General features: G+C 42.4%; 1 protein-coding gene and 1 pseudogene across 5 annotated transcripts; one reads left to right on the plus strand and one right to left on the minus strand.

Annotated features, from left to right (window-relative positions):
* Window positions 1-28,124: 28,124 nt before the first annotated feature.
* LOC130274068 (general transcription factor IIF subunit 1-like) lies at window positions 28,125-38,696 on the minus strand (annotated as a pseudogene).
* Window positions 38,697-42,020: 3,324 nt separating this feature from the next.
* ARHGEF28 (Rho guanine nucleotide exchange factor 28) lies at window positions 42,021-312,544 on the plus strand. 5 transcript variants are annotated; one of them, XM_056539915.1, is made up of 34 exons: window positions 42,021-42,041; window positions 109,472-109,512; window positions 115,900-116,047; window positions 118,306-118,599; window positions 147,816-147,999; window positions 150,636-150,816; window positions 154,198-154,267; window positions 217,244-217,374; window positions 217,802-218,058; window positions 224,003-224,195; window positions 224,318-224,429; window positions 229,562-229,601; window positions 240,025-240,148; window positions 246,320-246,446; window positions 249,223-249,278; window positions 252,183-252,234; window positions 255,562-255,688; window positions 256,892-257,013; window positions 270,466-270,606; window positions 275,428-275,675; window positions 277,497-277,619; window positions 283,992-284,109; window positions 284,928-285,182; window positions 288,692-288,768; window positions 291,049-291,227; window positions 291,342-291,433; window positions 293,170-293,352; window positions 293,480-293,617; window positions 295,612-295,709; window positions 300,278-300,316; window positions 301,252-301,299; window positions 301,861-302,334; window positions 303,491-303,749; window positions 310,783-312,544. In XM_056539915.1, exons 2-34 carry the CDS (start codon window positions 109,480-109,482, stop codon window positions 310,956-310,958), a joined length of 4,899 nt encoding a protein of 1,632 aa, XP_056395890.1. In that variant the 5' UTR covers window positions 42,021-42,041; window positions 109,472-109,479; the 3' UTR covers window positions 310,959-312,544. The 5 variants fall into 5 exon arrangements, with proteins under 5 accessions (XP_056395890.1, XP_056395877.1, XP_056395899.1 ...); XM_056539902.1 differs by lacking the exon at window positions 42,021-42,041 and adding an exon at window positions 75,075-75,302; XM_056539924.1 differs by lacking the exon at window positions 42,021-42,041 and adding an exon at window positions 90,366-90,373.
* The last annotated feature ends 264,172 nt before the right edge of the window (window positions 312,545-576,716 follow it).

Genomic DNA, 576,716 nt, shown 5'->3' on the forward strand with positions numbered 1-576,716 from the left:
CACAATGCCAAGCACTGGACAGAGTGGTATAAAGTGCTGCCACTGGGGTCTGGAGCAGAGGGAATGTGTTCTGTGGAGTGAAGAATCATGCTTCTCTATCTGACAGTCAAATGGACCAGTCTGGGTTTGGTCACTGACAGAAGAACATTACCTGCCTGACTGCGTTTTATCAGCTTTAAAGTTTGGTGGAAGAGGGATAATTCTATGGGGTTGTTCTTCAAGAGTTAAGCCAAGCCTCTTAGTTCTAACAAGGGGAAATCTTATTATTTCAGTATAAAAAGACATTTTGGACAATTAAATAATTCAAACTTTAAGGAAACATTTTGGCGCAGATTTATCAAAGTTTGTAGAGCTTATTTTCCTGTATATTTGGAGCAATTTTGGCGCAACTCCGCTTATTTTCTCTTATTAACTACATCTTGCTCACATAGATGTTTTTTCTCTTTTCACTTTCAAGTGCACCCTGATTTATTAACTGCGACTGTTGCAGATCTAGCCGCATCTGATTAAAAAGCTTCAGGAATCTACACCAGCTTGAACCTTGCTTATGTTTCTGCTTTTCTGACTCCCTGATCACGGATCACACTGATTTACATCTCCACCTTGTCTCCCACCCGCCCGCACCGCACATCTCCCATCTGTCTGCTACCTGTTGCAAGACTACAACTCCCAGCATGCCCTTACAGTGAGGGCAAGCTGGGAGTTGTATTCTTGTAGCAGGTAGCAGGTGGGAGATGTGCAGACCGGGCGGGCGGGAGACAAACAAAAAAACGAGTTAGTACATTTAAGGGGAAAAAATGGGTAAAAAAAAATAATGCAATAAACACACACACACATATATATATATATATATATATATATATATATATATACAGTACAGACCAAAAGTTTGGAAACACCTTCTCCTTCGCAGAGTTTTCTTTATTTTCTTGACTATGAAAATTGTAGATTCACACTGAAGGCATCAAAACTATGAATTAACACATGTGGAATTATAGACATAACTAAAAAGTGTAAAACAACTGAAAATATGTCATATTCTAGGTTCTTCAAAGTAGCCGCCTTTTGCTTTGATTACTGCTTTGCACACTCTTGGGATTCTCTTGATGAGCTTCAAGAGGTAGTCACCTGAAATGGTCTTCCAACTGTCTTGAAGGAGTTCCCAGAGATGCTTAGCACTTGTTGGCACTTTTTGCCTTCACTGGGTTCAGGTCTGGTGACTGTGGAGGCCAGGTCATCTGGTGCAGCACCCCACCACTCTCCTTGGTCAAATAGCCCTTACACAGCCTGGAGGTGTGTTTGGGGTCATTGTCCTGTTGAAAAATAAATGATGGTCCAACTAAACGCAAACCGGATGGAATAGCATGCCGCTGCAAGATGCTGTGGTAGCCATGCTGGTTCAGTATGCCTTAAATTTTTAATAAATCCCCAGCAGTGTCACCAGCAAAGCACCCCCACACCATCACACCTCCTCCTCCATGCTTCACGGTGGGAACCAGGCATGTAGAGTCCATCCATTCACCTTTTCTGAGTTGCACAAAGACACGGTGGTTGGAACCAAAGATCTCAAATTTGGACTCATCAGACCAAAGTACAGATTTCCACTGGTCTAATGTCCATTCCTTGTGTTCTTTAGCCCAAACAAGTCTCTTCTGCTTGCTGCCTGTCCTTAGCAGTGGTTTCCTAGTAGATATTCTACCATGAAGGCCTGATTCACACAGTCTCCTCTTAACAGTTGTTCTAGAGATGTGTCTGCTGCTAGAACTCTGTGCAGCATTGACCTGGTCTCTAATCTGAGCTGCTGTTAACCTGCGATTTCTGAGGCTGGTGAGTCAGATGAACTTATCCTCCGCAGCAGAGGTGACTCTTGGTCTTCCTTTCCAGCGGCGGTCCGCATGTGAGCCAGTTTCTTTGTAGCTCGTGATGGTTTTTGTGACTGCACTTGGGGACACTTTCTACCTAGAATATGACATATTTTCAGTTGTTTCACACTTTTTTGTTATGTCTATAATTCCACATGTGTTAATTCATAGTTTTGATGCCTTCGGTGTGAATCTACAATTTTCATAGTCATGAAAATAAAGAAAACTCTTTGAATGAGAAGGTGTGTCCAAACTTTTGATCTGTACTGTATGTATATATATATATATATATATATATATAAATATGCAATCTCCACCACAGCACAAATAATCAGAGGTCCAGGATCAAGTAGAAAGGCTTCCAAGTTTATTCACACCATAAATGTGATAGCGGTGCAACGTTTCGGCAAACTGCCTTTATCAATCAATGCTTGATAAAGGCAGTTTGCCGAAACGTTGCACCGCTATCACATTTATGGTGTGAATAAACTTGGAAGCCTTTCTACTTGATCCTGGACCTCTGATTATTTGTGCTGTGGTGGAGATTGCATATTTATGGACTGCTGACTTGCCAGTTGGCTGACCACGTGCACTTACAGAGGGGGTCTTTGCTGGCTCTTTTCGTTTGGAGTGATTATATATATATATATATATATATATATATATATATATATACACATATACATATATATAACACATTTTTTTCAAAGCTGCAAATTGGTGCTCTGAAGTAATTTATTGGTTTTTGCTTATGTGTGCTAACAAAAATGGTATTCAAAAGTGATTTATTGGTTTTTGCTTTGCATTTATGATAAATGTGCCATACATAAGCAAAACTAAAGCAAAAAAATAAAATGCCTACAGAATTTGCTTACCAAAGCAATGATGATAAATGTCCCCCTTTGTGTTTGGCCCTTTTTTTGTTCCAGCATGACTGTGCACAAAGAAGGTCCATAAAGGAGGGGTAGGGCTGTGTGTGGAAGAACCTGACTGGCCTCACAGAGCCCTGACCTTAACCCCATTCAACACTTTTGGGATTAACTAGAATGAAGATAATGAGCCAGGCCATCTCATCAAACATCAGTGTCTGACCTCACAAATGCTCTTCTGAATGATGCAACATCAAGTTATGTGACATAAAATTTTGTGCATTTTTTTTTTTTTTTTGCCCTAGACAGTTAAAGTTTAGGTATTTCGGCCACCCATTGTCTGTAAATTACTTCTGACTGGCTGGCCGCAGGTCTACGGTATGTCTGCCAAATGTCTGATCTGTTGCAATCGACTTTTTTGGAAGAACCAGTGTGCGAGCTCATTGTTGGGAAAAAAAAAAACAACAACAGTCATCTGTCTGTTTAGTCTTTGATGTATCAGGTGTCCAATCACTCTGGGGGAATTTACTGAGACCAGCATTTCTCACACAGGTCTTCAGTAAAGTCCAGCTGCCATTGGATTCGGTAGATTCATTCATTCACACGTCTCTTACTAAATCTACCATTTCAGCATCTGCCCATGCTATACAAGTAGGAATTTTGCTAGCTACCAACTTGAATTTTTTTTCCACAATAATTTTCTCAACGTTTCAGTGTAAACTACAGTACATCTTCTGCGCATAAGGACCTTGTCCCCTTTTATGTGAGGCCCATCTGCTTCTTTATATTGTCAAGGGTGGTGTAAACCAGTCACAAAGTCTTAATTTTTTGTGCAAATGACTTTGCATAAAAAATTGACCACAGTGCTCTCTGCTGACACCTCTGTCCATGACAGGAACTGTCCAGAGCAGGAGAAAATCCCCATGGCAATCATTTCCTGCTCTGGACAGTTCCTGACATGGACAGAGGTGTCAGCAGAGAGCACTGTGGTCAGATTGGAAAAAACTACACAACTTTCTCTGTAGTATACAACAGCTGATAAGTACTGGAAGGATTAGGATTTCTAAATAAAAGTAATTTAAAAATCTGTTTAACTTTCTAGTACCAGATGATTTAAAAACATTTTTTTTCCACTGGAGTACCCCTTTAAGTGTTCTGCAACACTGAATCAGTACTGCAGGTCCTTCATTCTCAGGATTGAATGGATATTTAGCAATATACCTTCACTTTATGACATGGGAGCATTTGTTTACTGCTTCACAATGTACAGCTCCACATATGAGGAAAAGTTCTTGCACTACAAAGTATGTATCTACAGGACTTTGTGAAAGTTGTAGGCAGGTATTAAAAAGATGCTCAAAGTAAGAAAGCTTTAAAAAATATAAAGGTTAATAGTTTAGTTTTTAACAATTAACAAAATGCAAAGTGAATAAACAAAAGAAAAATCTAAATTTAAGCAATGTTTGGTGTGGCCGCCTTCGCCTTCAGAACAGCATTAATTCTTCAAGGTACATGTCAGAGATTTTGTAGGATTATAGTCAGGTATATGATTAACCAAATTATATCAAACAGTTGATCATGATTATTTTCATATGTACGGTAGGTTTAAACACAGTAGATAACTGAAACAGAAACAGCTATGTAGGATACTTAAAACTGGGTAAGGAACAGCCAAACTCTGCCTCAAAGGCGAGGTTGTGGAAGACCATGTTATGTTACAAGTCATATACCTGTAACACCAGCAAAACTGAGCATAGCAACAAGACACAAGATAGTTGCATGAGCAAGGTCTCTCCCAGGCATGTCAAAAATTACTAGGGATGTCCAAGTTCTTTTAAGGAAGCATAAAGAAATAAGCAACATTGTGGACATAGTTGCTGTGGTTGACCAAGGAAATTTAGTACAGCAGATCAATGCTTACTTCCCTTCAGAATTGGAAGAAGTCCAGCAGTGGCATCAGCTCTAAAGTGGCAGAAACGAGTGGGACCCAGGTACACCCATCTACTGTTTGGAGAAGTCTGGCCAAAAGTGGTCTTCTTTGAAGATTTTGGGTCAAAAATCAATACCTTCATATCTGCAGTCAACAGTGAAGCATGGTGGAGATTTCACGCAAGTTTGGGGATAGATTTCAGCAAATGAAGTTGGGTATTTAGCCAGAATTAATGATTTCCTCCCTACCGAGTTCCTTCAAAAACTGCATCAGAATTGATGCGGTTTTGAATGCCAAGGATGGTTACACCAATTGATTTTACTTAGATTTGTCTTCTTCATATTAAAGGAAATATGTCACCAGTGTCACCTGCACTAACCTGTCGTTACTGATGACACTGATGACAACGGTACTCACCTTCTCCCGTTCCGTGGCAGGGATCTTTGATAATCTCCTACGTTAGCTCCGCTCCGGGCACCCGACTTGGGGCATGGGCGGAGTTTACTGACATCACCACTGCTGTTCTCTCACAGCGAAACCCAGCAGGGAGCAGCAGCGGTGACGTCACTAAGCTCCGACCATGCCCCAAACCGCTGCTGCTCTTTGCTGAGTCTCGCTGTGAGAGAACAGCAGCGGTGACGTCAGTAAGTCGGGTGCCCGGAATGGAGCTAACGGAGGAGATTACCAAAGATCCCCGTCACAGAACAGGACAAGGTAAGTACCATTATCATCAGTGTCACCTGCATCTATCGGTACCAACAGGTTAGTGTAGGTGACACTGGAGACAGATTTCCTTTAACTTTCCATTTCGTTAATTGATAAAAGTTAACTATTTACACAACGGTTTATGTATACAGTGACTGTACATTATAAAACTGTAAAGAACTATATTTGTTTCTATATCCATAGACCGACATTGAGAAACCGTACCAAAAAAGCGAATTCAGTTTTGTATGGTTATGATTCAGTAGTTTTTTTGTTGAACAAAAATGGTCTCCTACCTGGATTGTAAATTGAAAATCATACCCAGTTTTCGGAAAATTTGATGAAGATGCTAAACAAGGTAGCAACAACTGGAAAATTAAAGGAAAAACATTATTAAACTAAAGTAAAATGAATGTCCCCATCATTTTTTCACCTAAATTTACATGGAACTCCAATAGTACGCAAGGCCCAATGTGTGTATTTCCCCTCATACTTTCCTTTTGTTGTGTATTATTCATGAGCAATTATATTTTACACCTTTAGATATTCTGCCAGATGGGACTGGAAAACTTGTGAAATTAAATTACCTAATATAAAAGAGCCATTGTCTCTGGGAACAATTTAAGATGCCACTATTTAAATTTAAAACAAAAGAAATATTTTTACAATGTTGACAAGTCCACCTATTGACCGGGTGCGTCCCTTTTGTTACTAGTGGGTTAAACTGTATTTAGTATTTCAGTGCTTATTGTGAGGCTTATAGTTTATTCACCCAGATGGCACTTTACCGTGTGTCTGTACTAACTTGTTTTCTTTTCAAAGAACAATTGTTGTTCTGTGATATTTTGAAACCATGGAAGGATATAACCAAAGGAAATCTCATCCTGCCATTGTATTTGGAGCACAGTTCTTCACCCCCTCATATGTCACACAACAGGGCTGGCACCAATTTCTATAGGACTTTCTGTAAATCAATGTAGTCAATAAAAGGTAGACATGAATGTGCAGTAGAAAAAAAAAAGTTTCTTTTCCACAAAAGATATTTCAGGTGTAGCAGATCGATACACCCTAAATATCTGGTTGGTGGGAATTCATCTGCTCAGAGTGACATGTGGATACGCCCTTGCATCCTGGTACTTAAGGACGCAGAGCATACCTGTATGACCTGGTCCTGTTACCGGTGTTTAACCCGTTCAAGACCCATGATGTAACGGTACGTCCCGACACCCTGGGTCTTAAGTACCCATGACGTACAGTTACGTCATGGGCAGTTCCGGTCCCTGCCGGGCGGAGATCGGAGCGGGATGCCTGCTGAAATCATTCAGCAGGCATCCCGTGCAAATGCCCAGGGGGTCATTAGACCCCCCCCCCGATGTCGGCGATCGCGGCAAATCGCAAGTGAATTCACACTTGCGATTTGCGCGATTCCGGGTCATTACGGGTCTATAGTGACCCGGTGACCCGGAATGTAAGGGGGATCGCGGTTGTCTAAGACACCCAGGATCCCCCTGAAGGCATAGGAGTGAGGTGGCACGGGTGCCACCCCTCCTATGCCTGCTATTGGTGGTCTAGACGTGACCACCAATAGCAGATCGGGGCGGGGGGGTTTACTTTCGTTTTCCCTGTCCTGCCCACCCACAATAGGCGGGGCAGGATGGGGAAACGACGGTGACCGGCGCATGAGATCCACTTACCGATCCGGGCGGGCGTCGGAGGCTGCGGGCGACGGAGATCGGCAGGCGGCGATGACGTGCGGCTGGATCCGACGGAAGCCGGTGAGTTGCCTAGCAACATCTGGAGGGTACAGTTTGAGACCATTATACAGTGGTCTCTAACTGTAGCCCTCCAGATGTTGCAAAACTACAACTCCCAGCATGCCCAGACAGCTGTTTGGGCATGCTGGAATATGTAGTTTTGCAACAGCTGGAGGGCTACAGTTTGAGACCACTATATAGTGATCTCTAAACTGTATTCCTCCAGATCTTGCAAAACTACAACTCGCATTCCCAAACAACTGTTTGCTGTCAGGGCATGCTGGGAATTGTAGTTTTGCAACAGCTGGAGGACCACAGTTTGGAGATCACTTTGCAGTGGTCTCTAAAACTGTAGCCCTCCAGATGTTGCAAAACTGCAAATCCCGGCATGTCCAAACAGCAATCAGCTGTCTCGGCATGCTGGGAGTTGTAGTTGCGTACCTCCAGCTATTGCATAACTACTTCTCCCAGCATGCCCGTCGGCGATCAGTACATGCTGGGAGTTGTAGTTTTGCAACAGCTGGAGGCACACTGGTTAGAAAATGCTGAGTTAGGTAACAGAACCTAACTGAAGGTTTTCCAACAGTGTGCCTCCAGCTGTTGCAAAAGTACAACTCCCAGCATGCACGGTCTGTCAGTACATCCTGGGAGTTGTAGTTTTGAAACAGCTGGAGGTTTGCCCCCCCCCCCCCCATGTGAATGTACAGGGTACATTCACATGGGCAGGCTTACAGTAAGTTTCCTGCTTCAAGTTTGGGCTGCGGCAAATTTTTCGCCGCAGATCAAACTCCTAGCGGGAAACTCACCGTAACACGCCAGTGTGAATGTACCTTAAAAACACTACACTACACTACCACATAATAAAGAGTAAAACACTACATATACACCCCCTTACACTGTCCCCCCAATAAAAATGAAAACCGTATTGTATGGCAGTGTTTCTAAAACGGAGCCTCCAGCTGTTGCAAAACAACAACTCCCAGCATTTCCGGACAGCCACTGACTGTCCAGGCATGCTGGGAATTTAGCAACAGCTGGAGGCCTCCTGTTTGGGAATCACTGGCGTAGAATACCCCTATGTCCACCCCTATGCGATCCCTAATTTAGTCCTCAAATGCGCATGGCGCTCTCTCACTTCAGAGCCCTGTCATATTTCAAGGAAACAGTTTAGGGTCACATATGGGGTATCTCCGTACTCGGGAGAAATTGCACTACAAATATTGGGGGTTTTTATCTCCTTTTACCCCTCATGAAAAGGAAAAGTTGGGGTCTACACCAGCTTGTTAGTGTAAAAAAAATAAAATACATTTACACTAACATGCTGGTGTTGCCCTTTACTTTTTATTTTCACAAGCGTTAAAAGGAAAAAAAGACCCCCAAAATTTGTAACGCAATTTCTCCTGAGTACAGAAATACCCCATATGTGGGCGTAAAATGTTCTGCGGGTGCACAACAAGGCTCAGGAGTGAGAGCGCACTATGTACATTTGAGACCTAAATTGGTGATTTGCACGGGGTGGATGATTTTACAGCGGTTCTGACATAAACGCAAAAATATAAATACCCACATGTGACCCCATTTTGGAAACTACACCCCTCATGTAATGTAATAAGGGGTACAGTGAGCATTTACGCCCCACAGGTGTCTGACAGATTTTTGGAACAGTGGTCCGTGAAAATGAAAAATTTAATTTTTCATTTGCACAGCCCCTGTTCCAAAGATCTGTCAAATGCCAGTGGGGTGTAAATACTCACTGCACTCCTTTTTAAATTCTGTGATGGGTGTAGTTTCCAAAATAGGGTCCCATGTGGGGGGGTCCACTGTTCTGGCACTACGGACGGGGGGCTTTGTATACGCACATGGCCCCTGACTTCCATTGCAAACAATTTTTTTCCCAAAAGCTCAATGGCGCTCCTTCTCTTCTGAGCATTGTAGTGCGCCAGCAGAGCACTTGACGTCCACACATGGGGTATTTCCATACTCAGAAGAGATGGGGTTACAAATTTTGGGGGGTCTTTTCTGCTATTAATCCTTGCAAAAATGTGAAATTTGGGGGGAAGCGCACATTTTAGTGAAAATTATTATTATTTTTTTACATATGCAAAAGTCGTGAAACCCCTGTGGGGTATTAAGGCTCACTTTATTCCTTGTTACATTCCTCAAGGGGTCTAGTTTCCAAAATGGTATGCCATGTGTTTTTTTTTTTGCTGTTCTGGCACCATAGGGGCTTCCTAAATACGACATGCCCCCCGAGCAAAATTTGCTCTCAAAAAGCCAAATATGACTCCTTCTCTTCTGAGCATTGTAGTTCACCTGTAGTGCACTTCAGGTCAACTTATGGGGTACCTCCATACTCAGAAGAGATGGGGTTACAAATTTTGGGAGGTCTTTTCTGCTATTAACCCTTGCAAAAAAGTGAAATTTGGGGGAAAACACAAATTTTAGTGAAAAAAAAATTTTTTTTTTTACATATGCAAAAGTTGTGAAACACCTGTGGGGTATTAAGGCTCACTTTATTCCTTGTTACGTTCCTCAAGGGGTCTAGTTTCCAAAATGGTATGGCATGTGTTTTTTTGCTGTTCTGGCACCATAGGGGCTTCCTAAAGGCAACATGCCCCCCAAAAACCATTTCAGAAAAACGTACTCTCCAAAATCCCCTTGTCGCTCCTTCGCTTCAGAGCCCTCTACTGCGCCCGCCGAACAATTTACATGGACATATGAGGTATGTGCTTACTCGAGAGAAATTGGGCTACAAAAATCAGTATAAATTTGCTCCTTTTACCCCTTGTAAAAATTCAAAAATTGGGTCTACAAGAACATGCGAGTGTAAAACATGAAGATTGTGAATTTTCTCCTTCACTTTGCTGCTATTCCTGTGAAACACCTAAAGGGTTAATACATTTACTGAATGTCATTTTGAATACTTTGGGGGTGCAGTTTTTATAATGGGGTCATTTGTGGGGTATTTCTAATATGAAGACCCTTCAAATCCCCTTCAAACCTGAACTGGTCCCTGAAAAATTGTGAGTTTGAAAATGTTGTGAAAAATTGGAAAATTGCTGCTGAACTTTGAAGCCCTCTGGTGTCTTCCAAAAGTAAAAACTTGTCAATTTTATGATGCAAACCTAAAGTAGACATATTGTATATGTGAATCAATTTTTTTTTATTTGGAATATCCATTTTCCTTACAAGCAGAGAGCTTCAAAGTTAGAAAAATGCAAAATTTTCAAATTTTTCATCAAATTTGGGGATTTTTCACCAAGAAATGATGCAAGTTACCACAAAATGTTACCACTATGTTAACGTAGAATATGTCACAAAAAAACAATCTCGGAATCAGAATGATAACTAAAAGCATTCCAGAGTTATTAATGTTTAAAGTGACAGTGGTCAGATGTTCAAAAAATGGTCGGATCCTACAGTGAAAATTGGCTGGGTCCTTAAAGGGTTAAAGTGTGCTCACAAGCTCAGCACGCTTCATATCCGGTGGGTCCTGACTGCTATCAGCATCCAGGACCCAGGGTTAATGCCAAGTATCGCCAATCGGGCTAGGACCCAGCATTAAAGGGGTACTCCGGTAGAAAACATTTTTATTTTTTAAAATCAACTGGTGCCAGATTTGTAAATGACCCCTATTTAAAAATCTTAATCCTTCCAGTACTTATCAGCTGCTTTATACTACAGAGGAAGTTCTTTTCTTTTTCAATTTCTTTCCAGTCTGACCACAGTGCTCTCTGCTGACACCTCTGTCCGTATCAGGAACTGTCCAGAGCAGGAGATGTTTTCCATGGGGATTTGCTCCTACTCTAGATAGTTCCTGACATGGACAGAGGTGTCAGCAGAGAGCACTGTGGTCAGACTAAAAGAAAATTCAAAAAGAAAATAACTTTCTCTGGAAACTTTCTTTGGAGTATACAGAAGCTGATAAGTACTGGAAGGATTAAGATTTTTAAATAGAAGTAATTTACAAATATGTTTAACTTTCTGGCAACAGTTGATTTGAAAAAAAAAATGGTTTTCCACCGGAGTACCCCTTTAACCCTTTAGACGCTGCAATCAAAGTTGAAAGATTATCAGATCATTAATAGATCATCTTTAATAATAATAATAATAATAATAGTAGTAATAATCATTGTCTTTATATAGATTCAAAATATTCTGCAATAGAAAATCAGACCTTACAGAAAAAAACTTATGATCAATTTATTATTATCTGTTTTTTTTTTCCCTGTTCATAACAGCTTACTATTTAGAAAGAAATGGAGGACACAAGGTAAAAAGTACTTGTTCTGTACAATGGTCCAGCCATATTTTATAAATAATGCAGTATAATAAAGTAGCATGAGCTTTAGGTGTTCATCTTGGCGTATTATAAATACTGGAGGGGGCTGTTAGTAGAACAAACTAAGCTTAAATGGGCACTGCCAGATACAAAAACTTTTTATATGTTTTACATCTTGCCAAAACATTAAAGGGGTACTCTGCCCCTAGACATCCCCTATCCAAAGGATAGGGAATAAGAGGTCTGATCGTGGGAGTCCCCCCCCCCCCCTGCGATCTTGGCTGCAGAACCCCAGACATCTGGTGCATGAAGCAAACTGATGTCACGGCCACGCCCTGCTTGTGACGTCACTGCAATGCCCCCTCAATGCAAAACCTATGGTAGGAGCATGATGGCCATCACGCCCCCTCCCGTAGACTTGCATTGAGGGGGCATGGTCGTAACATCACGAGCTTCCACTGCTGCACCCGACGCTCTAAACCAATGCCAGGTGCAGCGGGCAGATTGTGGGGATCCCCTTTGTATAGGGGATAAGATATCTAATGGCGGAGTACCCCTTTAACCTTACTAATATACTTCATAAGAAGATTTTTTTTTAAATAGAAATCATGACTTATAAAATCATTGGCTTGCCCAAGCTGAAGCACAGGCATGGACAAAGTCCAGTAAGTGAGGGTGGGCTAGCACCCCTCTGATAGAACAGGAGAGAGCACAAAGGAGTCCTATAAGACAGGAGAGAGCCAAGAGGAGTCCTATCAGACAAGAGAGAGCACAGGGGAGTCCTATCAGACAGGAGAGAGCCCAGAGGAGTCCTATCAGACAGGAGAGAGCACAGGGGAGTTCTATCAGACAGGAGAGAGCACAGAGGAGTGCTATCACACAGGAGAGAGCACAGAGGAGTCCTATCAGACAGGAGAGAGCACAGAGGAGTTCTATCAGGCAGGAGAGAGCACAGAGGAGTACTATCAGACAGAAGAGAGCACAGAGGAGTACTATCAGGCAGGATAGAGCACAGATGGGTACTATCTGACAGGAGAGAGCACAGGGGAGTTCTATCAGACAGGAGTGAGCACAGAGGAGTGCTATTACACAGGAGAGAGCACAGAGGAGTCCTATCAGACAGGAGAGAGCACAGAGGGGTACTATCTGACAGGAGAAAGCACAAAGGAGTACTATCAGACAGGAGAGAGAACACAGAGGAGTACTATCAGACAAGAGAGAGTGCAGAGCAGTACTGTGGGACAGGAGGGAGCACAGAGGAGTGCTATCAGACAGAAGAGAGCACAGATGAGTACTATCAGACAGGGGAGAGCACAGAGGAGTACTATCAGACAGGAGAGAGCACAGAGGAGTCTTATAAGACTGGAGAGGGCACAAAGGAGTACTATCAGACAGGAGAGAGCACAGAAGAGTCCTATCAGACAGGAGAGAGAACAGAGGAGTGCTATTAGACAGGAGAGTGAGCACAGAGGAGTACTATGGTACAGGAGAGAGCACAGAGGAGTACTCTCAGACAGGAGAAAACACAGAAGAGTATGATCAGACAGGATAAAGCACACTAGGTGTGCTATCAGACAGGAGAGAGCACAGAGGACTGCTATCAAACAGGAGAGAGCACAAAGGAGTACTATCAGTCAGGAGAGAACACAAAGAAGTTGTAACGATGCCGGCTGGCAGGTAGTGGATCCTCTGTGCCAGAGAGGGATTGGCGTGGACCGTGCTAGTGGACCGGTTCTAAGTCACTACTGGTTTTCACCAGAGCCCGCCGCAAAGCGGGATGGTCTTGCTGCGGCGGTAGTGACAGGTCGTATCCACTAGCAACGGCTCAACCTCTCTGACTGCTGAAGATAGGCGCGGTACAAGGGAGTAGACAGAAGCAAGGTCGGACGTAGCAGAAGGTCGGGGGCAGGCGGCAAGGTTCGTAGTCAGGGTGGATAGCAGAAGTACTGGTACACAGGCTTTAGACACACAAAACGCTTTCACTAGGCACAAGGGCAACAAGATCCGGCAAGGGAGTGCAAGGGAGGAGACCAGATATAGCCAAGGAGCAGGTGGAAGCCAATTAAGCTAATTGGGCCAGGCACCAATCATTGGTGCACTGGCCCTTTAAGTCTCAGGGAGCTGGCGCGCGCGCGCCCTAGAGAGCGGAGCCGCGCGCGCCAGCACATGACAGCAGGGGACGGGAACGGGTAAGTGACCTGGGATGCGATTCGCGAGCGGGCGCGTCCCGCTGTGCGAATCGCATCCCCGACGGCCAAGACAGTGCAGCGCTCCCGGTCAGCGGGACCGACCGGGGCGCTGCGGAGAGAGAGACGCCGTACGCGCTCCGGGGAGGAGCGGGGACCCGGAGCGCTAGGCGTAACAGTACCCCCCCCCTTAGGTCTCCCCTTCTCTTTGTCCGGTAACTGCCTCCCCTGGGATGAGGACACCGGGAAAGGATGGAGGGATTCCTCAACGGCAGGCAGAACAGCAGGAGTGGGAATGGGGAGGGAGGGCAGAGGGCGAGGCCTGGCACGGGGCAGTGTGACACCAGGACGAGGGCCATGAGGAGGCACCGAGGCTTGCCTGACTGGACTGGGAGGGGGGGAGAGGCACTTCTTAAGGCAGGCAGAGTCCATAACGACCTTAGGGAGACCGGATACAGGAGGAACCACAGGGTCACGGCAGGGAGTACTGGAAACCGGTTGAAGGCAGTCCTTGGAACAAGAGGGACCCCAACTCTTGATCTCCCCAGTGGACCAATCCAGGGTTGGGGAATGGTGTTGAAGCCAGGGTAGTCCAAGGAGAATTTCGGAAGTGCAATTGGGGAGGACCAAAAATTCAATTTTCTCGTGATGAGGTCCGATGCACATTGGGAGGGGCTCCGTGCGGTAACGCACGGTGCAATCCAACCTGGCTCCGTTGACCGCGGAAATGTGGAGTGGCTTGAACAGACGGGTCACCGGAATGCGGAATTTATTCACCAAGGACTCCCGAATAAAATTCCCAGAGGCACCAGAGTCCAGGCAGGCCACGGCTGAGAGGGAAGAGCTGGCTGAAGTAGAAATCCGTACAGGCACCGTGAGACGTGGAGAAGCCGACTTAGCATCAAGAGATGCCACACCCACGAGAGCTGGGTGCGAGCGTGCGTTTCCCAGACGTGGAGGACGGACAGGGCAATCCACCAAAAAATGTTCGGTACTGGCACAGTACAGACAAAGATTCTCTTCCTTACGGCGATTCCTCTCTTCCAGGGTCAGGCGAGACCGATCCACTTGCATGGCCTCCTCGGCGGGAGGCCTAGGCGCAGATTGCAATGGAGACTGTGGGAGAGGTGTCCAGAGATCTAAGTCTTTTTCCTGGCGGAGCTCTTGATGCCTCTCAGAAAAACGCATGTCAATGCGAGTGGCTAGATGAATGAGTTCATGCAGGTTAGCAGGAGTCTCTCGTGCGGCCAGAACATCTTTAATGTTGCTGGATAGGCCTTTTTTAAAGGTCGCGCAGAGAGCCTCATTATTCCAGGAAAGTTCAGAAGCAAGAGTACGGAATTGTATGGCGTACTCGCCAACGGAGGAATTACCCTGGACCAGGTTCAGCAGGGCAGTCTCAGCAGAAGAGGCTCGGGCAGGTTCCTCAAAGACACCTCGAATTTCCGAGAAGAAGGAGTGTACAGAGGCAGTGACGGGGTCATTGCGGTCCCAGAGCGGTGTGGCCCATGACAGGGCTTTTCCAGACAGAAGGCTGACTACGAAAGCCACCTTAGACCTTTCAGTAGGAAACTGGTCCGACATCATCTCCAAGTGCAGGGAACATTGCGAAAGAAAGCCACGGCAAAACTTAGAGTCCCCATTAAATTTGTCCGGCAAGGACAGGCGGAGGCTAGGAGTGGCCACTCGCTGCGGAAGGGGTGCAGGAGCTGGCGGAGGAGATGGTTGTTGCTGCTGTAGCTGTGACTGAACTTGCTGTAGCTGTGACTGTTGCTGCTGTAGCTGCGACTGGAGTTGCTGTGTCATGGTGGTCAAGTACGACAGCTGGTGATCTTGTTGGGCGATCTGTCGGGCTTGCTGGGCGACCAGCGTAGGGAGGTCAGAGACAACTGGCAGGGGAACCTCAGCGGGATCCATGGCCGGATCTACTGTAACGATGCCGGCTGGCAGGTAGTGGATCCTCTGTGCCAGAGAGGGATTGGCGTGGACCGTGCTAGTGGACCGGTTCTAAGTCACTACTGGTTTTCACCAGAGCCCGCCGCAAAGCGGGATGGTCTTGCTGCGGCGGTAGTGACCAGGTCGTATCCACTAGCAACGGCTCAACCTCTCTGACTGCTGAAGATAGGCGCGGTACAAGGGAGTAGACAGAAGCAAGGTCGGACGTAGCAGAAGGTCGGGGGCAGGCGGCAAGGTTCGTAGTCAGGGTGGATAGCAGAAGTACTGGTACACAGGCTTTAGACACACAAAACGCTTTCACTAGGCACAAGGGCAACAAGATCCGGCAAGGGAGTGCAAGGGAGGAGACCAGATATAGCCAGGGAGCAGGTGGAAGCCAATTAAGCTAATTGGGCCAGGCACCAATCATTGGTGCACTGGCCCTTTAAGTCTCAGGGAGCTGGCGCGCGCGCGCCCTAGAGAGCGGAGCCGCGCGCGCCAGCACATGACAGCAGGGGACGGGAACGGGTAAGTGACCTGGGATGCGATTCGCGAGCGGGCGCGTCCCGCTGTGCGAATCGCATCCCCGACGGCCAAGACAGTGCAGCGCTCCCGGTCAGCGGGACCGACCGGGGCGCTGCGGAGAGAGAGACGCCGTACGCGCTCCGGGGAGGAGCGGGGACCCGGAGCGCTAGGCGTAACAGAAGTCCTATCAGTCAGAGGAGTACTATCAGTCAGGAGACAGAACAGAGGAGTCCTATCAGAAAGGAGAGAGCACAGAGGAGTCCTATCAGACAGGAGAGAGCAAAGATGAGTCCTATCATACAGGAGAGATTACAGAGGAGTCCTCTCAGACAGGAGAGAGCACAGAGGAGTACTATCAGACAGGAGAGAGCATAAAGGACTACTATCAGACAGGAGAGAGCACAGAGGAGTACTAGCAGACAGGAGAAAGCACAAAGGAGTACTATCAGACAGGAGAGAGCACAGAGGAGTTCTATCAGACAGGAGTGGGCACAGAGGAGTACTATCAGACAGGAGAAAGCACAGAGGAGTCCTATCAGACAGGAGAGAACACAGAGGAGTGCTATCAGATAGGAGAGAGCACAGAGGAGTCCTATCAGACAGGAGAGAGCACAGAGGAGTACTATCAGACAGGAGTGAGCACAGAGGAGTTCTATCAGACAGGAGTGAGCACAGAGGAGTACTATCAGACAGGAGAGAGCACAGAGGAGTCCTATCAGTCAGGAGAGAGCACAGAGGAGTCCTATCAGACAGGAGAGAGCACAGAGGAGTGCTATCAGACAGAAGAGAGCACAGAGGAGTGCTCTCAGACAGAAGAGAGAACAGAGGAGTGCTATCAGACAGAAGAGATCACAGAGGATTGCTATCAGACAGAAGAAAGCACAGAGAAGTGCTATCAGACAGGAGAGAGCACAGCAGAGTACTATGAGACAGGAGAGAGCACAGAGGAGTACTATGAGACAGGAGAAAGCACAGAGGAGTGCTATCAGACAGTAGAGAGCACAAAGGAGAACTATCAGACGGGGAGAGCACAGAGGAGTACTATCAGACAGGGGGAGAGCACAGAGGATTACTATGAGACAGGAGAGAGCACAGAGGAGTACTATCAGACAGGAGAAAGCACAGAGGAGTACTATCAGACAGGAGAAAGCACAGAGGAATCCTATCAGACAGGAGAGAGCACAAAGGAGTGCTATCAGACAGGAGAGAGCACAGAGGAGTCCTATCAGACAGGAGAAAGCACAGAGGAGTACTATCAGACAGGGGAGAGCACAGAGGAGTGCAGTCAGACAGAAGAGATCACAGAGGATTGCTATCAGACAGGAGAGAGCACAGAGGAGTCCTATCAGACAGGAGAGAGCACAGGGAGTACTATCAGACATAGTAATGAAGTTATGAAGCATATTGGAAAGGTTAATGTTTTGCAAGATATACAGTGGAGCAATAAAGGATTTAGTCAGCCACCAATTGTGCAAGTTCTCCCACTTAAAAATATGAGAGAGGCCTGTAATTTCCATCATAGGTATACCTCAACTATGAGAGACATAATGAGAAAATAAATCCATAAAATCACATTGTCTGATTTTTAAAGAATTTATTTACAAATGATGGTGGAAAATAAGTGTTTGGTCAATAACAAAAGTTCAATTCTATACTTTGTTATATTCCCTTTGTTGGCAATGACAGAGGTCAAACGTTTTCTGTAAGTCTTCACTTGCCCGGGCAGTGTTTTTGGGATCATTGTCATGCTGAAAGACCAAGCCATGTTTCATCTTCAGTGCTCTTTCTGATGGAAGGAGGTTTTCACTAAAAATATACATGGCCCCATTCATTTTTTCCTTTACACGGATCACGTCCTGGTCCCTTAGCAGAAAAACAGCCCCAAAGCATGATGTTTCCACCCCCATGCTTCACAGTAGGTATGGTGTTCTTTGGATGTAACTCAGCATTCTTTCTCCTTCAAACACAAAGAGTTGAGTTTTTACTTTTTCTTCTTCTTTGGTTTCATCTGACCATATGACATCCTCCCAATCCTCTTCGGGGTCATCCAAATCCTCTCTAGCAAACTTCAGATGGGCCTGGACATGTACTGGCTTAAGCAGGGGGACATGTCTGGCACTGCATGATTTGAGTCCCTGGCGGTGTAGTGTGTTACTGATGGTAGCCTTTGTTACTTTGGTCCCCACTTTCTGCAGGTCATTCCCCCCCGTGGTGTTTCTGGGATTTTTGCTCACAGTTCTTGTGATCATTTTGACACCACAGGATGAGATCTTGCGTGGGAGATTATCAGTGGTCTTGTATGTCTTCCATTTTCTAATAATTGCTTCCATAGTTGATTTCTTCACACTAAGCGGCTTGCCTATTGCAGATTAATTTTTGCCAGCCTGGTGCAGGTCTACAATATTGTTTCTGGTGTCCTTCGACAGCTCTTTGGTCCTGGCCATAGTGGAGTTTGGAGTGTGACTGAGGTTGTGGACAGGTGTCTTTTATACTGATAAGTTCAAACAGGTGTCATTAATACAGGAAACTAGTGGAGGACAGAGGAAACTCTAATGTAAGAAGTTACAGGTCTGTGAGAGACAGAAATCTTGTTTTTTAGTAGGTGACCAAATACTTATTTTCCACCATAATTTGCAAATAAATTCTTTAAAAATCAGACAATGAGATTTTACGGATTTTATTTCCTCATTCTGTCTCTCATGGTTGAGGTATACCTATGATGAAAATTACAGGCCTCTCTCATCTTTTTAAAGGGGTTGTGCGCTGCCCAGACTTGCGGAGCTCCGCTCACAGCACCCGGAAGTTCATTACTCCGAACGCTGTGTGCGGGCTTCCGTGTTCGTGACGTCACGCCCGGCCCCTCGTGACGTCTTGTCCGCCCCCTCAATGAAAGTCTATGGGAAGGGGGCGCGACCGTTGTCACGCCCCCTTCCCATAGACTTTGGTAGAGGGGGCGGGCGTGACGTCACGAGGGGGCGTCACGAGTAATGAACTTCCGGACGCTGTGAGCGGAGCTCCGAAAGTCAGGGCAGCGCACAACCCCTTTAAGTGGGAGAACTTGCACAATTGGTGGCTGACTAAATACTTTTTTGCCCCCCTGTATGTACAACATATGAAAACTTTTTGAATCTGACAGTGTCGATTTAAGCATGTATATGAACTATCCATGCAAAAGTCCTTAACCAACATAAAATATATGAAAATATTTGAGAAGCAATAAAACGCATGTTTGCTGTAGCAGTGTAACCATTGAGCACACAACTCATAAACACATTCCTGTAATGAATGCTTTGATTCTAACAACATGTTGCACACTAAGATTCTTTATGAGTAATTTATGAGGATAACTAATTTGCTGTTTGGAATGGGTGTTTATATGGGTGCAAACACTGCCTGAATATACAGAATCAGTTACTCACCTCTCCCTGCAGTGCTGCAGCTCCTGCCGATGACCATGTCCACCTACTGAACAACTAGATGCTTCCTCTGCTTCTCTTTCAGCTCCAATTTGACCTTGTGATAAACCCAATAGATCACTATAATTCCATATTGGAGTTCACTGCCTAACCTTATGAGAAGAAAATGAATAACCCTTTTGTCTGATAATGTATTGTCCTTGGTAAGCCAATGATTTTCAAACCTCTGGTCTAGAGGGTATTGTTTAAGGGGCTCAATATTAAAGGATAACTCCAACGGGAGTTTTTTTTTCCTAACTTTGGCCATTGTGAGGGATAAAAAAAAAAAACCTCTACTTTCTTACCACTGTCACGATGCCGGCTGGCAGGTAGTGGACCCTCTGTGCCAGAGAGGGATTGGCGTGGACCGTGCTAGTGGACCGGTTCTAAGCCACTACTGGTTTTCACCAGAGCCCGCCGCAAAGCGGGATGGTCTTGCTGCGGCGGTAGTGACCAGGTCGTATCCACTAGCAACGGCTCACCTCTCTGGCTGCTGAAGATAGGCGCGGTACAAGGGAGTAGGCAGTAGCAAGGTCGGACGTAGCAGAAGGTCGGGGCAGGCAGCAAGGATCGTAGTCAGGGGCAACGGCAGAAGGTCTGGAAACACTGGCAAGGGACACACAAGGAACGCTTTCACTGGCACTAAGGCAACAAGATCCGGCAAGGGAGTGCAAGGGAAGTGAGGTAATATAGGGAGTGCACAGGTGATAACTCTAATTGGAACCACTGCGCCAATCAGCGGCGCAGTGGCCCTTTAAATCGCAGAGACCCGGCGCGCGCGCGCCCTAGGGAGCGGGGCCGCGCGCGCCGGGACAGAACAGACGGGGAGCGAGTCAGGTAGGAGAGCCGGGGTGCGCATCGCGAGCGGGCGCTACCCGCATCGCGAATCGCATCCCGGCTAGCAGCAGGATCGCAGCGCCCCGGGTCAGAGGACGTGACCGGGGCGCTGCAGCGGAGGAGGTGAAGCGAGCGCTCCGGGGAGGAGCGGGAACCCGGAGCGCTCGGCGTAACAGTACCCCCCCCCTTGGGTCTCCCCCTCTTCTTGGAGCCTGAGAACCTGAGGAGCAGACTTTTGTCAAGGATGTTGTCCTCAGGTTCCCAGGATCTCTCTTCAGGACCACAACCCTCCCAGTCTACTAAAAAAAAATTTTTTCCTCTGACCTTTTTGGCAGCCAAAATCTCCTTGACCGAGAAGACGTCCGAGGAGCCGGAAACAGGAGTGGGAGGAACAGATTTGGGAGAAAAACGGTTGAGGATGAGTGGTTTGAGAAGAGAGACGTGAAAGGCATTAGGGATACGAAGAGAAGGAGGAAGAAGAAGTTTATAAGAGACAGGATTAATTTGACACAGAATTTTGAAAGGACCAAGATAGCGTGGTCCCAACTTGTAGCTAGGGACACGGAAGCGGACATATTTAGCGGAGAGCCATACCTTGTCTCCAGGGGAAAAAACGGGGGGAGCTCTTCTTTTCTTATCCGCGAACCTCTTCATGCGTGAAGAAGCCTGTAAGAGAGAATTTTGGGTCTCTCTCCATATAATGGAAAGGTCACGAGAAATTTCATCCACAGCGGGCAGACCAGAGGGCAAGGGGGTAGGGAGGGGGGGAAGAGGGTGACGGCCGTACACCACGAAAAATGGGGATTTGGAGGAAGATTCAGAGACCCTGAAGTTATACGAGAATTCGGCCCATGGAAGGAGATCTGCCCAGTCATCCTGGCGAGAGGAAACAAAATGTCGCAAATAATCACCCAGGATCTGGTTAATTCTTTCTACTTGTCCATTGGACTGGGGATGATATGCAGAGGAAAAATTTAATTTAATCTTGAGTTGTTTACAGAGAGCTCTCCAGAATTTAGACACGAATTGGACCCCTCTATCCGAGACAATCTGCGTAGGCAACCCGTGAAGACGAAAAATGTGTACAAAAAATTGTTTAGCCAACTGAGGCGCAGAAGGAAGACCAGGAAGAGGAATGAAATGTGCCATTTTGGAGAATCGATCAACGACCACCCAAATAACGGTGTTGCCACGGGAAGGGGGTAAATCAGTAATAAAATCCATACCAATCAGAGACCAAGGCTGTTCGGGGACAGGCAGAGGATGAAGAAAACCAGCGGGCTTCTGGCGAGGAGTCTTATCCCGGGCACAGATAGTGCAGGCTCGCACAAAGTCCCCAACATCCGTCTCCAGAGTTGGCCACCAATAGAAGCGGGAGATGAGTTGCACAGATTTCTTGATGCCCGCATGACCTGCGAGATGGGAGGAGTGACCCCATTTGAGGATTCCGAGGCGTTGGCGTGGAGAAACAAAGGTCTTTCCTGGAGGAGTCTGTCTGATGGAGGCAGGAGAAGTGGAGATCAGGCAGTCAGGTGGAATGATGTGTTGCGGAGGGAGATCAACTTCTGAGGCATCCGAGGAACGAGAGAGAGCATCGGCTCTAATGTTCTTATCGGCAGGACGAAAGTGGATCTCAAAATTAAATCGGGCAAAGAACAGAGACCACCGGGCCTGGCGAGGATTCAGCCGTTGGGCCGACTGGAGGTAGGAGAGGTTCTTGTGGTCGGTGTAGATAATAACAGGAAATCTTGATCCCTCCAGCAGATGCCTCCATTCCTCAAGTGCTAATTTAATGGCTAGAAGTTCTCGATCCCCGATGGAGTAGTTCCTCTCCGCTGGAGAGAAGGTCCTAGAGAAAAAACCACAAGTGACAGCATGCCCGGAAGGATTTTTTTGTAGAAGAACAGCTCCAGCTCCTACTGAGGAGGCATCAACCTCCAATAGGAAGGGTTTGGAAGGGTCAGGTCTGGAGAGCACGGGAGCCGAAGAAAAGGCAGACTTGAGTTGTTTAAAGGAGTCTTCTGCTTGAGGAGGCCAGGACTTGGGATCAGCATTTTTCTTGGTTAAAGCCACGATAGGAGCCACAATGGTAGAAAAATGTGGAATAAATTGCCTGTAATAATTGGCGAACCCCAAAAAGCGTTGGATAGCACGGAGTCCGGAGGGGCGTGGCCAATTTAAGACGGCAGAGAGTTTGTCAGGATCCATCTGTAGTCCCTGGCCAGAGACCAAATATCCTAGAAAAGGAAGAGATTGGCATTCAAACAGACATTTCTCAATTTTGGCATAGAGTTGGTTGTCACGAAGTCTCTGAAGAACCATACGGACATGCCGGCGGTGTTCCTCTAGATTGGCAGAAAAAATTAGGATATCGTCCAGATATACCACAACACAGGAGTATAATAGATCACGAAAAATTTCATTGACAAAGTCTTGGAAGACGGCAGGGGCATTGCACAGTCCAAAGGGCATGACCAGATACTCAAAGTGTCCATCTCTGGTGTTAAATGCCGTTTTCCACTCGTCCCCCTCTCTGATGCGGATGAGGTTATAGGCGCCTCTTAAGTCCAATTTAGTGAAGATGTGGGCACCTTGGAGGCGATCAAAGAGTTCAGAGATGAGGGGTAAGGGGTAGCGGTTCTTAACCGTGATTTTATTAAGACCGCGGTAGTCAATGCAAGGACGTAGGGAGCCATCTTTTTTGGAGACAAAGAAAAATCCGGCTCCGGCAGGAGAGGAGGATTTACGGATAAAGCCCCTTTTTAGATTCTCCTGGACGTATTCGGACATGGCAAGAGTCTCTGGGGCAGAGAGAGGATAAATTCTGCCCCGGGGTGGAGTAGTACCCGGGAGGAGGTCGATAGGGCAATCATAAGGCCTGTGAGGAGGTAGAGTCTCAGCTTGTTTTTTGCAGAAAACATCCGCGAAGTCCATATAGGCCTTGGGGAGACCGGTTACTGGGGGAACCACAGAGTTACGGCAAGGGTTACTGGGAACCGGTTTTAGACAGTTCTTGGAACAAGAGGACCCCCAACTCTTGATCTCCCCAGTGGACCAATCCAGGGTTGGGGAATGAAGTTGAAGCCAGGGAAGTCCAAGGAGAATCTCCGAGGTGCAATTGGGGAGGACCAAAAGTTCAATCCTCTCATGATGAGATCCGATGCTCATAAGAAGGGGCTCCGTGCGGAAACGTATGGTACAGTCCAATCTTTCATTATTTACACAATTGATGTAGAGGGGTCTGGCGAGACTGGTCACTGGGATGTTGAACCTGTTGACGAGAGAGGCCAAAATAAAATTTCCTGCAGAACCAGAGTCCAAGAAGGCCACTGTAGAGAAGGAGAAGGCAGAAGCAGACATCCGCACAGGCACAGTAAGACGTGGAGAAGCCGAGTAGACATCAAGGACTGTCTCACCTTTGTGCGGAGTCAGCGTACGTCTTTCCAGGCGGGGAGGACGGATAGGACAATCCCTCAGGAAGTGTTCGGTACTAGCACAGTACAGGCAGAGGTTCTCCATACGGCGTCGTGTCCTCTCTTGAGGTGTCAGGCGAGACCGGTCGACCTGCATAGCCTCCACGGCGGGAGGCACAGGAACAGATTGCAGGGGACCAGAGGAGAGAGGAGCCGAGGAGACGAAACGCCTCGTGCGAACAGAGTCCATATCTTGGCGGAGTTCCTGACGCCTTTCAGAAAAACGCATGTCAATGCGAGTGGCTAGGTGAATAAGTTCATGTAGATTAGCAGGAATTTCTCGTGCGGCCAGAACATCTTTAATGTTGCTGGATAGGCCTTTTTTGAAGGTCGCGCAGAGGGCCTCATTATTCCAGGACAATTCTGAAGCAAGTGTACGGAATTGTACGGCATACTCGCCAACGGAAGAATTACCCTGGACCAGGTTCAACAGGGCAGTCTCAGCAGAAGAGGCTCGGGCAGGTTCCTCAAAGACACTTCGGATTTCCGAGAAGAAGGAGTGTACTGAGGCAGTGACGGGGTCATTGCGGTCCCAGAGCGGTGTGGCCCATGACAGGGCTTTTCCGGACAGAAGACTGACTACGAACGCCACCTTAGACCTTTCAGTGGGAAACAGGTCCGACATCATCTCCAGATGCAGGGAACATTGGGAAAGGAAGCCACGGCAAAACTTAGAGTCCCCATCAAACTTATCCGGCAAGGATAAGCGTATCCCAGGAGCGGCCACTCGCTGCGGAGGAGGTGCAGGAGCTGGCGGAGGAGATGACTGCTGAAGCTGTGGTAGCAACTGTTGTAGCATAACGGTCAGTTGAGACAGCTGTTGGCCTTGTTGCGCAATCTGTTGTGACTGCTGGGCGACCACCGTGGTGAGGTCAGCGACAACTGGCAGAGGAACTTCAGCGGGATCCATGGCCGGATCTACTGTCACGATGCCGGCTGGCAGGTAGTGGACCCTCTGTGCCAGAGAGGGATTGGCGTGGACCGTGCTAGTGGACCGGTTCTAAGCCACTACTGGTTTTCACCAGAGCCCGCCGCAAAGCGGGATGGTCTTGCTGCGGCGGTAGTGACCAGGTCGTATCCACTAGCAACGGCTCACCTCTCTGGCTGCTGAAGATAGGCGCGGTACAAGGGAGTAGGCAGTAGCAAGGTCGGACGTAGCAGAAGGTCGGGGCAGGCAGCAAGGATCGTAGTCAGGGGCAACGGCAGAAGGTCTGGAAACACTGGCAAGGGACACACAAGGAACGCTTTCACTGGCACTAAGGCAACAAGATCCGGCAAGGGAGTGCAAGGGAAGTGAGGTAATATAGGGAGTGCACAGGTGATAACTCTAATTGGAACCACTGCGCCAATCAGCGGCGCAGTGGCCCTTTAAATCGCAGAGACCCGGCGCGCGCGCGCCCTAGGGAGCGGGGCCGCGCGCGCCGGGACAGAACAGACGGGGAGCGAGTCAGGTAGGAGAGCCGGGGTGCGCATCGCGAGCGGGCGCTACCCGCATCGCGAATCGCATCCCGGCTAGCAGCAGGATCGCAGCGCCCCGGGTCAGAGGACGTGACCGGGGCGCTGCAGCGGAGGAGGTGAAGCGAGCGCTCCGGGGAGGAGCGGGAACCCGGAGCGCTCGGCGTAACAACCACCTTTGGGCCCAGGTGCTTCTGTAGACAACAGTCATGGTGCAAAGAAGACAATCAGATTGAGGGACTGGAGCAGGACACCAAAGGCACGGTGGGAGCGCTGGGGGTGCTTAGAGATTTATTTTTTTTATAGCCCACAAATAAATATATATATATATATATATATATATATATATATATACAGATAGATAGATAGATAGATAGATATGTTTACACACTCTTGACAGAGTTCTTCTTTAAGGCTTTTGTCAATGCTCACAGTTAAAGGGGAAACATTTTTTCTTAAATCAACTGTTGCCAGACAGTTAAACAAATTTTAAATGACTTCTATTAAAAAAAATCTTTACCCTTCCAGTACTTATTAGCAGCTGTATGCTACAGGAAATTCTCTTCTTTTTGAATTTCTTTTTTGTCTTGTCCCAAGTGCTCTCTGCTGACACCTGATGCCCGTATCAGGAACTGTCCAGAGAAGGAGAAAATCCCCAAAGCAAACCTATGCTGCTCTGGACAGTTCCTGACACGGAGAGGGGTGTCAGCAAACAGCACTGTGGACTAGACAAAAAAAGAAATTAAAAAAGAAGAAAATTTCCTCTGTAGCATACAGCTGCTAAAAAGTACTGGAAGGGTAAAGATTTTTTTAATAGAAGTCATTTACAAATCTGTTTAACTTTCTGGCACCAGTTGATTAAAAAAAAAACATATATATGTTTTTCACCAGAGTACCCCTTTAACTGATCAAGTCCTATCCAATGAAACACCACATCAAATGTCTGTTCTCTATGTGGGTATGGGCATAACTGTCCGGGATCTATCCCAAGGAAACCTGATACCTGATCATGTAATGGGAATAAGAGGCTGAAAACAACAATATAGAACATTTCATATCTATTCTGGTGTACAAATTAGTTATGATCCATGTGAGCAGTCTGTTCCAGAGGAAGAAGAATGATGTCCACCTCTCGGATAACCCTTAGCTTCTTCTTAGTGGACTGATGATCCAGTCCAGAGATTGTTGTATGACAATAGGTTACAGGAGTATCTATTGTGTGAAGCTCTAAGCAAGTAGAATGCTCAGATGTATTACCTCAATGAAGTGTTATGGGTGACAGAACACTTCCCACCATGTTGTCTTCTCCTAATGTTTTATATTTAGTCAGTGATGGCATTTTTTCCCCTTGTGTTGAGTAATCAATCCGATTTTTTTAGGGGCAACACTTGCACTTTTTCTGGTATTGTATATATGCCCCTCACAATGGATACATAAGGCTGATTTACTATTGCAGGTGAACTAAGCACACTGGTGTACCTGCCTTGCATCAGATTTGTTAGGTCAAATATTTTTTGTGTAAACTGCACCAGATTTGTTGAAAAAGTAGTGCAGCACACATTTTTTTTAAAGAAGTTTGCCTTGTTTGCACCATGTGCACCATATTTTTATTTTTTTTTAAAGCGTGTAACCTCATAAAAAGGGCCAGGCAAGGGGACAGGGCTTAAATTGTGCCACATTTTCACAAAACCCTATCCTTAACTATTCTACCTCAAACATGGTGTAGGCTAAGCTCGATTGACAAGGGGGCTTAGCTCATTTTAGGCATGGCACAAGAAAGTCTAAAGATGGTCCAGATTTCTCAAACAGCCTGTGCCACTGTGACAAATTTGGCGCATGGATAAACTGTGTATTCTAAGTTTTCACCAAGTATTAAACAGAATTAGAAGGCCTGACACTGATATTTTTAATAGTAAATTGACACAGAAATTATAGAAAAAGTACAACAGAATATGCTATGCTCACACAGTGTATTTTGAGTGAACTTTGAGGCTCAGTAACTCAATTACACTGATTTTTGCAAGCAAATGATCCTCGGATTTCCAAGTGTTGCTTTATATGTTGCTTGTTGGAGAATGTGTATGCATGTTTTTGTTTTACAGAGAATTTTGTTTTAGCCTTTTTGGCCATTTTATGGACATTTTATGCAAATTCGTTAATTTGCTTGCTATTTTTTTTTTTGTGTGTTTTGAAGCTTTAACACACAAGACATCTGTTTTTTAAAAATTAAAAGGGCCAAAACAAGTACATTTTTATTGCTGGTAAAATGATTGCCATAAAATTTAACTACATGCGAAATGTCATGTATTTCCCATTGAATTCAATGCAATTCAATGGGAAAATAGTATGAAAAAACAGATGTTTTAAGCCTAAAAATACACTGCAGTAGAGCTTTAGAGGTCACACTGCTTGGATCTCCCCCTTTGAGACATTGATGACATACAGTATCCTTCCATATGACATCAGTGTCTTAAGTAAGTTAAATCCTTTATGTCAGTATTACATTTACTGCTTATTCACATCATAGTCACTACAAATAGTCTGTAGGAAAAGACAGTATTATTCTACACATGGATATAAGCCATAAACAGTAACCTAATGTACAGTATATGACAATGTCCAGCCATTGATGAATCCATTATTTTATTCTTTTTCCCTAATTTTAATACTTGTTCCTCAAAGTAATAAAAAACAATAAAATTTAGTTAACAAATCACACGGGAAATTTGCAAACACTTTAAAGCCACTTGCATGTCCTGTACACCAAGCTCATGCTGCCAGGTTCATTGATACAGATGGAGCCCATTGTGTACCAGTCCTGTTGTATGTGCACATGTAAAGCTGGTCCAAAACGCATCATTCCTTCAGGTAGAAATATATTTTATCATGAATTTTCTTGCGGTCAGGGTTAAGTCTTTTAAGAATCTGGGCAAGCACATTCACTATCTGCTTGCTGCTAAGGCCTGTCTTTTTGGTGTGGAACAGTTAGTCTTTGGTTGACATGGGTTTCGACATTGTATCGTCAGATATTGTCTAACCACCTATTTATTTAACTGAATGTCCCCACTGCTGGGTGTGGACTTTCCAGACAGGGGCTGTGGGGTTGGGTTTCCCCATTGTGAGGTCCAGAATCCATTTTTAAATGTTCTGCAGCTGGAAGCACCACATTTTCCTTGCTCTAGTTTATTGGTTGTGACCCTGAGAATGTTAGCATGGGAGCTGTTATTGGAGATGCCTTTTTTTTAACCCTTCTTTGACGGAGTCTTCTTTTTCTGCAAAAAAAAAAAAAGATCAGAAGAAGCCTCTCCATCTATATTATTGTGCTCATATGTCTCAGACTTATAACTGCCGTCTCTCTTCTTCTTCCATTCCTGTGGTGTAGGTGCTTTCTTCTCCTCTTCCTCTACATCCTCCTCTTCACTCTCCTCACTGCTCTCACTTTCTTCATCAACCAATGCCTTTTGGATGCTCTTCTTCCTTCACAAGGTTTAGGTTTCCCAGGAAGTTCTTTATATGAGCTGTTCTGGTCATATATAAAATCCACCTCCTGCTTACCCCTCAAAGTCTCTATCGTTGCTGTCCTCTAAAGCTTCATCATTAGACTTTCTCTTTCTTTTTCTTCTTCTGAGCAGTTTCCTTTTGTGTCTTTCTCTTGCTATCCTCCACCCTCCTTTTCCTCGTCACCTAGCCCTTAGTCTTCTATTCAAAGCTGCTGCATGATGCTGAAATGGTTGAAGATTTTGTTTTGTCTGTCCCATTCCTGCTTGGCTTCATCTAGGGTCAGGGTGCGGTATTTAGCTAACAGAGTGAAGTTTTATCAATTGGATACTGTAAAAGCTTCAAAAGCTCCATCTGGATAAAGTAAGAATTGTTCTCCTTCACTCCACCTTTCTTTACACCTTTAAACTTATGTCCTTTAAACTTAAGGCACAATGCCATACTTTCTCCTCCTGGACTGCTCTTTCTTCTTGCGATTATATTCAATCCCAGCCCCAGAGTCTGGCGTTTCCTTATCTTGAAACATCTTCTTGGAGCTCAGATCACGCGCCATACGTGCCTAGTTCCATGTAGACAAGTAAACTATATCGGCCACATTGAATGCCATAAGATTATAACTATAGTGGGATTCCTATACTTACGACATATTCAGTGAAAGAGTGCCCGCTGGCTGCCTGACTGCTGCCCAAGGCCCATGCTCATGGCCTGAGTGGGGACCATCAATACCAACAATACCATCAGACACCAGCTTACTGGTAATCCTTGGCTTCCAGTCCACGGACGTCTACTTTCAGGTTATCTCATTATAAAACCTGCCGATTGATCCATCATTTAAAAAATCTTTCCATTCAGATGCATATTTTTCTTGGTTAGGTCCAGGTTTTCTTGTATTATGAATAATAAATATGAAATTAAAATGTGTCATCGTCTTTTCTATCTGTATGTGCAAAGTAGAAAAATAAAAGCAGCCATGTGGCTGAGGAGTCTGAGGAGGAGTAGATCATTCTCTGCACTGAATGCAAGATGCTTAACATGAAAAGAAGTCTTAAACTACAAAGTGCTACAGGAAACATCCAAGCTGTGTAAACAACAGGCTACAGAATCCAAGTAAATGCATTGTCTTCTGTTTTTATATTTAGTGGCACAAAAAGCCCATCCATCACCGCAGCATTATACTATGATCATTACACATGCTTTGGCTGATTGCACGGTAAAAGCTTGTCTGGCTTTACTGCCCAAACACCGCTCCTACTGAGAAGGGGCCGCTTATGAGTGTAATTGCTATTATATATACATCTACAAGACAATTTTCTTTTGTTACACAACTATTGAATTGAATATTGCAATTTATGCTGATTGACTATATTTATATAACTTGTTTGTTATGGACCGATATCAAAAAGGGGTTTGCTCAGTCGAATAGGATGTTTTTTTTCTGCCAGAAACAGAACCACTTTAGTTCATGAATTTTATTTAGTTATGCAGCTAACATGCATGTACTGTAAACCAATAAAGAAAGAATGGGATCCGGCACTACAATGTTATCCGACGGGTCACTATCCAGTCAATCCCGTTTTAATGGTGTTGTTACGCCGAACGCTCCGGGTCCCCGCTCCTCCCCGGAGAGCTCGCAGCGTTCACCTTGTCGCAGCGCCCCGGTCAGACCCGCTGACCGGGAGCGCTGCATTATTGTCACTGGCGGGGATGTGACCCGCGAAGCGGGACGCGCCCGCTCGCGGTTCGCATCCCAGTCTTCTTACCCGACCTGTCCTCCGTCAGTCCTGGCGCACGCGGCCCCGCTCCCTAGGGCGCGCGCACGCCGGCTCTCTGCGATTTAAAGGGCCAGTGCGCCTCTGATTGGCGCCTGGCCCAATTAGGGCATACACCTGTGTCCTAGCCTATATTACCTCACTTCCCCTTCCCAGCATCGCCTGATCTTGTTGCCCTTGTGGCAGTGAAAGCGTTCCTTGTATGTCCCAAGCCAGTGTTCCAGACCCTCTGCCGTTGCCCCTGACTACGATCCTTGCGGCCTGCCCTGACCTTCTGCTAAGTCCGACCTTGCTCTTGCATAATCCCTTGTACCGCGCCTATCTCAGCCGTCAGTTGGGGTTAAGTCGCTATCGGGTGGAACGACCTGGGGGTTACCTGCCGCAGCAAGTCCATCCGGCTTTGCGGCAGGCTCTGGTGAAGACCAGTAACCCGTTAGACTCCGTTCCCCTGGTACGGCCCACGTCATCACCCCACTGAGACAGAGGATCCACCACCAGTATCCTCACAGTACCCGGATCCTGACAGTAGATCCAGCCATGGATCCCGCTGAGGTCCCGCTGCCAGTTGTCGCTGACCTTACCACGGTGGTCGCCCAGCAATCTCAACAGATAGCGCAACAAGGACATCAGCTGTCCCAACTGACAGTCATGCTGCAAAAACTTTTGCCACAACTTCAGCAACCATCTCCTCCGCCAGCTCCTGCACCTCCTCCGCAGCGAATGGCCGCTTCCAGCCTCTGCTTGTCCCTGCCGGACAAATTTGATAGGGACTCTAAACAATGCCGTGGTTTCCTGTCGCAATGTTCCCTACACTTGGAGATGATGTCGGACCAATTTCCCACTGAACGGTCAAAGGTGGCTTTCGTGGTTAGTCTCCTGTCTGGGAAGGCCTTGCCATGGGCCACACCGCTCTGGGACCGCAATGATCCTGTCACTGCCACTGTCCAGTCCTTCTTCGCTGAGGTTTGTAGTGTTTTCGAGGAACCAGCCCGAGCCTCTTCTGCCGAGACTGCTTTGTTAAACCTTGTCCAAGGAAATTCTTCTGTGGGCAAATACGCCATCCAATTTCGTACCCTCGCCTCTGAATTATCTTGGAACAATGAGGCCCTCTGCGCGACCTTCAAGAAAGGCCTATCCAGCAACATCAAGGATGTGCTGGCCGCACAAAAAATTCCTGCCAACCTGCATTAACTTATCCATTTGGCCACCCGCATTGACATGCGTTTTTCCGAAAGACGTCAGGAGCTCCGTCAGGATATGGACTTTGTTCGCACCAGGCGATTTCTCTCCCCGGCTCCTCTCTTCTCAAGTCCACTGCAATCTGTTCCTGTGCCTTCTGCCGTGGAGGCTATGCAAGTAGACCGGTCCCGCCTGACCCTACAAGAGAGGACTTTTCTGCAATGAGAATCTATGCCTGTACTGTGCTAGTACTGAACACTTCCTGAAGGATTGTCCTATCCGCCCTCCGCGTCAGGAAAGACGTACTCCGATTCCGCACAAAGGTGAGACAGCTCTAGGTGTGAACTCTGCTTCTCCTCGTCTTACTGTGCCTGTGCGGATTTCTTCTTCTGCTAACTCCTCCTTCTCAGCTGTGGCCTTCTTGGATTCCTGTTCTGCAGGAAATTTTATTTTGGCCTCTTTCGTTAATAGGTTCAACATTCCAGTGACCAGTCTCGTCAGACCACTCTACATCTCTTCAGTTAATGGAGAAAAATTGGACTGCACTGTGCGTTACCGCACAAAACCCCTCTTAATGTGCATTGGACTTCATCACGAAAAAATTGAATTTCTGGTCCCACCCAACTGCACTTCTGAAATTCTCCTCGGCTTGCCTTGGCTCCAACGTCATTCTCCTACCCTTGACTGGACCACCGGGGAGATCAAGAGCTGGGGTTCTTCTTGCCTGAAAAAATGCCTCACGTCTGCCCCCAGCTCCGTCAGTCAAACTCCTGTGGCTACTCCTATACCAGGTCTTCCCAAGGCCTACCAGGACTATGCCGATGTTTTTTGTAAAAAGCAAGCAGAGACTTTGCCACCTCATAGGCCTTATGACTGCCCTATTGACATCCTTCCTAGTACTACTCCACCCCGGGGCAGGATCTATCCTCTGTCCGCTCCTGAGACTCAAGCCATGTCGGACTACATCCAGGAAAATTTAAAGAGGGGATTCATTCGCAAGTCCTCATCCCCTGCCGGAGCGGGGTTCTTCTTTGTTTCAAAAAAAGACGGTACCTTACGGCCGTGTATTGACTACAGCGGTTTAAATAAAATCGCTATCAAAAAACCGCTATCCCCTGCCTCTTATCTCGGAACTCTTTGACCGCCTTCGTGGCGCTAACATCTTCACTAAATTGGACTTAAGAGGCGCATATAATCTCATTTGCATCAGAAGGGGATGAGTGGAAAGCCGCATTTAATACCAGAGACGGACATTTTGAATATCTTGTTATGCCCTTTGGGCTCTGCAACGCCCATGCTGTCTTCCAGGACTTCATTAATGAAATATTTGGGGATTTGTTATATACCTGTGTTGTGGTTTACCTGGACGACATCTTGATTTTTTCCTCTAGTCTTGAGGACCACCGGCGCCATGTCCGCCTAGTGCTCCAGAGACTCCGTGAAAATCAACTATATGCCAAGATGGAGAAATGTCTCTGTGAATGCCAATCTCTTCCCTTCCTAGGCTACCTAGTCTCTGGCCAGGGACTTCAAATGGACCCAGACAAGCTGTCAGCTGTTTTAGATTGGCCACGCCCTTCTGGACTCCGGGCTATCCAACGCTTCTTAGGATTTGCCAATTACTACCGACAGTTTATTCCTCATTTTTCCACCATTGTGGCTCCAATTGTGGCCCTAACCAGGAAGAATGCCAACCCTAAGTACTGGCCTCCCCAAGCGGATGAGGCCTTTAACCGCCTCAAAACTGCCTTCGCTTCTGCTCCAGTACTCTCCAGACCTGATCCATCAAAACCCTTCTTGCTGGAAGTGGACGCCTCCTCGGTCGGAGCCGGAGCTGTAGTCCTCCAAAAAAACTCTACTGGACATAATATTACTTGTGGTTTCTTTTCTAAAACCTTCTCTCCGGCTGAGAAAAATTACTCCATTGGTGATCGTGAACTTCTGGCCATTAAACTAGCTCTCGAAGAATGGAGGCATCTACTGGAAGGTTCCAAACATCCCATTGTCATCTAAACGGATCACAAGAATCTATCGTATCTCCAGTCTGCCCAACGTCTGAACCCACGCCAGGCTAGGTGGGCGTTGTTTTTTGCCTGCTTTAACTTTGAGATTCATTTTCGTCCTGCTGACAAAAATGTCAGGGCTGACACCCTTTCACGTTCCTCTGATGCTACCGAATCTGAAGCCCCTCTGCAACACATTGTACCTCCTGGGTGCCTGATCTCCTCTGCTCCAGCTTCTATCAGACAAACTCCTCCTGGAAAGACCTTCGTCCCTCCACGCCAGCGCCTCAAGATCCTCAAGTGGGGACACACCTCGCACCTCGCTGGCCATGCTGGCGTCAAGAAGTCCATCCAACTAATTTCTCGTTTATATTGGTGGCCTACCCTGGAGGCTGATGTCGCTGAATTCATTCAGGCCTGTACAGTTTTTGCCCAAGACAAGACTCCTCGCCAGAAGCCTGCTGGACTCCTTCATCCTTTACCTGTTCCTGAGCTACCATGGTCTCAAATTGCCATGGATTTTATTACGGATTTGCCTTTATCACATGGCAACACAGTCATCTGGGTGGTCGTTGATCGTTTCTCCAAGATGGCACATTTTATTCAGCTCCCAGGTCTTCCTTCAGCGCCACAGTTGGCGAAGCAATTTTTTGTGCACATTTTTCGCCTTCACGGGCTTCCCACGCATATCGTCTCGGATAGAGGCGTCCAATTTGTATCGAAATTTTGGAGAGCTCTCTGTAATCAATTAAAAATCAAATAAAATTTCTCGTCCTCCTATCATCCCCAATCCAATGGGCAAGTAGAGAGAGTTAACCAGATCCTTGGTGACTATTTGCGACATTTTGTTTCCTCCCGCCAAGACGATTGGGTCGATCTTCTACCCTGGGCTGAATTCTCGTACAATTTCAAAAACTCTGAATCCTCTGCCAAATCCCCGTTCTTTGTGGTGTACTGCCGTCACCCTCTGCCCCCCCTCCCCATTCCCACTTCTTCTGGATTGCCTGCTGTTGATGAAGTTACGCGGGACTTCTCCATCATCTGGAAGGAAACCCAAAAGTCCCTCCTACTGGCCTCATCCCGTATGAAGAAGCATGCCGACAAAAAGAGAAGAACTCCTCCTGTCTTCGCTCCTGGGGACAAAATGTGGCTCTCTGCCAAGTATATCCGCTTCCGTGTCCCCAGCTATAAGCTGGGACCACGTTATCTTGGAACCTTTAAATCAAGAGTCAAATCAATCCTGTCTCCTACAAACTTTTTCTTCCCCCTTCTCTCCGTATTCCTAACGCCTTTCATGTTTCCCTTCTCAAACCGCTTGTCCTTAACCGCTTCTCTCCCAAGGTTGTCGCTCCAGCTCCTGTCTCTGGCTCCTCCGATGTCTTCGCTGTTAAAGAGATTCTCGCATCCAAGACAGGTAAAAAAAAAATTCTCGTAGATTGGGAGAATTGTGGACCTGAAGAGAGGTCTTGGGAACCCGAGGATAACATCCTCAACAAGGAGCTCATTCACAAGTTTTCGGGTTCCAAAAAGAGGGGGAGACCCAAGGGGGGGGGGGTACTGTTACGCCGGAGCGCTCGCAGCGTTCACCTTGTCGCAGCGCCCCGGTCAGACCCGTTCGCGGTTCACATCCCAGTCTTCTTACCTGACCTGTCCTCCATCAGTACAGTCCCGGCGTTCGCGGCCCCGCTCCCTAGGGTGCGCGCGCGCCGACTCTCTGCGATTTAAAGGGCCAGTGCACCTATGATTGGCGCCTGGCCCAATTAGTGCATACACCTGTGTCCTAGCCTATATTACCCCACTTCCCCTTCCCAGCATCGCCGGATCTTGTTGCCCTTGTGCCAGTGAAAGCGTTCCTTGTATGTCCCAAGCCAGTGTTCCAGACCCTCTGCCGTTGCCCCTGACTACGATCCTTGCTGCCTGCCCTGATCTTCTGCCACGTCCGACCTTGCTCTTGCCTAATCCCTTGTACCGCGCCTATCTCAGCCGTCAGTTGGGGTTGAGTCGCTATCAGGTGGAACGACCTGGGGGTTACCTGCCGCAGCAAGTCCATCCCGCTTTGCGGCGGGCTCTGGTGAAGACCAGTAACCCCTTAGACTCCGTTCCCCTGGTACGGCCCACGTCATTACCCCACTGACACAGAGGATCCACCACCGGTATCCTCACAGTGGATAAACTTTTGTATTCAGCCATAGATGCTAGACGACACATGAAAAGGGTAGAGATGCAGACAGCAGGGGCGCCCCTGCTGTCTGCCTCTCTTCCCTCTACATGTGTCGTCTAGCATCTACGACTGAATAAAAAAGTTTCTCTGTTACTAATGAGTGCCGTGTTTCTCTACCTAAAATTATCCATGTACTGTAAGGCTATGGACAAGACTGGTGCAGTCTTTCTGATGACTTTTCAGATTAAGTTGTTCTATGTGTATGTGAGAAATAGCAGCATTTCTCATATGACTTATCTCCTTTATGTATTATTCCTGTATTTTCTTCTGCAGGCTCCAAATCTACTTTTCAGTCTTCCATAGTGGGTGCAGACTAACTGCTATGATATCCCCCATCCTCAGTAGAAGCAAAGCAGCAGCATGGAGGACATCATAGAGCAGTATTTTTTTAGTGCAGCAACAATCGGGGCAGGGGTGGGGTCTCGCAAAAATATTTACCGATTATTTGCTTTCTGCCCTTTTATAAACACTCTTCTTTGTGTGTATTTGTTCTTCTGGCTCCCTCCAGCAGCTATCCCATCCTATTCTTCCCCCTCTCCTCTCCATTCTATGGGCAGTAGCTGTAATCTGATCCCTCAGTTAACTGACAATCTGTCTAAACTCTGCCTCTATGCAAACAACATTTTACTACTGAACCAATATAGCGTGGTTAGTGCAGGAGAAGAGGAGTGTTATACAGTATATCATACTGATGAGCCGGTCTGCCTTTGTATTCCCCAAACAGAGTGTAAAATTAAAGCCTAACTCTGATGTTGGTCCTGTGGCAGGATACCTGTTTAAACTTTCTAAATACCTCATAGCCCAGGACTTGCCTGCTGCTAAACCGTTCAGGATGCAGATTTTCTAGAGTTCTATTCAGGTCTACGGGACTTCCTGCAAATCCCTATCCTAATCACTATAGTCTCGGGCAAGACTTGGGCTATGAAGTTTCCAGGAAATTTAAAAAGGTATCCTGCTTCTGAATTCAACATTAGAGTTATGCTTTAAATGTGAACATACCACTTTATCCACATGCTAGCATCCTGACATGTCAAAAAAGTGCAACCTCTTCATTGGATGCCTTATATTGGACCATATCTCCTTCTTGAAGATCTGTTTCACAGCTAGTCTACTGGTGAAACAATATTGAATAGCACAGACCTCAATACAGGTCTGTGTTCCATCCCATACTGCTTTGCATTGGTATAAAGTGAAGATTCAACCTTCCTTAGCTCATAATAAAGTTAGAAAATTGAACGCTTTAGACTCTCATAAACAGATGCTGATTTGATATTTGCATGAACTAGACCTATTACGTTAAAGAAAAAAAAATTGAATGGAAAAAAATAAAAAGAAACAGAGTGCTTGCAGACGTCTTAACAACAGGGCTCTGTCCTAGCACTGGCTAGCTGCTCATATTTATCATACATACTGGGGAGAACTGTGCTTCTATGTTAGGCCAGTAGTGTGTACATAGGCTCATCTTTAGGGGGCATTGACATCAGTGAAAGCTCTCATTTTTGTTTTCCCTATTGCAGTGATGCTCCCAAAGATAAAACTTGCCAAACCAGTCTTCCAAATCACTGAACATTAGTCAGAATGGCGTCCTAAGGATTGTGTGTCCAAACTTGATTGCCTGGAAACATCTCAGCTGTAACTCAATGATCATGTTTTCCACACTGGCCATGACGCTATGTAATCCTGTTACCTGGAACAGAATTATGAATTGTACAGATGAATGATTTGTACAATTCCTGAGAAAGATTTCATATACAATGCAATAAAAGCAATACACAATATACAGTGGGACAAAAAATATTTAGTCAGCCACCAATTGTGCAAGTTCTCGCACTTAAAAAGATGAGAGAGGCCTGTAATTTTCATCATAGGTAAACCTCAACTATGAGAGACATAATAAATCCATAAAATCACATTGTCTGATTTTTTAAGAATTTATTTGCAAATTATGGTGCAAAATAAGTGTTTGGTCAATAACAAAAGTTCATCTCAATACTTTGTTATATACCCAATGACAGAGGTCAAACGTTTTCTGTAAGTCTTCACAAGGTTATTACACACTGTTGCTGGTATATTGGCCCATTTCTCCATGCAGATCTCCTCTAGAGCAGTGATGTTTTGGGTCTGTCGTTGGGCAACACAGACTTTTAACTCCCTCCAAAGGTTTTCTATGGGATTGAGATCTGGAGACTGGTTAGGCCACTCCAGGACCTTGAAATGCTTCTTATGAAGCCACTCTTTCATTGCCCGGGCAGTGTGTTTGGATCATTGTCATGCTGAAAGATCCAGCCACATTTCATCTTCAATGCCCTTGCTGATATGAAATTTCATGATACATGGCCCCATTTATTCTTTCCTTTACACGGATCATTCGTCCTGGTCTCTTAGCAGAAAAATAGCCCCAAAGAATTATGTTTCCACCCACATGCTTCATAGGAGGTATGGTGTTCTTTGGAAGCAATTCAACATTCTGTCTCCTCCAAACACGAAGAGTTGAGTTTTTACCAAAAAGTTCTACTTTGGTTTCATCTGACCATATGACATCCTGCCAATACTCTTCTGGATCATCCAAATTATCTTTAGCAAACTTAAGACAAGCCCGGACATGTACTGGCTTAAGCAGGGGGACACATCTGGCACTGCATGATTTGAGTGTGTTACTGATGGTAGCCTTTGTTACTTTGGTCCCAGCTCTCTGCAGGTCATTCACTAGGTGCCCCCGTGAGGTTCTGGGAGTTTTGCTCACCATTCTTGTGATCATTTCGACACCACAGGGTGAGACATTGCGTGGAGCCCCAGATCGAGGGAGATTATCACTGGTCTTGTATGTCTTCCATTTTCTAATAATTGCTCCCACAGTTGATTTCTTCACACCAAGCTGCTTGCCTATTGCAGATTCAGTCTTCCCAGCTTGGTGCAGGTCTACAATTTTGTTTCTGTTGTCCTTCAACAGCTCTTTGGTCTGGGCCATAGTGGAATTTGGAGTGTGACTGTTTGAGGTTGTGGACAGGTGTCTTTTATACTGATAACAAGTTCAAACAGGTGCCATTAATACAGGTAATGAGTGGAGGACAGAGGAGACTCTTAAAGAAGAAGTTACAGGTCTGTGAGAGCCAGAAATCTTGCTTTTTTGTAGGTGACCAAATACTTATTTTCCACCATAATTTACAAATCAGCCAACAATTGTGCAAGTTCTCCAACTATGAGAGACATTATGAGAAAAAAAATCCATAAAATCACATTGTCTGATTTTTAAAGAATTTATTTGCAAAAAATTATAGTGGAAAAAAAGCAAGATTTCTGGCTCTCACAGACCTATAACTTCTTCTTTAAGAGTCTCCTCTGTCTTCCACTCGTTACCTGCACTAATGGCACTTGTTTGAACTTGTTATCAGTATAAAAGACACCTGTCCACAACCTCAAACAGTCACACGCCAAACTCCACTATGACCAAGACCAAAGAGCTGTCGAAGGACACCAGAAACAAAATTGTAGACCTGCACAAGGCTGGGAAGACTGAATCTGCAATAGGCAAGCAGCTTGGTGTGAAGAAATCAACTTTTGGAGCAATTATTAGAAAATGGAAGTCATACAAGACCATTGGGAGAATGTCATATGGTCAGATGAAACCAAAGTAGAACTTTTTGGTAAAAACTTAACTCGACGTGTTTGTAGGAGAAAGAATGCTGAGTTGCATCCAAAGAACACCATACCTACTGTGAAACACCATACCTTCTGCTAAGGCACCAGGACGACTGATCTGTGTAAAGGGAGGAATGAATGGGGCCATGTATTGTGAGATTTTGAGTGAAAAATTCCTTCTATCAGCAAGGGCATTGAAGATGAAACGTGGCTGGGTCTTTCAGCATGACAATGATCCCAAATCCACCGCCTGGGCAACGAAGTGGGTTCGTAAGAAGCATTTCAAGGTCCTGGAGTGGCCTAGCCAGTGTCTAGATCTCACCCCATAGAAAACCTTTGGATGGGTGTTGAAAGTCCATGTTGCCCAGCGACAGCCCCAAAACATCACTGCTCTAGAGGAGATCGGCATGGAGGAATGGGCCAAAATACCAGAAACAGTGTGAAAACCTTGTGAAGACTTACAGAAAATGTTTGACCTCTGTCATTGCCAACAAAGGGTATATAGTATTGAGATGAACGTTTATTATTGACTAAATACTTATTTTCCACCATAATTTGCAAAAATATTCTTTAAAAATCAGACAATGTGGTTTAATGGATTTTTTTTCTCATTATGTCTCTCATATTTGAGGTATACCTATGATGAAAATTACAGGCCTCTCTCATCTTTTTAAATGGGAGAAGTTGCACAACCTCTTGGCTGACTAAATGCGGTACGGTTTTCCCCATTGTAAGTTGGATAAGTCACTCAAAAGTGACAGTAATGCTTTAGTAATAGAATATGTACTTAAAAAAAACATTTAAAAAAATGCAACACTGCAAAAGCTTTGCAAAAGCAGCCACCATCACCCCCTTCCCCTCCTTGGTGTTTTCCTTTTTGGTTACATTACAACCAGGAGCTAAAACGGGTGCAGCACTGGGGGTCCTGGGGTTAAATTTTCTCTAAGGGCGTCATCTGCAAGAAGTCTCTATGTTTTCCCCATATTTGTGTGGATTTTATCCCAAACTCACTCCATAAGCATGCTTATAGGGTAATTTAGAATTTAAATTGTTATCTCCATTGGGAACAGGAACCAATATAAGAGATGACAATCTCTGTTGTGATTAATAACATAATTTGTTGGTCATTTGTAGCATTTTATTCATAGAACATGCTGACTATTTTAAAGGTACAAAATAGTTTTCTTTGTGACACAAACAAAAACCAAGACAGAAAGCATAGAACTTTACATACACCATGGGGTGTGTGGGGGGGCTCGGGCATTATTATTTTTATGCTTTAGTTTTGCTTATGCGCTACACATTTATCATACTATCACAGGGGGTTGATAAATTTGGAGCACATAAGCAAAACAAAAAATGTCGCAGCTGGGAATTTTGGGAGACTTTTTTTGCGACTTTTTTTTTACATTTACTCATGATATGGGGTTGTCTGTATTAGCTTAGCATCCAGCCACTGGGATTTTTGCCCATTCTCCTAGACAAAGTGCTCTAGATCCTTCAATTAGATGGTATTCGCTGGTGTACTGCAGTCTAAGTCATGTCACAGATTTTAGGCTTTGACTGGGTATTCCGAGACATTTCAATGTCTCGCCACTTTGTCAGTATGCTATTTGGGTCAATCATTGGTCTTTATATTGCTTGCTTAGTGGTGGGGCAGATCTAGAGTCTTCGCAGAACTGGTGAATTTATACTGACATCATGTCACAGTCACCTCATTTTGTGACATCTTCAGTGAATTGGTTGGCCCCCAACTTAAAAGTTGGTGAATAAATATGGGAAGATGAATTCATACAGGAGGTGAATATATAGATATATATATATATATATATATATATATATATATATATATATGCCCTCATAACATTGACATTTTTATTTATTCTTATACAAAGTTTACGGTATTTTATATTTTATTTTACTTATCAATGTATGCCCTATTGTCAGGTCCATTGAATAAAATCAAAATTAAGATCCATTTTAATTCCAGACTGTAATACAGCAAAACAGGAAAAACACCAATGGGGGTAAATGCTTTAATAAAGGTACGGTATTAGGAGATAAAATGTACTTGTAATGTCCCAGTACAGGATATAGTCCCGTACAGTACTTAGGCCCTGTCAGGTTGAGTCCCTCTGTGTCCTAGGGGCTCTCCTGCAGTGTCTCCCCCATTGTAATATATGTTGTGTATAGTGTTATGTGTGTTATGTATAAAGGACCTTTAAGGACCTTTGAGTTAGTCACATGATAATTTGTCCACATGATGTGTTGGTTACCCAGAGAGCACCAGGTGACCTGCAGCTTGACTATGGGCTTCTGGCTCAGCCCCCTTTTATAAGAGGGGCAGCCATTACAATCTCTCTCTTCTACCACACTTCTCACTGAGGCACAGTAAAGACCAGACGTCTCAGAGCCAGTGTCCAGTACATCTGGAGGCCCCAAGCCTACCTACAGCCACAAGTCAGTAAGTCAAGTCATCTATGTCTGCTATCACTATCTACATTCAAGTCAAGTCTATAGTCAAGTCTATTATAATCAATGTGGCTGTTTTAAAGTCTGTCAAAGTCACTACAAGTCCCAGCAAGCTGCTAGGTCCTTCTGTGTTACTGGCCACCTCTCTGGGATCCTGGCCTAACTGTAAAGACTATTTCCATCTGTGAACCTCAGTAAAGCTACCGTGAACCCTAACCTTGTCTTGGACTATTATTGCCCTGCCTAACCTTGGGATAGCAGAGCTACCTTCGGGTGGTTATTTAGGAAAACCACGCCATGGTGTCACAAACATTTAGGGGTTAATAACATCTGCCCCTGGGCTATAACATCTGCCCCATGCACTTCACCTTCACACCCCGTGGCTCACAACATACTCTAAAACTTAGTCAATGGATAATTGTATAAGATGGTGTATATTCTTAAACCAAATTCACATAGGAAGTTCCTTACCTAAAGCTAATGGGAAAAGAGTATAAAGAAAATACATATTTTATTTCTTTACTTTGGACTTGCTGCTGGCTTTGGCTAATAAAAAAAACACACAAAGAAAAAAAGAAAGCACTGAAAACTGCACCAAAACTGCCCGTGTAAATCCAGCAACCACCTCTCTCTTCAGTTTTTGTAAGTAACCATATGCTGTAGATCCCAATAGATAATCATTACCCCGGTTCCTAAATATAAATATACATAGTAAATATAAAAATACAAGTATACAAAACTATATGAAAATTTGGATTAGTAAGAAACAAGCTCCAGGACCAACAATAGGTGCCAAATATGAATCAGATTCACCAGGAAAATACCCGGCAATAATCAGCCAAAGTGCCAACCTCTAATACTGTCTACAGTGTTACTGACATCTGTGCTGAGCCCTACAGAGCGATCATCCTCAGCCTCAGCTGCTCCTAGACATAATATATGAAAACAGGTCAGCTTCTTACTACCATCCAGGCAATCCTGCAGCCACTTGTCACACCGGGTTAGAACCATACAGTGAGTACTATTTTTACTTTAACAGTCTGCCCACTCTTTCTAGTACACAAAAGTTTCAAATATGTTGAATTCCAACATGTCCCATAACTTCTTTCCCATGCCAGGAAATAATTTGGAGACCCAAATACACATAAATTAGGTCACGTAACCCTGCAGGTTTGGCTGACATTTATCTACTGTGTATGGCCAATGTAAGAAATGAAATATTGCAAGTAGAACAAATCCGAGACTTTCTGTTGCCTAAGGAGGTTTGTGAAATGTCCCCTCCTCAAGCTGAAAATGGGCAAAAGGGATAGGTACATGCGGTTTGCTTAGTTAAATGGTAGCATGGAGACATGTCAGAAGTTTTGAGCAGTTGGGGCCCGGGTGATGGGACCCATATCAATCACTAAAATGAATGGGCAGCAGCTAAGCACTGCGCCTGTTTGTCTCTACTGGCACAAGGTGGCTGTGATCTTTCAGAGAAAGTCAATAGAATTGTGCTGTTCACCTACAGTCAGGAAATACTTACACCAGAAGACAAGTCTGTATTGTTGCACACTTCTCCAGGCTTGTTCTCCTGCTTGGTAGTGGTGTTGGCCCTGACCGATCAAAAGTTTTGACATGTCCCACTTAAAATCAAGTGGTGGCATATCTAACACACAGTGCCCCTATAAATATAGCAATCTAGTGTCCCATGTGCCTATTGAAATAACCTAATCCAAAATTAAGATAATGTACTTGTAGGTGTTACATAAAATCAAGAAAACAAATACAGTAATGAAACAGCGTGTATGTATAGTATGTGTTTGTGTATGTGATACTAAGAGGTGTAAAAAGCATCCAGAACTCCTGCTTTAATATACAGTGATGAAGCAGTTCTGGGGTAGTATTCAGATCCTTTATGTGGCATTTGTCTGGTGTAGTTTTTGTACATATAAATAATGTACCATTCATATGTTACTTGTAAAGTAATGGGGAACTTTCAGTTGTGTATTGGTAGCAAAAAGATGGTGTAGATTCCAGCTCCCAAAAATAATCGACAAAAGTCCAAAATTTATTTCACATAATTAAAATTGGTGAATAAAATAAATACCAAAAAGGTGGTTTTAAAAGCATAGCAGAAACACTGACGTGTTTTGAACCATCATGGTTCTTAGTCATGGCACAGCACTGTTTGCCACATGCATCCTTATATACTCTAGGTAAAGCAAGAAATGAACACACAAGCCTAGATGTGGGAACACCTCTCATTGACGAAAGTCACGGAGGTGGAATCAGGACGTAAATTGCCAGGTGAGTATTGTTTTCATACATGCTGGATAAAGCTTTCGTTTGGTATATTTCAAAATTCATAATTCAAAATAACTTCAACGTTCGTCCATCTTCGGATGCATATTCTGTACATATTTTGTGTGTATTTGTCATGCCGAGCGCTCCGGGTCCCTGCTCCTCCCCGGAGCATTCGCGGCGTTCCCCTCTCTGCAGCGCCCCGGTCAGACCCGCTGACCGGGAGCGCTGCACTGACACTGCCGACGGGGATGCGATTCGCATAGCGGGACGCGCCCGCTTGCGGATCGCATCCCAATCCACTTACTTGTCCCGGTCCCCGGCTGTCACGTCCTGGCGCGCGCGGCTCCGCTCCCTAGGGCGCTCGTGCCAGCTCTCTAAGATTTAAAGGGCCAGTGCACCAATGATTGGTACCTGGCCCAATCAGTGTATTAGCTCCCACCTGCTCCACGCCTATTTTACCTCACTTCCCCTTCCCTGCATTGCCGGATCTTGTTGCCCTTGTGCCTAGAGAAAGCGTTTCCTGTGATTGCCATACCAGTGTTTCCAGACCTTCTGCCGTTACCATTGACTACGAACCTTGCCCCCTGCCCTGACCTTCTGCTACGTCTGACCTCGCCTCTGTCTTGTCCTTCTGTCCCACGTCTTCTCAGCAGTCAGCGAGGTTGAGCCGTTACCGGTGGATACGACCTGGTTGCTACCGCCGCAGCAAGACCATCCCGCTGCCATCCCATTGCGGCGGGCTCTGGTGAATACCTGTAGCAGCTTAGACCCGGTCCACCGGTACGGTCCACGCCAATCCCTCGCTGACACAGAGGATCCACATCCAGCCTGCCGAATCCTAACAGTAGATCCGGCCATGGATCCCGCTGAGGTGCCGCTGCCAAGTCACGCTGACCTATCCACGGTGGTTGCCCAGCAATCCCAACAGATTGCCCAACAAGGACAGCAGCTGTCGCAGTTGACCGCCATGCTACAGCAACTTCTGCCACAGCTACAGCAGCAACCATCTCCTCCGCCAGCTCCTGCACCTCCTCCGCAGCGAGTGGCCGCTCCTAACCTCCGCTTGTCCCTGCCGGACAAATATGATGGGGACTCTTAACTCTGACGTGGTTTCCTGTCTCAATGTTCCCTACATTTGGAGATGGTGTCGGACCAATTTCCCACAGAACGGTCAAAGGTGGCTTTTGTGGTTAGTCTTCTGTCTGGGAAGGCCTTGTCATGGGCCACACCGCTCTGGGACGGCAACGATCCTGTCACTGCCACTGTTCAGTCCTTCTTCACTGAGGTTCGTAGTGTCTTCGAGGAACCAGCCCGAGCCTCTTCTGCCGAAACTGCCTTGTTGAACCTTGTCCAAGGAGATTCTTCTGTGGGCGAATATGCCACCCAATTTCGTACCCACGCCTCCGAATTATCTTGGAACAATGAGGCCCTCTGCGCGACCTTCAAAAAAGGCTTATCCAGTAACATCAAGGATGTGCTGGCCGCACGAGAAATTCCTGCCAACCTGCATGAACTTATCCATTTGGCCACCCGCATTGACATGCGTTTTTCTGAAAGACACCAGGAGCTCCGCCAGGAAAAGGACCTTGATCTCTGGGCACCTCTCTTCCAGTATCCTTTGCAATCTACCCCTGTGCCTGCCGCCGAGGAGCCTATGCAAGTGGATCGGTCTCGCCTGACCCATGAAGAGAGGACTCGCCGCAGAGATAAAAATTTATGTCTGTACTGCACTAGTACCGAACATTTCCTGCGCTAGTACCGAACATTTCCTCCGTGACTGGGAAACGCACTCACCCAGCTCATGTGGGAGTGGCGTCTCTTGGTGTGAAGTCTGCTTCTCCACGTCTCACTGTGCCTGTGCGGATTTCTCCTTCTGCCAACTCCTCCTTCTCAGCTGTGGCCTTCTTGGGCTCTGGTTCTGCGGGAAATTTTATTTTGGCCTCTTTTGTTAATAGGTTCAGCATCCCAGTGACCCGTCTCATCAAGCTGCTCTACATTTCTTCTGTCAACGGAGTAAAATTGGACTGCACTGTGCGTTACCGCACAGAACCCCTGCTTATGAGCATTGGACTGCATCACGAAAAAATAGAATTTTTGTTCTGCCCAACTGCACCTCTGAAGTCCTCCTCGGTCTGCCATGGCTCCAACGTCATTCTCCTACCCTTGACTGGACTACCAGGGAGATCAAGAATTGGGGTCCTTCTTGTCACAAACGATGCCTCACATCTGCTCCCACTTGTCTAACTCCTGAGGTTTCACCCATACCGGCTCCTCCCAAGGCTTACCAGCATATTTTCGGCAAAAAGCAAGTTGGGATTTTGCCTCCTCATAGCCCCCTTCCTGGTAACACTCTGCCATGTGGCAAGCTTCACCCTCTGCCCCCCCTCCCCATTCCCACTTCTTCTGAATTGCCTGTCATTGATGAAGTTACCCAGGACTTCTCTGTCATCCGGAAGAAAACTCAAGAATCGCTCCCAATGGCCTCGTCTCATGTGAAGGGACAAGCAGACAAAAAGAGGGGGAGACCTAGGGGGGGGGGGGGGGGGGTACTGTTACGCCGAGCGCTCCGGGTCCCTGCTCCTCCCCAGAGCGCTCGCGGCGTTCCCCTCTCTGCAGCGCCCCGGTCAGACCCGCTAACCGGGAGCGCTGCACTGACACTGCCGACGGGGATGCGATTCGCATAGCGGGACGCGCCCGTTCGCGGATCGCATCCCAATCCACTTACTTGTCCCGGTCCCCGGCTGTCACGTCCTGGCGCCAGCGGCTCCGCTCCCTAGGGCGCGCGCGCGCCAGCTCTCTAAGATTTAAAGGGCCAGTGCACCAATGATTGCTGCCTGGCCCAATCAGTGTATTAGCTCCCACCTGCTCCACGCCTATTTTACCTCACTTCCCCTTCCCTGCATTGCCAGATCTTGTTGCCCTTGTGCCTAGAGAAAGTGTTTCCAGACTTTCTGCCATTACCATTGACTACGAACCTTACCGCCTGCCCTGACCTTCTGCTACGTCTGACCTCGCCTCTGTCTAGTCCTTCTGTCCCAAGTCTTCTCAGCAGTCAGCGCGGTTGAGCCGTTACCAGTGGATATGACCTGGTTGCTACCGCTGCAGCAAGACCATCCCGCTTTGTGGCGGGCTCTGGTGAATACCAGTAGCAGCTTAGACCCCGTCCACCGGTACGATCCACGCCAATCCCTCGCTGACACAGAGGATCCACATCCAGCCTGCCGAATCCTAACAGTAATTACTGTACTATGTTTTTTATCCATATCTAGCACACTCCAGAACTTGCTCAGTGTTAACACATCCCCACATTCGGGAAGATGTCCAACAATATTTACTCTAGTCACCAGCAGTTACTTATTGTATTCATCATATGTTTTAAAAAAGCATCAATACTGGTATTCTAGTCACCTTATGCATCTATCATATAGGAAATACCTGTCAGGTCTGAACAAAGACCTAGTCGTCTCATTATGGAATCTGACAAAATAATCTTTTTTTTTTTATTAGGTCGCAACACAAAGCACAATCATATGTTACTGATAAATAATTGTGAAACTGTACATATCACTTTTAGAAAGACGGGTACAATTGACATCTATAGTTTGTCATAATATAGTGAAAATATTATTATACATGTATGGTTGTTCACTCATTCGATAAATATCTCTTTAGAAAATATTATATGTAACAGGATATCTACAGTTCATTCACTCATTCAATTATATAATATTCAACAATAACACAGAATGTGAATTAAGTCATGAGTACATTTGATATTGAGTATCTATTTATTCTATCACATATAAGAGCTTGCCATACATAAAGTATATGTTGTGCAATTTTCGTGCATTTGATAAAATTATATTAGATAAAATATCAGTGATCCATGGGCCTATAGGAAATGAAGAATGTCCATATACAAAAAGTAATATAAATTATCAGTTACATGCACATTTGTTTTTTGTGTATGCATATACATTTACAATCTAATGAAAATACCGTAATGTATGAACAATGGTTGTGTATGAACAATGATTCTCTTTCCTCCCTTTTCGTGCATATAATGACTATATTTGATGGCACATATATTTATGTGACGGTGAGAATACCGCAATGTAAGAACAATGGTTGAATCCTTTTTTAAAACATATGATGAATACAATAAGTAACTGCTGGTTACTAGAATAAATATTGTTGGACATCTTCACAAATGTGGGGATGTGTTAACATTGAGCAAGTTGGATAAAAAAAACATAGTACAGTAAATACACACAAAATATGTATAGAATATACATTCCAACATGGACAAACATTGAAGTTATTTCGAATGATTTGAATATACAAAACGAAAGCTTTATCCAGCATGTATGAAAACAATACTCAACTGGCAATTTACGTCATGATTCCACCTCCGGAATTTTCGTCAATGAGAGGCGTTCCCACATCTAGGCTTGTGTGTTCATTTCTTGCTTTACCTAGAGTATATAAGGATGCATGTGGCAAACAGTGCTGTGCCATGACTAAGAACCATGATGGTTCAAAATGCGTCAGGGTTTCTGCTATGCTTTTAAAACCATCTTTTTAGTTTTCATTTTTCACCAATTTTAATTATGTGAAATAAAGTTTGGATTATTTTTGATTACACCATTTTTTTGCTACCTGTTCATACCAAGTATGCGGCTTGGCTTTTGGTCCCGTGCTTCCTAGAAATTACCGAAGTTCCTTCAATTCAAAGATACTACAGGTCGGTGAGCTGGTCTTTATTTCTATATATGCATATATCAGTTGTGTATTACTGCTAAAGATAAATAATAGTTGGGGGCCCTGTAATGTTGGTGTTCTCTGAGCTTCCATTATTGTCGCTAGAAATTATGATTTTCCTTTTTATACCTTTTGTTATTCCACAGTTTGAGCTCTTGTTATGTTATTTTTTAGTGGCATCATGCCTTATTTCTGGCTATATTCTATATCTAAATGTAATGCAAAAGAAAAATTTAACACATCATACCCTTCATATCATGCAATAGTGAAAAGTGCTACACCATAATTAGGCATAAATCTATGTACAGTTCTACTAAAATAAACCCAGCTTACCTATATGTTATATGAGGCATTGCATATTTATGTATTGTTGGCAGAGGAATGGGTACAAGTCTGGCTGATGCATACCCCAAATGTAGGACACCTAACACTTTGAATACACATATGCTCCTTTACTACAGTTTGCCAGGAGCAGATGGCACTCTTCTCCCGTCTTGTACAGCTTTACTAAAGAGCAGTTTTGTAACAGCGAAAAGCAAACACTGAAAATATTTCAAACCCTTATTTCCTGCGACATCTTCTTACATTGGATTGTTGAATTGTTATCTGGGCCCTGAGGTCTATGGCTAGAGAAGAAATGAAGAAGTTTATAAGAGTTTTGAAAGGCTGATATAATTGATATCTATGCTGTGCCAGGACAGGAAAACTGAGCATGCTCCAATGAAAAAATGACGCAGGTAGCACATTCCTTAGAGAGAAAAATGTATCTTCGGTTTCTTGTTAATTTTTTTTAGCATTCAGATTTGAGTCCCTTATAATCCAAGTATTTGTGCAATGACGGATGTGTCAGTTCTGTTTTTATTACTACTCAAAATCATACAAGCAATGCTCCATCTTACAGGCCGAATGTTAACATTTTGTACTTTCGCTTCTATTCTACATTCCTTTCAGTTGAATGGAGGCAGAGCTGCAGTACCAAAGACATCCCACGTACAAGAGTAGCACTGTTTTGAGATGAAAAGAAGCCCATGAAAACTTTGCAAAGATAATATGCTGACCTATTTAAGGGCAGCATATTAAAAGTAAATTTCTGCTGTACTAACATAATGACAGATTGATTCGGAGAAATATAACATCATATATACAGTTTTATTTTTAAGGTAATGTAGCAGGCTATGCTATTTGACATTTTACAGAGACATGTAAAAATTTTGGAACAGAGTCTGGTTGTTTAAACCCACACTGATCATTAGGACAAATGGAGAGAAGCGCTCAGCTGTACGCTTCACTCCACAGTTCACAGCAATCTTCATCAAGTTGCGGGAGATGAGCTGGAGCTCAACCTGTACAACTGGACAGAGAATGCACCAATCCCGAGAGGGAAGCACACAGCCAAGTGCTTCTCTCTGCTCTTTCTAATGATTAGTTGGGTCTGAACACCCAGGCTTTTCTCGTCCCACTGGGTTAAATTGACAGGTCTACATTTGCACTCAGAACGACTCATCCCCATTTGCACTCATATATCTTTGTTTGGACCATAGAGTTAGATAGAGTGACACTGCACATGACTGTACATCAGATGTGTTTGTCATTACAGTGGTTTGATGGCTTATGTGTATGAGCAATGGTGGATATAATGATTTTTATTGAACCTGTCAGAGGTTGTCTAAGTTATTTGAAAAACAAACAACAAAACAAAAACTACAACTGTCATATAACAATACAGTGGTCCCTCAAGTTACAATATTAATTGGTTCTGGGACTACCATTGTATGTTGAAACCATTGTATGTTGAGACCAGAACTCTATGGAAACCTGGTAATTGGTTCTGAAGCCCCCAAAATGTCATCCAAAAATAGGAAAAAGTGAGGATTAAAGAAAAATAAGTAGATAACTAATATAGATAAAGCAAATCCTTACATATAAAAGTAAGAAAGATCTGCTGGGAGCTGTAAATCCCTGTCTATGTCAGTGTTTCCCAAGCAGGGAGCCTCCAGCTGTTGCAAAACTACAACTCCCAGCATGCCCGGACAGCCAAAGGCTGTCCGGACATGCTGGGAGTTGTAGTTTTGCAACAGCTGGGGCCACCCTGCTTGGGAAACACTGATCTATGTAGAGGACAGGAGCTTCTTCGGGGTCCTGTACAGAACACAGTGTCCCAAAAAAGTAATGGAGTCACCCTCATCTGGTGTCCAAAGGAGCAGCTAACCCTGGTACAGGTAAAGTGTACAGAACATGTAATACCAGACACCAGTCAGTGCATACGCTTCAGTAATACAGGGGTTTTACCAGTGAATGCCCATTTTGATTGGTCGGTTTTTCCAGCCATTGACACGTTTCGCAGATCTGGACTGTAGGTAGCATTGTATGTTGAGTCTGGTTTCAACTTACGATGGCCCAGAAAAGACAATTGTATGTTGAAACTATTGTATGTTGAGGCCATTGTAAGTTGAGGGATCACTGTATATACTATAGTCCCCTGCATCCAGCAATGCCACTCCACTTCATAGCATATTCTTCCATGCAGTGCCCGAACACACTGCAGCCAATCATTCATCTTTTGGTAACTATCTCTTAGGTAAGGGGTTGGCTGTAAGGTGCCCTGGGCATAACATCAAGGTATTAGGGTGCCCATACACCTTAGATTAAAGTTGATGAAAGTGGACAATTTCCTCTAAAAGGATTGCTCATGAGGTGAAATTTAACAGAGAATGATAGTTTATAGCTGATCAATGACAGACAGTTGCCGTGTAGAAAATTGCTAGAAAAAAGAATGTTCTTCACGAAGATCATACATGAAAGAATATTCTCAAAACATTCTTAAATATTCCCAGAAAGATTGCTTGTCCTTTGTCCGATGTCATTGATCACACATGGACAGTTTGAACAATTTTTGCGACCAAATGTGTATGGCTGCATGTGCAAAATGATCACTCATTAGACGATCATTTGTTCAACCATGAACCTACTATTACATAATGTCTATGGGCTCCTTTAAAGGGGTACTCCACTGCCCAAGTGTTCGGAACATTTTGTGCTGAACTCTGGATGCAGGCTGCGGGGTTGTGCGCAATGCAATGCAAGTCTATGGGGGGGGGGGGGGCGTGACGGCTGCGTAATCCTTCAACATAATCCTTCATTCCACAGAACTGTCACGATGCCGGCTGGCAGGTAGTGGACCCTCTGTGCCAGAGAGGGATTGGCGTGGACCGTGCTAGTGGACCGGTTCTAAGCCACTACTGGTTTTCACCAGAGCCCGCCGCAAAGCGGGATGGTCTTGCTGCGGCGGTAGTGACCAGGTCGTATCCACTAGCAACGGCTCACCTCTCTGGCTGCTGAAGATAGGCGCGGTACAAGGGAGTAGGCAGAAGCAAGGTCGGACGTAGCAGAAGGTCGGGGCAGGCAGCAAGGATCGTAGTCAGGGGCAACGGCAGAAGGTCTGGAAACACTGGCAAGGGACACACAAGGAACGCTTTCACTGGCACTAAGGCAACAAGATCCGGCAAGGGAGTGCAAGGGAAGTGAGGTAATATAGGGAGTGCACAGGTGATAACTCTAATTGGAACCACTGCGCCAATCAGCGGCGCAGTGGCCCTTTAAATCGCAGAGACCCGGCGCGCGCGCGCCCTAGGGAGCGGGGCCGCGCGCGCCGGGACAGAACAGACGGGGAGCGAGTCAGGTAGGAGAGCCGGGGTGCGCATCGCGAGCGGGCGCTACCCGCATCGCGAATCGCATCCCGGCTAGCAGCAGGATCGCAGCGCCCCGGGTCAGAGGACGTGACCGGGGCGCTGCAGCGGAGGAGGTGAAGCGAGCGCTCCGGGGAGGAGCGGGAACCCGGAGCGCTCGGCGTAACAGTACCCCCCCCCTTGGGTCTCCCCCTCTTCTTGGAGCCTGAGAACCTGAGGAGCAGACTTTTGTCAAGGATGTTGTCCTCAGGTTCCCAGGATCTCTCTTCAGGACCACAACCCTCCCAGTCTACTAAAAAAAAATTTTTTCCTCTGACCTTTTTGGCAGCCAAAATCTCCTTGACCGAGAAGACGTCCGAGGAGCCGGAAACAGGAGTGGGAGGAACAGATTTGGGAGAAAAACGGTTGAGGATGAGTGGTTTGAGAAGAGAGACGTGAAAGGCATTAGGGATACGAAGAGAAGGAGGAAGAAGAAGTTTATAAGAGACAGGATTAATTTGACACAGAATTTTGAAAGGACCAAGATAGCGTGGTCCCAACTTGTAGCTAGGGACACGGAAGCGGACATATTTAGCGGAGAGCCATACCTTGTCTCCAGGGGAAAAAACGGGGGGAGCTCTTCTTTTCTTATCCGCGAACCTCTTCATGCGTGAAGAAGCCTGTAAGAGAGAATTTTGGGTCTCTCTCCATATAATGGAAAGGTCACGAGAAATTTCATCCACAGCGGGCAGACCAGAGGGCAAGGGGGTAGGGAGGGGGGGAAGAGGGTGACGGCCGTACACCACGAAAAATGGGGATTTGGAGGAAGATTCAGAGACCCTGAAGTTATACGAGAATTCGGCCCATGGAAGGAGATCTGCCCAGTCATCCTGGCGGGAGGAAACAAAATGTCGCAAATAATCACCCAGGATCTGGTTAATTCTTTCTACTTGTCCATTGGACTGGGGATGATATGCAGAGGAAAAATTTAATTTAATCTTGAGTTGTTTACAGAGAGCTCTCCAGAATTTAGACACGAATTGGACCCCTCTATCCGAGACAATCTGCGTAGGCAACCCGTGAAGACGAAAAATGTGTACAAAAAATTGTTTAGCCAACTGAGGCGCAGAAGGAAGACCAGGAAGAGGAATGAAATGTGCCATTTTGGAGAATCGATCAACGACCACCCAAATAACGGTGTTGCCACGGGAAGGGGGTAAATCAGTAATAAAATCCATACCAATCAGAGACCAAGGCTGTTCGGGGACAGGCAGAGGATGAAGAAAACCAGCGGGCTTCTGGCGAGGAGTCTTATCCCGGGCACAGATAGTGCAGGCTCGCACAAAGTCCCCAACATCCGTCTCCAGAGTTGGCCACCAATAGAAGCGGGAGATGAGTTGCACAGATTTCTTGATGCCCGCATGACCTGCGAGATGGGAGGAGTGACCCCATTTGAGGATTCCGAGGCGTTGGCGTGGAGTAACAAAGGTCTTTCCTGGAGGAGTCTGTCTGATGGAGGCAGGAGAAGTGGAGATCAGGCAGTCAGGTGGAATGATGTGTTGTGGAGGGAGATCAACTTCTGAGGCATCCGAGGAACGAGAGAGAGCATCGGCTCTAATGTTCTTATCGGCAGGACGAAAGTGGATCTCAAAATTAAATCGGGCAAAGAACAGAGACCACCGGGCCTGGCGAGGATTCAGCCGTTGGGCCGACTGGAGGTAGGAGAGGTTCTTGTGGTCGGTGTAGATAATAACAGGAAATCTTGATCCCTCCAGCAGATGCCTCCATTCCTCAAGTGCTAATTTAATGGCTAGAAGTTCTCGATCCCCGATGGAGTAGTTCCTCTCCGCTGGAGAGAAGGTCCTAGAGAAAAAACCACAAGTGACAGCATGCCCGGAAGGATTTTTTTGTAGAAGAACAGCTCCAGCTCCTACTGAGGAGGCATCAACCTCCAATAGGAAGGGTTTGGAAGGGTCAGGTCTGGAGAGCACGGGAGCCGAAGAAAAGGCAGACTTGAGTTGTTTAAAGGAGTCTTCTGCTTGAGGAGGCCAGGACTTGGGATCAGCATTTTTCTTGGTTAAAGCCACGATAGGAGCCACAATGGTAGAAAAATGTGGAATAAATTGCCTGTAATAATTGGCGAACCCCAAAAAGCGTTGGATAGCACGGAGTCCGGAGGGGCGTGGCCAATTTAAGACGGCAGAGAGTTTGTCTGGATCCATCTGTAGTCCCTGGCCAGAGACCAAATATCCTAAAAAAGGAAGAGATTGGCATTCAAACAGACATTTCTCAATTTTGGCATAGAGTTGGTTGTCACGAAGTCTCTGAAGAACCATACGGACATGCCGGCGGTGTTCCTCTAGATTGGCAGAAAAAATTAGGATATCGTCCAGATATACCACAACACAGGAGTATAATAGATCACGAAAAATTTCATTGACAAAGTCTTGGAAGACGGCAGGGGCATTGCACAGTCCAAAGGGCATGACCAGATACTCAAAGTGTCCATCTCTGGTGTTAAATGCCGTTTTCCACTCGTCCCCCTCTCTGATGCGGATGAGGTTATAGGCGCCTCTTAAGTCCAATTTAGTGAAGATGTGGGCACCTTGGAGGCGATCAAAGAGTTCAGAGATGAGGGGTAAGGGGTAGCGGTTCTTAACCGTGATTTTATTAAGACCGCGGTAGTCAATGCAAGGACGTAGGGAGCCATCTTTTTTGGAGACAAAGAAAAATCCGGCTCCGGCAGGAGAGGAGGATTTACGGATAAAGCCCCTTTTTAGATTCTCCTGGACGTATTCGGACATGGCAAGAGTCTCTGGGGCAGAGAGAGGATAAATTCTGCCCCGGGGTGGAGTAGTACCCGGGAGGAGGTCGATAGGGCAATCATAAGGCCTGTGAGGAGGTAGAGTCTCAGCTTGTTTTTTGCAGAAAACATCCGCGAAGTCCATATAGGCCTTGGGGAGACCGGTTACTGGAGGAACCACAGAGTTACGGCAAGGGTTACTGGGAACCGGTTTTAGACAGTTCTTGGAACAAGAGGACCCCCAACTCTTGATCTCCCCAGTGGACCAATCCAGGGTTGGGGAATGAAGTTGAAGCCAGGGAAGTCCAAGGAGAATCTCCGAGGTGCAATTGGGGAGGACCAAAAGTTCAATCCTCTCATGATGAGATCCGATGCTCATAAGAAGGGGCTCCGTGCGGAAACGTATGGTACAGTCCAATCTTTCATTATTTACACAATTGATGTAGAGGGGTCTGGCGAGACTGGTCACTGGGATGTTGAACCTGTTGACGAGAGAGGCCAAAATAAAATTTCCTGCAGAACCAGAGTCCAAGAAGGCCACTGTAGAGAAGGAGAAGGCAGAAGCAGACATCCGCACAGGCACAGTAAGACGTGGAGAAGCAGAGTAGACATCAAGGACTGTCTCAGCTTTGTGCGGAGTCAGCGTACGTCTTTCCAGGCGGGGAGGACGGATAGGACAATCCCTCAGGAAGTGTTCGGTACTAGCACAGTACAGGCAGAGGTTCTCCATACGGCGTCGTGTCCTCTCTTGAGGTGTCAGGCGAGACCGGTCGACCTGCATAGCCTCCACGGCGGGAGGCACAGGAACAGATTGCAGGGGACCAGAGGAGAGAGGAGCCGAGGAGACGAAACGCCTCGTGCGAACAGAGTCCATATCTTGGCGGAGTTCCTGACGCCTTTCAGAAAAACGCATGTCAATGCGAGTGGCTAGGTGAATAAGTTCATGTAGATTAGCAGGAATTTCTCGTGCGGCCAGAACATCTTTAATGTTGCTGGATAGGCCTTTTTTGAAGGTCGCGCAGAGGGCCTCATTATTCCAGGACAATTCTGAAGCAAGTGTACGGAATTGTACGGCATACTCGCCAACGGAAGAATTACCCTGGACCAGGTTCAACAGGGCAGTCTCAGCAGAAGAGGCTCGGGCAGGTTCCTCAAAGACACTTCGGATTTCCGAGAAGAAGGAGTGTACTGAGGCAGTGACGGGGTCATTGCGGTCCCAGAGCGGTGTGGCCCATGACAGGGCTTTTCCGGACAGAAGACTGACTACGAACGCCACCTTAGACCTTTCAGTGGGAAACAGGTCCGACATCATCTCCAGATGCAGGGAACATTGGGAAAGGAAGCCACGGCAAAACTTAGAGTCCCCATCAAACTTATCCGGCAAGGATAAGCGTATCCCAGGAGCGGCCACTCGCTGCGGAGGAGGTGCAGGAGCTGGCGGAGGAGATGACTGCTGAAGCTGTGGTAGCAACTGTTGTAGCATAACGGTCAGTTGAGACAGCTGTTGGCCTTGTTGCGCAATCTGTTGTGACTGCTGGGCGACCACCGTGGTGAGGTCAGCGACAACTGGCAGAGGAACTTCAGCGGGATCCATGGCCGGATCTACTGTCACGATGCCGGCTGGCAGGTAGTGGACCCTCTGTGCCAGAGAGGGATTGGCGTGGACCGTGCTAGTGGACCGGTTCTAAGCCACTACTGGTTTTCACCAGAGCCCGCCGCAAAGCGGGATGGTCTTGCTGCGGCGGTAGTGACCAGGTCGTATCCACTAGCAACGGCTCACCTCTCTGGCTGCTGAAGATAGGCGCGGTACAAGGGAGTAGGCAGAAGCAAGGTCGGACGTAGCAGAAGGTCGGGGCAGGCAGCAAGGATCGTAGTCAGGGGCAACGGCAGAAGGTCTGGAAACACTGGCAAGGGACACACAAGGAACGCTTTCACTGGCACTAAGGCAACAAGATCCGGCAAGGGAGTGCAAGGGAAGTGAGGTAATATAGGGAGTGCACAGGTGATAACTCTAATTGGAACCACTGCGCCAATCAGCGGCGCAGTGGCCCTTTAAATCGCAGAGACCCGGCGCGCGCGCGCCCTAGGGAGCGGGGCCGCGCGCGCCGGGACAGAACAGACGGGGAGCGAGTCAGGTAGGAGAGCCGGGGTGCGCATCGCGAGCGGGCGCTACCCGCATCGCGAATCGCATCCCGGCTAGCAGCAGGATCGCAGCGCCCCGGGTCAGAGGACGTGACCGGGGCGCTGCAGCGGAGGAGGTGAAGCGAGCGCTCCGGGGAGGAGCGGGAACCCGGAGCGCTCGGCGTAACAAGAACACATTTCCTCTGTGCTTTACACCACTTCATCAGGCATTTGCCACTGTGTTTGGTTATGTCCTTGTCATTGTTTTTGTGACTTAAATGCCAGATTAGGTTTGGTCTCCACATTGATTGCGTTAGAGGGTTGGTAACTTGCATATGCGCCTCAGGACTTGGTGACCCCTGCTCTGTAACTTTATGTGATCTTCACTTTGTAGCTCATTTACTGTGGTTTCTAAATGCTTCAACTTCTCAATATTATCACTCATAGCTGATGGAAAAGGATCTAGGAGGGAAGAAATTCCTGACTCTGACTTGTTGTAGCAGTGGCTCCTTTTACAGTACCATGCTCAGGAGTGGGGTTCAGCTAGTGCTCCCCGGTTCAGCAAACCAGGGAGGAGCAGGATCTCCATCCAGTTTCCTTGCTGTATTCAATTGTAAGTGCATCCCTAGGACATGATTACTATCTAATGTCTCTGAGCACCCCTTGGAGGATGTAGGTATTGTAATTACGTAATAGAAACATAGAACGTGTCGGCAGATAAGAACCATTTGGCCCATCTAGTCTGCCCAATAATCTGAATTCTATCAATAGTCCCTGTCCCTATCTTATATGAAGGATAGCCTTATGCTTATCCCATGCATGCTTAAACTCCTTCACTGTATTTGCAGCGACCACTTCTGCAGGAAGGTTATTCCATCCATCCACTACTCTGTCAGTAAAGTAATACTCTTTGATATTACAGCATAAACCTTTGCCCCTATAATTTAAAAATGTCCTTTCAAAACTGATGTCCATTCAAGAAGCACAATATTGGGGGAGATTTATCAAAACCTGTCCAGATGAAAAGTTGCCCAGTTGCCCATAGCAGCCAATCAGATTGCTTCTTTCATTTTCAACAAGGACTCTGCAAAATGAAATAAGCGACATGATTGGTTGCTATGGGCAACTTTTCCTCTGGACAGGTTTTGATAAATCTCCCCCAATGTGTTTTGAATTTCAGTAGTAGTATGGTGTACATTGTAAAGAATTTCTGAGGTGGTACGGTTCCAGGGGCTACAGTATGTTGCAGTATTGTATTCAAAAGGCACAGTGTATGGCAGTAGTACACTGCTCAAAAAAATTAAGGGAACACTTAAACAACACAATGTAACTCCAAGTCAATCACACTTCTGTGAAATCTACACTGTCCACTCAGGAAGCAACGCTGACTGACAATCAATTTCACATGCTGTTGTGCAAATGGAACAGACAACAGGTAGAAATGATAGGCAATTAGCAAGACACCCCCAATAAAGGAGTGGTTCTGCAGGTGGTGACCACAGACCACTTCTCGGTTCCTATGCTTCCTGGCGGATGTTTTGGTCACTTTTGAATGCTGGCAGTGCTTTCACTCAAGTGGTAGCATGAGATGGAGTCCACAACCCACACAAGTGGCTCAGGTAGTGCAGCTCATCCAGGATGGCACATCAATGCGAGCTGTGGTAAGAAGGTTTGCTGTGTCTGTCAGAGTAGTGTCCAGAGCATGGAGGCGCTACCAGGAGACAGGCCAGTACATCAGGAGACGTGGAGGAGGGCAACAACCAAGCAGCAGGACCGTAGGAGGAGCACTGCCAGAGCCCTGCAAAATGACCTCCAGCAGGCCACAAAACGGTCAGAAACAGACTCCATGAGGGTGGTATGAGGGTCCGACATCCACAGGTGGGGGTTTTGCTTACAGCCCAACACCGTGCAGGATGTTTGGCATTTGCCAGAGAACACCACGATTGGCAAATTTATCACCGACATCAGTGTCTGGAGACTCCGTGGAGAACGTACTGCTGCCTGCAACATCCTCCAGCATGACCAATTTGGCGCTGGGTCAGTAATGGTGTGGGGTGGCATTTCTTTGGGGGGCCGCACAGCCCTCCATGTGCTTGCCAGAGGTAGAATGACTGCCATGAGATCCTCAGACCCCTTGTGAGACCATATGCTGGTGTGGTTGGCCCTGGGTTCTTCCTAATGCAAGACATGTTAAACCTCATGTGACTGAAGTGTGTCAGCAGTTCCTGCAAGAGGAAGGCATTGATGCTATAGATTGGCCCGCCCATTCCCCAGACCTTAATCTGATTGAGGACATCATGTCTCGCTCCATCCACCAACGCCACGTTGCACCACAGACTGTCCAGGAGTTCGTGGATGCTTTAGTCCAGGTGTGGGAGGACATCCCTAAGGAGACCATCCGCCACCTTATCAGGAGCATGCCCAGGCGTTGTAGGGAGGTCATAAGGGCACGTGGAGGCCACACACACTACTGAGCCTCATTTTGACTTGTTTTAAGGACATTACATCAAAGTTGGAACAGCCTGTAGTGTGGTTTTCCACTTTGATTTTGAGTGTGACTCCATATCCAGACCTCCATGGGTTTTGATTTTCATTGATAATTTTTGTGTGATTTTGTTGTCAGCACACTCAACTATGTAAAGATGAAAGTATTTCATACAATTGGTTCATTCATTCAGATCTAGGATGTGTTATCTTAGTGTTCCCTTTATTTTTTTGAGTTGAGCAGTTTATATTCAGGGTGCACACTGTGTAGAGCTGTTGCTTCTAGAAGGAGCAGTGTAGAGTAGGGTTATATAGAGAGGGTACCATATGAGATAAGGTTATATTTAGGGAGTACAGTGTATGGCATTGTTATATTCAGAGGGTACAGTCGGTGGCAGGATTTTATTTAGGAAGCACATTTAACCCCTTAAGGACCCTGGGTTTTTCTGTTTTTGCATTTTTGTTTTTTCCTCCTTACCTTTAAAAAATCATAACTCTTTCAATTTTGTACCTAAAATCCATATGATGGCTTATTTTTTGCACCATCAATTCTACTTTGTAATGACATCAGTCATTTTACCCAAAAATCTACAGTGAAACGGAAAAAAAATAATTGTGAGACAAATTTGAAAAAAATAAACGCCATTTTGTAACTTTTGGGGGCTTCCGTTTCTACATAGTAAATTTTTCGGTAAAAATGACACCTCCTGTTTATTCTGTAGGTCAAGGGCGTACCTAGAGCATTTGGCACCCCGGGCGGACCCTTTGTTTGGCACCCCCCACACACACGCACCCCCCCCCTTAATTACACCCCCTCCCCCCAGGGGTGGACTGACAACACTCGGGGCCCCCGGTCCAAAAAAAAGGCAATGGCCCCTGCTGGGCTCTGCAGCTTGTCAATCTTCTGCTATGCTCCTATTCCACCCAAATCCCACACACAATAAATTTAAATTTATATACCGTATTTATCGGCGTATAACATGCACTGGCGTATAACACGCACCCCCATTTTAATAGGGAAATTTAAGTAAAAAAAATAAAATGTTAAATAAATGACATGGACTAAATGCCACATCCTCCCCCCAACTTCGTTTTCTTCTGCACCTGTTTGGTCCTGTCCCCTCCAGTGCCACATCATTCCTTCCCTTTTATCAGTCCCTGTGCCACATTTAACCCCTCTCATCACCACCCCCGATGTCTCATCATCCCCCCATGTCTCATCATTTCCCCATGTCTCATCATTTCCCCCCTTCATAGACCACCACTAGCCATACAGACATTAAGCATTTAGTGCCTCCCCCACCATCATTTCCCCCTGTCTCATCATGTCCCCCATCATTCTCCCCTCATCATCCCCCCACCCTGTCTCATCATCCCCCACCCTGTCTCATCATGTCCCCCATCATTTGCCCCTCATCATCCCCCCACCGTCTCATCATTCCCCACCCTGTCTCATCATGTCTCCCATCATTTCCCCCTCATCATCCCTCCCACCCTGTCTCATCATGTCCCTCATCATTCCCCCTCATCATCCCCCCACCCTGTCTCATCATGTCCCTCATCATTCCCCCCTCATCATCCCCCCACCCTGTCTCATCATGTCCCCCATCATTCCCCCTCATCATCCCCCCACCCTGTCTCATCATCCCCCCACCCTGTCTCATCATGTCCCCACCCTGTCTCATCATGTCCCTCATCATTCCCTGCTCATCATCCCCCCACCCTGCTTCATCATCCCCCCCTCCTCATTTCCCCCTGTCTCATCACCCCCATCATTCCCCCCCTCATCATTTCCCCGTCTCATCATCCCCCCATCATTCCCCCCCCTCATCATTTCCCCGTCTCATCATCCCCCCATCATGTTTCTCCTATGGCATCCAGTTGTCTTCAACCTGCGGACCTCCAGATTGCAAAACTACAACTCCCAGCATGCCCGGACAGCCAACTGCTGTCTGGGCATGCTGGGAGTTGTAGTTTTGCTACATCTGGAGGTCCGCAGGTTGAAGACGACTATTCCCTTTTCCTTACTTGTCTGCGCTTCGGCTGACTTGCGGGGTCAGTGAAGCAGATGAGTTATGTCCTCTCCCGGCTTCTCTGAGCGGCATCAGGGATGTCATTTTTCGGCGGTGGCTACAGGAAATGAAAAGTGACGTCAGTGATGCCGCACAGAGAAGCCGGCAGAGGACGTAACTCATCTGCTTCACTGACCCCGCAAGACCCTCCGCCTGACTTGACCTGCCGAAGCGCAGCCAGGTAAGGAAAATAAACAAAACTATAAAAAGCAGGAAAAGGGGGAATGATGAGGGAGGGGGAGGTTCTCCAGCACTATACACAGGTACTGGTGGATAGTGCGAGAAACGCTGATTAAAAGGTAGCGCAGATCCGGGCAAGGTAGGGCTCATTTTAATCAGCGTCTCCCGCACTATCCACAACACCAGTACCTGTGGATAGTGCGGGAGAAAACAAGTCACAGTGCGGGGAGGAGACGCCGCTGGTCACTGATTTAAAGTGGCCGCGGCCGTGCTGTTATTACTTAACAAGCAGACGCTGCTGCGGCTGCGCTGTTAATACTTAACAAGCAGACGCTGCTGCGGCCGCTTTAAATCAGTGACCAGAAGACTTATCGGCGTATAACACGCAGGCAGACTTTTTGCCTTAAATTTAAGTTTTAAAAGTGCGTGTTATATGCCGATAAATACGGTGTATAAGAAACACTTTAAAGTAGGTAAATTTCAATGACCAATAATACTGGTATACAAGGAGTAAATATATACCACCACACAATAACTGAATAATACCGCCATACTGTACTGAATAAAACCACTATACACAGACCAGTATACTATAAAGAAGCTGTATACAATATAAGTGATTATATACAGGACCATATGGCGGTAGATATCAGCTGTACACAGGATGTGTACACCATATAAGTGATTACAGTTACATTTTGGGACTCACAATTACGTATTTTCTGATCAGCGGCGTCCTCTTTCCCTTTCTTCTCCGTCCAGATAAGACCGCCATGTGGATCTCTTAACATCTGCAGGAAAAACATGTCAGACTCTGCATATATTCAGTGCCCTCCTCTACACAATCTTTCCATCTATAGGCCCACAAACTGTAATAATGCCCTCCTTGGTGTCCTGCACAGTAAAAGGGCAGGTAGGTAGGTAGCCAGGTAACCACCTCTTTCTCATAGGTATATGCAGAGTTACACCCCCCCTCTTTCCCACAGGTATATGCAGAGTTACACCTTCCTCTCTTTCCCATAGGTATATGCAGAGCTACGCTACACCCCCCTCTTTCCCATAAGTATATGCAGAGTTACAGCCCCCTCTTTCCCATAGGTATATTCAGAGCTACACCCCCCTTCTTCCCCATAGGTATATGCAGAGCTACACCCCCCCTTCCCCATAGGTATATGCAGAGCTACACCCCCCCTCTTCCCCACAGGTATATGCAGAGCTACACCCCCCTCTCCCTCCCTTTCCCATAGGTATATGCAGAGCACCCCCCTCTCCCTCCCTTTCCCATAGGTATATACAGAGCACCCCCTCTCTCTCCCTTTCCCATAGGTATAAACAGAGCACCCCCCTCTCCCTCCCTTTCCCATAGGTATATACAGAGCACCCCCCTCTCTCCCTCCCTTTCCCATAGGTATATACAGAGCACCCCCCTCTCCCTCCCTTTCCCATAGGTATATGCAGAGCACCCCCCTCTCCCTTCCTTTCCCATAGGTATATACAGAGCACCCCCCTCTCCATCCCTTTCCCATAGGTATATACAGAGCACCCCCCCTCTCCCTCCCTTTCCCATAGGTATATACAGAGCACCCCCCTCTCCCTCCCTTTCCCATAGGTATATACAGAGCACCCCCACTCTCCCATAGGTATATACAGAGCACCCCCCTCTCCCATAGGTATATACAGAGCACCCCCCCTCTCCCTCCCTTTCCCATAGGTATATACAGAGCACCCCCCCACTCCCTCCCTTTCCCATAGGTATATACAGAGCACCCCCCCTCTCCTTCTTTTTCCCATAGGTATATACAGAGCACCCCCCTCTCCTTCCCTTTCCCATAGGTATATACAGAGCACCCCCCTCTCCCATTGGTATATACAGAGCACCCCCCACTCCCTCCCTTTCCTATAGGTATATACAGAGCAACCCCCCTCTCCCTCCCTTTCCCATAGGTATATACAGAGCACCCCCCCACTCCCTCCCTTCCCCATAGGTATATACAGAGCACCCCCCCTTCCCCATAGGTATAGGCAGGGTTAATAAAATTAAAAAAAGGATGCTCACCTGACATCCCACGCAGCGATCTCCTCAGCTGCAGGGCCCGCGTCTTCTCCTCTCCACAATACCAGCGCCGGATGAGTGACGTCACCGGTGCCTGTACTGCGTGCTGCGTGGGGGCGGAGGTCACGTCTCCTCTGTGTGAGCTTCAGATGTGGCTCACACAGAGGGGACGCCTTCTCCTGTATGTGCGTGTATCGCGCATACAGGAGAATGTAGCGCTGTCTGCTGGGGATCTGGGACGAGTGTCCCAGATCCTCAGTAGTTGCGGTGGCGGGTCAGTCCGCCCCTGGCACCCCCCTTGAGAGTGGCACCCGGGGAGGGGCCACCCCCCCCCCCCTTGGTACGCCACTGCTGTAGGTCCATACGATTAAAATGATACACTATTTATATTGGTTTGATTTCCCTTTCCCTTATCCCCTTACACCCTTCACTTCAATTCCCTGGTTGGACTTGATGGACGTATGTCTTTTTTCAACCATACTAACTATGTAACTATGATTTTGTCGTACTTATGGAAAAAATCATAACTACATGCAGGAAAATTTATATGTTTAAAATTGTCATCTTCTGACCCCTATAACTATTTTATTTTTCCGCATATGTGGCAGTATGAGAGCTCATTTTTTGCGCCGTGATCTGAAGTTTTTAGCGGTACCATTTATGCATTGATAGGACTTATTGACTGCCATTGACCGTGCGGTTTAATTAACTATATATTTTTTATAATTCGGACATTTCCACACGCGGCGATACCACATATGTTTATTTTTATTTACACAGTTTTTTTTTAAATGGGAAAAGGAGGGTGATTCTAACTTTTTTTCCCTGCAATGTTATAGCTCCCATAGGGGGCTATAACACTGCACACACTGATCTTTTACATTGATCAGTGGTTTCTCTTGGAAACCACAGATCGATGATTCTGCCGCTTGACTGCTCATGCCTGGAACTGAGCAGTCATTCGGCGATCGGACACCAGGAGGCAAGGTAGGAGACCCTCCTCGTGTCTTAAAGCTGTTCGTGATGCCACCACGGCGATTCCGAACAGCTCCCTGAGCTAACCGGCATTGTTTTACTTTCACTTTAGGTGCGGCATTCAACTTTGAACCCCGCGTCTAAAGGGTTAATAGCGCGCGGCACCGCGATCAGTGCTGCACGCTATTAGCCACGGGTCCACGCGTTATAGATCGGGAGCAGACTCATGATGTACCGGTACGTCATGGGTCCTTAAGGGGTTAAGGACCAGGCCAATTTTCACTGTAGGACCAGAGCGTTTTTTGCACATCTGACCACTTTCACTTTAAGCATTAATAACTCTGGGATAATTTTACCTTTCATTCTGATTCCTAGATTGTTTTTTCGTGACATATTCTAGTTTATGTTGGTGGTAAATTTTTGTTGATACTTGCATCATTTCTTGGTGAAAAATTCCAAAATTTTATGAAAAAACTGAAAATTTAGCATTTTTCTAACTTTGAAGCTCTTTGCTTGTAAGGAAAATAGACATTCCAAATAAATTATATTTTGATTCACAAATACAATATGTCTACTTTGAGTGTGCATCATAAAGTTGACATGTTTTTACTTTTGGAAGACATCAGAGGGCTTCAAAGTATTGGAGCAATTTTCCAATTTTTCAACAAATTTTCAAAAGCGGAATTTTTCAGGGACCAGTTCAGTTTTGAAGTGGATTTGAAGGGCCTTCATATTAGAAAAACTCCACAAATTACCCCAATATAAAAACTGCATCCCAAAGTATTAAAAATGACATTCAGTAAGTGTTTTAACCCTTTAGGTGTTTCACAGGAATAGCAGCAAAGTGAAGGAGAAAATTCAAAATCTTCATTTTTTACACTTGCATGTTCTTGTAGACCCAGTTTTTGAATTTTTACAAGGGGTAAAAGGAGAGAAATCTGTGCATCTTAACACCCCACAGGTGTTTGATAAATGTTCATGAAGTGGGATGTGAAAATGAAAAATTTGATTTTTACACTAAAATGCTGGGGTTACCCCAAATTTTTCATTTTCACAAGTGGTAAAAGGAGAAAATGTCATTGTAAATTTGTAAATACATTTCTTTGGAGTAAGGACATACCTCATATCTGGGTGTAAACAGCTTGCACACTGGTCTGAGAGGAGCCGGAGATCAGTCAGGGTCCTTGAGCTTCTGCATTGCTGCCTATGGAGCCAGAACAGTGGGACCCCCCCTCAAAGGGCATTACATGGGGTAAATAACTGGGGCACACTAAATAACTAAAATGGGGTAAAGTGGGACATAAAATTATAAAACAGGTTGTGTTCCCAGAATGATGACCCAGAGCATAGCCAAAACTAAAAAAATATGTCCACCCCAAACCATATGCTCTGAATCATCATTCTGGGAATGTGATGTGTGTGGCTGTCCCTAACCTGTTGCCTCAAATGCGCACCCCGCTCAGGTGGAGAGAGAGCGCTGCGCATTTGAGGCAACAAAAGAAGTCCCCGATGATAGTGACTCAGTGACCCAGAGAAAAAAATACCCCCAGAGGTCTTATCAGTTTTTTTTTAGATGAGTTTTTTGGGCAATTTAGTGGTTTTATTGTGTTAAAATTTGGAATTTACTCTGAATTTGGTACATTGGGGTCAAATTATAGAAAATTAAAATGAAAAGGGAAAATTTAGTACTGCATGGAAGTGTGATACTCCCTGAAGCAGTTTTTAATGCAGAGGCCTGGATGATCGGGGCAAGTGTCACATTGAGTGGTGCTGTCCTTCCGTATCCCACTCCTGTTACACACTCTGCATTTTTTCTGGGCTCGTTCCTTTTTTCCAGTGTGGGGGACCTCACCTGGAAAGTGCTGGCCTGGGACGATCCTTGTATCTATAACTTCAGTTCCTTGGGAAATCCAGCATGCTCTTTCCCGGACGCTAAAGATCAGGACCTTTAGGACTTCTTCTTGGTACTGTAGGAATGTCCCTGTGTTGCCAGCATACTCGGACAGTAAGAAAGAGTTGTACATGGCAACCTGTAACATGTAGACCGCAACTTCTTTGTACGATACCCGTGTTTTCCACATGGCCATGTATTTCTTGAGGACTTGATCAGAAAGATCAACTCCCCCCATATACCGATTGTAGTTCAGAATACAATCGGGCTTGAGGACTGTTGTGGTACATTGCACAGGGACAGGTGAGCTGCCGTTACCATGAATTGTGGTCAGTATAAGGACATCCCTATTATCCTTATACCTGACCAGCAACAGGTTTTCATGGGTAAGGGCACGGGACTCACCCTTGGGCATAGGTGTCTGGATCAAATTTAGAGGGAGGCCTCTCTGATTCTTCCGCACGGTCCCACAAGCGGACGTGGATCTGGCGGCAAGGGATGTGAACAGAGGGATGCTGGTATAAAAGTTTTCCACGTACATGTGGTAACCCTTATCCAGCAATGGGTGCACAAGGTCCCAAACGATTTTCCCGCTAACACCCAGAGTGGGGGAACAATCTGGGGGTTCAATATGGGAATCTCGTCCCTCATATACTCTAGGTTGGTGGGGATGTGTGTGTTTGGGGGGGGGTGAGTATGTAGTGTGTGTGCTTGGTGTAACTGTAACTGTATGGGGGAAAATAAAAGCGCTGCGGACAAAAACAAAATGGGGGCCAAATGCAGCGCCCTGAACCCCTAAAAGGCCCGGGTCATGCTAAAAAAAAATTGCGGCGGACCCTTTAGGTCCTATTAGGGGGTCGGGGGGGGGGGGGGGATTTTTTAACTTTTTATTTTTATTTTATTTTTTACTTTTAACCCTACCTGTCCCTTGCTTTATTCTGTCCCTGCTCTAACAAGGGGTTTTCATCTGTGAGGGGCTCCAATCTTCACGGAGGGGGGTTCCCTGGCTCCTTAACGCAGCTCTGTCCACTGAATGAACTCAGTGGGCTAGCAGAGCCACGAGATGGGGCTGTTATCCCCTCCCCTGCCAGCTGCTATTGGTATTGGTCCGGCCAATAGCAGCAAACCTGGGCGGGTGAGGAAATCGCCACCTCCCCATAGATACAGGAGGTGATTGGGGGTGTATCCTACACCCCCAATCACCATGTATCTATGGGTCAGCGGGTCACACGTGACCCGCATCACCGGAATCGCTGCATATCGCAAGTGTGAATTCACTTGCGATTTTCGGCGATCGGCAACATGGGGGGGTCTGATGACCCCCCTGGGCATTTGCGCGGGATGCCTGCTGATTGATAGCAGCAGTCACCCTGGTCTGGTCCCCACCCGCAGCGCGGCTGGGACCGAAATTCCCACGGGCGTACAGGTGTGCCCTTGGTCCTTAAGTACCAGGGAGCAAAGGCGTACCTGTACGCCCTTGGTCCTTAAGTGGTTAAGTGGTACAGTGTGCAGCAGGGTTACATTTAGATTATATTAGCTTTATTATATTTATCTTAGCATTATTATATTAAATGGGCAAAGTGTGTGAGTTAAATTCAGGGGGTACAATGTCTGGCAGTGTTATATTTATTATTATCTTAATATAAAGGATCAGCACCTGCTGGCAAAGGGACGAACCAATGATATCCAGGTGTCAGACTCTACAGGTGAGATATAGCTGAAAGAATTTGTGGCGGTCTAGACAACAGAGAAGACGTCATCTGTGAATCACTGATATCATTGTGTATTTTGATTATGTTCCATCAGTCACTTGTAGGTTCAGTAGTGATGATGGGTGAAAGAACACCAGGATACCCTTACCACTGCTTAGATCATGGGTAGACAATCTTTTAGTAGAACTGTGCCAAAGTTGCTTTGTGTGCTGGCAATAATTTCCCAGACCACTAAACCTCCAACCTTTTTATTTTATTTTTTTTAATTTACAGGAATCACAGTCAATGAGATCCTTGCCCTTAGTTCCTCTGTGTCAGGAACTTACTGTGTAACTTTTGGTTTCACACAGACTTCTGAATGAGCAGTTGTGAGACAGCTTTGATGTCACATCTGAGTCTACTGTCTGGTAATATGCAGAAGATAGAAAAAATGGAACAAAAAATGGTGCTAAGTGCCGTTACTGTGGTCTGCCAGAGGAGGGGGGGAGGGGGGGTGTGTGGATGGGAAAAATTGGGGTGAGAGTGGCACGCTCACCTTTGTGTGTTGTGCTGCAGGTACAACACTGATTATCGCATTTAAGTGTGTAATACACTGGCAGGTATCCCCTGGCAGCCTTGCATCGGTCCCGATCGTCTCTGGCGTCGGTCTAGTCAAAGTGGCTGGTGCTGGTTCTGGACATCGCTGTCTCAGGTCCAGCGTGGAAAACGTGGATGCAGCTGTGGCGCCTTGGGATAGTTCTCCCGTGTCCCAAAGGACACTAAGCTGTAAGGAGACCTGTAGTATTTTGGATATTCTTTTCTTTATTAGGCATAAAAGACTACGCGTTTCGCGTACAGTTCCATTATATTTATACATGTAAAAAAAAATAAAAAATGCAGGAAAGGGGGGGGGGGGGGGGGGGGTTGTCATAGTGACGTAACCTTGGGGCTGGAAGTGGTATGCCGACATCGATGAAAAAAGATGCATTTGTGCAGTAAAAGTAGTTGATAAAAAACTGAAAAATACATTAAAATAAAGATTGAGATGCTTGTGTGGAGTGTTTTTCTCTGTTAGTGTGAGGTGTTTCTGTTACACACATTTCGTGCTAGTGTGCGCTGTTTGGTGGAGCGCTCCCCTGTTTTTCTTTTTTATAATTTAGATATAGAAAGACCAGCGGGTGTTTGGTGTGTTGGTCTGGTAGGAAAATGAAGGGGGTTCACATTTGCGGGTTCGTACGCCGATAAACCTTCATCCTGACGTACAGACTATACGACGTAGTGACTGCCACAAAAGAACCAATCACAGTTCAGCCCTGCGCCCAGCTTAAACAAACGCCAACCAATCCGCGACCTTCTGCCACATGAATGAAGACTTACTACTCCCTCCAACCATCTAGTGTAAATATACGGGACAACCAATCAGCGCCCACCCCATGGACCAATCATCGTCCCCTTATGTACCAGACACAAAAAAACAGGATTAACTTGTGGTCCCCGCCTTACGAACCAACAAATATGAACCCCCCCCTTGATTTTCCTACCAGACCAACACAACAAACACTCGCTGGTCTTTCCATATTTAAATTATTTAAAAAAAACATGGGAGCCAAAGCCAGAAAGAAGAAGGAGAAGTATAAGTCCTACCTTTATACACTGCACAGAAAAATAAAGGGAACACTAAGATAACACATCCTAGATCTGAATGAATGAACTAATGGTATGAAATACTTTCATCTTTACATAGTTGAATGTGCTGACAACAAAATCACACAAAAATTATCAATGGAAATCAAATTTATCAATTCATGCAGGTCTGGATATGGAGTCACACTCAAAATCAAAGTGGAAAATCACACTACAGGCTGATCCAACTTTGATGTAATGTCCTTAAAACAAGTCAAGATGAGGCTCAGTAGTGTGTGTGGCCTCCACGTGCCCGTATGACCTCCCTACAACGCCTGGGCATGCTCCTGATGAGGTGGCAGATGGTCTCCTGAGGGATGTCCTCCCAGACCTGGACTAAAGCATCCGCCAACTCCTGGACAGTCTGTGGTGCAACGTGGCGTTGGTGGATGGTGCGAGACATGATGTCCCAGATGTCCTCAATCGGATTCAGGTCTGGGGAACGGGCGGGCCAGTCCATAGCATCAATGCCTTCCTCTTGCAGGAACTGCTGACACACTCCAGCCACATGAGGTCTAGCATTGTCTTGCATTAGGAGGAACCCAGGGCCAACTGCATCGGCATATGGTCTCAAAAGGGGGTCTGAGAATCTCATCTCGGTACCTAATGGCAGTCAGGCTACCTCTGGCAAGCACATGGAGGGCTGTGCAGTCCCCCTAAGAAATGCCACCCCACACATTATTGACCCACCGCCAAACCGGTCATGCTGGAGGATGTTGCAGGCAACAGAAAGTTCTTCACGGCATCTCCAGACTCTGTCACATGTGCTCAGTGTGAACCTGCTTTCATCTGTGAAGAGAACAGGGAGCCAGTGGGAAATTTTACAATCTTGGTGTTCTCTGGCAAATGCCAAATGCCCACATGTGGACGTCGGGTCATACCACCCTCATGGAGTCTGTTTCTGACCGTTTGAGTGGACACATGCACATTTGTGGCCTGCTGGAGGTCCTTTTGCAGGGCTCTGGCAGTGCACTTCCTGCTCCTACTTGCACAAAAGCGAGGGTAGCAGTTGCCCTCCTACGGCTTCCTCCACATCTCCTGATGTACTGGCCTGTCTCCTGGTAGTACCTCCATGCTCTGGACACTACGCTGACAGACACCGCAAACGTTCTTGCCACAGCTCGCATTGGTGTGCCATCCTGGATGAGCTGCACTGCCTGAGCCACTTGTGTGGGTTGTAGACTCCGTCTCATTCTACCACTAGAGTGAATGCATCGCCAGCATTCAAAAGCGACCAAAACATCAGCCAGGAAGCATAGGAACTGAGAAGTGGTCTTTGGTCACCACCTGCAGAACCACTCCTTTACTGGGGGTGCATTGCTAATTGCCTATAATTTCCACCTGTTGTCTGTTCCATTTGCACAACAGCATGTGAAATTGATTGTCAATCAGTGTTGCTTCCTGAGTGGACAGTGTGATTTCACAGAAGTGTGATTGACCTGGAGTTACATTGTGTTGTTGTGTTCCCTTTATTTTTTTTGAGCAGTGTATTTCTCATTCCTTTTCAATACACTTCTGGCTTATGCTCAAAAACTGCAGTGACACTTTTTCCAAGAGACGGCAGAAAAAACACCTGTGTGGAGACCTAGCCTAAATGGTGCAGCATAAAAAACAATGGGACTCTGCTGTAGGCTGAATTATGGCGGAAATTCAGTAGTGCGGATGGGTCCTTAGAATGCCCCATTATTGGTAGGGAATGGATTTTATACACCTGAGGCAATGGGACTAAATGACATACCTGACTTCACTCATTCAATGTATGTTTATGGTTTGCTGTGTATATATTGTGTATGTTATAGTATATGAGCTGTACCTTTGTCTGAGCAGTGGTCAGTATTTTTGTACCCTCTGTGGTAGTGCCCTGTATGAGTAGCTCCTGTAACCCCAGCGGTGCCTTTTATGAGGAGCTTCTGTACATCCAACAGTAGTGGCTTGTATGAGGAGCTCCTGTACCCCTGAAATAGTGCCCTGTATGAGAAGCTCCTGTATACCCCAGCGGTAGTGCTCTGTATGAAGGGCTCCTGTACCCCTGATGGTAGTGCCCTGTATGAGGAGCTCCTGTACCCCCTGCAGTAGTGCCCTGTATGAGGAGCTCCTGTACCCTCGTCGGTAGTGCCCTGTATGAGGAACTCCTGTTCCCCCTATGGTAGTGCCCTGTATGAGGAGCTCCTGTATCCTGAGCAGTAGTGCCCTGTATGAGGAACTCCTGTTCCCCCTATGGTAGTGCCCTGTATGAGGAGCTCCTGTTCCCCCTATGGTAGTGCCCTGTATGAGGAGCTCCTGTACCCTGGGTGGTAGTGCCCTGTATGAGGATAACTCCTGTACCCCCTATGGTAGTGACCTGTATGAGAAGCTCCTGTATACCCCAGCGGTAGTGCTCTGTATGAAGGGCTCCTGTACCCCTGATGGTAGTGCCCTGTATGAGGAGCTCCTGTACCCCCTGCAGTAGTACCCTGTATGAGAAGCTCCTGTACCCTCGTCGGTAGTGCCCTGTATGAGGAACTCCTGTACCCCCTGTGGTAGTGCCCTGTATGAGGAGCTCCTGTATACCCCAGCGGTAGTGCTCTGTATGAAGGGCTCCTGTACCCCTGATGGTAGTGCCCTGTATGAGAAGCTCCTGTACCCCCTGAAGTAGTGCCCTGTATGAGGAGCTCCTGTACCCCCTGTGGTAGTGCCCTGTATGAGGAGCTCCTGTACCCTCGTCGGTAGTGCCCTGTATGAGGAGCTCCTGTACCCCCTGCAGTAGTGCCCTGTATGAGGAGCTCCTGTACCCTCGTCGGTAGTGCCCTGTATGAGGAGCTCCTGTACCCCCTGCAGTAGTGCCCTGTATGAGGAGCTCCTGTACCCCCTGCAGTAGTGCTCTATATGAGGAGCTCCTGTACCCTGGGCGGTAGTGCCCTGTATGAGGAACTCCTGTACCCCCTATGGTAGTGCCCTGTATGAGGAGCTCCTGTACCCTGGGCGGTAGTGCCCTGTATGAGGAGCTCATGTACCCCCTGTGGTAGTGCCCTGTATCAGGAGCTCCTGTACCCCCTATGGTAGTGCCCTGTATTAGGAGCTCCTGTACCCTGGGCGGTAGTGCCCTGTATGAGGAGCTCATGTACCCCCTGTGGTAGTGCCCTGTATGAGGAGCTCCTGTACCCTGGGCGTTAGTGCCCTGTATGAGGAGCTCCTGTACCCTCGGCGGTAGTGCCCTTGTATGAGGAGCTCCTGCAACCCTGACAGTAGTGCCCTAAATGAGAACCTTCTGTATACCCCGGCGGTAGTGCCCTGTATGAGGAGCTCATGTACCCCCTGTGGTAGTGCCCTGTATGAGGAGCTCCTGTACCCTGGGCGTTAGTGCCCTGTATGAGGAGCTCCTGTACCCTCAGCGGTAGTGCCCTTGTATGAGGAGCTCCTGCAACCCTGACAGTAGTGCCCTAAATGAGAAACTTCTGTATACCCCGGCGGTAGTGCCCTGTATGAGGAGCTCCTGTACCAGTAGCTCCTGGAACAGTACTGCACCTAATGTGGGGGAAATGTACTGCACCTAATGTGGGGGAACTATGCTGCACCTAATGTGGGGGAACTGTACTGCACCTAATGTGGGGAAACTGTACTGCACCTAATGTGGGGGAACTGTACTGCACCTAATGTGGGGGAACTATACTGCACCTAATGTGGGGGAACTATTATGTACCTAATGTGGGGGAACTATACTGCACCTAATGTGGGGGAACTGTACTGCACCTAATGTGGGGAAACTGTACTGCACCTAATGTGGGGGAACTGTACTGCACCTAATTTGGGGGAACTATACTGCACCTAATGTGGGGGAACTATTATGTACCTAATGTGGGGGAACTCTACTGCCTACCTAATATTGGGGAACTGTACTGTACCTAATGTGGGGGAACTATACTGCACCTAATGTGGGGGAACTATACTGCACCTAATGTGGGGGAACTATACTGCACCTAATGTGGGGGAACTATACTGCACCTAATGTGGGGGAACTATACTGCACCTAATGTGGGGGAACTATACTGCACCTAATGTGGGGGAAATCTACTGCCAACCTAATGTGGGGGAACTCTACTGCCAACCTAATGTGGGGGAACTACAACCTAATTCGGGGGAACTATACTGCTAGCCTAATGTGGGGGAACTCTACTGCACCTAATCATAATGAAGTGCTCCGTCTTCCAGGCAGCCGTAATCTGGCCCAGCCTGTATGAGGAGCTCCTGTACCCCGGCTGTGTGGCTTTCTCTGGGTACACTTCTAGCGGCTCCCCGCGTCCTCCGCCGCCCCATCCCTGCCCTCTAGGTGGGGCACTGCGAGGCCAGACAGCCAGGGAGGGACAAGCGGTCAGACGGGGAGGGGACGGGATACGGAGCGGCGGACTCTCCTCCCCCGGATCCCTCAGTCACAGTAGGAGCCGGGCTGGGAGCTGCGCTCGGACCGTACGGAGGGGACTGGACGGGCGGACTGAGGGGTGACGGGGTGTCCCGGGGATGAGGACGGGAGGACGGCGCCTGTTACTGGACTGAGCCCTGCGGGAGGACTACTACGAGGAGCTGCCTGCCCCCTGCTGACTGCACTGCCCAGGTAGGCGCCCGCTGCGGGGTACACTGCCCAGTATGTGCCCTCTCAGTAGGCCATGAAGGGCAACTTTATAACTTTATCTCCAGTGCCATGTGATCAAGGGCAGGGCTGTATGCAGAGCACCCCATGTTTTCCCCCCATGTCTGTAATCACTTCATGCCTGTGCCCCCCATGTCTAATCCCATATGTCCCCCATGTCTGTAATCCCCTATGCCCCCCCATGTCTGTAATCCCCTATGTCCCCCATGTCTAATCCCATATGTCCCCCATGTCTGTAATCCCCTGTGCCCCCCATGTCTGTAATCCCCTGTGCCCCCCATGTCTGTAATCCCCTGTGCCCCCCATGTCTGTAATCACTTCATGCCTGTGCCCCCCATGTCTGTAATCCCCTGTGCCCCCCATGTCTGTAATCCCCGATGTCCCCCATGTCTGTAATCCCCTATGCCCCCCCATGTCTGTAATCCCCTATGCCCCCCCATGTCTGTAATCCCCTATGCCCCCCATGTCTGTAATCCCCTGTGCCCCCCATGTCTGTAATCCCCTGTGCCCCCCATGTCTGTAATCCCTCCCCATGCCTGTAATCCCCCCCATGCCTATACACCTATCATATCATCCTGTGTCTATGCCTCTTATGTCTGTATGCAGTACACTCCATATTTATATGCAATACTGTGCACCCAAATTTTTATGCACTGCACCCCCATATCTGTATACACTGCACCCCCCTATCTGTATACACTGCACCCCCTGTCTGTATACACTGCACCCCCTGTCTGTATACACTGCACCCCCTGTCTGTATACACTGCACCCCCTGTCTGTATACACTGCACCCCCTGTCTGTATACCCTGCACCCCCTGTCTGTATACACTGCACCCCCTGTCTGTATACACTGCACCCCCTGTCTGTATACCCTGCACCCCCTGTCTGTATACCCTGCACCCCCTGTCTGTATACGTTGCACCCCCTGTCTGTATACACTGCACCCCCTGTCTGTATACCCTGTACCCCGTCTGTATACTCTGCACCCCCTGTCTGTATACACTGCACCCCCTGTCTGTATACACTGTACCCCCTCTCTGTATACACTGTACCCCCTCTCTGTATACTCTGCACCTCCTCTCTGTATACTCTGCACCTCCTCTCTGTATACACTGTACCCCCTCTCTGTATACACTGTACCCCCTCTCTGTATACCCTGCACCCCCTGTCTGTATACACTGCACCCCCTGTCTGTATACCCTGTACCCCGTCTGTATACTCTGCACCCCCTGTCTGTATACACTGTACCCCCTCTCTGTATACACTGCACCCGTCTGTATACACTGTACCCCCTCTCTGTATACACTGCACCCCCTGTCTGTATACTCTGCACCCCATCTGTATACTCTGCACCCCATACCTGTATGTATACTAAAGTAATATGGGGCTGTTTGTTTATTTATCAAAGTTCATAAAGTTGCGTTTAAACTGATTTCCAACCTGTGTCTGGTCAGGCCATGCTGGGAGTTGTAGTTTTGGTAGGTTGGTCTAAAACCTGAAAACATCTGTAGAGGGCAGCAATGGAATAAATGTACGTCCAGAATCTCTATGGCATCAGGCTATGGCAGCGTTCACATTTAGCCAGTGTACCAGGCTCAGTTTTTTCCCCAAACATTAAATGCATCAGTTGTCATCAAGCATTTTCTCAGTTTTTACAATGAAATCTTCAGAAACATAGTCCAGAGTCAGTCTATCTGGTGTGTGGAGCCGGCTGGCATTACAACTGGCACAATGCATGCCAGGAATGATCCTATTGACAAACATGAGATTGGTTTAGGCATTGGTTTCCCTTGGGTGTCTTTCTACCCCACTGGAGGGCAACTTTGTTGGATTGCAGAATATGGGAACAGGAATTTAGAGTGGTGTTTTCCAAACAGTGTGCCTCCAGCTGTTGCAAAACTACAACTCTCAGCATGCCCGGACAGCCTTTGGCTGTCTGGGCATGCTGGGAGTTGTAGTTTTGCAACAGCTGGAGGAACACTGTTTGGAAAACACTGCCTGATTACAATGAGGATGTATGGTAGATAATGACAGGTCATGGCCTTCTACTGATCTCACTGCTGGTGGGGGACTTGACGGATGGCAGGGCATGATGAGAGTTGTAGTTTCATAAAAGCAGCAGAGCCCATCTTAAAATACCACTGGAATTAATGGGCCGAGTCCAAACCAGTCCTCCACCATGGTGCCCTCTCCGGGCCTTCACCAATCCCACATCCATCTGTCAGATAGGGATGTGCCATTTATTGCTACGTACCACAGACTCCATTGGCGGCCTGCTTTACACAGCACCAGCCGACACCTGGCACTGTGCACCATAATCTCAGGCTTGCTGCTAGAACAGTGTTTTTCAAACAACGAGCCCCCAGCTGTTACCGAACTACAACTCCCAGCATCCCCAAACAGCCAATGGGGGAATTTCATCAGAATTCTGTGTTCTCTAAACACAGTGGGAAATTGTATCAAACCCAGTGTAGAGGAAGAGTGGTGCAGTTGCCCGTAGCACCCAATCAGATTGCTTCTTTCATTTTTAACCTCTTCATGACCGGGGTTTTTTCCGTTTTTGCACTTTCGTTTTTTTTTTCCTCCTTACTTTTAAAAATCATTACTCTTTCAATTTTGCACCTAAAAATCCATATGATGGCTTATTTTTTGCACCACCAATTCTACTTTGTAATGACGTCAGTCATTTTACCCAAAAATCTACAGCGAAACGGAAAAAAAAATCATTATGTGACAAAATTGAAGAAAAAATGCAATTTTGTAACTTTTGGGGGCTTCCGTTTCTACGCAGTACATTTTTCGGTAAAAATGACACCTTATCATTATTCTGTAGGTCCATACGGTTAAAATGATACCCTACTTATATAGGTTTGATTTTGTCGTACTTCTGGAAAAAATCATAACTACATGCAGGAAAATGTATACGTTTAAAAATGTCATCTTCTGACCCCTATAACTTTTTTATTTTTCCGCGTATGGGGCGGTATGATGGCTCATTTTTTGTGCCGTGATCTGACGTTTTTAGCGGTACCATTTTTGTAATGATCGGACTTTTTGATCACTTTTTATTCATTCCGGCTGCTGATGCCAAGTGTCTGTTTACACGGCTAAACAAGGGTAAGATTTTACTGCAACAGTTGGATCCATGGAGTCAATAAACTGAAGAGTGTGACTGAGCTTTGCTGGGATTTGTAGTTCTACAGGACATGGAGAGATGTGTTGGAAACCTTACTGATGTTATCCTCTAGGATGATATAAAAAAAATGTCCTAGGAAATGTTCACACTGCGGAATTCCGCGCAGTGAACATAACCATCAATGTGAATAGGTCTTGCGTGAGACCCGTTCACACTGAGAAATTTCAGCGGCGGATGATTCCGCCACGGAAATTATTCCGCACGGGGAATGAATATGTTAATTCTTAGTGCGGAATTCTGCAAGCAATGCATAGCCGTCAATGGTGATGGGGCAGTGCCGCGCGGTCCTACTGCCGAAGCATTTTTGGCAGCGGCCGCCAGACGGAATCTCCGCTCATGGAATTCTGGGAGTGAAGATTCCGCAGTGTGAACCTACACCTATTGTGCTATCGGGCAGGATAGTTTTGTGTCAAAAATGTGAAACATTATATAAGGTACAGAGTGACAAGTGTTTGTCGTTGCGTTACGTTGATGTGTTATCATGTTATGAGGCTGAAATACTTCTCTTACTTGACCTCTTTATCTTTGCTTGTTCGCATTTTGATGCCAGGGACGCGGTCTGTGCCCACTATGCCAGATTCTTCCTGTTAGTATCTAGAGGACCTTTGATTTCCCGACAAGGTCAAGCACCTATTTGGCTGGGGTCATGTGACGTCAATGTGCTGTTATCTTCCTCTCTATGTATATTGTTATAGTGAGCTTACATGCTGGGCTGGCTTTACAGTAGTAATGAGCCTGTACACTTACTATAGTTACATTTCACTGAACTATGTTATATTAATGGGCATAAAAAAATATTGTTAAATAAGTCTCTAATAATATGTAGTTAAAAATAAACAAAACTTTATTGAACACAGGTCGCAAAATACTAACACCTATCCCTGTAGCCACATATGAATTTGTACAATAAAGTGAATATAAGGTTTATTGTGAGTGGTGTAAAGAATTAAAATTGGATATACAGTAGTCCCTCAAGTTACAATATTAATTGGTTCCAGGACAACCATTGTATGTTGAAACCATTGTATGTTGAGACCATAACTCTTTGGAAACCTGGTAATTGGTTCTGAAGGCACCAGAAATAGGAAAAAGTGAGGATTAAGGAAAAATAAGTAGATAACTACCGTATTTATCGGGGTATACCACGCACCGGCCTATAACACGCACCTTCATTTTACCAAGGATATTTGGGTAAAAAAAGTTTTTTACCCAAATATCCTTGGTAAAATGAGGGTGCGTGTGTGTGCATGCTTATACCCTGATACACCCCCAGGAAAGGCAGAGGGAGAGAGGCCGTCGCTGCCGGTTTCTCTCCCCCTGCCTTTCCTGAGGTTTAGAGCCCTGCTGCCGGCCCTTCTCTCCCGCTGACTATCGGCGCCGCTGCCCGTTCTCTCCCCCTGGTTATCGGTGCTGCTGCCCCATTGGCGGCGCCAATAGCCAGGGGGAGAAAAGCGGCGCCGGCAATGGGGCAGCGGCGCCGACAGACAGGGGGAGAGAAGGGGCAGCGGCACCCATTGCCGGCGCTGCTGCCCCGTTGCCTCCCCCATCCCCGGTTGTATAATTACCTGTTGCCGGGGTCGGGTCCGCGCTACTTCAGGCCTCCGGTGTGTGTCCCCTGCGTCATTGCTATGCACTGCACGGCGCAACGCAATGACGAGTGAACGATGCAGGGGATGCACACCAGAGGCCTGAAGTAGCGCGGACCTGACCCCGGCAACAGGTAATTATACAACCGGGGATGGGGGAGGCTACGGGGCAGCGGCGCCGGCAATGGGTGCCGCTGCCTGTGCTCTCCCCCTGTCTGTCGGCGCCGCTGCCCCATTGCTGGCGCCCATTCTCTCCCCCCTGGCTATCGGCGCCGGCAATGGGGCAGCAGCACCGATAACCAGGGGGAGAGAACGGGCAGCGGCACCGATAGCCAGGGGGAGAGAACGGGCAGCGGCACCGATAGCCATGGGGAGAGAAGGGCTGGCAGCAGGGCTCTAGACCCCAGGACAGGCAGGGGCAGAGAAGCCGGCAGCGGTGGCGGTCTTAGGACCTGCAAAAGCCGCTGCAGTTCATTGATTTAAAGTGCCCGCTTTAAATCATTGAACTGCAGCGGCTTATCGGCGTATAACACGCAGAAAGACTTTAGGCTAAAAAATTTTGCCTAAAAAGTGCGTGTTATACGCCGATAAATACGGTAATATAGATAAAGCAAATCCTTACACATAAGAAAGATCTACTGGGAGCTGTAAATCACTGTCTATTTCAGTGTTTCTCAACCAGGGTGCCTCCAGCTGTTGAAAAACTACAACTCCCAGCATGCCCGGACAGCCAAAGGCTGGGAGTTGTAGTTTTGCATCAGCTGGAGGCACCCTGGTTGGGAAACACTGGTCTATGTAGAGGACAGAAGCTTCTTCAGGGTCCTGTACAGAACACGTAATGTCCTAAAAAAAGGAAAATGGAGCCGCCCTCACCTGATGTACAAAGGAGCAGCTAACAATGGTACAGGTAAAGAGTATAGAACATGTAATACCTCCCTGTACTGTAGGGGGCGCTACCAGACACCAGTCAGTGCATGCATACAGGGGTTTTACCAGTGAAATAGCCCTTCTGATTGGTCGGTTCTTCCAGTCATTGACACGTTTCGCAGATTCCATAGCATTGTATGTTGAGTCTGGTTTCAAGTTACAATGGTCCAGAAAAGACCATTGTATGTTGAAACGATTTGGGGCTTAGGCTGCATTCACACCACGATCTGACCTTCCGTTGCACAGATACGATTTCGGAAGCTCAAATCGCCTGAAATTTTATCGGACCATTAACTATTATGGCGCTGCGGACCCGATCGTAGTCTGCTAGTGACTACGATCTGGTCATTTTTTCAGGGGATCCAATTTTTGACTCGGACTGAAAATCGTAGCGTGGATGCATTGGGAGTATGTTGGCCATTGTATGAGGTGGCTTATTGTATAGGGAATTACTCTGCTGATTCACACTTTTGGGGTCATTCAGGTGAAAGGGACCCTGTGGCTGTCCTTGGGGTATGCTTTTCACAGTATGGATGTCAAACGGCAAAGATGTGGACATAGCATAATATACAACTTAGGCACGAAGAAGTGATATTGAATTGGACATTCACATCTCATACAGTGATGGCATATCACAATGATATGGCAGCACATTATTACTGGTGGAGGACTGACCTTGGGACCCCTACCGATCGTGGAAATAATTGTGTTGCTGCCCCTTCACTGTTAAAGGGGTACTCCAAAGGATAGGGAATAAGATGTCTGACTGCGGGGGTCCCGCCGCTGGGGACCCCCGCAATGTTGCATGCGGCACCCACCTGTTTCCTGTCCGGAAGTGCTGGAGGGTCTCGGTCGCGAGAATGGAAGTCCGTGACGTCAGGACTCCGCCCCCATGTGATGTCACACCCCGTCCCCTCAATGCAAGTCTATGGGAGGGGGCGTGACGGCTATCCACCTATAGGGGAAAAACTATATTTAAAGGGGTACTCCGTTGAAAACCTTTTTTCTTTTAAATCAACCGGCGTGTTCACCATACACGCACCAGCTCCGGACACCGCTCCGGCACTCGCTGCCATTGCAGCGTTTCATGCGTGCATCTCGATCAACAAACTCACCCGGTGGTCTCTCAAACTAGCTCAGTATCCACACTTAATCGTTGCACCCAGGACCCTGAGGGGAATGAATGGTGGATTACTGATCGCTTTAAGCTACTAGAGAGACACGGGCAGTGATAGACCATTTTTCTGTATACCATTTGGAGTACAATGTATCTGGTCTCCATTCTATTACTTGGATACATATAATACAATAAGTTGATTTCTAGTCCCCTGATGAAGTGGTGGGAACAAATCTACTTATCAGTTCCACCCATGGAAACGTGTTGGGACAAGGGACTCTAAAACAGTTTTTCTAAAATACAATTATTCTGTTCTTTCAGTATTAGTTTTGATATGGTGACATGTTGACAAGTACTAATTAGCATGTTGACAAGTATTAATCAGCCCTTATCGTGACACGAGGCTGATATATGAGCGCCATACGCTAGCCAACTAGCTCTCTAGCGTTGATTCGCTTTTTTCTTATATTATTTTTTTTTTGGTTGCACCATTAGAGCACTATTATTTGGTTAAGATTTTTAAGCGTATAACTATTAAAAGTTACATTTTAATAAGGCACCTCAATCCTTCACAGGGACCACTTTTTTCTACACATATGATTAGTTGCCTGATGTGGGGGACAGAGCGGTGCGGCTGATAATTCATACATCCAAGAAGGGGCCCAGCCGGTATTGTGGTATGGGAAAAATTCATATCGTACAGGAAGAAAATTTTGGTATTCGGTATGAACCGGTATACCATCCAGCACTACCGCACGGCATAAAAAGTTGCACAAAGTTGCAGAGGGTTACCATACAAAGTGGAGTACTGAAGTAAGAAATGTGATCAGCACCAGATTTACCACATGCCCTGTACCATGTAATACATTTGGTGCAGGTACACAGTTTCCACTACATGAATTAAAGGGGTAAAAAGACATTCACCTACCCCACTTATGATTAATATCCTCCACAAACACTTGGATTAATCAAACGTGTTCTCAATAGGAAGAGGGGAGGTAAGGACCCTATTAGGTTAAGACTACACTGCAACTTTTTGTAGCGCTATAGGGGTATTCTGGCCAAATACATCTTATTCTCTATCCAAAGGATAGGGGATAAGATGTCTGATCTCAGGGGGCCCGCTTGTGGGACATGAATGGAGGGGGCGTGATGCCACAAGGGGGTGTATCGTGACGCCATGTCTCCAGTCCTGGAAACAAGGAGGTTTCTGAGACTGGAGACGTAGCCCTGCTTAGAATGCGGATGCTGCACGGAGATCGTTGGGGGTCCCAGCAGTGGGCCCCCCCCACGATCAGACATCTTCGGATAGGGGATAAGATGTATTTGGCTGGAATACCCCTTTAACTATTGAGCTGCAGACACAATCAGACAGATTGATAAATCTCCGGTTTCCCAACATTGTCATCGTGTGACACAAAGTCATCTACAAACTACAAGATTGATGGAGAAGCCAACGATACAGCAGGAGTTTGTGGTGGTTGTGGCTTTTCTCTGTATTATTTTTGGGTCATGTTGCTATGGTTTGGGGAATATCTGCTGTTCTGTAAAGGTCACATTTCTGGGAGATCATATGCTTGGACTGCACTGATCTGTCAGATGTTGGAGATGACAAGGCACCGTAAGTATATTGAACTCCGGACATCCCGGCCTCCATTATAATAGATAAGATCATTACACGCTGGATTGAACTGTCTTATTGTCAGATGAGATCATACGTCTCTATGTGTAGCCCTGGTGATCGTCTCTCACGGAGGCTCCTGGAAATGTGCAGCGCTGCAGCTGAGGTTTCTGGAACTTATGTCATTTCTCTACTTCACGGGTCATCTGTGGGAAAAGCCTTTCTGCTTTGTACTTTTAGTTCCTGAAACCAAACCAATTCTTGTCCTATTTATGTTGTAGGAAGCTGAAGACAATATATGTTTTCCATTTATTGTGCGTATTTGTGGTGCATGTTCTGTTCGGAGTCTTCATGGCGTGCCCGATCTGCATATTATAGACACATTCTTTCTTGTCAGATCCTTCCAAAAGCTAAAAAGATACAACGGGGTCTTTACGGTACAGTGTGTTCTGGAAATAAAAGACATACTTTTGTGGCAGAAAAATATTGTCGTTGTGTTGTCATGTCTAGCCATGCTTCCTTTTTTATTTCTTTTTTAAATAAACAAACAAACAATAAAAAAATTAATAATATTGGTGCAATTCATGCCCAGCACTGACACATCACCCATGGCTAGAAAACAGCATGTACAGAAGCCTAGATTGCTTAGGCCTCGTTCACATTGCCCTCAGACTCCGCTATTTGGAGGTCCGTCGGCAATCCAGCCAGAAGGACGGGAGTTTAGCAAGCTATAATGCAAGCTCTATTTTTAATTAATTTTTTCACAAAAATCCTGTAAAATTACCGGGTCACCTACAGACCCCATGCAAGTGAATGGGGGCTGTTGGCCGTTTGCATCCGACCTGTTTCAGAGTCCGATTGGCTCAAAAAAAAAAGCTGATCGGACCCTTAACGGGTCAGATGCATATGGCCGTGTGAACCTATTCTTATTCAGCACAGCAGAATAGCGAGTATAGCTTTGGAGTATAAAATAAGCTGTTTTTCAGAATAATTTTGTTGAACCACAGTTCACAAGCAATGGCTTATATTGATTGTATAATTTTCAGTTAAAGGAGAACTCCTGAATATAAAAATTGTCCCCCATACTGCCGGCAGTAAAAAAAAAAAATAGAGGTACATACCTTCCTTTGCTCCCTCGGTGCCTCAGGTAACCGGCTCCGGTCTCCGCCACGATCCTCTTCCTGGTTGCCGGTGGTCGGCGAGTCATACTGCGCTCAGCCAATCACCAGCCGCAGTGAAGTCCCGACTCGGCCGGCGATAGGCTGAGCGGCAGTGTGAGAACGCTTCAAGACACAAAATTCTTCACTACACCAGCACATGCTGTCGGGGAATAAAACATCACCCTGCCGCTCAGCCTATCGCCGGCCGAGTCGGGACTTCACTGCGGCTGGTGATTGGCTGAGCGCAGTATGACTCGCCAACCACCCGCAACCAGGAAGAGGATCATGGTGGAGACCGGAGCCGGTTACCGGAGGCCCCAGGGGAGTGAAGGAAGGCATGTACATCTTTATTTTTTTACTGCCGGCAGTATGGGGGACAATTTTTATATTCTGGAGTTCTCCTTTAAGTTTTATTCAGTATTACTTTTGGCAATTTTAAGTTATTTGAGGGTGCATTGTGGGTTTTTCTGTCTTCAATAACAGTGTACCGACAATTGAGTCCACATCTGTAATATAATGTATGTAAATAGTGAATGTAGCTCTGGAGTATAGTTCAGTTCATAACTCAGGATCAGTACAGGACAAGGCTAGACTTGGAGGCTTTGTTTGGGGCGTCAATTGCAGAATATGTTGAAATAACAGATAAAAATATGTAGTTAACTCTGTTTTCAAAATTCTGTGAAATGACGGACACCAGCCGGAAATCTGATGGGCCCCATTAAAGTCAGGGTGTTCCACAGCAGATTTTTTACAGCAGAAAAGCAGCAGCAGATTACATTAACCATAATGGGGTCTGCTGTGGACTAAAATAAAAATTTTAAAAATCACAAAACACATTTGAAATGACCACGTACGGAAATGTCTGTACTATTAAAACATCATTTTTATGATCCCTCCCGGTGACTGACATAAACGTAAATAAAAACGTCACCAAATGCCAGATTTGCTGATTTTTGGTCCATTTATATGTCAGAAACAAAATCATAAAAAGCATCAAAGTTCAACCAAAACAAAAATGGTACTGCTAAAAACTACACATCAGAGCGCCAAAAATGAGCCCTCTATATGGGAAAAAATATATTATAGGGGTCAGAATAAGACCGTTTTTAACATACTTATTTTGTAAAAAAAAAGTTTGACTGTTTTTAAAATCAGCACAATAACAGGCTTGAATCTGCTTCACGTTACTGTGTGCATAGTAGAGCAAAATTCAGGAAGAAATTCTGCTATGTGAATGGGTCATAATGGTTCATTCACACTATGGAATCTGTTCTATGGAAAGTGTTTTGGTTTTAATCGCGTCAATTATCCTACAACATCATATCTTTCTATAAATACAGTGGATTCCAGCTACTCTGGTGGAAGAGCCTGTTGGCCCCACCAATAGAGGGTGGCAACAGCCCTTTGGGCACCACTCATCTATATCTAACAGGAGGGTGGAGGAGCCAGCAGACCCCACAAGTATAGATGATATTAGGTGGAAGAGCCTGTAGGCCCCACCAATAGAAGATTATATCAGTCTGAAGACATTATTCATTCTTACATATATATATATATATATATATATATATATATATATATATACTGTATGTGGAAGAGCCTGTAGGCCCCACCGATAGGAAATAATATCAGTCTGAAGACATTATTCATGCTTACATACATATATATATATATATATATATATATATATATATATATATAATGTATGTGGAAGAGCCTGTAGGCCCCACCAATAGGAAATAATATCAGTCTGAAGACATTATTCATTCTTACATATATATATATATACTGTATGTGGAAGAGCCTGTAGGCCCCACCAATAGGAAATAATATCAGTCTGAAGACATTATTCATTCTTACATACATATATATATATATATATATATATATATATATATATATATATATATACTGTATGTGGAAGAGCCTGTAGGCCCCACCGATAGGAAATATCAGTCTGAAGACATTATTCATGCTTACATATATATATATATATATATATATATATATATATATATATATATATAATGTATGTGGAAGAGCCTGTAGGCCCCACCAATAGGAAATAATATCAGTCTGAAGACATTATTCATTCTTACATATATATATATATACTGTATGTGGAAGAGCCTGTAGGCCCCACCAATAGGAAATAATATCAGTCTGAAGACATTATTCATTCTTACATATATATATATACTGTATGTGGAAGAGCCTGTAGGCCCCACCAATAGGAAATAATATCAGTCTGAAGACATTATTCATGCTTACATATATATATACTGTATGTGGAAGAGCCTGTAGGCCCCACCAATAGGAAATAATATCAGTCTGAAGACATTATTCATGCTTACATATATATGTGGAAGAGCCTGTAGGCCCCACCAAACAACAGGACTAAAACAGCAACTTTTCAGAGAGTTGCAACCCACTGGTTATAATAATAAATCTACCGTATATACTCGAGTATAAGCCGACCCGAATATAAGCCGAGGCCCCTAATTTCACCCCAAAAACCCAGGAAAAGTTATTGACTCAACTAAAAGCCTAGGGTGGGAAATGCATCATCCCCCCCCCCCCCATGTCATCATCCAGACCCCCGTCATCATCCACCCCCCTTCATCATCACCGCCTGTCAATCCCTTAATCTTGTTCTTCAACCTGCGGACCTTCAGATGTTGCAAAACTACAACTCCCAGCATGCCCGGACAGCCGATGGCTGTCCGGGCATGCTGGGAGTTGTAGTTTTGAAACCTCTGGTGGTCCGCAGGTTGAAGACCACTGCGGCCTTCGTCATCATCCAGACCCCCCTTTTGTTTTGTACTCTCCTCCTCTCGGCGGGAAGTTAGGGTGAGCTGGTCCGGGCCATCTATGCTGCAGGGACCGTCCGGTGGGCAGGGTTAGTCGTTGCGGGCTGTCCATTTTCACCGGGGGGCCCTCTTCTCCGCGCTTCGGGCCTGCCCCGGACTAGTGACGTTGACTTGACGAAGACGCACAGGGACGTTGGGCATGAATGTCCCTGTGCATCGTCGTCAAGGCAACGTCACTAGTTGTAGTTTTGCAACATCTGGAGGTCCGCAGGTTGAAGACCACTGAGAAGGGATTGACAAGGCGGAGAGTTCACTCGAGGATAAGCCTAGGGGGGCGTTTTCAGCATGAAAAATCGTGCTGAAAAACTCTGCTTATACTCGAGTATATGCTCGAGTATATGACGTAATTTTAACAGTTTCTCATTCACCAGGTTTTAGTTACGTTTACTCATTAAGGTAGTTAGTCTCTTAATGGGACCTTAGTGCCCTGGACCTAGCGTATCGGGGTTTTTGTGAATACATTAATTTAAAAAAAAAACTTATTTGCAAGCACGCCAAGATTCTTTGTGTGCAGTGGATTATTAAGGTGTCCCTGATATTTCCACCATCTAATTACAGAGGGGGATCCTACTTCAATCTACTTTTTTCTCATTTGTTTCTAGTTGCTGACTTCATGTTTTATTAAATTTTATTTTTTTGTATATTTAACATTAGCAGCTATATTGCCTAAATGTTCTGTACAGCATTTAGGCTATATTCTCACTAATAAATTTTGGGCTGTTTTATTATTGGACCCTATAATGGCTCTTTAATGGCTTAAAAACACCATCACAGATTGCAGTTTTTCTCATTATATTCAGTAGAATGGTTCTTTAGTCACACACCTATTAAAGTTGAATATAAAATATAAATAGATAAAAAAGAGCTAATATCGCTCAAAAACAGCACCACACCTTTCCTCAGGTTGTGTGTGGTATAACAACTTGACTCTATTCACTTCAATGGAATTGAGCTGCAATACCACACAAATCCTGAGGACAGGTGCTAGTGCTGTTTTTGGAGGTAATCTGCTCTGTTTTTCTCTTCCTGGATAGTCCCTTTAAAGGGGTAGTCTTTTTTTTTTATTTTTTTTATTTTTTTTAATCCTCTGGTGCCAGAAAGATTTGTAAATTCTTTCTATTGAAAAATCTTTATCCTTCCAGTACTTATTAGCTGCAATATCCTACAGAGAAAGTATTTTTTTTTTTTTTTTGGGGGGGGGGGGGGGGGGATTTTTTTTTTTTTTTTTTCTGTCTACATTTCTCTCTGCTGACACCTCTGTCTGTACCAGAAACTGTCCAGAACAGGAGCAAATCCCCATAGCAAACCTATACTGCTCCGGACAGTTCCTGATACAGACAGAGGTGTCAGCAGAGAGCACTGTGGACAGGAAAAAAAAAAAGAAATTCAAAAAACAAAAGAAATTTCTCTGTAATATACAGCCGCTAATAAGTACTGGAAGGGTAAAGATTTTTTTTTTTTAATAGAAGTAATTTACAAATCTGTTTAACTTTCTGGCACCAGTTGAGTAAAAAAAAAAAAAAAAAGGTTTTCTAGTACCCCTTTAACTTTGTCTGCAGTTGCTAAGGCCATACAATGAAGTGTTCAGGTCCTTTTCTGTAATTTATGTACCAAAATATCCCTGTTTTGTTTTTGCTGAAGCCCAGAAAAGTCTCCTAAACAATATAAAAAAATCTAAACTAACAAAAACACAAAATGCTCTTTCATACAGCGCCAAACATTCGGCCATTTCTGATCTATCATGCAATGCATAGTTACGGATATACTGTAGAGCTGTATGTGTTGTTGATACTTGTGGACCCCAAATCTGAGCACTTGTATTTCAAGTTGTTGGCTATAGACTGCTTGGTATATGTACATCCTGATCACATAGAGCAGTATGTACCGTATATACTCGAGCATAAGCCGATTTTTTTGTGCTGAAAACACCCCCCTCGGCTTATACTCGAGTGAACTCTCCACCTGTCAATCCCTTTCAGTAGTCTTCAACCTGCAGACCTCCAGATGTTGCAAAACTACAACTCCCAGCATGCCCGGACAGCCATCAGCTGTCCGGGCATGCTGGGAGTTGTAGTTTTGAAACATCTGGAGGTCCGCAGGTTGAAGACCACTGCGGCCTTCGTCATCATCCAGACCCCCCTTTAGTTTTCTACTCACCTCCCCTCGGTGGGAAGGAAGGGTGAGCTGGTCCGGGCCATCTATGCTGCAGGGACCGTCCGGTGGGGAGGGTTAGTCGTTCTGGGCTGTCCATTTTCACCGGGAGGCCCTCTTCTCCGCTCCGGCCCGGCCCCGGACTAGTGACGTTGCCTTGACGACGACGCACAGGGAAGTCCCTGCGCATGAACGTCCCTGTGAGTCGTCGTCAAGGCTGTGTTAGTAGTCAGGGGCTGGCGCGGAGCGGAGAAGAGGGCCTCCCGATGAAAATGGACAGCCCAGAATGACTAACCCTCCCCACCGGACGGTCCCTGGAGAGTTCACTCGAGTATAAGCCGAGGGGTGTGTTTTTAGCATGAAAAATCGTGCTGAAAAACTCTGCTTATACTCGAGTACATACGGTATGGACATCCTGATCACATCTAGCAGTATGTACATCACTGTGGCCTTCAGTGACTGAAGCTCTTCCCCGTCCTGCTTTATGTACAGTCTAGTTTTTTGTCTGGCCCTGAGCTGTTGCTATTAGCAGACTGACACCAGGGTGTGGAAGGGAGGGGCGGCTTTCCTGGCTTCAGCGCTTGTCTATAGTGTTTGTTGCCTGTCCTTTATGTAGTCGTACAGAGAGAAGTGCATCAGCCAGGACGGACAACCTCCTACTGCACCTCATTCTGTTCAGATGTGTTATAACTGCTAATAAAAAGTGTCCCAAAAAATGCCTTTGCCATTGCTCAGTGGCTTAACAGGTTTACTATAACAATCAGAGGTTTACACCCAGTTCACTCGAGGCAGTGGCAATGCATAAAATTATTGAATTAAATCATGGCCGGCTATTTTTAACACTTATAACATTTTGGGGCCAAAATTATATTGCAGCACATTTCAGATGACTGTGATTTTTGTGGAAATTATGTAGAAAACAATGGCGTTAATGGAAATATGACCTGCTATAATGTGTCTGCAGAGCGAGAGCAAAGCACCATTCACATTTGCTATTTGCTTGGGTTTTTCAGCTGCTTACGATTTTACAGATTTTTAAAATGTTATTGTACCTTTGAAAAGTGCATATTTATAAGGCTCGACACATACATGATGATTCCGTATAAGTAGCATGCTGCATAGATATTATTGTCAATGGCACCCAGGATTCCCAGCCAGACTCCCATGCCGGTACTTGCCGGGCCCTAAACTGGGTAGCAGTCTGCGATCTGACGAGAGCAGGCGCGTTCAGCTTAGGATGGCCATTGACTGTCAACGGCCATCCTAAGCTGAGAGCAGGCGCGTTCAGCTTAGGATGGCCGTTGACAGTCAATGGCCATCCTAAGCTGAACGCGCCTGCTCTCGTCAGATCGCAGACTGCTACCCAGCTTAGGGCCCGGCAAGTACCGGCATGGGAGACTGGCTCGGAATCCTGGGTGCCATAGATATTATTGTGTCTGCTCCCAGCTGAATTTATCTGTAAGCTATGTGTGGAAAATGAATTCGGAACTAAATGTGAATTGACCACCACATGCCATCTTTTTGTATTGCACAAATTTAGTGGGAAGAAGCCCTCTGCTATGTGCTACTCTCCCTATCTGAGATGCTGTAGCATGTCTATGGAACACGTTTTCTGCAGTGAAGAGAGAGCTGAGGAGAGAACATTTTAGCCGAGTGCTTCTCCCCGCTCATTCAAGGGATAGGTGAGGGTCTCCGCAACCAGGCTATGACAGATCAATACTTTTCACATGCCTCTAGGATATGTCAGATTTTTTTCTTTAAAGAGTACCTGTCACCAAACTAAATTTTAATATATTGTTCCTTAAGTAATTCTAAGACACTTTGCTATTTACTTGCTGTTAAAATTCTCAACCTTTATATGTTTTTAATGTGATTGAAAAAATGGCCACTAGGTGGCTCTTTTCTGCTTCCTGCACAAGTCAAACAGTTAGTTTGGTCTCCTCCCAGCCCGGCCTGAGACCAAACTCAGGAAGTGTGTGCGGGGCATGGCAAGGCACAGCTCTCTCAGGCTTCAGTGACGTCTTGCCTGCTGGGGAACGCTCACTTTCTCCTGCCGGGAGCTCACACAATGTGACCAAGGGGAAAGGTATAATACACAGCTTTATAAAGCTGGGAAATAAATTCTGGTGTTAGGACAGTGTTTCCCAGGCGCGGTCCTCAAGTCCCCCCGACAGGTCATGTTTTCAGGATTTCCTTAGTCTTTCACAGGTGATATGACTGTGGTGATGCCGGATTCACTGACCGTAATTTTAGCACCTGTGAAAGACTAAGGAAATCCTGAAAACATGACCTGTCGGGGGGACTTGAGGACTGTGCTTGAGAAACACTGTGTTAAGATTAGATAAACCCGGAGGTTTCCGAAACTGGAGAAGTAGCCCTGCATAGAATGCAGGTGCTGCAGTGAGATCGCGATCAGACATCTTATCATTTGGATAGGGGATAAGATGTTTTTGCCCGGAATACCCGATTAATATATTGCACGCTATGAGCATTCATCCGATATTAAACATCCGTTTTCTGTGTAAAAACGTATGTATAATAATGGATGAAATAACTGGTGCTAACGGCTGTATAAATATTCATCCGTTAAGACCCGTTATAGCAGTCCTCATGTATGGTCGTTTTAACACCTCTGCCTACAGATTCCCACAGCTGGGACTACTACTACTCCCATCATGGAACAGACTTGTTTTCATGATGGGAGCAGTAATTCCCTGGCTGCGGGTGGCTGGGGAGGCCACGTAGTGTTTGTACTACTACCTCCATCATGGAACAGACTCTGTTCCATGATGGGGGTTGTAGTACAGGGGCTGAGGGATTGATCGCACCGGGTCTCACTTCTGAGACACAATGCGATTAGAAGTTATTAAACAGGGGAGCGGGCGGCATGCTGCGCTCCCCTGCGATGTATGATGTATTTACTTTCATTTTTAAATTCCCCACCGGGAGCCCTGAATGGCCAGTACTGAGGAACCATTCAGGGCTCCCGGCGGGGTTTTCAAATAGAAGCACTGCGGTGGGGAAAGATATATAGAATGGGTGGGGGAGGGGGGTTATATATCGGTATATATATCTTGCCCCCCGCAGCGCTTTTATATATGTTCCCCCCCGCAGCGCATATATATGTTCCCCCCTGCACCGCTATCATAAGCCCTTGGCAGCGCTATTAATGAAAAGTATTCTACACCAGCGCATCTGGCCGGCGCAATGTGCTCCTAAAAGAATACTTGTCATTCATAGCGCTGCAGCGACATCTCTATATAGATGCGCTGCAGGGGTCAGACATATATCCATTGCGCCGGCCAGATGCGCTGCTGTAGAATACTTTTCATAGCTCTGCCAGGGGCTTAAGATAGTGCTGCGGGGGGAACATATATAAATGCGCTTCGGGGGGATAGATATATAGAAGCGCTGTGGGGGACAGATAAATGCCCCTTGCGATTCTATTTATCTTTCCTCAATATGTATTAGCAAATGGAATGGAGATTGCATTTTTTTGCACTGCCAGAGGAGAATTTGGTGCTGGGCTTTAATGAAGGCCCTGTAGTCCTATATTATCACGTGAGGATTTTTTTATTTTGTACTGCTTTTTCCACACTAGTTTATGTTCCGTGGGTGGACATATTGTACATTTGTCATTGCAGTCAACCCCCAGTCTCCAGCTCCTTAGCCCAGAGCAGCGCTGCACCTTCTCATTGTAATGTTTTCATGTTCCTTCATGTATATATTCCCAACAGGCTGCAATCTGGAATGTGACTCTATATACAAAAGTAGCATAGAAGACTTAATGTAAATGGAGCTGCTAAGTGTGGGCTCATACCTGTCAGAAAGAAATACAAAAATCTTAGTGTAATGGTATTTTCAGAGTTTAAAAAAGGTAATATTTTAGATGGTTTTGGCAAGCAAATCCGCATCTGAATTTCACATTTAGACTTGAAGATTTTAGACATGGATTTTTAACCCTTTAATTACTAAGCAATTTTGTTTATTTCTGTTCAAACTTTATAATTTTGGCAACATAACCATTTGACTATTTTCTATAGTTTATGTATTCAAAAAATATTTTAAACTCCTCTGCAACCATGCAAAACCGTGTATACCATGCAATCTTTTGATTGCATATACAGTACTGTTCAGTGCTATCAGTGTTATCAGTGCTCTGCTGATCCAGCCTGCAGAGCCTAGCTGGAGCATCAGAGGACCGATCGGACAGCGAGGAGGCAGGTAAGAGCCCTCCCGCCATCCTCTTAGCTGATAGGAACATATTGATTTCACTGCAGTGGTCCCAATCAGCTCTGTTGAGCTGCCGGGATCATTTTACTTTAGTTTTAGACACCATGATCAACCGTGATAGCGGCGTCTAAAGGGTCAATGGAAAGCATTGGCTCGATCAGCAGTGCCCGGCATTAACCCTGGGTCCTGGCTGCTAACAGTTGAGACCCACCATGTTTGAAGCGTGTTAAGCTTGTGAGCACTCTTCAAACCTTGGTAACTGGACCAGGGCATACAGGTAGTCCCTGCGTCCTTATGTATGGTTAAATTCATTTATTTTATTTATTTATTTTTATCCGTTTTTTTTTTTTTTTTGCCACAGCAAATGCTGCTATGCAGTATGCAAATTGGCCGGAAGAAGTCTGACAGGTCATGCAGATGCTTTACATGTATTTTTATATGTCTAGTTTTTGTATTTGGCTCACAAATCCCTCTGTTTTGCTTCTTACTCATTCTGACATTCACTGCTCAGGAAGGGGGCGTGTCTGAAACAAGCACTGAGTCCGACATTACTCACCATGCATTCACTTCCTCCCTGAGTCTGCTGTGCCAAATCTCCTCATCCAATCACTTCAGGCTGCTCTGTAACTCCCTCCTCTGTGTTTTCATCCTGGAATCTAATAGGACAGGAGTGAGCACAGAGTGGGACTAGTCCCTCCCTCACTTCCTGGACTTTGTCCCAGCCTGTGCTTCAGCTTGGACAAAGATCCTGCCGGACAGGATTATCTTCTGAAAGGTATGGGAACCTTTAGTGGTCTTTTTTGTAAGCCAAGATTTATGAAAAAAGGAGATATAAACTTTTTTTTGTGAAGTATATTAGAAAGGTTAATGTTTCACCAAGATGTACAATAAATAAAAAGCTTTTGATTCTGACAGTGCCCATTAAGCTGGAAAATGTATGCAATTCAAGCATAGAAAAGGACTTTTTGTCTCATTGCCAAAAACGTGCCAAAGTACTGAGTGTGCACATACTTCCATAATGTAAAATGATGATGTAAGCAGATTCACACTTTTTAGAATTTGCCTTCTAGGCAAGTGCAGTTTGCTGTCGTCCGCACTCACCTGAGTACCTGGGCGGCTGTGGAGGCATTAGCACTGTAGTCAGTGGTGGTGACAATGAAGTTGGGGCTGGCATTATGACAAAGGGCTGTTAGTTTGCTTAACAAATCTCAATGACCTTTTTAAATGTACTTTAACTGATAGCATCAAAAGGAACTCGGGAACAATGCATGTATTCTTGTTGAGTCTAGAGGCCACATATATTTGCCTGAATTATCAGTATATACCAGCTGTTTAGTGACTGAGCGGATAAACCTCCATGGATCCTAATAAGTGACTGAATAGATATAATAAAGGCCCAGGAGATTGTCAATCTAGTATGCAAAAGCTGACCACCAGCCGCTTCCACCAATAAACATGAGTGCTCACATTTATCCTTACACCACTTTCCCATGGCATTATATTGGTAAGTATTCACATGCATAGAAGGCACACCAGGCACAGCGTGTGGACTATCGGATGGCTTGATTTATTGCACTTTGGAAAAGCTAGATCTATATGGATGCCGCTCTGCTGTTATGGTCTGTGGTGCTCTACGTCCCTTTTAAGCAAAGACAAGTGTGCATAACAGTTCAAGTAGGAGTGAAAGGATGGATCACTCACCAGATTTTTCATGTCAAGAACTTATTTACTCCATATGTAGCACAATGATACAGGTAAGCAGGTAGGTGGGGGGATACAGATAAGATGCAGGGTCCACGAGGAGACGTCCGTTTCTTTCCGGTATGGAACTTCTTCCGGTCTCCGATAGGGGGCCGAAAGAAGTCCCATACCGGAAAGAAATGGTGATTGATCTGGTTCAGGTATTTACTCCTCTTCCATGTTTTGACTTCACTTCTAGTTTTGGCTTACAGGTCTAATGTCCTGAACTTAAAAGCATCGTTGAGGTCTGTGATGCCTTCATTTCAGGTCATATGACATGGGACCGAGCCAAGACAAGTGTGTATAACAGTTCAAATAGGAGTGAAAGGACGGATCACTCACCAGAATTTCCGTATCAAGAACTTCTTTACTCCATATGCATCACAATGATACAGGTAAGCAGGTAGGTGGGGGATACAGATGAGGGGCAACGACCGTTTTTTTGCGGTATGGAACTTCTTCCAATTGGAGGCCGGAAGAAGTTCCATACCGGAATGAAACGGTGAGTGATTTGGTGAGTGATCCGTCCTTTCACTCCTACTTGAACTGTTATATTGGTAAGTATGTTGTGTCAGTACTTGTAAGCTATATGCTGGGATGGAACCTACACAGATTAAAAATAGGTTCAGGTATTTGCTCCTCTTCCATGTTTTAGCTTCACTCCTAGTTTTGGTTTACACATACTGGTGCAAAATACTGACTGCAGTACTGCCGTGTGAGTATGGCCGAGTTTACAAGTACAGTAATTGTTACCAGGATGCAGTTTAGGCCAATTTCTGACAAGTGTAATATGGCTGAAATTTTGTGTCTTCATTTGAGGTCGTATGACTTGGGACCGAATTGCACTCATTTGAAACTATCCTTAAAGTATTACTGTTATGAAAAAAAACATTTGACATGTCATGCCTAGTTTTGATTGGTCATGGTCTCCGTGCTAAGACCCCCACCACTCACTAGATATAACCAAATAAAGCACTACGCAGCATGCTTCCCTCTTTTCCCGGAACTCTATGCAGGAGACTCTATGCCTCAAATACAGACTGTGAAGCCAGGCTATATCTATCAATTGTTGGGGGTCTCAGCACTGGGATCCCGATCAAAAAAAACCCTTTTTTTTCATGACAGTAACACTTTAAAATGCAAGTTGGTAGCTAATAACATAGATAAGTTGTTCTTTGTCATAACCAGTGACAGGTAGCTGCTGCCAAAGCGGAAAACAATGTAGATTGCATCAAGACGGGCATAGATGCCCTGAAGATACCTAATCTGGGCACAAAGGAATGTGGTCTCTAGAGCTCAACAATACCATACAGTATAGAATCTTATGTGAATTGCATGTTTTTTTTTAAACTACTGTGGTGTCATCTGTTTTTATGTCAGGAGAACCTGCGTCTAGGACGTCCCTTTTCTATGCAGTGGCTGTGAAGGTAGATCATTGTTGGTAGGGTTCTCCCATAGGTATCACATAGATTAAAATGCAGTTTAATTCTGTTCTGCAGCAGTAAAGGAGTTTAGTCGTCACGTACTAATGTTCTCCTGGGTTTTATCATAATCCTTATCTACCAGAGTCTTTACTGACCTCGATAATAAATAGGAAGTTTGTGTAACTGAGAAAAAAGCCAGCCACATAGATTGGAAAATAGAGGCGTATAAATATAGGCTTAGTGTTATGCAAGCAGATTATTATTTAACTTCCCATTCAAAACCCTCTGAGCTAGACTGAGGAGGCACAGCCATAGCCTTCAGGTCTGTGTAGTTTATAATGTAAAGGTCTCTTCAATTGGACCCTTATATATCAACCTAGCCTTATTAGCTATCTAGAATTACAGCCACCTCCTCCTCCTCCCTGCACAATGACCTCTGCACAGGTCACAGAGCATGCCTAGAAAAAAAAATCCCATAGAAGTCAGACTTTCCTTTATTCTATTGAAACACATGGTCCATGTGGCTGTTGTAAAGCATCACTCTAAATGCTGTTATCAGAGCAGATTCTTGGCATGATGCCCTCTCCCATAAAAAAGAACGAGAGAAAAAAAAAGGTTTTAGTATCTGGCTTTAATGATTATTAATTATTATTATCATCTAAACATAAGATGAGGCTTCCTGTTCTGTCTGTGATAAAGAGGAGGTTGCAGGAAAGTGATCAGTGAAAAATCACATCAATGTATACAGAATAGATGAAGCTCACAGTTCAGCCCTCCCTGTGAAATGACCTCTGCAATGGTCATAAGGGCATGCCTAGAAACCCTTCCCATTCAAATCAACGGGAAAGCTAAGGTTGTTTTTCTCTATGTCCATGTAGCCTACTGTAAAGTATGCCTCTTAATGCTGTTAAAAGCAGATCAGGCAAGATGGCTGTACAAAAAAAATGCACAAAAAATGAAATAAAAAAATACAATTGAAAATAGAAACTGATTAGAAAAAATAACATATTTCTGTATATCGCTCTAATCAGTAAAAAATATATAGTTGACCATGAAAGGTTTTTTTAAAGCGCCCATTGATTACTCTTATGCTTTTATTTTTCTCTCTAAAAAAATACATCAAATAATGTTTTCATATATATATATCTATAAAATATATATAGCATGTACTAGATATGGCTTTTTTTTTTTTTTTTACATTTTCCCACAAAATAATGGGAATTCATGATACTTAACAAACATTGAAAATCTGTGTTGAGGCCTTAAAGGGGTACTCCGGTGAAAACCTTTTTTCTTTTAAATCAACTGGTGGCAGAAAGTTAAACATATTTGTAAATTACTTCTATTAAAATCTTAATCCTTCCAGTACTTATTAGCTGCTGAATGCTACAGAGGAAATTCCTTTCTTTTTGGAACACACTGACATCACGAGCACAGTGCTCTCTGCTGACATCTCTGTCCATTTTAGCAACCGTGCATAGCAGATGTATGCTAAGGGCAGCATGGTGGCTCAGTGGTTAGCACTGCTGCCTTGCAGTGCTGGGGACTTGGGTTCAAATCCCACTAAGGACAACAATAAATAAAGCATTATTATTATTATTATTATTATTATAACGTCAGCAGAGAGAACTGTGCTCGTGATGTCATCAGAGAGCATTCCAAAAAGAAAAGAATTTCCTCTGTAGTATTCAGCAGCTAATAAGTACAGGAAGGATTACGATTTTTTAATAGAAGTAATTTACAAATATGTTTAACTTTCTGCCACCAGTTGATTTAAAAGAAAAGGGTTTTCACCGGAGTACCCCTTTAAGAGCAGATCCGTGTGGAATTTGTTTGTTTTGGAGTACAGTGTGCTCCCTCTCTTTACACTCCAGTCTGCCATTCCAGAGGGCCACAATAAAAAAAAGTTTGGCGGCCACTTGCCAGCTTTACTCCGGGAGAACAATTTAGTTTTTCTAAAAACCAGAACCCAAATGTTTATGCTTCTTTCAAGGGTGTGGAAATTTAATAAAAAACTACTTGTCCACGGGACTAAAACGGAGCAAAATCTACCGTCCCTCATGACGATCCCCTTGTCTGGACCAATTTTCGCTTTTTATAATCTAATTTTTTCCTCCTCGCCCTATAATAGCCATAACTACCTACTATAATGACACCTTTTAATTTTTCAATAACCTATTCTCCGAACCCCAAATAAATAAATATATAATCGGTGAAGTGAAATTGAAATAGTAAAAGATAATTTAGCAAATTCGATAGTTTTCTTTTCTACGCCATTTATCTTGTGGTTGAGCTAACATGTTATTTTGATACTTTAGGCCGGCCTGATTACAGCAATTCCAGATTTGTATAGTTTCCGTCATTTTTTTTTAATTAAAAAAACATTTCCGGAACTTTTTCAATTTTTTTTAATTGCCATTTTTTTGACCCCTGTAGATTTTTTTCCTCGCATACCAGGCTGTATGAGGGCTGATTTTTGTATCGGTACCATTTTGGTATTGACCTGACTTTTTAATCGCTTTTTCTGGGATATTATAAAAATTGCAATTCCGTGATTTGGTATTTTTTTTACAGTTAGGTCATTTACTGTATGGGATACATAATGTTATATTTTAATAGTTCGTGCAATTACGCACACAGCGATACTAAATATGTAAATTTTTATTATGTTTACATGTTTTTATATAGGAAAAGGGGGTGATTTGAGCTTTTAACATGGAAGGGGGTTAATGTTTTTTTTTTTTTTAACACTTTATTAGACTTTTAGGAGGAATCATTAGATTCCTCATACAGATCAATAGAGTTCTATTGAACACCATTGATCTGTATGCTCTGCGATCCATTGATAGAGCCTAGTCCAGTCAGGCTCTATCAATGACAGAGCCACAGACACCAGGGAACAGAGGTAAGCCCTCCAGCTACCTGTATAGTGGATCTTCCCCTGCACAGTACTGAGCGGGCTGCACAGTACTGAGCGGGCTGGAGTCGTCGTGTTTGTCAGGTCCGGCTCTGCTTGCCCAAAGCAGGACTAAGGGCCGGAAAAATTCACATGCCCGGCGCCCGGAACTGCATGTCCCGGGCGTCGAGTGATGGGAATTCCACATCCCTGTTCTTTTTGTATTCTTAAAAGTTTACAGCTGTGGACATCCAGCTGTTGCAAAACTACAACTCCCAGCATGCCCGGACTGCCAATGGCTGTCTAAGCATGCTGGGAGTTGTAGTTTTGCAGCAGCTAGAGTTCCACAGTTTAGAGACAAGTGACCTAAGGTAATATGCCCTTGACAATCTGTCGCTGCCGCTCAGGATTAACCTCAGGCTTCTGCATTACCTTAGTCTGCTCCATTCGCGGTGATCTGTACGTCATGGCCGTCTGTCTTCAGGGCACTCCTGGCTTTTACACGTTGTACTAGAATTCTCTTGAAACTCCCATAAAGTCTAACATACGGTAACAAGTAATCCATGTTAATGTGAGGATTTCTCTCTAATGGTAGACTCCAGGGCCCCATGCTGTATGCAGGGGGTTGTCTGATATTCTTTATTACAATAGCAGAAATCCCTAGTTAATATTTACTATCTCTCATTGTGTAGAACAGCATGGGTCCGAGCGAAAATGAACACCCACTAAAAATGTACAGGCTGGGGAATATATATATATATATATCAGTGTGTGAATTATAAAAACTGGACTAAGGACCCTATTCACACTTCAGTATTTCTGCTCAGTATTTGTAGGTCAAAACACAGCAAAGACAATTCGCATATCTTCTGTGTTGTGGTTTACAAATACTGAAACAAAATACCAACCCGAAAGCGGCCCGTTGGCCATTGCACGTGGGCATACTTTCATATACATGCAGCAGCTACAAAGTTAAAACTTATCCTCATAATCTGGGACATAGGGGGAGATTTATCAAAACATGTACAAAGGAAAAGTTGCCCAGTTGCCCATAGCAACCAATCAGATCGCTTCTTTCGTTTTCAACAAGGCCTCTGCAAAATGAAAGAAGCGATCTGATTGGTTGTTATGGGCAACTGGGCAACTTTTCCTTTGCACAGGTTTTGATAAATCTCCCTGAATATCTTTATATTATGATATAAAATAAAATCTAGTTTAGTTTTTTTTTTTTCCTTTAAAGGGGTACTCCGCCCCTAGACATCTTATCCCCTATCCAAAGGATAGGGGATAAGATGTTAGTTCGCCGTGGTCCCGCTGCTGGGGACCCCGGGGATCGCCGCTGCAGCACCCCGCTATCATTACTGCACAGAGCGAGATCGCTCTGCACGTAATGACGGGCAATGCAGGGGCCGGAGCAGCGTGACGTCACGGCTCCGCCCCTTGTGACGTCACGGCCCGCCCGTCAATACAAGTCTATGGGAGGGGGCGTGGCAGTCGTCACGCCCCCTGCCATAGACTTGCATTAAGGGGACGGGCCGTGATGTCATGAGGGGCGGAGCCATGACGTCACGCTGCTCCGGCCCCTGTAACGCCCGTCATTACGCACAGAGCAAACTCGCTCTGTGCAGTAATGATGGCGGGGTGCCGCAGCGGCGATCCCCGGGGTCCCCAGCAGCGGGACCGGGCCGATCTAACATCTTATCCCCAATCCTTTGGATAGGGGACAAGATGCCAGGGGCGGAGTACCCCTTTAAATGGGTACTGTCAGATTTCAAAACTTGTCGTACATCTTGGCAAAACATTAACCTTTCTAATATACTTTTTGTGGCTTATAAAAAGAAAAAATGCCACTAGGGGTCCCCATACCATTCAGAACATAATCCTGTCCAGCTGCAGCATCATATTTGTCCCAGCTGAATCAGAGGGTGGGACAAAGCCCAGGAAGTGAGGGTGCGACTAGCACTTCTCTGTGCTCACTCCTGTCTATCAGAGCAGCCTCCAGTGATTGGAAGAGACCCAGCACAGCAGAATCAGGGAGGAAGTGAGGCTGGGCTCAGTATTTGCCTCAGACACCCCCCTTTCTGAGCAGTGTATGTCAGAATGAGCGAGCAGCAGAACAGAGGGATTTGTGAGGCAAATACAGAAGCTAGACACATAAAAAAGGACATGTAAAGAATCTGCATGACCTAATGAGCAACATGTAGAAGCATTATATTTTTTAACTTGATATCAACTGGTGCCAGAAAGTTAAACAGATTTGTAAATTACTTCTATTAAAAAATCTTAATCCTTCCTGTACTTATTAGCTGCTGAATACTACAGCGGAAATTCTTTTCTTTTTGAAACACAGAACTGTCTGCTGACATCATGAGCACAGTGCTCTCTGCTGACACCTCTGTCCATTTTAGGAACTGTCCAGAACAGCATATGTTTGCTATGGGGTTTTCCTTTTTCTCTGAACACTTCCTAAAATAGACAGAGATGTCAGCAGAGAGCACTGTGCTCGTGATGTCAGCAGACATTTCTGTGTTTCAAACGGAAAAGAATTTCCACTGTAGTATTCAGCAGCTAATAAGTACAGGAAGGATTAAGATTTTTTAATAGAAGTCATTTACAAATCTGTTTAACTTTCTGGCACCAGTTGATTTAAAAAAAAAAAAAAAAAAAAAAAGGTTTTTCACCGGAGTACCCCTTTAAGGCCAAGTTCACACCTACATCGGAGCTCAGTTCCGGGTCTCCATTGCATTTTGGTCCATTGCTTCACAGGAGTTGAACTGAGAAAAGATTAGCACATGCAGGATTTTTTTTTTTCCACTCAACACCCGTAATTTGAACAGACTTGGCTAGTGGAGCTTTTCGGAACGGAGCTCAACGCTAATGTAAACCCGGCCCTACAAGGAGGAAAATCTGTACTCCAGTGGGTCCCAACCAGGGTGCCTCCAGCTGTTGCAAAACTACATCTTCCAGCATGCCCGGACAGCCAAAGGCTGTCCGGGCATGCTGGAAGATGTAGTTTTGCAACAGCTGGAGGCACCTTGGTTGGGAAACACTGCGGTACTTTTTTTTTTTTTTCCTTTCATTCCAATGGAATTTGGATTTGGGGTAAAAACTTTAGGAAAGCTGCGACATATCCCAGAAATGTGTGGTTTTCAATGCTGAATGAGATCTTCAAAAATCCTGTTCAAATCTGGATATTGCGTATTATTCTGCCGCCAAATGCTGGGACTGCTCTGGCTTCTTGGGAACTTGGCCTTTTGAATATTTTCCTGTAACATTATGGTTATGGCAGGAGCGAATAACATTATACAGTAGTTTACATGGGGCAATGCTGAAATGTAATCCCATAATAACTTGTACTGGAGAAATGTAATACAGTCATAGCCAACAACTTGTATCCGTCTCTCCAGTCGCTTGTAGCTGAAATGACACATGTAATGGTTCTGTTGGGTAAATAAAGGCGCTCGAGTGGAATCGACTACAATAAAAGCCTAGATTCCTAATCGCATGTAATGAATGATGTTGTGTGTGATGTGAAGCCAAGTCATTTGGAGCTCCATTGACTCTATTTTTGCAGGTCGCTGGCAGCGGGAGCTTTATGTACTTTATATGGGGGTCACTGCAGTTCTTCCATATAGTGTACTGCCCCATCATGTTGCAGCTACTATATGAGGGGGAAACTACAGTGAAATACAATGGATAAAAGCTGCAGGATTTTGCAGCCCACCCTGTCTCTCTCTCCCCCCCCATCTTAAAGGGGTGCTCCCCTGGAAAACATTTTTTTTTTTTATTTATTTTTAATAAACTGGTGTCAGAAAGTTAAGCAGATTTGTCAATTACTTCTATTAAAAAATCTTAATCCTTCCTGTACTTATCAGCTGTTGTATGCTCCACAGGAAGTTCTTTTCTTGTTGAATTTCCTTTACAGTCTGACCACAGTGCTCTCTGCTGACACCTCTGTCCATTTTAGGAACTGTCCGGAGCAGGATAGGTTTGCTATGGGGCTTTGCTACTACTCTGGACAGTTCCTAAAATAGACAGAGGTGTCAGCAGAGAGCACTGTGGTCAGACAGAAAGGAAATTCAAAAAGAAAAGAACTTCCTGTGGAGCATACAACAGCTGATAAGTACAGGAAGGATTAAGATTTTTTAATAGAAGTATTTAACAAATCTGTTGAACATTCTGGCACCAGTTGATGTGAAAAAAAAAAAAATGTTTTGCAGGGGAGCACCCCTTTTAAAAATGACACCCATAGACAACAGCAAGGAGAAAATATGATTACTATTATTTTTTTTTTCAACCTTTCAGAAAGTTTCCATTTTTTCCGCTTCAAAAATTTCCCAAAAATGTACATCTCTACAGCCGGGTACACCCTACTTAGAGGAATGTGAACCTGATCCCCTCCCCTAAGGCTACAGTCTGTCATCATGCTTAGGGTGCATCACGCTGACATGTGACCTTTTATTGCTCATTTTGCTACATAAATCAATATTCAACAATTAAATGAAAAAGTAATAATCAATAGGTTGTAAGTGAAATAAAATATATCCTGTCCCTGGACAAAAAATGTAGCTCACTTTGTAAATAGTGCTACAATTTACTGCCCAATTCATGTGAGGTATCTTATTGATAGCCTGTGCCATTACTTTGATTGATCAGGGGTCTGACCTCCGGGACCACCACTGATCATCACAAAGAAGGGGATGCTGTACTGGTATAGTGCTGCACCTCCTTCTTTTTCTTCTCCGTACTGCACCCTCGCCTGCTGCTGTGCAGGAAAAACATTAAAGGGGTACTCCCATGGAAAACTTTTTTTTTTTTTTTAAATCAACTGGTGCCAGAAAGTGAAACAGATTTGTACATTACTTCTATTAAAAAAATCTTAATCCTTCCAATGTATTTTATGGGTTGTATACTACAGAGGAAATGCTTTTCTTTTTGGATTTCTCTGATGTCACGACCACAGTGCTCTTTGCTGCCCTCTGCTGTCCATTTTAGGAACTGTCCAGAGCAGCATATGGGGATTTTCTCCTGCTCTGGACAGTTCCAAAAATGGACAGCAGAGGTCAGCAGAGAGCACTGCGGTCGTGACATCAGAGAAATCCAAAAAGAAAAGAATTTCTTCTGTAGTATATAGCCCCTAATAAGTACTGGAAGGATTAAGATTTTTTTTTAATAGAAGTAATTTACAAATCTGTTTAACTTTCTGGCACCGGTAGATTAAAAAAAAAAAAAAAAAAAAAAAAAAAGTTTTTCCCACGGGAGTACCCTTTTAAGGGAGATGAGATGTTAGACCAGCTATAGGTTATATCAGTGTTTCCCAACCAGGGTGCCTCCAGCTGTTGCAAAACTACAACTTCCAGCATGCCCGGACAGCCGTCTGTCCGGGCATGTCTTGCAACAGCTGGAGGCACCCTGATTGGGAAACAGTGCGTTTTATATTATGTACCCTGTTTGTTTTCTCTTTACTATAGTCCGACACTTCTGTTTCCTTGAGATTAGAGATGAGTGAACTTACAGTAAATTCGATTCGTCACGAACTTCTCGGCTCGGCAGTTGATGTCTTTTCCTGCATGAATTAGTTCAGCTTTCCGGTGCTCCGGTGGGCTGGAAAAGGTGGATACAGTCCTAGGAGACTCTTTCCAAGGACTGTATCCACCTTTTCCAGCCCACCGGAGCACCTGAATGCTGAACTAATTTACGCAGATAAAGTCATCAACTGCCGAGCCGAGAAGTTCGTGACAAATCGAATTTACTGTAAGTTCGCTCATCTCTACTTGAGATCTGTCTATTGGTGTATTTACTCTGCGTGTTCTACCAGCTCCTGTGTAAGCAGTAAAATAAGACCTCATCTTTGCTGTTATTACTCCTATTAAGTAATCTGTTCTAAGCTTAGCAGGTTTGTAAGCTGACAACAAGGGGATCACATTGGCGCACTGTGTGTTCCGGGAAGCATTATCGTGACTTGGCTCCTTTCAAACTGTTTTGTTTATGGAAAAATAGAAGTGAATGCAAAAACCTCCCCATCGGCTCTTCTACTCGCCGGGCATACCCACAAGGTCATACACTGCAATGTTGAAGAATGTGTCTGTCTATCCTTTATAAACTGCCACAAAGCAGGCATATTTAAAGGGATAAAGGTGATGACCTTAAGATAAGCCGTCAGTATTAGATCGGTGGGGGTCTGACTCTCGGCACTGCCTTGTCACCTCTTTTAAAGGTCTCCTGTGCTCTGACAAGAGCTGCATCTGTCCATATTTACCAAGCTCATCTTCATACATTTAGTTGTGTCGGTGCCTGCTATTACAATTCCATTCAGTGAAACAGGATTACAGTGTTTCCCAACCAGGGGGCCTCCAGCTGTTGCAAAACTACAACTCCCAGCATGCCCAGACAGCCTTCGGCTGTCTGGGCATGCTGGGAGTTGTAATATGCAACAGCTGGAGGCACCCTGGTTGGGAAACACTGCTTTAGGCAGGGGCGTAACTTTAAAGGGTACCTCTCATCAAAAAAACTTTTGATATATTATAGATTAATGTATGCAGAATAACTTCACAATTGCATGTTATTAAAAAATATGCTTCTTTCTATTTAATTTTCCACTTTGAAGAAATGACCACTAGGGGTCTCCCTACCAGTCCTGGCAGCAAGCATTTCAGACTCATGCTGGAGTCCTAAACACTACGAGCTTCCAGTCTGCTTTGTTCACAAAGGAGAACACTCAGAGCTGCCAGCCTGCTTTGTTCACAGCCTGTTTGGCTGTGAACAAAGCAGGCTGGCAGCTCTGAGTGTTTAGGACTCCAGCATGAGTCAGAAATGCTTGCTGACAGGACTGATCGGGAAAAATACAATAGAAAGAAGCATATTTTTCATTAACATGCTATTGGAAAGTTATTCAACATTCATTAATCTAAAATATATCAAAAGTTTATTTGATGAGAGGTACCCTTTAAGATGCTGGGCCCCAATGCAAAAACCTTTTGAGGACCCCCAGCTACAATGAATGCCTTTTAAGTTGATTCCTATAGCTGTATAGGAAATGTTTTGTAAAGCCAATCTCAAGGACGTAGTTCACGTTAGAGTCTTATTTCCCATTGGTTAGATTGGATTTTCTCCTTACAAGGAAAAAGGTCAAGAAATTCAGATCTGTTCTGCTAAGTGTTCTAATAGATTCCTATGACCTACATCCTATTTACATAGGAAAATCATAGCGCACACTGATAGGTACCAGATATAAAATAATATATTGGTTATTTTTTCATATATTTTGCATTATACCATCATATACAAGCAGCATGCCATGCTTTCTGCTTAACCCAAGGTTTCACTTTAAAGGGGTACTCCGCCCCTAGACATCTTATCCCCTATCCAAAGGATAGGGGATAAGATGTCTGATCGCCGGGGCCCCACCGCTAGGACCCCCGTGATCTCTGTGCAGCACCCGATGTTCATTTAGAACGCTGGGAGCAAGCGGCGGGGGTTCGTGATGTCATGGCCACGCCCATCGTGACGTCACACCACACCCCCTCAATGCAAGTCTATGGGAGACTTGCATTGAGGGGTCGTGGCGTGACGGCATGAGGGGTGATCCACTTCTCTTTGAAACAGCTGATCAGGGGGAATGACGAGAGTTGGACCCCCCAACTGATCTAAAATTAATGGCCTATCCTAAGAAATGACCATTATTATAAAATCCCGGGTAAGGCTGCATTCACATCTCGTTTTTCTAATACCGTTCCCGTATCCGCTTTCAGTGTAAAACCGTATGTATAGACATGTCATTGATAACCATGTGCCAAATGTAGCATCCGCTTGTTTACACTTTGCATCACTTACGGTTTTATCCGTTTTTTTTCCCGTACTCAAAACCGTAGTCTACTACGGTTTTATGTCCGCGTGAAAAACTGGATACAACTCGTGTACGTGTTTTTTTAAAATGGTGGTCAATGGGAACCGTACAGAACCGTATGTGCGTATGGTTCCATCCGATTTGCACAATACGGTTTTTCAGTTTGCACATGCGCAGTGCACACCGAAGGTTCTTCCCACAAATAGAAGAACTTTATTTAATTAAGGACAAACATAAAACCGTATCCGTTTATTTTCGTCAAAAAACGTATTAAACTGTTTGCAACCGGACATCCGTTTTCAAATCGTATACGATTTAAAACTGTACAGAGGGATATACGGTTGTACACGGTTGTATACGGTTCAGTCCGGTTTTGAGACATACCTTTTTTTTAACAAAAAATCTGATACGTTAACCCTATTGCAAAAACGAGATGTGAATGCAGCCTAACCTGGATAACATTTTTACATTGTAAAAGTTGATTCCTATAGCTGTATAGGCTGAAAGGCATGTGTCTTAATCAAAAGAGAGTTAAAGGGGTTATCCAGGAAAAACATTTTTTTTTTATATCAACTGGCTCCAGAAAGTTAAACAGATTTGTAAATTACTTCTATTAAAAAGTCTTAATCCTTTCAGTACTTATGAGCTTCTTTCTGAAATTGAGTTGTTCTTTTCTGTCTAAGTGCTCTCTGATGACACCTGTCTCAGGAACCGCCCAGTTTAGAAGCAAATCCCCATAGCAAACCTCTTCTACTCTGTGCAGTTCCTGAGACGAGCAGAGATGTCAGGAGAGAGCACTGTTGCCAGACAGGAAACAACAACTCAACTTCAGCAGCTGATAATTATTGGAAGGATTAAGATTTTTTAATAAAAGTAATATACAAAATTGTTTAACTTTCTGGAGGCAGTTGATATAAAAAAAAAAAAGGTTTTTCCTGGAATACCCCTTTAAATCGAAAAAATATTTTCATCCTAAAATGAACTGTCCCTTTAAGAGGATGAGTATAATGATATACGTTATGCAGAACATAAATGCACATTCTTCATTTTCATTTTGTAAGCAGAAGGTTGGAGCCTTGGTATACAGTTACCTAGTTCTGCTGAGTTGTGTGCCCGCTGGCGTGTATCTATGTAGCAGCCACATGCGTGACACAGAGCAGCAGAGGAGATTAGCGGTGGCCTGGAGAGATACACGCCTTACTATTGAATAAGCTTGTTTGGGTGCAGTGTTTGAGGAAGAAGAAAAATGTAACAGATCTGCCTGGCCTATTGTTGTCATACGGCACATTTATTTGAACATGTCATTTTTTTCTGAAGGTAAGATAATAGTTTTATGACTCTTCCCATTTTCTTATCTTTACAGTTGCAGAGATGGAGCTGAGCCAAACAGAAGTTCCTCTCTATGTAAGTATAGCCAAGTATTAAGTTTTCGTGAAAACTAAGGGTGCATTCACATCACGATTTTACCATCCTACTTCTTCTCACGATTTTTAAAGGGGTACTCCGCCCCTAGACATCTTATCCCCTATCCAAATGATAGGGGATAAGATGTCAGATCGCCAGGGTCCCGCTGCTGGGCACCCCCGGGATCTACTATGCAGCACCCACCTTAAGCGGCTTCCGGATCGGCTGGAGGTCCTCAGGCTGAGTCCATCTCGACCACGGGGACGGAGCATAGTGACGTGATGGCTCCGTCCCCGTGTGATGTCACGCTCCGCCCACTCAATGCAAGTCTATTGGAGGGGCGAGACAGCGAACACGCTCTGGGGATTGATTCTAACGGGGTGCGGAGTGGAAGATCATGGGGTCCCCAGTGGCGTGACCCCCGCAATCAGGCATCTTATCCCCTAAACGCCAGATGTCTAAACGCCAGAGTACCCCTTTAAAGGGGCACTCCAAAGGATAGGGGATAAGATGTCTTAGCGCCGGAGTACCCCTTTAACTTTGAAATCGTACAAATCTGCATGCCAAGTCGTATCCATTGACTTCCATTCATTAATGATAGACAACAAATGCATCAGTTTTGATCCGCATTCGATTTTGCATGATTTAAAATCGGAGGTAAAATCGTGGCTGACCACTATTTTTCGTCCAGATTCTGAAATCTGATCGAAATTGTGTCCGATTTTATTATTATTTATGTAAATCGCATAGAATCGTGTGACTGTGCGATTCTGTCAGATTAATCGCGCACAATTTTTTTGTACGCATGCGCAGTAGACTTCAAAACACATACACTTTAACTTTATTGCCATTGGCATACATATTAATTTTAAAAACAGGATCAGATTTTTATTAAAAATCAGATGGAATTTTCATCTGTACGATTTTTGAATACGATTTTAAAATCAAATAGCAAAGAAATTTTTACATGTGATTGTTTACGATTTTTTGCAATCTGATTTCACGGGCTGATAATCGGATGGTTAAATCGTGATGTGAACCTAGCGTTATCTGTAAGATATCAGGATCCCTTATTATTTATGGGACTTTAATACATTTCTGGACTATCAGTTGCCGGATTATCGAAAGTGACACCAATTTTATTTTTCTATTAATGCTAAATATCGGTGTTTGTTCTTATTGTAATTGTATGTTTAAACAAGTATATCTCTTTTCCTCGGCACAAGGGCCCTGTGCCATGAGGTCAAGTTGCAACAATTGATATTTTATACATTTTAATTAAATTGTATCCTATATTTGAAGCACGATCCAGCCATTTACTATTATTATTTTTCATCTATGTATCAGGCAACTGATACTAGTCTTGAGGGGTTGGTTAATGTTTGAAAATATTGTTTTAGATTTGTAAATTAGTTCTATTTAAAAATCTTAAGCCTTCCAGTACTTATCAGCTGCTGTATGGTCCACAGGAAGTTAAGTTGTTCTTGTTTGCCTGACCACAGTGCTCTCTGCTGACACCTCTGTTCATGTCAGAAACTGTCCAGAGCAGGATCAGATCCCCATACCAAACCTATCCTACTCTAGAGAGTTCCTGACATGGACAGAGGTGTCAGTAGAGAGCACTGTGGTCAGACAGTAAAGTACTATACAACTTTCTATACAGTATACAGAAACTTATAAGTACTGAAAGGATTAAGATTTTTAAATAGAAGTAATTTACAAATCTGTTTAACTTTCTGGCACCAGTTGATTTGAAAACCTTTTTTTCCCCCCACCAGAGTGCCCCTTTAAGCTTAACTAGTGGGTGCAGTAATACCTAACAAAACCCATCCCCGCCACCTAAAAATACTCACTTTGGGGAATAAACAGAAACAAACACCGTAACCTGGTGAATCCTTTAGGCTGATTGTCCAAAGGTATCACCTGTCATGGAACTCTCACAGTCCTATATAAAAATCCTTAATGACATCTGCTACACTGGGAAAACAGCATAGCTTTAAAAAGAAGGAAGAATATCAAAAAGGTTCTAAAGAAACTTGAGAGGACATGAAATAATTCAGCGTTGCCAGGATAGCTTGTTGCTGTATTTTAAGCCTTTTTCAAACATCCTTCTAACATTTCATATAATTGGTTGAAAAAATGATCACAGCGATGGCTCGCTAAATGGCTTTTCATGAAATACAAATTGCATAGAAAGAACTTTGAAGTATTCAGAGTTGTATGGGATTCAGATGAGCTCTTTTGGTGAGAAAACCCCCACTCCATTCTGTTGTTTAATTGCAACCAATGTACACCAGCTTAAAGGCCTACCACATTCATTGTCATATACGTGGCTGTTTAGATGGCATTGTCTGCTATTGTTAAAGGGGTACTTCGCCCCTAGACATCTTATCCCCTTTCCAAAGGATAGGGGATAAGATGTCTGATCATGGGGGTCCTGCTGCTGAGGCCCCCCCGCGATCTCACCTGCAACACCCCAGTTCACCAACTGCATGGAGCAAAGAACGCTCTGTGGCTGCTGACGGGCGATACAGGTGGTGGAGTATCGTGATGTCACGGTCCCGCCCCTTTATAGCGTCACGCTCAGCCCCCTCAATGCAAGCCTATGGGAGGGGGTGTGGAGGCCCCACCCCTTAGGCTTACATTGAGGGGAGATTGTGGGATCTCCAGCAGCAGGATCCCTGCGATCAGACATCTTGTGCCCTATCCTTTAGATAGGGGATAAGATGTCTAGGGGCGGAGTACCCCTTTAAAGAAGCATTCTGCCATTTTATAGTGTATACTTCTGCAGCCTTTGCTCTGCTATTGAATCCTCGCTAAGTGTAGCAAGTGATCAGTGATATAGAAATGTTGTCCCCTGACTCACACTATAAAGTCTTAGGGGGAGATTTATCAAAACCTGTGTAGAGGAAGAGTGGTGCAGTTGCCTATGGCAACCAGTCAGGTTACTTCTTTCATTTTTCACGGGTTTCTTTAAAAATGAAAAAAGCAATCTGATTGGTTGCCATGGGCAACTGCATCACTCTTCCTCCACACAGGTTTTGATAAATCTCCTCCTTAGTTTATTTCTTTTCGATTCAGCTTCAGCCGGTCTGACCGTTGTCAGCTCTTAAAAGCAGGAGAAAGCATTGCCAAGTCGCATCCCATAGGCTACACCAAAGAATCTGCACACAGCAAATAGGCAGTCAGGAGAGTTGTATAACTGCAACTACTCATTTTATGGGCTCACTTACTATATCACCTTAGTACTGCTCCCTTAGTGCAGAAATTATATCTCCAGCTGCATGAAGGTTCATACAGAGGAACAAGGAAGGCACACCTTGTTGGTGATGGGTCTGAGGGATCGGATAGGTGATAATATAATCCTGTAGTACACAGGAGAGACAGATCTCCTGTTTACACAATTTTTTTTAAATTAAACTGATGGTTTTAGGGAGGATTACCTAGCTGCAATATTGAAAGGTTTAATATGTATAATAAAAAATATGCTGGGATGAAGCAATTTACCCTGCAAAAATATTGGCAGTGAGCTAGCATTATATAGCAGAGTGAGCAGGCGGGCAGATCAGTGCAGCTCGGGGGTAAAGTAACTCCCTGAGTGCACCGAACCTTGTTAATATGCATATTGATTAAAATGAATTTTGCTGACAAACTGCATAATAAAGGTACATTACACAAAGATATTTTCAGCAGGTAAAATTCCTCTGACCTGCCAACAGGGAGAACCACTGAATTTTACATTGAAATTTTGACATGAAATTCACATTAAAATACTCAGTGGGAGTAAGACCTTAACTTGCATAACTTTCTCGCGTCTATGTTCAAGCCTCCAACTTCTCAGAATAATCTGTAATATAATAATATATGCCAGAATTCTACCATTTAAATCTGCCTATATTGTTGTGTCTTCCATTAAGTTTAGCTAGAACGCATTGCCAGGCCATTGTATGCCAAACCCAATAACCCCATTGACCTTAAAAAAAGGTGCTTTGTGATGATTGTCATACTGCGCCATGTTTACCATGAAATATGATGGAACTGAAGGCAGTTGGAACAGAAATAAGTTGTGAAATTAAGATAGCTTATGTGGGATCTTATTAATATAAGGGAAATCTTTTGTTTCTTAAAATAAAGAATTCTGTAGAAATCAACAATACTGTAAAAAACATATTCTTACCTACCTCACTCTCTTGGGGATCCCCCTGTGAAGTCTTCCCTTTCCCTGCGGCCTTGTTTTGGCAGTCACTACCTGTTCAGCCAATCACCAGATGTCCAGCTTCAGCCAGGGATTGACTCAGCAAGTCCGTCACTGCCAACACCAGTCTGTCCCAGAAATGGCAGCCAGAGCATTCAGCATGGGATTGGAAGACTTCACAGGGGGATCTGCAAAGGAATGAGGTAGGTAAGTATGCGTTCTGCAGCTGGCTTACAGACACAGAACAGTACAGAGTGGGAGAAGGGGCATGACTAATCTCTAATGATGCATAAAGATAGCATTTTTCAGTCTAACATTTAATGGGAGACAAAAATAGGATCCAATAGCTGGGATATTTGTTTCTATTTTCTATGTTTAGTTTTTCCTTTAAATCAGCTGATCAGTTTGATGCTTACCCTGCCGGGATCCGCCGCGCCGTTCTTCGGTAATCTTCGATTTTCGGTATATGCTAATGAGGTGCTAAGTGGCACTCTGACATCAGCGCCGCTGGCCGCAGCGCCGCCCAGCTCATCAATATTCCTCCCCTCCCTCTGCCTCTCCCTCTTTTCCCTGCTCTGTAATGAAGAGAGAGGGGAGGCATATTGATGAGCTGGGCGGCGCTGCGGCCAGCGGCGCTGATGTCAGAGTGCCAGTTAGCCTCGCCGGTGCCAGTTAGCACCTCATTAGCATATACCGTTAGCACCTCATCAGCATATACCAATCAGATTGCTTCTTTCATTTTTCAGAGGCCTTTTCAAAACTGAAAGAAGTGATCTGATTGGTTGCTATGGGCAATTTGTCAACTTTTCTTCTGCACAAGCTTTTATGAATCTCCCTAGTCACTACATATGGGATGCTTAAACTATGAGGGCACAATAGCACAGCAAGAAGTGGCGTGAAAGTAGTCACTGTATACACCCACATCCCTTTCTTGGCAGGATTCTGATGGATAGCGGTGATTCGCTGCATAAATGTGTAAACTCCCTTTCCCTCCCCCCTTATTAAAGACGTAAAATATAGATCAGCTTGCATGGACCAGTTGAGAATCAATCCGGTTAAAGGGGTTATCCTAGGATTGAAAGTTACTCTTTCTCCACAGGATTAGTGATGGCTAGCTAATTGATCTAGATCAGTGGGGGTCTGAATGCTGGGACCCTTACCATTGATACGAATGGAAGTCTTCTAGGTAAATGTACTGGCAGTGCACGTGCTTGGCCATTGCTTAATTCATTCTCTATGGGGCTCCTGAACAATGCTGAATGCTTTACTTGCTGCATACATGCTCCATAGACCTCCATTCTCATAATTGGTGGGGGTCTCAGCGTTCGTTTCCCAGCTGATGAGCTAGTTATATCCTATCCCGTGGATAGAAGGATAACAATAAATCTTGGAATAACCATTTTAACTCAGCAGTGGATTTACAGGCTGTAAAAGGGAAAACTGCAGGAAGTGCATAAAACACAGAGCACAGAGCTTCAGTGCATAAACCCAGGACCCCCGAATGGCAGGATATTAAAGGGGTACTCCGGTGAAAACCTTTTTTCTTTTAAATCAACTGGTGGCAGAAAGTTAAACATATTTGTAAATTACTTCTATTAAAAAATCTTAATCCTTCCAGTACTTATTAGCTGCTGAATGCTACAGAGGAAATTCCTTTCTTTTTGGAAGACTGATGACATCACGAGCACAGTGCTCTCTGCTGACATCTCTGTCCATTTTAGCAACCATGCATAGCAGATGTATGCTAAGGGCAGCATGGTGGCTTAGTGGTTAGCACTGCTGCCTTGCAGTGCTGGGGACTTGGGTCAAATCCCACTAAGGACAACAATAAATAAAGCATTATTATTATAATAACATCAGCAGAGAGAACTGTGCTCGTGATGTCATCAGAGAGCATTCCAAAAGGAAAAGAATTTCCTTTGTAGTATTCAGCAGCTAATAAGTACAGGAAGGATTAAGATTTTTTAATAGAAGTAATTTACAAATATGTTTAACTTTCTGCCACCAGTTGATTTAAAAGAAAAAAGGTTTTCACCGGAGTACCCCTTTAAAGTGTACGTGGTGCGAGTATAGCAATGATATATACAAATCTGTATGCCCCCCACTCTCACACATACATGTTTTTATTTAACTAGCAGAAAATCTGGGGTTGTCTGTTTTGTTTGGATATTTACCGTCTGCTTCTTTTCCAGGGTCAGATGACTGTATTGGCACAGTTTGGTGAAGATTTCCATCTCCCAGAAGATGCAGAGTTTTACTTTGTTTACAATGGGTCCAGTCACAGACATGTATCGTTTGCAGAACGCCTCTCTGCTAATTCTCTACAATCCATTTTCCCAGGTCAGAAGATATTTTCATTAAAGAAATATGAGCAGACTATATACTTCAACTGTGCCCCCTAAAATAAGCTGCTCAGAATGTCCTAGAGGTGCCCCCTAAATGATCAGCTTAATGGAAATGTGTCTCCTAGATCTTCTTCTTTTTTTCTTTTTTTTCTGATTAGGGAGTTTTGATTTTCTCATTGTAATTTCTTTTGGTAAAATGTTGGTACATTATTATGGGGGCTGCCTTCTCCCAAGAACTATTTTTAACAGTTTTTAAAGATATGCTTTACTGCAAGTCCCATAGACATAGGCAACAATAGACAGGAGCTGTCTCAATTACATGAATGGGATAGATTTCTGGGTATGCTCTGTGACCTTTTGAAGACATCATTGCACAGGGAGGGGGAGGCTGAGCTGTGAGTTTCACATATTGTCTTCTCTGTATACTGGTGTCAACTTTTCACTGTAACGCAACACACCGCTTTCCAGCAGCCACCTACTTATCACAGATAAAAAAAGAAGTTTCAGCTTAAAGCGTTAGTGTAAAAACATTTTACATGTCGTCCAAAGATGTCAAAAGAAAAGATTGCGGCGGTTCTCATGATCGAGGACTTCCGGATTATTATTAGATAGTTAAATGGAAAATTATAGAAAAAAATCACCAAAAATTCTTAATAAACATAATTAAAACAAAAACTTGATTTAAAGGGGTATTCCAGATTTTTTTTTTTATATCAACTGGCTCCAGAAAGTTAAAAAGATTTGTAAATTACTTCTATTAAAAAATCTTAATCCATCCCGTAGTTATCAGCTGCTGAAGTTGCGTTGTTCTTTTCTGTCTGACAACAGTGCTCTCTGCTGATACCTCTGCTTGTCTCAGGAACTGTCCATAGTGGGAGCAAATCCCCATAGCAAACCTCTAATGCTTCGGACAGTTCCTGAGACAAGCAGAGGTGTCAACAGAGAGCAGCTGATAACTACTGGAAGGATTAAGATTTTTTAATAGAGGTAATTTACAAATCTGTTTTAACTTTCTGAAGCCAATTGATATATAAAAAAAAAAGTTTTTTCCTGGAATACCCCTTTAAACAAAAGGTCATTTTCTGATGAGGCATTAGGTCCCATTCTTTGTAATACACACAATGCGTTACTCCTGTGTCTTAAATGAAAAAGCAAATCCTATATCTAGGAACTTTACTTTGTTCCGTAAGCAGCAGTCTTAGAAAACACCAAATAATAAAAATTATTTTAAAAGAAAACCTGCTTCTCAGGCAGGTTTTTTGGAAAAGGAATGTAATCCCAATAAGAAACATTTATCTTCAGATATAAAACATGTAGATAGTAGCAGATACGGCAAGTCTTTGCACATATCAGACACACACCATCATGTATGTGACAGCATTTTTTCTTCTCATGCGTTACATCCCATTCACATAAAGTCAAAGTTGATGAAGATGGTTTCAAACAAAATGGTGATTATTCAGGTAAAATTTATAGGAACTATTTCCTAGGTCCAAAGGTAAGACATCTAAAGGGTTACTCCACCCCTAGACATCTTATCCCCTATCCAAAGAATAGGGGATAAGATGTCTGATCGCTGGGGTCCCGCAGCTGGGACCTCCGCGATCTCTGTGCAGCACCCAGCGTTCATTTAGAATACTGGGTGCGGGCGGCGGGGTTCGTGATGTCACGGCCACGCCCCCTGAATGCAAGTCTAGGGGGCGTGTCGGTCACCACGCCTCCTCTGATAGATTTCCATTGAGGGGGGGCGTGGTATGACATCACGACCCCCGCCGCCCGCTCAAAGTGTTCGGAGCAAAATGTTTCGAACACTGAGGCACTGGAGTACCCCTTTAAGGAGCAAAGAGGGACATAGGTATACATAGTCGCTTGAGAGGTATGCATGGTCCTGTTGAGTCACTCATTATGACTCTCTGCTTTGACTCGCAAAAGAGAGTCCCAAACACGTGACACCTCTACCTCTCTGCTGTTCATATGCATGGAAAGAGATTGTCCTGATAGGGTGACCTTTTTATTTTCAATATCCTCTAGTTTTATTGGTTTTATTTGTTCTGCAAGGAGTACTGGAAAACCTAGTGTAAGTGTAGTTTGTAATAACTTTTAAATTTAGAAACACTTGACCTTATAATTCCCCAAAAGTGTGGAAACTTTTTTTTCTATACAAACGGTAGTACCTAAAATAAGAATCATTTTCTTATATAGGCTACAAGATGTGCCTCAGCTGCTCCACTAAATGTTCTTTATCTTTTCCAGGTCACAATTGCCCAGAGTCAGTAAGTGTGACGGTGTGTATGCACACTCACGGCTATTCTCCAGTCATCGTGTCTTGCGCATCTATCTCTTATGTCAGGGATAAAGTTTGCAGCATATCGCACTCTCTCAAGAGTCATTGTGACCGTCTTACTTCTTCCAGCCATGAGACCATACTTGAACAGTTTGATGTGGCTCCCCAGGACCTACAATTGCTAGACCGGAATATGATGCTGTGTTTAGCGCATGAGGACTTGACTTCTTCTTGGAATGTTTTAGGATCATATTCTCAGTCTGGTAAGGTTGCCTCATAGATAATTGTGTGTGTTTACCTGTATCCTATAATTATAAAAAGCTAAAGTTTTTTTAAAGCATTCATCTGTTTTGCCTGATCAATACCCCAGAGTGCATTTATGGCTTCATACTGTAAATATCCAGGTGTAAATATGGCTTTATAGACAGTTTTGGCTTTGGGATCAATTAAGTGAAGGCTCACTCTCCATTTGTATGGAACATGTGCATGACCGCTTTTTTTTTCTCATAAAAATGTTTTTATTTTCAAAATAACTGGGTACAGGAAAGGAAAATATAAGAAGGGAAATATGGGGAAAAATCATCAAACAAATAAAACAAACCAAGCAGGAGTAGTGACTTAGTACTATAAGAAGAATCCAATAGTAGCACCATAAGAATTGTAACATATGTCATATACATATATAATTAGAGTAAATACATTAACCTTACCAGTCGCGTCATTTACAAAAAATTAGAATGCCGTGAAAAAGTACAAGTACAATTTCCAGGGCTCAGGGCATACATTGCATGGTAATTAAATAATATGGTGAAAGAAGAGAAAAATAGACTACCCCTTAAGAATAGAAGAAAAAATTTACCTGCATCTAGCCATAAAGGGGATAAGTCAAAATATGCAAATAATCCACCATAAAAAAAAAAAGATAAAATAGACTTTGACAATCAGTCTAATTCAAGACTGGAGACCCCCCACCATCGAATTCCTAGTGTCAGAAGAGAGGTAGATAGTAGTATATTGTGAAGAATGAGTAAATTCCACCCATGGTTGCCAGAGTTTCAAATGAGCATCAGATCTAGAGGTATCATTAGCTAGCAATTGCTCCATTCTATGTAATATGTTGATTTCCATGAACCATTCAGTGATTGTGGGAGGCCGTGAAGTCTTCCACCAGCGCAGAATAACACAATATAAGAAATCGAAAAAGTGACTTTGAAGAACGGCAGCACTTCCAGAAAACATAGAAAGTAATAGAGGGGCAGGATCATTCTCTATAAGAACCCTAGAAACTTTATGTGTAGTTTCCAATACCTTGACCCAAACTGGTTTCAACAAGAGACATGACCACCATATGTGGCCCATAGTGCCAATACTCTGGTTGCATCGCCAGCACATAGAGGAAGTTTGAGGGTATATTTTTTGTAACAGGTATGTAACCCTGTACCACCTGGATAATCTTTTAAAATTAGTTTCCTGTATACTTCCCGATCGGGTCATCTTGTGACACAAAACGAACGATTTGTTTCAATCATCCTCAGAAAACTTTTTTCCAAAGTTCTTTTTCTCAACCCTCAATATATGTGGGTCGGTGTTCATTAGTTAAGTCAAGGAGTAGATTGTAAATTAAGGATATCGCTCTGTCTCGCTAATCAGATGCCACACAATTTTCCAAAGGAAGACAAATTCCTAGTAAGGGATAGAGCCTTCCCCTGAGAGGCTATAAAATGATGTAATTGGGCGTATTCTAGAAGCATCTTTCTCATGGGATTTACACCGAACGCCAATTCATGAAGGGGTTTAATATTAAGACCGTACATCAGAGAATAGACTGATAATGGCGAGTTACTAGAAATGGATAACAACTTAGAAAACCCAATCCGGGTATAAATTGTGGATTGCCATAAAAGGGGGCGAGGGGGCCATTTGTAGAGAAAATTTGGGTTTTGGGTAAGTAAGTCTTACAAAGTGACCTAAGTGACAGGGCTATGGGAGATGGCACAGTAGGAACATTTGGTAGAACAGATAGAGGCAACCAAGGAAATGATGTAAAAGAATACCGCAAGATAGTAGATTCGAAGATCACCCAAGGTTTAATATTATAAGCATGAAGACCATCTAAGATTCTTACCAGTGCTGACGCCATAAAATCATCCAAGGAAGATGGGACCCTAATGCCTAAATACTTGATAGAATGAGAAGCTAAAATTAGAACGGATCCTGTCCAGTTCAGATGATGATAAACCAACATTAAGGGCCACACTCTTACAAACATTCAACTTATAATTACTATAACATGAGAACTCTTTTATAGTAGAGAACAAAGCAGGTAAGAAAGTATGGGGAGAGGAAAGGTATACTAATAAGTCATTGGCAAAAGCTGAGCACTTATAAACCACATTAGGTAGAGTGAGGCCCATAATGTCAGGATTATTTCGAATGACGTTCATCAGGTGTTCCATACATAAGATATATAACGTAGGATAAGAGACAACCTTGACGCGTGCCGTTCTGAATAATCACTCGGGACAAGGATCTGTTTATTCGTATTTGAGCCCAAGGACATACCTATAATGCAATATCCTGTCTCGCATCACTTAACTTAATCCAATTTGTTCCAGCGTTGCATCTAGGAATCCTCAATCCACCCAATCAAAGGCCTTTTCTATGTCTAATGAAAGAAGCATCAAGGCCTGGTGCGAGTGTCGAGCAAAAGCACGGTGTGATCTCTTGCTTCTCTGTGAGGGACAAAGCCTACTTGGTCTGGGTGGATTAGGGATTCCAGATAACATGATAGACGGTTGGCAATAAGCTTTGCATACAGTTTAGCATCAGAGTTTATTAGCGAAATAGGGTATTAACTTGCACAAAGTTGGGGATCTTTGCCTTCCTTAGGTATCACTACTATATGTGCCCCTAAAAAGGATTGTGGGAAAGGAGAGGAGGAAGATATATTATTAAAAGCAGAAAGTAGAGGCAGAGAAAGATCAGAGATCAATTCCTTATAAAACCTAGCTGAATATCCATCGGGTCCAGGGCTTTTGCCTGAAGGTAAAAGGGAGATACCTACTTACAATTCCTCCTCTGTAAAGGGTTCTTCCAGTGTTGTAACCACCTCAGGAGGGAGTGTCGGAAGAGCAGTAGTCTTCACATATTTAGAAAGAGAAGGGTAAGCAGAAGAGTTATGAGTAGGTGAGGAAGAGGAAGGAAGTTGATATATAGAGGAATAATATGCATGAAAAGCAGCGGATATATCCTTTGTATAGTGGGACACCAAACCTGAAGTCATTTTGATGGAGGAAATATAGGAAGCGGCCCTCTTATCTCTAAGGGCTCTCGCTAGAAACTTGTCAAGTTGGTTGCCCCACTCATAAAAAGTCTTACCACATAATTGGCGATATCTCTTCCACTTTAAGTCAATTAGTTGTTTGATCTCGGATCTGACTCGTTGTAATTCCCTAAAAGTATTTTCTTGAAGTGTAGATTTATGGTTAGTCTCAAGAGTGTGCAAAGTAGATAATAAAGAGGACAGCTTCGCAGCAGCTTCCCTCTTCAGTCTGGAACTGTGTTGTATAAGTATCCCTCTTAGCACACTCTTTAACGCTTCCCATTTCATCTGAGGAGATTTACTGTTAGCGGCATGGTCTGTTTAAAAATGTTGGATTGTGGAGCGAAGATCGGAAAGGCAAAGTGAGTCAGATAGCAAGGTCTCATTTAACTTCCATGTGTAAGAGGATTTTTGTAAGGAGGGGAGAGTGAAACTGAGAGAGACAGGAGCATGATCAGAGTATAGGATAGAGCCTATGGAAACGCTAGAGATATTAGGGAGAAAAGCATGAGAGCAAAATATATAGTCCAGACGACTATAAGAATTCTGAGATCAAGAATAATATGTATAGTCCTTAGATGTGGGATTAGATACTTAATACGTATCACACAATTGCATAGAGTGTAGTTTATGTGAAATGAGCGTAAGTTGGCTAGAAATCGAAAAGGTGCCCGATGAATTATCCACCTCAGGGTGTAGGGGAACATTGAAGTCTCCACAAAATAGGATAGTACCGTTTACAAATGAGGTAAGAGCATCAACAGTAGAAAGAAAAAAGAAGTTTGGTCCTGGTTAGGAGCATAAATTGAAGCAATAGTGAACAAATGGCCTGCCAGTTCGCAATTTTAAAAATAAAAATCTAGCTTCCGTATCTACCAAGGTAGAGAGGACCTTGATAGGCACAGATTTCTGAAATCCTACGGACACTCCCCTAGTACGAGACTCAGAATTAGTAGCATGATACCAAACAGGATAGTAACGATTGCTTAGAGTGGGGGTATTGAAGTGGGTTTCCTGAATTCATAAAATATGAGTTTTCAGCTTATGGAAAGCATAAAGAATTTTTGCCCTCTTCTCTGGGACATTAAACCCTTGAACATTAAGGGTAGAAACTGTAGGATAAGCCATTGTCCCATAAAAAGGAATGAAAGCAAAAACATGTCACAGAGAAGAGAGCGAAAAGCAAGGTTAAGAGATGCCCGTGCCCATCTGAAAAAAATCATAGTCCATGAAGTGCCTGGAATAAAAACAGTAAAAAAAAAAACACAAAAATAACAAAAAAAAGCAATCCTGCCTATATCAGTTGCACGATACCTAAACTCACCTAAAACATAGCATAGCCTAACTAGACTAATCCTAACTGGGGGATAGTGGAAGGCGGCACAAGTCACATATAGAAACAATGAGAGAAGAACAATAGCATCCATATAGAAATAAAATGGGGGGAAAAGGACAGAACCTGAGCGGCTATGTACAATATTTAGCTACGAGAGGGGAAATTCTACATTAATATTAGGGGGACCCTCTCTAAGGGAGTATTGTAGCTAAGACAGGCAAGGGGAGGAGATAAACATAAATGATATCTTTAAGTCTCAAGTAGTAAACATATCAAATAAAAAAAAAAAAAAAAAAAAACTGCATAAAGTTATATGTATCAGACGTATGTTCCGGAACCAGAAGACATCACACGGGAGCCAGTAGAAGCAGGATCAGCGACGTCTAGATGACTTCTGAGGTTGGCGCTGTGAGAGAGGCGGTGCCCCATCCACAGAGGGCGAATAGTGTTGAGCTGAAGATTGAGAGGAAGGCGACTTGAAGAGCAAGTCTCAGTTTAAGTCCTTATAAAATGCTCCCATTTTGGAAGAGGTATAGGAGACATGTTCAGAGTTTGAAAGAAAGGTGATAAATCCGCTGGAGACTATAGTGTAGAGATGACATCTCCTTGATGTACAATTAAAGAAAAAGGGAAACCCCATTTGTAGGGAATTTGTTTAGCTTGCAAAACAGAAAGTAGAGGCTTCAAGGTAGACCTTTGTCGCAGAGTCCTCAGAGAGAGATCTGGAAAGAGTTGTAATTTAACGTCCAGATAGGTGATCTCTGTAAGCATATGTGTCTTTCTTTTTGGACATAATAGTGTAGCTTACAAATAACATCCTTAGGATGACTGGGATCAGAACTTTTTGCACGTAGTGCATGGTGTGCCCTGTCCATAGCAATCATGTTAGTGGGGGGATTGCCCAAGATATTATTAAATATAGCTGGAAGTACTTGCATAAGATCCTGGAGAGGTATTGACTCCAGGAGACCCCACACTCGTATATTAATCTTGCAATTCCAATTTTCAAGGTCGTCGAGGTTAGTAGTCAAGGAACGCAGAGTTTGTGTATGAGACTGTACCGTAGCTTGTAGATCAGTGACAGCACTGAGGATCTAAGGGAGGCTGTGAACATAACTCTGCCAGAGGAGAGGACACCTGAAGAGGAGTTTCCCCTGTCTGTGGGAGTGTTGGCCCCAGTAGAACCGCTGCAGAGGTACACTTGGAGCTCTGTGCTGTGAAGCAGGACGAGCTGCCTGCGACATCTCCACACACTGCGCAGGCTGTATGAGAGTCCCGGAAAGAGCAGGCCCTTGACTCACTTACCGAAGTTGACTGCGGGAGATTGCTGGGGTGAAAAAAGGAGGTAATCGCTGGAGTGCTTGTCTGAGGCTTTGGAGATCCTTTAAAATGCTTTCAGCAGCGGGATTTCCCCATTACAGGTGTTAATCCTCCATAGATCGCTGCTCAGGACGGAGCTCTGCCTAGAAGCGTCCGACCGCCAGCGCACTATGACTGCTTTTTTTTATTTGCATCATAAAATTAATTGTATGCACAGGACAACAATAATTGGATAGGCCAAATAGGGAATTTGGGAATCAACCTATAAGAAAAAGATCTTGGTGGTAAGAGATTGGCTCCAGTATTGGTGCGAAGTGGCTTTCTCTTGTGCTGAACCTTGAAGGCCCATCCTTGTGTCAGAGTGTGATCCCACCAGGGCATCCTCGTGTACTAGGAGGACCAGCCAGACCTTTTTTATAGGTCATTATAAAGAAATAGTAATAAGTGTGTCGCATTCTTTTCTGGTTTGGTTTTCTGCATCTTGTTGGTGTAGAAAAGCTGTTATCTACTTTTCGGTGATAAGAATCGATGTTACAAAAGTTGCTTAATTGGTTTTTTGAGCATTTGAATGGCTGCACAAACTTGTCCATCACTTACGGTTGTTCATGTGGCTGTTTATTTCTATCATTTGAATGTTTCCTTGTTCGCTGCCTGATCTTTGGACCTTTTACACAGGGCAGTGATTTCAAATGGACATTGTTACAAACATTCACTTCGCTCATAATTGCTTTATGTCAGAGCCCTTTAATATTTCTGTCAGGTACATTCTTTTTGCTGCTATTGCTGGAAAAAGGAAAGCAAAGCGAGCATGAAACAGCCTGTAAAAGTGTGCTCTCAGATCTCTTAGAAGCAGCTGGGCAGCCTATCATTTATGGGGGTCTTATAGACTTTACAACCACAATATTATAGAAAATATTTAATGAAGACTACTAAATTACTACTACTAATTACTAGTTAATTTTTCATTTAGGAAGCAATAAAAGAAAAATGGAAGTGTGTTCATAGCCTTTAAACTGGTATTATTTAAAAACAAAAGGGGAGATTTATAAACACCTGTGTAGAGGAATTGCCCAGTTGCCCATAACAACCAATCAGATTGCTCCTTTCATTTTGCAGAGGCCTTGTTTAAAATGAAAGAAGTAATCTGATTCCTCTGCTCAGGTCTTAATAACTCTCCCCCAAAAACTTTTTGATTTGGTTTTGAGAATTGTTTTGTCCACAGTCAGTATAAAAGGAAAACCAAAAATACTTTTTCTGATTGGTCTAGACTCTAGGAGTTCAGTCTTCCACCGATTGCTAGAACCAGTGGGAAGAACAGCTCACTAAGCCTGTTGTTTACCCACTTTTTCTCCCCCAGACCAGACAGATTTCTCCAGTAGTCTGTGGGACTGTCTCCTGCAGTGAGAGAAGCACTCAGCCGGGGGCTTCTGCCCCCTGGTTCTAGTGATCGATGGTGGCCTGAACACCCGTACTCCCATTAATCAAAAACGTTGGCATGTCTTCAGAACATGTATTTTTCAGACAGGTACACTTAATCTGTGAAAGACTGGTGTGTGGTGTGAATTTCACTAGAGGGGGGAATTGTTCTTTAACCTTGTGTTTTATCACTTTTCAAATTGCTGTGATCAGTAGGTTGTTATCCAGACTTCTAGACTACACTATAGTCAATGAATAATAGGTTCACGCTACAACCGCTACTTGATGCAGATATAGGCTGACATTTATCATTGTCTTTAGACAGTTTTTTGTGCCTACAAAAAGGTGCAAAACAGGCGCAAGCTCTGTTAACTTGCGCCTTTTTTGCACCTTTTGGTTTACACATTTTTGCTGATTTTGAGTTGCAATCCACTCATTTTGGCAATACACATGATATGGAAGGGTTTTATGAGCTGCGCCTTTTTGTGAAAAGGCGCAAAAAAGGAGCAAAGCCACTAAAGAGTCTCTAAAACTACACCAGCCCAGACTTAGCTTAGCTTTTTGGTGTATGTGAAGTGAGAAATTTCAGAAAATGTGACCTGCACAACATGTATCAAATGCTCTGCAACCTTTTCTATAAATCTGGTGCTCCTACACATTTCCAGCACACAAAAAAAAAAATTGTAGAAAAATGCTTCACTTACACCTACAATGATAAATGCCGGCCATAGTGCTGACAGATAAAATTTTATGGACATTTATAACCTTTTGATACGGAAATATAAATGTTTGTTGTTTGGTTGAATAGTATTTAGCATATGCAGTTGTTGGAGTTTTCTTTATTAACCATTTGAATTAGATTTTTACCTAATGCATCCTTTATTTTTACCTAATGCAAAGTCTAGGGCGTATGTTTCACGCTAGTAGGTCATACCTCTGTCTGTTACAAGTATTGTTGGAAAATGATTATTCAATCTCATGCAAGGATAAGAAAACAATTGCACCATTTTTTCTTTAGTTTTCATCCAATCTGCTATTACTAGCTCATCTGCATGTCTTAAAATATGCTAATAGCAGTCGGCCATCTTTTTTATTTTTTGGTTGAACGCTCCATTAATGAATCAGCGGTGCTTGTCGTCCTACTACATGAAAGCACAAGTGACCATCGGTGACCCTCCACCTTCTGCTTTCCTGTCCCCGCAAGCTTCCTGCTTCACTAATGTTGCCCATTGTTCCATGTGTTGTCATGCTTCCTTGGCAGCCGGTGGCGACATAATATTGTACACAGTCTGCTTCAAACCTTTAGTGGTCAATCACAAACATATGATACACCACAGATCATTGGCTACTGAGGCGCTGTACTATAAATTACGCCTATTGGGGAAATAATTGTTACTTCATTTGTTCATTTCTCAGACTTATATACCCAATGCAAGTCATTTTATTTGTGTTTCACAAAATGTATGGGGTTTAAAGGGGTACTCCACCCCTACCTAAACATCTCATCCCCTATCCAAAGGATAGGGGGTAAGAAGTCTGATCGCGGGGGTCTGCTGGGTGCAGGCAGCAAGGGGTAGTGAAGTCACGACCACGCCCCCTTGTGACGTCACGCCACGTCCCCTCAATGCAAGTCTATGGAGGCAGCCGCCACGCCCCCTCCCATAGACTTGCATTGAGGGGGCGAGGCGTGACATCACGAGGGGTGTTTCCGTGACATCATGACCCCCGCCGCCTGCTCCAAGCATTCGGAACCAAATGCTCTGAATGCTGGGGCAGCAGCTTACCCCTTTAACAATTCCCTGAAGAGAGGTCCAGGTGGTTTTTTCAGTAAATATGGAAAACGTGAAATATTGACTCTGGTGGCCATTGCCTGTTATGTTCTCCCTGGGAAGAACTACGGTGCTTTTACATATTCTGCTATACAGATGCGGCTAGGGTGGGTGATAGGAAGTCTAATGGAGAATCTGGAGGCCCAGGATATCTTTAAAAACTGCAGTTTTTATTCCACCATAAAGTGCAATATTTTTTAACTGTGGCAAAGGAAACGCTGACTGTAGTAGACTTGACTTGACTGTAGGTAGTGACAGCAGACATAGAGGACTTGACTTACTGACATGTGGCTACTGGTTAGGCTTGAGGCCTCCAGATGTGCTGGACACTGGCTCTGAGACATCTTGTCTTTACTGTGCCTCAGGATCTAAGAGAGAGATTGTAATGGCTGCCCATCTTTTAAAGGGGGGATGAGCCAGAAGCCCATAGGTCAAGCTGCAGGTCACCTAGTTAGCTGGTGCTCTCTGGGTAACAAACATATCATGTGGACACATTATCATGTGACTTACTCAAAGGTCCTTAATACATAACACACATAACACTATACATAAGATATATCACTATGGGCAGACACTGCAGGAGGGCCCCTAGACACTAGTACTGTACGGTACTATATCCCATACTAGGACATCATAATATATATATATATATATATATATATATATATATATATCAGCTGTGCTCTGCTGTCATAAAAATGCACTAAGCAATAACGTATATTTATAGGCTATACTTTATTGTCATGTTAAAACAGAGTGCATCATAAAGGAGCAGATAATACATAAAGCAGTACTGTATATTTATAGCTGTCATGATGTCATAATTGATGTCATCATAAATACCTTGAAAAAATTCATTATTATCCTTGTACACACAAAATTATCCTTGTATACACATTTATTTAAATGTTGTTTTTTTGTAGTTTTTTTAATTAGAAAAATTTTAAAGCCTATAGAGTTATTGGTCAACGTATGCATACAGTTGCCTATGCTTAAGCTATATGTTCAGGAAAACATGTAAGCATAGAGCAAGGTGTGAACAGAACCCACTATTACATTCCAATTTATACACCAGAGCTCTCAGCTGATCATTGTTTACATCAGACATGTTTTTTGCACATTAAGTTTGAATAAATTGAGCACATTTTTCACGTTATTAGTGCTGCATTGAACAGTTTTTTTGGATTCTGTGAGACACTTATGGGACCTTGCCTTCAACCTTTGCCTGCGCCCGCACTTAGAATTGCATAATTTGGATGCTTTTGCTTGAGATGGGGCCAGTCAACCATGGGATCAGTCCGTTAAATTCCATTCCCTGACATCATGAGAGAGTCAGGAGGCCACCATATACATAAGATCAGTGTTTCCCAACCAGTGTGCCTCCAACATGCTAGGAGTTGTAGTTTTGCTACAGCTGGAGGCACACATGTTAGGAAACACTGCATTAGATGGTCAGACAACTCCACAGAGATTGGCAGGTTTGACAGACTTTATTCTAGTGTGTATGACCAGCTTTAAAGGGGTTATCCACCATAAGGTGATTTTAGTATGTACCTCCCAGACAGTAATGGGCATGCTTAGGAAGGCTTGTCATGGGGCTAAATGGCTGTGTTGTAAGATTACCCTAAAGCTGTGGCTATCTTTTTGTGAACTGGGTACTTTCTGTTGGAGTTTGTTCTCTCAAACTACAAATCCCATAGTTCTTAGTAAGTGTGAGTTCACTTTCATCCCTCCCACACCGCAGCTGCATTCCATTCAAAAGACCATTGAAGCAGGACAGGCTCTCTTTGCACACCTGACTAGTGATATCATGTCTCGATGCACTTCAACATGGGAAAACCCGTAGCCTGAGAAATTTAGTATGCTGTTATAAATAAATATTGGGGCAAAGGATTGTGAGACCACCATCACACACTGGTACAGACAATATATTATGAACTACACTAACTTTACTGCTTAGTATTACTTGTCACGTGTCTGTACTTTACATCCCAGAGACTTTTATCCATTCCCATGGTCATGATGGCCATTTCCAAATGCATTTATCTTCTGTCATGAACTAGAAGTAAAATAATTCTTAGCACTGGTCAGTTGTTCACATGCCTTTCATGTATCTTTATATAGTTATTTCCTCCACTTCTGTAGTTTTTGCTTTGTGGTGGTGCTGACCTATGACCTTTGCACAGTTGGATGTGTATACGGCCTGTTGTGTGGGAGTCTGCTCCATATAGGCTCCACTTCATGAGTTTTCCTGGTCAGAGTTTGTCTCCAAGTTATACAGCTGTATTACTGCAGGGTATGAGCAGACAGGAAAGGTGGGCTGCAGAAAAGGCCATGGGAAGGGTGAATTGTATTATTGTCCCAGTGCTTTTCATATTGTAGTTTGCTTTTTTTCTACATGTGGCTGATAAATCCATTAGTAGTTCACATTCATTGAAACCCACAAGACAAATCTTTAAAGGGGTACTCCTTTGCTATCCTGCTTTTTAGCTTACCTTACTACTGTGGCTGTGTTCTGTTCTATCCTCTTTGCCCATTCTTATTGCTGGCTTTGTTTTTTTGTTGCGCCCCCCCCCCCCCCCCCGTTGGTTTTGGGTTACTGTTGCTCCTTGACTTCATGTGTTTAGCGGGGTTAGGACTACAGTTCCCAGGCAAACCTGTGCCTGCCTGGCCGGTAATTTGTCCGGGCCTGTTGTAATAATATCACGCCAACCTGGGCTTCTCTCATGCCCTTCCTAATGAATTATTCATAGAATGTTGCCCTTATTATCATAGTTATTGCCGCCCATGATACGCCCTGGGTTTGCATTTCAGGGCGTGGTTTTCATTTCATGCCGCCCTGGTCATTCTACCTTGTTAGCGCAAGTCTGCGCGGCTGTGGCCAATCACTTTGCTGTGCTGCTGTGCTGCTGCGTTGCCATCTCATCCTGATTGGAAAAGAAACAGCAAATCAACACATTTAGGGGAAAGGCCCTGAAACCGGGAAAGGAGGAGCCCCCACAAGCAGTATGAATATTCAACAGGGTGGTGGGGGGGGGGGGGTGAGAGGCATAGCGCAAAGCACAGTAATACCCATTCTGTACACGTCACGAATCAAACATGGCCGCGGAATATAACAAATATTTGGTCGCCATCAAACGGATACAACAGAAACTACTGATCTTCCGACATAAACATAAGGTAGGATTGAAAGGAAACTATTCACGCTAGTGTACTATAACTCCGGAACAAATAAAATATCAGGTCGGTGACTAAAGTTAAGTAAGCAGTGCACAACCAATGGAGTACCCCTTTAAATGCTCACAGTTGTTTTAACAATTTTTATTTTTATCTTTATTGCACAGTACATATAAGAAAAAACTTTGTAAATTATCTTAGCAGAGAAAAATTCCCCTTTCTCTGCTTAGCAGGCTCCTTTCCTACAGCCCTCCTAAACTCCTCTTACTGTATGAAAAACTGCTCAATTCTGTCCTCAGAGGTTAGAGGATTAAAGGAATGCGGTTACTTGCTGACTATACAAGTCTGTGGAGAGGAAAAGAGGGAGATGGTAAAAGGAGTAGCTTGAGACAGACAGAAACAAACAAACAGACTGCATTGAAATTACAGGAGTTAATAGTAACATATAGTATTAGATCTCACCCTAGTGCTTCATTCACAGCTTAGACTGTTCACCACTGCTCTATAATGTCCTCCATGCTGTTGCTGCTTTTAAAGGTGTGTATGAGAGAGCAGGATTCCCTATCTGTGTGTGTACAGTGTATGAATCCTATACATTACTCTCCACCCACTGGGACACTTGAAAATTACAGATGAAGCCTGCTGAAGGAAAATCTGATGAATATACAAGTTATATAATTGCCTGAAATAGTGAAAGACAGCTTATACAGAAATATATCTTGAGTATCTCGGTTTTTACTTTAGCAAGTCAAAAACCCAGATACTCTGGCATTCCAGCAATGATGTGCAACAGTCAGACACATGTAGTAATGACATGTCATTACTGGAGGCTGGGTGTACTTCTTCCAACTTGCAAAATGTGCTACAGCTTCTTCTCCACAACCCTGTGCCATGTGGGGCTCAATGTGTCAGCATGTTATTGCATTTTTCTCCCCTAAAAACAGAAATTCTAGGGGAAAATCTCTCTGTAATAGGCATCTTATAGAACATGCCACATTAATTAATTCAACAGAATGTTTCTACCTGTTTTACCGTTAGTGGGGAAGGTGCATGCCCACATGGTCATAGTAATAATCTGTGCCAGGGCAGCTGCTGCAGATGGAATCTCTGTCCAGAATTTCCCTGAGTGGAAATTCTGTAGTGTGAAGAATATGATTCGGTAAATTTACATATTAACCATTAAATCCTTAAAGAGATACTCCGATAGAAAACATATTATCCCCTATCCATGTCTAATCAGGGGGGTCCCCCACGATCTCCGCTGCAGCACTTCAATAATCCGGTGCACGGAGAAAACTCTGCTCCATGTCTGATGACTGGTGACTTCAGCCACCATGCCCCCTCCATTCATGTCTCTAGGAGGAGGCATAATGGCTACGTACTAGCCGTCACGCCTCCTCCCAAAGACATGAATAGAGGGGGCTCCAAGCTTCGTGATTAGACGTCTTATCCCCTATCCTTTGGATAGGGGATAAAATGTTTTCCGGCGAAGTACCCCTCTTAGTAAGTCCTGGTGCTCTGGTACTTAATGCACCAGGACGTCCGTTTACTTCTTGTACATGAAGCAACCACAGGAGCTGCTATTGCGTTATGCATGGAGGGTCCTGGCTGCCGGTAATGGAGGGTGTCAGCGATCATTCTGATGTCTGCCATTAACCCTTCAGATGGTGTAAGAAATACTGATCACGGCATCTGAAGCATAACGGGGGCTTAATAAGGCTCATCTGACCACCTGCGACACGACCACATGGGGCCTGATGAGCCAAGATGGTGGCTGGAAGTCCCCTTACCTGCCTCCTGCTGTGATCTTCTCTGGTCTGCCTTATGGAAACCAGAGCAGTTGATTACAGATTATACTGGTCAGTGCCCTGCTTATGCATAGCACTAAACAGTATTAGCAATCTAAAGATTGCTATAAATGAGCCCTCATACAGCCTGAAAAGTGAAAAAGTTATAGAGGTCAGAATAGGGCAATTTTAAACATACTTATTTTGTTAGAAATCAGAGTTCTTTTAAAAGCTGTACAATAATAAAGCATGTAACTATGGGCATCATTTTAATCGTATTGACTTACAGAATAAAGAAAGCATGTCAGTTTTACCATGAAGTGTACAGCGTGAAACTTAAACCCTCCAAAATTTGCCAAATTGTGGCTTTCTTCTAAATTTCCCAGCACAAATAATAATTTTTTAGTTTCGCCGTACATTTTCTGGTAAAATGAACGGTGTAATTACAAAGTACAATTGGATGGGCATATCGATCTGTGGATGAAAAAATTATAAAATAGTTTTGGCTCTTAGAAGGCAAGGAGGAAAAGATGAAAATGAAATTGTTTTAAATGCTAACAATGGTCTGTGTCCTTAAAGGGATAGTCCAGCGAAAAACAACTTATGCCCTATCCAGAGGATAGGGGATAAATGTTTGATTGCGTGGGTTCAAACACTTATGAGGACCCCTGCATTCTTCTGCCGGGCACCCCGTTGTGTGGTGCAGAGCTGCGTCCTATGCAGTTCTGTGTTTGCCCCTCCTCTCAGCTGTCTGGAGATTTCCGAAGATATAGCTCTGCACCTCCCTCAGCCCTGTACATTATTCCCTCCTCGCACCTCTCTCAGGAGGAGAGGAGGGATGTAGATTTTCACAGCCCTTTTCCTGTCAGCAGGAGGGAAGTACATTTTCTCAGCCCCGCTCAGGGACATAGATTTTTACAGCCCTTAGGGCCTGAGGTGACAGGAGGCTGTGAAAATTGACATCCCTCCTCACCTCCTGAGGGAGGTTCAGAGTTGTGTCCTGCCCAGTGCTGCCTTCCCCTGCCCTCACTGTATGTTCGGAAATCTCCCGACAGCTGAGGGGAGGACGCAGTTCTGCACCTCACACCGGCTTTATGAGAGACTGCACGCACTCCATTCATTCTCTATGGGAATGCCAAGAGACCAGAATGCTGTACTTGGGCATCTCCGGTGTTCCAATAGATATAAATGGAGCATGTTCCGTCTTGCGGATAGGGGATAAGTTGTTTTTTGCAGCACTACCCCTCTAAGGGGTTTAAATTGGAATGCAACCTGTAAAAATCACACAACCAAAAAAACACTTAGACAAACCATTGCAAAGGACACAAATAGTAGTAGTAGTAGTTATAGTAGTAGCAGTAGCATTAGCAGCAGCAGCATTCTGTCTCATGCACATGGCTCAGCTCTGTGCATGAGGCCCAAATCATACGACTCTGTGAACCACCTCTTGGCATGAAATGTTAACTCTGCGTGTAAACCATTGTCATGTACCTGCTTACAACTGTTTGTCATATATTGTTCCTGTAACAGGTGCAAAATGTAATACTGGGTGTGTGGTTGTTACTGCGTGGGAACTTGTAGTCATAGAAATGCAGATGAGGATGACGTGGCTCACCTGGTGTGTGTTGTTCTGCTACTGAAATAGCAACTTCAGCAGTTTTCACTATCTTGCTTAAAACTGCACTTAAAGGGGTACTCCAGTGGAAAACTTTTTTTTATTTTATTTTTTTTTAAATCAACTTGTGCCAGAAAGTATAACATATTTGTAAATTACTTCCATTAAAAAATCTTTACCCTTCCAGTGCTTTTTAGCAGCTATATGCTACAGAGGGAATTCTTTTTTGTTTTAGAATTTCTTTTTTGTCTTGTCCACAGTGTTCTCTGCTGACACCTGATGCCCGTATCAGGAACTGTCCAGAGCAGGAGAAAATCCCCATAGCAAACCTATGCTGCTCTGGACAGTTCCTGACACGGACAGAGGTGTCAGAAGAGAGCACTGTGAACAAGACAAAAAAGAAATTCAAAAAGAAAAGAATTTCCTCTGTAGTATACAGCTGCAAATAAGTACTGGAAGGGTAAAGATTTTTTTTAATAGAAGTCATTTACAAATCTGTTTTAACTTTCTGGCACCAGTTCATTTAAAAAATGAGTACCCCTTTTAAGCTGCAACAAGAAAGCCCCCAAAACATATATAATATGTATGCTTTTGTTGTGGTTTTTAGCTTTAACAACTTATTTCATGCTGTAGAGCAGTGTTTCCCAACATGGGTGCCTCCAGCTGTTGCAAAACTACAACTCCCAGCATGCCCGGACAGCCAACGGCTGTCTGGGCATGCTGGGAGTTGTAGTTTTGCAACAGCTGGAGTTACACTGGTTGGTAAACACTGCTCTAAAGCCTGGGTCTCCAAACTGTGAACCTCCCGCTGTTGCAAAACTACAGCTCCCAGCTTGCCCAGACAGCGTGGTTGTCCAGGCATGCTGGGATTTGTAGTTTTGCAACTGCTGGAGGCCCACAGTTTGACGACCACTGCTCCAGAGTGCTACAAATCTCCTTCAGGGTAGGGTGATGAATGCCGTATTTTGCTGCATATTTTCCTACCTAATGAAATCAACGGGTAGGAAAAAACGCAGCAGCAAAATACGTCATGTGTGACCCTACCCTAAGCGTGTATATATACTTTGAAACCTTTTAAGAACCACACATTCTTCATATATAGCTAAATAGCATTGATCTGCACAAAGTTTCCGGGCTGGATTGATATTGCGCATAAATTAGCAATAATTTTAAATAGTTTTACTTGATACATCAGCTACTCCTGCCAAAGCACATTTCATTTCATCCTAAGGAGTTTTACTAAAATAACTTTGTTAGAAAGTTGCAATGTTTTGGGGCAAATTTTTTTTTCACGACAAACTTACACCGAAAAGCTGTGTAAATATGACAGATTCCCCTCGCCCCTAATCCCCGCTTGTCGTTCTCTTAAAATCCCAACCTTAACTAACGTGAAAAACACATTTGTCTGTGTATGGAGTATATGTTGTAATAGATATAGTTTGCCAACAGGGGGAGCTCTGTTTACTACAAGTGGATTGGTCTGCAGAATGTTACACATTGGAAGGGACAGATTAATGAGCGCAATGTTTACTGTGGAATAAACAGCACTTGACGTTGTATGCACATAATATATAATACTCTCTGCCCGGACTACATTATCACATTGTTTTATGGACATTGGGGGAGATTTATCAATATGTTTCTGTGTGCAGCCACTTCACAGCCTTTTTTATTGTTGTGTTTTTGGCTTTTGGGCGCCAAATTTATCAAAACGGTGCAAGACTTTGACAAATTTTGCACAAATGAAAAATCACCTCAGAACTTGCTGTAGGATGTCATTTTTCTAAGGCAAGGCAGAGGTAGTATACATATATACATATATATTTGAGCATTTTTTTTGAACGTTTGCGCAAAATTTTTACGCCTTTAAAAAAAACAAAAACACAGTTAATAAATCTTGTCCACTGCATAGTCAAGGATGAAGCACTGCATCTCAGTCATTTTTGCCAAAGTTGTCTATTTTGAAGTTGCGCAACATTTTTGTGCCAAATTTCAGCCAATAAAATGTCAGGAAGGCAATGATAAATCTCCCCCATTAAAAGGAGAGCGATGTCACAGCACAGGCAGCCCCGGGACAACAAAGGATTCTCTTTTTTTCCTTTTATTTATTTATTATGTATGTGAATGTATTCTGACCAGCCATAACATTAATATCCATCAGGTGAAGTGAATAATATTGATCACCTTAAAGGGTTACTCCGCTGATCAGCGTTTGGAACAAACTGTTCCGAACGCTGGAGCCGGCGCTGGGAGCTCGTGATGTCCTAGCCCCACTCCCTCATGACGTCACACCCCGCCCCCTCAATGCAAGTCTATGGGAGGGGGCATGACGGCTGTCTCGCCACCTCCCATAGACTTGCATTGAGGGGGAGGGGCTATGACATCACGATCTCCCGGGCTCCAGCGTTCGGAACAGTTTGTTCCAAACGCTGAGCAGCGGAGTACCCCTTTAAGGCAATGTCTCCTATCTAGGTTTGGGATATATTAGGCAGCAGGTGATCAGTCCGTTCTTGAAGTTGAGGTGTTGAAAAGTTGGCAAGTGTAGGGGGCTATAGTGCAAGGCGTCTTACACATTACAGTTCCTGTCTCTAAGGCACAGTTCTGTCAGCTCGGATCATCACATGCCACTAGTGACTACAATCGGGTCATTTTCAGAGCACTGGGAAGTGTGGTTTGCTGCTCTTTCAGTCTGCGCCAAAACTTGGGTACTGTTGGAAAATGATCCAAATGTAGTCAATTGCTATCGAACTGAGAAGGGCCCGTGCCGATCTAAGCACAGATATTTTGGTAGCAGATTTTGAGATTTTACAGATATATCCATACCTCCAAGGCATAAATACGAATTTAAACCTAACCTAAATGACCAGGTGATATAGCAGTTACAAAACGGCTGGTCTTGACTGTGGTTCCTGGGATAAAGTGTGTGGGAAGTGTGAGCTGAATATATATACAATGATTCCTCAATTTACAATATAAATAGACCATAACTCATTACAGAAAAAACAGGTAGTGCAGGTGGCACTGATGACAACAATACTTACCTGCTCCCATTTCATTTTCCCATTCTTCCACTAGACTAGAGCATGGGCTCTGCCAGGATTGTGCAGGTGACAATGATGACAAATTTCCGTTAACCCCTTAACGACGAGTGCCGTAAATGGACAACACTGCTAAGTGTCACTTCGGGCACGGCGCCTTACATTTATGGCGCTGCGTTCCTTAATCACTGCGTCTCCGGACGCGGTGATCGGAACAGGATGACTGCTGATATCTATCAGCAGCCATCCCGGCATATCGCCCTGGGGGGTCCTGAGACCCCACCTTGTCGGTGAACGCTGTGATTTCGCTGGTCAATTCAGACCAGTGAATCACGGCTTTCTGGGCTGATCGGGTCTTTGGTGACCCGATAGCCCGGAAAATAGGGATGATCGAAGCTGTCAGAGACAGCTACGATCATCCTAAAGGTCAAGAGCGAGGTGGCAGGGGTGCCACCTCCTCCTATCCCCGGTGATTGGCTGAGCAGGACTGAGCGGCGAATGGCATGGGGGGGGGGGATGGGTGTCAAAGTTGAGATGCTCCATCTGGAAGTCCGGGCAGAGCAGGGCAAAGATGGCGGCGGCGGTTACCGGCAGCATACAGCAGCAGTCAGCGAGGGACCAGCGGCAGGGAGGACTGGCGGTAGCAGAATGCAGCGTTGAAAATCTGGTAAGTGATCTTCACTTCTGCATTGTAGTTTCACAACGACAACTCCCAGCATGCCCAGATAGCCAAAGGCTATCTGGGTATGCTGGCAGTTGTAGTTTTGCAACATCTGGAGGGCTACAGTTTGGAGACCACTGTATAGTGGTCTCCAAACTGTGCACTTCCAGATGTTGCAAAACTACAACTCCCAGCATGCCAAGATTGTCCAGGCATGCTGAGCGTTGTAGTCCGGCAACATCTGAAGGGCCAGATGTTGCAAAACTACAACTCCCAGCATGCCCTTCGGCTCTCCGGGCATGCTGGGAGTTGTAGTTTTGCAACAACTGGAGGCTCACTAGTTGGGAAACACTTTCTGTTTCTTACTCAGTGTTTCCCAACCTGTGTGCCTCCAGCTGTTGCAAAGCTACTACTCCCAGCATGCATTAACAGACCATGCATGCTGGAAGTTGTAGTTTTGCAACAGCTGGGAGTACACTGGTGCGGCAACACTGCGGTAGTCTGTTACCTATCTTAGTGTTTCAAAACCAGTGCTCCTCCAGCTGTTGCATAACTACAACTCCCAGCAAGCACTGACAGAGTTGTAGTTTTGCAACAGTTGAAGGTTAGCCCCCCCATGTGAATGTACAGGGTACATTCACACGGGCGGGGGTTTACAGCGAATTACCCGCTTTAAGTTTGAGCTGCAGCAAATTTTCCGCCACAGCTCAAACTCTAGATATACACCCCCCTACGCTGCCCCCCCCCCCATAAAAATTAAAAACGTCTCATACGGTCGTGTTTCCAAAACAGAGCCTCCAGCTGTTGTAAAATAACTCCCAGTATTGCCGGACAGCCATTGACTGTTCAGGCATGCTGGGAGTTTTGCAACAGCTGGAGGGACCCTGTTTGGGGAACACTGCCTTGTCTGTCCCTATGCAAATCCCTAATTTAGGCCTTAAATGCGCATGGCGCTCTCTATCACTTAGGAGCCCTGTCATATTTCAAAGCAACAGTTTAGGGCCACATATGGGGTATTTCCGTAACAATTGCCTAACAAATTTTGGTGGGCTTTTTCTCCTTTTTACCCCGTATGAAAAGGTAAAGTTGTGGTCTACACCAGCATGTTAGTGTAAAAAATAAACATTTTTACACTAACATGCTGGTGCTGCCCCATACTTTTCATTTTTACAAGAGGTAAAAGGAAAAAAAGACCCTCAAAATTTGTAACGTAATTTCTCCTGAGTACAGAAATACCCCATATGTGGGTGTAAAGTGCTCTGTGGGTGCACAACTGGGCTCAGAAGTGAGAGCGCACTATGTACATTTGAGGTCTAAATTGGTGATTTGCACAGTGGTGGCTGATAGTTATAGCGGTTCTGACATAAACGCAAAAAAAAAAAATCACCCACATGTGACCACATTTTGGAAACTTCACCCCTCACGGAACGTAACAAGGGATATAGTGAGCCTTAACACCCCACAGGTGTTTTGACAAATTATCGTTAAAGTTGGACGTGAAAATGTTTTCACTAAAATGCTGGTGTTACCCCAAAGTTATTTTCACAAGGGGTAATATGAGAAAAAGCCCCCCAAAATTTGTAAGACCATTTTTTGAGTATGGAAATACCCCATATGTGGATGTAAAGTGCTCTGCGGGCGCACTACAGGGCTCAGAAGAGAAGGAGCGCCATTGTCTTTTGGAGAGAGAATTTGGCTGGAATACAAAGCCCCCATGGTACCAGAACAGTGGAACCTCCCCACATGCGACCCCATTTTGAAAAAACTTCACCCCTCACGGAATGTAATAAGAGGTACAGTGTGCATTTACACCCCACAGGTGTCTGACAGATTTTTGGTACAGTGGTGCGTGAAAATGAAAAATTTCATTTTTCATTTGCACAGCCCAGTGTTCAAAAAATCTATCAAACGCCAGGGGGGTGTAAATGCTAACTGTCCCCTTATTAAATTCTGTAAGGGGTGTAGTTTCCAAAATGGGGTCACATGTGGGGGTGGTCCACAGTTCTAGCAATATGGGGGCTTTGTAAACGCATAAGGCCCTCGACTTTTATTCCAACCAAATTTTGTTTCCAAAAGTCCAATGGCGCTCCTTCTCTTCTGAGAATTGTAGTGCGCCCGTAGAGCCTTTTACATCCACATATGGGGTATTTCCATGCTCAGAAGAAATTGTGTTACAAATTTTGGGGGGCTTTTTCTCCTATTACCCCTTGTAAAAATAACACCAGCATTTTAGTGAAAAAAATAAAAATTTTCATTTTAACGTCCAATTTTAGCTAAAATTCATCAGTCACCTGTGTATACCCTTTGTTACGTTCCTTGAGGGGTGTCGTTTCCAAAATAGTGTGCCATGTGTTTTTTTTTTTTTTTTGCTGTTATGTGCCATGCCCATGGGGGCTTCCTAAATGAGACATGCCCCCCAACAACCATTTCAGCAAAATTCTCTCTCCAAAATCCCAATGTCACTCCTACCCTTCTGAGCCCTCTATTGCACCCACAGAGCACTTTACATCCACATATGAGGTATTTCCTTACTCGAGAGAAATGGGGTTACTAATTTTGGCAGACATTTTTTACTAGGGATCGACCGATATAGATTTTTTAGGGCCGAAACCGATAATCTGTTAACTTTCAGGCCGATAACTTATACTGGAATATCGGTATAAGTTATCGGCTATTTCACCCCTAGGGCCCCCCCCCCCCGGCCCCGCAGAAGCTGCTGCAGATCAATGATTTAAAGCGGGTGCTTTAAATTAGTGAACTGCTGCGGCTTTTGCGGGGCCAGAGACCGGCGCCACCACCCGCTTCTCTCCCCCTGCCTGTCCTGGGGTCCTCCTGAGTCCAACAATCACCGCCGCTGCCAGCCCCCCCCCCCCCCCCCCGCCTATCCTCTGGCCAGAGACTGCTGCCGCCTGCTTCTCTCCCCCTGCCAGTACTGCGTCCAACCATCGCCGCAGCCCCATTGCCTCCCCCATCCCCGGTTTTATAATTACCTGTTCCTGGGGTCCGCGCTACTTCTGGCTCCGGTGGCGTCCTGAGCTGTCACTGTGCGCACTAACGGTGACGTCACATTGAGGACGTCACTCGTCTTTGCGCAGCGCACAGCAATAGCGCAGGACGCCACAGGAGCCAGAAGTAGCGTGGAACTCGGGAACAGATAATTATAAAACTGGGGATGGGGGAGGCAATGGGGCAGCGGTGGCGGTCTCTGGGCGGGGCCGGGGACGTGGCATTATCGGTAAGGTAATTGCCTATACCGATAACGTCCAAAATCGTGAATATCAGCCGATAATATCGGCCAAACTGATCGGTCGATCCCTAATTGTTACCTATTACCCCTTGTGAAAATGAAAAATTTGGGGTTGCACCAGTATTTTAGTGAAAAAAATTTAATTTTTCATTTTCACGTCCAACTATAGTGAAAATTCATCAAACCCCTGTGGGGTGTTACGGCTCACTGTATCCCTTGTTACGTTTCTTGAGGGGTGTAGTCTTCCAAATAGTGTGCCATGTGTTTTTTTTTTTTTTGCTGTTCTGGCACCATGGGAGCTTCCTAAATGAGATATGCACCCCAAAACCATTTCAGCAAAAGTCGCTCTCCAAGATCCCATTGTCGCTCCTTCCCTTCTGAGCCCGCCGAACACTTTACATCCACATATGAGGTATTTCCTTACTCGAGAGGAATAGGGTTACAAATTTTGGGGGACATTTTTACCTATTACCCCTTGTAAAATGAAAAAAAAAAAAATAGGTTTACAAGAACATGTCAGTGTAAAAAATAAAGATTTTGATTTTTCTCCCCTACTTTGCTGCTATTCCTGTGAAACCCCTAAAGGGTTAACAAACTTTCTGAATATCATTTTGAATACTTTAAGGGGTGCAGTTTTCATAATGGGGTCCATTATAGGGTATTTCTAATATAAAGACCCTCAAATTCACTTCGAAACTTAACTGGTCCCTGAAAAATTCAGATTTTGAAATTTTCATGAAAAATTGGAAAATTGCTGCTAAACTAAAAAGCCCTTTAATGTCTTCAAAAAGTAAAAACATGTCAACTATATGATGCAAACACAAACTAGACATATTGTATATTTATTTAGAATGTCCACTCTCCTTACAAGAGCTCAAAAAGTTCTGAAAATGCTAAATTTTCCAATTTTTCATGAAATTTTGGATCTTTTCACCAAGAAATGATGCAAGTATCGACAAAAATGTACCACTAACATAAAGTAGAATATGTCACAAAAAAACAATCTCAAAATCAAATCCATAAGTTAACGCATCCTAGAGTAATTAATGCTTAAATTGACAGTGGTCAGATTTGCAAAAAACAGCTGCGTCCTTAAGGGGTTAAAGTGTACCTGTCGCTAGCAAAAACTTTTTATATAATGTAGATAATACCATTATATGTATATTTGTAATATACATTGATTAAAAAATTTGTATATTTTTGGGTGAAAAAATGCTGTCCCTGCAGGAGGAGTCCAAATACAGGAAGTGAGGGTGGGACAAGCAGGGCTCTGTGTTGGCTCCTGGCTTGTCAATCATCCTGTTATGTGAGACAGGGGCATGTCACATAGCCTCAGTGCACAGAGCCCTGCTTGTCCTCAGTACACAGAGCCCTGCTTGTCCTCAATGTACAGAGCCCTGGTTGTCCTCGGTGTACAGTGCCCTGCTTGTCCACCCACACTTCCTGTATTTGGACTCCTTATAGAGACACACAAATAATAGCTGTAGGGACAAAAATATACAAATTTTTTAACCAATGCATATTACAAATATACATACAGTGGGGATCAAAAGTTTGGGCACCCCAGGTAAAAATTTGTATTAATGTGCATAAAGAAGCCAAGGAAAGATGGAAAAATCTCCAAAAGGCATCAAATTACAGATTAGACATTCTTATAATATGTCAACAAAAGTTAGATTTTATTTCCATCATTTACACTTTCAAAATAACAGAAAACAAAGAAATGGTGTATGCAAAAGTTTGGGCACCCTGCAGAATTTATAGCATGCACTGCCCCCTTTGCAAAGCTGAGACCTGCCAGTGTCATGGATTTTTCTCAATCATCATCTGGGAAGACCAGGTGATGTCAATCTCAAAGGTTTTAAATGCCCAGACTCATCTGACCTTGCCCCAACAATCAGCACCATGGGTTCTTCTAAGCAGTTGTTTATAAATCTGAAACTGAAAATAGTTGACACTCACAAAGCTGGAGAAGGCTATAAGAAGATAGCAAAACATTTTCAGATGTTAATATCCTCTGTTCGGAATGTAATTAAGAAATGGCAGTCATCAGGAATAGTGGAAGTTAAAGCAAGATCTGGAAGACCAAGAAAATATCAGACAGAACAGCTCGCAGGATTGTGAGAAAAACAATTCAAAACCCACGTTTGACTGCACAATCCCTCCAGAAATATCTGGCAGACACTGGAGTTGTGGTACACTATTCCACTATAAAGAGATACTTGTACAAATATGGTCTTCATGGAAGAGTCATCAGAAGAAAACCTCTTCTACGTCCTCACCACAAAAATCAGCTTTTGAACTTTGCAAATGAACATATAGACAAGCCTGATGCGTTTTGGAAACAAGTTCTGTGGACCGATGAGGTTAAAATTTAACTTTTTGGCCGGAATGAGCAAAGATACGTTTGGAGAAGGGGAACAGAATTTCATGAAAAGAACCTCTGTCCAACTGTTAAGCATGGGGGTGGATCAATCATGCTTGGGGGTTGTATTGCAGCTAGTGGCACAGGGAACATCTCACGAGTAGAAGGAAAAATTGATTCAATAACGTTTCAGCAAATTTTGGATGCGAACTTGATGCCATCTGTGAAAAAGCTGAAGTTAAAGAGAGGAGGGCTTCTACAAATGGAAATTGATCCTAAACACACTTCGAAATCCACAGGGGAATTACATCAAGAGGCGTAAACTGACGGTTTTGCCATGGCCTTCACAATCTCCTGACCTCAACATAATTGAAAATCTATGGATAGACCTTAAAAGAGCAGTGCGTGACAGACAGCCCAGAAATCTCAAAGAACTGGAAGACTTTTGTAAGGAAGAATGGAAGGAAGAATGGGCAATGATACCTCAAACAAGAATTGAAAGACTCTTGGCTGGCTACAAAAAGTGTTTACAGGCTGTGATACTTGCCAAAGGGGGCAGTACAAGATATTAACTCTGCAGGGTGCTCAAAACGTTTGCAGACGCCATTTTTTGTTTTCTGTTATTTTGAAAGTGTAAATGATGGAAATAAAATCTAACTTTTGTTGACATATTATAAGAATGTCTAATCTGTAATTTGATGCCTTGTGGAGATTTTTCCATCTTTCCTTGGCTTCTTTATGCACATTAATACACATTTTTACCTGGGGTGCCCAAACTTTTGATCCCCACTGTATAATGGTAGTATCTGGTTCTGGAGCCCCAAAATGTCATCCACAAATAGGAAAAAGTGAGGAGTAGAGAAAAATATATAGATAACTAATACAAATAAAGCCAATTTTCTTTTTTGTATTTTCGTGTTTTCCTTCACACATTTTAAGTGGCATAACTTATTTTTTTCATCCACAGACCCATTTGAGGGGTTGTATTTTGCATGACCAATTGTACTTTGTAATGAGACATTTGATTTTGCCATTAAATGCACGGCAAAACAAAAATAAAATATTATTAGTTGCAGGAAATTGAAAATAATTTCAATTGTATGCAAATTTTAAAGGGGTTTTGTTTTTACCCAGTGCACTCTATGGTAAAACTGACATATAATCTTTATTCTGTGGGTCAATACAATTATAGCGATACCCATGTTTACACACTTTTCTGTTATTGTACTGCTTGAAAAAATAAAAATCTAATTTTTTAAACAAATAAGTCTGTTTAAAATGTCCCTATCCTGACCCCTAATACTTTTCTCATTTTTCTGTATACGGGTCTGTATGAGGGCTCTTTTTGTACATTTTTTTTTATTTTATTGGAATTCTGTCATCAGTGTCACCTGCACAAACCTGTCAGTACAGGCAGGTAATGCAGTGACACTGATGACAACAATACTTACCTGGTCCCATTCCATGCTGTTGTTCTCAGTCTATCCTTTTCAGTTTCTTCCGCTCCAGGTCCGACTTGAAGAATTGGTGGAACTTAGTGACGTCGCTGCTGCTGTTCTCTGCCAGGTCCTGATGCTAGCAAACAGCAGTAGTGACGTCACTAAACTCCGCCCATGCGCCAAGTTGGGCCCGGAACTGAAGATACCAAAGAGGATTTCCAGAGAATGACACCACGGAACGGGACCAGGTAAGTATCGTTGTCATCGGTGTCCCCTGCACTACTTGCCTGTACCGACAGGTTAGTGCAGGGGACACTAATAACAGATTTCCTTTTAAGTTATAATATGAATTGGTTCCATGACAACCATTGTATGTTCAAACCATTGTATATTGAGACCATAACTATGGAAACCTGGTAATAGTTAGTAGATAACTAATACAAATAAAGCACGTCCTTACATATTAAAGTAAGAAAAGTGTCCCAAAAAAGTAAAATAGTTCCGCCCTCACCTAGTGTCCAAAGGAACAGCTAATCCTGGTACAGGTAAAGAATAGTACAGAACATGTAGTACCACCCTGTACTGTAGGGAGGCGCTACAAGACAGCCAGTCAGCGCATGCACTTTAGTAATACAGGTGTTTTACTGTGAAATGTCCTTTCTGATTGGTAATTTTTTCCAGCCATTGACACGTTTCATGGTTTCAAGGGACAATGGTCCAGAAAAGACCATAGTATGGTGAAACTATTGTATGTTGAGGCCATTGTAAGGTGAGGAACCACTGTATTTGTACATTGGATCAGATCACCCCCTGCTTTCTACATTCCACCCATTGCATTCTTTAAAGAATGTCCTGCTGATAGTTTTCTAGTTATTCTTCATGTTTTACTATGATCAAGGAAATACAGAATTTTCCACGACAATTATTCATCATATGCAATGATGTAAATCAGGGATCTCATTCAGATAGGGCGAACAAAAGGTTAGTCTCCATCACCCTGCTGGCCAGAAGCTGTTCTCAAGGAACCATTCCCGAAATACATTAAGCCAGCTGCGTTTTGCTCCCTGCACATTCCTCCAGGGATTGAGGATGAGCCCTGAAACAATTCTCAGATTCTCCATAAACATCCTTGCGGGTTTGTTTGTTTTGTTCCGAGGGGTAAACAGTAGTTCAACTAAGAGGAATTATTCATTGTTTCCTTATGGGTTCTATAAAAAGGTTAAGAGGGATGGGAACATTGTACACAAGTGGATCATTAATCCATAGTTATATCTTATCAGGATCGAGCTGGATCAATTGTTTTAGGTTCAATATGTTTTGACTAATAATATCTGTTTGCCGATAATACATCAGCATGAACCACTGTCAGAGTGGCGTCCTATCTATAGAGCAGTGTGCCTCCAGCTGTTGCTAAACTACAACTCCCGGCATGCCCGTACACCCTTTAAGTAATTTACCCCTCATCGGTTTTAGTGTGGGTGAACAGGATGACCATTTTCCTTTAATTCTGGCCACTAGACCTGATATAAAGCTGAGACTTCCTGGTCTTTACAGATTAATTTTTACCTGTGTCCTCCTTATTATAGACAGTCTACAGTGAAAGGTGACACCACCATATAGATAACAGAGCGTCTTAACAATTGATGATGTTCACAGCTCAGCCTTTCCCTACCTGTGTAATGTCCACTGTACAGGTCACAAAGAATGGCCAGAAAAGGTTCCCATTTTAGTGAATAGGGTCTGAGCCTTGCTACAAAGCATATCTGAGGCTTGCTGCAAAGAATATCTTTAAATGACTGTATGTTAAAAACAATTCAGTCAATATGGCTTCCCCCATAATAATGTGCTAAAAATAAATTACAACTAGAAAATAGAAACAAATGTAAAATAAAAAGTATCAGTATCTAGATCTAATCAAGAAAAAAATCTACTCGATGCATTCCATTTAAGAAGCTTCCTGTGTGAACAGGTGTAAAGCAGGAGTATCTATTAATAAAATACATTGGTACATTATCTGTCTACTTCTTTGTCTCATTCCCTCACAGAGCCATACATGCATGTTAGTAAATTTATATTATGTTTTTTTTTGTTATGACTACAGAGGCTATAATTTCGTTTTTTTTTTGTTCAATCTCTCTGTATAAAGAGCCCTGTTGGCATGGGTACAAAATCTGTGCCCATGGCATCAGACACAGGAATTGGCTGTAACTAAGAGCCAACATTCAGCAATAATGGCTTGGTTCTGATTGTTAAAAGTGTATGTGTAAAGTTATTGAAAAGGACTATTGCAGCATTCTATTAAATTACTTTTATTTTGAATTCAGCACTTAGATGCCTTAAAGGGGTATTCCAGGCAAAAACATTTTATCCCCTATCCAAAGGATAGGGGATAAGATGTCTGATCGCGGGGGGCCCGCTGCTGAGACCCCCCGCGATCTCTCTGCAGCACGTGGATTCTATGCGGGTGCTGAATCTCCAGTTTCGGAAACCTCCATTTTTCTGGGGACGTGACGTCATGCCACGCCCCCTCCATTCATGTCTATGGGAGGGGGCGTGACTGCCGTCACGCCCCCTCCCATAGACATGAATGGAGGGGGCGTGGCGTGACGTCACGTCCCCAGTCCAGGAAACACGGAGGTTTCCGAAACTGGAGATTCAGCACCCGCATAGAATGCGGTTGCTGCAAAGAGATAGCGGGGGGTCTCAGCAGCGGGCCCCCCGCGATCAGACATCTTATCCCCTATCCTTTGGATAGGGGATAAAATGTTTTTTGCCTGGAATACCCCTTTAATAGAGGCGCCGTTGTCCCCCCTTCCCACACTCATAACTGTGCATTAGGAGACGGAGTGTCTGAGAGCTTTATACTACAGTGTTTCTTATGCTGCACACTATAAAACGATATAATAATCCATGTACTTGTTTTGCAGACAACCTTTGCCATGAAACCCTGCTGCACCTGACTATGAGATGGGGATTAATAGAACTGTCACATTACCTCATATGTCTTCCTGGTGGACCGTCCGCTTTAAGTAGAGTGAACAAAGAAGGAGAGACCCCTGTGGAGGTTGCTATACGACACGGTCACTGGAAATTGGTCCAACATTTAAAGAAGTGAGTAGATCTGCCTTTTGGCCATCTGTTCAATCTCGACAATGTGTTGTAGCACGCCATGAGATTTAAACATTAAAGTAGTGATACACATCTTAGATACACCACAATTTTACTTACCCAATTACTTACACAATTACCATGGGGCCCCAGCATAATGTTGCTTCGTCCGCATTGTGTGTAGGATGTAGTTGTGCATGCTTTCATTTGGTCTTCACGTCCGGTAAAATTCCGCTAGATACAATTATGTGATTTGTCTCCATTTACTGCAGATGACATCATGTCTCCTGTATGGTGGTAAGATTGTATTATAGGGAATGGCTCTGTACTTTATTTATTAACTCAGGAACATGGAGACGTGCTCATTGACTTGGTTTATGTTGGTATTTATGGTATTTTTATTTTTCTGTATAGACTCCTATGCAGAGAAATGTACGGATCTCTCGGCCAGCCGGGAATCGACAACTTTTGACATGTCTGATCGACAAGTCAAAAGGTGTTTTTAAAGGGGGTTATTCAGGAAAAAACTTTTTTTTTATATATATCAACTGGCTGCAGAAAATTAAACGGATTTGTAAATTACTTCTATTAAAAAAATCTTAATCCTTTCATGATTATGAGCTTCTAAAGTTGAGTTGTTCTTTTCTGTCTAAGTGCTCTCTGATGACACGTGTTTCAGGAACCGCCCAGTTTAGAAGCAAATCCCCATAGCAAACCTCTTCTACTCTGTGCAGTTCCCGAGACAAGCAGAGATGTCAGCAGAGAGCACTGTTGCCAGACAGAAAACAACAACTCAACTTCAGCAGCTGATAATTATTGAAAGGATTAAGATTTTTTAATAGAAGTAATTTACAAATCTGTTTAACTTTCTGGAGCCAGTTGATATAAGAAAAAAAAACGTTTTTTTCTCCTGGAATACCCCTTTAATGACAGTCACCCTTCAAAATCTGGTTCTTTGATAGCTGTATGACAACTAACATAGTTGTCAATACAGCTTCCATTGGTGTTATCACCAAGTTCTTCCATATACCTGACCTGTAAAAAAGAAAATGATATTATAGCTGAAGATCTGCAATTGGGAATCCTTGACAACTCCCTTGGGAGATGTAATAGTTGACATGTTGGTTGACATGACTCTCCCCTTCTATAGCTGTTAAAGAGTACCCCTTATGATGTTCTTAAATTTTATAATCCTTCCAGTTCACTGCCCCCATCATGATAAACCGCCCCCTGCCTTTATTTTTATTATTTTTTAGTTTTCTACCTTGATATTGCTCTGAATTTTCTGCTCAGTCTCAGTCAGATTCACAGACTGGGAAGGGGCGTTCCCCAAAAGGTGTGACAACATCTGAAGCCATACAGGGGAGAACTTCCCCCTCACTCTGCTACACAAAACCCAAAGCAGTTCAGTGTGTGAGATTAGCTATGATTGACTAAGGCTGCACCCCCCCCCTCAGCTTTCCAGACTGCATTTTCTGATTTTGGACTTCTGCCAGGCCAACAAGAGTCCAAAGTCTGTGCAAGAGATGGGGGGAAAATGTGTTCTGGACAAATAGGGGAGACACCTAGTGGCAGCTTTTTTGCACACAAATAAATCATTGAAAACGTCTTTTTTTTATTTTTTTTAAACAAAGTACATTTGAATGATTTTTTATTTACCATAATGAGTGCAATAGCAAACATTTTTTAGCGAGTGCCCATTTAACCAACAGTTATTTGTCCTACCCCCCATACACATGAATGCTCATTTCAACAGAGTGTGCATGTAATCTCAATGTAGATCAGCACTTCCCAATCAGGGTGCCTTCAGCTGTTGCAAAACTACAACTCACAGCATGCCCGGACAGCCAACGGCTGTCCGGGCATGCTGGGAGTTGTAGTTTTGAAACAGCTGGAGGCACCCAGGTTGGGAAACACTGGTGTGGAGAGCTATACAAGCAGTTGCTTCAGCCTATCTCCCTTGAGAGCTAAAGGATTCGGCATTGAAATTGTCACTCCCCGTACACATCAGATAGTTGGCCATACACCTTCACTCGTGATCGCTGGTTTATGCAACCGCCACGTTTTTGTTTAGAAATGTTTTTCACCCAAACACGTCTTTATTTTTTTTTTTTATGTATTTGTAGTCTGCGGTCTGTAGTCTGCAGAACTATTTCTTTTTTTCAGCCAGGCCAGAAAGTCTCTAGTTTAGTGAAATTCCTATGGGCAGAGCCTATGTCATTTCTGTCGGGGATGTGCCTGCTGCCATTTGCATGACACGAGGCGTCCGTGAATACGGGTACATTTTGTTATGAAAGCCGGGTTTGTTTATAACTACTTAAACAATGCAGAGCTCCCTGGAGGCACTGTCTGTTTTCACCAGTCCCAGTCCTACAGATCTGCTCCCTTCTAGCAGGCTGGTCAGTAGGAGTGCCTCTATGCACTGCAAGCCATGGAGGTAGAGCCGCATAATCCCAATTGCATTACATGAGGATAATGAGCAGAGTTTATCTTATTATACAAGATCAGAGGACGTTCACCGCAGCGGGCACACAGCATCCATTCCCTCGTGGAGCCGCTAGTGAGCACATTGGATACCGTCTAGATCACTGACTTGTGATTGCTGTATATGTTTATTAATGCCATTCCGTCACCTCCAGCTTTCAGGACCTTCCTCCACTTGACTTCTGCACCGCAACAATCAATCCGGACTCTTTCCTACGGTTCTGCTGGTCCTCCGGGGTGCTGACATTAACCCGGCGTCAGACTTCTGGCCACTCACTGGAGTCGGACATTGACCTCTTTCGAAAATGTTTATGTGATACCATCTTTTTTGACAAGGTAAGATTTGATGTGGCGTATCTTACATGTAATTCATGGTTCACTTTTATTGATGCATTTTCTTTGGCTAGCTGTTTTTCATGTAAGTTATTTGATAATTTTTTTTTCTTTTTGCTATTTTTTGACTCCTTTATAAAAATGATTGACTGTAATTCTATTGATACATTGTCTAGATCAGTGTTTCCCAACCAGGGTGCCTCCAGCTGTTGCAAAACTACAACTCCCAGTATGCACGGACAGCAAAAGGCCTAGATACTGGCATTGATGGCTGGGAAATATAGTTCAGCAGGTGCTCATTGCCTGCATCTGGAAATTATCTTCTTACACAGTATATTCCTATGAGTAGAAGTACTTACCTGTAGACATTTTGGACAGGGCTTTAGTTTTGTCAAGCAATAGTTATATATATATTTTCATGGATTTTCATATTTCTCTAAATTGCATTATTAAATTCATTGTCATAATGCCCTAGTATGGCTGGTATGACATACTTTTTTTTTTTTTTCTTTGAACTAGCTGAGTACCCGGCACTGCCCAGTTTTTCCTACCTTATCCTTGTGGGCGAGGAAAAGCAGCAAAGGAGGAAGCTTTTGTCCTCATATCCTGTCCCTAAATCCTGACCCCATATCCCCTCCTCATATCCCGACCCCAAATCCCCTCCTCATATTCCGACCCCAAATCCCCTCCTCATATCCCGACCCCAAATCCCCTCCTCATATTCCGACCCCAAATCCCCTCCTCATATCCCGACCCCAAATCCCCTCCTCATATCCCGACCCCAAATCCCCTCCTCATATGCGGTAACACATATTTCCCATAGACTTGTATTGGACTTTAACTAAAAACCCTGACTCTCGCAAATGGGGGTGGGTAAGGGTTAAATTCCCTATCCTATGTTTGTTGTTGACATATAATTAAAGTGTACCAAGTTTCATGTTAATATATATTTAGCGGTTTGGAAGTGATGCTGGAATATACATACACACACACACACACACACACATTGAAGGAGATTTATCAAAACCTGTGCACAGGAAAAGTTGCCCAGTTGCCCATAGCAACCAATCAGATTGCTTCTTTCATTTTACACAGGCCTCTTTAAAAAATGAAAGCAGCAATCTGATTGGTTGCTATGGGCAACTGAGCAACTTTTCCTCTGGACAGGTTTTGATAAATTTCCCTCATTGAGTTTTATATATATATATATATATATATATATATATATATATTTTTTTTTTTTTACTGTATTAAAAAGCATAGTTTACTAAGATCCCCAAAAAACATATACCACTTGTTATGTTTTTATTGTGAGTCAATAGATCATGTATGCAACTGCATGGAATTTATGGGCTGCATACCCCATGTATAATGCAGGAGATTTTCATATCTTTACAAAACCAGAGCAAAAATATGTATTGTAAGGACAAGTTTTGTATTGTAGCTGCCAGAACTTATTCAGAGTAAGGCTGGTTCACATCCCGTTTTCTCCCATACGGGAGCACATACGGCAGGGGGGAGCTAAAACCTTGCACTCCCGTATGCCTTCGTATGTGCTCCCATATATAATTCATTTCAATGAGCCAACCGCAGTGAAACATTCGGTCAGGTCGGCTCATTTTGCGCTGTATGCGATTTCCCCCCGGACCTAAAACTGTGGTCAACCACGGTTTTAGGTCCGGTTGTAAAAGGGCATACGGTTCAAAAATGAGCCGACCGGACCGAACATTTCACTCCGGCCGGCTCATTGAAATGAATTACATATGGGAGCGCATACGGGAGCGCGAGGTTTTAGCTCCCCCCTGCCGTATGCGTGATGTGAACCCAGTGATGTGAACCCAGCCTAAGTTCAACCCACAGCTCCTGTTGCTCTTCCTGAGGTGTGACTGAAGTTTGGGTTGTTCTTCTCTGATCTTGCTATCTATAAGGTCGATACCTTCACCAAACAAGTTTTTTTTAATGGGCTATAAGTCTGTTTTTGCACCAGGGGTTGTAATAGTGGCACCATTTCTTGTTCATGACATCGTATACTCCAGCACCAGAGCAGGCCCATTACATTACTTCTTTAGTATGTGACAGAATACATCAAATCCTTCTTTAGCAACCTTTATATGCCTCATACCTATAGCCATATGAAAAAACGGTACCAGTTTAAAATGTACATATGTTTTATATGGCAAGCGTATTTTATGAGGCTACCATATGCGTCCATGTAGTTGTCTAAGGGAAATAAAAAGTGCAAAGTTTTCACATGGATCCATATACATCCAGATTCAGTTCCATTGACGTCTATAGGGGGAAATTGGCACCAATACAGCATCTGATTCTCATTAGTTACTTCAGAACCCATTAACCCATTGACTGCAATCAAAAAATTCAGAAAATGTTCCTATGATATCCGGCCTGGCATCATGCACACCCTACTTACTCCCCAATTCTTTCATGTTATAAATAGTTTTCCAACATAAATAGAGTTCCTTCCTGAAGGAATGTCCTCCTCCAGCTATTTCTTCATTAATAATAACAATCATTTATTGACTTTATTTTTTCTCATCTAGAGGAGGCATCTGATATTCATTTATACATCATTATGAATCACTGTCTATATAAGGGCTTGCAATCGAAGTTTCCTACCATCAAGTGCACAAAAATACACGTGGCTTGTGAATTCTTTATCTTACCGTCATTGAGAATGGTTGTTTTCCACTATTTCTTTACACCAGTGTTTTCCAACCGGAGTGCCTCCAGCTGTTGCAAAACTGCAACTCCCAGCATGCCCGGACAGCCTTTGGCTGTCCGGGCATGCTGGCAGTTGTAGTTTTGCAACAGCTGGAGACACTCTGGTTGGAAAACACTGCTTTACACCATTGGTTGCTGATACATACAGAAACTCTTAGTGGCTTTGGGTCAATCACTAGATAAGTGCAGATTCAGTTTGACCAAGGACATATGTACTACAGAGGCAGTCTATTTGGCTGCTGTGGAGCCCATGAAGAAACGGGGCACAGTGTTGGCAAGCAGCACCTTAAAGACTAGCACTGAGGCCCCTTCATTCTTAGGATTGGTAGTTGGATCCCCTTTGATCATCAAGCAATGGCTCATTCTATCAAAATGCCATTACGGACTGTGATGAAGAATCCCCCATGACCAAAACCTGTCTGTAATTGTTTTTTGTATTGTATTTTGCATGTTTATTGCCTCCATAGTAAGAAATGTTCCTGAAAACATAATACTGCATTAAAGGTTTTGGGTAAAATACTGAATAAGGGAGGACAATGAGCCCCTAGCTAAGCAATGACTCCTAATAGTATTGAGAACAGAATGGTGTGGTTTTGCTTGAGGTGATGCTTAACCATTATTTATTCCTTTTTCTTGTTTCTTTAGATCGTAAGCCCCATGCACCCTTGGAATTACAAAAAACAGAGGTCTCTTGATGGATCTGCTGCAGGAGGAGGTACAGAGTAACATTAGTGTACAGCATTTCCCTGCTTATTTCTGTGTTTTTCTTTTTACATCAGTATCAATGCCTACATTTTTCCTGCTAAAAATGGGTTATTATTTAAAAGGGTACTCCGGTGAAAAACTTTTTCTTTAACCTAATCCTTCCAGTACTTATTAGCTGCTGAATACTACAGAGGGAAATTCTTTTGGATTTCTTTTCTGTTTGTCTACAGTGCTCTCTGCTGACACCTCTGTCCATTTTAGGAACTGCTCAGAGCATAAGAGGTTTGCTATGGGGATTTTCTCCTGCTCTGGACAGTTCCTGACATGGACAGAGGTGTCAGCAGAGAGCACTGTGGTCAGACAGAAAATAAATCCAAAAAGAAACGAATTTCCTCTGTAGTATACAGTTGCTAATAAGTACTGGAAGGATTAAGATTTTTAAATAGAAGTAATTTACAAATCTGTTTAACTTTCTGGCACCAGTTAATAAAAAAAAAAAAGTTTTCCACCGGAGTACCCCTTTAACATAGCATGTAGAAAAAAAGGGACAGCTGTGTCCTTTGAATCCATCAAAGACAGTGACCTGTTTCATGCACTCCTAGGAAACAAAGTATTGTACATGTTGTTAGGCTGGGTCATATACTGTATGTTCAGAAATCTGACATAATCGCCATCTGGCGTTCAGGTGCTGGATCAAAAAACATGCAGAGTTATGTATTTATTCATTTTATTTTGAAATAACAAATGCCGGCTATGTTGGATGGTCTATAGGTGTAGCCTAGAACTGGATGGGAGAGCAAATGCACATACTCCAGCTTGTTGCTTCTGGTGTTCCCATCTGGGACAGGTCCAGATTACCAGACATAGATGTGCACGCCTTATACTAACAGGACAGATTTTTGTATCTCCCCAAAATAAACTCTCCCCATGAATTTTAAATTATTGATCAGTTATTCATCCAGTGTCTTTAGAGTGGGGACAAATAGAGGTTGCTGAAATGTGTAACAAAATGAAATAATGACTTTGTATGCTCTATGGTAGTGGTCTACAACCTGCGGACCTCCAGATGTTGCAAAACTACAACTCCCAGCATGCCTGGACAGCCAACGGCTGTCCGGGCATTCTGGGAGTTGTAGTTTTGCAACATCTGGAGGTCTGCAGGTTGGAGACCACTGCTCTATGGCCTTCATTTATCATTGTCTTTAGACTGTTTTTTGTGTCTACAAAAGGCGCAAAAAAGGCACAAACAGGGTTTATTTGCACCTTTTGGTTTACACACTCCTGCTGATTTTGAGTTGCAATCCACTGATTTTGGCAATACACATGATATGGAAGGGTTTTATGAACTGCCCCTTTTTGTGAAAAGGCACAAAAAAGGCGCAAAGCCACTGAAAAGTCTCTAAAACTACAGCAGCCCAGACTTAGCTTAGCTTTTTGGTGTATGTGAAGAGTGAAATTTAAAAAAATGTGACCTGCCCAAAATTTATCAAATGCTCTGTCACCATTTAATACATTTGTTGCTCCTACACATTACCAGCACACACAAAAAAGGTGTAGAAAAATGCTTCACTTACACCTACAATGATAAATGCTTCACTTACACCTACAATGATAAATGCCCCCGATGTGTCAGGCTTTTGTGCACTTTATGTAGTTGGAGGTGTCTCTTTTTCCCCTTGTTTTATAGAAAAATATTATGAACGCAAAAATTTCTTGTAAGAGTAGGGTCTGAGTAGCGTACATGTATTTTCGCAAAATACGCTGCACAGCAGGAAATGCGCTTCATATTTTCCTATGAGCTTACACACAGGACTACCCACGGCAGTAAGGTTTGCAGGCGGGCTTGCGCGTCACAGTCAAACCTCACTGCACACACGGCCGCAGCGGGGAAGCCCTCTGTGTCTGCTCACAGGAGAATATGCAGTGTATTTCCCACTGTGCATCGGATTTTGCGCAGTGTGAAATACGCTACGTGGGACCCTACCCTAAGGGTGTATTCACATGTACAGTATCCTTTTGTGCATATTTGATGCGCAGGATTTGAAGCTGAAGATTTGAAACTGTCATTTAGTTTACATTGAAATCTGCTGCTTCAAATCCTGCGCATGAAATATGTGCAGGATACTGTATGTGAGATTCAAAGGAAAGGTCAAATAACACCGGCACTGCTACTCCATGGTATTTTGTTATATTGAAGGCAATATCAACATGTGCATTCTGTCCCAATAGGCCGATAAGGGTGGTGCTCTACAGATAATGCAAAGGAAAAGAAAAACAAAGGGATGTGCTCCGTAGTGTAAGATCTTATGGTCAGCAGTGTGAAGTGCGCTTACCAAATAAGGTTGCACTCCTTTCCAAGTACAAACATAGATCTAAGCGTGTAGATAAAATGGAGGAGGTCTCTGCAGCTGCTCCGCACCAAAAAAATAAACAGTAAAACCAGAAGTCCTCCAAAAACCAGCAGAGTAATGGAAGCGCTGAGACCAGGATAAAAGTATGGAATCTTTATTCCCACAATGCAATGCGTTTCGCAGAAGTTCCGCTTCATCAGGCACATCAGATCGGCTTCATCAGGAACATCAGATGCCTGATGAAGCGGAACTTCCACGAAACGCGTTGCATTGTGGGAATAAAGATTCCATACTTTTATCCTGGTCTCAGCGCTTCCATTACTCTGCTGTTTTTTTGAGGACTTCTGGTTTTATTGTTTACATATAATGCATCCAGGTATTGCAAACAATATAATTGAGAGCAAAAAATAGTAATGGAGCACTCACCAAAAAATCCTTCTGGTTACTTTATTCCGATATGCTGTAACACACATAGTAAAAACAAGACAGGTGCAGGGGAGCGGATCACAAACACGAGGCATTGGAGAATACAGACGGAGGGCGACAATTGTTTCACGCTACATCAGAGCTTCATCCGGCCCAGACTCTGTCTGGGCCGGATGAAGCCCTGATGTAGCGTGAAACAATTGTCGCCCTCCGTCTGTATCTTTACTGTACGTGTGAATTCACCCTTTAATGATTCATGAGTATTTCTTACAGTGTATACTGTACATTTATCCCACACAGAGTAGGCAGCCATAGCCCTAAGCTCACTAGTAATTGGTGGACTTATTATGGGAATATTTCAGATGCTCATTGTGAAGGACTATTGTATGTTGCTGCCTAATTTGTCTCCCTGTTACAATGAGCATCTTATCTTCTCTCTCTGTGTTGCTCTTTTAATGCAATATCTTGTATAATCTGGAGGCCTAATTAAATTATGTTGTGGTTGTCAAGTAGCCTTGGGTTAAGCCACAGAAAAAGAGTTTATTATTCGGCTATAATGTTAAGTTGCATTGAAAACCATGAATGTTGTAAATGTCTTAGAAGAGGGTGTAATTCCACTGTGGGAAGTGTAACTAATAGTGGTTAATAGACGCTTCACGTAGGAGAGCTCATGTTAATGTATTACCCAGCAGTGGGAGGAATGAAGGAACCTAAATAGGACTCTCAATTGGCTGCAATTTGGCATCGTAAACTTTAGGCACTCGCTCCAATGGGCAGAGCTATAACCTCAATTGGTCCCTGTTGTTTGACAGCTGTCTATAGGCGTAAATGTTTTAAAAATCACTAAAGCCGTTAGACATTTAGAGAGAGGAAGTTTTTTCCATTAACATAGAAGAGGATTCCTTACTGTAAGAGCAGTGAGACTGTATAACTATGGAAGGTGTCATGGTAAAAGACTTCAAATACATTTCTGGAGTGTAATGATATTACAGGTTAGATTTTGGAGAAGATTCATTATCTAGGGATTTGTTCTGGGTGACAGATTTGGATTCTGGTTTTTACCTCATTTTGTTTTTGTTTAGTTTTTTTGCCTTTTTTTTGGATTGACGCTGAAGTATAATGGGAGTTGGAGGAACTTATGTCTTTTTTCTGCCCTACATGTATACAGTGTATAATGTAGTCATCAGCTAGGTTACTGTTTTCTAACCGGGATGCCTCCAGCTGTTGCAAAACTACAACTCCCAGCGTGCCCGGACAGCCATAGGATTATGCTTGTGACTGCAGGTTCTGTGCACAGATCTACCAGTTTATCAGCACTATATATGTGCACACAAAGGAATCAGCGCAGAATGATAAAGTAGTGTACAATGTGTGCGCTCTGTCCAGTACAGGCTTAGACATCTCCATAACCAAACAAGTGCATTAAATAAGGCGGTTCCCGGTGGCTTCTTTCTGCCCTGCTGGCCTTCATTGATGGATTTTTTTCTAAACCCAAATAGGGAGGAATCTATCAATGAAGGCTGGTGGGGCAGGGAGAAGGCCTTGGAGATCATCCCGATGAATTGACATTCAGGCAGCATAAATGTTGATGACAGGTTCCCTTTAAATTGTTCTACTGGCCCATGTGATGTGAGGGACATAACTTGTTTTTATAAGGTGATTGGTTATCTGATCCTATATATGCTGGACATAGGCCGAGTGTAAGCCATTAACCCTGATGAAGCTTTATGAGAGTGAAACATACGTTGTGGTATGTGTGTACTAGGTAAGGGTAAGGTACATGGCATGTACGAGTGGTGTTTTACATGGTATTACTTTAATCTTTCATACCAGTGTTGTGCTTATCTACCTTGCTACATTTGCACTTTATTTGCATGTACTATTTCCTGTTGTATTTTATACTTTATTGACATAGTTCATGATGATACATACTTGGACGAGACATTGTTGCACTGATGCCATGGTGAATTTATCCCCCTATACATTCATCCATGTGTATGTTTTTCTGCCATTATATATGTTATTAACTTTAAACATTATGCATTAATAAAGTACATTTTTGTTTTTCGTTTTTCAATATAAGTAGCTAAAATTTGTCATGAGTAGCTAAAATTGTCATTGTAGCTATTGTCATTGTCTGGAGGTCCCTACATTAACATTACAAACAAGTGATAGGAAATGGCGTCTAAATTATATTTACATCCAACATTGGATCATTTCTGAATGTTTCCTCAAGGATGACAGTATGCATATGTGGTGACCCAGTACAGGAGATGTTGCCCCGTACCTTTGCTGTCCTGTCAGGCAGCCTCCTTCAGTGTCCCCAGGGCCCCTTGCACCTGTTTCCCCCCTGTACATATGTTCTGCAGTGTATTGTATTATAAAATGTGTTGTATCTTTAAGAGTTATGTCATGTGATTGTTACCCAAGAGGAACCAGTGACCAGGTGATCCCAAGAGTGACCTATCGGCTCCCTGCTAGTCTCCCCCATATAAGCCCTGGGTGGAGCTTCTCTCTCTTAGCTCTTGCTTCCTGCTGAGGTCCAGTGCAGTTTTGCCTAATGTGTGTCCAGAGTGTTGGAGGCCTCAAAGTCAAGTCCTGCAGCCACCATCAAGTTAAAGGACAACTGTAGTGGTACACTTTTCTATATGCCCGTGCCCGGGCCTCAAAAATGAACAAAATTAACTCATACATACCTTCATACGATCCCCCGTTGGTCCGGCAGTGCTGACCTCATTCCACTTCCTGGGGAAGCCTGTGATAGGCTGAGCCCACTGTCATGTAAGAAGCCGGCCAGAGCTCCTTACATGACAGCGGCGTCCCCGTCCCCAGGAAGTGGAATGACGTCAGCACTGCCGGGCCGTGAGGCCTGTTCCGGACCAACGGGGGCTAGTAGGAAGGTATGTATGAGTTTATTTTGTTTATTTTTGAGGCCCTTAAGGTCTCTGCGTGACTGGTCACCTCCTTGGGCCCTGGGTGAACTGTATAGAATTTACCAACTGTCTACCCTCAGTAAAGCTACCGTTGTCCGTAACTTGGTGTCGGAGTCCGTACCTAGCCCAGGATCCAGCGGTATACCTTCGGGTGGTTTTAGGCTAAACCACACCCTGGCGTCACGAATACAAGAGGTTAATGCCATCTGCCCCTAAGGTAACCACATCTGCCCTCATGACACCCCGCTACCACACATAGTATCCCTTTTCTGTATTCCAGTGTTTCCCAACCAGGGTGCCTCCAGCTGTTGCAAAACTACAACTCCCAGCATGCCCAGACAGGCAACGGCTGTCCGGGCTTGTTGGGAGTTGTAGTTTTGCAACAGCTGGAGGCACCCAGGTTGGGAAACACTGGAATAGAGCTTGCTCTTTGGTTCACCTGTAGCATCCCTTCAAGTCAATGTCCGGCTCCTCTAAGGGCCTTGAAATGTGACTGGGATATATTAGGCAAGCCAGACTCTCCTCCAGAATGAAGTGTTACCCATCTGTAGACAGCTGTTATGGGGTTCTTGCCCCTGTTCAGTATAGGAGCAGGGTGATAGTCTTGAAGGGTACAGTTTCTCCTTGAAGGGAGTGCCAAACTGAGTCTTTTAGGCAAATGGAGGGAGATTTATCAAAACCTGTCTGGAGGAAAAGTTACTGAGTTGCCCATAACAACCAATCAGATTACTTCTTTCATTTCTGAAAAGGCCTCTGAAAAATGAAAGAAGCGATCGGATTGGTTGTTATGGGCAACTCAGCAACTTTTCCTTTAGTCAAGTTTTGATAAATCTCCCCTATAGAGTCTTTTTAGGCCATGTTTTGCTCCATTGGGAACAATAATAAGAAGTCCTTCTCCACAAGAGCTTGCTCATGTTTATATAAAAAGTTTTCTGTTGTTTGACTATGGGGAAAGGTACCTATTCAGAAAAGGAAAGAAGAAACACAGGGAGGACAGTGCCTCGTGTATTACCCAGGATACAGGGGTGCCCACAGAGGACAGGACAAGGTGGGCTCTATAAAATGGCCGCTCACCTTTTCAAGGAGAAAATGCGCATATCACCCCAAACGGGTATAAGGTAGTCTTCTGGGTATGATCTGCTGAGCCCAAGGCATGGATGGGATAGAAGAGGACTTCTCCCATGAAAGACAAGCAAACTTGTAGAAAAATTCAGACCTAATCAGCGGGCGCTGCTCAATATTCCAGAAGCATAAAAGATGGAAGCCAGGATAGGGTTAAAGTGCTGGGAAGCACTATGTCTATTGAAATACCAAGAGACACGTTTCGGAGGATTAAAACCTCCTTCCTCAGACTGGCATCTGCCAGTCTGAGGAAGGAGGTTTTAATCCTCCGAAACGCGTCTCTTGGTATTTCAAGTTTGTATGGGGAAAGGTCTCTTGGTATAGAGGATGGTATTAACAGCTCTGTTTCTATCTTTGCAGATGACACCAAGCTTTGTAGCACGGTACAGTCTATAGAGGATGTGCATAAGTTACAGGATGACTTGGATAGACTAAGTGTCTGGGCATCCACTTGGCAAATGAGATTCAATGTGGATAAATGTAAAGTTATGCATCTGGGTACAAATAACCTGCATGCATCGTATGTCTTAGGGGGGATTAAACTGGCAGAGTCACTGGTAGAGAAGGATCTGGGTGTACTTGTAGATCACAGACTACAGAATAGCATGCAATGTCAGGCTGCTGCTTCCAAAGCCGGCAGGATATTGTCATGTATAAAAAGAGGCATGGACTCGAGGGGCAGGGACATAATACTCCCCCTTTATAAAGCATTGGTACGGCCTCACCTGGAATATGCTGTTCAGTTTTGGGCACCTGTCCATAAAAGGGACACTGTGGAGCTGGAAAGGGTGCAGAGACGCGCGACTAAACTAATATGGGGCATGGATCATCTTAGCTATGAGGAGCGATTAAAGGAGTTACAATTGTTTAGTCTTGAGAAGAGACGTTTAAGGGGGGATATGATAAACGTATATAAGTATATTAATGGCCCATACAAAAAATATGGAGAAAAACTGTTCCAGGTTAAACCCCCCCCCAAAGGACGAGGGGGCACTCCCTCCGTCTGGAGAAGAAAAAGTTTAGTCTCAAGGGGCGACACGCCTTCTTTACCGTGAGGACTGTGATTTTATGGAACGGTCTACCTCAGGAACTGGTCACAGCAGGAACAATTAACAGCTTTAAAACAGGATTAGATACATTCCTGGAACAAAATAACATTAATGCTTATGAAGAAATATAAAATCTCATCCCTTCCCCAATATCGCGCCACACCCCTACCCCTTAATTCCCTGGTTGAACTTGATGGACATATGTCTTTTTTCGACCTTACTAACTATGTAACTATGTAACTATTTATTTCAAGTTTGTATGGGAAAAGGTCTCTTGGTATTTCAAGTTTGTATGGGGAAAGGTGGCTGTGTGTAAGACCCTGTTCACATCTTCATTGCGGTTTTGTACTCCTGAATGCTCCTTTGAGTTTTTCGCCATGAGGGCCAGACCAGAGCTGAGCGTTACACTATTTTTTACTGAAAAGTGACAGGACTGCCGACGGCGGGTATGATCAGATCCCCAAATAGCAATGTGAACGCAGCCTAATTCTTATAAAATATACAATGGAGCGAGGACAAACTGTTCTAGAAGCATTTCCTCATTAGCCTTGACTAAGCTGGTAGATTGAACTATTTCAATGTCATTGTGACCTCTGTCAAATAAATTCAGGGAAATGTTTTAACTTTGCAAGGAAGCTAAAGTTCCACTGTGAGAAAGAAAGCTAAACACTTTCTAAGTCTCAGGATTTACAAAGGCAGTCTGCTAAACTATCATTATTGATATCTGCAAGTTCAGACTTTCTCAGGGAAAATGACAGGATACCCATAATATTGTGTGAGACCAGACTAGAACTGGAGAACACAAAGGGGAAGAACAGAATTTTGCTTGCGTCTTCAAAAAACCAAATTTCCTCTAGTGAGATTTTGTAAAGACAAAATGTGGAAGTAGAATTTTCGGACACTTGATATTCTTTTTGTTTCTGTGGCAACACATGTAACGTAGCATGCCGGGTCTCTCCTCCATTGCTCAAAGCTGGCTATAAGCAATGGAGGCTAATATAACAGGTATCTCTGGAACTGGACCATGGATCCATGTAAGGGATACCCTCATCGCAATCCGGTTCACCTGCAATATAACCCTGTGCATTGAATTTAGTGCAGGTGAACCGGCTGTCAGTTTCACTTTAAGGGCACGTTCCCACTTGGCGTATACACAGCGTATTTCACGCTGCGCAAAATCTACAGCAGCAGTGGGAAATACGCTGCGTATCCCTCGCTCACCATACACACCATACGGCGCAGCCCTATGTGTGCAGTGAGTTTTGGAGGTGGGGCCGTGTGCCGGCGTGACTGTGAGCCATGGCTCCTCCTCCAAAACTCACTGCACACATAGGGCTGCTGGCGGGAAGCCTTGTGTGTATGGTGAGCGAGGGATACGCAGCGTATTTCCCGCTGCTGCAGATTTTGCGCTGGGTGAAATATGCTGCATATACACCAAGTAAGAAGGTGCCCTAAAGGAGAAATTCAGAAAAATAAAGTTATCCCCTATCCACAGGATAGGGGATAAGTAGCTGATCGCGGGGGTTCCAAGCACAGTAATAGAACCCGACCCTCAGTAAGAAGCGTGTGCTGCTCCATTAATTTTTATAGGAGCGCCAAAAAGACCCAAGTACCTCATTCGGGCACCATTGGCGCTCTCATAGAAATGAATGGAGGGCGTGCCGTCTACCAGTAGACGACATGCGCTGTTCACTAAAAGAGCCGTGGTCCAGTCCCTGAGATCGCGGGGGGGGGGGGGGGGGGTCCCACCGGTCGCTACAATCAGCTACTTATCCCCTATTCTTTGGATGGGGGATAAGTTTACTAACAACGGAGTTGTTCTTTAAATGTAAAGGCTATAAGACCATCTTCAAGCAGCTTGATGTTCCAGTGACTACAGCTACACATATTATTCAGAAGTTTAAGGTCCACAGAACTGTAGCCAACCTCCCTAAACGTGGCCCCAAGAGAAAAATTTATGACAAATCGGACAGATGTATAATACGAATGGGAACCAAAGAGCCCAGAACAACTTTCAAAACATCAGATCGCACCATCACTTCGTACCATCTGTTGTTGTTTGAGCCAAAGTGGACTTAGTGGAAGTTGACCAAGGAGGACATTACAGTTGAAAGCAAATCGTAAATAAAAGCGAGCCTGGTGACACAAGAAGCGTTGGAAATGAAAAAGTGTATGTAGAACGAACAACACTCTCAAAAGTCAATGAAATGCTAGTTTATTGGAATGTCCCGAATAACAACCCCCTATTAAGAATGACCCAAATAAAAGTGCCTCAGTGTGGTACCTATTAGAGAGGAGCGAACTTACAGTAAATTCGATTCGTCACAAACTTCTCGGCTCGGCAGTTGATGACTTTTCCTGCATAAATTAGTTCAGCTTTCAGGTGTTCCGATGGGCTGGAAAAGGTGGATACAGTCCTAGGAGACTCTTTCCTAGGAATGTATCCACCTTTTCCAGCCCACCGGAGCACCTGAAGGCTGAACTAATTTACGCAGGATAAGTCATCAACTGCCGAGCCGAGAAGTTCGTGACGAATCGAATTTACTGTAAGTTCGCTCATCTCTAGTACCTATACCATCAGTATAGTGTATAACTACATTCCTCCAACATGTACAGGATTTCCCACCCTGAATGTGAATCCTTTAAAAAAAAAAAAATTTTTCTAAAAACTATTGTCTTTAACATCTTTGGAGATCCAGTACAACAAGGAAGCCTATCGGTTTATACAATCCCTTTTAACTTCCTGTTATTCTTCATTTAAAGCAGCATAGTTAGTAACTAAGTTTTCTTCACATGGTTTATATAGCATTTGATTCATTGTCTATTATTATTATGTTAAAATTTCCTTCCATTCTCATCCTTTTTTACCAAATATTTTAATTAAACATTTTTTTATTTGTAAAACTGGAAAAGGGAGTGATTTTATTTTTTAATGGGGGAGAGGCTTATTCATGTTTATAAAAACTTTAAAGGGGTTATCCAGGAAAATATTTTTATATATCTCAACTGGCTCCAGAAAGTTAAACAGATTTGTAAATTACTTCTATTAAAAAATCCTAATCCTTTCAGTACTTAGGAGCTGCTGAAGTTGAGTTGTTCTTTTCTGTCTAAGTGATGACACATGTCTCGGGAACTGTCCAGAGTAGAAGCAAATCCCCATAGCAAACCTCTTCTACTCTGTGCAGTTCCCGAGACAAGCAGAGATGTCAGCAGAGAGCACTGTTGCCAGACAGAAAAGAACAACTCAACTTAAGCAGCTGATAATTGTTGGAAGAATTAATATTTGTTTAAAGTAATTTACAAATCTGTTTAACTTTCTACTGCCAGTTGATCTAAAAAAAATTTTTTTTCTTGGAATACCCCTTTAATACTTTTTATTGCCATCTTGACTTCTTATACCAGTGTTTCTCAACCAGGGTGCCTCCAGGTGGTGCAAAACTACAACTCACAGCATGCCCGGACAGCCGAAGGCTGTCTGGTCATGCTGGGAGTTGTAGTTTTGCACCACCTGGAGGCACCCTGGTTGGGAAACAATGCCTTAGAGCAATGCGATCGTGCTGCTGGTGGCCCGATGAGTCTCAAAACAATCCCCCCACCCCCGAATGGAACAACTCAAATTCAGCAGCTGATAATTATTGGAAGGATTAAGATTTTTTAATAGAAGTAATTTACAAATCTGTTTAACTTTCTTGAGTCAGTTGAGATATATATATATATATATATATATAAACATTTTTTTTCCTGGAATACCCCTTTAAAATCACAGGATAAGGCCATACTTGCCACTACAAATTCAAACACTAGTTCTATCAGAATGCAAACAAGACGCTTTGCTATATGGTGGAGTCGGCACAGGTGCAAAATACAGACAAACATCCACTCTTACACCTAGTATTGAGTGACGGCTGCCATTATGCCCACAGATAGGACTTTCATTTGCTAGTCACACGGTTATGTGTAGTGCACCATGCTGGATTACAGCCCACTGGTCACACCCATGCAAATATGTTAAGTTTCTCTCCTCCAGAAGGAAGAGCGCTTGCTCACCGGTTCCCCCTATTGGAGGTAGCATTGCTGCAAGGCAATGCTCAGCCTCTTTTAGAGACTTTTTTTTTTTTTTTAAATCATCTGGTGCCAGAAAGTTACCGTAAACAGATTTGTAAATGACTTCTATTTAAAAATCTTAATCCTTCCAGTACTTATCAGCTGCTGTTTGCTCCACAGGAAGTTCTTTTCGAATTTCTTTTCTGTCTGACCACAGTGCTTTCTGCTGACACCTCTGTCCATGTCAGGAATTGTCCAGAGCAGGAGAGGTTTACTATGGGGATTTCCTCCTATTTTGGACAGTTCCTGACATGAACAGAGGTGTCAGCAGAGAGCACTGTGGGCAGAGAGAATAGAAATTCAAAAAGAAAAGAACTTCCTCTGTAGTATACAGCAGCTGATAAGTACTGGAAGGATTAAGATTTTTAAATAGAACTAATTTACATATCTCTTTAACTTTCTGGCACCAGTTGATTTAAAAAATGTTTTCCACTGGAGTACCCCTTTAAAACATAACAGGGCATTATTAGCCAAGCCAGACTATCCTTAAAAAGAAATAATTAATTCAGTAGGTGGAGCCATATTGCAGGCACTCTTCCCTCTGGGGGGAGCTACGTTGCATATTTTTTTTTCCTAGCGGAGCATTGCATGGCCTATAAGACTCCAGACGCCTTTTCTTTCTCCCCACAAGGAGAAAGTGTTCTTCACTCTCCCAGATGGGCAGATCTAGCTGCTTTACCTTACTATTCTCTCTTATTTCCAGTTTATGTAGTGTAGACCGATGAATGTTCATGAGGCCAGTCCAGTAATATTCACTCGTCCTAATACATCACGGGCAGGACACATTTTTTTTTCTCATTCTTTCAAGCACAGGATGTCTGCTGAGTGTGTCTCCTTCCTATCTTGAATTTTGTGCCATTATTGATAGGAATTAATAGAAGAGATGAATACTGGAAGGTTAAGCTTTTCTCTTAAAGGGGAACTCTGCTGGAAACAAGTAGAAAACAAATGTTTTAAAAAAACTGGTGCCAGAAAGTTAAACAGATTTGTGAATTACTTCTATTAAAAAAAATCTTAATCCTTCCAGTACTTATTAGCTGCTCAATAAAACAGAGACATTTGTGAATTTCTTTTCTGTCTGACAACAGTGCTCGCTGCTGACACCTCTGTCCGTGTCAGGAACTGTCCAGATTAAAAGCATATACCTATAGAAAACCTCTCCTGCTCTGGACAGTTTCTGACACGGACAGATGTGTCAGCAGAGAGCACTGTTGTTAAAGGGGTTTTTTATTTTTTATTAATCAACTGGTGCCAGAAAGTTAAACAGATTTGTAAATTACTTCTATTAAAAAAAATCGTAATCCTTCCAGTATATATTAGCTGCTGAATACTACAGAGGAAATTATTTTCCTTTTGGAACACAGAGCTCTCTGCTGACATCACGAGCACAGTGCTCTCTGCTGACACCTCTGTCAATTTTAAGAACTGTCCAGAGTAGGAGAAAATCCCCATAGCAAACATATGCTGCTCTGGACAGTTCCTAAAATGGAAAGAGATGTCAGCAGAGAGCACTGTGGTCATGATGTCAGCAGAGAGCTCTGTGTTCCAAAAAGAAAATAATTTCCTCTGTAGTATTCAGCAGCTAATAAGTGCTAAAAGGATTAAGATTTTTTAATAGAAGTCATTTACAAATCTGTTTAACTTTCTGGCATCAGTTGATTTAAAAAAAAATAAAATAACATTTTCCACCAAAGTACCCCTTTGAGCTTGAAAGAACTTCACAAATTTCTCTGTAGTATATCTGTAGTATACAGCAGCTGATAAGTACTAGAAGGGTTAAGATTTTTAAATAGAAGTGATTTACAAATCTGTTTAACTTTCTTGCAACAGTTGATTTAAAAAAAAAAAAAATGTTTCCCACCGAAGTCACCCTTTAAGCAGTGTTTTCCAAACAGTGTGCCTCCAGCTGTTGCAAAACTACAACTCCCAGCATGCCTAGACAGCCTTTGACTGTCTGGGCATGCTGGGAGTTGTAGTTTTGAAACAGCTGGAGGCTCACTGTTTGGGAAACACTGCTCTTGCTACCATTCTTTCGACTGTGAAACTACATGCAGGGTAAATCTTAGACTAGGAAGATAGTGTACAAACCTTTTTGGTGCAGTAGTAGTATACTGCTGCTATAGTGACTGTGTAAGTCAGCAAATATCTAAATTCTCCTGAACAGAATGTAGCTTGTTCCTATTTGTTCCTGTACCGGGAGAAAGATTATTGATTAATCTGGAGTTATAGATTTACCTGTTGTAGCGTAGGGGGGTAGACATTCCTCCACGACATTACTCTAGCATTTTTTCCAACTGTAGTTAATCTGGTAGAATTGCTGAGGTCATTCCTAAAGAATTTGGAAGAATGTAAAAAAAAAAAAAAAAGTCTATTGCTGATTATCGAAAGTCTGATGTAATGTAGAAAAAAGGCTTTTTTGTCACTTTTATGGAAAACAGACAGGAATAGAGACCAGTTTGGACTTCCAATGCTGGGCTAACACCATGCTTGGGCAAGATCCATAGGAACCCAAAACTTGTGTTATTGGTAATTCACATGGCTACTTTCTATACTTAAAGCGTACCTGTCATATAACAAAGAAAAACTAATGCTTATACAGTCATGGCCGTAAATGTTGCCCCCCCCCTGAAATTTTTCTAGAAAATGAAGTATTTCTCACAGAAAAGGATTGCAGTAACACGTGTTTTGCTATACACATGTTTATTACCTTTGTGTGTATTGGAACTAAACCAAAAAAGGTAGGAAAAGTAGCAAATTGGACATACAGTGATCCCCCGACCTACGATGGCCCCATCGCATAAACGGCTATTCAGCAGTGTAGACTGCTTCAGCCGCCACCGGATAGCCGTTTAATATGCCCCGTGTGCTCCGGTGAGTGTCATTCACCTGTCTCCGCCGCTCCGGACCGTCCTTTTCATGCTCCGCTGCATAGCCGTCGCTCTCCTTCGTCGTCATCACGTCGCTGCGTACACCGTTCCGGCATCCAATAGGTGTGGCGTGCATAGCGACGTGATGACTGAGATGGAAAGCAACGATCCAGGGCAGCGGTGACGGTCCGGAGTGGCGGGGACACCACGGGGATGTGATGACGGCGATGGAGAGTGACGATCCAGGGCAGCGGGGATGGTCCGGAGCAGTGGGGACACGTGAGTATAACTTTGTATATTATTATTGCACTGATTCCTCAACATACAATAAATTCAAGTAACAATGGTTCATTTGGAACGAATTACCAACCCCAAAGATAGGCTGGACAAAATTATTGGCACCCTTTCAAAGTTGTGGAAAAATAAGATTGTTTCAAGCATGTTATGCTCCTTTAAACTCACTTGGGGCAAGTAACAGGTGTGGGCAATATATATAAAAATCACACCTTAAAGCAGATAAAAAGGAGAGAAGTTCACTTATTCTTTGCATTGTGTGTCTGTGTGTGCCACACTAAGCATGGACAACAGAAAGAGGAGAAGAGAACTGTCTGAGGACTTGAGAACCAAAATTGTGGAAAAATATCAACAATCTCAGGGTTACAAGTCCATTTCCAGATATCTAGATTTGCCTTTGTCCACAGTGCGCAGTCCACAGAAGTTTTCAACCTATGGCACTGTTGCTAATCTCCCTGGGTGTGGGCGGAAGAGAAAAAAATTTATGAAAGGTGTCAATGCAGGATAGTCCGGATGGTGGATAAGCAGCCCCAAACAAGTTCCAAAGATATTTAAGCTGTCCTGCAGGCTCAGGGAGCATCAGTGTCAGCGCAAACTATCCGTCGAGATTTGAATGAAATGAATCCCTATGGCAGGAGACTCAGGAGGACCCCACTGCTGACACAGAGACTTAAAAAAGCAAGACTACATTTTGCCAAAATGAACTCGAGTAAGCCAAACTCCTTTGGGGGAAACGTCTTGTGTAACATACATAGTAACATAGTTCATAAGGTTGAAAAAGACCGGAGTCCATCAAGTTCAACCTATACCCCTAATAAGTCCCTACTGAGTTGAGTTGATCCAGAGGAAGGCAAAAAACCCTCATACTAGAGGTAAAAATTCCTTCCCGACTCCAAATATGGCATCAGAATAAATCCCTGGATCAACGTTCTGTCCCTATAAATCTAGTATACATAACCAGCATTGTTATTATTCTCCAAAAATGCATCCAGACCCCTTTTTGAACTCTTTTACAGAGTTCACCATGACCACCTCCTCTGGCAGAGAGTTTCATAGTCCCACTGCTCTAACAGTAAAGAACCCCCATCTGTGCTGGTGTAGAAACCTTCTTTCCTCAAGACGCAGAGGAAGCCCCCTTATTATAGATACAGTCCTGGGTATAAATAGTTCATGGAAGAGATCTCTGTACTGTCCCCTGATATATTTGTACATAGTTATTAGGTCTCCCCTAAGCCTTCTTTTTTCTAAACTACATAACCCTAATTCTGATAATCTTTCTGGGTACTGTAGTCCTCCCATTCCCCGTATTACCCTGGTTGCCCGTCTTTGAACCCTCTCCAGCTCCACTATATCTTTCTTGTACACTGGTGCCCAGTATTGTACAGAGTATTCTATGTGTGGTCTGACTAGTGATTTGTACAACGGTAGAATTATTTCCTTGTCGTGGACATCTATGCCCCTATTGATGCACCCCGTGATTTTATTTGCCTTGGACAGATGACACCAAGATAAAGCTTTTTGGTAAAGCATATCATTCTACTGTTTACCAAAAACGGATAAGGCCTACAAAGAAAAGAACACAGTACCTACAGTGAAATATGGTGGACGTTCAATTATGTTTTGGGGTTGTTATGCCGCCTCTGGTACTGGGTGCCTTGAATGTGTGCAAGGCATCATGAAATCTGAGGATTACCAACGGATTGGGTCGCACTGTACAGCCCAGTGTCAGAAATCTGGGCTTGCGTCCGAGATCTTGGGTCTTCCAGCAGGACCACAACCCCAAACATAAGTCAAAAGCCCCCAGAAAGGGATGACAACAAAGCGCTGGAGAGTTCTGACGTGGCCAGCAATGAGTCCAGATCTAAATCCCATTGAACACCTGAGGAGATATCTTAAAATTGCTGTTGGGAAAAGGCGCCCTTCCAATAAGAGAGACCTGGAGCAGTTTGCAAAGGAAGAGTGGTCCAACATTCCGGCTGAGAGGTGTAAGAAGCTTATTGATAGTTATAGGAAGTGACTGATTTCAGTTATTTTTTCCAAAGGGTGTGCAACCAAATATTAAGTTAAGGGTGCCAATAATATTGTCCAGCCCATTTTTGGAGTTTGGTGTGACATTATGTCCAATTGGCTTTTTTTCTCCCTTTTTTTGGTTTAGTTCCAATACACACAAAGGGAATAAACATGTGCATAAAAAAACATGTGTTACTGCAATCCTTTTCTGTGAGAAATACTTCATCTTCTTGAAAAATATCAGGGGTGCCAACATTTACGGCCATGACTGTATATGTTACTCCCGAGGTCATGTCGATGCTTTGCATGTCTTTATTTGTCTAGCTTCTGTATTTTGCTCACAAATCCTTCTGTTCTGCTGTTCACTCTGACATCCACTGCTCAGGAAGGGGGCGTGTCTGAGACAAGCACTGAGCCCGTCCTCACTCAACATGCATTCACTTACCTCCCTGAGTCTACTGTGCTGTGCTGAGTCTCTTCATCCAATCACTTCAGGCTGCTCTGTCACCCCCTCCTCTTTGTTTTTAGACAGGAGTCTGATAAGAAAGGAGTGAGCACAGAGGAGTGCTCACTCACTTACCGGACTTTGTCCCAGCTTGTACTTAAGCTGGGACAAAGATGATGCTGCAGCCAGAGAGGATTATGTTCTGGGTGGTATGGGGACCCCTAGTGGTCTTTTTTTTCTTTTCTTTTAACTATAAGCCAGGATTTTTGTAAAAAGGAGAGAAGTTTTTTCTATAAAGTATATTAGAAAGGTTAATATTTTTCCAAGATGTACAACATACAAACGGTTATTGAATCTTACATTGCCCATTTAACAAGAGGCCTAAATGTGATTGGATGTTGTATTACTGTATATATTTCCTGCTTCTGAATTATTTAGCATTTTTTTAAAAACAAATTATTTAATAAAAAAAAAAAAAAAAAGTACAAAATGTTCTAAGCTTGGGAAACATACCAAACTTCACTAGTAGACTGTGTTCAGTCCATAGGTCTTCCGCAAGTACACACCATTCTACATGAGAATACCTTTTGCCAGTATGCCTACATGTACCTCCAATTTTCCAAATGTACTGTGAACCCATCCTAATGGCTCTATAACATGTGGCTATTATTGCCTATAGGACTAAATTCACAGTAAAAATGTTTTAAGTGATTTGCACAATTGTGGTAAAATATCTGTTTTTGCCACGATGTTGGCAAAATCATGGCAAAAACTGAAATAAAACTCAGAAAATGCAATGTTTAAACATAGCCTCAGGGAAGGTATATAACTACTCCTATATAGCTTGATCCCATCGGAATAGCAGCAGGATACAGATCTGGGAGGGAAGGGGTCTGTAAGCTAGCAGAAGAGGATCTGGTAGGTGATATAATTCTGTAGTCTACAGGAAGTCAGCTGACCCAGGACCGACATTGTAACTTTGTGCGAGTCAGATTGGTGATCACACAACCAAGTTATCGTAATAAAACACATAAATGCTGGAATAAAACAAATCGCAATGTATGACTAAGGATGCTGAGTGTGCATCATATGGGGGGGGGGGACAATTCTTCTTTAAGATGGTAATAGAAAATTAGAATATATAAGCCTTCTTATGGAAACGGGGCCATTCTTGACTTTTGGCATTGCTTTTCAGTCCCATTAATGTAAATAGGGCTGAGATGCAATACCAGACACAACCTATGCATAAGAGTGGTGCTATTTCTAGAGGAGAGCAGCCATACTGATCTAATCCTATACAACCCTTTTAAATGTTTTGTGGTTGTTTTACATATTTCAGTTCATACTATGTGACCTTTGTCTTGAGATTTCTGCACAATAAATAAAGATGTAATTATTGTAAGTTGCAAACTCGTGTACATTCTTGCCTAAGGGCTGGCTAGCTACCAGGACTGGAAGATTTGTGGAATATTTTCGGTTCTTTATGTCTAGTTCAGAAAGCCTCTGCGCAGAAGCTGAAGCACTCCGGCAGAGGAGAGAATGAGCTTCTGGGTGAGGACAGAAGTGCTACTGTAGACCTCACTTAGGGTAATAATTGAAGTGAAGGCAGGAATGTTAACCGGCTCAAATATCATAGTCTTTCAGATTTGACATTTACATTGATCCATGAGCCGACCTCTTCTCTGCAGATACAGTTGTTAGATAGAAGAAGTCTATTAAGGCTCGGCTAAGTCCCATCCCGGATTATAATTCATTATCCTGTGCGGCTCCTAGACCTCTTGAGGAGATGTGAGACTTGTCTGCTGTGAATCAGCTGGTGGTGCAGGGCAAGGGCCTTGCCGGACACTTGTGTGCACAGAGTTGTTCTGGGATACAGTGTAAGAATGGTGCGCTTGTTGTAAATCACTCACTGGTTCCTTTATACAAGAGTGCGTCGCTGCTTTTAAAGGTGCCAGACTTGTTAAATCTCTGACAGTCCCCATCTAAAACCAGGACAATGGCTGGAAATATGCAGAACATACCAATCGTAAGCTTTTCCTCAGATTATGGATCTCAAGAACTTTTAGCCACTTTAAAAAAAGGAACATTGTAAAAATGTATCTATTGTCCGCTATAGGGATATGTTTTAGTCGTTTAGCCTTTTTTTCTTGATAAAAAACAGAAATTGCCTTTTCTCAACCATGCATGTACTGTGTTAAAGCCATGAATGCAGGGTTCCTAAAATTGCAGGTGCAGCCGGCCCCCCTTTATATCGTATTTTGATGCTCCATCAATGTATATGTTAAGATACCGTTAAAATATATTTTGATGTGTACTGTGTCACTAGTGACTACATTAGGTCTGTATTACGAATGTCTACGTTTTGTTTGCAGTACACATAAGCATATTTATGAAACAGGCTAAACATGGTCATTAATGGACTTTAAGAGACCAAACCTAGTCTACCAGTGACTCTTTTTGGTCTGTTTTTTCGATGTTTGCTTTTGTATCCCAGAAACAAAATATATACTATTGTCAAACAGTCCTAATGTAGTCCCTGGTAGACAGTGTTATGTCTAGTAAAGTGTATGGGATACATCTGAATACCTTTTGAAAATATCCCATCCTATACTGGTGATTAAGCCCCCAAACATGAATGGAGTCTTAAAGGGGTACTCCACCCCTAGACATCTTATCTCCTATCCAATAGATAGGGGATAAGATGTCTAGGGGCGGAGTACCCCTTAAGGGTATGTTCACAAATGCGGATTTACAGCGTATTTTACACTGCATATTCGCTGGTGAAGGCCCCCTCTATGCTGTCTTTACATGTGCCTGCTCGTAGTGGGAATACGCCGCTACCAGCAGACACCCTGCGATGTGCGAGTCGCAGTATACTCACACATCGCGGGAACTCTCTGCCTAGCTCAGAGCAGGGAGAGCGGCCACGATGTGTGAGTAAGCCGCGCACATCGCAGGGTGTCTGCTGGTCGCGGTGTATTGCCGCTACGAGCAGGCACATGTAAAGACAGCATAGAGCGGGGCCTTCACCAGCGGATCCGCAGCTAAATACGCTGTGAAAATCTCCACGTGTCAACGTACCCTTAAAGGGGATTTGTACTCTAAACTTGACACTATTCTAGTAAATCAGATGGCCTTTTGTGCCATGTATGCAACCCAAACAGGAATATAGATCATTATGGCACTGTAATACCTGCAAGTCTAAAGGGGTAATGTTGTTTACCCCTTTACTAACGTGATGACAGGCCTCTCACTATCCAGCCAAAACCCTGAAACAGCTGTCTACAGATGGGGTTGTTTCCTTCTGGAGAGATTTCTGGCTTGGCATACGTTCCCAGTTAGTTTCCAAGACTCCTATGGGAGTGAAACCCTGACTTGAAGGGAAAGCCTCCTGATAATGTGGTGTTAATGCAGCTTTGCATATCCTTTCTTTCCTGTAATACTTACAGCACATGTGGGAAATTCCAGTTTTAGCCAATAAGTTATTCTTATTTTCACTCTGCTTCCTGTTTCATCACGGGTTTCAAGATCTCTGCTTGCAGTCATTTGATGGCAACCTTCATTGTTTACTGCCAGTAGATAAATGCCTGTCATGGTTAGGTGATGAAGACACAAATGCAGGACTGATAGTTGTGTCCATCACTTGTCCATGTAAAGAACCTATCTCCAGGGAGTCAACAATGAAGATTCTTATTGAATGATTACAAACCGAGATTGGGAAAACCATAAGGAATTGATACAAAAAGTATATCGGGAAAACGTCATACTTTTCATTACACAAAGAGTAACTTGCTAAAAGGTAGTTTAAAAGGTATTTATTTATTTTTTTACTTATGTGTTTGAAAGATTGGCCACTGGACGTGCAACCATATTCTTCTTTCTTTAGATTTTCTTTGCAGAAACTAACGGCAGAGTATTATTATTATTATTATTTTTTTTATGACCTCATATCCCAGAGTAATACCAAAATGATAAAAACTTCAGATTGCGGCTCAAAAGTACAGAAAAATAAAATTATAGGGTTTAAAAAATGTATATAATGGGTATTGTTGTAATTTTGCCAACCTAAAGAATCAAGTACAATTGGTCATGCAAAATACATGCCCTGATATTAGTCTGTAGATGGAAAAATGAAAGCACTATGGCTATTAAAACGCAAGGGTGAAAATTGAAAATTGGTCCGTTCCTTAACCTCATGGGGCCACAGGACATACCTGTACATCCTGGCTGCCTGGTACTTGATGCACCAGAATGTACATGTACATTCTGAATCTCATCCCAAATATGAAGCGAGCACAGGAGCTGTGCTCGCTTCATAGACTGGGGTCCCAGCTACTTGGAGCAGCCAGGGACCCGCCAGTAATGGTAGACATCACTGTTCAAGCTCATGCCCACCATTAACTGTTCAGATGCCTTGATCAATACAGATCCAAAGAAGCAGATTGCAGATTTCACCAATCAGTGCTATGCCCATTCATAGCACTGATCACTATTAGCAATCAAAAGATTGCAATTAATAGTCCCCTGTGGGACTATTTTTTTGCAACAACAAAAAAAGTTTTAAAAAGTGAATAAGCCCCTTCCCCAATATAAATAAATGTTTCTCTTATCCTATTTTACAAAAAATAAAGAAATAAATAAAATCCACATATTTGGTATTGTCATGTGCCGAAATGTCCTATCAAAATATAATGTTAATTGTTCTGTACAGTAAACAGCGTAAATATAAAAAAACAACCAAAGTCCAAATTTACTGTTTTCGGTCAAATCACATCTCAGAATAAATGAATAAAAAGTTACATATACGCAAATGTGGTACCAATAAAAACTACAGATCATGAGGGAAAAATTGAGCCATCAAACAGCCCTGTATACGGAACAATAAGAAAGTTATAGGGGGTCAGAATAGGACACTATTAAAAGGGTACTCCGGTGGAAAACTTATTTTTTATTTTTTATTAACTGGTGCCAGAAAGTTAAACAGATTTGTAAATTACTTTAATTAAACATTCTTAATCCTTCCAGTACTTATTAGTGGCTCTATACTACAGAGGAAATTATTTTCTTTTCTCTCTCTGCTGACCTCTGTCCATTTTAGGAACTGTCCAGAGCAGCGTATGTTTACTATGGGGATTTTCTCCTGCTCCCGACAGTTCCTGACATGGACAGAGAGCACTCTGAGGTGTCAACAGAGAGCACTGTGGTCGTAACAGAAAAGAAATCAAAAAAGAAAAAGAACTTCCTCTTTAGTATACAGCCGCTAATAAGTACTGGAAGGATTAAGATTTTTTAATAGAAGTTATTTACAAATCTGTTTATCTTTTTGGCACCAGTTGAGTTAAAAAAAAAAAAATTCACTGGAGTACCCCATACTGTACAAATTTTGTGAAAAAAAAAGTAGTACAATATTAGAAAGGCATATACTCATGGGTATCATTTTAATAGTATTGACGCACAGAATAAATAAAACGTCATTTTTACCATCAAATGCACTGCGTAAAAACAAAATCCCCCAAAAGTTGATAAATTGGGGGTTTCTTTCAATTTCCCACCTTAAATAATATATTTTTACATTTTTTGGTACAGTGAAAGTTGTCATTACAAAGTACAATTGGTCACGCAAAAAACAAGCCCTCATACGGGTCGGTGGATGGAATAGTAAAAAGAGTTCTGGCTCTTTGAAGGCGAAGAGGAAAAAACGAAAATACAAAAATAAACATTTCCTGTGTACTCAAAGCCAAAATGGGCTGTGTCCTTAAGGGGTGAAGGGGTTAAGTTAGTTTTTTTTTTCTATAGTTCTATTTTTTTCCATAATATATGTGAGATTTTACAAGATGTAAAGTTAGTGACAGGATCCGGGATCCCCAGCATCTGTTCTGATGAATCGTGGCACAGTCTGGAGCTCAGCTCTTGTGTCCCGTTTTTTGTGCTCCCCGCGTCCCTTCGGTTTACTTACAAGTGCACTTCACAGGCTTCAGCTGCAGTTGGGGCACTTACCATTAGCATAGAGATGAAGAGGTGAGTTAATGATTCATTGGCACCAGCTGACCTCTGGAATAGCTCTGGACCATGATGCAGCTCCAGCTTTCCCCCTGCACTCCCTCATCTGATTTAATATTTACAGCCTGATCTGTCTACATGCCTGAGCGCCTGAAGAGAGCAAACGTTTACAGCCTGGCCCTCCCCTGGGCAGAGAGGGCAATCCCATCCAGCTTTCTTCATTCCTTTATTTTGCATCATCTTGTGTGTTTTGGAGACTCTTCAGGGTCCGCATTGCTTCTCTCCTGACAGAACCTGCCTCTCTCCTTCCACCCGGGGACATGGATTCTGATTCCGACTCTCCTTTTAATTACTCCTGGCCATCTTTTCCCAAAATGAGAATTCGCAGGAGGCCAAGCAAGCAAGGTAGAAGCAATCCAGACTGATGTCACTTATCTGAACTCTGTCATTCACTATATAAAAGTGGGGCCCCCAGAATGCCAGAGACTGGGGGGAGCACATATTAGCATGGCTGTGTATTTGTAATATCTATCTATATCTATCTATCTATCTATCTATCATATCCATCTATCTCATATCTATCTATCTCTCTCTATTTAGCTATCTATTTATCTATCTATCTCATATCTATCTATCTATCTATCTATCTCATATCTATCTATTTATCTATCTATCTATTTAGCTATCTATTTATCTATCTATCGCAGTCTCCTATGTACCTGTTCATCTATTCTTGGAAGCATTTTAATATTTGGCCTTATTTTTCTCTTGAGTACAGTAGTAAGTAGTCTCTAGCTCAATGTTTCCCAACCAGGGTGTCTCCAGCTGTTTCAAAACTACAACTCCCATGCTGGGAGTTGTAGTTTTGGAACAGCTGGAGGCACCCTGGTTGGGAAACCCTGCTGAGTTGCTCTGTAAACTATATGCATTTCTGTCAGTGACACAACTTTATTCCTGCTGGTTCTCTTACACCTCTGTAACCCAGGAGGGGTTCGCTTTGGATTTTCCGCAGCGTAACTACATGTAAATTGCCATTGGAAAATTGTAGGCAATGGTTCTGGTTTTGCCTCTGAAGATATCTGCTGATATCTAAGCAAAAAAAAAAAAATAATGCATGTTTAAAGGAGTACTCCGAAGGAAGGTGCCAGAAAGTTTTGTAAATTAATTCTATTAAAATATCTTAATCTTTCCAGTACTTATCAGCTGTTGTATACTACAAAGAAAGTTGTGTAGGGATTAAAACATAACATCATTGATCTGTATGAAAATACATGTGGGATCGCTAGTCCTGTATACACGTTGGATCACTAGTCCTGTATACACGTTGGATCACTAGTCCTGTATACACATTGGATCGCTAGTCCTGTATACGTGTTGGATCGCTAGTCCTGTATACACGTTGGATCACTAGTCCTGTATACACGTTGGATCACTAGTCCTGTATACACGTTGGATCGCTAGTCCTGTATACGTGTTGGGATCGCTAGTCCTGTGTATGTGTTGGGATCGCAAGTCCTGTATACGTGTTGGGATCTCTAGTCCTGTATACGAGTTGGGATCGCTAGTCCGGTATACGCGGTTGGGATCGCTAGTCGTGTATACATTGGGATCACTAGTCGTGTATGTGTGTTGGGATCACTAGTCGTGTATGTGTGTTGGGATCGCTAGTCGTGTATGTGTGTTGGGATCGCTAGTCGTGTATGTGTGTTGGGATCGCTAGTCGTGTATGTGTGTTGGGATCGCTAGTCGTGTATGTGTGTTGGGATCGCTAGTCGTGTATGTGTGTTGGGATCGCTAGTCGTCTATGTGTGTTGGGATCGCTAGTCGTCTATGTGTGTTGGGATCGCTAGTCGTCTATGTGTGTTGGGATCGCTAGTAGTCTATGTGTGTTGGGATCGCTAGTCGTCTATGTGTGTTGGGATCGCTAGTCGTCTATGTGTGTTGGGATCGCTAGTCGTCTATGTGTGTTGGGATCGCTAGTCGTCTATGTGTGTTGGGATCGCTAGTCGTCTATGTGTGTTGGGATCGCTAGTCGTGTATGTGTGTTGGGATCGCTAGTCGTGTATGTGTGTTGGGATCGCTAGTCGTGTATGTGTGTTGGGATCGCTAGTCGTGTATGTGTGTTGGGATCGCTAGTCGTGTATGTGTGTTGGGATCGCTAGTCGTGTATGTGTGTTGGGATCGCTAGTCGTGTATGTGTGTTGGGATCGCTAGTCGTGTATGTGTGTTGGGATCGCTAGTCGTGTATGTGTGTTGGGATCGCTAGTCGTGTATGTGTGTTGGGATCGCTAGTCGTGTATGTGTGTTGGGATCGCTAGTCGTGTATGTGTGTTGGGATCGCTAGTCGTGTATGTGTGTTGGGATCGCTAGTCGTGTATGTGTGTTGGGATCGCTAGTCGTGTATGTGTGTTGGGATCGCTAGTCGTGTATGTGTGTTGGGATCGCTAGTCGTGTATGTGTGTTGGGATCGCTAGTCGTGTATGTGTGTTGGGATCGCTAGTCGTGTATGTGTGTTGGGATCGCTAGTCGTGTATGTGTGTTGGGATCGCTAGTCGTGTATGTGTGTTGGGATCGCTAGTCGTGTATGTGTGTTGGGATCGCTAGTCGTGTATGTGTGTTGGGATCGCTAGTCGTGTATGTGTGTTGGGATCGCTAGTCGTGTATGTGTGTTGGGATCGCTAGTCGTGTATGTGTGTTGGGATCGCTAGCCGTGTATGTGTGTTGGGATCGCTAGCCGTGTATGTGTGTTGGGATCGCTAGCCGTGTATGTGTGTTGGGATCGCTAGCCGTGTATGTGTGTTGGGATCGCTAGCCGTGTATGTGTGTTGGGATCGCTAGCCGTGTATGTGTGTTGGGATCGCTAGCCGTGTATGTGTGTTGGGATCGCTAGCCGTGTATGTGTGTTGGGATCGCTAGCCGTGTATGTGTGTTGGGATCGCTAGCCGTGTATGTGTGTTGGGATCGCTAGCCGTGTATGTGTGTTGGGATCGCTAGCCGTGTATGTGTGTTGGGATCGCTAGCCGTGTATGTGTGTTGGGATCGCTAGCCGTGTATGTGTGTTGGGATCGCTAGTCGTGTATGTGTGTTGGGATCGCTAGCCGTGTATGTGTGTTGGGATCGCTAGCCATGTATTTGTTCATTCCGTGTTCACAGGTAGACATCTAATCAGATGGCTGGGGTCTCTTTTAGAGTTGTACTATGTGGTGTAATAACTGGAATAAGGATGATCAATGCATTCGTACTGCAAATTATGACATTTTCATTGCACGGCCAAAAACTGCATAGAGTAACTGCTATATTACGCAGTAAAATGATATCCGGTTCTGATACGAGTCTGTGTAAATAGACTCTTAAGAAAGCGGTGACAAAGCTGAAAAGTCCCACACACAGGGCTATATATTGCTAGGACAGTCTATAGGTCTAGTGACCCTATACCAGTTGGTGTCAGCGACCAGGTACAGGGCCTAGAATGCACAATTTAATGGTGAGAAAATAACTACCGCTGGGAACTTTTGGATAGGGGATAATGTTATATTGTGAGAATAACGGTGTCATCCTGTCACCTGAGTTTAGGAGAACCTCCTAACTTAAAGGGGGTACTCCCTGGTGCCAGAATGTTGAACAGATTGGTAAATTACTTCTGTTAAAAAATCTTAACCCTTCCAGTACTTATCAGCTGCTGTATGCTCCACAGGAAGTTCTTTTATTTTTTATTTTGTTTCTAACCACGGTGCTCTCTGCTGACACCTCTGTCTCAGGAACTGTCAAGAGTAGGAGCAAATCCCCATAACAAACCTATTCTACTCTTGACAGTTCCTGAGACAGACTGAGATGTCAGTAGAGAGCACTGTGGTCAGACTGAAAACAAATTTTAAAAGAAAAGAATTTCCTCTGGAACATATAGCAGCTGATAAGTACTGGAAGTATTAAGATTTTTAATAAGTAATTTGCAAATCTGTTTAAAGTTCGGAGTACCCCTTTAAGTGACAAACCAACAACTGCTATCATTACAGACAACATAAGTGATTATAGTGCATTTATATCTACTGCTAGATAGTTGACCCCCTTGATAGTTTCCCTAGATCATTATGATGCGTTAAATGCAGAATGTGTGGGGGCAGTCCAGGGACCACGGGACATCATCCCCAAAATCATGAATGCCCCGCTGGATCCAGGATAGTTGGGATGTGCAATACAAATCTAGTTTTTCCTGATAAGTTTTATGCTTGAGACCTTTCACTATTTTTGAAGCCCTTCTTAAAGGGGTATTCCAGGCAAAAACTTTTTTTTATATATCAACTGGCTCCGGAAAGTTAAACAGATTTGTAAATTACTTCTATTAAAAAAATCTTAATCCTTCCAATAGTTATTAGCTTCTGAAGTTTTCTGTCTAACTGCTCAATGATGATGTCACGTCCCGGGAGCTGTGCATGATGGGAGAATATACCCATAGGAGCTGGACAGCTCCCAGGATGTGAGTCATCAGAGAGCAGTTAGACAGAAAACAGCGACTCAACTTCAGAAGCTAATAACTATTGGAAGGATTAAGATTTTTTAATAGAAGTAATTTACAAATCTGTTTAACTTTCCGGAGCCAGTTGATTTATATAAAAAAAAAGTTTTTGCCTGGAATACCCCTTTAAGACCAATTTATCAATATCTTTTTGTAGGTAAGGTCCCCAGAACTGGACACAGTTATTTATCAATCACCTGAGACAGCGGTCTGATTTGCCCATAGCAACCAATCACAGCTTAGCTTTCATTTTACCAGATAAAATTGTAAATTAAAAGCTGAACTGTGATTTGTTGTTGTTGGCAAATCGGACACAGTCCACATTCCAGCTCTTTGCAATGGGAACACCATTCCTACTGGTTATTCCTCTAGCTACGCAGCCAAGCATTCGACCTACCACCTGACTAAACTGGTGACTCATTTTGAGGCTGATATTTTGGCTCTTTTTATAGCAGGTTTATAGTTTTTATTCACTTAATTTAATAGGAGTTTTAAAATGGAGTGAACTTACCATCACTCCAGGATGCATGAGGGCTGCCACATGGGAGTGCCTTCACCCCTGTTTACAAACCAACCCCCACACACGTGTTTATACCCAAAACTGACAGGAAGAGGGAGGAGACTTTATGGGGTGGGTGGGGTGACTTGGTAAATTTTACAACTTCCTATCCTCATTATTATAAACCCCTTTCACATACTGGTATATTAAAGGGGTACTCTGCCAAAATGGATCTTATCCTCTTTCCGAAGGATAGGGGATACGATGTCTGATCGCGGGGGTGTTGCCGCTGGGGACCCCCCTGATCTCCGGGCCAGCAGCGGCGTCCGGAACACGGAAGCTTGGAGCTTCCATGTTTGTGATATCACGCCACACCCCCTCCATTCATGTCTATGGGAGGGGGCGTGACGGCTTACGCCAGTCCAACAGGCGACTAGCTCCGTTTCGCACTGATCAGTGCTTCATCCGGCCATACCACTCTGTCTGGACAAGTGCACTTTATATACAGGTAAAACCCATTAGTGACCACCCACACACGTGATGTGCAACACCCGAGGAGGGGCGGAGCAAATCACAGGTATACCGCTGTATCTGCTCTTTGATTTAACCCTAAAAGGCCCGTTGCATTCAACCTTAGTATCCAATGCAACGCCCTTTTAAGAAGCGTTCTCTCTGTATTTTCTCCTTCTCTGTGCTCGATTTTTTTTCGAGACCTATAAATCGGAGAACTTCAGGGTTATTCCCGTGTGCTTCCTTTACATGGGATATTAATCGAGTCGCTCCTTGTCTGCTCGCTCGGATGGAGTAAAAATGCTCCCTGATCCGAATGAACAGCTGGCGGCGCGTCTTCCCAATATAAAAGAAGCCACACGGGCAGAGAATTGCATATACAATATTTTTGGACTTGCAAGTTATCAATTTGTTTACTGTATGGTAAATGGGCCCTAATCTTAGATGCCTCACTGCCATATTGTATTTACAATAATTGCAGTTTCTGCATTTTAGATTCCCTTTCGGTGACAAGTCTCCTAACCATGTTGGTTTTCTTTTTCTTTCCTCCTTATTCTGGGCTGCTCGCAGCACGTCTCCTATTGTTTTGTTCTTTTTGTATGTAATCCTTGGTTTCCTCAATGCTACATCTTTTAGTATTTCATCTGACTCTATTATATACCAATTTCGTCTTATTGCGGCTTCTATCTTTTTGTTCATTGGTGAGTTGTCAAACACGAATGTGAATTGTTTTTCTGGGGTTCTTTTCTTTCTTTCGACTAGTAGATCTTTTCTGTCTTTCAGCTCTACTTTGCCTGCTTTTTCTTATCAATTCTATTGGATAGGCTCGTTCTTTTAACCTTTCTGTTAACTCATTGGCTTGTTTTATGTATGCTCCTTCACTGCTATTGTTTTGCTTTAAGCGGATGAATTGCCCATATTGGATGCCCTTTTTTATTGCATATCTATGTGAACTGTTATAGTGCAATAAGGTATTCCTGGCTACTTCTTTTCTGTATCCCTCTGTGATTAGCGAGTTTTGGTTAGTCGCCAGTCATCTGGCCTGGAACAGAGTTCACTCTGTGCACGGATGAATAGGGTGTCGTGCTCCAGCGGCGGCACCCCCGCAATCAGACATCTTATCCCCTATCCTTTGGTGTTTTTCAGTGGCGTACGCCTTTAAGAGTTAAGGTGGTAAAATCTCATGACCGTTCCGCTTTAAGGGTACGTTCCCACATGGCGTATTTTGCTGCGTATTTGCTGCGTATTTGGTGCTGCGTATTTTCCTACCCATTGACTTCAACAGAGAAAATAAAATACGCAGCAGCAAATACGCAGCAAATACGCCGTGTGGGAATGTACCCTAAGAGAACAGATACATGAGAGAAATTTAGCAAGTGAAATATGTTAGGAGACTCGTAAAATGAGACAAAATTATCACAGTTTTTTTTCCCTGCAAAATATTTCTACATACGTTTGAATTGCATGCACTCTTGATAAGATTGCAATTTGCATTCAGCAGTGCATGCATCTTGTGGCAATATTAATACGTGTTATGTAGGTTTTATTATTATTCAGGCAGAAGCTTAACTTCCCTCTACTCTGTTTGTCCAGTTTGGTTGTTTGTGTTCTTTGTAACCTGGTTATGTGCATCGCCGGCGCGGTCAGTACAGGGTTACTCATCGACTTCCTCTGGGGGTTGCTGATATAATCATGTAGGATGTGACAGCGTGCAGGAAATCTCTCCAGGCATAAAATCTACACTCCATCTTCATTATTGTTTCCAATCGAAAAGCTGCTTTGATTAATAGTGTAAAATGTAATGGAAACAAGAGCTGCTCTTCATGTCTTAATCCGCTCTGTGTCCGGGCACGGTGTGTGCTCGCTCCACATGCCGGGGAGGGGACAGGAGTTACCAATTACGCCGGGTTGTTAACTCTGCCAGATGTTTTGGCCATTTGGTATGCGTTTGCGTCATTCATTTGATTACGGTTCCTGTAGCAGATGTAACATCCACTTCCAAGCTAGTAAATGCACAAAGCGATGCCAAATATTCACCTTTGTTTTTCTGTATTCAAGCTAATGAGTTTGTAGTAGAAATATAAAAGCGGAGCGGTGTTTTGGACTGACTGGTACAAGGTGTACGCTGTAGGTTTCTTCTCTCCAGTGTTATTGCCTTCGGTTTAATTAGCCAACATTTTTTATCTGTTATAATTGCTGGTATGTTTGTGTTATATTTTACCCCATGATTGTAGAAGTTGTCACCTTTACCACTGTTGATGTTTGGAATTGAACTCTGCGCCTCAGGGGAACCTGTTCTATTGTTTAATGGAAACTATCCGCTATAAACTATGTTGGTACGGCAGAAAATTTGCGGATTGTCCACCTGAAAACACTGGTGGACATTCCACAAATTTGCATGCTCTGCTGGCGCTAGGACCGCTCAGGTATGCGCTGTCTCCATAGACGGCAATGCATTTCCAAGCGGAATCCGAGCATGCTGGAAAGTGTCGTTTTTCAACAGCTGGAGGCACCTTGTTTGGGAAATAATGCCTTGGGCCTCGTTCACACCACAGAATTTCCGAACAGACTCCGGCATAAAAATTCAGCTTGGAAATTATCTTCTGTTTTCCAACCAGTGTGCCTTCAGCTGTTGCAATGATACAACTCCCAGCATGCTGGGAGTTGTAGTTTTGCAACAGCTGGAGGCACTCTAGTTGAGAAACACTTGTAAGGCAAATAAGGAGAGGTGCAGTATGGATTATACTTGGTACATCAACAGCAATCAGTCTGAGACAAAAGCAATCAGTCTGAGACCAATCACAGCTCAGCATTTATGTTATTCTGAGGTCTGGTAGAATAAGAGCTGAGATGTGATTGGTTGTTATGGGCAGATCACTTCAGATTGATAAAGCTGGGCCTTTGTGTATTTAATTAGTAGACCCGATGTTGGAGAGCAATCAGTTTTTTCCTATGGGGGAGATTTATCATTGCATTTGGAACTTTTTATTTTTTATTGCTTACGGCGGGCACACAAAAATGTTGTACGTGCGCTTAAATACCGAACAGCCTTGCCTAAGAAACTTTCAGTTTTCACTTTTCAGTGGTTTTGAATTTATTAAGCCGCAAACACCTCCAAAACGTTGCAAACCTAAATCAGGTCATTCCTGGCTTACAAAACTGCCTTGGGGGGCACTTTTAAAAATTCTCACCAAAAATCGCACCTGTGACTATTTGTGCAGAAAAGACGAAGAGGAGAGGAAAAATGGTATTCTGAGGGGATTTATAGTTTTTTTTTTTGTTATGTGCCCCCATTCATAGTATTATAAATGTATTACACATAAGCAAAACCAATGCAAAGTAAATGACTTCAAAACTCACTTTCCAAAGATAACAATGATAAATGTCCCCTCTATATCTTTACTTTTATTACTGTATTGTTTTCTATTGATTATGTCTTCTGGTCATGCCTCAGTATTAAGCAGCTCCTGTTATTGTGCTTTGGCTGCTGTGTACATATTGGTTTTGACAGGTCACTGTATTAAACTCTATTTGCAGGCAGTGTCTTACCTGCTCTTCTGTTGCCATGTTTTCATGTATTTACTGTTATGGATTGTGTGTGTGTGTGTATAAATATATATATATAACAGTCATGGCTGTAAATGTTGACACCCCTGAAATGAAGTATTTCTTACAGATAAGGATTGCAGTAACACATGTTTTGCTATACACATGTTTATTCCTTTTGTGTGTATTGGAACTAAACCAAAAAAGGAGGGGAAAAAAGCAAATTGGACATAATGTCACACCAAACTCCAAAACTGGGGTGGACAAAATTATTGACACTTTGTGTTTCTAGGGAAACCTCTCCCCAAAGAACAAAATAATAGAAAGATCAGCACTCAAGTTTCATGACGCATTTTGGCTCCCTCAAGGGCCTTTTTTAATCATGTATCACCCATAGACTAAAATGGCCTATGGGTGATGGAAGCTACCATTAGACAGTTATACCCATAGGCTAATGTGGTATCTGTATAACAAATATGTTTTTCATTAAATCTGTGCAGCATTTTAGCATTTTAATATTTATAATATATGTCAATGAAAAAATTCTTCAGAATCTATGGTTTCCTTTAGAAGTAATTGAGCACCTACTACTTTACTTTATTAAGGATCTTAAAATGTATCTTGTAATGTTTTTATATAGTAATGGACCTCTATTGTATCTACTAATATTTTTAGAGCTTTACAGTAGAGGGGAATAGTATCCAGTATATAATTTGTACTGGTAGCCCCCTCATAATACACAGACTATCTAGATAGAGGATGTTGTGTATGTGTACAGTGTTACTGAGTAGGGTGGTTAAACATTAACTGGACTCGCACAGCTGGGGGTACTGTGGTTGCGGTGAACTCTCAGAAATGCTGTAATGGTATATTCTGTTTAACATTTTGTACTGGGAAAACAAATGCAGATTAAACACGTTAGACACTTATTAAAAATGTCATCAGAAAACGGGCAGATGGATCTATGAAGTTCATTGCAGAAACTTTTTTGCCGGTTTCTCCGCTGCTTTATACTCCTCACAGGCCATTAATTCACATGCAGACCTGACCTCTTTTTTTAGACTCAACCACCTTCCCTAGACTCTCAGTTGATGTTGAGGCTTACTTGGAACATGGCTTCACAATGGAGGAATTATCCGATGCCTTGGGTGCCCTAGTGAGAGGTAAGTCACTGGGCACCGATGGTCTTCCACTGGAAGTGTACCAACAGTACAGGGAGCAGCTGGTTTTCTGTCTGTTATCCATGTATCGTGCAGCTTTTGCTGCAGGCAGGCTCCCTGATTCTTTTTATGATGCCTTCATTGTTGTCATAATGAAGCCATCTTGGAGATTATCCATGCGGACCAGTCAGGCTTTATGCCAGGATGCTCCACCTCTGATAATATACGTAGAGTTCAGGTGGGGGTTACAAACAGTGAGGATTGAGCTATGGCCTCCTTAGACACCGCAAAGGCATTCAATTCCATAGAATGGCCCTTTCTTTTAGAGGTCCTACGCTGTTTGGTTTTTGGTCCAAACTTTATTAAGTGGATCCACTATAGTTCCCCGAGGGCCCCGAATGGTTGTTAATGGTGTTCACTCCTCTTACTTTTCCCTGGCCAGGGGGACACAACAGGGGTGACCTATCTCCCCCTTGCTTTCTGTCATAGCCATTGAGCCTCTGGCTCTGCAGATACATCAACACCCTAGTTATGCTGGGATATGTGTTGGCTCGTGGCAGGATAGGGTAGGCCTGTATGCTGATGACATGATACTGTTCATGGCTAACCCGACTGTGAGTCTCCCTATTGCTGTTATGCTTATCGACCGTTTTTTTTGACTACTTCGGCCTCCGGATATATTGGGGAAAGTCTGTTTTCATGCCTCTATGGGATACTGACTGGGGCGAGAGTGCACATGGACTGAAGGTGGTTTCCCACTTTAAATACTTAGGTATCCACATTAATCGTGCTTTTGAGAATGATCACCTAATGAATATCCAACCCCTCCTTCCTTATATACGGGAGAAGTTCAGGGTGTGGGCAACTTTGCCGCTCTATATAGCTGGCCGTATCAATCTTATAAAAATGGTTATTCTTCCCAATTGCCTGTACCTGCTCGAACACACCTCAGCCCCTGTACGGGTGGCGTTCTTCAAACAGATACATGCCCTTTTTCCGACTCTTTTCTGGGGTGGTAATAGATCCAAACTCAAACTGTCTATACTAGAGCATTCTAGAGGGCAAGGGGGTATGTCGCTCCCTGATATCCACCTGTACTATCTAGCGGGACAACTTTGCTACCTTAGGTATTGGGTGACTACATCCTGACTCCCTAACAGTGAACACCACCTAGCTAATTATTTGCACTTAACCCATTTGTGGCCAATTCTTAAGGGTAGATCAGGTGTGGGTGGTCTGTGGCTTCCTTTACATAGATTAGCATCCCAAGTATGGGTTGCCTCAAAGAAATTCCTCACATATACCAACATAATGCGAGAATGACAGCTGTGGTCTGACCTCCGCAGCCCCACTTCTCCACAGTATTAGACCCTCCGTTCTGGAGGTCCCATCGGGTTCTCACTGTAGATGACGTACATGACGGTGCCAGATTTAGGGACTTTCAGTAATTTCAGGACAATGAGGACATCCTGCGACAGTCCTTTTATAAATATCTCCAGCACAGACCTGCATTCTCGCTAGAGTTCCCTGCTTCTTCTGCAACCTTCTCCAACTTTCCAGTTATAGGTGTTTTCAAATTGCAATATATAATATATTGCTCTATATACTACCCTGTTAAGCACCAAGATGGAAGGGATGAGGAATCTCATTTATATGTTTCTCCCTCTGTTAACAACAAACTCATCCAACTATACATGTTCCACCAGTCCTAACTTACTCCAGTTAGACTTGTCAAGATGGGTAGATGCCCGACCTGTCATTGATGTGGTGTGGGTGAGTCGGATTATCTGCATATGATGTGGGTCCTGCCCAGCCATTAGTGCTTTTTTAGTGCGAAGTTGTACAATTTGCAGGAACCTTGGTGAATCACCCAATTCAGATGGATATTAAATCGTGCCTACTGGGTCTTTTTGATGAGGAACAGTGGACACACTGTGAAATTGTTTTCCTCAGGGAAGTACTATTCTTGGTGCGCAAGACCATAGTCCTGGGATGGATGGATCTTAGAACCCCCTACCCTTCCTGGTTGGAAGGCCCTGGTTAATACTGTTTCCTGCTTTTTGACTCTTAGGGATCGTAATCTCTCATTTACTACTCGCATGTACTCCCTTCGCTTCCCAGGTGGATCTGTTTGGCGCCCGCTATGATTTACCGCCAGCACCCCCCCCCCCTCCCCCCCCTCTCCTCTCTTTCCCTACTTTTATTTCATTGGTTAGTCCCCTTTTCTCTCCTGCTGACAAGTGAGCGTTATTTGTATATATGTTTGTTTTGTCATAGGCCCTTTCTTGCGGCCTATTGTCTTGTGTTTGTCGAGTCTTGTCTAATGTCTCTGTCTTTGTTCAAGTTCCCACTTACAGTGGTTGGTTAAATGCGTTTTGCAGTTTGCCATTGTTTAAATTGAAATGTATTTGTTCATTTCTTTTATTGAACTTGCTAATCCCGCCTGACGTCTCGGTCAGGATTACGCATTATCCCTTTTCCATGTCATATATTGTCTGTGATCCTGTTGTGCATATACATTACAATAAAGTCAGTTTAAAAAAAAGAAAATGCTCTGGGAGTCACAGGAGTCCACTGCCAGTCAGTTGGAATCCACTTCTGCAGGAATATTCCGCACAGACATTCCCCTGCAGAAGAATCTTATTGAATTCAATTGGATTTTGTTGCTCTGTTCATACAGTGGAATTTCCGTGGCAGATGTTTCTGCTCCCGATACCAGTGTCCGCAATAAGAATAGACGGGTCTATTCTTTTTGCGGATTTAGCTCGGCAATGCATTGCCATCAGTGAAGGGGCATTTCTGAGCTGTCCTAATGCCCACCAGATGATTTAAATGTGAGGAATGTCCGCATGTGTTTTCTGTGCGGACATTCCACACATTTTACACTGTGTGAACATGACCCAAATGAGCAGAAGCTAAGTAACTGATATCTGCTCTAACGTTTGAGATACTTCTAGTAACTTTTAAAGTGTACCGGTCAGATCCAACAAAAAAAACTTTATTTTTTATTTTTTTATATATCACTCAGTACCTAATTCTGACCATGTACATCTAATTTTTAGGTGTCTAGCACCTTTATTTATTTTTTATATTACACTTTTGAATTCCTCCCAAAGGGAGGGGGCGTGGCCTCACTGTGCAGGTCTCCGCCCCCTCCCTCAGTATGCTGTCTGCTCACATCTCCCCTAGCATTAGCAAAACTACAACTCCCAGCTTGTCCTCACTGACAGTAGGGGGACAGAACCTGACAGTGGGAAGATTTTTCCTCCAGCTCTGAGCCCTGCACTCAGCTGTCAATCAAGGAAGTGTGTCCATGACATAGGTGATGATGCATGGACACAGCAGGACTAGTATGTGTCCAAGCAGGCAGGGGAGGGGGGCAGCTGTTTGACTGTCTTTTCCAGTATGAAATACTGAACATTTTCTAATGAAAGCATTTGCAAAAACCTATTGGTTTTGCATGCTTTACAACATATCAAAAGTTTTTGTATCTGACAGTGCCCATTTAAGGCACAACTATGCCCTTCTTACAATTCATAGAATAATAAACTGTAGGTAAAGAAAAAATGTAAGGAAAATAACTTCAATTTAATGTCTCTTTCCTTTATTTTACCCTTCCTTCCCTCCCTTCTTTACTTCACTTCCTTCCCATAGTGGCCATGGACTTACTCTGGTGGAATTTATTTTTTGATCAGTTGGTTCCAGAAAGTTACAGATTTGTAAATTACTTATATAAAAAAAATCTTAATCCTTCCAGTACTGCTTAGCTGCTGTATACTACAGCGGAAGTTAAAGGGGTACTCCTGCCCTAGGCATCTTATCCCCTATCCAAAGGATGGGGGATAAAATGTCTGATCGCGGGTGTCTCCTGCAACAGTTGTGATCAGCCTCACAGAGCGAAGATCGCTCCGTGTCTGATGAGTCATGATACAGGGGCCGGAGTATTGTGACATCACGGCTCCACCCCCTCATGACGTCACACCCCACCCTCCCATAGGCTTGCATTGAGGGGAGGAGACGTGGCCTCATGATGCTCCGCGCTTTTATCGTGAGTCATCAGACATGGAGCGATCTTCGCTCCGTGCACCATATGACAGGGGGTACTGCAGGAGAGATTGCAGGGGTCCCCAGCAGCAGGACCCTCATGATCAGACATCTTATTCCCTATCCTTTGGATAGGGGATAAGATGTCTAGGGTTGGAGTACCCCTTTTAAGATGTTCTTTTCTGTCTGACCACACTGCTCTCTGTTGACACCTCTGTCCATGTCAGGAACTGTCCAGAGTAGGAGCAAATCTCTATAGCAAACTCTCCTGCTCCAGACAGTTCCTGACACAGACAGAGGTGTCAGCAGAGAGCACTGTGGTCAGACTGAAAAGAACTACACAACTTCCTCTGGAGAATACAGCAGCTGATAAGTACTGGAAGGATTAAGATTTTCTACAAATTTTGTTTAACTTTCTTGCACCATTTGATTGTTTTCCACTGGAGTACTCCTTTAAAACTCACTTTTCAAAGACAACAATGATAAATATCCCCCTTAGTTCTCTCAATAATAAAATAAAAAGTCTAACGGACTAATTATAAGTAAGATCTGTCAAGATCAGGCATTATGTCATAAGTGTTTTTATATAGACCATAAGTGTCTTAGGGTATGGTCAATCAATGGGACTCTGCTGCTGCGGCGGAATCTCCGTGCGGAATTCTACTGCAGAATTCCGCACAGAGATTCCGCAGCAGCAGAGTCCCATTGATATCAATGGGATTTTGGTGCACTGTGCACACGGTGGAATTTCCGCAGATGTTTCTGCTGCGGAAATCCCGATTCCAGAGTCCCCATAAAGAATAGTCCTCACGGATATGCATTGCCGTCGAGGAGAATGCACATTTCTGAGTGGTCCTAGCATCGGCGCTCCGCTGTCAGTGTCCACGGCAATGTCCATAAAGAAAGTTTTTCGTGATGACATTACAGGTGTGAACATAGCCTTAAATGGTAGGGGTCACATAGGTGGGAACCTGTCTAGGGAGAATAGCGGCGGGTGTTTGTCTCTTTCCATACATACCTTCCATAGACATAAATGGAGACAGCCACTTCTCTAGTTAAAGGGGTATTCCAGGCCAAAACTTTTTTTTCTATATATCAACTGGCTCCGGAAAGTTAAACAGATTTGTAAATTACTTCTATTAAAAAAATCTTAATCCTTCCAATAGTTATTAGCTTCTGAAGTTGAGTTATTTTCTGTCTAACTGCTGTCTGATGACTCACGTCCCGGGAGCTGTGCAGCTCCTATGGGGATATTCTCCCATCATGCACAGCTCCCGGGACGTGAAATCATCATTGAGCAGTTAGACAGAAAACTTCAGAAGTTAATAACTATTGGAAGGATTAAGATTTTTTAATAGAAGTCATTTACAAATCTGTTTCCGGAGCCAATTGATATATATATAAAAAGGTTTTGCCTGGAATACCCCTTTAAGCTCCTGGATGATACATGACTTATATACAGTGATACTGGATATGCAGTTCATCTTAAGAAAAATCTTGACTACTCTAACATGTTTCTTAAGCAATTCTTATGTGCACTGACAGCAGATGGTACGCCAAGAAGCCTTTTTCCCTGCCACAATAGTTCAGCTTTTTCAGGCATTAAAATGTCACTTATGACATAAAAAAAAATACCACTGGCCCATAGAGCTATATAAAGCACAATAATTAAAAAAACAAAATTATTTTTTACAATGAAATATATAATGCACTGTGTGAATTTAGGCTTAGAGCAGTGTTTTCCAAGCGGTGTGCCTGCATGCTGGGAGTTGTAGTTTTGCAACAGCTGCAGGCGCATCGCTTGGAAAACACTGCCTCAGACCACCACCACCTTCTTAATAGGGCTAGCTTTAAAGGATAGGGGATAGGATGTCTGATCGCAGGGGTCCAGCAGCTAGGACCCCCCCCCCCCCCCCCCCGCGCGATTTCTGTGCTGACACCTGGCGTTTGGAAGGCCATGGTCGTGTCATCACGCCACGCCCCCTCGTGACTAAATGCCACGCCCTCCTCCATTCATGTCTATGGGAGGGGGCGTGACAGCCGTATAGAGGGAATAAGGTGTCTGGCAACAGAGTACTCCTTTCAGAATTTAAATCTAGTAGTTTTTATATAGAAAGTGAAAAGGCAAGGATCTAGCTCCCAGAAAAAATAGTTAAAACGTAACGTTTAATTTGCATGAACTAAACACTATGTTTTAACTATATTTTTTCTGGGAGCTGGATCCCTACCTTTTCACTTGCTTGCATCTATCAGGGAAGAGCGGTTCCCTGCACCCGTGCTTCAGGACCTCATCCCCAGTGCCTGATGCTATGAAGACACGGTGAGCTGATCTATGATCTTTTTGCCAGTTTTTATATAGACCACGAGTTTTAAAACTAAGCTGAGACTGTTCAACTGGAACGATGAGGAGGAGAGTGATCTGTACAGCATTAAAGTGAAAGTTGACAAAATTAGATAGAGAAGATAATAGGAGCTCAGCCTCTTCCTCTCTGTAGAATGACCTCTGCACAGGCACAGGACATCATGCTTACAAACAAGCCCTATACATTGTGGTCTATTCCATGGGGCTTGCTCTTAAGTATATCTCTAAATGCAGATCTAGCAAGATGGCTGCCCCCATAATATTGTGCAAAAAATGTATAAAAAATATTACAATCAAAATAGAAACAGAATAGAAAAAAAAGAGTGTTTCTGGATCTGGCCGTAATCAGGAAAAAAAAATCTAGGGGGACACATTCACATTAATATGAAGATGAGGAAAAAAACACTGGAAAGAATTCTTGAATTAAAAACATTTCTATTTGAGATGATAATAATAATTCTAATGTTAAAGGGGTACTCCAGTGGCAAAACATTTTTTTTTTTCAAATGAGCTGGTGCCAGAAAGTTAAACAGATTTGTAAATTACTTCTATTTAAAAATCTTAATCCTTCCAGTACTTATCAGATGCTGTATGCTCCAGGAAGTTGTATTTCTTTCTGGAGTTTTTTTTCTGTCTGAACATAAGTGCTCTCTACTGACACCTCTGTCCATATCAGGAACTGTCCAAAGCAGGAGAGGTTTGCTATGGGGATTTTCTCCTGCTCTGGACAGTTCCTAGAATGGATAGAGGTGTCAGCAGAGAGCACTGTGGTCAGACTGGAAAGAACTACAGAAAGAAATACAACTTCCTGTGGAGCATACAGCAGCTAATAAGTACTGGAAGGATTAGAATATTTAAATAGGGGTAATTTACAAATTAGTTTAACTTTCTGGCACCAGTTGATTAAAAAAAATAAAAAAATAAAAAAATAGTTTTCCACCAGAGTACCCCTTTAAGTGTCCAACTTCATGTTATACTAAGGATCTAGAAGTGCTGTGTTCATTCTTTGGAGCTAACAAAGAGTGAAGCGTTCTTCCTTTAAACAGAGCCCCTTAAGTGCCTCTTCATTTACATATCTTATCTACGTGTGGCCCTATGATCTCCCATAACACAGCCAGCAGCACCTAAATGGAACAGCTAATCCCCCATAGAGATTCTATTTCGAGCAGCAGAGACAACTGTGGATCCTGGTCTCCTAGTAACCTATACAAGCAGAAAAGGTGCACAACCATTGCATTAGCTACATCTAAGAGGCAGCTTAATGCTTCTTACCAAGGCAAACTTCTGCTTCCACCTTGTTGTACATGAAGTGAATGTCTGTCTCTGAACACCATGTCAGGGCTCATATGTAGAGGTAGTTTACATAAAATGTTGAGTAGCTGTGTAAATACATTGCATCACTTATGTTCCCATGTGCATTGGAGGCTTTGTTCAGAGCCTCTATTGTAGGTTCTGGCGCATTTACAAGAAAGAACTATACTGCATGCACTTTAAAGGGTAATCAGGGATTTTTATTTTATTTAACTCTGCTACAGGGGCTGTAAATTTAATGTAGTTCATAATGTAGTGTCTGTACCTGCGTTTCATGGTAGTCTCTCAATTCTTCTGTAATTTTTGCATCAAGGTTTATTTTTAACAGCATTCAAAATGACTATGGTCTCAGGTTTTCCCAGGTTGCAGTGCGGCCCGAGACATAACATTAGGTGATCAGACGGAGCCTGTCTGTGCTTCAATGGGTGGAGTGACCATTAGGTGGGTAGGAGATCATTCTGCAAGAATTGTAGTTTGGCAACAGCTGGGGGCACCCTGGTCAGAAAATACAGGTCTATTGTATAGAAGGGAGCACAGGTATATTTCAAGAGGTGGGGTGGCTGATGTGTGGAAGGAAGGAAAGTGACCTCACAATTACTAGTCTAGCAGCTAGTAAATGAGTAAGAATGCAAAATATATACCCCTATAAACCAATCTGCCCTGCTTGTCATCAGTGTACACAGCCCTGCTTGTCCTCAGTGTACACAGCCCTGCTTGTCCTCGGTGTACAGAGCCCTGCTTGTCCTCAGTGTAAAGAACCCTGCTTGTCCTCAGTGTACAGAGCCCTGCTTGTCCTCAGTGTACAGAGCCCTGCTTGTCCTCAGTGCACAGAGCCCTGCTTGTCCTCAGTGCACAGAGCCCTGCTTGTCCTCAGTGCACAGAGCCCTGCTTGTCCTCAGTGCACAGAGCCCTGCTTGTCCTCAGTGCACAGAGCCCTGCTTGTCCTCAGTGCACAGAGCCCTGCTTGTCCTCAGTTTACACAGCCCTGCTTGTCCTCAGTTTACACAGCCCTGCTTGTCCTCAGTTTACACAGCCCTGCTTGTCCTCAGTGTACACAGCCCTGCTTGTCCTCAGTGCACACAGCCCTGCTTGTCCTCAGTGCACAGAGCCCTGCTTGTCCTCAGTGCACAGAGCCCTGCTTGTCCTCAGTGCACAGAGCCCTGCTTGTCCTCAGTGCACAGAGCCCTGCTTGTCCTCAGTGCACAGAGCCCTGCTTGTCCTCAGTGCACAGAGCCCTGCTTGTCCTCAGTGCACAGAGCCCTGCTTGTCCTCAGTTTACAGAGCCCTGCTTGTCCTCAGTGTACACAGCCCTGCTTGTCCTCAGTGTACACAGCCCTGCTTGTCCTCAGTGTACACAGCCCTGCTTGTCCTCAGTGTACACAGCCCTGCTTGTCCTCAGTGTACACAGCCCTGCTTGTCCTCAGCGTACAGAGCCCTGCTTGTCCTCAGCGCACAGAGCCCTGCTTGTCCTCAGTTTACACAGCCCTGCTTGTCCTCAGTTTACACAGCCCTGCTTGTCCTCAGTTTACACAGCCCTGCTTGTCCTCAGTGTACACAGCCCTGCTTGTCCTCAGTGCACAGAGCCCTGCTTGTCCTCAGTGCACAGAGCCCTGCTTGTCCTCAGTTTACACAGCCCTGCTTGTCCTCAGTGTACACAGCCCTGCTTGTCCTCAGTGCACAGAGCCCTGCTTGTCCTCAGTGCACAGAGCCCTGCTTGTCCTCAGTGCACAGAGCCCTGCTTGTCCTCAGTGCACAGAGCCCTGCTTGTCCTCAGTGCACAGAGCCCTGCTTGTCCTCAGTGCACAGAGCCCTGCTTGTCCTCAGTTTACACAGCCCTGCTTGTCCTCAGTGTACACAGCCCTGCTTGTCCTCAGTGTACACAGCCCTGCTTGTCCTCAGTGTACACAGCCCTGCTTGTCCTCAGTGTACACAGCCCTGCTTGTCCTCAGTGTACACAGCCCTGCTTGTCCTCAGCGTACAGAGCCCTGCTTGTCCTCAGCGCACAGAGCCCTGCTTGTCCTCAGTTTACACAGCCCTGCTTGTCCTCAGTTTACACAGCCCTGCTTGTCCTCAGTTTACACAGCCCTGCTTGTCCTCAGTGTACACAGCCCTGCTTGTCCTCAGTGCACAGAGCCCTGCTTGTCCTCAGTGCACAGAGCCCTGCTTGTCCTCAGTTTACACAGCCCTGCTTGTCCTCAGTGTACACAGCCCTGCTTGTCCTCAGTGCACACAGCCCTGCTTGTCCTCAGTGCACAGAGCCCTGCTTGTCCTCAGTGCACAGAGCCCTGCTTGTCCTCAGTGCACAGAGCCCTGCTTGTCCTCAGTGCACAGAGCCCTGCTTGTCCTCAGTGCACAGAGCCCTGCTTGTCCTCAGTGCACAGAGCCCTGCTTGTCCTCAGTGCACAGAGCCCTGCTTGTCCTCAGTGCACAGAGCCCTGCTTGTCCTCAGTGCACAGAGCCCTGCTTGTCCTCAGTGCACAGAGCCCTGCTTGTCCTCAGTTTACACAGCCCTGCTTGTCCTCAGTGTACACAGCCCTGCTTGTCCTCAGTGTACACAGCCCTGCTTGTCCTCAGTGTACACAGCCCTGCTTGTCCTCAGCGCACAGAGCCCTGCTTGTCCTCAGCGCACAGAGCCCTGCTTGTCCTCAGCGCACAGAGCCCTGCTTGTCCTCAGCGCACAGAGCCCTGCTTGTCCTCAGCGCACAGAGCCCTGCTTGTCCTCAGCGCACAGAGCCCTGCTTGTCCTCAGCGCACAGAGCCCTGCTTGTCCTCAGCGCACAGAGCCCTGCTTGTCCTCAGCGCACAGAGCCCTGCTTGTCCTCAGCGCACAGAGCCCTGCTTGTCCTCAGCGCACAGAGCCCTGCTTGTCCTCAGCGCACAGAGCCCTGCTTGTCCTCAGCGCACAGAGCCCTGCTTGTCCTCAGCGCACAGAGCCCTGCTTGTCCTCAGCGCACAGAGCCCTGCTTGTCCTCCCTCACTTCCTGTATTTGGACTCCTGATAGAGACACACAGCAATAGCTGCAGGGAAAAAAATATACACATTTTTTAACCAATGTATATTACAAATATACATATAATGTTATGTTCTACATTATATAAAAAGTTTTTGCTAATGACAGGTACATTTTTAATAGATCAAAGTATATCGATTCTAAATCTGTGATTTTTATCACTGCCACACATTTGATTCCCTTATGGAATATTTTATGGAATATTTTCTGTCAAATGTCACCCAGTGTAAGCAATCTTCTCTAGGCTAGACATTCTGGTCTGATTCCCCACTCATACTTTGTAGCAAACATCTGAGTACGAAGCCAGCATGTATAACATACATTAATGTCAGCGTGATGGCAGACCGATGATCAATCTCTAGATCGCGCTGTGCCTCGCCGAGTTTATGCTGATTATTTAGTTCACAGTTGCTGTGTTGGATAAGGTGTAACATTTAGTAATTAAACATATGAGGTCATATCAATGTGCCCAACTGGATCCCGTTATAATAGAAGGGACCAGTTCTCCTATAAAGAATGATCACTGTATATCCTGCATGTCTGCCTTGTTCACATTGAGAAGGGGCTTATGTCCCAAAACGCGTCTGTTTTAAGGCTTATGCAATGAACTGGAAGTGTTTTAAAAGACACCTGGACCTCTTGCTGATCCTTTCCTGCAGCGGTTGCTTCTTAGGACCCAGTTTTTTTCAAACTCCTACACATGGAGTATCCTTCTGATCACTGCACCTTCGGCCGAGGACTACCCTTATCTGATTACCGGGATGCTGCACAATATAACGCAGCACAGGCGAAATAGCTGTTGTGTCCAATACACAACAGCAAAAGGTGAGTAAATTACCTCACCACCCTGTGCATGTCTTCCAACCATTTTTATTAATATAATATCCAATGAGAAGCTCTGCTTTCCTTTTATTGGTTTTGAATCGCATGCACTGAATAGTACCCCGAGCAAGTGTATTCCGAAGGCTTTAATTCCCTCTGAAGACACAGAATATTCTATTATACAACTTTCCATGCAGCACGGAACTGTGCCACCAAGCATTGAGCATCGCATGTAAAAGGGGACCTTATGTTTTACTGTGACTTCTAACAACTTTAATATTTGTTTATTTATGTTCCACCAACCTACCATCATTACACTTTCACACATGTTCACTTAATGACCAGGGGTTGATTGTGTGTATGTGTTTTTTTCATTTTCCAAGGTCCATTTTCCAAAATAACTTCTTTACAGCCTAACGCCAGTATGCATATCAAATTCTGATTCATGAATGGTACACCAAGACTGTATGTTTCATAAGCGTTGTGTAGTGCCGGATGTGGACAGCCCCTTCTAGCATTATCTCTATCACTGTTTTAAGTCATATACACAATTCAATTCTATCCATTTTCCACCTCACTTGTTTCCCACAATAGACATGTAGACCATACAGGCTCAATACATCTTCTGCATTTTCCATTTATTTCGCATTCTTCTTTCTTCCTCTTTCCTTTTCTCTGAGTCATGAGTTCAATCTATTCGTAGACCTCAACACCTATATTAGAAAATATAACGCTTTGATGCCACTTTGCCATCATGGAAAAGAATAATAAAGTCAGACCTGAAAAAGTACTAGCTGCTGATTTAGAACCCATTCTAAACCAACAACTGAGGATGACGGATTTACGTCCGAAGTCAAATTTCTACTCTATGCGCCATAGGGGACAATTTATAGACACCTTCTTTTCTATGGTAACAGAATAATTCTGGAACATTAAAGGGGTACTCCAGTGGAAAACTTTTCTTTTTATCAACTGGTGCCAGAAAGTTAAACAGATTTGTAAATTACTTCTATTAAAAAATCTTGATCTTATTGGCTGCTAAATACTACAGAGGTTATTCTTTTCTTTTTGGAACACAGAGCTCTCTGCTGACATCATGAGCACAGTGCTCTCTGCTAACATCTCGGTCTATTTTAAGAACTGTCCAGAGTAGGAGAAAATCCCCATAGAAAACATATGCTGCTCTGGACAGTTCCTAAAAGGGACAGAGATGTCAGCAGAGAGCACTGTGTTCCAAAAAGAAAAGAATAACCTCTGTAGTATTCAGCAGCGAATAAGTGCTGGAAGGATCAAGATTTTTTAATAGAAGTAATTTACAAATCTGTTTAACTTTCTGGCACCAGTTGATTAAAAAAAAAAAAAAAAAAAAAAAAAAAACCTTTAACTCCAACAGTACATACAATCTAAACCACCAACAAAAAAATGTGATCAAAATATTATCAGAAAAACAAGGAAATCGTTATCTGCAGTGCCGATAAGGGGGGAGGCATAATTATACAAGATTGGTCTACTTACATCTCTGAAGCCTACTGCATCATATCAGACCACAACTATTATGCCCCCCCCCCCCCCTCACAGAAGACCCCACTAAAAACTTTCAAGAAAGTTGCATAAATCTAGTTGATCAAGCCTATAAAGGAGTCATCACAAAAAAAAGAGAAAGATTTTATTATTAATGACCGAAGATGGCCATTTTTTACCACCTCCCAAAAGTCCATAAGGACCCCCATAAACCCGCCCGAATGCCTGATAATTTCTGGCATTAAACTCTGTAACCAGTAATCTATCCCATTACGTAGATGTCATCTTGCAGGAGTATGTTATAAAGCTAAGATCGTACCTGAAGGACGAGATACTGAAAAACCACATGACTAGATCACTGTATATCCTGCATGTCTGCCTTGTTCACATTGAGAAAGGGGCTTATGTCCTGAAACGCGTCTGTTTTAAGGCTTATACTATAAACTGGAAGTTTTTTTTAAAAGACACCTGGACCTCTTGCTGATCCTTTCCTGAAGTGGTTGCGCCGTAGGACTTCTTATCAGTCTAACCTCTACAAACAGATTCTTGCAGCTGGCCAAATTCTTCCATGCGTTGCACTTTTACTTTTGGACCCTGTAAATGGCAGACAGTGATGTGATTTTTAGGTAACATATCCGTATTTATCGGCGTATAACACGCAACGAATATTTACAGTTAAATTTAAGTAAAAAAATAAATAATGTAAAATCAATGACTTGGACTAAATGCCACATCATCCCCCCAACTTTGATTTCCCCTGCACCTCAGTTTGGTCCCATCCCCCCCAGTGGCACATCATTCCCTGTGCCACAGTTACCCCTCTCATCGCCCTCTCCATGTCTAATCATCCCCCCCTCATCATTTCCCCCTGCCATAGACCACTAGCCATACAGACATTACCCCTTTAGTGCTTCATCACATCCCTCATCGTCTCCCCCTGTTTCATCATCCTCCCCATCATTCCCCCCCCTCATCGTTCCTCCTATGCCATTCTTCCCATGCCTCATCATTCTCCCTTTTCCCTGCTTTTTATAGTTTTTTTTTTTATTTTCCTTACCTGGCTGCGCTTTGACAGGCCAGGTCAGGCGGTGGGTCTTGCGGGCTGTGTAGTCAGGGAAGCAGATGAGTGACGTCCTCTGCCGGCTCCTCTGTGCGGTATCAGGGACGTCGCTTTTCATTTCCTGCAGTCGCCGCTGGTCACTATTCTAAAGTGGCCACAGCTGAGCTGCTGAACTTAAGCCGCCGGCGCTTCGGCCACTCTGACTAGTGGGGGCTGCAGGAAATGAAAAGTGACGTCACCTGCAAGACCCGCCAAAGCACAGCCAAATATGGAAAATAATAAAAAGATTTAAAAAAAAAGGGGAAAAGGAGGAATTATGAGGAAGGGGGAGGTAATTAAAATAAAAAGCAGAGCGGGGAGAAGTCTGAGCCAGAAAAAGACGCCGCTGGTCACTGATTTAAAGTGGCCACGGCCAGGCTGCTGATCCTTAACAAGCAGCCACCGCTGCGGCCACTTTAGATCAGTGACCAGCACATTTATCGGCATATAACACGCAGGCAGGCTTTTTGCCTTACATTTAAGTTTTAAAAGTGCGTGTTATACGCCGATAAATACAGTATTTTATGTAAGATTATCTGCACACTAGCATTTGGGTTAAAATAGATTTTTTTGTTGTTTTTATGTTTCTTTAGTTGTTTCTCTCTAATCCACATACAGAAGTTTATTTTGCCATGGATTTTTCAGCAGGTTAGTGGCACCTCCGCAGCCACGTGTGTTCCATGCAGATTTAGCCTCTGATCTGCTATGGGTGAAACTTCTGTTAAAATCCACAATTGGAATTCTTTGAAATCCTCTTTACAGGTCAATCTCCATGATATAGGCAGGAAAGCCCCTTCATTAGGTTTTGTTTCTTTGCAGTTTTTATTGTTTATTTGTGTAATTGCCAAATAACACTGGTCTGGCAGTCATTAATAATAGGTATTGCGGTAGTAGAATTGTTCAGCACTGTGCAGTGTTTATCCACTCAGTGCTCTTCCTCCGCTTGGAGTTGACAATCCCAGGACTGTGGGAAACTATGGTTTAGCATTGCTGTGCTATGAAAAGAAACAAATAAAAAAGCAAAATGAGTGCATACCCCACTGATGTTCTTCGATGAATTTGATTTTGATTTTGATTTGATTTGATGCTTTTAATTTTTATATTAATATAAGGGATGTTTTTTTCCCTACCCTGCAGATACTATGATTAAAAGATAGAGAGTGCAGTAACAGAGTTGTTTATAACAATGTCCTGCACTTCTGTATGTGTAGATATATACGTAGAAAAAGAATCTCCGCAGCACACAGGTTAAACGGGAAAAAAGTTTGTGATTTATTCCATAGCAAAAAGTATTTTCACAGCAAGCGAAGTTTCGACTAGGCTCCCATGGTCATTATCAAGCAGGGAGCCTAGTCGAAACGTCGCTTGCTGTGAAAACACTCTTTGCTATGGAATAAATGACAAACTTTTTTCACGTTCAACCTGTGTGCTGCGGAGCTTCTTTTTTCTATTGGACAAATGGTGGGCCACTGACCTGGGTGGGCCCCAGAAACCGCGTGCACCATCTACTATGATCCGAACAAGGTGTGCTTTTCTTCTCCTTAATAAATAAATAAATATATATATGTATATGTATGTATGTATATGTGTCTAAATATATATATATATATATATATATATATATATATATATATATATATATGTGTGTGTGTGTATATAGGTAAATGTACAGGTGTGTATAACAATGTTCTGCACTTGTGTGTGTGTGTGTGTGTGTGTATATATATATAGGTATATATATATTGGTGTGTATAATAACAATGGGGGAGATTTATCAAAACCTGTGCAAAGGGAAAGTTGCTGAGTTGCCCATAGCAACCAATCAGATCGCTTCTTTCATTTTAAACAAGGCCTCTGCAAAATGAAATAAGAAATCTGATTGGTTGCTATGGGCAACTGGGCAACTTTTTCTTTGCACAGGTTTTGATAAATCTCCCCCAATGTTCTTCTGCACTTGTGTATATATAGGTGTGTATAACAATGTTCTGCACTTGTGTGTGTGTATATATATAGGGGTATATATATATATATATATATATATATATATATACACACAAATACATATATATATACACACAGTCATGGCCGTAAATGTTGGCACCCCTGAAATTTTTCAAGAAAATGAAGTATTTCTCACAGAAAAGGATTGCAGTAACACATGTTTTGCTATACACATGTTTATTCCCTTTAGGGGAGATTTATCAAAACCTGTGCAGAGGAAAAAATGCCCAGTTGCCCATAGCAACCAATCAGATTTCTTCTTTCATTTTTAGCGAGGCCTCTGCAAAATTAAAGAAGCGATCTGATTGGTTGCTATGGGCAACTCAACAATTTTTCCTCTGCACTGGTCTTGATAAATCTCCCCCTTTGTGTGTATTGGAACTAAACCAAAAAAGGGAGGAAAAAAAGCAAATTGGACATAATGTCACACCAAACTCCAAAAATGGACTGGACAAAATTATTGGCACCCTTTAAAAATTGTGGAAAAATAAGATTGTTTCAAGCATGTGATGCTCCTTTAAACTCACCTGGGGAAAGTAACAGGTGTGGGCAATATAAAAATAACACCTGAAAGCAGATAACAAGGAGAGAAGTTCACTTAGTATTTGCATTGTGTGTCTGTGTGCGCCACACTAAGCCTGGACAACAGAAAGAGGAGAAGAGAACTGTCTGAGGACTTGAGAACCAAAATTGTGTAAAAATATTAACAATCTCAAGGTTACAAGTCCATCTCCAGAGACCTAGATTTGCCTTTGTCCACAGTGCGCAACATTATCAAGAAGTTTGCATTTCATGGCACTGTATCTAATCTCCCTCTGCGTGGACAGGAGAGAAATATTGATGAAAGGTCTCAACGCAGGATAGTCCAGGTGGTGGATAAGCAGCCCCAAACAAGTTCCAAAGATATTCAAGCTGTCCTGCAGGCTCAGGGAGCATCAGTGTCAGCCCGAACTATAAGTCGACATTTAAATGAAATTAAATGCTATGCCAGGAGGACCCCACTGCTGATACAGAGACCTAAAAAAGCAAGACTACATTTTGCCAAAATGAACTTGAGTGAGCAAAAATCCTTCTGGGAAAATGTCTTGTGGACAGATGAGACCAAGATAGAGCTTTTTGGTAAAGCAAATCATTCTATTGTTTACCGAAAAAGCAGAACACAGTTATACACACACACATATATATATATATATATATATATAATATATATACAAGTGCAGAACATTGTTATACACACACACACACACACACACACACACACACATATATATATATATATATATATATATATATATATATATATATATATAAAATGTGTGTGTATAACAATGTTCTGCACTTGTGTGTGTGTGTATATATATAGGTATGTATAACAGTGTTCTGCACTTGTGTCATGGCCGTAAATGTTGGCACCCCTGACATTTTTCAAGAAAATTAAGTATTTCTCACAGAAAAGGATTGCAGGAACACATGTTTATTCCGTTTGTGTTTATTGGAACTAAACCAAAAAAGGGAGGAAAAATGCAAATTGGACATAATGTCACACCAAACTTGTTTCAAGCATGTGATGCTCCTTTAAACTCACCTGAGGCAAGTAACAGATGTGGGCAATACAGAAGTCACACTAGAAAGCAGATAAAAAGGAGAGAAGTTCATTTAGTATTTGCATTGTGTGCCACACTAAGCATGGACAACAGAACATGTTTTGCTATACACATGTTTATTCCCTTTGTGTGTATTGGAACTAAACCTAAAAAGGGAGGAAAAAAAGCAAATTGGACATAATGTCCCATCAAACTCCAAAAATGAGCTGGACAAAATTATTGGCACCCTTAACTTAAAGGGGTTATCCAGGAAAAAACTTTTTTTATATATCAACTGGCTCCAGAAAGTTACAGATTTGTAAATTACTTCTATTCAAAAATCTTATTCCTTTCAGTACTTATGAGCTTCTGAAGTTAAGGTTGTTCTTTTCTGTCTAAGTGCTCTCTGATGACGTGTCTTGGGAACCACCCAATTTAGAAGAGGTTTGCCATGGGGATTTGCTTCTAAACTGGGCGGTTCCCGAGACAAGTTTCACCAGAGAGCACTTAGACAGAAAAGAACAACCTTAACTTCAGAAGCTCATAAGTACTGAAAGGATTAAGATTTTTTAATAGAAGTAATTCACAAATTTGTTTAACTTTCTGGAGCCAGTTGATATATAAAAAAAGTTTTTAATATTATATTATATAAACTTTAATATTTGGTTGCACACCCTTTGGAAAAAATAGCTGAAATCAGTTGCTTCCTTTAACCATCAATAAGCTTCTTACACCTCTCAGCCGGAATTTTGGAGCACTCTTACTTTGCAAACTGCTCCAGGTCTCTCTTATTAGAAGGGCGCCTTTTCCCAACGGCAATTTTAAGATTTCTCCACAGGTGTTCAATGGGACTTAGATCTTGACTCATTGCTGCCACTTCAGAACTCTCCAGCGCTTTGTTGCCATCCATTTCTGGGTGCTTTTCGATGTATATTTGGGGTCATTGTCCTGCTGGAAGACCCAAGTTCTCGGTCGCAAACCCATCTTTCTGACACTGGGCTGTACAGTGCAACCCAAAATCCGTTGATAATCCTCAGATTTCATGATGCCTTGCACACATTCAAGGCACCTAGTGCCAGAGGCAGCAAAACAACCCCAAAACATCATTGAATCTCCACCATATTTCACTGTAGGTACTGTGTTCTTTTCTTTGTATGTCTCATTCCATTTTCGGTAAACAGTAGAATGATGTGCTTCACCAAAAAGCTCTATCTTGGTCTCATCTGTCCACAAGACGTTTTCCCAGAAGGATTTTGGCTTACTCAAGTTCATTTTGGCAAAATGTAGTCTTTCTTTTTTATGTCTCTGTGCCACTGAAGTCCCTCCAGCTGTTGCAAGGGAAAACCAAGTATATTGCTATATCCCAAGTGCTAGTTGAGGTGGTGCCGAGTCTTTCTCTATAGATTTGTAAGTTACTTCTATTTAAAAATCTTAACCCTTCCAGTACTTATCAGCTGCTGTATGTTCCAGAGGAAGTTCTTTTCTTTTTGAATTTCCTTTCTGTCTGACCACAGTGCTGTCTGCTGACACATCTGTCCATTTTAGCAACAGTGCAGAGTAGGAGCAAATCCCAATAGCAAACCTATCCTGCTCTGGACAGTTCCTAAAATGGACAGAAGTGTCAGCATAGAACACTGTGGTCAGACAGAAAGGAAATTCAAAAAGAAAAGAACTTCCTGTGGAGCATATAGCAGGTGATAAGTACTGGAAGGTTTAAGATTTTTAAATAAAAGTAATTTACAAATTGGTTTACCTTTCTGGCACGAGTTGATTTAAAAGAAAATGTTTTCCAGGGGAGTACCCCTTTAATGTCGACGGATAGTTCTCGCTGACACTGATGCTCCCTGAGCCTGCAGGACAGCATGAATATCTTTGGAACTTGTTTGTGGCTGCTTATCCACCATCCGGACTATCCTGTGTTGACACCTTTCATCAATTTTTTTCTCTTCCGTCCACGCCCAGGGAGATTAGCTACAGTGCCATGGGTTGCAAACTTCTTGATTATATTGTGCACTGTGGACAAAGGCAAATCTATATCACTGGAGATGGACTTGCAACCTTGAGATTGTTTATATTTTTCCTCATTTTTGGTACTCAAGTCCTCAGACAGTTCTCTTCTCCTCTTTCTGTTGTCCATGCTTAGTGTGGCACACAATGCAAATACTAAATGAACTTCTCTCCTTTTTATCTGCTTTCTAGTGTGACTTCTGTATTGCCCACATCTGTTACTTGCCTCAGGTGAGTTTAAAGGAGCATCACATGCTTGAAACAAGTTTGGTGTGACATTATGTCCAATTTGCATTTTTTCCTCCCTTTTTTGGTTTAGTTCCAATAATCACAAACGGAATAAAAATGTGTTACTGCAATCCTTTTCTGTGAGAAATACTTCATTTTCTTGAAAAATGTCAGGGGTGCCAACATTTACGGCCATGACTGTAGGTGTGCAATATTCTGCACTTGTGTGTTTGTGTGTGTGTGTGTATATACATATATATATATGTGTGTGTGTATAACAATGTTTTGCACTTGTGTATATATATAGGGGTATATATATATATATATATATATATATATATATATATATAGTGTGTGTGTGTGTGTGTGTGTGTGTGTGTGTGTGTGTGTATGTATATAACAATGTTCTGCACTTGTTTAAGATAAAGTGGGCAATTTATCATTCTGTGTAAATAGAGCTATTCTTCACACTGTTTGCCTGTGCGTATGTCAAGTGTACTTCCCCCAAATTTATCAGAAAGGGGCACATTCTTCATAGCTAAATAGCTTAGATCTAAGCAAGTTTCAAAATGTGGTCTGGCTGGAGTGAGATTGCACAAAAATGTATGGCCATTTTAAATTGTTGCAAATTATAAATTTGCTCCCAGAATTTCCACAACAGAAACATACAAATAATCTTAACTCCTTTATACTAAGTCCAGCTTCTAACCAGCTTTAATGAGTCAATATAGGAATGTAGAAGAAGCTCAAATGTTACTAGAAGTATCCCAAATGTTAGCAGTATAATAGAATAAGCTTCCGTTTAATCCAGAATTCTGCTGCACTGTACGCAGAGTGGAATGTTTCTGCCTCGGAAATCCTGAATCCGCTATTCGCAGAAATAATAGTCAAATCTATTCTTTTTGCGGATTCCGCTCAGAAATGCATTGCCATCTATGAGACTGCACATTCCCAAGCGGGTCTAGCGCCTGCCGTAACATTCAAATGTGTGTAATGTTCGCCTGGAAAATAATCTTTAAATTCCGGGCAGACATTCCACAAGTTTCGGCCATGTGAACATTGCTCAAAAGTCACTCCACTCATTGTGCACATTTTTGCAACAATTTTATGCAAAAAAACAATGGTAAAACCAATGATAAATTCCCCTCAGAGACTTTCATGTCAACCAGGGACTGTACTGAAACATCCCCTTTGGAAAAGAGATGGTTTTCAGCAGCTATGTCTGCGGAAGCTGCAGTAGAACATAGTGCAGAAGCTGCGGTCAGTACAGGAACGCCATCCTCGGTTAACTTTTTCCCCACTACACTAATGCCATCCACAGTACCCTGTATAAAGACAAGTATTCTTCCCTCTTTCACATAGTGACTGACTGCTCACATGTACGTTCCTCTTTAACTGCAATAGCTGCATAGGTGGTACTCATCTGTATATACCTCTGATGTCAGTAAATGCTGTAAATATATATATATATATATATATATATATATACACATACATACAGTCATGGCCGTAAAATGTTGGCACCCCTGTAAGAAAATGAAATATTTTTCACAGAAAAGGACTGCAGTAACACATGTTTTGTTATACACATTTTTATTCCCTTTGTGTGCATTAGAACTAAACCAAAAAAGGAGGAAAAAAAGCTAATTGGACATAATGTCACACCAAACTCCAAAATTGGGCTGGACAAAATTATTGGCACCCTTTCAAAATTGTGGATAAATAAGATTGTTTCAAGCATGTGATGCTCCTTTAAACTCACCTGAGGCAAGTAACAGGTGTGGGAAATATAAAAATTACACCTGAAAGCAGATTAAAAGGAGAGAAGTTCACTTAGTCTTTGCATTGTGTGTCTGTATGCCACACTTATCAAGAAGTTTGCAACTCATGGCACTGTAGCTAATCTCTCTGGGCGTGGACGGAAGAGAACAATTGATGAAAGGTGTCAATGCAGGATAGTCCGGACGGTGGATAAGCAGCCCCAAACAAGTTCCAAAGATATTCAAGCTGTCCTGAAGGCTCAGGGAGCATCAGTGTCAGTGCGAACTATCCGTCGACATTTAAAAGAAATGAAACACTATGGCAGAAGACCCAGGAGGACCCCACTGCTGACACAGGGACATAAAAAAGCTAAACTGCATTTTGCCAAAATGAACTTGAGTAAGCCAAAATCTTTCTGGGAAAACATCTTGTGGACAGATGAGACCGAGATAGAACTTTTTGGTAAAGCACATCATTCAACTGTTTACCGAAAACGGAATGAGGCCTACAAAGAAAAGAACACAGTACCTACAGTGAAATATGGTGGAGGGTCAATGATTTTTTGGGGGTTGTTTTACTTCCTCTTGCACTGGGTGCCTTGAATGTGTGCAAGGCATCATGAAATCTGAGGATTACCAACAGATTTTGGGTCGCACTGTACAGCCCAGTGTCTGAAAGCTGGGTTTGCGTCCGAGATCGTAGGTCTTCCAGCAGGACAATGACCCCAAACATACATCAAAAAGCACCCAGAAATGGATGGCAACAAAGCGCTGGAGAGTTCTGAAGTGGCCGGCAAGGAGTCCAAATCTAAATCCCATTGAACACCTGTGGAGAGATCTTAAAATTGCTGTTGGGAAAAGGCGCCTTCCAATAAGAGAGACCTGGAGCAGTTTGCAAAGGAAGAGTGGTCCAACATTCCGGCTGAGAGGTGTAAAAAGCTTATTGATTATTGATGGTTATAGGAAGCGAATGATTTCAGTTATTTTTTCCAAAGGGTGTGCAACAAAATATTAAGTTAAAGGGGTACTCCGGTGCTTACACATCATATCCCCTATCCAAAGGATAGGGGATAAGATGCCTGATCCCGGGAGTCCCGCAGCTGGGGACGCCCGTGATCATGCGCGTGGCACCCCGTTTGTAATCAGTCCCCGGAGCGTGTTGGCTCCGGGTCTGATTACGGTCGACCGCAGGGCCGGCGGCGCGTGACGTCACGCCTTCGCCACCGTGTGACGTCACGATCTGCCCCTCAATGCAAGCCTACGGGAGGGGGTGTGACAGCTATCACGCCCCTCCCATAGGCTTGCATTGAGGGGCGGAGCGTGACGTCACACGGAGGCATGACGTCACACGCGCCGCCGGCCCTGCGGTCGACCGTAATCAGACCCGGAGCCAACACGCTCTGGGGACTGATTACAAACGGGGTGCCACGCGCATGATCACGGGCGTCCCCAGCTGCGGGACTCCCGCAATCAGGCATCTTATCCCCTATCCTTTGGATAGGGGATAAGATGCCTAAGCACCGGAGTACCCCTTTAAGGGTGCCAATAATTTTGTCCACCCCAGTTTTGGAGTTTGGTGTGACATTATGTCCAATTTGCTCTTTTTCTCCCTTTTTTGGTTTAGTTCCAATACACACAAAGGGAATAAATGTGTATAGCAAAACATGTTACTGCAATCCCTTTTCTGTGAGAAATACTTAATTTTCGAGAAAAATGTCAGGGGTGCCAACATTTACGGCAATGACTGTGTGTGTGTGTGTGTGTGTGTGTGTATATATATATATATATATATGTGTGTGTGTTTGTATGCGTGTAGAATATTCTGTAACAATGATGAATAGACCTGACATGCTCAGGGTCTTCCAAGGGTTTAGACTTTGCACTATTATGAGTAGATACAGTTCTGTCTTTACGTAGCATACAGTTTCAGTTTTGTCGCTGCCGCAGTGTCACACACCAGCCGGGAAGCATGTTTTCTGCATAGTGTTACAGGACTCTACTCTTCTTTAGTGTTTTATACTGTTTATTATGGTTTTTATCACCCCAGTGGCTAAAAATAAGGAATTTATTGCAAAACTTAAAGATGGCATTGTGCCCTGAACTCCCTGCACTTTATGAAGGAAAGCACTTAGAAGATGTAAAACATAACAAATAATTGAACATTGTCTCCAGGGACCTCGGCAGGATTGACTGAACCCCATTCTTGCTGGTTGTAACATATAATTATCACGTTTCATTATTTACCTCCCTTCTAGGTATTCTATTGTTGAGAGGTAAATTCAATCCCTCGGAGATGACAAATTTAGTGCATGTATGGGATTAATGCTCGCCGAGGATGAATTGTGGCTTGGACCGCTGCCTCTTGTCGGTGGAGAAATGCAGTAATCTCTGTAAAAATGCACAGCTTGTCGGATCTTGTTGCTGGATGAAAATATCTAGTATGTTTAATGATTCGCTCATCCTGAGCCAGTGCCAGAACTTTGTTCTAAGTCTTAAACCGTTCATCCTCTCTGGTTACATTATTGCTACCACTGCGGTCTGCTATTGTCTATGGCCACTTAGTACATTGGGGTTCGATTTGATAGATGGAAAAGTGCTTATTGGTATCAGTTAGGTTATGTTCCCACAACAACATTTTTTTTGCCATGGAAATGCTGATTCTGCCGAAAGAATGGAAATGTCAGATCTTTCGACAGAATCTGCACGGAAATGTCTTTTTAGACCGCACATCTGCGAGTAGTCCTAGTGTCGGCAGATACTGCAACCACCAGTTGTCTGCGAGATTTCCGGGTGGACATTCCGCCATGCGAACATACCTTAAGACACACTGAGAATCTCTGGGCGGAAAATTCTGGATAGAGATTCCGAGGGCGGCCAGCGCTAGGACTGCGCTGACATTGCCGTCTCCATAGACAACAATGTCTACGGAACACATTCGACCAGAAGAATGAACAAGTTCGTACTTCTGGCGGCAGAATTTCAGCAACAGGACCACTGCCACTAAATTCCGTATTGTGCCAATGTGGACAACTGTGCAGCGGATATTCCGTAGTGTGTACCGGGGCTAAATATGGGTTTTCTGGGCTTTTTTTTTTTTTTTTTTTTTTTTTATATAAATGGCCTATTATCAATATCTGATTTGTGGGGGTACAACACCAGGTACCCCCACCAAAAGGCTGTTTACCGGAGCTGCAGTGCCTGCATGTATAGATGTGGAAGCAGACAGCTCTGTACATAGTGTAGTGTTTTTCAAACAGTGTGTCACTGGCTGTTGCAAAACTACAACTCCCAGCATGGCCGGACAGCCTTCGGCTGTCCGGCCATGCTGGGAGTTATAGTTTTGCAACAGCTGGTGGCCCGATATTTGAAAAACACTGCACAACACAGTATACACAGTATATGGAGCTTTCTCCCTCTGGCTTTGTTCTCATAATATGCCGGGGCATTGGCTCTGGCAAGCAGCCAATCGGCAGGGGTGCTGGTAGTTGGGCCATACCATTTAGATATTGGTAACCTGTCATGTGTCTAATATTTTTCATGATGTAAACTATTTGCAATACTGTACAAACTTGCCCATTCAGCATTATTGCCCTGGTAAATTTTTGAGAGGGAAAAAAAACAACCCAAAACGTGTTAATTCCGAATTCTGTCAAATGTCAGACAGCTGCGTACTATAAGGCCCACATTACTTCACCGAGCAGACATGACTACAGCTTCAATAACAAAGAAAAGTGCTCTCTGCTTTCTACTCACACACGTACATATACCAGATCTGTGTTGATAGGGTTCACCGGCTAAACAGAAGTTGGGTCAGTTGATAAAGAATACACTGAATGTATGCATCTGAATGCGTACATAGCTCAGAAATGGATGGTTTGCTTTTCTTTTGCATTTTGTCTTTAGGTGGGTAGGTGGATTTATGGTTATATAGCATGTGATTTTCTGTACTATATGAAGGAGAGAGAAGAGGGATATCCCATGTTCTAAAAACATGGTTATCGCTAGGGATGTCCCGATACTGGACATTTGCACAAGTACTCGTGCAAATGTTCCCAATACCTAATCTGATACCTGCCGACGGGACCCTTGCCGGCAGGTATCATGGAGGTGCGGTAGACCTTCCGAAACGCTCTGTGCGGATTAAAAAGTGGCCGGTTTTATACAGCTGTCTGAGCCGCCCATTCTCTAATCTGTTTGCTAGCCCACGACTCTTGTCCCGGAACCCCTGGCAAGCTAGCGCTCCCAATATAGGCTGCAGCTTCAGGCTGCAGCCTGCGTCAGGAGCGGCATCTGACCTCTGCCCTGGCACAGGCTAAGTGACATCACTCACCAGAGCAGAGGACAGTATGCAGGAGATGACTCTCAGCAGTCCGACTCTCACTGATCAGCATGTTATCCCCCAGTTTTGTTTTACTTTTGTTGTTTATTATATAATTCAAAATAACTGAAAACACCCTCTTTTTTTCCCTTAAAAAAAACATGTCACATGACATTTAAAAAAATTTATGGGTGATTGGTATCAGCGATTACTCAAAAAAGTAGTTGTACTCATACTTGGTCTTAAAAAAAAATGGTATCAGGACATTCCTAGTTATCACACAAGAAATGAACGCATACTGTACATGATGCAAAAACTATCCGCCCTTTGGGCTGGTGGCATATTTTTGTTAAATTTGTATCTATTAGTGCCAAATATAACAAAAAAAAAAAAAAAAAATACAATTTGAATGGAGATGCAGTCCAGATGACGGGTGCCATGAGTTGAGTTGGATGTTAGAGCGTAGACTCTGCTAGTACTGAGTTTGTACAATAAATAAGTAATAAAAAATTGTTGTTGTGCGGGCAAAGGGGGTTTTTAGTTCAAAGAAATGGAATCCTTAGTAGCAGTAATGACAGTGCCACACAGCGGGGAGATGGATGTGCAGTGATGGTTGTGACATACAGAGAGAAGATAAGGGAACAGTAATGACTGTGACACATGGGGGAGATGAGGGGACATTAATGACTGCGACACACGGGGGAGATGAGGGAACAGTAATGACTGTGACGAACAGGGGGAGATGAGGGGATAGTCATTACTGCGTCGCTTTGAGAGACGCGATTCATCCAAGATTCTTAACAAATTTGTCAAGCCCTTATATATGAACTGACTTTGGAGAAATGCTTGTTATGCTATCATTTTGCACTTTACATACATACAGTGGGGGCAAAAAAGTATTTAGTTAGTCACCAATTGTGTAAGTTCCCCCACTTAAAAAGAGAGAGGCCTGTAATTTTCATCAACTATGAGAGACATAATGAAAAAAAAAAATCTATAAAAGAACAGTCTGATTTTTAAAGAATTTATTTACAAATTATGGTGGAAAAGAAGTATTTGGTCACCTACAAAAAAGCAAGATTTCTGTCCCTCACAGACCTGTAACTTCTTCTATTAGAGTCTCCTCTGTCCTACACTAGTTACCTGTATTAATGGCACCTGTTTGAACTTATCAGTATAAACGACACCTGTGCACAAACTCAGTCACACTCCAAACTCCACTATGGCCAAGACCAAAGAGCTGTCGAAGGACACCAGAAACAAAATTGTAGACCTGCACCAGGCTGGGAAGACTGAATCTGTAATAGGCAAGCAGCTTGGTGTGAAGAAATCAACTGTGGGAGCAATTGTTAAATAATGGAAGACATACAAGACCTCTGATAATCTTCCTCAATCTGGGGCTCCATGCAATATTTCACCCCGTGAACTCAAAATGATCACAAGAGCGGTGAGCAAAATCCCAGGACCACAAGGGGGGGACCTAGTAAATGACCTGCAAAAAGTTGGGATCCAAGTTACAAAGAGGCTACCATCAGTAACGCACTACGCCACCAAGGACTCAAATCATGTAGTGCCAGCCAGATGTGTCCTCCTGCTTAAGCCAGTACATGTCCAGGCCCATCTGAAGTTTGCTAGAGAGCATTTGGATGATCCAGAAGAGTATTGGGAGAATGTCATATGGTCAGATGAAACCAAAGTAGAACTTTAAGGTAAAAACTCAACTCTTTGTGTTTGGAGGATAAAGAATGCTGAGTTGCATCCAAAGAACACCATACCTACTGTGAAGCATGGGGGTGGAAACATCATGCTTTGAGGCAGTTTTCTGCTAAGGGACAATGACGACTGATCCGTGTAAAGGAAAGACTGAATGGGGCCATGTATTGCAAGATTTTGAGTGAAAACCTCCTTCCATCAGCAAGGGCATTGAAGAGCAAACATGGCTGTGTCTTTCAGCATGACAATGATCCCAAACACACCACCCAGGCAACAAAGGAGTGGCTTCATAAGAAGCATTTCCAGGTCCTGGAGTAGCCTAGCCATATTAAACCTTTGGAGGGAGTTGAAAGTCCGTGTTTCTCAGTGACAGCCCCAAAATATCACTGCTCTAGAGGAGATCTGCATGGAGGAATGGGCCAAAATACCAGCAACAGTGTGTGAAAACGGTCATTGCCAACAAAGTGTATATAACAAAATATTGAGTGGAATTTTTATTGGCCAAATTCTTATTTTCCACCATCATTTACAAATAAATTCTATAAAAATCAGACATTCTCATTATGTCTCTCATAGTTGAGGTATACCAGTGATCAAAATTACAGGCCTTTCTCTTTAAGTGGGAGAACTTGCACAATTGGTGGCTGACTAAATAATTTTTTGCCCCACTGTGTATTTGTGTGTGTGTGTGTGTATGTATGTATGTATATATATATATATATATATATATATATATATATATATATATATATATATATACATATATATATATATATATATATATATATATATTATATATATATATATACATACTGATCCTGTAGGCATTCTAATATGTTACGTCAAGGATCAACTTTATACATGCATTTCCTTGTATTTGTATTTTTATACAAGCATTTAAAGTAATCTTGGTTTCATACTTTATTTTTGTAATCAGATAATTGTATGGATTTGTGATTATTTAAAATGTGCACAATGCAAGGGCCCTGAAGTATAGCATTATATCTCTAACATCCAACTCAAGACACACAACCCGTCATCCGTACTGCACTTTTTATTTGCCCTGCATCTCCATTCACATCTTATTTTACTTTTAGTTTTGCCACTTATAAGTAGATACTTATTTTACAAAAATATAACACCAAAGGACTGATTCTCCTGCATAAACTCTATGGCTATAGAATTTTCTCAGTAAACTGGACTAGATAATATTCACTTCAGTGACCTGCACCCCCCCATTTTTTATATATACCATACAGTAGCATCAATTATATGTGCAAAAACTATATGTGTAACATATTGGGTCTGGTACAAAGTTACTTTGTTTACTCCAGTTATTTTATAAACATTTGGGTGGCTTTTCTTTTTTCTTTTCAGAGAAAAGACATTCGTCAGTAGATGTCCTCAAGAGAATAAGATACCCACCCACTATGCTTGCTGCAACCAGACTTTCTGCCATGCTGAATGGGAGTGATGAGGTGTATGTCAACTCCATGGTTATAGATGAAGTAAGTCATAGTAAAGGACTTTTCCATCCATTAACACCTCTTATTTATCAACAGGATAGGGAATAAGTGTATGATCATGTGGGGTCCGACCATATAGAGAACAGGGTTTTGCTTTTCCTGTCAGGATACAGCAGTGGACAGGTGCTTGCATTGTCCCTCAATTCTTTGTTTATGGGAAGTGCTGGGGATAGCAGTGTACAGTGCTCTTCTATCGCTAGCAGTTCCCATAGAGAATGAATAGGGCAGCAGTGTGCTCACCCTACTTCCACTCCATTGTGAAGGATAAGGGATTAGTGTTAATAGTTGGACAGGCCCTTTTAGTAATTCTTGTGTAAATTCAGTTTTTCTGGCCAGGTTACATATTACCCTTAGGTGTACCTAACTGGAAAGTCATAAATGACTAAATCAATATGTATCTTTGCTTTAGGTCAATGATTCAGATGTCGGCTTCATGCACTCGGATGTTTCGTATAATGACCAGTCTGACTCCACGCCAACATCGGAGAGCTCTCTAAGGGATCCCAATCTATCAGCCTGTGCAACCCCGGAGATGGTGAGCGAGGACTCCTCTGCCTACAGCTTCCCATCAAGACACTCCTTACCTGGGGGACCTAACCGGTTATGCCGGACGTTGGGGTATGGCACAGAAAGGGATGCAGCTTATTCAAGTGTAAAGAAAAGAAGGTAAGAATACTGAACACCATATTAGCAGATTTTTATTAAGATGATGAGCAGGTAAATGATACGAGGCCGATGCAGTGTAATGTTCTGCAGAGCTGCTTGTTCTTCTTCGGGGAACTGCAGTCATGATGATGGTGACCGCAGATGGATTTGCATCGACCGGTCATGAATCACACATGATGAGCACCCTGGGCTTATGATAAAGCATCTTAGGCCATTGAATGAATATTAAATGTTACAGGACACACTCATTCTTATTTTAAGGGTGTGTGCCGAAACCTATCATTCGGTAGCTTTGTAAAAGTGAATAATAATTTAAAGTTCATCCAACAAAATGATTAAAATCCCTGTATATCTACTTTAGTAGTGAGGCTGGAGCTGTTAATAGTCTTTCCTTTGAATTTTACGTCCTTATTATAAAGACCCCTTGACATTATGCAAATAATAAAGTTACCCTCCAGCCCCACCTTAAAATTCACCAAGTATTACATAGCGAAAAACATGTAATCCCCTATCCTGCTGCTGTGAACCCCAGCGATCTCCGGGCCAGCAGCAGCATCCGGAACACGGAAGCTTGGAGCTTCTGTGTTCATGTCGTAGCCGTCACGCCTCCTCCCATAGACATAAATGGAGGCATAATGTGGTGGTGCACCATCTTGCTGGAAAAACTCAGGGAACGTGCCAGCTTCAGTGCATAAAGAGGGAAACACATCATCATGTAGGCCACTGGATATGCAAAATTGCTACATGATGATGTGTTTCCCTCTTTATGCACTGAAGCTGCACGTTCCCTGAGTTTTTCCAGCAAGATGGTGCCTCACCACATTATGGGTGTCAGGTCCGAGCATTCCTAGATGAACAGTTTCCTGGAAAGTGGATTGGTCGTCGTGGGCCAATTGAATGGCCCCCAAGGTCTCCCGATATGACCCCCTTAGACTTTTATCTTTGGGGTCATCTGAAGGCAATTATCTATGCTGTGAAGATACGAGATGTGCAGCACCTGAAACTACGGACACTGGAAGCCTGTGCTAGCATTTCTCCTGCAGTGTTGCTATCAGTGTGTGAAGAGTGGGAGAAGAGGGTTGCATTGACAATCCAACACAATGGGCAGCACATTGAACACATTTTATAAGTGGTCAGAAACTTGTAAATAACTCATCAAAGAATAAAGTTATGTTAAAACCAAGCACATCATTGTTTTTCTTGTGAAATTCCCAATAAGTTTGATGTGTCACATGACCCTCTTCCTATTGAAAAAACAAAAGTTGGATTCAAAATGGCCGCCATGGTCACCACCCATCTTGAAAAGTTTCCCCCCTCACATATACTAATGTGCCAGAAACAGGAAGTTAATATCACCAACCATTCCTATTTTATTAAGGTGTATCCATATAAATGGCCCACCCTGTATATTAAAGTCGTGGAGTGCTGCTTTATAAACCTTATATAGATAGCCCAGGGTCCATTGAAGAACAATAGGGTATACCCTAAAATCAACCTGTGCATTATCCATGGTAGGATTTCTTAAATATCTCTAGTAAAATGAAAGTTGAGCCCTGTTTGGCTGCTCTGGGGTACAAAGACAATTTTTCTTTTAGAGGATGTTCACATGTACATATACCACTGCAGATCTGTTAAAGTCAATAGATCGCAACATAATCCGCAAGTGGAATTTCCACTGTGGAAAACCTGCAACAGATTAGGTACCTGTCAACATACCCTTAGAAAATTTTAATAAATGATATATATTTTGTCATATAATGGTTACAAAATACCAAATGATGTAAACCAATATCATGACATCATAAACACAGTAACCTTTTCTCTAACTCCAAAACCTTTAGGTGATTATATAATTCTGTAAAAAAAAAAAAAAAAAAATATATATATATATATATCAGATATAAAAACACAAAAAACAAGGTTTCTTCAGTAGGAAGTTGCCCATTTGTGTGTGAGGATACAAAAATATGCAGGATCTGTGACAATTGGAAATGTTGTGGTAGAAATATTCAGGTCAGTATGAGAAAAAGGTGGTTTCTAGTAGAACAGTGCTTCACCAAGTGTACAGTTGTGCTCAGAATTTTTTGCATACCCTGGCAGAAATTTAGAAATGTCATTGATTTAGAAAATATGTCTGATCATGCGAAATCTTTTGAGGATAGTGATCTTTTGAAGTAATTTAATATCACATAGATGTTTGGCTCCAGTTTAAATTTAAAATATATTAATACCGGAAATTGTCCAAATTGGCCCTGATCAAAAGTTTACATACCCTCGAATGTTTGGCCTTGTTACAGACACACAAGGTGACACACAGGTTAAAAAGGCAATTAAAGATGAATTTCCCACACCTGTTGCTCTTTAAATTGCAGTTAGTGTCTGTCTATAAATAGTCAGAGGCTTAGATTCATCAAACTGTGTGAGGGAAAAAAATAGTGATTTTCCCAGAAGAACCAATCACCGCTCAGCTTTCACTTACTTACACTTACCAGAGCTTTTTAGCTGAGTTGTGATTGGTCGGTGTTTCTCTCGTACAGTTTGAGAAGTCTGGGCCAATGAGTCTGTTTTCTCTCACATGGAGGCATTGGGCAGGCTAGATACTGAGCCATGGGGAGCAGAAAAGAACTGTCAAAAGACTTGCGTAGCAAGGTAATGGAACTTTATAAAGATGGAAAAGGATATAAACCGCTGTCCAAAGCCGGTAGAAGGGCTCAAATTCAGGAATCGATTGATACCAAGGCATGGAGATCAAGAAAAATTTCAGCCGCTTCTTCCAAAAGAATTGTTCTGCATACAAAGAAATACCCACAGGTAACCTCGGGAGAAATAAAGGCTGCTTTGGCATAAGACAGTGTGGTTGTTACAAGGAGCACAATATGACAACACTTGAATAAAAATGAATTGCATGGTCAGGTTGCCAGACGAAGCCTTCACTTAGCCAATGCCACAAAAAGTCTGGTTACTGAACGGCACCTTGACATGCCTCACAGCTTATGGCACACTGTAATTAGGAGTGACCAGACCAACATTAGGCTTAATGGTTACAACCATAAGCGCTATGTTTGGAATGAGGTCAAGCCTACTGTGAAGCATGGTGGTGGCTCACTAACCTTTTGAGGGGGGTGGCAGCTCGAAAGGCACAGGGAATCTTGTGTAAATTGATGGCAAGACAAATGCTGCATGTTATCAGAATATACTTCCAGACCATTTGCATTCTTCCGCACGAAGACTTGCCAGCACATGACCCTAAGCACAAGGCCAAGTTGACCCTCCAGTGGTTACAACAGAAAAAGGGGAAGGTTCTGAAGTGACCAATGGCCATCATAGTCTACTGACATTAATATCATCAAGCTACTTTGGGGAGATCTTAAACATGCAGTTCATACAACCAAAGAATTAGCGTAACCTGGCAAATGGGCAGCTATACGACCTGCAAGAAACTGTTATGAAAGGCTGCACGCTGTCATTGATGCTAAAAGGGGCAATACAGTATTAAGAACTAAGGGTATGTAGACTTTTAAACAGGGGAAATTTCATTTTTAAATCTGTTGCGATGTTTTGTTTTATGATTGTGCCATTCTGTTATAACATACAGTTCAGTATGAATACCTCTCTAGCAGCTGCTGTCATAATTTGCTTTAGCTTTATTCTGGAAACCAGTGGTGGTCTATCTGTCTTTATCAAAGTGATTTTGTACTATACATAGGTGACCTTTTAAAAGATAATTTTCACTGATCTTCCTCTTCAAAGACTTGTATAGAGGACTTGCTTGACCTGTTTCCAGAATGGGTTGGGTCAGTGACATGACTCTTTGGCTTGGTTTGATGATCTCAGCATTGATGCATTATCTTAATGTGTCTCCCATTTCTTATAAGAGATTTGTGTGCCTGTTGGTGTTCCTTTACAATGGTGGCATCCAGCAATGGTGAGAATGCTGTCAAAGTTATTTAGCTTCTGCTTTGCCAGAAAGCACATGTGCACATCTATAGAAATGCATTCTGTGCACAGAGAATCCACCCGCAGGTTCAGAAGGAGACATTAAGCTGGATTAACCTGCTCTTGTTACTCGTGGTTTTGACTATAAACATTTAGAAAGCCAGATGTAGGGTGTGGATAATCAGACATGCTTACTTGCTAGGCAATTATTATTGTGACACAAACCTTCCCTCCATGGTGACAGAAATGACTCTGGAGAATAGTAATGGGAAGCAAATTGCTTTTCTTCTTCTGTAATATAAACTGCTTGCACAGCCTCCTTACAGGGCTTATTTACCTATTTTTGTGTATTGTTTTCCTATTTCTTGTCTAGTACAAGCTTATTTGCAGTATTTTTTTTGTTCACCTTTTATTAAACATTAAAGCTTTACTGTCATTTACATTAACTTTTGACACGTTACACAGAGACGTGTCGAAAGTAAAAATCGCACAGGGTCTCAGTGCTGAGATCCTTTCCGATCCTCAGCTATAGTTGGGTAAAGTGCGCAGCAGCGGTCTGATTATAAGAGATGTTTATTCATAGACTGTAATGAACCGGTCTCCGGTAATGAGCCGGGGAGTGTAGCTCGCTGCCACACGCTTCACCCTGCTATAGCTGACGATTGGAGGGGTGGGGCAATTGCCATTCTATAAACATTTATTTATCTTACTTTTTAGTGAGAGACCATATGTACTCTTTAAAGAGGTATTCCGGACAAAGACACCTCATCCCCTATCTAAAGGGACCCCCCCCCCCCCCCCCACGATCTCTGTGCAGCACCCAGTATTCTGTGCCGGGCTGCTGCTCCAGTCTCGGAAACCTCTGTGTTTCCAGGACTGGAGACATGACTTAATGCCACACCCCCTCGTGACATCATGCCACACACCCTACATGCATGTGCTGCACAGAGATCCCGGGGGGTCCCAGCGGCAGGCACCCCGTGATCAGACGTCTTATTTCCTATCCATTGGATAGGGGATAAGATGCCTATGGCTGGATTACCCCTTAAATGCACTCCATCCTAGGTAAGTGTCACCTTCCTGTAAAAAAATAAAAAATGATAGTATGGTAGTGATAACATCTGATCTTTGCCTTCATTCCTTAAAGAGGTTGACACTGTGGAAAAAAACACTTTAATGTAGGGCTTGACAAATCCCGAGAACCAGGTCACTTCGCGACTAAGAATTTCATAGTGGTGCCCATTTCCAATAGGGGTTGTCCATCCTTTAAAAAATTCTGTTTTACATACCTTTACTTACGAAGCATCACAGCGAGGCTGCTGATTGAATGCAGCTATTTGTTCGTTTTTAAAAGAAATATTTGAAACTGTGACACAAGGGGGAGATTAGGGGACAGTGTGGGCTGTGACACAGGGAGAGAAGAGGGGACGTTAATAACTGACACACAGGGGAGAAAGGGGACATTTATAACTGACACGGGGGAGATAAGGGGACATTTATAACGGACATGGGGGAGATGAGGGGGCAGTAATAATTGACACATGGCAGAGATGAGGGGACAGTAATAGCTAACACGGGGAGCAGAGCGGTAATAACTATGATACACATGCATGATGAGGTGACAGTAATTACTGTGACACAGGGGAGAGATGGGAGGACAGTAATGACTCTGACACTGGTGAAGTTAAGAGGACTCTAATGACTTTGATGCAGGGAGAGAAGAGGGGACAGAAATGACTGACACAGGGAGAGATGAGGGGTCACTAATAACTGTGACACAGGGAGAGATGACTGATCATATAACGTCACATAAGGTCCCATTGCGTTCTGGTTACGTGTGGCATCCTGGTTCCTAACTTTTTTTGCTGACTGCCTTAATTTGCCAAGCCCCACTTTAATGTCCACTCAGAACTCATTAGGCCTTGTTCCATTTTAAGAGCTGGTTGAAATGAGAACTTGTTAAATGCCTTAACATATTGAATTGACATGAAGTGTCTCCTTCCTTCAGTTCCAGCTTAGATGGCCTTGATGCTGACAGTGAAGGTGAAGGCACATACAGCAGATATCCTGATTCTCCAGTTAAAGAGGATTCATCAAGTTATATTGGGAACAGCGCTGATGAGCTGGACTCATCCGAGACAAGTGCTGAGCGGGATTTTCAGAGCAGACAGGCTGGGACGTTACCCCTTCTTCAAAGTAAGGTAAAACACGTCACTATTGTTTGTGTGAATGCAAGAAATAAAACAGCCTTTAACTATCACTATTCAACTTCTTATCCACAATATTGCTTGTGTTTATGTACAGTTACCTATTTCCTTTCCAGGATCCTTTGTCTTCCGGTCTTCGATTCCGCTCTTACTCTTATTCCTCTCCCAAGAATTTTCTTGGAAAGCCGCGACTGACGCGTGACCTCTCTGTTGGAGAACCTGGGGATGGTAAGTGTTGCCGTCCTAGGCAGTACAAGTGTTGCCGTCCTAGGCAGTACAAGTGTTGCCGTCCTAGGCAGTACAAGTGTTGGTGTCCTAGGCAGTACAAGTGTTGGTGTCCTAGGCAGTACATTCGCTTTAAAGGCACAGACAATAATCTTTGTTTATTTTGTATATCTTTTTCTTCAGGTAATGTAAAAACAAATGTTGTGTATAACCCTGAGAGTTAAGCAGAGACAAGGGTCTGCAAGACCCCTTGTACTCTTTTTCGGTTCTGCATGACATTTAAAAAGGACTTTGGGTCTCTTTTCTTACCTGTCTCTTAGTAAATAAATGTATTCCCCATGAAATAATAAATCTGCAACATCTTTTCTTAAAGCTCTGTTTTGTGCCACATCTCTTATTCCTCCTAGAAATTGATGACTAAACTATCAACTGGGTCTTACCAGCAGGGGGGGTGACCTTTCATAGTCTGAGACTGTCCAATCAAAGCCGACAGCATCTGCATCCGTCTCCACAACTGGTAACACCCAGTTGACTATTTTGTTATACAATTCTAAGAGGGATGGCCAAAACAACTGTAAGAAAGGATGTTCCAGAATTATTGTTTTATGGGGAATCAAAGTATTTAATAAAACACATCAGTGATGCCGCAACAACTTGTTCAAGTCAGGCTCCTTTCACACTATGAGCATTCATCCGTAATTAAACATCCGTTTTCTGTGTAAAAATGTATGTATTTACGGATGAAATAACTGGTGCTAATGGCTGAATAAATATTCATCCGTTAAGACCCATTATAACATCCCTCATGTATGGCCGTTTTAACACCACTGCCTACAGACTCCCACAGCCGGGACTACTACTACTCCCATCATGGAACAGACTTCTATCCATGATGGGAGTAGTAGTTTCCTGGCTGTAGAAGTCTGCCGGTGGCTGGGGAGGCTACATTATTGTTTGTAATACTACCCCTATCATGGTTCCATGTTCCATGATGGGGGTTGTAGTACCGGGGCTGAGGGATTGATCGCACCTGGTCTCACTTCTGAGATCCAACGCGATTAGAAGTTATTAAACAGGGGAGCGGGCGGCATGCTGCGCTCCCCAGCGATGTACGCTGTATCTACTTTCATTTTTAAATTCCCCACCGTGAGCCCTGAATGGCCGATAATGAGGAGCCATTCAGGGCTCCCGGAGGGGTTTTCAAATAGAAGCGCTTCGGTGGGGAAAGATATATCGAATTGTGGCGCCCCCCGCAGCGCATTTATATATGTTCCCCTCCGCAGCGCATTTATATAAGTTCCCCTCCGCAGTGCATTCATATATGTTTCCCCCGCAGCGCTATCATAAGCCCCCGACGGCGGTATGAATGAAAAGTATTCTACAGCAGCGCATCTGGCCGGCCACGTGCACTGCTGTAGAATACTTTTCATTCATAGCGTTTCAAAGGCATTTGATTATAGAAGCGCTGTGGGGGCCAGACAGATGGATATATGTCTGACCCCGGCAGCACATCTATATACAGATGCTGCTGCAGTGCTATGAATGGCAAGTATTCTTTCAGCAGCACATCGGGCCCCCTGGATGCGCTGCTGTAGAATATTTTTCATTCATACTGCTGCCGGGGGCTTATGATGTGCTGCGATTCTATATATCTTTCCCCACCGCAGTGCTTCTGTTTGAAAACCCTGCCGAGAGCCCTGAATGGCTTCTTAGTACCGACTATTCAGGGCTCCTGGCGGGGAATTTAAAAATGAAAGTAAATACATCCGTACATCGCTGGGGGAGTGGAGCGTGCCGCCCGCTCCCCTGTTTAATAAATTCTAATCGCATCGGGTCTCAGAAGTGAGACCCGATGTGATCAATCCCTCAGCCCCTGTACTACAACCCCCATCATGGAACATATTCTGTTCCATGATGGGAGTTGTAGTACAAACACTAATGTAGCCTCCCCGGCTGTCTGCAGACTCCCGCAGCCAGGGAACTACTACTCCCATCATGGAAACAAGTCTGTTCCATGATGGGAGTAGTAGTAGTCCCTCAGCACTGCAGGAGTCTGCTGATGTCACCTCTTCTGAGCATGCTCAGAAGTAATAACGGATATTATAAACCAGGTGCAAACGGATGACATAAAGGCTCATCCGTTTGCAATAGACCTCAATGTTAAAAATAACGGCCGTTAATTTACCCGTTGCTTGTGACGGAAGAAAAATTAGTGCGTGTGCCGTTTTCTGTTCCGTCACACTTAACGTCCCTTATTTATGATGGGTCATAACGGATAATCAAAAAATCCCATTGATTTGAATGGGATTTTGTAACGGACGTTAAACATCCATTTTTAAAGCTTTTATAACGGATCTTTTAAGGGATGAATTTTTTATAGTGTGAAAGCAGCCTAAGACTCATATGTTCGTCTTTGTTTTTAGTATTTTTTTTTAATACTTTGGGGGCTTTCCCATCTTTTCCATTGTATATGTCATATTTGTCATAAATTGGCAAGCATGGGGTTTTGGACTACATTCTCACCATAGGTGTAGATGGGCAATGTAATATATTGGAAGTGTTTTCAAAAGTAAACTATAAAATCTAAGTTTTGTTGCTTTTTTGTGCTGCTCTGGACTCCAAGTATTTGCAGGTAAGAGAAATATGTAAAAAGCAGTAAAATAACTTTACAATTTTATATAACCTAGTTGAAATTTGCTCTTATGGCTTGCTCACACTACTGAAAGGACATCTGTAACAAAATACAACTTATTCCCTATCACCCCCCCCCGCGATCTCCCAAACGGGTCTCCTCATTGCTGCTCTATGTGAGCAGCTAATGCGCGTAGCATCGACGGTACGCCCCCTCCCCATACAGTTCTATGGGAGGGGTGGGGAGGCACGAACGCTGCCTCCCTGCCTCTCCCATATAGATACATGGAGGAGGCGTGTCAGCCGCGGCATCACGCTGTGGCCGGCATGCCTTCTGCACAGGAGAGCCGTAGCCCCGTGCAGCAGATCGCGGGGGGTCCCAGCGATCGGACCCCCCCACGATCAAACATTTATCCCCTATCCTGTAGATAGGGGGATAAGTTGTATTTTGCTGCAGATGTCTTGAAGTTCTGCGCTGAATTTTGCTCGCAGCTCACTCCCATTAATGTTGAAGAGATTCTGCTGCACTGTGCACACTATGGAAGTACTGTAGCAGAACTTCCGAGGCATCTCTGGATTTTGCTAAAAGAACCTGTTTATTCATTTGTTCGAATTCTGCCCAGAACTGCATTACATTTAGTGGGATGGCACTTAAATGGGCACTGTCAGATACAAAAACTTTTGATATGTTGTAAAGCATGCAAAACCAATAGGTTTTGCAATTGCTTTCATTAGAAAATTTTCAGTATTTCATACTGGAAAAGCCAGTCAAACAACTTCCCCCCTCCCCTGTCTGCTTTGACACATACTAGTCCTGCTGTGTCCATGCATCATCACCTATGTCATGGACACACTTTCTTGATTGACAGCTGTGAGCGCAGGGCTCAGAGCTGGAGGAAAAATCCTCCCGCTATCAGCTTGTGTCCCGCTACGGTCAGTGAGGACAAGCTGGGAGTTGTAGTTTTGCTAATGCTAGGGGAGATGTGAGCAGACAGCATACTGAGAGAGGGGGCGGAGACCTGCACAGTGAGGCCACACCCCCTCCCTTTGAGAGGAATTCAGACTAGTGAGCTAATTTAAAAGTGTAATAAATAAAGGTGCTAGACACATAAAAATTAGATGTATTATAATCTTTTGTTGGATGTGACGTGTACGCTTTAATACCCGCGTGGCCATTAAGTGCTGATTCCTTTGGCGGATGTTGCGAGTGGAATTCCGTTCAGAATTTCTGTAGTGTGAATAAGCCTTTAAAATCAACATTTCAGTAATCAACAAGTCAACCCATTCTCCTTGTCAAGTGTTTGTCATTACACTTTACATTTATTATTTCTAATCTAGGAATAACGCTTAACCATAACCTCTATTCATGAATGGTAAAACCTGTCTTAAAAGCTTTATTAATAAAGAAGCAAGAGCTCAAATACATCTGCATTAAAATCTATCCCTGCTTATAGATGGTGTGTTCAGCATCAGTGGTCGTTCACTTCTTCAGTCACTTTCATTATCTAAATCAGTATCTCTTCTTCACCCAGGTAGTAAGTACTACAATGGTGTCACTGTCTTGGTTTTATTGGTGGTGCTTTAACAGGTGGTGGTCATAGCTTTCAAAACCAGAATTGGAAATATATAGCTGCAACAATGTTAGATGTGTAGCCCTGCTTTTTACTAACCGGTGTTGGTCGTATTTCTGGCTGATTCATGACTTTAATGGAGAACTCCAGCAAAAATTACATTATCGCCTATCCACAGCCGGGAAGGGACTTCAGCTCTCTCAATAAGGAGAGAGTGTCGTCTACAGGTAAACAGCATGTGCTCCATTTATTTCTGTGGGAGCACTGTTGAGCCAAGTCCTGTTCCGGAGATTTCGGGGGTCCCAAGGGGTGGACCCCCAGAATCAGCTATTTAACCCCTATCCTGTGGATTGGGAATAAGGTAATTTTTTTCTGGAGTTCTCCTTTTAATCTTAGGTGTGTGGTAAAATAATATGATCATCTTTTGTACCAATGGAATGCTTTGCTATTACACCCATTTATTTGCAGTAATTACCCCTGGACTGCAGATGTTAATTTAATCCGCACAGTGTGACGCACACGAGCACACTGGAGGAAATTTATCAAAACCTGCACAGAACAAAAGTGTTGCAGTTGCCCATAGCAACCAATTGGATTGCCTCTTTCATATTTGAAAAGGCCTTTGAAAAATGAAAGAAGCAATCTGATTGGTTGCTATGGGCAACTGCACCACTCTTGCTCTGCACGTTTTGGTAAATCTTTCCCACTGAGTTCTCGGACACCTGCTTTTACCTCATTGATCCATGGATGCAAGTTTTGGTGTGTGTCCACCTACACATTGACCTTTTTCTGATTTGTATATTAACATTTTTAGCTTGATCTATTGTGACTTTATGTGAAAGATACCTGAGATCTTATGGTAGAGGATGAATTGTAATCCCACAAGCAGCTGCTACAATGATACCTAACCCATCTTCCTCTTTATCTTTCTAGAACGGGCATTCAGCCTTCCTGACCAGTCAAGAGAAAAAAGGTGCGTTATATCAGAGTTGTGTACTTTACTGAACATATCTTCAATGCTGGGACTTTATATAGACACTGCCATTTGTTAAAAATTAGCTTACATCAATAGTACAAGTTAATATAAGAAACTATAATATATGTTATTAGACAAAAATGTGTTGTGTTTTTTTTTTTTTAAACGGCGCCCCACACCTCGTGCCGCTAAACTCATCCACTCTGAAAAGTAGCTCGGCTTTGTCCTGTGTCTACAAGACAAACAATATAAGTCTATGGAAAGGGGAGGAAGCTGGCGAAGTGCCTGTAAATGTACACAGCCTGCAGAAAGACAGCACAGACATCTTGGGCAGTGTTTACTTCACGATTAGTGCCTATGTGACACAGATTTCTGACGCTCAAATTGGCTATAATCGTATCTGTGTGCGGAGAGGCCTGAACACATTCACTACTGTGGGCCCGCACAGACGCAATCATAGTCAGCTAGTGACTAGGTTTAGCACATTCTCCGAGCACCTCCAGCTTTGACTTGGACTGAAAAACATGGATTTTTCACCCCGGGGCCTTGGTCACAGTTTAGACTGCTACTGCTGTGTAGCGAGACATAGAGGTTCTGAATCTCCTCTGTGTGTACAGTGTTGGGAGACACCGCAGACATGAGATGAAGCCTGCAGAGCAGAAATCTGCTAAAAATAACATATACAAATTATATAATGGTTAGAAATAGTGCTGCTTCTCATGTACACACCTGAAATGACAGGTACTCTTATATGTATACATATAAAGGTAAGTCAATGTGAGTCAGATTTCCTGCCCACTATTTCCATAGCAAATCATCATTATTTGTAGAGAAATATAAACATATATTTATATTTTACAGTTACAACTGGTTTTTAGTTTAAGATGGTTTTTATTAGTAATAGTTTCTAGTTTCCATGAAGGCGTCAGTGGCAGATCAGAGTCTAGTCTCTGGAGGGCACTATCAGAGTATCGTGCGGTGGTCGCCACGCCCTGTCCCATAGACTTGCATTGAGGGGGCGTGGTGTGACATCACAAGGGGCGTGGCTGTGACGTCACAATCCCTGCAGCCCGCACCCAGGGTTCGGAACAAAATGTTCCGAACGCTGGGGCAGTGAAGTACCCCTTTATAACCCCTTAAGGACTCAGCCCATTTTGGCCTTAAGGACTCAGACAATTTAATTTTTACGTTTTCATTTTTTCCTCCTCGCCTTCTAAAAATCATAACTCTTTTATATTTCCATCCACAGACTAGTATGAGGGCTTGTTTTTTGCGCGACCAGTTGTCCTTTGTAATGACATAACTCATTATATCATAAAATGTATGGCGCAACCAAAAAACACTATTTTTGTGGGGAAATTAAAACGAAAAACGCAATTTTGCTAATTTTGGAAGGTTTTGTTTTCACGCCGTACAATTTCTGGTAAAAATGACGTGTTCTTTATTCTGAGGGTCAATACGATTAAAATGATACCCATTATTATATACTTTTATATTATTGTTGCGCTTAAAAAAAATCACAAACTTTTTAACCAAATTAGTACGTTTATAATCCCTTTATTTTGATGACCTATAACTTTTTTATTTTTCCGTATAAGCGGCGGTATGAGGGCTCATTTTTTGCGCCATGATCTGTACTTTTTTTTGATACCACATTTGCATATAAAAAACTTTTAATACATTTTTTATAATTTTTTTTTTAATAAAATGTATTAAAAAAGTAGGAATTTTGGACTTTTTAAATTTTTTTTCGTTCACGCCGTTCACCGTACGGGATCATTAACATTTTATTTTAATAGTTCGGACATTTACGCACGCGGCGATACCAAATATGTCTATAAAAAATGTTTTTTACGCTTTTTGGGGGTAAAATAGGAAAAAACGGACGTTTTACTTTTTTATTGGGGGAGGGGATTTTTCACTTTTTTTTTACTTTTACTTTTACATTTTTTTACATTTTTTTTTTACACTTTAATAGTCCCCATAGGGGACTATTCATAGCAATACCATGATTGCTAATACTGATCTGTTCTGTGTATAGGACATAGAACAGATCAGTATTATCGGTCATCTCCTGCTCTGGTCTGCTCGATCACAGACCAGAGCAGGAGACGCCGGGAGCCGCACGGAGGGAGGTGAGGGGACCTCCGTGCGGCGTTATGAATGATCGGATCCCCGCAGCAGCGCTGCGGGCGATCCGATCGTTCATTTTAATCGCGAACTGCCGCAGATGCCGGGATCTGTATTGATCCCGGCACCTGAGGGGTTAATGGCGGACGCCCGCGAGATCGCGGGCGTCGGCCATTGCCGGCGGGTCCCTGGCTGCGATCAGCAGCCGGGATCAGCCGCGCATGACACGGGCATCGCTCCGATGCCCGCGGTTATGCTTAGGACGTAAATGTACGTCCTGGTGCGTTAAGTACCACCTCACCAGGACGTACATTTACGTCCTGCGTCGTTAAGGGGTTAAAGGGATTATCCAGGAAAAAACTTTTTTTTTTATATATCAACTGGCTCCAGAAAGTTAAACAGATTTGTAAATTACTTCTATTACAAAAATCTTAATACAAACATATAAACATAGAATATGTCGGCAAATAAGAACCATTTGGCCCATCTAGTCTGCCCAATAATCTGAATCCTATCAATAGTCCCTGGCCCTATCTTATATGAAGGATAGCCTTATGCTTATCCTAATATTGTTCCCAGTATAGATCCCTGAGGTACCCCACTGGTAACAATACCTTTCTCTGAATATTCTCCATTGACTACAACCCTCTGTTGTCTGTCATTCAGCCACTGTCTAATCCACTCAACATTATGGGAGTCCAAGTTCAATGACTGCAGTTTATTGACAAGCCTTCTATGTGGGACAGTGTCAAAAGCCTTACTAAAATCTAGATATGCGATGTCTACTGCCCCTCTGCCATCTATTTTTTTAGTCACCCAGTCACAAAAATCAATAAGATTTGTTTGACATGATCTCCCTGAAGTAAACCAATGTTGTTTTTCATCTTGCAATCCATGGGAATTTAGATGTTCCACAATCCTATGCTTTCAGTACTTATGAGCTTCTGAAGTTGAGTTGTTATTTTCTGTCTAAGTGCTCTCTAATGACACCTGTCTCGGGGACTGTCCAGGGTAGAAGCAAATCCCCACAGCAAACCTCTTCTACTCTGTGCAGTTCCCCAGACAAGCAGAGATGTCAACAGAGAGCACTGTTGCCAGACAGAAAAGAACAACTCAACTTTAGCAGCTAATAATTATTGGAAGGATTAAGATTTTTTTAATAGAAGTAATTTACAAATCGGTTTAACTTTCTGGAGTCTGGTAATATGTTAAAAAAATAAATAAATAAATTCCTGGAATACCCCTTTAAGTACGTATCATAGTTCCCCCACACTAGGTAGGCAGTATAGTTCAGCCTTCAGCCACATACAGTGCTGCTTCGCTCTTCTTCTATGGACTCTCGCACGAGATGTCATTGACATCCATGTGTGCGCTACCTCCTGGCGTCCCCTGCATTTTCAAAGTTAACGCGGGGCCACAGAAAGGTAACAGGGATACCTTACATTAGGTTGGCAGTATAGTTCCCCCCACATTAGGTTGGCAGTATAGTTCCACCCACATCCTGGCGGCCCCTGCATTTTCAAAGTTAACGCGGGGCCGCAAAAAGGTAACCGGGACATCCTTACATCCTTGTGTCCCGAAAAGTGTCTTTCGGGATACGGATGTCTTGAATGTGATGGGAGAAATTAATCTGAATCAGCCACTGGAAGGCGTTCCGTAAAATCTGGTTTCAACTGGGGAAGAGAAGTAAATTCTAGTTTTCACAAAGGCGTCCATTGAAAACTAGTTTTGGCTGGGGAAGAACAAAAAATTCTAGTTTAGACAAAGATGTTCAGTAAGAACTGGTTTTCACTAGGGAAAACCAATTTTAACTAAAAACTGGTTTTAACTGGAACATTTAGAAGACCAGTCAGAACCACACTGGACCAGATTTAAAGTGTACCTGTCCTTAACAAAAACTTTTTATATAATGTAGACTTTTTATTATATGTATATTTGTAATATACATTGATTAAACATTTTTTATGTTTTTTTGGTGAAAAAAATGCTGTCTCCGTAACTATTGCATGTGTGTCTCTGTGAGGAGTCCAAATACAGGAAGTGTGGGCAGGACAACCAGGGTTCTGTGCAGGCTTCGGGCTAGTCAATCATTCTGCTGTTTGAGCTGGGAGCGTGTCATAGAGCCTCAGTGTGCAGAGCCCTGCTTGTCCTCATTGCACAGAGCACTGCTTGTCCTCAGTTCACGGAGCCCTGCTTGTCCTTAGTTTACAGAGCCCTGCTTGTCCCTAGTATACAGAGCCTTGTTGGTCCTCAGTGTACAGAGCCCTGCTTGTCCTCGGTGCACAGAGCCCTGCTTGTCCTCGGTGCACAGAGCCCTGCTTGTCCTCGGTGCACAGAGCCCTGCTTGTCTTCGGTGCACAGAGCCCTGCTTGTCCTCGGTGCACAGAGCCCTGCTTGTCCTCGGTGCACAGAGCCCTGCTTGTCCTCGGTGCACAGAGCCCTGCTTGTCCTCGGTGCACAGAGCCCTGCTTGTCCTCGGTGCACAGAGCCCTGCTTGTCCTCGGTGCACAGAGCCCTGCTTGTCCTCGGTGCACAGAGCCCTGCTTGTCCTCGGTGCACAGAGCCCTGCTTGTCCTCGGTGCACAGAGCCCTGCTTGTCCTGGGTGCACAGAGCCCTGCTTGTCCTGGGTGCACAGAGCCCTGCTTGTCCTGGGTGCACAGAGCCCTGCTTGTCCTGGGTGCACAGAGCCCTGCTTGTCCTCGGAGCACAGAGCCCTGCTTGTCCTCACAGAGACACACAGACAATCCCTGTAGGGACAAAATTATACACATTTTCTAACCAATGTATATTACATTATATAAAAGGTTTTTGTTAACGACAGGTACACTATATTGAAGATTCGCTTAAGAAATGTAGATCTGCAGTTGTGATTAGCAGTTTCTTCTGTGCATAAACATCAATGTGCTGTGAAATACACAACATTACAGTACTTGGAAATGTTGTTGTGGGGTTTTCTTCCCCATTGAAGGCAGTGGGAAAATCAACAACAGATCCACATTTTTTTGCAACAGAAGTTAACATGCTGCGGATTCCAAATTACTTTTTTAAATTTATATTTTTTAGTTAAAAATAGACACCACCTTCTTGCTCTGTACTGTATTCCACTGCAGATTTTCTCATTATACATACACAAGAAATATCTGCTGTATTTTTAAACCGTGTTAACTTACCCTTACAGTTGTGCTGGCATATAAAGGGAATAGGCGAAGTAATCGTTTATGATATTCAGGAATCTCTGAGGCAGGGTTCACACAGAAAAATTTCTGCATGGAATTCTACATGAATTTATAGCTAATACACTTCAATGGGATTCTGCTGTCCCATTCACACAGAGGAATTTCTGCTGCAGAATTTTCACTGCTAGAATTTCATTGAAGTGAATCGGCTATAAATTCATGCAAAACTTTCATGCAGCATTCCATTCAGAAATCGGTGCAGAAATGTTGCCGTATTGTTAACCCAGCCTTATGGGGAACCTGTCATCAATTTCATGCTGCCTGAACTGAAGACTTGTCCCTACCCCACTGGCTTTGATTGATTCATCTTTTCCTATACTTAAATGGGAGAAATCTGTCAATAAAGGCTGGTGGGGTGAGGAGAAGCTGCAAGGGACCACCCTGATGACTTGTGGTTTAGGCAGCATGAAGGATTCCCCTAAAAGAGAATCTGTCAGCAGCCATTCATGTTCCATACTGCTGGCACTGTTAAATGGCTGTTAGGGCAAGGAGACACATGGTACATCAAATATCTGTTTGTGCTTCCATAGAAAAATGCTTTTATTCTCTGGTGTCAAGTGCTGGCCGCTGAAATGCCTCCTCGCTCCTCCTCCAATCACTGTCAGGAATGAGAGAGGGAGTGAGGAGGCGTTACAGCCATTGATCTTAGGAGCACCTCTTTGACACTTTAATAAGAGAATAAAAACATTTTTATGTTATGGAAGCACAGACCGATATCTGACAGGTGCCTGTGCCAGCAGTTTGGAATGTTATTTGCAGCAGCTGACAGATTCCCTTTAAGGTTATGCCCATTGTCTTCCTTTAAGCCCAGATGGTCACTTGCTGCTAGTTATAGTAAGAACCTGCTTTGACTACAAGAGGTGATACCAAGAAATTAAGGGACTAGCCTTGGTTCCTTTACAATTATAACATTAAGAATGTGCATGATTGTTTTACAGACAGAAAAAATAAACATACCAAAAAATCCAACTGACCACAAATCTGGTTTGGTATTTTTCCATTGTATAATTCATGAATGGCAGTGACTTCAATAAGAAAGTATTTGTTACATAATGGGAATTCCAGGAATAGCAGTCATGGTAGATAACAATACAGATGATTGTTATAAAAGCATAATGATGTAATATGTATATTTACTGTACGTCTTACCTTACTCTGAATGTCTGCACCACATTGCATCACATAACTCTGCTCCAGCTGCTCTACAGCTGTGTGTACAGAACACGATCAGCTCTCATGTGTTCCATGCACAATTTAGTGACCATGATCACCTTTTACTAATTCTTGATAATTTACCGACCTGCATTCATATTGTATTTTATTAAGATGAGGCTGTTTCATTTACCTTTTATTTGTTGAAGTATGATGAGGTGGTGGTTTCTTTCTTTTTTTTTTTTTGCTTTGAGCTGCAGTGAATATCTGTTTGTGCTTCCATAGAAGTTTTTTTTTACATTTTTTTAGCCTAAACATTGTTTTTTTTGTAGCTTCTGAGAATATAAACATTATTATGCAGAATAATTTTTATTTTAAAAGCTGCTGTTTTACAAACCTTTTGACTCGTGAGAAGTTTTAGTGAACCTCTTCTTTTCAGTGGAATAAAAGAAAAGCACTGAGAAGAGCTGAGATTTGTTGCAGCAATTTGGGGCATTTGTTAGAACACAAAAAGTGGCGTAGTTTACTGTAAGGGTACATTCACACATGATAATTTGCAGCCACTTTACTGCTGCATATTTTACCATTATTCACTTCAGTAGGTCGTCTACAATCTGCAAATCTGCTACTATTGCGGATTTTCCTTTGACCCATTTATAGTGAATGGTGACAGCTCACAGCAGGGAACCCTCTGTGAATTTATCAGTGTGAACTTACCTGTAAGCTGGCAGTAGACCTGAGATGTATCTGCAAAACATTGGCAGGTTTAGTTAATTTGTCTGTGCTTGTGTCTGTGGTTACCTGTGGTTGTGTCTGTGGTTACCTGTAGCTGTGTCTGTGGTTACCTGTGTCTGTGGTTACCTGTGTCTGTGGTTACCTGTGTCTGTGGTTACCTGTGTCTGTGGTTACCTGTGTCTGTGGTTACCTGTGTCTGTGGTTACCTGTGGTTGTGTCTGTGGTTACCTGTGGCTGTGTCTGTGGTTACCTGTGGCTGTGTCTGTGGTTACTTGTGGCTGTGTCTGTGGTTACCTGTGTCTGTGGTTACCTGTGTCTGTGGTTACCTGTGTCTGTGGTTACCTGTGTCTGTGGTTACCTGTGGTTGTGTCTGTGGTTGTGTCTGTGGTTGTCTGTGGTTAGCTGTGTCTGGTTAGCTGTGGCTGTCTGTGTTTACCTGTGTCTGTGGTTAGCTGTGTCTGTGGTTAGCTGTGGCTGTGTCTGTGGTTAGCTGTGGCTGTGTCTGTGGTTAGCTGTGGCTGTGTCTGTGGTTGTGGCTGTGTCTGTGGTTGTGGCTGTGTCTGTGGTTGTGGCTGTGTCTGTGGTTGTGTCTGTGGTTGCCTGTGGTTGTGTCTGTGGTTGCCTGTGGTTGTCTGTGGTTACCTGTGGCTACCTGTGGCTGTGTCTGTGGTCACCTGTGGTTGTGTCTGGGGTTACCTGTGGTTGTGTCTGTGGTTACCTGTGTCTGTGGTTACCTGTGGTTGTCTCTGTGGTTACCTGTGTCTGTGGTCACCTGTGGTTGTGTCTGTGGTCACCTGTGGTTGTGTCTGTGGTCACCTGTGGTTGTGTCTGTGGTCACCTGTGGTTGTGTCTGTGGTCACCTGTGGTTGTGTCTGTGGTCACCTGTGGTTGTGTCTGTGGTTACCGGTGTCTGTGGTTACCTGTGGCTGTGTCTGTGGTTACCTGTGGCTGTGTCTGTGGTTACCTGTGGCTGTGTCTGTGGTTACCTGTGGCTGTGTCTGTGGTAACCTGTGGCTGTGTCTGTGGTAACCTGTGGCTGTGTCTGTGGTCACCTGTGGCTGTGTCTGTGGTCACCTGTGGTTGTGTCTGTGGTCACCTGTGGTTGTGTCTGTGGTTACCTGTGGTTGTGTCTGTGGTTACCTGTGGTTGTGTCTGTGTTTACCATACACATGCTGGTTATATAAAGGTACCCATGATCCATCAATAGCTGTCAAGCATACACACCTATATTCAGCTTGGCTGAGCTGCATGTGTTTTTCATTGGAAGAGGGAGATAAGCTGTTGCCAGACATCTCTGGCAGTGACATGTCTTCTGTTGAAACAAATGTCACGCATTTTAAAATCCAGCGCGCTCGATACTTCATTACTCCGACATCTGCCATTGAAATTGATAGGTTTGACCAACTAACTTCATAAAGGCCCCTTCAACTGGATCTGTTAAATATCTTCAAATGGTCAATGCATGTCTATGATTGAATTTATAGTGCATTTAGGTACTATGATCAGTGTGTGTTAAAGGGAACCTGTCATCAGATTTGACCATATATCACATGTGGCAACACATTATATATGGTAAAATCTTCCATCTCACCATCCCCAGAAGACGTTCCTTCCAGCAGGTATGGTGAGGATATGATGTCAGTAGTCCCCTGGGCGGGGAGCTGTACTCCGCTAGTCCGGTCTGCACAGGCTGTAATCACGACCCCTCAGCCTGATTGACAGCCCGGGTCTGCATCATCTGAGGGAGCAGAGCGGTGACAAGTGCTGTCAATCACACTGAGGGGATGTGGTTACAGCCGAAGCAGATGTGACTAAATGAGTATAGCTACTCACCCAGGGGACTATTTCTGGGCGGTGGACACTTTCAAACACCATATCCTCAACATCACTGCTGACAGGAACATTTCTTCATCATCACCATCATCATGATGATGCTGCTGATGATGATTATGATGAGGTAGAAGATTTTAACATATATAACTCATTGCTACGTGTTATATATGGACAGATTCCCTTTAAGAAATGATCCCAATCTATATATGGAATATGCACATAGGCTTACGTGAGCCAGACCTGCCCATACACTTCAGGTCATTTTTGAATGACACTACTACAACAGCTACTCCTTTCACCTACTCCATATACACTCGCACTTGACTAAGCATTCACATGTTTTCAGCGTGAAAAGATTAAGAAACCGCATTGAAAATACATGCATGCTTCCATGGAAACGAAGGATCAGTGTGCTGATATCCAACGATCCTGATTCTTCTATCCTTTTTGACATCAGTCAAGGGAGAGTTCGGACACCCCAATACACATTGGGTAGTCAACTGTTCCCATCCAAAGCCACAGGTTCAGCCAACTTTTATCTAAAGTGTATGAGCTTTTCCCATAAAAAACGAACAAACAGAAATTCCATAGAAACCACTCATATGCATGTCCACCAGGTGGAATTTGGGGGTCCCCTGTTCGCAACATAGATTTGGATGGGTATGCAATATGTCTGAGCCATTATTTTCCAACCACAGTTCCTCCAGCTGTTACAAAACTATATCTCTCTGTTGCAAAACTACAGCTTTCAGCATGTCCAGATAGTTAAAGGTGTGCTGGAAGTTCTAGTTTTGCAACATCTGGAGGCACCCTGGTTAGGAAACACTGGTCCGGGCATATACCATATGTGTCTGAGATGGTAATATCCTGTTAACTGCAGATATATAGCTGTATAAGTGTACAGCTATATATGTTCGACACCTGAATACACATATTACTGCATTCTCCACCCTACCAAAGTCTGCTTCTGTTTCTTGTCACTTAACGGTCATAACAATCTTTTGTAAATGGGCTCTTAGGAAATACATAAATATAGCTGACATTAACCAGGACTAGGTGTGGCCCGGCAGAGGAAATGCTTACTGTACATTTACTCCATGGATAGGGCATTGTTCCCTGTTGCATCTGTGTATGTATACCCCATCCATGGGAACAATCCCTGTGCCTGTACTGCTGTAGACAAAGTTATAGAAAATGTAACAATCTATGATTTAATAGATATTGATGAGAAAGCTTAAGTAAATTATAAAAAGTTACCAAGCTGTTGGGCCCATGGAATCCACAAAATGTTATGTATGCATAATTTCTGAAATGAATACTTTGACTTCTCTAGAATTGAAGAAGAGGACTGGGATAGGTATATGACCCCTGTAAAACCAGAATGTGAGAAGAATAAAGTGAGCCGCACTTTCAGCTTCTTGCGGAGCAGGATGTCTAGTACCCGGAACAAAAACAAGGTGACTGACATCATCTGATTTTGGCTTTTGCAATATGTGTTTTCTTTTCCTTTTTTTTTTTTTTTTTTTATGGGATCAGACTGTCCCAAAAATTAAGACTGAGATGCTTGTTTAAATCCCCACCACTGCCATCTTGATGGTCCTCACTGATCAGCTGGAAGGGTTAGAATAGAAGGGACCAGGCGATGCCATAAGCAGTAGCAAGGGATCAAGCAGGTGAGTATTGTGTTTTTTTTGTTTTGTTTTTGGGCAAGCCCTTTAACTCTTTTGTTTTTTTTTGTTTTTTTGCCGGATAACTCCTTTTAAATTGTCGAACTATAGTTTATTTTTGTTGGAGGGTTGGATATTTTCATTGCTGTGAAGTCATGTAACAATATTTAGGTTTTATTAGTTATTTAGTAGATTAGGTAGGCTAGGATTAGGGTATATTTTTTGTGGAGATTTCTACAATTGAACAATTTCCTATATATGGCATTGTTTATGTGGCATAGGCATAGATTTTTACAAACCCCATTTAGACACGTGGGATAGATTCAGAAACTTCTGTAATAAATCTGCCACTTTTAAACATTACTGAGCTCTGATTTAAATACCTACTATGAGATAGCTGGGCTTGCCAATGGTGACAAAAAATTTCTTGGTGATATCCAGGTTTTTGTTTTTGTCAGCCCTTTCCAATTGGGGGTGTACGTTCTTTAAAAAAAAAATAAAAAAATCTGTTACTTATCTCTGCCTCTGTACCCATGCTTATCCCCCTTTCTGCCTGCGGTGGGTGCTCCGGGGTTACAAGAGCAGCAGATGTCAGGTGACCACCATAGCCAATAGGTGGCCCGGCAGTGACACTGCATACTCAGTAGAATGGAGCGTCACCGGCGTGTGGGAACAAAGGCGGAGGTAAGTAAAATAGTTTTTTATTTTTATTTTTTTTAAAGATGAGAGGACACTTATGACTGTGACACACAGAGGGAGAGGAGAGGACATTAATAACTGTGACACACAAAGGGGAGATGAGGGGACACTAATGACTGATAACATGACATCACATAACGTTACATGACATGCAGCATCCTGGCTCCTAACTTTATATATAATATAACGTTATATGAAACAAGAGTATGTTTTGATGATACCTCACCCTTTATACACCTTAGTCATTAAAGTGTAGCCGTCACTATAAAAAAAATTTGACCTGTCGTAGAGACATCGGTCTTGGTCTAATGTTTAGACCCTGTCCAATCGCTAAAAAAAGTGCAGAGAGAAGCACGTGGCTAACCGCGTCTCCCCCCATTCTAACGATTGGTCGGGGTCTGATCACACAGACCCTGACTGATCCACACTTTTGACATGTCTCACCAACATGTAAAGAAAAGTTTTTTTGAAGTGACAGCGCCCATTTAACCCCTTAAGGACAGAGAGTCTTTCTGTTTTTGCACTTTCGTTTTTTCCTCCCTACCTTTTAAAAATCATAACCCTTTCAATTTTGCACATAAAAAGCCAAATGATGCCTATTTTTTGTGCCACCAATTCTACTTTGTAATGACATCAGTCATTTTACCCAAAAATCTACGGCAAAATGGAAAAAAAAAAAATCATTGTGTGACAAAATTGAAGGACAAACGCCATTTGTAATTTTGGGGGCTTCCGTTTCTACGCAGTAGATTTTTCAGTAAAAATGACACCTTATCTTTATTCTGTAGGTCCATACGGTTAAAATGATACCCTACTTATATAGGTTGGATATTGTCGTACTTCTGGAAAAAATCATAACTACATGCAGGAAAATTTATACGTTGAAAAATTGTGATCTTCTGAGCCCTATAACTTTTTTATTTTTCCGCGTATAGGTCGGTATGAGGGCTAATTTTTTTCGCCGTGATCTGAAGTTTTTAGCTTTTTTTTTTGTATTGATCAGAATTTTTGATCGCTTTTTATTAATTTTTTCATTATATAAAAAGTGACCAAAAATACGCTATTTTGGACTTTGGAATTTTTTTGGGCATACGCCATTGACCGTGTGGTTTAATTAACGATATATTTTTATAATTCGGAGCTTTCCGCACGCGGCGATATCACAAATGTTTATTTTTATTTACACAGTTTTTTTTTTATAGGAAAAGGGGGGTGATTCAAACTTTTATTAGGGAAAAAGGGTTAAATGATCTTTATTAACTTTTTTTGTTCACTTTTTTTTTTTTTTTTTGCAGTGTTATAGCTCCCATAGGAAGCTATAACACTGCACACACTGATCTTTTACATTGATCTTTATTATCCTATAGGATAACATAGATCAATGATTCTGCTGCTTGACTGCTCATGCCTGGATCTCAGGCACTGAGCAATCTTTCGGCAATCGGACACCAGGAGGCAGGTAAGGGAAGCCTCCTCGTGTCCTACAGCTGTTCGGGATGCCACGATTTCGCCTCAGCGATCCCGGACAGCCCCCTGAGCTAACCGGCAGCAGTTTAGTTTCACTGTAGACGCGGCGATCAACTTTGAACACATCGTCTAAAGGGTTAATAGCGCACGGCACCGTGGCCCCTGCGTTATAGTAAGGGTGAGGACTCAGGACTTACTGATACGTCCTTGGTCCTTAAGGGGTTAAGGCGTAGGCTTCCAAACACTAGATGGTAAACAATGCATTGTAAATAGAGAAAAAAGGATATAGATACTTTATGTGAGTGCCTCTTTATAAGGACAAGTCCATTGAGGCACAGTAATAAGAAGTAATGTACTTGTAGAGATATGGCTGGAGTCCCATGTTAGTCGGGGCTTTATTTAGACTGAATAACTTTCTGCATTCATCTACAGTGTCCTATATTATCAAATTTGTCTTCCCCATCATTTTCTCTCTTGGTAGATATTAAAAGTTAACTTCTCCCACTTAGTCATCTCTGACATGTTTCAGGGAAATATAATTAAACCTAACAGAATTGTAATGTTGATGAAGAATAAATCCGATTATTGCTTTAGCTCATTCTTTATAGTTATTAAATGATATATGACTCATATGTCCTCAGTGTCTAGTTTTGTAAAACTTCTGCCTTTCTAATTTATCTGCGAGACACTTGGCTTGCTATGTAAAATATATCTCTTATATATTGGCTTTTTCTAAGATCAAAATGCCAACAGATTTATCATAAACCTGCTAGTTCCAAAACCTTAACTCTAAGAATGAATGGCCTCTACACGTTAGAGTATATTTGAGCATTAATCTGCATTAGAGCATTAATCTAACCCAGTGTTTTCCAAACACGGTGCCTCCAGCTGTTGCAAAAGTAGAACTCCCAATATGCCCAGGCAGCCAAAGGCTGTCCGGGAATGCTGAGAGTTGTAGTGCAACAGCTGGAGGTACCCTGGTTGGGAAACACTGCTCTAACCCATATGTCTGCTTCATATAGGCTGCTCCTTCTCTCTGTCTTGCTTTGCACTAGATCAGGGGTCCTCAAACTACGGCCCGCGGGCCACATGCGGCCCGCGGAGCGCATTTACCCTGCCCGCCGGGTGTTTTTGCCTTAGGACATCCCTGTGTTCCGAAAGATTCTTTCGGAACACAAGGATGCCTCTGTGAAGTCCCTGCGGCCCGCGTTTACTTTAAAAACGCGGGGACCGCCGGGAACAGGCGCACGCAGCGACGTCACTGACGTCCCATGCGTGCGCCCATGGCAACCGAGCAGAGGAGCGGAGAAGAAGCAAGGACACGCGCACTGGTAGTAGGTAAGTGTTTACCAGCGGCGCGTCCCTTCGGTGTTCTGACCACCTATCCTCCGGTCCTGCTATGGCCGGAGCGGTGGTCGGAACACTGAAATGGGGCAGTACACAGGCATACAGCCTCCAGCCATACTTTATGGCTGGAGGCTGTATGCCTGTGGGGGAACATACTGCCAACGTAATTTGGGGGACTATACTGCCAACGTAATTTGGGGGACTATACTGCCAGCCTAGTGTGGGGGAACATACTGCCAGCCTAATGTGGGGGACTATACTGCACCTAATGTGGGGGAACTATACTGCCAACCTAATGTGGGGGACTATACTGCCAGCCTAATGTGGGGGAACTATACTGCCAGCCTAATGTGGGGGAACTATACTGCCAGCCTAATGTGGGGGACTATACTGCCAGCATAATGTGGGGGAACTATACTGCCAGCCTATGGTGGGGGACTATACTGCCAACCTAATGTGGGGGAACTATACTGCCAGCCTAATGTGGGGGACTATACTGCACCTAATGTGGGGGAACTATACTGCCAGCCTAATGTGGGGGACTATATTGCACCTAATGTGGGGGAACTATACTGCCAACCTAATGTGGGGGACTATACTGCCAACCTAATGTGGGCGACTATACTGCCAACCTAATGTGGGGGAACTATACTGCCAGCCTAATGTGGGGGAACTATACTGCCAGCCTAATGTGGGGGACTATACTGCCAACCTAATGTGGGGGAACTATACTGCCAACCTAATGTGGGGGAACTATACTGCCAGCCTAATGTGGGGGTACTATACTGCCAGCCTAATGTGGGGGACTATACTGCCAGCCTTATGTGGGAGACTATACTGCACCTAATGTGGGGGAACTATACTGCCAGCCTAATGTGGGGGACTATATTGCACCTAATGTGGGGGAACTATACTGCCAGCCTCATGTCGGGCACTATATTGCACCTAATGTGGGGGAACATACTGCCAGCCTAATGTGGGGGACTATATTGCACCTAATGTGGGGGACTATATTGCACCTAATGTGGGGGAACTATACTGCCAACGTAATGTGGGGGACTATATTGCACCTAATGTGGGCGAACTAAACTGCACCTAATATGGGGGACTATATTGCACCTAATGTTGGGAAACATACTGCAAGCCTAATGTGGGGGACTGTATTGCACCTAATGTGGGGGAACTACAACCTAATGTGGGTGAACTATACTGCACCTAATGTGGGGGGGGAACTACAACCTAATGTAGGGGAACTACTACCTAATGTGGGGGACTATACTGCTAACCTAATGTGGGGGAATTGTACTGCACCTAATGTGGGGGAATTGTACTGCACCTAATGTGTGGGAACTGTACTGCCAACCCTAATGTGGGGGAACTGTATTGCCAACCCTATTGTGAGGGAACTACAACCTAATGTGGGGGGATCTATACTGCCAACCTAATGTGGGGGGAACTGTGCTGTGTACTTAAAGTGGTAGTCCACTAATAAGATATATAAGTGTGCATAAGAATTTATTCATGTTTTGTTATCTATAGTCCGGCCCTCCCAACGGTCTGAGGGACCGTTTAAAAAGTTTGAGGACCCCTGCACTAGATTGTATATAAGCTGTCAGGAAATGAGTGAGGCTATGTTAACATGGTGGAATTTCCATTGTGTGAATGGGACAGCCGAATCCCCATTGAACATAATGAGGAAGGTGTATTAAAACCAGTGTAGAGGAAGAGTGGGGCAGTTTCCCATAGAAACCAAACAGCTTCTTTCATTTTTCATTTAAAAATGAAAGAAGCAATCTGGTTGCTATGGGAAACTGCCCCACTCTTCCTCTACACGGGTTTTAATACACCTTCCTCATTATGTTCAATGGGGATTCGGCTGTCCCATTCACACAATGGAATTTACAAGGTAGAAAAAACGCATTCTGCAAAAATATCTGTCTTTAAATTTTGCGGAATTTTTTTAACTCAATGGGACTTTGGCTTTGAATTTCTTCAGAATTCTGTGTTTTGAGCACACACAAATTCTGTCCAATTTCCACTCAGTAGGAGAATTTCCGCTATGTGAACATAGCCTTACACCAGCTAATGGCCCAGAATTTCACACGTCTACATATAGTTTACCTATGGGTTTTTCTCACTAGAAAAGAAAAGTGACAAGCAAATTAAAACAGAAACAAGAAGCAGTTTTGTATGAAAGCGTGGTGGCCGAATATCAAGATCTACCAGTACATTGCCCCTTGTGAGGTTTACATTCTACATTTTAGTCACCAACACTCGCCCCCTTTAGTTTAATTTGTACGTGTGTCATCTAGGACTGGAGCAGGGAAGGGTATTGGCCGTTGATCATCTTCTTATAACTTGTACCTTCATATAAACACTAAGGTTGACCATTGCTGTACTTTGTTATTTTGCTATTTTATATTTATTGCATTTCTTTTTCTGGTAAAGACCAAAAACAAGGAGGCAAAGGAGAAGGTGAACAGACATCAGTTCGTATCTGGCACGTTCTCTGGTGTGGTTCCATGTTTGGTTTGCGAAAAAGCTCTCTTGGGAAAAGAGTCATTACAGTGCTCCAGTAAGTGCATGCAAATGTGATGTAGTCATTAACAACCAATAAGATCCAGTTCAATAAGTCTGTGATATATCTGGCAGGCACTGCTGGTTCTGATTCTGCTGGGGTAGTTTATACATTAGTTATACTTCACATCCTGCATAGGAGAAAAAAAATATATATATAATAGCAAGATATACTGTAGACCAGGAACACAGAGTAAAGCCTAAAAACTAATCATGCAGAATATAGTATGTCCCACATGGTGGAGAATATAAGTCCTGGCCTTTTTTTATATATATATATATATATATATATATATATATATATATATATATATATATATGCTTAGTTTTAAAGTGTACCTGATGCTTTAAAAAACGTTTGACATGTTCTAGAGACATGTCAGAAGTTTTGATAGGTCAGGGTCTGAGTGTTTATAACACAGCCAATTGTTAGAATGAGCCAGGAGAGAAGCATGCAGCTGAGCGCTCCTCTCCCTGCACTCTGTGCATTTTTTATACAATGTAGATAATAATGTTTATATGTATATTTGTTCTATACATTGGTTAAGAAAGGTATATATTTGTGGGTGAAAAAATGCTGTTGTGTCCCTGTAGGTATTCACTGTGTATTACCTGTCCGCTGGGACAAAATACAGAAAGTGTTGTCAGGACAAGCAGGGCTCTGTGCATGCTCCTGGCATGTCTTTTCAAATCAGTTTTATTAAAGTGTACCTGTCGTCAACAAAAACTTTTTATATAATGTAGTTTATTCCATTATATGTGTATTTGTAATATACATTGATTAAAAACGTGTATATTTTTGTCCCTACAGCTATTGTTTGTGTGTCTCTATGAGGATTCCAAATACAGGAAGTGTGGGTGGACAAGCAGGGCTCTGTACACTAAGGCTCTATGACATGCCCCAGGCTCACACAGCAGGATGATTGACAAGCCAGGAGCCTGCACAGAGTCCTGCTTCTCCTGCCCTCACTTCCTGTATTTGGACTGCTCATAGATACGCAGGCAATAGCTGCAGGGACAGCATTTTTTCACCCAAAAATATACACGTTATTTAATCAATGTATATTACAAATATACATATAATGGTATTATCTACATCATTTCAAAAGTTTTTGTTGGCGACAGCTGCACTTTTCAAGTTTTCACAATATAAACAGTACAACAGCTATATGCAGTATGACTCCAATGTAAATCAAGCGTACAAGTCAGACAAGACAAAAAGAATAGACAAATACACAGGTGATACTGCATTCTTAACAACAAGGGAATTTTTTGTGCGAATTAAAAAGTAATACACGTGTATCATATGTCATCTCATCTACCTACATGGTGTGTTCTGTGAAGAGCCTCCTGGCTTGTCAATCAGCATACTGTGTGAGCTGGGGTGTGTCACAGAGCCTCAGTATACAGAGCCTTGCTTTTCCTCAGTGTACTGAGCCCTGCTTGTCCTCTGTGTACAGAGCCCCGCTTGTTCTCCGTGTACAGAGCCCCGCTTGTTCTCCGTGTACAGAGCCCTGCTTGTTCTCCGTGTACAGAGCCCCACTTGTTCTCTGTGTACAGAGCCCTTCTTGTCATCTGTGTACAGAGCCCTGCTTGTCCTCAGTGCACAGAGCCCTGCTTGTCCTCAGTGCACAGAGCCCTGCTTGTCCTCAGTGCACAGAGCCCTGCTTGTCCTCAGTGCACAGAGCCCTGCTTGTCCTCAGTGCACAGAGCCCTGCTTGTCCTCAGTGGACAGAGCCCTGCTTGTCCTCAGTGCACAGAGCCCTGCTTGTCCTCAGTGCACAGAGCCCTGCTTGTCCTCAGTGCACAGAGCCCTGCTTGTCCTCAGTGCACAGAGCCCTGCTTGTCCTCAGTGCACAGAGCCCTGCTTGTCCTCAGTGCACAGAGCCCTGCTTGTCCTCAGTGCACAGAGCCCTGCTTGTCCTCAGTGCACAGAGCCCTGCTTGTCCTCAGTGCACAGAGCCCTTCTTGTCCTCAGTGCACAGAGCCCTGCTTGTCCTCGGTGCACAGAGCCCTGCTTGTCCTCGGTGCACAGAGCCCTGCTTGTCCTCGGTGCACAGAGCCCTGCTTGTCCTCAGTGTACAGAGCCCTGCTTGTTCTCCGTGTACAGAGCCCTGCTTGTTCTCTGTGTACAGAGCCCTTCTTGTCATCTGTGTACAGAGCCCTTCTTGTCATCTGTGTACAGAGCCCTTCTTATCCTCAGTGTACAGAGCCCTGCTTGTCCTCAGTGTACAGAGCCCTGCTTGTCCTCAGTGCACAGAGCCCTGCTTGTCCTCAGTGCACAGAGCCCTGCTTGTCCTCAGTGCACAGAGCCCTGCTTGTCCTCAGTGCACAGAGCCCTGCTTGTCCTCAGTGCACAGAGCCCTGCTTGTCCTCAGTGCACAGAGCCCTGCTTGTCCTCAGTGCACAGAGCCCTGCTTGTCCGCAGTGCACAGAGCCCTGCTTGTCCTCAGTGCACAGAGCCCTGCTTGTCCTCAGTGCACAGAGCCCTGCTTGTCCTCAGTGCACAGAGCCCTGCTTGTCCTCAGTGCACAGAGCCCTGCTTGTCCTCAGATCACAGAGCCCTGCTTGTCCTCAGAGATACACAAGCAATAGCTGCAGGGACAAGACAGCGTTTTTTCGCCAAACAAATATACACATTTTTTTATCCAATATATAGAATAAATATAATGCTATTATCTACAATATAAAAATAGTTTTTGCAATGACAGTTCCCATTTAAGTAGGTTACACAGTACTGTATTTGATTCAATAGCATATTTCCTGTTTTTCAGATTGTAATGTAAACGTACACAAGGCCTGCAAAGATGCGACCCCTGCATGCTCAAAAGTGAGTACAAAACATAAAGCATATCGGTCATTTCAGGTGACTTAGGATAAGCTGTTTGAGTATGTACATGAGGAGAAGTACTATTTCACACTTGGTAGGAGCTTCTCCTTTATTTTAGGACTTTGTCCCAATAAGATATATTACTGGTCACAAATCTATGTGATCTGTAATGATATTCCCAAGTGCAATGAGGTGCAATGATCTGCCTACATAGCAGCTGTAATATGCGTTGGAAAGTCAGCCTAAAATCAAATGCTGCTGATGAAAGTATCTTTTGTTTTAATACCTTTTTAGGACCTCAATCAGATTCATTGTTGGTTAATTCATTCTCTTGTTTGGTTTTCTCCATGTTAGGGGGGGATTTACATGAGTCATTATATGTTTGTGACTTTTGTAAAATCTTCCCCGGTTTTGCAGCAATTAAGATAATCCTGGGAAACGCGTGACGGAGAACAATTCATGTAACTAAACCCAAAGTCTTGTTAGAGTCAAGATTCTTTATATCTTTTTGCCAAAAACAAGAGGCAGACAATCAGAATGTTGTGCTATTGGGTGCCAGATAGAATTTTATTATGTATGTATGACTTGACAAATGCCAGTTTATCAAGTATATGAGCCTACTATTTATAGATATAGAACCTGCATAAAACGTGACACTTGCCAGTATTACTTGGTCTTCTTCATCTGCCTTTGGTTTTGTTGGGTGCTGGATAGGGGGCTGTTCACATGATAATTTGGCAACAGTACGTTCAGGGTTTATGTTTTTGGACCCAAAAGCCTGGTCTACTATGCTTTTTGAATCCTGCAAAGTTAAACTGTATATGCAAGGAATACCGTATATACTCGAGTATAAGCCGAGGCCCCTAATTTCAACCCAAAATCCCAGGAAAAGTTATTGACTCGAGTATAAGCCTAGGGTGGGAAATACATCATCCCCCCCCTGTCATCATCCAGACCCCCGTCATTAACATCCTCATCATCATCACCCTGTCATCATCCAGACCCTCATCATCATCACCTGTCATCATCCCCTTATCATCCCACACACCCCCTTCATCATCCCCTTGTCATCATCCCCACCCCCCTTCATCATCCCCTTGTCATCATCCCACACCCCCCCCCTTCATCATCCCCTTGTCATCATCCCCACCCCCCTTCATCATCCCCTTATCATCCCCTTGTCATCATCCCCACCCCCCTTCATTATCCCCTTGTCATCATCCCACACCCCCCCTTCATCATCCTCTTGTCATCATCCGCCCTCAGTGGTCTTCAACCTGCGGACCTCCAGAGGTTTCAAAACTACAACTCCCAGCAAGCCTTGCTGGGAGTTGTAGTTTTGAAACCTCTGGAGGTCCGCAGGTTGAAGACCACTGCGGCCTTCGACATCATCCAGCCCTCTCTCACCCCCTTTAGTTCTGTACAGTACTCGCCTCCGCTCGGCGCTGGTCCGGTGCTGCAGGACTGTCCGGTGGGATAGTGGTTTCGGGCTGCTATCTTCACCGGGGGCGCCTCTTCTCCTCGCTTCGGGCCCAGAATAGAGGCGTTGCCTTGACGATGATGCAGAAGTACGTTTGTAATGAACGTACCTCTGCGTCGTCGTCATGGCAACGTGACTATTCTGGGGCCCGAAGCGCTTAGAAGAGGCCTCCCCGGTGAAGATAGCAGCCCGGAACCACTATCCCACCGGACGACCTCCTCACCGGACAGTCCTGCAGCACCGGACCAGCGCCGAGCGGAGGCGAGTACTGTACAGAACTAAAGGGGGTGAGAGGGGGCTGGATGATGTCGAAGGCCGCAGTGGTCTTCAACCTGCGGACCTCCAGAGGTTTCAAAACTACAACTCCCAGCAAGCCCAGACAGCCGATGGCTGCCCGGGCTTGCTGGGAGTTGTAGTTTTGAAACCTCTGGAGGTTTTCAGGTTGAAGACCACTGCGGGTGGGGAGTTCACTCGAGTATAAGCAGAGGGGGGTGTTTTCAGCACGAAAAATCGTGCTGAAAAACTCGGCTTATACTCGAGTATATACGGTAGACCGAACTTAGTCACTCACTGACTACTTTCAGTCCATTACACTCAATGGACTGAATGATATGGTATACATTAACATCCTTTTTTGACAGGATGCCGACGACTACCCCAAACTCTTTGTCACGCGCCTTATCTGGCATAGACTTACAATTTCAAGAGTCTGTAAAGGCGGTATTAAGGAATTCTACTGTATATACTGTTTTATGGAAAGGAAGAGAATAAAGTCTCATTCCTCTTAGGTGTGTCACCTGCATTCAGTGAATGAAGTTATTGTGTTAGCTAAAACAATATTAACGCAGCCTGTGAATTCACTAGGAACCATTGACATCACTGAGGTGCTTCCTGTCCAAACCATTATTTATGGGAATATTTCATGCTACAGTGATATTGCTAGGTCCCAGTTTACTGATGTCCATTTATTGTCTACCTCTATTGTGTGCAGCAGACTGGCGGACCTTAATGTGGCATTCATCATTAGAGCTACATCCGGTCCCTGACATTAACCTGTAATTTGTGCCAGGGCATTATAACCTTCAATGAACCTGGCTGTGTACTCTATATAATGTGTTTATGGTCTGATGCACCTTTTTATCTCTAGCTCATGATCTATGGATCTGTCTGGAACCATGAGATTCTGGCTAGAGAGCAGAGAAAAATGAATGGCTTTGCAAGTCTAAACCATTGCGCGTTACTGACTCGACAGACCGTGTGATGGTTTATACAGATGGATTTATACTGTTGTGACATATGAAATCAGAGCTATACGAGGTTCATTCCTGCTCACTGTCCCTGCTGTGGAGAAGTTGCACTTTGCCGACTTATGTTAAACTAGTATTTAAACCGATATATATTTATATTTTTTTTCTTTTTAACAGAAGTTTCAGGACCGATATAATCCAAAGTATAAGCAACCTGCTGTCATTTCAAGTAAGTGGGAATTTCACTGTCCTTTATTTGTATTAGGAATTGACCTGTTTTATGGTAAACATGTAACACATTGGCCCTTATAAGAGTGTTGTGTAGGTTTCTTTGTGGGTTTAAATTTTCCTACAATTTATTTTCCACGGTATTTACTAAGGTTTTCCTACATTTTCCGCTTTCCCTACACTTAGCTTTTTTTTTTTTTTTTTTTTAACACATGCTCTGATCTGTAGGGTTTTCCTCAGCTCAAATCCACCACAGTTTTTGTGGAAACCTTAGTAAATATGTTGTTTTTTTGTGAAAATGTCAGGAACCCGCCCCTTTTCAGAGACCACGCCCCCTTTACCAGGCGCCATGCCCCCTTTTCAGGTTTTCTTAGCAAGATGGAGAATTAGTCTGGGTTTTTTTAATTTCTGACGCAAAGCCTGGCGCAGACAGAATTTCTGGCGCACAAACCGGCAAAAACATGTTGGATTTGTAATGGTAAATGAGGGCCATTATATTAGTGTTTTCCACTGCGTTTTCCACTGCTCGCAGTTGTAGTTTTGGTACACTGGTTGGGGGAAAAAAAAATAAAAAAAATATATATATATAATTATATAATGTATTTATACATTTTGGTTACTCTCACTCTGACTACATAATAAGCTTACTCTTTTGTATAGAAAGCCCCTTAAGCAGTCTTCTTATCACATGCTGAAATGCAAGGATAGATAGAAATATATTAGAAAGATATATATATATATATATATATATATATATATATATATTAGATAGATATTAAATATATTGATATACGGTATATATCAAATAGATAAATAGATAGATAGATAAAGAGAAAAGGTGAGCCACCATTCACAATAAGTGATGGTCACAGCTTTGCTTTTATCTTTGTCCTTGTTAAAAATATATTTTGAGTATTAGAATTGATATCATATATATTAGCTTTTTTGAGAAAAATATCCAGAAGTATACATAAGGTACAAGCTACAATCCAGAGACATTCAAGCATTTACAAGAACAATTATAGCAGTTGCTCTAACCAAAGTATACAATAAAAAGTATTTCAGACAGAGAATAAAAGAAATCATGGTGCATGAATTACTGGGTGACATGCAAAGATATGAAAATAGGGACCATAGCAGGTATAGCACTCTTAAAAACACTCGCTCAAAAAAACAACACCTAAACTCTTACAGAGAACAGCCCTGGGGAGGATGTCTTGTTGTATGTCTCTTCCAGAAGAAAAAATGCTTTAAATGCTAAGCACAAGAAATGATTACAGGGAAAACCAGAGGTATCAATCCAAAAACCCCAAATAGATTCCTACTTCTTTTCAGCTTTGTGCTTTCTATGAGCTTTCTAGCCTTTCTGTACACCTTTCTAGCCTTTCTGCACCCCTCTCATGTCTTCGGGATGCATGTTTTCAGATCTTTAGGGATTATGACACCATATACTCACCTTATCAGATGTAGAACATCTTTCCAGAATTGACAAAGAACAGTACATTCCCACATAAGATGTATCAGGTGGGCATCATCCAGCTCACCGTATGGGCAATGAGAGTAAGGATGTAACCCTATTCTTTTCAGAACATAGACACAAAGTACTAGGAACAACAGGGACTATGTATGTGTCCCAAAAACCACTAGAACTGGGGTTATGACCAATACCTCTGACCACTGGTCAACCGAGAGGGAACCGACATTTGACTCCCATTGTTCCTTTATTGTCAAATGATATCTCTGATGATATGAGGATAGGAAATAAGGCTGAAATGACACCGCCTAGTATCAGTAGTACTGAGGAGACCTTTTATAAGTTCTGACGTTCTTCAGGACTACAAAAAGAATCTGCTCTTTTCCAAAAACACTCTTGTCCATGGGATGCAATACCAGACAACGCCCATGGAGAGGCGCTGTTTCTGCAACAGAAAAGCAGACCTTTTATATCTCTGGATATTCGGTTGAAAAGTCTGAAATGTCTCTCCTCTTTGATGATCCAATGTTATGTAAATAAAATGGTAGTCATATAGAACAGCCAGGTGGAAAAGCTGTTAGTCAACAGTATTTCAGATGTATTGGGATATATATGAATGTAAATCGTTAAAGGGTAGCTCCCACCATCCTATTTTTTTTTTTTTGCTAGCCCGCTCCCCCCGCTACGGCACTAGCCCGTTCCCTCCTCCCCCCCCCCCCCCTGCCCCGCATACCCCGTTCCCTCATTACACTTGCAGTTACTGCAGAGTCCGGCAGAGGGCGTGCAGGGACAGCAGCGGCAACGAGGCGGCGGCGGCGATGTGCTGGAGGAGTGGCCTCCCAGCCAGTAGCCGGGGAGCCAATGTGCTCGCTCCCGCCTGTCTGATTGACAGGCAGGGAGCGAGTGCAGCCTAACTGAAAAAGGACTGATTGCCACTCCAAAATCAGTCCTTTTTCAGTAGCCGGTTTTTAAATGTAAATTAAACCTTTTTAATGAAAAAAATAATAATAAAAGTATATTAGAGATATGTTGTAGTACATAAGTACTACAACATATCTAAAAATAAAGTTGGTGACAGTGCCCATTTAACTGTAAGTAAACAGATAATATATTACCCAATAAGTCTAAGGCTATATGACCTCCCAAATAGTATATGTATATACAAAAAATGGAGTCATTTACAGAAAAAGTTTTTACTACATATAAATCTTTATTAAACACAGTGGATATAACAAAGGAAGGATTCCACCCAGAGGGGGAAGAAACAATAGGTGTCGCTCAGGTTGCCATAAAAATGTCTATGCAGAAAATCATACGGACATGATAGATTGCTAAAAGTACTGTGAAACAAAGTCCCAAGGTAAGATGATACATATAATATATAAAATCAACAGTACAGAGCATAAAGCATACATTACCACAAGATAACAATTCAGGCACCGGAGCGACACCACCCCAACGCTGGCGTTTCGGCAAATGCCAAAGGCATTTGCCGAAACGCCAGCGTTGGGGTGGTGTCGCTCTGGTGCCTGTCTTGTTATCTTGTGGTAATGTATTTATTAGTCTCTGTACTGTTGATTTTATATATTATATGTATCATCTTACCTTGGGACTTTGTTTCACCAAGCCTACTGCATATTTTTATGAATATTTTTTAGACGTGAACAATGTATGAGATATTTGCTATGAAACCTAGAAACCCTTTCCTTTACAAAAGTACTTTACTGGAGGTGTCAAGAAAGTAACTTGGCCTATAACTTTGCAGCTGAGATGTTGCTGTTCTGCAATGTGATTTTTTTTTTTTTTTTTTCGGATATCTGAATTTTAATAAAATATTTTACTTCTGCATTACAGATACATCATTCAGGGATGTTCCTCAGCCTGTTCTCTCAACATCACCTCCCTCCACATCAATGACTCTAGGAAAAAGAGACTGTGGCCATGCAGCCAGCCGAGGTGTGCCAGTGTCAGGTATAGACAGGTATGAGAGTACATTTTTAGCATAATAAGCACATTCTAAATGGATTAGGCCCCTTTCACACTACTGTTATCCTCCTGTAAAAACCTCCTTTAAAGGGGTACTCCGCCCCTAGACATCTTATCCCCTATCCAAAGGATAGGGGATAAGATGTCAGATCGGCGGGGTCCCGCTGCTGGGGACCCTGGGGATCGCTGCTGCAGCACCCCGCTATCATTACTGCGCAGAGCAAGATCGCTCTGCACGTAATGAGGGGCAATACAGGGGCCGGAGCATCGTTACGTCTCGGCTCCCCCCCCCCCCCTTGTGACCTCACGGCCCGCCCCCGTCAATACAAGTCTATGGGAGGGGGCGTGGCCGTCGTCCCGCCCCCTGCAATAGACTTGCATTAAGGGGATGGGCTGTGATGTCATGAGGGGCGGAGCCATGATGTCACGCTGCTTCGGCGAACTCGCTCTGTGCAATAATGATGGCAGGGTGCCGCAGCGGCAATCCCCGGGGTCCCCAGCAGTGGGACCGCAGCGATCTGACATCTTATCCCCTATCCTTTGGATAGGGGATAAGATGCCAGGGGCGGAGTACCCCTTTAAGAACTCCTGTCAGAACGTCCATAAAACGGCCATCGAATAATCCCATTCATGTCAATGGGATTTTTTGACCATCCTTTAGCATCAGTTATGACCCGTTATGACTAACGTCCGTTATTTTTGATGGGGCAAATAACGGTGCATGCGCTGATTTTTGTCCCGTCAAAAAAAATGCTGGAATAAGGGACATTAAAATTTAAACATTGAAGTCTATGAGTGACGGGTGTTCACAAATGACATCCGCTATTCTCCATTATTTTTATGTTCCGTTAAGATCCGTTATTACTACTGAGCATGCTCACTACAGCATCACAACCAGGAAGCCACATGGGAATAAAATAACGAACATAAAATAATGGGGCATGACGCATGACACATGACCAGTTTTGACAGACATTGTCAAAATAACGGACATCGATTATCATCCGTTGTATTCAGTTATTTCATCCTTTTTTTCATGACCCGCTATTGCTGAATAACGGGTGTCAGAATGCAGGAATATATCGGTAGTGTGAAAGGGGCCTTAGACAGTTCATTAGTATCTGGTTTCCTATCATAATTCACATAAAGTTTTGATATATGCATAAATCTTATCTACACCATTTCTCTTACCATGTAGGAGGTTAGACCAGTCATTGGAATCTGATGGGGACACAAGTGGCTCTCGGTCCAGATCACAGTCAGAAGAGCTGTTGCAGTCAATGGGAACCCCTCCGTCAATGGATACTTTCCCCATTGAAGGTTAATTTGCATATTTTCTTCTGGACATTATTGATAAAAAACTCTTGTCTGACGAAATGTTAGGCTCCAGAAACAGATTAGGTCCCCATTTGAAAGTAGCATTTTCTAGGTGATTGACAGATTTAGCCAAATACAGCACTTGGCTATTTCTGTCAGTGTCATGAATAGAGTGACAATGCATATTCTTGACTTCGGCTCCGTTCGAACAGGGATATAGGATCCTTGTTCTTAAAGGGGTGTTCTAGGCCAAAACTTTTTTTATATATATATCAACTGGCTCCGGAAAGTTAAACAGATTTGTAAATTACTTCTATTAAAAAAATCTTAATCCTTCCAATAGTTATTAGCTTCTGAAGTTGAGTTGTTGTTTTCTGTCTAACTGCTCTCTGATGACTCACGTCCCGGGAGCTGTGCAGCTCCTATGGGGATATTCTCCCATCATGCACAGCTCCCGGGACGTGACATCATCATTGAGCAGTTAGACAGAAAACTTCAGAAGCTAATAACTACTGGAAGGATTAAGATTTTTTAATAGACGTAATTTACAAATCTGTTTAACTTTCCGGAGCCAGTTGATATGTATAAAAAAAGGTTTTGCCTGGAATACCCCTTTAAAACTGGTGTGGGTCCAAGAGGCTTATTACCAATGCTGTAGATAGGTGATAATTGTCTATCTTGGGACAACCCCTTTCATATCATACACACACACTACTCGGGAGAGGGCATTCACCTTAAAGGGGTACTCCTCTGGGAAAAAAAATTAAATCAAGAGATGACAAAGTTAAACAGATTTGTAAATTACTTCTATTTAAAAATCTTAATCCTTCCAGTACTTATCAGCTGCTGTATGCTCCACAGGAAGTTATTTTCTTTTTGAATTTCCTTTCTGTCTGACCACAGTGCTCTCTGCTGACACCTCTGTCCATTTTAGGAACTGTCCAGAGTACAAGCAAATCCCTATAGCAAACCTATCCTGCTCTGGACAGTTTCTAAAATGGACAGAAGTGTCAGCATAGAGCACTGTGGTCAGACAGAAACGAAATTCAAAAAGAAAAGAACTTCCTGTTGTGCATACAGCAGCTGATAAGTACTGGAAGGATCAAGATTTTTAAATAGTAATTTACAGATATATCAGAGATTTGCAAGAGTAGGTTGTAGCACCAGGCACTACCGTTGACAAATAGCCCAGAGGATGCACGGTGTAACAAGTGCAGTTGTGACAGTCTTGAGAGCGGCTGCTCTCGCTCCCCACTTGAAGTGACCGTATTTTATGTTCCACTTTGCCTGTGGGAATAAAGGACAATAATTTATATTCTGCTACTGGATGGTGAGTGCAACTTCTTTTCTCTTCGTATAAACTCAGTAATTTACAGATATGTTTAACTTTCTGGTACCAGTTGATTTAACAAATTATGTTTTCCAGCGGAGTACCCCTTTAAGGGTATGTTCACACTACGGAATTAAACAAGGAAAAAATATTTGCTTATTTCCTCTATGGACTTGTGCCTTTCCGCTCCATGGTAAATGGAGCAGAAATGCTTTCGGATTCCACTGAAGGAATGAACATGTTGATTCTTTGGGGGGATCAATTTAGACAGCAGAATTTTTGCAGTGTGAATGGGTTAATGGAAGGTCCATTTATACCAAGGTTTAGGTTCGTGCAGCGGAATCTCTGAACACAATTCTGCGTGCAGAACTTTGGTAGTGTGAATATACCCTAAATAGGAAAACAAATCCTACAATGATGTTGAACAAGTAGCTGTGCTCCCTCAATTTAAGGTATTTCTGGGTTACCATGGTGAGTTAACATAGTAAATTTAAATCATGCAAAACCAACCAAAACTAAAATATAAAATGTCAAAGGCAGAACTGCTGGAAAGAGTACATGGAGCAGGAGCAGTAAAATAAATGTAGTACAGGACATGTAGCACAAGTAAAGAGCAGTATAATAAATACAGTACAGGACATGTAGCACAAGTAGAGAGCAGTATAATAAATACAGTACAGGACATGTAACACAGGTAGAGAGCAGTATAATACATACAGTACAGGACATGTAACACAGGTAGAGAGCAGTATAATACATACAGTACAGGACATGTAGCACAGGTAGAGAGCAGTATAATAAATACAGTACAGGACATGTAGCACAAGTAGAGAGCAGTATAAAAAAATACAGTACAGGACATGTAACACAGGTAGAGAGCAGTATAATACATACAGTACAGGACAGGTAACACAGGTAGAGAGCAGTATAATAAATACAGTACAGGACAGGTAACACAGGTAGAGAGCAGTATAATAAATACAGTACAGGACAGGTAACACAGGTAGAGAGCAGTATAATAAATACAGTACAGGACATGTAGCACAGGTAGAGAGCAGTATAATACATACAGTACAGGACAGGTAACACAAGTAGAGAGCAGTATAATACATACAGTACAGGACATGTAGCACAGGTAGAGAGCAGTATAATACATACAGTACAGGACAGGTAACACAGGTAAAGAGCAGTATAATAAATACAGTACAGGACATGTAGCACAAGTAAAGAACAGTATAATAAATACAGTACAGGACATGTAACACAGGTAGAGAGCAGTATAATACATACAGTACAGGGCAGGTAACACAGGTAAAGAGCAGTATAATAAATACAGTACAGGACATGTAGCACAAGTAAAGAGCAGTATAATAAATACAGTACAGGACATGTAACACAGGTAAAGAGCAGTATAATATATACAGTACAGGACAGGTAACACAGGTAGAGAGCAGTATAATACATACAGTACAGGACAGGTAACACAGGTAAAGAGCAGTATAATACATACAGTACAGGACATGTAACACAGGTAAAGAGCAGTATAATAAATACCGTACAGGACATGTAGCACAAGTAAAGAGCAGTATAATAAATGTAGTACAGGACATGTAGCACAAGTAAAGAGCAGTATAATAAATACAGTACAGGGCAGGTAACACAGGTAAAGAGCAGTATAATACATACAGTACAGGGCAGGTAACACAGGTAAAGAGCAGTATAATACATACAGTACAGGACATGTAACACAGGTAAAGAGCAGTATAATACATACAGTACAGGACAGGTAACACAGGTAAAGAGCAGTATAATACATACAGTACAGGACATGTAGCACAAGTAAAGAGCAGTATAATACATACAGTACAGGACATGTAACACAGGTAGAGAGCAGTATAATACATACAGTACAGGACATGTAGCTCAGGTAGAGAGCAGTATAATACATACAGTACAGGACAGGTAACACAAGTAGAGAGCAGTATAATACATACAGTACAGGACATGTAGCACAGGTAGAGAGCAGTATAATAAATACAGTACAGGACATGTAGCACAAGTAGAGAGCAGTATAAAAAAATACAGTACAGGACATGTAACACAGGTAGAGAGCAGTATAATACATACAGTACAGGACAGGTAACACAGGTAGAGAGCAGTATAATAAATACAGTACAGGACAGGTAACACAGGTAGAGAGCAGTATAATAAATACAGTACAGGACAGGTAACACAGGTAGAGAGCAGTATAATAAATACAGTACAGGACATGTAGCACAGGTAGAGAGCAGTATAATACATACAGTACAGGACAGGTAACACAAGTAGAGAGCAGTATAATACATACAGTACAGGACATGTAGCACAGGTAGAGAGCAGTATAATACATACAGTACAGGACAGGTAACACAGGTAAAGAGCAGTATAATAAATACAGTACAGGACATGTAGCACAAGTAAAGAACAGTATAATAAATACAGTACAGGACATGTAACACAGGTAGAGAGCAGTATAATACATACAGTACAGGGCAGGTAACACAGGTAAAGAGCAGTATAATAAATACAGTACAGGACATGTAGCACAAGTAAAGAGCAGTATAATAAATACAGTACAGGACATGTAACACAGGTAAAGAGCAGTATAATATATACAGTACAGGACAGGTAACACAGGTAGAGAGCAGTATAATACATACAGTACAGGACAGGTAACACAGGTAAAGAGCAGTATAATACATACAGTACAGGACATGTAACACAGGTAAAGAGCAGTATAATAAATACCGTACAGGACATGTAGCACAAGTAAAGAGCAGTATAATAAATGTAGTACAGGACATGTAGCACAAGTAAAGAGCAGTATAATAAATACAGTACAGGGCAGGTAACACAGGTAAAGAGCAGTATAATACATACAGTACAGGGCAGGTAACACAGGTAAAGAGCAGTATAATACATACAGTACAGGACATGTAACACAGGTAAAGAGCAGTATAATACATACAGTACAGGACAGGTAACACAGGTAAAGAGCAGTATAATACATACAGTACAGGACATGTAGCACAAGTAAAGAGCAGTATAATACATACAGTACAGGACATGTAACACAGGTAGAGAGCAGTATAATACATACAGTACAGGACATGTAGCTCAGGTAGAGAGCAGTATAATACATACAGTACAGGACAGGTAACACAAGTAGAGAGCAGTATAATACATACAGTACAGGACATGTAGCACAGGTAGAGAGCAGTATAATACATACAGTACAGGACAGGTAACACAGGTAAAGAGCAGTATAATAAATACAGTACAGGACATGTAGCACAAGTAAAGAACAGTATAATAAATACAGTACAGGACATGTAACACAGGTAGAGAGCAGTATAATACATACAGTACAGGGCAGGTAACACAGGTAAAGAGCAGTATAATAAATACAGTACAGGACATGTAGCACAAGTAAAGAGCAATATAATAAATACAGTACAGGACATGTAACACAGGTAAAGAGCAGTATAATATATACAGTACAGGACAGGTAACACAGGTAGAGAGCAGTATAATACATACAGTACAGGACAGGTAACACAGGTAAAGAGCAGTATAATACATACAGTACAGGACATGTAACACAGGTAAAGAGCAGTATAATAAATACCGTACAGGACATGTAGCACAAGTAAAGAGCAGTATAATAAATGTAGTACAGGACATGTAGCACAAGTAAAGAGCAGTATAATAAATACAGTACAGGGCAGGTAACACAGGTAAAGAGCAGTATAATACATACAGTACAGGGCAGGTAACACAGGTAAAGAGCAGTATAATACATACAGTACAGGACATGTAACACAGGTAAAGAGCAGTATAATACATACAGTACAGGACAGGTAACACAGGTAAAGAGCAGTATAATACATACAGTACAGGACATGTAGCACAAGTAAAGAGCAGTATAATACATACAGTACAGGACATGTAACACAGGTAGAGAGCAGTATAATACATACAGTACAGGACAGGTAACACAGGTAAAGAGCAGTATAATACATACAGTACAGGACATGTAGCACAAGTAAAGAGCAGTATAATACATACAGTACAGGACATGTAACTCAGGTAGAGAGCAGTATAATACATACAGTACAGGACAGGTAACACAAGTAAAGAGCAGTATAATAAATACAGTACAGGACATGTAGCACAAGTAGAGAGCAGTATAATAAATACAGTACAGGACATGTAGCACAAGTAAAGAGCAGTATAATAAATACAGTACAGGACATGTAGCACAAGTAAAGAGCAGTATAATAAATACAGTACAGGACATGTAGCACAAGTAGAGAGCAGTATAATAAATACAGTACAGGACATGTAGCACAAGTAAAGAGCAGTATAATAAATACAGTACAGGACATGTAGCACAAGTAGAGAGCAGTATAATAAATACAGTACAGGACATGTAGCACAAGTAAAGAGCAGTATAATAAATACAGTACAGGACATGTAACACAGGTAGAGAGCAGTATAATACATACAGTACAGGACATGTAACACAGGTAGAGAGCAGTATAATAAATACAGTACAGGACATGTAACACAGGTAGAGAGCAGTATAATACATACAGTACAGGACATGTAACACAGGTAGAGAGCAGTATAATAAATACAGTACAGGACATGTAGCACAAGTAAAGAACAGTATAATAAATACAGTACAGGACATGTAACACAGGTAGAGAGCAGTATAATAAATACAGTACAGGACATGTAGCACAAGTAAAGAGCAGTATAATAAATGTAGTACAAGACAGGTAGCACAGGTAAAGAGCAGTATAATACATACAGTACAGGACATGTAGCACAGGTAAAGAGCAGTATAATAAATGTAGTACAGGACATGTAGCACAAGTAGAGAGCAGTATAATACATACAGTACAGGACAGGTAACACAGGTAAAGAGCAGTATAATACATACAGTACAGGACATGTAGCACAGGTAGAGAGCAGTATAATACATACAGTACAGGGCAGGTAACACAGGTAAAGAGCAGTATAATAATGTAGTACAGGACATGTAGCACAAGTAGAGAGCAGTATAATACATACAGTACAGGGCAGGTAACACAGGTAAAGAGCAGTATAATAAATGTAGTACAGGACATGTAGCACAAGTAGAGAGCAGTATAATACACACAGTACAGGGCAGGTAACACAGGTAAAGAGCAGTATAATACATACAGTACAGGACATGTAGCACAGGTAGAGAGCAGTATAATACATACAGTACAGGACAGGTAACACAGGTAGAGAGCAGTATAATACATACAGTACAGGACATGTAACACAGGTAGAGAGCAGTATAATAAATACAGTACAGGACATGTAACACAAGTAAAGAGCAGTATAATAAATACAGTACAGGACATGTAGCACAAGTAAAGAACAGTATAATAAATACAGTACAGGACATGTAACACAGGTAGAGAGCAGTATAATACATACAGTACAGGGCAGGTAACACAGGTAAAGAGCAGTATAATAAATACAGTACAGGACATGTAGCACAAGTAAAGAGCAGTATAATAAATACAGTACAGGACATGTAACACAGGTAAAGAGCAGTATAATATATACAGTACAGGACAGGTAACACAGGTAGAGAGCAGTATAATACATACAGTACAGGACATGTAACACAGGTAAAGAGCAGTATAATACATACAGTACAGGACATGTAACACAGGTAAAGAGCAGTATAATAAATACCGTACAGGACATGTAGCACAAGTAAAGAGCAGTATAATAAATGTAGTACAGGACATGTAGCACAAGTAAAGAGCAGTATAATAAATACAGTACAGGGCAGGTAACACAGGTAAAGAGCAGTATAATACATACAGTACAGGGCAGGTAACACAGGTAAAGAGCAGTATAATACATACAGTACAGGACATGTAACACAGGTAAAGAGCAGTATAATACATACAGTACAGGACAGGTAACACAGGTAAAGAGCAGTATAATACATACAGTACAGGACATGTAGCACAAGTAAAGAGCAGTATAATACATACAGTACAGGACATGTAACACAGGTAGAGAGCAGTATAATACATACAGTACAGGACAGGTAACACAGGTAAAGAGCAGTATAATACATACAGTACAGGACATGTAGCACAAGTAAAGAGCAGTATAATACATACAGTACAGGACATGTAACACAGGTAGAGAGCAGTATAATACATACAGTACAGGACAGGTAACACAGGTAAAGAGCAGTATAATACATACAGTACAGGACATGTAGCACAGGTAAAGAGCAGTATAATACATACAGTACAGGACATGTAGCACAAGTAAAGAGCAGTATAATAAATACAGTACAGGACATGTAGCACAGGTAAAGATCAGTATAATACATATAGTACAGGACATGTAACAGGTAAAGATATATAAATATAATAAATACAGTACAGGACATGTAGCACAAGTAAAGAGCAGTATAATACATACAGTACAGGACATGTAACACAGGTAGAGAGCAGTATAATAAATACAGTACAGGACATGTAGCACAGGAAAAGAGCAGTATAATACATACAGTGCAGGACATGTAACACAGGTAAAGAGCAGTATAATACATACAGTACAGGACATGTAACACAGGTAAAGAGCAGTATAATACATACAGTACAGGACATGTAGCACAGGTAGAGAGCAGTATAATACATACAGTACAGGACAGGTAACACAGGTAGAGAGCAGTATAATACATACAGTACAGGACATGTAACACAAGTAAAGAGCAGTATAACACATACAGTACAGGACAGGTAACACAGGTAAAGAGCAGTATAATACGTACAGTACAGGACAGGTAACACAGGTAGAGAGCAGTATAATACATACAGTACAGGACATGTAACACAGGTAAAGAGCAGTATAATACATACAGTACAGGACAGGTAACACAGGTAAAGAGCAGTATAATACATACAGTACAGGACAGGTAACACAGGTAAAGAGCAGTATAATACATACAGTACAGGACAGGTAACACAGGTAAAGAGCAGTATAATACATACAGTACAGGACAGGTAACACAGGTAAAGAGCAGTATAATACATACAGTACAGGACATGTAGCACAGGTAAAGAGCAGTATAATACATACAGTACAGGACATGTAACACAGGTAGAGAGCAGTATAATAAATACAGTACAGGACATGTAGCACAGGTAAAGAGCAGTATAATACATACAGTACAGGACATGTAGCACAGGTAGAGAGCAGTATAATAAATACAGTACAGGACAGGTAACACAGGTAAAGAGCAGTATAATACATACAGTACAGGACAGGTAACACAGGTAAAGAGCAGTATAATACATACAATACAGGACAGGTAACACAGGTAAAGAGCAGTATAATACATACAGTACAGGACATGTAGCACAGGTAGAGAGCAGTATAATACATACAGTACAGGACAGGTAACACAGGTAAAGAGCAGTATAAAACATGCAGTACAGGACATGTAGCACAGGTAGAGAGCAGTATAATACATACAGTACAGGACAGGTAACACAGGTAAAGAGCAGTATAAAACATGCAGTACAGGACATGTAGCACAGGTAAAGATCAGTATAATACATACAGTACAGGACATGTAGCACAGGTAAAGATCAGTATAATGCATACAGTACAGGACATGTAGCACAGGTAGAGACCAGTATAATACATACAGTACAGGACAGGTAACACCGGTAAAGAGCAGTATAATACATACAGTACAGGACATGTAGCACAGGTAGAGAGCAGTATAATACATACAGTACAGGACAGGTAACACAGGTAAAGAGCAGTATAATACATACAGTACAGGACATGTAGCACAGGTAGAGAGCAGTATAATACATACAGTACAGGACAGGTAACACAGGTAGAGAGCAGTATAATACATACAGTACAGGACATGTAGCACATGTAGAGAGCAGTATAATACATACAGTACAGGACAGGTAACACAGGTAAAGAGCAGTATAAAACATGCAGTACAGGACATGTAGCACAGGTAAAGATCAGTATAATACATACAGTACAGGACATGTAGCACAGGTAAAGATCAGTATAATACATACAGTACAGGACATATAGCACAGGTAAAGATCAGTATAATACATACAGTACAGGACATGTAGCACAGGTAGAGAGCAGTATAATACGTACAGGACATGTAGCACAGGTAGAGAGCAGTATAATACATACAGTACAGGACAGGTAACACAGGTAGAGAGCAGTATAATAAATACAGTACAGGACATGTAGCACATGTAGAGAGCAGTATAATACATACAGTACAGGACAGGTAACACAGGTAGAGAGCAGTATAATACATACAGTACAGGACATGTAGCACAGGTAAAGATCAGTATAATACATACAGTACAGGACATGTAGCACAGGTAAAGATCAGTATAATACATACAGTACAGGACATGTAGCACAGGTAGAGAGCAGTATAATACATACAGTACAGGACAGGTAACACAGGTAAAGAGCAGTATAATACATACAGTACAGGACATGTAGCACAGGTAGAGAGCAGTATAATACATACAGTACAGGACAGGTAACACAGGTAAAGAGCAGTATAAAACATGCAGTACAGGACATGTAGCACAGGTAGAGAGCAGTATAATACATACAGTACAGGACAGGTAACACAGGTAAAGAGCAGTATAAAACATGCAGTACAGGACATGTAGCACAGGTAAAGAGCAGTATAATACATACAGTACAGGACATGTAGCACAGGTAAAGATCAGTATAATGCATACAGTACAGGACATGTTGCACAGGTAGAGAGCAGTATAATACATACAGTACAGGACAGGTAACACAGGTAAAGAGCAGTATAATACATACAGTACAGGACATGTAGCACAGGTAGAGAGCAGTATAATACATACAGTACAGGACAGGTAACACAGGTAAAGAGCAGTATAATACATACAGTACAGGACATGTAGCACAGGTAGAGAGCAGTATAATACATACAGTACAGGACAGGTAACACAGGTAGAGAGCAGTATAATACATACAGTACAGGACATGTAGCACATGTAGAGAGCAGTATAATACATACAGTACAGGACAGGTAACACAGGTAAAGAGCAGTATAAAACATGCAGTACAGGACATGTAGCACAGGTAAAGATCAGTATAATACATACAGTACAGGACATGTAGCACAGGTAAAGATCAGTATTATACATACAGTACAGGACATGTAGCACAGGTAGAGAGCAGTATAATACATACAGTACAGGACAGGTAACACAGGTAAAGAGCAGTATAATACATACAGTACAGGACATGTAGCACAGGTAGAGAGCAGTATAATACATACAGTACAGGACATGTAGCACAAGTAGAGAGCAGTATAATACATACAGTACAGGACAGGTAAAGAGCAGTATAATACATACAGTACAGGACAGGTAACACAGGTAGAGAGCAGTATAATACATACAGTACAGGACAGGTAACACAGGTAAAGAGCAGTATAATACATACAGTACAGGACATGTAGCACAGGTAGAGAGCAGTATAATACATACAGTACAGGACATGTAGCACAGGTAGAGAGCAGTATAATACATACAGTACAGGACAGGTAACACAGGTAAAGAGCAGTATAATACATACAGTACAGGACAGGTAACACAGGTAAAGAGCAGTATAATACATACAGTACAGGACATGTAGCACAGGTAGAGAGCAGTATAATACATACAGTACAGGACATGTAGCACAGGTAGAGAGCAGTATAATACATACAGTACAGGACCGGTAAAGAGCAGTATAATACATACAGTACAGGACAGGTAACACAGGTAGAGAGCAGTATAATACATACAGTACAGGACATGTAGCACAGGTAGAGAGCAGTATAATACATACAGTACAGGACATGTAGCACAGGTAGAGAGCAGTATAATACATACAGTACAGGACAGGTAACACAGGTAAAGAGCAGTATAAAACATGCAGTACAGGACATGTAGCACAGGTAGAGAGCAGTATAATACATACAGTACAGGACAGGTAACACAGGTAAAGAGCAGTATAAAACATGCAGTACAGGACATGTAGCACAGGTAAAGAGCAGTATAATACATACAGTACAGGACATGTAGCACAGGTAAAGATCAGTATAATGCATACAGTACAGGACATGTAGCACAGGTAGAGAGCAGTATAATACATACAGTACAGGACAGGTAACACAGGTAAAGAGCAGTATAATACATACAGTACAGGACATGTAGCACAGGTAGAGAGCAGTATAATACATACAGTACAGGACAGGTAACACAGGTAAAGAGCAGTATAATACATACAGTACAGGACATGTAGCACAGGTAGAGAGCAGTATAATACATACAGTACAGGACAGGTAACACAGGTAGAGAGCAGTATAATACATACAGTACAGGACATGTAGCACATGTAGAGAGCAGTATAATACATACAGTACAGGACAGGTAACACAGGTAAAGAGCAGTATAAAACATGCAGTACAGGACATGTAGCACAGGTAAAGATCAGTATAATACATACAGTACAGGACATGTAGCACAGGTAAAGATCAGTATTATACATACAGTACAGGACATGTAGCACAGGTAGAGAGCAGTATAATACATACAGTACAGGACAGGTAACACAGGTAAAGAGCAGTATAATACATACAGTACAGGACATGTAGCACAGGTAGAGAGCAGTATAATACATACAGTACAGGACATGTAGCACAAGTAGAGAGCAGTATAATACATACAGTACAGGACAGGTAAAGAGCAGTATAATACATACAGTACAGGACAGGTAACACAGGTAGAGAGCAGTATAATACATACAGTACAGGACAGGTAACACAGGTAAAGAGCAGTATAATACATACAGTACAGGACATGTAGCACAGGTAGAGAGCAGTATAATACATACAGTACAGGACATGTAGCACAGGTAGAGAGCAGTATAATACATACAGTACAGGACAGGTAACACAGGTAAAGAGCAGTATAATACATACAGTACAGGACAGGTAACACAGGTAAAGAGCAGTATAATACATACAGTACAGGACATGTAGCACAGGTAGAGAGCAGTATAATACATACAGTACAGGACATGTAGCACAGGTAGAGAGCAGTATAATACATACAGTACAGGACCGGTAAAGAGCAGTATAATACATACAGTACAGGACAGGTAACACAGGTAGAGAGCAGTATAATACATACAGTACAGGACATGTAGCACAGGTAGAGAGCAGTATAATACATACAGTACAGGACAGGTAACACAGGTAAAGAGCAGTAAAATACATACAGTACAGGACATGTAGCACAGGTAGAGAGCAGTATAATACATACAGTACAGGACATGTAGCACAGGTAGAGAGCAGTATAATACATACAGTACAGGACATGTAGCACAGGGAGAGAGCAGTATAATACATACAGTACAGGACATGTAGCACAGGGAGAGAGCAGTATATTACATGCAGATTGGGGCATGTAGAGAGCAGTAAAATAGATATAGTATGGGAAATGTAGCACAGGTAGCGTGTAGTTGACTACATGTAGCACAGGTAGAGAGCAGTATATTACATGCAGTTTGGGACATATAGCAGAGGTATAGAGCAGTAAAATATAGTGCATGTAATGAGAAGTTAAGTAAAGCTAGAGGGAAGTAGAGTACATTTAGAGGGCTGTACACTATGTGTAGCACAGAGTAGTGCAATATATCTAGTATGGGACGTATAGCACAAGTAAAGGATAGTGCATATAGCACTGTACTTTACTGTAGAGAATGTCACTGCGCAAGAAAGCCCATTGTAAGCTGCACATATTGTCACCTGAGGGGCCACATATAAAATGACAGGGCTAATGGCTCTTATGGCATGCTTATAGAGCAGTCATGTCTCCCATTAACACATCAGTAATGTAAAGTGTGGTATTATGCTACAGATTAAGTACCTTTATTTGTAATGCAATAGTGGAGTAGAATTACAACACCAGATTCACTATTGTACCTAGATGCCGTGGACTCGGCCCTGTGGAGCGATCTCAGTAGTGACACTCTGGAATTTGAAGCGGAGTCTTGGAGCTCAGTCGTGGACTCGTCCTTCTGCCATAAACAAGAGAAGAATGTCATTAAAAGACAAGACGTTATATTTGGTGAGTTATTTTGGTAGGAAAGAAAATAAGGGAGGACTTGCACAAATAATGAATATATTTGAATGGGATTCTTATTGTTTTAAATTCTCTAGTGAGATCTTTTTTCCATACAAAGATTGCTATTTCTATTGCTATGTGCTATATTTGTATAATTCAATGACAGGTCAGTAGGAGGATTGTTCTGTAGCGCTTGTTTTACTTCTTAAACAACTTGAATCTTTTATGGATGGGGACATGAATGTTAGGAAGTTCAGTAACTTTCCTCTTGGTGTATGTTCACTCTTTAGTTTACTCGCTTCTTTCAAGGAGACATGAACAGTGCCTGCGTCTATTGAATAAGTACATTTTCTTATGTGTTTGACCCCTTTAAGCTGTTCTTGTACTAAAACCGTTGAGGAAATCCATTTTTCCACAGTGTCTAGGGTTTGTTCCTGTTTATGTTCTTCAAAGAGTCATTTTCAGACTCTATCCAGCAATGTTTGTAGTTCTTTTGTCAAATGGTTTCTTTCCATTGGCTGAATATAAACAGAGGATTACAGATTTCTGTGCTTTTACCTTCGGATAATCGTCTGGAGACCAAAACGGGAAATCCTGTGTCCTGATAGAAGAGGTTTTATGCAGGTCAAACACAATTCCATGTCCCTGGCATGTCTGCTATTTCCCTGGAAGATCTGAAGGCCACTGTATAGTTGTGTTTCCCAACCAGGGTGCCTCCAGCTGTTGCAAAACTACAACTCCCAACATGCCCGGACAGCCTTTGGCTGTCCGGGCATGCTGGGAGTTGTAGTTTTGCAACAGCTGGAGGCACCCTGGTTGGGAAACACTGGTATAGTCGTTGGATGGATTGAATACCCTGTTCAGATATTAACCGGGGGTATAAATGTTTTTAAAACTACAGCCATTTAAACAGATAAATGAAATATCCATGAAAGAAAGGGTTTATAATCTGTTACTTTATTCCTAGTAAAACAGCATATCACATATTCTTATATTTAGCATATCCATTGCCAGACATCGGGGATGACTGTCAGTAGGCCCATACACTTATTAGATTGTTGCAGAGTCCTGACAATTATTCATTGTATATGAATAGACAAAGAAGGGGATTTATTTACTTTTTTATGCCAACTTTCTGTTAGAAAAAAAAGATGCAAATTTTTGAGCATCCCTGGTTTGAGTACACATGGACCGGATGTATGTGGAGGGGCCATGTGTGGAAATTGTAGTTGAAATCCACACTAGCTTAAAGCCGACATAGATTTAAAGTGTACCCGTCAGATCCAACAAAAACATTTTTTTTAATATACAGTATCACTCAGTACCTAATCCTGATCATGTACATCTAATTTTTATGTGTCTATCACCTTTATTTATTTTTTTGATACACTTTTAATTTAGCTCACTAGTCTGAATTCCTCTCAAAGGGAGGGGGTGTGGCCTCATTGTGCAGGTCTCCGCCCCCTCCCTCAGTATGCTGTCTGCTCACATCTCCCCTAGCATTAGCAACACTACAACTCCCAGCTTGTCCTCACTGACAGTAGTGGGACACAAGCTGACAGTGGGAGGATTTTTCCTCCAGTGTGAGCCCTGCACTCACAGCTGTCAATCAAGGAAGTGTGTCCATGACATAGGTGATGACGCATGGACACAGCAGGACTAGTATGTGTCCAAATAGGCAGGGGGGAGAGTTATTTGACTGGCTTTTTAGTATGAAATACTGAAAATTTTCTAATGAAAGCAATTGCAAAATCTATTGGTTATACATGCTTTACAACATATCAAAAGTTTTTGTATCTGACAGTGCCCATTTAAGATTCAGGTGCACATAGAGTCAGGTATGCACCAAATTTATAGAGAAGTGCACCTATTGGATGAATTTCACCCCAATGGATTTAGAGATACAATGCTGTTCTTCAGCAGATTCCCATCCCCCAAAGTGGTTTCATGAAAATCTGATTATATGACCTGGGGAAGCTGGAGGCTTGAGCAGAGAAATATTGACGGTTTATTCGGATAAATGTAAGGTTATGCCATAAAAACAAATGATGTACTATTATGTGCTAAATAATAAAACATTAGGTAAAACTTCTACCAAAAAGGACTTGGGGATATTGGTGGACAGTACACTCAACACTAATGACCAGTGCAGGCAACGGCTGCCAAGGATGGCAGTATGTACCAAGAGAGGCATAGAGGCTCATGACAGGAACATAGTTTAGCCTCTGTACAAGTCACTAGTTAGGCTGTGTTCACACAGGCGTCTAGACCCGTCCCGTTCTTCTCCCGTCAAAAATAAAAACGGACTTTAAAAAAAAAAAAAAAAAAACGTTATCCGTTTGTATCGATTTGGATCTGTTATTGTTCAGTTAATAAACCCAAAACATTTTTTTTGTTCTGAGCATACTCTGTAGTAAAAAAGGATTGAAAAAACAGATGACCGTAAAGGCTCATCCGTTTTCCATAGACGTCAATGTAAAATTTTCCACATCAGTTTTTTTTCTTCCGTTCTTTTGACGGTAGAAAAAATATTGCAAAGAAAGAAAAAAAAAATGAGCGCAGATGGGTGCAAACGGATGTGAAATGATTGTCAAAAAAAATCCCATTGACGTCAATGGGATTATTTTACAACCGTTTGTAATCCATTTACAAGCATCAACAACGGAACTTAAACCAGGAAAAAGAAAATGGGGACAGACGGCCGTGTGAACGCACCCTTAGAACAAACATGGAATATTGTGTGAAAATTGTGGGCACCTGTATATATGAAGGACATGCTTGAACTGGAGAGGGTGCAGAGGAAGGCAACCAAGACAGGTTATCAAACGTAGATTTATTTAGTTTGGAAAAAAGATGTTTTGGGGCGATCTGATCACATTGTACAAATATATGAATGGACAGTACAGAGATCTTTCTAGTGATCTTTTTATACCTATGCCAGTAACCATGACAAGGGGGCATCCTCTACGTCTATAGGAAAGAAGGTTTCACCATCATCGCAGATGAGGATTCTTTACTGTAAGAGCAGTCAGACTATGGAACTCTTTGCCCCAGGATGTTGTGATGTCTGACTCGGTAAACAAGTTCAAGGGATTTCTGGTGATAGGAAGTTGATTTAGTGATTTATTCTGATTGCCAGATTGAAGTCGAGAAGAAATCACCCCCCTGTTATGGAATAGTTGGCACCTGCCTTATGAGGGTTAATTGCCTTTCTCTGGATCAACACTGTATTATGTTATAGGTTGAACTAAATCAACTATGTAACCCAACAAATATCTCTCTTTACTTGACCTTTGGTCTTGCTGATGGTACTAGACTAGTGATATGTATTGTGATATGTATCACTGACTACCCAGAGGAGTACACTGGATTAGATTATAGTATATGACCTATTACATTGTTGGATATTTCTGATTAAAAAGTTTGCCAGCTATGCATCATATCTTGGTACTGTCTTACAAAAGAAAAAAGTTATTTTAACCCCCTGGGGGGGGGGGGGGGGGGTTAAAAGGATGAAAAATAAAATGGATTACTGTATATTAGTAAAACACATTAGCCATAATTGCATTTGAAGTAATCTATAATGAACTTACGTTTCCTCTTCCTTACTTTTCCAATGTTAATATAATCATAACTGTGAGAGGGATTAAAAGGAAGGAACCTAATCCATGGAGAAAGCCGTATACATATCCACCCTGAATAAGAGCAGCACGTTCTCCAAAAGGGTTTCAAAAAGCACTCCAGAATTTTTCTTTTTAGTTTTTTGCCACTTTAGTAATCTTTTTACCCCTTTTATTATCTACTTTTGTTAGTGTGGTGAAAAATGTGGTGGAAACTGTGTACTTGCACCAAATTTATTAAATGGTGCAGGGCATGTGATTAATCTGGTGCTGATCACATTTCTTACTTCAGTACTCCACTTTGTATGGTGTCTTCTCTGTGACTTTTTATGCAGCTTTTTAAACCAACAAAATGTGCACCTTTTTCTTCATGCTGTCCACAGCCCTTTTTGTAAGCCAAATCAGCGCTGGTGTAGATTTGCACCTCAGTTAGCGCAGTTGCGGCAAAAGATGCAAAAAACTGAAACCCTGCACATCATAAATTCCTGACCACTTGATGATATCATCTGAAATCACTACTCTTTTTGCAAAACCTTCTAAACCAAAAGTCATGAATAATGAGTAATAAAAAGTCTCTAAACAGAATCTGAGGCAAACTGTGCGACAAATTTACACCACAAAAACATGGTAAAACCAATGATAAATTCCCTCCTATGTGTAGAACTATTTTACATAGTACAGAAATCTTTATTCAGCAACATTCTGTTTACGGAGGGACATAACAGAAGAACAAGGAGGATAAAGCTTTGTGGGGAGGGGCCTCAGTTTCCAGGATGGATTTAGTAGGTTATGATGTAATCTTGTAAACAGGAGATACTTATATCCTGTGTACACAGTAGAGTATGTAATTTATGGGGGCTAGGTGGTAGTCATATGACCCTGCTGCAGTAATGAAAGGGCTCAGATTGTATGGATGCAACTGAGCAGGAATGAAACAAATAACACTGTAGGAATATTTCTAGGGAGTTAGCCTTGGGAGAAAAGAATTATAATAATTTGGAGTGTTTCTGAAGTTCTCTATGTTGTAGGACTTTTGGTCTGTAGCTTTAAACACTGTCTCAGGATAAAGCTTGTGTTAAAACCTAGTCATGTTAATTGTAAAGATTTTCCTAACCTATATTTGTGATTAATGTCAGGATTGTACAATAAATAGTTTATTTTAGGTGTATCATGCTATCCTGTTGTTGTTTTTTCTTACTTTTAGAACTTATGCAGACGGAACTGCATCATATCCAGACCCTTTTCATTATGTCTGAAATATTCAGGAAAGGGATGAAGGAGGAGCTGCAGCTGGACCACAGTACCGTGGATAAAATCTTCCCTTGTCTTGATGAGCTGCTGGAAATCCATAAGTCCTTCTTTTATAGCCTACGGGAGAGGAAACAGGAGTCCAGGGAGGGAAATGACCGCAACTTTGTAATCCACAGAATTGGAGATATCCTTGTACAGCAGGTACACGGCATGAAGTCAACTTTCTGTAGCCTAATAAGGGTATAAGTAAATGCTGCCTTATCTGATATGTAATACTGTAAAAATGCTAAAGAAAACATGTAAGAGAGTTGTCCTGGTTGTGCTCATTCAGAACTTCTTCCTGGTGCACCAAGCAACCATTATAATCTCTGTACAACTATTTCATACTGGATGGTCTTAAGGGATGAACTTTTATCTATTCGTTTACCTAGGACTTAATGACAACAAGTGAAGGTGATACTGTTAATGCACTTAGACTGAGTGTATCACAGCCACATTATTTTTGCATCCATATTATGGTCGCAAGTGCTGCCCATACATCAGGTCTAATGACTTCAACTTATGGTATCATAAGGATCCATGATGGTTTCAGTTAGAGAGTACCTCTCATGATCTTGTTTAATTTTATAATCCTCCCAGTTCACTGCCCCCATCATGATAAACCACCCCCTGTCTTTATTTTTATTACTTGTTAGTTTTCTACCTTGATACTGCTTTGCATTTTCTGCTCAGTCAGATTCACAGACTGGGAAGGGGCGTTACCCAGCAGGTGTGATATCATCTGAAGCCATACAGGGGAGAACTTCCTCCCTCACTCTGCTACACACAGCCCAGAGCAGTTCAGTGTGAGATGAACTATGATTGGCTAAGGCTGCACACACACCCCTACAGCATTTCCTGCTTTTGGACTTCTGCCAGGCCTGCAGGAGTCCAAAGTCTGTGCAAAAGATGGAAGGAAAAGTGCTCTGGACAAGTAGGAAGATACCTAGTTGCAGCTTTTTAAAACACAAATAAAACATAGAAACCCTCCTTTTTTAACAAAGTACATTCAAAAGATTTTTTGTTTACCAAAAGCAGTGCAATAGCAAAAGTTAGTTTTAATGAGCGTGCCCATTTATCCTGGTTGGGTCAGGATTTCTGGCTCTAACACGCAAAAATGTGGTCACTTGGCCTCCTGACTTTACCCCAACAGATTGTGTCAGGGGAGAGAAGGATCTGGCAGCGGCTTACCCTCTTCATTCAAAACACAAGGCCAAATGTTTATGTGAATAAAAAAGAGAACTGTTGGCCATAAAAATGTTAACCCAACGGCCATGGCCGTAACAAAGATATTGTTTTCAACACAGGGTGCCTCCAGTTGTTTCACCACTACAACTCCCAGCATTCCCTGACAGCCAGTAGATGTCAGGGCAAGCTGGGAGTTGTAGTGGTGAAACAGCTGGAGGCGCCCTGTGTAGTTGAGCTAAGGGCGGAAGTCGGCCCCCTGCAGGCATCAGTGACGATGCGCCTGCTGGGGAAGTCTGTCTGGTAAGTGAGCACACTACCAGGTAGACAAAAAGGCATTTCTAAGATAGTAAAAAATTTAAGGCAGGGAGGGGGTTACAGATAGATGGGCAATAGGCAGGGACAGAAAGAAAAAAAAAAGGATGGTGGGAGCTACTCTTATAGCAAACAAATGATGAGCCTCGCAATATAATATAGGGGGAAGGTAAAGGAAGTCTCAGTCTCCAAAACATTGCCTTTACCATTGCTTTTGAGCACTATGCACATACTAGTGATCCTTGTTTCCCAACTTATACACTACAATACTGAACATGATATCTGAAACCCCGCAGGTGGCTGGTGAGGAGCAGGGTAATATGTGCCTTCCACCTGTTGGCAATGAAATCTCTTCATACAATAGGGGACATTTACACCAACCAATGAATGCTGGATAGTGTAGATTACCACCCAGGGAAGTAACATGACAACCTGGTGTCAATGCCTTAGCTTAACTAGATGCTTACATGACTTCTCTTACAGTTTTCTGCGGAGAATGCTGAGAAAATGAAGATGATTTATGGTGAATTCTGTAGTCATCATATCGAAGCCATGAATTTGTTTAAAGAGCTTCAGCAAAACAAAAAGTTTCAGAATTTCTTAAAAGTAAGTTATGGAATTCTCTCATGTAATTTCTGCATATTTTCAATGGGAATTGTTAGATATGTTAATAATTTATATGTCCCTATTAAAGAAGCAGTCCTGGTTTTGTTTTATTTGCTGCTATCACCAGCACCGTTTTATTCCAGCACAGCTGCATGCATGCATTCCATTACTGTAACAGGGTCATGTGATCACCTGCCTGACCCACAGATAATCGGTGCTTAAGGTTTCGGAGGAGGCAGTCAGTCCTAACAGCAAAAGAACAACATGTGAACACAGCCTGAAGATTTCAAATGACTTCATGAGGCTAGTCTCCTTTTAGACAAACTTTTTTCTGCCCTGATTTTTTTTTTCTCCTCCATGATGTAGTTATTTCATATTTTTTTCTTTTAAATACTGTGTATTAAAAGGGTACTCCGGTGGAAAACTTTTTTCAACTGGTGCCAGAAAGTTAAACAGATTAGTAAATTACTTCTATTAAAAAATCTTTACCCTTCCAGTACTTTTCAGCAGCTGTATGCTACAGAGAAAATTGTATTTCTTTTTTGTCTTGTCCACAGTGCTCTCTGCTGACACCTGCTGCCCATATCAGGCACTGTCCAGAGCAGGAGAAAATCCCCATTGCAAACCTATGCTGCTCTGGATAGTTCCTGATACGGGCAGCAGGTGTCAGCAGAGAGCACTGTGGACAAGACAAAAAAGAAATTCAAAAAGTATACAATTTTCTCTGTAGCATACAGCTGCTGAAAAGTACTGGAAGGGTAAAGATTTTTTAATAGAAGTAATTTACTAATCTGTTTAACTTTCTGGCACCAGTTGAAAAAAAGTTTTCCACCGGAGTACCCCTTTAATACACAGTATTTAAAAGAAAAAAATATGAAATAACTACATCATGGAGGAGAAAAAAAAAATCAGGGCAGAAAAAATCCAAAACAAAAAAATGTGTCTAAAAGGAGAGTAGCCTCATGAAGTCATTTGAAATCTTCAGGCTGTGTTCACGTGTTGTTATTTTGCTGTCTGGACTGACTGCCTCCTCAAAAGTACTGGAAGGGTAAAGATTTTTTAATAGTAATAATTTACAAATCTGTTTACATTTCTGGCACCAGTTGATTAAAAAAAAAAGTTTTCCACCGGAGTACCCTTTTAACGTAAGGTTTATTTATTTATTTATTCTTTGGCGTTTTATACCCGGTGTCTTTTTCATTGCAAGTGATGGGGTTCTTAAAATGACACAAATATTTCTATTGGAGAATTGGGGGAAAAAACTAGGGATCGACCAATATCGTTTTTTTTTAGGGCCGATACTCTGTGGAGGTTAGGGCTGATAGCCGATAACTTATACCGATATTCCGGTATAAGTTAACGGCTATTTATCCCCCCCCCCCCCCCCCCCCCGGCAACACCGCTGCAGATCATTGATTTAAAGTGCCCGCTTTAAATCAATGATCTGTAGCGGTGTTGCCAGGCTGCCGCCACCCGCTACTCTTCCCCCTGCCTGTCCTGGGGTCCTGAGTCCTATCACCACCAAACTTATTTATGAGTCTTGGCAGTTTAGGCTGCTGGAGTCTAGCCAGGTGATCACATTATGGTAACTGTAGTGATGAGACTCCACCACCTCTTTCTACAAAGCCAGAGATGACATGAGAAATGTAGGTAGCATTAGAAAATCATTTTAGAATTTAATATGGCTAAAAACCCATGCCAGCTAAAATAGGTCAGTACAAAGCATTCACAAGAACCTATACATTATTCTCTAATAATAACCTATACTGAAATGTTTAAGCAAAATAAAAAAATGTTTGGCTTTAATGTTTGGTTCCGGAGAATAGCTGATTTAGAGAAAATAAATTGTGTGCAGTAGAGTAGTTTTATTACCAGAATTACTACCTGTTCTACCTTTTGCAATACTTCTTCTTCTACTGCTTTATTTGTTATGTATATCAGTCAGCATGTGATTTCCTATACTGCAGCTCCTCACTGTGGACACTTAAATAAATGAAATATATATGCAGCTCCTCACTGTGGACACTTAAATAAATGAAATATATATGCAGCTCCTCACTGTGGACACTTAAATAAATGAAATATATATGCAGCTCCTCACTGTGGGCACTTAAATAAATGAAATATATATGCAGCTCCTCACTGTGGACACTTAATTAAATTAATATATATGCAGCTCCTCACTGTGGGCACTTAAATAAATTAATATATATATATATATATATATATATATATATATATATATATATGCAGCTCCTCACTGTGGGCACTTAAATAAATTAATATAAATATATATATATATATGCAGCTCCTCACTGTGGGCACTTAAATAAATTAATATAAATATATATATATGCAGCTCCTCACTGTGGGCACTTAAATAAATTAATATATATATATATGCAGCTCCTCACTGTGAGCACTTAAATAAATTAATATATATATATATATATATATATATATATATATATGCAGCTCCTCACTGTGGACACTTAAATAAATGAAATATATATGCAGCTCCTCACTGTGGGCACTTAAATAAATGAAATATATATGCAGCTCCTCACTGTGGACACTTAATTAAATTAATATATATGCAGCTCCTCACTGTGGGCACGTAAATAAATTAATATATATATATATATATATATATATGCAGCTCCTCACTGTGGACACTTAAATAAATGAAATATATATGCAGCTCCTCACTGTGGACACTTAATTAAATTAATATATATGCAGCTCCTCACTGTGGACACTTAATTAAATTAATATATATGCAGCTCCTCACTGTGGGCACTTAAATAAATTAATATATATATATATATATATATATATATATATATGCAGCTCCTCACTGTGGGCACTTAAATAAATTAATATAAATATATATATATATATGCAGCTCCTCACTGTGGGCACTTAAATAAATTAATATAAATATATATATATGCAGCTCCTCACTGTGGGCACTTAAATAAATTAATATATATATATGCAGCTCCTCACTGTGAGCACTTAAATAAATTAATATATATATATATATATATATATATATATATATATATATGCAGCTCCTCACTGTGGACACTTAAATAAATGAAATATATATGCAGCTCCTCACTGTGGGCACTTAAATAAATGAAATATATATGCAGCTCCTCACTGTGGACACTTAATTAAATTAATATATATGCAGCTCCTCACTGTGGGCACGTAAATAAATTAATATATATATATATATATATATATGCAGCTCCTCACTGTGGACACTTAAATAAATGAAATATATATGCAGCTCCTCACTGTGGGCACTTAAATAAATTAATATATATGCAGCTCCTCACTGTGGACACTTAATTAAATTAATATATATGCAGCTCCTCACTGTGGGCACTTATAAATTAATATAAATATATATATATATATATATATATATATATATATGCAGCTCCTCACTGTGGGCACGTAAATAAATTAATATATATGCAGCTACTTACTGTGGACACTTAAATAAATGAAATATATATGCAGCTCCTCACTGTGGACACTTAATTAAATTAATATATATGCAGCTCCTCACTGTGGGCACTTAAATAAATTAATATAAATATATATATATATATATATATATGCAGCTCCTCACTGTGGACACTTAAATAAATTAATATAAATATATATATATATATATGATGCAGATAGGGTCAGGCTGCTCACCACTCTCGCGTTTGCTGCGCTATCTCGTGCTGCGGACACCGGTACCGCTCCCGGCTTAGTAGAACTCTCACAGAAAAGAAAACGTCCGGCACTCGAGAAAATGCAGGTAAAACTTGTCAATGGCTTTATTCACACGCTTAGGCAGGACACAATCTGACGCGTTTCGCACCCTCAGGTGCTTAGTCGTAGATACGACTAAGCACCTGAGGGTGCGAAACGCGTCAGATTGTGTCCTGCCTAAGCGTGTGAATAAAGCCATTGACAAGTTTTACCTGCATTTTCTCGAGTGCCGGACGTTTTCTTTTCTGTGAGATATATATATATATATATATATATATATATATATATATATATATGCAGCTCCTCACTGTGGGCACGTAAATAAATTAATATATATATATATATATATATATATATATATATATATATATGCAGCTCCTCACTGTGGACACTTAAATAAATGAAATATATATGCAGCTCCTCACTGTGGACACTTAAATAAATGAAATATATATGCAGCTCCTCACTGTGGGCACTTAAATAAATGAAATATATATGCAGCTCCTCACTGTGGACACTTAATTAAATTAATATATATGCAGCTCCTCACTGTGGGCACTTAAATAAATTAATATATATATATATATATATATATATATATATATATATATATGCAGCTCCTCACTGTGGGCACTTAAATAAATTAATATAAATATATATATATATATATATGCAGCTCCTCACTGTGGGCACTTAAATAAATTAATATAAATATATATATATGCAGCTCCTCACTGTGGGCACTTAAATAAATTAATATATATATATGCAGCTCCTCACTGTGAGCACTTAAATAAATTAATATATATATATATATATATATATATATATATATATATGCAGCTCCTCACTGTGGACACTTAAATAAATGAAATATATATGCAGCTCCTCACTGTGGGCACTTAAATAAATGAAATATATATGCAGCTCCTCACTGTGGACACTTAATTAAATTAATATATATGCAGCTCCTCACTGTGGGCACTTAAATAAATTAATATATATATATATATATATATATATATATATATGCAGCTCCTCACTGTGGGCACTTAAATAAATTAATATAAATATATATATATATGCAGCTCCTCACTGTGGGCACTTAAATAAATTAATATAAATATATATATATGCAGCTCCTCACTGTGGGCACTTAAATAAATTAATATATATATATGCAGCTCCTCACTGTGAGCACTTAAATAAATTAATATATATATATATATATATATATATGCAGCTCCTCACTGTGGACACTTAAATAAATGAAATATATATGCAGCTCCTCACTGTGGACACTTAATTAAATTAATATATATGCAGCTCCTCACTGTGGGCACTTAAATAAATTAATATAAATATATATATATATATATATATATATATATATGCAGCTCCTCACTGTGGACACTTAAATAAATTAATATATATATATATATATATATATATATATATATATATATATATATATATATGCAGCTCCTCACTGTGGACACTTAAATAAATTAATATATATATATGCAGCTCCTCACTGTGGGCACTTAAATAAATTAATATAAATATATATATATATATATATATATATATATATATATATATATATATGCAGCTCCTCACTGTGGGCACGTAAATAAATTAATATATATATATATATATATATATATATATATATATATATGCAGCTCCTCACTGTGGACACTTAAATAAATGAAATATATATGCAGCTCCTCACTGTGGACACTTAAATAAATGAAATATATATGCAGCTCCTCACTGTGGGCACTTAAATAAATTAATATATATGCAGCTCCTCACTGTGGACACTTAATTAAATTAATATATATGCAGCTCCTCACTGTGGGCACTTAAATAAATTAATATAAATATATATATATATATATATATATATATATATATATATATATGCAGCTCCTCACTGTGGACACTTAAATAAATTAATATAAATATATATATATATATATATATATATATATATATGCAGCTCCTCACTGTGGGCACGTAAATAAATTAATATATATGCAGCTACTTACTGTGGACACTTAAATAAATGAAATATATATGCAGCTCCTCACTGTGGACACTTAATTAAATTAATATATATGCAGCTCCTCACTGTGGGCACTTAAATAAATTAATATAAATATATATATATATATATATATATATATATATATATATATGCAGCTCCTCACTGTGGACACTTAAATAAATTAATATAAATATATATATATATATATATATATATGCAGCTCCTCACTGTGGGCACGTAAATAAATTAATATATATATATATATATATATATATATATATATATATATATATATGCAGCTCCTCACTGTGGACACTTAAATAAATGAAATATATATGCAGCTCCTTACTGTGGACACTTAAATAAATGAAATATATATATGCAGCTCCTCACTGTGGGCACGTAAATAAATTAATATATATATATGAATAAATATGTTCATATGTTTTGTTCAGATGTTTTGCTTTTAGGCATTATCATGCCTTTGAGATGAAAAATAAAATTACAAAAATGTTTTTTGAAACATATCCTTGTGCTTACAGATGACAAACAGTAATCTTCAGGCCCGACGCCGAGGGATCCCAGAATGCATCCTGCTAGTGACACAGCGCATCACCAAGTATCCAGTACTCGTGGAGAGAATACTACGATATACACCTGGTCAGTGGACAGTATATCTCTGCTTACACTGAGCACAAACCTAACTATGATTTCTACCATACAGTACACACAAAATATGGAACATATTACACTCAAAAGTGTAAGCTGTGAATTCAGCACTGGTGTAATAAGGAAGCCTTAGGCCTTGTTCACACGCCTGAATTTCTGCATGAATATATAGTCAATACACTTCAATGGGATTCCGCTGTCCTATTCACATAGCTGAATTTCCGCTGCAGGAATTCCATTGAAGTGAATGGGCAATTAATTTCTGCTGAATTTACTGCAGAATTCAATGCAGAAATTCTGCCATGTGAACATAACCTTACTTTACAGTAGTTTTTATTTGTCTCTCTTCTGCTCTTTTTCTCTTGGCAGCAAATTCCTCTTACTCCCTCCATAGAATTCTGTGGGAAGCATGTAACCTGATCCCACAACGAGTTGATTCATTTTGCGTTTAACTTTTAGTAGTTTTTATTAGTAAGTGATTAGTTTAGTAGGTAGAGAGAAGAAAAGGTGGAAAAAGAGGCTTCTCTTCTAAGATATATAATAAAGCTTCCTATTGGCTTGTACCATTGATGTGTGCAAAGTTTTTTTTTTAAAGTTAGTAATCTTTTAACTAAACTGTATATTTAGATTGTAAAAGGTCTATGAAAAGGAAAAATATATACGGTACTTTTACAACCTGCAAATATTTATATTTTTATAAGTGTGTTATAAATAGAGCTTTTTCTTTCTTTGCAATATATAACTTGTCTAACACTTTATGTGTAATGTGTGTGCTCCATTACTTAACACCGCTCCTATGTTCTCTTCAGAGGGTACAGAGGAAAACAAAGACCTCTGCCGAGCCCTCAGCCTGATCAAGGACATGGTCACTGCTGTGGATTTAAAAGTCAGCGAGTTTGAAAGAAAGCAAAAGCTGGAAGAGTTTCTAAATAAGATCGAAAACAAGACGTTCACTAAGATGAAAAATGGCCATGTCTTCACAAAGCAGGATCTGAGGATAAAAGAGAGGGTGCTGCTGCATGATGGTGTTCTCCTGTGGAAAACTGCTACTGGGAGGTTTAAAGGTATTTGCATACAGGGGGCTTTATAAAATGTTCACTAGATATGATCTGATGGTTGTGACTCTCATATGCTTCATTTTTAATGTTTAATGGAAAATGCAAGGCGTTTTATAGGCAAACTCACTTCAGTACAGCTTTTAACTGATTTGACTGCTATTGAATGGAATAAGTGTTCCCAAAAGGCTTATTACAGAGGTCCCTCTCTTGTCTGTTCCTTGCTACACAATAGAGATATACCATTTTAAGAAATTAGAAAACTAGGAAGACGTAAAGGAAAATGTAGTGTAATCTGCAGGCTGCATGTTATAGAGGAGGACGAGCTAAACAAGTCATGGGAAAGCAGTAGTATTGTGGAAAGAGTTCCACAATAACTTGTCATTTATTCATGGCAAGCTGTACTCAGGCCCTACTGTGTATGAGTGTGCCTATAGAGGTAGCTATCAGTTACTGAGTTTAGGTAAATACTTTGGGATTATTCAAGTCCCTTTTTAGAAACACATTGCAGTTATACACTGGTGACCTGTCAAAAAAGATTTGTCAATAAATATGTTCTGCCTGACCTATTGATCTATATGAATAAGGACTTTGGAGGCCTTTACAGACAAACCCTATTTTTGGGAAATGGACTAGTTCACATGGCTGTTGCACTACATTGGCCAGTCAGTCGGAACAACGGGAGTTGAGCAGTGAAAAAAATAGTCCAATTTTTTTTCTCCGCTCAACTCCTGTAAAATATCACATCCCAGACAGACCTCATTCAATTCAATGTGATCAGTCCAGAGATGGCGGTGTCAGTTGTACTCTGAGATATTTTGGGTCCATTTGGCATAAAAAACGAAAACATGTGGATCCAGAACGGTTCGGAGCACAACGGCAGTGTGAACTTTGCCTAAAAGTCAATGGGCCCAGTAAGAGCATGTTGCAGTATATGTCGTCAAACCTTTTGACATATATCCGCAATATTTGGAGTGCTAGCATATGCTTTTGTTCATAGACCCACCCTTTGACTAAGGGAATGGTAACTCCATTTTCAATTTATTTATACTTTTCCAAGAAAAATGAGAACCAATGTGAATTTCTAAGAAAATGCTCCTGGACTTTGATTTCTATGGGGTCTAGGAGTATAAAAGTTGTCTCATTTGCATGAATAAACCTGTCATTAAAGGGGTTATCCCGAACAGAGCTAATTTCTTTCAAATACAGCCACTCACCTGTGTACAGATTGTGTGTGGTAGTACAACTTTGCAATACCACCCTCAACCTAAAGATGGGTGAATCACTGTTTAATGAAGACATCAGCTCTGTTTTTCTTATCCTGGATAACCCTTTTAAAAGAATATTCCCATCTCATTAAATACATCTCTAACTGTTTCTCTGGCTGTATTAACTATTTTTGTAATTGGTTTAAATAACTTTTTTAATGTGTATCCCTTGGTTACGACCAGTGCTGCGACTTGGCAGCTCGGACTGCGGAAACACTATGGAGGATGGCAGAGTTGGTAGCATGTGCAGTAGCTTCCAGTACCCCTCCCCTGTCCCCTCGCCCCCCGGTCTAACCATGTGATTGTCACAACAGTGCTTACAATATCTTGTAGTGACAATCCCCCAGAATGGAACAGCTGGTGCTAGTGTAGGGAGCTTCCACGGGTCCAAATGCTGCTATGAGGTGGTTCCAAATCAGCATTGGGATCACATGTGCAGGCCAGCAGCGCTGTCAAAAAGTATGAAGCATGGACGGACATAAAAATGGAAGGTGGGAAAGCCCCTTTAAGTAAATATAGTATACAGCAGTATTTAGCAGACTTCAGCTCAACAGTCAGTGGAGTAGCCTTTTATTTACCAGTTACAATACAATAGCTGTAACCCAGCTGTAGGGCGATATTTATTTTAGAATAGAAAAGACTGCTTAGGGAGGAGGGGAAAAAACTAAAATGTTATCTAAAAGTACACATGACACTTCTTCTACTTTATTGCTGGATGCTAAATGTACTATGAGTTTTTTTCCATGTGTGCACTAGAGCTACAATGCTTGAAATGTTATGCCTAATTCGGGCCAATGTAGGAGTGTGCTGAACACCGAGCACATTCTGGCTATCAATACGCTGCTCAAATAAATAAAAGGAACACTAAGATAACACATCCTAGATCTGAATGAATGAACTAATTGTATTAAATACTTTTGTCTTTACATAGTTGAATATACTGACAACAAAATCACACAAAAATGATCAATTGAAATCAAATTTATCAACCCATGGAGGTCTGGATATGGATTCACACTCAAAATCAAAGTGGAAAAAAAAACACACTACAGGCTGATCAAACTTTGATGTAATGTCCTTAAAACAAGTCAAAATGAGGCTCAGTAGTGTGTGTGGCCTCCATGTGCCCGTATGACCTCCCTACAATGCCTGGGCATGCTCCTGATGAGGTGGCGGATGGTCTCCTGAGGGATGTCCTCCCAGACCTGGACTAAAGCATCCGCCAACTCCTGGACAGTCTGTGGTGCAATGTGGCATTGGTGGATGGAGCGAGACATGATGTCTCAGATGTCCTCAATCAGATTCAGGTCTGGGGAACAGACGGGCCAGTCCGTAGCATCAATGCCTTCCTCTTGCAGGAACTGCTGACACACTCCAGCCACATGAGGTCTAGCATTGTCTTGCATTAGGAGGAACCCAGGGCCAACAGCACCAGCATATAGTCTCACAAGGGGTCTGAGGATCTCTGTACCTAATTGCAGTCAGGCTATCTCTGGCAAGCACATGGAGGGCTGTGTGGCCCCCCGCCAAAGAAATGCCACCCCCACCATTACTGACCCACCGCCAAACTGGTCATGCTGGAGGATGTTTCAGGCAGCAGAACGTTCTCCACAGTGTCTCCAGACTCTATCACGTCTCTCACATGTGCTCTATGTGAACCTGCTTTCATCTGTGAAGAGCACAGGGTGCCAGTGGCGAATTTGCCAATCTTGGTGTTCTCTGGCAAATGCCAAATGTCCTGCACGGTGTTGGGCTGTTGTAAGCATGCTGCACTACCTGAGCCACTTGTGTGGGTTGTAGACTCCGTCTCATGCTACCACTAGAGTGCCATTATTCAAAAGTGACCAAAACATTAGCCAGGAAGCATAAGAACTGAGAAGTGGCCTGTGGTCACCACCTGCAGAACCACTCCTTTATTGGGGGTGTCTTGCTAATTGCCTATCATTTCCACATGTTGTCTGTTCCATTTGCACAACAGCATGTGAAATTGATTGTCAATCAGTGTTGCTTCCTGAGTGGACAGTGGGATTTCACAGAAGTGTGATTGACTTGGAGTTACATTGTGGTGTTTAAGTGTTCCCTTTATTTGTATATATGTGTATATATATATATATATATATGTGGGTGTGTGAAGTATTCATGTCTGTGCTGTTTTTGGTGGGGGCATTTTCCTCTAGAGCAGAAAACATTGGCAGCTATGGTTTATTTAGACTTTTGTTTCTAAACTCTCTAACATTTTTCCCTCCTTAGATATTCAAGCTCTACTTCTATCCGACGTCTTACTGTTTCTCCAAGAAAAGGATCAGAAATATATATTTGCTGCTGTGGTGAGTTTGTATCCAATATGTTTCTCATTAATGTGTTGTAATAAAATAAAGCGATGAGTGGAAAGCGAATGTACTGCCAGCTGGAAATATTGTACCAGGCGCAGACGTAACAAAAGAATTGTGTCTCCTATGTAATGGTTATGCAGTCGTTCTTTCTCTTTACAGATCAATAGATTAGATGTCTTGATACATCTCTGCATTTCTGTTTTCTTTTCCCCCTACAAGTAACATATATGCCAGAAACTGGATGAAGAGGGATGGATGAGCTTTGTGCACACAGGGTCATTTTGCATATATATTTACATGGGGACAACCCCATTGTGCTGTAGAACTCCCTTATCTGGGTACAGTGTCTTCTGGTACTGGGGCCCCCAACTTTAAAGGGTTTGTCTGGTGCTAGAAAAAATGGTCTCAGTCTTACCTGCTCCAGTAACCGGGTTCCCCGCTGATCAACACTTCCTGGCCTCCATCTTGACATGCCCACTTAACCAGTCACTGGCCATACTGGAGACCTCCCTCAGCCAATGATTGGTTTGAATAACAAAATGAAAGAGACAAAGACGCCAAGTGGCCTTTTTTAAACTAGTTTTCACATCTTTAGCAAACACATTTTATAATAAAGTACATAAGAAATGCTTATTTTTTTAGGCAGTAATAAATTAAAATGTTTTTTTTTTCTAACAACATTTACTATAAACTTTAAATATAGCAAATTTTTGTAAATAAAACTTCATTTTACATAAACTTAAAAGTAGTAATAAATCATATGTTAAATTTAAACATTACCATTTTCATCTTATAAAAAGATCTGCAGCATTTAGGAAAATTACCACAAGAAATGGCTCCCTCTGTTACTCCATTGGTGCCTTTGAGACATGACTGTATGGAGCATTAGGATTTTCAGAGCAGCTGGTGGCCTAACAAAGTCTCTTATTTATATAGTTGCGTATTGGGCCCTTCCATGTACTGTTAAAAGGGTATTCCAGGATTTTTTTTCCTCACGCCTTTGAGCTCATGATGCCAAGTTAGAATGCAGTGTAATTTGCTTCTATTATTTCTGTACGTTACTTTGTCCTGTTTTCATGCACAGGACACATCCAGAAGTGCTATAGGCTCCTTTTGGGCCTCAAAGTTAACACCAAAGGGTTACTGTGCTGCAGTGCTGCAAAGTCTTTTTATTTTACTTCATGTAGATAGATGTAAAGGATAGCACTCTGAAGTTCCTAAGATATTGTCTTTATTGCATGTGAATCACAAGGTGCGGCGTGCAGCAGAAGACGTGATTCACAGCGGGTAAGGACGCCGGGGCGCTCCAGACATTGATCAGTGTCTGGAGCGTCCTGGCGTCCTTACTTCAGAGGTGGTGAGTGCTATCCTTTACATCTATCTATATGAATTGGAATACAGCGTTGTGTGCCTTCTACCTACCTAGTGCCTTCACAGGGATTTAATTAAATACACTCATACAGAGTACATTGCCGGACGAACGGACTTTTTCTATTAAAGGATACTTTTTATTTTACTGTGGTCTCTGACCTTTCCCAGCATTCCACTAGAAACAATAAGGCTCACGATTTCTCCATCCGCCTTGACTAAACGATTTTATACCTTAAAATCGTATGAAATCGTATATAAAGTCGGATCCATTGACCTCCATTAAAAAAATCGGATCCATTACACACATCCGATTTGATCCGCATCCGATTTCACACGATCTTTGTTTGGGTCTGAAATCTGGTTTGACCACGATTTCAGACCTGAACAAAAATCGGGTGAAATCGGATGCGGATCAAATTGGATGTGTAATGGATCCGATTTTTTAATTGAGGTCAATGGATCCGACTTTATATACGATTTCATACGATTTTAAGTTAAAAAATCGTTTACTCAAGTCGGATGGAGAAATCGTGATGTGAACGCTGCAGTTGGCAAGAGGATAACATTACTTCACTAAATCCCTTCCACCTTGCTATCCACCCACCCACCGACTGCAGCATGGTCACACCCCATGGACACCATATGACTTATGACATATTGTCTCTGGCAGCATAGAATGCTGGGAAAGGTCAGAGAAAACAATAAAATAAAAAGACTTTGCACTTCTGACAGTAACCCTTTTGTGTCCATAATCTTTGAGGCCCAAAAGGAGCCAATCATAAGACGGCCCTTTTAAGAAGTAGCTTGCAGTTGCCATTCTTACTGTCTGAACTGCTCTGTAATTCACGATCTTTAAATGTTTGATACATGTGTGTTTAGTTTTTTTTCTCCTTTCCCCTAAAGGATCAGAAACCACCAATTATTTCACTCCAGAAGTTGATAGTGAGAAAAGTGGCTAATGAAGAACGGGGAATGTTCTTAATAAGTGCATCATCCGCGGGGCCCGAAATGTATGAAATCCATACCAGCTCCAAAGATGAGCGCAACGCGTGGATGAGGCAGATACAGGAAGCTGTACAGAGGTAACCATTGTGTTAATGGTGTTAATAGCATGCTCACAGAAATGCAATGTATTGTATTGTAAGATATTTTTTTATTTATTTTTTACATTTGCTGCACTCTTTACTATTCCTTAGGTGTCCTGAAGAAGAGGAGGGAAAACCCTGTGAATCAGATGAGGATAAACGGGCCGCTGAAGCACGAGCGGCAAAGGCCAAAGAATATCAAGGTGTGTGAATATGTTGTGTTACTAGTTCCTTTATGTGATCTGACCCAGTTTGTGTAGCTGTATTTACAAAAGCACCGTGACCTATTTGTGTTATACCGTTGGCTAAAATTCTAAGGCCATGCTCTGATTTGCATCATGGTTTTCATTTATAAAGTAAGTCGTGAAAGGATCGAAACTATATGAAGAAATAGACGAATACTCATATACAGTTTGCAAATACAGGTGAAGGCATTGGGATCACATCATAATGTTTTTCGGCTCATCAGATTCTTTGGCAAATGTACATGTTTAAAAAAAGACTCTCATGTGAGCCGAAATTTGTCATGTGATACCATCACTGCCAGACAATAAGATTCAGCTCGATTGGCAAACTATATGCGAGTGCCAATCTATTTCTTCAACTGTGGGAACTGCTGCCCTAGATAGGAGCATCACATCTAATATACAGGGTGGGCCATTTAAATGGATACACTTAATAAAATGGGAATGGTTGGTGATATTAACTTCCTGTTTGTGGCACATTAGTATATGTGAGGGGGAAAACTTTTCAAGATGGGTGGTGACCATGGCGGCCATTTTGAAGTCAGCCATTTTGAATCCAACTTTTGTTTTTTCAATAGGACGAGGGTCATGTGACACATCAAACTTATTGGGAATTTCACAAGAAAAACAATGATGTACTTGGTTTTAATGTAACTTTATTCTTTCATGAGTTATTTACAAGTTTCTGACCACTTATAAAATGTGTTCAATGTGCTGCCCATTGTGTTGGATTGTCAATGCAACCCTCTTCTCCCACTCTTCACACACTGATAGCAACACCGCAGGAGATTGCATTGACAATCTAACACAATGGGCAGCACATTGAACACATTTTATAAGTGGTCAGAAACTTGTAAATAACTCATCAAAGAATAAAGTTATGTGTTTTAACATAACTTTATTCTTTGATGAGTTATTTACAAGTTTCTGACCACTTATAAAATGTGTTCAATGTGCTGCCCATTGTGTTGGATTGCTTGGTTTTACAAGCACATCATTGTTTTTCTTGTGAAATTCCCAATAAGTTTGATGTGTCACATGACCCTCTTCCTATTGAAAAAAAAAAAGCTGAATTCAAAATGGCCGCCATGGTCACCACCCATCTTGAAAAGTTTCCCCCCTCACATATACTAATGTGCCACAAACAGGAAGTTATTATCACCAACCATTCCCATTTTATTAAGGTGTATCCATATAAATGGCCCACCCTGTATAGTGCCAGCTGATTTCTATTCCTTCGGGATTTCCCGGGACTGTGGGAACGCTGTCAGGGAACATATAGATCAGTGTTTCCCAGCCAGGGTGCCTCCAACTGTTGCAAAACTACAACTCCCAGCATGCCCGGACAGCCAAAGGCTGTCTGGGCATACTGGGAGTTGTAGTTTTGCAACAGCTGGAGGCACCCTGGTTTGGAAATACTGATATAGATTGGGACTCTAGGCACTGAGCAATGCATCCAAAACTAATGTACACAGAGCCTATTATTTGGGGTTACAGTTTAAAATATTTCTGTATTTTGTAACATAGCATGCCGCTGTATATTTGTATTCCAGTATTTAACCAGCAGGTGGCAGTGTCCAATTGCAGATAATACATTGCAATAATTTTTTTTGTGTGTTTTATTGCACCACGTGCTGTTAGACATAATGGAAACTTCAAGTGTTTTTGTTTTTTTTCTTTTTATCTTTATGTAGAAATTTTGGGTTGCCATGACCAGCAAATTTTCAGTTGCTTGGAAGATAAGTTGCAGATGTTTGCAGAACTTGCAGCAATGTGCGGGGGGAGCGATATGCACCTGGAGCCACATCTTTTAGTGAAGGCGGATTCTGGAGAGGTGCCACAGGCTGCATCCTTGCTGGCGGCTGCACTAAAAGAAGGTACACGTCTTGGAAGATCCTTCTATGGTGTCATAATCTTCTATATTTAGGTGCATGCATAAATAATTGACTAATTTTGTCTTTTTTTAAATTATTATTATTATTATTATTTTTCTTTTTTTTTAAGCTGAAAGCCTCTACACTACATTAACTACAGAATTGGAGAATTCGGCATGGTCAGCAGAGGATGGTGAGACATCAGGTAGAAACATGGGGTGGTCCAATACTGAGCCATTGGAGGAAGGTCATGAGTTTCAATATCCCGGTAAGTATATATATGAATATAGAACCTAGAATGTACAGAACATAAAAATATGTCTTAAAGGGGTTAACCAGGAAAACACTTTTTTTTATATATCAACTGGCTCCAGGAAGATAAATAGATTTGTAAATTACTTCTATTAAAAAATCTTAATCCTTTCAGTACTTATGACCTGCTGAAGTTGAGTTGTTCTTTTCTGTCTAAGTGCTCTCTGATGACACCTGTCTCGGGAACTGTCCAGAGTAGAAACAAATCCCCATAGCAAACCTATTCTACTCTGTGCAGTTCCGGAGACAAGCAGAGATGTCAGCAGAGAGCACTGTTGTCAGACAGAAAAGAACAACTCAACTTCAGCAGCTGATAATTATTGGAAGGATTAAGATTTTTTTAATAGAAGCAATTTACAAATCTGTTTAACTTTCTGGAGATAGTTGATATATATATATATATATATATATATATATATATATATATCTATATCTATCTCAACTAAGTTTTTTCCTGTAATACCCCTTTAATGCTGCTATATGAGGTGAATGAGGTTTAAGAAATTTGTAATATCTAATAAACAGGGACTGATGTTTCACAGTGGTCCGCCAAGTAACAATAGTAATTGATACCAGAATGAACATTGTTTTTGGGGAAAAAAACTTTGTATCTTGAGACCATAACTGTATAAAAAAAACTACCGTATTTTTTGCCCTATAGGAAGCACCGGCGTATAAGACGCACCCAATTTATAGGTGCAAAATCTAAAAAAAATAAAGATTTTGAACCCAATAGTGGTCTTCAATCTGCGGACCTGCAGATGTTGCAAAACTACAACTCCCAGCATGCCCGGACAGCCGTTGGCTGTCCAGGCATGCTGGGAGTTGTAGTTTTGCAACATCTGGAGGTCCGCAGATTGAAGACCACTGCATAGGAGGTAATACTCACGTGTCCCCGCCGCTCCGGACCCATCACCGCTGCCCTGGATGTCGCTCCATCGCTGTCGCCGTGTCCCCTTCACTCCGGAACGTCTCTGCTGCCGGCCGGGTATCCTCGCTCTCCGTCGCCACCATCACGTCGCTACGCACGTACGCGACGGCGTGATGACGAGGAAGAAGAGCGCCGGCCATACAGGGGATCCCTGAACGGAGAAGACACCGAGGAGGCAGGTAAGGTCCCTCCCGGTGTCCTGTAAGCACTAACCTGGCTATTCAGTCGGACTGTTCGGGACCACCGCGGTGAAATTGCGGCGGTCCCGAACAGCCCGACTGAGCAGCCAGGTTAGCGTCACTTTCCCTTCAGACGCGGCGGTCAGCTTTGATCGCCGCGTCTGAAGGGTTAATACAGGGCATCACCGCGATCGGTGATGTCCTGTATTAGCTGCGGGTCCCGGCCGTTGATGGCCTCAGGGACCGCCGCGATAGGGGTGTATTCGCCGTATAAGACGCACCGACTTTTTCCCCCCAGTTTTGGGGAAGAAAAAGTGTGTCTTTTACGGCGAAAAATACGGTAGTTATTGGTTCCAAAGTCACCAAAATATCACCTTGAAATAAGAAAAAAAATGACAAGATAAACAATACATAGAAAAATAAGAACAAACTTCTAGAAGCTATTAAATCCCTATATACACAGAGGGCATGTGCGTACACAGTGTACTGGAGATACAATATGGAGCTGCCCTCACCTGTGTCCCAAGGAGCAGCTAGTCTGGGCCCAGGTAAAGAGCAGGTACTGTAGGAGGGAACTACTAGGCAGCCAGTCAGTGCATACACTTAAAATAATACATTCTGATCGATGGTACGTTATCATTCAGCTATTTACGTTACCCACCAGTCCAGACTGCTATGGTTAAGTATTATTTCAGGTTACAGTGATCCAGGAAATACCATTGTATGTTGAAAATATTGTAACCTGGGGCCATTGTAACTTGATGGATCGCTGTATGTGGATATACTTTTTTGTGAATCCTTACATTTTATTTTATTCATATTTATTTTCTTCTTTTCCAGCCCTACCCCCTGACATAGGAGCAGAGCATTCATTTAATACAGAGCCCAGTTCTCCTCCAGTAATGAGTGATATGGATATGGCTTTTACTGAAGAGAAGGTAATTGGGTGATTCTTCCTACCTCAAATTTATATACACATAGGGGGACATGTATCATTATTTGTGTATGGTAGAAGCATTTTACCCCTTTTCCCGAATTCTAAATTATGTGCAGAAGCGCTAAATTTATCAATCAAGCGCAATAAGCTTCATAAATTGCGGGTAAATATAGTCATCTCCTCAATCCACTCTTTGGAAAATAGAATCGATGATTTAGAGCATATTACTTCGTTAAGTCCAAGATGGTTTATATTGCGCAAAAAAACAGCACGTGCGGCAAAATTTTTGGTGTAAAGGAAAAGTACGCAGTTAAGAAATCCATGCAGACTATAGATGTCACTCCAGGGTACCCCGATTCAGCCACATCTGGAGGACATGCTCTACCAAAACGTGCGCAAAAAAAGGGCTTGCGCAAAATTTTGCGTAAAAAAAAATACACACAAAACAGGGGTAAAATCTTTGATACAAGTCTCCCATAATGTGAATCCTGGTAGAAAAAACAAAACTCCTCAGCCCAACCCTATATAAGTAGTAGTTAGCTACACAGGGCCCTTTCATTTTCTAGCGGTCTCCCAGTCTGACTGGGAGCACATGGTAAGTGTGCTGTTACACCTTGTTCACACTGGTGTGGTGCTGTGCGGCGTTCGTTGCTGCCGTGGCGCCGTGTCTGTGGGGGGTGCAGCCCGGAGACTGGTTTGGGTGGCACTGGGGCCACTCTGCCAGTGGGTTGTTCCCCCCCGTGGGCACTGGTGTCGCGGCGGTGGTGGGCGCCGCCCAGTGCTATGCCATTTTATGCTAGGGACGTTAGGGACCCACTCTAAATAGGTGGCCTTGACGTGGCGAGTGGGCTTGTACCTTTTGATCAAAACGTACATACTAACAACCTGTTAGTTTTGAAATTATGCTGAGAAGCAATTAGATCATATTACAAAATTGTGGATGTGCGGCCATGTCTGTTTTTTCTACCAGGATTCATATGTACACATAATATTTTATTTGTGGTAAAAAAAAAAAAAAAATCAGTTCACAAGTCATTAAAAAACTAAAAAGAAAAATAACTTTTTCCTGAAGCCTTATTTGCTGCTATATTAAATGTAACCACCAGATGGCGCTAGGTCACAGCTAGTTTTTTAACACCCTTGAGCCTCTTGCCTAAATTTCTCATTTATCCAGCAGCATTCAGGGATAAAGATACGGGAAGATGCTTATCTCAGAAATACAAGTTCTAGATTACTCTGTAGCCCTTCTTTCATTGCATCCTTGTATGTAGCTGCTGTTACTATCTAACCAGCTACATCTGAAGGTGGTATTTGCTGTAGACACTTTTTGATCTATTCCTTCAGCTTTTTCTTATAGTGCAGGGGAAATGTAATACTACTTTATATCCATTTAAGTGAATGAGTGATCTTCTAACACATGGACACAACTAGTCTCCCAGAGCTGAAAAGCCCTTAAAGCAGAACCTCTTTTTGTTTATAGAGTAGGATCACGAGCCGGTGACCTTGATGCATATACCTGCACTCTAAGTAAGGCCCCTTTCTCACTATGAAAATTTTGCCCTGAACTTCTGTGAGGGTGACGGTTATTGTCATGCGAACATTGTGTTGATCCCAGAGGAGACTGCTGGTTGGATTCTGCTTGTAGCAGCTTCTTCTGAAATCAACAACTAATGTTCGTGCAGACATTAACCTCTGTCCGGGTATAAGAAGAAAGACAGATATCCGCACTCGCCACCGGCTCCAGACAGGCTTGTGTGCTCAGAGGCTATAACTGGTCATTTAGCGCGTGTGCGCTTCTTCCGGCCTCATTTCACGTCATCGCGCAAGGCTTTTGTAATTGCAGGTGAGCAGGTGTGAGTGATCATGTGACCACACAGGTGAGCAACAAAAAGGGCAGATAGTGAAAAAATGGTAACTAAAGAAAAAAAATTAACAAAAAGGATTGTTTAAACAGTATCAAAGAGGATATGTCATAAAACCAGAGGAAGAGTTATTACTATAAAAATGGGGCCATGTCCACTCTCTAATTCAGTCCGAGCGGACCTTGTGCTTCTAAGCACATTATTCTTATAGCTTCAGCTCTCATAAGTCCCTTGCCGCATATGGACGTTTTTGAACGTCCATAAGCGGCTCCCGAGGTATGACGCATGCTCAGCAGGTGAGCACGCATCATACCGGGTGGGTCCTGGTTGCTATAAGCAACCAGGACACGTGGCTAATGCCGGACATCACCGATCTGGCTGATGTCCGGCATTAACTCTTTAGACGCGGCGATCAAAGTTGATTGCCGCGTCTAAAGTGAAAGTAAAAGCTTCCCGGCAGGTCAGTCCAAAAATTCCAAAGTCCAAAATAGCGCATTTTTTGTCACTTTTATTCTAAAATAAATGAATAAAAAGTGATCAAAAAGTCAGATCAAAACAAAAATGGTACCGATAAAAACTTCAGATCACGGTACAAAAAAAATGAGCCCCCATATCACCCCGTACGTGTAAAAATAAAAAAGTTATAGGGGTCAGAAGAGGACAATTTTAAACGTATAAATTTTCCTGCACGTAGTTATTTTTTTTTTTTTTAGAAGTAATAGAAAATCAAACCTATATAAGTAGGGTATCATTTTAATCGTATGGACCTACAGAATAAAGAGAAGGTGTCATTTTTACCGAAAAATGTACTGCGTAGAAACGGAAACCCCCAAAACTTAAAAAATTTAGTTTTTTCTTCCATTTAGTAGCACAATGATTTTTTGGGGGTAACATTATGTCATTACAAAGAAGAATTGGTGGCGCAAAAAAATAAGCCCTCATATGGATTTTTAGGTGCAAAATTGAAAGGGTTGTGATTTTTAAAAGGTAAGGAGGAAAAAAACGAAAGTGCAAAAATTAAAAATCGTCAAAGAGGGAAGAGGTTAAAGGAAAAAATAAAACGTTCATTAGATCCATCTCTGGTTTTTCTTTTACTGCTACAGATCAGACTTTCTCTAGAAATTCTTGTTGTCCTGTCAAAGGCCATATTAATAATGTCTCTTGGGCAACATCTTTTCATAAGGCGAAGGGAGAGTTCTTGCACTTGTATGAAGATGACTGGATCATTGTTGTTTCTTTTAAACCTTATAAACTGACGAAAGGGAACCCTCGAGAACTTTTGTAGTGCAGGATTGTATTTTTTGCGATCGGCTTCCTGAAACCTTTGGTAAATAGTCGGTCCCCCTTTGCATATACAACAAGGTCAAGGAACTCCACAGCGGGCGCTTTAAATCAATGAACTGCAGCGACTTTTGCAGGTGCAGAGACCTGCCGTCGCTGCCGGCTTCTCTGCCCCTGCCTGTCCTGGGGTCTAGAGCCCTGCTGACGTCGCTTCTCTCCCCCTGCTATCGGCGCCGATAGCCAGGGGGAGAGAAGGGGCAGCGGCACCCATTGCCGGCGCCGCTGCCCCGTTGCCTCCCCCATCCCCGGTTGTATAATTACACTCGTCATTGCGTCTTGCAGCGCATAGCAACGACGCAGGGGACGCCACACCGGAGTCCAGAAGCAGCGCGGACCCGACCCCGGCAACAGGTAATTATACAACCGGGGATGGGGGAGGCAACGGGGCAGAGGCGCCGGCAATGGGTGCCGCTGCCCCTTCTCTCCCCCTAGCTATCGGTGCCGCTGCCCCATTGCCGGCGCTGGCTATCGGCGCCGGCAATGGGGCAGTGGCACCGATAGCCAGGGGGAGAGAAGGAGCAGCGGCGCCGATAGCAGGGGGAGAGAAGCGGCGGCAGCAGGGCTCTAGACCCCAGGAAAGGCAGGGGGAGAGAAGCGGGCAGCGACGGCCTCTCTCCCCCTGCCTTTCCTGGGGGCTTCTGCGGGTCAGAAACAGTGTATCGGGGTATACACATGCACACACACGCACCCTCATTTTACCAAGGATATTTGGGTAAAAACTTTTTTTACCTAAATATCCTTGGTAAAATGAGGGTGCGTGTTATAGGCCGGTGCATGGTATACCCCGATAAATACGGTAAGTAGGGCTTTTATTGGTATTTTGCAGTATGAACCTGAGGGATGCGGGTGTACAGGCTCTCGACGTCCACAGTAACTAAAGTGTAGGTGTTCTGCCATTGAAAGGTCCCTGTAAATTGAATGATGTCACGTGTATCAACCTCTGTCCCATTCATGATAGCGCAGACCCAGTTATTCTCCAGCAGATACTGCCAAAAGATTGCACATGATCAATCTTCCGACAAAAATCTGATTTTGTCTCCAAACTTCCAACGTGTGAACTGTGCCAGAGGAATCCCATTAAAATCAATAGGAGGTGGTGTTCAGTGGAATACACTCAGAATATCCTTGTGGAAATTCCATGCAAAATGTCTATAGTGTAAACAAGCCCTAAGGATGTCTGCCTCATTTGTAATGATCTTTCCATACAGATAAAGGTAATTGTTGAAGTGTATGTTCCTAAAATTCGTATAACTTCCTTTGCATCATGTGTAACTCATAACATGGACCTGTTTATTTAGTTCATTTTGCACAGCACATAGAAATACATTTTATATTTTATTGATATTTTTGTGATTTGCTATTTCAGGTTGAATTGGAAAATTCCTCAGGATACAGGCAGGCAGAGGTAATAGATCCCCAGCATAATGACATCTTTGTAAATGATTTAAAAAAAATAACAGGGCAAGATTCTGTCTATTGTTTTCTATGGGGAAAAGATTATTTTACTGCAATTTTCAGTGATCATCTGTAGCATAGTATTCCCAGTATTTAAAGGAAATCTGTCATCGGTGTCACCTGTGCTTACCTGTTGGTACAGACAGGTAGTGCAGGTAACACAGATGACAACAGTACTTACCCGAGTCCATTCCATGCCCTGGTCCTTCTGCAACATTCCGCCGTATCTTCTGTTCCAGGGCCAACTTGGTGCATGGGTGGAGCTTAGTGAGGTCACCGCTGCTGATTACTAGCAGCGGGACCCAGCAGAGAACAGCAGCAGGGACCTCACTAAGCTCCATCCATGCTCCCAGTCGGCCTCGGAACAGAAGATTGTGGGAGAATGGGAGTATGAAACAGGACCAGGTAAGTATTGTTGTCATCAGTGCCACCTGCACTACCTGTACCAACAGGTTAGTGCAGGTGACACTGATGACAGATTTCCTTTAATGGGTTCTACAGCATGAGAAAAAAAAAAAAAACCTGTTCCTCACCTGTCCAAGGATTGTGTCTTGTATCTTAGCTGCATTATAGTGAGCTGAGCTGTAATATTGCACAGAAGTTATCGACAGGCGCCTTGTTATTGTAACCCAATTCTACTTTTTTAATTCACAAGTTATCTTTTTTTTTTTTGTATATTTGTGTGCATGTATAAATATTCAGTACATATGGGCTTAAGTGTATGTGTATGTATATTTGTTTGTTCAGTCATGTAGTCATAGGCTGTATGGATTCTACATTTTGGTTGCTAAAAAACTTAGCTGGTAAGAAATCTATTTTGTGTGCATTTCTGTGTATTAGCGCATCTAGCTTGTTGAAATGATTCTTTTATCTCTCCTTCCTTAGATTATGCAGGCAGTTCAGAACCTGACCCGTCTCTTATACAGTATACAGGTACTTAATATAATATTTAGGATTTGAAAATATTATGAGATGGTTTTTTTAAGATTTAAAGTCTTCAGGCTGTGTTCATACGTAGAATTTTTTTGCCGTGACTTCCAAAAACACAGAAAAAGATTATGCTTACGATATATTTCAACAATTTTTGTCATGTTTTTTTTTTTTTGTTTTTTTTTTGCTTTATCCTTGATTTTTCTAAAATCACTGGAGAGCAGAAAAAAACACAACCTCACAGCCTCAGGTAAGGTGTATAACTACTGTATATCCTGGACCCATAGGCATAGCAGCGGCAGCATACAGGTAGAGCTGGAAGGGGTCTGATAGGTAATGTTATCCTGTAGTTTGCAGGACGTCAGCTGACCCAGACCACAGTAAATTTTTCTGGTGGTCTGAATGCTGGTCACATGACCTAGTTAGAGTAGTGAAACTTATCGATGCAGCTGTTCTGGAATAAAACAGATGGCACTGTAGGAATAGTGGTTGTGAGTGTGCTTGATATGGGCAGAAAAAACAAACCTTGCATTATAAACATGTTGCTCCTTCTTTCTTTGTCAGGCTGTGGTAACACTACAGGATAGCCAGATAGAACTTAATAAAGTACTACTCCAGGATCAACATGAGCCAGCCAGCAAGGGTGTACCAATCCGAGGGGCTCTCCTGCAGGAGCATAACAGACACCTAGAAAGACACCGCGGGGACCTGGCCAGTTTAGAGAAACTTCAGCACCAGCTTCATCATGAAAAGAACCGTTGGGAGCGAGAGTTTAACCAGAAGGAACAGGAGTATGTGGAAATGGAGAACATACTGCAGGAGAGGCAGAGAATGTGCCAGAATCAGGAGCATCTACTGGAGGAGGAGAGAGAGGAACTCAGCCAGAAGCTGCAGGAATACCAGCAGAATGTGGAGCGGCTAAACGAAGGGCAAAGGATTGTGGAGAAGAAGAGGCAGCAGCTCTGTCTGAAGGACAAACTCCTCAGTCACACCCGGCAGAACAGCATGCCAGTACTGATCCCACGGCCTAAAACTGAGGTATTCTCATAGGCTTGAATGACAACGAGTAAGGACGAGTAGTGAACTGCAGATGTTACAGACCCATATATAGATTTTATAGGGACATTAAAATTCTCTCTATTTGCATTTGTGTTCCATCTCAGGCTCCCAATGTACACCAAAAGTGTCACCCTGATGTATGCAACTTTACCATAAAGCTGTATATGTGACTGACTATTGTTGTAAACTATACAGTATATGCGGTGTTATAGGAATTTTTTTCGTAGGACATCCTTATGGAAAAGTATATTAGGTTACACTTTTCTATACGCAATGAAGAAAGAACTGATGTCCAGCGCATGCTCCCGTATAAAGGTAAAATTCTTTATTCAATCATAACACCAACAGGTACAGAAGACACAGTAGTCACAGATAGGTGACCCGTTTCAGCCCGCCAAGGGGCCTTAGTCATACATAGTATGACTAAGGCCCCTTGGCGGGCTGAAACGGGTCACCTATCTGTGACTACTGTGTCTTCTGTACCTGTTGGTGTTATGATTGAATAAAGAATTTTACCTTTATACGGGAGCAAGCGCTGGACATCAGTTCTTTCTTCATTGCATATACCTGGGTACGGTCCGTACCAGTCCGTGCGCAGCAGGACATGGGAGGTGAGCTGGATACTTCTCTACACAACTTTTCTATACGGTATCAGCAGATATCAGGCATACATGTGCCAAAAGGACACTCTTTTGGCATATGTTAGGTCCATTATATGCTATAGGTATGTCTTGCTGTGTACCAGTGTTTCCCAACCAGTTTCTGTTTTATAAAAAAAAAAAAATCTCATCTACACATTTGTTCTAAGGTGTCTTGTGAGGCGCCTGACAATGGAAATACCCGTGGACTTCAAAAGGGCGCTGTGGTTTTGTGACATTATTTAATTTTATGTGGGGTTGTTAAGCCCCGGGTGCAAGCGTAGTAAAGGGGGTGTGAAGCATTTCCCCCGAACTAAATCAAAAGTCATTTCTTTACATTAACACATTTCCGGCAAAAGCGAAATTACAAGTTTAATAAAGTAAGGACAGAGGTTATAAGAAAATGTGTTAGGCAAAATGAATGGACGCGCTAAGTCTTCTCTGGTTCCTGTAAACAACACGGCTGAACTCGCTCTCGTATTTTTTTCATATAACAGGGTGTAAGAAACTCCCAGCATGACAGTTTACAAAATGAAGACTCCAACTATATTAACAACGCTCTGGCTCAGATGTCGCTCGGCAGCATAGCTTCACTCCCCGACTCCCATCCACATGTGCATAATACCTTGGACTTAGCAGAGACTTCAGAGAGCACCCCTGCGGACATCTCCAGTGAACCTTGGAGCTCCTTAATTTCCCGACAGCACAGGCTTGAGAATTCCTCACGACACAGCAATAAAGATGCCTGTAACAATGGTAAAGGAGAACTCTATAGAAATCCTTGATGCTTACAAATGTGGTGCCTTTAAAGAGAATCGGTCACTCTCTGTTTTTTTTTTTTCTTTCTTTATATAATATTTACTAAGGTATTTTCTGTGCAATGGGTTTTGCCCTTTCTAATACGTTATTACTGGTTATACTGAATAAACGCTGGTTGTGGGCCGCACAGCTTCTTCTCTAGTGCGCTCCCAGTAAGTATAGTATGGCAAGATAGAATCTTCTTTTAGAGCCTTGTGGTAAGAATTAAAGGGATTTCCCAACTGACATAGGGGATAACTATCAGATCATGGGGGTTTCACTGCTGGAGCTCCCCATGATCTCAAGAATGAAGACCAGATTCTTGGAGTGGTGGGTTACGCATGTGCACTACCACTGCAGTCATTCCCTATGGAAGCTGCAGAGGTAGCTGGAAGCTGTACTTGGCTATCTCTTACAGCTCTTATAGAGAATGAATCCAGTGGTAGTGCATGACCCGCCACCCCATTCTAACAGGAGAATCTGGTCTCCATTCTCTAGATCACTGGGATCTGACCACTGGGGTTTGTAGGATAACTTTGCCAGTTTGGTTAACCTCTTTAAAGTGTACCTGTCGTTAATAAAAAATAAAAGTTTTATACAATGTAGATAATACCATTATATGTATATTTGTAATATACGTTGGTTAAAAAATGTGTATTTTTTTACTCTACAGCTATTGCCTGCGTGTGTCTCTGTGAGGAGACCAAATACAGGAAGTGTGGGCAGGACAAGCAGGGCTCTGTACACTGAGGACAAGCAGGGCACTGTACACTGAGGACAAGCAGGACTCTGTACACTGAGCGGAGGACTAGCAGGGCTCTGTACACTGAGGACAAGCGGGGCTCTGTACACTGAGGACAAGCGGGGCTCTGTACACTGAGGACAAGCGGGGCTCTGTGCACTGAGGACAAGCGGGGCTCTGTGCACTGAGGACAAGCGGGGCTCTGTGCACTGAGGACAAGCGGGGCTCTGTGCACTGAGGACAAGCGGGGCTCTGTGCACTGAGGACAAGCGGGGCTCTGTGCACTGAGGACAAGCGGGGCTCTGTGCACTGAGGACAAGCGGGGCTCTGTGCACTGAGGACAAGCGGGGCTCTGTGCACTGAGGACAAGCGGGGCTCTGTGCACTGAGGACAAGCGGGGCTCTGTGCACTGAGGACAAGCGGGGCTCTGTGCACTGAGGACAAGCGGGGCTCTGCACTGAGGACAAGCGGAGCTCTGTGCACTGAGGACAAGCGGGGCTCTGTGCACTGAGGACAAGCGGAGCTCTGTGCACTGAGGACAAGCGGGGCTCTGTGCACTGAGGACAAGCGGGGCTCTGTGCACTGAGGACAAGCGGGGCTCTGTGCACTGAGGACAAGTGGGGCTCTGTGCACTGAGGACAAGCGGGGCTCTGTGCACTGAGGACAAGCGGGGCTCTGTGCACTGAGGACAAGCGGGGCTCTGTGCACTGAGGACAAGCGGGGCTCTGTGCACTGAGGACAAGCGGGGCTCTGTGCACTGAGGACAAGCGGGGCTCTGTGCACTGAGGACAAGCGGGGCTCTGTGCACTGAGGACAAGCGGGGCTCTGTGCACTGAGGACAAGCGGGGCTCTGTGCACTGAGGACAAGCGGGGCTCTGTGCACTGAGGACAAGCGGGGCTCTGTGCACTGAGGACAAGCGGGGCTCTGTGCACTGAGGACAAGCGGGGCTCTGTGCACTGAGGACAAGCGGGGCTCTGTGCACTGAGGACAAGCGGGGCTCTGTGCACTGAGGACAAGCGGGGCTCTGTGCACTGAGGACAAGCGGGGCTCTGTGCACTGAGGACAAGAGGGGCTCTGTGCACTGAGGACAAGCGGGGCTCTGTGCACTGAGGACAAGCGGGGCTCTGTGCACTGAGGACAAGCGGGGCTCTGTGCACTGAGGACAAGCGGGGCTCTGTGCACTGAGGACAAGCGGGGCTCTGTGCACTGAGGACAAGCGGGGCTCTGTGCACTGAGGACAAGCTTGGCCCTGTGCACTGAGGACAAGCAGGGCCCTGTACACTGAGGACAAGCAGGGCCCTGTACACTGAGGACAAGCAGGGCCCTGTACACTGAGGACAAGCAGGGCCCTGTACACTGAGGACAAGCAGGGCCCTGTACACTGAGGACAAGCAGGGCCCTGTACACTGAGGACAAGCAGGGCCCTGTACACTGAGGACAAGCAGGGCCCTGTACACTGAGGACAAGCAGGGCTCTGTACACTGAGGCTCTGTGACACTCTTGCAGCTCACACATCAGGATGATTGAGAAGCCAGGAGCCTGCATAGAGCCCTGCTTGTCCTGCCCTTACTTCCTGTATTACTTCCTGTATTTAACCAATGTAGGTTGAAAAATACATTACATTACATAATTTTACACTTTAAGGGAGGATGGCTGCTGGCCAGTTCTCTTTAGTATAAAATATGTTTTTGTGATTTTTTTTTTTCTTTTTAACTACTGTAAATTGCTTAAATATTTTTTTCAACAGCACTAGTTGACACCTCAGCATATGTTTTTCCACATATTCTGTAAACTCTGCATAGTAGGAAAGTTACTTTTCTTTTTAGCTCCTTAACCATAGTACCGCTGAAACCCCGACCCCCCCACCACACCCCACCACCGCTTTTATATGTAACATTTCCGTGTTAAAAGGGGATTAGCCTCCAAAAGCATTGTCACGACTCCTTACTCGCAATGATGTGAAGAAGAGTGATTCCTACTGTGGTAGTTACACTTGTGTATAGGCCCCAAACACTTCAGTGAAAAGTCAGCTGCAGATTCTGGTGAAACTGGCTAATTGTTTTCCTTGACACAAGATATCAGGAAAGAGAAGGGTTGGGTATGTTGGAGATTACAACTGCACAATCTTTTTGTTTTCCAGAACATTAGCTGTGGGGCCGAGCCAAACTGTGTATGGGGTGAATAGGAGAGAGAACTGTTAAAAGTGTATGGGCACCTTAAAGGGGTACGCCACCCTAGACATCTTATCCCCTATTGTGCTGCAGGAAAGATTGTGGGGTTCCCCAGCAGCGGAACCTCCGCCCTAGACATCTTATCCCCTATCCAAAGGATAGAGGATAATATGTCTGATCAAGGGGGTCCCGCTGCTGGGGAACCCCTCAATCTCTCCTGCAGCCCCAAGAGTCATCACTGCACAGAGCTTAATTTGCTCCATGCGCGATGACTCATGATACAGGGGCCGGAGTATTGTGGGGGGGCATGGCGGCCTTCCTTTGGATAGAGGTAAGATATCTAGGGCGGAGTAGCCCTTTAAAGGGGTACTCCGGCGCTAATACATCTTATCCCCTATCCAAAGGATAGGGGATAAGATGCCTGATCGCGGGGCTCCTGACGCTTGGGACCCCCGTGATCTTGCACACAGCACCCCATTAGAATCAGTCCCCGAAGCATGTTCGCTCCAGGTCTGATCACAATGCTCCAGTCCCCGTGATCGCCAGTAATCAGACCCGGAGCGAACATGCTCCGGGGACTGATTATAATGGGGTGCTGCGTGCAAGATCACGGGGGTCCCCAGTCATAGGGCCGGAGTACCCCTTTAAGGCTGAGTTCACACCTGCATTCTGAACTCAGGCTGTGACAGATTAGTCACATAGTGGGCACTGGTGGTACCAGATGCAGGGGTGTGGAAATAAAAAAAAAAAATACTTGTCTAAGGGACTAACGCGGAACACAATCTTCTTGTCCCTCGTGACGATCCACTTGTCCTGGTACATAAATTTAATTCAACCAAAATAGTATGAAAATAGGGTCTTTATTAGTTTCTGCACTTCAGTTTTTTCTCCTTGTCCAATAACAGCCATAAATCTTATTTTTCCATCTACAGACCCATATGAGGCTTGTTTTTAGCGGGGAAGTATACTTTGTAATGACACCTTTCATTTTTTCATAACTTGTGCTCTGAAACAAAAAAAAAATTATTTGTGAGGTGAAATTGAAAAAATGCTAATTTTGGGGTTCCCTTTTATTTTTTTGCCATTCACCTTGTGGTCAAACTTATATATTATTTTGATACTTTAGGTCGGCCTGATTACACCAATACCAAATTTGTTTAGTTTCCGTCATGTTTTAATAATTATAATTTTTTTTTAACTTTTTAATAAAAAAAATAATATATATTTTTTTTATTTTTCTGTTAACTGGGCTGTATAAGGGCTCATTTTTTGGGCCGTAATATTCTATGACTTTTTGAACACTTTTTTACTTCATTTTTTCTGGGATATGATGTTATAAACATAAAAAACGCAATTCTGTGATTTTTTTTTTTTTTTACGTTAACGCCATTTACCGTACGGGATATAAAATGTTATTTTTAATAGTTCAATTATGCACGTGCCAAAATATGTTTATTTTTATTGTGTTTACATATTTTTATATGGAAAAGGGGGGAGATATGAACTTTTAGGGTACGTTCACACAAGCGAGGGTACGTTCACACAGCCGAGAAGAGCCCGCCCCCTTTCAAATACGCAGCGGGGAAACCTGCAAATAAATCCGCCCTTGTGAACTTACCTCTAATATGGAAGGGGTTAATGGGTGTTTTTAAACATATTAAACTTTTTTTTTTTTTTTATACACTTTTTTGTAGGAGCTGCGCTACGGGGGTGCGATCCACCCTGCTAGACCACCAGGGATGGTTAAAAGATCCCTTTAGACACTGCTGTCAACTTTGAAAGCGGTGAACTAAAGGGTTAATAGCCAGCTGCGGCGATCGCCCGGCGATGCCGGGCTATTAGCGGCGGCTCTTGGCTACTGAAATCAGCCAGGGGCCGCCAAGTATGGAGTCAGGAGCCCGCTCCATACACCCTGAGCGCCGGTGTGAGGTGCAGACTTGCGTCCCATGCAAGTCTGCATCCGCTCCCGCACCTCACACCGGCATTATAAAAAAAAAAAAAATTAAAAAAGGGTGGGGAAGTCAGTCTGGCCCTGCTTGCCCGATACAGGGCTAAATCTATTAAAAATTCACCTGCCAGGCGCCCGGAACTACATGTCCCGGGCGTCGGGTGATAGGATTTCCACTTCCCTGAGATGGACCCCATTGACGTACAGTGCGGTTTGACAAGTTTTACTGTGGTGTGCTATTCTTCCATCATATATTCTACAATCCAAACACATGTGAGCAGAGCCTAATATAGGTATTACTTCACTAGACCAAGCTGTGAAGGCTGAAGGCAGCCACATATATAAGGAGACCAGAGAGGTGACTACATATACTTGTAGCTCCTATCATTGAGATTTATGGGCTTTCGGAAGACATCCAAGTGCAGGACTGTGCATTACTCACGCATTTTCTCCTAGGCATTGATGTGCTCGGAAGGGATGTATTTCTGTCTCTTTCCAGCTGCTGAAATTGTAATTTGTTCACGAAACATCTTCTCAGTAGAAAAGTGTTAGTGTAGAGGACCATGTGCATGGATCATGTCCAGGACAGCCACGTTCTCTCAGCTTTTTGTCTCCAGTGTGTCTTCTTTTTCCCAGATTTGTCAATCGTATGGAACATTTCATCACCAAGTTGTGTTTTAATTTTCCATCTAAGTGCTCACTAGCTGCATCTTGTGAATAGTAAGACTGGAACTGAAATTCATTCTGATATTGGATAGTGAGATCCTGCAGATCCTTATCATTTTACATTTGTGCGAAGTGAATTGTAAAATAAAAAGGTTGTCATTTATTGGGTTGTAGGCAAATTTAAATAATTGTGTTTTAATTACTTACAGAAACATTTTCATTGCATCTGTTCTCTGCAAAAGTGACTAAAGCAAGTGCAGCCATATTGCTTGTCACCTTTGAAGAGATGGATGCTCACAGAATGACGTCTTCACCCCTGGACAGAGGTCATAGGTGACAGCCAATACAGCTGCACCTTCTGTCATTTTTGCAAAACTAGATGCCACAACATGATAACACGATGTCAATATCTGAGTAAAACTAACAGAATCACCAGACATCAGCTACTGCCATAGTTTCTGATTTACTACTAGTCCGGGTTTCTGGGATTGGGGACGTCACGCCACACCCCCTCCATTCATGTCTATGGAAGGGGGCGTGATGGCCGTCACGCCCCCTCCCATAGACATGAATGGAGGGGGCGTGGCGTGACATCCCCAGTCCCGGAAACCCGAAGGTTTCCGAAACTGGAGATTCAGCACCCGAATAGAATGCGTGTGCTGCAGGGAGATCGCGGGGGGTCTCAGCAGCGGGGCCCTCGCGATCAGACATCCCCTATCCTTTGGCTAGGGAATAAAATGTTTTTGCCCGGAATACCCCTTTAAGTGAATACTACTTTTATTGTTTTAATGTGTGCACATGATGTGCCAGTGGGTTAACATTTACCGAGGATGCTGAAATAATATTTACAAATCAACTTGCCTTCCATTTCATGCATTTTTCTGAGGAAACAAAATCTTGTGAGCACATAGCCGTTCCTTCCTAAGATGCCCGGCCAGATGAAATGTATTTGTAAATACAGCTATGTTATAATTGAGAACAAACGTTAGAGAAATGGATTTCTTCCTCATTAAAATGTTTAGTAGAAACCTCTCCATGCCACATTTGGTTCATATTTTCTAATAAGGGAGAAGTTGGAACATATCGACTGATTTTGTTCTGTATACTCGAGGTTGAAGCTTTGCTTTGGCCAAAATGTAATGGAGAAGGCTCATTAGATCATGCGTTCCTGTATGGGATTACGGCATTAGATCTTGTAAAATATGTAACTTTATTATAGTTTTTTTTTTCTACATGAGCAGGTTTACATGAGTGTACTGTACTTGGGTTGTGTCTGGTGTTTCAGCTCAACCCCATTCATATGGCTATGGCTAAGATGCAATACCAGGTATAACCCATTTTCTCATTTTAGACAATCCTGGTTATTTATTTTCTGATTTTAGACAAACCCTTTTATTTTCTAGTATGATACATGACATTACATCCTATATTCTGTAACTTAATAATGTTTTCTTATGTTTTAGATATCAACGCGGCTCACGTAATTTTCTGTGGAACACTACTGGCAACACCAGGTCATAACATGAACACAGGGAGCCACCAAACAGCGCAAACCTCAGAAACCATGAAAACACTCCATACTGACCCCCCGAGCTGTGTAGAAAATGGACTAGTGGAAGAGACTATAGTTTACCTCTGACTGTGGAGCAGGCCAGAACTCAATTTGCTGGTAGAACCAGCAAACCATTGTCTCTAAAAATGAGATAGAAAACATTGTAAATGTAAATCCCTTTAAGTCTAACATTTGCCATTGATTGGCAATAGCGTAGAGCATTGCACATGGACGCGGCTATCCATTTTTGTGATATCTGCTGTCAGTATGGTTGATCAGGGACTGAAATAATCTCAGCGCCACAAGCTCTGTGATCTACTACTACTGTCTGGATGACTCCTTGCTTATTTCACTGCTGCAAGCAGACCTTTAGATACATCAGAGATACGTTCTGTTTTCGCAGGTCCACTTGATGCTAGAGTACACACAGAATATAGTATTTCAAGAAGAATCTCATTCATTATTCATTGGATTTACAAACAAATGGCCTTGAAGTACCCATCTCTTGGATACAACTTCTAACACTGCAGAACTCATTTGAAAGTACCCTTTAGATGTTAAGGGGTCAGCTTGTGTTTTTTTTTTTTTTGTTTTTTTTTTCATTGTGGAAAACCGCTAAGTTATTGTATTTTTATTTTATTGTATATTTAGAAAATTACTTGATGGCACCTTTTCACGTGATGCACCCCACAATATATACAAACATGCCAAATATTCATGGTGTCTGTAAATGCAACATTCTGATTTAGTTTTGTACAAGAAAGGCTCCTGGTGTCTACAGTATCACTAGGCCCTATTCTCCCCCATGTATGGCAAAATAGTGTGTCTTTATCATACGCCTGGTGGTATGCATAACTATACCATATTATTATTATTATTTTTTTTTTTTTTGCTGTATAGAATACCATAGTAAACTATGTTATTCCATGCAGAGGGGTATAGGAAAAAGTATGCTGTACTGTATGCAATGGAAGCCTATTAGCGATGTACACCACTGTATGCTTATACAGTAGAATATGCCGCAGCTATTCATCTGAGGTATACATCTGGACATCCTCTTTATATATGCCTCTGATGCAATGTGAACAGAGCATAATACATTATGCTGCCAATCCACTATGAAGACAGAATTTATTTGGCCTTGGATGACCTTCAGTCTGGCCATAGTTATTATATGTTTATCTGCAGATAGCTTAATGTCTATAAAATCAGACCCTGACATGAGACCCTCCCAGGATGGAATCTAATGCTCACTTTCCCAGCTCCATTGAAATAGCATGCATGCTTATGCAGGTCCATTGTTTCCTATGTCTTCTCAATGATGCTAGTTCTTTTTGCAGGTTCCCTGCCATCCTTTATTCTCTTGAGGTTGTATATGACTAATAAGCGGCAGTGTCCTTGTAAATGTTTATTGGATTGTCCAGAATTTTAAAAAAAACTGACAGAATTTTTTCAAAAAATGTGCCATCTTTTTCCACAGGCTGTGTGTTATTACATCTCAGTCTCTTTTGTTTCAATGCAGTTGAGCTGCAACACAACACATAACCATTTGACTGGTGTGGCGCTGTTTTTTGGAGAAAGCAGCCATGCTTTTTCTGATTCAGTATAACCCCATTAAAGGGGTACTACCGTGGAAACCTTTTTTTTTTTTTTTTTTTTTGTTTTTTTTTTATCAACTGGTGCCAGAAGGTTAAACAGATTTGTAAATCACTTCTATTAAAAAATCTTAATCCTTCCAGTACTTTTTAGGGGCTGTATACTAAAGAGAAATCCAAAAAAGAAATGCATTTCCTCTGATGTCATGACCACAGTGCTCTCTGCTGACCTCTGCTGTCCATTTTAGGAACTGGAGAAAATCCCCATAGCAACCATATGCTTCTCTGGACAGTTCCGAAAATGGACAGCAGAGGTCAGCAGAGAGCACTGTGGTCAGGACATCACAGGAAATGCATTTCTTTTTGGATTTCTCTTTAGTATACAGCCCCTAAAATGTACTGGAAGGATTAAGATTTTTTAATAGAAGTGATTTACAAATCTGTCACCAGTTGATTAAAAAAAAAAAAAAAAAAAAGTTTTTCACGGTAGTACCCCTTTAAACATTGTAGTTTTAACCCAATCTTTTCCATGTGTTCACAAATAAGACTAGTTTTTCTAAAGCACTCTGTTACATCCCAAAACCTTTATAAGGGGTTGAAAATTTTGAAAGGTCTAAATTGTGAATACTCTCAATGTATAGCAACAGCTAACCTCTGCTTAGTTGCGGGGTACTGTCAAAAAGTGGGGAGCGACCGGGACCTGAGGAGATCAGCATCTTCACAATAAGTTGGTAGGATGAGTACATTACAGATTTTATTATTTTTGCATGTGAAGCCATTGGAAAATACTTATTGACATTGTCCTGTAAGGACAGATCACAGCTCTCCCTGAATACACAAGTAATGTAAAGATGGAAGACGCACATCTGTTCTTTTTCATGGTGAAGATTAGATTTCGGTGAACACCTGGCTCTAAAACAACCCATTCACTCAAGTTTTTCTGCGTTTTAAAAGGTTTCGGCTAACACTGTCCAGTGATCACTTGTCAGCTGTTAATACAGGAGTCTTTTCTACAAAATGCACACATCCCGTGAAAAATGTGATTACTTTGGAAAGTCTTATTTCTTCTTCCCTTTAAAATTTTTTTTTTTTTTTTTTTTTTTTTTTTTTAAACCCTGTCTGGAACAGCACACAAGCCATTTATTATCAGGCACACTGCTTAATGGACATAGGGGCAGATATCACACATAATAGAGCGGTAATAACACTAAAGAATATAACTGCATGCATACATTAGGGTTGTCTTTGTAATGTTTCTAAATATTGAATCCATTTTTGTATGGTTGGAGGGATGTTAATATGTCATGTCTATGGTTGCTGTCTATTCTCTGCTTTCAGGTCGGGTCCTGTTTAATACAATAGCTTTATACCCCTTGCAGAGTACAAATTAGCTGAAGTCTAAATGCTACCACTACAGTGAAATGTAAAAAACATCTAATCCCTCACCCACTTCTCTGTTGAGTACGGGCAGCCATGTTTCATTGTACAATGTGGATGTTAAAGGGGTACTCCGCTGCTCAGTGTCTGGAACAAACTGTTCCGAACGCTGGAGCCAGCGCCGGGAGAGTGTGACGTCATAGCCCCACCCCCTCATGATGTCACACCCTGCCCCCTCAATGCAAGTCTATGGGAGGGGGCGTGACAGTCGTCACGCCCCCTCCCATAGACTTGCATTGAGGGGGCGGGGTGTGATGTCATGTGGGGGCGTGGCTAAAACATCACGAACTCCCAGCGCATTTGGAACAGTTTGTTCCAAACGCTGAGCAGAGGAGTACCCCTTTTAATAATTTTTTTATGCACTTTTTCACTGAAAACACTGTATTATATCTTCTTAGAATTGATCCAATGCATATCAAATGGAATTATTTTTTTTTTTTTTAAGTCTTTTGTTTTACTTCTAAAGCAGTTATAAAGACCTGTGTCCCCATGGTAACAGACTACAAACAACCCCTGCCCTGTCTAAATTTGAAGTAGTCCTACTCCTTTCTAAATCTATTACTTTGTAAAATATACTATGGAGACACATAGGTTTGCAATGGAGCTGTAGACACAAGATTGGAGAGTTCTAAAATATGGTATGTTTTCTTCTATTCTTCTTAGTTGCATTGAAACAATCCTAAAATAACAGTTGCGAAGGTGAATCTGCCGTTTATGAATGAAGTTGTGTTTTGGCAGCCTAAATTGTATTTATACAGTATGTAAGTTCCAAAACTCTCACCATATAACACTATTACTGGTGTGCCAACTCTACGGGGAAATTGTCAAAGCTTAAAGAGCTCAAGTTATAATGTTTATCTTATTCAATATGGAAACATGTTATTTTATATCAATATAACATTAGCTATGCAAACCCTGGAAAAGATGACATTGACTATTGCAACTATTGGGGTATGTGGATGCGCAAATAATCTGCTGTGGGTTACCCGCATCTGAAATTTCCACTTGCGGTTTTACCACTAAAACATTTTTACAGCATAAGTTCCACAGGCAGAACCTTGATTCCGGATTTTAATAGGTAGCAACATAATCCGCAAGCAGAATTTCAGCTGTGAGAACCTGCACTGGATTAGTTACATGTGAACATACCCTTAAAGGGATTGTTCAGGATTAGGAAAGAATATGGCTTCTCTCTTTGAAAACCAGCACCACCCCCATCCACAGATTGTGTATTTAATATTTCGGCAGAATACCATTTGCCTCACTTCAATGAAGCTGAGCTGTAATACTATACACAACCCATAGACAGGCATGGCACTCTTTCAGGAAGAAGGCAGCCATGTTTTCCTAATCCTGTACAACTCCTGTTTATTCTAGATTATATTTTCCTGTGGGGTATATGTATGTCATGTATACAGTAGATCAAATACAAGGTTCTGGTCCTGTTGCTTAGCTTGTTCTGTCCTGTAACCAGTTATTGTGGATAGAAGACAGCGCCCCACCGGTTCACCCACATAACACTGCCTGCAGGTTTTGTTTGACTTTAGAATACATTAACTAAGGTGTCGTGAAGTGGCCTCAATATGGCCTAATATCCACTACAATATCCAATTGTCTGTGATGTTGGAGATTATAAGAAAGAATTGCACTACATCCTAGTGTCCTCCTCTGATTTCCCGTTTTCTGTATAGTTCAACTCTGTGCCGAATATCTGTTCATTGTAGTGTTTTGTTAAATGTACAATTATATTTATATCAAAATTGTGTTTGTGTGGTGTTTGTTTTGGCAAGGGTTGTCCTACTTCTCACCCTTAAAGCATACCTATATTAAACCTAAGGACCCCTTTACATTGCGATTATTGGCTGAACAGGTCTATATTGCCCTGTGTAATTGAAGATGTGTGGCAGATGAATAATGCATGCAGAGGGCCACACAAACGAGCAGTTGTGCCCTTCCCGCACAGTGCTTTGGCCATGTAATAGGCTCAGAAAACGAGCACCGATCCAGGAGATTACACTCATTTACTACAAGCATTGGCCCATGCAATCTGGCCATAATGATCACTATCTCAACAAGCTAGCCCCAATACACGTTTTAGTCCTTCTCCTCATTCTGCAGCAACTACTTGCTTGAATCTGCGCCAAAACTGATGTGATCACAAAACTTAGTAGTAACTAGCAGGTTATCTGTACTAACAGTTTGTTATTCCTTGAGTGAGACAGCAGGGAGGAAGTAAAGGGCTGCAGTAAATCTCCTACTCTTCACCATATTGAAATGAAGAGCCTGCAGATTGTTGAAGCTAATAACCTCACTACACTGAGCAATATGTTTTTAATTCTAGATTACAAAGCCACTTTATATACATGCCTCAAAGAGTAAATAAGAGTGGTTCACTGGAGCATCATCTGCGCCGTTACTTTGTTACCGGTTAGTGAAAACAGCGGCTTTCTTTATCATACACTACAAGTTATAATTAAGGCAGTACTCCTTAAAGCCAACAATTAAGGCCTTTTTCACAATATGATGTGCTTTTGAGTCCAAGTCAATACATGTGTACATTTAGCAAACAACTCGAATGTTAGGGTCTATTAGGGTCAATGGGGCCTCTGTTGACCAGTTTCAGCCATTCTACATAAGGTCAGTTTTTAAAAGAGACAATTTCCAAACAATAAGTCCAGCAAGATAGAGAAGTCATCCATTTTTTATGTAGCAGAGGTGAAAACTTAATCATAGAGAAGACTTCAATTCAACCATCCCTAATGCATGGACATAGTCACATAATGTGGATCAAATTTACCTGATTCTCCCACACTTTGCACAACCAGAAGAGGTGTTTTATCTAACTCAGTCTAGAAAAAAGATGTATAGTGTAACCTGAATATTGACATAAATTGTACCATTGAGTGATCAAATTAACATGGTGAATGATGAAGAGATTGAAAAGCATTTATCAGAACATGTCCCAAATCTGTTCTCACTGTTTCCTTAACTTAAAGCTCTTATGACTTAAAGATCACTGTACAGTAGATGAAGCACTGACATTAATAAGCTTATATAACATACACACTTCCCTTTTACAAAGTATTAGATTTCAAAAGATCCATAATAAAAAGATAATTACAATAAAAAGAGCATGTCTTAACAACTGGAAAAAAAATCAGAGAAAGAAAATTAGTTTGGTCCTCACAGAACTGTACGACGGCCTCTAAAGTAGTATGAGAGAAATCTACTGGACCCTTTTATAGGGGGACATTATAACACAATGGAGGAGCAATGTGAAATGATGAATCGAAAAAAAAGAGACCAGTGGATATGATCTATAGTGTAACTGTAGTGATTCCCACGTCTGGAAACACCTCTAGTAAAAATAAAACTACCCGTATCTATTAAGTAGGAGGTGGTTCATGATAGGAGCAACACAGGAGGTTAGAAAGTGCAAGCTCAGATGAGGAGCAGAAAATCCTCCTTTATTAAATGGTTAATGAAGTTCAGCCTTTATCCAATGCAAATCAATAAAACCATGATGGATGATTCCTCAAGCCATGTAGAAGCTTGGGAAAAGTAAATAACAGGAAGTAAATGCTGTAAATGATTCTATCTGCTCTTGACAGCGGGAGGCAGAACTATAATATTAATGGCCTATCAGGGGGATATGCAAAACCAGAGATACAGTATGTCTTCTAATGTATCTAAACAACAAACTAACAGATCAACTAAACAAAGGGAAATGTGCTCCCCGCTATCCCTAAAACCTCCAGGATGGACTCCTGCTTATAATAGTATTGCCAACAGCACTATAACCAGGGCATATGTTGTGCAGCACATTTCATTGGGACATGACTGAAGATTTCACAAGGGGAAGCTTCCCTACTTACAGAGAATGTCTGGCTTAGTTTATAAGCTTAATAAAAATTTTATTCCTCCCAGTTCACCCCCCCCCCCCCCCCCAAATCATGATAATCCACCCTTACCTTTATTTTTACAAAAATAGGATGGAGGACAGCACCAGACTAATCCACTGTGCTCGTGGTCAACCAGAGGGCCAGTCCAGTATCCATATCCCATGGCCACAGAACCAGTAATGGAAAACTCTGTTTGGCATAAAAAGAGCTGTTGTTTATTGGTTCCCCAAATGCATCGTTTGAGCTAGGTGCTATCCTTTATCAAGCAAACATTGCGTTTGGGGAACCAAATAACAACAAAGTTTTCCATTACTGGTTTTTTGGCCTTGCATTTATTTGACTTTATTTTTATTATTTTTTAGTTTTCGATTTTGATTTACTTTCGTATCTTCTGCTCAGTCTCAGTCAACGCTACAGACTGCGATGTTCCCAAGCAGGCGTGACCTCATCTGAAGCCCTTCTGGGGATAAATTCCTCCGTCACTCTGCTACACACAGCTGAGCAGTTCAGGGTGAGATGGGCTGTGATTGGCTGAGACTGCACCCCCCCCCCCCAGCCCACAGCTTTCTGCACTGAACTGTACAGTATGTCAACTCTGACCAGCAGCTTGCAAATGGAGCTAAAATATTCTACACAATATTCAGCACTATGCACCGAAGTCATCATCACTCTACAGTCTAGCTCAGCTCAAAGGGAAAGGGAGCTGAAATATTCATCTCTATGCACTTTGAACACTTTGCTGAGATCCCACTTACATTTCCTGAATTTTGTCTCTGCCAGGCTGCTGCAGGAGACAATCTTCAAGCAGGACTGCAGGCAGGACCAGTAGGAGGACCCCTGGTGGCAAAACTTTTAGGGGTTAATTTAACACATTACATTACCAAATTTTATTAAGAAGTATAATAGAAAAGTAATTCAAATAGGCTATTTGGCTTTCTTTTTTTTTTTTTTTTTTTTTTTTTACTAATGACATGTACCATTTACAGCTCCAGTCATGGTCCAAGGTTATTTAAAGGAGTTGGACACTGAATTGAAAGTAGAGCTACCTTTTAATTGGTGGCACAACAGATCTCTTTTGCATATCTTTCTCCCCAAAATTGCAAGTGGGGTATTTATCCAAACATGTCAGATCTCATGCTACCACAGCTTGCGTTAAGCCCTACAGGTTCTAACCTTTCTATGTGATCCAGAATGCTTCCCTTTGCTATAGATTCCTTTTTCAGTTCCAGCTTAACAATGATCAGATTCAACCACTTTCCCCTTTGGCTAAGTTTGAACTTGGGTTTTTTTCCTGCGTTTTTTTTGTGGGGGGAAAAAAAAACGCCAGTTCAATTTCTTGTCTGTGTTTTTTCAGGAGTGGAAATTTGAGTGGAAATAGCAGAGATGCGGAGCAGCTCTATACAGCGCTTGCATCTCTGCACTATACTCTGGGCCGGCCGTGCTGGGAGTAAAAATGAAAATACACACACTACATTTTCATTATTGTCGGCTACATTTTTAGTGCCCTGCCCGCCCACATAAATTGATCCCTGCTTAAAAATGTATTAAAAGTTCGTTTTAACAAAGATAAATTTAATTAAATACAATTTTTTCCATCACTACTGTACCTTTTTATTATTTTTTTAATGTTACCCTAAGAAATTTTATTAAAAAAAGGTATCTCTATCACTTTTTTGGATTGCTAAAGTCCAAAAAGAATAAAAACCGCCTGCAAAAACGCCAGTTAAAACACACATGGCGTTTTTCTTGGCGTTTTTTTTTTTACTCCCAAAGACTTCTATGGGAGAAAAACGCCACAATTTCAGGGGGGGAAAAATGCACATTGCAAAACCGCCAAGGAGCTGAAAAACGCCAAAAAAAGAGTAAAAAAAAATGCCAAAAGGATTTAAAAAATTGCCAAACTGAAAAACACAAAGTGGAAAAAGTACTTTGTGATTTCTCATTGATTTACAGCTAACATCCAGCCACAGTGTTTTTTGGCCGAAAAAACACCATGCGGCAGAAATTGTGTTTTTCCCAATAAAAACCCAAGTGGAAACTAAGCCTTACCGTGTGTCCATATTGAATGGTAAGACAAGTAACTGATGTCTCCCCATAATAAATTGCTTCACTTTCCTGAGTATCCCGTTGTAAATATCACTTACCGGTAATCATAGTTTTATGTTCACTCATCCCCTTTAAATTATCATTCTTGCTGTTTGGCCAACATGTGCCTTACCCCAAGGGCATTTTAGCAGGCACCCCAAGTTTTTACTCTGGCCCTTGCGATTTTATGTCCTTTGGTGGGGTGATAGATAAATTCCCCCTTTATAACGCTGTGACATCGAATATACAATAGGCATGAATAAGTACCATTTTTTGTGAAGATAGGAGTGTTTGTCTTTATTATCTTTTCTCTGCAATATCACTTCTAATAATTATTCTTCAATAGTTTACAACATTTACAAACATTGGAGGATCTCTAAATAGTCCTCCATATTTTGTATTGGTAGATAATAATTTCCCATATTTGATAATAGTATGTTCTATAAGATTAGCATCTTTATTGAATTTCCTTGTATAGATAATGTGATTTAGTTTACGGTCTTTCTCTTTCTTTGTAATGTCAGCATACCATTTTGCTAGTATGCTGATGTAAATTAATGGCCCGTAACAAGTGTGACGTTCCCCTTTAAAGAGAAGTTGGATAGGAGCTAGATGATAAAAAGTAGAGTAAAAGAACGGAGCACAGACCGGTACTTGAAGTACAATATTCTTTATTTCTGCGGGCACATTGTGTACGGGGGAGCGGACTGCCCGGAACGACTTCGGGCAACGGACCGTTCGGTCCGTTGCCCGAAGTCGTTCCCGGCAGTCCGCACCCCCGCACACTATGTGCCCGCAGAAATAAAGAATATTGTACTTCAAGTACCGGTCTGTGCTCCATTCTTTTACTCTACTTTTTATCATCTAATGACTACTAGTTTACACGTGTAGCACTTGCACCAACTACTACCTGGGTTTTTGGCACATAGGTACTATATTGGCTGCATGGCTAATAGACAAGTGTGAAGTAATTGAATAGAAAGACCCTCTTTGTTCTAGGAGAGACTTTATTTGTATAGGAGCTAGGTGTCAGAACTACAGTCGGGTAACGGTAGAGCAGACATGAGCAGGTGGTGTGTCAGCTGTGTTACCTTCACCCGTGCATGTCCCATCCATCAGCTGTCATGTGGACCAGCCGGGGGAATAAAAGTCACACCTCCAAAGGACAATGAAAGCACAAAAACCTGGGGAAATAAAATTATAGGGAAGAGCTTTTCGCTGCAGATGACTTTTCCTCCCTTCTTAATGCTTATTGTTTCTTTGTCAGCTGTATAAAAATTTCTTCTGTGTAGAAGACTCATGTGGTCTCGAATACTGATATCCCAGCAGTCCCTAATAACAGCCCTGCTGACTCTTAGCACTTCAGAAGGGGGCTTAATAATGGGGTGGAACGGACAGTTTGATTAGAAGGTTGCCGAAGCTCTTACAATGTTGCTCTAAAAGTGGCCTATCCAAAGCTCTGCATTGCCTCTTTCCTTTTTATGCAGAGTGTTTTATTAATAGTGCAGACACAAAAAACAACATTGACAATGGAGGTCTATAAAAAATTGCCTACTGGCACCAGTAAATAAAGGTTATTCATGGGTATAGTGAAATACTTGGCATATCAGCTTCTCATGCTTTTAAATTGGAATATAAAAACCCTATCCTGGTCCTGTGATAATCACACGAATGTCGCTTCCCATCCTTGTCGACAGCGAACAAAGAAGCGGCTATATACATTCAGATACACAGCAGTTGGTCAACCACTGTTCAGAATGGTGGCTGGAGTCTGCTGTATTTTTCATAGGTGCTCTTAAATGGCACAGGATTTTCTGGTTGTTTGGTCTAATGGTGAAGCATTCCTGTCTCTTTACTGAAGACTACATTCACACAGGCGGAGAAGATAGAGACTAATGGAGCTGCAGAGAACCAAGGCTGTGTGAGGGCACCATGAGGAGGACGAAGAAACTAACGGAGTTGCAGAGCTCCACTAATGTACCAGGGCAGCACGAGGAGTCGGCAGAGACTAAAGGAGCTAAAAGCACCATGGAGCTTGCAATAAGGACATACAGAAATGTTGAAGGGTTTATTTGGGGTCAGAAAAACATAGCTGTTTACTTTCAAAAACAAAGGGCCTCATTTATTAAGAGTCTCGGGTTTTTACTAGTGGGAAATGTTTCAGACTTGCACGATTCCTCTCTATTTACTATTGGGAAAAGTCAGGAACATTTTCTGACCAGCTTTTTCAAGGTGGAAATTTCCAGCCATTTATCCACAGGATTTTCTGTGAATTCAATAGTAAATCGGTCGGGTTGTGAAACACCCCCCCTTTTGGACGGTCACACCCCTTTGTGACATACCACACCCCTTTTTCGGCTTTTCACAGTCCAATGTCGGGTTAGTCGGATTTTCCAGGCACACACTGTCGCACACTGGCACAGACATGTCGCAGACAAAATAATAAGACAAAAACTGGTCGGCTTCAGCTTAGTAAATGAGGCCCAAAGGGTAGTAAGAGGGAGGTGTGGATAATTGTGGTGCTGAACAACCAAGACAGAAGATGAAGTTCAACAATTCAAGATGCAACACGTTTTGCAGCACGGCATGCTGCTTCATCAGACATGACAGGTGGTGGACAACTGTCCTTTAAATACTCCAGAATTAACCCATTCATTAACCCATTCATGGGTAAATCAACATGCACAAATTAAAATACATGCTATAAACAATAATAATAAATACATATATTATAATATATACTGATGTATACTAACTTTCCTTAAGAGTGTATATCACATAAATAAGAATCCACCCCGTGGGCACTGTTGTCGCGGCGGTGGTGGTCGCCGCCCAGTGCTGCGCCATTTTATGCTAGGGACGTTAGGGACCCACTCTAAATAGGTGGCCTTGACGTGGCGAGTGGGCTTGTACTTTTTGATCAAAAATGTATACTAACAACCTGTTAGTTTTTATATTCTGCTGAGTAGCAATCAGATCATTATACAAGATTGTAAATGTGCACCATGTCTGTTTTGTACCCAAATTCACACTGTGTTTTCTATCCCCTCCTTTTTTTTATTTTTATTTTTTAACATGTGCTGCACTCTTCCCCACCCCCTCAGCCCAACCCTATATAAGTAGTAGTTAGCTACACATGGGCCATTTCTTTCCCAGTAGCCTCCCAGTCTGACTGAGAGAGCATGGTAAGTGAGCCATTACACCTTGTTCACACTGGTGTGGTGCTGTGCGGCGTCCGTTGCTGCCTTGGCGCCGTGTCTGCGGGGAGGTGCGGCCCATAGACTGATTTGAGTGGCATTGGGGCCGCTCTGCCAGTGGGTCGTTTTTCCCCCCCGTGGGCACTGTTGTAGCGGCAGTGGTGGTCGCCGCCCAGTGCTGCGCCATTTTATGCTAGGGACGTTAGGGACCCACTCTAAATAGGTGGCCTTGACGTGGCGAGTGGGCTTTTACTTTTTGATCAAAAATGTATACTAACAACCTGTTAGTTTTTATATTATGCTGAGAAGCAATCAGATCATTATACAAGATTGTAGATGTGCACCATGTCTGTTTTCTACCTGAATTCATAAATACGATTCCACATTGCTCAAATAAAAAAAAAATATTTTTTTATTATTTTTATTTGAGAAGTATGGATAATTATTTATGTGGCATTCACTATTATAGAATAGTATATATATTTATTTATTATATTTATTTATTATTATTGTTCATAGAATGTATTTTAATTTGTGCATGTTGCTTTACCCATGAATGGGTCAATGAATGGTTTAATTCTGGAGTATTTAAAGGACAGTTGTCCACCACCTGTCATGTCTGATGAAGCAGCATGTTGTGCTGCAAAACGCGTTAAAGGGGTACTCCAGTGCTTAGACATCTTATCCCCTATCCACGCCCCCTCCCATAGGCTTGCATTGAGGGGCGGAGCGTGACATCACATTGGGGCGGAGGCGTAACAAACACGCTTCGGGGACTGATTATAAACGGGGTGCCACGTGCAAGATCACGGGGGTCCCCAGCGGCAGCACTCCCGCGATCAGGCATCTTATCCCCTATCCTTTGGATAGGGGATGAGATGTCTAAGCACCGGAGTACCCCTTTAAGGAGCCCTAGCATATCCATGGTTCTCTGTAACTTTATCAGTCAAAAAGATAAAAAATAATAATTTTATTTAGATCATAAAGACATAATAAAATATGAAACAGCAAGTAAAAAATGATACAAAGGAAAAGAGCAAAAGGCTCCAGGATACAGCAGAACAATGGTGGGTATATGGACAGGCTAAATATACACATGTATAAATATCCAGGGCAACCAAATAAGGGCTAAAGCATAAGTGTGCGGCCTGGATCAATGATAAAAGTCCAAAAGGCTGCCAAAGAAAAAAACCCTACAAAGGAGACAACAGATCATAATATCATATAAGATGCCAGACCATACCCACCAGACCCCAACGATCGTTTAGCTTTCTAAAGTGCCTCCTCAGGGCTCTATGCACAGAGGACAAGCAGGGCCCTGTGCACCGAGGACAAGCAGGGCTCTTTACACTGAGGACAAGCAGGGCTCTGTACACTGAGGACAAGCAGGGCTCTGTACACTGAGGACAAGCAGGGCTCTGTACACTGATGACATGCAGGGCTCTGTACACTGAGGACAAGCAGGGCCCTGTACACTGAGGACAAGCAGGGCCCTGTGCACCGAGGACAAGCAAGGCCCTGTGCACCGAGGACAAGCAGGGCCCTGTGTACCGAGGACAAGCAGGGCTCTTTACACTGAGGACAAGCAGGGCTCTGTACACTGAGGACAAGCAGGGCTCTGTACACTGAGGACAAGCAGGGCTCTGTATACTGAGGACAAGCAGGGCTCTGTACACTGGGGACATGCAGGGCTCTGTACACTGGGGACAAGCAGGGCTCTGTGCACTGAGGACAAGCAGGGCTCTGTGCACTGAGGACAAGCAGGGACCTGTGCACCGAGGACAAGCAGGGCCCTGTACACCGAGGACAAGCAGGGCTCTGTACACCGAAGACAAGCAGGGCTCTGTACTCCGAAGACAAGCAGGGGTCTGTACACCGAAGACAAGCAGGGGTCTGTACACCGAGGACAAGCAGGGCTCTGTACACCGAGGACAAGCAGGGCTTTGTACACCGAGGACAAGCAGGGCTCTGTACACTGAAGACAAGCAGTGGTCTGTACACTGAGGACAAGCAGGGCTCTGTACACTGAGGACAAGCAGGGCTCTGTACACCGCGGACAAGCAGGGCTCTGTGCACTGAGTACACGGAGTATTTAAAGGACAGTTGTCCACCACCTGTCATGTCTGATGAAGCAGCATGTTGTGCTGCAAAACGCGTTAAAGGGGTACTCCAGTGCTTAGACATCTTATCCCCTATCCACGCCCCCTCCCATAGGCTTGCATTGAGGGGCGGAGCATGACATCACATTGGGGCGGAGGCGTAACAAACACGCTTCGGGGACTGATTATAAACGGGGTGCCACGTGCAAGATCACGGGGGTCCCCAGCGGCGGGACTCCCGCGATCAGGCATCTTATCCCCTATCCTTTGGATAGGGGATGAGATGTCTAAGCACCGGAGTACCCCTTTAAGGAGCCCTAGCATATCCATGGTTCTCTGTAACTTTATCAGTCAAAAAGATAAAAAATAATAATTTTATTTAGATCATAAAGACATAATAAAATATGAAACAGCAAGTAAAAAATGATACAAAGGAAAAGAGCAAAAGGCACCAGGATACAGCAGAACAATGGTGGGTATATGGACAGGCTAAATATACACATGTATAAATATCCAGGGCAACCAAATAAGGGCTAAAGCATAAGTGTGCGGCCTGGATCAATGATAAAAGTCCAAAAGGCTGCCAAAGAAAAAAACCCTACAAAGGAGACAACAGATCATAATATCATATAAGATGCCAGACCATACCCACCAGACCCCAACGATCGTTTAGCTTTCTAAAGTGCCTCCTCAGGGCTCTATGCACAGAGGACAAGCAGGGCCCTGTGCACCGAGGACAAGCAGGGCTTTTTACACTGAGGACAAGCAGGGCTCTGTACACTGAGGACAAGCAGGGCTCTGTACACTGAGGACAAGCAGGGCTCTGTATACTGAGTACAAGCAGGGCTCTGTACACTGAGGACATGCAGGGCTCTGTACACTGAGGACAAGCAGGGCTCTGTACACTGAGGACAAGCAGGGCTCTGTGCACTGAGGACAAGCAGGGCTCTATGCACTGAGGACAAGCAGGGCTCTGTACACCGCGTACAAGCAGGGCTCTGTGCACTGAGGACAAGCAGGGCTCTGTACACCGAGGACAAGCAGGGCCCTGTACACTAAGGACAAGCACTTAGACGTGCAGTTAACGTCACCATGGGGCGTGACTTAAGCGCCTCTCCCAGGCAGCCGCTGCTACAGTGGCTGTCTGGGAGCGGAATGTCATTAATAGCTCCGGCTATTCAAAAAAAATAATATATATATATATATATATATATATTTTTTTTTTAAGATTTCACATGACGGACGGACAGCGGGCCTTTTTCCCGGCTGGGCCTTCGGACAATGTCCGAATGGACCGGCCGGTCAGTCTGCCCCTGCTCCTCCCCATTACACAGTGAAGTTGTCACAGCTCTTCCCACCTCCCAATGACACTGCAGTCATTCCTAGTTAGATCCCTGTGCTACATAGCTCCAATAGATAATATATTACTAATAGTTTACCAGCACAATGATTGAATCTATTTGCAGACAATTTTTAAATATTGGATAACCCCTTTGAGGGCAAAATACACTAGATACAAATAGACACTATTGGTTTGTCTTCCCCAACATCTTATGTCTTATCCTATCACTAATATTCTCTCTTTAATGTGGTTGCTGGCTATTTTGCCTAAAGGGCCCCTGGGGTATTTACCCATACCATATACAAGTCAAGACTAAATAGTCACATTTTTTTATGTCATTATTTAAGAAATTGTAGTCAATTGTGAAACATTACCTACCCTGGATCCCCTGCAGCTCTGGCTTCTTCTGCTTCCAGCCCTCCACTGCTTCTGAGTTGAGAGCTTGAGGTGCGTCCTGCCTGCTCACCAAATCATTAGTTGCAGAGGTGTCCTGTCTTGTCCACTGACCAAACCGATCCTGCACTGACCTCTTGTCTAGGAAACAGGAAGAAAACAGGAGCAGCAGAGGATCAGAAGCAGAAAATGCCAGAGCTGCAGTGGGACCTGCGGGGAATCTGGGAAAGGTAAGTATCAGTTAAAATAAAATAAAAAAATGTTATGCCCCCAGCACTATAATGTTTTTTTTTTAATGCCAAAATACTCTTTTGATATCACATTTCTCTTTTATATCATACAAAATATATCTTTTCAATTGAAATGATTCTAACACAAGCTCTAAATATTGCTATTACAAACGTGTACGTAGAACAGTGTTTACCTACCAGTGTGCCTCCAGCTGTTTCAAAACTACAACTCCCAGCATGCCCGGACAGCCTTTGGCTGTCCGGGCATGCTGGGAGTTGTAGTTTTGCGGTCTGAGGTGGCCTGGTTAGGAAACACTGTTTTAGATATTGCTATTACAGACTTGATTTTTTTTTAGTGAGCGTTCTTTTGTTTCCATCTCAGACCTATGTCCTGTGCTTGTTCTCGCACATGCTCAGTCCCGGGGCCTGGATTATTTTTTTTTACGGGAAGCGGAGAATAGAAACCAATGACAAACTGACGAACAAGAAGCACCTTCTTCTCGACAGCATTATGTGAGCTAACAGAAAAGCGTAATATTTAACAACGTATAGCTTGTAAATGGAGGATATTTATGAATCAAAATTACTTTAGCATTTTTTTTCTGTGCATCTTTTTTAATATAAAAAAAATGCCCAAAAATGACAGTTTTATGCTACGGTACAAAGATGTAAGGTTTATTGAAGGTGCATTTCCTTTTGTGCTTAGGTTTCTATCGTTAATTATAAAAAAAAAAAAAGTCCGTCTTTCACTTGACATTACCAGGATGGCCACCTGATGTCCTCAGTGTTCAACAAACCATTGTTAATCGTTATGCCAAAATAAAAAGGTATGTCTCCAGAGAATGAAGAACAAGCCTGTGCCAATGATGTACACGTGTAACTGGGAAAGATATGTTAAAGGGGTATTCCAGAATTTTTTTTATTTGACTATGCTACAGGGGCTGTAAAGTTAGTGTAGTTCATAATATAGTGTCTGTACCTGTGTGTGACTGTTTTCTCACAATTCTTCTGTGATTTTTACCCCAATATTTATTTTTACCAGCATACAAAATGACTGCTGTCTCGGATTTTTCCCAGGTTACAATGCGGCCGAGACCTGACTCACTAGTCAGCTGATGACAGGGAGCTTTCTGCTTCAATGGGTGGAGGGATCGCTTGGTGGGAGAGAGATCAATCTGCAACAGCTGTAGGCACCCTGATTGAAAACCACAGGTCTTTTGAATGGATGCAGCTCGTTTATGTTTCAATGGGTGGGGTGGCTGATGTGTGGGGGGGAGGAAAATGGAATTGTGGGGTTTGTAGTAAAAAAAAAGAAAAGTCAAACAGGAAATACCAGTTCACAAAAAGCTAGCAGCAATGTTATGGTAATCTCACAACATAGCCATTTAGCCCCAAGACCAGCGCAGATCCTTCCTAAGCATGTCCATTACTGTCTGCCAGGTACGTACTAAAATCACCTTATGGTGGAGAACCCCTTAAGATTTTTTTTTTTTAATGCTGTTTTAACCCCTTAACGACCAAGGATGTATATTTACGTCCTTGGCCGGCTCTCGCGACATAACGCGGGGTCACGCGGTGACCTTGTGTCATATTGGGTTAATAGCCCGTGGCAAAGATCAGATGCTGCGTGCTATTAACCCTTTAGACACGGCGTTCAAAGTTGAACGTCGCGTCTAAAACGAAAATGAAAGCTGCCCAGCTGCTCAGCAAGGCTGATCGGGACCACCGCAGTGAAAATGCGGTGTCCCGATCAGCTGGGACACGAGCGGAGGTCCTCTTACCTTCCTCTGGCGTGTCCCCTCGGCAATTGATTGCTCCAAGCATGAGATACTATGGCTTTGCAGTGAACAGTGCTGGCAGTCAGTGTGTGCAGTGTTATAGGGCCCTATAGGAGCTATAACACTGCAAAAAAAAAGTCAATAAATGTGATTTAACCCTTTCCTTAATAAAAGTTCAAATCACCCCCCTTTTCCCACACCATGTAAATAAAAGTAAATATAAACATTTGTGGTATCGCCGCGTGCGTAAATGTCCAAACTATAAAAATATATAATTAATTAAACTGCATGGTCAATGGCGTATGCGCAAAATTCCAAAGTCCAAAATAACTTATTTTTGGTCACTTTTTATATCATGAAAAAATGAATAAAAAGCGATGAAAAAGTCCGATCAATACAAAAATGGTACCGATAAAAATTTCAGAACACGGCACAAAAAATAAGCCCTCATACCACCCCACATGTGGAAAAATAAAAAAGTTATAGGGGTCAGAAGATGATAATTTTAAACGTATACATTTTCCTGCATGTAGTTATGCCTATATAAGTAGGGTATCATTTTAACCGTATGGACCTACAGAATAAAGATAAGGTGTAATTTTTACCGAAAAATGCACTGCTTAGAAACGGAGGCCCCAAAAGTTACAAAATGGTGTTTTTTCTTCAATTTCGTCGCACAATGATTTTTTTTTCCGTTTTGCCGTAGATTTTTGGGTAAAATGACTGATGTCACTGCAAAGTAGAATTGGTGGCGCAAAAAATAAGCCATCATATGGATTTTTAGGTGCAAAATTGAAAGGGTTATGATTTTTAAACGGAAAAACCCATGGTCCTTAAGGGGTCAATAGTAAATTTCCCACAAAGTTTCAATGAATAATCCAGGAATTAAAAAATATTATGTAATCCTAAAATACAGACATAATAACAAAAAATCTTATATCTCGAAGCTGGAAAGGACTATGGAGATAAAAGGGTATTCCTGGAACCCTGATCACTAACCGTATCTAGCCATGTGCTTTTATACACCCATGTTTTTTTTTTTTTTGTTGCTGACAGGTAAATAATTGTAAAAAAGTGGGCAACTCTATACGGTCTCATGCACATTGTCTTATGTACGATAGTCTTATAATTGTGAGCTGTGCATGTAACCAAGGGGGATTGTGGGATCAGTGCTATGTTGTCTTTCAAAAATTATTGTCTTTCCACTTCCGCATTTTGGCCCCAGTAGTGCTCACTAGAACATTCAGAAGCTTAGAAATGTGCCTGTAACCAACACCATTGTTATGTTTTACAACAATTAGGTTGTGATGGTCTTGAGTATGCTCTTTGCTTTTACCCATCCTGAGATGTGTCTTGTGTTACATCTTGGCAATGAGGCCTTTTTGTAGCCATCAGTTGGGACTAACTCAACAGATAATAATTTTTACTCACAGGAGGCTGAATTGCTTTTTAATTACTGATAGATTTCAGCTGTGGTTTTGGCTTTCCATGCCTTTTTGCACCTCCCTGTGTCATATTACATTATAACACATAACATTTCTGAACTTACTTGTTTTGGTTTCATAGTATGTCTGGATTCCTTGGATTGTAACCAACATCTGGTGATAATTTCATGTCAATAGAAATTGAGTTTACCAATTTTGCATTGTGGGACAACACCTTTTAATCAGATCCTGTCCTGTGAATAAAATAAGGCTGACGGAAAGGCTTACCTGACTATAAGTGCATGTCTCATGTGTATAATTCAAGTGTAACATGAATGTGGTTGTTTAGGTTGACTCTATGAAGCCTTTAAGGATCAAAGTAATGTTATAGGGGGAGATTTATTAAAACCTGTACAGAGAAAAAATTGACCAGTTGCCCATAGCAACCAATCAGATTGCTTCTTTCATTTTTAAAAAGGCCTCTGAAAAAGGACTCAGATTGGTTGCTATGGGCAACTGGTCAACTTTTCCACTGCACAGGTTTTGATACATCTCCCCCATAGTTGCTGAGAGTGGCAAATTTGGGACTTTTGGCAACTATGCACCAGCATCAGTCGTAGATGTCTCCATATGACAGCTAATGATTCTCATTTCCGTGTCACACCCCTCCCATAGACTTGCATTGAGGGGGTGGGGTGTGACATCATGAGTGAGCGGGTCTATGGCGTCACGAGCTCCCGACTCCAGTGCTCGGAACAGCATCCGGTCCTCTGTTTGTGTGTTCTTGCAGCTCAATTCCATAGAAGTGAAAATATCCTAGTTGTAGTACATACAACCCAAGGACAGGTGTGGTGCTGTTTTTGGGAAAAAATCTATTATTTTTTCTTGAATAACCCCTTTAAGGGGGTGGTTGGAAATCCGAACACAGAATTCTTCACACATTTTCTTCCCAGGTACTTCATTTAAAAAAAAACTCTTGTAAATATTGGGGTGCAGCATAATAACCATTCAGTTTGTGTGTATGTGACTGGCGGATGAGTGTGTTATTGAGTATAAGAAAATAAATACTATAACTCGGTCCTGGCGCTCAGATAATGACAGCCTCCCCGGTGCATTCTTAATAACTTTGTAAATCTCCGCTCTGAAAACCCAATTTAATGAGTCATTTAATTAAAGTATAATTGGAATCTTCTAATGAAATATCCTGATGAAATCCTGATTCATTTATTCATATCATCCAATTAGATTAGAAAGTTTTATTACTAACTTACAAATCAAATGTGTAACCCTTACTGTGCCAGATATATCAACACGAACAGTGCTGGAGGTAAAAAGATATTTGTAAGAAGGTGGGGTCCCCCACAATAATGATCTTTATTTATATGGCAGCAGCACTTTACCTTTCAGAGGATATATGTAAAATCAATACCAGATATGACATGATACAAAAAGTTCAATGGTTCGGCCATCTTTTATACTAAACACATATAAAGGTGATGAGCCGGTCACCTAGCAAGTATCCGTGTATGTACAGATATGAAGCATATATTAGTGATGGGGTATGGGGGGGCATACCACTGGATGAATTGGGAATGGTAATAGTGTCCCACTAGGATCTCTGCTGGGACTGTTGGTTGGGTGTTGGTTAGTTTTGCCTATTCTTGGAAAGAGAGAATTATACAAAGGTTGTGTGACCTGCAGAGTCACAGGGTAATTCCTATACTAAAAGATTGGTCCTATCTGATCATTTGCATATAATGGAGATTTGTATATGGCTAGGCCGGCTGTGGCCAACAGTAGCCCCTCAGAGACCCATAGCAGCCCAGTAATATATACGGGGAGCCAACAGCCACTTTGGCACAACCTGACTTGATGGCACCTTAGACTATGTTCACACTACACAATTTTTTGTCAGCAATTCTGCTTAGGAAGTTCAGTTGGAAATTCTGGTGCAGAAGAATCCCATTGCTTGTATTGCTGGAAATTCTGCCACCAAGAGAACAAACTTGTTTATTCTTCAGGAACAGTACACTCAGCAGACATTGCCATCTATGGGGATGTCAAAGTCCACCAGGTCCTAGCGCCGACCGCGTTTCAGTTGGTGCTGGCCGCACTCGAAATCTCTAGATGGAATTTCTCTGACCGGGGATTACATAGTGTGAATCTTGCCTTAAGGTAAAAAACCTTAAAGGGGTACTCCGGTGGTTAATTTTTTTGACTATATGGCATCTTCTTTGTAAATTTTGTTTTTTTGCAATATACATGTGTTATATGTTTTGGCAGCCTGTTTGTGTTTTTCTTACCTGTTTGTTGGGCAGGAAGTTATGTAGTTCAGAGGGTTTTCTTTTACTGTTGTCCACAGTTCTGAGTCTGTTGTGGACAAGATGTTATAGCTTTTTTTTTCTCTGTCTGCATGAAAGGAATAAGCCACGCCCCCTCATCTCATCCAGCTGAGTACACAGCTCCTCTCCTCCCCTCCCCCTGCTCTGTATTCTGAGGACACAGGTCTGCACAGGAGAAAGAACGCAGAGAAGATAAGTGTTATCTGAAGGGGAGGATGACAAGGTGCAGGGGCTGGGGATGTATGGACTGCAGGGCAATAAATCTCATACTGGGAATGATCTCTAAATGTGAAGTGGGAGGGGACTCCTGAATGACACATGCTGGGAGTTGTAATCCCTGTTGTATGTGTGTATGCTAGTGTTTACAAACCAGTGTGCCTCCAGCTGTTGCAAGACTACAACTCCCATCATGCCCTGACAGACTTTGGGCATGCTGGGAGTTGTAGATTTGCAACAGCTGGAGGCACACTGGTTGGGAAACACTGTTCTAGCCTATTCAGCATAACATCATGTTACACCAGTGTTTCCCAACCAGTGTGCCTCCAGCTGTTGAAAAACTACAACTCCTAGCATGCCCAAAGGCTGTCAGGGCATGCTGGGAGTTGTAGTTTTGCAACACCCGGAGGCACCCTGGTGTATGCCCTACAGACTACAGAGGCAGCATGCTGGTGTTATTCTGAAGATTCGTGAATGACTCATGCTGGGAGTTGTAGTCCCTTTTGTGTGTGTATGCCAGTGTATCCCAACCAAGGCTGATTATATTAGTGTGCTGTGTATAAGGGGGCTGACCCGGGAAAATAGGATGGGTAAAGGGCGGAACAAAACAAACAAAAAAAAAAGGAGCAGCCCCAAACCAGCAAGGCATGTGGCATGCTGGGATTTGTAGTTTTCAGCACAGCAAGAAACAGGAAATAGAAGCAAAGATAGGAAAACAAAGTGGGGGATAAAAAGACAACAAAGAACGGAAATAGAGTAGGCTAAACAACAAGAATAGAAATGAAACAAAACAAATAGGTTAAGTCACAAACGGAAGAACACGTTGACCACCGGAGTACCCCTTTAAGAAAAGTCATGTGACTGATCAATAAAATAAATTGTTTAACTACAATATCTAAGTTTTTCTGGGAAGTCTCTTTAACATTCCTCTTAGCTTGTAATGACATTACAAAAAATAAGTAACTATGTGAGAATAAATTATAGTTTAAGGAAGTGCTCAATAAACCTTAACATTTATTAATGCTAGATAAAGGAAAGGTCATAAAATCACTCAATAGTGATGTATTATGAATCAGGCAATACAGTGTCTCCAATGCGACACTGATTTATAAAGAGTAGAATCACTGTTAATAAATCTACTGAAGTGTCAAGGAGAAAGAGAGTACCCCTTTTAGTACAAAAGAATAAAGCCCAACGCGTTTCTAGCGCCACTGTCTTTACGGCGCCGTCCTCAGGGGATTTTTAGGGGTTTACCCGGACAGAAACAGGAATGAATCAGCGGTAAACGAACAGGATGATTAACCTGAGTACCGACCTGAATCCTGTATTTGCTGATTTCATCATTTAAGCCCAGGAGACGGCATATGGGTGTTTGGGATACATGTATAATTAAGTGTATTCATTATTTACTTCTATATCTTGCCGTTGGGCTATAGATAATCCCCTAAAAATCCCCTGAGGACGGCGCCGTAAAGACAGTGGCGCTAGAAACGCGTTGGGCTTTATTCTTTTGTGCTAAAAGGGGTACTCTCTTTCTCCTTGACACTTCAGGAGATTTATTAACAGTGATTCTACTCTTTATAAATCAGTGTCGCATTGGAGACACTGTATTGTCTGATTCATAATACATCACTATTGAGTGATTTTATGACCTTTCCTTTATCTAGCATTAATAAATGTTAAGTTTTATTGAGCACTTCCTTAAACTATAATTTATTCTCACATAGTTACTTATTTTTTGTTTTGACTGCGGGGAGTACACCACTTAGTGGGCCGGTACCTGGCAACTGACATCAATAGGTACAATACATTTTGCTTGTAATGTCATTACTATGAAATGATGAATAGTCATATATAAGAAAAATTCCAGGAAGAAATTGTGGTAGAAGAAACTCTACCGAAAATGTTTACCTAGGTAACATTGGCCATGTTTTGGCATCTCAGACGCTTTAGTAGCAGTAATATTTTGTAATTCCCAATGTCAAATCTATTTGAGTTACTGATATTGGTATTTTTCTGTTATGTTGTGGAGCCATTATTGTAAAAGTGACAGAACGTGTTTCCATGCTGGGTTTACCTTGGAAACAAATACTTGTCATATTGTTATAGACTAAACGTGACAGAATTATATTTTATCATCAGAGATATATAAATAAGAGATTATTGTTATTCCATATTTATCTGCCACAAGCGTTTTCTCCACAAACATTGAAATGTCATATGTGATCAAAAAGCACAGCATTCATTTATAGGACCTATGCAGCCCCCTTAGATTCCTGGGCAAACATAAACCTCACACTATTGCCCAAACTTAGGGTTTCTTTTAACATGTCCAACAAAAAGATACACACACAAAAAAAAAATTATGGCAGGGAGTAGTGTTGCTCGCGAATATTCGCAATTCGATTTTTAATCGCGAATATCGCATATTCCTGAATTCGCGAATATTGAGCCCTTCCTTCTTTAATGGTATAGGGAACTAATGGGCTAGTGCAGTGGTCTCCAACCTGCGGACCTCCAGATGTTGCAAAACTACAACTCCCAGCATGCCCGGACAGCCAACGGCTGTCCGGGCATGCTGGGAGTTGTAGTTTTACAGCATCTGGAGGTCCGCAGGTTGGAGATCACTACACTAGCCCATTAGTTCCCTATACCATTAAAGAAGGGAGGGCTCAATATTCACGAATATGCGCATATATTTTCGCAGATGTGCATAAATATGCAGAAAAAAAACCAATATGTGAATTTCGCGAATATATGACGAATATTCGTCCATCTATTTGCGAAATATCGCGAATTCGAATATGGCCTATGCCGCTCATCACTAGTAGGGAGAGACAGACAGGACCATTACTAATGCGGTGCTGTTTAGTCTATGGAGTGTATGTTGCCTAATTTCGGATTATTCTGTGACTTTGCCAAGACTCGTGATATTTAAGGGTGTTCTGGGGGATGTTTGTGGAGACAAGTAAGTTAATGATCCGTCTCAATTGCACACATCTCTGTTGTATTAACACAATTTCCTAACCGGTACGTTCAGCCATGATAACGCCAACACTTAATGACATGGATGGAAGTAGTAAAAACGCCACAAATGTCTGAACGGGCGCCAATTAATGTGTCCACAACATGATATAAAAAGTGCTGAAATGCATGAGTAGCTTGAAACATACCAGGCACTCTGAGACAGTTTCCATTGTAAAGGTCACTGTCAGATTTACTGTGCCTGTGAGTTTTGGCGCACATGTCAAGTGTTACATGATATAGCAGTGTAAAGCTTGGAGCATTCTCCTGTATAAAGCATGTGATCAACGTTGAGAATGTTTTTACATTATATAGATAATTCATCTACATAAAAGGCTGAGTAATTTTACAAATATATTGAAGTACTTATCTTGTGCTATGGACTATGACTAAGGACACATCATCCAAAATGCGTCAGTCATTTTTCTTAAGGATCTATTGAATTGTTTTTATATACTTGTATGCTTCAATACATTTTTTTTCACATTTTTGGACTATTTCCTTGTGAGCTGAATCTTTTTTCTACTTGACTTCTCTTGTGTTAGTTCAGCGCTACAGTCACCATTCTAAAGTCTTCAGAGCTGAAATCTCCCAGCAGTGCTTGCTGACAGAGCTGCTTCTGTAATCCTTACATGAGGCATTGGTTCCATTGCAGCTAATCTCTGTTAAAGGGGTACTCCACTGGCCAGCGTTCAGAAGTAAATGTTCTGAACGCTGTTTTCGCACTGCGGGGGTTGCCACGCCCCTCGTGACATCACGACCACTCCCCCTCAATACAAGTCTATGGGAGGGGGCGTGACAGCAGTCACGCCCCCTCCCATAGACTTGCATTGAGTGGGCATGGCCATGATGTCATGAGGGGCGTGACCGACCATTTCAGAACATTTACTTCTGAACGCTGGCCAGTGGAGTACCCCTTTAAAAAGCATTCTGACTGTTTATAACAGAGTTGTGATTTCAGCTCTGCAGTGTAATACAGGCTGTAATTTAGGATCAGTAAAGTATAATCACGTTATGTTCATTATTTCTATTTTTCCCCAGGTTGGTCCACAATAAATGTGTTGGAAAAAAGGCATAACATTTTTGGCAAAGTATGAAATAAGATTATTTCTTTCTAAGCTTATATACTTATACTTGGATGTTAGGCTCCTTTCACACTAGTGATTTCTCTGTTATTGATGTTCCGTCGCATGTTCCGTCACGATTTTCGGCGAAAACCAGCCGTTACAAAACCCCTGACGGCCGAGACTAAATCGCATTGCAGCCTATGGGATTTTGTAACTGCCCATTTGCACCCGTATATGACCGTAATTCATTACGGACGTTATACAGTGACGGGACATCGTGGCGGAAAAATTACTGCATGCAGTAATTTTTCCGCCACGATGTCCCGTCACGATGTCCGGCCTCTTTGAGAAGATCACCTAAAGTTTCATTGAAAAGTGGTCTTCTTTGGGGGTGGACTGAAAATCGCTACACAATATCTGGTCTGGATAAGGGGTATTCTCGTAGAGGTCGTGTTTAGAGTTTTATGTAGATATTTGTTAAAAGGTCTAAAAAATTTTGGCCAAGTACAATATCATTTATCAGTGTTTCCCAACCGGGTGCCTCCAGCTGTTGCAAACTTACTACAAAATGTGGATGCAATATCGCACTCAAGGTATTGACACTTTATTTGAATCCATAGAAAAGGCGTTTGCAGTGACCCACTGTAGGTGTCTGTATGGTTTGACAAAGCCTCACCTGAGCAATTGTTATATTTAATGTAAATTGTTCTTCTAAGTTCACACTGCTTATAATTTCTCAACGTATTTTATTTTATAAAAATAAATGCGTTGGGAAATGTTATGCAGTGTGAACTCTGCTATTTGTCTATTACTATGTATTGGCAGATGGCACCTAGAAGTTACTTTGTCTCCAGAAAGTTAACTGGCTCCAGAAAGTTATACAGATTTGCAAATTACTTCTCTTAAAAAGTCTTAATCCTTCCAATAATTATCAGCTGCTGAAGTTGAGTTGTTCTTTTCTGTCTGGCAACAGTGCTCTCTGCTGACAGCTCTGCTTATCTCGGGAACTGCACAGAGTAGAAGAGGTTTGCTATGGGATTTGCTTCTACTCTGGTGTTAGGATTCGGCAGGCTGGATGTGGATCCTATGTGTCAGCGAGGGATTGGCGTGGACCGTACCGGTGGTCCGGTTCTAGGTTGCTACTGGTATTCACCAGAGCCCGCCGCAAAGCGGGATGGACTTGCTGCGGCGGTAGCAACCAGGTCGCATCCACCGGCAACGGCTCAACCTCACTGACTGCTGAGAAGGCGTGGGACAGAAGGACTAGACAGAGGCAAGGTCAGATGTAGCAGAAGGTCAGGGCAGGCGGCAAGGTTCGTAGTCAATGGTGATAGCAAGAGGTCTGGAACACTGGAATGGTAAACACAGTAAATGCTTTCTCTAGGCACAAGGGCAACAAGATCCGGCAAGGCAGTGAAGGGGAAGTGAGGTTATATGGACGTGGAGCAGGTGGAAGCTAATTAGACTGATTGGGCCAGGCACCAATCATTGGTGCACTGGCCCTTTAATACTTAGAGAGCTGGCGCGCGCGCGCCCTAAGGAGCAGAGCCGCACCTGCCAGGACGTGACAGCAGGGGACCGGGACAGGTGAGTAACTTGGGATGTGATTCACGAGCGGGCGCGTCCCGCTATGCGAATCGCATCCCCGCCGGCAGTGTCAGTGCAGCGCTCCCAGTCAGCGGGTCTGACCGGGGCGCTGCAGAGAGGGGAACGCCGCGAGCGCTCCGGGGAGGAGCAGGGACCCGGAGCGCTCGGCGTAACATCTGGACAGTTCCCAGACAGGTGTCATCAGAGAGCACTTAGACAGAAAAGAACAACTCAACTTCAGCAGTTCATAAGTACTAAAAGAATTAAGATTTTTTAATAGAAGTAATTTACTAATCTTTTTAACTTTCTGGAACCAGTTGATATATGAAAAAAAGTTTTTTCCTGGATAACCCCTTTAACATATAGGGGAGATTTATCAAAGTTGTCTATTTCCTGCATCAATATAGACCAAACTACAGAGGGTTAGGCCGGTCTATTGTGTGCCTAATTTATCAAAAGTTGTTCCAGCATGGTCTGACATTTCAGCGTATTTTCGTCTGATGCAAATTTTTGCTGAAAAGTTGCAATTGCTAAATTCAGCACCAATGCATTTTTCCATCTAAAATAGCCTAGAATGCATCATGTTCTAAAAATCCTCTAAAGAAAAAGTTGCAAAAAAGTTGCATGTATTTAGAAATACGACTTTCAATGCAACAATTTTAGATGGGAAAAACCAGTCTAAATCCTTTGATAAATTCCCCCCATAGTTTCTGCTCTGTGGTGCTACTTTATCTTAACCTTCACCACCAAAGTGTTGCCCCCTGACGAAGCAAAAGGGTGAAAATGTGCGTTTGGGGCTGAGGTGAGGTATCTCAATACAGGGTGCACAATCTGCTATTTTGGTTTTAATTATATCTGACTGTTTGTTGTGTGGTTCATCTTGTGTCTGTATACTGTTTCCTGCTTGCTTTATGCAGCTATTCTGAGTAATATGCACTATGTTCCCTAACCTATGTTTTGTATCCCTGATACACATGTAGTCCTTTTTGAGTATACCCCTCATCTTTTCTTTTCTGATATCTGCATTGCCTGTATTTATTTTGATATTGCATGTCTAATTTTATGTATGATCAATAAAGTTATTATATTTGTTTTTTCATTTATGGTTACTGTGTGGCCTTTTTCTTTGGTGGTGATTTCTGTGGTGGCCACAGGTTACACTTGGTATAGCCATATATTTTTTGGTGATTATTTTAGCTTAACCTTCTAGAATAACTAGAACTTTCTTGGAATAAAGATGTGGGCTATATCTAGCTCCTTATCTAACCAGCTTTTTCTGACCACATGGTCTCATGGTCCCTGTGGATAGTTGCTGTCTCAAGTATAGAGTTGCAGTTGCATCAGTTATTTGTCATAGGCTATTAGGATTATGTATTCCAAGACAGGTTACTACGCTGCCTTCCTGCATATAGACTTTGCTTTGAAGGACCGTTTCTTTCTGTCTGACAGGATAGCAATTTTGAGGGCCCCTCAGCTGACCTCCGATAGGGCCAGTACATCTATTTTGCTGCTGGGAGCCAACCTACAGTATATTTTCAAATGGGAATCTACCACTTTATGAACTACTCATCTGATCATCTTAACTGCACATGGGTTAACTCCATCAATGTCATCTACCATTACATGGACTGTTATTGAAACTGTTTAAGCTATGTGCCTCCACTTTGTTGAAGACGTTAAGTAAAATTCCCAATTTTGCTGAAACATCCTTGAGTTTTGGTGTCTTGGTTTTCAACTGTTATTCTACCACCAAGGGCCTTGCGGTTACCACTAGGCAGGATATTGAAAGGCTATGTTCACACGGCAGAATGTCGGTGGATTTACACAGGGATTTCTATGGGATTCTGCTGCACTTTGCTTTTACTGCAGAAATCCTGATTCCGGCGTCTGCAGGAAGAATATACCTCTCTATTCTTTCGGAGGATTCCGCTCAAAAATGCATTGCCATCTATGAGACGGTGAATTTCCAAGCAGTCCTAGCACCCGCCAGATCATTCAAATATGCAGAATGTCCGTTCATGTCCGTTCCTGTTTTCCGGGGTGGATATTCGGCACATTTTTGGATGCGTTGGAAGTTAGTTGGGAAGTGAGTGCCTCAGGAGAATAAAGACTAAACAACTACCATGTAGCCCCTCTTCTTAATGGGGGAGATTTACCAACACCTGTGCAAAGGAAAAGTTGCCCAGTTGCCCATAGGAACCAATCAGATTGCTTCTTTCATTTTGCAGAGGCCTTGTTTAAAATGAAAGAAGCAAGCTGATTGGTTGCTATGAGCAACTTTTCCTCTGGACAGGTTTTGATAAATCTTCCCCAATGTTTGTAGTGACTCTTAGGGAACACTTGGGGTCTAACTGTCCACCCCAGCCACTGTGACATGTAATTTGCTAAACAGATGGTACTTCAACTACCAAATGACCCTGTCCTAGCTATGTGTTCACCTCGTGGGTTACAGTTTCAGTCCTCTGGGACCTTCATCAGCCCAATTTTCATGAACATTTGTTTTTCCACATTTTGGGAAGTAAAAAATAATACATTTTACATGATATTTTAAGTCCTGAAGCTCATTTTTTACAGTTCGTGAACATGTTGTCCTTAATCCAAGCCATCAGCTGGGATTATGGAAATGTATTGAGTTTTTACATATATCATAAACTATATGCACTAAGCATGTCACAGTCATCCTAGTAGTCACCTCCACATTTCTCCTCTGTTTTGGAACACTAAAATCTGGGTGTACATTAACTAAAACAATATGGAATGCTGTGTTGGTCCATGGCTGAAGCATTGCATACAGCAGGCTGTAAACAAGTGAGATACAATGTAGCCATGATAAAATAATGCTGTCTGTATTTCATTTCACTTCTCGTAGGTATTATCACTTCTAGTAGGTATTATCTGAGATATGTAAAGTCTTTTCTGTTGCGAAGTCTGTGTTCGTAGCACCAGGAAAGCAGGACAAGGCAGTATCAACCACTTCTTCTACAACCTTATAGAAGAGTCCACATTGAGGCCCACCATTTCCATTATTTGCTGTAATACTCAGTGATACAAAAACCTGGCACCAAGCTTCTGCAGGTCGCCATCCACACCAAAATGAAATTTTCATTCTTTCATCATTATCTTCTGCTTTTCTTTTCTCATTTATGGCTTTTAATTAAAGGGGTACTCCGCTGCCCCAGCATTCGGAACATTTTGTTCCCAACACTTGGAGGGGGTGGCGGGGGGTCGTGACATCATGGCCACGTCCCTCATGGCATCACACCACGCCCCCCCCAATGCAAGTCTATGGGAGGGGCCGTGGCGGCTGTCATGCCCCCTTCCATAGACTTGCATTGAGGGGGTGTGGTGTGACATCATGAGGGGCGTGGCCTTAACATCATGACCCCTGCCGCCCACACCAGTGTTCTAAACGAAAGCCGGGTGCTGCACAGAGATCACGGGGTCCCAGCTGCGGGACCACCTCAATCAGACATTTTATTCAAAGGATAGGGGATAAGATGTGTAGGGGCAGAGTACCCCTTTAAATTTGATAATGAGAAATTATTTTAATTTTCACATTACGTCAAGTAATACATTTCCCCATTGCAGTCAAGTACTGCAAATTACATAAAGCCATATATTTTCCTTACTCTAAAATCCTGTCAACAAGTGAAATAATAATAGCAGAAGCTGAAAACTATCTGAAATGTGTTTGTTTTTAATATTTAACAGTTACATTGATTCAGCTGTTTGTCCGACGCCAGAGCCCAAAACCAAAACCTCAGACCGGAGTCAATCCAAAACAAGGATGGAATCGGAACCAAAACCAATTCACAAGGGTTTTAGACTTTCGATGAATAACTTTCTGGGACCCCTATTTAGCAGGAAATGTGTCGTTGTGTAATGTAATGGAATACTTCTAGTAATTCATCCCAATACATTTGGCACAATAAAACTGACAGCTGATACCCAGAGCTGTAATAGAAGAATGAATGAGGGCTTGTGCTCTCTACTCGTGGTGAAACCCGAGGATACATTTACATGGTCTCATGCAGTTTTATTCTATTATTTGTGGCTTTACCGCGTGTCATTCACAGCTGACATTTAATAAGATTTTGATTGCAGCAGTTTAGGGACATTTTCTATCTGAAGTGTTGCCCGCTGCTGCTTCTTTCCTGCATGGGATCCGTAAACTATGGCGGTTTTACCGAATAGCTTGTATAGCCGTACACATTCTTATATTTCCTCTTCATGTTATTTTCGAGATAATGAGTAAAAACCATTTATGAAACACTAACCTTATACTGTGTAATAACAGCCATGTTAATAATACTGAGGACCCAGAGTTAGGTAGAAAAATATATTACAGAAGGGCCTTAAATGGAATGGTCATTAGAAAAAGAAATGGTGCATATTTTATTTTAAAGGCATTATTGAATGAGAACTTACCTGAACACATTCTAGTGACATATAGAGTAGATAAAAGATACGTCGGCAACTCACCAAATCTTCTTTCTTTGTCTTTATTGCATAAACAAATACTCACATATTACATACAAGTGTCGGGGTGGACAAGTCCGGGGGGGGGGGGGGGGGGAGGGTTGTACAGTAGGCAACAGCGGCCGTTGTTTCGCACTGGTGTTGTGCTTCGTCAGGCCTCCGCTAAACTACTAGAGACAGTATCCTATAACACCTCATGAAGTTACTCTTCTGGTAATGCAGAAGTAAGCTGTGCCGAGCTATCCTATTTACCACATTCTAGTGACACTTATAGGCCCATGGACAGTGCAGTCAAAGATGCTTGGTGGATCATACGTGGCACACCTTACCATTCTAAACCAGTGTAAAGTAGCCTAAAGAAGATCCAAAGCAGCAGCACTCACCTTTTGTCTCATACAAAACTTGATTCGGTGCATATTAAAACATCCAGCCGGCGAGAGAAGATACCCTTTTTACGGTCAGTTTCATTGTCATGGCCTAAACTATTGTGACCATATATAGATCGCCCAACCCCAATTTAGTGCAACTTATAGAGATTATAAGGGGTTGCCCCATAAAGATAATCTCTTTTTAACCTTGCGAACTGTGAAAATATGTATTCTCCTGAAAAAACCTGTTGTTTGCTATAGCTAGTATGAGCCAGACCCGCATTTGAGTTGTCTGTTAAATCCCTTCATCTGGTTTTCCTGTGAATTCCGAGCCTAAACCTTTTTATCTGCGACCTAGTTTGTTCTTGACTTTACTTTTGATTCTCAGATACTAAGTTTCTTGCCTGATAACCTGTCTTGGTTTCCTTCTGTATTGTGTTGACTGACTTATCTGTGTTATCTGTGATATCACCACTGGCAGTCGCTTCCTCCGATAAGTAATACTTCACCAAGAGTCAAAAGATTACCAAGATCTAGACCGAAGTTCTATGTATGCTCACGGCAGAACACCACAAATTGTCATTTGTCAAGAGCAATTTACATTTTACAAAAACACAAACCACCAGAATTTATGAATGAATCATAATAGTGCCCTTTCCTTTATATACAGGTCAATCTTGTTAGCTTGGTGATATGACATATTATGCAAAGAAAGGAAAACATCTACAGTATGCAAGTTCAATCTAAATACTGAATACTGGTAAGACAAGGTACATATCCACTATATTTTATGTTACACCAATGTATCCCATGCTACCATGCAGTTGAACGTAAGGATAACACCCATGGGGGGAATCACTGTATTAATTGTTTCAGTCTTGGTGACTCCTTTATATGATGGCTTTGAACTGTTTGTGAAAAAGTGAAGGTTTTCTATCCGATGTCTCCCATGGGAGAACTCTCCAGATCTGCTTTTAGACGGCTTAATGAGAAACAAGCTTCTGTCAACATTGTTTAAGGAACATGATAAATTGGCACAAAGAGAGTGGCTGTGCAAAGCCTATCCTTATTACCGGGGCTCAGGAGCATGGATCAGCGGGCTGGATTTGTAAGCACACTCTCAGACGTGTGGCTGCTCTGAAATGAGAGAATAAATTCCCCTAATCCTGAAATCCAGCAAATAGGCAATTACAAGTCTCAGCTCCATGCTCTTCTTCAAATTTCAAGTTGGGGATTAACTGTGTTTTTACCTCAGCATTATTCTCTACTAACTGTAGCGTTTACGCATTTTCTGTGCAGCAGCCGAGAATATTGACAATATTGATTATATAAATGTTCTTTTATGACTTTTTTTTTTATAAAGGAAGATTGGATCAACATTAACAAGTTTAGGGTGAGAATAATGAAAGGATCAAAGTTTTACTTTTCTGACTTATTTTAGTTGATAGAATTAGTCTGCACTTACGTTATTATATGGTCATATTTATTTCTTATATGTGCATACAGTTCTATATTGATCCAATAGTATTTACTAAAGTGATACCCCAGTTACTGGTGATTTACTGGTCCCTTAATATCCATTGTTTTGGTGATTGATGCCCAGTGATTTTATGTTTGTTCCCTGGTGTCCAGTGGTTTCATGTTTGGTCCCTGGTGTCCAGTGGTTTCATGTCTAGTGTCTGGTGTCCAGTGGTTTTAGTTCCAGGGCCTTGTGTCCAGTTGTTTCATGTCCAGTGCCTGGTATCTAGTGGTTTCATGTCTAGCGTCTGCTGACTAGTGGTTTCATGTTCAGTGCCTGGTGTCCAGAGGTTTCATGTCCAGTGCCTGGGGTACAGTGGTTTCATGTCTAGTGCCTGGTGTCCAGTTGTTTCATGTCTAGTGCCTAGTGTCCAGTGGTTTCAGGTCCAGTGCCTGGTGTCTAGTGGTTTCATGTCCAGTGCCTGGTGTCCAGTGGTTTCATATCCAGTGCCTGGTGTCCAGTGGTTTCATGTAAAGTGCCTGGTGTCCAGTTGTTTCATGTCCAGTGCCTGGTGTCCAGTGGTTTCGAGTCCAGTACCTGGTATCCAGTGGTTTCCTGTCTAGTGTCTGCTGTCCAGTGGTTTCATGTCCAGTGGCTGGTGTCCAGTTGTTTAATGTCCAGTGCCTAGTGTCCAATGGTTTTAGGTCCAGTGCCTGGTGTCCAGTTGTTTCATGTCTAGTGTCTGGTGTCCAGTGGTTTCAGGTCCAGTACCTGGTGTCCAGTGGTTTCAGGTTCTGTGCCTGGTGTCCAGTGGTTTCAGGTCAAGTGCCTGGTGTCCAGTGGTTTCGAGTCCAGTACCTGGTATCCAGTGGTTTCATGTCTAGTGTCTGCTGTCCAGTGGTTTCAGGTCCAGGGCTTGGTGTCCAGTAGTTTCATTTCCAGTGCCTGGAGTCCAGTGGTTTCAGGTCCAGTGTCTGGTGTCCAGTGGTTTCGGGTCTAGTGCCTGGTGTCCAGTGGTTTCAGGTCCAGTGCCTGGTGTCCAGTTGTTTCATGTCTAGTGCCTGGTGTCCAATTGTTTCATGTCTAGTGCCTGGTGTCCAGTTTTTTCATGTCCAGTGCCTGGTATCCAGTGGTTTCATGTCTAGTGCCTGGTGTCCAGTTGTTTCATGTCTAGTGCCTGGTGTCCAGTCGTTTCAGGTCCAATGCCTGGTGTCCAGTGGTTTCATTTCCAGTGCCTGATGTCCAGTGGTTTCAGGTCCAGTGCATGGTGTCCAGTTGTTTCATGTCTAGTGCCTGGTGTCCAGTGGTTTCAGGTCCAGTGCCTGGTGTCCAGTTGTTTCATGTCTAGTGCCTGGTGTCCAGTGGTTTCAGGTCCAGGTCCTGGTGTCCAGAGGTTTCAGGTCCAGTGTCTGATGACCAGTGGTTTCAGGTCTAGTGCCTGGTGTCCAGTGGTTTCAGGTCCAGTGCCTGGTGTCCAGTTGTTTCATGTCTAGTGCCTGGTGTCCAGTTGTTTCATGTCTAGTGCCTGGTGTCTTGCCTCTACCCTGTGTAACACTCAACTCTCTCTACACTGACTGGATGAAACTCCTCCCTGACATTAACCATTTAGGGACACCGGTCGTACAGGTAAGCCCTAGGTCCCTGGTACTTAAGGACCAAGGGCGTACCTGTACGCCCGTGTGAATTCCGGTCCCTGACGCTCACCGGAAATCATTCAGCAGGCATCCTGTGACAACGCCTGGGGGGTCCTGAGACCCCTTCATGTTGCGGATCACCGGTGAATTCACACTGGCGATCTGTGCTGATTCCGGTCATACAGGTCATGTGGGACCCGATGACCCGTTAAAAATCCCCCCTTGACCCCCTAATAGGTCCCCAAGTGTCCTCTACCCATTTTTTGCATGACCTGGGCCCTATTAGGGGTTCAGGGCACTGCGATTTGCCATGCTATTTTTTTGGGGCTGCAGTGTTTTTTTTTTATGTTATAATATAATAGTGTGTGACTTATAATCACACACCATTATATAGTTTGCACACAAGCACACACTCATACACACTTCCAAGTTTAGAGTATATGAGGGACGAGATTCTCGTATTGAACCCCCAGAATGTCCCCCCCACTCTGGGTGTTAGCAGGAAAATCGTTTGGGACTTTGTGCATCCATTGCTGGATAAGGATTACCATCTTCATGTGGATAACTTTTATACCAGCATCCCTCTGTTCAAATCCCTTGCTGCCAGATCCACGTCCGCTTGTGGGACTGTGCGGAAGAACCAGAGAGGCCTCCCTCTAAATTTGATCCAGACACCTATGCCCAAGGGTGAGTCCTGTGCCCTTACCCATGAAAACCTGTTGCTGGTCAGGTATAAGGATAATAGGGATGTCCTTATGCTGACCACAATTCATGGTAACGGCAGCTCACCTGTCCCTGTGCGAGGTACCACAACGTTCCTCAAGCCCAATTGTATTCTGGACTACAATCGGTATATGGGGGGGGGGGGGGGTTGATCTCGGTCAACTTACAGTACAGGTTGCCATGTACAACTCTTTTGTACTGTCCCAGTATGCTGGCAACACAGGGACATACCTTCAGTTCCAAGAAGAAGTCCTAAACGTCCTGATTTTTGGCGACCGGAAAAGAGCAGGCCGGAGTTCCCAAGGAACTGTAGTTATAGGTGCCAGGATCGTCCCAGGCCAACACTTTCCAGGTGAGGTCCCCCACACTGGAAAAAAGGGACCATCCCAGAAAAAATGCAGAGTGTGTAACAGGAGGTGGATACGGAAGGATACCACCACTCAGTGTGACACTTGCCCCGATCATCTGGACCTCTGCATTAAAAACTGATTCAGGGAGTATCATACTTCCATGCAGTACAACATTTTCTCAATTTATGTTAATGTTCCATAATTTGACCCAAATTCCAAATTTTAACCCAATAAACCACTAAATTGCCCTAAAAACCTTAAAAAAAAAAAAAAAAAAAACCTGATAAGACCTCTGGGTGGATTTTTCAAAAACTGGGTCATGGGTCACTGAGTCACTGTCATTGGGGGGGGGGGGGGGGTTATTTTGCCTCAAATGTGACTCCTTCTCTTATGAGCCTTGTAGTGTGCCAGCAGAGCAATTGACGTCCACACATGGGGTATTTCCATACTCAGAGATGGGGTTACAAATTTTGGGGGGCACTTTCTCCGACTTTAATGAAAAGCCGTCAAACACCTGTGGGGTGTTCAGGCTCACTGTAAATTGTCGCTCCTTCCCTTCTGAGCCCTCTACTGCACCCACCGAACACTTTACATACACATGTGAGGTATTTCCTTACTCGAGAGAAATTGGGTTACAGATTTTGGGGGATTTATCTCCTTTTACCCCTTGTAAAAATAAAAAAATGGGTCTACAAGAATATGCGAGTGTAAAACATTAAGATTTTTAATTTTCTCCTTCACTTTGCTTCTATTCCTGTGAAATACCTAAAGGGTTAACACACTTACTGAATGTCATTTTGAATACTTTGAGGGGTGCAGTTTTTATAATTGGGTAATTTATGGAGTATTTCTAATATGAAGACCCTTCAAATACACTTCAAAACTGAACTGCTCTCTGAAAAATTCCGATTTTGAAAATGTTGTTAAAAATTGGAAAATTGCTGCTGAACTTTGAAGCCCTCTGGTGTCTTCCAAAAGTAAAAACTCGTCACTTTTATGATGCAAACATAAAGTAGATAAATTGTATATGTGAATCAATGTATACTTTATTTGGGATATCCATTTTCCTTATAAGCAGAGAGTTTCAAACAATCTTGGAATCAAAATCCTAAGTAAAAGCATCCCAGAGTTATTAATGCTTAAAGTGACAGTGCTCAGATGTGCAAAAAATGCCCGGGTCCTTAAGGTGAAAATGGGCCGGGTCCTTAAGGGGTTAACTCTTCACATGACATTAGAAAGTGAGAAACACAATAAGGGAATTTTACATAAGAAAATGCATTTAGACATGGAGCTGGGGTGGCAGAAGTGGACACCATATAGTGACATCCACCTGACAGGGCAAGTAGACATGAGTGTTCTGCTCTGGTACACCACATGTCCTTATGCTTATACAAGAGTTTTGGTCACTGTTGTAACTATTTGGAGTGGACCAAACCATGTGTAGTACAGGGGCACATTTAAAAATATGTTTTTCTTTGTTGGAGATGGCCAAAATGTTTCCTGATTATATTTACTAGTGTTGATTTTGCAGTGTCAGAGCCAAATTAACCAATAGACACAGTAGACTTTCTGGGGGAAGGGCTCTTTCTGAAGTTTAAATATGGATACAATGAGAACTCACTATTGTTATGTACATTATGGGTATGCATATGTAAAATAAATAGTCAATGTGCTGTAAGAATGAGAGGAGGACATCTATGGAAGAAGACTGGTAAGTCTACAGAGGGTAATAATTGTTACGAGACGTAGGAGGAGGTTCTAAGGCAGTATTTCCCAGCCAGCATGCCTCCAGCTGTTGCAAAACTCCAACTTCCAGCATGCTGTGAGTTGTAGTTTTTCAACAGCTGGCGACACACTAAACACTGGTCTATAATTTATCTTCTGAGATGTAAATCTGGTCCTGGATAACATACATTTGCTTATAATACATTTTTAGTTTCTCGTATGACACAGCAAAATGTATGAAGGTCAGGCTCTTTTATAATATTATGGATCTGTAATGTGTAATATATAAAATACAACACAGACGATTCACCGGAGAGTCAGGGATATAGTACAATGTTGGTGTAACTCTACTGTATAACTTATATTTTCCCACAGGGGACAGAGAATTCCCAGGTTCTCCATCACCAGCTTGTTACATCTTTGATGAGGAATAACAGGTGTCTATATAAAATCTTCCCCCCTCTGAACTTTCCCACTTGCAGCTCCTAATGAGAACTGTATAAGGAAAAGCCATAGGAAGGGGGAACATGAACCAACAGCTGAAAAACAGATCTCTACCATGAAGGAAAACTCCATAGAATTTACTTTCTTCATTTTCCATTATGGTCTCTGAATATAGACTTTAAGGTAAAATAGGATTTTTTTTTAAATTAAATAAATAATAGAAACTAAGATGTGGAACCTTTCTGATTTGGTGCCATAACATGTGCCATAATTCTATCCCTCAATAGCGCGGGTCAAGTGTGCAAGTGCTGTATACTTATAGAATACGTACAAGAAATGACCTAAGATTAAAATGAAAAACAAATGAATGACAAAAGAGTATACGTTAGTGATTTTGGGGTCTTCTCTGGCCCACAGTTCTAATTTGAATTGTCACGTATTTTGTGATTTCTCTTTAATGTATCTTCATCTGTTTAATGTAATTGTATGCTGCTGCTGAAAAAAAAACTGTTTAAAAATATAATCCCCCACATTAAAAATTCTATTCACCCCCCTTTTCAAAATTTTCAAAAAAACAAACAATAAAAATAACTTAATAAATAAATAAATGTATGTTATTATAAATGTAGAACTGTCCTATGAACAATGTTTTTTTACTCCTAATGCACAGGGATAAAACAGAAGGTGATGTAACAGTTCAAAGGTAATGCACACAATATTGTCTCAGCATAGAAATAATAAATGCTGTTGAGTCACTGTAAAAAAAATATCTAATGAAATGACTGGCAAGCCCCATGGACATAGGCACAGTTAATATTGCCAGACCCTATACTTTTCTGGGACGGGCTTCTTGGCATGCTCTATGACCTCTATGACCTGTGCAGAGGTTATTCTACAGGGGAGGGGCGAGGCTGATATACTATTGTCTTCTCTAGCTACTGATGTCACCTCTTACTATATTGCTGTACACATAACTTTCCTGCAGCTTATCATCACAGACACAGCAGGAAATTCCAATTTAAAAAAAACAAAAACAAAAAAACCCTGCACCACATTTGTCTGCAGGTTCAGGGGCGGACATATCGCCTGTGCAGCTGAACCAAGCATGTGAGGGGGTCCGCCATCCTCTCACATGACAACATACATTTAATGCGCCAGCACCGGGAAGACCTTAATGCGCGTGCGCATCCAGCCCCGTGGAGAAAGATCGCACTTACTGATAAGTCGGAAGATAGTGCGCAAGCGCCAAGATATGTTTATTTGTTACCATGGGAATACTGAACCCAGTGCGCAAGCGCCGGAAATACCATGGAGGAAAGTCGTGGTATGATAGAAGGGGTAGGACGGGACGAATGCGCATGCCTGATCGCACTAACATTATTGGTTCAGTGATGTAAGAAGAGGAAAGCTTATAAGACCTATCCGGATTGGACCATGAATTATAAACAAGTAAGAAATAAAGATGGAACGTGATTGTTGATAGGTTCGGATGGAAATGGATATCACATGACCTAGATAACCCGGAAGTGATCCGGTAATAAGATAGAAGTTAACAGGATATAGAATCATAACTAAGAGACAAAATAGTGATATGGCAGTCCCTGATTGGTCAAAACGAATTGGTAAGTAGTGTTGCTCGCGAATATTCGCAATTCGAATATTATTCGCGAATATCGCATATTCGCGAATTCGCGAATTTCGCGAATATAGCGCTATATATTCGTAATTACGAATATTCGTTTTTTTTTTTTTTTTTTTTTTTTTTTTTTCTTCACAGTACACATAACAGTGATCACCCCTCTCTGCTTCCAGCTTGTATGGTGTGAAGAAGGCTGTAATACTACTGTGTGAGACTGGCGTGCAAAACTCCGCATATGCGAAAATTAGCATATGCTAATTTGCGCATATGCGAATATTCGTGCGTGCTAATTTTGAATATGTTAATTTTCGCATATGGTAATTTTCGCATACGCGAATATTCGCATATGCGAAAATAAAACGAAGATATAACGAATATGCGAATATTCGCGAATATATCACGAATATTTGTCCATATATTCGCGAATATTCGCGAATTCGAATATGGCCTATGCCGCTCAACACTATTGGTAAGTGACCACACCTACAAACAGAGGACATATATATCACAGTGATTACCCACTCCCAACATTAGTGTCCTATACCTTGATAAAGCTGGGTCCTTCCAGCGAAACGTCGGGGGGATGCTAGGGAACACTTTTTAAACAGCAATAATAGGAATTGGCAAATTAGATAGAGGAGGTGCATGTTAGGTGGACTATGTAGATTGGAATCTTAGGATCCAGATCAATGATAAAAAGTCCCTAACATATAACCCCTAGTGAATCAGAAATAGTGGAACCAGTAATGGACCAATCCAATTCCTATATATTGTGTTTTTAAACACCTTCGTTTGTATTATTTTTTGCACCTCATTTTGTTCTTAACAAATAATAAATAAAAGTGAAGTTTTAAAAGGGTGACCCTAGTTGGGGGTCTTAGTCCCGGAGGGGTTGTTAACCCTGAAGGGAATTGGAATTTATGAATTAAATACCCCGGGTACCCCATGGGGGAATTTTGTGTATATGAATTATTTTTTCGAGATCCAAAATGTGTGTTTTGTGCTTTCTATAAAAATCTGTGACAGACTTATAGGGATTATCCGACCAGTCTCGGAAAGCTTTTTTTTCCCGGGACTGGAGATGTGACGTGACGTAACGCCACGCCCCCTCGCAACGTCACACCATGCCCCCTCCATTCATGTCTATGGGAGGGGGCGTGACGGCCATCACGCCCCCTCCCATAGACATGAATGGAGGGGGCATGGTGTGACATCACGAGGAGGCGTGACATTACGTCACATCCTCAGTCCCGGAAACAAAGATCTTTCCGAGACTGGAGATGCAGCCCCGCATAGAATGCAGGTGCTGCACAGAGATCGCGGGGGGTCCAAGCTCCTTTGGATAGGGGATAAGATGTCTTTGGCCCAATAACCCCTTTAACTTTCTGAATAGTATTGGCATAGCTTTAATGCGATTCTCTATGGTGTACCATATAATAAACAAAATATAAATTAAACAAAGCTTTATGACACTAACATTTGTATACTGCTCTTGTAATCCATTATTACTATTACAAATATTGTTTAGCTATTACTTTGAACTGCAGCTTGTATTATACGTTTTTCTCACTGAGCTATAGTAAGGGAATTCACTCCAGGCCAGAACGTGGCTGAAGTGTTGGAAAGTTTGAGGTTTCCATTTAGGAAGGTGTTAAAACAGTGTAAATGTCTAATTGAAAGAACATTCCTAAACGGCTGCACCAGAAAGCAGACGTCACATTCCAGCCCTATATTTATGGAGAAGTTATATTGGTAAATAATGAATTCTGCCCGACCACACTTCATAATAGCCCTGTCAATGTACACGTGAGCCGGCATTTCACACTTCCAACATGCTGAATTGATCTCATTTGTATCACATAAGCTGATAATTTACTACTCTCATACAACTGCGCTGTCAACTGGGACTTGCTGGGAAATCTAATTGTTCGGGTCAGTGATAGAAAAGAATAGGTGAAATATAATTATAGAGCCAGGCTGGACCAATGTATTATCCATAATATAAATCTCAGAAAGTTTGAAAATACAAATGGCTGTAGAAACACCCAAACAAGATATCGTGTTCTAGAAACAACATATACCATAACATGTGGATTGCTTTAGTGATTGTAGGTCTAAAGGCTCAGCACAACTTACAGATAATCAGTAGAAAATTACATGTTGTTTGAATTACACACTATGAACAGGACCCGTTATGTAACACACGTTATAAAATCGCAGGCGATCGCGGGGTAAAATGGCCATTAGAAAAGCCCTAACTTACGTTAGAAAATACCATTATAGTCTATGGGATTGTTCCAATACACGTTTTAACCCGTTCTCGCCCTTCAATCATAATGCAAGTTATTTTGGGACGGGAGATAGTAGCGGGAGAAATAGTGCATGCACTATTTCTCCCGCTACTATCTCCCGTCCCAAAATTACATCCGTTATGAATGACAGGAGAGAATGGGTTAAAACGTGTATTAGAACAATCCCATAGACTAGTTAGTTAGGGCTTTTCTAATGGCCATTTTAACCCGTGATCGCCCGCAATTTTATAACGTGTGTTATACAACAGGTCCTGTTCATAGTGTGAAAGGAGCCTTTTTAGAAACATTTTTTTTTTTTTACTTTTTCTTCATTTTTATTCAACTAGTCAGTTTTCAAAAATGTTCAGTTTTCACTTCGGCCACAAGAGCACACACAATAAACTAGTATTTCCTGCATTGTTAAGCACACTTTTCAGCTTTGCAGTGTGTATTGGGACTAGATCCTCAGAGTCATCTCATTAAAAACCATTACAGAGCTAAGTGCTACTGTACTTCTGGAGTCCTAGATAAAGGAAAACTGAAGAGTCTACATTCTAAAACTATATATCCAGTGTTGCTATGAATTACAAAGTAGTGCCATGATAAAAGAAGAGTACCTCAGCCAGCTTACCCACATCATAGCACCTTTAACAGATGAAGTGTTTTAAGGATCATCATACCAGTCTGAATATTCTCTTAAAGAAGACCTGTCATGGCTATGAAACAATCTAGTTATGTATACCCCTTAAAGGGGTACTCCAGTTTAGGAACATGTATCCCCTATCCAAAGGAGGTGTACCAAGGTTGTCTAACAACCTTCAAACACTGTTATACAGGCAGCGTACTCACTACTTTACATTGTAGCAAAGTATAATTTCTTCATTGAAGTTATAAAAAAATATTTACAGAAATCTGAGGGGCATACTCACTTATGTGAGATATTGTATATAAAACTAAAATTGCACTTTTAATTCAAAAGAGCAGTATAAAAAAATCGGTGACTGGAGAACAGAATACGGTTTATAGAGCTCTTCATTTTACTATGGACAAAATTCATTGAGAAATCTCATATTGGATAATAAAAAGACAATTCTTTCTATGTTGTGGTTGTGCTCATTGTGGCTTTAGTTAATTACTAGATCGATAAGAGCTGTTATTATGCTTATTGTCAGTGTTACATTTGTTGTTCTTCCGGGAATGTGTGGAAGCTTCTATATCTACTAAAAAGAGACTCACAAGACTATTCTGGATACTATGACCCACTGTGTCCTCATGAAGGAGTATTGTCTCTAGCATACCGCAAAGAACCTTCCAAGAGCCATATCTCTTCATATAAAGCTACTATAACTGAACTACTCAGAACCAACATCAGAACAGGCATGTCCGAGACAAGCACTGAGTCTGCCCTCACTCACAATGCATTCACTTCCTCCCTGAGTCTGCTGTGCTGGGTCTCTTCATCCAATCACTACAGGCTGCTCTGTAACCCCTTCCTCTCTGCTTTCATTTTGCAGCCTAATAGGACAGAAGAGAGCCCAGAGGAAAGCTAGTCCTGTCATCACTTCCTGGACTTTGTCCAGCCTGTGCTTTAGCTTCGACAAAGATAATGCTTCAGCTCGACAGGATTATGATCTGGATGGTATAGGGACCCCTACGTTTTCATTTTTAAATTTTTTTTTTATATGCCATGATTTCTATAGAAAGTAGATAATTTTTTTTATGAAGTATGTTAGAAAGTTTAATGTTTTTCCAAGATGTACAACATAGAAAAAGATTTTGATTCTGACAGGGCCCAGTTTACAAGAAAATGAAAAACCACTATTGTGCCTGGATATGTAGCAGTAGTGTGCTGCATATGGTTTTATGGTAAGTTGCAATGTGTATGGTTTTATGGTAAGTTGCAATGTGTTTGAAATGTGGTTTTAGATAACACAGAGACAACCTGTTGCTGTAGAGAACCCCCAGTATACAATGAAATCTGTGAATGTGTAATGATTTTAATGAGTTCCATAAAAAGTTTCATTTTTTGCAGGCAAAAAAAGCAATAACTGTATATTATTATTTCTTAATTATTGCACCCTCATTGTGGGACACACAACCTTAAATCTTTGTCTTATGGCTGTAATGTATACACATATAATCGTTTTCTTGTACTTTCTGCAGCCCTGTTAATGGCTTAAGCCTTAAAACATCCTGGACCTGCCTATGATGGATGTGGAAGACTCGTATGGCCACATGTAGATGCTCTGGATCTGACTTTGAATCTGCTCTGGAAAGGGAGAAGTTTACAAGGAAGGGGTGGGTCTTCAGCGCAAAGAGATGTGTCATTGTCAGGAAGGGGTAGGGCACAATTAGTTTAAGGGGTGTCTGAGGTTAACAAGGCCTAGCGCAGCACAAATCCAAACTATACCACTGCACTAGGGTGGTTTCCATGGCTTCTTCCTGCCCAATAGAGCTCTCATTATACCCAAACAGGAAGAGATCAAACAATCAAATCCGGTGGGGTGAGAAGTGGCGGCCAGGGACCATCCAAATGATTCTTAGAGCAGCATGAAAGTGATGACATGTTCCCCTTAAAGGACAAGTATTAGATTGCGGGGTGTCCAAGTGCTGAGGCCCCCCGCAATCTCCTGTTTAGTGCCTGACTCTTCTATACAGCGGCACGTCACGACCCCCCGCCTGAAGTGGGGGCCGCCATGCGCCTGCTATATATTTCTATGGGAGAGCCAAAAATTGCTGAACGGCTCTCAATTGGGGCTATATGGAGTGGGCGTGATGGCTGTGGGGGTCGTGCTTGGCCCCCACTCAATCTAATACGTATCCCCTTCAGATAGGGGATACGTTTTTCTTGTACATGATATTTGTCCTTTAAGTTTTGAAAAATTGAAAAAAATTAAATGTTAAAAAACAGTACTGCACTGAGCCTCGCAGCATCTTTGCTTGTTAGTCTCCACATTAAATATATTAGCTCCAGGTCCCTAAAGAGCAACACATGAAACATTGACAGAAAAGATATTACCAGCACTTATTTATCTACCAATTAACTCAAGTCACAATGAATAAAACAATAATCCTGAAATCATTATCTTTATAATTGACAATATGAGGCATTTTTAATGCAGATAAGAATGAGGTATTAACTGCTAATTATTTTCCAGAACACTGAATTATTCCCCAATTTATTTCACTTATAATTGATGGAGTCTTCAAAGTTAAGGCAGATTTATACTACCCGCATTATTCTAGCACTTATGTACAGAATAACATATATACAGTTTAAAATGTCTTGCGGGTATTAAAAACATCAGTTCTATTTAATGTATCCAACCCCTGGGAAAATTATCTTATTGAAAATTAATATAGAACTGCTCACTTTAGTGTTTATAGATCAGACAATACCAAGACCTGTATTAGACCCAGCATATGAGGGTTCCTGAACTAGGAATCCCACGTAAGGGCTCATTAAATCTACGTAACCTCCGTCTGGAGATATTCTGAGCAGAGATTTTGTCTGGAGCGGGTGCCGTCAAGTCAACGTCAGGACTGCTTGGAAATACACCATCTCCATAGACGGCAATGCTTTTTTGAGTGCATTCTGATGAAAGAATGAACATATCTGATTACCGGAATTTTTGCAGTGGACATTTTGTAGTGTCAATGGTGCTGCAGAATCCGATTGAGAACAATAGAAAGCTGCACCGTATTTTACAAGCAGAATTCTGGAGCAAAATTAAGCTTAGAAAACCAAGGGGTTGTTCCAACTCATAAATATATCCTATATCTACAGAATAGGGAATAACTATCTGATTGTGGGGGTCCAACTACTGTAGACCCAAGTCTCCCATTCGAGCAGCTGGATGCACATGGCTATCTCCTGAAGCTCCCTTAACCTCTTAAGGACCACAGGTTTTTCAGTTTTTGTACTTTCGTTTTTTCCTCCTCATCTTTTAAAAATCATAACCCTTTCAATTTTGCACCTAAAAAACCATATGATGTCTTATTTTTTGTGCCACCAATTCTACTTTGCAGTAACATCAGTCATTTTACCCAAAAATCTACGGTGAAATGGAAAAAAATTTATTGTGCAACGAAATAGAAGAAAAAATGCCATTTTGTAATTTTTGGAGGCTTCCGTTTCTACGCAGTACATTTTTCAGTAAAAATAACACCAAATCTTTATTCTGTAGGTCCATACGATTAAAATGATGCCCTACTTATATGGGTTTGATTTTGTCATACTTCTGGAAAAAATCCTACCCCTATAACTTTTTTATTTTTCTGCGTATGGAGCGGTAAGAGGGCTAATTTTTTGCGCCATGATCTGAAGTTTTTATCGGTACCATTTTTGTATTGATCGGACTTTTTGATTGCTTTTTATTCATTTTTTCATCATATAAAAAGTGACCAAAAATACGCTATTTTGGACTTTGGATTTTTTTTTGCACGTACGCCATTGACCCTGTGGTTTAATTAATGATTTTTTTTTATAGTTCGGACATTTACGCACACAGAGATACCACATATGTTTATATTTATTTTTATTTACATGTTTTTTTTATGGGAAAAGGGGGGTGATTTGGATTTTTATTAGGGAAAGGGTTAAATCACACTTATTAACTTTTATTTTTACCCTTTTTTTTTGCAATGTTATATACTTGCATACACTTATTGCCAGCACTGTTCACTGCAAAGCCATAGCTTTGCATTGATCAGTGTTATCAGCGGTCGATTGCTCAAGCCTGAATCTCAGGCTTGGAGCAATCAATCGCCGATCGCGTGCTAGCTGATCGGGACACCACATTTTCACTGCGGTGGTCCCGATCAGCTCCACTGAACAGTCGGGATGGTTTTACTTTCGTTTTAGACATGCCGTTCAACTTGGAACGCCGTGCCTAAAAGGTTAATAGCGCGTAGCACCGCGATCGCTGCCGCGCGCTGTTAGCCCCGGGTCCCGGCTTCAGATACAGCCGGGACCAACCCGTGACCGTGACCTGTGACCGCGCGTTATATCGCAGGAGCCGGCCACGGACGTAAATATACATCCGTGGTCGTTAGGGGGTTAAAGAATGAATGGGGAATGTTTGTAGAGATATAGTACACTAATGAACCCATTAGGCTATTGTGCAAACAAGCCCTTTGCCAGGACGCTACATTTATTTTTAGAGTGAAAACTTGTGTGGGAAATAATGTTTATATACTGAACACTGTCAGTGAAACCCTGAATATCATTACTAATAGTAGTAATACTCATAGTACTGTGTTGTCCAAGTACCAATAGCATTCCTGTGGCTTTGGACTGTCTTGGGCAGCTTGGTAGCACAAGGTGTTGAGCCCACCAGAGTCTTATAGTTAAATCAATTATGTTCACATTATAATGTCAGATAATATATTTTCCTTAATTAATTCTACTATTGTTGTATGTATATATGCTTTTCTATGTTACTGTACCCTTAAATGAGAGCAGTGAACCCCATGTGACCCTGCCTGCCAATGGGAACACCTAAAGTCTCCCCTGTATTGTGTAGTTTACCTTAGTGTAGCTCCTGAGCAACAGCTTAGCTCAGGTGCGCTGTGTGTGGTGTCCTCTAAGGAGAGGCCTAACTCAAATCTAATCTCTCGACTGGTCATACTGCAAGGATTACTTGCACGGTGGAAGTTCATGCCCCTGCGGAGAAGGCTTCAGTACCTTGACAGGACCCTAGCTACCAGGATTCAATCTTCCGTCTCACAAGTCAGTACAAATCTGTTTGGTGTAAGCACCACAAGTCCCAGCATAGCAACAGGGCTCCCAAGGGGTTACGCTGCCCTCTCCCACCTGAAGCCAGCTGTATGTGTGTTACCATCTGCACCCAGCAGTAAAGACAGTTATGCGTAACCTGACGTCAGTGTCTCAATTTACTCCCCGTGTCTGGCCCAGGAGAAGCTGTCCCCAACCTCGGACTGTGTATAGGATAACGGTGCCCTGGTGTCACAAAGTGATCAGGAATTCTTACTAACACCCCGTGGACACCACAGTACAGTACGTGCAGAAGAAGTACAGTAGGCAGTTACAGTAGTAGTGCAAGTAGCTGCAAAGCATTGGTTCATAGCAGAAGGGGGTGTGGTTTGGACAACCTCTGCTGCATGGCCAGTAATATGCAGCAACAGTTGTATATCTCTGACTTGTGTGCAAATTTAATCAAAAGAAAATATGTAACATGGGATTTCAAGGGAACTTGCAGACATAGAGATGCCAAATGCCCATAAATGAGGATTTTTAAAAAGCATAAATCTTTTTTTGGGTTCCTTTAAGTTCGAAGCAAAGAGTAATTATTTTCTGTTAGGTTTCGATCCCTAAGTGCCAAAATATCGGAACATGATGTTCTATGCAGTAAAAAATTACAGAACTTTATAGATCCATTAAGAGTCCATACAATCTGCCAAAATCTGTCATGAGTTGTTACAGATTGGATTAAAATGGTTCCATCACATCTGTCATGAATCCTGTAAAAACGGAAGCCAAGACACCAATGTGAACAGAGTTTTAGACAGAGTAAAGCCTAATAATTGGGCACACAGTATATGCAGCGTGTTGGTTTGTCCAATAACATTTCTTAAACTGTTTTCCCCCTATCTGTGCCCCTCAGGCATGTTTATTTTAATTTGTTCTCAATGGTAATGAAGTTATTTTCATATTTGGCATTTACTTGTATCTATGGCTTAATAGCACAACAACCACAACCCAACGAATGGTGCAAATCTTAAACAATTCATGAGTAACTTTGTGGCAACAAATACATTAGCATAGTCCATAACATGAAATCTTGTATCTCATAGGATGCAATATTTAAATGTGCACTTTCAGATTCAAAAATGTTTTATATGTTGTACATCTTGGCAAAATATTAACCTTTCTAATATACTTCATAAGAAAATGTTTCCTTTTTATAGAAATCATAAAAATTGCAATTGCTGTCAGTTGTCTCCCTAATGAAGCCACAGAAGTGGTGAAACATGTTGGGGTGTGACAGTTTTGTGTTTTAAATTGCAACTCCATTGCATCTGAAGTCTAATTCCATTGCTGAAAATAAATATAAATAAATACAAATAAAATAAGGACTATTAGCCCACTCCTGCGGTGCACAGCAAGGAGGGGGTAACCACCTGCTGGGGTCCTCCAGAAACCCCTTGCGGGATCTAGGACCAAAAAGATGAATATCATATATTTAAGTGACTAAGAGGGAGCATTGTACCCACCTAAGCTTTTTTGGACACCTAAGCTTATAACTCAGCTAAGCACTGAGGACCAACTAAGAATTCAAGCTCACAGAGCCCTATAGTCAGATCCGATAATTGAGTTGTCTTAATCACTGACATCAGGATGTAAGTGGAGTTGTGTTTTTAAATACCTTTTTGTTCCTCACATTATTATTTAGTTTAATTAAAGGTTAAGTTTTATATATTTGTGTGGCATATGTAATTGAGAGACTCTCCTGTCTGATAGCACTCCTCCGTGCTCTCTCCTGTCTGATAGCATTCCTCTGTGCTCTCTCCTGTCTGATAGCACTCCTCTGTGCTCTCTCCTGTCTGATAGTACTCCTCTGTACTCTCTCCTGTCTGATAGCACCTCTCTGTGTGCTTTTCTGTCTCATAGTACTCCTCTGTGCTCTCTCCTGTCTGATAGGACTCATCTGTGCTATATCCTGTCTGATAGTACTCCTCTGTGCTCTCTCCTGTCTGATAGCATTCCTCTGTGCTCTCTCCTGACTGATAGCATTCCTCTGTGCTCTCTCCTGTCTGATAATACTCCTCTTTGCTCTCTCCTATCTGATAGCACTGCTCTGTGCTCTCTTCTGTCTGATAGTACCCCTCTGTGTTCTCTTCTGTCTGATAAGACTCATCTGTGCTCTCTCCTGTCTGATAGCATTTCTCTGTGTTCTCTCCTGTCTGATAATACTCCTTTGTGCTCTCTCCTGTCTGATAATACTCTTCTGTGCTCTCTCCTGTCTGATAGCACTCCTCTGTGATCTCTCTCCTGTCTGATAGCACTCCTCTGTGCTCTCTCCTATCTGATAGCACTCCTCTGTGATCTCTCCTGTCTGATAGCACTCCTCTGTGCTCTCTTCTTTCTGAAAGCACTCCTCTGTGCTCTCTTCTGTCTGATAGCACTCCTCTGTGCTCTCTCTCCTGTCTGATAGCACTCCTCTGTGCTCTCTCCTATCTGATAGCACTCCTCTGTGATCTCTCCTGTCTGATAGCACTCCTCTGTGCTCTCTTCTTTCTGAAAGCACTCCTCTGTGCTCTCTTCTGTCTGATAGCACTCCTCTGTGCTCTCTCCTGTCTGATAGCACTCCTCTGTGCTCTCTCCTGTCTGATAGTACTCCTCTGTTCTCTCTCTTGTCTGATAGCACTCCTCTATGCTCTCTCCTGCCTGATAGTACTCCTCTATGCTCTCTACTGTTTGATAGGACAGGGGAGAGTACAGAGGAATCCTATCAGACAGAAGAGAACACAGAGGTGTACTATCAGAAAGGAGAGAGCACAGAGGAGTACTATCAGACGGGAGAGAGCACAGAAGAGTCCTATCAGACAGGATAGAGCACAGATAAGTACTATCAGACAGGAGAGAGCACAGATGAGTCCTATCAGACAGGAGAGAGCACAGAGGAGTGTTATCAGACAGAAGAGAGAACAGAGGAGTGCTAATATACTTCATACTTCTTATGAGTATATTAGAAAGGTTAATGTCCTACTGGGCTCTGGACAGCTGTACAGGTAGCACATATTGTACGTCCATCTCCTGTCTGATAGGACTCCACTGTGCTCTCTCCTGTCTGATAGTATTCCTCTGTGCTCTCTCCTGTCTGATAGTATGCCTCTGTGCCCTCTCCTGTCTGATAGCACTCCTCTGTGCTCTCTTCTGTCTGATAGTACCCCTCTGTGCTCTCTTCTGTCGGATAAGACTCATCTGGGCTCTCTCCTGTCTGATAGTACTTGTCAGGATTCGGCAGGCTGGAGGTGGATCCTCTGTGTCAGAGAGGGATAGGCGTGGACCGTGTCGGTGGATCGGTTCTAAGTTGCTACTGGTTTTCACCAGAGCCCGCCGCAAAGCGGGATGGACTTGCAGCGGCGGTAGCAACCAGGTCGTATCCACCGGCAACGGCTCAACCTCTCTGACTGCTGAGATAGGCGCGGTACAAGGAATTAGACAAGAGCAGGGTCGGACGTAGCAGAAGGTCAGGGCAGGCAGCAAGGATCGTAGTCAGGGGCAACGGCAAGAGGTCTGGAACACAGGCTAGAAACACACAAGGAACGCTTTCACTGGCACAATGGCAACAAGATCCGGCAAGGAAGTGCAGGGGAAGCGAGGTGATATAGGGAAGTGCACAGGTGAAGACACTAATTAAAACCCATGCGCCAATCAGTGGCGCACCGGCCCTTTAAATCGCAAAGACCCGGCGCGCGCGCGCCCTAGGGAGCGGGGCCGCGCACGCCGGGGCAGCACAGACGGGGAGCGAGTCTGGTAAGCGGGTCGGGATGCGCACACCGCGAGTGGGTGCGTCCTGCATCGCGAATCGCATCCTGGCTGGGGGCATTATCGCAGCGCACCCGGTCAGCGGGTCTGACCGGGGCGCTGCGAACAGGAGAACGCTGTGAGCGCTCCGAGGAGGAGCGGGGACCCGGAGCGCTCGGCGTAACAGTACCCCCCCCCCTTGGGTCTCCCCCTCTTTTTAGAACCCGAGAACTTGTGGATAAGGTCCTTGTCAAGGATGTTGTCCTCGGGTTCCCATGACCTCTCCTCCGGGCCGCAATTTTCCCAATCTACAAGAAATATTTTTTTACCTCTGACCGTCTTGGATGCCAGAATTTCTTTAACCGAGAAGATGTCAGAGGACCCGGAGACAGGAGTAGGAGCAACAACCTTGGGAGAGAAGCGGTTAAGGATGAGTGGTTTAAGGAGAGAAAAATGAAAAGCATTAGGAATACGGAGAGAAGGAGGAAGAAGGAGTTTGTAGGAGACCGGGTTGATTTGGCATTTGACTCTAAAAGGACCAAGATAACGTGGTCCCAGTTTATAACTGGGGACACGAAAGCGGACATACTTGGCGGAGAGCCACACTTTGTCTCCAGGAGAAAAGACAGGAGGAGTTCTTCTTTTTTTGTCGGCATGTTTCTTCATCCGGAATGAGGCCTGTATGAGAGATTTTTGAGTCTCTTTCCAGATGGTGGAGAAGTCCCGAGTCACCTCATCAACAGCGGGCAAACCATAAGGCGTGGGAGTGGGGAGGGGGGGAAGAGGGTGACGGCCGTACACCACAAAGAATGGGGATTTAGCGGAAGACTCAGAGACTTTGAAATTGTTCGAGAATTCGGCCCATGGTAGGAGATCGGCCCAGTCATCCTGGGGGGAGGAAACAAAATGTCGCAAGTAGTCACCAAGAACCTGATTAACTCTTTCCACTTGCCCATTGGATTGGGGATGATAAGAAGACGAGAAGTTTAATTTGATTTTAAGCTGATTACAGAGGGCCCTCCAGAATTTCGACACAAATTGAACGCCTCTATCCGAGACGATATGCGTAGGAAGCCCGTGAAGGTCGAAAAATGTGCACAAAAAATTGTTTCGCCAACTGAGGCGCAGAAGGAAGACCTGGAAGAGGAATAAAATGTGCCATCTTAGAAAAACGATCAACGACCACCCAAATAACTGTGTTGCCATGGGATAATGGTAAGTCTGTAATAAAGTCCATAGCAATCTGAGACCATGGTCGCTCAGGAACAGGCAGAGGATGGAGGAGACCGGCAGGCTTCTGGCGAGGAGTCTTGTCCCGGGCACAGACTGTACAAGCCCGAACAAAATCAGCAACATCTGTTTCCAGGGTAGGCCACCAATAAAAACGAGAGATGAGCTGGACGGATTTCTTGATGCCAGCATGGCCGGCGAGGTGTGAGGAGTGTCCCCACCTGAGAATCCTGAGGTGCTGGCGTGGAGGGACGAAGGTCTTTCCTGGAGGAGTTTGACTGATGGAAGCTGGAGAAGCGGAGATCAGACAGTCAGGAGGAATAATGTGTTGCGGGGAGGCTTCCATTTCAGAGGCATCCGAGGAACGAGAGAGAGCGTCAGCCCTAATGTTCTTGTCAGTGGGGCGAAAATGAATCTCAAAGTTAAAACGGGCAAAGAACAACGACCACCTAGCCTGGCGAGGGTTCAATCGTTGGGCAGACTGAAGATAAGAGAGATTCTTGTGATCGGTGTATATAATAATTGGGTATTTGGACCCCTCCAGCAGGTGCCTCCATTCCTCGAGAGCCAGTTTTATGGCCAGTAGTTCTCGATCACCAATGGAGTAGTTTTTCTCCGCCGGAGAGAAGGTCCTAGAAAAGAAACCACAAGTAACAGCATGTCTGGAATAATTTTTCTGTAGGAGTACAGCTCCAGCTTCCACCGAGGAGGCGTCTACCTCCAGTGAGAAGGGTTTAGATGGATCAGGTCTGGAGAGTACGGGAGCAGAAGAAAAGGCAGTTTTGAGACGGTTGAACGCCTCTTCCGCTTGAGGAGGCCAGGACTTAGGGTTGGCGTTTTTCTTGGTTAGGGCCACAATTGGGGCCACAATAGTGGAAAAATGTGGAATAAACTGTCTGTAGTAATTGCCGAACCCCAAGAAACGTTGGATAGCTCGGAGTCCGGAGGGGCATGGCCAATCCAATACGGCTGATAGTTTATCCGGGTCCATTTGGAGTCCCTGGCCAGAGACTAAATATCCTAGGAAGGGAAGAGATTGACATTCAAAGAGATATTTTTCCATTTTGGCATATAACTGATTGTCCCGAAGTCTCTGAAGAACCATGCGGACATGCCGGCGGTGTTCTTCTAGGTTGGAATAAAAAAATCAAAATATCGTCCAGGTAGACCACAACACAGGTATATAATAGATCACAAAAAATTTCATTTACAAAGTCCTGGAAGACGGCAGGGGCGTTGCAAAGCCCAAAAGGCATAACCAAATATTCAAAGTGTCCATCTCTGGTGTTAAACGCGGTCTTCCACTCGTCCCCCTCCCTGATGCGGATGAGATTATATGCACCTCTTAAATCCAATTTGGTAAAGATGCTGGCGCCACGTAGGCGGTCAAAGAGTTCCGAGATAAGAGGTAGGGGATAGCGTTTTTTTATAGTGATTTTATTAAGACCGCGGTAATCAATGCATGGTCGTTAGGAGCCGTCTTTTTTGGAGACGAAGAAGAATCCAGCTCCAGCAGGGGAGGAAGACTTGCGGATAAATCCCCTTTTTAAATTTTCTTGGATGTACTCCGTCATAGCTTGTGTTTCCGGAGCAGACAGGGGATAGATTCTGCCCCGGGGTGGAGTAGTACCAGGGAGGAGATCAATAGGACAGTCATAAGGCCTGTGAGGAGGCAAAGTCTCTGCTTGTTTTTTGCAAAAAACATCAGCATAGTCCAGATAGGCCTTGGGGAGACCAGGTATCGGAGGAGCCATAGGGTTTTGACTGACAGGACTGGGAGCAGACATAAGACACTTATTGTGGCAAGTAGTACCCAAGTTCTTGATTTCCCCGGAGGTCCAATCGAGGGTAGGGGAGTGGCGTTGAAGCCAAGGTAGTCCAAGAAGAATTTCAGAAGTGCAGTTAGACAGGACCAGAAATTCAATCTTTTCATGATGGGGTCCAATGCACATTAAGAGGGGTTCCGTGCGGTAACGCACAGTACAGTCCAATCTTTCACCATTAACAGAGGCGATGTAGAGGGGTCTGGCGAGACTGGTCACTGGGATGTTGAACCTGTTAACGAAAGAGGCCAAAATAAAATTTCCTGCAGATCCGGAATCCAAGAAGGCCACAGCTGAGAAGGAGAAGGTAGAAGAAGAAATCCGCACAGGCACAGTAAGACGTGGAGAAGCAGAGTTCACACCTAGAGCTGTCTCATCTTTGTGCGGAGTCGGAGTGCGTCTTTCCTGGCGTGGAGGTCGGACAGAACAATCCTTCAAGAAGTGTTCGGTACTGGCACAGTACAGGCATAGGTTCTTAATGCGGCGGCGTGTCCTCTCTTGAGGTGTCAGGCGAGACCGGTCTACTTGCATAGCCTCCACGGTGGAAGGCACAGGAACAGATTGCAGCGGACCAGAGAAGAGAGGAGCCGGGGAGAGAAACCGCCTCGTGCGAACAAAGTCATATCCTGGCGGAGCTCCTGACGCCTTTCGGAAAAACACATGTCAATGCGGGTGGCCAGATGAATAAGTTCATGCAGGTTAGCAGGGATTTCTCGTGCGGCAGCACATCTTTGATGTTACTGGATAGGCCTTTTTTGAAGGTCGCGCAGAGGGCCTCGTTATTCCAGGACAATTCGGAGGTGAGAGTACGGAATTGGATGGCGTACTCGCCCACAGAAGAATTACCCTGGACCAGGTTCAGCAGGGCAGTCTCGGCAGAAGAGGCTTGTGCTGGTTCCTCGAAGACACTTCAAATCTCCGTGAAGAAAGAGTGTACTGAGGCAGTGACAGGATCATTGTGGTCCCAGAGCGGTGTGGCCCATGATAGGGCTTTCCCAGACAGAAGGCTGACCACGAAAGCCACCTTTGACCTTTCAGTTGGAAATTGGTCCGACATCATCTCCAAATGCAGGGAACATTGCGAGAGAAAACCACGGCAAAGTTTAGAGTCCCCATCAAACTTGTCCGGCAATGATAAACGGAGGCTGGATGCGGCCACTCGCTGCGGAGGAGGTGCAGGAGCTGGCGGAGGAGATGGTTGCTGAAGCTGTGGTAGAAGCTGCTGTAGCATCACAGTCAGTTGAGACAGCTGGTGGCCTTGTGGCGCTATCTGTTGCGACTGCTGGGCGACCACCGTGGTAATGTCAGCGACAACTGGAAGCGGGACCTCAGCGGGATCCATGGCCGGATCTACTGTCAGGATTCGGCAGGCTGGAGGTGGATCCTCTGTGTCAGAGAGGGATAGGCGTGGACCGTGTCGGTGGACCGGTTCTAAGTTGCTACTGGTTTTCACCAGAGCCCGCCGTAAAGCGGGATGGACTTGCAGCGGTGGTAGCAACCAGGTCGTATCCACCGGCAACGGCTCAACCTCTCTGACTGCTGAGATAGGTGCGGTACAAGGAATTAGACAAGAGCAGGGTCGGACGTAGCAGAAGGTCAGGGCAGGCAGCAAGGATCGTAGTCAGGGGCAACGGCAAGAGGTCTGGAACACAGGCTAGGAACACACAAGGAACGCTTTCACTGGCACAATGGCAACAAGATCCGACAGGGAAGTGCAGGGGAAGCGAGGTGATATAGGGAAGTGCACAGGTGAAGACACTAATTAAAAACCATGCGCCAATCAGTGGCGCACCGGCCCTTTAAATCGCAAATACCCGGCGCACGCGTGCCCTAGGGAGCGGAGCCGCGCACGCCGGGGCAGCACAGATGGGGAGCGAGTCTGGTAAGCGGGTCGGGATGCGCACACCACGAGCGGGCGCGTCCTGCATCGCGAATCGCATCCTGGCTGGGGTCATTATCGCAGCGCACCCGGTCAGCGGGTCTGACCGGGGCGCTGCGAACAGGAGAACGCTGTGAGCGCTCCGGGTCCCCGCTCCTCCGTAACAGTACTCCTCTGTGCCCTCTCCAGTCTGATAGCATTCCTCTGTGCTCTCTCCTGTCTGATAATACTCCTCTGTGCTCTCTCCTGTCTGATAATACTCTTCTGTGCTCTCTCCTGTCTGATAGCACTCCTCTGTGCTCTCTCCTGTCTGATAGCACTCCTCTGTGCTCTCTCCTGTCTTATAGCACCCCTCTGTGCTCTCCCCTGTCTAATAGTACTCCTCTGTGCTCTCTCCTGTCTGATGGCACTCCTCTGTGCTCCCTTCTGTCTGATAGCACTCCTCTGTGCTCTCTCCTGTCTGATAGTACTCCTCCTCTGTGCTCTCCCCTGTCTAATAGTACTCCTCTGTGCTGTCTCCTGTCTAATAGTACTCCTCTGTGCTCTCTCCTGTCTGATAGCACTCCTCTGTGCTCTCTTCTGTCTGATAGCACTCCTCTGTGCTCTCTCCTGTCTGATAATACTCCTCTGTTCTCTCTCCTGTCTGATAGCACTCATCTATGCTCTCTCCTGCCTGATGGTACTCCTCTGTGTTCTCTACTGTTTGATAGGACAGGGGAAAGCACAGAGGAATCCTATCAGACAGAAGAGAGCACAGAGGTGTACTATCAGACAGTAGAGAGGACAGAGGAGTGCTATCAGACAGGAGAGAGCACAGAGGAGTACTATCAGACAGAAGAGAGAACATAGGAGTGCTAATATACTTCATACTTCTTATGAGTATATTAGAAAGGTTAATGTCCTACTGGGCTCTGTACAGCTGTACAGGTAGCACATATTGTACGTACATCTCCTGTCTGATAGGACTCCTCTGTGCTCTCTCCTGTCTGATAGCACTCCTCTGTGCACTCTTCTATCTGATAGGACTCCTCTATGCTCTCTTCTGTTTGCTAGCACTCCTCTGTGCTCTCTTCTATCTGATAGGACTCATCTGTGCTCTCTCCTGTCTGATAGCACTCCTCTGTGATCTCTCTGGTCTGATAGCACTCCTTTGTGCTCTCTCCTGTCTGAAAGCACTCCTTTGTGCTCTCTCCTGTCTGATAGCACTCCTGTGTGCTCTCTCCTGTCTGATAGGACTCCTCTGTGTTCTTTCCTGTCTGATAGGACTCCTCTGTGCTCTCTCCTATCTGATAGCACTCCTCTGTGCTCTCTCCTATCTGATAGGACTCCTCTATGCTCTCTTCTGTCTGCTAGCACTCCTCTGTGCTCTCTCCTATCTGATAGGACTCCTCTGTGCTCTCTCCTGTCTGATACCACTCCTCTGTGATCTCTCTGGTCTGATAGCACTCCTTTGTGCTCTCTCCTGTCTGATAGAACTCCTCTGTGCTCTCTCCTGTCTGATAGCACTCCTCTATGCTCCCTTCTGTCTGATAGCACTCCTCTGTGCTCTCTCCTGTCTGATAGTACTCCTCCTCTGTGCTCTCCCCTGTCTAATAGTACTCCTCTGTGCTCTCTCCTGTCTAATAGTACTCCTCTGTGCTCTCTCCTGTCTGATAGCACTCCTCTGTGCTCTCTTCTGTCTGATAGCACTCCTCTGTGCTCTCTCCTGTCTGATAATACTCCTCTGTTCTCTCTCCTGTCTGATAGCACTCCTCTATGCTCTCTCCTGCCTGATGGTACTCCTCTGGGTTCTCTACTGTTTGATAGGACAGGGGAAAGCACAGAGGAATCCTATCAGACAGAAGAGAGCACAGAGGTGTACTATCAGACAGTAGAGAGGACAGAGGAGTGCTATCAGACAGGAGAGAGCACAGAGGAGTACTATCAGACAGAAGAGAGAACATAGGAGTGCTAATATACTTCATACTTCTTATGAGTATATTAGAAAGGTTAATGTCCTACTGGGCTCTGTACAGCTGTACAGGTAGCACATATTGTACGTCCATCTCCTGTCTGATAGGACTCCTCTGTGCTCTCTCCTGTCTGATAGCACTCCTCTGTGCACTCTTCTATCTGATAGGACTCCTCTATGCTCTCTTCTGTTTGCTAGCACTCCTCTGTGCTCTCTTCTATCTGATAGGACTCATCTGTGCTCTCTCCTGTCTGATAGCACTCCTCTGTGATCTCTCTGGTCTGATAGCACTCCTTTGTGCTCTCTCCTGTCTGAAAGCACTCCTCTGTGCTCTCTCCTGTCTGATAGCACTCCTGTGTGCTCTCTCCTGTCTGATAGGACTCCTCTGTGTTCTTTCCTGTCTGATAGGACTCCTCTGTGCTCTCTCCTATCTGATAGCACTCCTCTGTGCTCTCTCCTAATCTGATAGGACTCCTCTATGCTCTCTTCTGTCTGCTAGCACTCCTCTGTGCTCTCTCCTATCTGATAGGACTCCTCTGTGCTCTCTCCTGTCTGATACCACTCCTCTGTGATCTCTCTGGTCTGATAGCACTCCTTTGTGCTCTCTCCTGTCTGATAGAACTCCTCTGTGCTCTCTTCTGTCTGATAGCACTCCTCTGTGCTCTCTCCTGCCTGATAGGACTCCTCTGTGCTCTTTCCTGTCTGATAGGACTCCTCTGTGCTCTCTCCTGTCTGATAGCACTCCTCTGTGCTCTCTCCTATCTGATAGGACTCCTCTTTTCTCTCTTCCGTCTCTTCTGTCTGATAGGCCTCCTCTGTGACAAGTGTCTATATACAGTTGTGTACAGAACCTCAGAATCATAAAAAAAATCATATAATTGATACATCAAAGTTGCATTAAATGTATGCAAAATATACAGTTAGTATAATATTAATATTTTTTCTTAATGACTAAATGGTTGAAATAACCAAACTAGAATTATTATTTACTTTTGACTGAAAATGTCCAATTTTATCAGCCATGACCGATTCTGGGGCCCGTTCTACATTTGTTCAGAAAATATTTCAACTTTAAATTATAATCTTTGTTGTTATCAGTGCACATAAATAACATCTATATTGAATAAGAAATAATACCTAGTGGCAAATGATTGGTTCCAAACTAGGTTGTTCCCCACTGAACCTTTGGGGTCCCATACAATGTCTGAGCCTAGGACCACTAGAAGATTCCTCTTCTTTTCTATCCTCTTGTTTGCTCCTCACACAAGTCATCTCCAATATTTCTCCTGTGAATTCCTCATAACTTCTTGGAACTCACTACACCATTCAATAAAACTCTCCATTAACTTTAAAATATTTAAAATCAACCTGAAAATCAATTTCTTTAGATTCTTCCTTCTTCCCTACTATCGCTATTCCATGTGGATCTTAAGTCCTCATGGGCAGGTTCTTGTCCTCTGTACCAGTTTGTCCCTCATTTAGTCATTATGTTTATTGTACCTGTCTATCTTATGCTATGTATTTTTAGATTTAGAATGCCCTGGATTTTCTTTTAGAAAATAAAGTAAATAAATAACTAAATATAATAATGATAATAATAATAATAATTATTATTATTATAATATTATAATAAAAATATCAAGGAACAGTCAGTTCAATATCGTATTGTACATTTACAAAACAATATAAAATAAACTGAATAAAGTCATCCTGTTGCCAGATTAGAGTGATACTACCTTTAACACATAGGGCATTGGTTTACTCCAAAATATAATAATTACATTTTCATGTGTTGACATTGTTTAGTGTACATTGTGCTCTATTAGAGTAAAAGCAGGATAGAGTGTCTGGTGACAGATTATTTTAATATGTAACAAAAGCTGATTCTTCCACTTTTCTAATATGAGACTTGAGACATCATTAAAATGGAAGAAAATAGCCCAGTAAAGCCCTCGCTTCCTTTTCTGCTTCACCATTCACATACTTGCTATAATGACTTTCTGTGCAGTCTTTAATCCTGTACTATTCGTATTTTTTTTTATTTTTACAAGAATGGAGATCATTTGTGAAGCGCAGATATACTGTGCACCTCCACATGGGATATATAAAGTACAGTATTCTGTGGCAATTCTATATTAGAGTAACAGATTTGTTTGCTAATGGCACTTTGTTAATCTAACACAGAAGGTAAATTCAATGTGCAATGACCAATGGCAAAAAAGCTAAAATGTAATAATGCTCTGAATTACAATAGGCAGAGGTGTATAAAGGCTTTTCTATAGATTTAGTTTGCAAGTTTGCAGTCCTTACATGGACCAGTAGATGGACCAAGGCAGTTGGCTTGTTAGTACCCAGCACTTAGGCACATCCTGCCAGCTTCCTCAACTACACCCTGCAATTGATATAGACAATTGTAATGGTTTGGTTGGTTCTGTACTCACTGATGTTACCATCTCATATGATCACTTTGTCCCTGGGCTGGTTTTACAGAAAATGGGCCCCCGAGCAACAATAAAAATACGGTCAACCTGCCTTGTTTGCAATTTTTTGTCAGGTTTTGTGGTAATTTGTGAATAACCCAGAAGTGAAGGGTAGTAAAAATTGCAATGTTCTGTTCTTTTGTTGGCTCTTTAAAGGGGGTACTCTGGGGAACTAAACTCATAGCCGTTCCTTTCCCTCTCATCAACCTATTTAATTATCTAAATATTATTCATTAGCTTTATAGAGCAGTTTTCTCTCTTTGGTTGTCACTTACATGCATGAAGTAAGGGAATGACGTCATCCAGCCATCCACTCTGTCTTTGTCCAGCCTCAGCCAATCAGACACTGAATCTCTCTCTGCTGCTCAGAGCAGGAGGGTGGAGGCTGGCAGAGCAGAGCTGCAGTGATTGCTGGGAGATGTAGACAAGGGGAGGGAAGGATGGCAAAGAATATCAAGCAGCCAAACGAATACAACAGGAGTCACAGGAGCCATGCATATCAGACAGGGTGGTTGCAGGGAACATATGCAGGAAGTGTGGTGGTTTTGGAGTATATATATATATATATATATATATATACACACACAGTGACCCCTCGACTTACGATGGCCCCGACATATGATCATTTCAACATACGATGGCCTCTCAGAGCCCATCGTATGTTGAAGGCAGCATCGACATATGATGCTGCTGTGTGTCGGGGCCATCGTACAAACAGCTATCTGACAGCGCTGACAACTTCAGCAATTGACAGTTGTTTAAAGTGCCCCGTATGTCCCGTTCTGCCTCCTGTTACTCACATGCTGTCCTGCTATCTCACGCAGGCTTCCACTGTGATCTCCGTGTAAGCCCCCCCCCCAGTGCAGCCATAGCCAATAGCCTGCAGCATCTTGCTGCAGGCATCCAATGAGCTGGCTGCCCTCCCCTTCATTTCCTATAGAACTGTAGTCGGCAGGATCGTAATGGAGGACATTCTGTCCCCCCTGAAAGTATTTAAAGAAGTGTACAGTACTGTATGCGATGTCACACATCACATACAATACATATACACACTATACACCCCATACATCAATGTTTCCCTATCAGTGTGCCTCCAGCTGTTGAAAAACTATAACTCTCAGCATGCCCAGACAGTCAATGGCTGTACATGCATGCTGGGAGTTGTAGTTGTGCAACAGCTGGAGGCACCCTGGTTTGTTAAACACTCCCCATACACTCCACATACAACGGTCATCCCAGAACCAATTGGCAGTTTCCCATAGAGATATGTATTCAACATACAATGGTTCCAAGGCCCCAGAACCAATTACCATTTTTACATAGACATATGTACTCGACATATGATGGTTTCAACATATGATGGCTCTCCTGGAACCAATTAATATCATATGTTGAGGGACCACTGTATATATATATATATATATATATATATATATACACAGTTCCCTGGAATACCCCTTTAAAGGGTTTTGTTTCTTTTCAGGTAATGAAATTAGTTGTTTTCACCCAAGACTTTGGCAGCAATATTTATCTGCGAAAAACTGGGGAACATCCCCTTGTCCTGCCCCTTCCTCAAGCACTGAGAGAGAGCACATGCTCTGATCTGTCGGGTTTTCCTCAGCTCAAATCCACCACATTTTCTGTGGAAACCTTAGTAAATATGTAGGGCTCTTTTCACTGTGGCCACACCCCTTTTTCGGGTTTTCTCAGTAAAATGGAGAGTTAGTCACGTTTTTTCAATACTGGAGCAAATTCTTGCACACATCCTGGTGCAGTCAGAATTTCTGGCACAATGCGACAGAATCTTGCACAGAACCCGACAAAACATGTCGGGTTTGCAATAGTAAATCAGGGCCACTGGGTTGCAAAATCAGCTGCGTATTTTGCTACCCATTGACTTCAATAGGTAGGAAAATACGCAGCAGAAATTATGCAGCAAAATATGGCACTTGTGACCCTACCCTACACCATGTTGGCATACATTTAGTTAGTATTTTTTTTTTTAACTGTAGTGAAGATTGCAGATTTCTTTTCTTTTCACCAAAAGGGAATCCAATAAAAAATGTGCAGCATAGTAGCCATTTTATTAACAAATGGAGTCAATGGCAGACATATGTATCTCTACTTGTATATGCAACTCCACTTTTCACATGTTCAGATTAAATGTGGTGTGAATGAAGCTTTACTCTAAAGAGTTCAATACTGTAGAGCAGCTGTATAATAGTAGTTACATTAGGCTCCATCTTTCTAAGACTGGACGCATGCAGTTTTCGTTGCAGGTTTTGGAGTTAAACGCTGGAGTGGATCCAAAAATAAGAGACATTTAAGAAAATATTTGCATGGCAGAAATTTCTGTGAGAAGCGTAATTCAGTCTGACACATCTTAAAAATACTTGACTTTATTCAAAGTTTCAATAAAAATGTCACAAAGTGCAAAGTGAGTGTCCAAAATAAGCTTGCATTCAGTTTTCAAGAGTTTTGGGTTCTTATTAATAGTTGTTATAAACCTATGTACTCACGTCATTACTATATGCTAATAACCAATCTTAACCAATACCAATCACACATACTGACGTGGACAAAATGGTTGATACGCTTCTGGTAATGACAGAAAAACCCACAATGCTCCTTAATATAACATAAAAACTAACAAAAGTAACAATGAATAAAAAATACTGAACATTAAAGAGTAGCTCCCACCATCCTATTTTTTTTTCTGTCCCTGCCTATTGCCAATCTATCCCTAACCCCCTCCCTGATTTTAATTTTAATGTTTACTATATTAAAAATGCCTTTTATCTGCCTGGTAGTGTGCTCACTACAAGGCAGACTTCCCCAGCAGGCACCACGTCACTGATGCCTGCTGGGGGGGACTTCCGCCCTTAGTTCATCTACACAGGGTGCCTCCAGCTGTTTCACCACTACAACTCCCAGCTTGCCCTGACATTTATTGGCTGTCAGGGCATGCTGGGAGTTGTAGTATTGAAAAAGCTGGAGGCACCCTGTGTAGATAAACTATTAGTTAGTTACTAGCCCGTCCCCTCCGTCTCCCTCCCCCGCGCCATACCCCGTTCCCTCCATCACAACCCCCCCCCCGCATACCCTGTTCCCTCCATCACAACCCCCCCCCCCCCCGCATACCCGGTTCCCTCCATCACAAACCCTCCTCCCACATACCCCGTTCTCTCATTACACTTACTGCAGAGTCCGGCAGCGGGCATGCAGGGACAGCGGCGGCGACGAGGCGGCAGCGGCGATGTGCGGGAGGAGTGGCCTCCCAGCCAGTGGCCGGGGAGCCAATGCGCTCGCTCCCTGCCTGTCTGATTGACAGGCAGGGAGCGAGCGCAGGCTGAATGAGAAAGGACCGATGCCCGGCCGCATCAGTCCTTTTTCAGGCGTGACGTCACGCCAAGCTGCAGCCGGCCACTAGGAGGGAGACCCCTAGTGGCCGGTTTTCAAATGTAAATTAAAGCATTTTAATAAAAAATTATAATAATAAAAGTATATTAGAGATATGTTGTAGTACATAAGTACTACAACATATAAAAAAATAAAGTTGGTGACAGTGCCCATTTAAATGATGAAAATCAGACATCAAACTGGCCTGGACAAAAATGATTGTACCCCTGAATTTAAAGAGAAACTGGCAGCTTGTTCGCCAGTACTAAACCCAACAATACTGAGTACAGCTTTCAAAATACAGTGAACCATTTTAAAAGGGTAAGAGGAAGCAAAAAAACAAAGGGACACCCTCTTGTGTAGTATGTAAAAATGGGTTTAAAACCACCACAACCACTACACCAAATGCGCTGCACTAAACTGTACTAATTGTGCTATAGGCAAAACTCTATAGAAGGTGATGGTGTAAAAATATGCTGCTTGGGTGATCCAATCCGTTGGCCCAGGTATGGATGTGAGAATGGTAGAGGACGAGGGGCAAAATAGAGGTATGTAGCTTTATCAGGAAGAATAAGCCGCCACACATGCACAGGACTGAATTTATTAAAGATGTAAGAAGAATGGACAACATGTTTCGGCATTCACGTACGCCTTTCTCAGGTCCAACATAAAAGCGCTGAAGGCAGAGTGCAGAGAACAAGGGGCAAACAGCACAAAACTGTCTCCAAACTAAGGGTGCATTCACACCACGTTTTTGCAATACAGTTCCCGTATCACACATTTTGATACAGTTTAGTCAGGTTTTGAGGAATCCATTTTTCTATCAAAAACTTGGTGTGAACCCACCCTTATGGTGCATACAGTTTTGAATGGGAAGTCTATGAGCACAATTTTCTGTAAGGTTGCATACGTTTTTTCTTATGAAACCGTATGCCGAAACTGTATATTAAAATCGTGATGTGAACACACCCTTAGGCTACGGTTTTGGGTATGGGAAAAAACTGACAAAACATTACAGGATGCAAAATGGACACCACCTGATGCATCTTTTGGCAAACGGTTTTCAATGGAGTGTCAATGCATACAGTTTTCAATATGGCAAGAGTGAAGAAATCTAGTTTCAGATGGGCACACAGCTTAGTGGCTTCCTTACTATGCCTCACCATCACGTGCACCCCAAACACCATAAGACACTACATTGAGTGTGCCACAGGGCAACTATGTTGTAACCACCGGTGTAAATGGCGGGACTACGGGTGTTGCGGTTTGAGTGGTGTGATCAGATGTTATTAACCCCCGGGGGTTGGATGGTATTAACCCCTATGTGTTCGTGACGCCAGTGTGATTTTCGGGTTCCAGAACACCACACGACCGGATTCTCCCCCATCCCACGGGCTAGTATTGAATAAAGAGTCCACAACCAGTTCAGGTCAAACAGAGGCTTTACTGAGTAGAAAACAGGTATAATTATCTTCACAGTTAAGGCCAGATTTCCTAGAGAGGTGGCCAGGACACAGAGGACCTCGCAGCTTGCTGGAATAATACTTGTAATAAACTTGACTTTAGCTTGTAATTAGACTTGACTTGACTTGACTATGTGCAGGACTTGACTATTTGTAGTGACAGCAGACATAGACTTGAGACTTACTGGATAGACTTTAGCTTTGGGGCCTTCCAGACGCTGAACACTTGTCCTGAGATCTCTGGTAGCTGCCTCAGCAAAGACTTAGATGTAACTCTCAGAAAAGTCTGAGTGAAGAGAGATCTAACTGCAATGGCCGCCCCTTTATATAGTGGGGGCTGGACTAAAGCCAATTGGCCAAGCTGTGGGTCATAGGTTAAACTGGGAGTACATGTGACAACAGATCATGTGACTGCATAACATTACATGTGACAGGCTTACTCACAGGTCCTTGAGACCTCCCACAGGTCCTGTATAGTATCTAGACATAGGGCTCCTGTCTATGCATTAAAGTGATACACACACACACACCATATAAAACAACAGTGAGAAAACAAAGAGAGACCCTGCCGGGGAGCCCCCAGGTCACTGAGGGACTCAACCTGACAGGGCCTAAAGGTAGTATAGGACCATGTACCTGTACTGGGACATTACAACTACAACTACTAATATCTTCAGTACATCCCCTTGGTCACTCCACCCCAATAAGCGTGGGAAATCCCCATAAAAGCCTGGTAGCCATTTTAACACGTGTGACATAGACTGTGACTGGCTTGAGAACCACAATACTCCCACAGGTGTCCTTTCCTATGTCACCATCTGCACTCCCTCTGGGCTGCCACTATAGCAGCATTGTTTTACCATAGATTTTGTTATGAAATGATTGATGTTATTACAAATTACAATTGGTAATGCAAAAAACAAGCCCTTATATGGGTCTGCAGGTGCAAAATTGAAGGCGATTTTTAGAAAGAGAGGAGGAAAAAATTAAAGTGCAAAAACAAAAATTGGCCTGGTTCTTAAGGGGTTAATAGGGTTTCTGCAGAAGCAACCCCATTGATATGAATAATAAAAAGTTTTCAGTGGCTAAGTTCCAATACACCTTAAAGGGGTACTCCGCCCCTAGACATCTTATCCCCTATCCAAAGGATAGAGGATATGATGTCTGATCACGGGGGTCCCGCCGTTGGTCATGGGGTCCCGAACGGTGTGTACGTAAAAAAATAAAAATAAAAAAAAAAAGGCCAAAATTGCTGCTTTTACATTTTCTTCAAAAATAAAAAATATATATTTAGAAAAAAGTTATTAAAAAAGTTTTACATATACACATGTGGCTTAAAAAAAGTACAGATCACGGGGCAAAAAATGAGCCCTTATACCCCCTTTTATATGGAAAAATTAAAAAGTTATAGGGCAGCAAAATAGAGGGATTTTAAATGCACTAATTTGGTTAAAAAGTTAGCAATTTTTTTTAAGCGGTACAATAATAGAAAACTATGTAATCATGGGTATCATCTTAATCATATTCATCCTCAGAATAAAGAAAACATGTCTATTTTACCGTAAAGTGTACAGCATGAAAACGAAACCTTCCAAAATTTGAAAAATTGCGGTTTTCTTATAAATTTCCCCACACATAGTATTTTTTTTGCTTGTGCCATACATTTTATGGTAAAATAATTGATGTCATTACAAAGGACAACTGTTCGCACAAAAAATAAGTCCTCATACTACTCTGTGGATTAAAATATAAGAGTTATGATTTTTAGAAGGCAAGGAGGGAAAAACAAATACGTAAAAATAAAATTGTCTGAGTCCTTAAAGGGTAGCTCCCACCAAGTACTATATAATCTAATATGTCCCTACCTAGTAGTAATCTAGCCCTAACCCCCTAACTGGCTTCAAAATTTTTTTTAATCGCTTTAATAGAGCAGATTTAGTGCTTCTAAATCTGCTCTATAAAGCAGGGCAGGAAGCAGCAGGCGTGACGTCACTGATGCCTTGCTGGGCGCCGCTTGCTTCCGCCCTCACATCGTCTATGCATGAGTATTTTATTTATCTAATAGGGTGCCTCCAGCTGTTTCCCAACTACAACTCCCAGCATGCGATGATTGCTATTAGCTGTCAGGCCATGCTGAGAATTGTAGTTGTGAAACAGCTGGAGGCACCCTATTGTCTAATGTCAAAGTGTCTCAAGAATGCCTCCTGCGAGCGCGATCGCTACCATCACCACTAGCGGGGTCCCTGTGCCCACTAGCGGTGTCAAATGTGCCCCCCCCGCAAGCGCGATCTCTGCCATCACCACTAGCGGGGTCCCTGTGCCCACTAGCGGTGTCAAATGTGCCCCCCGCGAGCGCTACCATCGTCGCTAGCGGGGTCCCTGTGCCCACTAGCGGTGTCACAAGAATGCCGAGCGTGGCTCTGTTCCCCGTCCCTGTCAGCTCTCAGGGTACGGGAACAGATTTAAAAGCCTCGCGCGCAGCTAACGTAGTACTACGCAAATAGCGTTGGGCTAATGCCAGGCTCCTAGCGCTGCCTACGTTAGCCCTACGCTATTTGTGTAGTGCTGTGCCTGCGCAGTACTACGTTAGCCGCGCGCGAGGCTTTTAAATCTATTCCCGTACCCTGAGAGTGCCCTGAGAGTCTCAGGGTACGGGAATAGATTTAAAAGCCTCGCGCATGGCTAATGTAGTACTGCGCAGGCGCAGCACTACGCAAATAGCGTAGGGCTAACGTAGGCAGCGCTAGGAGCCTGGCGTTAGCCCTACGCTATTTGCGTAGTACTGCGCGCGAGGCTTTTAAAACTGTTCCAGTACCCTGACAGCTGACAGGGACGGGGTACAGAGCTGCGCTCGGCATTCTTGTGACACCGCTAGTGGGCGCAGGCATCCCGCTAGCGGTGATGGTAGCGCTCGCGGGGGGCACATTTGACACAGCTAGTGGGCACAGGGACCCCGCTAGCGGGGATGGTAGCGCTCGAGGGGGGCACATTTGACACAGCTAGTGGGCACAGGGACCCCGCTAGTGGGGATGGTAGCGCTCGCGGGGGGCACATTTTACACCGCTAGTGGGCACAGAAACCCCGCTAGCGGTGATGGTAGTGCTCGCGCTCGCGGGGGGCACATTTGACACTGCTAGTGGGCACAGGGACAGGGTAAAGGGGGCGGACGGGGCCGTGCGCGAGGGCAGTGGAGCTGGCCAATGCGCGCAGCCCCAGCTATCAGTGTGCTCCCTCTCGCCTGTTTGATTGACAGGCGGGAGCGAGCACCGCAGTGCCTGAATTTCCAGTCATTGCCAGTCGTAAATGAGTCGAAATTCAGTAGTGACGTCACTGCTGAATGCATTCGGCCACTAGGAGGGCGACCCCTATTGGCCGAATTTAAAAGTGATTTTAAACTTGTTTAAAATCACTTTTTTTAATTAAAGTATATTAGAGATATGTTGTAGTACTTAAGTACTACAACATATCAATTTTTGTACTTCATGACAGTGCCCATTTAAGGCCCAAATGGGCTGAGTCCTTAAGGGGTTAAATTACAGGTAAATACATTTGCTAGATTTTATGCAATTTAACCTCTTGAGGAGGAAGGGCGTACCTGTACACCCTTGTCCCACTCCCCTTCTATGAACCCCCCTTCTCTTGAGCATGGGTCATAGCTGGGTGGTCCCAGCAGCTATCTTCCAGCATTAACCCCTTAGACGGTGCGATCAAAGTTGATAGCGGTGTTAAAAAACACGTCTCAGTTGCTCAGCTGTGCTGATAGGGACCACCGCTGAAAAACCATGGCAGGATCGAGCAGCACAGCACCGATAACACTGATCAATGCTATGCTATTGAACAGTGTATGCAATCTTCTGCATGTCCTAGTCCCCTATGGAGACTATAAAATTGTGTAAAAGAAGTTAAATAAAAGCTAATAAAAGTGAATTGACCCCTTCCCTAATAAAATGTTTAATCTAAAAAATTAAAGCAAAAATAAACCTAAACATATGTGTTATCGAATTGTGTGTAAATGTCTGAACTATAAAAAATATAATGTTAGTTTAACCGCTCGGTCAATGGCGTATACGTAAAAAAAATACCAAAGTCCAGAATGGCATGTTTTGTATACCCTAAAAAATATATAAAAAGTGATCAAAAAGTCCCATAAAAAGAAAAATGGTACTGGTAAAAACTACAGATCACGACGCAAGAAATGAGCCCTCATACCGCCCCATATACGGAAAAATAAAAAAGTTATAGGGGAGGGAAGAGGACATTTTTGAACATGCTAATTTTCATTCAAATAGTTATAATTTTTTAAAAGAAGTACCGTATATACTCGAGTATAAGCTGACCCGAATATAAGCCGAGGCCCCTAATTTCACCCCAAAAACCCAGGAAAAGTTATTGACTCGACTATAAGCCTAGGGTGGGAAATATATCATCCCCCCCTGTCATCATCCAGACCCCCGTCATTAACACCCTCATCATGATCACCTTGTCATCATCCCCCTCATCATCATCCCCCCCTTCATCATCACCACCTGTCAATCCCTTCCTTCGTCATCATCCAGACCCCTCTTTAGTTTTCTACTCATCTCCCCTCAGTGGGAAGGAAGGGTGAGCTGGTCCGGGCCATCTATGCTGCAGGGACCGTCCGGTGGGGAGGGTTAGTCGTTCCGGGCTGTCCAACTTCACCGGGAGGCCCTCTTCTCCGCTCCGGGCCGGCCCCAGACTAGTGACGTTGCCTTGACGACAATGCACAGGAACGTTCATGTGCAGGACGTCCCTGTGTGTTGTCGTCAAGGCAACGTCACTAGTCAGTGGTCTTCAACCAAATCATGCTGGAAAACTCGGCTTATACTCGAGTATATACGGTAAACCAAAATCAAACCTATATAAATTGGGTATCATTTTAATTGTATGCAACTACAGAATAAAGATAAGATGTCATTTCTACCGAAAAGTGCACTGCGTGGAATTGGAAGCCCTCAAAATTACAAAATGGCGTTTTTATGGGGGGGGGGGTTGCCATAGATTTTGCGGTGAAATGATTAATGTCATTACAAAGTAAAATTGGTGGTGCAAAAAACAAGCCCTGATATGGGTCTGTAGGTGGAAAATTGAAAGTGTTATGAATTTTAAAAGGGGAGGAGGAAAAAAACGAAAGTGCAAAAATGAAAAATGGCCCGGTTCTCAAGGGGTTAAATGTCTATTTTCTTAGGTGACTGCTACCTGCCACATACTCAAGCAGTCTTGACCTTTATTCCGCTTTAATGTGGTGTTGGGTGTCGGGTGAGGGTGCAAATTAACCTTTTCGTGATGCCAGGGCATGGCTAATCTATACACCACCCGAGGTTAAGCCAGCTTCTCCTGGGCCAGGCACATGGAAATAAGTACTCGGACGCAAGGTTACGGAAAAACTGACTTTACTGAGGCAGGATAGATGATAAAATCTGTTACAGCTCAGATTAGTATAAAGAGTGGTGCACGGTGAACCTTAGAAGCTTATCGGCTTGCTGGGACTTATAGTTGATGGTGCTGTTTATGACTGACTTGCTGTTTGGCAACCCCGCTTGACTTTAGTGACTTGTATGACTGACTTGACTGACTTGAATGACGTGAATCTCAGGGACTTAAATGGGCACTCTCATTAAAACTCATTTTTGCTATTGCACTCCTTATGGTAAATAAAGTTTTCTATGTTTTATTTGTGTTTAAAAAAGCTGTCACTAGGTGTCTCCCTACTTGTCCAGAGCAAATTTCCCCCCATCTTTTCAACAGACTTTGGACTCCTGCTGGCCTGGCAGAAGTCCAAACACAGGAAATGCAGCCTAGAGTGCTGAGGGGGTGTGTCCAGCTTTATCCAATCATAGCTTATCTCACACTAAACTGCACACTGGAAGTTAGTAGCAGAGTAAGGGAGGAAGTTCTCCCCTGTATGGCTTCAGATGATGTCACACCTTCTTGGTACCGCCCCTTCTCAGTCTGTGAACCTGAAACAGAGGTTGAGCAGAAAATACAGAGCAATATCAGGGTAGAACACTAAAAATAAATACATAAATAAAGCAGACAGTGGTTTATCATGATGGGGCAGTGACCTAGGAGGATTATAACATTTATCAATGTTAATGAGAGGTACTCTTTTACCGCTAGGCTTGACATTCCCCTGGGCACTGGGGTTATTCTTTAGCTCATGCGTGGTTTCAGGATTAGACTTGAGGCCTCCTCAGAACACCTCACAGACTCACTTCAGACTTCACCAAACTTGGGCTGACAAGTCACATGGTTCACCTCATGCACACTCCCCTAACAACAGGGTTTCTAAGGTTGAACAGGCTTAAAGAAACAGATACACAGAAAATGCTAATACACTAACCATAGCATAACATTTTGATACATTGAGTCCTGAGTAGTGTAGGCCCAAGATGGACACTGAAGGCAACATCTGCCACACAGGGCGGGCAGAATGCTATATTCTGTACTGGGTCACCACATCAACATAACATTTAATCTTTCGTTTCTTTTTTTATGCTTCTATCTTGTTGATAACTTTCTGTGATGTATCCTATTCATGTTAAGCTTTCAGCATTTCATTTAGTGTCTGAACATTTTACTTTCTTTTTCATCAGGTCATAAATAAATAAAAATGTTTTTGAAAGAAATTTGGCTTCATAAAGATGTATACGATACATTGCCATGGTAACTTTATCGCGTATGAATATACACAGTTTATAAATACCTTTTGTCTTTGTTTCTCAAATATAGTATCATAAAAAAGTTTCGAAGGCCCTTTGTTAATTTTTACTTTTTATCTTCATTATTTTAGAATAATGGTAAAGTTGTAGGAACAGAAAAGGAATATCAATGTAAATATATGAAAAAGTTAATACAATACAAAACATTTTTTTAAGTAGTCACTCCTAGCTTGATAAAGGCTTAAAGGGGTACTCCACTGAAAAACATTTATTTTTTTAAATCAACCGGTGCCAGAAAGTTAAACAGATTTGTAAATTACTTCTATTAAAAAATCTTAATCCTTCCAGTACTTATTAGCTGCTGTTATGATCCACAGGAAGTTCCTTTCTTTTTGAATTTCCTTTCTGACCACAGTGCTCTCTGCTGACACCTCTGTGCATTTTAGGAACTGTCCAGAGCAGGATAGGTTTTCTATGGGGATTTACTCCTACTTTGGACAGTTCCTAAAATGGACAAAGGTGTCAGCAGAGAGCACTGTGGTCAGGCAGAAAGGAAATTCAAAAAGAAAAGAACTTCCTGTGGATCATAATAGCAGCTGATAATTACTGGAAGGATTAAGATTTTTTTTATAGAAGTAATTTACAAATATGTTTAACTTTATGGCACCAGTTGATTAAAAAAAAAAATGTTTTTCCAGTTGAGTACCCCTTTAACACACTCCTAGTGCACAACAGTCTTAAGTTTCCATGTATGATAAATACATGGCATCTTCTTGACTTTTAAAATCCCATCTTTATTAGGCTTAATTCAGGGAGATGTGGAAGCCTGTGGACTGTGTATGTCATCTCATCCAGCACTTATCACTCTTCTTTTAGGTCACTAAGCTCTTATTTGGGTCATTGTCCTTGAGGAGACTTGTGGCTGGTGTAGAGCGTCTTACAGGCAAGGCAATGCTCCTTGGGAAAAAAAAATATGCAAATAAACTCTCCTCCAGGTAAAAAAAAGTTGGCTCTACTGCTTATTGGAAATAGCTACCCTGTAAAAGTCTTGTTAGGGGGCATTTACACTGTGGAATCTCCACTCGCTGAATTCAGCAAGCGGAGATTCCGTCTGGCGGCCGCCGCAGAAAATACTTTGGCGCTAGGGCTGAGGGGCACTGAGCAATCACCATTGATGGCTATGCAGTGCTTGCAGAATCCGCGCAAAGAATGAACATGTTCTTTCTTTGTGCGGGACAGTTCCAGCGGCGGAACTGTCCGCCGCTGAATATGCCGCAGTGTGAACGGGTCTCGCAGAGACCCATTCACACTAATGTTAAGTTCACACCGCGTAATTCTGCTTGCGTAATTCTGCCAGTGGAATTCCGTGGGAATTCCATTGTGGGAACGTACCCTAAGGGTATGGGAAACATTTCATTTATTGTTGTGTGTAATGTAACATTAACACCTTAATGACACAGGGGGAGTAATGGCTGCTTTCACCCTGATGATGTCTGGCATTAACCCTTTAGATGCAGCAGACAGAGCTTCAGCTTTACTCAGTGCCATTTTCTGTGGGCCTCAGGCAGGCTGTACTAGCAGATGGCTGATTACAGTGATCAATACTATTGCTATGGCATTACAATGTATAGTGTTGAAAATTGAACTATTGTCCCCTATGGGGACATCAAAACTGTAAATAAAAATAAAATAAAAGGTTTTTAAAAATATAATCCCTCCGATAAAATTTTTAATCACTCCCTTTTCCCATAAAAAAAAGTAAAAAAATAAATAAACTAAGCATATTTGGTATTGCTGCATGAGAAAATGTCCAAACTGTTGAAATACAGTGGGGATCAAAAGATTGGGCATCCCAGGTAAAAATTTGTATTAATGTGCATAAAGAAGCCAAGAAAAGATGGAAAAATCTCCAAAAGGCATCAAATTACAGATTATGCATTCTTATAATAAGTCAACAAAAGTTAGATTTTATTTCCATCATTTACACTTTCAAAATAACAGAAAAAAAAATGGCATCTGTAAAAGTTTGGGCACCCTGCAGAATTAATAGCATGCACTGCCCCCTTTGCAAAGCTGAGACCTGCCAATGTCATGGATTGTTCTCAATCATCATTTGGGAAGACCAGGTGATGCCAATCTCAAAGGTTTTAAATGCCCAGACTCATCTGACCTTGCCCCAACAATCAGAACCATGGGTTCTTCTAAGCAGTTGTCTAGAAATCTGAAACTGAAAATAGTTGACGCTCACAAAGCTGGAGAAGGCTATACGAAGTTAGCAAAACGTTTTCAGATGTCAATATCCTCTGTTCGGAATGTAATTAAGAAATGGAACAGTGGAAATTAAAGCAAGATCTGGAAGACCAAGAAAAATATCAGACAGAACAGCTCGTAAAATTGTGAGAAAAACTATTCAAAACCCACGTTTGACTGCACAATCCCTCCAGAAAGATCTGGCAGACACTGGAGTTGTGGTACACTATTCCACTATAAAGAGGTCTTCAAAAAGCATTTACAAGGTGTGATACTTGCCAAAGGAGGCAGTACAAGATATTAACTCTGCAGGGTGCCCAAATTTTTGCAGACACCATTTTTTTTTCCTGTTATTTTGAAAGTGGAGATGATGGAAATAAAATCTAACTTTTGTTGAAATATAATAATAATAATAATAATATAATTTTTCCATCTTTCCTTGGGTTCTTTATGCACATGAAAAAAATGTTTTACCTGGGGTGCCCAAACTTTTGATCCCCACTGTACAATGTTAAAGGGGAACTCCGGCAAAAACTTTTTTTTTATTATTTTTTTTTAAATCAACTAGTGCGAGAAAGTTAAACAGTTTTGCAAATTATATAGATACAATGGAGAGGCTCCTGTCTGTCTGACTGTCACTGAAGACCCGAGCAACCCAACAAACACCTTTACCTAAGGTGTATAAAATAGGGAAAATATGTTAAAAGAAAATGGGGCTCAAAGGTCAAAGATATTTGTTTTAAGTATTAAGTATTTCTAGTATTATTCTAATCTAGTATTATTCTATACTAATAAATATTAATTATTATTTTAAACCAAATATCTTTGACCTTTGAGCCCCATTTTCTTTTAACAACAGTTTTGTAAATTAATTCTATTAAAAAATCTCAATCCTTCCAGTACTTATTAGCTGCTGAATACTACAGAAGAAATTCTTTTCTCTTTGGAACACAGAGCTCTCTGCTGACATCACAAGCACAGTCCTCTCTGCTGACATCTCTTTCCATTTTAAGAACTGTCCAGAGTAGGAGAAAATCTCCATAGCAAACATATGCTGCTCTGGTCAGTTCCTAAAATGGACAGAGATGTCAGCAGAGAGTACCCCTTTATTGAAACCACATGACCTAAATGTAAATAACTAACAAATAGCAGAAATGCTAATTTTTGGTCACTGATTTTCGCTCTCTGGTGCCACATCTGTAAGCGTCACAAACTGTCCAGAGCAGGAGAGGTTTGTTATGGGGATTTGCTCATGCTCTGACCAATTCCTTACACAGACACCAGTGGCAGCAGAGAGCACTGTGGTCTGACTGAAAAGATATACACAACTTTCTCTGTAGTACACAGCAGCTGATAAGTATATGAAGGGTTACATATTTTAAATAGAAGTAATATACAAATCTGTTTAACTTTCTGCTTCCAGTTGATAAAAACAAAAAAATTCCCTCCAGAGTACCCCTTTAACCCCTTAACGACCACGGATGTAAATGTACGTCCTGGTTTGGGGGGACTTCCCACACCAGGACGTACATATACATCCTGTGTATGACCACGAGCATCGGAATGGTGCTCGTGTCATACACGGTAGGTTCTGTCTGCTAGTAGCAGCCGGGTAGCCGCCGGTAATGGCCGACATCCACAATCGCGCGGATGTCCGCCATTAACACCTCAGAAGCCGTAATCAATACAGATCACGGCAGCGGCGATCCGATCATCCAGCATGGGGGCCGGAGGTCCCCGCACCTGGCTCCGGACGTCTCCCGGGGTCTTCTGCTCTGGTCTGAGATCGAGCAGACCAGAGCAGAAGATCACCGATAATACTGATCAGTATTAGCAATCAAAGGATTGCTATATATAGTCCCCTATGGGGACATAAAAAGTGTAAAATAAAAGTTGAAAAATGTAAAAATTAAATAAAATTAAAAAAGTGAAAAATCCCCTCCCCCAATAAAAATGAAAATTGTCCTCATACCGCCCTATATACAGAAAAACAGAAAAATGAAAATGTTATAGGTGGTCAAAATAGGACAATTTTAGATTACTGATTTTGTACAAAAAGTTTTAGATTTTTTTTAAGCGGTACAAAAATATAAAAGTATCTAGCCATGAGTATCATTTTAATCGTATTGAGCCACAGAATAAAGAACACATGTCATTTTTACCGTAAAGTATATAGTGTGAAAACAAAACCCTCCAAAATGTGCAAAATAGTGTTTTTTTTTGGGTTCACCGTACATTTTATGGTAAAATGAGAGATTTCATTGCAAAGTACAATTGGTCACGCAAAAAACAAGCCCCTATATGGGTCTGTAGATGGATATATTAAGGAGTTATGGATTTTAGAAGGCGAGGAGGAAAAAACGAAAACGCAAAAAAAAAAATTGGCCTGGTCCTTAAGGTTAAAATGGGCTTGGCCCTTTAGGGGTTAAAGGGTACATGTTGGGCTTTGTCCCTGACCCTGTCCATTATGATATCATCACCCCTATCCAAGTGAAAAGAGGCAAATTCTGCATTTACAAAATAGACTGAACAGCAGTACCAGGTGTGGCTACCAATGTATAAAGCTCCCATCCTGTAACACAATAATAACTACTGTCCCTCCTATGTATTACTTCCCTCTGTAACACAGTCCTCATCTATCCACAGAAACATATTGTAGTATTGTCCTTTGTTCAGCACATTCTCCCTTCACAGAGAATCATAGATTCTGTATTTATATTTTCTGGTCAGTTTTATGCATTATTTACATTAATACAATTTTTTCTCAATTTAGGCTTATTTTATGTGAATCTAAAATAATGTTATTTATACCCAGACAATAATTTATATATTGGTTTAAAACTTTAAAAAAATGGCAAAAAAAAAAAAGCCACGTTTCCTAGCAAATAGCAAACCCGTGATGGTATGAGCCTGAACAGAGAATAAAACCTCTTATTCTTGTTCAATTATTAACAGAAGAGACAGTTCTTCATCACAGCCCCCAGTGACCTTGTCTCATTTCTTGAGACATCTCTGAGTTGTGTGAACTTCAATGAGAAGAGATAATATCCTGAAGTTTATGATCAGCCAACTGTATAAAACAAATCAAGGGGTCTTGAAGGACTGAGAGCTCTGCCAATAAGATAAAAAGACTACAATGTGCATTGGGATCGGTTTGCTGTGGGTCTTAAAGGTTAAGTTCCCCTGCTGTGTTAAATTAATGTTTTTTTGCAGCATGCACATGAATGTTCTTAAAATAATAATAGTAAAAACAATAATAATAATAATAATAATATTATAATAAAACATTTTAAAGAAAAGGTTCAGTTTCACATTGGACAATGTTATTTTTTGATAGGTGATGGAGTACCTTGATCTTAAAGAGTTATATTACTTTTTTTCCTTAAAGGGGTACTCCGGTGCTTCAGCATTCTGAACATTTTGTTCAGAACACTCGGAACAGTAGGCCGTGATCGGCACGGCCATGCCCCTCGTGACGTCACGCCATGCCCCCTCCATTCATGTCTATGGGAGGGGGTGTGTTGGCTGACACGCCCCCTCCCATAGACATGAATGGAGGGTGTGTGGTCGTGACGTCACGACCACTGTCTCAGGAACCCCGCATTTGTTTACAATGCCGGGAGCTGCGGGAGATCGTGGGGGGCCCCAGTAGGGGGATCCCCGCGATCAGACATCTTATCCCCTGTCCTTTGGACAGGGCATAAGATGAGTGTGTAAATTCAAGTAAACTAGGCGCAATATGTTTTTGAGGTTTCCTCTCTATAACCCTTATAATAAAGTATTGTTTTAATATCTATGTCTATATTATTTATTTACTTCCGTTCAGAAGATGATTGGCAGCAGTGCCCCCCTTTAAGGGACGAATATTAGTATCAACCATTTAGTACCAATAAAACTGTACTGACAAATAATGGAGCTATGAAGATAAATACATATACACTCATACTTGAAAAAATTCATAATAAGAAAAAATCACCCAGATAGAAGGCCAGATTGCTGTAAGGTTCACCATGCCATGCAGTTACTGTATGTCTCAGGCAGATATGTAAATAATTACAGGTGTAGTTTGAGTAGACACTAGCTGCAAAATCTGTGAGAAAATGTGCCACAGGATGCCATAGAGAAAAAATGAAATTGCATGTTTTTTCAGTTTTACCCAATGAACTCACATACACAAATACAGTGGGGTAAAAAAGTATATAGCAGTACGAGAGTGGATCGGCACTGAATCTTATTGTGGAGCTCTAACGCTGGAGCTGATATGATTAGACAGGTGGAGGTAAGGAGATTTCAGGAGTACTGCACATGTAGCGTGGTGCAACAACTTGTATACAAAAGTATGGAAAAGAAAGTGGAAGGCACTCACGTTTCGTTGCTGTGCAGATTTCTTTGCACGGTGGTCCGATGAAGCACCTAGGATGAGGTGCGATATGGCCATTACCACTACACTGGCGTGATCCTGCTCCAGCGTCCCGCTAATGGACTTTTAACCCCTTCATGACCCAGCCAATTTTCACCTTCATGACCTGGGCATTTTTTTAAAATCTGACCACTGTCACTTTAAACATTAATAACTCTGGGATGCTTTTACTTATCATTCTGATTCCGAGATTGTTTTTTCGTGACATATTCTACTTTATGTTATTGGTAAAATTTCACTGATATTTGTATCCTTTCTTGGTAAAAAATCTAAAAATGTCATGAAAATTTTGAAAATTTAGCATTTTTCTAACTTTGAAAGTCTCTGCTTGAAAGGAAAATGGATATTCCAAATAAATTACATATTGATTCACATATACAATATGTCTACTTTGTGTTTGCATAAAAAAATTGACAAGTTTTTACTTTTGGAAGACATCAGAGGGCTTCAAAGTTCCGCAGCAATTTTCCAATTTTTCTCAAGATTTTCAAAATCGTAATTTTTCAGGGCCCAGTTCAGGTTGGAAGTGGATTTTAAGGGTCTTCATATTAGAAATACCCCATAAATGACCCCATTATAAAAACTGCACCCCCCAAAGTATTCAAAATGACATTCAGTAAGTGTGTTAACCCTTTAGGTGTTTCACAGGAATAGCAGCAAAGTGAAGGAGAAAATTCTAAATCTTCATTTTTTACACTCGCATTTTCTTGTAGACCCAATTTTTGAATTTTTACAAGGGGTAAAAGGAGAGAAATCACCCTAAAATTTGTAACCCAATTTCTCTCGAATAAGGAAATACCTCATATGCGTATGTAAAGTGTTCGGCGGGCGCAGTAGAGGGCTCAGAAGGGAAGGAGCGACAATGGGATTTTGGAGAGTGAGTTTTTCTGAAAGGGTTTTTGGGGGGCATGTCCCATTTAGGAAGCCCCTATGGTGCCAGAACAGTGGACCCCCCCCACATGTGACCCCATTTTGGAAACTATACCCCTCATGGAATTTAATAAGGGGTGCAGTGAGCATTTACACCCCACTGGCGTTTGACAGATATTTGAAACAGTGGACTGTGCAAATCAAAAATTTTATTTTTCATTTTCACAGACCACTGTTCCAAAAATCTGTCATACACCAGTGGGGTGTAAATTCTCACTGCACCCCTTATTACATTCCGTGAGGGGTGTAGTTTCCAAAATGGGGTAACATATGGATATTTATTGTTTTGCGTTTGTCAGAACTGCTGTAACAATCAGCCACCCCTGTGCAAATCACCTCAAATGTACATGGTGCACTCTCCCTTCTGCGCCTTGTTGTGCGCCCCCAGAGCACTTTGCGCCCACATATGGGGTATCTCCGTACTCAGGAGAAATTGCATTACAAATTTAGAGGGTCTTTTTTCCCTTTTACCTCTTGTGAAAATGAAAAGTATAGGGCAACACCAGCATGTCAGTGTAAAAAAATTATTTTTTTACACTAACATGCTGGTGTAGACCCCAACTTCACCTTTTCATAAGGGTACGGCGATACCCCATATGTGTCCCAAAACTGTCCCAAAACTGTTGCCCTGAAATACGACAGGGCTCCAAAGTGAGAGAGCGCCATGCGCATTTGAGGCCTGAATTAGGGATTTGCATAGGGGTGGACATAGGGGTATTCTATGCCAATGATTCCCAAACAGGGTGCCTCCAGCTGTTGCAAAACTCCCAGCATGCCTGGACAGTCAATGGCTGTCCGGCAATACTGGGAGTTATTATTTTGCAACAGCTGGAGGCTCCGTTTTGGAAACAATAGCGTACCAGACGTTTTTCATTTTTTGGGGAGGGGGGGCTGTGTAGGGGTATGTGTATATGTAGTGTTTTTTTTACTTTTTATTTTAGGTTAGTGTTAGTGTAGTGTTTTTAGGGTACAGTCACATGGGCAGAGGTTCACAGCAAGTTTGCCGCTGGAAGTTTGAGCTGCAGCGCAAAATTTGCGCCATCTCAAACTTGCAGCACTCACTGTAAACCTCCGCCCATGTGAGTGTACCCTGTACATTCACATTGGGGGGAGGGGGCAAACATCCAGCTGTTGCAAACTCTGAGCATGCCCTTTGGCTGTCCGTGCATGCTGGGAGTTGTAGTTTTATATATAGCCAAAAACAAAGAGACCCACAATACTAATATTATTTCAAAAAGTATAACAATCTTTATTAGACAATAAAAAACAGTTTTAAAAAATTAGAGAAAGGCAGAGGATGACCTTACACAGGAGACAACAGGTGCCAGTGGACCTGGTATGGGTAATGGAGGTATTCAGTCAAGAGTATACATAATATAAGGCTGGCATAGCTGCATGTTTACAATATCGTAACAATAGATATAATATCTAACATACATTGAGGTAACATAGGAAGCAGCAATGCAATACAACAGACATAAATAGGAAATACCTAAAAAGGACTACCTGTCATATACCCAAAGGCCAGGAGCACCAAGCACCAACACCCCAACGCACGTTTCGCGTATGGGCTTCGTCAGGGGGCGTGTCCTGATTCCCAAAAGAGGTAGGTATATAAGGGCTAGCATGCCCAATCAGTATCCGCAGATCATGGTGATGGACACTCGTCAGGGCCAATGATAATCCAGCCGATCCATAAGGTCAGACCAGATAGGGTAAGTACAAACCGCCCAATTACCTGTAAGACGGAAAGAGGGAGCGTCTCTCCTCATGAGCCGGAAATCCGGCGCTAAAGAATGACGGCGCTTATGTTTCCGGATTCCCGTGGTGACGCACAAAACATGATCCATAGTAGGCAGGCCACACAAATATGGCGCCCGTCAGTGTGGGTATGGCTACACAAAAATGGCCGAGCGATTAATCGCGCGCATGCGCCCAGAAGGGAACGTAGGGGAGCTCATGCCATCGCGCACGCGTCGGATAACGGCGCACGCGCAATAGGCGTGGGCTCCACAAAGATGGCGCCGGAACGGTGAGCGGAGACAATGGGGCCATGAGTGGCGATACTGGGAGGAGACGCTCGGAAGGCCAATCAACCCATACAGAATAGCAGCATACATGATATTATATAGGGGAATGTTAAAAAGGATTAACCTGTAAATAAATAAAGACCAGTAAATAAGAAATAGGGGAGATGAAGAGAAACCACCGACGTGAAAAAGTGTGTGAAAAATAGGAAAATAAATGAAAATAATGAGAAAATACCTACCACCAAACAATAAAATAAAATAAATAAATAAAATAAATGAACACCTATAATGGACATAAAAATAAATAAATAAATGAATAAGCGAAGCACAATTAATTATATAAAAAAGGGGGGAGAGTGAATATGAAGAATATATATAAAAAACATAATATGAATAAATTAAGGAAACAGGTGAATTTGATAAAAATATAAATATAATGGACTGTATAAAAAGTGTAATAAAACGCACATGTACAGGTTTATTGAAGTATGAATAAGCATACAAAAAGTGACCAGTGAAACAGCCGAAATGACAAATGTGATCCAAGTAAATAGGGTAGAAAACCCCGTGTGACAACCATGATAGCATACTAAAAAATAGTGATATAGGTGTGAAAGATGCAAATGTAAGGGCAATCGTATCAGACAGTTACGATACAGAGTGCCATAAAGTGCCAAAAATGGTGTAAATACATGTGTGTAAATAAGTGACCAAAAATGGAAATAAAGAGTGACAACATGATAAATGTCAAATGAAAATGTGCAAAACTGAATAAAAAATTGAATGAAAAAAAAAAAAAAAAAAAAAAAAATTTTGATAAAAATCTAAAATGAATAATAATAAATATTGGTAATAATGATAGTAATTTATATGAACAATATCCCCTATAGTAAATAAAAAATAAATAAATTCATACATAAATTCATTAGTAAATGAATTAAGCCCCAATATTAATCAAGCGTAGCTAAAAACTAAGCAACAGTGAGTATACAAAAATTAGTGCTTGGTGGTATCGGCCTGTGGGTATATGACTGGAAGGACAAGTACATCATCATGACCTAGCGGAAAAAAGGAAAAAGAAGAGCAGAGAATATAAAACCAATTAAAACCAAATAAAACCATAACACAATACCTCAAAAGAGGAATAGGATCACGATCTAGAGTATAATACATATAATAATACAATTGGTTTAAGGAGAACTATAATTAAATAAATGGTACAAAACTAACATGATCATTGAGTCCCAAAGGTGACAATGTTTTCAAGCGATAGATCCAACGGGTTTCTAACTGTGCCAAACGTAGTTTCCAATTACCTCCCCTGGAGCCCACGTATACCATATCAATTCCTCTTACCATAAGTCCACTTGGGTCACATGCGTGAAATTGCTTGAAATGACGTGGAATGGTGGTGAGTTTATGTGGATCTATTTCATCCTTTGCGGCCATGATCCCAAGGATGTGCTCCCGGATCCTACGACGAAATTCGCGAGAGGTCATACCGACATAAATCAAGCCACATGGGCACGTAGCATGGTAAATGACACCTGTGGTTTGACAGTTAATCTTATGAGTGATGGAGAATCGACGTGTCCCGTTTGAATCAGAGAATTCATGATCCGTACAGATATTAGGGCATGTGACACATTTACCACATGGGGCACATCCCCATTTGGGGAGTTTTGAGCCGAAGGGACATGGTTTCTTGGGAACTCTATAGTAGCTCCTCACCAACATGTCGCGGAGATTAGGAGATCTCCTAAATGTGATGGATGGTTGGGGAGGTAAATAGAGTTTCAAAATGGGATCTAAAAGCAATATATCCCAAAATTTGTTCAGTATGTCACGAAGCTGTGGGACCTGTGCATGGTATGCCGAAATGAGCCTCACCTGATTATCAGTGATAGATTTTCTCGTCCTGCGCTGCATGAGATCTTCCCTTTTCGCATGCTTAGCTCTTAGATAGGCTCTTCTGATCCATTGTTCTTTATATCCTCTCTCCCGAAATCTTTCGGAAAGGTCAATGGCCTGTAATTCAAATTGTGAGGGTGTTGAGCATATACGACGCAAACGTAAAAACTGACCCATGGGAATGCCCTTGAGTAGACTTGGTGGATGGAACGATTGAGCATGGAGTAGTGAATTAGTAGAAGTAGGCTTTCTAAATAAATCGGATTGGATATAGCCATGTTCATCGACCCCAAAAGACACATCCAGAAAATCCATTTTCTCACGGCCTGATTTATAAGTCAGCTTTATATTCAGGTCATTGTGATTTAGCTGATCGATGAATTGTTTAAGTTCCACATCACTCCCTTTCCATATAAAGATAATATCATCGATATATCTTGCCCAGGTCTGTACCTTATCAATAAAGGGTAGTGGATCAGTCAAAAAAATCGCACGTTCCCAGGCACCAAGAAATAAATTTGCATAGGCGGGCGCACATGCCGAGCCCATAGCGGTGCCACGGATTTGTAAGTAATAGACCTCTTTAAAGATGAAAAAATTGTGTGTAAGAGTGAATTGCAATAGCTCAGTGATAAACTCACCCAATAGTCTATCCACATCCGACATTCCCAGGAAAAGTTGTGTGGCTCTGATTCCATCATCATGATGTATTGACGTATATAAAGATTCGACATCACATGTCACAATTAGCATATCATCATCGAGATGGATATTTTCCATACGCCTCAAGGCGTCCGAGGTATCTTTCAAAAAAGATGGAAGAGTGTCAACTAATTTCCTAAGGACGTGGTCAATCAACTTACATGCCTTGTCGCAAAAATTGCCACACCCCGATATGATGGGCCTACCTGGTGGGGTCCGGGCATCTTTGTGGACTTTTGGCAGAAGATAGAGGGTGGCAATTGAAGGGTATTCGATCCACAGTGAATCGAACTGTCTCTCCCCGGGACCTACATACGGTACGCATTGTTTTGCCGTTTTTGTTGTTTGGCTAAATTGAATTTTCCTGTGTTTACAGAGTATACTTTTTGTCCTAATATGGATTTTACGGCACGTGAAACGTCCTGGCGTTCCCAGGCTGAAAATCTATTCGGTGGTTCGATGACCTTGGCAGGTGGCACAGATCTAGAGTCAACACGGACTTTGAAAACGACATTGCGGAATTTACTACATAGGAGAACGAAAATATGGTGGAATCGGATGTCTTTGGAGCAATATAGGTCAAAGGGGATGATACCCCGTGGATTGCGTATTCAAACATTCCCATCATACGGAAGGGAGGATGAAATCTTCACTAAAGCATGGGAGGAAAACTGCCATAATTGTGCAGGTATTTTTTTACAACTCATTATTGATCTCAATTCTAGAACTCTGGTCAGTATTTCTAGTGAAATTGAAAATAATCTGAAACAACTCCATGACACCCTATCTCCACCTGATAATGAGAGTTTCCTTAAGGAACTCGACGATTTACTTACTACATGGGAAAAACAAATTCAGTCCCAGAAAGTCAAGAAATTTCAACGTGATCTCTCTGATTACCATAACCAACGGGTCTACAAGTGGAAATTCCAGACTAGGAATAGAACCAATTCTATCTCCTCTAATGCCTCACACGGTGCTATGTCAGACACGTCTTCGGTGGCTTCATCTTCCTCCCGTGGCCAATCAGGCAAACGGAAGAAGGACCAGGCAGCTGGACCAGTGTTAAGACATAGACAGGATAGGAACCAACACCATGATCATCAACGCCATACGATGAAGGTAATCAACCTGTCAGATAAGGTCTTAACCACAGCACAGAATAATGTATTGAGTTATGGTTTATCTTTCTCGCCCACATCTAGTATAGATAAATTTGAGGTCCATAAGGATCTACAATTATTTGCCCGGAAACTGATATTTAAGAAACTTTACCATAATTCTACAACTGCCGCCTTCTGCTCCTCACGTGATGAAATCATAGCTCTACAAGCACTTGAGGAACTGTCCGAGGAACACACCCAGGATATAGAAGGATGGTTTCCTTCCACACTCCATCCAAAGTCACGTAAGTTCCCTCCAATCTCAATTTATTCTAATATCGAAACTTTTGTACAGCTTGTCACAAATGAGATTGAGAACTTACAAAGAGCTCCCAATTTTGATAATTGTTCCAGGACGGAAAGAGAGGCTATTAGTGAATTGCAAGGGATGAAGGATGTAACAATAAAGCCCTCTGATAAAGGAGGAAATATCGTTATTTGGCCGACTAAACTTTATGAGAAAGAAGCTTTTAAGCAGTTGAAGGATACTTCTTGTTATAAAAGGCTAACGTTTAATCCTTTATCTAAATTTCAGGATGAATTGAAATCCATACTTACCAAAGCAATGACTACTGATATTATCTCCAAGAGACAGTTCGATTCACTGTGGATCGAATACCCTTCAATTGCCACCCTCTATCTTCTGCCAAAAGTCCACAAAGATGCCCGGACCCCACCAGGTAGGCCCATCATATCGGGGTGTGGCAATTTTTGCGACAAGGCATGTAAGTTGATTGACCATGTCCTTAGGAAATTAGTTGACACTCTTCCATCTTTTTTGAAAGATACCTCGGACGCCTTGAGGCGTATGGAAAATATCCATCTCGATGATGATATGCTAATTGTGACATGTGATGTCGAATCTTTATATACGTCAATACATCATGATGATGGAATCAGAGCCACACAACTTTTCCTGGGAATGTCGGATGTGGATAGACTATTGGGTGAGTTTATCACTGAGCTATTGCAATTCACTCTTACACACAATTTTTTCATCTTTAAAGAGGTCTATTACTTACAAATCCGTGGCACCGCTATGGGCTCGGCATGTGCGCCCGCCTATGCAAATTTATTTCTTGGTGCCTGGGAACGTGCGATTTTTTTGACTGATCCACTACCCTTTATTGATAAGGTACAGACCTGGGCAAGATATATCGATGATATTATCTTTATATGGAAAGGGAGTGATGTGGAACTTAAACAATTCATCGATCAGCTAAATCACAATGACCTGAATATAAAGCTGACTTATAAATCAGGCCGTGAGAAAATGGATTTTCTGGATGTGTCTTTTGGGGTCGATGAACATGGCTATATCCAATCCGATTTATTTAGAAAGCCTACTTCTACTAATTCACTACTCCATGCTCAATCGTTCCATCCACCAAGTCTACTCAAGGGCATTCCCATGGGTCAGTTTTTACGTTTGCGTCGTATATGCTCAACACCCTCACAATTTGAATTACAGGCCATTGACCTTTCCGAAAGATTTCGGGAGAGAGGATATAAAGAACAATGGATCAGAAGAGCCTATCTAAGAGCTAAGCATGCGAAAAGGGAAGATCTCATGCAGCGCAGGACGAGAAAATCTATCACTGATAATCAGGTGAGGCTCATTTCGGCATACCATGCACAGGTCCCACAGCTTCGTGACATACTGAACAAATTTTGGGATATATTGCTTTTAGATCCCATTTTGAAACTCTATTTACCTCCCCAACCATCCATCACATTTAGGAGATCTCCTAATCTCCGCGACATGTTGGTGAGGAGCTACTATAGAGTTCCCAAGAAACCATGTCCCTTCGGCTCAAAACTCCCCAAATGGGGATGTGCCCCATGTGGTAAATGTGTCACATGCCCTAATATCTGTACGGATCATGAATTCTCTGATTCAAACGGGACACGTCGATTCTCCATCACTCATAAGATTAACTGTCAAACCACAGGTGTCATTTACCATGCTACGTGCCCATGTGGCTTGATTTATGTCGGTATGACCTCTCGCGAATTTCGTCGTAGGATCCGGGAGCACATCCTTGGGATCATGGCCGCAAAGGATGAAATAGATCCACATAAACTCACCACCATTCCACGTCATTTCAAGCAATTTCACGCATGTGACCCAAGTGGACTTATGGTAAGAGGAATTGATATGGTATACGTGGGCTCCAGGGGAGGTAATTGGAAACTACGTTTGGCACAGTTAGAAACCCGTTGGATCTATCGCTTGAAAACATTGTCACCTTTGGGACTCAATGATCATGTTAGTTTTGTACCATTTATTTAATTATAGTTCTCCTTAAACCAATTGTATTATTATATGTATTATACTCTAGATCGTGATCCTATTCCTCTTTTGAGGTATTGTGTTATGGTTTTATTTGGTTTTAATTGGTTTTATATTCTCTGCTCTTCTTTTTCCTTTTTTCCGCTAGGTCATGATGATGTACTTGTCCTTCCAGTCATATACCCACAGGCCGATACCACCAAGCACTAATTTTTGTATACTCACTGTTGCTTAGTTTTTAGCTACGCTTGATTAATATTGGGGCTTAATTCATTTACTAATGAATTTATGTATGAATTTATTTATTTTTTATTTACTATAGGGGATATTGTTCATATAAATTACTATCATTATTACCAATATTTATTATTATTCATTTTAGATTTTTATCAAAATTTTTATTTTTTATTTTTTTTTTTCATTCAATTTTTTATTCAGTTTTGCACATTTTCATTTGACATTTATCATGTTGTCACTCTTTATTTCCATTTTTGGTCACTTATTTACACACATGTATTTACACAATTTTTGGCACTTTATGGCACTCTGTATCGTAACTGTCTGATACGATTGCCCTTACATTTGCATCTTTCACACCTATATCACTATTTTTTAGTATGCCATCATGGTTGTCACACGGGGTTTTCTACCCTATTTACTTGGATCACATTTGTCATTTCGGCTGTTTCACTGGTCACTTTTTGTATGCTTATTCATACTTCAATAAACCTGTACATGTGCGTTTTATTACACTTTTTATACAGTCCATTATATTTATATTTTTATCAAATTCACCTGTTTCCTTAATTTATTCATATTATGTTTTTTATATATATTCTTCATATTCACTCTCCCCCCTTTTTTATATAATTAATTGTGCTTCGCTTATTCATTTATTTATTTATTTTTATGTCCATTATAGGTGTTCATTTATTTTATTTATTTATTTTATTTTATTGTTTGGTGGTAGGTATTTTCTCATTATTTTCATTTATTTTCCTATTTTTCACACACTTTTTCACGTCGGTGGTTTCTCTTCATCTCCCCTATTTCTTATTTACTGGTCTTTATTTATTTACAGGTTAATCCTTTTTAACATTCCCCTATATAATATCATGTATGCTGCTATTCTGTATGGGTTGATTGGCCTTCCGAGCGTCTCCTCCCAGTATCGCCACTCATGGCCCCATTGTCTCCGCTCACCGTTCCGGCGCCATCTTTGTGGAGCCCACGCCTATCGCGCGTGCGCCGTTATCCGACGCGTGCGCGATGGCATGAGCTCCCCTACGTTCCCTTCTGGGCGCATGCGCGCGATTAATCGCTCGGCCATTTTTGTGTAGCCATACCCACACTGACGGGCGCCATATTTGTGTGGCCTGCCTACTATGGATCATGTTTTGTGCGTCACCACGGGAATCCGGAAACATAAGCGCCGTCATTCTTTAGCGCCGGATTTCCGGCTCATGAGGAGAGACGCTCCCTCTTTCCGTCTTACAGGTAATTGGGCGGTTTGTACTTACCCTATCTGGTCTGACCTTATGGATCGGCTGGATTATCATTGGCCCTGACGAGTGTCCATCACCATGATCTGCGGATACTGATTGGGCATGCTAGCCCTTATATACCTACCTCTTTTGGGAATCAGGACACGCCCCCTGACGAAGCCCATACGCGAAACGTGCGTTGGGGTGTTGGTGCTTGGTGCTCCTGGCCTTTGGGTATATGACAGGTAGTCCTTTTTAGGTATTTCCTATTTATGTCTGTTGTATTGCATTGCTGCTTCCTATGTTACCTCAATGTATGTTAGATATTATATCTATTGTTACGATATTGTAAACATGCAGCTATGCCAGCCTTATATTATGTATACTCTTGACTGAATACCTCCATTACCCATACCAGGTCCACTGGCACCTGTTGTCTCCTGTGTAAGGTCATCCTCTGCCTTTCTCTAATTTTTTAAAACTGTTTTTTATTGTCTAATAAAGATTGTTATACTTTTTGAAATAATATTAGTATTGTGGGTCTCTTTGTTTTTGGCTATATATTGGTACCCCCGGGACCTACATACGGTACGCATTGTTTTGCCGTTTTTGTTGTTTGGCTAAATTGAGTTGTAGTTTTGCAACAGCTGGAGGAACACTGGTTTGGAAACACTAAGTTAAGTAATAAACTTTCAAGTGTTTTGCAACCAAACTTAGTGTTTCCAAACCAGTGTGCCTCCAGCTGTTGCAAAACTACAACTCCCAGCATGCATGGTCTGTCAGTGCATGCTGGGAGTTATAGTTTTGCAACAATTGCAACAGCTGGAGGCACTGAGGTAGGAAACGGACAATGTTTCCCAACTAGTGTGCCTCCAGTTGTTGCAAAACTACAACTCCCAGCATGCCCAGACTGCCCAAGCATGCTGGAAGTTGTAGTTCGGCAATATCTGAAGGATCAGATGTTGCCGAACTACAACTTCCAGCATGCTTGGGCAGTCTGGGCATGCTGGGAGTTGTAGTTTTGCCACATCTGGAGGTCCACAGTTTGGAGACCACTGTATAATGGTCTCCAATCTGTGCTCTTCCAAATGTTAGAGAACTACAACTCCCAGCATGCCTGGACAAACCGAGCATGCTGAGATTTGTAGTTTTGCAACATCTGGAAGAGCACAGATTGGAGACCATTATACAGTGGTCTCCAAACTGTGGGCCTCCAGATGTTGTAAAACTACAACTCCCAGCATGCCCAGAAAGCCAAAGGCTGTCTGGGCATGCTGGGAGTTGCAGTTTTGAAACTCTCAGAGGCAGCAGTGAGATCGCTTTACGGCGATCTCACTGCTGCCAATGAAGATGCCGCACTGCTGCTGCAAACTCACCTCCGGGACGCAGCGCCGCCGGGACCGCATGGAGGACGCCGGGACCGTTTGGGACACCGCTCGGACAGGTAAGTGACGCCAGGGGACGGGTCAGGGACACTTAGCAGAGCGGTGTGTGTCCCGATCCCCGTGATCGGAACTCACACACCGCGCTGCTAAGTATTTTCATAGCGAAACGCTGCTATCAGCTAGTCAGATTTGACTGGCTGATAGCAGTGATCGCTTGGGGGGGGGGGGATGAAACCCCCCGTGGTCGCACGTTAAGATGGCTGGCTATCAGTGATAGCCACCATCTTTCCGGGCGCTGCGGGATGCCGCGAGTAGCGGCAGTAATGTTCATGACGTACCTGTATGTCATGGGTCGGGAACACCTTGCCACCCATGACGTACAGGTATGTCATAGGTTGGGAAGGGGTTAAGCACTTGAAGCAATAAAGAGAAATCTGCACAGCAACGAAACATGAGTGCCTTCCACTTTCTTTTCCATACTTTTGCAAAAAAGTATTTAGTCAGCCACCAATTGTGCAAGTTCTCCCATTTAAAAAGATGAGAGAGGTCTGTAATTTTCATCATGGATATACCTCAACTATGAGAGACATAATGAGAAAAAAAAAACATAAAAACACATTGTCTGATTTTTAAAGAATTTATTTGCAAATTATGGTGGAAAATAAGTATTTGGTCACTGTCAGGCCCAGGCCTGAGTATTAAATCATACATGTGTTTTATAATTGCATCTATGTATAAACTAAGACCTGGGGGGTGAGGGGTCATTCAGAAGGTGTATCCTTTGTTTTTGTGTATTGCACAAAAACAGTGAATTGGGGCCTGTCTGCTGTTTTCCTCTTTTGAAGTCAGGAGTTTCTTTGAAGAGGCAGGATGTAAGGGGTCTCTGGTCCCATATATGAGATAAGAGATGCCCCCCCCCCCCCCCCCCCCCTGGTCGGACCAGAGGGGAGGGGGGAATGGAGTCCCTCCAAAAAGGAGATATATAATATGTAACAATGCTAGAGTCTGTTGTTAAGATCTGTGCCCCAAGCTGACAAGACCATCCTAAGAACAGCTGGAGACCCTCTCTCATGGACTGCTATAATATCATGCTTCATTTTTTGCTTTCTGAACTTGCTAAACTCTTTTATATATTGTTGTAACTGTATGTCATTTGTTTCTGTATTTTATATAGTCAGCACTGTGATACCTTTAATCAGATTAAATGTTTAATTAATCAGCTCTGGTCTTTGATCTCTAAATATATGAGCTCACCTTTCTGAAGGCAGCTCGGGTGAAAAACGTTTATCTAAGGGTTAATTTGGTGACTTGCTGGGACTAGTAGTGGATACCCAGAGGTCTGGCGGCTTTAACCCTTGCACCACCACACTCTCTCTAGCGTCTTGGCTGGGCCGATAGGGTGTGATCGTGACAGTCACCTACAAACAAGCAAGATTTCTGGCTCTCACAGACCTGTAACTTCTTCTTTAAGAGTCTCCTCTGTCCTCTACTTGTCACCTGTATTAATGGCACCTGTTTGAACTTAAAAGACACCTGTCCACAACCTCAAACAGTCACATTCCAAACTCCACTAACTGTGGGAGCAATTATTAGAAAATGGAAGACATAAAAGACCACTGATAATCTCCCTCGATCTGGGGCTCCACGCAAGTACAAACATGTACACATTTTACAAACAATGTGGTAGTCAGTGCTAGACCTTTAAACAACAATAACAGGCTGTCACGATTGGATCCTTGACGTGCAGAAGACAATGCATGCAAAACCCAGACTGGACACCACTTATGGGAAGTAGGAAAGTAATGATCTGAATCCCAAGAAAGCTGATGTAATTTTGACCACAAATCTTTGTTTGACCTACACATGAATTCCCCAGGCCTTAGGATATAACCTAAAAATAATGCAGCCTTTAACGTTAAGTCTTCTTTTGGTTGTCAGGATAGCTTATTTAAAATGTCCTATAAACTCCTAAACAGATCTCCTTACAGAGGCTAGTGGTTAGGGGGCTTACGACCTCACTCTTTTGAACACCCTTTAACCCCTTAATGACCACGGACGTAAATGTACTTCCCGCACCAAAAGGACTTCCCGCACCAGGACGTACATTTACGTCCTGTGTATGACCGCGAACAAACAAGCAAGCCCCAGGGGGCTCAATCCTAATACTAGTCCACAATGGGTGCATGCATCAGTGAAACATATAATTGTAAAAGGAAAAGTAAAAAAAAGCTACACTGTAACAATAGCAGCACACCAAATATGTAATTTGAAAATACATCAATTATCTTTATTGCACAATGAACACACAATAAGGTATCAAAAAGGACACACAATTGAATAAAAATATTAAAAAATGGCCATAAGGGCCAAAAGCACAGCAAAGAGGAGAGGCCATGAACCCCCTCCTCTAAGGCCCCTGTCCTGGAATAAAGTAAGTAAGCAATAAAAGCTACACCCCAGTCTAAATGCAGCAAGGCACCCTAAATCAAGAACAATGATGTAAATATAACTTATACATGTATAGAAAGTGCCAAAGTATAACAGGTACTAAGCATGTATAGAGCAAACAATATACAACCATAACTGAGGCAGGTGAGCCAGACTGGAGGACATATAAAGGTGAGAAAAGGTGCAATCAGGACAGGGCCACAGAGGACCCCACACGTTCCGTCGCAACTAGCGACTTCCTCAGGGGTGTTGTGCTAATACAATGTGCGTGCATCCTTATATATCTATGATAATTATCAAAATACCTTGCAGATGAATACCTTGCATGTGCGCCGCCATGAGACGCCGGGATAGTTTCCGGTCCCGGATAAGTGTCACTTCCACTCTGATACAATCGCAGACAAGTATACGATGCGCATGCACCAAAACCAATGCGCATTAAATCAAACGGGCCAAATTAGACGAAGTGTATAAGGATGCATGCGTGTGTTGGACCGCATAATGGAACGCAACACAGTGTCCTATACATAGGCGCATGCGTATGGTGATACACTTCGTAAGCTGCATCGTAAGATGCTAACGCCGACTACCATACAGAGTCACACATAGTGTATACGCATGCGTGTGACTGACAGGTTTGTACGATGCGCACATATCAGCTATTCAGATGGATAGTATTGTGCAATGCGCATATATCAGCTGTTCAATTAAATAGTATAGTGCAACGCGTGCCTATCAGTTGTTCAGCTAGATAGCAAAAAAATATCTATTGTTCTCATCATGGCTGGCACAAACGTAAAAAAACTTAGAGATGAATGGACATACAAAAAAATATATAATAATAAAAGTGAGATAAATACCAAAGAAAAAGAAAAATTAAAAAATGAAAATTGTGTATCAAAGTACACACAGTATACAATACACCATGCATGTATGTATTGATGCCAATGTGTAAAATATATATATATATATGTATTAATGTGTACACACTGTACAATGCATATATATCCTATTAATAGTAGATTTAGAAAAGAAAGTGGGTGTGAAGTGATGTTAGTGAGAAATAATGATAATAAAATAAAAAAATAAATAATAAAAAATATGTAAAATAAGATAATAAACAATAAAGAATAGTAAAAATAAATAAAAATAGATATATACAGCATAACAAATAATAAACAAATAAGATTAAAAAATAATAAAAATCTATAGAAAATATATAAAAAAATGAAAAAAATGTGTTTTAAAAACAAAAATTTAATAATGAAATGTGAAAAGGTGTATAAGTGTGTGATATATATAGTACAAGAATAGGTTTATTCTTGTACGGTATGCAATACGTACAAAAATAGGTAATAATAAAGAAAGTGTGTGTATATATCAAAAATAAACATAATAAGATTGAATAACTACAAAGTGTCAAACACAGAAAGTTCAATGATCAATAATCTGTATTGAAAAGCATGGTTGGTAAAAAAATTGGAACATCGCCCAACAAGGCCTCCAGTCAGATATCGCACATAAAGTTGTATAAACCCTATCCGCCCAGCAAATCAGACACCATACATATCTAAATTATTCCTTATGGTAGCAGCGCAAAAACTATAGATATACCGTATTTATCGGCATATAACACGCATTTTTTAGGCTAAAATTTTTAGCCTAAATCCATCTGCGTGTTATATGCCGATAAGCCGCTGCAGTTCAATGATTTAAAGCGGGCGCTTTAAATCAATGAACTGCAGCGGCTTTTGCAGGTGCAGAGACCTGCCGTCGTTGCCGGCTTCTCTGTCCCTGCCTGTCCTGGGGTCTAGAGCCCTGCTGCCACCCCTTCTCTCCCCCTGCTATCGGTGCCGCTGCCCCTTCTCTCCCCCTGGCTATCGGCAATGGGGCAATGGGGCAGCGGCGCCGATAGACAGGGGGAGAGAAGGGGCAGCGGCACCCATTGCCGGCGCCACTGCCCCGTTGCCTCCCCCATCCCCGGTTGTATAATTACCTGTTGCCAGGGTCGTGTCCGCACTGCTTCTGGCCTCCGGTGTGGCGTCCCCTGCGTCGTTGCTATGCGCTGTGAGATGCAATGACGAGTGATGTCACTCGTCATTTCGCCGTGCAGCGCATAGCAACGACGCAGGGGACCCGACCCCGGCAATAGGTAATTAAACAGCCGGGGATGGGGGAGGCAACGGGCCCCATTGCTGGCGCCGCTTCTCTCCCCCTTTCTATCGGCGCCGGCAATGGTGCAGCGGCACCGATAGCCAGGAGGAGAGAATGGGCAGCGGCTCCGATAGCTGGGTGAGAGAAACAGAGGCAGCAGGGCTCTAGACCCCAGGAAAGGCAGGAAAATTTATACCTTTAAAAATGTCCTCTTCTGACACCTATAACTTTTTTATTGTTCCACGCACAGGGCACTATGAGGGCTCATTTATTGCGTCGTGATCTGAAGTTTTTATTGGTACCATTTTTGTTTTGATCAGACTTTTTAATCACTTTTTATTCCGGCTATACGGCTGAGTGCGGGTGCCGGCGGAGGACGTAAATATACATCCTTCGTTGTTAAGGGATTAAAGCTGCTTTAATGGCATGGGAGGCAAACATAGAAGCCCTGTCTGGACATGACAACGTGAGGTGATGTTGGATGCCTGAAAGATATATTTTAATAGTATTGTGAGCCAAATGCAGAGAAGAGTGGCAAAACCCGATTAAAGCAAGCAGGAATCAAATAGTATGTGGGTTATCTTCTGGGTATCTACTGCAAAATTTCGTACACGTATTCTAGGCTGTGTCATATACTTTTTGTGTGTTGACGGATAATGATCTACCGATAAGTAGTTTGACTACTGATAAGTGTGCTCTTAGTCCAGGATTAATGCTTGAAAAGGAGGAACTGGAAACCCTGCCAATTTGGCATCTGGCATCACCTGGAAAAAGAGCGAGAATTTATGCCTTGATAATGCATCAGCCACAGTGTTTCGGATACCTTGAATATGTGCACATGTAAAATGAAAATTGTGACACAATGATAGCCAAACCAACTTCCTGGCTAATGACATAATAACGAGGATTTAAATTTTACTTTCAATAGAATATTAACTGTGGCTGCGTTGTCAGACACAAACATGGCCGTCTTTTTGTGCCACATTCCTCATTCTAGCTGCCTCCACAATCAGATATTGCTCAAATAGGGCAGAGTTTTTACTATAACCTGACAGTTGATATACTTCTGCAAGCCATGTATCGGCTAACCATCGATTCTCCCAAACAGCTGCAAAACCAATGGTAGATGAAGCATACGAAAAAATGAAAGGGGACTGATTATCAACACCTGGTACAAAGAAAGATATCCCATTCCAGTCTGACAAAAACCCACAAGAGAAGATCAGCTATCGCATGTCTGTCCGACAGAACCACATAATTCTGGTTGGGTACTTAAGCCATTAACTCTAATAACCGAGAAATGAAAGACCTGCCTTGGGGTATGACTTTCATTGCAAAATTTAGCATACCTAGAACAGACTGTAACTCGCCCTTAGCAACTTGTGAGGATAATAAAACATTGCGGATGGTATGCTTGATAAGTGCCAACTTATCTGCAGGAAGCCAAGCTTCCATGGTCTGTGTGTCCAGAGCTATCCCTAAAAATGTAAGGGATTTGCTGGGACCCTCCACCTTCTTGCGGGATACTGGAACCAGTAAAACATCCAGATCTCTAAGACGTTTGTCACCACATTCTATTAACAAAAAGTCATCAAGGTAGTGGATGACATGGGTACAGTCGAATCTGTGTTCTAGTAACCAATATGAAGCTTGTGAAAATTTGTCGAACAACCAAGGACTGCTACGGGACCTGAATGTTAGTTTGACTGCAAAATAATACGTGTTGCGCCATTTTATCCTGTGCCACTTCCACCGATCCGGCATGATGGGAAGGAGCTTGAAAGCATGAGAGATATCGGTCTTAGACAGCCAAGCTCTCCCTCCCATGCTCAAGATCACAGCTATGGCTTCACCTATGGAAGTATATTTAAGAGCGAACTCTTCTGCTGGAATGAAAGAATTAATACTGGGCATGGAAGATGAGTAAGGTGCGGACAAGTCATAAATTAATCTCTTTTTATTACTAAATTTTCCAGTGACAAGTCCGACAGGATTCACCCCCCACACGTCAAAAGGTGAAGCGTCAAAAGGTCCGATAATAAAACCCTTATCAATTTCACTACTAATCAACACATCAAAAGCGTCAGGATCTTTCAGAGCAGACCTCAGATTATCACACTCAAATGTAGCACCAGGTAGTGCCACAAAACCATTTTTTTGTGGACAAGCATTTCTGGGATGTGCTCTGAAGCATACTGCACAAACATGTAACAATCTACATTGATTGTAGTTGCACACTGCATATTTGTAGTTATTGCAGATCTGGGATATTTAATAGGTCTACCTAACTTGTCCATCAGACACAAAGTCTTCTGACTCTTTGAGTGGTGTATGCGGAGGTTTCCGGGAGTGCCTTGTCAGATGCATTATTAACACTGCTGCACCATTCTGTAGTGTGTGCTATAGACTGGCAACAGGCACACACTGGGGCTCTGAGACCTGCAAAATGATTGCAGAAAATAGCTACATCAATTAAAGCCCAATTCATAGTGAAATTAAATTGAGTCAAGGTCTGTATGAATTGGGCCGGTGCAATATTATGTATGATGGCATTGAGTCCAATCGGTGTAACTGAAACCTGAGGTTGAGCAGGCGGGGAAACAGTAACCGGAGCAGCAGCACTACAATTTTCTAAAGTCTCCAACCTATTGGACAGAGAGTTTATGAGAGTGTGCAACTGAGTGATTGACGTGTGGAGAGTTTGCATTAATGCTTCCCCAGTGCCCGTACCCGCCTGGTCGCTAGAACCAGCCTGATCAGAAACCAATAAGCGATAAAATTCTGCTTTGTAAGCTGTTGCTGGAAACGGAATTCCTCTATGCACAAGTTCAACTGTCAATTTCAGTATGGTCCAACTATGCAAAGAAGGGATACTGCCGTGTTCAGAGGTTCTAGTGGTGTTGTCCAGAGCAGAGCCAGTATCCTCGATGTCTGATGCATGTGACATTCCTAGTAACATAAAACAAGCAGCTCTTACCAACTGACCAGCTAAACTCACAGCTCACTATATGTCCAACATGAACCAAAACTACTCTACAGGGACATCTTAAGAAAGAAAACACTCACCTATTAACAGACTTACCTCGTAGTCTCAAACCTGAAAGCGAAATGAAATAACAACTGCGACCGCCCGAACACAAGTCAAGTTTGCAAGAAAACAGGAACCGCATAAAAACTGTTAGGTCTGAGGACGTGACAGACCTACTGAACTAAACGTGACTTAAAGGGGTACTCTGGCGCTTAGACATCTTATCCCCTATTCAAAGGATAGGGGATAAGATGCCTGATCCCGGGGGTCCTGCCGCTGGGGACCCCCGTGATCTTGCATGCCGCACCCTGTTAAAATCAGTCCCTGGAGCATGTTCGCTCAGGGTCTGATTACTGTCGATCATGGGGCCGGAGCATTGTGATGTCACGGCTCCGCCCCGTTTGATGTCACGCTCCGCCCCCTCAAAGCAAGCCTATGGGAGGGGGCATGGCAGCTGTCATGCCCCCTCCCATAGACTTGCATTGAGGGGGCGGGGTGGGGCGTGGCATCACACAGGGGAGGAGTCGTGATGTCACGATCTTCTGTTCCCATGGTCGGGAGGCAGAACCTCCAGCGCTGCTGGAAGCAGATACAGGTGGGTGCTGCATGCTATATTGCGGGGATCCCCAGTGGCGGGACCCCCGCGATCAGACATCTCATCCCCTATCCTTTGGATAGGGGATAAGATGTCTAGGGGTGGAGTACACCTTTAATGCCATTAGTGGAGACATACTGTACACTTACAATTGTGACAAGTGAAGCTTAACCTGTAACAACGTAGTAGTTCCCAAAGACGTATTGTGCAGAACATCAATGAACATTCTTAATCAAAGACGTGATGGATAACATAAATTGAACAAAACATCACTACCTGCTCACTGAGGGGTTCTGCACCCTGGACCTGAAGGTAAAAATGGAATAGTTCACGGGACATAATATATCCCCTGACCTATTCTAACACCAACCAGCATCTGAACCTACCCAAAAACAGCTGATCGACAATCCACTGACACATAAGGGAGTGGTATAGGATCGGAGACCGACCCAGACTTGCACCTCCCACCCCTGACCATGCTGCCGCAGATATAGCGGTGCTTGTGGCAACATCATGGGGCGGAAGCTGTACCGTACCCATGAATCCCATCCCCCCTTCTGCATGAGACATACCCTGCTAGCCATATGCTAGCACTGTCACACCGGCTATCCAGGAGCCATGACTGACGCCCCCATACTCACCCTGCACGACGCTCCGGAACTTCCGGTCACCTGATGCTATCCCCTGACATCACGTGAAGAACCCGCGGCGTAAGAAACAGGTACGGCCGCTTATTCTTAAAGGGACTCCCCTCCGACAAATACAGGCTAATGAATCAGCCTTCCCACATATATACACATAATACAATAAATGTAGTGTAAAATACATATGAAAATATTGTATATATGATAAAATGCTCACATGTTCTTCAGTCACTCACCATTAGGGATTGCTGAATAGGGAAACAACAATTTGACATAAGACGCCGAATGCGCCAAATGTCATAACCCCATTGGGCACCAGAAACCTGACAGGTTCTCTTTAGCACATTACTCTCAACCACCAGAGAAACTGAGCAATCATTATCAATGGGTAGACATAAGTTATCATTATACACATTTCCTGAAGCATCAGTAGAAGCTTTACTATACAAATGCCTGGTTATTATCTGCTGTAGACTATGCACATTACAGATTGACAGGTCAGAGTAGTTTTGGAGGTATGAAGAGGATCTGCTGTGCAGAATATTATTCAGATGGTTTTCATATTATGGCTGAATAATGTGCAAAGTGGTATTCTTATAGCTGTTGGCCCAGGTGAACGTGAATTTTAAATAACTCCAAACAAATCAGTGAATAGAAACAGTATAAAAGTACACTTAAAGAAAATATGCAATATTTAATGTAACATTTAAGAAGTAATGCTACTGAGAATAGTTATGAGATCTTTTAAAATCTGTTTTGTTAACCTTCAGATAAGGGTAAACTGACCCTGCAACAATTTCTTTAAAGGAGTACTCCTGTGGAAAACTTTTTTTTTTTAAATAAACTGGTGCCAGAAAGTTAAACAGATTTGTAAATTATTTCTATTAAAAAAAATCTTAATCCTTCCAATAACTTATTAGCGTCTGTATACTAGAGAGGAAATTATTTTCTTTTTGGATCCAAAAAGAAAAGAATTTCCTCTGTAGTATACAGACGCTAATAAGTACTGGAAGGATTAAGATTTTTTAATAGAAGTAATTTACAAATCTGTTTAACTTTCTGGCACCAGTTTATTTAAAAAAAAGTTTTCCACTGGACTACCCCTTTAAGGCTTTACTAACACCATTGTTACCATCGTTTTTATAGCTTTTATTTTTCCATTTTAATGTCAGCCCTTACACAATTTACAAGATCTGTTATATCCCAAACAGGAAATAAAAGGAAAAAACAGCAGAGTAGTAAAAAAGATATATTTCCAGTGAAACGAGCCTCTCTGGAGAGTGCTGTGCTAAAGGGCAGATCATTGCATGAAATATAATATATTCTAGAGAAGCACAACAGGAAATTTATCACAGAACAACCTTGACAATACCACATCAGTAGAAGGAAAAGGGACTGTGGTATAAACACACATACCATGCTAAATGTTCTCAGATCAAAGGGATTATCCACTTAATAACATTTACTCTTAATGACACTTTGTACCTTTTATTGATGCATAGGGTATGGCGCTGTATGGTAGTATTGTTTAATGTACCTGTTAGGAAGTGTGAGGTGAGTTATGTCATAAGAGATTATACCATAAGAACAATGCTTGTCCATATGCTGAATAAGGTCTTATGGACACTCTGATATTTTAAGGATAAGTATCAGTCCTTCCTTCAAGCAGCTCACAGCAAGTAGCTACATTTCTGTCCAGTATGCTACCGCATTAAAGGAATGCTGGATAGAAGATAAGTATTTACCCCGTGGGCACCCATCTTTCCCTGTGCATGAAGCAGTGTTTCGGCACCCCCCCCCCCCCCCGATCACATGAATGGAGGATATGAGTTGCTGTTTCTCTACACCACAGTGAGAAGAAGTTTAAATGGATCAGTGGTCAACCATGCGTGCCACCACTCCATTCAACGTCCATACGACTGATAAGAATATTGATTGTACTAATAGGAGGAAAGAAGAACTGGGAATCTTGTTCTAGTGATCAGTGGGATTCCCAGATATGGAGCCTCAAGGGACCATGCATGGATAGGTGATAAAAATAAGCGTGATCATCACTATTAAGAGATTTGTGGCTTATTCAGAGCACAGACGGGTTTGTGCAGACAATGGCACATTGAGGAAGATTTCTGCCAGATCCATGCATCGGATCAAGAGAGCAGCTGCTAAAATACCCTTACATAGCAGCAAACAGATGTTTGAAGCTGCTGGTGCCCCTGGAGACCCATGGACATCAAGGTGTAGAGTCCTCCAGAGTCTTGCAACTGTGCATAAACCTTCTATTCGGCCACCACTAACCAATGCGCACAAGCAGAAACGGCTGCATTGGGCAGAAAAATACATGAAGACTAATTTTCAAACAGTCCTGTTCACTGATGAGTGCCATGCAACCCTGGATGGTCCATATGGATGGAGTAGTGGATGGTTGTTGGACGGCCACCCTGTTTCAACAAGGTTGCAACATCAGCAAGGCGATGGTGGAGTCATGTTTTGGGCCAGAATCATGGGATGAGAGCTGGTCGACCCCTTTAGGGTCCCCGAAGGTGTAAAGATGACCTCTGCAAAGTATGTAGAGTTTCTGACCGACCACTTTCTTCCTTGGTACAGAATGAAGAACTATGCTTTCTGTAATAAAATCATCTTCATGCATGACAATGCACCATCTCATGCTGCAAAGAATACCTCTGCATCAATGTCTGCTATGGGGATAAAAGGAGAAAAAGTCATGGTGTGGCCTCCATTCTCCCCGGACCTCAATCCTATTGAGAATCTTTGGAGCATCCTCAAGCAAAAGATCTATGAGGGTGGGAGGCAGTTTACATCCAAACAGCAGCTCTGGAAGGCTATTCTGAAATCTTGCAAATTCAAGCAGAAATTGTCCAAAAACTCACAAGTTCAATGGATGCAAGACTTGTGAACTGCTATCAAATAAGGGGTCCTATGTTAAAATGTAACGTGACCTGTTAAAATGTTTAAAAAGTTAAAATGTTGTTAAAAGTTTGATGGAAATGGCTTATGATTTCAGTAAATGCTGCAAACATAACAGATGACAATTTTCAGTTCTTTACAACCTATAAAGTGGTTTGAAACTCACTGGCCCTTATTTACTAAGAATGGAGTGTAGGTTTCTTTGTGGGTTTTAATTCCCTACAATTTATTTTCCATGGTATTTACTAAGGTTTCCCTACATTTTCCACTTTCCCTACATTTTTCTTTTTTTACACATGGTCTGATCTGTACGGTTTATCTCAGCTCAAATCCACTAGATTTTCTGTGAATACCTTAGTAAATATGTTGGGTTTTTGTGAAAATGTCGGGAACACAACCCTTTTCTGTGACCACGCCCCCTTTTTCCCAACGGCCATGCCTCTTTTTCGGGTTTTCTCAGTAAAATGGAGAGTTCGTTGGGTTTTTCTCAATTCTGGCGCAAAATTCTGGCACAAATTCTGGCGCAGACAGAATTTCTGGCGCAATGCTCCAGAATCTGGCACACAGCCTGATAAACCATGTCGGGTTTGCAATAGTAAATGAGCGCAACTGTAAGGAATAATTTGGAACAGTGTATTGTAAGTTTTTTATGTTTAAAAAAAATACTGTTGTCATTAGGAGGTTTGTTCAATAAAATTTGAATTGTACTCTTAATAGTTGATAACATGATAATTATACTGACTGTTATTTACATCAATTATTTAGGTAAATGAGAAAAATATAATTTTCATAATAATTTGGAACGGGGTGTATAAAAGGTTTAGGCTCCCTGCAAGGATGCAAATAGCAGAAGGCAAAAAGAGCCTGTACGCCAGCCAATGATTTCTGAAATTGCAATGAGAACAATTACATTGTTGTGATACATAATTAAAATAAATGTAATTTATATATACATATTAATTCTACTATTTTGAGCCTTAGGTAAATTGGTTTCCTGTATGGGAATAATCGAATGAATTGGCTTGAGTTTATTTTACAGATCTTTTCTTTGAAAAGTAGATTGTAGGCCTATAAAGGGTATCATACCTGCGTTATACGTATCGACAAATAGTGATTATGAATTTACTACTAACACCTAAAAGAGGCCACTTCCCATTTTATTTTGCAATAAATGTTTTACAGTATCAAGACTAAGCCTATTTAAATGAGTTTTGCCATTTATGAGGTGTCAATAAGACAAGTCAGAAGAGTTACACAGCTTGTAATGTCTATAGGTGTAAGGAGTGTTTAAGTTCAAGTAAACTAAGTGCAATATGTTTTGAGATTTCCTCCCTATAACCCTTATAATAAAGTCTTGTTTGAATATCTATGCCTGTATGGTTTATTCACTTCTGATTCTTAGGCTGCTTTCACACTATAAAAATTCATCCGTAATGAATGTCAGTCATAAAAACCTTGAAAATTGGCCTTAGAAAATCCCTAACAGCCATTAGAAAATCCCATTATAGACTATGGGATTTTTCTAATAGCCGTTTTAACCGCCATCGTCCGTTATTAATAATGGATGTTATTTTGTGACGGTGAATGAACGGAAGAAATAGTGCATGCACCATTTCTCCCGTTACTATCGCCCGTCACAAAATATAAAAATAACGGCCGTTATTAATAATGGGCTATAATGGGTTAAAACGGCTATTAGAAATATCCCATAGACTATAATGGGGTTTTCTAACGGCCGTTTAACGGCCAATTTTCAAGATTTTTGTGACGGACGTTCATTATGGATGAATTTTTATAGTGTGAAAGCAGCCTTACAGCACAACACCCATAGACAGCCCCACATTAATGCTCTGAGCTTCTGCCCTACTGTTTCATTGAGATGAACTTATAGAAATAAGACACAGTGCTATGGCTCTTCTAACTTACATAACATTTATTGACAGAATTGTCAATGATAGCTAGACAACTCAACATTTTCTATTACAATGTTTAACACACTAACAAACAGTATTTCCCAATGTGGAGTGCCACTCAGGCTCATTACTCTATCTAGAAAATATATATAGCACATATCTTATACACATATATACACAATATACACACACCACACATTACAGTCTAACAGAGCCATAGGATGCAACCAAGCCACATGTATTATCCTATCCTGCTATCTGCACCTACTGTTTGCGCAACTGCTGAGCTGTATCATGTTATTACAGGAGAGGGAACTGGATGCCAGACTTGTATAAAGCTACATGATAGCTCCAGGGGAGGCAGAAATAGTTGTAGCCTTATTCCAATATAACCAGGAAGCTGGTGGGCAGGGCCTCTATCCTTGCATTAGGGCTGCAAGATTTGAGGAAAATGTCATATTGCAATTATGGAGGTAAATATTGCAATTTCAATATGCGTTATAATAAACAAATGATGAAATCCCCTCCATTTAAATATCATATTGCAATTATGGAGGTAAATATTTTAATTTCAATGTGCGTTCTAATAAATGAATGGTGAAATCCCCTGTATTTTACTTTTATTTCCCCCATTTAATGTCCTTTTCCCCATTTCATGACCATTCCCTTAATTTTATGTTTACCCCCATTTCATTTCCAGTCTCCCATTTCAAGTTCACCCTTTCATGTCTCATCCCCCCATTTTATGTCCTATACCCCATTTAATGTCTCATCCCCCATTTCATGTTTATCCCCCATTTCATGTGCCATCCCCCCCATTTCCTGTTCATCTATGCCATCAACCAAAATGTAAATATGCCTCAACTAATATGGTGCTGGGACGCAGGGGAAATATAAAAAAAAACTGATGCTTACCTAGCCCCGTTCCCCCGTTGGTCTTCTGCAGCTCACATTCTCCTCTGTGCAGTCCCATGTCTTCTTCCTTCATCCAAGACAAGAAGCTGGCTGCAGGACATTCTAGCTCAGTCAATTACTGTCCGAGAAAGGACACCACTGAGTTGGAATTTCCTGCTGGTGGCATTGTGCAGTTCATGCTAAAACACACCTCATTCTTCCCTGTCCAAGTAGATGTAGGCTATGAAGGCAGGTCAGAGCTGGTGAAAAAATGGAGCTCCGAGACCACATCCAGCCACACCTTCTGAGGCAGCAGAGGATGATGCGTCATCTTGGGAGAGAGGAAGGAGCTGGGGAGTTGGAGACAACAACATGCTGAAAATGAAAAAGCTACACCACTTCCTATTAGGTGTAAATCATACAAAAGCATGCTGAAGTCAAAACTATTTGTGATAACACTATATTAGTAAGTAATATATCGATCAGTGATAGTAATATTTAAACACGGCTTTCTCAAACCAGAATACCCCTTCATATTCTGGTCAAAGCAATGAAATTAAATGGCCGGGAGCATATGTCAGACTGTTCAATCATAGTATCTTACTGCCAGTATCAGAAATCATTTGTCTGGAATGGTCTAATATAGACAACATTAGAGGTGAGTACGTAGAGGGCCTTGCAAACCAGCTGAACCCAAACATGTTCCGGAAACAAGACTGGTGTAAAGGAAAAGCAAATGGGTAGTACCTCTGCTCACCTAGGAACAGAATATAGAGATACCCATCATAATATCACAGTACATCATACTTTACATTCCTGTGTAGAGATGTAAGGGGTTAACAAATAGAGAATATTACATCATTTATTTTTTTGAAGTTGCAACTACAGGGGGTAGATGTTACAGGGGGGATCAAGGTTTGGGGCCTGGAGCCATATTTGGAGATCCTGCTGAAGATGTAGCATCAAGTCCCAGAAACTTCAGATCTTACCTCTTGGTAATATACTACATCACATGTGGCAGAGTAAAGTGGGCAACATGGAAATCATTCCGTCACATGATCTGTATTTGTTGGAGCCAATAAAGCTTCATTTTTATATGATCCTGTTACTTTATCCTGATTTAGTTCTATACTTTTTATACTACTCTCCGTCTGCTGTCATCTCCTTGAGGACAATAAAATGGTTGGTGGGAAGTTCGGCTGATTGACTGTGCCAATACTTTGGCCTCAATAAATATTAACAATTTCAGCAAATGGCTCCAGAACAGCACATCATGTTTTACAGTCATCTGTAGATGAAAAGCAGATGGTAGAACCAGCTGAGACCTTTATGATCATCAATATCCTTACTACAAATTTAGCTACAGAAATTCGATACAGCTGCAAATATTCATGTTGTTCATAGGGTCATGTCATTACAGCTACTCTGTGTATAGTGATTTCATGGGCCGTGTTCTTGACATCTTCTGCCGCCTTGTTCTGAACGAAGCCATACGATTACCTTAAATAGACACGTTCCATTTATGATCCCACTTGAGTTGTGTCTTCTTATGCAGACATTTAATTTTCAGCAATCCTCTTAGTACTGGGAAAGTGGTTTGGACAAGTTTAGAGTTTACTCACAAACATTTAAAAGAAATGTCTCTTTAATGCCATGTACAAGACAGCCAGACATACTTTTTCTTATTTATTTTAGTAAAATAAAAAAATTTAAGACAAAAAGAGTTACAACTAAATATAACCAGAATTAACAAAAGTCTAAATAAAAAGTATGTATGTGGGTCACACTCTCCTGAAATGGCACAGACACTTTTTTGGTGCCAATATTTTTAGCAGTCACTCTCACACTTGGTGGATACATTGGGGGGGGGGGGGGGGGGATTTACTAAATCTGTCTTAGCATTAGCTATCTTTTAGGCAAGCTGTCTTAGTTTGTACATGAATTTATGATTTTAGTGCATGGTGCATGTCCAGCATTAAAAGTTTTTACTTTCATTTTGTCTTGGCTTATAATGCACCATTTTGATGCTCCAATGGGCTTTGTGAGTGTGACACTATGGGTCTCTTGGATACCCCTTACCACAGCTTATCTTGCCTAGACATATTCTGTACAATGGGTGGCTGGTCATCTACAGACAATAAATGTTAGAATACTAGTTTTGAGGAGTATTCTGATAAGACTTTTAGACATCTATAGACTGATCAGAATATTAGTTAAGATATATGGTATAAAACAGCTCACTTTCTGGCCAGCTGAAGATAAATGATAACTTGCTAGTAGTTGAGATGACACTTTGCTCAGTTGTGGGGGCACAATAGGTTCCCAATCTTTCTCAATCTAGTACAAAGAACACATGGCACTCCACTTACTGAACATACATTTAAAGAGTACCTGTCATCAAACCATATTTTCTAAACTAACTCAGATAAAATTCCCTAACACCCCTCCTGCCCTTATAACATTTCCCTTTCCCCCTACTCACATTGCATGAGCTCCTGACAGGAGAAAGTGGCCGTTCCTAAGCAGGCCCGATATCACTGAAGCCTGAGAGAGCTGTCTCTTGCCATGCCCCACATGCCCTTCCTGAGTTTGGTCTCCTGCCAGGCTAGGAGGAGACCAAACTAACTGTTTGACTTGCGGCAGGGAGAAGAACTGAGCCACCTAATGGCTGTTGAAAATTACATAAGGAACAATGTATTAAAAGTTTAGTTTGGTGAAAGGTATTCTTTAAAATGCTATTAACAATCCAAACACATGTGATGTTTTGTTCAATAGACCTTCTTCTGTCCATATTGCTGTGGAAGTATGTATACAGTATGTATATAAACTTGCGACTATAGGTCGCCCATCTCCTTGCATCTGTTGCATGGTGCTTGACCACTCGGAAACGCACGTCTCCATAGCGCATTCCGACAAAGAATTGACTTGTCACCTCTTTTAACAGAGGCCAGAATCGGGATTTCAGCAGCAGTTGGTAAAGCAATGAGATTCTGCTGCAACGGAATTACCGAAATTCTGCTGTGTTATAAATTAAGTGTAAGGAAAGTGACTACTTGTTGCTGGTTTGAATGCAAAACGATTACTCAAAAACAATCTTGATCTAGATGTTTTCATGTATGATTTGGAAATGTTGTCAACCAAGACCATATTTTATTTCAAATGCATGCAGAAATTCTAACAGGTGTTTGGCCATAATGGTAAATAAGGACCTAACGAATTGCTGCGTGATCTGCATATAACTACAGTTAGCTGGAGAAAGGAATTCTGCAGACTTTGCACTTGTGGTGACATTCTCGAAGTGTGAAGTTAAAGAGTACCTGTCATATCCCAAAATATTTTTTCATATTACTTAGTATCCTTATTCTGATCATGTACATTTAAATTTTATGTGTCTAGTGCATACATTTCTCTCACAAATACCTTCTATCTGTTGTTTACTTGGTTTGTCATTCTGTGCTCTGGAGGGCGTGTGTCCTCACTCTGCATGACTCATCTTCCCCTGTGCTGTGCTGGGTCTCTCCATCCAATCACTGCAGGCTGCTCTGTAAACCCCTCCTTTCTGTTTTCATGCTGCAGTCTCATAGGACAGTAGTGAGCACAGAGGAGTGCTAGTCCTGTCCTCACTTACTGGACTTTGTTCCAGTTGGACAAAGATAATGCTGCAGCTGGACACAGTTGTGTTCTGGATGTTATGGGGACCCCTTGTGGTCTTCTGTTTATAAGCCATGATTTCTATAAAAAGAGGTACAATTGCTTATGAAGTTTATTGGAAAGGTTATTGTTTTGCCAAGATGTACAACATATAACATTTTTTTGGAATCTGATAGTGCCCATTTAAGCACTTATGAATGTTTTGTACTTTGTGTGCTTCATGCAGTTGAAAGTGGATTTTCAAATATATGGATAATTTGAGGGAGATTTATCAAAACCTGTCCAGAGGAAAAGTTGCTGACTTTCAGATTGCTTCTTTCTTTTTCAGAGGCCTTTTCAAAAATGAAAGAAGCAACTTTTTCTCTGGACAGTTTTTGATAAATCTGGCTCGCCATTGTATCATATTATAGATATAATATTATTTACTTGACTTTTAGACAACTTTTTCCAGATTTGTACTCAGTTACGTTGCACATCACTGTCAGCTCATGATTTACCAATGACACAATGTGTAGGATGTCTCATATCTCAGTCTGATAGATATGATTCAGAGAGATTAGACATTCAGTGTTTGATGCTCTCTCCTAGAGACTGGATGCAGCCGGAGCACATACATTGTAGGGGGAATATAAGACGAGTGTGTAATCCCATTGCTTCCAGAGCTGTATATTGTTTCAGCATTTCTCTGGCCATTTCCTATCGGTGTTGTGTATAAAAGTTCTCTGGGAATTATTTAATGTTTCTTTTTTATGTAAACAGTCCAAATGATGGTTTAGTTTCCCAGTACGAAATGTTTGGCTGAATTGTTCTTTGCAATGTGGATTATTGTGCTGGATCCTTTGTCTGTAAAAAGACCTCTCCTCGACTGCTGTAAGTAGATTATTTTACAATGGTAATAAATAGCCAAGTACAATTGGCAACATAAAAAGCGCACCCAATGCCAAAGTCATTTTCAGGGCCCCACTGAAAATAAAACAAACCGCCCCCCCACCCCTACCCCCCTCCTTCCTGAACTGGTAGGTGCTTGCTGCACTTGGTTACTCGATGAATGTAGAAATTTCCTATCTTCTTTAACCTATTTATTTGATTGTGATCCCAAAATCAGCGTGCATGTTACATTACTTCTGCAATGCTTCTGCTGTCTTCAATGTTCAGTAACAAAAGAAAAACAGAATTTTACACTCAGGCATAAATAATAGTCCAGCAAAAATTATACATATCTCTTCTCTGTCTATACAGGTGACCTATTACCAGTCATCCAACACAACAGTCAACAAATGCATTGCTCAATCTATGCATATATCAATCAATACATTATCAACAAATATGTTACTCACACAGGTTATAATCTCCCATTTAGAAGCTGTAAACCTGCAGATTCAAACTTTAATCAGTGGTATAGGTTCCTCACAGACCCACTCTCATCTATCCTTAAAACCCATTGATGAGCTGTCTTCAGCACCTGTGCTGATCTGTGCTAATCTGAAAACCTGAAGTGGCCCAAAAAAGGCCCCACTACCTGCCCTTTAATGCCAAACCTGCCCTTTATCCCATAAAAAAACAAGTTCCAATAACTGGACGTACCAAAAATCCCTAGCATGCTAAGTCTTAGCAGGGATTTAACTATTTCTGACTTTCACCCATCTCAAATATAGCGGTCCCTGAATCATTTCTGTCACTTTCTCACAGCATGTACATAAGTATGTTTTATCTTGCTTTAATATGTAATGTTATTGTGTTTATAGAACCTCATTGACCAAGTGAGGAGATGCATATTGGAGAGCAGCAGGTGGTGGTTCAAGTCAGGGGGATTTGTAAGGTGGTGGAATATACATATGCTGTATGTTCTTATTATCATAACTTCCTTTTTGCTTGGCCAAAATGTCAATATGGGTGCATTTTGCTACTTTTTAATTGATTTAATAAAAAAAGATCAATTTTATCCTTTGAACATTGGTCTCAAGCCTTAGTTTTTTCCAGGAGGAAGGTCACACCAAGGGAAGCATAGAGGCCTTCAACTGTGCTTGAGATTAACTATTATTTGGACTGTATTAAATATATTAAACAAGGCTAAAGCTCTAGCTTTAAATGGGTACTCTGGCCCTAGACATCTTATCCCCTATCCAAAGGATAAGGGATAAGATGTCTGATCGTGTGGGTCCAGCCACTGGGGACCCTCGCAATCTCACATGCAGCACCCCTATCATCAGCCAAACGGAGCGAAGAACGCTTCGTGTCTGATGACTCATGATCACAGGGCCGGAGTATCTAGACATCACTATTCAAGCCTATGGGAGGGGGCGTGACGACCGCCATGCCCCCTCCCATAGACTTGTATTGAGGGGGCAGGGCGTGATGGCACGAGGGGCAGAGCCGTGATGTCATGATAGTCCGGCCCTGTGATCGTGAGTCATCAGACACAGAGCGATATTCGCTCTGTGAGGCTGCTGATAGGGGGTGCTGCATGAGAGATTGCAGGGGGCCCCAGCAGTGGGACCCCTGCGATCAGACATCTTATCCTTTGGATAGGGGATAAAATGTCTAGGGCTAGAGTAGCCCTTTAAGCAAAATGTAAAATACAAATAACCGTATGGCCATCAACAGTACAAGATCCAAGTGACAAAACATGTGAAAAGGGTGCAGGAGAACTTACCAATATGGGTAAGCACTTTTGACCTTTTATATTGAGCCTCTTATTTTCTACTTATTCTTCAGTCCCTCCCTCAGTATTAGGTAGTTTCCATTACAGTGTGCTGGTATATTTTGGTTGGGTGGTAAACTCTGGAAGGGAGAGTCACTTTTGTTCTCACCATCCCCACCCACTTTTAATTTGGGGTCTGCATTTTAATTTGGGGTCTGCATTAAAGTGGTATGTTTTATTCTAAGGTGGTTTTGAGAACTTATTTGTTTTTATGTATGAATGCATATGGCGTTCCCCAGTTTTTGCAGTAATAGAGGAGTAGTAGACACAATAGAGTCACTATGACAGGATACCGTATGATTTGTCAGGTTGGAGTCTTTTGTTTTAAGAATTGAAATTTGCTATTTTATTATGAGAATGGAATGGGAAGTTTGTTTATAGAGTGTTTGAATCAATGTATAAATGGTATTACATTGGGTTAAATGATGAATTCTGTTAGGCACATGTGCTTTGTAAAAACCATTGGGCACTGCCATCCGTATTATCTGTTGCTGAGATAGCAGTAGAAACTGATTTGTGGTCTACAGGAGAATGATGCAAACATACAACCCAAGCCTAACCCTATTATTTATTGTAGTGCTGAAAATAACAATAAACTGCAGAAATCAATTGTGTTTCAATTACATTTATTGTTACTTCATCTCAGCTATGTTTGGAGAACACTTATAATAATTCCCACAGAAGTAAGGCAGGTATAAAACAGCAGAAACTCCAGATAAGCTATGAAAAGAAAGAAAATTGGACAACTTTAAAGCACAAGTGAGCATGAAATGGGATGCTTGACCTATAGTAAAGAGGCCAGAAAAGAGTGAACACTCTTATTAAAAAGAGATTGGTCATGGCAAATAAATGAAATTTACAGGACAGGAGCAGAATGAAAGTCTCTGTGACATACAGCACCGTAAATAGAATCCAGATTTTAAAAAGCCCATGAATGTTATGTGTGAGCAAGTAAATTATCATCAAATTATTTCACTGTGGAATAACGGCTACAAAAAGTAGGTTTAAAGTAAGTGTTCACCCTTTTGTCAGGGGACCAAATAAATTATATATTTATATATAACATTTTTATTTATACCTTGGGGCATACAAACAAAAAGAAGCATACACCTACAGCAGAGTGAAACAAAGGGCTGTATATATAACAGTTACCAAATACAATAATACAAAAATAACAAAATGTTCCTCACATGTGAACTCTAACATGCATACCAAAGAACAAAAGAGAAAGCAGAGTCACTTCTTGAGAAAGAATAAAAACTTTAGCATTTTATTATATGATTTATTAATATAGATAATATAGTTACTTTTGACTTAAAATGTAGAAAACAAAGACAGGCGGGGAAGGCAAAAACATATAACTTTAAAAAGGCAAATTTCCCTGGGCTGAGATCTGCACTACAGGACATAGACTGGGGGGGAGGTGTTCTCAAATACTGATACAGAAGGTAAATGGGACATCTTTAAATCAACTCTAAATAACTATACAGCTAAATATATACCAAAGGGTAACAAATATAAACGATTAAAACTAAATCCTACATGGCTGACACATGATGTTAAAAGAGCAATAAACAACAAAAAAAATAGCCTTCAAAAAATATAAATCTGATGGGTCAGCTATAACATTTAAACAGTACAAGGAGCTTAATAAAATCTGTAAAAATGTAATAAAAACAGCAAAAATTCAAAACGAGAGACAGGTGGCCAAAGAAAGCAAAACTAATCCTAAATATTTTTTAAGATATATAAATGCAAAAAAAACAAGGACAGAGCATGTAGAACCCCTTAATAATGATAATGGGGAGGTTGTCACAGGCGATCAAGAGAAGGCGGAGCTACTGAATGGGTTCTTTACTTCTGTATACACTATGGAAAAAGGAGCTGACATTGGACAGGTCAGTGCTGGTAACACATCATGTAATGTACTGAACTGGCTTAATGTAGAGATGGTACAAGGTAAGTTAAGTGATATAAATGTAAGCAAATCTCCAGGGCCAGATGGATTGCACCCAAGAGTTCTTAGAGAGGTAAGTTCAGTAATATCTGTACCCCTGTTCATAATATTTAGAGATTCTCTGGTGTCTGGTATTGTGCCAAGGGACTGGCGCAAGGCGAATGTGGTGCATATCTTCAAAAAGGGCTCTAGGTCTTCCCCAGGAAACTATAGACCGGTAAGTTTAACGTGCATTGTGGGTAAATTGTTTGAAGGACTTATAAGGGATTACATACAGGAATATATAGGGGATAATTGTATTATAAGTGATAGCCAGCATGGGTTTACTAAGGATAGAAGTTGTCAAACCAATCTAATTTGCTTTTATGAAGAGGTGAGTAGAAGCCTTGACAGAGGAATGGCTGTGGATATAGTGTTTCTGGATTTTGCTAAAGCATTTGATACTGTCCCTCATAGACGTCTGACAGGTAAGTTAAGGTCTTTGGGTTTGGAAATTTTAGTTTGTAACTGGATTGAACACTGGCTCATGGATCGTACCCAGAGAGTGGTGGTCAATGATTCGTACTCTGATTGGTCCCCGGTAATTAGTGGTATACCCCAAGGTTCAGTACTGGCCCGCTGTTGTTTAATTTATTTATCAATGATATAGAGGATGGCATTAACAGCTCTGTTTCTATCTTTGCAGATGACACCAAGCTTTGTAGCACAGTACAGTCTATAGAGGATGTGCATAAGTTACAAGATGACTTGGATAGACTAAGTGTCTGGGCATCCACTTGGCAAATGAGGTTCAATGTGGATAAATGTAAAGTTATGCATCTGGGTACTAATAACCTGCATGCATCGTATGTCTTAGGGGGGATTAAACTGTCAGAGTCACTGGTAGAGAAGGATCTGGGTGTACTTGTAGATCACAGACTACAGAATAGCATGCAATGTCAGGCTGCTGCTTCCAAGGCTGGCAGGATATTGTCATGTATCAAAAGAGGCATGGACTCAAGGGACAGGGACATAATACTCCCCCTTTATAAAGCATTGGTAGGGTCTCACCTGGAATATGCTGTTCAGTTTTGGGCACCTGTCCATAAAAGGGACACTGCGGAGTTGGAAAGAGTGCAGAGACGCGCGACTAAACTAATATGGGGCATGGATCATCTTAGCTATGAGGAGCGATTAAAGGAGTTACAATTGTTTAGTCTTGAGAAGAGACGTTTAAGGGGGGATATGATAAATGTATATAAGTATATTAATGGCCCATACAAAAAATATGGAGAAAAACTGTTCCAGGTTAAACCCCCCCAAAGGACGAGGGGGCACTCCCTCCGTCTGGAGAAGAAAAAGTTTAGTCTCAAGGGGCGAGTCGCCTTCTTTACCGTGAGGACTGTGAATTTATGGAACGGTCTACCTCAGGAACTGGTCACAGCAGGAACAATTAATAGCTTTAAAACAGGATTAGATACATTCCTGGAACAAAATAACATTAATGCTTTTGAAGAAATATAAAATCCCATCCCTTTCCCAATATCGCGCCACACCCCTACCCCTTAATTCCCTGGTTGAACTTGATGGACATATGTCTTTTTTCGACCGTACTAACTATGTAACTATGTAACTATGATTTAAAAAAAAAATGCTTCTCTACAAAATGCTGATAGTCCAATAAAAAAAGTATTACAAGATACTGCAACATTTTATGATTTGCATCTGCATCACTGGACTAATACAGCTACTCAAATTTACTATATATATATATATATATATATATATATATATAGATAGATAGATAGATAGATAGATAGATAGATATCTATCTATCTACATACAGTCATGGCCATAAATGTTGGCACCCCTGAAATTTTTCAAGAAAATGAAGTATTTCTCACAGAAAAGGATTGCAGTAACATATGTTTTGCTATACACATGTTTATTCTCTTTGTGTGTATTGGAATTAAACCAAAAAAAGTGAGGAAAAAAAGCAAGTTGGACATAATGTCACACCAAACTTTAAAAATGGGATGAACAAAATGATTGGCACCCTTAACTTAATATTTGGTTGCACACCCTTTGGAAAAAACAACTGAAATCAGTCGCTTCCTATAACCATCAATAAGCTTCTTACACCTCTCAGCAGGGATGTTGGACCACTCTTCCTTTGCAACCTGCTCCAGGTCTCTCTTATGGGAAGGGTGCCTTTCCCAACAGCAATTTTAACCCCTTAAGGACCAAGCCCATTTTCACCTTAAGGACCAGGCCAATTTTATTTTTGCGCTTTTGTTTTTTCCTCCTCGCCTTCTAAAATCCATAACTCCTTTATATTTCCATCTACAGACCCATATAAGGGCTTGTTTTTTGCGTGACCAATTGTACTTTGTAATGAAACCTCTCATTTTATCATAAAATGTATGGAGGAAATTTTAATGAAAACCACAATTTTGGAGAGTTTTGTTTTCACACTATACACTTTACGATAAAAATTACATGTGTTCTTTATTCTGTGGGTCAGTACAATTAAAATGATACCCATGGCTAGATACTTTTATATTTTTGTACCGCTTAAAAAAAAATCTAAAACTTTTTGTACAAAATCAGTAAATTATGTAAAATCACCCTATTTTGACCACCTATAACTTTTTCATTTTTCCATATATAGGGCAAATTTTTTGCACCATCATCTGTACTTTTTATCGATACCACATTTGCATATATAAAACTTTTAGATAATTTTTTATAAATTTTGTTTATAAAATTTTATAAAATTTCTGCATTTGTGGATTTTAAAATTTTTTACGTTTACGTCATTCACTGTACGGGATAATTAACATTATACTGACATTTATGCACGTGGCTATACCAAATATGTTTAGAAAACTTTTTTTTACGCTTTTTGGGGGTAAAATGGAAAAAACTGACAGTTTTCATTTTTATTGGGGGAGGCGGATTTTTCACTTTTTTTAAAAACTTTTTTCTTTTTACATTTTCAACTTTTATTTTACACTTTTTATGTCCCCATAGGGGACTATCTATAGCAACCCTTTGATTGCTAATACTGTTCAGTGCTATGTGTAGGACATAGCCCTGATCAGTATTATCGGTTATCTTCTGCTCTGGTCTGCTCGATCACAGACCAGAGCAGAAGACCCCGGGAGACAGCCGGAGCCAGGTGAGGGGACCTCCGGCCACCATGCTGGATGATCGGATCGCCGCGGCAGCGCTGCGGGAGATCCGATCATCCATTCAAAGTACCTCACTGTATTGAGGTACCTCACTGTACCTCACTGTACCTCACTGTATCTGTATTGAACACGGCATCTGAGGGGTTAATGGCGCACATCCGCACGATCGCGGATGTCGGCCATTACCGGTGGGTATTACCTGCCGTTACCTGACGTTACCTGCCGCGTATGACGCGAGCACCATTCCAATGCTGGCGGTCATACACAGGATGTAAATGTACGTCCTGGTGTGGGAAGACCCGCCAAACCAGGACGTACATTTACGTCCATGGTCCTTAAGGGGTTAAGATCTCTCCACAGGTGTTCAAAGGGATTTAGATCTGGACTCATTGCTGGCCACTTCAGAACTCTCCAGTGCTTTGTTGCCATCCATTTCTGGGTGCTTTTGAGATATGTTTGGGGTCATTGTCCTGCTGGAAGACCCAAGATCTCGGACGCGACCCAAAATCCATTGGTAATCCTCAGATTTCATGATGCCTTGAACACATTAAGGGCATCAAGTGCTAGAGGCAGCAAAACAATCCCAAAACATCATTGAACCTCCGCCATATTTCACTATAAGTACTGTGTTCTTTTCTTTGTAGGCCTCATTCCGTTTTCAGTAAACAGTAGAATGATGTGCTTTACCAAAAAGCTCTATCTTGGTCTCATCTGTCCACAAGACGTTTTCCAAGAAGGATTTTGGCTTACTCAAGTTCATTTTGGCAAAATGTAGTCTTGCTTTTTTATGTCTCTGTGTCAGCAGTGGGGTCCTCCTGGGTCTCCTGCCATAGTGTTTCATTTCATTTAAATGTCGACAGATAGTTTGCTCTGACACTGATGCTCCCTGAGCCTGCAGGACAGCTTGAATATCTTTGGAACTTGTTTGGGGCTGCTTATTCATCATCCGTAATATCCTGTGTTTATACCTTTCATACATTTTTCTCTTCCGTCCACGCCCAGGGAGATTAGCCACAATGCCATGGGTTGCAAACTTCTTGATAATGTTGCACACTGTGGACAAAGGCAAATCTAGATCTCTGGAGGTGGACTTGTAACCTTGAGATTGTTGATATTTTTCCACAATTTTGGTTCTCAAGTCCTCAGACAGTTCTCTTCTCCTCTTTCTGTTGTCCATGCTTAGTGTGGCGCATACACAGACACACAATGCAAAGACTATGTGAACTTCTCTCCTTTTTATCTGCTTTCAGGTGTGATTTTTATATTTCCAACACATGTTACTTTCTCCAGGTGAGTTTAAAGGAGCATCACATGCTTGAAACAATCTTATTTTTCAACAATTTTGAAAAGGGGCCAATAATTTTGTACAGCCCATTTTTGGAGTTTGTAGAAAGATAAAAAGAGAGAAAGACCAAAGGGCGGCATCTCATGTATTACTCCAAAATACTCCTAAAAAAAAAAAAAAAAAATAGGTAGAAATAATGAAGTCCAGGTTATGGAGGAAGCAATGATGAAGTCCAGGTTATAGTAAAGATCCTCAGCAGGACTATTTATTCAAAAAAACTATAAAAATAAAGGATTACGCATTTCGGGAGAAGCCCTCCCTTCCTCAGATCAGGGTACTTAATAAATTGCCACTTCAAATTCTGGAAGTTGATGTGTTATATGCAGGAAAAATCAGCAAGCTCAAGGATGACTTTGAAAAGGGCCAAATAGTAGTTGGGTCAGAGAAACTCTACAATGGCTAATCTTTTTGGGTTTTCTCACTATTTGATAAGTAGATCACTCCAGTAGGTAAAAAGATTCCTCCATTATATAGGAGTCCCCAGTAGAAAATATCCTCCATGAGGTAGGTGGACCCTTTGGCTAGTTTCACTTTTGTCATAGGTCCTCCTAGAAGGAAACTTCTCCCAGTAGTCATTAGGTAGGTATCCCCACAGTGATTCTCTGATTAAGTAGGTCCTCAATGCAAACAGTTCCCCCTCACTCAACACCCCACTAGGTAGGTATCTTCCCCCAACCAGGTAGGTCTGCTTGGCAGTTGGTTCTCCCATTAGTTAGGTCCTCGGACTCCTCCCCATAGACAGTTCAACCCCCTCAGCAGTTAGTTTTGCCAATTATAAAGTACCCTCTTCCCCAAAGATAGTATCTCCCATACTTACCTTTTCCAACTGAAGGAATCTACTCTTTTTCCTGCTCTGCACTACACTACAACTGTAGGGTGCATGATAAGTGATGCCATTGTGCGCACCAGGGAGCAGAAGGAAGAGGTAATCTCGGCCTTTACTGGCTACAAACAAGAAGCTGACTACGAGCCCAACAGAGTAAATCTTTTAACTACAAGCACATAGATGCACGCACACTTAAAAACATTTGTGTGTTATGTGTGCATCCCATGATTGTCAGAGCTGTTTTGGTCGCACAAAGAAGACTTTCAGACTTTACTCCAATGGTTTTTATGCCAGATTTCTAATAAAGATGCTCAAAAGCACATTAAAATAAAAATACAAAGCCATCATCCCAGATAGTCAGATCCAGAAAATAAACTTCAGACAATAACCATTAAGCATCTTTTTTTATATTTGCCCATGATGAGCAAACACAAAGTAATGTTCCATCTCTCACAACAAAGTCATTTTATTACATTTGTTCTTAAAATTTCCCTCAACACTACCTTCCTATCAGCAGAGATGTAAAAAATAAAAAATGAGAAATAAAAAAAAATAAAAAAGCTTAAATAAAATTATTGAAGTGGATACATTTGCTGGATACAATATCTTAAATATAAATTTTGGTCCACAAAACAGCAGATCACTTGCACAACCATAAGACGAGTACTTACCCCAGAAATGTTTCCAGCTTTTATCATTTAGTTCTAAATTATTGCCTGATGTTGTGGCCTTTTTATGGCCGTGAGATGAGCCTGCCTGGCAGGGAAGCCTTTTACTATTGCCTTGAGGAGGGAAGATGAGTACTTAATGAAATTAATGAGCGTAATATTTTTGCTCCGTCTTTATTTTATGATATCTTCTAAAAGCCATTAAGACGATTCACCTACTGAGACGATGCTACATTTACCGAGCTCGGTCCTAAATGAATTTCACATCCGTACCTGGTGTATTATAGCAGCTGGTGAAGAAATATTGGATTTAGCAGTACTAATATTATAAGGTTTAACAAGTTTTTCTCTACGGTGTAGGGTGTATGTGAATCCCTTATACAGGTGTCATCCAGATGCAGAAGTTGCTTTGATCCTATTAATATGGGCTCGTAAAGTCTCTTTATGTTGTAGGACGTCCTTGTAAATTGCAGGTTGACTTTGAAACAAGCAGAGACTCGTTAGGGTGGCCCTCCCAAAAGAGAAATCGATACTAACAGGAATAGGAGGTTAAATACAATACGTCTCTATGGGCCTAAATAAAATGAACCTTTATGGGAACAGTAAAAGTCTCATCCTCCATCGTGTTAAACACTTCCTGTCAAGTGATAAAGTTATGTAAAAACCAGTGCTGAAGTCTGTTATTAGTTACAGTGCACCCAGATGTAATACTGGAGTAATTACTGTATTTTTCGCCATATAAGACGCACTTTTTCTTCTGGGGGGGAAAAGTTGGTGCTTCTTATACGGCAAATACACATTAAAACCCTGTCCTATCGCGGCGGTCCATGCGGCCATCAACGGCCAGGACACGTGGCTAATACAGGACATCACCGATCGCGGCGATCAAAGCTGACCGCAGCATCTGAAGTGAAAGTGTCACTAACCCGGCTACTCAGTCGGGCTGTTCGGGACCGCCACGGTGAAATCGCGGCGTCCCGAACAGCTTACAGGACACGGGGAGGGACCTTACCTGCCTCCTCGGTGTCTGCTCCGTGCCGGGATCCCCTGCATGGCCGGCGCTCTTCTTCGTTGACATTATGCCGTAGTAGCGACGTGATGGCGGCAACGGAGAGCGAGGATCCCGGGCAGCAGAGATGTTCCGGAGCGACGGGGACACCCCGGGGACACCCCAGGGATGCGACGACAGTGATGGAGGGTGACATCCAGGGCAGCGGTGATGAGCGGTGATGGGTCCGGAGCGGTGGGGATACATGAGTACTACCTCCTATACCAGTGGTCTTCAACCTGCGGTTCAAAATCTTTTTTTTCTAGATTTTCATCCTTTAAAATTGGGTACGTCTTATATTCCGGAGTGTCTAATATGGCGAAAAATACGGTATGTCTCTCCTGATTCTTTTTACAGACGTGCAGAAATGATGTCTTATCTTGGACTTTACAAATACATTTCTAAATTACCATTGGACATGTGGGAGCTTTATAACAATAATCGGCCCAACTGCAGGGAATTTTTCATTCAGCAATGTTGCGCTACAGACTCCAGATCAGAGGTTGTCATAAGTCAGGGGGGTCTGCAGGGGAAAAGTAAGGGGTCCTGCAATATTAATAACTCCTGTTTAACAAAAATTTTTTTATAATGGCCAAGAAGACAACTTAATACAATATCATATAAGAAAACCAATTTTACATAAAATGTCCAAAAGCTCTCCATCTAAAAGTGGTTATCCTCTATATTAATGTCCAACCCTTTAAAGGGGTACTCCACTGCCCCAGCGTTCGGAACATTTTATTCCAAACACTGGGTTTGGGCTGTGGGGGGTCATGACATCATAGCCATGCCCCTCATGATGTAACACTATGCCCCTCAATGCAAGTCTATGTGAGGGGGTGTGGTGGCTGCCACGCCCCCTCCTATAGACTTGCATTGAGGGGGTGTGGTGGGATATTGTGAGGGGCGTGGCTGTAACATCACGACCCCCCGCCGCAGCCTGCACCCAGTGTTCGGAACAAAATGTTCCAAATGCTGGGACAGTGGAGTACCCATTTAAAGTGTCTTGTTGCATAACTCAGATTATCACTGAAACCAAAGGCACTGGTTAGATTATACCAAGGTGTCTGTGTTGCACAATCCCTATGTGCCTAAGATAGTAAAAATAATATAATGGAGAAAACAGTCCTGCTAGGTATATTCTATACTACTTGTGTGGAAGTAGGGATATGGTCAAATACTCTACTAACCATATATTATAGATATATTGAGAAAAGAAGAAATACATGAAGTATGAACATATTACATAGACATTTATAGCATAAAATGTATTGCATTCAAAGTTAATTATAGAATAGTTTCTATCCAGAAAACAAGAATATAATAATGAGTATAATAAATATCACAAATAGTTTATTTTTACTTTTTTTTTATCTTACCCAGGTAAATTTTGCGCTGCCTCCCACCTATGCCTTATTGAATGAAAAATATGCAGGGGTATCTAAGTATGTTCATGGGTTTGCCGCCTTCCTACTTTTGGAAGCTGAAATTGCTGTTGCAATGTGAATTGGATTATGATCAATGACTGTTTTCTACCTCTTGGTGTGTTTTGTCCAGGCAACAGGGATAGCTGTTCTCTTTAGGGGGCTCGTAGAGCTCCCACTTTTGAACAAAAGAAGTATTTCATGTACTTTGGGCCTGTTATTACTGGTGGTTTGGACCCTGTCATGTCCTGTTATTCTTTTTATTTATTTTTTGTCTGAAAACATTTTTACTTTTATGCTCACTTTTGGGATGTCATTGGACTGTTTCAACAGATGTAGATCCTTTTTTAGTATAGTAAGTATGGAACTGATTGACTTTTTAATTGTTAATCATTTATAAAGCACCAAATGTTCTGTAGAAGCAATCCTTTTCCCATGTGGCTCACAGTCTAATGTAACTTCACGGTATGTTTTTAGAGTATAGGAGAAAACTCCATGCAGGTGTTGCCTTTAAATGGATTCCATGCCAGGACCCCAGTACTGCAATCCAACAAGCCACGAGCTAACCACTAAGCAGCCACCATGCAGACTGTGTACGATTCCCTGTGTACTGTCTAGGAGAGCTATTTTGGATATGGTGCCTTTTCTCTGTCTTTTTACTAGGTCAGGAGTCTCAGTACACAGATAACGTAGGAAATGTTTTCCACTTATAACGTGTCAAAATACATGTGGGTGGGAAAATGTGTGCAATGGGTTTTCCATTGTTTTTAATGGAAATAAGCTCTACACAGGCATACATGACTCATTTGTGAGTTTTCTGTGTGGAAAACACATAGGAAGTGAATTAGCTCTATTGTTTGAGGAAAATCGGCATCCAAAACTGTGACAAAATATGTGCCAAAAATGAGGTATACAGTGGGGAAAAAAGTATTTAGTCAGCCACCAATTGTGCAAGATGAGAGAGTCCTGTAATTTTCATCATAGGTATAAAATCTCATCGTCTGATTTTCTAAAGAATTTATTTGCAAATTATGGTGGAAAATAAGTATTTGGTCACCTACAAACAAGCAAGATTTCTGCCTCTCACAGACTTGTAACTTCTTCTTTAAGAGTTTTCTCTGTCTTAATGGCACCTGTTTGAACTTGTTATCAGTATAAAAAACACCTGTCCCCAACCTCAAACAGTCACACTCCAAACTCCACTATGGCCAAGACCAAAGAGCTGTCGAAGGACACCAGAAACAAAATTGTAGATCTGCATCAGGCTGGGAAGACTGAATCTGCAATAGGCAAGCAGCTTGGTGTGAAGAAGTAAACTGTGGGAGCAATTATTAGAAAAAGGAAGACATACAAGACCACTGATAATCTCCCTTGATCTAGGGCTCCACGCAAGATCTCACCCCATGATGTCAAAATGATCACAAGTGAGCGGTGAGCAAAAATCCCAAAACCACACGGGGAACCTAGTGAATGACCTGCAGAGAGCTGGGACCAAAGTAACAAAGGCTGCCATCAGTAAGACACTACGCCACAAGGGGCTTAAATCATACAGTACCAGATGTGTCCCTCTGTTTAAGCCAGTACATGTCCAGGCCCGTCTGAAGTTTGCTAGAGAACATTTGGATGATCCAGAAGAGTTGGGAGAATGTCATATGGTCAGATGAAACCAAAGTAGAACTTTTTGGCAAAAACTCAACTCGTCGTGTTTTGAGGAGAAAGAATGCTGAGTTGCATCCAAAGAACACCATACCCACTGTGAAGTATGGGGGTGGAGACATCATGCTTTGGGGCTGTATTTCTGCTAAGGGACCAGGATGACTGATCTGTGTAAAGGAAAGAATGAATTGTGCCATGTATCATGAGATTTTGAGTGAAAACCTCCTTCCATCAGCAAGGGCATTGAAGATGAAACGTGGCTGGGTCTTTCAGCATGACAATGATCTCAAACACCCCCCCCCCCCCAGGGCAACGAAGGAGTGGCTTCATAATAAGCATTTCAAGGTCCGGGAGTGGCCTAGCCAGTCTCCAGATCTCAACCCCATAGAAAACCTTTGGAGGGAGTTGAAAGTCTGTGGTGCCCAGTGACAGCTCCAAAACATCACTGCTCTAGAGGAGATCTGCATGGAAGAATGGGCTAAAATAACAGCAACAGTGTGTGAAAACCTTGTGAAGACTTACAGAAAACATTTGACCTCTGTCATTGCCAACAAAGGGTATAAAACAAAGTATTGAGATGAACTTTTGTTATTGACCAAATACTTATTTTCCACCATAATTTGCAAATTAATTCTTATTTAATTGCCCCACTGTACATAACAAATCTCAGCACATGTCTCAGTTTCTTGCCCCTCTGTGGGGCACTATTACCACATTGACAACCTGGTGACATGAGACTTCTACCAGTTCTGTCAAAAGAAAAATAGGAAAGCTATGGATCGCGATTTTAGTTTTTAGTTTTTTTTTAAAGAAAAATTGTTTCTATTGTGACCAAAAAATTATACATTTGGAAAAATAATAATTGTACTGAACCAGAGAAACATTAATAATGTTATTTTTTTTATGCACAGTGAAAAGCGTAAATTTAATATGAAAAGATAATTATTTTTTTTCTTATTTTTCTACCTAACAAATGCACAACCTGGTACCTTAGTACTTAAAACATCAGGACATACATTTACATTCTGAGCAGCCGACTACGAAGAGAGTAGACTATAAGTGATGGTTGGTTTCAGAATCCATGCACTTACATTCTATGATGGAGAACATTGATCTTGACGTTATCTGTCATTAACCCCCTTAAGTGCTGAGGTAAGTAACTAATTGCGAGAACCCCCCACAAATAGCTACTTATGCCCTATCCTGTGGAGTTTTCAACAGACAACCCCTTTAAGCATTGAAGCTTTACTGCAAACTAGGGTAAGAAGGGGTTTTACGAACCCAACATCAGGCTGGGTTCACATAACGTTTTCTTCCATACGGGAGCGCATACGGCAGCGGGGAGCTAAAACCTTGTGCTCCCGTATGCCTTCGTATGCGCTCCCGTATGTAATTCATTTCAATGAGCTGCCCAGAGTGAAACGTTCCGTCCGGTTGGCTCATTTTTGCGCCGTATGCGCTTTTACAATCGGACCTAAAACCATGGGGAAAAAGCGCATACAGTGCAAAAATGAGCTGACCGGACCGAACGTTTCACTCTGGCCGGCTCATTGAAATGAATTACATACGGGGGCGCATTGAAAGGCATACGGGAGCGCGAGGTTTTAGCTCCCCCCTGTCGTATGCGCTCCCATATGGTAGAAAACGTGATGTGAACCCAGCCTAAACTGAGGTATAGGCGGTCAGGAGCCTGCTTTGGACAGACACGGGCGGTCATGCCTGCGGGTCCTGCAAATCCTGCAAAATCTTGCAGCAGCCTTAGTGACTCAGCAGCAGCCCCACCCTCCGAGTACAGTTACCACTCATTCACCAGGGTGAAGCTGCTGCTCCTCCCAACTGTCTCCTCCCCCACCACCGCCGCAATGCCGCCATTCCATCCCCCGCTCAGCCTGCCTTGGACTCTGGAAGATACATAATTGCCAACACCGCTTCTGCTGCCACCGCCCGAGCCCACTAGGTTGGGAAAAGGGAGTGTGTGCTGTGCTGCGGCCCTGGCAGTAGGCGATCCTCCCAGGGCCTCCGTCCGTGTCTGCAGTCTGCTCTGCACTGCAGTACTGCTATACGCATGGGGGGTATGTGCAGAGTAGACTGCAGACAGAGCATTGCACCCTAGTGTCTTCTACAGACCTTAGGGTGCAATGTTCTGTAGTCTGCACATACTCTCCCATGTGTATAGCAGTGTGTGTGTAAATTCCTATACAGGTGGGGGTATTGCAGAGCATTGCACCCTATTCTGTACTACAGACAAGGGTGCAATGCTCTGCACATACCTCCACCTGTATAGGAATGTACATACACACACTGCTATACACATAAGGGGTATGTGCAGACTGCAGAGCAATGCTCTGCAGTCTGCACATACCCTAATGGGGCTATAACAAAAAGTAAAAAAGTGTAAAAAACTAAATAAAAAAAATGTAAACATTTTATATACCCCTTCCCATTAAGTCCTTCCCTAATAAAAGCTTGAATCCCCCCTTCTAATTTTTGAAATAAAATAATGTAAAAAAAACAAACCATTAATGTCTGAACTATTAAAAAAATTATGTTAATTAAACTACACAGTTGATGGCGTACACGTAAAAAAAAAAAATATATACAAAAGTCCAAAGTTAACAAAACAAACACAAAGGGGGGATATTTATCAAAGCTGTCTATGTCCTGCATCAATATAGACCAAACTACACAGGGTTAGGCCGGTCTATTGTGCGCCTAATTTTTCAAAAGGCGCACGGCTCTTGATAAATCCTGTGCACAGACTTCATGATCTATGCTTTAGACTGTATTTAAACCTGCTCCAACATGGTCTGACATTTCGGCGTACTTTCAGCCGATGCGACTTGTCACTGAAAAGTCACTTTTGATAAATTCAGCACCAGTGCATTTTCCAATGCATTTCCGTCTAACATAGACTAGAATGCATCATGTTCTAAAAATCCTCTAGAGCAAAAGTCGCAAAAAAGTCGCACACATTTAGACTGCGACTTTCTGTGCGACAAATTTAGACAGGAAAAACCAGTCTAAATCCTTTGATAAATATCCCCCAAAGAATCCCAAATGACACCTGTTTAAATAAATGGCCATCCTGGCTACATGGTGCCTAACTAGATCCTGTTTTTAAGTGGAAAAACTCAATCATGAATGCAACACAGAAGAGAAAAGAATAAGAGTTCACACTATGCCGCTTGAATAAAACGTAGAATTTTATTGATGACACAATTAAAAACATATATATGGACAGCAATCTCTAGTACCACAAAAATTGACCCGGGCAACCAACAGAGAGCTTATAAATTATAGTAGAGTATATCTGGGAGCACCTTTATTGTATAATTCTTGGGCTTTGTGCAGGGAGCAATTTATTACTGGTACATTTCCTGTAATGTCCCGCAGCAGATGAAGCTTGCATTTGGGTACTGAATATCCCCTAATATTGACTCTATCTACACAAAAAGATTTGAAAGTGTGAAAAAGCCGCTACTGAAATGAATAAAGTGCATAATATACAAGTATATAAGGTGCCTATTGCTTACCCATGATTGAGCTACTCTGTACCCCAACGCCGTTTCGTATCCTTTTTCAAGGGGCTGTTGCTGTCTACCACCTCCATTATATCTCTATTTATCTCCCTGACCCGGAAATTGATGGACTGCGTGAGAGGTCATTGCGGTGCTGCCGCGACACTCACACCCGCGATCTCCTGCCCCACTTCCGGCTCTTTCGCCAGACTACGCAGGACCGGCGAGTTACGTCACCGGGCATGCGCACCTGGTTCCAGGGTCCGGAGCTTGACATAATTTATAAGCTCTCTGTTGGTTGTCCGAGTCAATTTTTGTGGTCCTCAATTGGTCCAGTACTAGAGATTGCTGTCCATATATATGTTTGTAATCAATAAAATTATACGTTTTATTCAAGCAGCATAGTGTGAACTCTTATTCTTTTCTCTTCTGTGTTGTAAAGTCCAAAGTTGCGTATTTTTGGTCACTTCATATGCCATAAAAAGATAATAAAAAGCAAACAAAAAGTCCCATTAAAACAAAAATGGTACCAATAAAAACTACAGACCACGGCACAAAAAATTAGCCCTCATACATCCCCGTAGGCCAGGAAAGTGCAGAGCATTGCATCGTTTAGTGACCCAAGGCCTTTGAGTCTGCACAGTCACTGCTATTCACATCTGTATATACATTAGAGTTCAATGCTCTGCACATACCCCCCATGTATAGCACTATAGTACTACACACACTGCTATACATGGGGAGTATATGCAGAGCATTGCACCCTAGTGTCTGTAGATTCCTATGTTAGTGGGAGCGGGCGGGATTGGACAAACATTTTAGTGGAAGCTGGCAGGATTGGTCAAAAAAGTCATCGGGAACGGGCGGGTTCCGGATTGAAAAAACAGTCCCGCGCAGGGCTCTACTGCGGACCCAAGGTAATCAACAACAGTATGGTAATAATATTTGTTGTGCAGCAGTATTATGTATGTACGTAAGTATTGATTTTTTATTTTTATCTTTTTTTGGGCGAGGATACAGAATGCATTAAAAAATCACCAAATCTGCACCGGGAGCTTTAAGAGCCCTTTTTATTTACCACATCTTTGACATCTCATAAATTGCGACCTTTAGATGGTAATGAGCAGTTATTATCCGGTCATGTTTCCTAAAGAATTTATTTAAAACTCGGGTTAGAAATTTGGATAATTGGACTAATCTAAATTTCAAATGCAGTCGTCACAAAGATGAACTATAGTCGGCTGTATAATAAATGCATAAAAAAATTGTGCCGTCATTTAACCCTTTGCAACAACAATGCCTTTTCCGCCTCTAAAGTGCCCTCTCATATGATTTACCATGAAATGAATATATAATGAAAAATAGATGGATTGGACACGGGATAGGTCTGCAGATGCAGAATAATAAAAGGGAGCCGGGGACTCCCCCGTTTGCAGATATAATGATCTTGCAGATGGCTTTGTTATGACATGCTGCTATATATTTTTACACATCACTAAAAAAAACATGGAAACTTGTGGCGTTTAAATACAGGAAGAACGGAGAATGTGAGGAACAAATAACATAAACCACATTTAGAGCACAGCTGGGGGGTTCACAGCAGATGGGGGAGTATGCAGCCCACCCAGGTATTTTTATACTGTACCGTAGATTGGGCTGCTGCGTTCTACCAGAAATTATGCTTGGTATGATACACTAGGGAGCACAAGGTTGAGGCTTCTTTGCATATTATTTGCATCTAGTTTAGCAGGTGCATATATTTGTTTATTCTGAGAAGACAGTTTGGCTGGTAAAACAAAGTATACAGAAGAAAAATTATTTATATTCTATATAATTGGAAAGCTAATATTAGCAAATAAGATATTATGCATGCCAATAGGAAGAAAGGTACATGGTAGTCATTGTGCTGTAGCTTTTTGTCCATATATTGCACCTGTTTTTATTTTTATCTGCCCTCAATCAGGAGGGCGTAAAAAAAAAGCTATGTATAGTGAACCCAATGCACATATTGGTTTAAACATAGCTAGGGGCTTGGCTTTTAGGGGGTTAAAGGTAGCAATTGTGCAAGGGTCCTAATACATGAGAGGCCATTTTCACATAAATGGGAGCAGACATCTTATCTTCTCTGTACTCAGAACCGGAGGCGAGGTGCAGCATGTAAGGACCGGTACCAGAATCTTCTCTTCAGGAGGTGCAGCACCTAATACGTTCCCCCATCTGTGACTGCCCCCCAATCACTGCTTCCTGTCACAGGAGACTACACAGGGAGCAGGAGAGCCATCACATCTGTCTGATAAGAGCTACTGATAGCTCCTTGCTCCCTGTCTATATAAGGAAAGGAGAAGCAACTGAGGGATAATTTGGGTCAAGATATATTTGGCAGGAGTGGGAAGAGCTGCTCTGCCGCCCTTTGGTTAATAAGCATATTCCATGATACTGTGTTCGAACCCATCCTAATAATGTATTTGTGTTTCACTCAAAGATTCATAGTTAAGTTCCATTGATGGGGCTGTGTAAAAACGTGAATAAAAGAGGAACAATACTTTGATTTTTAGGGAAAATTTCCTGCGGTTGAGTGTATGGAGGGAATAAAGGTATCTGGCAGCAGCTTACCACCCCTCTCCCCATTCAGGACACATACATGCTCAGCTAAGCCAAGTGTGAAAGTGTATGGTGGGGTCAAGAGATATAATTATTGTTGACCAAATTACCGTTTTGGCTGACCACTATTGGAAGTATTTGGTCATCTTTAATTCCCAAGCTATCCCTTGATTCTTTTTACTGCTTAGAACCAGAGGCCAAAACAATTTCTATTTTTTAAATGTATTTCTATTTTCTTATTGTGATTTTTTTTCAAATTTTTTGTACATTATTATAGGGGCCTGCCTGAGCTGCTTTTACCAGCATTTAGAGAAATGCTTTACAGCAATCCCCATAGACATAGGCACAATAGTCTGGAGCTGACTGTATTCCCTTGTATGGGAGAATTTCCTAAGAATGTTCTGTGACCTGACTAGAGGTCATTGTACTATTAGGGGGAGTCAGAGCTTTTTTGTGAAAGGAGAATCCTTGCTGATTCTAATGCAGGTTACCGTTTCAAAATCCATTGCGACACTTCTGAGATATATAGAAAAATCCTGATATCTAAATTATCTTATTGATGCTTGTTCTACCCACCCACACAGGCCCTGTGGTATAGCCCCCTGATAAATAATTTTCCTTCATCAGCCTTTTATATGTCCTGTTGCCACCAGTGTGCATGCGCCGAATCTCTGCTACACCCAGATAGAGAGGCATCAAAACAGCTTGTATCGGTGATGTGTGGATTTTGAAATGGTAACCTGGGTCAGCATCACCCACACTATTACCCTGTATTAGGGCTGGTTCACATCACTTTTTCTCCCATACGGGAGCGCAGACGGCAGGGGGGAGCTAAAACCTCCTGCTCCCGTATGCCTTTCTATGCGCTCCTGTATGTAATTCATTTTAATGAGCCAACCGCAGTGAAACGTTCGGTCGGCTCATTTTTGCCATGTATGTGTTTTTTTCCCGCACCTAAAACCGTGGTCAACCACGGTTTTAGGTCCAGTTGTAAAAGCGCATACGGCGCAAAAATGAGCCGACCGGACCGAACGTCTTCCCTGCCGTATGCGCTCCCGTATGGGAGATAATTTAGTGGGAACCCAGCCTTAGCAGGTTAGTGCTGGTGATGCTGCTGTCAGTTTTTGTTTAAATCAATTTCTTTTTATAATTTTTTGGTGAGGTTTTTTAATTCTCTATTTTACTTTCTGTATTACAAAAATAGTATAGAAAGGTTTTTATGCTATTTTATTTAATTTTTTTGTACCAGGAAAATAGTACACGAAGGTCTTTAAGCTATGCAGATAAAATAATGAGTGTATTAGCACAGAGGTCTATTTAGACTAGAAATGAACACAATGAGGTTTAGTGGTAGATATTCACTGTAATGTTCACATAGAATGATTCATAGAAATAATAAGAAACCCCCAGGCATGCAGATTATTTCTATATCTGAAAAGAGAACAGCAAAAGTTTTATAATGTCAAACAAATGAAGAGTGAAGATAATTCTCCCATTTCTTTCCGGTCCAATGACTTCTGTTCGGTCTCATACACACAGGTCATTAATGTTATGTTTATCCTCTGTATACAAATACAGGGAACAGCTAATCTAAAACCTGCGCTCTGACAACAACTGAGTTTCGGAAAAATGAAAATGTGACAGGTGTTACATTTGTTCACACTTCCCAGCCTCAGAGTTATCTTATCTCAGTCAACTGGATTATTTGTCTATCTTGTACCAACATAGAATTTCTGCATTTACTCAAACCGGAGATAAAGCATAGTAATGAAGAAAGAAAGGCGTATTCTGTATATCTTACATATGAAATCTACTGGATACAATGTTATTACTTTTTATGAACTTTATGCCATCATTATCCTTTAGTAAAATGTTTGTTTTGTTCGGGTCAACATGGATAAGATCTATACGTAGCAAAGCTATTAGCTCTTTCTGTATGTTGTAGATACCAATACATATATTTTATTTGTATATTTAGCCTTCTTAGTTTTTGATTCAGTGTAGAGAAATTGTGCAGAATGAAGATTGCTGTGAAGAATAGGAAGATCAATAAATAAATATACAAGTTAAAGGAATTCTGTTTTGGACAAGTCCTACTTGTTAGAAGAGTCCATTGACAATGAGCAGATCACAATGTGTCCCCTTGCTGGCAGCCTCAGTTATCACCTATAATCCTTGGGGATACCTGGCAGTAAGTGTTTAATGTTCCTAGAGTGCTATCACAGAGCGAATAAAACATTCCAGCCCATTCACTTCAATGGGTTGTCTGTCTAATGCAGGAAAGGCCAGGCCCTCCAGAACAGGAAACACATTGTCCCTGATTTACTAAGAGGGGAGAGTAGTTTTATTTGTGGGTTTTAATTCCCTACCCTTCTTTTCCCATGGTATTTACTAAGGTTTCCCTACATTTAGCAATTTTCCCTACATTTCGCTCTTTTTACACATATCTACCATATTCTTTGTGGAAACCTCAGTAAATATGTCGTTTTTTTGTGAAAATGAAACACAGCCCCTTTTCGGTGACCACACCCCTTTCTGTCGGCCATAACCTTTTTAGACGCCGAACCCCATTTTCGGGTTTTCACAGTAAAATGGAGAGTTAGTCTGTTTTTTTTTTTTCAATTTTGGCACACATTGTGGCGCAGACAGAATCTGGCGCATAACCAGACAAAACATGTCGGGTTTACAATAGTAAATCGGGACAATTATGACTACCCTCAACTCTATACACGACAGGCAAGTTGGGTTGAAGATATTCATATGGGTTTTAGATTGAAGAGGTAATCCAGTATCTCAAAACATATACCCATCCACAAGGTAAGTGTCAGATCATGGGGGTCCGACCGCTGGGTCCCCCAACGAACTCCCGCCTGGTACCCTTGCTCTCTGCATGCAAATGCAGTTTATCGGCCACAGCTTCCTGCCTTGGTCAATAAAGAGATGCATGGAGATGCATGGAGGTATCCAAACACTGTATCTCCGGCTCTCCAATAGAGCTGCATCGAATGGTGTCTCGGCCATGGCCTCATCTCCATTCATGAGGAAACCTGGGGCACTATACGGAAGATCGCGAGAGGTCCTAGCAGTCCTACGGATAGGTAATAAGTTTATTGATTCTGTATAAGTCCTTTAATGTTTCAACTTTTGGTTCAGTATGGCCGTATCTGCAGGTAAGTTGAATGAAACAAAATGTTCTTGTTACACTAGAACTTGTTCAAATACATTTTATGAATAACAAGCTATTGAATCATGTTTCTTATCTGTATTAAACAATGTAATGTGTGATGTTATAATATTCCACAATGTTATCTTAACATTTATAAATATTTTGTAATTCTGCTGCTTAGTAATAGCTTAAGTTCTGTTTATTTCCTCTGTAAGATAAGAAGAAAGACGTCTTTAACATGTAACATTTTATTGACACTATTTAGTTGTTCATTTATTAGGGTTGCACTACAGTTACCATAAGCTTTTTTTTTTTTTTTTTACCAAGGCATGCTTCATCATTATCCAGTGGACTAATAGATATGTTAACTATGGGAATTGTCCCTGTAGTAATGTTTTCTTTATCATGGGAACCTCTTAAACCCTAGTTCAGTGGTCTTAAAAAGTGGCAAATCTACAACTCCCAGCATGTCTGGACAGCCAACAACACGATGTGAACATATGCTTGTTTATACCACTATAATGAGCCACAGTGTAGGTATCAGGTGAATAGAATATAAAGACGGTTAAATCGAGATAGAAACAAAATTACATATAAAGTTAAAGAAGCAGTCCAAGAATTTTATAGAGCAGTATAGACTATCATTACAGAATGATGTAGAGGTTCATTTATACATTTATGCTTATGTCTTGATTCCTATTCCCATGATGTCTTTAGCTTTGTAGAGAGAAGGGATGGAGTCTCATCACTGCAGGTGCTCTGAGACCTCTGAGACCAAAGGATAGAGGATAAGATGTCTGATCGCGGGGGAGGGGGGCTCATCACTGGGACCCCCGCGATCTCCCTGCAGCACCCGCATTATGTGCGCAGCTGCGTCTCCAGGCTCGGAAACCGGAAGTTACACCCCCTCCCATAGACATGAATGGAGGAGCGTGATGTGGCATTACGTCATGTCTCCAGCCCCAAAAACTTCCGGTTTCCGAGCCTGGAGACGCAGCTCCGCACATAATGTAGGTGCTGCAGGGAGATCGCGAGGAGGTCCCGGTGGTGGGCCCCCCGCAATCAGACATCTTATCCCCTATGCTTTGGATAAGGGATAAAATGTATAAAGCCGGAATGAAAAAGGACTTTTTCAACCAAAATGATTATTTGTCAGGTGAAATTTTTAACCGATTAATGATAAACTGTTATCGCCTGGAAATAAGTCAGCCATGTTGAAAATTTTCGGACTATAATGAGGTAGAAGACTGTTTTTTTCATGAATAATAATTTTTTCACAAATAATATTTCAGTAAAGGATAGTCTCAAAATATTCATAGAAGGGGGCGTGGTTTGGCCGCCGTGCAGTATGGCCGCTTAGAAGAGGAGCTCCTGCAGTAACACTGTTTTCCAGCGTATTACCCTACCTGCCAGCGACTTTAGACTACTCCAGGAGTCAGGCACAGGACCATGGCGACCCGAGGCAGGAAGCGAAACTCAGGACCTGGACGCCACAAGCCGCTTCAGCAGTTTTTCGCCGCGGCTCCCCCGTCCCGGCGCCCTGACAAATATGGCGCCGGACCGCGCTCACTCGCCTCCCTCTCATGAGCGGCGCTATGAGATTCTGAAGCGCATCGGGACCTCGTCAGAGGGGACACAGCAGCTCAACCTCCCGGGACACTCGGGGCACAGGCTCCGAATCTCACTCTCAGCTCCGGAGTCTCAGGATGGACCCTCCGCAGCCCAGACATCATTACTCGGTGAGTCACTTCCCTCACTCATGCGTGCTGACGGCCCGCACCTCTCCAAAGCCTATAATGGAGAAGGACAAGCCCTGCACAGCTCTCCCTCTCATGCGGGCTCTCCCCATGTTAGCCCTCTGAAACAAAGGCCCAGACTCAGTGGCCCTGACTCCCATAATGAATCGGGCGACCTAGACGACACTCTGCCACTCACAGATACTGACTTAACTTAATATCTACCCGACCACTGACACTGTGGTCTCAGATACCACCTTAAAGGATATGCTCCAAATGTTTCGCAGCACCCTCCAAAAGGACTTTTGCCAGCTGCTTACGCCTCTTAAATCATCCGTAGCTGCCTTGAAGCATAAAATGGTGCACGCAGAGTCCAACATGGAGAAATTTGCGCACACTCATAATGAGCTTGCTGATGCTCATGAGGACCTAGAAGAAAAGGTGCTGAACCTGCAGGCTAAATTTATTGACTCTGAAGACAGAAATAGAAGGAATAATGTTAAATTCAGGGGCATCCCTGAGTCAGTGGCAAATTCCCAGCTCCTGAAATATGTTACAGATCTAACCAAATCCTTGCTGCCTGACCTGGAGCCCTATGACTACAGTGTTGATCGGGCCCACAGGGTGCCCAAGCCCCGCACGCTACCTGATGATGTACCCAGAGATGTACTGGCCAGGTTCACTTTCTTTCAGACCAAGAATAAATTGCTGCAATTCTCCAGGAGACACCCGCTTCTCCCCACTCCCTATGAAGATGTAAAGTTGTATGCGGACTTGTCAGCAGCTACTCTTCAGGCTCAGAGAGACTTTGGTCCCCTTACGTCTTTGCTGAGAGACTTGGAATTGCCGTATAGGTGGGGTTTTCCCACGAAGATCCTTGTTTCCAGAAACGGAAAGACTCATGCTTTTTCTTCAGTGGAAGAGGGAGTGGATGTCCTGCGTTCTTGGGGTATGTTGGGAGAGGAAGATGGCGACTTGGGCCCCCGGAGGGGCCACAACCCATACAGCAGACCGCAGCGCTCCAGTAGTCCTGAAGATTGAGATCTAGGAGATATGACGGTGCCATGCAGTCTTATGATATTGTCTTGTTGTTTGCTAATTTACCACGCCTTTGAGTGCTGATATTTGGCTCGCTAAATCTTCAGCCAAGTTGTCTTATTGTTTATTTTCTCTTTTTCCTTTTGCATTTTTTTCTACTGTCATTTAGTTGTTTGTGTGACATCCCTGTCTGGTGTCTTCGAGACACCAGTCCGTTTTTTAATTCATTGGGGACCTACTTCCACACTCCCCCTGATTGTGCACTGATTGGCCTACATCGTAGGCATGGGTATCACAGTCCTTTCACTTAATGCCAATGGGCTTAATAGCCCTTATAAGAGACAGTTTTTGTGGCGTGAGCTGGAGAGAAAACGGGCCTCTGTTGCATGTGTCCAAGAGACTCACCTATCTTCTTCCAACACTCCTAGTATTTGCCACAAAAGCTATCCACATGTGATTCACTCTACTTACAAATCCAAGAAGAGAGGGGTTCTCTTTGCTATAGGTTCTGATGTTGCCTTCCAAACAATTACCCAAATTGTAGATCCAGCGAGTAGATATATCATACTAGTGTGCAAATTAGACGAGGTGGAATACACCATTGTGAATGTCTACGCCCCCAATACCAGACAGATACGGTTTCTCAAGAAGGTGTCCAACCTGATTAACAAACACAGACAGGGAGAACTTATCCTTTGTGGCGATTTTAATTTGGTTATCAACCCATTGCTGGACTTATCTGACGGAAATGCTAGGCGACAGTCTCTACTGAACCAGTTTCTCAATGACAGAGATCTATACGATATATGGAGACTGCAACATGCCACGGAAAGGGACTACTCTTATTTCTCACCTCGTTTTAAGACATACTCCAGACTGGACATGATACTCACCAGCAGAGGTCTCATTGACAGGGTCGGGGATTCAGACATAGGCGACATTACTTGGAGTGACCATGCTCCGGTGACAATAACACTGACTGACACCATTCCAAAGCACAATGACTTTGTCTGGAGGGCCAATACTCATCTAATCAATCACACTGAGCTCTAAGCAACTTGAAGAATCCCTAGTTGAATACTTTACCTTGAATTCCACCCCTGATGTTAGTCCAATCACATTATGGCAGGCCCATAAAGCTGTCATTAGAGGAACCTTTATACGTTTAGGCACGGCACTTAAAAAACAGCGTACCTTCCTCATTGATGAATCCCTTGCGAAGATTGCCACACTTGATGGTATTCATAAGACTTCTCCTAGCGAAGAGGCATTGTCAGCACTTCAAGCAGAACGTCTGAATCTTCGCAGGTTGCTTTTGAATCAATGTGAAAAGAACTTTAAAAAATTGCGGCTTAAATACTATGCACAGGACAATAAAACGGGTGCGTTCCTTGCCAAAAAACTTAAACCAGCATACTACAAACAACGTATCCCCCTAATTCACCACCCAGTTTCTGGCCGCCCAGAATTGGCCCCTAGGGCCATAGCCAATGCATTTAGAGATTTAGAGATTACTATGACAATCTCTACAACCTGAACAGGGACCCTACCATGCCACAGCCAGACCCCTTCAAAATAGAAGACTTCCTATCCTCTCTTACCCTGCCACGTCTCTCTGAACCTGCCCTGACATCAATCAACTTACCGATCACGGCTCAGGAGGTTCTTGATGCCATTAAGAAACTTCCGCCCAATAAATCCACCGCCCCTGATGGCCTACCAAATGAATATTACTCCAGATTCACCCCGGTCCTGCTGCCCCATATGTTAAAAGTTTTTTCCTTGGCGATGGAATCTGGAAGTCTGCCACAAGAAATGCTCTCGGCCTTAATCACCACTATCCCTAAACCGGGCAAACCCACAGATCAGACATCCAACTTTCGACCTATCTCTTTACTGAATGGGGATGTAAAAATCTATGCCCGTATATTGGCCGCCCGTCTTATGCCCTTATTACCGAAACTCCTCCATGCCGACCAAGTAGGCTTCACCCAAGGTAGACAGGCCCCAGATAACACCAGAAGGGTGATCTCATTAATACAACACTGCGAACACTACAAGACGCCAGCTGCATTCCTGACCCTCGACGCGGAGAAAGCCTTTGACAGGGTGAACTTGCGGTATGCTTTTGCAGCACTTCGTGCGTTCGGCTTCTCTGGCCCTATCATTTCGGCGATTGGGGTTCTTTACTCCAATCCAGCTGCGCAAGTATTTACTAATGGAGTGCTATCCGACCAGTTCACCCTGTCAAATGGAACCCGCCAGGGATGCCCATTCTCCCCCATTCTCTTCAACCTTTCAATAGAACCATTGGCACAAGCCATCAGACATAATGATCTGATCAAAGGAATCACTATAGGCCCTACAGAACATAAGCTGGCATTATTTGCCGATGATGTTATCCTCACCTTGACCGAAATTGAAGCCTCTCTACCCTCCCTATTTAGCACATTAGCTCACTTTAGCTCCCTTAGCTACTATAATCTAAACACGACCAAATCTCAAATACTACCCGTTTTTTTATCTAACGCACTTATCTCCCCGCTCAAACACAAGTTCCCGTTAGACTGGCGGAACTCTTCACTACCATACCTAGGCATCCACTTATCCTATCCTTCCCCCCTCCTTTTTGCCAATAATTTCGAAGCTGACCCCATCCTGGTTTGGCCGACTAGCGGCGTTTAAGATGATGCTTCTTCCCAAAATCCTCTACCTATTCCGAACCATACCCATAGTCCTCCCCAAGTCCTACTTTAACACCCTCAACAAACAGCTCTCCCAGTTCATCTGGCTGGATAGGAGGCCTAGGGTAGCACGACAAGTTATGACACAACACAGGTTAGGGGGTGGGCTAAGTCTCCCTCATCTAGAGGAATACTATGTCGCTTGCCTAATGGACCAAACACAACACTGGTGGTCTCCGCTGCCAGAAAAACTTTGGGTCGACCTTGAATCTGTTAGTTCACTACCTGTTGCACTCAAATCCCGATTACTTTTTCTGATGCGTGGACTCAAATCCCCACCATCACTCCTCTCTGCCATCACTTCGACTGAGAAAGCCTGGTCGTATGCTCTTAAACATAGCCCTTCTAAAATCACCTGCCCATTACATAACTTCCCGCTCACTTATCTCGCGAACCTTATACCAGACTTAAATCTAACTGTATGGAAAACGCATGGAATCTATACAGTACAGGACCTGATCGGGCCAGAAGGGGACGTGCACTTCCCCTCCCTTAGGGAGAAATTCCAACTGCCCCATAGGGAGTTCTTTAAAAGCCTCCAACTCAGAAATTTGATCACCCCTGACTTCATTCAGTCGCATACCATTCCACGAGACGTTAGCTCATTCCTTAACAAAGACTCCCCAGCTTCTAAAGGGATATCCCACTTTTACAATCTCCTACACGACAAGCAGACTGTGACTAAACAGCATTTTATGCTTAAGTGGGAATCAGACCTGGGACGAGAAATTTCCATTGACCAATGGACACGTACATTCTCTCTGGCTAAATCTCTGTTTCGCGCTGTAAAATACCAAGAGGCAATAGCTAAAACCATATACAGGTGGTACTACACCCCATCCAGACTCCACCTCTTGGACCCTAAGTGTGAGCTAAAATGTATAGGGCTGTGTCATTCATGAGACAATATTCTGTTCAACCATCAACTCTATTTAATACATATGTTTTGATATTGCTGGTCTGTTCTGATAAAAGGCACAATAATTATAAGGCCAGATAACCCTTTTAAGTCCATCAAGTGTATATAAACATTGACATGACACATATAACCATAGAGTCTAAAAATGAGGCAAAAGGTCACAAGGCTGATAACTAATGCACCAAGCCATTAAGTCAAGATGTACCAATCATGTAGTTTGCACAAGGAGAGAGCACTCCAAATAAAAGCAATGTGATAACTAGTCAAAATGGTCAATATTCCATTAACAAGATGGAAGTCAAGGCCGTTCAGCTTGAGATTTAGTTGGCTAATGGGCTGATAAGGACAATGTACCAAACATTTGAAGATGAAATGATGACAAAGCAACATGACTGATCAAGAAAGCCAGAAATCAGGGGTAAAAAAAAATTCCAACATCCTTAATATATTTAATCAATTAATGTTTCAATTAAACTCTGTAATGAGATATCTTGGCTCAAGTTGTATTCCGTTCATCTTTACTAGATGTCCAAGGTCGAAATTTGCCCTTACAAATTGTGCCTATGATCTTTTAGATGTTTTAGAAGGGTTTCTGATGTGAAAAAACTCCAGGGTTTTGAGAATTGGAAAAGAGCAGGGGTGCTGGGGGTAAAAGATTTGTACAAACAAGGTAACTTCTGCTCCTTTTCAGATTTTTAGGAGGATTTTCACTTGCCTCGACACTTCATCCAATACTTACAGTTAAGACATGCTATTATGGCTCAGAGCAGACTTTTAACACTCAAAATAAATAACAAACCGGTTTTGGATTCAATATTAAAGAATAATAGTAACAAAGGTTCCATTTCTAAATTATATCAATTATTAGCAATTAAAACCTGGGAGGGTCACTCAGTTGCAGATATTTTAAGATGGCAGTTGGAAGTGGGACTAACTGAGGCACAGTGGAAATCTACCCTGAAATACGTTCCAAATCAATCTCTGGGGGAAGGAACTAGAGTTTCTCCGATATGTATTCTAAATACAGTATATCAGACTCCAGCATCCTTTTTAAAATTGGTTTTATACAGGAATCAAGGTGTCCACGCTGCTCCAATCCTGATGCAGTTCTCATTCATATGCTCTGGGAGTGTCCTTCTATACAAAGATACTGGAATTTAATCTTAAATTATATTGGTGAAATAACTCTGGTTACAATTCTGATGGAATTGAAGATATGTATGTTGGGTCATACCGAGGACATTGACACAGAGGAGAACTCTAAAACCGTACTGGGTAAGATGTTATATAATGCTAGGAAATTGATTGCACAGTGTTGGAAAGATTCAAACCCTCCAACAGTAGATCAATTCATTAGGAAGATGGAGACAGTGGTGGCATGGGAGAGGGCTATCTATTATAAAAGGGGTAATGAAAACAAATTGATGCAGATTTGGGCATGCTAGATGAATAGATCTTTTTTTTTTTTAAGCTTTTTTTCTATCTCTCTTCTTTTATTCCGAAGCACATTGGGCAAGGGAATGGAATAGGGAAGGGTGGGAGTAGGGAAAAGAAAAAGAGAAAAAATGTCACTCCTGCTGATGTATTTGGTGTAGAGTTTATTGTATAGATTAAGAATTATTCTTTTTTGTTGCATTAGCAATATTGAATTAATAAAGAAAAACAAATTAGAAGGATTTCTGATACCCTAAGAGTGTCCCAAGCTTCGACCCTACGTAAGTGAGCTGGAACAGAGAATAGTTCTCCCCTTGGAGATTAATGCATAATATTGATAGCCCATTGATTTAATTGTGCACCGTGTAATACTTCAGTTAAACAGTGGGGGCACTGAACTTCAAGACTTTCTGCTAATTTTCTACACATAATACAGCAGAATACTTAGGGTCCCAGCACATAGACCCCAATTGGTCAGCTTGTTTTAGTGGAACTACTTTGATAAAAAGGGATAGTAAAATGTTTAATAAATCTAAAAAAAATGACATAATACTTTCATCAAAGACATATTTACACTACATTAGCATGCATGTTCATGATGTCCAATGTGTTTACATAGTAGCCCTGCCATTCTTTCACTTATATCTAGAACATGACAATTTTTACACTAACATAGCATATTTAGCAAGTGACAAGCCCACTCAAAATCTCAAAATTAACCTTCATAAATAATCTTCTTCATGTGGATAATACTTTGCTGTTACAGGTTTGCAATTGACATGAGATTGGGAAATAATCCAAATATCTGGAAGAGGTGAGCGCAGAATTCCTTTGACCAATAAGGCAATTACGGAGCCTCAAAGCAAAGATCTGACAAGTTCTCAGCCCTTCATGAGCCTCCATTAAGTATGACAGCGATGGAAAATTATATGTAACTGCGGCATCACTTTGATGATCTCCGATTATTATACCCAATTGATTATGTATTTCCAAACACCACAGTTAAAAGAATGTCAAAACAATCCATGTAAAGCAAACAATATTTCTCCGATTTCATTTTTTTTTTTATTTATTACCCAAAATATAATGCAATATATTATAGATATATTGTAAAAATCCCCTTGTAACACTTGATAGGTGACTTGTTCAGGGCTCTCCTACCCTTTGTGGATGCAGTGGACAAATAAAACTTTGAGTCAGGGATCAGAAGACATTTATTATTTTAATAGCTTGGGGTATGCAGGTTGTATTCCCACCCAACATTTATAGCAATGTATGTATGTAGCAGTGGAGACACGCTTAGGGCAGGGTCAAATGGTGTGCATCCGCAACATATTTCACAATGCGGATGTGCCGATGGCAGTCACAGAGGGACTGCAAAGCACTCCTGACTGCGGCCAGGTAGCTCTTTGTGTTTGCTGTGTTTGCTGTTTGGAGTCAGCAATATAGCGATTTAGATGTTCATCCCACTTGTCAGCGACTAATATGACATAACTGGTATTTCAGGCTTACTATCAGGCGGAGGATTGTGAGTGTGGTCATTAAAGCTCCAGCCCGGAGAGACCTATAAAAGGCCTGTGGTAATAGCATGTATAATGTGCACTAACTAACCCCTGTTCTGCATTAATAACTTGTTTATTTAGCGCTGTGTGTCACCTGCCCCCTCATTTTTCCCTTTCACCTCATCAGTAAAGAAAATGTTCATATTTGCTAATCAAACAATTGCACCTTTGTGATTCATTTAGGACCGAAACCCTTTTAGAGAGGAATGTTAATGTTATTTTAACGTTATTTGTAGAAACACAAAGGAGCAATAAAAGCTAAATAATGTTATGTTCAGGTCATCAGATGTTCTCGCTATTTCAGGGCTTTTTGTTCCTGCTGCAGACTTTCGATATTTGCTATTTAATAGTTTTTTTTCCTATCCTTATTTATTTTTCTTGGTTAAAGGCTATTTAACTACAATTCAGTGTCTAAAGCTCATAGGCAGACCTATATGTCTACAATCTAAAGTTAAAGCATTTACTAAGCCAGGAGATTTTCTTTTAAGAAAGCCAAGACAGAGTGAAATAGCCAGAAGGAACTGACTTGTCAAGAGGCACTACATAGGACAATAATTTGGAAAATTCAATGCAATTCGAGAAGGTGAGTTAATTATTAAACGGAATCGGCCATCAGCATCGCCCGCATTAACCTGTTGGTACAGGCGAGTAGTGTGGGGTAACAATGATGAAAATCATACTCAGGCCATGTTCACATGGCGTAAAAAGTACAGAATGTCAGCAAGGAAAACACGTCTGAATAAACCTGCAGGCACTGGGACAGCTCGGAAATGCTATCTTATGGACGGCAATGCATTTCTGAGCGAAATTGGCAAAAAAGAATAGATAAGTCTATTATTTTTGCAGACGCTGGAATGGGGATTTCCGTGGCTGAAATATTTGCCCCGGAAAGTTCCCCTTGTGAACCGTGCAAACTCCCATTGAAACGGAATGTCTGTGCAAAATATTCACGTGGAATTCTGCACAAGCATGCCGCCATGTGAACTTGCCCATGCCCGGATCCTCGCTCCATGTCTTTGGTAATCCCTGATCTTCTGGATATGCAAATTATCCTGCTTGGTGCACGGGGGCATTCCCCACCCCATGGTGCATGGTGACATCCAGCCGGCTTCTTCATTGTCATTCCTCCTCCCCTGCGCTCAGCCTCCCTTGCTGCAGAATGGAGCTCCATCATGTAGCATAATGACTGTTGCCGCAACTATTGTGCATGTGGAGAAGAGGCATCATGCTGCATAGTGGAGCTCCATTCTGGATCAAAGTAGACTCAGCACAGGGGACAAGGTGATAATATAAAGAAACCGGGTGGAAATCAGACAAACAGAGAAACATAGAATGTGTGAGCAGAACCATTTGGTTCATCTAGTCTGTGTGAATTCACCAGGCACCAGGGGCTTGGGATCATCTCCTGTTGACCAAGCAGGATTATTTGCTCATCCAGAAGACTGGGGATTACCGATTACCAGAGGCATGGATCGGGGATTGGTAAGTACTGTATACAAGCCTGTACCAGCAGGTTAATGCAGGTAAGACTGATGACATATTCCTTTTAACATCTCCCCTTAAAATTCATTAGACTCTGGGTTTTGTCCGGACATATGAGATTAATAAATTTGGTTTTGTTGTTGATTTCTATAATATTTTTGGAAACTTGCACTTAAAGATGTATTATAGGAATTCTAAGAGATGTGGGAAGGCGCAAAAGGATATGCCACCTGCTAGTTTTAGATAAGAGAGCCAATTTGATCTGGTGGTAGACTGGCTGTTATTGGAAATGCTTTAAAAAAGTGGCATCTAGAGAGGTGTTAAAAAAGAGGATCCAAAATATCTAATCTGTTATGGCTCAGAGTAATCACAGAAAGGTAACTAGGAATGAATCTACAGTTATAATGGATCATGAGTTATCCATCATGGAAGAAAGTAGTCAACTAGATGATGTCAAAGTGTATATAAAACATCATCTGACTAATAGCTTTAGGAAAGAACTGTATGGTGTATGTATGGAGGCGTATGTTAATGGGATCATGGATGATTAAACTAAGAGAGGGTTGATTTAAGATACCCACCAGAAATTTCAAAGGTTCTTGTAAAAAACCCTGATGATGGGCAGTCGATTCAGGGGTTAACTCCATTTATTCTTGTTATCCTGTAGTGGTTCTTGTTGATAACTATTTGCAAAAAAAAAAAAATGGATCTATTGAGATGACAGATATAAAGCTAATGTGTACTAGGGATATTAAAATCCTGTTTTACAGCGACATACCTATTCGGCACTTGGCGTAGATCCAACTTCCCCCCCACACACACACCTTAAAAAGTAAAAACACTCACACAAAAAAATTGTTTACAGACCCCACTGATCACCTGGTTATTCCCTATTCTGTGAAGAATTTTAAACCTTTACAATTTTCACAGTAATGATGTTGTCGGCCTGTCACATGAGTTTAGGAGGACCTCCGATACTAGGTAACAGACCAACAACAGCTATCTTTACCACTACAGACCATATTGCATTTATGTCTAGGGGAGATGGTATTGACTAGAAAAGTATTTGTGGAACAGTGTACACATCACCACATGGTTAACGTGTTCTTCCCGTGGAAAGGAACTAGGGAGCAATCTATTTTGTTTTTGATTTATCTTAATAGCCGTCATGAGATAAATAAATTCTCTGCAGAGGTCAGTGAGGAAACAATTCATTATCCTGATGTGTAAGTGAATCAGGGCAGGTAACTACTATAATATTTTCTATACGCACAGACACAAATAATCTGCTAAGAAGCGATAGTTGTCATTCTTCACAATCATTTAAATGAGTACCAAAAGGACAGTTCATGTGCGCTAGATGTATAGGTATCAAGCGCTAGACGCATATATAGAAAAAATGATGAGTTAGGTGAAAGGGTGTATAAAAGAATAGAGGTGGAAAAAGTTAGTGATGAGATTACATTCCTAGAGATGAGGTGTGAGGTACAAAGGGAAAATGTTGAAATGTGATCTCAAATATGGACGGTTATTTAAGAATTCTTATAGATTTTTCCCCTCCCTTTCCTGGTCATTGTGGGTGGGAGAGGGCGGGTAATAATTTTGTTGATACTGTGAATAATGTTTGTAATTTTGTCATAATAAAAAAAAAAAAAGAATTCTCCTAGATTTGTTAATCGGAAGAGGAGCTCCTTAAGAGATTGTTTAGTGAGGGCGGACACCAGGAAGAAACCTGAATAGAAACAAACATTTCTGGTGCACCCATACCCATTAGAGGCACGTTCACAAGTAATACGTGTAATGCAATATATACACACACACACACACACATATATATATATATATATATATATATATATATTGAAGTAGCAGATTTTCTTACCCATTGAAGTCAATGGGCAGTAAAATCTGCTGGAGCAAATCTGCACCAGAAAATATTCATGTGTGATCGTACCCTTATGAAGAACAGGAGTAGGAAGACACTTGAGAGGGGGACATTTATTATACCTGCACCTGGCGAAAAAAGGCAAAAAGTTGCACAATTTATGTGCAGACTCACAAATGATGCAACTTTTTGCCAGGTTGCATCAAGCTTGAAAATCTCTGCCAGCTTAGAACTAGGGAAGATTTTGGAGACTGTCTTCCATGTGCTTGGATTTATCAAGAGGTGTGCACCCCTGGAAGAATTCACTGAACTCCTGCACTGGTGAGGGATTGATTTAAAGGAAATCTGTCACCAGTGTCACCTGCACTAACCTGTCAGTACCGACAGATAGTGCAGGGGACACTGATGACAACGGTACTCACCTTGTTCCGTTCTGTGGCGGGTATCTTTGGTAATCTCCTCCGTTAGCTTCGCTCCAGGCACCCGGCTTGTCAATCTTGTTTACACCAGCACAGACGGGGGTTCTTTACTGTAAGAGCAGTGAGATTGTGGAATTCTCTGCCAGAGGAGGTGGTCATGGTGAACTCTGTAAAAGAGTTCAAAAGGGGTCTGGATGCATTTTTGGAGAGTAATAACATTACAGGTTATGAATTCTAGATCTATAGGGACAGAACGTTGATCCAGGGATTTATTCTGATGCCATATTTGGAGTCATGAAGGAATTTTTACCTCTAGTATGAGTTTTTTTTGCCTTCCTCTGGATCAACTCAGTAGGGACTCATTAGGGTTATAGGTTGAACTTGATGGACTTTGGTCTTTTTTCAACCTTCTGAACTATGTTTCTATGTTTTATTGTAGAAATGATGTGTACGCTATTTAAGGTGGTGGGTGGTCACACTATGCATGCCCGAGGAAAGGTAGAGGATCTCTTTGTTTACACACTCGTAATACCGGTGGGAAAAGTCCTCACCCCCTTGTAGTGATTAAGGCTAAAGCATGCATAGTCCCTTAAAGGTTCACGCCCCTTCCATAGACTTGCATTGAGGGCGTATGGCCGTGACATCACGAGCGGGTGTGACCGTGACATCACAAGCCTCCGCCAACATCACCAGTCATCTGGCACGGAGTGAAGTTTGCTCCGTGCAACGGATGTCTGGGGTGCCGCAGCCAAGATCGTGGGGGTCTCCAGCGGCGGGACCTCCGTGATCAGACATCTTATCCCTATCCTTTGGATAGGGGATAAGATGTTGAGTGGCGGAGTACCCCCTTTAAGGCCATACATATAAGTGAGAGTTTGGCTGACCTTTTAATGTGTATGGAGGACCCTTGACTTCCCCCCAATAGATGGGCATGTTGCAATTTAACAATCCTTGTTTTTGGAATGATAACTCACTGCCAGAACTGTCTGTAAGTGGTTTAAGCCCCCCTACCCTTTCATTCATAACGCAGCAAGTTCATGATTATGGGGGGATCGGGTGAGATAGCTGTGTGACAACAGCTATTGAATGTGTATGGGCACCATTAGACTTCAAATTCATTACTGAGACAGTGGGCCCAAGTCTCCTGTTGGGCTTGTTACAATTACACATCACAGCTTTAGTTGTGATCAATATTTTGTCAGTATAATATTGTGCATTGGGTGCACCAGCGCGTGAAACACTCTCTTAAATCATCCTTCGCTCTGGCTAATAGATGTGAGTTCTGTAGGGGATCTTTCTCTATTAACTCAGAATTCCCTAATAGGTTCTTTGAAAATGTTTTTTTTTTAGACATAAAACAAGAAGATAGGTCAAGTGCCCTGTCATTGGTTTTAATTTATTCGACAAGATAGAAATCACGGATTGTTTACATTGCTTTGACTGCAGGTCATTTTTTGGAACATCAAAGGTGGAACCCTCCTTCATTACAAGGTAAAACATTAGCCAGGTGACACTTGAACCCTTTGAAGGAAACATTAAATGAAATATGACATTTCTTCAGATGAGAGATTAGTGGTTATGTCAAGTATTATATTTTCTTTTCACTTAGTGTTATTTATAGTGACATCAATAATATTAGAGGGAACCAGTGCAACCGAGATATCATAAAGGGGACAAGTGCTTTGAAACCTGATTACATACTATATCTATAATAGAGCTATTAGGAGGAGTCCTGACACATTGTAAAACAAATGAGTCTCCAGACCTCCCGCAGACCAACTATTTACAATGTAGGTAATGCACCATGTTACTACTGGATCAGTCTCTATAGTGTTCACTGCAGTGCTGGGGGCTGCAGGTTCTCACCAACACCAAACACTCCACCGCATGTGGGGACCTGGGGCAGTTTATAGAAATAGTCATGATGAGAGTAGTAGTTCCTGTTGTGAAGTCACTTCAGGATTCTTGATCTAAAGACTCTCTGTGTCTTCACACATTTTTTTTTCAAATAAAACTGTTCCCTTACACAAAGCCCAGGAAAAAAGACTTCTGATCCTGGTGGTGAGAGTTCCTTTTAAATGGTCAATGGCATTTATATTAATTTTTGCTATTGCACTCCTTATGGAAAAAAAAATCTTTCTAATTTACCTTGCTTAAATTTTTTTTAGTTTTCTATGTTTTATTTGTGCTTAAGAAAGCTGCCACTAGATGTCTCTCTACTTGTCAAGAGCACATTTCCCCCCATCTCTTGCACAGAATTTGAACTCCTGCTGGCCTGACAGAAGCTAAAATCAGGAAATGCAGTCTGGAGTGGTGAGGGGTGGGTTTGCAGCCTTTGACAATCATAGCTCATCTCACACTGAACTGCTCTGGGCTTTGTGTAGCAGAGTAAGGTAGGAAGTTTTCCCTTTATGGCTACAGATGATGTCACACCTGCTGGGTAACGCCCCTTCCCAGTCTGTGAATCTGACTGAGACTGAGCAGAAAATGCAGAGCAATATCAAGGTAGAAAACAAAATAATAAAAATAAATAAATAAATAAAGGTAGGGGGTGGTTTATCATGATGGGGACAGTGAACTGGGAGGATTATAAAATGTAACAAGATCATGACAGGTACTCTTTAATTGTATTGTTAATACATTCCTCAAAGGTTTATGCATAAAATAATGGATAAATAAAGAATAATAAAATATTATTACAAAAATAATACATTTTTAGGGGCACATTATAAGACGGAATTTCTGAGAATTTTGCTCAGAAATTCTGGTATAGCAGGCTCATATCTGTTGCACAGTTCACACTGTGGAACTTCTGTTCTCTGGACTCATATTCATTCTTTCAGCGGAATCCAATCAGAAATGCACTGTTGTCCATAGAGATATTGCATGTCTGATCTGTCGCCAATATCGCCAATATCAGCAGACAGTCTCCGAGCATCAGGGGGAGAGGTGGAAGGTAAGTTAAAGTTTATTATTTTTATTATGGCAGCCCAGGCATATAGGGCTAAGAAAAATTTTCATTTTGAAAATTTCCTTTAATGTTTCAATTTTTTTTCTGCTCCAGTTTTACCTTCCCTTGCCTGAATGTGCCAAAACTTAACTATAAATCAGGGTGGAAAGCTGCTAAAAAAGGATTTGCTCTTGTGCTCATTTACTCAGCCCATTGCCAAGTAGATGTATGGCCAGCTGATACTTCTCCAGTGATAACAGACTTTTACTAAGGATATATAGCAAATATAGCAAATCAGTGGAGCAAATATAACAAATCAGTGGAGCAACCTCACGGCAACAGACTGTTTCCTGTGCCCAACTGCACTTGCGCTTGGGCGCAGGAAACAGTCTGTTGCCACAAGGTTGCTCCACTGATTCTACCCGCTGTACCTTTACTGCATTTAAAGAATAAAGTTCTTCAAGCAAGCTACATACATGGGTAAGTGCATTCTATTCAGTTTCTACACTTTGCCATATTTCCAGTGACTTTGCCTGTGTTTTGGATAGCACCCCCATATAGGATTCATAGGTGTCTCTATGCCTTCCAACTAGTTGGTCATTCGGTCAGGTGTCCGGTGTCGGACTGGCTCTATAGTGTCTGAATTTGTAGACTTTTACTACGGTTTCCAAAGCTGTATCTTATTGCTTGGCTGGCTTCAATTTAAAAGGTGCTGTTGATATGCTGCAGTCATTGATCATTTACAGCCACCAGCTACCAACCACCCACCCAGAAGGATATGAAGTTGGAGCATCAGCACAGGCTCTTCTCATAAACCAGACCTTGTTGAGTTTAGAGATTTCAAATGATCAGGTTAGGAGAGAATACTCAGCTTTAATTTGTTAAATCAAACTTAATCCTAGGTTTTAAAAAAAACAAAAAATCATATTGTCTGTTGGAATCATGGCATCAGATTTTATCTACTAAATATAAATACATGTTTTCCTTTTATCTAGCTCCTGCTATTAGGCCGACTTGTGTCAAACATCTGTTTCTTCATATTTGGCTTAAATAAGGGGATATATCATTCTATTGCACCAGTTAACTGGGTTGTCCAACAATGAAACCTTTTTTAATCTGTCTTATAAGTACACAGATATTAATAAATAAAGTAATTTTTACTACTTTTGTGGTTTTTCCTGCTTTTCTTCAGAGTTTGATGCAAACTGTCTGTTCTGTTGTCTTCCACCTAATGTTTTGTCTGGTATACTTCCTGTTCTCATGTACAAGACACTCTAGCTGGGAATTCAGCCAACTTTATCTCTCTCCTATTAGACCTTCTTGACTATATCCCCTCCAACATAATGGGAGGGAAATGAAGTTGGCTAAATTTCTGTCCATTACAGGATGTACACCAGACAGGACATTGGATTAAAGACAACAGAGCAGACAGTATTCATTAAAAGCAAAAGGAAAGAATGAATATCATATCAATGTTGTAAAAAAAAAAAACTATTTACCAATATATGTTCATTTATTAGGCAGTTTAAAAAAGTGTTATTGTCGGACAACCCCCTTATGCCATTAGATGGTGGCATCATTTTTGAAGCTACTATTCTTTTTATCTTCTTTTGACACCACTGCAGAATGATTATGATCAGTGCCAGAAGATGGCATGGGGAGGTATATTGGCATCTGCTGCACAAGATAACAAAGTATGAAAACACTATTTACTATAAATATTGGTGAGTATGTGGAATAAGATCTTTTTGAAAAATGGTGGAATTGATCCTGCATGGACATATAGCAGAGACCTTTTTAACATGATTACAAATAATTACATTCTGGTGTTTGATGGAAACTATGTTAGGCTGATACCATATCAAAAACCACCGTGGAAAAAGTCCGAAACCTTTCTAAGCATAAAAACAGGTGTGCTTCTCTTTCCTGTGCAACACTTTCCTCTTCTATTATAAGAAAGGTAGAAACATTCTGCAGCTTTTCTGACCTTTGATCTCCTTATATGTAGAAATAAGACTCAAACTGCCTTCAAGATGGTTGTGGTTTTAAAATATTTCCCAATTACTCACAACTTGTCTAGACTTTACAGTACATAGAGTATAATAAATTACCTTAGAGACCTAAATGACTCGCTGTTGCCCCACAATGCAGTGTGTTTTCCATGAGATAACGCAGCCCTCAGATAAATGGTAAAAGGAACAGCGCTCATATTCCCAAACAAACCGTAATTCTCTGTAGCTCTATTTCCTGAAATTCCATTTTTCCAATTAAGTTTATCAGGATTTATTGCAACAAGTAAGTTACAATAACGCTTTCTTTCAAATGCAGAAAAACAAAGACTTATGGGAATAAAGAAGCGGGGGATTTCTAATATTGTTTGTTTCAAGCGCATACACTAAGATTACACAGGTTAATCTCTGGCTGGTTCAATTCTTGAACTGTAAAATTTGAATTACAAATGTTTGACTAATGGATTCCCAGTATCGCTGTGGATTATTTGCAAATCTATTATTTCTTTAGTCTTATTAGCACAGTATGTATTTGTTTCACAGAAAAAGCTTTCTTTTAGAGGTAGCATGGTAGAAAGAATTGAGACTGTTATTTGTGTACCATAGTAGCTGCATTATAGTTTGATTTATACAAACAAAAGATAGGTAGCTTAACCCCTTAATGACGCAGGACGTATATTTACGTCCTGCGCCGACTCCCGCAATATGAAGCGGGATCGCGCCGCGATCCCGCATCATATCGCGTCGGTCCCGGCGCTCATCAACGGCCAGGACCCGCGGCTAATACCACACATCGCCGATCGCGGCGATGTGTGGTATTAACCCTTTAGAAGCGGCGGTCAAAGCTGACCGCCGCTTCTAAAGCGAAACTGAAAGTGACCCGGCTGCTCAGTCGGGCTGTTCGGGACCGCCGCGGTGAAATCGCGGCGTCCCGAACAGCTTACAGGACACCGGGAGGGCCCTTACCTGCCTCCTTGGTGTCCGATCGGCGAATGACTGCTCCGTGCCTGAGATCCAGACAGGAGCAGTCAAGCGCCGATAACACTGATCACAGGCATGTTAATACACGCCTGTGATCTGTGTAGAAGATCAGTGTGTGCAGTGTTATAGGTCCCTATGGGACCTATAACGCTGCAAAAAAAAGTGAAAAAAAGTGTTAATAAAGGTCATTTAACCCCTTCCCTAATAAAAGTTTGAATCACCCCCCTTTTCCCAGAAAAAAAATAAAACAGTGTAAAAAAAATAAATAAATAAACATATGTGGTATCGCCGCGTGCGTAAATGTCCGAACTATAAAAATATATAATTAATTAAACCGCACGGTCAATGGCGTGCGCGCAAAAAAATTCCAAAGTCCAAAAAAGTGTATTTTGGTCACTTTTTATACCATTAAAAAATGAATAAAAAGTGATCAAAAAGTCCAATCAAAACAAAAATCATACCGATAAAAACTTCAGATCACGGCGCAAGAAATGAGTCCTCATACCGCCCTGTACATGGAAAAATAAAAAGTTATAGGGGTCAGAAGATGACATTTTTAAACGTATAAATTTTCCTGCATGTAGTTATGATTTTTTCCAGAAGTGCGACAAAATCAAACCTATATAAGTAGGGTATCATTTTAACCGTATGGACCTACAGAATAATGATAAGGTGTAATTTTTACCGAAATATGCACTGCATAGAAACAGAAGCCCCCAAAAGTTACAAAATGGCGTTTTTTCTTCGATTTTGTCACACAATGATTTTTTTTTCCGTTTCGCCATGCATTTTTGGGTAAAATGACTAATGTCACTGCAAAGTAGAATTGGCGACGCAAAAAATAAGCCATAATATGGATTTTTTAGGTGGAAAATTGAAAGGGTTATGATTTTTAAAAGGTAAGGAGGAAAAAACGAAAGTGCAAAAACTGAAAAACCCTGGCACCAATTGATTTAAAAAAACATTTGTTTTCAACCACTGGTAATAGATAAAGTTGTGTACCCTATACAACGTAAGGGAATATACAAACAGACAATACTATTGTCCTCTAGTATAGTCCGCTGTGAAGAACATGTGAATATGTATACAAGACAAAAAGTGAAAGTATATAATGAGGAAAAATAAAATAACATATGATGATACTACACACAGAAAGACGTTATTCTTATATACCGGTATGTTGATGACTAAGGCCCATTTGTGGGGCCGAAATGCGTCACGAATGTCTACACTGTCTGTGCACTGAGGTGAAATTTTGCACTAAAAGCTCCATTCTGCTGGAAACTCTTTCTTCTATGTCTACATACCGGTATGTTGTTATGTAACTGATGTGCTATAAGTGACAATAAATATGTAGCCAATCACACTTACCTTGCTAAAAATAAAGATAGCAGGAATATTTAATAAATGCATACAAATGATTATAAATATATGCAAATAGATGAATAGAGCTAGCCACAGGTCTCTGGCAACTTGTCTGAATTAAATAAAATAAAAACAATAAAAGTGCAATATATTCATATGTTCAAATATGACAATCTTAGACTAAATCTTAAAAATCTTGACTTAATCTTGAAAAGTATACATCACACTTAATTGATTTAACATAGATCGTTCCCAGCGATCTAGATAGCAAGATTTTAAGTTCTCTGTAAATGAAAACAAAATAGGGAAATCAAGTATAATATAGCACTTATAGCAATTTCATCTTATCCTGCCAAAAAGAATATCACATATACAAGAAGCCTCTTTTTGTACCATTGACTGTAAAGGAAGGAAACAGATATTGTTTAATTGAGTGCGGTCCTTGGGGATAATTCGTTGGTGAATTTAACTGGAACTATGTACTGTTCGATGTCTTTACTATTAAAATGTTTTGGTAAGCTCCTGTAGAGTGTAAAGATGTGCCACTATGCACTGCTTACCAGTTTCTCATGTATTGTCCCGCGTCATTCTCGCAAATGCCCTCGCAAATGCCTATCTGCATTCATGCAGTCATCTATCCAAATGGATAGCTAACATCATGGCCTGGTCTAGAGTGTCAGGAGGAGAATAGGTAACCTACATGTCTTTTAAGGAATCAGACAAACCCAACCCAAACTGAGAAATCAGAACCAGGTTGTTCCATTTTTAGGCCACACACCATAAATAAAATCCAGTACACAATTCCTGGCCAAAGACGCTGTTTAAAGGGGTATTCCGGTGGAAAACTTTTTTTTTTAAATCAACTGGTGCCAGAAAGTTAAACAGATTTGTAAATTACTTCTATTTAAAAATCTGAATCCTTCCAGTACTTATTAGCTGCTGAATACTACAGAGGAAATTATTTTCTTTTTGGAACACAGTGCTCTCTGCTGACATCATGAGCACAGTGCTCTCTGCTGACATCTCTGTCCATTTTAGGAACTGTCTAGAGCAGCATATGTTTGCTATGGTTTTTTTTTCCTACTCTGGACAGTTCATAAAATGGACAGAGATGTCAGAGAGCACTGTGGTCATGACGTCAGCAGAGAGCTGTGTTCCAAAAAGAAATACATTTCCTCTGCAGTATTCAGGAGCTAATAAGTACTGGAAGGATTAAGATTTTTTAATAGAAGAAATGTACAAATCTGTTTAACTTTCTGGCACCAGTTGATTTAAAAATAAAAGTTTTCCACCAGAGTACCCCTTTAAAGACCCTTTTCTGCAACTCAGCAAGTGCCGCCCTGTCAGGCTCAGCATAGAACAGACCCAGGGCAGAGAACAAATTATCAAGTGAGGATAATTTAGGGGCAACAGGGGCAGGGGAAAATACCTAGTCCTATTATACCTCAAACTATTTGGGCCTCAGTACACAAAGAGTACAGTCTGTAGCTTTCATGAAAGGTTGTATATGTCTTGCAGTCCTCAAAAAATGGTCAGGGAGATTAATCTGAAGTTCCAAGAGGAAAGATGAAGGAGCAGATGGCATTTGGGCACGGAACGACTCTAGCTCCTGAATTCTAGCAAACAGACAATGAATGAACTACTCCTAGTTAAAGAGATTCTCTGTCAAATTCTGGACCAATATAATCTGGGATATCTCTTCCTGGGATATATTTTACTTGTTTACTGCCGAAACCTTCCTGGGATATATTTTACTCATTTACTCCTGGACCAGCTGAGAAAGTCCTTGCATTCAGTCCACAATAGCAGGCAGGGAATCCATAGCAACACAAGAGGCACCAGTGCAAGTATGTAAGGTTTGTGATTCTGTAACAGGGCACCCTCAGCTTGCCCAGACCTCAGTCCTTTTTGGGTGCCCAGATCCTTAATAGGATGACTCCAACCATGGTGCCTAGTAAAAAGTGTAGAGCGTGTCTAATATAAATAAACAAACACTGTACAGTAGTCATGGATGCAGGTCAGGAAACAACATCTTAGTAAAAAGACAGACAGGGATTGCACATACAAACAAGGCAACGTCACACAGGAAAGGTCAAAATCAGTATGGAGCGAAGACACAAAACACAATAGGCAAAGGTAAAGTCAGGAAACAAATAAAGCATCAAACCAAGAGAACTACAAGGCACAGAATCAGCAGGCAAAATAATGGTCAGTAAAAAAAGGCAGGAGGTCAGAGAAACATGTAAGACAAGAACGGACTTAAAGCTGGTGGATAAGGGGAGAAACTGCAATCATAAGCAGGGCTGGGACACACTGCAGGAATGTAAATATTGTCCCTGCTGCTACTTATTGGCCAAGCGCCTGCAGCTCCTTAGTGGCCAGAATGCAGCATGTGATTCCTGTCCAGGTACAATTTTTACATCCTCCATTTGTGTTTCCCTTGAAAACTCTTTTCTGTGGCTGGCACTCAATGCAGTGCTGGTCTGGACCTACGAATAGCCAGCAGCTCCAGCAGCTCCCCAACACAAAGGAAGCTGCATGGCTGCCTACTGACATACACAGTTCACTGGTTCAGGTAGCATAAAGCTTGAGACAGGTTCCCTTCAAAAGAGAAACCTGGCATTAGTATTCATTACTTATGGACTCAACTAAATAAATAACTAAATAAATAAAAAGAAGTCATGAATCCAAATTGAAAACTGTATTAATAAGAAAACCCAATACAAACAAAATTGTATTCCAAGAGCAGAAAGGGTATATATTACTTTTCTGCAGGAACACGGATCATTTTGCACACATTATTTCCCTAGAGAAGTGAGAATGGGAAAAGTGAATCTGAAAAAAAATCTTTACACAATTAAATTAGGGGAAAAAGGAACCGTCAACATGGAATGGCAGATCCGTTCTGTGCGCCACATCATGCAAAATTCATCAACGTGACTTATTCATCACTATACAAGTTCATTATGCATTAGTGATAAAAAAATAACATTTAAGAGTTTATGAAAACTGGGGAATTCTGGAAATAAAGAGCGGCTCATTTTGTTGATTTATTGTATGCTATACATTCGGGTGCTTCATGTAGATGTGCTATAAACAGTCTACAGCTCTGACCCTGCAGGCAAACCGATATTAAAATATGTCCATAAATTTACTCTGTGTGCTAGTCAAATATATGCCCGACCTTTGTAATACAAGCTTCCTCTTCTATTGGAAGGTAGCAGAAATTTATGATGTAGTATATTGTTTACTTCTAAGGATTCATGCACAAGGCTTTGTTGTTTTAGATGGCACTGGATTATGGAGATGTTCCACCATAAAAGCAATTCTTTATGGGGGCTATGGCCAGAATCGGACATCCAAAAGAGTCTGATTTATGAAATTTGGGGTACAATAAGGCCCCTTTATTGCTTTCTACAGCTTTAATATGCATGAGACCTAATGCTTTCATCTCATTCTTAGGCAGTATGGAGTTAATCTTCAATACAGATTATCAGAGTACGGAAATTGACAACTCTAATGGTAAGTAACAGATGGTGTTAGCAGAGGGTAGACGTGCGGAAGGATTCTAATTATTGCACAACATTTTTTGATGTAAAACAGGGCTAATATCTTTCTCCACCTTCTCAGAGGCAGATAGCAATGAAGCAGGTGCTGCACACTTCTAGCTCTTCAATGGAGATCTCATTTCCATCCTTAGGGACGTTATAATGACAAATGGCAGTTCATTTGAAACTCACCGAGAAGCTGCTTTCCAGTATAAATGCAGTAAACTAAGGTTAGGCATCAGCTATCCTGGTCATATGACAGGGAGAAGAGTACATTGAGTTGGCATCAATTCTTGCAATTACTTCTAATTCCCTAGATTACAGACATGGCTATTTTTTTCCCACAATTATTTAATGTTGCTAGGTTATGTCCGTAAAATTGAATTGAAACAATTAAAGGTTGAAGAAGCAAGAGGCAGTGAGGTGGGACGGGGGCATTAACCATCAAAAAGTTTTGACCTGAGATTATTAAAATATATGTATTTTAAAAGGAGGGGGAGAAGTACTGTATATTACATAAATGATTATTGGGTGATACTAATTTCATTTTTATTTTTTTATACTTTTTTGTTGTGTAAGGGAAAGGTCACACGTGCCGTATTTTGCTGCGTATTTTCCTACCTATTGAAGTCAATAGGTAGCAAAATCAGCTGTGAAAATATGCAGCAAGATATATGGACCTACCCTAAAGTGTAGTGTCATTGTCTGGCAGTCTTGTAATAATGACTGCACTAACCTGTATTACACTTAAATATATTAGATTATAGATGTTTTGTGATCATTATTTGCTTCCATTTTTTAATGCACTACAGCAGTTTATGTTTATTGCTGAATATGTATTGCATTTTTGGTTAAAAATGTATCTTTGTAAAATTCTCAATCTCGATTCTCGAGAATTCTTGATCTCGATTATATGCAAAGAGGACCTCATAAGAAGATTAACATTAAAAACTTGAAACATGTTTGGACATTTGATAAATGATAATGTAATCTTCTCCTGGGCTGGTGGTCAGACTGGTGACACAGCTGCCATAATTTAAGGCTTAAAATATATTGATACAGCTGGGATAGGATGAAACAAATGACGCAGCTAGATTAATGCTGTTGACTTAGCCTTAAAAGTCCCCCAAAAATTGCTTCTTTAAAATAGGTGCTAACATTTCAACAAACTTTCCGTTAATCAATAGTATAAAGAAATGTAAGAAGCTTTGATTTATATCTTAACAGAGAAAAATGCTTTAAGCCCTCTAAAATTATTTAATAGCATAATGGTACACATGTCATCTAACTTTAATAAAAAATTGGGCAGAATAAGATATGAAATGGGCATTTTGTTTTTAACTATAAACTTTTATTGACTATTCAATAATGATATAAAAGTACATTGCTGGCCGGAACACCCCAGCATTGTTCTTAAAGGGGTACACCGATGCTGTTTTTTTTTTCACCCATTTACCACTCTCCCCCATGTTTTACTCACCAAATAGTTGCCTGACGTGTTGTGCTGTGTTTGTGGGTCCAAAGTGTTTCTGTTTGCGTTCCGCGTTCGGTTGTTTTTTTTCCCGACTTCCGGTCTGCAAACTTATTTTCCCATGAGCTGTTGTGGGGACATCATGTGGTTTTTTGGCTTTGGTAGGTGTGGCGATGACGTCTGTTGGGCGTTTATTTTCAACATTTGCCTCCCCTCACTTTGTATATGTTTCCGCCTCTCCTTCCTGGATTGCATGTCCCCGCCCTTTTTTTTCTTTTTCCGGACGGCGTACTAGTGTGTGGGACCTTTGGTGTAGCCTAACATGCTGGCGAAGGCACCTGATGCTAAGCTTCCCTACACAGCAACGATAACACGCTACTGAAAAAACAGATGCATAAACAGCTGAAGGCAACTATGAAAATTACTGATGACAGCCGCATAATAAACGCATGTGCAAATTGACTAAAATACGGTACCAGCACTGTAGTGCAACCAAAACTCACAATGACAGCGAAACACCAAAGGAGGAGAGCACACAGCAATCACATGACCCAAACAAAAAGAATGATTGGCCAAGAAACCACCAATGATATGATTAGGAACGGAGAAGGGCACGACCCAAGAAGGCAGAACTAAGAAGAACACAATGAATATTCAAAGAAGGGGATCGGCCATAAGGAAACACAGAGAGGAAAACTGTAATGTCACGAACGCAAGATGGGCGCCGAATGGAGACGTGAAAGTGGTCGTGATCACCGCAACTATCAAGAAACTACCATACTTCCGCCGAGGCAAAAAGGTAAAATTGCACAGAAAACAAACGGCAACAACACGACTCACACAGCATATAGGTTAGGCCAAATATAATACAAAACGGAATGGAAAAACACAACAGCGCTGGAGTACCCCTTTAAACAAAATGATTATTATTCCAGGAAGTACTGTTAGACTGTGTTCACATGCTGCGGCTACTTGGCTGTACCACAGCTAATTCCCGTATGTGCAATTGTGGTATTTAGCTGCAGCGTGTGAACACAGCCTTATACTTCTCATCAGCAATAATAAAAGAAAACAAAACAAAAAAAAAGGAAAAATCTACATACATCAAAAATAACTTTTTTTTTTTTTACCCAGAGAGGTATGTTGCCAAGAAACAAACCATAGTCTCTCCTAGTCACAATCCATAGCCAGAGCTGCAGTTGATTGCTAGAGCACTCTTTGGTATAGTGCTATTTTATAGCTATTTAAAAGCTCTGGCTATTAGAGTTGCTCTTTGTTTCAATGGGATAAATATCACAAAGCCACAACCCACCCCAAATTTCAGCTGGAACATTGCAACAGTTGATGCTGCTTTTGTATTTTAAAGGGGTACTTTTTTTTTTAATCAACTGGTGCCAGAAAGTTAAACAGATTTGTAAATGACTTCTAAAAAAAAAATCTTACTCCTTCGACTGATTATTAGCTGCTGAATACTACAGAGGAAATTCTTTTCTTTTTGGAACACAGTACTCTCTGCTGACATCACGAGCACAGTGCTCTCTGCTGACATCTCTGTTCATTTTAGGAACTGTTCAGAGCAGCATATGTTTGCTAAGGGGATTTTCTCCTACTCTGGACAGTTTCTAAAAAGGACAGAGATGTCTGCAGAGAGCACTGTGCTCGTGTTGTCAGCAGTGAGCTCTGTGTTCCAAAAAGAAAAGAATATCCTCTGTAGTATTCAGCAGCTAATAAGTACTGGAGTACTAGGAGTAATTTACAAATCTGTTTAACTTTATGGCACTAGTTGATTTAAAAAAAAAAAAAAAAAGTTTTCCACCAGAGTACCCCTTTAAGATACAAAAATAGCATCAACTGTTGCAATGTTTCAGCTGTATAACAGAGAAAAATGCCCTCCATTTATTTGTCATAAACCCAATATATATACATTGCAGGTGATATCTGCAATAAGCAGGAAGGCGTAGCAGAGCAGTAGACTATCGATAAGACTCAAGACTTGCTCTTCTGATGTTGAGGTTCAGCTGGCAACCTTCGAGGGTTGAGGGAGGTCAACAGAGAGGGGTGCTGTGTCGGACCATGTTAAATAAGTCACTTTAATGGAGGAGGCATTGGCAATAGGTACATCTTCTCCCATTCAGGAAGAGAAACCAAAGGCATTTTAAAGGTCTCCAGAAGTGGAGACCTCGCCGGGGTGGTGCAGGGCAGCCACAGTCAAGCAGTGTCGGGCAATGAGGGAAAAGGGGAACCCACATCGGTAAACAACTTTGGCATTCCATAGCATAAGGAGGAGGGGTCTCAAGGTTGCTCTACGACGCGGGGTCCGTTGCGAAAGGTCGGGAAACAGTTGAACTTCAGTCCTGTTATAGGCGAGATGCTGAAGGGCATTGAGCATGATATTCTCCTTCACCTGGTAATAGTACACTCTACAGATAATGTCTAGGGGCTTTTTAAGATCAGGATTTTTGGCTTTCAAGACTCTATCCAGTCTTGTCGACAGGTTTCTGCAGGACTTCATTAAACAGTCTCTGTAGAGTTACAGGGATATCCTGTGGGGGAACCGATTTGGGAAGGCCCTTGATTCGAATGTTGTTCCTCCTGTTACGACTGTCTAGATCATCTATATGTTCCATAGTGGAGGCCTGCCGTGAGTGGTGAAGGCATGCAGTAGAATGGAGATCCGCCACCTGGGAGGAGATAAAGGAGCGGAATTGCTCTAGATCTTGAACCTTCTGCTTCAGTTGATTTACATCAGAGCGTATCGGCCTGAGGTAATTTTGCCAGGTTCTTTTAAGGTCAGTGGACAGAGTGAGCAAGTCCATTTTAGTGGGAAGAAGAGTCTGAAATTCCAGATAATTTTGTAAGGTATGTGCCGCCATTTCAGTTGACGGTAGTGGAGGTGTCATCTGAGCATGGGGATAAGGCTCAGGGATCTGCACAGCGGGGGGAGGTATACGAAAGTGAGAGTGTCTGCGGGAATCAAAAGTTGCTGAGTTGCCCATAGCAACCAATCAGATCGCTTCTTTCATTTTGCAGAGGCCTTGTTAAAAACTAAAGAAGAGATCTGATTGGTTGCTATGGGCAACTGGGCAACTTTTCCTCTGCACAGGCTTTGATAAATCTCCCCCATTCTCCCCAGCGTAATCTTTCTCATTTTATGTACCAATCTTTTATGTGGCACCTTATCAAATGCTTTGGAAAAACCGAAATATTCGACATCCAGCAATTGCCCCTGGTCCAGTCTGGAGCTCACCTACTAATAAAAGCTGATCAGGTTAGTTTGACAGGACCGATCCCTCATAAAGCCATGATGATATAGAGTCATACATTTATTTTTTATCAAGATACTCTAAAATAGCATCTCTTAGAAAACCCTCAAACAATTTACATACAACGGAGGTTAAACTAACAGGCCTATAATTCCTGGGGTCACCTTTTGACCCCTTTTTAAATATTGGCACCACATTTGCCATGCACCAGTCCTGGGGAACAGTCCCTGTTACTATAGAGTCCATGAATATTAAATATAGGGGTCTGTCTATTATATTACTTAATTCCTTTAGAATGCCATCTGGACCTGGCGATTTGTCTATTTAGATTTTTTGTAGGCGGCACTGTACTTCTTCCTGGGTTAGACAGGTGACCTGTACTGGGGAGTTCACCTTATCTCTCTGTATTTTACCTGGCATTTCATTTTCCTCAGTGAATACAGTGGAGAAGAATTTGTTTAATATATTTGCTTTCTCCTGATCACGCCTCCTCCCATAGACATGGATGGAGAGAGTTTGCTCCGTGCACGGATAACTGGGGTGCTGCGCCGGATATCGCGGGGTCCTCAGAGGTGGGACCCCCGCAATCAGACATCTTAACCTTATCCATAGATAGGGCATAAGATGTTTTTCGGCAGAGTACCCCTTTAAGGAACAAGGACTCTTTGGATTGGATTGGGGGAAAAGAGGAGTATTGGACACCTCAGGGACTTAGATTTAATAAAAGTTGGAGGAACTAAGACCAGACTCAACTGCAACCCTTAACTGGTTGCAGTTGAGGGAAGCAACACCTGGCCAGCAGCCATAGATTTTATGTAAATGAAGAAAAAAGAAGGGAGTACAGTGCCTTGTGCTATTCTTTGGGTATAAGGTTAATGAACCTGCCAAGGTATTCCCCACAGATAGATGTACTCTGACTTGGTCGAACCCTTGGGTTTCAAGGTGTTCCAACCTGATCTGAATTGGCCTGAGCTACTGACCATCTAGTGTCCAACTGATAATCATGTATAGAACATTGAGAAAGTAAGAAAAAGGAAACACTGTTGCAGATGCCGCTGAAAGGATTTTTCCATTTACTTTAAGTGGTTAATCTTTTAGTCAAACTTATTGACATAATATAAAATGTAAAACAATGTACATACAAAAACTAATAAAAACAAAATAAAATATCTATTACGCATTTTGGGAGTAATCTCCCCCTTTATCAGATTGGGGTATGTGTACATATACAAAAAAAGGAAAAAAAGGTTGTTCAGCTCACCACTTGCTGAGGGCATCAATAGATGGATGTGCGGTTATCATGTGGTTTTCATGCGGTTGTTTGCACGTGAGGTTTGGAGCACGGACAGCACGGGCCGTATCCCGGAAGATGCAGAACAAAAGGAAGTGAAGGAGATAGGTCCAGCTCACAAAAAAATATATATAAAACGTAGCTTTTACTTCACATGGTGAAAAACATGGAACAAAAAAGAAAACAACAAAAACCCCATGGGCATAATGTGCATAGGTGCCAATACTCGCATAAGTCATGGTATAACAAGGTTGGCATATATAGTGTCTACATCGGATCACAAATAGAAGACACAATAAGTAGAAACAAAAATAAGATGAATTAGATTGAATAAAATAAAATAAAAAGAACAATGTCTGTGATTATCTACAGTAGGGATAAATATAAACTTATAATAAACATGTGTAGAAAATAGCAAGAAATATCCCTTTCCATAGACACAATACAAAGATTCTTTGGAGACAAGAGCTAGTCAGCCCTGTGAGTAAATAGAAAATATACAATATACAATAGATATTAGGTTGTTGGGGCCGTGACCATAGGCAACGGAGATAGAAAAATTGCTCTGATACAACCATATAGCATGCTAGAAGAAAATATTGGAAATAATTACAATATCAATAGAGATAACTACTGGCACCTATGTAAAAGGATGCAAATAGGAATGTAAATAATGGCACTATCTTGTATGGATGAAGAAATATATATCTATAATGAGACTACGTCAATAAATATACATGAGATCATTTCGATAGTTGAGTCCGTTGGGTGTACGGGAGTCCAGAGACAATATCCAGAATGCCTTCCGTGACATCACCAGACGGGCCCAATCTCCTCCCCTACGCGGTTGTGCAACCTTCTCTATACCCACAATAGTAATGGTCGAGGGATCACCCCCATGTGCCTCGTGGATATGTCTCGTTAGACCAGAGGAAGATCGAATATTAGGTATTGTATTGGTGGGCGAAATGTATCTCAGATGTTTTGATATGTGGGTCTTAAGCTTACGGGTGGTACACCCTACATACTGTTGTAAGCAAACATTGCAAGTAGCCAGATATATAACATGATCTGAGTTGCAATTGATGAAGTTTTTTATCTGATAGGTGCGATGCGTGACACAAGATGTAAATTGTTTGGTATTCTGCATATACTTGCACAGAGGACATCTTGGTTGGCTGCATTTATAGCATCCTATGGTAGAAAGCCAGATGTTGGATGTCTGGAGGGAGCGATATTCGCTGGGTGACAATCTATCTCTGAGGGACCCTACCTTTCTAGCAACAGTTCTTACTCCACGTTGTAGAATAGTGGAGACGGTGGGATCTTGATGGAGGATGGGCAGATGTTTAAGCACTATGTTTTTAATGGCTTCAAAATCAACTGAATATGGTGTTGAAAACGTTAAGTTTTGATCACAATTTTTGTGTGAAGATTTTTGATTTGATTCGGAGGGTTTGTTGGACAGATAATGTTCTTGTTTTAGCATCTGTTATGGCTTTTGCTCGATGTAATATGGTCCGTTTGTATCCCCGTGTTTGTAACCGTGAGTCAATATCTTGGACCGTATTTCTGTAGATTTCATCAGATGAGGATGCTCTTCTTGCCCGAAAATATTCTCCTATAGGTAAGTTTTTGACTGTATGGTTAGGATGGCAGCTGTTGGCATGGAGAATAATATTACCTGATGTAGGTTTCCTGTACATTTTTGTGGTAATGGTATTGGTAATATGATCTCCTATCAACGTGACATCAAGAAAATTAATGATGTGATGTTCCAAATTGTAAGTGAAACGGAGATTGAAATCGTTTTGATTTATGTATTGAAAGAAACAAGCTGTCTCTTACTCGGACCCATTCCACACTAGGAGGAACCTCCTGGTCATTTTACCAAAAGAAAGCAACAACGTTATAGTGGACTCACAGCACAGCTATTTAGTCCCAAGACAAGCATGGATCCTTTCTTTGCATGCCCATTGCTGTCTGGCAGGTATGTACTAAAATCACCTTATGGTAGATAACCCCTTTAATAGAAAAGGGATGGAATCAGCATCTGATCTTTGAGTTTAGTAAGAAGTAATAATTCACGAAAGAGAGAAGGAGACCAGCAAAATTAATTTAGATTTTCTCAGGAAAGGGACAAGCTACCTCTATTTTTGTGGTCAGTGAGGGTCCCAGTGATTGTATCCTACCAGCTTATTATCCTCTATTTTGTAGATAGGTGCTGACTCTAAATCTTGGAATAACACCAGTTTAACTGCTTTAATAAATAGTGATCATGCTCTAAGGTAAAGTGCACTCCTCTTTTTAATTATCTGAACCCTAGCATTGTGCTCACTGTCCCCATTGTGCTCAATGTTTTTTGAAATGCAAAAACTGCACCAAAATGGTGGCCTAAAAATATGACCTAAAACGTGATATGCCCTCCATAACAACAGCAGCAAAAAATAAATAAAAAAAGCTCTTTCTTTAACTTTAACATCTTCTAAAATACATACAATATTTCATCAACAGAGACCCATGAGGGCTTGTTTTTTGCAGGACAAGTTGTACTTTTTAATGACATCCATCATTTTACCATGTAATGTATTGCAAAACAAAAAACAAATATTTGTGGCTGCTAACTAGTATAAAGGGACACAGAGGGGCCTAAACTATAAGGGAGCACAGAGTGGGGGCACCCCAGGTAAAAAATTGTATTAATGTGCATGAAGAAAGCCAAGGAAAGATGGAAAAATCTCCAAAAGGCATCAAATTACAGATTAGACATTCTTATAATATGACAACAAAAGTTAGATTTTATTTCCATCATTTACAATTTCAAAATAACAGAAAACAGAAAAATGGTGTCTGCAAAAGTTTGGGGACCCTGCAGAGTTAATATTTTGTACTGCCCCTTTGGAAAGTATCACAGCTTGTAAACGCTTTTTGTAGCCAGCCAAGAGTCTTTCAATTCTTGTTTGAGTTATCTTTGCCCATTCTTCCTTACAAAAGTCTTCCAGTTCTTTGAGATTTCTGGGCTGTCTGTCACGCACTGCTCTTTTAAGGTCTATCCATAGATTTTCAATTATGTTGAGGTCAGGAGATTGTGAAGGCCATGGCAAAACCTTCAGTTTACACTTCTTGATGTAATCCCCCGTGGATTTCGAGGTGTGTTTAGGATCATTATCCATTTGTAGAAGCCATCCTCTCTTTAACTTCAGCTTTTTCACAGATAAGTTAGCATCCAAAATTTGCTGAAATTTTATTGAATCCATTTTTCCTTCTACTCGTGAGATGTTCCCTGTGCCACTGGCTGCAATACAACCCCAAAGCATAATTGATCCACCCCCATGCTTAACAGTTGGACAGAGGTTCTTTTCATTAAATTCTTTTCCCCTTCTTCTCCAAACGTACCTTTGCTCATTCCGGCCAAAAAGTTAAATTTTAACCTCATCGGTCCACAGAACTTGTTTCCAAAATGCATCAGGCTTGTCTATATGTTCATTTGCAAAGTTAAAATGCAGATTTTTGTGGTGAGGACGTAGAAGAGGTTTTCTTCTGATGACTCTTCATAGTGGAATAGTGTACCACAACTCCAGTGTCTGCCAGATCTTTCTGGAGAGATCAAACGTGGGTTTTTAATTGTTTTTCTCACAATCCTGCAAGCTGTTCCGTCTGATATTTTTCTTGGTCTTCCAGATCTTCCTTGAACATCCACTGTTCCTGATGACTGCCATTTTTTGATTACATTCCGAACAGAGGATATTGACATCTGAAAACGTTTTGCTATCTTCTTATAGCCTTCTCCAGCTTTGTGAGCATCAACCATTTTCAGTAGACATGTGCAATTCGTTTCGGAACGAATACTAAACTTAACGAATTTTCCTGTTTTCGTGTGTTCATTACAATCCGAATGCACGAAAAAAATAATCGAATATTTCCGAAAAAGAATACGAATACGAATATACAGTTAATGAATGCATTCGTTAAATAACGCATAACGAATAATGCATGTTAACAAATAACTAATGCATTCGTTATCAGTAAACCGAGGAATGAATTAGATTTTTTTTATTGGGTTTACCTGAGGAAAACCTGCCTTCCTACACAGAGAAAACTGCAAAAAAAAAGGTGAAAACAACAAGAATCCTAAGGTAACACCTGCTATTTATTACAAAAGAGGATCAGCAAGTGAAACTAATGTGCATTTTGTTTAGTAACGAATGCTAAGTTTAACGAATTTTACAGATATAACGAAAGATCCGAATTAACGAATGCATTCAATGTTATTAACGAATGCATCTGAAAACAAAAAAATTTTTTGCCTATGCATCCGAAAACCGAATATAACAACTTAACAGCATTCCGAATATTCATAGAACCGAAAATTTTTGAAAACGAAAACGAACGAAACGAAAAGAAACAAAATTTTTGTTCTGTACATGTCTAATTTTCAATTTCAGATTTCTAGACAGCTGCTTAGAAGAACCCATGGTGCTGATTGTTGGGGCAAGGCCAGATGAGTCTGGGCATTTAAAACCTTTGAGATTGACATCACCTGGTCTTCCCAGATGATGATTGAGAACAATCCATGACACTGGCAGGTCTCAGCTTTGCAAAGGGGCAGTGCATGCTATAAATTCTGCAGGGTGCCCAAACTTTTGCAGACGCCATTTTTTAGTTTTCTGTTATTTTGAAAGTGTAAATGATGGAAATAAAATCTAACTTTTGTTGACATATTATAAGAATGTCTAATCTGTAATTTGATACCTTTTGGAGATTTTTCCATCTTTCCTTGGCTTCTTTATGAACATTAATACAATTTTTTACCTGGGCTGCCCAAACTTTTGATTCCCACTGTACCATATATGGGCACAGAAGGGCCCAACTACCTTTTGGGTATTGAGGGTCCTAACTTCTTTATGAGAACTCATAAGTAGGGTTTAGAGGCACAAAGAGGCCATAACTACAATATGGGCACTACTACTGTGTGGGTGTTTGTATAGAAGGGGTGAGGAGCCTTAAATGTTCAATTGACATATTCCGCAAATACAAGTTATGGCCGAAAGAAGTATTCATGGGGCCCTGGCAGGATGAAGAAGAAAAGGAAAAGCGAATGATTCGAATCAGATAAGATGTGGCCTGTGAGACTCTGGATGTAACTCTACTCACTAGTGTGGTCTGCAGAGCCTGTGTAGAGCTTGTATCTACTTCTATATGGATCACTGAATGGAGTTAATATTGGTTTTTGTAGTGTGTATTTTATTCAGTAACAGTCAGGTGGTATTATCCAGTTATTATGTGAAGATAATTGTAGTAGTCATGGTGTAGTGGTATTTTTGGCCTGTGTATTTTTCCACTTTAGTGCACCCATTTTCAAGGGAACCCTTATTTAATATATAGTGACTCCTCATTTACTATCCTTATCTTTCAGCCACAATGGATACATAGATTGTGGTTCTCTCTGGAGGACCTCTACAGTCCAACATAACACAGACAACCCACTGTAGTCCTTCATTTTCCCTGTTGTTATGATATAGGAAAACTGAACACTTACTGCCAGGTTTCCCCGCAGATTACAGCTGATCCCTAGGGTTCCCAATAGGAAGACCTGCTCGTCTTCAATAGATCTTTATACCCAGTATGCATTGTTTATAGAGGAGAACCCCTTTAAGTATAATTAAAAAACAACTAATCTAAGCTTTGTTTAATGTCTGCAGAGAAAAGGCGGATAACAAGCAGGTGTCTGAAGAATACAACAAGCTATGGAATACAAATACAGTACATAATATTCTAGCAGCTGATGTCAGATTTTTGTACGGAAACATTTCTAATCTTTTTACTTGGCAGTAAACATGAATTAATGAGGAGTTTCCAGGACAATAACGTGTAAGTCTGAGATCTCAATGACTAGACAGGATGGAACCATTACAGTCATGTCTGTTCTCCACGTACATAAACAGTTTACTGAAATCCCACTGTCCTGATGTGTTTATGTAGAATATTATGGAAAATAAATGACGATTGCATCAGGGGAATATTTTTGTTGGTGAAATGCTATCTGTATTTCACTGGTTTGTAGGCGGGGGTGAGATTGCAAGGAAGTCACAAAGAAAAACTGCTCTTCTCTGTAATGGAGACACAATACTCAGGAACTACAACCTGGGACCTCAACCAGGCAGGAGTTCCACCTTGTACTGACAGCATCAGGTAGCTGCATATGGTTGAGAAACCATAAACCTACTTGTGCCTCTGTGGGTCACAGCAATCGTTAAAGGGGGACGTGACATCACGTTCTTGCCCCTAGTGACATCACGCCATGCCCCCTCCAATCATTTCTATAGGAGGAGGCGTGATGGGCATGGCATGACATCACGACTCTGTCTCTGAGGCAGCGCTTGGCACAGAATGCAGAGATCGCGGGGGTCCCCAGTGGCAGGTCCCCTGTGATCCTACACCTTATCCCCTATCCTTTGGATAGGGGATAAAATGTATAAACCCGGAATACCCCTTTAATTACTACTACTCACTCTCCCCAATAGTACCCACTATGCCTTCTCCTTCTGGATATACTATGGTCCTTTATACATGCTTCTGAAGGTTCTTGCAGATTTTGACCACCACCTTTTACCGTTACCAGTCATAAACTTGAGCGGTAGCACTTGTCAGATGTCACCAATTAAGAGCAGGATACACATGTCCTTTTTAAAAAATCCAGAAAATGCACAGGAGATGTTGGTGAGACCAATGCTCTTCAATGACACTCAGCTGCTTCTCTTCTGCTGCAGGTCTGTCAATCATCTTGTGGACACATCTCACCCTCTATCCCCTCATCAGATACTTCTCCACCAGTATCTTCTCTGCTGAGTCTCAGTCAGAAGTGCACACTCACAACCAGAGAATCACAGTTGCTTCTTGGAACTATAGGACTTATAGTCTTTCTTGATGTAGGTATAATTTAGACTGGTCTGAAATTGATTTGGACAGACTAACTGGGACTTGACTAGACATTAGACTAGATAGAAGACAGAGTAGAAGACAAAAAATTAGAGAAGAGATGACTGCCACCGGTCTAGACTTTCACACATGACATTCCAAGGTTGGGGCTTACCAGCTAGGGTGCACATAATTAGACCTGAGCTGCCTGAGGCTTTCACTCATGTTATCCGTACAGGTCTCTACTTGTCTGAATTTGACATGGACAGATTTGACTGAAGAATGACCTGGTTGTTGGGAATCCATATGCGAGCAGTCAGTCATTAGGGAACAGGTAGACTAAAAGAAAAAGCAGACACCGTAAAGTGACATCCACCTGTCAGGAAAGGTGGACAAATGTGTTCTGCATCGGGACACCACAATACCAGTACACTAGGGAGAATAATACCGCCACATGATGTCCCCAGTAGGTAGTAGCTAATGCCCCCAATAGAGAGTGCCCCCAGGTTGGCAATGCCCCCAGTAGGTAGTGACCCAGGTAGTTAATGCCCCAGTAGATAGTGCCCCACGGTAGGTCATGTCCCAGCAGGTAATTCCCCCAGGTAGGTCATGCCCCAGCAGATTGTGCCCCCCCCAGGGAGGTTGTGCCCCCAGTAGATAGTGCCCTCATGTAGATAGTCCCTCATATAGATAGTGCCCCTAGGTAGATAGTGTCCCCAGGTAGGTAGTGCCCCTAAGGAGTTTGTGCCCTCAGGTAGGTAGTGCCCCCACTAGGTAATGCCCCTGGATAGGTCCTCTGAAAAATAAAAATTCCACTCACCTTTCCTCCGTTCCTGCACTGAGACCGGGCATTCTTCATTGCTGCACTCCATTCCTGTACTGAGGCCGGGCAATTTCTTGTATCTACTTTACATAGAATATATGCTTAAATGGGCACTGTCATCAAACTTTTTTTTGATATGTTGTAGTACTTATGTACTATAACATATATCTAACATACATCCATTTTTTTTTTCCATTAAAATAGTTTATTGTAAGTTTGAAAACTGGCCACTAGGGTTACCCTCCTAGTGGCCAGCTGCAGGCTGGCGTGACGTCACGATTGAATTCCGACCGATGCCGGCCGGGCAATTGGTCCTAATTCATTCAGCCTGCGCTCGCTCCCTGCCTGTCAATCAGACAGGTGGGAGCGAGCGCTGAGCGCGCATTGGCTCCCTGGCCTCACACGCTGGCCCCGCCTCCCGACATATACGCGCCGCTGCTATGCACTCGGGTATGGTATTTGTGGGGGGGGGGGGGGGGAGCGGGGTTCAGGGTAGCTCTACACTCGGGTATGGCTTTTGCAAGGGGGGCAGGGGGGAGCTGGGTTCGGGGATAGCTCAGCACTCGGGTATGGCTTTTGCGGGCGGGAGCGCTGCGGCCCTAACAAAACTATTGTTTTCAACAGGGGGGGAAGCGAGGTGTGGGGTAGCGCCACGGCCCTAACAAAACTGTTGTTTTGAACACAGGGTGCCTCCAGTTGTTTCACCACTACAACTCCCAGCATGCCCTGACAGCCAATAGATGTCAGGGCAAGCTGGGAGTTGTAGTGGTGAAACAGCTGGAGGCACCCTATATAGGTCAACTAAGGGCCGAAGTGTCGGCTCCAGCAGGCATCAGTGACGTCGCGCCTGTTGGGGAAGTCTGCCTGGTAAGTGAGCACACTCATTACCAGGCAGACAAAAAGGCATTTTTAAGATAGAAAAAAAAAAATGTAAAGGCAGGGAGGGGGTTAGGGATAGATGGGCAATAGGCAGGGACAGAAAAAAAAAAAGGATGGTGGGAGCTACTCTTTAACGTATGTACAGAAGCATGAGACCACTGTTAAAACTGAGGCCTTCTGCTTCTGAGCTGCGGCTGCTGCAGGGGGTGCAGCAAGGCCTGTGCCCCTTACTGGGGCACTGGCTGTACCCCCTGAAGATGGCCTTGTGTATTAGAATGAAAAAGTTTTTTCCAAAATTTGGTACTTGGTGATATTCAAAGAATTTAGTGACACTTTTTTCCTTTAGCGGCGCCACATTTGTGATGTCCCGGCACCAAAGGCTGTCCTGTGGGCTTTGGACTTCCTCGGCAGACCTGCAGAAAAGGTGTTGGGCCCAATAAAGGACTGGTTGCTGCAGTTATTATGTTTAAGCACTTTATCAAATGTTTATTATATTTTTTTCATAAGTGCTATGTTATCTGTTATTAATACATGTGCTATACCTTTAAGAGCCAGAGAGCAGTGTAAGCCCATGTGACCCTGTATGCCCAATGGGAACCCTTAAATTGTTAGCTATATAGAGTAGTAGGGGGAGGAGTTGCCCCAGTTCAGAGTTTAGTCTAAGCAGAGCCCAAGTGTGGTAAAGGTGTGAGGTATGTTGAGAAGGTCTGAGGGAAGGCCCAGAACAAAATCTCATCTCAAGTCTAATCCAGTCATTCTGCGAGGAATCCCCCACACAGAGAAAATTCAAGCCTTGGTGGAGAAAGTCACAGGGCCTTGTCAAAACCCTAGCGACCTGGAACAATCTTCAGTCTCAAATCAGTATTAATCATTTGGGTGAAAAGCACCATAAGTCCCAGCAAGGCAATAGGGTTCCTAAGGGGTTACACTGCATCCTCTCCACTTTGCACCATACTGTTGGAATGTAATACCATCTGCACCCAGCTCAGTAAAAGGCAGTTACCCGTCAGCCGATGTGGGTGTGTTTCTTTACTCCCCATGTCTGGCCCAGGAGAAGCTGTCTCCAACCTCGGACCGTGTATAGACTAACGGTGCCCTGGTGTCACCAAGTGATCATGTATTCCTTGCACCCCTGTGGCACCACACATTTGCTTAAAATGTGGCATATACTATTAGCGCCATATATTCAGATATTTGGCACCCGATTTAGCACCCTGTTAGCCAATTTTTTTTAAAAGGGTATGGCCAGGCTTTGTGTGCTATTATCACTCTAGTTTTTAAGGTTTAGCACAACTTTCTGGTGCACAAAAGTGTTGCAATAAATACCAAGTAAACCTGGTATTAAATGGTGTGCTATATGCCCCAAATTTTTTAAAGACCAAACACACTTCTGAAAATGAGGCGCAGTTGAAGTGGTATTCCGGGTTTATACATCTTAGGGGATAAGATGTTTGATCGCAGGGGTCCTGCTGCCGGGCAATGCTTCTGAGATGGGGATGTGACGTCACGACCACGCCCCCTAGTGATGTCAGGCCATGCCCCTCCATTCATGTCTATGGGAGGGGTTGTGATGGTATAGACATGAATGGAGGGGCGTGATCTGACATCACGAGGGGTGCAGCCAAAACTCAGGTCCCTGTCTCGGAAGCAGTGCCTGGCACAGAATGCCTTTGGATAGGGGATAAGATGTATAAACCCCGAATACCCCTTTAACAGTCTTTGAGGCTAAAAAGAAAGAGCCCTAATAACACAAGTCTTTGAATAGGCCCCTATGCGATTATGTGGTATTATAGGCCTTAAGCAACTGTGAAAAGTTTATTTTTTATTTTTTTGTCATTCACAGATCAGCTCTCCTGATGTTTCTGTTTTACTAAACACCTGTGGTCCCTAAAATACAGTATAACATTGCTACAGCATATGTTTTCAAACTCTGTATAATTCCATCCTTCTGTTGTTCCTCTTAAAAATGTACAGTACTGACTGGAGTCAGATATTTTAGAGCAGTGTTTTTTCAACCAATGTGCCTCCAGCTGTTGCAAATCTACAACTCCCAGCATGCCATTTATGTTAAATCTTATGCATAATGGTTGATTATTTAAATAAAATCTGTCATCAGTGTCCCCTGCCCCAACCTGTTGGTAAAGACAGGTATTGCAGGTGACACTGATGACCACTATACTTACCTGATCCCATTCCGTGCTCCACTTGGAGCATGGGCGGACCTTCATCACGTCACCACTGCTGTTCTCTGCTGGGTCCCGCAGCTAGCAAACAGCAGAGTTGAAGTCACAAAGCTCTGCCTATGCCCCAGGTTGGCCCAGGAACGGAAGATTCAAAAAAGGATAGCTGGAGAAACGGAGCACGGAGCGGGATCAGGTAAGTTTGGTTATCATCGGTGTCATCTCTGTTCTGTTCTGACAGGTTAGTGCAGGTGAAACTGATGAAAGATTTCCTTTAAATTAACCAAGCAAAATAATTTATTCAAACGTTTAAAATTTTTAGAAATTTAGATTTTTTTTTCTTTACAGACTATATTATAGGATGTGAAATTTGCCAACTTTACTCTTTAGAGAACCCCTTTACCCCCATTTTGTTTTCAAATCAATGAAACAAGAGTCAGAAAATGGCTTTCAAAAGACTAAACCATACTCGTCATTTTATTTATTTTTTTCCCTAGCATCTGTTTCCCACATTGTTCTACATAAATTGCCAACAAAATCAATCAGGGATTACTAACCTAAATAAAAGTGCAGTTCATCAGCATAAGTAACCATCACCAACATGTATTGTCGGGCTAATAAAAGATTGATGGCCGTGGAGATAATTTAATAGCCATGAGCATTAATGATGTTATGGATACTCTCTAAACCTATTATGTCTGAGCAGCAGCCTTGTACCATGTGTGTGCACAGGGATAAAGTTTATTTTGCCTGTTTTCCTCTTGGTTGACATTTCCTAAAGACATCTGCTACTCGCCTGGCATGCCCTGCTAAAACGTGGAAGATACTGTCATATTCTCAGGTTGGCAATGCCAGCAACACGTATGATACCCTAGCAAAGGGCATCCAGCTGATCATTGTGTGCTCAATGAGATATGCCCAAATATGCACAGCTGCCACCAGGCCACTTGCAAAATGTTATGACGGTTCCTCTATGGAACATTAAGCAATTACAGTAGCATCTGACACCACGTTTGCCAGATATGCACTGACCGCGCCAAGTTAGAGGACAAATATATTTCAAGGCAAACAGATGGTTTGAGCATGTAATGAATGAGAAAGAGATGCTATAGAAAACTAAAGTGATTTGTTGGACTCAACACATGCAACTGAGCCGCTTCCTTTCCAGTCTTTCTTTTATTTTTTTAAATTTTTTACAAGGTGTTTATTTGCAGGACGTTTTGTTTTATATATTCAGCAATATAGTGCATACACAGTGCTTGTATATAAAATAAAGTCTGTATTAAGAAAACTAGTATTTGTTTTTTAGTTCTCTGTGGGCTGCTGGATGTAGGTCTGGACAATATTGAGGTGAACTGACAAACCATGTGCCCTTAGGCCTAGGTGGAGAAGATGGTGCACCAAGTCACTCTTCCTGTGCTCAAAATACTCCCAGGGGTTGTTTCAACAGATTGGAGCCACGGTGGTAGTTAGCTTATCCCCACAGTTCCAGATGCCCTAGATCATCATATTTTTTAGACACTCACTTTACAATTGATTCTACTGCTGTAGATGTACTATTATAAGGGATCCAGATAGAGGTAAAGTCGGCACCAGCATGTGTTCGGCTACAGGTAAGGAGACTTTGTACATGCAGCAAATGGCCCCTGGAAGCTACGCTGTCCCAAATGTTGATATGCATAGAAGAATACGGAGCACTCACCAAGACTTGTTTGCTGTAACTTCTTTATTGTTCACATATACATGTGGGGTGAAGTGTGCAGGGGAACAGGTGGACAAGACGCAGGGGTATGGAGCTGTCTCCAGCTCCATACCCCCACGTCTTGACCACCTGTTCCCCTGAACGCTTCACCCCGCATGTATATGTGAACAATAAAGAAGTTACAGCAGACAAATCTTGGTGAGTGCTATGTATTCTTCTATGCATATGTAATATTATAAGAGTGCTCTTACTCAGTTGCAGTTTTGCTGTGCAGAGCAAACCACAAACAACAGTATAAAGTGCATAGGACGGTGCTCAAATTGTATAAAGTTCAGCAGAATCCACTAAAAATATCATATATAAGAAAAATGGGCACTCACCCTTTAAAACGTAGATTTTATTGTCGCTACATGTTAAAGATCTCTATCCTGATGAGGGAAGGAGACAAATGCTGGTGGCATCTGTTCTCTTTGTCATCTAATTCATTGCGATTCACACAACAAAACATAAGTGTGTAAAAGTATCCTATGGCTGTATTTCCACATGCCGGTGAATGCATGTGTAGTGTCCCACAACGGGTAAATCCTAGGTAGAGAATAAGCATTAATGCCTTTGATGTCTTTAGTATATGTAATCATTATCTATGTATATTGTAACGTTGGGAGAGGGAGAAGTGCAACCCTGCTCTCACCCAGAACAACTTTCCCTGCCTACTTATGTACCGCCCTAGACAGCACATCCACAACTGGAAGACAGTCCCTGTGCTGGAATGATAGCAGAATAGGTACTCAATCACTAAGCAGAGAATTAAAGGGGTATTCCAGGATTTTTTTTATTTGACTATGCTACAGGGGTTGTAAAGTCAGTGTAGTTCATAATATAGTGTCTGTACCTGTGTGTGACAGTTTTCTCACAATTCTTCTGTGATTTTCACCCCAATATTTATTTTTAACAGCATACAAAATGACTGTTGTCTCAGATTTTTCCCAAGTTGCAATGCGGCCAAGACCTGACTCACTACTCAGCTGATGACAGGGAGCCTGTCTGCTTCAATGGGTGGAGGAATCTGCAACTAATGCATCAGCTGTAGACACCCTGATTGAAAACCACAGGCCTTTTGTTTCGATGGGTGGGGTGGCTGATGTGTGGGAGGGAGGAAAATGGAATTGTGGGATTTGTAGTAAAAAAAAGTAAAGTCAAACAGGAAATACAAGTTCACAAAAATCTATCTCACAACATAGTCATTTAGCCCCAAGACAAGCACAGATCCTTCCTAAGCATGTCTATTACTGTCTGCCAGGTACTTACTAAAATCCCCTTATGCTGGATAACCCCTTTAACGTATAGGAAGCCGAGGTCAGAGTACACAGAATAGAACAAACTACAAATCTACAAAGTTATCTTAGTTACCCCCCTAAGTGGTTCAGTGGGTACAATATTGGAGTTGTGCTAGAGAGCCTTGGTCATGGTTGCTTTACAGAGTCAAGAAACAAGTCTGGTTATACTTTAGATAGGAAGAAGTCATTGGATAGACCTGTCCGCCTAGTCCAGAACTTGAACTGGAAAGTACTTTTTCCAAGCTAAATTTACCTTCATTGATACACTGAAGCAGAAACCTCTCCTCTGCATGCACTAGTAACCCTTGCAGCGCCTACAGCCTGGAAGGTTCTAGAAATCAGTTTTACTGCTTTGAACCATCTTAAATTACAAGTGTTGCACTGTATTCTCGCTTCCCTGTGTCTGGTTTACCTGCGCCTACAAACACAAAGGGATACTGACTTCCATCACAGCATATAGTAATTTAGGACACACCTGAGGAATTCTGCCATAGTACCGCTGTTTGGGGTTTACATGGGACTGTTCACCATTTGTACACTCGCATTACCAATGACATAACACTTAGTGACACATCCATGTAGTACCACAAGTCCCAGCAACTTACCCCTGAACAAGTCAATGGCATTTAACAACAAATTTGTCTTTGCTGACTAATCCTTTGAATGATATGGGCTAATTTTGTATGTGACTTATTATTGTGGACTGGGCTTTAGCTGGGACACATTTCTGCCTTCTGAGGATGTTTTTAGAAAATAGTCTTGTTAAAATTTCTCATTTTGGAACTGGTAGGCAAATAGGACTTCTTCACAATGATGTGTTTTATGTGCTATAGCAAATAAGAGTAATAGCAATGCAACAGAACACATTTAGACCTGGGAGGTTTGTGAGACCCCAAATCTACCACGGTAAGCCATTGGCACCCTGCAATAGGCTGACAGACGGAACCTTCTTTAACCTCTCAAACACTGGATATGCTGCAGTTACTACCTGTGGATATAAATGATCATGCTCTTGCCATTATTCTTGTGGCAGTACTCATGAGATCATTGAGATGTATCTGCCAAAGATATTGAAGAAGCACTTTTTTGTGACATATATGTATGTCATAGAGGAGCATTTAGAGGTTCATTTGAATATCAAATTCTAGGAGGGAACACAATGTAGTATTATTTTTTACATTATTTGATTATATATTAAGAATACTTCAGACAAATGGCTGTGCAGACAGTTTTTTTCTGAGCACTCTTTACATGTATGGAAACTATTGACTGATCTTTGAAAATGTTATATGATAATAATATGCGTATTATATTATATTGATTGACTGTGGTCATTAGAGATGAGTGAAGTTCCAGTAATTCGATTCATCACAAAATTCTCTGCTCAACGTTTGCTGACTTTAGCCTGTATAAATTAGTTCAGCTTTCTGGTGCTCCGGTGGGCTGGAAAAGGTGGATACAGTCCTAGGAAAGAGTCTCCAGCCCACCGGAGCACCTGAAAGCTGAACTAACTTATGCAGGCTAAAATCAGCAACCGCCGAGCTGAGAAGCTCGTGACGAATCGAATTACTGTAACTTCGCTCATCTCTAGTGGTCATGTCTAAAAGGTTTACATTAACCCCTTAAGGACTCAGCCCATTTTGGCCTTAAGGACTCAGACAATTTAATTTTTACGTTTTCATTTTTTCCTCCTCGCTTTCTAAAAATCATAACTCTTTTATATTTTCATCCACAGACTAGTATGAGGGCTTTTTTTTTGCGCGACCAGTTGTCCTTTGTAATGACATCACTCATTATATCATAAAATGTATGGCGCAACCAAAAAACACTATTTTTGTGGGGAAATTAAAACGAAAAACGCAATTTTGCTAATTTTGGAAGGTTTTGTTTTCACGCCGTACAATTTATGGTAAAAATGACATGTGTTCTTTATTCTGAGGGTCAATACGATTAAAATGATACCCATTATTATATACTTTTATATTATTGTTGCGCTTAAAAAAAAATCACAAACTTTTTAACCAAATTAGTACGTTTATAATCCCTTTATTTTGATGACCTCTAACTTTTTTATTTTTCCGTATAAGTAGCGGTATGTGGGCTCATTTTTTGCGCCATGATCTGTACTTTTTTTTGATACCACATTTGCATATGAAAAACTTTTAATACATTTTTTATAATTTTTTTTTTAATAAAATGTATTAAAAAAGTATTAATTTTGGACTTTTTTTTATTTTTTTTCGTTCACGCCGTTCACCGTACGGGATCATTAACATTTTATTTTAATAGTTCGAACATTTACGCATGCGGCGATACCAAATATGTCTATAAAAAATGTTTTTTACGCTTTTTGGGGGTAAAATAGGAAAAAACGGACGTTTTACTTTTTTATTGGGGGAGGGGATTTTTCACTTTTTTTTTACTTTTACTTTTAAATTTTTTTACATTTTTTTTTACACTTGAATAGTCCCCATAGGGGACTATTCATAGCAATACCATGATTGCTAATACTGATCTGTTCTATGTATAGGACATAGAACAGATCAGTATTATCGGTCATCTCCTGTTCTGGTCTGCTCGATCACAGACCAGAGCAGGAGACGCCGGGAGCCGCACGGAGGAAGGAGAGGGGACCTCCGTGCGGCGTTATGAATGATCGGATCCCCGCAGCAGCGCTGCGGGCGATCCGATCGTTTATTTAAATGGCGAACTGCCGCAGATGCCGGGATCTGTATTGATCCCGGCACCTGAGGGGTTAATGGCGGACGCCCGCGAGATCGCGGGCGTCGGCCATTGCCGGCGGGTCCCTGGCTGCGATCAGCAGCCGGGATCAGCCGCGCATGACACGGGCATCGCTCCGATGCCCGCGGTTATGCTTAGGACGTAAATGTACGTCCTGGTGCGTTAAGTACCACCTCACCAGGACGTACATTTACGTCCTGCGTCCTTAAGGGGTTAAAAAACAAAACGGTTCTGTCCTGTACACCCCTGCCCTAAATGTTCCTGCCTGCTGAAGTCATTATGCTTTATCTGCTTCAATGGTGAGTGCAGTCAATCTTCCATTCTTCATTTAAAGTATTGTCTACATCTGCCTGAGGCTTTGCACCATCGGTGTCCTGACCCTGAAGGACCGTCTGCTTATTAGATCCTGACCCATGTAATTCCCCCACTCCTAGTTTTGTATGTGCTGGTCTTTATTCTCTTCTCTGGATTGAGTGCTACCCCTAATTTGGTTATGGGGCCTTTGGATTCTATTTACTCCTCGGACAGGAGCCATACGATTGGATCCATATAGGGTCAGATCTCATCCTCTATGATTTGATACGTTTCCTGCATAAAGTAAAGAGTTTCCCTTTGCTTATATGATGTCTACAGAAATATTAGTTAATATCTCAGCTCTGGCTATGTAATGTAAATTATTTATTTTTTAGAGATCATTATAACCAATTCCTTTTGCCAGACATCATGTGGTTAAAATATATTTACCTTTTAACTGCATTTCCCCTAGAGACAACTAATATATGTTATTTTCACAATAACGAGTTTCCTAAAAGACCTTTACTAGAAGCTCCTGGGACATTACAATTACAACATTAAGCACATAGCTACGGTATTTGACCCTCCAACTAGAGATCATAAAACACTAGTTAGAGAGGGTAAAACCTTTTGAAGAAACCTGACCTCTGGTTGGGTTTGGACATCTTCCTACAGTATGATTTCTGTCACTTCAGGGACTTTAACACCTCAGGAACTAGCTCAGAACACCTGCTTTGCAAGGGCTTCCTCTTAACCACTGGTTGCTGTTTTATACTTATTGGAACTAAAAAGAATTATGCCTCCATGTATATGGATGATTTGCTTGTTAAGAGTAAAGTTACCTATTCTATTAAAGAAAAATAATCATGGATCAGCTAACCACTATGTACCACAGCAGGCACTGGTGTAAGGTCCAGAAGCACGGATGCAGGGAACCGCTATTCCCTGTAGACATAGGACATGTAGAAAGTGAAAGGTCCAGATTCCAGGGGAAAAGATCCATTAAAACTTAGCGTTTAATTCTATATATTAAAAAAAAGGATCCCACAGTAAAATCTGGAATTCGTTTCAAGCCTAAGCTCTCAATCATGGCAAATATACCAACTAACAAGGGAGCTTATATATCAACGTACGTGTGGAAAATGAAAAACACACCTTGTTGCAAGTCCACTTCCCGGCTTCCCAAAACCGGAACTGACATAACACCAACAAGACGTCAACTCCAGATCCAAGGTGATGGCAATTCTGAATGTTACAGAGTTATCCAAAGCCTGTTCCTGGAATAAAAGCTGTGCGTGCAGTATTCATGTGTCGCTCCCTTATTGCATAGTGTGAATTTTGGTCTGTGGTTTTGTAATATACTGTATATAGATCTGGTACATTACATAATACATATACATATCACAAACAGTTGTCCGGATCCGGGTACTGTGAGGATACTGGTGGTGGATCCTCTGTGTCAGTGGGGTGATGACGTGGGCCGTACCAGGGGAACGGAGTCTAAGGGGTTACTGGTATTCACCAGAGCCCGCCGCAAAGCAGGATGGACTTGCTGCGGCAGGTAACACCCAGGTCGTTCCACCCGATAGCGACTCAACCCCGACTGACGGCTGAGATAGGCGCGGTACAAGGGATTAGGCAAGAGCAAGGTCGGACGTAGCAGAAGGTCAGGGCAGGCAGCAAGGATCGTAGTCAGGGGCAACGGCAGAAGGTCTGGAACACTGGCTTGGGACATACAAGGAACGCTTTCACTGGCACAATGGCAACAAGATCCGGCCATGCAGGGAAGGGGAAGTGAGGTAATATAGGCCTGGAGCAGGTGAGCTAATTACACTGATTGGGCCAGGCACCAATTAGCGGTGCACTGGCCCCTTAAATTTTAGAGAGCTGGCGCTCGCGCACCCTAGAGAGCGGAGCCGCGCACGCCAGGACATGACAGCCGGGGACCGGGACAGGTGAGTAGATTGGGATGCGATCCGCGAGTGGGCACGTCCCGCTATGCGAATCGGAAGTGTCAGTGCAGTGCTCCCGGTCAGCGGGTCTGACCGGGGCGCTGCAGAGAGGAGAACGCCGCGAGCGCTCCGGGGAGGAGCAGGGACCCGGAGTGCTCGGCATAACAGTACCCCTCCCCTTAGGTCTCCCCCTCTTTTTGTCTGCTTGTCCCTTCATACGATACGAGTCCATTGGGAGCGACTCTTGAGTTTCCTTCTGGATGAACGAGAAGTCCTGGGTAACTTCATCAACGGCAGGCAATCCAGAAGAAGTGGGAATGGGGAGGGGGGCAGAGGGTGAAGCTTTCCACGGGGCAGAGAGTTACGAGGAAGGGGGCTATGAGGAGGCAAAATCTCAGCTTGCTTTTTGCCGAAAATATCCTGGTAAGCCTTGGGAGGGGCCGGTATGGGTGGAACCTCAGGAGTTAGACAAGTGGGAGCAGATGTGAGGCATCGTTTGTGACAAGAGGGACCCCAATTTTTGATATCCCTGGTGGTCCAGTCAAGGGTAGGAGAATGACGTTGGAGCCATGGCAGACCAAGGAGGACTTCAGAGGTGCAGTTGGGCAGAACAAAAAATTAAATTTTTTAGTGATGCAGTCCAATGCTCATAAGCAGGGGTTCTGTGCGGTAATGCACAGTGCAGTCCAATTTTACTCCGTTGACAGAAGAAATGTAGAGCGGCTTGACGAGACGGGTCACTGGGATGCTGAACCTATTAACGAAAGAGGCCAAAATAAAATTTCCTGCAGAACCAGAGTCCAAGAAGGCCACAGCTGAGAAGGAAGAGTTGGCAGAAGGAGAAATCCGTACGGCCACAGTGAGACGTGGAGAAGCAGACTTCACACCAAGAGACGCCACTCCCACGTGTGCTGGGTGCATGCGTTTCCCAGATGCGGAGGACGAATAGGGCAGTCCACTAGGAAATGTTCGGTACTAGCGCAGTACAGGCATGCATTTTTATCTCTGCGACGAGACCTCTCTTCATGGGTCAGGCGAGACCGATCCACTTGCATAGCCTCCTCGGCGGGAGGCACAGGGGTAGATTGCAAAGGATTCCGGGGGAGAGGTGCCCAGAGATCAAGGTCCTTTTCCTGGCGGAGCTCCTGGTGTCTTTCAGAAAAACGCTTGTCGATGCGGGTGGCCAAATGGATAAGTTCAGACAGGTCAGCAGGAATTTCTTGTGCGGCCAGTACATCTTTGATGTTGCTGGATAAGCCTTTCTTGATGGTCGCGCAGAGGGCCTCGTTGTTCCAGGCTAGCTCAGAGGCGAGGGTACGAAAGAACTTCCTTGGACTAGGTTCAGCAAAGCAGACTCGGCAGAGGAGGCCCGGGCTGGCTCTTCGAAGACACTACGGACTTCAGCGAAGAAGGACTGGACAGTGGCTGTGGCAGGATCATTGCGGTCCCAGAGCGGTGTGGCCCATGATAAGGCCTTTCCAGACAGAAGCTTAACTACGAAAGCCACCTTAGACCGTTCTGTGGGAAATTGGTCCGACAACATCTCCAAGTGTAGGGAACATTGAGACAGGAAACCACGGCAGAGTTTAGAGTCCCCATCAAATTTGTCCGGCAGAGACAAGCGGAGGCTAAGAGCGGCCACTCGCTGCGAAGGAGGTGCAGGAGTTGGCGGAGGAGATGGTTGCTGTAGCTGTGGCAGAAGTTGCTGTAGCATGGCGGTCAACTGCGACAGCTGCTGACCTTGTTGGGCGATCTGTTGGGATTGCTGGGTGACCACCATGGATAGGTCAGCGAGACTTGGCAGCGGTACCTCAGCGGGATCTATTGCCGGATCTGCTGTCAGGATCTGAATACTGTGAGGATACTGGTGGTGGATCCTCTGTGTCAGTGGGGTGATGATATGGGCCGTACCAGGGGAACCGAGTCTAAGGGGTTACTGGTATTCACCAGAGCCCGCCGCAAAGCGGGATGGGCTTGCAGGTAACCCCCAGGTCGTTCCACCCGATAGCGACTCAACCCCGACTGACGGCTGAGATAGACGCGGTACAAGGGGTAAGGCAAGAGCAAGGTCGGACGTAGCAGAAGGTCAGGGCAGGCAGCAAGGATCGTAGTCAGGGGCAACGGCAGAAGGTCTGGAACACTGGCTTGGGACATACAAGGAACGCTTTCACTGGCACAATGGCAACAAGATCCGGCCATGCAGGGAAGGGGAAGTGAGGTAATATAGGCCTGGAGCAGGTGAGCTAATTACACTGATTGTGCCAGGCACCAATTAGCGGTGCACTGGCCCTTTAAAACTTAGAGAGCTGGCGCGCGCGCGCCCTAGAGAGGGGAGCCGCGCGCGCCAGGATGTGACAGCCGGGGACCGGGACAGGTGAGTAGATTGGGATGCAATCCGCGAGCGGGCGCATCCCGCTATGCGAATCACATCCCCGCCGGCAGTGTCAGTGCAGCGCTCCCGGTCAGCGGGTCTGACCGGGGCGCTGCAGAGAGGAGAACGCCGCGAGTGCTCCGGGGAGGAGCAGGGACCTGGAGCGCTCGGCGTAACAACAGTAATACAATGCTTGCGTTGAATGGCGGATCTCCATTAAATATGAAAAAGTACATCTCAAACAACTTTAGTGTCAAAGGCATATATTGAACCAGATCACACGGTGGTGGTAACTTCAAACAGTGCAGGGTTGCACCCACCGCCCATCCTAGAGCAAAAGGAAAAAAGGGCAGTGCGTGTAATTCCTTGTATCACTTAAATGCCACATAGTATGAATTGTGATCTGCGATATATTATGAACATAAATATAATATGATTATAAGTAAATCTCCATTTCACAAAACAGCAATATGATGCTTACGCCGAATCGTAGATCTCCATTATATAGGAGAAAAATGTGCATCTTGGTAAACAGAAATGCCCAAGACGCACATTAAACCAGATCCAATATGTAAAATACCATGCATTGCTAATTGGACAACCAAAAAAGATATATGCATACAAAAACCACATAGGCACATCACTGTTAATGACATGCCGCATGGTGTGAATGCAGCATGGGTACAAGGAATCAATTGAAGCTAATGCCGCATATCAAACAAAAAACAAACACATTTTATAAAATAAACAAATAGCAAATATATATATATATATATATATATATATACACACACACATTTATTTAGTATTCAGAACCAGATGACGTTTGTTAAAATTCCATGCATTGCTATTTGAACGACCAAAAGGAAATATACACATACTCATCGCTCAAGATGACATGCCGCATGATGTGAATACTACATAGATACATAGAAATCAATTGTTGGTATATATATATATATATATATATATATATATATATATATATGTATGAAATATTCAGAACCAGATGATGTTTGTTAAAATTCTACGCATTTCTATTTGAACGACCAAAAGGAAATATACACATACAAAAACCGCATAGGCACATCGCTCTTAATGACATGCCGATGGTGTGAATGCAGCATGGATACAAGGAATCAATTGTAGCTAATGCCGTATGTCAAACAAAAAACAAAAACATTTTATAAAATAAACAAATGGCAAATATATATATATATATATATATATATATATATATATATATATACACACACACACATTTATATAGTATTCAGAACCAGATGACGTTTGTTAAAATTCCATGCATTGCTATTTGAACAACCAAAAGGAAATATACACATACTCATCGCTCAAGATGACATGCCGCATGATGTGAATACTACATAGATACATAGAAATCAATTGTAACAAGTGCGGCATGTCAGACAAAAAACAATGACATTGTATAGACTAGACAAATAGCCTGAATGTTGATTGTAATATATATATATATATATATATATATATATATAAAGCAAAATCATCGGTAGTTGCAGTATCTTGTAATACCTTTTTTATTGGACTAACAAGATTTTGTAGAGACAAGCTTTCGGGATTCCTCCCTTTATCAAGTCATAAGCATTTCTGAGCTCACAAGGAGAAAACACAGGTTCTATCTCACAAAATATGCAGGGGTTAAAACAACATTAGTGGAGAATGGACATTAAGTTGGGCCATAAATTGTATAGCAATAGGACGATAGATACAGATAAGGATGAGGAGGGGAGGGGGGGGCTGGAGAGCAGAGGTGAGAATAGTGGTTACGCTGGACAGACAATTTTACTACAGAACCATAGACTGAAGATAAGACTAGACAGGGGAGGGGGAGCAGGGGTGTGATGGTGTTAGAGCAGGGAGAGAGTAGAGAGTTTAGCAAAGGTTATAGGAAATTAAAAACCATTCAAAACCAGCAAAAGGAAGGGAAACAACCATTTTATCATCATATACATTTCGTACAGATTGCATCCATGAAGACATCCATTAGCCGATGCGTGTAAAAAATTATTTTCACTCGTATCTGGTATAGGATAAATCAGTATACCTGGAGAGTATATGAAACAGCATTTAGAGTATCACAACAGATAATGAAAATATGACAATGTAACAATGCAGATGTAAACTTTCAGATCATGTGTGTATCTCACCTCTAGACATGATCTGCATGATATATCATTAATCCCTTATGGCATTTTTGCCCTCAGCAACAATCTCAAGTTTACATGTAATGCAAAACCCCTCATGTGGGATCATGCTTAATAAAAATACATCAGATTATTGATGTATTCATGCTCTGGAAAAATGCTCTGTGGAACTAATGAACCTGATTATAGAAAGAGAACAACAAAAAATGTCTGAATTAGAAGAGAATATTAAATAACTATCACTCTCTTTGGACAAATATTCACAAGAACTTACAATTCTTCAAAAGCAAATGGAGGAACATCTGAATAAACTAGAGGATGCAATTGCCGCTATCAAAAAGACCAAATTCACACAAGACGTTAATGACTATGCTACAAGCACAGTTTACACATGGCAAAGAAAAGCAAATAGGCCATGTTCCATTCTTAAACGCAATACTCATTCAGGATCCTCGTCAGACAATGATACAACAAACTATTGTTCTGATGGGTCAGATTATGTAGATAGACCCAGACACAGAAGTGATACTTCCCATCAAGGCCCCCCAAATCAGTCTTAAGGACATCTAGCCACCCGTCAATGTCAAAAAACAAAGCGGGTGGAACAGGAAAAAAGAAAAAACAAAAAGCGATGACCGAGAAAACACAGAGCGGAACGGAAGCACAGCAGGCATGCGAACCGGAAACAAGAAAAAATAGAATGCACACAAAATACCAGCACCATGTCTGAACCAGCTCCCAAGTCCACTCACCTTACTGTCATCAACTTATCAGCTTGTATTCTTATGGAAGCTCAAGTATCTGTTTTAAAGAAAGGTCTAAGTTTTGTGCCACTTAACAATTTTGATTTATACCAAACAATAAAGCATGTGAACAAATTAATGTGCACTTTAACTGTAAAAAAAAACATTTTTTCTGTGAAGAAACCTCTGATCCTGGGAATAATCCAGAGGATCCACTGAACGAGTTGGGACACAATGTTTTGCCTTTACACAAAATGTTCAATGAACAGGTGACGTGCCTCAATCTTATTTACTTACAAAGTCACTCAGTACAAGACAGTGAATATATTACATCCACCAAAAATATATTCCCCACATTCAACCCTAAATTTTATCCAGTAAACCCGATGTTATGGAAGTATACCAATGAAGAGTTAAACAGGATCTCAAAGATCTTGAAAGAATGGAACCTAGCTTGCCATGTCATTTCAGTAAAACAGAGTACTGAGCTCTAAAAGAATTGAAAGATAATCCATATATTTACATAAAACAGGCTGACAAAGGGGGGTCAGTTGTGGTCCTTGATAAGAAGTTATACAAAAAACCCATGATGTAAATGTTAGGTGACAAAAACACATACAAGAAAATCCAATCTGACCACACCAAGGACATAAAATGCAAATTAGAACGTCTGTTGGAAGAAGAACATTATCACTAAAAAACAACAAGAATTTCTGTGTCCGGAACATCCCAAAACACCAGTATTTCATGCCCTCCCAAAAACTGATAAGAATGCGTTTCCTCCCCAGCTGCGTCCTATAGTAGCAGAGATTGATTCCCATTCAGAATGCCTGGGCAACTGGCTTGACCACATGCTGCAACCATTGGTATGTAGAACCCCTGGGTATATTAAGGATACCAAATCCTTACTAAATGCTGTAGGATCTATGAAATGGGAATCCAGTTAAACATGGGTAGCGCACAACGTAATGTCACTATATAGCTGTACACCACACGACAAGGCGGTTATAGCTATAAGTAGAGATGAGCGAATCAAAGCTGACAAACCCGAATTTGTTACGAATTTCATGAAAGATTTGATTTAGCAACGAATGTGAATATCGCTTCATTAAACTCCATTTAGTGCTGTCCCGGTTCCAGGGCATCTAAAATGGCAGATCCACATGTCAGTGCATGGGGCAAAGAATGCTGGGAAGGCAAAACGGGAAGGCAGGTAGGCGGGATGACCCTGAATCACATGCAGGACGGAGTCTATCCGCAGCCAGTCACACCTGTGATGTCACAGCCCTATATAATCGGCAGCCATATTGCGGCTCGTCACTTCATTCATTACACTGCAGAGAGATAGGACGGACGTCCTGTGTGTGTGTTACACAGAAAAGCTTATTACAGCAGCGGTTCACCTCCTAGTTACATCAGCGTTCTGGTGGACAGAGAGCACTGCTTTTATTTTTTCACTGAAAGGGATTTCTACTGCAGCCATTAACCTCCCAGTCACTTTCTTCAGCATTGTATTACAGAGAGGGGCAGATAGCTGTGTGTTGCTTCATACATTTCAACAAGCTGCCTCAACTTCATAAACCTTAGCAGAGGAGGCAGGAATATTTTTTCAGTGCAATTCTGTGTCTTTGTTCCACAACAAATCTGCTGGTTATACTAGTCTGTAGACGGTATAATACCCAGCAGTCCATTCCTAATAGTCTGTGAGAGAGTACAATTTTGGGTTTAGTACACAGTGTCTGTGTACTGCTGGTGATGTGCAAAAATACTTTTTTTTAAGCGTACTGTAGCGCATTTTTCTGCCCTCCTAAGTGCACAAATTTTTCTGCCCTCATAAGTGCATACCACATACCTACATCTAAGTAGTGTACTATTTTGTACCTGTTAATCTGTCAAGGGGGTTACATACTGTGAATGGACAGACAAAAGTAATCACCGGCTGGTGTTTTACTTCAATATGTTTTTTAAGCATACTGCAGCACTTTTTTCTGCCCTCATAAATGCATAACACATACCTACATCTAAGTAGTGTACTATTTTGTAGTCGTTAATCTGTCAAGGGCCTAGATACTGTGAAAGAACAGCCAAAAGTACACACCTTCTGCTGTTCTATACAAATACTGTTTTAAGCATAGTGAAGCGTATTGTACTCCCCTCATCTACGGACTAAGTATGTCAGGCAGAGAAGTGTCAGGACGTAAACAGAGGAGTGGCAGAGGCTTAAAATCATCAGGCAGAGGCCACAGCAGATGAGGGGCGAGTGGCTAGCAGGAGTCGCAGCGAGAGGCCTGAGCTCCCGGTATTAGCTAGAGGTCGTGCCTCGACCATCTGCCGTCATAGATTGGTTAACACGGTCATCCACTTCATAACACGTGACATCTGACACCCCCAGTCAACAGTCGGTGGGTTCCTCAGACACAACCTTCAGTTGGCATGGCCCAGGAGCAGCCCCTGTCCTCCCATTGCCTCTGTCCTATGCTGTTCCCTCCCCTAAAGAAGTATCTTATGCTGTGGGTTTAGCTCCACTATTCAGTGAGGACGATCTAATAGAGGACAGTCAGCAGCTACTGCCCAGCCAAGAAGTGGAGGAGACATCCGACGCTTCCCCTATTAGGCGGGCATGTAGTGATGAGGAGAGTGAAGTGGGAGGCGGTGTTGCCAGCATTCAGGGTCCTGAAGCAGACACTGTTGAGGAACCTGAGGAGGACATCAGTGACGTACAGACACTTGTTGATGATGATGAAGCCAATCGCAATTGGGAGCTGGGTGCAGAACAGGCTTCATCATCAGGAAAAGAGAGTTGCAGGTTGCCCATGAGGCAGGAGCTGAGCCAGCAAGTTGGTATCATGGTTGGCAGTTAGCATGGTGGCAGAATTGGAAATTCTGGAGCCAAACGTGCCCGGGGTAGACCGCCTGCTTTTCGACAGCCTACCTTCACGGGAGGTAGTTGAACAGGGGTTCCTGGAGACAGCAATAGCAGTCAGTAGCAGTCAATTAGTGCAGACTGTAGGTGGAACAATCAGCTACTCAGCGGTGTGGCAGTTTCTCATCAAGCATCCGGAGGAGGTTATCATAGCCGCATGAAAGATATGTCGGCAGGAGGGGAAGTGTGACCACAGCCCTGCATCAACACATGCTTCACTACCATTAAGTGGCCTGGGAGAACCATGGCTCCGATGTAGTGGTCCAGCCTGCTGCATCACCCAGTGGCACGCCGCTCCCTCTTTCAGCCAGCCAAGGCTCCACCACCTCAGCCGAAGGGAGCTGTGTGTCATACCCTCCTTCTGTCGCTCCAGATGCTCCTGCTCCTCCTACTTTTAGTCAGTCATTCCCCCCAACAATTCATTGGCGAAGCCATGTCCAAGAGACAACAGTATGCACCCACTCATCCAACGGCGCAAAAGCTGAATGTGCTCCTGTCGAAGATGCTGGTGCTGCAGTCCCTCCCTTTTCAAGTGGTGGACTCTGCACCTTTCAGAGAACTGATGGCTTGTGCTGAGACAAGGTGGAGAGTGCAAAGCCGTCATTTATTTGCGAAGAAGGCAGTACAAGCCCTGCACTATTTTGTGGAAGAGAAGGTGGTTCAGTCCTTGAGCCTGTCGGTGTGTACCAGAGTGCATGGCAGCGCTGACGTATGGAGCTGTAACTATGGGCAGGGACAATACATGTCCTTTACGGTTCACTGGGTGAATGTGGTTCCTGCACAGCCACAACACCAACTTGGACAGGTCCCGCCACTTCCTCCTCCATGCTCTCAGGCTGTTGGTCCTGTGACTGTGTGTGACTCCGCCTCCTCATCTTCTACCGTGTCCTCAGTCTCCACTGCCCAGACAAGTCTCAGTGGCCCTTCACCATACCATGTGTGTAGGGCATGGCAGTGTCACGCTGTTCTTCACATGGTTTGCCTTGATGAATGGAGTCACATAGGGGAGGAACTGTTGAAATTCATTTGTAAAGAAATCAGAGTATGGCTTACTCCACGAAAACTGGAAATGGGAACCATGGTGACTGACAACCGGAAGAACATCTTGCATGCGCTGCAACTGGGAAGGCTGAGCAAGGTGCCCTGCATGACACACGTGTGCAATCTGGTTGTGAAGCGGTTCGTGAAGTTTTCCCCCCATTTGCAAGAAATCTAACAATGGGAAGGAAACTTTGAATGCACTTCAGTCACTCGTAAACCGCAAAGCACACCCTCCTTGAGCTGCAACGTCAGAATGGTATCCCCCAACATAGTCTGGTTTGTGACGTTGCCACACATTGGAATTCCACCCTCCATATGTTGCTCCAACTGTACGGACAGAGAAAAGCCATTACTGATTTCTTGATGATCCAGGCGGATAGGCGTACGCCCCTGTGTAACTTCAATGTGAACCAGTTGCAGCTCATACGTGACACCTGCCAATTACTCAGGCCTTTGGAGGAAGCCACATTATTAGTAAATCACCAGGATTACGGGATGAACGACATCATTCCACTGATTCATTTCTAACATGTGTTGGAAACCATGGCTGGTCAGGGCACTAGTGATGTGGCGCCTACATCTCACGGCCACATGAGCCCTGTGGGGGCTGAACTGGAGGAGGAGGAGGAGGGGGAGGGGCACAGTGGAGCACAGTTTAGGTTTCGCCAAATGGGCAGTTTTTCTAGTAATCTGACAGGAGAGGAAGAGCAGGAGCAGCCAGAGGAGCTAAAGGGTTATGAGGAAGGCGAGACAGAGGACCCGGACACACCGTGGCAGTATGCAGTGGAGATGGAGGCAGGGAGTTCCTCCAAGTCACTTGCACAAATGGCACGATGCATGCTCACTTGCTTACGTAGTGACAGCCGAATTGTCACCATTCGGCAGCGGGATGACTTCTGGCTCTCCCCCATATTGGACCCTTGCTACCGTCACAAAATAGGGGCCTTTTTTACACCCACTGAGAGGGAGGACAAACTGACCTACTACAGAGGTATCCTATGAAGTCAGTTGGCCGATGCCTATCAGCGTCATAGTCTAGCCTCTCGCAGGTCTGAATTGGGGGGCCCTCTGCGCTCACCTTCCACTGCCATGGCTGCTGGGGAGGGGTGGGGTGGCAGGAGCAGTACCAGCTCAAGCAGCCTGAGTCTACAGTCGCTTATGAGTACCTTTCTTCACCCGCATAGTGAAGAAACTCATCAGCAGCAGGTAGACCTGGAGCATCTTTTGACAAAGAGCGCATGCGCTCGAAACGCGTCAAGAAACCTCAGAACATGTGAAGTGCTGCAGTCTTGTACCATTTTAAGAGGATTACCTAATAAAGCTTGCTGTTTTCCAAGTGCTGGATCACTTCATCTTTCTTCAGACCTGGAGCAGGACCTGAACCAGCAGGTGGTGGCATACCTTCACAAGCCCATGCCAACACACCTTGAAGATCAGTTGGACTTCTGGGCAGCCAAACTTGATTTGTGGCCGCAACTAGCAGAATTTGCCCTGGAAAAGCTGTCGTGCCCGGCCAGTAGTGTGCTATCATAGGACCCCAAGGAGAACTCGTCTGTCCACGAAAAATATGGAGAGATTGTCCTTTGTGAAGATGAATCAGGCATGGATCATCCAGGATTTCCACCCTGCCTGATGCATCAGAGTAGATTGACCATGGTGCCACACCAACACTTCACACATATGGATAGTGCCAAACAGATTTAAGGCACTGCTCCCCAGTTACAAACATTCCTCCACATCAGATCTTTTTTCATCCACCTTCGTCACCGGGTACTGGTATTGCCACCCACCACACCACTCTATCACCGGGTCACTTTCAGGATTCCTGATGCAGCTGCTGCGAACTCCAGGCTTTGCCATTCAGCTACTATGGTCTCCTCATGCTGCCACAAATGCCAGGCTGTATCATTTAGCTCCTATATGGTTTCCTCATGCTTCAGCCACCTCCAGGCTGTGCCATTCAGACACTATATGGTCTCCTCATGCTGCCACAAACTCCAGGCAGTGCAGTTCAGCCACTATTTGGTGTCCTCATGCTTCAGCCACCTCCAGGCTGTGCAATTCAGCCACTATATGGTCTCCTCATGCTTCAGCCACCTCCAGGCTGTGCCATTCAGACACTATATGATCTCCTCATGCTGCCACAAACTCCAGGCGGTCATTCAGCCACTATGTGGTCTCCTCATACTGATGCCACCTCCAGGCTCTGTCATTGTGCTGCCATCTGACATGTGACTCCTTGTTAGATTTGGTCCTTTGTAACCACACGTCAGGGCTCAGGACACTAAAACTTGGGAGTGTTAGCTAAAATTTCTATTTTAAAATCTTGAATTACAATTTCAAAATCTTAAATTTCTAAATCTTAAATTTCAATTTCTAAATCTTAAATTTCAATGGTCTCCTCATGCTTCTGCCAACTTCAGACTGTCCCATTCAGACACTATATGGTCTCCTCATGCTGCAACAAACTCCAGGCGGTCATTCATCCCCTATATGGTCTCCTCATACTGATGCCACCTCCAGACTCTGTCATTGTGCTGCCATGTGACATGCTTCAGCCACCTCCAGGCTGTGCAATTCAGCCACTATATGGTCTCCTCATGCTTCAGCCACCTCCAGGATGTGCCATTCAGCCACTATATGGTCTGCTCATGCTTCAGCCAACTCAAGGCTGTGCCATTCAGCCACTATTTGGTGTCCTCTTACTGATGCCCCCTCCAGGCTCTGTCATTGTGCCGACATGTGACATGTGACTCCTTGTTTAATTTGGTCCTTTGTACCCACATGCCGGGGCCCAGGACACTAACACTTGGGAGTATTAGCTAAAATTTCAATTTCAAAATCTTAAATTTCAATTTCAAAATCTTAAATTTAAAAATCTTAAATTTCAATTTCAAAATCTTAAATTTCAATGGTCTCCTCATGCTTCTGCCAACTCCAGACTGTGCCATTCAGACACTATATGGTCTCCTCATGCTGCCACAAACTCCAGGTGGTCATTCATCCACTATATGGTCTCCTCATACTGATGCCACCTCCAGGCTCTGTCATTGTGCTGCCATGTGACATGTGACTCCTTGTTAAATTTGGTCCTTTGTACCCACACGCCGGGTCCCGGGACACTAAAACTTGGCAGTGTTAGCTAAAATTTAAATTTCAAAATCCTAAATTTAAATTTCAAAATCTGAAATTTCCATGGTCTCCTCATGCTTCTGCCAACTCCAGACTGTGCCATTCAGACACTATATGGTCTCCTCATGCTGCCACAAACTCCAGGCGGTCATTCATCCACTATATGGTCTCCTCATACTGATGACACCTCCAGGCTCTGTCATTGTGCTGCCATGTGACATGTGACTCTGCTAAATTTGGTCCTTTGTACCCACACGCCGGGTCCCGGGACACTAAAACTTGGCAGTGTTAGCTAAAATTAAAATTTCAAAATCCTAAATTTAAATTTTAAAATCTGAAATTTCCATGGTCTCCTCATGCTTCTGCCAACTCCAGGCTGTACCATTCAGACACTGGTCCCATGCTGCAGCCACCTCCAGGTTGTGTCTTTCAGACACTATATGGTCTCCTCATGCTTCAACCACCTCCAGCCTGTGCCATTCAAATAACATCTGCAGTTACAGGTTCTGAGTACCCAATCAAGGGCTTCATAAACTGTCACAGTGAACATGGTGTATATTGTGTGACTTGCTGGGAGTGCCAACTATAATATATAGCGTGCACCAGTCGTAAGTTAAAAAGGCGTATCCAAGGACACCTGCGATGCCCAAATGATTTCTCTAGTCGATCCTTGTCCAGTCTTACAAGACATCTAATAAAAAAACACAATGGAAATAGCAATACCTTACAGATCCAGGGTATAGAGAAGGTTCCTCCTCCTAAACAGGGTGGAGACTGGGCACATACAACTCTATTAGGCCAAATAGCACATGTAGAGGTATTAGACCGCAACAACAAAATAATCCTAGGGGGTTAAATAAATAAACTCTAAATCACATGTGCTACAAATACACTAAAACTTAACTTTTAATGCTCTCATATGAGATCCACACGTTTAAAATTACAGTACCACTAATGTCATTTGAGTATCTGGGAATCAGTGCTTTGGGTCATAGCCGATATAGCCACCGTGAGCTCAACAGTGAATGAGATTATCCATCTGAGTAATCTGGTGTCACACTAAACAGCCCTATATTTCTTGTCATATTGCTGACTTATATCTCCCTCTTTAATAGGCTAGATAGTATGGAAACTATATTTAATATTTGTATATCAAAGTAGGTGGAGCCACCCTCAGGATATTAGTGCCACTGTAAACGTGGTTCTCACAATGGGGTGCTTAGGCCACTTATATATGTGGTGACAATCACTGTTTAGTTGCTCTTGGTGGCTGTGCGGCACTCACTTACCGTAGCCTGCTGTGCACCGCAGGTACGGTTATAAAGGGCTCTCTGGCCAAATCTGACCCTACCTAGTTTTGATATTTGATTTGTTTAAGACATAGTGGACTGCAGTTAAAACCATGTGCTGTCACCCCCCTGGGCACATGCTCTTTTTACTAGGGAAGCTTTCTGGATTTTAAGAATGGAAACAAGAACACCCATGAGCTTAAATTTCAGGAAAGATCTGATGTATTTTTTATTAAGCATGATCCCACATGAGGAGTTTTGCATTACGTGTGTAAACTTGAGATGATTCTGAGGGCAAAAATGCCATAAGGGATTAATGATATATCATGCAGATCATGTCTAGAGGTGAGATACACACATGATCTGAAAGTTTACATCTGCATTGTTACATTGTCATATTTTCATTATCTGTTGTGACACTCTAAATGCTGTTTCATATACTCTCCAGGTATACTGATTTATCCTATACCAGATACGAGTGAAAATAATTTTTCACATGCATCGGCTAATGGATGTCTTCATGGATGCAATCTGTGCGAAATGTATATGATGATAAAATGGTTGTTTCCCTTCCTTTTGCTGGTTTTGAATACTATATATATATATACATACATATATATATATATATGTATATATATATATATATATGTATCTGAACATTCAGGCTATTTGTCTAGTCTATACAATGTCATTGTTTTTTTTCTGACATGCGGCACTAGTTACAATTGATTTCTATGTATCTATGTAGTATTCACACCATCGGCATGTCATTAAGAGGGATGTGCCTATGCGGTTTCTGTATGTGTATATTTCCTTTTGCTCGTTCAAATAGAAATGCGTGGAATTTTAACAAACATCATCTGGTTCTGAATATTTCATATATATATATATATATATATATATATATATATATATATATATACCAACTTTCAGGCTATTTGTTTATTTTATAAAATGTGTTTGTTTTTTGTTTGATATGCGGCATTAGCTACAATTGATTCCTTGTATCCATGCTGCATTCACACCATGTGGCATGTCATTAAGAGTGATGTGCCTATGTGGTTTTTGTATGCATATATTTTTTTTGGTTGTCCAATTAGCAATGCATGGTATTTTACATATGTGATCTGGTTTAATGTGCGTCTTGGGCATTTCTGTTTACCAAGATGCACATTTTCTTCTATATAATGGAGATCTACGATTCGGCATAAGCATTTCATTGCTCTTTTGTGAAATGGAGATTTACTTATAATCATATTATATTTATGTTCATAATATATCGCAGATCACAATTCATACTATGTGGCATTTAAGCGATACAAGGAATTACACGCACTGCCCTTGTTTCCTTTTGCTCTAGGATGGGAGGTGGGTGCAACCCTGCAATGTTTGAAGTTATCACCACCATGTTATCTGGTCCAATGCATGCCTTTGACACTAAAGTTGTTTGAGATGCATTTTTTCATATTTAATAGAGATCCGCCATTCAACGCAAGCATTGTCTTACTGTTTGTGATATGTATATGTATTATGTATTGTACCAGACCTCTATATAATACAAAACCACAGACCAAAATTCACACTATGCGATAAGGGAGTGACACATGAATACTGCACGCACAGCCTTTACTCCTTTTCTCCAGGAACAGGCTTTGGGTGCAACACTGTAACATTCAGAATTACCATCACCTGTGATCGGGGGTTGACGTCTTGTTGGTGTTATGTCAGTTCCGGTTTTGCAAGTGGACTTGCAACAAGGTGTGTTTTTAATTTTCCACAAGTACGTTGATATATAAGCTCCCTTGTTAGTTGGTATCTTTGCCATGCTTGAAAGCTTAGGCTCGAAACGCGTCAGCGTTTTACTCCTATGTTTTTGAGTGACATGACACTTTCCGGTTTTTACTGAAAGATCCTATCTTTAATATGTAGAATTAAACGCTAAGTTTTATTGGACCTTTTCCACTGGGAGCTGGCCCTTCACTTTCTACATGTCGTTACCTATTCTACTGCCTTCCTCTCTGATCTTGTTCTTTCATCTCCCAGTACCCTTGCTACTGCTGTAGTAGTATCTGGGCAGCCCCCATATTACTGTGGTGTTCTGATGTGAAACACACCTGTCTTCTTGACCTGTCAGGCGGTTATCTCCTAGCATGTCTCCTTCAGGCCCAATATTCAGGTTTATATATTTTGTTTCTTATAATTTTATGCACTGTAACATGTATTATCAAATGCACTTTTATGCTCATTGTTCCTTTAGGTGTTAACTTATCTGTGCAGAAGGATGCTTAGGGGATTACATGGCTGCTTCAGCCAATCAGGGCTTCTGCCCTGCTCCCCAATTCTAGCTAGAAGGGGAGGAGCTAGTTATTCTAGAATTGGAGAGGAGAGTGAGTGGAGGTCACCTTCAGACCTCTGCTTTGGACCTGTACCTCACCACATGAGGGCAAGACTAGGAAATCCAGTTGCTGCATTAATCTGTTCCTGAGCACACACACACCCTTCTATTGGTCCCACCTACCTGACCATGCACTGTCCAAGTCAAATTCAGTCAAGTCAAGTTCAGAAAGGATTGCATGAGAGAGAAAGCCTCAGGCAACTCAGGTCCCATTAGTTCCAGTCTGGCAGTAAGCCCTAACCCAGGATTTCTAAGTGAAGAGAAAAGTAAGTGGTTGTAGCTCCAAAGTCTTATGCAAGTAGTTTCCTTAACCCTGCATCTGTGGTCTTTATTGGCTCAGCGCTTGGCCCAGGAAGCTGCTTTCATTGTGGAGGTTAACACTACCCCTGCATCACAAACTGTATTTTAGTCACAACACATCAGTCCATACCTTTCCCACAAAAAAATCCATCCACTGCAGTGAGGAGATATATTTTTCACCACTCTTTCTAGTGATCGGTGGGGGTTTATTAAATTGACAGTGGCACTTTATACACAATTATTCTTTATTATCTAAACCTTTTAGAATGCCAAGGGTTAACTGTGCATTTGCCTATATCTTATGTGCTTTTGTTTCTATATGTTTTGGTCTTTGTTAGATGGATTATAATTTCTCCCATAGGAGAGCAGCTCACCATTAATGTCACTTCATTCTATGTATATACAGCTCACAATTTCTACATTGTAAAAGGACCTATTGACAAGTAACCTACAATTTTATTGGTCCCCTATTTTTGTCGCCACCTTTTTGTTTCCCTATGGAAGCCTGCACCTGGTTAAAATAAAATAAATATAATCCAATGTATTGGCATCAATTATAATTCTACTCTTTTTCCATCAGCTTTGCGCGCCTTATTCTGCTGTAATCTATAAAATACAAGCAGCTGCAAAGTAAAAATTGGAGCCGTCTGTTTACAATTGCCTTAGCTACACACCGTTAATAATTAACAATTTCATCCCCGTCAAATCCACCTTATCAGGCCGTTCCAATCGTGTAACCAGACTCATACTTCATTTCTTGATCCAAAGCCTATGGTAAATTATTTAAGAAGTCCATGGAGATTTGTTACTTTATGAAGTTCAGACCAGTACCCATATGCTGTGAATTAGGATATAGAAGTGAAAGGTGATCTTGAATATGTTATTGGAGAAAAAAATCACAACAAAAACATATGGACAATATAATAAAACATTAAGGGCTCAGCCACAATAACAGGACCTAATAAAACAAACAGAACCCTTCACATGGCTCATTTATAATACATCCCTTAAGGAATATACAAAGGTGCTATATTTCCACCAGAAATTGAATGGTTTTAAATGTGTTTGGTGTGCTTACCTAAAAAGAAGGGCTTAACTTTTGTACATGTAAAAACAAAGTAAAGTATGTTTATCATTGGTAGTTGTAGCAAATATGGGTAAGAGATGATTGGCTACTCAAGATAATCGGATGGTCATCATTAGAACTGTGCACCAGTCAGTTGGTTCTTCAAGGTCCCTACATTTATACTAACAAGACATGTGAGTATTCTGAGGGTTTGGGCATTTCTATATAATAAAACACTAAATAGTTGCCTTACTTTATAGGAGTTACCAGGAGTATAGCACATTCTTACTGAGGCCACTGATTGGCTGCAGTGATCATGTGACATCCATTTTATAACAAAGACCAGGGTGCCAACAATTGCCTAAACGGGGGATCAGTATGAGGTTGGAGAGATAAGTAACTTCTGCTTTGTTAATTTAATTAAAGTAACTGTTTTATCCAACCGGCAATTTAGACATGATGTAGAGGAAGAATATTCATGTTTAGCCTTGATATCCTGTAGAGTCCGACAGCTAATAGCAACCGGTCATATAGTAAAAAACAGGCTGATCAATGGGATTGCTTATATCCAAAGTTTTAATCTCCTTCTTTTCATGCTTTATACGTAATGTTTCAACAAATACAGATAAACAAAGGATATTCACACACTGATTCGTAGCGAACAGTGCATAGATTAGGCTTTAGCAAGAATCATTAGCCTCCACCGAGGTCTCTCGTTCTTTTGCCTTAATCCAATGTATCTTCTCCGGGCTGGAAGTTGAGCAGCTCAGCCTACTGAGTGCCCACCATCAGGCGACAGACTCAGTTATACAATGTAAAACAATAAAACCATTAGTGTGTTAAAAATCCAAGATACAAAATCTCAGAAAGGAGCATTCTACTGTAAATATACATTAAATGAACAACTCTCATTAATTCTCCATGGGGATAGTGTTCCCAACTGCTGAATCCAGAAAACTTTATGTTTTTAATAATTTATGTTTAATTTCTTCCTGTCCTATACTCCCCACTTCTTCTAAAACCAAACCTGGTGCCCCTTTTCAAAAAAGTGTCTTGCAACACTCGTCTCCTTTTTCTTGCCATCACCCTTAGCAACCTCCATTTTCTTTTTATAATTTATAATAGCACTTTTATGTTCATTAATCCTCACTTTAATAGCTCTTGCCGTTTGTCCTACATATGACATCCCACAGGGACACTTCAACAAATAAATTACTCCTTTCGTTTCACACGTAAAAAATCCAAAGATAGGAATTTTTGTATCTTTTGTGACACTATCCCCTTTTATTATTTATACCACTACAATTTTGACATGTCCTACAAGGAAATGTACCTCTGTTCTTGGCTCGCAAAAACGTCTTGATATTTTTTTCTTCTGTTAATCCGATCTTATCAAATAATTGGCCACTGATTTCTCTTTTCGGCAAGTAAAAATTGGCCGATCTATGAATAAACTACCATATTTCTCATCCGATTTTAATAACTCCCAATATTTATTTATTACCTTCTTAATCACTCTCAAGTGCAAATCACATGCAGAGAGTAACATGAATTTTTTCCTATCTCTTATCTTTTTCCTCTGCTTTTTTCTCAGTTGTTCCCTAGGTATCTCATCTACCTGTTTCGCTACTTCTTTCAATTCAGCTTCATCATACCCTCTTTGTACAAATTTCTCCATCATCATGTTCTTATTTTTCTGGTACTCATCTTCTGAGCTGCATATTCTTTTTGCCCTAATTAATTGACCCTTTGGTATTCCTTTGAACACCTGAGGGACATGGGCACTATTTTTATGTAATAAGTATAATGTTTATTTACAGTAGAATGCTCCTTTCTGAGATTTTATATCTTGTATTTTTAACACACTGATGGTTCTATTGTTTTATATTGTAGAACTGAGTTCTCACGAGAAGCCAAATGTATTTAAATGTGGTGGTGGGTGTGCACAAGATAGGCTTGAGAAAGGGAGGAAACACTCCTGAAACGTCGCCTGACAGTCGTCGCTCGGTACGCTGAGCTGCCCAACTTCCAGCCTGAAGGAGATACATTGGGTTAACGCAAAAGAACGAGAGACCTCGGTGGAGGCAAATGATTCTTGCTAAGGCCTAATCTATGGACTGTTCGCTACGAGTCACTGGGCGAATATCCTTTGTTTATCTGTATTTGTTGAAACATTACGTGTAAAGCATGAAAAGAAGGAGATAAAAACTTTGGATATAAGCAATCCCATTGATCAGCGTTTTTTTTTATTTTTACTATATGAACTGTGTCTTATGCTTGGGCTAGGGAGCCCCTTGATCCTTTTGATAGGGGATAAGATGTTTTTGCCCGGAATACCCCTTTAAAGGTACAGAGGATTCTGCGAGGCTTGAGAAGCTCCGTATTACCTGTCCTATTGCAAGAGGATTTTGTTTACCAACAAAAGTGGTATGTGTTATACAACCGGCATTCATTAGATCTGATGTACCTTACGGTTCAGCATTTACAGGATATACAAATAGAAATTGTTGTTACCAATGAGGAGTTTAAAAAGCATGAAACAACTTAAATATTTGAAAACATGCACGCATTGAAGACATCTATTTTACAGTTTAAACTGTTTATGTTCGAGAGGGATACCAAGGATAACCAACTAGATCGTGTGTACACATGGGCTGAAGAAAGGAGACGGATCCGGAGAAAACAGAGGGATGTCAGAAATGGTACGGGAGAGAAAATATCTGGAGCTACATCCCAGAATTTTTTAGGAGCCTGTCAAAAAGTAGAAGAAAAAGAAAAAACAAACAATGCAGGAGGTGGTGTTCACACAAGATCCAAAATAAAGGGAAAGACTGTGAAAACGATGAGCTGATGATAAGCATCTCTTCTGTGCAGTTGACTGAGGTACAGAAAAATGTAATAACTAGAGGATTGGGGTTTGTACTTACTACAGAGTTTCTAATTTTGATTTCATCGTTGACTTTAATTCATTTTGCAGGAATATACTGCTAAAATGCAGTATTTTATATTAATCAAAATAAGAGAATAGAATGGCAGACGCAGAATGTATTTCTGATAAATTACAAAAGAAAAGTACTTTTGACCCTAATGTTAACTGTAACCTTCTTCATAATTTTCAAGTGGTTATTAAGGAGGTATCTAAAGTGTGAGATAATACCAAGTATAAATTGAGATCTAATTTTTCTAAAGGGGAAAGAACAGCATTAAAAGAGTTACAAGAAAATGAGGTGATTATTGTGAGTAAAGCTGATGAAGGGGGGGGGGGCAGTAGTGCAGAACAGGGAAATTTATATTTCTGAGGCTAACAGACAATTGCAATAAAAAGAGGTGTACTGTAAGTTGAAAAAAGATCCTACTTATGAGATTAAAAGAGACATTGAACAACTACTGACTGATGCCTATACTGAAGGGATCATAGGAAAAGAATTACAAACCGCCTTAACTAGTGATGTACCAAGGGTCCCGGTTCTTTACTTACTCCCCAAGGTTCATAAGGATCTGAGTTGCCCCCCGGGATGACCGATCATCTTGGGGGTCAATTCAGTCCTATATTTCTGCAGAAGCTAGTTAAAACTCTTGTCTGACACCAATGACTTTCTGGATCACATAGCTGAACTTGAGACACATAATGATTATGTGCTTTGCACTTTGGATATGCAAAGCCTCTATACAAATATTCCTGTGACAGAGGGTATGTTGGCGATCAGAGAACAACTGATTAGGGACTGCACTTTAAGCAATTCTAAAATTAACTTCTTAATGGATGTCCTGGAATTGATCCTTACTAACAATTATTTTAGGTTTGGAGATGAATTTTTTGGATGGGTTCTCCAGTAGCCCCTAGTCTGGCCAATATTTTTATGGCCAAGTTTGAGGAGGATTTATACCCACACATCCATTGAGTAGTAAAATTAAAACTTGGCTATGTGGATGACGTGTTTGTCCTGTGGATGGGCACACATCCCGAGCTGAGTACATACAGTATTTGAATAACTGCCACTCCTTGATCAGATTTACCTGTGAATCTAGTTTCACACATATACACTTTCTGGATGTGGACGTAAAGAATATGAATAATAAGCTGGAAACTACCCTGTATGTGAAAGATAGTGATAGGAACAACGTATTACAGAAAAATAGTGCCCATGCCCCTCATGTGTTCAAAGGAATACCGAAGGAACAATTAAAAAGGGCAAAAAGAATATGCAGCTCAGAAGATGGGTACCAGAAGAATAAAAACATGATGATAGAAACATTTATACAAAGAGGGTATGATGAAGGTGAATTGAAAGAAGTAGTGAAACAGGTAGAAGAGATACTTAGGGAACAACTGAGAAAAAAGCAGATGAAAAAGAGATAAGAAAAAAGAAAAATTCAGCAGTTGGGAAACTATACCCATGGGGAATTAATGAGAGTTGTTCATTTAATGTATATTTACAGTGGAATGCTCCTTTCTGAGATTTTATATCTTGTAATATTAACACACTGATGGCTTTATTGTTTTATATTGTAGAACTGAGTTCTCGCGAGAAGCCACATGTATGTAAATGTGGTGGTGGGTGTGCACAAGGACTTAGGGGCCATTGCCTGTGGAGAAACGTCAGACGGGCTATGCGTCTGTGTTTTTAAGTTCTGCCGCAGTTCTCTACAGTAAATAGGTATAGTCTGCAGCTATACCAATAGATCAGTTAGAGGTTATGCAGCAAGGATGCTAATTATCATACACATTGGCACAAATAGAACTGTGTGTTAGAGATTTTTAAACTGATTGGCAATAACAGTTATGTTTTACTAATAATAAGTGAATGGGAAAAATGCGTTCTAGTGGTCACCCTAGTGACCAATTGTAAATAAAATGTAAGTTTACCCTTCATTCACTGGTCCCTCCCATCCCTTTTTGTTACTTCAATTGTTGACTCTGAACCTGTTCTGTATGCCTTGACTCTCTTGCACATATCTGACTATGCTACCTTGCCTTTTCCCACAACCCATGTCTGGACCCAGACCTTGCTGTGTCTGATCATTTGGTGCCACACACTGGTGTACTGGGCCAGTAGTAACCCACACCAGAACCACTCTTGGGCAGCGACCTGGTATTCTTTAAAGTTCTACTTTCACATCCAGGAGTAGGTTAAAGCATGAAAACCTACAGAGTACTTAAACTCTTCTTGTGAATGTGGCCCAAAGCTAAACTGTTTGGTTGATCCATACTAGATATTCCTTTTCAGTGCATTTTGGTTGAGGTCACAGACCAGTTTCTGATCACCTACTCAATTCTTATTGCAGAATAGAAAAGTAGACATAGACTTACATAAGCTTGGTGGGCATTATGTTTTTACTGAAAATACAATAAAATATGTATACAGTAAAGGCAGATTTATTGGCTGGTGGGAGTGCCACCTGGCCAAGCAAGGAAATGTTGATATCAGCAGCACACTGCAATCTCAATCCGTACCCCACTAGGCAATCTCTCTCTTAGATACCAGCTGCGGCCCATCTTTGTGACCTATTAATTCGACTACAGTTAGTGTGGTGGTGGGGGCTTTTGTGTTCCTATGGCTTAGGGGCCTGGTCGCAACAACAATTTCAGTGACCGTATAGATATGTAATTGGACGAAGTAGATCTGAAGGCATACATGTTTTCTACATTAACTGCCTATGTCTATCAAGGATATGAGTACTGACTATGTTGGCTTTAATCAACTGAAAAACATGATGAGAAACATATGATGGGTTTCTTGTAGATTTTATACTTGGTATTATGTTTGTAAATATATCCCATTAATTTTATCTCTAAGCCATACAAGCTACAAAATGTTCTACAAATCAAACTTGTAATGCAGCTAAGTCTTAGAGCGCTTGGACTAGAAAAGGGCCGACAATATTATGAATTGAAAAAGACTTCAATTACTAGCAATAAAATCTCTGACTATGAATCTAAGAAAGTAAAGCACATCTGAATTTAATATGTCTTGTTGTTCCCCACAGTCTATTAGGTATATTTATTTAGAAAGTGTTTTGAAATAATTTATTTCTGCTTTGGTTTTGCTTACAAGTGACATATTTATCATATTATTGCATGGTGATTGATCAATTTGGTACACGTAAGCAAAAAACAATAAATCACTTTGAACACCACTTTGTATGATTACTACCCTGCAAAATTTCTGCAACTTTTTACATCTTTGCACAATATATATATATATTTCCAACATAGTAATCCGCAGCACTCAAAGAGTAAGGTGCAAAAAATAAAAGTGCTTTATTCCATACCAATTCAGAGCAACGTTTCAGCTGCCATGCAGCCCTTCTCAAGCATCATAATAGTGACAAACAGGAAGTATATAAAGGTGTACAAGCGATTAAAACATTAAGAGTATGCAATCAATTCATTAAGGCATACATAAATATATAGTGTAAAACACAATAAGATACAGGGTCATTCCACCACTGTAATTTAAAATGAACAGTGAACAGTGTATTAAAAAATAAATAATGCAGATCAGAGGCTGCAGGACATTAACAATATTGCCAAAATACATTAACAATCACAATTGATAAACATGTGCAAAACTGACAATAGCAATCAAGTAGGCGGAATATAATGGCTGCACTCACCTGTATAACCATATAAGGAAAACGCCATAGTTAATGGTTCACATCTCGGAGCGTGTGGTGTGCTGGTGGCTGGAGAAGCCAGGTCACATGACTGCCTCCGCCACAACACGTCACATCCGGTGTTAAGATAAACATGTCTGGTTGCTATGCAGAGAATCGGGCTGCCCGATGGTTCCGGGAGCGGGGCTGGTCATGTGACAATCACATGACTCAGCCTCGCTCTGTCCGCACCTAGCTGTCCTATATTCCCCCATCTGTGCTATCGCGCCCACTGGGGGAATACCTCCGTCAATCAATGCAACATAATGCCGTGTGGCCATCACCCCTAGCAACACTTAATTAACAGTTTAAAGATATTTAGAAAAAAGATACTTAGAATAAAAGGCATAAATAATAACCAGTGTAAATAAAAATAATAAGAATGAATAAAAATTAAATTAATTAAAAAATAATAATAATGAAAATAAAAAATCACAAAAGTAATAAAATAAACTAATGAGAATACATCATAATAGTGTACTGTATGGTACCTGTTCTGTTGTTACACTTTGGCGCATCTTTCCCTCTCACCTCTAGGTCATTCTCTCACCCCCGCACTGCGCCATTACACATGTGCTGACAGGGAATCCTCTGGTACCAACAGGCATCATAGACGTCTGTCGGGAATTCAGAGTGAGGTGTACCATAAACAAGGTGGGCATTACACCTGGGGGTTGCCTGTGTGTGCATCCTACCAAAACGATTACAGGTTTTATGTCCTGCCAGTACTTCACAATAAATAAGATGAAAAAAAAATAAAAAAAAATAATAAAGAAAATAGAAAAGTAAAGTAAAAATAAAATAAAAATAACAAAATAAATAAAAATTCATAAAGAGAGAAAACAAAGGCAAATTAAGGAAAAATAAATAAAGAGACTGTGTTAGGGTGTAGGCCACAGGCACATCATTTATTGCATCTTTGTGTCAACCAGACAGTAAATAATTATTGAAGCTGATGTTAGAAGCAATATGTTGATAGTTGGTGAAAAGGGTGATTGCAGCCTGTCGTCTTCTCGCCAACCAGAGATACAGAAGAACAAAAAAGAGGTAAGTAAATATTGACAAATACATATGCATTAATGTTAGTGTCTCGTCACTACTATCTAAACTAGGAATATGCTGACATGTTAACTGGTTGCTAGGGGTTACGCCAAATAAATTTGCGGAGTGACTTTAAAATCCACATTGAGTCCGTTGATATATCCATCTTAATTCTGTCTTCTTGAGTTTACTGACTCGGTCCCCACCTCTTTTCAGCGGGGGAATATGGTCTAAAAGAACAAATCTAAGGTCCCATTCGGAGTGACACATTTCGGTGAAGTGTTTGGATACGGGTAAATCCAGACGCTTTTTCCTTATCGTATACCTGTGATGATTAATACGCGTCTTTAAGTCCCATGTGGTCTCGCCAACATAGACGAGACCACATGGGCATGTCAAGGCGTATATCACAAATGTAGACGTGCACGTCAGGTAATGTTTTAAGTTGTACACTTTACCTGTTTTGGGGTGGGTAAACTGGCCCCCTTTCAACATCAGGGGACAGTTGACGCACTGGCAACATGGAAATGATTCTTTAATTTTTTGACAGACAAATACCTTTGTGAGAATATCTGTCTGGGCACATCCGATTTAACCAATTTGTCTCTGAGATTGCGAGACCTCCGGTACGACATCAGGGGTGGACTCGCAAACTCAGGGACAGATGGAAAACTTTCTTTCAACAGTTTCCAATGATTGTTAACAACCCCAGCCAATTGGCAAGAGTGTTCACCAAAGGTGGACACAAAAGCCAATCTGGCCTGGGAGTTTTTTGGTGTTGTGTCGTAAATTAATTTTTTGCGATCCATTTTCATAACTCTCCGTTTGCTATCCTCCAAGAGGCGCGGAGGGCATCCACGTTTCCGGAAGTTAGCTACGATCTTATTCAAGGCAGGTTCAATTTCTACATCCTGCTCGATGATCCATCTTGCCCTCATCATTTGACTAGTGGGCAATGATCGGACCATTGAGCGAGGTTGGTTGCTGTTGAAATGTAAAGTAGAATTGGAGTCTGTGGGCTTAACATAAAGGTTAGTAACTAAACGATGTGCACGAACAGAAACCAAGGTATCTAAAAAGTTCACAGACTCTTGTGATGCGGTCAAAGTAAATTGAATATGGAGGTCAACAGAATTCAAAAAGTGATGAAAAGAATCCAGTGCCTCCCTACTGCCCTTCCAGACCAAGAAGACGACATCTATGTATCTCCACCATCCCAACAAATTGTCGGAATGATGGGACACATAGACGAACGTCTCCTCCAGCACCACCATGTATACATTAGCATACGTGGGTGCCACTTTCGTGCCCATGGCGGTGCCGGTGGTCTGGAGGTAAAAAACATCATTAAATAAAAATAAAAAATAAACTCCAGACCACCGGCACCGCTGGGGTTGTTAACAAACATTGGAAAGTGTTGAAAGAAAGTTTTCCATCTGTCCCTGAGTTTGCGAGTCCACCCCTGATGTCGTACCGGAGGTCTCGCAATCTCAGAGACAAATTGGTTAAATCAGATGTGTTCAGACAGATATCGTCACAAAGGTATTTGACTGTCGAAAATAAAGGATCATTTCCATGTTTCCAGTGCGTCAACTGTCCCCTGATGTTAAAAGGGGGCCAGTTTATCCACCCCAAAATAGGTAAAGTGTACAACTTAAAACATTACCTGACGTGCACGTCTACATTTGTGATATACGCCTTGATATGCCCATGTGGTCTCGTCTATGTTGGCGAGACCACATGGGACTTCAAGACGCGTATTAATCATCACAGGTATACGATAAGGAAAAAGCGTATGGATTTACCCATATCCAAACACTTCACCGAAATGTGTCACTCCGAATGGGACCTTAGATTTGTTCTTTTAGACCATATTCCCCCTCTGAAAAGAGGTGGGGACCGAGTCAGTAAACTCAAGAAGACAGAATTAAGATGGATATATCCACTTGGGTCCCTCAGACCCAACGGACTCTATGTGGATTTTACAGTCACTCTGCAAATTTATTTGGCGTACCCCCTAGCAACCAGTTAACATGTCAGCATATTCCTAGTTTAGATAGTAGTGACGAGACACTAACATTAATGCATATGTATTTGTCAATATTTACTTACCTCTTTTTTGTTCTTCTGTATCTCAGGTTGGCGAGAAGACGACAGGCTGCAATCACCCTTAACAACTATCAACATATTGCTTCTAACAGCAGCTTCAATCATTATTTACTGTCTGGTTGACACAAAGATGCAATAAATTATGTGCCTGTGGCCTACACCCTAATACAATTTCTTTATTTATTTTTCCTTAATTTGCCTTTGTTTTCTCTCTTTATGAATTTTTATTCATTTTGTTATTTTTATTTATTTTTACTTTACTTTTCTATTTTCTTTATTATTTTTTTATTTTTCCTTTTTTTCCTTTTATTTATTGTGAAGTACTGGCAGGACATAAAACCTGTAATCGTTTGGTTGGATGCACACGCAGGCACCCCCCAGGTGTACTGCCCACCTTGTTTATTGTACACCTCACTCTGAATTCCCGACAGACGTCTATGATGCCTACGGGTACCAGAGGATTCCCTGTCAGCACATGTGTAATGGCGCAGTGCGGGGGTGAGAGAATGATCTAGAGGTGAGAGGGAAAGATGCGCCAAAGTGTAACAACAGAACAGGTACCATACAGTACACTATTATGATGTATTCTCATTAGTTTATTTTATTACTTTTGTGATTTTTTATTTTCATTATTATTATTTTTTTATTAATTTAATTTTTTATTCATTCTTATTATTTTTATTTACACTGGTTATTATTTATGCCTTTTATTCTAAGCATCTTTTTTCAAAATATCCTTAAACTGTTAATTAAGTGTTGCTAGAGGTGATGGCCACACGGCCTTATGTTGCATTGATTGACGGAGGTATTCCCCCAGTGGGCGCGATAGCGCAGATGGGGGAATATAGGACAGCTAGGTGTGGACGGAGCGAGGCTGAGTCATGTGATTGTCACATGACCAGCCCCGCTCCCGGAACCATCGGGCAGCCCGATTCTCTGCATAGCAACCAGACATGTTTATCTTAACACCGGATGTGACGTGTGGTGGCGGAGGCGGTCATGTGACCTGGCTTCTCCAGCCACCAGCACGCCACACGCTCCGAGATGTGAACCATTAATTATGGCGTTTTCCTTATATGGTTATACGGGTGAGTGCAGCCATCATATTCCGCCTACTTGATTGCTATTGTCAGTTTTGCACATGTTTATCAATTGTGATTGTTAATGTATTTTGGCAATATTGTGAATGTCCTGCAGCCTCTGATCTGCATTATTTATTTTTTAATACACTGTTCATCTAAAAATTACAGTGGTGGAATGATCTTACTGTCTTTTACACTATATATATATGTATGCCTTAATTAATTGATTGCATACTCTTAATGTTTTAATCACTTGTACACCTTTATATACTTCCTGTTTGTTACTATTATGATGCTTGAGAAAGGCTGCATGGCAGCTGAAACGTTGCTCTGAATTAGTATTGAATAAAGCACTTTTATTTTTTGCACCTTACTCTTTGAGTGCTGCGGATTACTATGTTGGATGTGTGACCGCCTGGACCGGGCTACTTTGACGCTGGCACCTCTTTAATTCCTCTGGATGTGCTGCTCTGTTGGAATTTTGTGAATATATATATATATATATATATATGTATATATATATATATATATATACATTTTTTTAATGCTGTCCATAGTCCATAACCACTTATGTAAGCCAGGTCTAGGCTGGTGTAGATTTGCGACAAATAGAGGGCTTCGTGACAAACTTGCAACTTTTTAAAGAAAAGTCACACTTCATAAATCGTCAACCACTAAAGAGTAAAAAAAAAGTGTGTACCAAAATCATTTTAGTAAAAAAAAAGAAGTTGCACAAATTTTGCACAACAGAGATATTTCTGTGACTTTTCTACACTAGGAAAAGGCTCTAAACCTGTTGATAAATTCCCCACCATAACCTTAAAGATGTTTTTATAAAGTACAGGCATCTGGTGACCTCAGCCTGTGACCAAGACTTGTGCTCCAATCTCTACTGAACTTCTTAATACGGACATAAATAATTTTCCTCAGAGCATCTGATATAGTAATCTTAGCAGGTAGATCTCTCTCTAATAAGGTTAATGATAGCTAGATTGAGTGTTCGGCTTTTTAGTACCAATATAAAAAGACTTATGTGCCATAAGAATAATGTATACCTGCCAATAAGTGGCTCTTTGCTGTCTTACTGGTTTTATTATATATGAGCTATATTAAAACAAATTCACCCGTAGACAATAGGTCAACCTGCCTTCTGGTGCGGGTTTGTTGTTATATGGTTCTGTTCTTTGATTTAGGAAAAAGTCTTTATGCCATGTATTCTCATAGTATGCAGTCCACTTGACATCATAAATGGGAGTGTAGAAATGAAATCATTGGAGGGGTATTTATTAATATTAGCTGTGCGTAGTAATTTTTTACCTCGGTTTTTCCTGCGGTGTTTTTCACGGACGTGCGCCAAATTTATAATTTGTCACACGTCCGTTAATAACTTTGGCGCAAATTCCGAAACTAACAGACCACAGTGTCTTCCAGTCAGAAACGGCCGCCATTTCTCCCGCGCTGCTAGCAGGCTTGCCAGTCGTCTTTTCAGCTTTCTTTGTGGTAAGATATCCTTGTGTTTTTCTGCAGTAATGTTTTAAGCATCGTTTGGAGCAATTTGTTTGGTTATTGATCAACTATAGGGCTTAATTGGGGGACATTTCCAACCCTTTCGTATTCCAGGATCGCAATCTTTCATAGAAAAGCCCCGAATTTGCCTAAACTAATGTTAAGGTCAATTACAATACTAAGCTTTAAATGTGTAGATATAACAGGCTTTTTAAGAAGAAGAATAGGGGTCCAGTTGCAATGGCATAGATTTAGAATATTTCTGAGGTGTATTTTATCATGGCGTTGAGATGCGCCTCGTTTGCGGTATTAGTGATCAATTTTGCGACAAAGAGTAAAAGGTGCAAATAGTAAATTCACGTCCACTGCAGCTAAAGTAGCTATGCCGCGTAAGAATAAGGTTCGACGTTAAAAACAGTGGGAAACGTTTGTCGCACCAAAAGTCGTAAAAACTTATTGGTGCACGTGATTAGCAAACAACCGTCAAAAAACAGGGGTAAAACCAATGATAAATACCCCTAATTATATTTTACCAGAAATGATGGATATACACATGGGCATGCCTGGTTTTTAAAAGTTAACTTTGGAAAAACATTTAGAAAATTGGTTTTACACAGTCGTAATGTCAGATTATTGTGTCTGTATGAGGAACAAATACATAAAATACAAAATCACAAGCTTACACAGTGCTCACCTACATGCAGGAGAGCAGGAGTATAACTAGAAAAAACTGGGTCCCATAGCAAACATTTTAAAGCCCATACCCCCTAAATTAGTGTGAGAACATTGGTCCCAGACCCAAGGTGACATTGCTAGGGTCTTTAATGATCAGGAACATTTATCACATATGGCATTGATATCATATTACAGGCTCAACAGTGCAATTTTCTTTGATAAACTATATAATAAATATCAGCATTATGGGCCTACAGATAATTTGCCTGTTCAGAAGCACAAATCCATGTAAGATTGTATACTACTAAATAATGCAGTCATACAGTTACCAAATAACACCACTATTCAAATAACCCTATATAAGTGATTACAGTGCAGCTTCATCCAGAAACTCACAGGGAGCTTATTTTTGGAATTGTTTTTTTTTCCTTTTTGGCCCTGTTCACCATGATAATTACTTCCAGTCATGGCTTTTCTTGTATAAAAAACTTCTTAGGCTCCACACATTTCCATCACTCTCCTCTTTTTCTATAAAAAGTGCCCATGTGCCCACCTTTTTGTCCGACGCACTATTAATACTGTGCCCTCAAAACAGCTATGGTGCCCACTTTGTACTCCTATACAGCAGTATTGTTCCCTTTGGCCCCAACTATTATTAAATAGGTTACTTTTCTCTCTCCCCCCTGCTGGCTAAGACACGACACTGCTGTGGTCACTGATTGGCTGAACAGGTCTATGACATCATATGATAAAAATTTAAGTAAAAAAATGTGCCAAAATATTAAAAGGGTTGTCCAATTTGTTAGCAGCAGACAACAAGGGCTGTAAAGTAACTTACTGACTAACCATTCTGCCCACATACTTATGGTTACTTACCTTGATGATGCGCTATCCTGCATTACCTGTTGTTGTTCCTATCCTACTGCAGCCAATAATCACATTATTGATATGCTAGCCAAATCCCCAACAATGGACCAGGAGAGGTGAGTGTGGCATTGTTATTTTACAATCCTGGCTGCCTTCTGCCGCCTTTTTAAACAAATCTGACAACCTCTTTAAAGGGGTACTCAACTGCTTTAAAAGTAAGCATCTGATCGCAGGTGATCTAACCACTGGGACCCCCCGCAATCTCCAGAACAGTGTATCGTCTCTCCCTGTCTGCATGCTGGGGACACCCAGTACAGCACTCACATATCTCCAGTGCTCCCATAGAATGTATACATTCAATGCTCCATGTATAGGGAGTGACTGAGCCCCATTTTGGAGATCATGGGGGGTCCCAGCGGTTAAACCCCCTGCAATCAGGTAATACGTTTTAAAGTAGGGAAGTAGGGGAGAACTCCTTTAAAAGTTTATATCTTCTACTAGAAATTTTGGAGATTATGATGACAAAGTCTGAGTACAATGTGGCAGAGAACCAGGTCAGAGCCCTCCTACATCCAAAATTTATTTAGCCGGCAATGTCATGGGATTTAACCGACTTTTGGCAAGTTTATTTTCTAATACAATATTCTGTTTATGTCGCTCATATGTATTTACTGCATTTGCCTCCAGCAACTATTAATGCGGGTCTCCATCACCAAGAACCTATTGTACAATAAATGGATATTACTTCTGGTCCACCTCGCAGCTCTAGGGCTTTCTTCTGTTGTTTTTCCTTGACATTAACAACATTTATTAGACTAGCACTGCCAATATATGACGCTGGTAGTAATGTTTAAAATATGTGTTTTAGCTACACAAAGGGTAAGCTTAAAATTCAATATACTATTTAATAGAAAATCCCATCAGGCATGGCTCAGCCAGTCTTGGTAACAACACTTAAAAGTGATGTTATATATGGATAAGGCACTTTAAGGTCATGAGAGAAACATAGACCCCTATTATGTGTCAATGGGATCTCTGAAATCACTATATTACCTATGACTTGGGTGTGTGTTTGATCTGCCACTGGAATGGATGGTCATAAAGAAGTCATAACTCTAATAATAATAACAACCATACTATTTAGTGTTGGAGTTGCTGGCATTGCGCCCACAAGAGAAATCAATCTACTTTCTACATGTTTAGGATATTATCAGTGTGCAGATGGGTCATTTATAAATAGTAATTGAAATTTAATTATTTGTGAATCAAGAATTGTTTCTAACAGCAAGTGATGGGGTCAAATCAGATGTCTGCTGGATATTTGGGGCCCATGACAGTGTCAAAATCTGAGAACCCCCCCCAGAGTGGTGTCTCATCTGAGCCAGTGATTGGCTGAGCAGCAAAGTGAAGTGTTGATAAGAGCACCAGAAAGTGCAGCACAGTGAGGACCAGGCACTGTGATAACAGAGGCTGCGGGGGAGCACCAGAGGTAAGTACAGACTTTCTTACTTTTAGCATGTAGCCTTGGCATATTTATGCAAGACAACGCCTTTAAAGTGGTACTTCACCCCTAGACGCCGGATGATCCCCGCGCAGACACCCAGACGTTCTGAACATTATGTTCACAATGCTGTGTTCTGACGGCCGTCATTTATAAATAGTAAGTAAAAATATCTCATATACATGAATGTAGGTGGCGTGACGTCACAAGAGGGGCAAGGCATGACATAATGACCACGGCCGGCTGAACCCTGCATTCTGAACATAATGTTCAGAATGCCGGGGTGCCAGCGGCCAGACACCCACTACCAGACATCTTATCCCCTGTCTTTTGGGGATATAGGCGGAGTACCTCTTTAGGACTGACCAATTTTCAATAGGAGTATAGTTTTCTTTGTGAATTTTGATTCCTGACAGGTATTTTTTCACAGTATTTACTAATGTTTCCCTACATTTTACACTTTTCTGTACGTTTTGCTTTTTTATTTTTACACATCTCTGAGCTGTTGGGTTTCCCAGAGGTTAAATTCACCACATTTTCTGTAGAACCATTAGTAAATGTGTTGGGATTTTTTGAAAATTTTGGGGACACAGCCCTTATTGGTGTCAACGCCCCCTTTCCCAGGTGTCCATGCCCACTTTCCCAGGCAGCCACGCCTCTTTTCAGTTTTTTTTAGTAAAATGGAGAGTTGATCCGGTTTAAAAAAAATTTTTTTTTGCAAATTTTAGTGCACTGCCCCACATTTTGGTGCACAACCCAACAAAACAGATTGGTTTTAGGGTAGTAAATCAGGGCCGTTATCTTGAATCTGTGGATCAATACAATTGAAACTATACCCGTGTTTACATGGCTTTTCTATTTTCGTACTGCTTTTAAAAAAGTCTGACTTTTAAAAAAAAATAAGTATGTTTAAAAGTGTTTTTATAAGGGGCTGCTTGAGGACTCATTTTTTTTTTCCAAATTTAAGTCCAAATTTATTTAAATTATTTTTCTAAAGTGTACATGTCACATGTCACAATTATTCAACATAAACTCAAAGCAATATAAAACAGGGGAAAAAGGAGTTTCCCAATAGAGTATGCGTGTCATTGACAAAGAACAAATGTGGTATGCTGAGTAGTCAATCTCTCATAGGGTTAAGTAGTTAAGAAGCATAGTACTAAGGTGTGCCTATCTAGGACATGTAAGAGGGTTAGGAAAGTTAAGACGATACGTGTCTGATAATTTCGAGGGAACCTGTATCCCCAGATATTTAAGTGAGGAGGTCTGCCATTTTAAGGGATAGGAAGAGCAAAGATGGGCCACCATGGACATTGGGGGGAGATGTTGAGGACCATTAGTAAATATGTTGGGATTTTTTGAAAATTTTGGGGACATGGCCCTTTTTTGGCGTCAACACCACCTTTCCCAGGTGCCAATGCCCGCTTTCCCAGGCAGCCACGCCCCTTTTCAGGTTTTCTTAGTAAAATGGAGAGTTGATCGGGTTTTTAAAAAAAATGTTGTTGATAATTTTAGTGCACTGCCCCACATTTTGGTTAAGTTTTAGAGTAGTAAATCAGGGCCGTTATCTTGAATCTGTGGATCAATACAATTGAAACGATACCCGTGTTTACATGGCTTTTCTATTTTCATACTGCTTTTAAAAAAGTCAGACTTTTTAAACAAAATAAGTATGTTTAAAAGTGTTTTTATAAGGGGCTGTTTGAGGACTATTTTTTTTTTCAAAGTCAAAATTTATTGAAAAAAAGTTTCTAAAGTGTACACGTTACATGTCACAATTATTGAACATAAACTCAAAGCAATATAAAACAGGGGAAAAAGGAGTTTCCCAATAGAGTATGCACATTAGTCACATAAAAGGTCATTGACAAAGAACAAATGTGGTATGCTGAGTAGTCAATCTCTCATAGGGTTAAGTAGTTAAGAAGCATAGTACTAAGGTGTGCCTATCTGCGACGGCCAGTGGCGAAGGTGGGACAAACAATGCCTGAGAGGAAGTCTAAGGGAGAGGAAGGGTACATATCAGGAAGAGTGCAGATAGGCCTTCCGAAACTGGCAATAAAAATGGATCAGACAAGACGCTGACTACTTGGCATAATAGGGCTGACATCAACAGCTGCAACGCAAGGGTAGGAGCATGTCCAGAGAGGAGAGAAGAAGGGGAGGAGAGGAGACGAAGAGGGGGGAAGAGAGTGGGGAAAGAGATAAGGGGCGAAAGATCAGGAAGGACAAGATGGATCCCAGACCTCTGTAGCACCCTGTGTTGTGTCCTCGATCGCATCTTTCGTGATCGTGTGGGAGTAAGGAGTAAGGTCTTGGAAGTGGATAGAAGCAAGTTGTGGTATGCGGGAAAAGGAGTGCGTGGGTTTACTGGGATATGTGCAAATTAAGAAAGTCCGGGGAGTTTTGGAAGGTATTCCACGGGCTCCATGTCGATAGGTATCGGGTTTGTTGATTGTGTGTATCAGCCGTCAGTTCCTCCATCCTATGGATATGAGACACTTCCTGCAACCAGGTTGTGATAGAGGGTGGAGTGGTATTTTTCCACAGTCTCGGGATAATCGATCTCGCTGCCAGTAGGAGAAAGGTAAGAAGTCTGGAGTAGGCAGAGGGAGTTGAAGTGGACAGGATGGAAAGAAGGGTAACTTCAGGACTGGGTCGTAGTCGGACCGATGTAATACGGAACACGACGTTGAGAACCTTATTCCAGAATGCAAGGAGTGGTGGGCATGTCAACTATACGTGCAACATGGTGCCTTTAGACTGGTTTCATCTCCAGCATGTATCAGGGACTCCGGGGTAGTACGTGGCCAACAAGGCCAGGATGCGGTACCATCTCGTCAGGATTTTGTGGTTGGTTTTCTGAGCTTTGCAGGAGATGGATGATTTATGACATTTAGTAAGAGCCGCGTTCCAATCAGCGTCCAGAATGGGATGTCCCAGGTCTTTTTCCCAACCAGTCCTTAACGGAAGAGGGTGTTTGGTGGATTCTTCAAGGATGAGGGAGTACAGGAGACTAATCGTACGTGTCAGAGCGTTTGAGATAAAAATGTTGCACCTGAAGATATTGAAAGGAGTACCTAGCAGAAGTGTGTGGGTCAGGTATCAGGTTATTGAGAGGTTTGAGGGATGATTTGTCGAGGAGGTGATGAAATGTGGTACCTTGTCTTTTGTGGAAGATGAGGAAGTGGGAGCTGGACAGTGCCGGTGGGAATAGAGGGTTGCCAAATAGAGGCGTCAGAGGGCCGTTAGGAGGGAGTAGGTTCAGGCATTATAGGTACGATTTACGTGAGTGGAGGATGGAGGAGAGCACCGGGGGGCGCATCAGGGGGGGGGGGGGAAGGAGAGGGGGATTAGGATGAGAACACCACAGATAAGCCATTAAATTACCACTCACCGCGTGGCTCTCTACAACTACCTATTGCTTGTATGTGCTCTACCTACAACAAACTAAAACTCTGGCGAGGACTGCCGCAAGATAGTAGGAAAGGGCATCTGGGGCAGCCAGTCCCCCTGCTGACTTTTTCCGCATAATAATTCGTTTGGCAAGTCTCGGGTGCTTTCCCGCCCAGATAAAGTCCTTCTGGATAGAAGAGACCTCTCCAAAGAAAGTGCGAGGCATACGGAGGGGTATACAGGAGAAGAGATGTAACAAGCAGGGTAGAATATTCATTTTGAAAATATTGACTCTCCCCAGCCAGGAGAAGTCCATTCTCTCCCATCTAGCCAGATCTTGTTTCAGGACATGAAAGAGGGGAGGAAAGTTAAAGGGGTATTCCAGGCCAAAACTTTTTTTTATATATCAACTGGCTCCGGTAAGTTAGAGATTTGTAAATTACTCCTATAAAAAATTTTTTAATCCTTCCAATAGTTATTAGCTTCTGAAGTTGAATTGTTGTTTTCTGTCTAACTGCTCTCTGATGACTCACGTCCCGGGAGCTGTGCAGTTCCTATGGGGATATTCTCCCATCATGCACAGCTCCCGGGACGTGACATCATCATTGAGCAGTTAGACAGAAAACTTCAGAAGCTAATAACTATTGGAAGGATTAAGATTTTTTAATAGAAGTAATTTACAAATCTGTTTAACTTTCCGGAGCCAGTTGATAGATATAAAAAAAACTTTTGCCTGGAATACCCCTTTAAGACGATACGTGTCTGATAATTTCGAGGGAACCTGTATCCCCAGATATTTAAGTGAGGAGGTCTGCCATTTGAAGGGATAGGAAGAGCAAAGATGGGCCACCATGGACGTCGGGAGGGAGATGTTGAGGGCTTTGCATTTGGAGGGGTTCAGTTTATAGTTACTACAATAGGAGTATTGGCAAATCGTGTGCATGAGAAAGGGGAGAGCGGTGAGCGGCGAAGACAGATACAATAATAGGTTGTCTGAGAAAGCTGCACATTTGCTATGGCACGTCCCCGTGGAAATACCCCTGATGTCTGACTGCTGTCTAATAGCAGTCAGTAGATGCTCCATACAAAGTACGAACAAGAGAGGGGATAAGGGGCATCCCTGGTGGGTGCCATTGAAATATCCAAAGGGCAGGGACAATCTACCGTTAACTCTAATTTGGGCCTGTGGTCTAGAATATAAAGCCATTATTCTAGAGAGCATTTCCCTTCCCAGTCCTATTTGTGATAGCGTGGCAGAGAGGAATCCCCAGTCCACCCGGTCAAAAGCCTTTTCGGCATCTAATGTGAGGAGAAGCAAAGGAGTATTAGTCCTGTGAGCATAATGTATCAGGGAGAAAGTGCAAAGTGTATTGTCTCTCGCCTCTCTATTCGGTATAAAGCCAACTTGGTCCGGGTGGACTAGGAAGCTCATGTACGGGGAGAGTCTGTTGGCTATAAGTTTAGCAAATAGTTTTGTGTCTGAGTTGATGAGAGATATAGGGCGATAGCTAGAACACAATAATGGGTCTTTGCCTTCCTTTGGGATAATGGTCACATATGCCCCTAGGAAGGAGTGGGAGGGCGGTGAATCCACGGAAATGGAATTAATGGCGGCCAATAGCGACTGAGAAAGCTCAGGTCGAAGCAATTTATAAAACTTAGCCGTGTAGCCATCAGGCCCAGGACTCTTGCCGGATGGCATGGATGAGATGGCCGCCTCCAATTCCTCAGGTGTGAATGGAGTTTCCAAATGTTGTATGGTGGATCGGTCTAGTCGAGGAAGGGCAGTATTAGCTATGTATTGGGACAGCGAGATGGGTGAGGACTCATTTTTATGCACTGTGATCTGTTTTATTGGTATTATTTTCTTTAGAAGAGATCACTTTTTGTAAATAATTTTCTGGGATGTGGTGTGACCAAAAATCAGCAATTCTGGAGTTTATTTGTTTGTGTTTCCACTATTTATTGTATGGGATCATTATTGTTATATTTTACAACTCTGCAAGTGACTATACTAAATATGTTTATATGTATTTATTTTAAAAATGGGACACTTGGGGTGGGTTCATTAGAAATTTTTATTGAGGGGCTCTTTTCTTCCTTTGTTTCCACCTCTAGGGGACTTTTATAAACAATGCTTGGTTCTGCTTGCCTGAGGCAGAAGATTGCCCTGTGGCAGGCACAGAGGCCTAAGTAGGCCTCTGGCTGCCATAGAAACCAATTGATACCCTGCTAATATGTTGCAGGGGTGTCAATCAGGCCATCAGTGTGATCACCGCTAACGTAAATGTAATGCATTGTACGTTAAGGCACAGGAAACTATGCCGTACACGTTAAAGGGTTATTCTGCTGGAAAACATTTTTTTTTATCAACTGGTGTCAGAAAGGTAAACAGATTTGTAAATTACTTCTATTTAAAAATCTTAATCCTTCCAGTATTTATCAGCTGCTGTATACTACAGAGGAAATTCTTTTCTTTTTGAATTTCCTTTGTGTCTGACCACAGTGCTCTCTGCTGACACCTGTTTTCATGTTAGGAACTGTCCAGAGCAGGAGAAAATTCCCATAGAAAACCTATCCTGCTCCGGACAGTCCCTAAAATAAACAGAGGTGTCAGCAGAGAGCACTGTGGTCAGAGAGAAAGGAAATTCAAAAAGAAAATAACTTCCTGTGGAGCATATAGCAGCTGATAAGTACTGGAAGAATTAAATGGGCACTGTCACCAACTTTATTTTTTGATATGTTGTAGTACTTATGTACTACAACATATCTCTAATATACTTTTATTATTATTTTTTTCATTAAAAAGGTTTAATTTACATTTAAAAACCGGCCACTGAAAAAGGACTGATTTTGGAGTGGCAATCAATCCTTTTTCAGTTAGGCTGCACTCGCTCCCTGCCTGTCAATCAGACAGGCGGGAGCGAGCGCATTGGCTCCCCGGCCACTGGCTGGGAGGCCACTCCTCCCGCACATCGCTGCCACTGCCTCATTGCCGCCGCTGTCCCTGCACGCCCGCTGCCGGACTCTGCAGTAACTGCAAGTGTAATGAGGGAACGGGGTATGCGGGGCGGGGCGGGGGGATGGAGGAGGGAACGGGCTAGTGCCGTAGCGGGGGGGGGGGGGGTGGGAACGGGCTAGCAAAAAAAAATAGGATGGTGGGAGCTACCCTTTAAGATTTTTAAATAGAAATAATTTACAAATCTGTTAAACTTTCTGGCACCAGTTGATTTAAAAAAACACAAAACCTAAGTCCACTGTGGGAAAGGGGTTAACCCTTTAATGACTGCTATACAGCTATATATGTTGGTGGTTGCAAAAGGTTGTAAAGAGTGGCCTGATAAGCTGAGCCCACTCATATACAGTGAGTGCCAACTACCACTTATGAATGACATTGATGATGATCACACTAATGTGATTCTTTAAATGCAGTGATCAGTAGCGATGACAGCATTTAAAGGACTAAATGACAGGTGCCGAACCTGTAAGGTATCTGATCAGAACCATACAATGTGCTTGTGGGGTGATCAATTACCATGGCAACCAAAGTCCGTTACTAGGCCGCTGTGCCTGCCATAGTAAACCCCAGGCAGGCTCTACTAGAAGTGCACAGATTGGAACTGACTCATTTAATGCCATGCAAAGCAATCATTCATATGTTCATTGGGAGATTTCAGACAGGCCTGTACATCTGTTTTTTTGAGCAGTGTGACACTGCAGGCTCTGCAAGATTTAGTCCTTCATGGCGTAGTGTGTTACCAATTGTTTTCTTGGTGACTATGGTCCCAGCTGCCTTGAGATCAAATTCTTATTTCTCTGAATAAGATAAAAATAAATTCATAATATAGTTAAAATGCATTTTCCTGGATTTTGTTGTTATTCTCTTACTGTTCAAATAAACTGACCATTAAAATTACAGACAGATCATTTCTTTATTAGTAGGAAAACATTCAAAATGAAAACATTTTCCTCTACATTATAAGCACTTGCATCAGTGAGCAATTTGGTAAAAAAACAAACAAAAAAAACCTTAGTTATTCAAGCGGCTTAAAGGCGTACGCTTGGAGTCGGAGGCCGTGATCGTGAAGTCTATCTATAGGAGGGGACGTGTCGGCCAACACGACCACTGCCACAGGAATCCGGTGTTTGTTTAGAATGCCGGGTGCTGTGGAAGATCGAGAGGGCCCCAGCACCGGGACCCCTGCGATCAAACATCTTATCCCCTATACCCTGGATAAGGGATAAGATGTCTAGCAGTGGAGTACCCCTTTAATGGTTCTCTAGGCTGGAGCTCATGACTTGCATCTGATTATATTGCAGGCCATGTTCATATATGAAATACACTGTACAATAAACTTCATCTATATTGTTGGTAGGAATACAAAGGCTGCTATGAATTTCCCCCCCGTCTCCTCATACTGTGCATCTGTATTGATTTGTGTGACAAATGAGTGAACGCCGTGGGCACATGAGATGAATGACTTATGAATGATCTCCATGTATAGCTTTCTTCTCTACACGTATTTGTGTAAATAGCCCCTTCCACTGAGTTAATGAGTTTCCAGAAAGCTTTAATGTGACTTATTGACAAAGATACGTCTACAGCTCCGCTCTCTTACCTTTTCTGTGGGTTTCCATTATAATGGAGAATGCAGCACTTGACTGTGGATGAAATAGGATCTGAAGTGAATAAAGCTAATAACAGAGAGTGGGGGGGGGGGGGGGGTGTGCCGGACTATCAAGAAACTCTGCAATTAATTGTGCATTATGAAAACTGTTCAATACTTAGGTCTGTTTAGTTCTGAACATTGGCATTAAGATTTATTCCTAAGTATGTCTGGAAAATCCTTTTCATTAGTCATAGTGTCTTGTCTTCTATTGAACTTTGAATCACCCTTCTCCATAATCCATGCAAAATGAATGAGCGCTTACAGGGACTTATATTGATATTGCAGTTTGCTAATGAATTTACAAAGAATACGTGCAAGACCTGTCTGTCCGGTATTTCTACTTTGTCTCTTGGGATTGTGTTTCTGTCATAGAGGTGTACAGGATATGTCTAATTGTCTATTCTCCTGACAATTCTGGTAGGCTTACTTTAAAGGACAGTCTCCTGTATCATTGGTAAAGATTAGGGTTGAGCGAGCCAAGACCCCTAAACCTGGATTTGGTCTGAACTTTGGAGGATTCGCAGCTCACTGAACTCTCAAACATTGCCAGGTTCAGCTTGCAGGAACATGGCAATGTCAGGGCTAAGCTGTGCTCGCAGGTGGCCGCTGCGGGGACAGCTCAGCCTAACAAAGAAGGAGTTAATTAGCACTGCTGACAGCCAAAGGCCGTCTGAAAATGATGGAGGTTGTAGTTTAGCAACAACTTGGTTTTCGCTGTTGCTAAACTTCCATCATTCCCTGTCTGTTTTGGAGTACACTGGCAGAAAGAGCCTGTTCGCATTATACGTGATATATATATATATATATATATATATATATATATATATGTGTTGAGAACAGAAGCTTCTTCAAGGTCCTGTATAGAAGACACACACAATGTTTTGAAAAAACTGAAATGAAATGAAGCTGCCCTCACCTGGTGTCCGAATGAGCAGCTAATCCTGGCACAGGTAAAGAATAGTACAGAACACATAGTACCTCCCTGTACTGTAGGGAGGCGCTACCAGACACCAGTCAGTGCATGCACTTTAGAATTACAGGTGTTTTACCAGTGAAATGCCAAATCTGATCGGTGGCAAGTTACAATGGTCCAGAAGGGACTATTGTTGAAAATACTGTAACCATAGGCCAATGTATCATTGAGGAATCACTGTAGCAACATTGAAATGCAATTTTCACATTCCAAAAATAAGACAGACATACAACTATTGTTCTTGACATCCAGGGTTTATTAATAGAGTGCATACGTCAAGAGTCATAACCTTCATTATTTTCTTTGTACTGAAACCCATGATAATAAACATAAACCTGGGTTCTTACCAGGTGGTGGTATGGAGATCCAGTGAGTCCGTGGATCACTCTTCATCATACCACTCAAATAAATGGAGCAGACGTCTTTTCTGCATTTCATGCTTATCATTCCAAAAGGACTTGACAAATCAGACAGGGGAAAAGGTACTTCGCTCATCTCTTTCTCCACTATCACCCTCCAGGTATAGCTCCCGCCCCAAAAGATGTGACCCTACCACTCTGTCCCTGGACTAAACCCTGCTATAACCCTTCAAATAAGCTACCACTCAACTCTCTGGCCACCCTGCGCAATGTTTTTATATTATGGTAAGCACATGATTTCCTCAGGTGATAACTTGTGCAAGTACTACAAGTGCTCAGAGCAAAATAGGATTTAGACACCTGTGAGGTCTCCTCACTAAACGTCAATCACCGCCATCTTTAAACAAGAGCAGGGGTCTCAAACTGGCGGTCCTCCAGATGTTGCAAAACTTCAACTGCCCAGACAGCAATTTACTGCAGCTAATGGCTGTCAGGAATGCTGGGAGTTTTTATGTTTTGCAACATCTGAAGGGCCACCAGTTTGAGACCTCTGAATAAGAGGAATTTTATCTCTAAGGTGATATTTTGTCAAGGCTTGTATGCCAGCTTTCTAGTTCAAAAAATTTTACAAATAAAAATATTCAACTTTTCAAAGTTTTAGTCTTCAATCTATAGAATATTTTGCGCTTCCTCCTCTGACAAAGGGCATAGTTAAAGTGTAGTGATTTTTTTAAATACTTTTATATGCAACACAGAAGGAACTGAAAAAGCACTATAAAATGCACACCTAATCAGAGATTAAATAATAATATAAAAATATATAAGTTTATTGAAAAAATGTATGAGGCTGTGTACACAGGAAGAATAGGAACAACGAGGAGAGGAGCGCATGGAGCTTCAGCAATGGTAAGGTGAATGGTGTTTTCTTATTTTTTATGAGGACTGTAATATGATGGCGATGGTAGAGTGACATGGGGCAATGTGAGAGTGGCATGGGGGTAATGTGAAAGTGACATGGGGCAATATAAAAGTGACATGGGGCAATGTGAGGGGACATGGGGGCAATGTGAAAGTGACATGGGGACAATATGAAAGTGACATGGGGGCAATGTGAAAGTGACATGGGGCAATATGAAAGTGACATGGGGCAATGTGAGGGGGCAATGTAAGAGTGACATGGGAGCAATGTGAGGGGGCATAGGGGTAATGGTAGAGTGACATTGGGCAATGTGAGAGTGACATGGGGCGATGTAAGGAGGCATGGAGGCAATGTGAGGGGGCAATGTGAGAGTGGCATTTGGGCAATGTGAGGAGGCATGGAGGCAATGTGAGGGGGAATTGTAAAAGGACATGGGGCACTGTGAGGGAGCAATGTAAGAGTGACATAGAGGCAATGTAAGAGGGGCATGGGGCTAATGTGAAAGGAGCATAGGGGAAATGTGAGGGAGCCTACTATATGGGGGCATATGAGAGGCCTGCTCTATGGTTGGAACAAAGTGGGCACTATTACTGTGGGGGCAATACATATGGATAATTTTTATAGAGTTGAAAACTGTGCTGGAATGGGAAGTCTACAATGTGTGTCCGTCAGATTCTGTGAAGACTTGGCTTGGCTGGAAAAGTCTTCATGATGTTCCTACATGTATCTGCAATCACTTATACCATTGTTGCTTATACTTATTTGAATCAGTAACAGTATAATGCAAAAAGAGGTGGAACCAGTGGCCGTAACCAAAGGGGCTGAGCCAAGGGGGTGGCAAAATGGGGTTTTGCCTAGGGTAGCAAGCATCCTTGCACCAGTCCTATGTATAGTGTAGTGTCTAGACCAGTGTACCTCTAGTTGCAAAACTACAACTACCTGCATTCTTGGAGTTGTAGTTTTGCAACAGTTGGAGGCACGCTGATTGGGATACATTGCTCTAGACAATGTTGTATTCTGATATATTAACTGCTTAGCTTGGCAACAAAGGCTATGAAATATGGTGTAAGGATTAGGTCATATCAATTAAGAAAGTTTACAACACATTCAATAGATTGAAGAATCACACAGAATATTAAATAGGTCTAAAAAGGAAATATTGCAAGGAAATAACAATAAAAAATACACAAATAACAATCTTCATATGAGTGTTTAATACATAAACTCCTATTTAGTCATAAAGACTATATTAAAGCTGCAAATCATCAGAAATGCCTTATTTGTAGAACCAAAAGAGCAGCAATGATAATATGTGATCAAGACAGGCGAGACTATTACTGAGACTCTCTGTATTAACCAATATGTAGTATTGTAATTTAATCTCATGTATGGGAGGCAAGGAAATGTGGGGAAGCGACAAAATGAAATATGTTATTAGAGGGACTGAAAGCTCAAGAGACAGTATACAACATTACCAACTAGGAGATTTCTACAAAACTACATCAGAAAATTCAGTACTTTTCGAAGATAGTTATTATTCACTGAACAAAAGTATGCCCCGGAGAATATCAATATGGGAAATACTGGGTGATGGATGTACTCTTTGTAAGACACAACTGAAACCTGAATAGGGTTTTCTGAGATGAGAAAATATTGCATCATATTGCATTACCACTACCTGTCATATCACATGCCTTTTCTATGTATCAAACCTCAGGTCAACCCTTCCTGAGGTTTGGCTTGGCCTAGTTGCTTGGCTACGCCCTAGCCAATCTGGGCTGTAGCAGCTGATCAGGCTGAGACTGCACCTGTGGGGTGAGCATTTAAGTCCAGCTCATTCTGTTTTAGTTGCCAGTGAAAGAACTAGTTTCTATTAAACAGCATTGTTGTTCCCTGAATTTTTGGATATGAATCTTGGCTCTGCTTTTTGACCTTTCTTCTGCTTCTGTGTATTGGATCCTCACTTACTATCTGTTGCTAAACCGACCTGTCTGACTATGATTTCAATGTGTGTGTGTGTTTAGTTTTATTTCTGTTAGTTTTGTGTGCTTCCAGTTGTTCCCTGACATCTACTGTGTCATAATTTATTATTTTGAGTCTGTCGGTCCATGCACGTACTTAGGTAGGGACCATCTTTGTGTGTTGTGGACCGTTGTTTAGGATGGTATGCAAGTAGGCAGGGACAGAGGGTGTGGGCAAGATTAGGGCTGCACTCTATCCCTGCCCAACGTGACTTCTAGCTTCAGAATTCAGCCCAAAAATCCCTTTGTTCTGCTGCTCATTCATTCTGACATCCACTGATGAGGAAGGGGCGTGTCTGAGGCAAGCACTGAGCCCACCCACACTCACCATGCATTAACTTCCTCCCTGAGTCTGCAGTGCAGGCTGCTCTGTAACCCCCTCTCTGTTTTTAGACAGGAGTCAGATAGGACAGGAGTGAGCACAGAGGAGTACTTGTCCTGCTCTTATTTCCTGGACTTTGTTCCAGCCTGTGCTTCAGCTGGGACAAAGATGATGCTGCAGCCAGACAGGATTATGTTCTGGAGGGTATGGGGACCCATAGGGGTCTTTTATAAGCCACAATTTCTATAAAAAGGAGCTATTTCTTATGAAGTATATTTGAAATTGTAATGTTTTGCCAAGATGTACAACATATAATATTTTTTTATCCTGACAGTGCCCATTTTAAAGTGATACTCCGATTTTAAAATCAACTGGCTCCAGATAGATTTGTAAATTAAAAATCGTAATCCTTCCAGTACTTATCAGCTGCTGTATGCTCCACAGGAAGTTCTTTTCTTTTTTAATTTCTTTACTGTCTGACCACAGTTCTCTCTGCTGACACCAATGTCCATGTCAGGAACTGTCCAGAGCAGGAGCAAATTCCCATAGCAAACCTATCCTGCTCTGGACAGTTCCTGACAGCTTAGGGGCAAAATAATAACTATGTATGAATATATCAGGGGGCAGTACAGAGATCTCTCCCATGACCTATTTATATTCAGAACTGTATCTATGACAAGGGGGCATCCTCTACGTCTAGAGGAAAGAAGGTTTCTACACCAGTACAGACGGGGTTCTTAACTGTAAGAGCAAGTTCTTCTGTTTTGATGTGATTTGACAAAAAGCTCCAGCTCCTTCTGTCTAAAGTACATACTCCCAGAAGCTTTGTGGCTTATCAATATGCATTTTAGCAAATTCCAGTTACACATCAGTTTTATTTCAGCAGACTCAAAAATGAAGTATACAAAGTAAAGAACACTGTACCTACTGGGAAGCATAGAGGAGACTCGGTTATGCTTTGGGGCTGCTTTGCTGTATCTGGCACAGGGTGTCTTGAATCTGTACAGGGTACAATGAGGTATCAAGGCATTCTGGAGTGAAATGTGCTTCCCAGTGGCAGGAAGCTTGGTCTTAGTTACAGGCCATGTGTTCTCCAACAGGATAATGACCCAAAACATACAGATAAAAACACCCAAGAATGGCAAAGAGAGCAAGAGAGCAAAACACTGGACTATTCTGAAGTGGTCTCTTTACAGGGGGAGATTTATCAAAACCTGTGCAAAGGAAAAGTTGCCCAGTTGCCCATGGCACCAAAAAGAAGTAGGTATTTTTGTGAGAGAAAGTGTATTAGCAGGTATTATCTCAAAGAAAAACTAGCCAGTACTCTTATAACAGATAACCCGAGAATTCCAGTTTTTTATACTTTGCCCAAAATCCACAAGGATCGAGAGAGGCCCCCGGGACGCCCTATTGTTTCTGGTTCGGTGTCCCTCTTTCAGCCTCTCTCGATCCTTGTGAATACCTATTTGCAACCAGAAACAAAAAACTCAGAAGATGTTTGTTGGACACTAATGATTTCCTAGATCAGCTTGAAAAATGTTACTTTGATAATGTAACATTACTCTGTACATTAGATGTACAGAGCTTATACACAAATTTCCTCCAGATTGAAGGCATGCAATGCATACAGGAATTATTGGCAAGAAATACTTGCATTAATAACCAAAAATGTTACTTCTTAATGACCTTGTTGGATCTTGCACTTTCAAAAAATTATTTTAGTTTTGCAGAGGATTTTTACTCCAAATAGGAGGCATTTTAATGGCCTTGTCAGTAGCCTCCAGTCTGGCTAATGCCTTTACGGCAAATTTTGAAGATATGTATGTATTTGGGACTTGTGGCCTGAAGACGTCATCCATGTGGCTTCGCTACGTGGATGACGTCTTCATGCTGTGGGAAAAAGACGAAGATGTTCTACATTTGTAGAAAAATGTAATCAATGCCATGATACAATAAATTTTACTCTCACCTATAACCCTGAGGTCATATACTTTCTAGATGTAGAAATACGAAAAACAGGTACTAACATAATTACTTACTCTATATAGTAAGCCTACAGATAGAAACAATATGCTGCACTGTACATCCTATCATTCACCTACTACATTTAAAGGACGTCCAAAAAGTCAGTTTGTGAGAGTAAGAAGAATGTCTAGCACAAATGAAGAATATATCAAGAATAAAAAGAAATTGACAGAAAAAAATTAGAAAGGGTTATAAAAAATCTGAAACTGAAAAAATAGCAGAAAAAATTGGATAAACTCATAGAGAGAAATTCAGAGAGAGAAGTTAAAAAAAAACGTAAGCTAGAGAGGATTATGTATACAGGGAGTTTCGATAACATTTAAAATGATACAAAATGTGATTAGAAATTATTGGAAAATTCTGAAGGCAGATAAGTACGGTAAATTATTTAAAGATCCATCTGTTTGCTTTTAAGAAAGGAATAACTATTGGGGATAGATTAATTAGAAGCAATTTAAGACCAAATAAAATTGCTAAACAAGAAAGGAACATTTCCCGGTCTATCTTGCTCCCACTGTCATAGTATTATTAAAAGTGATTGTATTTATCATCCAACAAAAGGTACAAAAATTAAGAATAAAGGTTACTACTCGTGTCAGAGCTCCAATGGGATTTTCCTCCTAATGTGCCCTTGCAGTAAAGCTTATGTAGGACAAACAAAATGAAAATAAGACCTGGAGAACATAAATCACTTATTAGGAGGTATTCACACTTGGAGAATGAAGGAGAAGTAGAAACGCAATATGGAGAAACGAGTATAGCTTGACATTTTAAACAACTAGGACATGTATGAGAGAGAGCAAGTCCAGCTCACCACCAGAACCGCCGTGTCTCGGACACGTGTGGACCAGCACGCATGTGATAGGCAAAGGAAGGAAAGGCGTCCTTTCCTTCCTTTGCATAACTAGGACATGTAGTATTAGACCTCAGATGACAGATTCTTGAGGAGGTGGAAAAGAAAGAATAAAGAAGAAAATAGAAAATCATTGTTGAGACGATGGATAACAGAATTAGAAACAATCGAGCTGAAAGGGCTTAATGAAGTCTGTAGTTATAAGGCGTTTTTGTAATATTGTTGGTTAATACATTAAAACATTTTTCTTTAAATCAACAGGTGCCATAAAGTTAAACAGATTAGCAAATTACTTCTTTAAAAAAATCTTAATCCTTCCAGTATTTATCAGCTGCTACTTGCTCCACAGGAAGTTTTCTTCTTTTTTGGATTTCCTTTCTGTCTGAGCACAGTGCTCTTTGCTGACTCCTCTGTCCATTTTAGGAGCTTTTCAGAGTAGGAGCAAATCCCCATAGAAAACCTATCCTGCTCTGCACAGTTCCTGACATGGACAGAGGTGTCAGCAGAAAGCACTGTGGTCAGACAGAAATGAAATCCAAAAAGAAAAGAACTTCCTGTGGAGCAAATAGCAGCTGCTAAGTACTGGAAGGATTAAGATTTTTTAAATAGAAGTAATTTACAAATCTGTTTAACTTTCTGGCACCAGTTGATAAAAAAAAATGGTTTTCCAGCGGAGTACCCCTTTAAGCCACCAACTACAAATGTGGCATATCTTGTATAATTCCACAATCTGATGCTAGAAAATTCTATATATGCTGCACATTAAGTAGCGGCCATAATAAAGCGATTTTCTGTACATTCAGTGTCTATACCTTTTCTTAACTCCATTAAATCTGCAATGTTAACATTCCCCAGCCTAAATAGGCTATATTATATATATATCAGTATATAGCAGTAGTGCAGTAAATATATAGTTACAACAAACACACACACTGGAGTTTAATTGCAGTGTTTAAATAAGACATTTAAGTACTTTGACTGCAATAAAACTGCATATATATGTGATGTTATTAAACCCCGGACACAATATTTATGTCTGCATGGAAAAGACTTCCAATATTTATTACAGGAGTTCTTTTTCCAAATTGTATCTCCAGATTTAATAGTCAACACTTATCTGGCTGGAGACCAATGAGCGCTTTTACATTGACTCTGGAGTATAAATTAGTGACATGGAAGCCTGGGGATGTTTGCCTTGAGAATGTGGTAAGATTTTGTACAGAGGTTCCACAAAAGCTGGAGGACAGACAACGGCCATTACAGCTATTTTGGTTCTTATAAAGGAAAACTATTTTTCCTTCAAATACGATTAAGTTCTCTATAAACTAAATTGTCCTTTTATTTCCTATGGACCGTGTACTAATTGAGTTTTGGCTTACTACGTTTTATTCCTGCTCAGCTGTTAACTCTACTAGTACCCTATGTGTCGTGCCAAGTTCTTACTCTATTGTTATGTTCTTACCTTTGTTCCATGTATGTCTTTTCCTTCTATAAGAAAATGTTTACCTAATGGTAGTAGCATAAATAGCCATATATACCAAGTCTTTCTTCTCATCTGTCTATCTCAGGCTGGTTTGATACCATGTTCAAAAGATTCAGCGCTCTATTTTTAAACCCCAAGCGTAAGGGAAAATTCTACTTTTAATAAATATCTACAGAATAATGTGTATTTACCAAGCATGGTGAGGAAATAGTAAAAAAAAAAAAAATAGAGCAAGCTGGGTAGACAGCTATTTGCAATATATAGCCAGAGTCTTGTGAACTTAAAGGGGTTGTGCGCTGCCCTGCAGTTCGGAGCTCAGCTCACAGCGTCCGGAAGTTCATTACTCCAAACGCTGTGTGCGGGCTTCCGTGTTCGCGACCGCCGTGACATCTTACCCACCCCCTCAACGAAAGTCTTTGTGAAGAAGGTGCGACCGCTGTCACGCCCCCTTCCCATAGACTTTGGTAGATATATATATATATATATATATATATATATATATATATACACACACACACACACACAATAATGTGTGTATGTTTCAGCATAACTTCCAAATGGTTTATATTATTTAGACAAAACGTGGTACCCATTACATATATGTCAGCTAAAAATATAGGATAGTAAAATTAACCCTAACCCCCCCCCCCCCCACACACACACACGCCCACACTTACATAAGGGTATGGTTTTTGTCCAAAGTCCCATGCAAGTCTATGGGACTTCCGGGTCTTTACTCCACAAGCTCTGCTCTGCATCCCCGGGTGAGTGTGTCAGTCCGGTGTGCAAATCATGCCCCCTCTCAGAAGCTGCACTGTCTTCTATTTTGATCCTTTATTGTGTGTTGTTCTTGTTTGCAAGCCATTCACCTCTCTGCCATTCCCCCTCCCGCAATGCCACACCCACTTCTATGTTCAGCCTACAATCTCATTTTCACATCTCAGCTCCACCTGAGAACAAGATTTAAGGATGGGATATGAGGACAACAGAGTCCTCCTATGTTGCTTTTCCTATTCCATAAGGATTAACTAGGTATTAGGCATTGTCGGGTACTCTACTAGTAGATACATAAAAACTGAAGTACAGTCATGGCCGTAAATGTTGGCACCCCTGATATTTTTAAAGAAAATGAAGCAATTCTCACAGAAAAGGATTGCAGTAACACATGTTTTGCTATACACATGTTTATTCCCTTTGTGTGTATTGGAACTAAACCAAAAATGGGAGGGAAAAAAGCAAATTGGACATAATGTCACACCAAACTTAAAAAATGGGCTGGACGAAATTATTGGCACCCCTAACTTAATGTTTGGTTGCACACCCTTTGGAAAAAATAACTGAAATCAGTCGCTTCCTATAACCATCAATAAGATTCTTACACCTCTCAGCCGGAATGTTGGACCATTTTTCCTTTGCAAACTGCTCCAGGTCTGTCTTATTGGAAGGGCGCCTAATCCCAACAGCACTTTTAAGATCTCTCCACAGGTGTTCAATGGGATTTAGATCTGGACTCATTGCTGGCCACTTCAGAACTCTTCAGCGCTTTGTTGCCATCCATTTCTGGGTGCTTTTTGACGTATGTTTGGGGTCATTGTCCTGCTGGAAGACCCAAGATCTTGGACGCAAACCCAGCTTTCTGACACTGGGCTGTACAGTGCAACCCAATATCCGTTGGTAATCCTCAGATTTCATGATGCCTTGCACACATTCAAGGCACCCAGTGCCAGAGGCAGCAAAACAATCCCAAAACATCATTGAACCTCCACCATATTTCACTGTAGGTACTGTGTTCTTTTCCTTGTAGGCCTCAATCCATTTTTGGTAAGCAGTAGAATGCTGTGCTTTACCAAAAAGCTCTATCTTGGTCTCCTCTGTCGACAAGACGTTTTCCCAGAAGGATTTTGGCTTACTCAAGTTCATTTTGGCAAAATGTAGTCTTGAATTTTTTATGTCTCTGTGTCAGCAGTGGGGTCCTCCTGGGTCTCCTGCCATAGCGTTTCATTTCATTTAAATGTTGATGGATAGTTAGTGCTGACACTGATGCCTCCTGAGCCTGGAGGACAGCTTGAATATCTTTGGAACTTTTTTGGGTCTGCTTATCCACCATCTTGATTATCCTGCATTGACACCTTTCATCAATCTTTCTAGATTTCGCAAATCTAGATCTCCCGAGATGGACATTGAGATTGTTGATATTTTACCACAATTTTGATTCTCAAGTCCTCAGGCAGTTCTCTTCTCCTCTTTCTGTTGTCCATGCTTACTGTGGCACACACAGACACACAATGCAAAAAATAAGTGAACTTTTATCTGCTTTCAGGTGTGATTTTTATATTGCCCACACCTGTTACTTGGCCCAGGCTAGTTTAATGGAGCATATCATGCTTAAAAAAATCACATTTTTTTCACAATTTTGAAAGGGTGCCAATAATTTTATCCAGCCCATTTTTGGAGTTTGGGGTGACATTATGTCCAATTTGCTTTTTTTCCTCCCTTTTTTTTTTTTGTTTAGTTCCAATACACACAAAAGGAATAAACATGTGTATAGCAAAACATGTGCTACTCCTTTTCTGTGAGAAATACATTTTTTTGAAACATTTCAGGGGTGCCAACATTTTCGGCCATGACTGTATGTACATGTTGTTGAAAGGTCACTGACACCATTGCAGGGAGAGAAATAAGTGATCACTTGAATTTAAGGTATTGATCAGCTCACAAGTATGGGCTGGGTCCCCCAAGCAGGCGATTTATAGGGCATTTAGACAAGGGTTTCCATGATGGGTGAATCAGTGCTATACTATCTCATCTATCTGATTTGACCACTAATATTATAGTATAGTAGTTTATTAACCTCCTGTAAAACATATTTTGAGATAATGTAGACATTGATATCATTAGTGTTACTTATATTTGTTCATGCAGCTTGTTTATAGATTATATTACAGTGTAGAGAAATAAATTGTTTTTCCATCAGCCAGGAGCAGCATATTTCCGGGCCACCACATGTTTGTATCTCATCAGTTTATTTTAATGTTTTCTGGGATTTTCTGCTACTTTCCCCTATTGCTCTAAATGGAACTAGGTTCTTTTTAAAAATAAAAAAAATAATCATTTCTTCCTGTAAAATATTTGATTATTCCCATAGGGGTCAAATAATCCTGATTGTTTCCAGTTCTAAAAAAATTTTTGAGACATACTCTCTATACAATATTTCTTTCACATGTTACAGATTGCACAAAGTAGAGAGTATTTTTAACCCATTTAAGTCCAGGTATGTTTTGATTCTCTGTGTATATTGTCATGTTTCACTTACATGTGTTTTTATTTTTATTTTATTGATTTGCTTATTTATATTTGCTTTCCAGCTTACATACATTATGATTTGCCTCAAAGAAATTTACAAAAAAAATCTGATTCATCTAAAAAAGATTTCTATGGAAATTCAGAGGGAAATTAGTTTTTCTTGCTCATCTCTAATCCTTATTCACTGCTCTGCTCCCCTCCTTCAAAAAGGAGCTCTGTTGATTGGCTGAGCAGGCTGTCACTTCTGCTCATCTTGGAAAGAGGAGGCCAGAGCGCTCTGAGAAATGGAAGTCTGGGGGCGAGAGCAGGGCCCTGTACAGGAGATCGCAGAGAGTCCCAGCAGTCGCACCTCCTGCGATCATACACTTATCTCCTGTCCTGTGGATAGGGCATAAGTTTATTTCCATGGAGGTCCCATTAATAAAAACTATTGTAAACCAAACCCATTCCTGACTTTGTATTTGCAATTAAATTGTCCCTGTCATTTGAAAAACCTTTTGACATGCCAAAAGTTATGACTCATTCTCATCTCAGTAATGAGACTCCCATAGATCATTAGAATGAGTGGGGAGAAGTAGAAGTATGGGGACTGTAAAAGAGGTTGAAGATCGCTGTGGTGGAGTAAAGTGCGCAAGCCTACATTCTGTCGATAATCGCCCAGTGTTAAAGTGTACCTGTCATTATCAAAAACTTTTTAAATGGTGTAGAAAATAACATTATATGACTATTTGTAATATACATTGGTTAAAAAAAAATGTGCATAGGTTTGTCCCTGCAGCTATTGTCTGTGTGTCTCTGTGAGGAGACCAAATACAGGAAGTGTGGGCAGGACAAGCAGAGCTCTGTAAACTGAGGACAAGTAGGGCTCTGTACATTGAGGACAAGCAGAGCTCTGTAAACTGAGGACAAGCAGGGCTCTGTATACAGAGGACAAGCAGGGCTCTGTACACTGAGGACAAGCAGGGCTCTGTACACTGAGGACAAGCAGGGCTCTGTACACTGAGGACAAGCAGGGCTCTGTACACTGAGGACAAGCAGGGCTCTGTACACTAAGGACAAGCAGGGCTCTGTGCACTGAGGACAAGCAGGGCTCTGTGCACTGAGGACAAGCAGAGCTCTGTAAACTGAGGACAAGCAGGGCTCTGTACGCTGAGGACAAGCAGGGCTCTGTACACTGAGGACAAGCAGGGCTCTGTATTCTGAGGACAAGCAGGGCTCTGTGCACTGAGGACAAGCAGGGCTCTGTGCAGTGAGGACAAGCAGGGCTCTGTACACTGAGGATAAGCAGGGCTCTGTACACTGAGGACAAGCAGGTGTGGTGTCCCGGTACGGCATCCTATGCGGTCCCTTTATGTGTATGGGTCCCCATAGCCAAAGTCCCTAGGACGTAGGGGTCCATGTTGTATAGTCTTCCCCTTGGCACCTCTATTCCATCTAGTAAACCAGTAACTTATGCAAGGTTTATGTAAATATAGCTATATAAGTGTAAATGAATAGTTAAATACCTGCGCGTAGCGTACCAGGACCTGTGGGTCATGTGACTAGGTGAACTCTATGGTATTTCTGCTTGAGGACTGTGGAGGTCCCTATGATGTCTGCAATCCCATCATTCTGTGTATGAGTGAATGACAGGTATTCGGACCAATCAGATTCACCCCGCCCCTGCCCATATAAGGGAGTGGCGGCCATTATTCGCTCTCTTGTTCCTGGGCTGTCAACCGAGAAGGACCTGCGCAGCTATTCTCACAGTGAGTTAGGCCTGAGCCTTGCGGCGACGGCTGATCAATGCTAAATCGAGAGTGTATCAATCCCTGGACACTCTGCAGCATCACCGGACCTAATCTAACCCCTAAATCCGGACGAATCTGCAATATATACCCTAAATTCAGAGACATTCTAAATACCTCAAGGTCTGCAACAACTGTCAGTCACTGAGAAATATAAGGACTGTTATATTAGACTGTTACTGTGCCTTGGATGTACCGTATATAACAACAACCTTTAGGGGTCGCCCCCCAAGGGGTTAACCCTAAACTAGAAACCCCCCTTAAAAATAAATTTTATTAGATCATTTAAAATATATATGAGCTCCGGTGTTGTGGTTAAAAGCACAGCTAGTAGTTGCTTGAATAGTATATAAGCATCCTATAACTTCTTTTATAATGATATTGTGCTTTACTGGCACTAATCTATGGATGCCGCTATATTAACAGAAAAGCACTGATAGCTGCTAGTTAAAATGTGAATAGCCCTCCGCTTCCCGACGTTTCGTTGGATAAACCAACTTTATCAAGGCTTAGCCTCTGTACCTTGATAAAGTTGGTTTATCCAACGAAACGTCGGGAAGCGGAGGGCTATTCACATTTTAACTAGCAGCTGTCACGATTCGGCTTCCAGGTAGTGGATCCTCTGTGCCAGAGAGGGATTGGCGTGGACCGTGCTAGTGGACCGGTTCTAAGCCACTACTGGTTTTCACCAGAGCCCGCCGCAAAGCGGGATGGTCTTGCTGCGGCGGTAGTGACCAGGTCGTATCCACTAGCAACGGCTCACCTCTCTGGCTGCTGAAGATAGGCGCGGTACAAGGGAGTAGGCAGAAGCAAGGTCAGACGTAGCAGAAGGTCGGGGGCAGGCGGCAAGGTTCGTAGTCAGGATGGGTAGCAGAAGTTCAGGTACACAGGCTTTGGACACACTAAACGCTTTCACTGGCACAAGGCAACAAGATCCGGCAAGGGAGTGCAAGGGAGGAGACTAGATAAAGGCAGGGAGCAGGTGGGAGCCAATTAAGCTAATTGGGCCAGGCACCAATCATTGGTGCACTGGCCCTTTAAGTCTCAGAGAGCTGGCGCGCGCGCGCCCTAGAGAGCGGAGCCGCGCGCGCCAGCACATGACAGCAGGGGACCGGGACGGGTAAGTGACCTGGGATGCGATTCGCGAGCGGGCGCGTCCCGCTGTGCGAATCGCATCCCCAACGGCCAACACAGTGCAGCGCTCCCGGTCAGCAGGACTGACCGGGGCGCTGCAGGGAGAAAGACGCCGTGAGCGCTCCGGGGAGGAGCGGGGACCCGGAGCGCTAGGCGTAACAGTACCCCCCCCCTTAGGTCTCCCCTTCTCTTTGTCCGGTAACTGCCTCCCCTGGGATGAGGACACCTGGAAAGAATGGAAGGTTTCCTCAACGGCAGGCAGTACAGCAGGAGTGGGAATGGGGAGGGAGGGCAGAGGGCGAGGCCTGGTACGGAGCAGTGTGACACCAGGACGGGGACCATGGGGAGGCACAGAGGCTTGCCTGACGGGACTGGGAGGGGGGGAGAGGCACTTCCTGTGGCAGGCAGAGTCCCAGTTCCTGATCTCCCCGGTGGTCCAATCAATGGTGGGGGAATGAAGCCGGAGCCAAGGCAGACCGAGGAGGACCTCAGAGGTACAGTTGGGGAGAATGAAGAATTCAATCCTCTCAAGGTGGGGTCCAATAGACATGAGGAGGGGCTCTGTGCGGTAACGCACGGTGCAGTCCAATCTGGCTCCGTTGACCGCGGATATGTAGAGCGGCTTGACGAGACGGGTCACCGGGATGCTGAATTTATTAACAAATGACTCCAAAATAAAATTTCCAGAGGCACCGGAGTCCAAGCAGGCCACGGCTGAGAGGGAGGAGTTGGCTGAAGAAGAAATCCGCACGGGTACCGTGAGACGTGGATGAGCAGATTTGGAACCAAGAGACGCCACACCCACGTGAGCTGGGTGCGTGCGTGCGTTTCCCAGGCGTGGAGGACGGATAGGGCAATCCACCAAGAAATGCTCAGTACTGGCACAGTACAGACAGAGATTTTCTTCTCTACGGCGATTCCTCTCTTCCTGGGTCAGGCGAGACCGATCCACTTGCATGGCCTCCTCGGCGGGAGGCCCAGGCGAAGACTGCAAAGGATGCTGTGGGAGAGGTGCCCAGAGATCTAAGTCTTTTTCCTGGCGGAGCTCTTGGTGTCGCTCAGAAAAACGCATGTCAATGCGGGTAGCCAAATGGATGAGTTCTTGGAGGTTGGCAGGAATCTCTCGTGCGGCCAGCACATCCTTGATGCGACTGGATAGGCCTTTTTTAAAGGTCGCGCAGAGAGCCTCATTATTCCAGGATAGTTCAGAAGCAAAAGTACGGAATTGTATGGCGTACTCGCCAACGGAAGAATTACCCTGGACCAGGTTCAGCAAGGCAGTCTCAGCAGAAGAGGCTCGGGCAGGTTCCTCAAAGACACTTCGGACTTCAGCAAAGAAGGACTGGACTGTGGCTGTGGCAGGATCATTGCGGTCCCAGAGCGGTGTGGCCCAAGACAAGGCCTTTCCTGAAAGAAGACTTACTACGAACGCCACCTTAGACCGTTCTGTAGGAAACAAGTCTGACAACATCTCCATATGCAGGGAACACTGAGACAAAAATCCACGGCAGAGTCTGGAGTCCCCATCAAATTTGTCCGGCAGGGACAAGCGGAGGTTAGGAGCGGCCACTCGCTGCGGAGGAGGTGCAGGAGCTGGCGGAGGAGATGGTTGTTGCTGTAGCAGAGGCAGAATTTGCTGTAACATGGCGGTCAACTGCGACAGCTGCTGTCCTTGTTGGGCAATCTGCTGCGATTGCTGAGCGACCACCGTGGGAAGATCAGCGAGACTTGGCAGCGGCACCTCAGCGGGATCCATGGCCGGATCTACTGTCACGATTCGGCTTCCAGGTAGTGGATCCTCTGTGCCAGAGAGGGATTGGCGTGGACCGTGCTAGTGGACCGGTTCTAAGCCACTACTGGTTTTCACCAGAGCCCGCCGCAAAGCGGGATGGTCTTGCTGCGGCGGTAGTGACCAGGTCGTATCCACTAGCAACGGCTCACCTCTCTGGCTGCTGAAGATAGGCGCGGTACAAGGGAGTAGGCAGAAGCAAGGTCAGACGTAGCAGAAGGTCGGGGGCAGGCGGCAAGGTTCGTAGTCAGGATGGGTAGCAGAAGTTCAGGTACACAGGCTTTGGACACACTAAACGCTTTCACTGGCACAAGGCAACAAGATCCGGCAAGGGAGTGCAAGGGAGGAGACTAGATAAAGGCAGGGAGCAGGTGGGAGCCAATTAAGCTAATTGGGCCAGGCACCAATCATTGGTGCACTGGCCCTTTAAGTCTCAGAGAGCTGGCGCGCGCGCGCCCTAGAGAGCGGAGCCGCGCGCGCCAGCACATGACAGCAGGGGACCGGGACGGGTAAGTGACCTGGGATGCGATTCGCGAGCGGGCGCGTCCCGCTGTGCGAATCGCATCCCCAACGGCCAACACAGTGCAGCGCTCCCGGTCAGCAGGACTGACCGGGGCGCTGCAGGGAGAAAGACGCCGTGAGCGCTCCGGGGAGGAGCGGGGACCCGGAGCGCTAGGCGTAACAGCAGCTATCAGTGCTTTTCTGTTAATATAGCGGCATCCATAGATTAGTGCCAGTAAAGCACAATATCATTATAAAAGAAGTTATAGGATGCTTATATACTATTCAAGCAAGTACTAGCTGTGCTTTTAACCACAACACCGGAGCTCATATATATTTTAAATGATCTAATAAAATGTAGTTTTAAGGGGGGTTTCTAGTTTAGGGTTAACCCCTTGGGGGGCGACCCCTAAAGGTTGTTGTTATATATAATTTGCCCTGGAATCCCTGGGGAATTTTTGTTGTTGTTATTGGATGTACCGTAAGCACTTAAGTAAAGTTGTTCAAGTTCAAGTTAAATCTCCTTGTGGACCTTCAGTCATTTCATGCACCCATCGTTATTGGGAAGGGCGGCAATAGGCCGGAGAATTACCTCAGCATACTAGCCCTCAGCCTGGCGTCACAAACTATAGGGTTAACATTAACCCCTCATATACCGATAAAACATCCCCACTACTATACACCCCCCCAAGGGCTACCACACAGGGCTCTGTGCACTGAGGACAGACAGGGCTCTGTACACTGAGGACAAGCAGGGCTCTGTGCACTGAGGACAAGCAGGGCTCTGTACACTGAGGACATGCAGGGCTCTGTACACTGAGGACATGCAGGGCTCTGTACACTGAGGACAAGCAGGGCTCTGTACACTGAGGACAAGCAGGGCTCTGTACACTGAGGACAAGCAGGGCTCTGTACACTGAGGACAAGCAGGGCTCTGTACACTGAGGACAGGCAGGGCTCTGTACACTGAGGACAGGCAGGGCTCTGTGCACTGAGGACAAGCAGGGCTCTGTACACTGAGGACAAGCAGGGCTCTGTACACTGAGGACAAGCAGAGCTGAGGACAGCATTTTTTCACTCCAAAATGTACACATTTTTTAACTGATGTATACTACAAATATACATATTGTGGTATTATCTACATTATATGAAAAGTTTTGCTAATGACAGGTACACTTTAAAGTCCCTTTAGGTTTGGAACAACCTTTCTCTAGCCACTTACTTTCACAAAGCAAAAAAAAAAAAAAACCTAGCCCATTTTAAGTATGTGGTGATTATATCTAACAATGGGTGTTTTCAGTGACCACTCACAGACTCCATTGCATGATGAACATTTTAATTTTAATAAAACTGCAGATAAATGGCATGGCAGTGCAAAGTGTCAGGATTTTTCACCTTCACTGAAAAGCCAAGATTAAAGGGGTACTCCGCCCCTAGACATCTTATCCCCTATCCAAAGGATAGGGGATAATATGTCAGATCGCCGCGGTGCCGCTGCTGGGGAGCCCTGGGATCCCCGCTGCGGCACCGCGCTCTCATTACAGCACAGAGCGAGTTCGCTCTGCACGTAATGACGGGCAATACAGGGTCCGGAGCATTGTTACGTCACGGCTCCGCTGCTCGTTACGTCACGGCCTGCCCCTTTCAATACAAGTCTATGGGAGGGGGCGTGGCGGTCGTCACGCCCCTCCCATAGACTTGCATTAAGGGGACGGGCCGTGATGTCACGAGGGGCGGAGCCATGATGTCACGCTGCTCCGTCCCCCGTATCACCCGTCATTACGCACAGAGCGGACTCGCTCTGTGCTGTAATGATAGCGGGGTGCTGCAGCGGGGATCCCAGGGCTCCCCAGCAGCGGGACCGCGGCGATCTGACATCTTATCCCCTATCCTTTAGATAGGGGATAAGATGTCTAAGGGCGGAGTACCCCTTTAACCAAGATTCCACCACAACTCCAGATAGTGTCCTCACTACAGGAAGGTTTTACTTACCACTGAGCAATTTCTGTAGTCACCAAATGAGTTTTCCGCCCTTCTTCACACTGCGCAGCGATAATAATCAGAGCAATAATGCAGTGTGTGAGTGATACATTGTTATACATTTCATTATTCCGAGCTTCAGGATCAGCGCGCCTTTTCTACTGTTATTATTTTTGCTGACAGGTACTGATAGGATTTCATTGCAATTCTTTCTTAATTTACCACAAGTTTATTTCTCATTCACATGGGATGAGTTTTCTGGTAGAACTTTCGGATTAATATTCAGAAAGTGTCAGACTGGAGCCTTTCTAATAATGCTAGTACCATGATTTGTTACCTCATAGAGGCAAACTATAAATCTTTTCATTTTCCTCTTAAGTTCTACAAAGGCTGATACAAATGTGCTCAGATTGTGTGATATGTGGTCATTACTAGGCATTATACTTGAATTACAATATTCCCTAACAAGGCTTTATGACTTAAAAGAATGAGGATTAAACCAAAGCCGGGAAGTTTCTCACAGCAGAAACTTTTGTAAGATAAAATATGGTATTGCTAAGGCAAAGTGAACATGTGCTGAATTTTAACTTTTTAACTTGTCCAATGGCCGATATGAGGATTTACTGTCAAATCCCACAAAAAAAAAAAAAAAAAAAAAAGGAATTAGTATGTTACTCAGTACCTAATCCTGACCATGGACATTAAATGTTTATGTTTTTATCACCAATATTTATTATAAAAATACGTATTTTCATTAGCTCACAGTGTTAGAAATCCTCTCAGGAGAAGGGGGCGTGTCCCTCCCTTGCGGTGGGAGGTGATTGGTGCATCTGCTCATGTAGCCTTGTCCATGATTTATACAAGTACTATCAAATTTTTGAGGGTTTCATTTTCATGCTGTACAGTTTACGGTAAAAAAGACATGTTTTCTTTATTATGTAGGTCAATACGATTAAAATGATTCCTATGGCTCCATTATTGTACTACTTTAACCCCTTAAGGACCGGAGGTTTTTCCGTTTTTGCATTTTCGTTTTTTGCTCCTTGCCTTTAAAAAATCATAACTCTTTCAAATTTACACCTAAAAATCCATATGATGGCTTATTTTTTGCGCCACCAATTCTAATTTGTAATGACGTCAGTCATTTTGCCCAAAAATCTATGGTGAAGCGGGAAAAAAAATCATTGTGCGACAAAATTGAAAAAAAAAACGCTGTTTTGTAACTTTTGGGGGCTTCCGTTTCTACGTAGTACATTTTTCGGTAAAAATGATACCTGATATGTATTCTGTAGATCCATACGATTAAAATGATACCCTACTTATATAGGTTTGATTTTGTCGGACTTTTGGAAAAAATCATAACTACATGCAGGAAAATTAATACGTTTAAAATTGTCATCTTCTGACCCCTATAACTTTTTTATTTTTCCGTGTATGGGGCGGTATAAGGGCTCATTTTTTGCGCCGTGATCTGAAGTTTTTAACGGTACCATTTTTGCATTGATAGGACTTATTGATCACTTTTTATTCATTTTTAAATGATATAAAAAGTGACCAAAAATGCACTATTTTGGACTTTGGAATTTTTTTGCGCGCACGCCATTGACCGAGCGGTTTAATTAATGATATATTTTTATAATTCGGACATTTCCGCACGCGGTGATACCACATATGTTTATTTTTATTTTTATTTACACTGTGTTTTTTTTTTTATTGGAAAAGGGGGGTGATTCAAACTTTTAATAGGGGAGGAGTTAAATGATGTTTATTCACTTTTTTTTTTCACTTTTTTTTTGCAGTGTTATAGGTCCCATAGGGACCTATAACACTGCACACACTGATCTTCTATGTTGATCACTGGTTTCTCATAAGAAACCAGTGATCAACGATTCTGCCGCATGACTGCTCATGCCTGGATCTCAGGCACTGAGCAGTCATTCGGCGATCGGACAGCGAGGAGGCAGGAAGGGGCCCTCCCGCTGTCCTGTCAGCTGTTCGGGATGCCGCGATTAGCCGCGGCTATCCCCAACAGCCCGACTGAGCTAGCCGGGAACTTTCACTTTCACTTTTAGCCGCGCGGCTCAGCTTTGAGCGCGCGGCTAAAGGGTTAATAGCGCGCGGCGCCGCGATCGGCGCTGCGCGCTATTAGAGGCGGGTCCCGGCTTCACTATGACGCCGGGCCCGCCATGATATGACGCGGGGTTACTGTATAACCCGCGTTATATCAGAAGAGCAGGACCAATGACGTACCGGTACGTCATTGGTCCTTAAGGGGTTAAAAAAAAAAAATTTACAAAATAAATATGTTTAAAATTAACCTTTTCTGACCCCTATACCTTTCTAATTTTTCTGTATACAGGGCTGTATGAGGGCTTATTTTTCGCACTGTCTTCTGTAAGTTTTTTTTTTGTACCAAAATTATGCATTTTTGGTCACTTGATATACCATTAAAACAAAAAACGAATAAAAACTGATCAAAAAATCCCATCAAAACAAAAATGATACCGTTCAAAACTACAGACCATGACACAAAACAGCAACAACTGCCAGAGCGAGCACAGAGATCGGGAAAAGCTGAGCACATGAGAGGGGAGGTGTTGCAGAGAACTGTGTCCAAGCAGCAAGGGAAAAGCCTTGGGAAAAGCTGGGGAAAAGCTGAGTAAATGACAGTGGAGGGGTTTCAGGGAACTGTGTCCAGGCAGCAAGGGAAAAGCTGGGGAAAATGTAAGAGCTGGGGAAAAGGGAAAAGCTGGGGAAAAGCACAGAGATCAGGGAAAGCTGAGTACATGAGAGTGGAGGGGTTGCAGAGAACTGTGTCCAGGCAGCAAGGGAAAAGCCTAGAGAAAAGCTGGGGAAAAGGGAAAAGCTGGGGAAAAGCTGAGTACATGAGAGTGGAGGGGTTGCAGAGGACTGTGTCCAGGCAGCAAGGCAGCAAAATAGTGAGCAGAGCTAGACTGCACCCCCCTCCTACCACCAACCATTAGTACAAGGTTTGTGTGCCTCAGCCAATCAGGTGCCTGTGCTGACTCAGCATTTTCATCAGCTGTTTGGGACACAGTTCTCTTCAAGAAACAGAATTCTTCATTACACCGGCGCCCTCTGCCAGGCCATCTCTGGTCTTGGATGGCCTGGGTGTCACAAAACCTTAGACCACACACCAGTAATTTTGACAAATGGGCATAAAATTAATGGGGGCATTTTGAGTTGGGGGGCACATGGGGGGCCCCCTCTGGCCCTCCCTGGAGATGCCCCTGGGTATGGAGACCCTTAGTGGTGAGATTTTCACCAAGCATATTGTGGTGTCCCAATACAGAACCGGGTTCTCTACAGTCCTAAAGTCCCCTCAGGTAGAGTCCCTAAAGTCCACAGGGCTCTCCTGCATGGTCCCCCCCTAAGTCATTATATGGTATTGTATTCTATATTAAGTATGTACATCTATTGTATGTATTGTACAGTGAATGTAAGTAATATATGAAGGTTGTTAGGATATTTGCCCTGTATAGGACCTTCCTAAGGTTATGTCATATGTCATGTGCTATGTGATTACTTGATATACCCAGAGTTCCAGAGGCACAAGTAACCCCAGGCAACCAGCTACCAATGGGCTTTAGTCCAGCCCCCTGATATATAAGGGGCTATAGTCTCGTCATTCGCTCTCTTGTTCCTGCACTCTCTTGATTCCTGGACCCAAAAGCAAGCACAAGTCCTGTACAAGTCAAGTCCAGAATATCTAGGCCAAAGCCTATAAATCTGCAGCCACATGAAATCTGTGAGTACAAGTCAAGTCTCTACTGTCACTACCAAAGTCATAACAGTAGTACAGTGGCCTGCATCTTTATTATAGCAACTACAAGTACAAGCAAGCCTGAGAGGTTCCCTGTGTCCCGGTCACCTCTGTAGAAGTTGGCTATTTGTAAAGACTGTTATATTGCCTTCTTCAGTAAAGTTCCAGTTGCATCAAAACCTGCTTTGGGCTCTCATTTACTATATGCCATTTTGGCTTGGTTGTCGGCAGTGCCCTACACCATACAACCACATCCTTGTGTCACGAACACTAGGGGTTAACAACATCTTGCCCCAGGGGTTAATACCATCTGGCCCCGCTACCTACACCACTACAACCCGTGGTCCAGCTATAACACCAGTGGCTCACCACAATATTACAAAAGGTCTTAAATTTTCATCTGTACCAACATATAAAATGTTTTTTTATTTGACAGTGCTCATTTAAATTGTTATCTTAGACTGGAACCAATACCTGGCATAGAAACAGGACACACCACTGCTAAAGAGCCATGCAAGGGCTTGTACTAAAAGTGAACATTCAGCCTACCATGGTACAATACTAGGGAAGTGGTTTCATTATTATTTTGCTATGGTGTTATGTTGCTAGTTTCTCTCCTTGTTGCACACTGTGGTATCATGTGAACAGGCTGGGTGCACCTCATAGACAAAAAAGGCAGCCGCCTACAGCGCACTCTTGTTGAGGGCACAACCCGTAGCCAGAGTTTTCTTTTTAGGAAGCCCTAAGACAACACTGGCGGCGCTGCGCTCCTCTGGCTTCCTGCTGTCAGGAGCGCAGCACTGTCACAGTACCCCCTCCCTCTGGCTTCTTCACAGCTTTCCTAGAAGCTGGTAGTATGGGACTTGTCATCATCATGCCACCAGTGATAAGTTGGGGGTGGAGCTGAGCCTTGCAGTACAGAGGAAATTATGGCTGAAGGACCTGTGTGATGCTGTGGAGGGGACGGGGCAGAGCTGAGATGGAGTGGAGGTCGCATGTCACCCCAGCAGTAAGGAGATTACATGAGGAGGAGGTTTGTTACAGTGTGTCGCCACAGTAGTAAGGCGGGGTTTGTCAAAGGGTGGTGCCAATGGATGGAGTCAAGGTGTGGTAAAATTTACTTTTTTGCGTTGCATGGCACAAATCCTTGCATCAGCCCTGCATTTGAACCCAGAAAATCAACAACTTTTATGTTTATGGAATATATTAGAGTTGACTGAGTTACATTCAGAATCTGCGATAATGGATAGATGGAATTTAGGAGTCAAGACTTTGGTCAAAACATCCTACGGTATTTAAAACATGCTACTTACTTTGTAGCACAGGAGAACACCACACAGTGCAAGGCTTAAGACCCTACACCAGTTGTCTCAAACTGGCACTCCAGATGTTGCAAAACTTCAACTCCAATAGCTATCCGGGGATGCTGGGAGTTGAAGTTTTGCAACATCTGGAGGACCACAGTTTTAGATCACTGCCTTACACTATAAGTGACATATGCTGGACTAAAACAACTGTGGTAGCCCTTGGGGGGTGTTGGTAGTGGGGGTATTGTTTCGGTAGATGAGGGGTTAATGTTATATATAGTTCGTGATGCCAGGCTGAGGGCTAGTATGCTGAGGTAATCCTCCGGCCTATCGCAGCCCTTCCCAGAAACGACAGGTGCATGTAATGAAATGACTGAAGGTCCACAAGGTACTTGAATTTTGAAAAATTTACTTAAGTGCTTGCGGTATATCCAATGAACAAAGACAGTCTCAGGAATACAGTCTTTATATTTCTCAATGACTGACAATTGTTGCGTACCTTGAAATAAATTAAAGTCTCTGAATTTAGGGTAATTATTGCAGATCCGTCCGGATTTAGGGGATAGATATGGTCTGGTGATCTTGCAGAGTGCATGGGGATTGATACACTCAGAATTTAGAAGTTATCGGCCGTGGCCGCAAGGTTCAGGCCTAGACTCACAGATCTCAGCAGCGCAGATGCTTCTTGCTTGCTTGAACAGGAACAAGAGCCCAAGAGAGCGAGAACATGGCCACCGCTCCCTTATATGGGCAGGGGGCTGGGCTAATCTGATTGGTCCGAACATCCGTCATTCACTGTTACAATGAGTGATGGGATTGACTACGTCACAAGGACCTCCAAAGGTCCTAAAGCAGAAATACCAGAGAGTTCACTTAACCACGTGACCTGCAGATCCTGCTACGCTATAGACAGGTAATTAACTATTTATAGGGCATTTATATAATATTTACATGCTTCCTAAATAAGCTATTAGTACAATAACTATCTGGATGAGAGGTGAATAGGGGTAAACTAGACAATGGGGACCCCAACATCCTAGGGACTCTGGCTAAGGGGACCCACACATGCAGGTACCGGATAGGATACGGTACCGGGACACCATACAACATTCTACCAAAGCTCATAAATAAATAAAAAACTAGGGCTGGCAAAAGGGGAACGGCCTGTGACAGTCCTGGATGGACATCCTCTTCTAGTTCATAACCAGATGTTTCTTAGCAAGGCACGAGACATCCTTATAAGGGAGCATTCACATCTTATTTTCACACTCCAGCAGCCATGATCAGCTGCACTTTCATATTAATTGGGTCGGGCAGGGATACAGTAGAAGGTGGTGTTGTTGAAATTCTCCTGCCGGATCCTGCTGTCAGAAAAAGTAAACGAAATGTAAATTCACTTTTACAGTTCATGAGTAACTAGGCCTCTTTGATATCCCAAACCATGTAAGCCCTAGAAAATAGTCACTAGCAAACTTTATCTGCACATGTGCCAGCTATAGTATGATGCATTACAATTCAGCAGCCCTACTGATGTAAAGATGGGCCATGGAGAGTAACCGGTTCAGCCATTTTAGCCACAGCATTTGAATTTTCTTTCTGTTCTGCTAAAAATATTTGCCATCTTGCTTGTTGTTTTATTTAATTTTTCCTCTTTGTCTGTTGTGGGTGCAGGTATTACATATAAAGGAAATTCCATATCTTGAGCAAGGCCTATTTTCTGTGCACCATGCATATATGTATAGGACATTTTAATTACCGTATATACTCGAGTATAAGCCGACCCGAATATAAGCCGAGGCCCCTAATTTTACCCCAAAAACACAGGAAAAGTTATTGACTCGACTATAAGCCTAGGGTGTGAAATACATCATTCCCCCATGTCATCATCCAGACTCCCGTCATCATCCATACCCCCGTCATCATCCCCCCCCTTCATCATCACCGCCTGTCAATCCCTTCATCAGTGGTCTTCAACCTGCGTACCTCCAGATGTTGCAAAACTACAACTCACAGTATGCCCGGACAGCCGAAGGCCATGCTGGGTTTTGTAGTTTTGAAACCTCTGGAGGTCCGCAGGTTGAAGACCACTGTGGCCCTCGTCATCATCCAGCCCTCCCCCTTTTGTTTTGTACTCACCCCCCCTCGGCGGGAAGTTAGGGTGAGCTGGTTCGGGCCATCTATGCTGCAGGGACCATCCGGTAGGGATGGTTAGTCATTGCGGGCTGTCCATTTTCACCAGGGGGTGCCTCTTCTCCGCGCTTCGGGCCCGGACTAGTGACGTTGCCTTGACGACGACGCACAGAGACGTTGTGCATAAACGTCCCTGTGCGAGGTCAAGGCAACGTCTCTACTCCGGGGCCGGGCCCGAAGCACGGATTTGGGAATACAGTGAAGCCTCTCAAAAAGGTCACCTCTTTGAGAAAACCATCCACTGGTCCAGACCAGACTCTGTCTGACCGATTTCTGTCCACCATACCTTTTACATATTGATAATTTTCTTTGAGAAGATCACCTCCTTAGAAGTCCACTCTTTTATACAATTTTTTTTTGCGCCCAAATTGCTAATTTCTGTGATTTCTACACTAGCAAAAAGATGATGTAAAATTTTTGATGTAAAATGAACTCATGAAATTGACATAGCCCCACCCATTTTTGCAAAGCTGGTGTGATTAGTGTAAACCTTGGATCATTCTCATGTAAAACACTTTAATTATCTGATGGAAACTTTTTCACGCCAAAATTTTGGCTAGCTAAGCCAAAATATGCATTATTTTAGATTTCAAGGATTCAGGTACAGGTGTCGGCACTACCTAGCTTGAGCTGTGGTTAAGTTCCAGTGTGCAGTCATGGTCAGTGCATGGGAGAGACAAATGGGAGCTTCTGTGGGGTGCACTCAAAAGGATGATAGTCCGTTCAATATCAAGTATCATGTAGAAAAATTAGGCACTCACCACCGAAGATGCTTGCTTCTTTATTTTTTGTGCATGCGGTAAGGACGCCAACTAGAAGTAGTGACAATATTGTTTCACACCATCCGGTGTGCATTATTTTAGAACTGAACAATCCATCTATTTCTGTATACAGTCAACTATATATTACACTCGTCCTTCCTGCCCCTATAAATCCATGATCTTAGCCATATAATACAAATGTTATGAAACACCGATAGACCCTAAAGTGAAGTGTCCCACGATCAAGCAGCTTTTTGCTGACATGTCTTTATTGACTTGGAGGTTCCTCTACTGACTAACATTAATAACTCTCTGAAGAGAGTCTGGTCGGATGTAATCTGAAATATTGCTTATTCTGTATGTTCACATGAGAGAGCATATTACCACAAGGAAACACCTGTTGAACATACTTGTCTTAATTCGGCATCATTTTTTTTTCTTCCTGTGCTATTGTTCTTTTCCCATGTGTAAAATTGTGCTTGTTCCCATGGTATTTGTTAAGACTACATATGTGTGAATCATCATATTTTATAGCTTCCTGCTACATTAAGGAGACTGAGGATAATTCTGCACAGAGCCTTGTGACATTTATGGAGCATAGAATAGGCTTCCTGCAGTGTGACAAGCTGTGGCCAAGACCGATGAGTGAGAGGCAGTAAATATGTCTCTGCAATGACACACTACGGGCTGTGGACTCTACATGTTGCTGTCCAATTTCTGCTAAAATGTACAAAAAAGCTTTAGTTGGGATTTGATATGAAACCCAAGCGCCAAGCACAGGCTGAAAGCTTCTACTTGGTCATTGCATCTTTATTGTATCTATGGATCACCTTCATTGGGAATGTTCTACTCTCTATGTAACAAAATGATTGCCAGCATGTTATATTATGACATCATTGTCATTTTTGTGAATATATGTTAAAGAAGAAAATTAGAATGCTTCTATATAGATCAGGAAATCCATTCTTTTCAGATGGAAATATTTTTAGCAAAAAACCTTATTGCATTTAACTTTATATTGCATTTTAATATTGAAGAGTTAAAGGGGTTCTCCTGTGCTTACACATCTTTTCCCCTATCCAAAGGATAGGGGATAAGATGCCTGATCGTGGGAGTTCCGCCGCTGGGGACCCCCGGGATCTTGCAAGCGGCACCCCGTTTGTAATCATTCCCCAAAGCGTGTTCGCTCCAGGTCTGATTACAGCCGACCACCGGGCCGGCGTGTGACATCACGCCTCAATGCAAGCCTATGGGAGCCCCTCAATGCAAGCCTACGGGAGGGGGCATGACAGCTATCGCGCCCCCTCCCGTAGGCTTGGATTGAGGGGCGGAGCGTGACGTCACACGGGGGCGGAGGCGTGATGTCACACGCCGCCGGCCCGGTGGTCGCCTGTAATCAGACCCGGAGCGAACACGCTCCGGGGACTGATTACAAACGGGGTGCCGCGTGCAAGATCCCGGGGGTCCCCAGTGGCGGAACTCCCGCGATCAGGCATCTTATCCCCTATCCTTTGGATAGGGGAAAAGATGTGTAAGCACCGGATAACCCCTTTAAGGCTAGGATTTCCCTCACCTGAGGTAAAGGTTCAGTTTTCTGTCCTTGCAGATTACATGTATTTGCTTAGGGTGGATTTACACATTGCATATTTGTTGCAGAATTGCAGTCGGAGAATCTGTACCAATATTCCACAAGAAAGTTGTTACGTCCGGTATAGGAAGGAGTGCAGACCGATGCTTGTTCAAACCCCCTGTCCCAACCTACTTTGACAATGCACCCTAAATGGTGGCCCCCAACTGGAGAGAACAAGGTACAAAATCACTAAAGCAAAGACAATATCAGAAAACAGGCAATTGGTTAAACCTAGACAGCAGTGTATTACACAATTCTGTTGGATTTTTTCTGACCACCTCAAGATTTGTCAGTAAAAACCCCAAACAGCTTTTTTTGTGTAGATTTTGAGAAAAAAACCATAAACATGCCCATATTATTGGGTTAAAAAATGCAATATGTAAAAAAAAAAAAATACAAAAACTTTCATATAATGATAAACAAACAATATGTAAGGAAAATCGCAAAATACAAGATACATTAGTAAATAACATTGAAAAATACCTGTCAGAAATAAAAACCCACAAAGAAAACTACACTACACATTGTGTACGCAATTTTGCAGGTGCGTGCTTATTGAAAAATGTTCCATTCTCCCTAGGTACTGCTTTCTAAAAATGATAGGCCTACAGACTAAAATTGGGCCCATAGGCATCCATGGGGATCATATTAAAGCCCTATACTTAATAGGCTTGTGTACATGAGGCCTTTAACTTAGTAACTGTATCATAGTAATTGTAACAGAACAATCACATACTCATAAGGGGCAATTTGCATGGGCATAGCACAGATAGAACAACATGCACAGTAATTTGAGAAATAATCTGGAGCTACTATAAAATGTGATATTTCATGGCAGTGAAAAGAAAGCTTTAAGTACAATTGAACAGAATTGGTGTTTGGTATCTGAATCTGTATGTCCTTTGTTCGGGCTCTCCTGATCCTATTCTCTGAAACCATTCCCAGTATAACATTAGATGTTTATTACGGCTGGCTACTTTCCAGTGACATTTAATTCTTAAATAATGGTCAATTAGCTGGAGGCAGCAGACTTTAACATTGAGGCTCAGAGCTTCTCTCTCTGTCTCTAGTGCTTTCTTAAATTCTATTTCACTGCCCAGCAAGATGCAGAAGGTAGACATTATTATTTTTTATTTGTTTGTCATCCCCGTGTCTGCTGACATTTATTAAGCTCCACATTGTGCTACTTAAAGGGTTTGACCTTGCTGGCCACCCAATTCTTAATGCCAAGCCGCTATAATGATCAGGTGTCTACAGTGGGGCCATCTACTGGTATTGTAGTGGATAGTGATGAGTGAATCAAATCTAAAGAATCTGAATTTGTTACGAATTTCAGGAAAAATTAGAATTGCTTTATTACACTCCATTTAGTGTGGTCTAGGCTCCAGGGCATCTAAAATGGCAGATGCGCATGTGAGGACATAGGGCAAGGAATCCTGGGAAGGCGGGAACAAGGGTAGGCGGGATGACCCTGAATCACATGCAGCCTATCACCAGCCAGTCACCCCTGTGATGTCACAGCCCTATATAATCGGCAGCCATATTCCAGCTGGTCACTGCAGAGAGATAGGACAACACTGTGTGTTACACAGACAAGCCTTTTCCAGCAGAGTTTCACCTCATAGTCATGTCAGTGTTCTGGTGGACAGAGAGAGAGACAGGGAGCAGGGTGTTGCACAGTGTCTTTCACAGAACAGCAGCAATTTAGCTCAAGCACAAATTCTGCCTAGAAGCACTGATAGGGAAGGGAGTGAAATTGAGAGAGAAAGTGCAATTTTGGGTGTAGTACACAGCGAATGTGTGCTACAGCACTGGTGTGTACTGCTGGTGTTGTGCACAAATACTTTTTTAAGCGTACTGTAGCGCATTTTCCTCCCCTCATAAGTGCATACCACATTTGTACATCTAAGTGGTGTACTATTTTGTACCTGTTAAACTCTCAAGGGCCTACATACTGTGAAAGGCCAAGCAAAAGTACTCAACGGCTGGAGTTGTACACAAATACTTTTTTAAGCATACTGTAGAGCATTTTCCCCCCCAATAAGTGCATACCACATAAGTACATCTAAGTGGTATACCTGTTAAACTCTCAACGGCCTCGATACTGTGAAAGGTCAGACAACAGTATACAACGGTTGGTGTTTTACACAAATACTTTTTTAAGTGTACTGTAGCGCATTTTTCTCCCCTCATAAGTGCATACCTCATACTTACATTTAAGTTGTGTACTATGTTGTACCTGTTAAACTCTCAAGGGCCAAAATACTGTGAAAGGCAAGGCAAAAGTACTCTACGGCTGGTGTTGCACACAAACACTTTTTTAAGCATACTGTAGAGCATTTTTCTCCCCTCATAAGTGGAGCCAAACGTGCACGGGGTAGACCACCTGCTTTGCGGCAGCCTGCCTACCTGGGAGGTAGAGAAAAAGGGGCTCCTGGAGTCGGTGTGCAGTAGCAGTCAATCAGTGCGGACTGTTGGTGGCAAAATCAGCTACTCGGCAGTGTGGCAGTTTTTCATCAAGCATCTGGAGGAGGTTAACCTGGCCACATGCATGACGTGTCAGAAGAAGGTGAAGCGTGGCCAGGGTTACAATGTTGGCACCACAGCCCTGCGTCAACATATGCAGCTTCACCATAAAGTGGCCTGGGAGAACCGTGGCTCTGATTTGGTGGTCCAGCCCACTGCATCACCCCGTGGCACGCCGCTCCCGGTTTAAGCCAGCGAAGGCTCTACCACCTCAGCTGAGCTGTGTGTCATACCCATCTTATGTCGCTACAGATGCTCCTGCTCCTCTTACTTCGAGTCAGTCATTCCGCCAGCAATCCATCGGTGAAGCCATGTCCAAGAGACAACAGTATGCGCCCACTCATCCAATGGCGCAGAAGCTGAATGTGCTCCTGTCTAAGTTGCTGGTACTGCAGTCCCTCCCTTTCAGAGAACTGATGGCTTGTGCTGAGCCAAGGGGGAGAGTGCCAAGCCATCATTTCTTTGCAAAGAAGGCAGTACCAGCCCTGCACAATTTTTTGGATGAGAAGGTGGGCCAGTCCTTGAGCCTGTCGGTGTGTACCAAAGTGCACGGCAGTGATGGCGTGGGGAGCTGTAATTATGGTCAGGGACAATACATGTCCTTTTCAGCCCACTGGGTGAATGTGGTTCCTTCACAGCCACAACAACAGCAACTTGGACATGTCACGCCGCTATACTTACACGCTCTCAGGTCGTTGGTCTTGTGACAGTGTGTGACTGCGCCTCCTCATCCTCCACCGTGTCCTCAGCCTCCACTGCACGGACAAGTCTCAGTGCCCCTCCAGAATACCATGCGTGTAGGGCACGGCGGTGTCACGCTGTTCTTCACATGGTTTGCCATGGCGAACGGAATCACACAGGGGAGGAACTGCTAAAAGTCATTCATCAAGAAATCGAATCATGGCTTACTGCATGAAAACTGGAAATGGGAACCATGATGACCGACAACGGGAAGAACATCTTGTGTGCGCTGCAACAAGGAAGCCTGAGACATGTGCCCTGCATTGCACACCTGTTCTATCTGGTTGTCAAGCGGTTCCTGGAGTGTTTTTCCCATCTGCAAGACATCCTAACAATGGGAAGGAAACTTTGCATGCACTTTGCAGCCACTCGTACACCGCAAAGCACACCCTCCTTGAGCTGCAGCGTCAGAATGGCATTCTCAACATAGTCTGATTTGCAACGTTTCCACGCGGAATTCCACCCTCCATATGTTGGACCGACTGTAGGAACAGAGAAAAGCCATCACCGATTTCTTGATGATCCAAGTGGATAGGAGTACTCCCCTGTGTAATTTCAATGTCAACCAGTGGAAGCTCATATAAGACACCTTCCATTTGCTCAGGCCCTTGGAGGAAGCCACATTATTAGTCAGTCGCCAGAATTACGAGATGAATCATGTCATTCCACTGCTTCATCTACTACAACACGTGTTGTAATTTGCGCCATCTTCCATCCTCTTGCAGTTCTGACTCGGGGGCCCTCTGCGCTCACCTTCCACTGCCATGGCTGCTGGGGAGGGGTGGGGAGGCAGGAGCAGCTTGAGTCTACAGTCGCTGATGAGTAGCTTTCTTCACCCGCATAGTGACGCAACTCATCAGCAGCAGGTAAACCTGGAGCAGGACCTGAACCAGCAGGTAATAGCATACCTTGACATGACCATGCCAACATACCATGAAGTTCCGCTGGACTTCTGGGCAGCCAAACTTGATTTGTGGCTGCAACTAGCAGAGTTTGCCTTGGGAAAGCTGTCCTGCCCAGCCAGTAGCGTGCCATCAGAGCGGGTGTTTAGTGCCGTGGGGGCAATAGTAGCCCCAAGGAGAACTCGTCTGTCCACGAAAAATGTGGAGAGACTGACCTTTGTGAAAATGAATCAGGCATGGATGTGCCAGGATTTCCACCCACCAATGCCTGATGCATCAGAGTAGATTGATCATGGTGCCACACCAACACTTCACAAATATGGATAGTGCAAAACATGTTTAAGCCGCTTCTCCCCAGTTACAGACATTCCTCGCCATCAGACCACAAGTAAGTAATGAGGATATGCATAAGTTAAAACTCTTCTTAGGATAAAATAAATGTACTAAAAAAAAATCTGAAATCAAACAAAAGGATAGGTGTGCAAAAAAAAAAAAAAATGTGCCACCTACACCACCAAGTATTGATGTGATGCAAAGACCTCTAAAAGGTGGAAGGGAACAGCGTATGGTCCATTGTAACTGGTGGGTGTAAAAACTACCCCTGTAAGGCCCTAGTCTCACATTATTAATTTCGTTCTTTGCAAGTGTTCTTCACCCTAAAAAGGGCGGCCCCACACAGGAACCTCTCCCTATTTCCCCCTACAAACACTGCCATTTCCTGGAGTTTTTAAGTGGAAATAGAGAGAGTTTCCGGTGTGGGGCCACACTTTTTAAGGGTGAGTAACACTTGCCAAGAAGGGAATTAATAGGGCGAGAGTAGGGCCTTACAGGGGAAGTTTTTACCCCCACCTGCTACAATGGACAATATGTTGTTCCCTTCCACCTTTTCAAGGAAAGTGTTACTCGTCTTTAAAAGGGTGGTCCCACACAGGAACCAGTCCCAATTTCCACCTAAAAACCCTGAGAAATGGCAGTGTTTCTAGGTGGAAATAGGGAGAGGTTCCTGTGAGGGGAAGCCCTTTTTAGCCGGGACCCATGGCTAATACAGGACATCACCGAACGCGGTGATGCCCTGTATTAACCCTTCAGATGCGGCAATCAAAGCTGACCGTCGCGTCTGAAGTGAAAGTGAAAGTATCCCGGTAAAATCGCGGCGTCCCGAACAGCTTACAGGACACCGGGAGGGCCCTTACCTGCCTCCTTGGTGTCCGATCGGTGAATAACTGCTCCGTGCCTGAGATCCAGGCAGGAGCAGTCAAGCGCCGATAACACTGATCACAGGCGTGTTAATACATGCCAGTGATCTATGGGAGTTATAACACTGCAAAAAAAAAAGTAAAAAAAAAGTTTCAATAAAGGTCATTTAACCCCTTCCATAATAAAAGTTTGAATCACCCCCCTTTTCCCATAAAAAAAAAAATAAACAGTGTAAATAAAAATAAAAATGTTGTATCGCCGCGTGCGTAAATGTCTGAACTATAAAAATATATTGCTAATTAAACCGCACGGTCAATGGCGTACACGTAAAAAAATTCCAAAATCTAAAAAAGCGTATTTTTGGTAACTTTTTGTACCATTAAAAAATGAATACAAAGTGATCAAAAAGTCCGATCAAAATAAAAATGGTACCAATAAAAACTTCAGATCACAGCGCAAAAAATTAGCCCTCATATCGCCCTTTACGTAGAAAAATAAAAAAGTTATAGGGGTCAGAAGAGGACATTTTTAAACATAGAAATTTTCCTGCATGTAGTTATGATTTTTTCCAGAAGTACGACAAAATCAAACCTATATAAGTAGGGTACCATTTTAACCTTATGGACCTACAGAATAGTGATAAGGTGTAATTTTTACCGAAATATGCACTACGTAGAAACGGAAGCCCCCAAAAGTTACAAAATGTCATTTTTTCTTCGATTTTGTCGCACAATGATTTTTTTTTCTGTTTCGCTGTGAATTTTTGGGTAAAATGACTAATGTCCTTGCAAAGTAGAATTGGTGACTCAAAAAATAAGCCATAATATGGATTTTTAGGTGGAAAATTGAATGGGTTATGATTTTTAAAAGGTAAGGATGAAAAAATGAAAGGGCAAAAACTGAAAAACCCTGTGTCCTTAAGCGGTTAATAATGCGAGAGTAGGGCCTTACAGGGTAAGTGTTTATCCCCACCTGTTACAATGGACCATACATTGTTCCCTTTCACCATTTAGAGGTCTTTGCGCATCACATCAATATTTTTTAGTGAATGGGGCACATGTTGTTTTTTGCACACCTTTCCTTTGGTTTAATTTAGCAAAAATATTTTTGGGGGCCATATATTTTATCCTAACAATATTATTAAAAGTTAAGTTTTACGGAATGTATATCCTCAACTAGTATTATCCTCAGCTAGTATTCTGATCCTGCGGCCAAACATGTGTGGCCTGATGCCACACATCTAATGCCAAGTTCTCATTTTTTCACCCACCTTTGTCACCGGGCACTGGTATTTGCACCCACGGCACCACTCTGTCACCGGGTCCCTTTCAGGACTCCTGATGCTGCCACCTCCAGGCTGTATCATTGTTCCACCATATGTTCTCCTCATGCTAATGCCAGCTCCAAGCTGTCTCATTCTGCCCCCATATTTACTTCTCATGCTGCCACCACCTCCACGCTGGGTCATTCAGCCACTATATGTTCTCCGCATGCTGCCTCCACCTCCATGTTGTGTCATTCAGCCACTATATGTTCTCCTCATGCTGCAGGCACCTCCACGCTGCATCATTCAGCCACTATATGGTCTCCTCATGCTGCCACCACCTCCACGCTGTGTCATTCAGCCACTATATGTTCTCCTCATGCTGCAGCCACCTCCAGGCTGTGTCATTCAGCCACTATATGCTGCCACCAACTCCAGGCTGTGTCATTAGGCCACCATGTGGTCTTCTCATGCTGCCGCCACCTCCATGCTGTGTCATTCAGCCACTATATAGTCTCATCATGCTTCCGCCATCTCCAGGCTGTGTCATTCAGCCACTATATGGTCTCCTCATACTGATGCCACCTCCAGGCTCTGTCATTTTGCGCTCTGCGACAGTGATTCCAATAGCGATGCCTCTGATCTGCATGTCATACTGAATAACAGTATTATTTCACTAACCCAGCACACACCCTATGCGTGTTACAGCAAGACAAAGTGTTCTACACCCCTATTGAGGCTCTCTGTAGGCCGGAAATAGAAGTTTTTAATAGTGATTAACCGCCAATAAATTTGGACCGAACCACATTTTTTCAGAAAATCCTGCAATTCTACCAAATCGAATTTTTCAAACATTCGCTCATCTCTAGTAATGGGATATGCAGACAGTGGCTACATAAGGTCCATTGCCTTCCATCTAGTGACTCTCCTTTCTAACTGATGTTATTTGCTCACTTGTCCTATTGCTCCATTCCCAGGCCATAATAAGCTAATAGATGAGTGATGCTCATTTATTTGTCTGTTGCAGCTAACTGTTGTAAAGGAGGTTATTTCTTATGTAAATAAATTGTAGTTAATAAATAGTAAGAGGGTTGAATTTGTTCCCCATTCTCATATTTAATATAGCCAACTAAACCTTTTCAGGTATAGCCAATTGCCTTCTATGCCATAGACCATAAAAACTGAGCAAACTTTGAAGGAATGTAAGTAACTCAACACTGTTCTAGCTCCACTATTACCTCAGTTTAGCACTCTGCAACACGCATAGTGGTCTGACCCCCACTAGTCAGGCAGATAGATATCAAGTTAAATCACCAATGAGAAAGCCCCTTTAAGAAGTGTTATAATGTATTGCCTTCTTCGATCCCTGGAGCTCTACTTTCGAGAATGAGCTGTCATGGCCCAATAGCTTTCCCCCCACTTGAAGTTAGTTGGCTGCATCGCCAGGACATGCACCAATTATGACTGTCTCATGTGGGTAAAACCATGCCTGTATGTCATGGCCAGTGGCTGAAAAATGGCCACACAATGTTGTGGCAACATTGACAACATCTTAGCCATTGACCACAGTTTATTGGTGTGGCTTTGCTTGCACAAAGCAGTTAAAATTAAGTATATTATTTGGCAACATAGACTAAACCCTACAAGCAAGGGGAAAGCTGTTGGATTGTGTTGCATTGCTCCCCACAAGTAGAGAATGCAAAAGCAAGGATTGAAATATATTTTTACATGCCAGGGCAACCCCTTTAATAAAAAGGTGTCCTGCCACATATTATAGTACATTGTATTTCTAAGATAAAAGCAATGATAAAATATATTTTTTTTGTGCTTTTTACCCCCCATCTTTTTGTTGTAGCAATAACCTAGTACAATTATCTGCAGTTTTTCTGTGAATTATAATCTTAGTTGCCTTTTTGGTTCCTGTTTCAAGTATGACCACGACAGATAATCTGTTCCCCCCATTATTACCAGGCGGAATACACAAATAAACTTGCAGTTGCAGCCAATACAACATAACTCTACCTTGTTTGTCATAGAGCAGCGAGTACAAAGAGTTGGATTTAAGTATGTGAAAGACTCATTAAATGATAGTAAGCAAGGGCAGAAAGTCACAATTATTGTATAATCACATACAGTATTGCATATATACCATTACTAGCAGAGTACCCGGCATTCTGGTCTTCCTACCTAAACCTCGTAGGAGAGGAAAAGCAACAAAGACGCTCTTGTCCTCATATCCTGATCTCATATCCTTTCCTCATATTCCGACCTCAGTCCTCTGATTCCGACCTCATGTCCTGTCATTATATTCCATTCTCATACCTTGTCCTAATATCCTGTCCTCATACCCTATCCTCATACCCCGTCCTCATATCCCATCCTCATTTCCCGACCTCATATCTAGTTCTCATATCCCATCCTCATACCCTGTCCTCATATCCTGTCCTCATATCTCATTCTCATATCCCATCCTCCTATCTTGTCCAAATACCCCATCCTCATACCCCGTCCTCATATCCCATCCTTATATCTAATTCTCATATCCCATCCTCATACCCTGTCCTCATATCCCGTCCTCATATCTCATTCTCATATCCCATCCTCATATCCTGTCCAAATACCCCATCCTCATACCCCGTCCTCATATCCCATCCTTATATCTAGTTCTCATATCCCATCCTCCTACCCCGTCCTCATTTCCTGACCTCATATCTTGTTCTCATATCCCATCCTCATATCCTGTCTTCAGGTGGGGCTGAGTTGTGACAAAAAGATTGTATGCCGAAGCCATCCTGAAGAAGGTGTGGCTTTGCAGGGTGTGTGGCTAGTGTAAGGGAACATGGCTTGCAAGCCTGACCAAGCTTTTCACCCAGAGATGTGGAGCTTGTGGAGTAAGGTGGGGCTGAGCTGTGATGAAGAGATTGTGGTTGAAGGACCTGTAATGTAGGTGTATCAGGTAAAAATCTTGTTTTCGGCCTTTAGCAAAAACAAAAGAAAAAAAGAGGCCCAATATAAAGGCGTCATGGTGGCATGACTTACAGAAGTGCGTGTGGCTTTCAACCTGGACCGACACCTCACCAGGAGATTCAGAGCGAAACTTGTTGAGTAAGGTACCAGTGATGCTGGAACATACACACTTGAGAACATACATACATATACACACACGTTGAGTTTTATATATAGCACGGTGATATATATATATATATATTTCTACATTATTGTGGTGTACAATATTTTCTGCTTACAGGCAGCAGTTTACTGTCTGCACTTTTAGACTTTTTTTTTTGTTCCCACATGATAAATGATCATTGTCATTTTTTTGCCCCAAGCCTTTAGGAATTGCAGCCTAAGCGACTTCGGACCATTGCTGTATAGCATTTAATATATAGCGAGTGTTATACATCTAAACCCAAAGAATACAGACAACCAATCCATCACGATTGGTAATCCAGGATCTACCTAAAATCCCCTCTTCATGTCTGTTTTATCCCACATCTTGATTTGATTTACTAGCACTATACATAAAGTGAATGGAAAGGTTTCTGTGTAGGGACATATGGAGCTTTAAATAAAAAATAGACAACTATGCAAATGGTCTTTATTAAACTATTATTATATTTTATGTGTACAGCTTCTGTACAGACATATGAGTCTAATAGACCAGTGTTACTCAACCAGGATGCCTTCAGCTGTTGCAAAACTACAACTCCGAGCATGCCTTTCCATCCCTACTGTGTCATTTTATTTTTATTTATTTTTTGGTACCCACCAAAATTCTAAAATAATGCCCGCAGGGAAACTGCCAAAGGGCCAAAAAAATCAATTTCCACACAAATGTAAAAATGTCAGAAAAAACACAGGAAAAAAATTGTGGCTGGTGGTTTTTACCCAAAAAAATCATCAGAAGAAAACCTCAGTGGAATCCTAGCCTTACTCATGCACATGGCCGTATCACAGTCCCATCCTTTACAAAACCATAATAGGATAGACAAAGAAGCAAATATACCTCCACTGTGCTTCCAGTTGCATTTGTTTGTAATTTAACAAAAAAAATTAAATATGGGCATACATGAATGCACGTCATCTATAGGCACTGCTTATAGAGGTATTGATATCTAACAAAGTTTACCCAATAGCACACTTTATTTTAGCACATGGAGTCCCTTGGAACTAAAATGTGCCATTCAAGTCTTTGCCCAATATCACTTTTTATAATGGAGGACAGATGTTAAAGGGGTTACATGTTTTAGAATGATTTGGGGATTCTTGCAAAATAAAAAGATATCATACACTGAGGTGGGTCACCACTGTGGACAGTGATGGGTTGATTGGGCATTTCCTGCTGGAACAAAACATTACAGTAGGAAGCAGCCGAGATCAGAGGAGACTGAGAGACACAGGAACAACAGCTGTGTTAGATTCTGGCAGGTAAGTACATTTTTTTTTTAATTTATTTTATTTTCAAACCCAAACCTAAATATTTTTTACACCTAGAAGACCACTTTAACTGTTGCAATATGTTAATTAGCATCCTTTCAATGTAATGCAAGGTTTTTGTAGACCTGTAGGTGGCGCTCCATTAATATACAGAACTCCCTGATTAACTAATGTGACAACAGCTGTATCACCTAGATGTCACCAGCCTAAAATATTTCTTTCTCCCCCCAACAAACTTCTAAATAACAAACAAGATAATCCAGCCTGACTCTCTCATGCCTCAGAATATAACTTTGGTGTACTTCGTATAAAACCAATCTAAATCCCACCATCTGTTTTCTTTCCTGTCACATCATTTGGAGAGATGACCCAAGCAGAAATAAAATGTTGCATCCTCTGCTTTTCCTGTCTGGTGGTTGACGCTGCGGTCCTAAAGTAGAATTTACGGGACAATCCAAACACGTGCCCGGTTCTCAAATCATCGAGATACCGGAGGCGAGCAAACCACTATAGTGTCCTGCAATGTGATTGAAGACACTTAAGTCCAATCCACTTTACAATACATCATACAGCCATTAAAGTTGACATGTAATGTGAGTGTATGTTCTGTGAAATAACATGTCTTTCTGGAGCTGCCTGATTAGTCCTGAATCACATCCTGGATGTCTGCTTCCTCTCCGTAATCCACAGACTAAACAGTTGAAAATTGTAGTCAGTTCAGTTCCTTGCTCACTGTAGGCCAAAAATGTCCCCCATGAGAAACAAACAAGGAACATGCTGTACAGGAAGGTGAAGAGGTTTACTCTACAAAAAGGGACTTAGCAAGCTCATCAAAATGGAAAACACAGGGGACAAGCCTAGAAAGTCTATTCCTCAGCCTGTGCTCAGTAATGCATGTTTCCCTATTGTTTATTGACTGAATATGAATGGGTTATTCCAAATGATATTTAATTAAACAAAGAAAAGTAAATAACATTTGCACAATTGTTATAGATTATTTACCTATTAAGAGTTACTAATCTGGCGCACATGTTGGGAGAATTTGTGCACACTGATAAAAAGCGGCGCATTGTTCTCCAATCAGGTTGAAGCAAACCATCAGCAGGAAAAATTTAATACAAATAGAGCCTCAGAAGTTTTCCCTACCCCATTCTGAAGGATTTTTTTTGCCACTTTGTGACATCAACCCAGCATTTTTGTGTAGGCATCAATAATAAATCTGTAAGGTTTTGAGGAAGAAACATTGACACACAATAATCAACACTAAGCTGTTGGGATGGGAATAGTAAGTGTGGGCCAGAGTGTATGATTTCATTTGCTTAAGATACAAAGAGACTCCTGACCCAACTTTAGACTCTCTAGTCTGAGTTTGAACCATCTATTAGTTGGCTAAGTTTTATGCCAAAAAAAGCCCCACCCCTTCACTGTAACCACATCCATTTTCTGATAAGTCCCATTCTTTTAATGGAGCCCAGTCAAGAGATTACCATTCAGTTTTCATATTTATAATGATTGACATTGTAAAAACAAAACAATTATTAAATACTTACTGGGACTAATCATCTTCTATCAACCAACCTACTATTATTATACACCAAGACACTGATAAAAGCAGGTGAGTCCCGCTCTGACCAAAACCAATCCCTACTGGGATA

This window comes from Hyla sarda, chromosome 1, assembly GCF_029499605.1.
Source record: "Hyla sarda isolate aHylSar1 chromosome 1, aHylSar1.hap1, whole genome shotgun sequence".
NCBI lineage: Eukaryota > Metazoa > Chordata > Amphibia > Anura > Hylidae > Hyla > Hyla sarda.

Excerpts from the sequence above, each read along its gene's own strand:
- ARHGEF28 (XM_056539915.1), top strand. The coding sequence starts at position 109,480 with ATGGAGCTGAGCCAAACAGAAGTTCCTCTCTAT. Across the intron at positions 257,014-270,465 it reads GGATACTTTCCCCATTGAAG|ATGCCGTGGACTCGGCCCTG; the intron begins GTTAATTTGCAT and ends TATTGTACCTAG. Across the intron at positions 288,769-291,048 it reads AATATATATTTGCTGCTGTG|GATCAGAAACCACCAATTAT; the intron begins GTGAGTTTGTAT and ends TTTCCCCTAAAG.